The sequence below is a fragment of the Homo sapiens genome, chromosome 20, assembly GCF_000001405.40.
Source record: "Homo sapiens chromosome 20, GRCh38.p14 Primary Assembly".
Classification (NCBI taxonomy): Eukaryota; Metazoa; Chordata; class Mammalia; order Primates; family Hominidae; genus Homo; species Homo sapiens.
This window is the reverse complement of record NC_000020.11, coordinates 57,097,926-57,639,486: the sequence shown is the minus strand read 5'-3', so window position 1 is coordinate 57,639,486 and position 541,561 is coordinate 57,097,926. Positions and strand designations below refer to the sequence as shown.

General features: G+C 49.3%; 7 protein-coding genes, 11 long non-coding RNA genes, 1 other non-coding gene and 5 pseudogenes across 79 annotated transcripts, besides 103 other annotated features; 14 read left to right on the top strand and 10 right to left on the bottom strand.

The window, feature by feature from the left end:
* Positions 18,812-19,101: an enhancer, noted in NCBI's record as "active region_18167". NCBI's record gives its function as "activates an Ori minimal core promoter by ATAC-STARR-seq in GM12878 lymphoblastoid cells {active_cell/tissue: GM12878}" and the evidence as "EXISTENCE:reporter gene assay evidence [ECO:0000049][PMID:35858748]".
* Positions 19,061-35,635, top strand: ZBP1 (Z-DNA binding protein 1). 16 transcript variants are annotated; one of them, XR_007067477.1, is made up of 9 exons: positions 19,061-19,225; positions 23,019-23,243; positions 23,907-23,975; positions 24,427-24,600; positions 26,160-26,324; positions 27,557-27,760; positions 29,120-29,338; positions 32,187-32,674; positions 33,986-34,074. XR_007067477.1 is itself a non-coding variant. In NM_001160417.2 (8 exons), the coding sequence occupies exons 1-8, from the start codon at positions 19,192-19,194 to the stop codon at positions 34,912-34,914; spliced, it is 1,287 nt and encodes a 428-aa protein (NP_001153889.1). In that variant the 5' UTR covers positions 19,061-19,191; the 3' UTR covers positions 34,915-35,635. The 16 variants fall into 16 exon arrangements, 9 of the variants coding, with proteins under 9 accessions (NP_001153889.1, NP_110403.2, XP_011527360.1 ...); XR_007067479.1 differs by having other exon boundaries at positions 26,157-26,324; positions 27,557-27,595; XR_001754408.2 differs by having other exon boundaries at positions 26,157-26,324.
* Positions 19,232-19,281: an enhancer, noted in NCBI's record as "active region_18166". NCBI's record gives its function as "activates an Ori minimal core promoter by ATAC-STARR-seq in GM12878 lymphoblastoid cells {active_cell/tissue: GM12878}" and the evidence as "EXISTENCE:reporter gene assay evidence [ECO:0000049][PMID:35858748]".
* Positions 20,362-20,471: an enhancer, noted in NCBI's record as "active region_18165". NCBI's record gives its function as "activates an Ori minimal core promoter by ATAC-STARR-seq in GM12878 lymphoblastoid cells {active_cell/tissue: GM12878}" and the evidence as "EXISTENCE:reporter gene assay evidence [ECO:0000049][PMID:35858748]".
* Positions 20,649-21,508: an enhancer, noted in NCBI's record as "H3K4me1 hESC enhancer chr20:56193035-56193894 (GRCh37/hg19 assembly coordinates)". NCBI's record gives its function as "activates a minimal SCP1, AML or CMV promoter by ChIP-STARR-seq in primed H9 embryonic stem cells {active_cell/tissue: H9 hESC(primed)}" and the evidence as "EXISTENCE:reporter gene assay evidence [ECO:0000049][PMID:30033119]".
* Positions 42,242-42,415: a silencer, noted in NCBI's record as "fragment chr20:56172128-56172301 (GRCh37/hg19 assembly coordinates)". NCBI's record gives its function as "represses an EF-1alpha promoter that drives an FKBP-Casp9 reporter gene in an ReSE screen in HepG2 liver carcinoma cells {active_cell/tissue: HepG2}" and the evidence as "EXISTENCE:reporter gene assay evidence [ECO:0000049][PMID:32094911]".
* Positions 42,436-42,495: a silencer, noted in NCBI's record as "silent region_13064". NCBI's record gives its function as "represses an Ori minimal core promoter by ATAC-STARR-seq in GM12878 lymphoblastoid cells {active_cell/tissue: GM12878}" and the evidence as "EXISTENCE:reporter gene assay evidence [ECO:0000049][PMID:35858748]".
* Positions 48,739-49,494: an enhancer, noted in NCBI's record as "H3K4me1 hESC enhancer chr20:56165049-56165804 (GRCh37/hg19 assembly coordinates)". NCBI's record gives its function as "activates a minimal SCP1, AML or CMV promoter by ChIP-STARR-seq in naive H9 embryonic stem cells {active_cell/tissue: H9 hESC(naive)}" and the evidence as "EXISTENCE:reporter gene assay evidence [ECO:0000049][PMID:30033119]".
* Positions 52,860-53,154: an enhancer, noted in NCBI's record as "tiled region #2062; HepG2 Activating DNase matched - State 1:Tss, and K562 Activating non-DNase unmatched - State 7:EnhWF". NCBI's record gives its function as "activates a minimal TATA promoter and a strong SV40 promoter by Sharpr-MPRA in HepG2 and K562 cells {active_cell/tissue: HepG2 | K562}" and the evidence as "EXISTENCE:reporter gene assay evidence [ECO:0000049][PMID:27701403]".
* Positions 70,300-70,800: an enhancer, noted in NCBI's record as "H3K4me1 hESC enhancer chr20:56143743-56144243 (GRCh37/hg19 assembly coordinates)". NCBI's record gives its function as "activates a minimal SCP1, AML or CMV promoter by ChIP-STARR-seq in primed H9 embryonic stem cells {active_cell/tissue: H9 hESC(primed)}" and the evidence as "EXISTENCE:reporter gene assay evidence [ECO:0000049][PMID:30033119]".
* Positions 71,366-78,377, bottom strand: PCK1 (phosphoenolpyruvate carboxykinase 1). 2 transcript variants are annotated; one of them, NM_002591.4, is made up of 10 exons: positions 78,284-78,377; positions 77,852-78,115; positions 77,235-77,416; positions 76,588-76,791; positions 76,272-76,459; positions 75,760-75,922; positions 75,094-75,318; positions 74,874-75,005; positions 74,352-74,447; positions 71,366-74,137 (listed from the first exon to the last, which is right to left on the bottom strand). In NM_002591.4, the coding sequence occupies exons 2-10, from the start codon at positions 78,073-78,075 to the stop codon at positions 73,683-73,685; spliced, it is 1,869 nt and encodes a 622-aa protein (NP_002582.3). In that variant the 5' UTR covers positions 78,076-78,115; positions 78,284-78,377; the 3' UTR covers positions 71,366-73,682. The 2 variants fall into 2 exon arrangements, with proteins under 2 accessions (NP_002582.3, XP_024307656.1); XM_024451888.2 differs by lacking the exon at positions 77,235-77,416.
* On the bottom strand, positions 90,590-93,250 carry LOC124904941 (uncharacterized). Its single transcript, XR_007067674.1, has 2 exons — positions 92,649-93,250; positions 90,590-91,332 (listed from the first exon to the last, which is right to left on the bottom strand). It is a non-coding gene; the product is annotated as an uncharacterized LOC124904941 (long non-coding RNA).
* Positions 93,251-109,586: 16,336 nt separating this feature from the next.
* On the bottom strand, positions 109,587-110,844 carry LOC124904940 (uncharacterized). The gene is made up of 2 exons (XR_007067673.1): positions 110,020-110,844; positions 109,587-109,833 (listed from the first exon to the last, which is right to left on the bottom strand). It is a non-coding gene; the product is annotated as an uncharacterized LOC124904940 (long non-coding RNA).
* A 2,990-nt stretch (positions 110,845-113,834) lies between these two features.
* Positions 113,835-143,522, top strand: CTCFL (CCCTC-binding factor like). 23 transcript variants are annotated; one of them, NM_080618.4, is made up of 12 exons: positions 113,835-114,013; positions 114,360-114,459; positions 115,271-115,824; positions 116,209-116,419; positions 120,110-120,280; positions 120,596-120,729; positions 123,653-123,773; positions 124,746-124,895; positions 126,735-126,895; positions 130,699-130,881; positions 135,886-136,051; positions 140,786-142,321. In NM_080618.4, exons 3-12 carry the CDS (start codon positions 115,282-115,284, stop codon positions 140,935-140,937), a joined length of 1,992 nt encoding a protein of 663 aa, NP_542185.2. In that variant the 5' UTR covers positions 113,835-114,013; positions 114,360-114,459; positions 115,271-115,281; the 3' UTR covers positions 140,938-142,321. The 23 variants fall into 23 exon arrangements, 21 of the variants coding, with proteins under 21 accessions (NP_542185.2, NP_001255971.1, NP_001255969.1 ...); NM_001269043.2 differs by lacking the exon at positions 113,835-114,013 and adding an exon at positions 143,123-143,522 and having other exon boundaries at positions 114,347-114,459; positions 140,786-140,933; NM_001269042.2 differs by lacking the exon at positions 114,360-114,459 and having other exon boundaries at positions 140,789-142,321.
* Positions 115,218-116,156: an enhancer, noted in NCBI's record as "H3K4me1 hESC enhancer chr20:56098387-56099325 (GRCh37/hg19 assembly coordinates)". NCBI's record gives its function as "activates a minimal SCP1, AML or CMV promoter by ChIP-STARR-seq in primed H9 embryonic stem cells {active_cell/tissue: H9 hESC(primed)}" and the evidence as "EXISTENCE:reporter gene assay evidence [ECO:0000049][PMID:30033119]".
* Positions 136,181-136,270: an enhancer, noted in NCBI's record as "active region_18164". NCBI's record gives its function as "activates an Ori minimal core promoter by ATAC-STARR-seq in GM12878 lymphoblastoid cells {active_cell/tissue: GM12878}" and the evidence as "EXISTENCE:reporter gene assay evidence [ECO:0000049][PMID:35858748]".
* Positions 139,387-139,587: a silencer, noted in NCBI's record as "peak4285 fragment used in MPRA reporter construct". NCBI's record gives its function as "represses an SCP1 promoter by STARR-seq MPRAs in K562 erythroleukemia cells {active_cell/tissue: K562}" and the evidence as "EXISTENCE:reporter gene assay evidence [ECO:0000049][PMID:32103011]".
* Positions 139,569-140,128: an enhancer, noted in NCBI's record as "H3K4me1 hESC enhancer chr20:56074415-56074974 (GRCh37/hg19 assembly coordinates)". NCBI's record gives its function as "activates a minimal SCP1, AML or CMV promoter by ChIP-STARR-seq in primed H9 embryonic stem cells {active_cell/tissue: H9 hESC(primed)}" and the evidence as "EXISTENCE:reporter gene assay evidence [ECO:0000049][PMID:30033119]".
* Positions 140,577-140,626: an enhancer, noted in NCBI's record as "active region_18163". NCBI's record gives its function as "activates an Ori minimal core promoter by ATAC-STARR-seq in GM12878 lymphoblastoid cells {active_cell/tissue: GM12878}" and the evidence as "EXISTENCE:reporter gene assay evidence [ECO:0000049][PMID:35858748]".
* Positions 146,347-146,547: a silencer, noted in NCBI's record as "peak4284 fragment used in MPRA reporter construct". NCBI's record gives its function as "represses an SCP1 promoter by STARR-seq MPRAs in K562 erythroleukemia cells {active_cell/tissue: K562}" and the evidence as "EXISTENCE:reporter gene assay evidence [ECO:0000049][PMID:32103011]".
* On the top strand, positions 150,357-151,546 carry HMGB1P1 (high mobility group box 1 pseudogene 1; annotated as a pseudogene).
* Positions 155,558-155,657: a silencer, noted in NCBI's record as "silent region_13063". NCBI's record gives its function as "represses an Ori minimal core promoter by ATAC-STARR-seq in GM12878 lymphoblastoid cells {active_cell/tissue: GM12878}" and the evidence as "EXISTENCE:reporter gene assay evidence [ECO:0000049][PMID:35858748]".
* Positions 155,948-156,147: an enhancer, noted in NCBI's record as "active region_18162". NCBI's record gives its function as "activates an Ori minimal core promoter by ATAC-STARR-seq in GM12878 lymphoblastoid cells {active_cell/tissue: GM12878}" and the evidence as "EXISTENCE:reporter gene assay evidence [ECO:0000049][PMID:35858748]".
* Positions 157,910-158,129: an enhancer, noted in NCBI's record as "active region_18161". NCBI's record gives its function as "activates an Ori minimal core promoter by ATAC-STARR-seq in GM12878 lymphoblastoid cells {active_cell/tissue: GM12878}" and the evidence as "EXISTENCE:reporter gene assay evidence [ECO:0000049][PMID:35858748]".
* Positions 158,340-158,389: an enhancer, noted in NCBI's record as "active region_18160". NCBI's record gives its function as "activates an Ori minimal core promoter by ATAC-STARR-seq in GM12878 lymphoblastoid cells {active_cell/tissue: GM12878}" and the evidence as "EXISTENCE:reporter gene assay evidence [ECO:0000049][PMID:35858748]".
* Positions 158,400-158,519: an enhancer, noted in NCBI's record as "active region_18159". NCBI's record gives its function as "activates an Ori minimal core promoter by ATAC-STARR-seq in GM12878 lymphoblastoid cells {active_cell/tissue: GM12878}" and the evidence as "EXISTENCE:reporter gene assay evidence [ECO:0000049][PMID:35858748]".
* Positions 162,685-163,185: an enhancer, noted in NCBI's record as "H3K4me1 hESC enhancer chr20:56051358-56051858 (GRCh37/hg19 assembly coordinates)". NCBI's record gives its function as "activates a minimal SCP1, AML or CMV promoter by ChIP-STARR-seq in naive H9 embryonic stem cells {active_cell/tissue: H9 hESC(naive)}" and the evidence as "EXISTENCE:reporter gene assay evidence [ECO:0000049][PMID:30033119]".
* Positions 164,399-164,468: an enhancer, noted in NCBI's record as "active region_18158". NCBI's record gives its function as "activates an Ori minimal core promoter by ATAC-STARR-seq in GM12878 lymphoblastoid cells {active_cell/tissue: GM12878}" and the evidence as "EXISTENCE:reporter gene assay evidence [ECO:0000049][PMID:35858748]".
* Positions 165,479-165,978: an enhancer, noted in NCBI's record as "H3K4me1 hESC enhancer chr20:56048565-56049064 (GRCh37/hg19 assembly coordinates)". NCBI's record gives its function as "activates a minimal SCP1, AML or CMV promoter by ChIP-STARR-seq in naive H9 embryonic stem cells {active_cell/tissue: H9 hESC(naive)}" and the evidence as "EXISTENCE:reporter gene assay evidence [ECO:0000049][PMID:30033119]".
* Positions 165,979-166,480: an enhancer, noted in NCBI's record as "H3K4me1 hESC enhancer chr20:56048063-56048564 (GRCh37/hg19 assembly coordinates)". NCBI's record gives its function as "activates a minimal SCP1, AML or CMV promoter by ChIP-STARR-seq in naive H9 embryonic stem cells {active_cell/tissue: H9 hESC(naive)}" and the evidence as "EXISTENCE:reporter gene assay evidence [ECO:0000049][PMID:30033119]".
* Positions 168,152-168,890: an enhancer, noted in NCBI's record as "H3K4me1 hESC enhancer chr20:56045653-56046391 (GRCh37/hg19 assembly coordinates)". NCBI's record gives its function as "activates a minimal SCP1, AML or CMV promoter by ChIP-STARR-seq in naive H9 embryonic stem cells {active_cell/tissue: H9 hESC(naive)}" and the evidence as "EXISTENCE:reporter gene assay evidence [ECO:0000049][PMID:30033119]".
* Positions 168,671-168,857: a silencer, noted in NCBI's record as "fragment chr20:56045686-56045872 (GRCh37/hg19 assembly coordinates)". NCBI's record gives its function as "represses an EF-1alpha promoter that drives an FKBP-Casp9 reporter gene in an ReSE screen in K562 erythroleukemia cells {active_cell/tissue: K562}" and the evidence as "EXISTENCE:reporter gene assay evidence [ECO:0000049][PMID:32094911]".
* Positions 171,541-172,042: an enhancer, noted in NCBI's record as "H3K4me1 hESC enhancer chr20:56042501-56043002 (GRCh37/hg19 assembly coordinates)". NCBI's record gives its function as "activates a minimal SCP1, AML or CMV promoter by ChIP-STARR-seq in naive H9 embryonic stem cells {active_cell/tissue: H9 hESC(naive)}" and the evidence as "EXISTENCE:reporter gene assay evidence [ECO:0000049][PMID:30033119]".
* Positions 174,323-175,153: an enhancer, noted in NCBI's record as "H3K27ac-H3K4me1 hESC enhancer chr20:56039390-56040220 (GRCh37/hg19 assembly coordinates)". NCBI's record gives its function as "activates a minimal SCP1, AML or CMV promoter by ChIP-STARR-seq in naive H9 embryonic stem cells {active_cell/tissue: H9 hESC(naive)}" and the evidence as "EXISTENCE:reporter gene assay evidence [ECO:0000049][PMID:30033119]".
* On the bottom strand, positions 176,261-179,227 carry LOC105372688 (uncharacterized). The gene is made up of 3 exons (XR_936911.3): positions 178,787-179,227; positions 176,950-177,047; positions 176,261-176,593 (listed from the first exon to the last, which is right to left on the bottom strand). It is a non-coding gene; the product is annotated as an uncharacterized LOC105372688 (long non-coding RNA).
* Positions 178,080-178,374: an enhancer, noted in NCBI's record as "tiled region #5175; HepG2 Activating non-DNase unmatched - State 20:ReprD, and K562 Activating DNase matched - State 8:EnhW". NCBI's record gives its function as "activates a minimal TATA promoter and a strong SV40 promoter by Sharpr-MPRA in HepG2 and K562 cells {active_cell/tissue: HepG2 | K562}" and the evidence as "EXISTENCE:reporter gene assay evidence [ECO:0000049][PMID:27701403]".
* Positions 186,947-187,447: an enhancer, noted in NCBI's record as "H3K4me1 hESC enhancer chr20:56027096-56027596 (GRCh37/hg19 assembly coordinates)". NCBI's record gives its function as "activates a minimal SCP1, AML or CMV promoter by ChIP-STARR-seq in naive H9 embryonic stem cells {active_cell/tissue: H9 hESC(naive)}" and the evidence as "EXISTENCE:reporter gene assay evidence [ECO:0000049][PMID:30033119]".
* Positions 186,947-188,006: a biological region, named in NCBI's record as "H3K4me1 hESC enhancers GRCh37_chr20:56026537-56027036 and GRCh37_chr20:56027096-56027596".
* Positions 187,141-187,330: an enhancer, noted in NCBI's record as "active region_18157". NCBI's record gives its function as "activates an Ori minimal core promoter by ATAC-STARR-seq in GM12878 lymphoblastoid cells {active_cell/tissue: GM12878}" and the evidence as "EXISTENCE:reporter gene assay evidence [ECO:0000049][PMID:35858748]".
* Positions 187,260-187,554: an enhancer, noted in NCBI's record as "tiled region #12455; HepG2 Activating non-DNase unmatched - State 20:ReprD, and K562 Activating DNase matched - State 5:Enh". NCBI's record gives its function as "activates a minimal TATA promoter and a strong SV40 promoter by Sharpr-MPRA in HepG2 and K562 cells {active_cell/tissue: HepG2 | K562}" and the evidence as "EXISTENCE:reporter gene assay evidence [ECO:0000049][PMID:27701403]".
* Positions 187,321-187,465: an enhancer, noted in NCBI's record as "145 bp enhancer 47 fragment used in the MPRA reporter construct; PK_construct_4129". NCBI's record gives its function as "activates an SV40 promoter by MPRA in HepG2 and K562 cells {active_cell/tissue: HepG2 | K562}" and the evidence as "EXISTENCE:reporter gene assay evidence [ECO:0000049][PMID:23512712]".
* Positions 187,385-187,402: a transcriptional cis regulatory region, noted in NCBI's record as "GATA motif; MPRA enhancer 47 activity is reduced when this motif is scrambled". NCBI's record gives its function as "necessary for full MPRA enhancer 47 activity {active_cell/tissue: HepG2 | K562}" and the evidence as "EXISTENCE:site-directed mutagenesis evidence [ECO:0005528][PMID:23512712]".
* Positions 187,507-188,006: an enhancer, noted in NCBI's record as "H3K4me1 hESC enhancer chr20:56026537-56027036 (GRCh37/hg19 assembly coordinates)". NCBI's record gives its function as "activates a minimal SCP1, AML or CMV promoter by ChIP-STARR-seq in naive H9 embryonic stem cells {active_cell/tissue: H9 hESC(naive)}" and the evidence as "EXISTENCE:reporter gene assay evidence [ECO:0000049][PMID:30033119]".
* Positions 188,511-188,800: an enhancer, noted in NCBI's record as "active region_18156". NCBI's record gives its function as "activates an Ori minimal core promoter by ATAC-STARR-seq in GM12878 lymphoblastoid cells {active_cell/tissue: GM12878}" and the evidence as "EXISTENCE:reporter gene assay evidence [ECO:0000049][PMID:35858748]".
* Positions 195,250-199,833: an enhancer, noted in NCBI's record as "VISTA enhancer hs1971". NCBI's record gives its function as "enhancer in: heart[10/10]" and the evidence as "EXISTENCE:transgenic organism evidence [ECO:0001131][PMID:17130149]".
* Positions 197,439-198,298: an enhancer, noted in NCBI's record as "H3K27ac-H3K4me1 hESC enhancer chr20:56016245-56017104 (GRCh37/hg19 assembly coordinates)". NCBI's record gives its function as "activates a minimal SCP1, AML or CMV promoter by ChIP-STARR-seq in naive H9 embryonic stem cells {active_cell/tissue: H9 hESC(naive)}" and the evidence as "EXISTENCE:reporter gene assay evidence [ECO:0000049][PMID:30033119]".
* Positions 199,333-199,832: an enhancer, noted in NCBI's record as "H3K4me1 hESC enhancer chr20:56014711-56015210 (GRCh37/hg19 assembly coordinates)". NCBI's record gives its function as "activates a minimal SCP1, AML or CMV promoter by ChIP-STARR-seq in naive H9 embryonic stem cells {active_cell/tissue: H9 hESC(naive)}" and the evidence as "EXISTENCE:reporter gene assay evidence [ECO:0000049][PMID:30033119]".
* Positions 199,833-200,334: an enhancer, noted in NCBI's record as "H3K4me1 hESC enhancer chr20:56014209-56014710 (GRCh37/hg19 assembly coordinates)". NCBI's record gives its function as "activates a minimal SCP1, AML or CMV promoter by ChIP-STARR-seq in naive H9 embryonic stem cells {active_cell/tissue: H9 hESC(naive)}" and the evidence as "EXISTENCE:reporter gene assay evidence [ECO:0000049][PMID:30033119]".
* LOC124904939 (uncharacterized) lies at positions 199,841-204,826 on the top strand. The gene is made up of 2 exons (XR_007067672.1): positions 199,841-200,054; positions 204,338-204,826. It is a non-coding gene; the product is annotated as an uncharacterized LOC124904939 (long non-coding RNA).
* Positions 201,701-201,932: a silencer, noted in NCBI's record as "fragment chr20:56012611-56012842 (GRCh37/hg19 assembly coordinates)". NCBI's record gives its function as "represses an EF-1alpha promoter that drives an FKBP-Casp9 reporter gene in an ReSE screen in K562 erythroleukemia cells {active_cell/tissue: K562}" and the evidence as "EXISTENCE:reporter gene assay evidence [ECO:0000049][PMID:32094911]".
* Positions 203,563-203,622: an enhancer, noted in NCBI's record as "active region_18155". NCBI's record gives its function as "activates an Ori minimal core promoter by ATAC-STARR-seq in GM12878 lymphoblastoid cells {active_cell/tissue: GM12878}" and the evidence as "EXISTENCE:reporter gene assay evidence [ECO:0000049][PMID:35858748]".
* Positions 205,756-205,835: an enhancer, noted in NCBI's record as "active region_18154". NCBI's record gives its function as "activates an Ori minimal core promoter by ATAC-STARR-seq in GM12878 lymphoblastoid cells {active_cell/tissue: GM12878}" and the evidence as "EXISTENCE:reporter gene assay evidence [ECO:0000049][PMID:35858748]".
* Positions 206,697-206,746: an enhancer, noted in NCBI's record as "active region_18153". NCBI's record gives its function as "activates an Ori minimal core promoter by ATAC-STARR-seq in GM12878 lymphoblastoid cells {active_cell/tissue: GM12878}" and the evidence as "EXISTENCE:reporter gene assay evidence [ECO:0000049][PMID:35858748]".
* Positions 223,260-224,028: an enhancer, noted in NCBI's record as "H3K27ac-H3K4me1 hESC enhancer chr20:55990515-55991283 (GRCh37/hg19 assembly coordinates)". NCBI's record gives its function as "activates a minimal SCP1, AML or CMV promoter by ChIP-STARR-seq in naive H9 embryonic stem cells {active_cell/tissue: H9 hESC(naive)}" and the evidence as "EXISTENCE:reporter gene assay evidence [ECO:0000049][PMID:30033119]".
* Positions 224,029-224,796: an enhancer, noted in NCBI's record as "H3K4me1 hESC enhancer chr20:55989747-55990514 (GRCh37/hg19 assembly coordinates)". NCBI's record gives its function as "activates a minimal SCP1, AML or CMV promoter by ChIP-STARR-seq in naive H9 embryonic stem cells {active_cell/tissue: H9 hESC(naive)}" and the evidence as "EXISTENCE:reporter gene assay evidence [ECO:0000049][PMID:30033119]".
* Positions 224,090-224,234: an enhancer, noted in NCBI's record as "oligo 20:55990405:T:C used in the MPRA construct". NCBI's record gives its function as "activates a minimal TATA promoter by MPRA in K562 erythroleukemia cells, with higher activity for rs737092 T versus C constructs {active_cell/tissue: K562}" and the evidence as "EXISTENCE:reporter gene assay evidence [ECO:0000049][PMID:27259154]".
* Positions 224,127-224,146: a transcriptional cis regulatory region, noted in NCBI's record as "range of bases deleted by CRISPR/Cas-9 editing among clones D1 and D2". NCBI's record gives its function as "positively regulates RAE1 and RBM38 gene expression in K562 erythroleukemia cells {active_cell/tissue: K562}" and the evidence as "EXISTENCE:mutant phenotype evidence [ECO:0000015][PMID:27259154]".
* Position 224,138: a transcriptional cis regulatory region, noted in NCBI's record as "MPRA functional variant 20:55990405:T:C corresponding to rs737092". NCBI's record gives its function as "higher enhancer activity for the T versus C allele by MPRA in K562 erythroleukemia cells {active_cell/tissue: K562}" and the evidence as "EXISTENCE:reporter gene assay evidence [ECO:0000049][PMID:27259154]".
* Positions 224,140-224,434: an enhancer, noted in NCBI's record as "tiled region #4494; HepG2 Activating non-DNase unmatched - State 20:ReprD". NCBI's record gives its function as "activates a minimal TATA promoter and a strong SV40 promoter by Sharpr-MPRA in HepG2 cells {active_cell/tissue: HepG2}" and the evidence as "EXISTENCE:reporter gene assay evidence [ECO:0000049][PMID:27701403]".
* Positions 224,797-225,566: an enhancer, noted in NCBI's record as "H3K4me1 hESC enhancer chr20:55988977-55989746 (GRCh37/hg19 assembly coordinates)". NCBI's record gives its function as "activates a minimal SCP1, AML or CMV promoter by ChIP-STARR-seq in naive H9 embryonic stem cells {active_cell/tissue: H9 hESC(naive)}" and the evidence as "EXISTENCE:reporter gene assay evidence [ECO:0000049][PMID:30033119]".
* Positions 227,089-227,138: an enhancer, noted in NCBI's record as "active region_18152". NCBI's record gives its function as "activates an Ori minimal core promoter by ATAC-STARR-seq in GM12878 lymphoblastoid cells {active_cell/tissue: GM12878}" and the evidence as "EXISTENCE:reporter gene assay evidence [ECO:0000049][PMID:35858748]".
* Positions 227,239-227,368: an enhancer, noted in NCBI's record as "active region_18151". NCBI's record gives its function as "activates an Ori minimal core promoter by ATAC-STARR-seq in GM12878 lymphoblastoid cells {active_cell/tissue: GM12878}" and the evidence as "EXISTENCE:reporter gene assay evidence [ECO:0000049][PMID:35858748]".
* Positions 228,848-228,977: an enhancer, noted in NCBI's record as "active region_18150". NCBI's record gives its function as "activates an Ori minimal core promoter by ATAC-STARR-seq in GM12878 lymphoblastoid cells {active_cell/tissue: GM12878}" and the evidence as "EXISTENCE:reporter gene assay evidence [ECO:0000049][PMID:35858748]".
* Positions 229,173-229,342: a silencer, noted in NCBI's record as "fragment chr20:55985201-55985370 (GRCh37/hg19 assembly coordinates)". NCBI's record gives its function as "represses an EF-1alpha promoter that drives an FKBP-Casp9 reporter gene in an ReSE screen in HepG2 liver carcinoma cells {active_cell/tissue: HepG2}" and the evidence as "EXISTENCE:reporter gene assay evidence [ECO:0000049][PMID:32094911]".
* Positions 229,688-229,847: an enhancer, noted in NCBI's record as "active region_18149". NCBI's record gives its function as "activates an Ori minimal core promoter by ATAC-STARR-seq in GM12878 lymphoblastoid cells {active_cell/tissue: GM12878}" and the evidence as "EXISTENCE:reporter gene assay evidence [ECO:0000049][PMID:35858748]".
* Positions 230,015-230,520: an enhancer, noted in NCBI's record as "H3K4me1 hESC enhancer chr20:55984023-55984528 (GRCh37/hg19 assembly coordinates)". NCBI's record gives its function as "activates a minimal SCP1, AML or CMV promoter by ChIP-STARR-seq in primed H9 embryonic stem cells {active_cell/tissue: H9 hESC(primed)}" and the evidence as "EXISTENCE:reporter gene assay evidence [ECO:0000049][PMID:30033119]".
* RBM38 (RNA binding motif protein 38) lies at positions 230,154-248,091 on the bottom strand. 6 transcript variants are annotated; one of them, XM_011528885.4, is made up of 6 exons: positions 247,669-248,091; positions 246,995-247,090; positions 246,710-246,833; positions 246,154-246,208; positions 242,445-242,580; positions 230,154-231,944 (listed from the first exon to the last, which is right to left on the bottom strand). In XM_011528885.4, exons 1-6 carry the CDS (start codon positions 247,903-247,905, stop codon positions 231,849-231,851), a joined length of 744 nt encoding a protein of 247 aa, XP_011527187.1. In that variant the 5' UTR covers positions 247,906-248,091; the 3' UTR covers positions 230,154-231,848. The 6 variants fall into 6 exon arrangements, with proteins under 6 accessions (XP_011527187.1, NP_001278709.1, XP_047296214.1 ...); NM_001291780.2 differs by lacking the exon at positions 242,445-242,580; XM_047440258.1 differs by lacking the exon at positions 246,995-247,090.
* Positions 238,576-238,675: an enhancer, noted in NCBI's record as "active region_18148". NCBI's record gives its function as "activates an Ori minimal core promoter by ATAC-STARR-seq in GM12878 lymphoblastoid cells {active_cell/tissue: GM12878}" and the evidence as "EXISTENCE:reporter gene assay evidence [ECO:0000049][PMID:35858748]".
* Positions 238,658-239,521: an enhancer, noted in NCBI's record as "H3K4me1 hESC enhancer chr20:55975022-55975885 (GRCh37/hg19 assembly coordinates)". NCBI's record gives its function as "activates a minimal SCP1, AML or CMV promoter by ChIP-STARR-seq in primed H9 embryonic stem cells {active_cell/tissue: H9 hESC(primed)}" and the evidence as "EXISTENCE:reporter gene assay evidence [ECO:0000049][PMID:30033119]".
* Positions 240,496-240,585: an enhancer, noted in NCBI's record as "active region_18147". NCBI's record gives its function as "activates an Ori minimal core promoter by ATAC-STARR-seq in GM12878 lymphoblastoid cells {active_cell/tissue: GM12878}" and the evidence as "EXISTENCE:reporter gene assay evidence [ECO:0000049][PMID:35858748]".
* Positions 240,496-241,062: a biological region, named in NCBI's record as "H3K4me1 hESC enhancer GRCh37_chr20:55973481-55973980".
* Positions 240,563-241,062: an enhancer, noted in NCBI's record as "H3K4me1 hESC enhancer chr20:55973481-55973980 (GRCh37/hg19 assembly coordinates)". NCBI's record gives its function as "activates a minimal SCP1, AML or CMV promoter by ChIP-STARR-seq in naive H9 embryonic stem cells {active_cell/tissue: H9 hESC(naive)}" and the evidence as "EXISTENCE:reporter gene assay evidence [ECO:0000049][PMID:30033119]".
* Positions 240,836-240,955: a silencer, noted in NCBI's record as "silent region_13062". NCBI's record gives its function as "represses an Ori minimal core promoter by ATAC-STARR-seq in GM12878 lymphoblastoid cells {active_cell/tissue: GM12878}" and the evidence as "EXISTENCE:reporter gene assay evidence [ECO:0000049][PMID:35858748]".
* Positions 242,638-243,599: an enhancer, noted in NCBI's record as "H3K4me1 hESC enhancer chr20:55970944-55971905 (GRCh37/hg19 assembly coordinates)". NCBI's record gives its function as "activates a minimal SCP1, AML or CMV promoter by ChIP-STARR-seq in primed H9 embryonic stem cells {active_cell/tissue: H9 hESC(primed)}" and the evidence as "EXISTENCE:reporter gene assay evidence [ECO:0000049][PMID:30033119]".
* Positions 246,429-246,618: an enhancer, noted in NCBI's record as "active region_18146". NCBI's record gives its function as "activates an Ori minimal core promoter by ATAC-STARR-seq in GM12878 lymphoblastoid cells {active_cell/tissue: GM12878}" and the evidence as "EXISTENCE:reporter gene assay evidence [ECO:0000049][PMID:35858748]".
* RBM38-AS1 (RBM38 antisense RNA 1) lies at positions 246,431-255,327 on the top strand. Its single transcript, NR_149006.1, has 2 exons — positions 246,431-247,208; positions 254,572-255,327. It is a non-coding gene; the product is annotated as an RBM38 antisense RNA 1 (long non-coding RNA).
* Positions 247,373-247,872: an enhancer, noted in NCBI's record as "H3K27ac hESC enhancer chr20:55966671-55967170 (GRCh37/hg19 assembly coordinates)". NCBI's record gives its function as "activates a minimal SCP1, AML or CMV promoter by ChIP-STARR-seq in primed H9 embryonic stem cells {active_cell/tissue: H9 hESC(primed)}" and the evidence as "EXISTENCE:reporter gene assay evidence [ECO:0000049][PMID:30033119]".
* Positions 247,469-247,658: a silencer, noted in NCBI's record as "silent region_13061". NCBI's record gives its function as "represses an Ori minimal core promoter by ATAC-STARR-seq in GM12878 lymphoblastoid cells {active_cell/tissue: GM12878}" and the evidence as "EXISTENCE:reporter gene assay evidence [ECO:0000049][PMID:35858748]".
* Positions 247,873-248,374: an enhancer, noted in NCBI's record as "H3K27ac hESC enhancer chr20:55966169-55966670 (GRCh37/hg19 assembly coordinates)". NCBI's record gives its function as "activates a minimal SCP1, AML or CMV promoter by ChIP-STARR-seq in primed H9 embryonic stem cells {active_cell/tissue: H9 hESC(primed)}" and the evidence as "EXISTENCE:reporter gene assay evidence [ECO:0000049][PMID:30033119]".
* Positions 247,873-248,408: a biological region, named in NCBI's record as "H3K27ac hESC enhancer GRCh37_chr20:55966169-55966670".
* Positions 248,009-248,408: a silencer, noted in NCBI's record as "silent region_13060". NCBI's record gives its function as "represses an Ori minimal core promoter by ATAC-STARR-seq in GM12878 lymphoblastoid cells {active_cell/tissue: GM12878}" and the evidence as "EXISTENCE:reporter gene assay evidence [ECO:0000049][PMID:35858748]".
* Positions 250,019-250,398: a silencer, noted in NCBI's record as "silent region_13059". NCBI's record gives its function as "represses an Ori minimal core promoter by ATAC-STARR-seq in GM12878 lymphoblastoid cells {active_cell/tissue: GM12878}" and the evidence as "EXISTENCE:reporter gene assay evidence [ECO:0000049][PMID:35858748]".
* A 1,555-nt stretch (positions 255,328-256,882) lies between the features above and the next one.
* Positions 256,883-263,247, top strand: LOC124904938 (uncharacterized). The gene is made up of 2 exons (XR_007067671.1): positions 256,883-261,935; positions 262,310-263,247. It is a non-coding gene; the product is annotated as an uncharacterized LOC124904938 (long non-coding RNA).
* Positions 257,420-257,714: an enhancer, noted in NCBI's record as "tiled region #7479; K562 Activating DNase unmatched - State 25:Art". NCBI's record gives its function as "activates a minimal TATA promoter and a strong SV40 promoter by Sharpr-MPRA in K562 cells {active_cell/tissue: K562}" and the evidence as "EXISTENCE:reporter gene assay evidence [ECO:0000049][PMID:27701403]".
* RAE1 (ribonucleic acid export 1) lies at positions 260,285-288,232 on the bottom strand. 7 transcript variants are annotated; one of them, NM_003610.4, is made up of 12 exons: positions 288,065-288,232; positions 285,359-285,455; positions 284,671-284,775; positions 282,949-283,041; positions 274,045-274,131; positions 272,594-272,680; positions 272,408-272,479; positions 270,675-270,782; positions 265,906-266,012; positions 265,749-265,824; positions 264,686-264,880; positions 260,285-261,474 (listed from the first exon to the last, which is right to left on the bottom strand). In NM_003610.4, the coding sequence occupies exons 2-12, from the start codon at positions 285,446-285,448 to the stop codon at positions 261,388-261,390; spliced, it is 1,107 nt and encodes a 368-aa protein (NP_003601.1). In that variant the 5' UTR covers positions 285,449-285,455; positions 288,065-288,232; the 3' UTR covers positions 260,285-261,387. The 7 variants fall into 7 exon arrangements, with proteins under 7 accessions (NP_003601.1, XP_005260639.2, NP_001015885.1 ...); XM_005260582.3 differs by having other exon boundaries at positions 288,129-288,232; NM_001015885.2 differs by lacking the exon at positions 288,065-288,232 and adding an exon at positions 287,568-287,945.
* Positions 264,010-265,007: an enhancer, noted in NCBI's record as "H3K27ac-H3K4me1 hESC enhancer chr20:55949536-55950533 (GRCh37/hg19 assembly coordinates)". NCBI's record gives its function as "activates a minimal SCP1, AML or CMV promoter by ChIP-STARR-seq in naive and primed H9 embryonic stem cells {active_cell/tissue: H9 hESC(naive and primed)}" and the evidence as "EXISTENCE:reporter gene assay evidence [ECO:0000049][PMID:30033119]".
* MTRNR2L3 (MT-RNR2 like 3 (pseudogene)) lies at positions 280,448-281,054 on the top strand (annotated as a pseudogene).
* NMTRL-TAA5-1 (nuclear-encoded mitochondrial tRNA-Leu (TAA) 5-1) lies at positions 281,041-281,115 on the top strand (annotated as a pseudogene).
* Positions 281,118-282,058, top strand: MTND1P9 (MT-ND1 pseudogene 9; annotated as a pseudogene).
* Positions 287,763-287,842: an enhancer, noted in NCBI's record as "active region_18145". NCBI's record gives its function as "activates an Ori minimal core promoter by ATAC-STARR-seq in GM12878 lymphoblastoid cells {active_cell/tissue: GM12878}" and the evidence as "EXISTENCE:reporter gene assay evidence [ECO:0000049][PMID:35858748]".
* Positions 288,033-288,601: an enhancer, noted in NCBI's record as "H3K27ac hESC enhancer chr20:55925942-55926510 (GRCh37/hg19 assembly coordinates)". NCBI's record gives its function as "activates a minimal SCP1, AML or CMV promoter by ChIP-STARR-seq in naive and primed H9 embryonic stem cells {active_cell/tissue: H9 hESC(naive and primed)}" and the evidence as "EXISTENCE:reporter gene assay evidence [ECO:0000049][PMID:30033119]".
* SPO11 (SPO11 initiator of meiotic double strand breaks) lies at positions 295,494-309,684 on the bottom strand. 8 transcript variants are annotated; one of them, XM_005260379.4, is made up of 14 exons: positions 309,489-309,684; positions 307,541-307,654; positions 306,211-306,299; positions 305,734-305,800; positions 305,392-305,500; positions 304,651-304,737; positions 304,032-304,068; positions 303,580-303,689; positions 301,716-301,748; positions 301,112-301,211; positions 300,461-300,498; positions 299,309-299,385; positions 296,647-296,758; positions 295,494-296,146 (listed from the first exon to the last, which is right to left on the bottom strand). In XM_005260379.4, exons 1-14 carry the CDS (start codon positions 309,617-309,619, stop codon positions 296,027-296,029), a joined length of 1,224 nt encoding a protein of 407 aa, XP_005260436.1. In that variant the 5' UTR covers positions 309,620-309,684; the 3' UTR covers positions 295,494-296,026. The 8 variants fall into 8 exon arrangements, with proteins under 8 accessions (XP_005260436.1, XP_005260437.1, XP_011527059.1 ...); XM_005260380.4 differs by having other exon boundaries at positions 303,580-303,683; XM_011528757.3 differs by lacking the exon at positions 309,489-309,684 and adding an exon at positions 309,291-309,367.
* A 138-nt stretch (positions 309,685-309,822) lies between these two features.
* On the top strand, positions 309,823-365,129 carry LOC105372687 (uncharacterized). Its single transcript, XR_007067670.1, has 12 exons — positions 309,823-310,066; positions 311,384-311,529; positions 333,765-333,800; positions 334,577-334,675; positions 335,132-335,315; positions 336,866-337,006; positions 345,104-345,257; positions 349,143-349,482; positions 350,889-350,984; positions 352,940-353,014; positions 363,367-363,581; positions 365,047-365,129. It is a non-coding gene; the product is annotated as an uncharacterized LOC105372687 (long non-coding RNA).
* RPL39P39 (ribosomal protein L39 pseudogene 39) lies at positions 310,594-310,987 on the bottom strand (annotated as a pseudogene).
* Positions 312,146-312,648: an enhancer, noted in NCBI's record as "NANOG-H3K4me1 hESC enhancer chr20:55901895-55902397 (GRCh37/hg19 assembly coordinates)". NCBI's record gives its function as "activates a minimal SCP1, AML or CMV promoter by ChIP-STARR-seq in naive H9 embryonic stem cells {active_cell/tissue: H9 hESC(naive)}" and the evidence as "EXISTENCE:reporter gene assay evidence [ECO:0000049][PMID:30033119]".
* Positions 312,649-313,152: an enhancer, noted in NCBI's record as "NANOG-H3K4me1 hESC enhancer chr20:55901391-55901894 (GRCh37/hg19 assembly coordinates)". NCBI's record gives its function as "activates a minimal SCP1, AML or CMV promoter by ChIP-STARR-seq in naive H9 embryonic stem cells {active_cell/tissue: H9 hESC(naive)}" and the evidence as "EXISTENCE:reporter gene assay evidence [ECO:0000049][PMID:30033119]".
* Positions 317,896-317,985, top strand: MIR4325 (microRNA 4325). The gene has a single exon (NR_036219.1). It is a non-coding gene; the product is annotated as a microRNA 4325 (primary transcript).
* Positions 321,945-322,446: an enhancer, noted in NCBI's record as "H3K4me1 hESC enhancer chr20:55892097-55892598 (GRCh37/hg19 assembly coordinates)". NCBI's record gives its function as "activates a minimal SCP1, AML or CMV promoter by ChIP-STARR-seq in primed H9 embryonic stem cells {active_cell/tissue: H9 hESC(primed)}" and the evidence as "EXISTENCE:reporter gene assay evidence [ECO:0000049][PMID:30033119]".
* Positions 337,665-338,200: an enhancer, noted in NCBI's record as "H3K4me1 hESC enhancer chr20:55876343-55876878 (GRCh37/hg19 assembly coordinates)". NCBI's record gives its function as "activates a minimal SCP1, AML or CMV promoter by ChIP-STARR-seq in naive H9 embryonic stem cells {active_cell/tissue: H9 hESC(naive)}" and the evidence as "EXISTENCE:reporter gene assay evidence [ECO:0000049][PMID:30033119]".
* Positions 346,641-347,140: an enhancer, noted in NCBI's record as "H3K4me1 hESC enhancer chr20:55867403-55867902 (GRCh37/hg19 assembly coordinates)". NCBI's record gives its function as "activates a minimal SCP1, AML or CMV promoter by ChIP-STARR-seq in naive H9 embryonic stem cells {active_cell/tissue: H9 hESC(naive)}" and the evidence as "EXISTENCE:reporter gene assay evidence [ECO:0000049][PMID:30033119]".
* Positions 347,959-348,926: an enhancer, noted in NCBI's record as "H3K4me1 hESC enhancer chr20:55865617-55866584 (GRCh37/hg19 assembly coordinates)". NCBI's record gives its function as "activates a minimal SCP1, AML or CMV promoter by ChIP-STARR-seq in naive H9 embryonic stem cells {active_cell/tissue: H9 hESC(naive)}" and the evidence as "EXISTENCE:reporter gene assay evidence [ECO:0000049][PMID:30033119]".
* Positions 351,553-352,052: an enhancer, noted in NCBI's record as "H3K4me1 hESC enhancer chr20:55862491-55862990 (GRCh37/hg19 assembly coordinates)". NCBI's record gives its function as "activates a minimal SCP1, AML or CMV promoter by ChIP-STARR-seq in primed H9 embryonic stem cells {active_cell/tissue: H9 hESC(primed)}" and the evidence as "EXISTENCE:reporter gene assay evidence [ECO:0000049][PMID:30033119]".
* Positions 352,053-352,554: an enhancer, noted in NCBI's record as "H3K4me1 hESC enhancer chr20:55861989-55862490 (GRCh37/hg19 assembly coordinates)". NCBI's record gives its function as "activates a minimal SCP1, AML or CMV promoter by ChIP-STARR-seq in primed H9 embryonic stem cells {active_cell/tissue: H9 hESC(primed)}" and the evidence as "EXISTENCE:reporter gene assay evidence [ECO:0000049][PMID:30033119]".
* Positions 369,997-373,358: a promoter, noted in NCBI's record as "3.3 kb promoter fragment". NCBI's record gives the evidence for it as "EXISTENCE:reporter gene assay evidence [ECO:0000049][PMID:11401538]".
* On the bottom strand, positions 372,200-373,047 carry LOC112268270 (translation initiation factor IF-2-like). The gene is made up of 2 exons (NR_171651.1): positions 372,845-373,047; positions 372,200-372,704 (listed from the first exon to the last, which is right to left on the bottom strand). It is a non-coding gene; the product is annotated as a translation initiation factor IF-2-like (long non-coding RNA).
* Positions 372,647-372,739: a transcriptional cis regulatory region, noted in NCBI's record as "AatI/PvuII fragment". NCBI's record gives its function as "negative regulation of promoter activity" and the evidence as "EXISTENCE:reporter gene assay evidence [ECO:0000049][PMID:11401538]".
* BMP7 (bone morphogenetic protein 7) lies at positions 372,846-470,734 on the top strand. Its single transcript, NM_001719.3, has 7 exons — positions 372,846-373,782; positions 411,066-411,258; positions 436,864-437,012; positions 455,568-455,765; positions 464,480-464,556; positions 466,177-466,287; positions 468,379-470,734. Exons 1-7 carry the CDS (start codon positions 373,365-373,367, stop codon positions 468,526-468,528), a joined length of 1,296 nt encoding a protein of 431 aa, NP_001710.1. The 5' UTR covers positions 372,846-373,364; the 3' UTR covers positions 468,529-470,734.
* Positions 374,467-375,182: an enhancer, noted in NCBI's record as "H3K4me1 hESC enhancer chr20:55839361-55840076 (GRCh37/hg19 assembly coordinates)". NCBI's record gives its function as "activates a minimal SCP1, AML or CMV promoter by ChIP-STARR-seq in primed H9 embryonic stem cells {active_cell/tissue: H9 hESC(primed)}" and the evidence as "EXISTENCE:reporter gene assay evidence [ECO:0000049][PMID:30033119]".
* Positions 375,901-376,617: an enhancer, noted in NCBI's record as "H3K4me1 hESC enhancer chr20:55837926-55838642 (GRCh37/hg19 assembly coordinates)". NCBI's record gives its function as "activates a minimal SCP1, AML or CMV promoter by ChIP-STARR-seq in naive H9 embryonic stem cells {active_cell/tissue: H9 hESC(naive)}" and the evidence as "EXISTENCE:reporter gene assay evidence [ECO:0000049][PMID:30033119]".
* Positions 379,552-380,114: an enhancer, noted in NCBI's record as "H3K4me1 hESC enhancer chr20:55834429-55834991 (GRCh37/hg19 assembly coordinates)". NCBI's record gives its function as "activates a minimal SCP1, AML or CMV promoter by ChIP-STARR-seq in primed H9 embryonic stem cells {active_cell/tissue: H9 hESC(primed)}" and the evidence as "EXISTENCE:reporter gene assay evidence [ECO:0000049][PMID:30033119]".
* Positions 394,387-395,311: an enhancer, noted in NCBI's record as "H3K4me1 hESC enhancer chr20:55819232-55820156 (GRCh37/hg19 assembly coordinates)". NCBI's record gives its function as "activates a minimal SCP1, AML or CMV promoter by ChIP-STARR-seq in primed H9 embryonic stem cells {active_cell/tissue: H9 hESC(primed)}" and the evidence as "EXISTENCE:reporter gene assay evidence [ECO:0000049][PMID:30033119]".
* Positions 406,653-407,185: an enhancer, noted in NCBI's record as "OCT4-NANOG hESC enhancer chr20:55807358-55807890 (GRCh37/hg19 assembly coordinates)". NCBI's record gives its function as "activates a minimal SCP1, AML or CMV promoter by ChIP-STARR-seq in naive and primed H9 embryonic stem cells {active_cell/tissue: H9 hESC(naive and primed)}" and the evidence as "EXISTENCE:reporter gene assay evidence [ECO:0000049][PMID:30033119]".
* Positions 407,186-407,719: an enhancer, noted in NCBI's record as "OCT4-NANOG hESC enhancer chr20:55806824-55807357 (GRCh37/hg19 assembly coordinates)". NCBI's record gives its function as "activates a minimal SCP1, AML or CMV promoter by ChIP-STARR-seq in naive and primed H9 embryonic stem cells {active_cell/tissue: H9 hESC(naive and primed)}" and the evidence as "EXISTENCE:reporter gene assay evidence [ECO:0000049][PMID:30033119]".
* Positions 412,902-413,402: an enhancer, noted in NCBI's record as "H3K4me1 hESC enhancer chr20:55801141-55801641 (GRCh37/hg19 assembly coordinates)". NCBI's record gives its function as "activates a minimal SCP1, AML or CMV promoter by ChIP-STARR-seq in primed H9 embryonic stem cells {active_cell/tissue: H9 hESC(primed)}" and the evidence as "EXISTENCE:reporter gene assay evidence [ECO:0000049][PMID:30033119]".
* Positions 415,475-415,976: an enhancer, noted in NCBI's record as "H3K4me1 hESC enhancer chr20:55798567-55799068 (GRCh37/hg19 assembly coordinates)". NCBI's record gives its function as "activates a minimal SCP1, AML or CMV promoter by ChIP-STARR-seq in primed H9 embryonic stem cells {active_cell/tissue: H9 hESC(primed)}" and the evidence as "EXISTENCE:reporter gene assay evidence [ECO:0000049][PMID:30033119]".
* Positions 423,621-425,791, bottom strand: BMP7-AS1 (BMP7 antisense RNA 1). Its single transcript, NR_110631.1, has 4 exons — positions 425,411-425,791; positions 424,992-425,119; positions 424,539-424,682; positions 423,621-423,979 (listed from the first exon to the last, which is right to left on the bottom strand). It is a non-coding gene; the product is annotated as a BMP7 antisense RNA 1 (long non-coding RNA).
* Positions 433,044-434,243: an enhancer, noted in NCBI's record as "BRD4-independent group 4 enhancer chr20:55780300-55781499 (GRCh37/hg19 assembly coordinates)". NCBI's record gives its function as "activates an origin of replication core promoter dependent on BRD2, P300/CBP, MED14 and CDK7 cofactors, and independent of BRD4, by STARR-seq in HCT116 cells {active_cell/tissue: HCT116}" and the evidence as "EXISTENCE:reporter gene assay evidence [ECO:0000049][PMID:35650434]".
* Positions 439,845-440,504: an enhancer, noted in NCBI's record as "H3K27ac-H3K4me1 hESC enhancer chr20:55774039-55774698 (GRCh37/hg19 assembly coordinates)". NCBI's record gives its function as "activates a minimal SCP1, AML or CMV promoter by ChIP-STARR-seq in naive and primed H9 embryonic stem cells {active_cell/tissue: H9 hESC(naive and primed)}" and the evidence as "EXISTENCE:reporter gene assay evidence [ECO:0000049][PMID:30033119]".
* Positions 440,505-441,163: an enhancer, noted in NCBI's record as "H3K27ac-H3K4me1 hESC enhancer chr20:55773380-55774038 (GRCh37/hg19 assembly coordinates)". NCBI's record gives its function as "activates a minimal SCP1, AML or CMV promoter by ChIP-STARR-seq in primed H9 embryonic stem cells {active_cell/tissue: H9 hESC(primed)}" and the evidence as "EXISTENCE:reporter gene assay evidence [ECO:0000049][PMID:30033119]".
* Positions 455,214-455,735: an enhancer, noted in NCBI's record as "H3K4me1 hESC enhancer chr20:55758808-55759329 (GRCh37/hg19 assembly coordinates)". NCBI's record gives its function as "activates a minimal SCP1, AML or CMV promoter by ChIP-STARR-seq in primed H9 embryonic stem cells {active_cell/tissue: H9 hESC(primed)}" and the evidence as "EXISTENCE:reporter gene assay evidence [ECO:0000049][PMID:30033119]".
* Positions 455,736-456,258: an enhancer, noted in NCBI's record as "H3K4me1 hESC enhancer chr20:55758285-55758807 (GRCh37/hg19 assembly coordinates)". NCBI's record gives its function as "activates a minimal SCP1, AML or CMV promoter by ChIP-STARR-seq in primed H9 embryonic stem cells {active_cell/tissue: H9 hESC(primed)}" and the evidence as "EXISTENCE:reporter gene assay evidence [ECO:0000049][PMID:30033119]".
* Positions 466,183-466,684: an enhancer, noted in NCBI's record as "H3K4me1 hESC enhancer chr20:55747859-55748360 (GRCh37/hg19 assembly coordinates)". NCBI's record gives its function as "activates a minimal SCP1, AML or CMV promoter by ChIP-STARR-seq in naive H9 embryonic stem cells {active_cell/tissue: H9 hESC(naive)}" and the evidence as "EXISTENCE:reporter gene assay evidence [ECO:0000049][PMID:30033119]".
* On the top strand, positions 477,108-480,701 carry LOC105372686 (uncharacterized). Its single transcript, XR_936906.4, has 2 exons — positions 477,108-477,537; positions 479,680-480,701. It is a non-coding gene; the product is annotated as an uncharacterized LOC105372686 (long non-coding RNA).
* Positions 477,675-478,175: an enhancer, noted in NCBI's record as "H3K4me1 hESC enhancer chr20:55736368-55736868 (GRCh37/hg19 assembly coordinates)". NCBI's record gives its function as "activates a minimal SCP1, AML or CMV promoter by ChIP-STARR-seq in primed H9 embryonic stem cells {active_cell/tissue: H9 hESC(primed)}" and the evidence as "EXISTENCE:reporter gene assay evidence [ECO:0000049][PMID:30033119]".
* Positions 480,054-484,460: an enhancer, noted in NCBI's record as "VISTA enhancer hs2565". NCBI's record gives its function as "enhancer in: heart[7/7]" and the evidence as "EXISTENCE:transgenic organism evidence [ECO:0001131][PMID:17130149]".
* LOC105372685 (uncharacterized) lies at positions 503,499-524,063 on the top strand. 5 transcript variants are annotated; one of them, XR_936901.3, is made up of 5 exons: positions 503,499-503,655; positions 507,368-507,492; positions 519,280-519,646; positions 520,378-520,446; positions 521,960-524,063. It is a non-coding gene; the product is annotated as an uncharacterized LOC105372685 (long non-coding RNA). The 5 variants fall into 5 exon arrangements; XR_007067759.1 differs by having other exon boundaries at positions 503,504-503,655; positions 519,280-520,446; XR_007067760.1 differs by having other exon boundaries at positions 503,511-503,655; positions 519,280-520,446; positions 522,029-524,063.
* Positions 506,779-507,280: an enhancer, noted in NCBI's record as "H3K4me1 hESC enhancer chr20:55707263-55707764 (GRCh37/hg19 assembly coordinates)". NCBI's record gives its function as "activates a minimal SCP1, AML or CMV promoter by ChIP-STARR-seq in primed H9 embryonic stem cells {active_cell/tissue: H9 hESC(primed)}" and the evidence as "EXISTENCE:reporter gene assay evidence [ECO:0000049][PMID:30033119]".
* Positions 524,064-541,561: the final 17,498 nt, after the last annotated feature.

Sequence of the window (541,561 nt, the reverse complement as noted above, 5' to 3'; positions counted from 1 at the left end):
GACATTTTAAAGAAGAAATTTTAAAGAGGAAATTATTTGAGAAACATAAAAACATAACAGAACACTTCAGAGGCCACCTTACACAATAAAATAGGCAATAATAACACATATTTTTGCAAGCAGGTATACTAAAGACAGCCACATGGGTATAACAGTTATGAGCAGACAAACTGCGAAAAGAAATAGGTTAAAAAGGGAACGTATAAACTTGTATCACTATGGTTGGTAATTGTACGCAACCAGCTTTCTACCTGTGGTTGTCTGCAATATTGTGACAAACAATCTAAGTCTGATGAGATTGTTAAAAACCCACAATTGATTACCACTGCGTATAGTTTCACAAAGAGCCAAGATCTCAAGAAATGTTATCTTTCACAAATGCAGATGTACGAAAAGGACATCTCTTCGTTTATTGAGACAGTTTCAACATTTTTCCATACACGCACAATGCTTACACACAAAGTGAACATTGCGATAGTGCACTTTCATGGAGTCAAATTTGTAAAAAATGCATAAAATGAATTACAGCTCCCTAAAAGTCTCTATACAATTTATATTTTCAGTATTGGAAATGATTCAAACATGAAATACATAGCATAATGAATTGTAAAAATGAATGCTGACAATTTAAAATAATGAAAAAAAACAAACTTGAAAAAAGAAAGTGCTGGGCACAGTGACTCATGCCTGTAATCTCAGCACTTTAAGAAGTGGAGGTGGGAGGAGTGCTTGAGCCCAGGAGGTCAAGACCAGCCTGAGCAACATAGGGAGACTCCATCTCTACAAAAAAAAATTTAAAAATTAACCAGGCGTAGTGGTGTGTGGCTGTATTCCCAGCTGCTCTGGAGGCTGACGTAGGAGAATTGCTTGAGCCAGAGAGGTCAAGGCAGCAGTGGAGTCACACCACTGCACTCCAGCCTAGGTGGCAGAGTGAGACCCTATCTCAAAAAAAAAAAAAAAAAGAAAAAGAAAAAAAAAGGAGAAAAACCTAAAAATCTAAAAAAATTGATGTAAGTAAAAGGTATCTCAGGTATAGATTATGGGTAATTCCTCAGGAATAGCCCATAAGAGCTGGCTGGCTTTCATGGTCATTAACTACGTTTTGCAGTCTTGCATCATGACGAATAGCTGCTTTTTTCCCTTTAGCACATGACTGTCCTCAAAAAGATGTTCACATTCACTTTCTGTATGGCCACTTCTTTTGAAATTCTGTGACTTAATAGACACTGACATGAGCATTCCCGATTATATTTTCTTATCTTCTGTGCCATACTTCTGTGTTGTTTTGGGCATGCAAAAACCCGTTTCACACGCACTTACATACAGACCCCAGATGTGGCAGAAAAAAATACTGGCAATCAAACAGCAACCCCCAAAATAATGCTTTACTGGGATTCTAGTAAATCTACTATTTCTCAATCCAGTCAAATCGAAACCTAAAATTAAGTCTAAAATTTCACCCCTGTCAATTTGGCTCCCGTATACACATCTCTTTAAGCCATACTTAATTTTTAAATGACAATAACAAGGTCATAGTTCTGCCTGACATGATGCAACCATCCCGTGATTGTGATTTTTGGGATTTGAGACTTTAGAGATTTAAACTTTAGAGATTTTTATCTTTGAGGATTTCAACATTTGGGATTATGGCATTCAGCATTGTGTCTTTTGGAGTTATGATCCAAATCTATGTTGTTTACATCCAGACATTGATAACTACTGATATAGTTTAAATCCGTTGTGGTCTGAGAACATACTACGTATGATTCCTATATTATTTTAAATCTGTTAAAATGTGTTTTATGGCCCAGAATTTGGTCCATTTTGGTGAAAGTTTTATGTAAGCTTGAGAAGAATGTTGTAATTTGCTGTCAGATGGAGTATTCTATAAATGTCAATTACATCTTGTTGATTGACACTGCTGTTCAGATCAATTCTATTCCTACGGATTTTCTGCCTTCTTGATCTATCAATTACTAAAGAGAGGTGTTGGAGAGTCCAACTGCAGGAGTAGGTTTTTCTACTTCTTATTGCATTTCTATCAGTTTTTGTCCTGAATATTTTTATGTTCTGTGTTGGGTTCATACATGTTTAGGATTGTTGTATCTCCTTGGAAAACTACCCCTTTTATTATTACATAACGTCCCTCTTTATTCCTGATAACTTTCCTTGTTTTGAAGTCTGCCTTTGTGAAATTAACATAGCTACTCCAACTTTCTTTTGATTTGTGTTAGTATAGTATATCTCTGTCTATTCTTTTACTCTTAACCTGTTCAAGTTTTTTATTTAAAGTGGGTTTCTGTAGACAATATATAAAAGGATATTGTTTTTTAAAAATCTATTCTGGCACTCTGTCTTCTAACTGGTATATTTAGCCCATTCATCTTTAAAGTGATTATTGATATATCTGGACTAATATCTGCCATGTTTGTAGCTGTTTCTCTTTGTTGTACTTATTCCTTATTTCATTTTTTATCTTCCTGTTTTTCTGATGTCTGATGTCTTTGGCTTTAGTGGAGCATTATATGATTCCATTTTTCTCCCCTCTCTTAACAAATCAATATTTCATTTTTAAAAATTTAGTGGTTGCTCTAGAGTTTTCAATATACATTTACAATTATTCTTAGTCCAATTTCTAAAAATGGACTGCTTCATGTAGAGTGCATGTATTTTGTAACAGAGTGTCTTTATAACAGTCTGCTCAGACTGCCATAACAAAATGCCATAGACTCGCTGGCTTAAGCAACAGAAATTTATTTTCTCACAATTCTGGAAGTTAGGAAGTTTAAGATCAAAATGCCAGCTGATTAGGCTCCTGGTGAGGGCTTTCTCTTTGGGTTGCAGATACTTACCTTCTTGCTGTCGCCTCACATGGACTTTTCTCAGTGCATGTGTGTGGGGAGGTAGGGAGTGACAGAGGGACGAAGAAAGACAGAGAGAGAGCAGTGAGAGAGAGAGAGAGAAAGAGAGAGAGATCTTCCTCTTTTTATAAGGCCACTAATCCCATTATGAGAGTCCCACCCTCGTAACCTAGTCTAACTCTTAATTACCTCCCTAAGGTCTCATCTTTAAATATTATCACATTATGAATTAGCAGTTCAGCATAAGAATTTTAGGGGAACATAAACATTCAGTCCACAGCGCAGAGTTCCAATTCCTCCCTCCTGTTCTTTACAACATTTCTGTAAAGTTATGATCAATGAATACATTGTTTCTATTGTTATTTTGAACAATTACCTGTTAAATCATCAAAATAAGAAACATAAAATTTAATTTTATCTCCACTTATACTTTATTGAGTGCCCTTCCATTTTTTATGTAAATCTGAGTTTCTGACCTACATCATTTTTCTTCTCCCTGAAGAACTTAATATTTCTTGCAAAGCAGGTCTATTGGCAATAATTTCTCCAGTTTTTGTTTATATGGGAATGTCTTTATTTCTCTTAATTTTGAGGGATATTTTAACTGAACATAGAATTCTAAGTTGGTAGTTGTTTTCTTTTGACACTTTAACTATTTTAGTCTACTAATTTTTTTGTTTTTGTTTTTGTTTTTTGTTTTGTTTTTGTTTTTGTTTTTGCTTGAATTGTTTCTGGAAAGAAGTCTGATGTAATTATTTTTCTTGTTCCTCTATAGGTAAGATAGGGCTTTTTTCCTTTCTGGCCTCTTTCGTTGTTTTCTCTTTATCTTTGTTTTTTGTCACTTTGAATATATCTAGGTAGACGTTTTGGTGATTATCCTGCTTGATGTTCTGTGAACTCCCAAGATCAAATAGTTGGTGTCTGTCATTAATTTTGGAGAATTCCCAGCCATTATTGCTTCAAGTATCTCCTCTGGTCTGTTTTCTCTTTCATCTCCTTCTGGTATTCCAGTTACCCATATATTAAATCTTCTGAAATTGTCCCACAGTTATTGGATTTTCTATTCTGTTTTCTTCCATTCTTTTTGCTCTTTGCTTTTCCAATTGGGAAGTTTCTCTTGATGTACTTTCAAGCTCTTCCTTTCCTTTGCTGGATTTATTCTATTGATGAGCCCATCAAAGATATTCATTATTTCAGTTAATGGTGTTTTTTATTTCCAGTATTTCCTTTTGCATCTTTCTTAGCATTTTTATTCTCTGCTTACATTGCCTAACTACTTTTCTTTTCCCATTAGAACCCTTACCATATTAATCATAGTTATTTCAATTTTCTGCCTGATAATTCCAAAATCTGTGTCATTGCTAAGTCTGGTTCTGATGCTTGTTTTGTCTCTTCAGATTATGTTTTTTCTTGCATTTCAGCATGTGTGGTAATTTTTTATTGAAAACCAGACATCAGGTATTGGGTAATAAGAATTGAGGTATAGAGGCCTTAAGTGTGAGGTTTTATGTTATTCTGTCCAGGAGTTGGGCTGTATTTAATGTTTTCTGTAGCTGTAGTGCCAGAGACTTCAAATTCCTCTAGTGTCCTTGTTTTCATTATCCCTGTTCACTTGGGGCTCTCCTAAGTATTCCTCCTCAAAGACAGCCTGTGTCTTCCTGCTCTTCCGGGTGAAATCTCCTATTTTCCTGAAGCCCTATTGGTGTGGTGGTATAGTATGGGGAAGATAAGGATTTTATAATCTTATGATTGAATCTGAGTTACTTCGTGTGCTGCTGTTCCTGGGCTGTGACCTTCACAAGTGTTGCTTAGCTTTTTCTCTCCCTGCTTAGGTAAGACAGGAAGGCTGAGGGCTCCGGTGGAGTCTTTTTCCCTGGAGAGCAGGACATTTTTGTGGAGGACACTCTGGGTGAATTGCAGTGGCTACTCTTTCCCTTCCATTGCCAGCCCAGCTGGGGATCTTCTCACTTCTTTACTCTAAAAACCTGGAGGGATTCCTAGAGGTAAAACCCATGAAAATGTGGGGGCCCCCTAAGACTGCAGCTGCCAGGATTAATTTTCATGCTAGTACACACTCATCCTCTGACAATTCACCAAAATTACCAGTTAAGTGTTTCTACCAATTTATTCCAAAAACTTCTTCCCCAGTTAAACAGATATCAGTGGGGAGTCACTGGATTCAGTCATCTCTGCATATTTTAGGGTGGCTGCTTGCCCTCTGACTTCAGTACTCTGAGGAGTCAAAGAAAAGTTATTGATTTTCAGTGTGTTCAGATTTTCTTGTTGTAAGGGTTAAGAGTGATGACTTCTAAGTTGTCAGCATGTCAGAGCTGAAAATGGAAGTTCTCCTGCAACACTTTCTTTCTTCTTCCTTTCTTTCTTTTTTGAGACAGGATCTGCAGGTGTAGTGGTAATCCACTGTGGTTTTTGAACAACCTCATCAAAGACTTCAGTTGTTTGTCACAGTATTTCAGATGACCACAGTTATGAAGCTGGGTGCACACAATTACCAGGTTGCCCATGCTGGAGTGCAGTGGTGCGATCATAGCTCACTGCAGCCTCAACTCCTGGGCACAAGCAATCTTCCCACCTCCACCTCCCAAGTAGCTGGGACTACAGGCACGCACCACCACACCTGCCTATATTTTAGTTTTTATTTTTAGTAAAGACAGGGTCTCATTATGTTGCCCAGGATAGTCCTGAACTCCTGACCTCAAGTGATCCTCCTGCCTTGGCCTCCTAATGTGCTGGGATTACAAGCATGAGCCAGCATGCCTGGCCATCTTTCTTTCTTTTTTTTTTTTTAATTTAAAAAATTGAGACACAATTCACATTCCATAACATTTACCTTTGTGAAATGTACAATTCAGAGTTCTTTTAGCATATTTACAAAATTGTGCAACCATTATCATTATCTAATTCCAGAACATTTTCATTGCTCCGAAGTGAAATCCTATTCCCATTAGTAGCTGTTCCCTCATTTCCCTCTTTTGCCATCCCCTAGAAACCCCTAATCGATATTCCATCTCCATAGATTTGCCTGTTTGGACAGTTCATCTAAGTGGCGTCATATGATATGTGGTCTTTTGTGTTTGGCTTCACTCACTCAGCATATTTTCAAGGTTCATCCATGTTGTAGCATGAATCAGTGCTTCATCCCTTTTTGTTGTTATTAAATGATATTCCATTGTATGGATGCACCATATTTTGTTTATCCACCAGTTGATTGACATTTGGGTAGTTTCTACTTTTTGGCTGCTACAAATCATACCACTATGAATATTCTTGTGCAAGTTTTTGTGTGGACGTATGTTTTCATTCCTCTTGGATACAGACCTGGGAGTGGTATTAATTGCTGGGTCATACAGTAGTTTTATGTTTAACTCTTGGAGGAAGAAACAAACTGCTTTCCTCAGTGGATGCACCATTTTATATCCCACTGGCAATTTATAAAGGTTGCAATTTCTCCAGTTCCTCACCAATATTTGTTACTTTCCTTTTTCTTTCTTAATGGCCACCTTAGTGGGTACAGAGTGGTGTCTCACTGAGGTTTTGATTTGTATTTCCCTAACGATGAATGATATTCTGAATCCTTTTGTGTGCTTATTTATCATTTGTACATCTTCTTTGGAGAAATGTCTTTTCAATGCTTTGCCCATGTTTTATTTGGGCAATTTGTCTTCTCAGTGTTAAGTTGTAATACTTATTTATATACTCTAGATAGTGTATCTCTATCCGATATATGGTTTGCAAAGTTTTTCTCCCATTCCTTATGTTGTTTTTCATCTTTTTGATAATGTTCTTTAAAAGTACAAAAGTTTTTCATTTTCACGAAGTCCAATTTAGCTATTTTTTTCCGTTGGTTCCTTTTAAAATTTCAGTGTCATGTTAAAGAAATAATTGCCAATATATGGTCTATCTTGAAGAATTTTTCACTTGCCCTGGAGAAGGATGAGTATTTCTTGTTGCTAGATTGGGTTTCCTAAACATGCCTGTTATTAAAGGAAACCAAAAATATTTCACCCCAAAATATATCTATCTGACATATTTCTAGATGGCTATTCAGAGGTCCTGTGAACCTAAGGCTAGCCCTGCAAAGATGTCTCTTGTAGGGGAGATCTGCATCTGCGGAGGAAATACAGTGAAGTAAACAACAGATGTGAACAGGCTCTGTCTAAGCCCATCTTGTCCAGATCTAAAAAAAAATTAACTGAGAGTTTGACACCTTTAAAGTTCTGACAGAGAAACATTCCTACCGGCTACCATCTATTCTTTCTGAGGTGAAGTTTCATCTGCAAAACAAGATTGTCTTTGCTCCATGCATTTCCTCCCCTTCTCTCCTTCTCATAACCTGCATTGCCACCATAACGTGTTCCATGCGCCAAACTATTCTTTCTGTAAGCTCACGATGCTATAAAAGCATCAGCCATCTGGACATTTCTTTGAGTTTTCATATTTTGTACGACTCCTGTGCACACAGTGCACCTAACACATTTGTATTCCTTTTTTCCAGTTAATCTGTCTACTCTCAGTTTGTTTTATAGTCTCAATTTTCCAAAACTTCAGGGGAAAAATTTCACTTCCCTGCCTCATCTAGACTCTATTTCTTGTTCCATATAAGGGAATGCGGCTCTACACTCCCCATGGTGCCAGTGCAGAATCCGGAATCCCACCCTGGCCTCCAGCTCACTGCCTCCTCTGGCCTCTTCATTGTTATGTCCAACTCTTCAACACCAATGACATCTGGACTCTGCCCTGCGGCATAATGAAATCATCTGTGCTTTATCCGTGAGATGTTTCTAAATCTGAAACTCAGTAAATGGCGTTTACATTGTGACTATGCTGATATTGTTCATTGCATTGCAAAGTCCCATGCAATGTAAATAATTGATTTTTGCTATTATTTTTATTACACAGTGCTATGGACTGAGTTGTGTACTCTCCAAATTGGTAAGTAGATGCCCTAGCGCCAGTGGGATGGTAGCTGGACATAAGGCCTTTGGAAGGTGATTAGGTTTAGATATGATTATAAGGATGTGGCCATCATGTGCCCTGAGATCAGTGCCCTGAGAAAAGACACCAGAGAGCTTAGTTGGTCTCTCTCTCTCTCTCTCTCTCTCTCTCTCTCTCAATGACACAATGAGAAGGCAGCCATTTGCAAGCCAGGAAGAGAGCTCTCACCGGAACCTGACCATGGTGACTCCCTGCTCCTGAATTTCTAGCCTCCAGAACTGTGAGAAAAGAAACTTCTATTGTTGAAACCACTCCGGCCATGGTATTTTGTTATGACAGTCCAAGCTGACTAAGAAACACAGGTAATCCATTTTTATTATAGAAAGAAAGAAAATCTAGAATACACATCACCTATGTATCTCGGAGACATACTCCATACTCTCAGTATTTTTCTGGGTTATGGATAATCACAGACATTTTAAAATGGAATCATACAATTTATAAACATTTTTTCCAATATACTGTGAACACTTTTCCATATCAATAAATACAATTCTAGATCCCATTTTTCATAGCTTCAGAGCATTTCACTGTACAGACTTCCTAATTCATTGACCTGATCCCTTTTGTTTGGATATCTAGGCTGTCTGTGCCTCCTTCACCTTTGTAACCAATCCTGTGATGAACATCTCATGCGTACATCTTTGAACAATGTAATATTATCTCTAGGATAAAAGAAAGGAACTCTGATTATTAGCACTGCTACACACACAGCGAGTGGCCCATCACTGATGATGAACAAGCAGAGACCACATGGCAAGGTTGGGACACAGGCATTCTCTGGACTGACTACACTCTCTCAAAAATGCTTTTCATCCCTAGACCTTCACCCAGTGATCTTGAACCAGTTGATTCAACATTTTGGTTTTCTGTTAAAACAAAATTAAAATAAGTTTATGTATCAGGTAAATCTTTCTATAGTAAGTGACCTACACCTAAATGAGACCTATTAGCAGAAAAGGACATTGTTGGCGCATATAATTGAAAAGCCAGAGTCTAGAGCTGGGCTAAATTATACACTACTGGATCTAGACATGCTCACGGTGGTGTTAGGGGGAGTTTGTCTCCACCATCAAATTGCTGTTCTCTCTACTGATTTCTGTTCAAATTCTCCTTTCCTGGCACTATCTTTTATCTAGGCTCATTTCCTTACACTTCTAAATCCACTCCGAAGAAATTAGTCCCCAGTCCTTCCTGCAGAAGTCTCAGAATTGAAGCTCATTGGCTTGGCTTAGGTCACATGCCCATCTCTGGACCAGTCACTGCAGCCATAAAAATGGAAGGCTCTAATTGGCCAAGCTTGAGTCCCACGCCCTGCCCTGAACCTTGGAGAGGGAGTCAGCGCCACATGGGTTGAGAAGGGGTGAGGAGGTTTTCAAAGGAAAATTGAGGGGATTTTACCAGAATAAGGGGTTGGGTGCTGGGCAGCTAGCAAGAACAGATTTCACTACACTTGACAAGTAAATGGATTAATCATGAAAAACAGGAAGACTTTTCTAGCTATGGCAATGTGTCCGGAATTGGTGGGTTCTTGGTCTCACTGACTTCAAGAATGAAGCCGCGGACCCTCACGGTGAGCGTTACAGCTCTTAAGGTGGTGCGTCTGGAGTTTGTTCCTTCTGATGTTCGGATGTGTTTGGGGTTTCTTCCTTCTGGTGGGATCGTAGTCTCGCTGGCTCAGGAGTGAAGCTTTAGACCTTCGCGGTGAGTGTTACAGCTCTTAAGGTGGCGCATCTGGAGTTGTTTGTTCCTCCCCATGGGCTCGTGGGCTCGCTGGCTTCAGGAGTGAAGCTGCAGACCTTCGCGGTGAGTGTTACAGCTTATAAAAGCAGTGTGGACCCAAAGAGTGTGCAGTAGCAAGATTTATTGCAAAGAGTGAAAGAACAAAGCTTCCACACGGTGGAAAGGAACCCCAGCGGGTTGCCACTGCTGGCTGGGGCAGCCTGCTTTTATTCTCTTATCTGGCCCCACCCACATCCTGCTGATTGGTAGAGCGAGTGGTCTGTTTTGACAGGGTGCTGATTGGTGCGTTTACAATCCCTGAGCAAGACATAAAGGTTCTCCAAGGCCCCACCAGAGTAGCCAGATACAGAGTGTCCATTGGTGCATTCACAAACCCTGAGCTAGACACAGGGTGCTCATTGGTGTATTTACAAGCCCTGAGCTAGACATAAAGGTTCTCCAAGGTCCCACCAGAGTAGCTAGATACAGAGTGTCCATTGGTGCATTCACAAACCCTGAGCTAGACACAGGGTGCTGATTGGTGTATTTACAAACCTTGAGCTAGATACAGAGTGCTGATTGGTGTATTTACAAACCCTAAGCTAGTCATAAAGGTTCTCCACTTCCCCACCAGACTTAGGAGCCCAGCTGGCTTCACCCAGTGGATCCTGCCCCGGGGCTGCAGGTGGAGCTGCTTGCCAGCCCTGTGCCATGTGCTCGCACTCCTCAGCCCTTGGGTGGTCAATGGGACTGGGTGCCATGGAGCAGGGGGCGGCGCTCGGCAGGGAGGCTTGGGCTGCACAGGAACCCATGGAGGCAGGGGAAGGCTCAGGCATGGCGGGCTGCAGTCCCCAGGCCTGCCCCGCGGGAAGGCAGCTAAGGCGAGAAATCGAGCGCAGCGCTGGTGGGCTGGCACTGCTGGGGGACCCAGTACACCCTCCGCAGCCACTGGCCCGGGTGCTAAGTCCCTCATTGCCCAGGGCCAGCAGGGCCGGCCGGCTGCTCCGAGTGCGGGGCCCGCCAAGCCCACGCCCACCCGGAACTCCAGCTGGCTCTTGCTCGCAGCCCCGGTTCCCACTCGCACCTCTCCCTCCACACCTCCCTGCAAGCTGAGGGAGCCGGCTCCGGCCTTGGCCAGCCCAGAAAGGGGCTCCCACAGTGCAGCGGTGGGCTGAAGGGCTCCACAAGTGCCGCCAAAGTGGGAGCGCAGGCAGAGGAGGCGCAGAGAGCAGCGAGGGCTGTGAGGACTGCCAGCACGCTGTCATCTCTCAGCAACACTCTTGCATTGTGTAGACAGTGCAGTTTCCTGTGCATGAAGCTGGGGAAGGCAGCCGTGTCTGAACCAGTCCGTCCATTTCCAACGACTTCAGGTTAGTTTTAAGTTGATATTTGTTGAAATTAGTTCAGCATGTGTGTCTGGCTTCCTGTCTCAGTCGCAGGCCTAGACGGAACGTTCAGTGTGAGGAAGCATGTGTGAGCCAGCGAGGAGACAGAACACACAGCAAACCCGTGCCAAGTCAGCAATGCATTTTCTTTAGCACTTTGTACAGTTGTTCTGAAGTAAAAGAACTGTTTCTAAAAATAAAACAAAATATTATAAAAGCTTCACAATCAAACAATTTGAAACAAACCATGGATTTAAATGTGCAAATAAATTTTAAAAAGAAAGATCCATCTGTGTGTCTGTTTGTGTGTGTTAGCTCACTTCCTCTAACTTCCCCTTCTCACCCTCACCCCCCACTTCCCTTCCTGCCCCCTCCCCCTCACCATCTTGCCTAATAGTTCTGTGAGCAGAGGGCTGAAATCATGACGTTCAACTTATTAAAAGGCTTTTACTGAGTTCAAACTTATTAAATTTGTCTTTAAAAGCTTCTAACTTGATTGAGTGAGTGAGTGAGTTTAAAAATGAATTTTTTAAATTCATAGAGTTAGAGTCCTGCCTGCCCTTCATAAGAGTCGACAAAGGCAGAGGAATCTGCAAAGCCTGAGGTCAGGGCCTCCAGCTCTGTGGTCATACAATCTGAATTCAAATCCTCTCCACTGCCCCTTTCCAGCTATTCAACCCCTGCATGCTACTTAACCACTCCAGGCCTCAGCAGCCGTAAGGAATAACTTACGCAGAAATCTGTCGCAGGTGTGGTTGGTATCCCACCCACACCCACTTGGCCCTTTGCATTTCTGTCCACATGGGTCCAGCTTCCAGCTGAAGGCATCTGTGCCTTGCCTGGAGTTTCTTCTGGCCCCCATGTAGCAGGCCAAGAGTGCCAGGGAATTAACACCCCCTGCCAGGGGCAACCTCACTGAGTGATGATGGGAGTGGGTGGATCAATACCCCAGTTCCCTTGTCCTATGGGTAGATCACCCTGAGGCACGTGCTCTCCCAGCATTGTCCAGCAGGATTGAGCTCCAGCTGCCCGCAGAAGTCATCAGCAGATGGCACATCCTTGACTGCTCTCCATCCTTCCTGGGCTCACCTCCACACCCACCTCCCAGAATTTCCTGAGACCACCTCTCAGATAACCAACTTGCACTCAAAGCTCTCCTTTGGAGTGTGCTTCTGGGAGTGCTCAGCCTCAGACAAACTAGAAAGCAGTGGTCAGTAAAGTGAGAAAGTCAGAGAACCTTGGAGGAGAAGGGCTCAGGGAGGAGAAAGCACAGAGAGGCTATGTGTGTGTCTGGGGCTGCGTATATGAGATCAGTGTGCACATATAGTCACCTTGTTCTATTTTTAAAAATCTTAATGATTTTTTAACCCAATATATCAAATATCGTTTCAACATGTAGTCAATATTTTAAAAATCATAATGAGGAAAAAATCTTAAATATTAGACTCTCTTCTTCTAGCTAGTCAGCTTTCTGTGCCCCTGAGTACTTGGCACAATGTCCTGTTCCCTTGGGCACATTCAGTCAAAGAAACCTTAGGAAGCAATGACATTGCAACTTACTTTTTCTGACAGGCCTCAAAAGCCATGCTAGATAGCAGAGTTGTCTGACGTAGAAAGCATTTCTTCTTATCTTTGCAGAATTATAACAACAGATTTGTTCCTGGCAATATTAGAATTGCTAAGAGCTTGGATTCTAGGGTCTCATAGCAATCCCATCTTTAATGCTCACTAGCTCTATGATCTTGGCCAGTCAACTTGGTAATTTCTCCATGTCTCAGTTTCCTTGTCTGTGAAATGCAGATTTAATCTTAATTACCTACCGTATAGCATTGCTATAAGAAGTCAATGAAATAGTGTAAGGCACTGGAAATTGAGTACACAATAAGCTCCAAATAAATGTAAGTTGCTGTTGGGTTACCAAGTCTTTGGGTCAAATTTCAAAGGAGGATACCCATTTTAAATGAAAAGAAGTTACACATTAACATGTAAACGCATCTCCCCTTGCCCTGTCTTCTGTCCCGCACTCAGCAACACCCAATGCCACCATCAATTCACACCCTGTCCACTATTCTGGGAGGCCAGGGCCCTGTCCCTTGGATGTGTGTCCCTCCATTTCCCGATCTTACCTTTCAGGTGTGAAAGTCTTAGAACATCAGGCTGACAGACGTTTCAAGAGCCTCTGAAAATGTTTGTGCCCAAAAATATGGAAGAAAAAAAAACCCACTGCAAAATTAAAATCAATAAATGTTTAATTAAACATCTAGAAAACTAACATCATGGCGAGTTCATTAATTGTTCCATTTAGTTCTCATAAAAATTTCATGACACTGCATTATTTTTGAAAAGAATTTATAGGTGGTGAAATTTTCCTCATTTTGCAAGAATTCCCAAGAATAATGCTTGATAAATTGTGGCCAATTGTAATTCAGTGAATTTTTTGTAGGCAAATAATTTTGGAAGCAAAATGATTTTTAAAATCTTTTGATTATAATAAAAGTTAAATATGAAGTGGCCTCCTTCCCTCTCCCCTTGCCCACTTCCTGTCACCTGTTCTCCCAGCAACCAGGGCCACCTTTCCAAATCTTCCACTTGCCTTCGATGAAAATCTTCCCCTGGCCCTTCCCTTACCTCCTGGGTAAAAATCTCAGTTTTCTACCAGGACTGTCCATGCCCTGTCCATGCCCACTTCCCTGACCTCTTACGCACTTGAGAGCAGGTGCTGTTGCCCCCCGCTCAGGTCGCCTTTACCAGTCAGTGCTGGGGCCCTAGGACTTGGTCTGAGTCACCCCATTCATCCCAGGACCAGGCAGTGTGGCCTCTTCTGCAGCCAGAGTGGGAAATGGAGGCAGGAATCAGCAAATGGAACTGCTATTGTTAGAATGTCCCTTGCAAAACTCATGTGGAAATTTAATTGCCATTGTGATGGTATTAAAAAGGTAAGACCTTTAAGAAGTGATTAGGTCAGGAGGGCTCTGCCCTCATGAATGGACAAATGCTATTTTTTGCCATTGTAGTTTGGTTATCTTGGGAGTTCAGCTCCTTTCCTCTCTGTCTCATATGCTTGTATGCCCTTCTGCCTTCCACCATGAGATAATACATCATGAAGTCCCTTGCCAGAGGCTGGTGTCATGCTCTTGGACTTCCCAGCCTCCAGAAGCATGAGCCAAATAAAATCCTATTGTTTATAAATTACCTAGGCTGTGATGTTCTGTTATAGCAGCAGAAAACAGACGAAGACAGAGACGTTTCTCCCATGCCCTGCAGGGCCCAGCATGTGGCCCGATAAAAGGAAGGCATGAGAAAGTATTTGGCAAATGATCAGGTGAGTGAATAGGATTGCTTTATTACCAGAGAGAGGGACAGCTGAGCATCACATGGTGATAACATGACTAGCTCCTGTTTATTGAGCACATACTATGTGCCCAGTGCTCTACTAGGACCTACAGGTACACAATCCCATTTAACCTGTGCAACAATCCCACAAGGTAAGTACTTCTATGACCCCCTTTACAAAGACATAAACTGAGCCTCAGACAGAGCAGTAACTTGCTCAAGGCACAGAGTTAAAAAGCTGGGTGCCAAGACCAGAACCCCAGGTCTCTTCAACTCCAATGGATACAGATAAACAATGGAGGCCCCATCAACAGCTCTGCCTGGAAGAGCAGAGAACAGGGCCAGGGCAGACTCCTCTAGGGACTGCAATGAAAACCTGCTTTCCTGGACACACCAGTTTTACTCAGTCTTCATTCCACCCCAGGAGGATGACTTTGTGACCTTGGGCAATCTCCATTCCCCTCTTCAGCCACCCCTGGTTCTCTGACCCTTGTCCCTGACCAAAGACATGTTATTATTCACATTCAGTACCTTTCCACCTCCTCCCCCTGCATGAATTCACAGAGGAAATCTGAAAATAAAATCCAGGCTGCCTGGTAGAAGGGAGACTTGGGTTTTGTCAACACAATGTGCAGTAAAAATATCTCTCTTTTAAAAGAGAGAGAGAAAAATTTAAAGACTCAAGATCAGTAACATGTAATTATCATCTGGTTTGGGCGGAGAGCTCTAATAGTTTCCAGAAAAACACAAGCCATGAACAGGGAGTGCGCCTTCCAAGGCAAAAGGAGATGAGGACTCCAGCAGGCAGTGGTGCCATCTTGGAAGTCTTGTGGCCTTTGAGGCCCTTTCCAGGCAGAGTAAGGAGGCACAGCAACTGCTGAATAAATGAACCCCGTGAATGGACACACCTGAAGGCACAGAGGAGGTATCTTTGCTCCTTTCTTGGGGACACCAGGGAACCTTGAAATGGCAGAGATAGCTAGGTCTCTGCCAATATCTACTGTCCCCCATTTTAAAGTCATAGAACCCCAATTTTAGCTGAGCACATGGTGACCCACAATACAGACCATCTTTCCAGGCCTCCCCTTACAGATAAGAGCCACAAGACTGACCAATGGGGTATTAGTGGAATGTGTGTGCAACTTGTAAGATGCGTGCTTAAAGGGAGATATCTGCCCTTGTTCCCTTTCCTACTCCCTGCTGGAAGGAATGCAGATGTAATGGCTGGAGCTTAGCAGCCATTCTAAAATGTAAGGCAAACTTGAGAATGAAGGCCACAAATGGCAGACCGACAATGTAGAAGGACCCCAGGTCACCACACTAAACCTGGAATGCCTACAACTCTTTCAAGAAAAAGACACAACTCTATTGTTTTAGCCACTGGTATTTAGGCTTAAAGATAATCCTTAGGGTCAAACTCAACTTAAACAGCTCTTAAATAGAGAAGAGAAATAAAGGCAATCTAAGTATTTAAAAGTAAGACTCCCACTCAGTGGGTGACAAGCACATAGCAGATTCCTGGCTTCATCTCCAGATGTGCCATGGAATGCAAAGAAAGGTGGAACCTACCCACGTGAAATGTTTTCTTCTTTTTGTCTATTGCTCTCTTTTGTTTGTTTGCTGTCTAAAGAGATACTGTGGAGATGCATCATGTTTTCTAACTTATGCAAATGTTGTGAGCACATACTAAGTGTCAAAAATGCTTTTTCTTAGTATCTCTGCTTTATAGTTAAAGAAACCGCGGCTCAGAGAGGTAGCGCCACACAGCTGGGAAGGAGAACCTGCCCTGGAGAAGAGACAAGACAGAATCCTTGTCCAGGGAACTTCCCGAGGCGCTTGGTCTCCACTGGCATGGTGGTCCCTGCTACAGACTCCTAAAAATGGCTCAGGCCCAGAGGGGCTCCATGTGCCTTCAGGATGTGGCCACGGGGACAGAAAGGGGTCATCCAAGCACAGTCTGGATGGAGACCAGCCGTGAGGGGCACCAGCCTCCTCCCTGCAGCAGAAGCCATCTTCCTAGAAGTAAGGCTGGCACCCAAGACCAAGCTAACATCCCTCAACCTGACCTGCAAGCCCACCAGGGACCTGGGGTCAAGGCCTGAGCTGCAGAGGCCAGGGAAGGAAGGGGAGAAGCTAGCATGGGCCCTGGAGATGGGGGGAGAGAGAGTTTCCCCACGGGGGAGTGGTGGGCTGTGTCAAGACCAACACTGGGAGGCCAGGCCGGAAGAGCACAAAGAACTGCCTGGAGGCTTCACAGAGAAACAGCTGGAATCTGACTCCTTCCAGGAAAGATGAGTGAAGAAACCACGATGAGTGACTGAAGAGACAGGAAGAATAAAGGATGATGCAGGACAAGGCAGTGGGAGGGGTGGGCACGTCTTGGAGCTGTGATTCATCAAGTCTGGAGTCCAACCATGGGTTGGGGTAGGAGCTCCTCCCTGCAGATCAGAGGGAACTTGAAGCCAAGGTGCGCCCAAGCCCAGGTTGGTGAGCGGCATCACCTGGTGGCCAGTTCGGGCGTGGCACCCCAGACACCCAAGGGACTCAGCCTTGCAGGGCTCAGCCGGAGCCCCTTCCGGAGGGCACCTTCATCATCTCCCTCAGCACCCCACCTACCCCCCCATTTAAAGAGCACTATTGTTATTTCATAGGGTGATACCTGCAGTTTTCGCTTTTACATAAAAGGAGAATAAAAGCATCCTGCAGTTTGCTGTTATTGACTTGCCCCAGACTTACTGGTTCTCCACCTGGAAGCAGGAAAAGTCACCCAGGAGCATAAAAAATCTCACCCTCGGGCCCCAGCCGCAGAGGTTGGAGTTGACTAGTCTGGGCCGGCCTGGGCATTGAGACTTTTTTTTTGCTTCAAACACTTAACATGCAGGCAGGGCGGAAGACCTGGGCTCCAGGTGCTCGCTCTGCAAAGACAGATAGCTTCAGGATAAACCTCCGGACCCCCTTTCCATTTGTATTTGCCGCTAAGCTGCTCCTTATGCATAAATGGGGTCTGCAAGGAGCACAGACGTCTCTAGCCCTCCCAGCCCTCTGCAGATGAGACACAGACCCCAAGTCCAGGGACTTCCAGGGCTGAGCTCTCAACCCCCTTGGCTGCCAAAAGCTGGGGGGCCTTGTACACAGCATTCACCTCTGTGGGCCTCAGTTCCTCCTTCTGTGATCTGGAAGAGAACAGTGGCTCTGAGTTTTTCTGAGGTCACTGGCCCTTTTGAGAATTATGTAAGCAACGGGTCCTCTCCCAGAAGCATTCCTGTGAGGTGACCACGGTGCCCGTGACTACGGATGGCTCTGGGGCTCTAGCCCGACAGCTGGGCTGTATCAGCCCCTTAGGTCCTCACCTCGACCCCATGCGCTAGGTCCTTTGATTAAGTCCTTTTACACATGGGGAAACTGAGGCACAGAGGGGTTAAATAATTTGTCCGAGGTCACACAGCCGGTAAATGGCGGAGCCAGGTTTGGACCCAAGCATGCTGACCCAGGCTTGCATTCCGAACCACTCGGCTGCTGACCCCAGGCATCTGACTCTGGAATTAATAAGCAAGTTTTATGATGAGGCGGGGAACTCCACGCCATCTGTGCACTAAGGGTGATTCACCAGTGACTTCTGGGTGTTATAGATCAGGAAACACAATTGGGGAATGGACAGGACAAGCTCTGTCATGGACTCTGTGTGGCCTTGGACAAGTGATCTTGCCTTTCTAGCCTCAGTTTCCCCCCTGAGAAGAAGACAGAACTGGCCCCTACCCTGTAGATGGGTTGGAGGAGCACTTGAGATTGGAAAACGCATAATAGGTGTTCATTAAAGAGGCTCACATGGATACACACAAGAACAATCTCAGGGCCTTCACGCACCTAAATGTTCTGCCCCTAGTGTGGGCAAGGGAAACAAACTGGAAGAAGACAAGAAAAGCCACTGAGAGCTGGGGACGGTGCCTCTGTAGCACCTGTGAGTCCCCGAGGAGGAAGTACTACAGGAACCAGCGGGGCCGGGCGTGGGGGCTTGCGGCTGGAATCCCAGCACTGTGGGAGGCCAAGGCAGGCAGATCGCTTGAGCCCAGGAGTTTGAGACCAGCCTGGGCAACACGATGAAACCCCATCTCTACAGAAAATACAAAAATTAGCCGGGCATGGTGGTCTAGGCCTGTGGTCCCAGCTACTAGGGAGGCTGAGAGGTGGGAGGATCGCTGGAGTCCGGAAGGTCGAGGCTGCCGTGAGCCGTGATCACGCCACTGCACTCCAGCCTGGATGACAGAAACCCTGTCTCAAAAACAAACAAAAACACAGAAACCAGATAACCAGCCCCAGCCCCTCACATCATCAGAGTGATGCCACGCCCTGGCATCCCCCTCCACGTGGTGCATGCTCTTTTTTTTATTTTTATTTTCTTCAGTTCTCTGATGCTGATTCAGAAAATAAAAATGTAGAGGTCCAGGTGGGCTGTGCCTGGAACGGGGAAGGTGAGGGAAGTCCTCTGTCTCAAAGGCCTCTTCGGAGGACGCTCTGGTCTTGCCAAGTTTACAGCTCCTCCCTGTCAACATCAAGTCAGGTCCCCAACTCTGTCTTGCTCATCCACCTGGCTTCCACTTTTTTTTTCTTTCAAAAGACGAACAGAGAAGTTTCATTTTCTTTTTCTCCTGAAACCGAATCTGGCCGGCCTGGCTAGGCATCTATTTCCGGGCTGTAAGCAGCTGACACCTGCCCAGTGGAAGCTGGCATCCCTCCCCTTGTGGGTTCAGAGCTGCAAGAAGCACCAGGCTCGGCCACTTCAGAAGCCCCAGCCTCGACCTAGCCCACCCTCTCAGGGCCACAGTGCAGAAGCCTGCACACCTGCCAAGTCTCTCCGACTCCTTGCAGCTGCTGTCAGCATGGCCCAGGCTCCTGCTGACCCGGGCAGAGAAGGTACAGTACTTCTTCCTTCCAAGGACCAGCGGTAGCTCCCGGGGTGAGATTTCTACTTCTCTTTCCTCCTGTTTCGCTTGGTCCAGATCATGATGACAATAGCAGTATCCTAAAGAATAGTAGACCAGCTGGGCGTGGTGGCTCACGCCTGTAATCCCAGCACTTTGGGAGGCGAGGTAGGTGGACTGTTTAAGCTCAGGAGTTTGACACTAGCCTGGCCAACATGGCGAAACCCCATCTCTACTAAAATTACAAAAATTAACCGGGCATGGTGGCGCATGCCTGTGATCCCAGCTACTCGGGATGCTGAGGCTGGAGAATCGCTTGAACCCGGGAGGTGGAAGTTGTAGTGAGCTGAGATGTCGCCATTGCACTCCAGACTGGGTGACAGAGTGAGATTCCATCTCAGAAAAAAAAAAAAAAAATAGAAAGGGACAGCATAGCCATCCCCCTTTGACAGCTGACTGTGCCCCAGGCACCTCGAAACATGCTTTCCAAGCATTTCCTGATGGCCTGCAGGGACAAGTGCCATGTCATTCCCATTTTATAGATAACTGAGGCCCTGAGAGGTGAAATGACACTCTCAGGGTAACACAGCTGGCGAACGCTGGTGTTAGCGTCTGAACACCCATGTCACAGTCATATCGAGAACAAAGCGGTTTGCTTTGATGAGATACATGTGTGCCTTTGTTCCCCCTTGTTGCATCCTTTCCTCAACTAACATTTCATTCATTTTATTCCTGGAAGAGTTGCAATGAAAGCCAATAGTGTATCGAGTAATTGCTGTTCTCTAGGGTCTCCACTAAGCGCTGTGGACTGTAGGTGAAGTGTGGTTTTGCGGTTTGGGGGATGTGTTTGTTTTGTTTTTAATCCTCACCACAATCTTTGAAGTAGTTATTACTGTCTCCATTTCACAGAAGAGGAACCTGAAGCCGGAGGGGAGGTCACACAGCTAGTAGTTGGCAGGGCTAGGAGCTCAAACCCAGGAAATCAGCCATCAGAATTTTAAAAAACCAACACAGAGTGTGCCCCGGGAGGGCTAATGTCAGGGTGTGGCCCAGGAGCCGGGCTGACCGCGGAGGTCCTGTGGAGCTTCCTCTTCGGGGACTCACGGGTGCTGACGCAGGTTCCGGACTCAGCCCTCGCTGGCTTTTCTTGTCTTCCTCCCCAGTTGATTTTCCTTTTGTGACCAAATTGTTGCCTACACCTGCTCCATTTTACAATTTCCCATTTTCAGACACAGTAGCCTGGGACTCAGCAGTCGAGGCCAGCCCAGGGCCAGTGCTTGTCCTGCATCCACACCTCTGACCCCCATCTCCTCTGGGGTGTGTGGAGCCGAGGCAGTGGCTCCCTAAGGTCAGCCTTCCAGAATCAAAACTGCGGCCAGGCGCAGTGGCTCACGCCTGCAATCCCAGCACTTTGGGAGGCTGAGTTGCGGGGATCACCCAAGGTCAGGAGTTTGACACCAGCCTGGCCAAAAAGGGAAACCCTGTCTCTACTAAAAATACAAAAATCAGCCGGGTGTAGTGGTGCGTGCCTGTAATCTCAGCTACTTGAGAGACTGAGGCAAGAGAATTGCTTGAACCCAGGAGGTGGAGGTTGCAGTGAGCCGAGATCACACCACTGCAGCCGCAGACCAGGCAACAAGAACGAAATTCCATCTCAAAACCAAAAAACAAAAAACTCTGCGAGACAAGGTGAAGCCAGGTGTGAAGTCAGGTGCATGGAGGTGCTGCTGGCTGCCGGTGGGGGAGTTTGGTGGGCGCAGGAGTGGGAATTCCCAGGTCTTCTAATTGGTCTTCACCTGCACACGGCAAGCCGGTCAGCGTTGTAACCATCAGGGTGAGGCACAAACTGATTCTTCCCTCCCCTACAAGTGCTGTGACCAAGGAACCCTGGGCAAACCTGGAGAATCCTCTGAACAGGAAAGAAAGCCCAGATGACAAAGGACTGAGTCACTGTCCTGGAAGGGGAACTCAGGTCTTTCCAAGAAGGGCTCTCCCATGCACTGCCCTCAGGTTCCTTGAAGCAGAAGCTTCCTGGTGACAGGTGGGGCCCCCGCCCACAGTGGCTCTCCCAGGCTGCTGGCTGCCAGGTGCTGCCCGTAACCTGCGTCTGCCCCAGCCTCATCTCTGGGCAGAGCAGCTGGCTTTGATCTTTTAATCATTGTGTGAGCTAATGGTTTTGATTTTTAAGAGCTGCCTCAGGAGGAGCAGGGGCCATTTGGAGAATTCCTCCTTGAACCTCTTGGGGTCCTGCTTAGTCCTCATTAAACTCAGGCCAGGAAACAGCAGCACATTGCCAACTGGCCAAGGAGAAGCTACCCGGGCCCTGCCCAGGGTCTATTGGGTAAACGTCTGTCCCTAGAGACAGACACTCACTCATTCAGTCCTTTTTTTTTTTTTTTCCAGAGATGGGGTCTTGTCCAGGCTGGAGTGCAGTGGTGCATTCATAGCTCACTGCAACTGCTACCTCCTAGATTCAAGCGATCCTCCCACTTTTAGCCTCTTAAGCAGCTGGGACTACAGGCATATGCCATCGTACCTACCTGATTTTTCTCTTTTTTTGTAGAGATGGGGGTCTCACTATGTTGCCCAGGCTGGTCTAGAACTCCTGGCCTCTAGGGGTCCTCCCATCTCAGCCTTCTGATGTGCTAGGATTACAAGTGTGAGCCACCACTCCTGGCCCCATTCATTCATTCATTCATTCACTCAGTCACTCATACATTCAACTGCCATTTCCTGAGCACCTACTGTGTGCCCAGCACTGTGCTAGATGCTGAAGGTACAACAGTGAGCCATGCAAGCACAGCAGGGGACACTAGGGGAAGTTCTGCAGGGGACCCACACACAAGCAGCGTCCCAGCCACTCTGGGACACAGAGACAGGCTTTCCCTAGGAAGTGGCATCTGAGGAGGCCTGGAGGTTGAGTAGACATCATACAGGTTGGGGCGTGAGGGAAGGGTGCTCCTGGCAGCAGGAACAGTGTGCACAAAGGGGCTGGGGAGAGTGGGGCTGAAGGGAGCACAGACAGGCCAGCACTTGGAGGGAAGTTGGGGGCAGGTGCAGGCCAAGCTGGGTGGTTGGCAGAGCCAGATCTGGAGGGTACCTGACTGGAGCTGGCGGGCCAACGGGGAGCCTATCACTGTACCTAGGAGATGGTGAAGAGGAAGGGGGTGGTGCTGGCAGAAAAGAGAGGAGTGGGGGGATTCCAGAGAATCCAGGAATGGCATTTCCAGGGCTCCACGACTGGGCACTGGGGGAAAGGTCTGTTTCTGATGTCTGGTCGGTCTCTGGCTTGGATGGATAGTGGCGCCATGGATGGATGGTGAGCTGAGAGGAGGGCACTCCCGGGGAGGATGGCGATGGGCATCAGGTAAACCCAGGCAGGCGTCCCAGGCAGGACTTGCCTTTGCGCTCCCAGGTCCCCCTGCCTCCCTCTGGCTCCGTCCTTCTGCCCTCTACTCCCCTCTGCCCTGAGGACACCTGAGAGCTGAGGAACCCCACTGCCCTCTGGAACCCACACCCGGGGAGGGCACAGGCGAGGTGGCACCTCCCCTGGCCACCAGGCTGCGCAGCCAAGGCCGTTTCTGATCAGCCTGCATGCCTCCCTCTGGGCAGATGCAGCTGCCCTACTGCTCTTAGGGGGCATCTGCTGGGGTCCTTGCCCTTTCCTCTGCCCTGGACCCCTCTCAAAAAGGGGCCTACGTGCCTCCTGGAGCCTCCAGCCTGGGCTCAACTGTGGGGACCTGGGAGACTCAGTTCCCCTCTCTGTCCCCCGCTCGCTCCCCCAGGCCACCTTGAACAAAGAATCCTGCAGGTGCTGACAGAGGCTGGCTCCCCGGTGAAACTTGCCCAGCTGGTGAAGGAATGCCAAGCACCCAAGAGGGAGCTCAACCAAGTCCTCTACCGAATGAAAAAGGAGTTGAAAGTCTCCCTCACATCCCCTGCCACCTGGTGCTTGGGCGGGACTGATCCTGAAGGCGAGGGTCCTGCAGAGCTGGCCTTGTCCAGCCCTGGTAACTGCCACCCCGGGGAGGCGGGTCTGACCCTGCAGGGAGCATCCTGGCAATGGACAAGCACAGATTTGAGCCTGGGTTCGAATCTGAACTCTGCCACATGGGAGCTCACAGGTTTCCTCTCTCTGTGCCTTGGTTTCTTTTTCTGGTTGATGGAGCTCACAGCAGGGCTGCTTGGTAGGGGTTGCTGAGAGGAGGCCCTGCGTCAGGCTCAGCCCAGCCCTGCACACAGGAGGTACTCTGCAGAACACTAACAATTATAATAGAAAATCATCATGATGGAGACAGCAATGACGCCATGGTCCCAATCACAGAACATATGCAGTCCCACCAGCCCCCCTTTTCTAGCTTTACAGCCCACAGCCAGAAGGAGCTGCCATTTATCATGCACTTAAGATTAGCCAGGCACTGTTTTGGGGTTCACCCAGCCCTCACACAACCCCAGGAGGCAAAGGAGGCTGAGCCCCGGAGAAGTTAATCGGCAGGAAGCCGCAGCTGCCAGGGCGCAGGCAGGATTTGAAGTCAAGTGTGTTGAACTCTGGAGTCTGAGTTTGCAACTACCGGCATTGCCACTTACCCCTAGGGAGCTGCCCACCTTTGTGGGGTGGAGGCCTGGTGCTGTCTTCTGTCCCCCACCCCTCTGACCCATCTTTCTTTCTGCAGCCGAGAGGCCCCAGCAACATGCAGCTACAATTCCAGAGACCCCTGGCCCTCAGTTCAGCCAACAACGGGGTAAGTTTTTGCATGTCCCTTCAGTTCCCGGGACACAGGATCCCACTCCCCAGGAACCCCAGGCCCTCCTTGAGGGTACAAGATCTCACCAGTGTTCAGGGGCCCTGTCCCACCCACCAGGCAGCTCCCATACAGTGTTCAGAGCCAAGACCCAGCCCTCACAGTGGGAGAATCTGAATGGCTGAGCAGTGATTTCTCCAGTCAGACAATAGCTGACCCTCACCATGCACCCGCCACATGCCAGGCCCAGCGCAGAGCACTCTGTGCACATCCCCCACCCTCAGGGCACCTCTGCGGTGCGTCATGATGACCCCGTTATCATGACACCCATTTTACAGATGAGGAAACCAGGCCTTGAGGGGCTGGGTCCAGGGCCACACAGCTAGGAAGCGGTGGGGCAGATGCAAACCCTAGGACTACTCCCTAACCACCTGGCCATCCTGCCTCCCAGAGGAAGACATCTACAGGTTTCTCAAAGACAATGGTCCCCAGAGGGCCCTGGTCATCGCCCAAGCACTGGGAATGAGGACAGCAAAAGATGTGAACCGAGACTTGTACAGGATGAAGAGCAGGCACCTTCTGGACATGGATGAGCAGTCCAAAGCATGGACGATTTACCGCCCAGGTAGGCCCCCGGCTGCCTGTGTCTGGGCTGCAGAGGGAAACCATGACACTAGTGCTTGGTCTTTGCTGGGTGCTCTGCTGAGCAGCTCACCGGAAACTGCTAGAAGCTTCTGGAGGTCCTACCGACAATTCACTGCAAGGGCTTCCAGGAGGAAGGGGTGTGCTGGCAAGATTAACCAGGGACAGCTTTTTGGAGGCGTGGCCCAAGGTCTGCAGTTGCAGAAGGCCAGTGAATGGGACGGAGGTGGCCCATTCCCAATGTTCTCAGCTCTGGGGTGCAGGGATCAGTCTGAGTTTGGGAATGGTTTTCTTTGAGCACTTTGCTCAAGTTGGGGTTTAAAAGTTGGCAGAAGAGAAGGCAAGACTAGTCTTGGACCCCTACCGGCTGGAGCCCCAGGGTCAGCGCAGGGTCAGCTTCCCCGTGAGACCTAACACACACAGGGCCAAGATCCAATAGGTGCATGGCATTCTCAGGGGTCCTTGAAAATGTTTTAATTTTAATTTCATTTAAAATCAGAGGAAATGAATACTACAATAATAATGAATATCTAAAAATGGGCCAGGCACGGTTGCTCACGCCTGTAATCCTAGCACTTTGGGAGGCTGAGGCGGGCAGATCACCTGAGGTCAGGAGTGACCAGTCTGGCCAACATGGCGAAACCCCGTCTCTACTAAAAATACAAAAATTAGCCAGGTGTGGTGGTGGGCGCCTGTAATCCCAGCTACTCGGGAGGCTGAGGTAAGAGAATAGCTTGAACCTAGGAGGCAGAGGTTGCACTGAGCTGAGATCGCGCCATTGCACTCCAGCCTGGGCAACAAAAGCAAAACTCTGTCCCCCAAAAAATAAAATAAAATAAAATTTAAAAATCCAGCCTGGGTTATCCTTGCTATACAATGTAATTTAAATATTTGTGTATGGGGGAAGGGCCCACAAAGGCACAGGAGCTGAGACCCTGGAGGGTGGTGATGGGCCCCGCACAGTCTGGGCAGGTGCCTGCCTCAACCTCTGCAGGGCTGACTCTGCTACTCATGACGGGTGCCCGAGGGGGTCTCAGCATCCTAGGGCTGCTGTGAGGAAGGAATAACGCGTGACAGCCACCAGATTTTAAACACTAGTGACAAATTCAAATATTGAAAATGTCATGGGAGCCAAACACGACCGATCTGGCCCAATGGGCTGCTGTTTCTCGGCCATTACTCAAGGGAAAAGGGCAATGGTGCAGGTGCTCGGGGGTCCGGGCTGTGGCTGCCCCCTAGGGAGAGCAGTGTGGGGCCCCTGCGGTCCTCCCAGCCAGCAATCATGGCGGCCCAGCCATGGAGGCAGCAAAAGACACAGGTAGGGTGACTCACAGTGGCTATTTTCAAGTGAGGCTCCCTCTGAGGTACCTGTGGTGTCTGTTAAACACCCAGCTCTGGCCTCCCACTTGGCCCTACTGACTCGGAACGCCCAGGGTATTTTAACAAGCTCCCCAGGAGAATTTGGTGCTGCCGACTGGTATTGGGAACCCCTGACCCATAGACAGTGGCAAAGGGATACAGTTGAATATTATTTTGCAGAAGATTCTGGAAGAAGAGCAAAGTCAGCCTCAATTATTTACCAGCACAATCCAATCAACATGATCTGCCAGAATGGACCCAACAGCTGGATTTCCATTGCAAACTCCGAAGCCATCCAGATTGGACACGGGAACATCATTACAAGACAGACAGTCTCCAGGGAGGACGGTAAGTCACCCAAGAGAGCCCAGGGAGGGGACCTCGGTGGGGAGCCACCGGATCCTCTGGGTGGGGGCAAAGGGTAGGGATGGGGAGTGGGGGGATTCTGCCCTCCAAGGGGAAAGGGTTGCTTCCAGACCCCCACAGTCCACCTTTACGGCCGTCCTGAGAATGAGGACACCTGGATCAAAGCTCTCCTGATTTCCCTGTACTCTGATACTTTCTACCTCATTTTAAAGTTTAATTTAATTTTTATTTTTCTAATAAAATTTTAAAATTAAGATGGGGTATCTCTGTGTTGCGCCTGACCTTATGCCTCATTTTCAATGGGGTCCGGTGTTTTTCATGAGAAACAACTCAATTGCCTTTCCCTCCGCGGAATGCTACAGGGGAGGTTATTGTAGTACCGTATTTGTTCTGAGACACGCTACTTTCCCCCACATTTTAACAGGCTGGAAACTGGGGTGCATCTCACCACCTGTGGCATCCTAGTTTGGATGAAATGCGGTGTTGCACTTTGAGCACTTACCCTGTGCCGGGCACTGTGGCAAGAGGGGACAGAGCCACCTGTCAGCCCAGCCTTGTCACCTGTGAGTGACAGCATCAGCCCCAAAGTCGGGACACTCCCTGTAACCTTGGGAGAACCTTTCCCCACTGTCAGCCTCAGTTGTGAAATGAGGAACCTTGTTCTAGAATCTAGATCATGGTTTCCCTAGCTTTAATCTTCTGAGCCCCACCTTCCTGATTCTGGCCATACCCATGTCTGATTATTTAATTAATGTTGTTGAGTAGTGCACCTTTTTAAAAATTTATTTTAAAACAATTTTATAGTATTATTTTAAGTGTAAATCATGAAAAACACCATAAAAATAAATGTTGTCCCTGGCAGTTAAAACACTGCGGGAGGCTCTGAGCCTTTGGTGTTGGCACCAAACGAGACTTGGTCCCCATGAGGTCAGAAGGCTCGGGAGTGACTGGGAATCAGAACAAGGAGCTCATTGTTTGGGTTTGTGAGTGTCCCTGCAACACCCAGGACCAGCCCCGCTCCTGAGAACTCAGGGAGCCCCAAAATGAGCTATTCCGCCAGGTCCTCTTGCTCTCTAAGCCAGAGCCTGAAGTCTTTGGCCGCCAGTTCGATGGTGTCCAGGAAGAATTCAGAGGACAGGCCTGCGTGTGGTGGTGAGGGAAAGGAAGAAGCCTGCAGTAATCTCCGGTGAGGCTGTGCCACTGTCCCCTGCCAGGTTCCGCCGGTCCACGCCACCTCCCTTCAATGGCACCAGGTGATTCCTCAACTTGGGGGACCCTAGTTGATCCCTGGGGGCCCCAGGACATCCACATGGAGCAGTCCATACTGAGACGGGTGCAGCTGGGACACAGCAATGAGATGAGGCTCCACGGCGTCCCGTCCGAGGGCCCTGCCCACATCCCCCCTGGCAGCCCCCCAGGTAACTGGGATCTAGAGGCCAGACCCAACTCTGCCACCCCGTGGGTCCTCACTGGAAGGAACTGGAGCCAGAATCTTTTTGGGAAGAGAAGCATGATGGGAAATTCCTTTCCTTCCACCAGGCAGCTGAACCAGAGTAGAGCAGGTGGGGCTTTTAAAGCTAGCACTCTAGGCTGGGCGCGGGAGCTCACACCTGTAATCGTAGCACTTTGGGAAGCCAAAGCGGGTGGATCACCTGAGGTCAGGAGTTCGAGACCAGCCTGACCAATATGGTAAAACGTCTCTATCAAAAATACAAAAAAAAAAAAAAAAAAAATTAACCGGGCATGGTGGCTTGCGCCTGTAGTCCTAGCCACTCGGAAGGCTGAGGTAGGAGAATTGCTTGAACCTGGGAGGCAGAGGTTGCAGTAAACGGAGATCGCACCACTGCACTCCAGTCTGGGTGACAGAGTGAGACTCCATCTCAATAAATAAATGAATAAAATAAAGCTAGCACTCTGGATCCCCATCCCCTACGACCCACTGCAGGAAACCTCAGTTTCCTCATTTGTAAAATGAGCAGAGAAGCAGAGGCTGGGCCAACTGGAGCAGGGTGATGGTTTGAGACTGGAATGGTGTTTAGGGAGGATGGAAGACAGGTGCCGTACTAGGAGCTGTGGCTGCAGTGACCAGAGGGCCCCAGGCAGAGGCCTCCCCCACACTGGGAATGCAGAGATGGGCTGGGGGAGAAGAACCAGCAGAGAAGCCAGAGAGGGAGGAGGAAAGCAGAGGCCCCGGGAAAGGAGTCTCCAGAGAGGGGCCAGGCTGGTGAGACCAGGGAAGCATCTGTGGGGTTCAGCGAGAGGGATCGTGGTAACCTTGAGGGGGTGGTTTCTGGGGGCCAGGGAGCAGAAGAGGTCTCGGGGGTGGAGGGGGCGGGACTCAGTGTGGATGATTCTTCAGAAGTTTGGGTGGGAAAGGGCAGAGCCAGATGGCAGGAGCTGGGGCCAGGCTGGGAGCCCCCATAAGATTTCAACCAAAAGTGGGGGCCAGTGTTCCAGTGCAGTGGGAAGCAGGCAGCAGAGGAGAGAGGAGCTGAATCCCAGAGGAAGACACTGACGTCCAGATCAGCCGGGCGGGATCAGTGGGGCAGACCCACTGCGGGATCAGTGGAGCAGAAAGACGCTTCCCAGACAGCACAACAGCACGAGCGGAGGTGTGGCGGGTGGAGGTGTGGCGGGCAGGCACAGGCTGTGCTCCTGGGATGGTGTGGGCCACTGGTGGGAGATCTGGGGAGGAGGGTGAACCAGGCTGGGGGTCAGGGTTCCCGGCCACTGTCCAGCTGCTCCTGGCTCCAGGCCTCTCTCCCTTTGACCCACAGTCTCTGCCACTGCTGCCGGCCCAGAAGCTTCGTTTGAAGCAAGAATTCCCAGTCCAGGAACTCACCCTGAGGGGGAAGCCGCCCAGAGAATCCACATGAAATCGTGCTTTCTCGAGGACGCCACCATCGGCAACAGCAACAAAATGTCTATCAGCCCAGGGGTGGCTGGCCCAGGAGGAGTCGCAGGGTCTGGAGAGGGGGAGCCAGGGGAGGACGCAGGTGAGCTAGGGGGCAGAGTGGACCCCTGTGTGTTCTCTCTCTCTCCCCACCTTCCACTCATTCATTCATTCACTCTCATCGATCATTCGCTAATCTCTGGTTTCCCGGAGTCTGGAGGCTGTGCCCACCCACAGCGAGGAGCAGCAGCTCTAGAGTCAGCGTGGAGGCTCCGTCCCCCTAGTGGAGGGACCCACCCAAGTCATTTCACCCAGGAGCCTCTGTCTCCTTAGCTGTAAAGTGGGATGGCAAGAATAGCCTGAAGCAACTCCTACAGTGGTTGCAAGACTGGGGTAAAATCTGAAGGCGAAGCTCAGCCCTACACCAGCCCTGCCAGCATTCAGGAGATAGGAGTGTTATTGTCTCATCATTGTTGTGGTGATTGTTTTGGGCCCGAGAGAGGTGCTGGGTTGCCATGCAAATAAGGTTCTGCATCAGGGCACAGGCTGACCTGCTGCAGTGGAGATGCCACACACGGTGGCCCCGCCTGCTTGAAGCCCAAGTCTCATGTCCGGGTGAGGGTAGCAGACCAGGGTTTCTTTTACCTCAGTGCTGAGTCGTCCCTTGGGCTCCGTCCTCATCTGTGGGGTTGAACTTAGCACCAGCAAGCAGAGGGGCGAGAGAGGGTACAGAGAGCCGCTGTTGTCTTTGACCAAGCCCACCCACTGCATCTGTGCTGTTCTGAGGGCCTGCACTTAGCCACGGGGGGTCTGGGAAGTGCCGCCTGTGTCAAGGCAGTCTAAGCCCAGCAGAGACTCAGGGGAGGGGGCTCCACTGCCAACAGGAAGAGGGGAGAGGGGAAACCAGTGCGGTTCACCGTCCCAGCCACCGTTTGGTCCCTGGAAGCTGCACAGGCTGGTTGCAGAGCCTGAGGATTCCAACTCTGCAGAAGGGAGCTCGGGGCCTCGGGTGGGGGCAGCTGGAGAGTTGGGCAGGTCCACGCAAGGTGGGGAGGGCCAGGGCAGGTGTACCTGGTGGGTGGAACAGTGTGGACAATGGCCTGGAGGTGAGGACATGACAGTGTGGGAACCCACAGGGGTTTGAGGGTGACCTGAGCATGGAGAGCAGAGCCAGGGCCTGGCTCCAGGCTGCAGTCGATGCTAAGGCAATTGGAAGCCATGGGGGGCTTTGAGCAGGAGAGGGGCTGGATGAGATTTTTGCCTCCCATGTGAAAAAAGAATTAGAAGGCGGATTTCCGCTCCTACCCTTTTGGGATCTGGAATAAGGAATCACACCCAGTCCCACCAATGGGTAGAAAACATGGATTCACGGAATCTGGAGGACTGGCCGGCATCCACCCTCCAGTGCCTGAAGGCCCAGGGGATGCATGTCCTGGAAGTCCAGAGGGTCTCCTCACCCCAAGGGCCGTGTCCTTGCTGTCCCAGCAACTGAGGAGACCCTGGCCCCACGTGTCTTCAAACTCTCCCTCCAGGACCCCTGGGAGCCCCATGCACATGTGACACCTGCAGAACGGGGACCAGGAGCGCATTCCTCAGGACTCAGGCCATGAGCATCTGGGAGCATGGACTTCCTTCCAGCAGCAAAGGGAGTCTCTGAGACCTCCAAGGCCACTGGGGACCCTTGGGAGGGCATGTGCCACCAGATGGGGATCCGGCTTAGGACCCCACAGCACAGGCTGTCTGCAGAGCCCTGTGGGTCTCAAGCCAGACCATTGAAGACTTCTCTTTCCGGAAAGAACACAGCACTGTGTTTTTTAAAAATAGCCACACTTCTGGGTGTAGTGGCTCATGCCTGTAATCCCAGCACTTTGGGAGGCCGAGGCAGGTGGATCACGAGGTCAGGAGATCGAGACCATCCTGGCTAACACGGTGAAACCCTCTCTCTACTAAAAAATACAAAAAATTAGCCAGGCATGGTGGCGGGCACATGTAGTCCCAGCTACTCAGGAGGCTGAGGCAGGAGAATGGCGTAAACCTGGGAGGCGGAGCTTGCAGTGAGCCAAGATCATGCCACTGCACTCCAGCCTGGGCGACAGAGCAAGACTCTGTCTCAAAAAAAAAAAATGGTCACACTCCCAGATTTGCCCTGCAACATCCTGACATTCTTCCCTAAGGTTCTAGCAGAAGAGCTGATGACATCTTTGCCCCTTGCCCTGACCCACCCACCTCTCTTTGTCCCCAAGAGACATCAATAGGCATAGCTCAGAGATATTATGGGTGAGTTCCAGAACACCCCAATAAAGCAAGTCATGCAAATTTTTGATTTCCCAGTGCATATACAAGTTATATTCACACGATGCTCTAGTCTATTAGGTGTGCACTGAATCACGTTATATCTAAAAAACAATGTACATACCTTAATTTTAAAATACTTTATTGCTAAAAATGCTAACCATCACCTGTCTTCTGCCAGTCATCATCTCTATGCTGGTGGAGGTCTTGCCTTGATGTTGATGGCTGCTGACTGATCAGGGTGGTGGTTGCTGAAGGTGGAGGCAGCTGTGGCAATTTCTTAAAATAAGGCAACAATGAAGTTCGCTGCAGCAATGAACTCTTCCTTTCATGAAAGCTTTCTCTGTAGCATGCAATGCTGTTTGATGGCATTTTACTCATACTAGAACTTCTTTCAAAATTGGAACCAAGACTCCCCAACCCTGCTGCTGCTTTACCAACTAGGTTTATATAGCAGTCTAAATCCTTTGTTGTCATTTCAAGAATGTTCGCAGTATCTTCACCAGGAATAGATGCCATCTCAAGAAACCACTTTCTTTGCTCATCCATAAGAAGCAACTCATCTGTTCAAGCTTTCTCATGAGATTGCAGCAATTCAGTCCCATCTTCATATTCCACTTCTAATTTGTGTTTTCCTGCTATTTCCACCACATTTGCAGTTGCTGCCTTCACTGAAGTCTTGAACCCCTCAAAGTCATTCATGAAATTTGGAATCAACTTCTTCCAGACTCCTGTGAATGTTGATAGTTTGACCTCCTCCCATGAATCACAAATGTTCTTAACGGCATGTAGATTGGTGATCTTTTCCAGAAGATTTTCAACTTACTTTGCCCAGATCCATCTGAGGAATCACTCTGTGTTGCACTTATGCCCTCATAAAATATATTTATTGAAGAATAAGAAGTGAATGTTGAAGTTACTCCTTAATCCATGGGCTGCAGAATGGATGCTGTGCTAGCAGGCATGAAAACAATGTTAATTCTTTTTTACATCTCCATCAGAGCCCGTGGATGAACAGGTGCATTGTCAACGAGTAGTAAAAAAAAAATTTTTTTTTGGCCCTCAATCCAGGATGCGGAACACTCAGATCCTGTGGTATGGACGATGAGCAGTGAAATGTTCAAAGGAATATTTTGTTTTCTAAGCAGTAAGTCTCAATGCTAGGCTTAAAATATTCAGTAAACCAAGCTATATACAGGTGCTCTCATCTAGCTTTGTTGCTTCATTCATAGAACATAGGCAGAGTCGATTTAGCATCATTCTTAAGGGCCCTAGAATTTCCAAAATGGTAATTGAGGAGAGGCTTCAGCTGAAAGTCACCAGCTACATTAATCTCCAACAAGAGAGCCTGTCCCCTTTGAAGCTTTGAAGCCAGGCATTGACATCTCCTTTCGAGTTATGAAAGTTCTAGATGACATCTTTTTTCAATAGAAGGCTGTTTCATCTACATTAAGAACCTGCTCTGTTGTGTAGTCACGCTCATCAATGATCTTAGCTAGAGCTTCCGGGTAACCTGCTGCAGCTTCTCCATCAGCACTTGCTGCTTCACCTCACACTTGCATGTTATGGGGACGGTTTCTTTCCTTAAACCTCATGAACCAACCTCTGCTCACTTCCAACTATTCTTCTGCAGCTTCCTCACCTCTCTCAGCCTTTAGAATTGAATAGAGCAAGGGCCTTGCCCTAGACGAGGCTTAGGTTTAAGAGATTGTTGTAGCTGGCTCGATCCTCTATCCAGACCACTAAAACTTTCTCCACACTAGCCACAAGGCTGGTTCACTTTCTCATCACTCATGTGTTTGCTGAAGTAAGACTTTTAATATCCTTCAAGACCCTTTCCTTTGCCTTCACAATTTGGCTAACTTTTGACCTAGCTTTCAACTTGTCTTAGCTTTGGACATGCCTCCCTCACCAAGCTTAATCATTTCTCACTTTTGATTTAAAGTGAGAGACGTGCAACTCTTCCTTTCACTTTAGCACATAGAGGCCGTTTGGGGTTATTTATTTATTTATTTATTTATTTTTGAGATGGAGTTTTGCTCTCGTTGTCTAGGCTGGAGTGCAATGGCACAATCTTGGCTCACTGCAACCTCCACCTCCCAGGTTCAAGGGATTCTTTTGCTTCAGCCTCCTGGGTCGCTGTGATTACAGACCTGCACCACCACGCCTGGCTAACTTTGTATTTTTAGTAGAGATGGGGTTTCTCCATGTAGGTCAGGCTGGTCTTGAACTCCCAACCTCAGGTGATCTGCCCACCTCAGCCTCCCAAAGTGTTGGGATTCTAGGTGTGACCCACGGCGCCCGGCCCATTGTAGGGTTATGAATTTTCCTAATTTCAATATTGTTGTGTCTTCAAGGAATAGGGAGGCCTGAGGAGAGGGAGAGAGAGGAGGAGATGGCTGATCAGTGACAGGTTAGAGCACACAGATTTATTAATTAACTTCGTCATCTTCTACAGGTGATATTTGTGGCACCCCAAAGCAAAGCAATTATAATAGCAACATCAAAGATCACTGGTCACAGATCACCATAACACATATAATCAAAATGAAAAAGTGTGAAATATTGTGAGGATTACCAAAATGTGACGCAGAGACAGGAAGTGAGCATATGCTGCTGGAAAAATTGGCACTGATAGACTCGCTTCACACAGGGTGCCACAAACCTTCAACTTGTGAAAAATGAGTGCAATATCTATGAAGTGTAATAAACCAAAGTACAATAAGGTAAAGTGAGATAAAATGAGGTCTGCCTGTCACTTCCTCCTTGAGTGGCGGGCGGGACCTTATCCTGAGATGTGTAAGGCCTGGAATGGTTTTTGTTTTGTTTTGTTTTGTTTTGTTTTGTTTTGTTTGAGGAAATTGCTAATCAGAGACTGTCAGTGCCAGAGCATGTAGAGCCGTCTTTTGGGGTCCCTGGGAGGACTGGGAGAGCCCTGGGATGGGGGCTTTCTGGTGTTATTTCTGCTCCTCCATCTCACTGCTGTGAAACTAGGACAGGACTGGCTACATGATCTGGGGGCCCAGTGCAAAGTGAAAAGGTGGGGCTCCCTGTTCAAGACTTTGTACAAATCTAAAGACAGTAACAACAAAGGCTCAAGCTGAGCTCGAAATCCTTCCAAGAGCGGGTCCCTGTGGAAATGCCCAGGCCACGTGCCCATGAAGCTGATCCCCCATCTTCTCTTCCCTAGGTCGTCGTCCCGCAGACACACAATCCAGAAGTCACTTTCCTCGAGACATTGGTCAGCCCATCACTCCCAGCCACTCGAAGCTCACCCCCAAGCTGGAAACTATGACTCTTGGAAACAGGAGTCACAAAGCTGCAGAAGGCAGCCACTATGTGGATGAAGCCTCACACGAGGGGAGCTGGTGGGGAGGTGGGATTTAGTGCACAGCCTCACGTGGGGCTTGGACACAGGCTGGGGGTGGGCGCATGCTAGGGAGACTAGCCTGCTGCTCTCTGCATTCCTTAGCGTCTTGTTTGACCTGCTTGCTTCCAGACATAACCTGCATGAATCAGTTTTGGGGGAATGGACCTGGCATGGGGATGGGTTCAGGCCAGGTCTTTTGATGGCCAGGAGTAGATGACAGGGAGTTGCCTTGGGGAACCTTTGGTGTGCCAAGAGGAGGTGGGTAGATGGGAGTGGGGCTCGGTCCCCCAGGCCCAGGGGACTCTCTCCACTCTTTCCTGGGCTCGGGGCATCTGCCTGGAGTTACCTTCCATCATGGCTACCTGCTGTGGTTTGAATGTTTGAGTCCCAACAAAATTCATATCAAAACATAATCCCAACTGGGTGCAGTGGCTCACGCCTGTAATCCCAGCACTTTGGGAGGCCGAGGCGGGCGGATCAATAGGTCAGGAAATCCAGACCGTCCTGGCTAACATGGTGAAACCCCGTCTCTACTAAAAAAAAAAATACAAAAAATTAGCCGGGCGTTGTGGCGGGCACCTGGAGTCCCAGCTACTCCGGAGGCTGAGGGAGGAGAATGGTGTGAACCCGGGAGGTGGAGCTTCCAGTGAGCCGAGATCGCGCCACTGCACTCCAGGCTGGGCGACAGAGCGAGACTCCGTCTCAAAAAAATAAATACATAAATAAAAAATAAACCAACCATAATCCCCAGTGCAGTGGTATGAAGAGATGGGGCCTTTTGGAGGGGATGGAGTCAGGAGGGCGAGTGGGATTGTGGGATTAGCGCTGCCATGAAAGGGCTTGAGGGAGCCTGTTAGTCCCGCTTGCCTGTCCGCCATGTGAGGATGCAGTAACAAAGTGCCATCCTTAAAGCCGAGACCAACCCCTCATCAGACACTGACTCTGCTGGCACCTTGATCTTGGCCTTCCCAGACCCCGAAACTGTAAGCAATAAATTCCTGTTGCTTATAAATTACCCAGGGTGAGGCATTTTTTTATAGCAGCCTGAGCCAACTGAAACACTGCCCCACTCTCTCCTCACCTGAGGTCTCACTTCCTCAAGGCCCATTGTGGCCACCTGACCTCCTTATCACCCGACCTTTCTAGAATCTTCTCTCCTCAGCCTTGATCTCTCAGGATCTTTTAGCTGGACTCCCAAAGAGAAAATTCTTTCCCACCCCGACCCTGGGTCCCCAGGCCCTGGTGGAAGTCATTGGCTGACCCATGGGTCAGGTGACCTCTTCTGGCCAATCAGCAGGGAGTGCTTGTGGATTAGCCCATTTTCACGCTGCCGATAAAGATATACCCAAGACGGGGTAATTTATAGGCAAAAAGAAGTTTAACGGACTCACACTTCCACGTGGCTGGGGAGGCCTCACAATCACGGTGGAAGGCGAAAGGCACGTCTTACATGGCAGCAGGCAAGAGAGAGAATGAGAGCCAAGGGAAAGTGGCTTCCCTTATGGAGCCATCAGATCTCATAAGACTTACTTCACTACCAGGAGAACAGTATGGGGGAACCATCCCCATGATTCAATTATCTCCTGCTGAGTCTCTCCCACAACACATGGGAATTATGGGAGCTACAATTCAAGATGAGATTTGGGTGGGGACACAGCAAAACCATGTCAGCTTGTTATTTACCAGACCCCACCACCCCGCTAGGGGCTAAGTTCCCGTAGAAGGGCTATGGGCTCTGCAACATTTCTTGAACCATGGGGTGGGGTGGGTAGTGGAGGGATTTGGTGGGGCATGGTGGGAGGAAGATGGAGAGGGATAGAGGGAGGTGGTGATCAGCTGGGCAGGGTGATTGTGGAACAAGGACTGTGTCCGTCCTTCAGTGTGCACATAGGCACACACACATGCACACACAGGTGTACACACACACATGCACACACACAGGCACTCTGCTGCCCCCAACTCCAATGCCACACCCAGTCCTCAGGTGGGCGTTTGTCACACTCCACTCTGTCTCCTTCACTGGCCTTGGCATCTGACACCCAAAAGCTGATGCCCCTGGGGCTAATGTCTACCTTGGCGGGGAGGGGCTGGCTCATCACAGGGCCTCAGTAAAAACAGTTATTGAACAAATTCATATCTCCTTGCCCAACTCGACTGGGAGGATCTTTAGGGTGGATGCTTTGACATATTGGTCAGAACCTAGACTGATATATAGAACTTACAGTTCATCCCTTAAAGGGGATTCGTAAGACATTGTTTGAGCTCCTTGATCCAGTCATTCCTGAAGCAGAACCTATCCTAGCACTTACCCATTAGAAGAACTGAGATGTCCCCTTAGTGCTGAAGCCAGCTCCACTGGGATTTCCATTTCTGAAGGGCAGCTGCCCCCTCACCTCCCCTACCCACTCCCCTTAGCTCACTGCTACTCAACCTGAGGCATGACCTTACCGAGAGATTTCAGAGCTCCCAGGCTAGCTGGATGCCTCCTGTCTGCTTCTGAAGCCTCCTCTGCTCCCCATATCAAACCCACACTTCATTGCCCCAACATTGCCTTGTCATTAGTCTAGCTCTCGTCCATCGAGACTCATTTGGTCGTAGATGATAGAAAGCTGAGACCTGCTTCAGCACAAAAGGGGATGCACTGGATCTTCTAATAGACAAGCCCAGGCATAGAGCCTGCTTCAGGAATGTCTAGATCCAGGAGCTCAGGTGATCTCTTAGAACTCAGCCTCGCTCCACCCCCCTACTGCTTTCCTCTGTTTTCAATGATAGCCCCCAGCAGCTCCAGGCCCCCACACCACTAGCTTAGCTACCCAGTGGAGAGGGATGACTTTCCCGACAGCAAAAGCCACAACAGATGGCTTTATTTGTATGCCCATTCCCCACCAGTCATTGGCCAGAGCAATAGAATGCGGTGATTGGCCAACTGGTATCACATAGCTTATCTCTGGAACCAGGATGGGGAGCAGCCACCCCCAGTCACATGGCCTAAGGGTGATGGATCAGCTGTTTTCTAAATTTACCAGGAAAGGGATGCTGGACAGGCTAGAACCTCAGAAGTCCGCTACACTCCCCAGCTTTGAATGAGGAATTTACTGGACTCAGGGGCCCTGGCTTTCAACTCTTATACCTCCAGGGTCCAATGTATGCTGGACAAGGCCCTTCACTGACCACATCCTGCAGGCTAACTCCTGTGCTGGGCCCTTGGGCTACTGAGAGTGGGAGACAAAGCCCTGTCATTGATAGTGGCTCACAGTGAGTCAGGAGGGGAACGTACACAGGCAGGGAGTTCAGAGCAGGAACCATCACAGGGAATCATGGGAGTGTGGGACAGGGGCCCAGACACAGCCTAGAGGGGTCCAGAAGGCTTCCTGGAGGAGGAGGGAACTCTCAAGAGCACATTTTTCAAGACCAGGCAGAGGGAGGAGGCTGCGTAGGGTGGAAATGGTGCTCTAGGCAGGCCACAGCTGGAGTAAAGCCATGAAGATCAGAACCAGCTGAGTTATTCAGAGAACCACCGTGGTTTGGGTATTGCCGGAGAGCCCAGCACAAAGAAGAGTGGAGGGAGGCTGGCTGCGGAGGCAGGTGGGGACCAGACCATGGCCGCTTGGGAGTTTGGACCAGACACTGCTGTACAAGCCAGCCCACAGGGAGGACTGGGCAGACCTAGGCAACAAGGTCGGTACAGCCATTGGATTGACTCTGGGGGATAGGGTGTCTTGTCCCATGGACTGGAGCTGCTCAGCCATACTGTAGGCAAAGTTATCTCAACCACCATGCTGATCTGGGATCCCCAGAGTATTTTCTCATAGAGTACCCAGTTTGCAAACATGAGTCACTAGGCAGGAGGGGATGAGAATGGGGTTTGTCTATCTTTCTGGGCGTGTCTTCCTGCTGCATGGAGCTGCAAATCAGTTGCTTGCCTCCAAGTTTGGCCAAACTTTGTGGATAACCAGGCCCCCTGTCAATGAGGAATCAAAATGCAGCTTCCACCCCCAGGCTGAATCAGAATACTCATTTTCCCAGCAAGATTTTCCCTGTGTAATTAATTTGTCATAAATACGCTGACAAAGCATTGCTAGCAGTTAATGGGGGCCAGAGGTGAAGGTCAATGTTAGTCTCCTTGGGAAGGAAATTAACTAGATACCATTAAAAGCAGAGAATGATTAAGTCCATCCACCCCTCAGCCCGCGCTGTGTCTAGCCCGCCCACCCACCCCTCCCTTCTGCCATGGTGTGTGCAAACGGAGCTTGTAGCCCCCAGAACTCGATGCAGGGAGGAGGAATTTGCTCCAGGAGTTGGAAATGATTTTCTGAAACCACCAACCTGCTCACAGATGCAATTTTATGTTCTCATTCCAGCTGCTCTCCTCCTCTCTGGGTGACCCCAGACAGGACTCCTCACTTGTGAGATTTTACCAGGCAACCAAAATTGGATGCTTAGAGCAGGAAGAAGAGTCTACAGAGGGACTCACGGGCATTTTGGCTTTGAATGGCCGAAGCCTAGCTCCCCAGGCTCAGGCACAATGGTGAATGTATTTGCTCATGCAACTGGGGAATCAAGGGACACTCATGTTCAGGAATGGTTGGATCCAGAGGCTCAAGCCTTCCTTTCAGGCTTCTTTCTCTCCAGCTCTCTGCTCTCTGATGAGTCTCTCTCCACAGGGCCCCAGCCACCGAAGGCTCAAAAAAAAAAAAAAAAACAAAACAAAACCCTGCATGGGGAGTTGTGAGAATCTGAAGCCTGATACTGCACAGAAAACCTATGAAGCCACTGGGTCTGGCCTGGAATGGAAGGCTGAGTGAATGTGGGAAAAAATTTTCAAGTGGGAAAAATGAAACCAATAAGATTTTTAAAAATACAGTCGGTTATGTATGTGTGGGTTCTGAGGATCGAAAATATCTGAAAAACAAGATGACTGCATCTGTACTAAACACGTGTGGACTTTTTTGTCATTATTCCCTAAATGATACAGTATAACAACTATTTACATAGCATTCACATTGTTTTAGGTATTATAAGTAATCTAGAGATGATTTAAAGTATACAGGAGGATGTGCATAGGTTATATGCAAATACTATATCATCTCATATCAGGGACTTGAGTATCCATGGATTTTGTACCCACAGGGAGTCCTGGAGCCAATCCCCTGGGGATACTGGGGGACGACTGTATGTTTAGGCATCTGTTCAATATTGTAGGTGGGATGTTGCAGATCTATTTGTACTTTTGAATCAAAACAAAAAGCAGGTTTTTTTGTTGTTTTTTTTTTAGCGTGCTTATTGACTCACAAACTAGCAGTGTTCAGGTAAGGCCTCATCCAGCAGCTCAAACAATGTGGTTCAGGACCCACTGTCCCTCCATCTCTCTTCATGGCTTCCCACAGACTCAGCTTTTTCAGGCTCCACACGGAGACTTTCCAGCCACTAAGAGTTCTGCCCTGCTGGGGACAAAATGGCTGCAGTGGTTCCAGACCTCACATTCCCACAGGGGACAAAAGCAATTTCTAAACCACCCCAGTATTTGCCACCTCCAATTGGGCATGGGGATGAGAGTCATTAGCTGTAGCCAATCCAGGCTCACCCCTGAATTTGGGGGTGCTTAGAATGGTGTGGACCTTCTGTGACAAGGGCATTTTCTAAGCATTCTTTAATCCTCCCCTTAAGTACATGAGGAGACTGGGGCCAAGGGAGGGTAAGTGGCTTGCCCAAAGCCACATGGCTGACAAGTGAGACCCATGTTCAAAATTCCAGATTGAAAACCAGATTTTTCCAGTCCTGGTGGTCAACCCATCACGGAGGATTTAACACTCCCATCTGCCAGGCTGCTAGCTCCCACGGATGACAGCAGACTGGCACCCACCCACGGGCAGCCACATCACCTCAGATGGGGAGGGGCCAGCAGGACCAGGATTTTGCATTCCATGAAAACCCTCTTCTGCAAGAGCTCCTGTGAAACAAGGGTTCCTTGGACAGTTGTGGATACGCAGCATGATGCAGCCCCCGCTGCATGATTCCAAGGCAGCCCATTCAGGGAGGTGAAACTACTGCTCAAGGACAGAGATAGGATTCAAACCCACTCAGGGAGGTGAAACTACTGCCCAAGGACAGAGATAGGATTCAAACCCAGCCATCAGGCAGGCTTGCAAGCCAGTGCTCTTAAACATGTTACTGAAAAAGCTGCCTGGGACATATCACCGCGGCCTGGCTGTCACCTCCCAGCCCCTGGCTGGTCAGCTCCCCCACTGTGTCTCATTGACCTGCCCCCCACGCCCACCCCGGGGCACAGTGGCCTTTGCCACAATCAGCTGAATGCCCCCAGCTGCTGGAGAAGCAATCCAGCAGGGCCAGTGCCGGCAAAGCCCTGAAGGCGGGAGTGTCAGCTGGGGGGCCGGGGGTGGGGAAAGGGGGGAGGGGGTCTGGCGCCCCTGGCTACAGAGCTCGAGACAGGCCTGGCCCTCCCAGCTCCACCTGCAGGTCAGGGGTGTGGGGGGTGAACTGCGTGGCTGGGAGATCCTGGAGGTGAATCTTTGATCCCCCCATTTGTGTGACTCCTCTCTGCCCCCAGCATCTGGCTTACCGGCTCTGAACCTCTGTCTTTCCCTCTCACCTCCTCCTTCCTCTTAGATGGACCCCTGTGATGACATCGAGGCCACCCTGATAATGCAGGATGACCCCCCACCTCACTATCTTTAACTTAATCACCTCTGCAAAGTCTGTTTCTCCATGTAAGGTAACATGTTCCAGGTTCTGGGATTAGAACACGGGCATCGTCCTGGGGAGCCTCACACAGCCCGCACTGCTGAGCATGCTTCAATGTGCAGGCTACCCCATGCCCTTCAACGCTCAGCGCACCCCATGCCCCTAACACAGACATCTAGCCCAGAGTGCCAGCAAGGCCCAGACTGAGAAGGTCCGTTACAGGCGCTGCTGCTGCTGTTAATATCACGAATATAAAAGAATAAATGGGGAAAAAAATAATGGGGCTTGGCGTCACAGCCCCTGGTGTGTGTAATCCCAGGCAAGTGAGTGTAATCTCAGGCAAGTCCTGCCACCTCTGAGCCTCAGTTTCCTACTCTGTTAAATGGGCAGAAATAGGGACAGACCCTGCCTGGTGGGAGCTCACGCTAAGAATGAAGGGAGCCCTTGCCCAGTGGTGCCCAGACCTGGGGGCTGAAGCCTAGGCCCTCCCGGGGATTGATTGACAGCCGTCTGTACAGGTGGGGCTAGGCCGGGAAATTGTCAAAATTTCCCCTGTGACACCCGCCCCGGGCTGAGATGTCTGGGCCGGCTTCCAGCTGTGGCCCCAGCTGTGACCCCAGCGGCCCCACCCGGGCTCCCGGAGAGTTAGGGCCAAGCCAGCCCCCGCCCGCGCCCTCCGCAGGTCTCGACTGCAGGGGCGGCCTGGAGGGGAGGAGCGCGGAGCCGGCCTTTCACAGCCTTGGCCCGAGCGCCCTCTGCTGGCCGCACGCCGCCGGCCGCCGCTCACCAGGCTGGGCTCGGAAACTTCCAGGGCCTGAGGTGGGGTCAGGCGGGGTGGGGGGGATCCCGTGTGACCCCCTCCTGTTCCTTCCCCACAAAGCAGCCAGACACACGTGTTTCCCCCACGGTTCCGGGGTGGTGCACATAAGCCTGCAGCCGGTCCACAGGCCCCAGGTGAAAGTTCCTGTTCTGCCCTCCCGGGCCGGGGGCGGGCTCCTTTCTGGCTGATGCCCGTGCCCCAAATTTGGGGGAAGGAGCACAAACCCAGCACCCTTCAGAGGCTGATTTTCTTCTATCGTGGGGAACACCCCTGCAACCTGGGTACCCCCGCTCAAGTCCCCAGTCCAGCTCCTGCGTGACTCCCAAGGACCCTACCTGCAAGCCCATCTGTGGCATCGAAGTCCCGACCCTGCGGGAGCTGATGCCCCCCGGACTCCCGCAGGCACTAACTCACTTCATCCTCCCACCGACTCCACGAAGAAAGGAATCTTTACCCCGTTTCACATGGAGAAAACTGAGGCACAGAGAGGTTAAGCTACTTGCCCAAGGTCACACAGCCAGTGAATGGCCCTCTAGGATTAAACCCAGGGCACAAAATGAGTACAGTCGACCTCCAAGTGTGGAAGAAAACCCACATCATCAACCCCTGTCTGGGAGGTAGGGAGGTGGGGCGGTGCCTCATTTGCAGGACCTGAAGAGAGGGCCCATTTGAGCTTACAGTCAGCCCACAGGCCCCTCTCTGGCTCACCAAGTGGGTGGATGCCTCCCAGGTCTACACAACAGTGTAGGGCCAAAGATACAAACTTGGACCACCCCAGACTCAAGGTTTTGCCCAACCATTTTCTAGCTGTGTGACCTTGGGCAAGTACCTAGTCCTCCTGCGCCTCCGTTTCCACATGTGCAAAATGGGGTGATCATCTGTGTTCAGGATGAAACTAGCAGGGGCCTGCCTCGTTGGTGCGGCCGCATCAGTGCTGTGGGTAATGGTCCCTCACCACGCCCCATCCTGAGCCACCCCCTTCTCTCCATCTGGCCCCTCCTTCTCTGACTCCTAGTCTAGCTCCTTGTTTGAGTCTGACAATGTGCTCAGGTAGGATGGATTCAGAAGCCATATCTGCCCCAAGCCTGGTGGACAGCGGGTTTACCCTCTGTGCTGTGACATGCCCAAGTGACCCGCTACCTTGAACCTCAGCACCCCCCACCAGCGTGCACCACACACACATACACACAGCTCAGTGCCCAGGTAGGGCCCAGGCCTCCAGACAGGGCAACTGCTTCCCATCTCACACACACAGCACCACGGCCACACTCTGCTGAATGTCACCTCCTCCCACTCTGCCCAGAGGTCCTGGAGTCACTGACAAAGGAAAGAGGCCCCCAACAAGACCTCCCCGAGTGGCAGCCAGGCCTGGGCCCCAGAGGGCTCCGCCACTGACCAGGTGTGAGATGTTACAAGTGTCATTGAATCCCTGAGTCTCAGTTTTCCCATCCGCAAAACGGGGTTAAATGAGATCATCGGTGGAGAGCCCCAGAGCAGGGGACGTCAGTGGGTGTCAGGGGACGTGGCTGTGTTGTCACAGCGCCCGTGGTTCCTGGCACAGCCACAGCCTCATGAATAGCAAAGGGTGATCTAACTCGGCACCCAATAAGTCAGGCCCCACCATGACCCCCAAGGAGGCATTTCAGCCCTTCGGCAGGTGACGAGAACAGGCCCCCATCCTGCAGCCGGTGACGAGAGCACAGGCCTGGGGGGCCGCAGTGCTCTTGTCCCACACCCTGTGGTCCTTTGAATGGTAACAAAGCTGACAGTTACCAAGGGCTGACCACAGGCCGAGCCCTGCGTGGAGTGCTTTACAAAGACCACCTGTTGAACACAAAACAGCCCTGTGAAGCATATGACCTGCCCGTGCGTCCATTTCAGGCAGTGTAAACCAAACCCTCAGGCTCCAAGAGGGGCCCCGGGCAGTTCACAGGGTGAGTAGCAAGTGCCCCTATGCTCCCAGCTTCAGACACAGGGAGGCGGGGGGCTGGCACCATGAAGTTTACCCCTAAATGTGGATTTGTCAAAACCCGTTTTGCACCAGAGAAATGAGGGCTTTGAAGTTCCTGTCTTCCCCAAGGGAGGCAAAAACAAAATGAAAAAACTCTGGAAAACTCACTTTGCTCCAAAGAAATCCAACCTACAGGGGCTCAGTCGACCTCAATCACTTTCTGGCCACACCCAAAGTGCGTGCACAGCTGCAGGAATGATGTTGTAAAAGTATATTCATTGGCACGAAAGAGAGCCACGATCTAGCGGTGAGTGGGAAACAGCTCGGCAGGTTGCAGACTCTCTGTGGGGTATGATTCACTTTTTGTATGAAAATGCCTGGATGGATGAAGAAAAGTCTAGAAAGAAATCCGTGCACATGTGAAGAAAGGTTTGTTCTGGGTGCGAAATTCCAGGTGGTTGCTTTCTTTTGGCTTTATCTGGGTTTTCTACTGTATCTGCAAGGTAAACATATTAATTGTGTAACCACAAACATCTACAAAATCGGAAGTGACCTAAAGGGACCGGCCTACTGAGCCTTGGCCACCGTGGACCCCGGCCTGGGCTGAAGCGGCCACGGCCTCAGCTCTAGCCACCAGGTGGCGCCCTTGATCTGTTTTTGCAAAAAAAAAAAAAGGCCCACAGAATTCGCAGGGCAGGAGGGCGCGGGGGCAAGGATGCCGCCCTCTGCCTCAATTCGGTTCCAGACCCCTGGACCAGGGGCTGGTCCCCGAGGTCCCATCCAGGGTCAGAGTTTCTGATTCTGAGACCCCCTACACCCACCCCATCTCTGCAGACCCTCAAATCCCAAGTCAGGCCGTTCGTCTGCGGAGCACAGGTGATGCTCTGCGCATGCCCGTCTGCCCAGAGGTGATGGCCTCAATGCGTCCTTCAGAGGCTTTGGGTCCAGTCCCTGCAGGGGCTGCCAGGGTCCATCTGTTCTGGAGGCTTCCCACCCACTTCTGAGACCTCTCCTCTGGCTCACCTCGGGGACTCGGTTCAAACGACCCCTCTCCCAGCCCAGGCGCTCTCTACTGTGTCCTGGTCTATCTGCTTGTGAGCACTCAGAGGGATCTGCCATTATTTTATTTCCTATTTCTTTAATTACAGTCTCTGTCCTCTGATGACACTCCTGTCTCCACCAGGGTAGGGGTCTCATCAGTCAGTTCCCCACGGGCTCCCCAGGGCTGAGAACTATGTCTGGCCCACAGTAGCACTCAATATGCACCTCTTGAATGAGTGAAGGAATGAACTCCCACAGGTGACTCTGATGCCCAGTGGGTGTGGAAACCTGGCCGATTAACCTGTCCCTTGGGGCCTTTCAAGATCTGGCCCGACCCACGCATCTTCCTTTTCTTACACCTTCTTCCTCGTTTGCTCCAAGGATCTAATTACTGCAGCTAGGAACACCCCTCTCCAGCCTCCCGGCCTCCGTTCAGTCAGTGCCTTCTGCCTGGATGTCCTGCCTCTTAACTTGGCCCATTGCCCTCCTCCTCCTCCCTGTAGCCCTCCCGGGCCTTTCCCTGAGTCGGAGTTTCTCTCTGTGTCCTGTAAACTCTACCCCACATCTCATGGGCCCCTCGTGTTCTGCTTGAGACACTCGTGTCTTCTCAAACGAGCAGCACCATTCCGGGGGCCAGGCCTGCACTAAGACCCTAGTGTGAGTGGTGGCTGACATCTGCCAAGGAGCTGGATGCAAATCACAGCTCCAAGGCCCCGCCCCCAGGCGCTGTGCGGGGAAGTTGGGTGTGACCAGGGGTTCAGCAGCCCCTCCCCAGGAGGCTCTGACACAGGCTGTGGCTGGCAGCCTTGGGGACTCACCTCTTACTTGGCCCAGGTCCTGGGGTGAGATTAAGAACAGAGAAGGGGCAGTTCCTGACCTTGGCCCTTTGTGGGACCCGGGGCTGAAGGGTAAATCGAGGCCTCCTGGTCCTCCTTGTTCTGCGGCAGAGCTGTCTGGGTAGCTGAGCCCTCTCCCAGGCTGCTTGGCTCTGGGCAGGTGCCCACCCACCCCGTGCCTGGTTTCCCATCAGCACTGACCTCGCAGAGTTATTATGGGGGTTTTAGGGAGTGGACACCTGTCACGCTTGGACAGGCCTGACACACAGCAAGTGAGTGTTTGTTGGACAAGAAAAAGCCTCACACAGAGAGCAAGCCCTCGAGTGAGGCACGCTCCCACCCAAAGAGGTGGCAGCTGCAGCAGGCTCGCCCGGCTTCGCATCCCTGCTCTGCCACCTGCCTGCAAGCCACCCTCCGAGCCTGGGTTTCTGCTTTTGTCATGGGGACCCTCATCCCGCTTGTTCTCCCACTGCACCATGAGCTCCCCAAGGCCCGGTGTCCTCTCACCTTTGTGCCCTCAGCTGGCGGCCCCTGGGTGCCATCTCTTCCCTTCCTTTCTCTGGCCCCTGTGCCCAGCCAGGCCGGTCCCATCCCCCCAGCCCACTGTGATTCCTGGACCAGGGCCATGGCAGCCAGGATGCATCTCGGATTCCCTGGGGGCCACAGTTGGGTCCGGAAAGATCAAGGTGCCCGGTAAGCCCCACAGCCTCTGAACCCACTTCCTGGGCTGCCACGCACCCCCACGCAGAACCAAGTGCACGATCTCTGGACCTCAGCTGGGGTTTGAATCCCACTAACCAGTGGGGGACTTTGAACAAGGACTTCACTCCAAGCCGGGGTATTTACAAAAACCCAGGTCTGGGTCCAGGTTCCGAGGTGGTGGCCGATGTTCCTCTTGAAGTCACCAGATTAAGCATTGATTTTTCTGGCTGATTCCAGTTTTGGACAGAGGATACCTAAGGCCAAGGCTGGAGGTGTCATAGACCGTCCAGAGACTTTCTGCCAGACATGAGGGGCTGCAGGATGGGGCTGGAAGTGACAAGCTCCCTCCCACCTCCTCTGCTGACTGTCAAGGTCCAGACGAAACCACCTTTCTGCCCCCACCCCAAATCCTGAACCTCAATCCCAGCCTGCACATCCAGAGGGGCCTCCAGGCTGGCCCACTCCTTCCCCGCCAGCTTGTCCTCCCCTGGTGGGGGATGGGCAAGGCCCAGTGCAGCTCCCATGTCCTCCTTGCCCTTCTCATTGCTCTGAGGGCTTCCAGCCACTCCTTGGTGAGATGGGAAGAGCCTGTCTCCCCAAAGAGGGGGCAGGAGCGCTCAGAGCAATGAGAAGCGCGACAGGCCCCCTCCCGGCGCCCCAGCAGCAGGGTAGTGTCCCAAGCCCTGCTCCCCACGTCTTCTCTTGGGACCCAGGCAGATCTCTGCTTCTGGTGAAGCCTCCTTGGGGAGGGTCCCATCAAAACCCACTTTTAGAATCCTCCATTAACCCATTCTCCCCACTTCCAAAACCACCTCCAGCCAAGCCACCACGTCTCTCTTGGCTATGGAAGGAATCTCCCCACTGGCCTCCCATGTCCCTCTGGCCCCTCTGTCCATTCTCTCAGCATCCAGGGGACCCTGGGAGCTACAACTCTAGTCCTGTTACTCCCTGGCCCCAACCTTCAGTGGCTCCCTATTGCCCCCAGGATCAGAACACTGAACTCCTGAACTCAGCCCTCAGTTAGCCAGACCCGGCCCTCCGACCGCTCTTCCTCTTCCTCCTCCTCCTGCTCCCCAGCCAAAACTCAGCACACCAGATGCACCCGTGCAGCCAGTTCCAGGCGCACTTGGCCTGGCCCTTGCCTCTGAACCCCTCTATAATGCTGTTCCCTCTCATGGAGCTCCCTTCCCACTTCTTCACACGCTCATGCCCTCAGGCCCCCAGGCCTCTTTCAGGTGCCCTCTTCCCAGCAAACTTTGCTCATGGGCCTGTAGCGTAGGCTGCTCTCCTAGGAGAACCGCCCCGGCCCCACAGAAGAGCTGCTCAGTTGGAGGCAGCTGTGTTGGGCAGACATGGGCCTGGAGCGACAGAGGCTGTGGGTGTCCCTGTGAAAGAGGACAGAACAAAACAGAGGGAAAGGCAGAGGAGTCAGTGGGTGCAGCTGCCTGCCCGGCTTGGTCCCCACCGGGCCTTCATGGGGCCACACTGCACCCACTGCCCAGGGTCCCTCCCAGTGATGTCCCCTCCACTCCAGCTGGTGGCAGTAGGTCTTCGTCCTGGCCTTGGGGTCTGTGATCCCAGGATCTAAGAGTTTCCAGCCACTCCTACACCACATCACGGGGAACTGGCTGTTGGACCAGGGTCTCTGAGGGGACACGTGCACCTCACCCCTCTCCACCCAGGCCTGTCCCACACCTGGCTTGGAGGTAGGTCCAGCCTCCTCTGCCATTTCCTACCATGGGGCCTGGACAAGGATCTAACCTGACAGAGCCTCAGTGTTCCCCCTCAGAAGTGGACACAGTGACAGTCCTTACTGCTCGCGTGTCGGGAGCATTAGACAGGTGGCTCCTGGGCGCAGGGCACCGTGCCTGGCATGCAGTGAGTGCCCAGTAGGCATGAGCCTCTCCTTGTTGATCTCATGCACCTGTTACCATGCTTCTCTTTTCTTTCTCATGTTTGAATCCAGCATGGTCCACTCCGCAAGGTGCGCAGGGTGTTTAGGAACACACAGAAGTCTGCTCTATGGGCTGCAGGAGGGCGTCTCTGCGCTGTCCAGCTTCAATTTCCCAGCCCCATTTCTCGTCTTATCCCATCCCACCCCTCTGGCTCTGGAAGGAACATGGGGAAGGAGGTGTGGGCAAGCCCAGGGGACCACTCCTCTAGCATCACAGCAGGGCCTCCCTTGGCTACGTCCAGCCACAGGGTGGGCATTCGCTCTCCCCACCGCTGCCCCTGCCCCTTCCCTGGGCAGGTCACCAGAACACCCCCATTGGAATGTTTGTGCCATCCTCGTGCTCAACCCAGGCCGTCCTGTGGCCTGAAAACTCCATCCAGGCCAAGTCCCGAATCCACGGAGAATGATTAACGGAGCCAGCTCGGGCTGGATCTCTTGCTGGAAACTTCCAGCTCTCAGAGACTCTGGCTATGGGTTAGCTGGGAGCAGCCCCACCCCATCTAAGCTCTTCCCCTCTGCTCAGGACTTTGGTCCGGAAAAACAAGGCCTTGCAAAGCCACCTGAGAGGGAGGTGGTTGTTGAAGGGGACACACAGGGGACACCCCCACTGCCGGGACAGCAAAATCCCCAGTGCTGGATGGCGCTCACTGGGGGCAGGGGGACTGGTATTTTTCTCAGCACATGGGTGTGTTTAAATCTGGAGGCATTCCTGGGGGAGGGGGCTACTTGCAGGCCAGGAGCCCAGCAGGCCAGGGGCTCACAGAGGGCCACTCCCCCAGACGTGGTACCTCTGCCCTGGATACCTCCTCTCGCCTGGCGAGCCAGGCCCTGGTCAGAACACAGCCCAGAGCAGAGGGTGGGCAGTGGGGGTGGCCATGGCACACAGCAGGAGTGGGGCCTGTGAGGAACCTGCTGTGTGCCCAGCAGTGCTAAGAGCCTTACATGCTTGACCTGGAGGCAGTGGGCAGCAAGAAGCTGGGATGGACCAAGAGCCACACTGGCTGGGTCAATCCCAGCCGTGCCATGGTGCTCTCCTCTGCTTATCCAACTCTGAGCCAGGTTCACAGCAGCAGACACAGGCTGGGATCACACAGGTGGCAAGTGGCTGTGCAGGATGCCAGCCTGGGCAGTGCAACTGTGGGGTCCTTATGCTCCCCATGACACACCCCGGCCACCAACAGCCTCAACCGTGGCCACCTCCAGGTGTGTCATGGGGGTGTCAGCAGAAACGGTGCAGCCTTTGGGCGCCTGCTTCAGGGGGATCTTGGCTTTCTGCCTGTGAGAAGGAAGCAGTAGGGGCGGTAGTGTGTGGTTGTTAAGCACTCATGCTCTGCTGTTTGAGAGACCTGAATTCAAATCCTGCCTCCCTGTGTGGCCTCAGGCAAAGGTCTGGTCTCCCCATTTATACAGGGAAAGCACTGATAGCCCCTCCTTAATGGGGCATGCTGGGAAAACACCACTGTCTCGGCGTGCACAGCCTCATTTTCATCCTCCTTACTGGTGCCCTGATTCCCTGGACACATGTTCAGGGTCTGGGCTGCATCCAGCGTTCGAGTCCACAAGGAGCATGGGATCAGGGGTAAGGAGGACCAATCATAAACCCAGCTTGGTCACTTATCCTCTCTGGCTTCAGTTTCCCCATCTGTAAAGTGGGACTCAGGAGAGGCTTGCACCTGTCACAGCTCACCAGGCACAGGGCTCCACGCTAAGCCCTCCACATGTGTTTTCTCATTTAATTCTCACCATGACCCCACGAGCCAGCTATGGGCATGAGAGGTGGCCCCCACCTCCCATGGCTGTAGGGAAAAGAGCACGGGCAGAGCTTACAAGGGCTGGAGATGCAGTATAGGTGGCTCTATCACCATCCCGAAGACAGCGAGGCTGAACCCCCTGCCAGGCCTCCCCAGGACATAGTGGGGTCTGCAGGGCCAGCTTGAGGGTCCAAGCTCACTTGAGTGGGTGCCCCTTTTCCATCTTGCTTCCTCTTCACTCCTGCTTAATGTTGGGCAACATCAACCTCAAAAGCCTCGTTAAAAGACCAGGGCTGTTTAGGACAAATCGGTGGGCGGGGGGGGGGCCTGCAGGGTGGTGGGGGCTCCTTCCGTGTCTGTGGCCCTGAGGTGGCGTGTTCTGAGAGGCTGGACTGGGCAGCTCCCTAATGCAGCAGTTTCACAGTGGAAGCCAAATGAGCTCATCCTGGTTGAGCATTTAACACAGTCCCTGGCTCGTAGCACCCAAAACACATTGGTTATTTTTTAAAGATCCCTTCCGGTCCTAAATCGTATGACTCTGTGGCTTTGTATATGTGCATAGCATGAAGAAGGGACACCCAGGCGAGAAAGTGCTGAAGGCTTAGGATTAAGTGAGAGACCAATTAAGAAGTGAGTCTAGATGCTCCCTGGCCCCAGCTGCTTCGTTGCTAAGACATCTGTGGGAGTGTGATAAGATGGAGAAATTCACATTTATTCGAGCCCCTCTCAGGGTCAATTGTTTGTGGTTGTAAGGAATTCCAGGATAAATTACTTGAGCTGGAGATGAGGCCTCTTTCCTGAAGATGTGCCAAGACAACAGCACATACCACCTCAGACGTCTTCTAAGGAGGTACAGCCATGCCCCAAAGGGCTTTGGTTTGGCTGAGCAAGTTTGGGCTGAGCAGAATTGCCCAGGCCAAGGAAGGAGGCTGAAAATTCTGACAGCTGCCTTCTCCACCCTTAGTCTAAATTCATCCCATGCCTCCTGTGAATTCAGGATACATACTTAGGATGCCCAAGGGGCAATCTGCCTGGGGGGCACCCTCCCCTCAGTCTGTCTGAGATTCAGCCCCAAATTAAGAGACCCCTTTCTGTATGGAGAAAGATGGGAGAAAAGTAGGTTCCTTATGGTTAAAGTTCCACCAGCAGCAAGGAAACATCTCTTTTCTTTCCAGAAGAATCCACAGGGTAGAGAGTTCACTACCCTCTCCTGAAGTTGCCAAGGAGGGCACTGGGGCCACCTGGTGCATCCACAGTGTGTTCCCAGGAGTCCCTGCTCAAGGACAGGCTGAAAGGCACTGAGCTGGCGGTCAGGGCCTGGGACTCTGATCCAGCCCTGTGTGACCTTGGTAGGTCCCTCACCCCGTCAGGCCGCACCACAATAACATCACGTGATGCTCTCTAAGCTGTCACCCTCAGAGTGTATGCTCTGTGGACAGGGCCATGTCTGTCCAGTTCACCATTGTATCTTCATGTGTACAACTGTGCCTATATGTGGTAGGTGCACAATTAATATATGTTGGATCAGATTGAGTAAAATCAAAGATTTTATCCCCTTCCAGAGACAAGTGTCTGTTTTCCTTCTCTACCTGCCAGCCCTGAGAAATCGCACTCCTGTGCTCAGTGAATCCGCACCTACCTTTCCAGTCAGACCTGCTTCTTTACCTGGCCCATCGCAGGTATCTCCTACTGAGCTCGGAGGGCCACCTTGCCAGCTGATGGCCAGACACGGTCATTCCCACCGCCATCCCTTTCTCCGCGGCAGTCCTCCTGCCTGGTATGGCGTCTCTTCAGATCCTTTCCATTCTACAGCTCTCCACTGAACTCCATATTTCTGCAAGTCCTAAGCATTCCCCTTTCCCCACCACCCAATCCTTGCCCGTGTGTCCTTGTGTTGTAATGGAGATTGCTTTCCTAGACATGTGAACACTGCACACAATCAAATGATGAAAATATTTTAAAATGCTATTTTAAAATAATCACCTACTTTTTAAATCAGTTGCTGGTGTTAGCATAACTCTGTTCTCCATTGTGAACATTCACAGGGAGCCCACTGGTGTCCCAGCCAAAGCCCTTTTTGCGCAGCAGGGTGGCCTGCCTTGGGGGCTTCCATCTTTGGGTGGCAACCATTGTCTGAAAGCTTTGAAATGCAACGGTGAAATGCAGCTATCTTTTTTTGCCCCGCTGAGCTTTAGATGTTTCGGAGTCAGGACATCACAGCCAGGGTGTGGGGTGAGCTAGCCTCTGCCTGATCATTCCTTCCAGGAACAGAGGTTCCCCGAGTACCACAGTTGTTGCTCGCTTCACAGGCCACAGGACTGGACTTTGCAGCGTGTGCACCACCCCTCCCCCACACCACCCAGTGGCCCTGGCTACTGCCCCAACCACTCCTCCCCAGGCTGCTCAGCCAGGCCTGTTCTCAGAGGGAGTCAGGTTCCCAGAAAGAGACTTGCCTCGGGAAAATGCAGGGTTGGGGAGGGGGGCAAAGCAGAATTGTCAAGGGGGCAGCCCCCCTTGAATGCATGCCACCCCCTCATTTTCACATGGACCCCTCGGCCCTGCCCAGCCAGCTTCCCTGGTGTTCCCCACTCAGGATGGTGCTGAGATCCACTTGCTGGCAGAAGCCAAACATCTAGGGGTCATCTTTGGTTTTTCTTCCCCTCACCCCCAACACCCCATCCATCTCCAAGTCTGTCGGCTCAACCCCAAATGTGGCCTGAATCTGACCCCTTTCCACCCCCCGCGCCCCCTTCTCTCCCCTGAAGCCTCTCTTCCCTGGGATGGAGACCCCTCTGCTGCCTCCCATTCCTCTCCCGCACGTCGTGTCTACACCACTCGCCTATGCCAGTGGTTCTCGAACTGGAGCATGCACTAGAACCTCCCGGGCCCACCTCAAGACCCACAGAATCGAGCTCTGGGGGTGGGCCACCCAAATCACTCTTTCAGACAAATTCCCAGGTGCTGCTGCTGTCGCTGGGGAAGAACCACAGCTGAAGAACCGCTGGTCTGCATGAAACCCCTGCCTACTTCAAATCATAGTCAGGACCAAATATAAACGGTGCTGCAGGCAGGGGGGTCAACACACAGACTCGGAGCCACCATGGAGCTCAAGTCCCAGCTCTGTCATTTCCTGTGTGTCCTGGAGCAAATGACTTAACGTCTCTGTACCTCGGTTTGATTTTCTTCTCTGCAATGGGAGCAATGATAGTGCCTCCTCTCTGGGATCACTGTGAGGACTAAATGAGCTAATTCTGTGTCTCAGACTGGGTTGTCCCAGGAGCAGACCAGGAGACAAGAACATGAGCGATCCCAGGAAGCCCTAGCAGAGGAGGAGGGAAAGTGAGCCAGGGAAGGGGAAGGCAGACAGCAACACAGGGCACCTTAGCCGGTAAGTTATCCCTGTGGGCTCAACTTTTCTTGGGAACTTTGGGAGCCAGTGAAGAGTGCACAATTAATAACCCTGAGATCAAGTTTATTCCAGCCGGGAGGTGAGGGAGCCAAAGTATTTATCCACCCATCTTGGCAGAGATTGATTGCAGGATGCTTCTAGCCAGGGACTGTGTGAACAGCCTGCCGGTGCATGGGAAGAGCAGCTACAGTGGTCTGAGAAAGTCTCCAAGCCCAGGAAGTGACAGGTGTTTGCTGCTGGTCACCACTGGGTGAATGGTGAGGGCACACAAGTTGGTACCAAAAATATCAGTTACAACATGCAAAGCACTGGGTAAGAGCCTGTGTAGTACCCGCTCTTCTTACAATTCCCTGACCAGGGTCCCCATGGTCTGATCCCCTCACCAAAAATCCTTCAAGAGCGGCCCCTCCCATTCCAGCCTCCCCATCCCCTGACCTGCCTGGGCCACCCCCAGCCTAGAGCTTTTGCACCGGCTCTTCCCTCTGCCTGGGGCACCGTTCCCAGCTCTCATAGCCCTCAGTACCCCCTTCCTCACTTCTCAACCTCACCTCCCCTGATCAGAGCGTACTTTCCCATCTCTTCTCTCTGAAGCCACCCTACCAGTCACTTTCAATTCCATCTCCCCTTTGACTCCCTGCCTAGCACTTTGTAATCTCCATGTCTGTTTCTCTGTCTGGTGGCTCATGGTCTATCTCCACCTACTAGTCTGTTTCACTCCAGGATTCCACAAGCTGTAGTGTTTACTACCCTGTCCCCAGCATTTAGCAAGCATATTGTGAACACTCATTGAGTGAATGAAGAAATGGATGGATGGATGGATGGATGGATGGATGGATGGATGGATGGGCATGACTGACAGTCAGAGGCAGCAGTGTCATCTAAGGAGCACAGGTCCAGGATCTGGTACCTCAAGACTTGAATCCTAGCTCATTCCTTCCCCTCACATCCCTCTGACCCTCAGACCCACACCTGTCACTCCAGGGGCATGAGTGATCCCCTGACCTTGGGAGTTGGGCAGATTAGCCTCAACAGTGCAAGTGGGAGCTCCTTCTATAATAATTGAAGAAACTCATGGAACCCACTTATTTGAGAACAGCCTGGGCAGAACCAACATCTGTTCCCTTTTCCATCCTGGGCAGTCTCAGAGCCTAGAGGACTGGTTAGGGTTCAGTGTGGTGCGTGGAGCAGAGACTCAGGGGCAGCATGGCTTAAATGAAACAGAAGATGACTTCACCTTCATGTAACAGAAGCCCAGCTCAGCGTGGTCAGGCAACTTCTAGAAGTCACCAAAGACCAGACCCCTTCTACCGTGTTGACCCTCCATCCTCAACACAGAGCTTCTGCCTCATTGTCCAAGGCAGCTGCTTGTGCTCCAGCCATCATGTCCCACCTTCAGTCATCAGGAAAAAGGAAGGGATAAGCAGGGTTTTGCTTCTTCCTGTAAGGACACTTCCTGAAAGACTTCACACAAGACTTCTACTTACATCTTACTGGCCAGCACTTGGTCACACTCCCATATGACCAGGAGCTAAAAGTCAGGGGCCTTGTTAGCAAAGAATATGGGGAGAATGAATGGTGTGGTGCAGCCGGCAGCCTTGCCTTGGGAACCTTTCCAATGAGCCATTTGATTGCTCTATGATTCGTCTGCTCTGCGCCAGGGCCTGGAGCCACAGCAGGGAGCAAGTTCAGGAACCCCCCACCTTGAGGGGCCCACATGCCAGTGGGGGACAGTGAAGAGGACAAGTCAATACGCACGCAGTCACGATGCTTGCTAGGCCAAGTCCTGTGGGGAACACGGCAGAGGGGTAAGAAAGAGCATCGGAAGAGCAGGGGTGAGAGCCTACCCTAGCGCAGGGAGACAGCGAGGGCCCTTCTGAAGAGGTGACATTGGGACAGAGGCTCGAGGGATGAGAAGGGGCCACTGAGCATTTCAAGGACTAGGAAGTGCCTTGCGTACCCCAGGTCAGCTGCGGGTGGGCTGTGTACCCCTGGGCAAGTCACTGGGCCTCTCTGAGCCACAGTTTTCTCAGCTATGCAATGTGAGCAGCAGCCGTGCTCTCACCGGGTTGTGGGGTAGAAGGCTTTTTTGTGAGAATGTGTGTCTCCATGAAGAAATGAGGCTCAGAGAGCCTGAGAACCCTGCACTACATCAGTAGATCTCAGCTGGGGTAGATTTTGCCTGCCAGGGGTCACGTGCCAATGTCTGGAGACATTTCTGATCGTCGCAACTGGGGAGGGGGCTGCTGCTGCTGACATCTAGTGGACAGAGATGGCGGTGAGACTGAACATTCTCTAGTGCACAGAGCAGCCCCCACACTGGAGAAGCACACAGCCCCTCATGACAGCAGTGCCGAGGCGGAGGAACCCTGCCCTCCACAGCCAGGAGGTAGACACAGGGCCATTCACCGGAAGCCCACTCTTCACTGTGTTCCAGAGCCCCCACCCCAGACCCCTCAGCCTGTGCCCTTGGCAATAGGATCTGTCTGCTTTTTAAACAAACATCTCCAATGACTCAGACATCCACTGAAGTTTAAGGAGAACTAAACTTCTTTGTTTATCAAGTACCAGGCACGTAGTAGCCACCACCTCCCACCAAACCAAAATCCATTACAAGTTTAAAGTACAGCTATTATTTTTACAGCATTGCTTAGAAATGGCTTGCGATCTCTAATTTGCTAAATTGATGCGTATATTGACTAAATAAATATTCGGCACGAAGCCCGAGTTCCCCTCCACACTTATTAATCCTCAGGAAATGGAAACACAGGACACAAAATGAGCTTTCGCTCAGAGCTGCAGACAGGAATACATTATGTTGTTTTTCAAGCGTTCGGGGACTTGACTTTGCAGCAGAGACGGCCCAATCACCAGCCTCCAAGTTTTCCATGACGCACGCCTCTGCCCAGGAGACGTGCCTGTGTTGCTGAGGTCCCTTCTTGGACTTTAGAAGTCTAGGAAAAGAAACTTTTACTTCAACGGGGGGAATCTGAGGTGACTGTTTTTTGGGGAGTTGTTTTGAGGGGAGTTGATGGATGACAGCAATATTCGTACATAGAAATCAGGGCTGCTGGCAGGACCTACAAAGTGAAGACCCTGGGACAGGTCCCTTTCTTCAACAACTGGGGCTATTAGTGCTCTCGGCTCTGGGGAGAGAAGGCAGGGCTACCTGGACTGGGTGGGGGGCACTGTGTCTTCTGTCACCAGCCTGCCCCGGATGGAACAGCATACGAAGGGACTAGAGTACATGGGACAAGATTTGCTCTAGCTTGTCCCACCTGCGGAGACTTTGACCTCTGGGATGTTGATGAGTCCTGGGGGCTGGTCTTGTACCAGGATGGACAGGGGCTCCAGATACCAGGGGAACCCTAGTGGTGCTGGCCACCTCTGTCCTGTGTTAACTTCTAAAGCCTCCTGATCCCACGGAACACTTGTCTGTGGTGGGGGCTAATGGCAGTGAAGCAATATGGCCCAGAATTAGGAAAGAAGTTCATGCTGAGTTGGGAAATGGGGAAATGTTCTCCAAAAGAGGAAGAGGCACGAGTGTGCTTTTTGCCCTACTGGGGGAGTGTGAATCCCAAGAGGAGCTGGCATTTCACATCATCTAGCCTCTGCCCAAGGCCAGCCCAGAGCTTCCTTCCCAGACAAGATGCCAGGCCACTCCGGAAGAGAGGATGATTCCACAGGCTTGAGATGAAGGCTGGTCTCCTCTCTGCCCCCGACCTGTGGCATGACCTTGGGCAGTTCCAGTGACCTTGCTGGGCCTCAGTTTCCTGGTCTGAAGGATGAGGTTCGTGATGGGACCCCCCTGGTGACCGTGCCCAGCACCTAGCCCACAGCAAGCTCATCACTCTCAGAGGCAGCAGCCATTCCTTCTACCTGGACACAGCTGCCAACAGAAGGGGCTGGAGAATGGAATCCAGGCAGAAGGAACAGCCAGGACAAAGGTCCTGGGTGGGACCTGATCCCAGGCAGTAGATCAGAGCATGGTTAGCAGGTAGGATGGTGGCCTGGGGTGGCAGCAGAGAGGTGGCCAGGGTCAGATGACACTGGGCCTCGTGACCACCGGAAGGAGAGTGCATTGCATCCTGAGAGCAGTGGGCAGCCATGGGAAGGTTCTTAAAAAGGCAGCTCTGGGTCCCAGCCTCGGCAGCCCCAGGAACACGCGGCAGCCCGGTGGGGAGGGCAGATCGTGGGGACTCGGCTCCTGAACTCAGCCACAAAGATGAGCTGCCTTCCCCAAGGGCTCGTGAGAGGACAGCAAAGGCTGTGTCCCAGGACCAGTGGAGACTTGGTGAATTGAGAAAAGGTGGGGGGGGGCGGTCTCCTGGTGAGATGCCACTGCACTCACCTGAACAGGTGTCATAAACACCGCTGGCAAGGATGAGGACAGAGCGCCAGAACTCTCATCCGCTGCTGGCAGGAATGCAGAGGCACAGTCACTTGGAAATCTGTCTGGCAGTTCCTTAAAACGGTAAAGCCTATGTCTGCCTTGGGACCCAGCCCTTGCACTCACAGGTGTTTACCTGAAACAAAAGCACCCAGAAAAACCCTTGCAGGAATTCACAGCAGCCTCTCAGAATAGGCAAAAGTGGAAATAGCCCAGGTGGCCATGAAGGGTGGAATGGCCCATACCATGGCGGCAGACCCTTGCCATGGGGGACGGCGCAGCAGAGCAGGACAGGGAGCTGCTCCCAGCTCAGCCACGCAGAGAAAGCTGAGCAAAACAGGCAGACAAGTCCACGCCCTCCACAGAAGTCCACATGCTCCAGTGAGAGGAAGAAGAGCAGTGGCTGCGTAGGGCTCAGGATGGGGGGTGAGCAGGGAAGAGTACAAGGGAACTTTCTGGGGTGATGATGGGGCGTTCTAGACCTTGATCTGGGTGGTGATTATACACAGTTGTCCAAACTCCTCCCATGTTCCACTTAAGACCTGTGCATTTTACTGCAAGTAAATGATGCCTCAATAAAACATAATCCTCAACATGGGGTCCGCGTTTGGGTCTGGGGTCCACGATCTGCTCTCCTCCCTCTTCTGAGCTGCCCAGATTTCCCAGGCAGATGCTGAAGTTATGAGCAAGTGCGGTGCCTCATTCCAGGGCCGAGGGCTTCTGAGGCCACCACGCCTGCCTTCCTGCCCACATCCATCTTGTTATTGTCGGAGCCGGGGAATTGCTCCTGAGGCGGAATCTTGAATATTCATTTGATTTACGGCCTGCTGCCGACAGCTTTATGAATCCGCCCACCAATACCTGCAGCCGGTCATCAATCTTCCCTGGAGATTGTGCTTCTGCCAGTAACTCATGAATTAAAGAGGCCCCTGACGGCCCCCACGCCTGCCTCCCCTCCCATGCTGGAGCGTCGTGATGGAAGGAGGACCTGACCAGAAGTCAGAACATTGTTGTTTTGCCGCCGCGGCAGCTCTGATGACCTTGGGTGACTCTCTTTGTCTGCAGGAGGAGGAGAAACTCAGAAGCCCTCAGATCTGCCTCCTCCCAGCCCCGAGCCTCAGTTTCCCCATCCATAGAGATGCAGGGCACAGCACCACCTCCCTCTGCTTAACTGGGCCGGGGGCCAAGGCAGGACGGACTGCCAGCTTATACGAATGTGGGATGCCTGCCACTATTGTTATGATTATCTGACTTGGAGATGTTCGAAGGGACAAGAAAGATGGTGGTGCTCACGGCTCATTCCCCATGGTTGTCTCATTGACAGCATGGGAATGAAGACAGCATTTCCCTCGGGCTTTCAGGGGAGACCATGGGAGGGGGCTCAGCACAGCCCCTGGCACCTGGGGCAAACTCCATAGGGAGTACATATTCAGATTTTGCTCCAGGAAGGAGAAGTGGGGCAGGCTTTCGCTCTGGCCTTGGGAAGCAGCTCCAAAGTGTTTCCAGAGCTGACTCCTGGGCAAGTACCCCTGGCAGAAAACCATAGCATGTGCGGTGGCCTCAGAAGCCCTTGGTCCCAGTTGGACTGTGTCTGGCTTTCCCGTGAGTCCCCCAGCCCCTGCTGTGGAGACGGCACTCAGTAGATGCTCCAGGGTTGGTCCCAGTTGGACTGTGTCTGGCTTTCCCGTGAGTCCCCCAGCCCCTGCGGTGGAGACGGCACTCAGTAGATGCTCCAGGATTGGTCCCAGTTGGACTGTGTCTGGCTTTCCCGTGAGTCCCCCAGCCCCTGCGGTGGAGACGGCACTCAGTAGATGCTCCAGGGTTGAGCCAGCCTTTACCAACCGGTAGACACTGGTAACATCTGCAAAGCAGTTGGGGCCAGCAGATGGAGAGAGTGGTGGAGGCAGTGCCTCTGGGCTCAGACACATTGGGGTTCAAATCCCACTCTGTTCCTTAGGATCCCAGTGACCTTGGCTATCTTGGCCCCCTAAGCCCGGTGAGCAGGACACAGGTGATGGCTGCCTTAGAGGGTAGACTGGGCTCGGAGAGGCAGCCTGTTGGAAATGCCTTCTCTGCTGGTACACAGGAGCCCTTGGGAGGGTCAGCTCCAGTGGGTGTCACCAGGCAGTGTTCTGGGCACCAGAGTCAGAGGAGGTAAGGACAAGACAGCTCCTGCTCCTCGGGGGTTCACTCAACAAATGTTCATTAGATGGATGACAAAGAGCTCTTAACACTTGTCCCCGGGTTTTGCCTGTGAAGAGAGTTGTGAAGGACACATGCAGGGGAACCCCCTCCCAGGGACTAGCTCCCACCCATCCCTCAGCAAGGTGGCAGCCTCTCCCGGGATTGCAGTTTGCCACAGTGGTGGAGGAGCTGTCAGGCCTCAGGGTGCCCTTCCTGGGGCTGAATGACAGCAGATCGATCCTCGCTTCTCCTGGCTCTTCAGCCTCCCGCAAAGTGCAGCCGCAGCCCTTCAGCCAGCATGCAGCAGTGGGACTCCTCTGCCCAACAAACTTTTCCCTGCAGAATTCCACTACACACAGGAGACAAGTACTGCACGGAGCCCACATTTATTGAGTGCCGAGAGTATCCAAAGCACTTGGTGTACACCCCTTCTGTGAGTCTTCTCAACCCTGTAAGTAGGAAGAGGGAGTTGAGACACAGAGAGGTTAAGGGACTCACTCAGGGTCACACAGCTCAGAAGTGCCTGGCTGACAGCGGAGCCCACTTATCACCCCTAGGCCCACTGCAGTCTGGCTCCAGCTGCTGCCTGCTGATATCAGGGTTCGAGATGAGACTTCTCTCCCTGAAACTAACCATGTGACCTGGGGAGAGTTACTTTGCCACTATGAACCTCAGTCTCCTTCTCTGCAAAGTGAGAAGACTGAGACCCGCCCCCAGTTGGGATGTTGACTGAATTGACTATGAGGAAGCACCTGAAGCCCCAGCGCAGTGCAGTGCTGGGCCATGGGGTGCTCAGCTGCACACCCCTCTCTCCCCTTCCCCACCCCTTTGATGTGAACCTGGACTCCCTGTGCATGGGGAGTCACGGCCAGAAAGAAGGAGGCCAAAGTTTACTGGAAGAAAGGCCTCAGCTTCTGGGAACGGCACTTCCCAGGGGGGCCCGGTTTCTGATCCATGGACTTTTCACCTTGGCACCAGCAACCTGACCACGCTGGCAGTGTTTACCCCGTGGGAAGAGGAAAGGCCTAGGTATGTGCAGAAGGGTGTGCTAGGGCAGGTCAGAGCCAGGGCATTTGGACCTGGGTCACTGACAGCCCCTGGCCCCTGGAGCCTGAGACACAGGTCCCTTTCCCAGTGCTTCAGCCAAGCTCTCTGTCCCCACCCTCCTTCACATCTTGTTCTCCAGGCTCAAAGATGCAGAGATAGATGATGATAAAAGCCACTGCCCCTCTCCTAGGAATTTGCACCCAGGGTATAGACAAGAGTTAAAATCCAAGCTCTCACCTTTGCTAGCTGTGAGAACCTCTCTACTGCCTCATTTCTGGAATGGGGCACATTCCAGAAGTCACAGTGTTGAGGGAAGGATCTAAAGAGATTGTGCCTGGAAAGGCCTTGACATACCTTATCTCTCAGTGAGTGGGAGATGTTGTCACTATAATTATGGATGCTTAGGAAATGTTTACTTACTAGATGGATGGGCAGGAGATGAACTGATAGACGGTCGGATGGAGGATGGATGATGAATAGATGATGGATGGATGGACGTGTAGGTGGGTGGCTGCATAGATAAGTAAATGGAGATAGGTGGACAGATGGATAGTAGCTATGCACTCATCCACTATCCATCTGTCTATTCTCCACCCACTCATTCACCCCTCCCATTATTCATCCATCCATCCACCCATCCATCCATCCATCCTTCCATTCATTGATATGCCCATCCATCCAGCTGTGTATGTGGGGAGAGTGGGTAGATGGATGAACAGGTGAACAGATAGATGGATGAGTGGATAAACAAATACATAGGTGGATGGCTGGCTTGGTGGGTGGATAGACGGTGGGTGGATAGATGTTCAGATGGACAGATGAATGAACAGATAGAGAGATGAATGAATGGACAGATGGATTGCTGGATGGCTGGGACCACAAACTAATTGCCTCCTTCCTGAAAGTGACAGAAAACAATTGCTGAAGCTCTCTCCCGATACCACATACATTAACCTGGCTGCAGGGGGCCAGAACACTGCAGCCCTTCCCAATCTGCTCATTAACTGACTCATGGAGCTTTCACCTATTCAAAACCAACAGGGTAGCAGCGTGACATTTCAGATTTCCTTTCCTTGGCCTTTCACTGAGCATGGCTCACAGCTGTTTGCTGGTCTGCCTTCTCCAAAGGTGCCTTCAAGGCCCTCACATGCAGTAATGGATGCAGCTTCCCCCAGAGCTAAGGGGGTTGTGTGCCCTAAAAGGTTGGGGGCTCCTTCCCTCCGGCTGCCTTGCCACATTCTCTCTGCAGCAGTGCCACCAATTACCTTAATTACCTTTCAGTTAGGGGCTTAATTTACAACATGGTGGCAAGGAAGTATTGAAGAGAGAGTTTCCTTGGCAACCCAAGTTTTTAAACATAAGATTCTCCATGTTTTAAAAGCCACTTCTCATCTAATTTCCTCCCTGAAAATTAGCTTGGGACTTTTCAAATACTGGAAATTTTAGCCTAACGGCAGGGTAGCACTTACATCTGAAACCATCAAAGACCTCAATTTCTCCCCTGCCAGAGGCAAGACCCTGGGAAGGTGTTTGGTTTCCTCTGCCCCTTTGTTCTGAAATGGCCATTAAGAAATGACCATGGGGAAACTTTTTCTGAGCTCCAAACCATCAATCAGTCAAACTCTTGACAACAGCCTGTTTTCTAGACTTGTGTTGTTCAAGTTCCTTGTTGGCTGGAGTTTTAGCCATGAGCACTTGATTGATGGCAGACTGCAGAATAGCTAGAGGGTTAGGGCCTGTACTCCATGGCGTCTCTGGCCCCCATATCCCCAAGTTGAGAAGAACAGCACTGATAACCACCCCCAGTGCAGAGGGCATACAATACCAGAGGAGCTTTTGGAAAAGGCCACTCTCCCTGGGGGCTCGCTCATCATCCACAAGCTTCTCTACCTCCCTGTCTAACAAAATCAACCCTTGCTCAGTTACACGGCATGGTTTTTCATAATCTGCCCTAGCATGGGAGGGGGCCACACTACCTTTCTTCTGTTCCCACTTCCACACCCTTTAATCTGACCAAACCTCTCATCCATCCTTTCAACCTCCAGCCGTCTACACAGCATCTACCTCTCTACTCACCCTCTGTTGATTCTCCAACCACTCTACCTCCATCCACCCAATCCTCACGCAGATCCCATAATCCGCTGGAATGCCTACAGTTTTCCAGTTATATCTTGACTTTCCAAATATGATGTTATTTTATGAGAGTACTCAAACACTGCTTCCTCTGAGGAGCTTTCCCTGATGCTCCTTCTCCTTCCTCTGAAACTTTGAAACAACCTGTCTACACCTCTCAGGACACCTAGCTTGTCTGCTATGTCTGGGTGCAGTTATTTGTATCCTGAGGGCATGTGGAAAAACCAGGCAGGGCTAATTCAAACTCGGCTCTCACAGATGGGGAGCTATGTGTCCTTAGTGATAAGATGAAAGGATGGATTGAGGATGGATGCAGGGTTGATCATTGATGGACTGGATGGAGATCAGATGAGTGACTTATTGGAGGTTGATGGACCATTAGATGGATGTACAGATGGATGACAAGCATCCAGAGGCATAGATAGTTGGAGAATATGAGAAAGAATAATTAAATGGAAGAGTAAAGGCTGGAACAATGAATACAAGGGTGGATGAATGGATGGAAGGAAGGAAGGATGGATGGATGGATAGATGGACAGAAGGATGGATGACTGGATGGATGAAAGGAAGGAAGAAAGGAAGGAAGGAAGGAAGGAAGGAAGGAAGGAAGGAAGGAAGGGGGGAGGTGGAATGCAAATGCACCTTCCCTCACTGCCCAGGCAGAATTCCAAAATGTGAGGGGATGGAACAGGAGACTGACCATCAGGCAGTTCTGAATGGGGCAGAATAGTAACGTAGATTCTCCTTAGAGAAAATATTACTCCTTATACCTTGAGGCTTGAAGTTTTTCAGTGACCCTGGGAAAAGGACAGGGCCCCCTGTGGGACCAATTCATTAGGAAAGACAGTCCTGATCAGCTCATCTAAGCACTTGGGCTGACTCTAAGTGCCAGGCAGTCAGAAGCTGTTCGATAACTATTCATTGGAAAGTGACAGATTGATCTTGGAGAATTGCCATTCTAGGGAGGCATCCGCCAGCTGGGAACAGAACAAAAATGTCACTCCTCAAAGCACATTCTCTCATGCTCAGCAACACGAAAAGTTGACCCTGCTGTTACCAGCACAGACTTGAATCAGTAGTTGTTCTCCACACTTATGCAGTGACTGTAACCCCCATGTTAGAGGGGCCCCAGGGACCATCACTTCACTGATAGAACCCATACCCATGGTGCAAGGAGGTCTGACCTCTTCTGACACATCTCAGGGCAGGACATGAAGGACATGAGGTTGCATCAGGTGAACCCACCGAAAGTTGAGTTATATGTAACCCAGTTCCTGGGAGTCAGTTTGTCCATGAGGCCAGGAAGACCCAGTAGAAAGAGAACCCCTGTTCCCACAGCCCGAGTTGTTGGGGAGTTGAGTGACACAGGAAGTCTGTTCTAAACCAAGTTAGAAGGACATCTGGACCCAGTCCCTTTCCAGGAAGGAAACTCTCACTAGCAGCTGATCGCAGACAAACTCCGAGGCCAAAGGAAGGTGGAAACACCTTCACCTTTCCTCCTGAATCCCCATCCCAGCCTGCAAGGCTTGACTCAGAACAGCTGTGTCTCTCAGCTGTGCGCTCTCATCTGGGCTCTGAGAGGAGAGGTGCAACGCACACCTCTAGGGGGTGCTGTCCACAGGGCCCCTTGGACAGAACAGCAGGTTTCACTGTGCATTGTGGTCACAGGAGGCTTTAGGGACTCAGATTCCCAAATGCTGCCTCTAAAAGACCCAGAAGGCTTCCTAACATAACTCAGCACTTTGTGTTGTCCATAAAATTCGGTCTCTCTACTTCTCTCATCAGACCCCCTCCCCACTAGAAATGCGGGTTGGGGAAACAAAGAAGGGGAAAGACAAATTCACTTCTCCCTTATCTATAAAGTGTTTAGCTAAGTGCTGGGCACACAATAAGTGTTCAATAAATAATCACTATTAGGAGAGGGTGAGATGGAGGAAATTGGACAGATCAGAATTTAATTCTGCCATGCTGATTTATTGTGCTTCTGCCCGAGGAAAACAGAAAATGAGTAACTCCACTTTCTCTCTCCCTCTCTCTTTAAGACTGACTTCGCAGCAGCGTCCTCCTGTCCCCTTTGCCTGCAGCCTGTTGAAAAAAATAAAAAAGAAAAAGGCAATCCGGCATGCTTGGCTGAGCCCCCACCCCTCCTGCCCACAGTTCCCTCCAACTTGATGTTCAATTTCCCTGGGTCGAGAAGAAGCAGTCTGATGATCCGAGTTAATTCAAAATGTAAATTTCATCTCCTATCGGCTAATGGCTCTGAGCTCCACTTTACATAACAGGGGAGCAGCTGCTGAGTGAGTCACCGGCCCCCCGGCTCCCCGGTCTCCGTCCTTAATGGTGATGAACCCTCGTTGAGGCTTCAAACAGACAGCCACAGCCTCCGCACCCATGGAGGCCAGACCTGAGTTCTATTAACCAGGGGAACTATGGGGCAGGGGACTAATGCCAACCCCAAGGGCTAGGCTCAGCCCAGGAGGCTCCAACTGGGCTAGACTGGTCTCCCAGGGCCAGTCTTGGGCGGCCCAGGCTCATGTGTCCGCTCACCTAGATTTGAGAGCCTTGGCCTTGGCAGAGAATTTCACGAGCTCTTCCAGCTTCCACTGGGTGCAAGGAGCTATCTTCACCCGTCCCTGAAAAATAGCCTTGAACCCTCCAGAGGTTGGCAACTGGCATGGCAGACAAGGTCTTCCAGATGCTGGCTTCCCTGGGATGAGGGTCCTCATGCTGCCCTCTGGGCCATAGAACAGGTACCCTCTCATCTCCCTGGGAGAAGCCAGGAGCTTCTCTTAAAGATAGATCGATATCTTGAGGTCTGAGCTAAACCCCTCACACATGCCCCTAAAGACAAACAACCAGCAGCAGGTTGGGGATTTCTAGCTGACTTTTGAGGCCTATGGATGAACCAGGCTTTGGGCCAGAATGGAGGGGACCTGGGGTTATACCTATGAGTCTGAGCCTTGTGTTCCCCACTGTCCTTTCCCAGATCAACTCAGAAGCAGGTGGGGATAGATGGTGTCATCAAGTGGGGCAATAGGGGATCCCGGTAGTGGGATTTCAGGCACACTGCTGAGCTACAGTGAACTACTTGGGGAGGAATCATTCTCATCGTGTCTCATGAAGTCAGCCGCGCTCTCTGCCTTGTCACTCTCCCCACGCCTGGACCTGGGCTCACTAAATCCTAATTCTAAGGGTCCCACCGAAGAACCATGTGACTCCAACCTCATGGCAGGGAAGGCTTCCAGGGACCAAGGCAGAGTGCTCATTGTACAGCTGGGGAAACAGGCTCAGAGATGAAGGGACTGTCTTCAGGCCACACCAGAAGCTTAGCGTTGTAGTGAATACTTCCATTCCAGAGATTTCTGCTGCTAGGGAGAGGGGAGAAGGAAATAGGACCCCTCCTGCCATATTGGAGCCTCTGGGTCCAGGGCCCCTGCCCTGTGTCTAGACCCTCCCCTATGCAGTGACACGAGCCAAACCCTCCCTGCAGCTGTCTAAGCAGTTTGTGTGGGTTTCCTGATGGGCTGAGAGGCTGGGGTGGGGTTCTTGGTCTCCTGACTCAATGCCAGTGGGGTCAGCCTAGAAGTTGAGGCTCCTGGTGGCTCCCACTCTCCCACCTGCTAGCCAAGTAACTTTTGCAGGTCTTTGCCCCCTGTGGCCTCAGTTTCACATCCAGTTGCTGGTGACATGACATAATTTTATGGTACTTGTGGTAGTTTTAGGAGGATCATTGGCCTGGCATTAAATGACGTTGAATCCATAAGGAGAAAGTCCATCCTTTTTCCATTTTTTTTTTACTCCTCCAGATTCAAAGGACAGAGTCTCAGTGGGGTGCACACACCTCTTCCTTCCTCAGCTCTCTTTTCAACATGGTGAATGCAGGCCTCTAACTCAGAATCTTTGGTATATTTTGTCTTGGTTATATTATTCTTCTACTTACAACTTTATGGAGCTGTAACTTACATATCATAAAACCCACCCATTTCTGGCCGGGCACGGTGGCTTACGCCTGTAATCCCAGCACTTTGGGAGGCTGAGACGGGCAGATCACGAGGTCAGGAGATTGAGACCATCCTGGCTAACATGGTGAAACCCCGTCTCTACTAAAAATACAAAAAATTAGCCGGGTGTGGTGGCGGGCGCCTGTAGTCCCAGCTACTCGGGAGGCTGAGGCAGGAGAATGGCGTGAACCCGGGAGGCGGAGCTTGCAGTGAGCCGAGATCGCACCACTGCACTCCAGCCTGGGAGACAGAGTGAGAATCCGTCCCAACAACAAAACAAACAAACAAACAAACAAACAAAAAAAACCCTAGCCATTTCAAATGCATAATTTAATGCTTTTTCATATACTCACAGGATTCTGGAAACTCTACTACAATCTAACTTTGGAATATTTTCATTACCCCCCACAAAACACCCTGCAGCTGTCGGGGGTCAGGGGTCAGCAGTCCCTCCCCACTGCTTCCTCCCCTGACCCCCGGCAACTCCTAAACTACTTTCTGTCTCTACAGGCTTCCCTATTCCAGACGCTTCATATCAACGGACTCATGCAATACAGGGGTCTTGTGTGGCCAGTTTCTTTCACTTCGCATTGTGTTTCTGTGGTTACCTTAGCAAGGAACACTGGTTTTGGATTCAGTTGGGATCTGATGTCTTTTTAAGCAAATCTCTTTCAATCTACTAATATTTTTCCACTTCAGTGAATGAATCGTTGGCTCAAGTTACCAGCTGTCCGTGGAGCGTGGAATGTGTGTTGGGCATTTGGAAGATAGCCCTAATCCTCAGGGAGGATCCGCGAGGCCCCACACCAGTGGTCCTCTGATTCTGGGACCTTTCCACACCCTCCTCTCTCCCACAGACAACCTCTCCCCAAGTTCCTTTCTTCGTTCTCCCTGTGAAGAGACAGGGGCCAGAGAAAAGTCTCTGCAAACAGTCTCTCTATTGAAAAAGCTCTGAAGGGCAGCTGCAGGCTGGGCCCTCCTCTGCAGGCATTCTGTCCGGAAGTAGCATCAACAACGAGTTTAATTATGCAATTAGAGTAATTTTCCCAGGCTGAACAAATATTTACAGCATATTTTGCTGCAAATTGCCTCGCCTGGAGAGGAGTTTTGCCATTCAGACTGGTGAACATTCACATTTACATATCCCTTTACCAAGGGGCTCACAGACGAAACAGCTCTGAGGCGGCCCAGGCTGTGTAGGCCCAGCACCCCCAGGAATAAGTGTCCAGTGCAAAGACGCAAGCAGGTGTCAACAAGGCATATGTGTTCCTGGTCCCACTACGGTGCTACTGTGGACCAAATGACGTCCGCCGCTCCTCTGTGGCATCCCTAAATCCCGGCTCTGCAGCATCAGAGAAACCTCTGAGCTCTATCGTGGAGCTAAGAGAGGGCCCAGATTGTAGAGAGAATATGGTGCGTGGAAACAGTTCTGTAACAATCAGTCCCGCATCGATCCGGTGCCGGCCACTCTTCCTGGAATCTGCCCAGTGGTCCCGGGAGCGGGGCCTTCACAAGTGCCTGTGTTTTGAACCCCTCTCAAAGGTCCACGCTATGCTGAGCTTCCTGTGTGAGGAGGAGCAGAAAATCTCCAGACAAAACTTCAGGAAAGCAGAAACAAGTTTATCTGCTTGAGAACCCATCTGAAATTCATCTCTGTCTCAAGCCCCCATTTCATCCCGTGGAAGAAACTTTACCTTAGATCACTGGGGTAAAGTCAGTTCATTCAGGGTTTTCTCAATTTGGGGGCACCCCCTGCCTCTGCCAAGCTCCCCTTTTTGCAGCAAAGTTCTGTAGCCTGAATGATGTGGTGAAAATATGAATGAGGCAACTCAGTTCTCCCAATCAAACAACCCAGGACCCAGCTGCTACTGTTACCATTGTATGGTATTTTTAAAGTTTTTTTTTCTAAGCATAAATGTACAAATACTCGATACCCTTTCATTATCTACCTTCACAGGTGAAGCCGGTGGCAAATATTGCATGTCAATAACTTATCTTTTGCAGAGTCATTTTAAATGGCTGCCTAGTTGTCTGTTCTCAAAAGGACTACAATTTCTTTTAAGTAATCTCCTATTGTTGGGCATTTAGGTTGGTTCCTAATTTTTGGCCATGATAAACAACTCCATAATGAGCATCCTTGCAACTAAATCTGTGCAGACTTTCATGATTTTTCCCTTAGGACACATTTCTTAAATATAGAATTCCTGGACCCAAACTCTGAGTCTTCTGCTAAAATGTTTGAGAAGGGTGAAGGTGGCTCCCTACAGGGATGGGCTCGCCATACGAAGAGAAAAAAATGCTTCTGATATTCCTGATTGACTTCGCTCTTCAGCTCCTTTTCCTGAAATGCACAGTGAAAGTAGGAGTTGTGGAGGCTGCACAGAGGACAGATTTCGACTCCAGAGCCACAGCCGGTCATCAGTGGGACAGCCGGCTTGGTGGGGAGCGACCTCCCATACCCCGGAGAGGTGGAGTGAAATAAAAATGAGAACAACCGCCCCCACCAGGCCCAGCTGTGTGCCAAGTCCCTGGCTGGCATCATCTCATTGGAGCTTTTCAACAACCCCCTGAAGAAAGTAATCATCACTCCCATTTTACAGTTGAGGAACCTGAGGCTCAGCATTTCGTGCAATCACCTAAGGGCATACTTCCAGGGAGATGTAGGGCCTCGGCTCACACGCAGACCCTCCTGACTGCAGATTCGGCACTGCGCTGGGCTAGTTTATTTCATCCTTATCGAACTCCACCAGAGGTAATATGACCCCAGTGGCACAGAGGAGACAGAAGAAGACCCCACTGGCCAGCGGCAGAGCTCTGCTGTGTTCAAGGTTGTCAGTGTTTACTGCCCCCAGGGAAGGAAAAAGGGCAGGAGGGAGGAAGCAGGTGGCCAGCTCTTTCCCATAGATGAATTCATCGCTGCAATTGCTAAAGGTGAGGACAAAGCAAAAGCTGCTCCCCTGGCTCGGTGCCCTCTGGCAGGGCTGCAGGTCAAGGGAGCTCAACAGGGCCCATGACCTGCGGTCTTACAGCCAAAACCGTGCACTCTGGAAGGTGCATGCTGTTGGCATCCAGAGGGCCGAGTGAGCAGCCCGGGGGTGTCCAGGTTAGGGTGGGTCCCCAGGGAGAGGGAGAGAAGAGAAAGAGCCCTGTAACTCCTGACTCCCAAGTGTGCCCCGGCCCCACCTAGCCACCCCGCCTGCCTACCTGTCAGTGCCCCCTAAGTGACTCGACTGGGAATAAGGGCAGGTTTGTTGTCCTGGTTCAACATTTGCTGTGTAACTATTGTTTTCTGGTCTTTAACCCAGACTGCAACACAGCTTCCTGGAGGTCAGGGGACAGCTCTTACACTGGACTCCAGTAGAGGACGTCAGTCACAGTGTTGGTTTTGGAGTCATGTGGTCCAGTGGTAGACCAGGAATCAGGAGACTCTGGGCTTTCCATCTCACTCCAACCGTATTTTCAAGTGATGAGCCTCTTGCCTTCTGTGAGCTTCCTGCAAGTGGGCTTAGCTTACATACTTTGCATCATCTGAAGGCACGACAAGAGAACATTGAAGAAAGAAGTCATAGGATCCTGTTTATTGTAGACAGGGGTCCGCGCACAAAAATCAGGATTTGGAGACAGAGGGAGCACTCAGGAGGCATGGTTTGGGGAAACTGAGTCAGGAGTTAATGACATATATTGAATCTTTTTGGTCTCCTGAAAACTCTTATGCTGTGTATGTAAGTCACCTCCTCTAGGCTGTCCCCCAGGCTTGCAGGGCCTGCTGGCAAATGGTCCTATGTGAGACTGCTTGCCAGGTGGCTGATGCTGTGCAGGAGGGGAGGGAATTTGGAGATGGCCAGTGTCTTTGCCTGCCGAGGGAGTGGAGACTACTGAAAGCCCGTAATAGGACAGTGGGGCACAAGGCATGCATTTTAACAAAGTTTATCCTGGTGGCCTCTTTCAGGGGTCCAAGGAGCTGCCCAAAGGCCCCCAAGGGGCGGGGAAATGGAGACCAGGTGGCTTGCACTTTGGACTCCCTCCCCAGCTTCAGGTGGGCTGCCTTGGGCTCTGTCTCCTTTAGACATGGGACTCTGAGTCAAGTACATGTCAAGAACGTGTTCCGCAGTGAAAAGGAGAAACAAGTTTGAACGCCACTGATTTAAACTAATACAGCAGATAGCATTTAATTCCAGTAAGTGGTTTTTCCCCTTCGGTGGTTTTGATATTCTAACAAGCCAACGTGTCTGGAGCTAAGACTCTCAGCTCCTTAATGGGGAAGGAAATCCTGGCAATTTCTCAGCCCCGCTGGACGCTCCTAGCTTGACCTCAGTTTCCTCACCTGTAAAATTGGGGTGATCTCAGCTTCACCTTCCATATGAAGCCATTGTAAGGAGCAGAGGAAGTGAGGAAAAGAGGCAAGTTTTCCAGTTGAGGAGACTGGAGGGGTGGAGTGTGACATAAGAACAAGCCTGCCCGCTGGGGTGTGGTAGGGGTGAAGCCAATTTCACAGCCTGGGCCCAAGAAAGAAACTACAACTTGAAGATAATAGTATTTACACAGATTGAATCTGTGATATAAAGTTTATGGTTCGTTTGGACTGTTCTGGAATATCCAATAAACACTGGGAGTAGAGGAGAGCAGGTGAGGGTTCAAGGCAGAGCTGGGGACCAAACCACCCACCTCTCTTCTCGGGCAGCCCATGGTGTTGGCATGATGTCCGGGATACAGAAGGCGCTCAATTAATGCTTGCTCAACCCAGATCCTGTCCCCTTTTCCTTCTCACTTGTCTTCCTCTGCTCCCCCGCGGGGATGACAGTTGAGAAAACTGTTGCTTTGAAGAGTTAAAAGGCAAAATCCTATGAAACTGTCCACAATGTAATTTTTGTGGAAGCCTGAGACCCCTCCAGATCCAAACTGTCAAAAAGCATGCATTAAACCCTCCCAGTCCTGCCACATAAGCCTCACCATCTAAAGGTTTGTAGAATTGTTAAAGGATGCCAACTAGTGGCTTCAGCAAATTCAGAAAACCCCAACCATGGTTCCCTGCCTCATTCCTCCCCATCTGCTCCCTCCTTCTCCCTGGGACCAGGCAATGCACCCCCTCTTCAAGTGTGATTCTGAACGTCCCCACCTTCTTGGGGAGGGGGCAGGATTTAAATCACAAGATATTTAATCAGAGTTCTCTCCTCTTGGTAGCTCAAATAAGAAAAACCAAGCAAAGCAAATCCATCTTTTCTATAAAACTTCATTTTGTAATTTTTTTCCAAGAAGTAGTAAGGGGGAAATATTGCAATTATGTAAAGGTAAGGAACAATGGTGTATAAAAATAATTTAAGCACAATATTAATAACAAAGCAACTTTTTTTCAAGGAAAACTAGTAGGTCATCTTGCCCAAGATTTTTCCAAAGGTATTAAATATATTTTCAATAACAGTACATACAAATACACATACACAAATATACCACACAGACACATGTGCACATACATGCACACACACACACACACACACACACACACACACACATATATATATACAGCTCAAGTATTTTTTTGGTGTGCATTCTAGCTAATCCACATAGCTAAAGTGAAAAAACACTGAAAAGATCAATGCCTGAGTAACCTTAAATTTGAACAAACTATGCATTGGATGTGAATTTTTGGAGGCATGCTAAGATTTCCCTTCTCAATTTCATTAGCTACTACCCAGTGTTCTGTGGTTCTTATCCTTAAAAAAATCAAAGTGTGCCTTTCAGATCTGCTCACGGTGTGGTGATGATTATTATGGTGGCGTCAATTTGGGAACACTTGCCCTCTCTTGCTCCTACTGCACCTTATGGATGGGAAAGGGAATGATTTTAAAGGTAAAGCACTCAGGCCCTGATTACATCTGGCTTATTCTTTGCTTCAAGGCAAGGATCTCTCTCTCGATTTCACAGGGGAGGTCGGCATTGACTTGATCCTCCAGATACTTCTCGATGTCTTCCACCTCCTTCTCCCAGAATTCCTTGGAGATGCTGAAAAGCTCCATCATGTTGATGTGCCCCAGGCCTTTCAGGTTCAGGGCATCCTCCTTGGGGATGTAGCCTATGGGCGTGAGCTTGGTGCTGGCTTTTCCATCGATCCGGTTGAACATCCACTCCAGCACCCTGGAGTTCTCTCCAAAGCCTGGCCAGAGGAATTTGCCTTCCTTGTCCTTCCGGAACCAGTTGACATGGAAGATCTTGGGCAGTTTGGCTGCTGGGTGCTGGGCCATGCTAAGCCAGTGGGCCAGGTATTTGCCGAAGTTGTAGCCAAAGAAGGGCCGCATGGCAAAGGGGTCATGCATGATGATTTTGCCTGTTAAACAGAGAGGGAGTTCATTAGTAAATGAGGCTCTCCTAGGCAAGACTGACGCCATTGATTGTTGACATTAGCATGCTTTGTTCTCCTCTCTCTCTTTCTCTCTCTCTCTCTCCCCACACACAGACACAGAAAAGGAGAGAGACATAAGAGTGACGAAGAGTGCTCTAATCCCACTTCTCTGTGGTTTCAGATCAGGACTTTGATTTACCTTTATGTTCTGCAGCCGCTGTGGCCTCTGATCTCATGGCCGCCCCCACAAAGACTCCATGTTGCCAGCTGAGAGCTTCATAGACTAGAGGGACACCTTTAGCAGGAAAAAAAAAGAGAAATGTTCATCAGAGGCTTTGAAATTCAGACTCCACAACCAGTGGTGTTATTCACAACACGGAAAGACACGGCAAGACAATAACTTTGTAATCGAGCTAGTTTTGCGTTCACCAAGCTAAATTGCAGAAAACTGCTAACTCAAAGTTACATGACTGAGGCCACAAAGTAAAAAGTAAAATTTGATCAAGCTACAATAGATCAGGGATTCAGAAAGGTTCCAGGTGACCAGAAGGGTTGGTTCTACATTTGAACTTGCCAATTATTCTGGATCTTTGGGAAGGAAGCTCAAGAAAGGAAGCCCCTGGGCACCCTCTGACAAGGTCATGGAAAAGGAGAGATTTCACAGATGCCCTTCGGTACCCAGCACACCCATGTTCCCAGCCTAAATGAAGGAGAGCCTCACCAGCAGGTCTACGGCCTCCAAAGATAATGCCTTCAATGGGAACACCTTCCGGAGACTCCCAGGCAGCATCAATGATGGGGCACTGGCTGGCAGGGGTGCAGAACCTCGAGTTGGGGTGGGCACAAGGTTCCCCTATAAGACAGAGAAAGGCTCGTGAGTGCCTGGCTCAAACAGGCAGTCCCTGCAGCCCGGCACACCAAGGCCTCTGGCAGGGACACACCATCCTCTGAGCTCCACTCCTTATTCTTCCAGGACGTGATGGTGACACCTGAAGCTAGCGGCTCATCAATGCCTTCCCAGTAAACGCCCCCGTCGCTGGTCTCGGCCACATTGGTAAAGATTGTGTTCTTCTGGATGGTCTTGATGGCATTGGGGTTGGTCTTCACTGAAGTCCCAGGAGCGACACCGAAAAAGCCATTTTCTGGGTTGATGGCCCTTAAATGACCTGGAGAGTTTTAAACCAGAGAAGCAGTAGTGAGTGCCAGGCAAAGCAGAACATATACTCTTATATATTGCCGGACTAATTTCTATGCCAACTTCTCAAATCTTTTTTCCCTCCCTAGAATATGCATTTATCTCTTTTCATCCAAGCATCATATGCAACTTTGATACGTTTACGACTCTTGCTTCCTCCACAATTTTCCACCAATACCATTTAAACAAATGTATGTATGTAAACAAACAGCAACATATGGCCCAGTTTCAATCCAGATTGAATATTAAGTTGAAGAATTCTTACAGGATCCATATTTCTAAGGCTTGGCCAACTCTGGACTAACAGAGTTTAAAAATCCAAACACTGGACTGAGGAGAATGTGACATGTTTCGAAGGCCAACGATTCGCTTGAGTCCAATCGTTACCAAGAGTTGGGTCTAAAAGAGTCACCTTGTGCGTCAAACTTCATCCAGGCAATGTCATCCCCGACGCACTCAACCTTCCACCCGGGGAGGCTGGGGTTCATCATGGCCAGGTTGGTCTTCCCGCAGGCGCTGGGAAATGCGGCCGCCAGGTACTTCTTCTCACCCTCAGGGTTGGTTATACCCAGAATCTGTTGGGGACAAGATTCTTTATTGTGATCTTTGTTTCCTTCTCCCCGAGGTTGGTACTTCAGCCCAGAGGTTGGAATGTAGGCCCTCAAGATCTATTTCTTCAGGTATCAGTGCAAACAAACACTCCCAGAATCATGAAGTCCAAAGGATCTCTATGGTCCCCTGGTGTTTGGGGGCCTTCAAAAGCGATGTATATGTGTAAACTAATCATTACTGGTGGGGTTTCCCGATCTGTCCGGGAACCTGCACGCTCAGAGAGGTGTGCTGACGGGTGGGAACTGTAATGCTGTTTGTTTCTGCCACCCCCCAGGCCTCTCATCTGCACATCAGGGCTTCCTGCAGGCTCACCAGCATGTGCTCTGCCAGCCACCCTTCCTCCTTGGCCAGCCGGCTGGCCATCCTGAGAGCAAAGCACTTCTTCCCGAGCAGCGAGTTCCCGCCGTACCCACTGCCAAAGGAGATGATCTCTCTGCGGTCAGGCAGGTGGGCGATGAGCGTCAGCTCCGGGTTGCAGGGCCAGTTGTTGACCAAAGGCTCTGTGAACAAGGACCCCTCCCAAGTCAGTGCGCCAGGGCCCTGCTTGGGGGTCCCCGAGGCACTCACTGGGGTTTGCGTTCAGCTTTCTTTTTTATTTTGACTTTTGATTCTGAAATAATACACTTACTTTGTAAAGGCAGAGGGCACCCCACAGAATGGAGGCATTTGACAAACTCCCCATCGCCCACTGCTTCCAGGACGGGCGTGCCCATCCGCGTCATGATCCGCATGCTGGCCACCACGTAGGGTGAATCCGTCAGCTCGATGCCGATCTTTGACAGAGGCGAGCCCAGCGGCCCCATGCTGAATGGGATGACGTACATGGTGCGACCTACAGGGTGCGATGGGTGGGCACTGGTGAGAAATGACCTTGGACTTCGAACACGACCAGCATTTTTTTCCCAGGTAGACCCATTTTCACGGTGTTCCACTAACACCACCACACCCTGCTGGTCACCAGCCCCCTGGGTTAGAAGAGGCCACTGGAAAGTGAACAGCCTGCTGAAATTAAAGAGTTTTCATAAATGTGCAATTGGGTCCCACCAAGCTATTTAAAACCCATATGCATGGAACTAGTTTTCACGTTTGTATAAGACAGTCTGTAAAAGCAGAAGAGGGATGTGCATTTTCAATACATTGCCAACTTCATGTATGGAACTGAAAGACATCTGAGGTGGTGGGAGCTTCCATTATTGTTTGAATTACCATTAGGATAGATGTAAATAAGAAAAGGCTCTCTGCTGTTTTACCCAATCAAATCAATGTTCCGCTCACCTTTCATGCACCCTGGGAACCTGGCATTGAACGCTTTCTCAAAATCCTCCTCTGACATCCAGCGACCGAGCTGGCTGAGGCCTGTTTTGGGGATGGGCACTGTGTCTCTTTGCTCTTGGGTGACGATAACCGTCTTGCTTTCGATCCTGGCCACATCCCTGGGGTCAGTGAGAGCCAACCAGCTGCAAAAATCACAGGCTTCCTTTCAGCCAAGCACCACGGGCAGCGAACCATCTCCTTCAGTACCGTGGCTTTCCATGCCTAGCAGAGTGCTGAGCACGCTAACAACAGTCCATCAGTGTGAACACACAGACCATCTAAGACATGGCCAGGTGGACATTTACTCCACTAGGACCTGGTCTGTAGGAGAGGGGCTGCCTTTTTTTTAATCAGGAATCTAGTTGGCAGAGCTTTTGTGCACACACCTCATTTAAAGCTTGGGCTGGCCCACTAATGTCACAAAATTCAAGTCTGTATGGTTCTGACCATTGCATTCATCTTCTCAAGAGTCTGAAACTACCCGAAGGCCTTCATTCACCTTTCTCCACCAACTCCCAGGAGACGCAGGGGAGCCCTGCCTGCAGGGTGCTGGGACAGGCAGCGGGGGCCGAGCTTACCAGTTGTCATACTTCTTCAGCCGCCTGAGGATGCCCTCTTCCTCCATCTGGCCCAGAAGCCGCCCATTCTCCTCCTCAGAGCCGTCACAGATGTGGATGTGATCAGGCTGACACAGCTCAGCGTTATTCTCGAGAAACTCCCTCACTGCCTGGGGTAGGCTGTCCAGGCTTCCCTGGACAACTTTGGCCGAGAGGTTCAGGCCGTTTTGCAGCTGAGGAGGCATTTCTGCAGAGTGCTGCTAAGGGGCACGAATGTGAGGTCACCTGAAATAGAAAACGCAAGCGTCCTGAACAAAAACAACAACAGACACCTTCAAACACATTCGACGGCCTTTTGCCAGGGCTGTGCATTGCCAAATAGTTATTGCTCTCAGGAAAAAAATGAGTTCATCTTTGTAATTTTTCAAAATGTAAATGCAAAGCTCTACTTACCTTTCTTCTCTTTGGATGATCTCGAAGGGAGATCCACAGGTTTCTTTCCGGGCTCTTCCCGCCAGCAAGTTTGTGTTCCCAGTGGGAAGGCCGTGCTTGGTGGCAGAACCTCCCAGCTTTAAATACTGTGGAAAAGAATAGCCCTGCCCCTCAGCTGCACCCAGGGAGGCTCGCCACTGACGTCAGGGGGCAGGTCTCTGGATCACGGCCAGGGTCAGTTATGCTTTGGGCCAACTCACTGCAACACGCCCCAGGGAGATAATCATTGAACAGATAGTTGTTAATGAATGCTGGGAGACTTCGAGCCCTCAACCAACCATAGTGAGTTTTGACACAACTTCCAACTGACTAAACCTTGACCCATTTTACTGCTGTTGCAAAACACAACACCCTTTTCTTAACAGGCAGGTGGGTCAAGGACAAGGTTGGCCGGGGCACCTGCTAGCAGCACATTTTGTGTACCAAGAGCTGCTGGTTGGCAAAACACCACAGCTATAAGATGTCACCCCATAGTCAAAGGTCACAGTCAAAGTTCATGGGAAGGATGCACCCTAACTTGGGCAAATATGTGGCTTATTGGCAAAGATTGGAAATGCCTAACCTAACTGGGGGCTAATCACTGTATTGATTGTCTGCTCTGTGCCGCCCCCGCCCCCTGCCCCGATGTAAACTCCATGAGGGCAGGGATTTCTCCCTATTTTGTTCATTTTTCTCTCTGTAGTGCTTGGCATAGAGTAGGCACAGGATGCACACATGCTGAGCACTGTTCTAAGAGCTTGGCATCATTACTACCCTCTGAGGTGGAGGCTATGAACAACCCATGTACAGATAGGGAAACTGAGGCAGAGATTGTGTAGCCACTCACAGCCGGCTGGTGGGTTGCAGAGTGAGGATCTGAACATGAGCAAGTTGGGCCCTGGAGCACCACGTCTCTCCCTGTGAGGTACCGCCACCTTTCCAGAACCTTCCCTGTGTCCTCCAGGGAGTTCTGGGCTGAGTGCAGTTACTCCTGCAGTCCACTGGCCACTGTTCTCTTCCCTGGCAAGTCTTAGAGTTTAGGGAGTGGAGGGGGCTTGGCAGTTTTGCTAGATTATATGCTTAAGCAATGAAACCTTTATAACAGTTGTAAAGAATTTGCTTTGCAAGCCATCAGACCTTCAGTCAAATTTAATGAGCTATGGAAGCTGCTTGCTGGAGTTTGGAGAACACAGGGTGAAATGTCAAAAGAACGGGGCTAGGTCTCAACCCCCCACAGCCAGCCCACACTTCCATGGAAGCCTCTCTACCTAAGATGAGGTCAGGTGGGGACTTGGCCCATCTCCCCGCTGGGGTGTGGGATGATCCCTGAGATAATCCCAGGACTGGGCTTAGAAAGAGCTGCTGTGGCAAATACAAGTCACTGTGAATGGCAGCCTCCGACCAAACTCACTTAGAGAACCCTCCTGGGGGCTTGGGTCACACTGTGTTGGGCGTGGGTCACACATCATCAAGTTCCACCAAAATTATCAACCCATTGCTATGTTTCCTGTATTCAGATTTTATTCAGCCAGTTGTGTCTTTCAGGATAAATATGATATGAGGTGCTTTTTGTTTCATTTGAAGTTATTCCCCGTTTAGGTCACTGGCATTTGTTATTAGTGGTGCTGTCATCCATACATAAGATCGTGTTGTGTCTAAACCCAACAGTGACGTGATGCTCAGTAGCCGAGGCCACTTCGTTAGCATCTGACATCAGTGAATTAGCCATCCCGATGCATGACCACAATTCCGTGACACACACATCACTCCCGGCGAGACTCATCCCACCAAATTGGTAGAAAGTCCCATTTTGCTGATAAAACGGTAACAGGTTTGAGTACCTGAAAGAGCACATAGATTGAAAACAAAAAGGGAAAGCAGAACTCATTTGGAGTCCTAAATGCGACCCATCCATTCCAGGTGCTTATGTTCTGAGTCTTCTGGGAGAGAAACAGCTAGTTCAAGTAAAACGTCAGAGCAGTGAGTCACCAACGACCTTCATCCGATCCTTTCATTACCTGCATTTACAGCGTGGAAGGACGGTAATGATTCCCCCGCAACTGTCCCTTGTCAAAATGTTAAAAAGCAAACATTGGTTTACAGACTTGCCTCAAAGGACAGAGTTCTCTGGAAGAAGAATCATGATAAAGTAGAGGGGTTTTGAGGACACACAGGCAAAAGTATGGGTACAGTTGCCTTAGGTCTTGGCAGATGATGCCCTCGGGCCCCCATTTTTCCTGTCCTTAGAGACTCCCTGCCCCAGTGGGGACTCATTGACAACAATTTCAAGGGGCTGGCCGGAAGCATGGGTCTTCCTCATCTGACTGTCAGCTTATTTGTAAGTAAGCCTCAAAACTAACTACTGTCTGTTGGTTTCAACAGGGACCCGAAGAAGCAGCCAAACAGCCACCCTGCTGGTGGGATCCCTGAGGACCCCCAGTTAACCCGCCGAGTGGACTTTGCAGTGTGTGCTCAGTGGGTGGGGCATGGAGGTGGCTCACGCTGCCTGTGAGTTGCGTTAGTTGTTTCTGGGACGGATGCCATAGAGACCTCCTAGCTTTTGGGGAGCTCCTTAGGCTCAGATTTTCTTAGGTCCAAGGCTGCTCTTCTTTTGAAAAATGTATAAAAAGTTGAGCCCAGATACAAAATTGGGGAAAGAAGGAGAAAGAAAGATCGGACACTAAAATAGTTTCAAACTAAAAGGGACTTCCTCCCTGCACCTTCCTGGGGCCACTCCATGTTTTGCAGTTACTCAGGGATATCGATTGCTTTTTCCCTGCTTTGTGACCACACCAGCTATATCCTGATACGAGATAATTAGACGGATTTAAAAAGGTAAAGAGAAGTTTTGCATCCAATTTGCTGCAATCTCATATTCTCTAGGAAGCCTCAGCTCAAACGTTTATTAAATGCTTGCTATGTCTCTAGCACCGGGCATAATAATCTTCATAATACTGGGCTTTCTCTGCATGCCAGAAATGGGATGCATTCCATGATTTTCTCCGATGTAGGTACCTTTGTTATCTTTCCCATTTTATAGATGAGGAAACTGAGGGTCTCAACCCAGCTGGGTATAGACGAGGGTCGAGAAAGGAATCATATTCATTCCTTCAACAGTGAATGAGCAGCTACTATTGCCAGTTCTCTAGATGTGTCCTCAAACTGAGAGTCCTTTTCCTGTCTATACTCCCAGCACATAGTCATCAAGCACTTGCTGAGCACCTACTTCATACTGATCCTAGGGTCCACTTCATAGTCTCAAGAGCATGCCTCACTCTTGGAAGGGGGCTCTTCTCTTGGAGTTTCATGCTCTGGGGTCACTGTCTTGAAATTCATAGTGATCTTCTAAGTTTGTGTCACTTCTACATTTGAAGGGATGATGGGGCACGCGGCGTGGCTCTTGTACAGTTCTGCCTCCCTCAGCCTTTCTGCTTCTAAGGATGGAGCCTCAGCTGCCCGCTCCCCTGTCTCTTCCTGCTAGGTGACCACTGCTGCCCTCCACCCCGACTAGGGTCTGAGCACAAGGGCAGGGAAGTCAGGTCAGAGTTGTGCGCCCATGAGGGTCTGCACTCATTCCCATGAGCATCCCCTGCCCAAGGGAGCGCAACATCAAACAGCAAATGCAAAACATGCCACAACAGATAGAGAGACCATGGGAGAAAGGAACACAGGTTTTTTTTTTTTTTGTCCTTTTTGAACAAGGGGCCCTGTGTATTTTGCACGTGGTCCCACAAGTTATGGAGCTATCTTGCCTAAGAAACAATTTCCTCAAAGACTTAAGATGGAGTTGGGGAGACCCCCACCCTGATGTTAGAGTATTTGGTTTATCATCAGACCTACATGATGGTCCAATTAAAGAAGTTGTACATGGCCAAGTGCCACATAGACAGTTCCAGTGGGAGAGCCAGGGCCACTGTCTGCTATCTAAAATGTAATCAAGACATTGGTACAGTGCTTTGCAGTTAGTGAGAACGTTCCTCGAACTGCTCATACAAGGCCCCTGCAGGAGGGGGCCAGACAGTCATGGCAGACCCAAGGAAGCAAGGGGAGTTCCAAACACAAGTCCTCTGGGTCCCCCAGGCCAGGGTGCGCCTGTCCACCACACTTAGTCTACTGAGCATGTGTTGGGGAAGAAGTGGTCAGTGACAGGGCCACCTCTCAGGTGTCATTTTGCACCTGTGATGGACTGTAGCCCAATTTCTCCCAGCAGCCTACCATGAAGGGTTCTGGAAGAGTGGGTGAACTGGACTTTGACGAGCCTGTAGAATGCCATGCAGGATGGAGCAGTGACAAAGACAGCAGAAAACACGCGCAGGGACAGCCAAGATGCAGCAGGTGTGACCGGGGAGGTGGGTGTGGGGAATGGCTGCATTCCAGATGAACAACAGAAAACAAAGCCATGACTTTGGCGGGGTCTCACAGTGGAGGATTCAGAGGACAGTCTGATTGCAACACATGTTGGTGTTTCTTGGTTACCTGGAGGCCAATAAAAGAACAGAAATTCTGGGCCGGGTGCGGAGGCTCACGTCTGTAATCCCAGGACTATGGGAGGCTGAGGCAGGCGGATCACCTGAGGTCAGGAATTTGAGACCAGCCTGACCAACACGGAGAAACCCCATCTCTACTAAAAATACAAACAATTAGCCTGGCATGGTGGCGCATGCCTGTAATCCCAGCTATTCAGGAGGCTGAGGCAGGAGAATCACTGGAACCCGGGAGGCAGAGGTTGTGGTGAGCCGAGATCTCACCACTGCATTCCAGCCTGGGTGACAGAGTGAGACTCCATCTCAAAAAAAAAAAACAAACACACACTCTCAACAGCAGTGCTTGGAGGTCATGTAAAGTCAAGGTCCGTGTTTTCCCAACTGGGCTCTAAGGGATTTAGGGGGATTCCACTCACCCCTCACAGAGGAGAGAGAAAGGCTGTAGGAGACGGGCTCTAAGCCCTCCTCACCCATGGCATCTCTGATTTGACCTGTTGTACATTTCCGGCTTCCATATTGGATGTTTGTGGTATAAGGAATTTCACAGCTGGAACATGTTGAAAATCCACACAGCACAACCAAGTTGTGCTGAAGAGTTGAGAACCAGAGACGGCAAAGACACCATTTTCCCAAGCTAAGGCTCTCACACACACAGCCACAACCTCCTCACTTCACCCCAGCCACCAACGGCAGTGACGGGAACACCGAAGGGATGACCACAAAAATGCCCCTTGGTTCAGGAATCTGAATTTGTAGGAAAGCCTGACTCTTATCTGGCAAAGAAAAAAAGGGACAGTGGTTTTCCTGAAGGTGACGAGAAACACACAGTGTAAATCCCATGTCCTGGGACGAAAGGTATTTACGCAAATCTGCCTGGGTCTCTGTTGCCAGGGATACTACTCACTGGGCACCCGACTGGCCCCATCATGAAGCTTCTGACAGCAGGAAAACACCAGTCAGCCCTGTAACGATCAGCCACAAAGTCATCCACCAGGGCGATTCAGGTCATCCACCCCACCTCAATTGTGTTTGTTAGGGACAAATATTTAGAAGTTTCATGTTTGTGGGATTATCTCAATGTCTTTGCAGTCTGGAGGGTGTCTTTACAGAGCTGAATGAGTCAAGTGCCTATTCTGATGCCATAGAATCATATAATTAAAAAGGTCCTTAAAAGATGACGTCACTCCAGCTCAATGGGTTGGGGGATCTCCTCTGGGAGAAATGTTTTGGATCTAGACAGAGGGGCATTACACAACATTGTCAATGTAGTAAATGCCACTAAATTTGCACCTGAAAATGGTTAATTTTTTGTTGTGTGAATTTCATCTCAATTTTTAAAAAAGATTATATCGTTCAGTCTTTTATTTTGAAGATGTGGGAACAAGTAGTGGGAGGATGGTATCCAAAGCCCACTCAGGGTGCAGGCAGGTCCCTAACACACCGATCACCCTGCCCAGACTTCAACCTAATCATTCCCGCTTCGCTACATGGCCTGTGCTGTCGTAAGGCAGTGAGCTCAGGGCTGAATGTACCCAGCAGAGAAAATTCATATCCTCAAAAACTCTCTCCCCAGAAGTTTTGTGATTTTGTTTGTTCATGTATTTTTTCCCACAATAAGGAAATAAAAATGTATCTAGACTTACACCACTTTGCTTGGTGCCTGTTATTAAAGCATGATTCTTGCTGCAAACATGTGCCCAGAAGACATGTTAAATATCCAGGTGTTAGAACCTTTGGGAGGGCTGGGTGTCTCCTGTTTCAATCACCACTGACCCACAGCAAAGTGACTGTAAAAGCTGGCGTATTTTCTTTGGAGCTTTCTCTGTCAGGTTTATGGGGAGGCCTAATGGCGCCCCAGCCATGAGAAACCATGCACGTGCCACAGCCCAACATTGCACGCCACCTCCATCCCAGGAAGGATCTCGCCCTTCAGAGAGCGATGTCACCCCCCTGTGATGCTGACCATTCACTTACATGAAGGCTGCAGCCCAGGGCAATAATAGGAGAATCACCCTCAGAAACAGGACAAGCAGATTCTAGAGCTACTCTCCTGTGTCTGGCACTAGTCTTCTGGGGACTTCTTAGAATGTGAGATAGAAGCATCCCTTGTCGTTTAAGCTGCGTGGAGTTGGGTGACCTTGTTGTTTGCAGCTAAAAGCATCCTAATGAAGACAAGATCCCATAGTCAGTTTACACGGAACAAGACTCAGGAGACCTGGGTTGGTTCCAGTCCCACCTCCCCCAGAAACCTGCCCAGGCCTCATTCTCCTCACTTGGGCAGTGCAGACTTGGATGAGATACGCTCTAAGGTCATTGCCACTGGGGAAGTCCTGTCCCTTTATCACACTGTACGCATTCCCTGCCACAGATCCTGAAGCCCATGGTGGGTTTGATGTCTGCCTTACTCCCCTCTCACCTACGCTGGATGACTGGTGGCCCTGTGTCTGCTAAGCAGCCCTTCTTGTTGGAAGCTCAGGAGGTCTTTGCTCCTATGCAGCATGCGCATATGAAAATGGGCTACTGAAGAAAGCTGGCGGGTAATTTAAGTCCACAGCTACCTTAGGTGGAAAAGGATGACTAAGGAGGATAAGACGAAATGCAGTGTAAAACTCAGGCTTGCCCCCATTTTTTATAGGCCTGCCTTAGTTCTCTCCTTCAGTTTGCATGTCATAGAGCATATCCAGATTTTTATTAAAATCTTTCCCCATTCCTATTTTTTCCCAACCTTTGTTTGCTTATGACTTTTAGAGTTGAGGGCACTAGGTGGCTACATGTAGTCTTTTAAAATGTGTGCACCATCTGTGTTAGACTCCAGAAGGACCGACGGAAGATCTGGCACACAAACAGATGGCTCCATCATGACATTGCTGGGAACGAGGTGTCCTTTGGGCAGCTCACTAGGCTTTGGTTTCAGTTTCCTCCTCCCTAAAACGGACATGGCCCTGGGGATCCACAGTGCCCTTGATTTCAAGTATTACAGAGTAAGCAAGTCCATTCTCTGAGTGAGAACAAATTTGCCACTGAATACTATTTCAAACACACTCACGGAGAAAAGACAGCAGCACCAGGCAAGGCATGAGCAGGAAGAACTAATTGCATAGTTACCACAAAAACAATCCAATGCGCTTATTTTGCAGTGAGAAAATGGATCCACTTTGCAGTGCAGTTAACTCTATTGGAAATAAAGATAATTGCTTGAGAACTGAACGCTACCCTTCCCCGGAGCTCCCTGGTAACTATGCAAATTGTTCCCCTTGCCTGTAATAGTGCAGCGCGGAACAAAAATGTCTTTTCTGATCCACGCTGGGGACAATTCCAAAAATTCAGTAAATCTGAGTCTCCCTGTCAGCTCCTCTACCAAGGAGGGCAGAATTCACATGTGTCAAGGCTTGGGCGATTGGACACATCACCCAGGGTGGGGGTCCGGCCTCAGCATGTCTTGTCAGGGTCACGGGCCTCTATCTTAGCTATAGAAACCTGAAATGTTTCCAAGTTGAAATATAGTGGAAATTGAGCACCCTCAGGACTGCTGTTCGTATAACCTGGTGCAGAAGTAAAGTCCATCCTCCTGCACACAGAAAACACGATTTGTCTGAAAAATGACCACAGAGTCTGATGAAAAAAGGTGCCAGTTGACAAGTGTCCTTCCCAAAACTAGCCTACATTGCTTTGAAGAAGCAACCTAGAAAGATCAATGGTAACGGGGAAAGAAATGTACATTTTGGTGTTTTCAATATTTAAAAAGCAAAATTGTGACGCAGATGAAAAATCTGCTATGGGATAACAGAATCACAAGCCAACACAGATAGGGAGGACTCATCTTCTCAATAAGTTGGTGGTGTTTCAAACAGGAACCTGGGAAGCAGGGTTCAGGGGCACCTGCACGTTCTCGTATAAGGTAAGGTCCGTAATTCTTTAACTTTCATTTCCATGGCTTTCCACCTTCCAATTTTCTGCCAAAAGCCGGCCTAGGTTATACAAGTTTTCTTTCCCTGGCTTGGCACAAGGAAGCAATGATGCAAGAGGCCTCTTTCCAAATCCCTCGCTGCCTATCGGGAGCTGACATGGCAGGGCCAGCAGGGTGAGGACATGGCTGTCTGTTGCAGGGGCTGGCCTCAGCTCCCAGGCCTTTGGAGCTCTCTCTTTAAGTACCAGAGTCAAGTGCTCATGAATTGGAAGGCAGTGGGGTCCCTGGGCTTTTGGACACTAACTTCTATACAGTCTAATCAACCTCACTGAGCAGTTGATCCCACTTGGCCAGTAACAGCATCAGAAGTAAGGATTGGGCCGAGTGTGGTGGCTCATGCCTGTAATGCCAACATTTTGATAGGCTGAGGTGGGAAGATCGTTTGAGTCCAGGAGTTCAAGACTAGCCTGGACAACACAGCAAGACCCCATCTCTATGTTAAAAAAAAATCGTTTTTTAGAAGAGGTACAGATTGGCTCAATATTTTTTATCTGTAGGGCCCATGGGGTGGTTTGGGGAGGCAATGCCATGTAGCGGCCAACAGTGTGGGTTCTGGAGGCAGGTGTTTCCTTTTACATCTTGACTGTGTAGCCCTAGGCCAAGGCATACCCTCTCTATGCTTCCTCAGTTTCCTCAACTGCAAAATGAGGATAATTATGGTACCTGCTTTATAGGGTAGTTACTTACAAGGATTAGATTTGGGAACCCAAATAAACACACTTAACATAGTGCCAGGCACATCTGAGCAGACACTCCTAAATTCTAGAAGGGGGAAATAAAAATCATAGTTCTTTTTGGGTGCAAATTTTTTTATTTATTTAACAATTGTCTCCTATGGAGTGCTAAGTATGGAGGGGACAAGACAGTCCAAGCTGAGCCGCCAACTTCTAGGAGTCTGCGTTCTCACTCCTCTTAGCATTCTCATTGCCCCAAACCACACCTGGCACATAGTAGGCGCTCAGCAAATGTCTGCTGCCCAGGCCCAGCCAGGAAGACCAGCTCCTCACCCGTGGGCTGCACAATGCTACGAATGACTGAGAACCACAAGAGTTGTATGGACAGTAAACACACCCACTCCCCAATACATCTCTAGACAGACAGTCACGGTGATAGCACCTTGGGTTTTTCTTTAACTTTTTCCGTATGCTTTCCTGTCGACTCCCCTTGTCTCTCATTTTTTTGAATCAGATTGATGTTATTATGTGTGTGGAATAAGTGGCACATTTTTCACTCCCGACGCCGCTGTGCTCCTTGCTTCTTCCCCTCCCCAGTCCCATGCCACCTGGACTTCCTCAAAGCCCCCCACCCCCACGGAGGCATTTTTCTGAACTGCACTGTTAAATTTTCTGGAAGTCCCACTGTGCATTCTCGTAAGTGTCAGCATCAAGAGTCGCAACACTTAGGCGAATTCAATAACATAGGTACGCTAAGTCACCCAAGTCGTTTTCCAAGTCCTCTGAGTTACAGTCGAAGCTCCCGTTAGCAGAACTCGGAAGCTCATGGTGAACACTGGTAAACACTTCTGGTGAGAGACCCGTCCTGACAGCTCTGATGAATGGCCAGATTCGTTTTCCACCTGGCCCGACTCATTCCAATCGCATGCTGCTGAAAACACCTTTTTCATTTGCCCTTTGATGAGTGCTGAGGCATGAACAAAAGTCCATTGCCTAGCTGGGTACCTAATTTTTATTAATAATATCTTCACTCTATCAATCATTGTTAACTAACGGGAACACTTGAAGAAATGAATTTAAGCCTGCCGAAAGGAAACACGGCAGCCGGTACACACCCTCCCAAGTGGATTCTGAGGCTCCGGCCACATCCCAAATGTGCAGAGCAAGTCAGGCTGGCTGGGCCCGATTTTCCCCAACAGAGGACAGCTGTTCCCTCAAAGACAAGGTGCTCTGTACAAGGGGGCTGTGTCAGCAAAGCAATTTCTTTTTTTTTTTTTTTTTTTTTTTTTGAGACAGAGTCTCGCTCTGTCACCCAGGCTGGAGTGCAGTGGCGCAATCTGGGCTCACTGCAAGCTCCACCTCCTGGGTTCACGCCATTCTCCTGCCTCAGCCTCCCAAGTAGCTGGGACTACAGGCGCCCACCACCACGCCCAGCTAATTTTTTGTATTTTTTAGTAGAGACGGGGTTTCACCGTGTTAGCCGGGATGGTCTCGATCTCCTGACCTCATGATTCACCAGCCTCGGCCTCCCAAAGTGCTGGGATTATAGGCGTGAGCCACCGCGCCTGGCCTAGCAATTTCTTAATTGCTTCCCGTACCCCACCTCATTCCCCAGAAGCCTGGGGTGGCTGAAGCCCACTCATGATGTGGAGGGCTGGCCCGAGTGTGAGAGTGTGCTACTCATTCAAGTCATCTCTCCGCATTTTAACCCAAAGATGGAAAGTAGTAAAAGAGGAAGACGTAGTAGAGGCTAAAGAGCTAAATGAATGACAGGCGCGGGAACAGCTGTAAGGGGGTCCCTGACACCCTTGTGTCCCTGAGTATCCATCCCCTAGACCTGCAACATCCATTCAACCTGAGACACTGCAAACCACAAAAAGCTCAGCATTTGTATCCCCAGGCCATGAACTCATCTTTCAGGGGCTCATGTTCGTTTCTATTCGGCCAAATTCAATGTCCAGGACACAAGTTTAAGGAGGTGCACAACCACCCCTGTACATTGAATGCTTCTTTAACCAAACGGAATGTGTGCAGCCACAAAACAGGCCGGTCTGGATTCAATGCACTGCCTTATGGTGGTAAATAAAATGTTCAGGTGCTTTGAGTCAAGTATGTCTTAAAAATACATGTATTTTTCTATACGTGTCAAACACTTCTGTGTTTAGACATTCCTGCAAGCATATTGAATGTGCGAAACCTACTTAAGCAGCCTTAATGCATTGTTTTTTCATTTCAGGTGAAACTCCCGAGTGTCCTTTATATTAAAATGGGTCTTCACAGCCTCCACTTGCAGAGAAAGAGAAGGAGAGGGAGAGAGAGAGAGAAATTAAATAATTGCATTCAGTAGGCGACCACATAAAAAGTAGCTTGTGTGAATTATTAATGATAAATTCTTTGGAAGAAAAACTTCTTGACTTTTTTTGTTGTACTTTTAACAATTGAATGCAATACTCATCAGATGGCTTCTTGTGAGCTGTCAAATTATTTAAATGAGAGCATATCTGACATTTCCAGAGGAATGTGCTGGGTGAGTACTGAAAAGACAGTGTTCCCTGTGCTGCTTTGATGGGCACTGTTCGGGCTTTTCAAAATAAAGGTTTTGAGCACTTTAATTTTGGAGTGACTTGCCATAGTTCAACACAGAGATTTAAAATGCTCTCAACTACTTTGGGAAAGAATAGAGAAAAAGTTTTGTGCTTCACGACAAACAGACGAACACTCCACAAGTGACATTTGAAAGGCACTGATGGTGGGTAATAACTGCTCAAAATACACTCAGGAAAGCGCAGCTCCCTCATTGTTCTTTATGTATCTAATTATTCCAGGTATTGTCATGTCAAAAAAAAGTTTTATGTGACATGTGTTTTTCCTTAACAAAAAAAAGTCTAAGTCAGAGATGAAATCTAACTCTCCCCGGGAAGCCAGGGCCTGCACGGGCCATCTTGGTGATGGGAGAAAGCTGATCATCTGTGGCTACAGACGCTTGCACTCTAACAAAAGCATTTAGCCACTGCAGGACTGTCCACTCCACTCCATTCTTCTTTCTGCAGTGCCGTGACCATTTGTTAACATGTATCTGAGTGCAGTTCGCAGGCCGGGCACCTTGCCAACAGCTTTGAGGGGTGAGACAGCCATGGGAAATCACATAGAACAACCAGAGGAATCCTGAACATTCCAGTGCATTGCTTTATTGACCTGTTCCGTCTGCTGATTCTCGCCTCTGTCTCAGACCGTGGTCCAGCCTTGGAAGCTAGAAGGATCTCCTCTGAACTTCACAATCGGCTTCCCCTTTGTGAGTTGAACTTGATCGCATCCTCGAGCCACCCTCATCCCCAGTTCAGGGCCTTTGCACCTGCTGTGCTTCTGCATGGAGCACCCTTCCTGGCCTGCACATGGACGGGCCTTCGTGTCATCCGAGTCTCAGCCTTTCCCAGCTCCTGCAACACATGCCCCTGTTATGTTTCCTTTCTGACAGTTACTATTTGACGTTGCCTTCTTCACTTGTCTAGGGGTTCAATCCCAGAATCTACGACTAACTAGAACATAATCTCCATGCTCGACAAAGACGTTGTCTGTCTTGGTCACAGCTCTGAAAACAGTCGCTAGACCAGAGTAGGTGCTGACTAATATTTGTCGAATGAGTGAATAATTTCAGTTTCTGTAACCAGCATGTTTGCTTGATTCTCTGGCCCTGAGCCCCTGGGATTGAGCTTTGGTTTCCAAAGGCCGTGCAGATCCTGGAGACCAGACGCTCTTGGAGCCAGCTCAACTCTGGTTTGAGCACAGATCAGCATGTCAGCTTTCTTGTCCTAGACATCGCTGTCTTGAGTTTGGTTAAGATGAGTGTACCTTTGAGAGCAATCTCCTCCCAGGATGTGAAAAGCTGGAGGTCAGTAAGTCTGGCACCTGGAAAGATCATGTAGACGTGAGCGTCTCCCCGATGCACTCGGGAGACCTTGGCCAAGGCTCCGCCTCTGTGCACTACTCTACCTTGTTTCAGCCTCTAAACACATCATTGAGAAGGTTCTGGGTTTTATTTGCATGGAGCACTTTACCTCTCTATTTTCCTGAGACATCCCAAGCCTCTTTCTGCAATTATTCTTTATTTAGAAAACAAAATAAAATAAACAAATGTGTCTTGCTAGATTTAAAAACAGCACTAAATTAGATTGATTACAAGTTAATCCAAGAGAGACAAATGGGCACTTCGAAGCCTGTGCACATGGCATCTTTAGAACTTGGCAGAACCTTACTTTCTCAACATGTTCTCAACCTGAGGCAGAACCCTCATCTCAACATGTTCTCAACCTGAGGCAGAACCCTCATCACCACCTGGCAAGGGGCTGCCTTTGGAAATATGCGGGAGTCTGGGGGGTTGCCACAGAGTTAGGGGAGTGCTACAGGTATGTGGTGGGTAGCAAATTCTTCACGTAGTGCAGAATGCTGGACAGGCCATGTCACAGTCCTGCCCTGCGGGGTGTCTCTGCACCTTTAGTCTCGGAGGAGGGCACTGAAGGTGAACCCTGCCCACAAGAGGTACTTTGCATCCTCCTGGCACATGGGATGACCTCCCTCGGGCAGGCAAACCTGCTCCAAGCTCCATCTCCTTTCAAGTGCAGTACCATGCGGTGAGTCACCTTAGACATCAAAGCATGAAGCAAGAGCACACTTTGTATTCGTGATTCAGTTATGTTTTTGAAATTAAACAATAATTTCCCTCATGCTCTGCTCGTTTACATAACCATGCCAGTAAAAACTCTTGTGAGTCATAGGAGAGAGTTCAGGGGGCTTAAGTTCATCTTTCATCATAAGATAGTCAGCCCCCATCCACCAAATGCCAGCCAAGCATCCCAAACACACACTGCTTTAATGAGACCCTTTTCTGGGCATTGTTAATTAATGTATTCATTTATTCATTAAACCTTTCAGGGCAATTTACCATGTGAAAAGAGAGACGATGGCAGAACTATAGGCTTGTTGCAAAAGGTCTACAGTGCAAGCCTGAATGAGCCAATTTAGAAGATGCTGAAAAGTTTTTCAATACTGAAAGTATAAAAATTAATTAAGAAAAGAAAAACAACATTTGTGGTAGTAAATCATAACATGCTAATATATAAGAAAGGCAATTACATATTCATCATTTTCAGTAAAATGGTTATTATCATAGTATGGTATTATAACAATGACACGGTTATTTTAAAATAATAGGAAATTTATCTTACCTTTTCTTGCATTAAGATATAATAAAATTATGCTCTGAAAACAAATGATGCCTTCTATTGTCCTTATGAAACATTAGCTAGGCCTGGACGGTACTCTACGAACTTTCTTTGTTTTGCTGAGTGTTTCTTTTAGTGAAAACCTGCTCAGGAAGTGCCCAGTCCATGGGCATTCCCTGAGGTCTTGCAGCAGGGAATACAGGAAGAGCAAAGCAGGACTCTGCATGGGGGTGCAAGAGGCCCGCACTCAGTGTGGTGGCTCTGAGGATGGCATCAATTTCAAAGGAAGCATTCCTTTCTTCATCTGGGTATGACATTTGAAACTAGAGAGAAGCTTCTGGAAGGACAGCGAATCCCTCCTCAACCTGCAGAGGCCACTGTGGCTGAGCATGGTTAGTGACCTCAAAATAGGCTCAAGAGCACATTTGCAGGAGGAACTCCCATCTCTCTAGATCCCACTCTTACCACAATCCCAGAGCTAAGCTGCTCCACGAACTTAAAGCTCATCGAAACTTCAAGTCCACCAGGGCTGGCAAGGCACTGTCAGCGTTTGAGTGTGGTGGAGTTCTCTGTGCAATGTGTTCCCACGACACACCGAGGGTCACATTTGTGCTTGGGCAATGCGGCATTTTAACTGAGAACCTGATAGATCCATTGCCAATGGAGGAGGGAAAAAAGGCAACCAAATGCCAAAGAAGACAAAATGTTCAGAGTGGCCACGCCGGTTTCCTTTTTGGTGTCAGGACAAAGGAAAGCAATGTCTTCCAACCCCAGATGGGCCCTGAAAACGCCTCCCTGTGGCTGTAAACCACACACCAGCCCTTGTGGGAGATGCACATTCACGGTGATGCAGTGGCTTCAGCAGGCAGCCTGGGCAGGCAGGTGGCAGAGAGGTCAGAAACAAGAGTCCTTGCTGCTCATGTGATCTTGAACAAGCTCCTGGCCTCAGTTTTCTCATCTGAACTAGAAGGATAAAACCAGCACCTATTGCATAGGGCCCTGGTGAGAATTCAATGGGAACACCCACATTGGCCCTGGGCCCTTAAGAATGTTAGCCATCTTCTTCCACTCTTTTCTTTCTGAACAGAAGAATCAAAGAGATCCAATAAGCCCCCTTGCATTCCCTCAGTCTTGCACTTCATTGCCACCTGCAAACGTTGGCAAGTCCTGGCCCTTCCCATGCCAGGTCAGAGCGAGCCACTCACAGGTCCCTACAAGCCATGATCACCTCATCCAGGAGCACCCATCTCAGACTGTCTGATCATGTTTCCAAATGAAAGTACACTTATAATTTGTCTGGCTTCTTAATTTCTCCTAAGACAAAGTGACAGACTCCTCTGCTCTCCCCCTCTGTGTTGGCTTTTATTATTCTCTCTTTATTTTTCCATCTCGCCCACTCCTTTCTGTTGCTCAGCCTCCCTGCTGCACTGCCATTGTCACTTCGGTATTAGCCCACTGTCTGCCTGGCAACCCACTATTATGCACTTATTTTATTACTTGGTTTCCTACCCCGATCTTGTGATTCATTTCTAACCTTTACTGACTGCAACATAACTCCTTTGCCATTCTTTCCTTCCTCCTTACCCCCCTCCTCAACCCTCTACTTTTCGATGTCAGTATCTGTTCACACCTAGTGTCCTCATAGCACAGAAAAAAAGACTTATCGCAGCTCCAAGTGGACAGCCTTGTTTTTCACTCAGAGCTATCAATGTAATCAAATGGAGTGCTGTACTGCGTGTTTTCCTGTTCCTTTGAATAGGAACCGGAGAGATAAACAGGAGTTAAGAAGGGAAATGAGGTGATAAATGGGTCCCAAGGGCGGATCCTGGACCCAAGACAAAAGTCAAGGCACTCCTCTTTTTAACCTAAACTTCATTGCCTGATTGCATAACCAAGCGATTATATAAATGTGGGTTAATGTTCACAATTCAGGCAGTCCATACACGGAGTTTCAGGGTACTTTTAGGATCGTACAGGACAGTTTAAGAATAATTAGGAACGTCCTGCATTAAGGATGTCCCACTCAAAGAAATCCCAATACAGTAAACATCCCAAGTTATAGAACAAAATAAGTTCTTTTCATGTAAATACTGGAAAGTAGATGTCAGAGTGGGGTTTTCTGGATAGATGCTGGGAAGAAAAATGACCAGAAGAGAATCTTGGAATCACAGGGTACTAAGAGCTGGAAAGGCAGCCGAGAATCTCCCCATTGAACTGCCTACTATTTAGACAAGGAAACTGAGGCCCTAGGAGGTTAGGAGACTTGCCCAAGAACTAGAGCCTGGTCTCTTGACTCCAACACTCAAACTCTTTCCAGCAGTCACATTTATTTATAAGCGTGAGGTTCAGATTGAGAATTTAGATAAAAATTCAAATCTGGCGGGGTCTGTTGCTGTCTGGCCCTATGAGCTCTCCAGTAGAGCCAGCGTATGTGAAAATGAATTAAAATTTCCTTTTAAAATTACTTATTTGCCAATTAAAAAATCAACAGATAAAACAGGACACAATTAAAATGGGGTGCCTGGAATTAAATGATGTGAGGCATCTATAAAAACTGTCATCATATGAACATTGTATATGTCAGAAATGTAGAATGTTCTGACATTTTGAGTAAGTTCAATAGAATGGAAGTGAGCTAACTAAACCTTCTTAATTCTGGATAACTCTAATCCATAGTGATTCTGACAGAGGCTGGGTGAAAGTTTACCTTTTAAGATCTTAAAGAAAGTCTTTGCTAAGCAAATTAACAGTGTCAATAGGATTTCGGGTGACTGTTGAAGCTACTTAAAACAATAAGTTGTTTTTAAACATGGTAAGCATGGCGGGAGTTATAAATGAGCATTTCTCAGTGGGTATTGTATATGGCCATAAAGAGAGTCATCAATACAGAGCTTACAAAACAGAGTTCTGAATCATTCTCATCTGTTTACTTACTGTTTCCCTAAAGATTTTTTTTTGTCATAGTTTCCTAGCCCCATTCTTGCTGGGTTTGAAAGTCATACAATATCTCTTTTTTAACTGGAAAATAATTTGAACTTTTACTCATGCAGGCCTTCTCAGACATTAGTCCAAATTACAAGGGGATGGGCTATTCTGGTCATGATACAGAGATCTGCAAACCACTCAGTTATATTGGTAAAGAAGTTAACATTTTCAATTGGATAGTAATGTAGATAAATACAGGCATAGGGAGAACAGGATCCTCAAAAAACTTAAGTTTAGACACATTACATTAACTTCCGTCCTTAAAAACTCTTACGGTAAATACCAAGAGGCCACGCATGGTGAGGTGCCTCTGCAATTTAGAATAAAGTTATCATCGGAAAGGAGAGAACAGGGGTAGGAGCCTACAGAATCTCAATGAATCCACTTGCAAGCGCTGCTGAAGGGAGCGTGTCATTATCCCCATTTTGCATAGGAACTTGAGGTCCAGGTTGGTTAATGCGTTCCCCCAAGGTTTTCATGCTAATAAATATCGTGAGCATTTGCACAAGGAAAAAGGCACGCTCTTGGAAGAAGTATTAAATAATACACTGCAGAGAAGTTCTGCCTTCAGAGAAGGGCTGAGTGGTGGCTTCCCACAGACAGCAGTGTCGTTCAGACAGTTGTGATCTAGTCAACAGCATTGTGCCTCACATAAGGAAGGGCAGTGCTAAAGAAGGGGGTGAAGGGAAAAGGTCTGTGGGGTGTCCTGGAGGGCAGAGGCCAAACTTTGTTCTCCCACAGATTATGCCCAGGTGCTTGTTCATAGTGGCCACTCAGTCTTTGTCATCTAATGGACTAAATCTAGGAAAGAGAACTGAAGCAAAGCATTGGGCAGGTAGGAGTGTGTGCAGGTGCAGGCACCGGGGCAAGTTTTGGAGGACCACAGGCTTCCCCGTCATCTCGGTGACATATTCCCCTAGACATTCTCAGCTGGGATGATTCTGCCCCCAGCCCAGAGACAATGGCAGTGTCCAGAGACGTCTTTGGTTGTCACAACTGGGTGGTGCTATTGGCACCTAGCGAGTAGAGGCCAGAGATGCTTCTAAACACCCTACAGTGCATGAGAGCAATCTGTCTAGCCCCAAACATCAGTAGTGCCAGGGCTGAGAAGCCTTCTACACAGTTCACCTCTGTTCCGATTTTATAGTCGCCGAATGACCTGCACCTCCTGGCTGCTTGTATTTGTTGCTGGTGGTGCCACAACAGCTGCTACTATTCTACCATCAGAACTATTAATCTTCCCAATAACAATGAGAGCTCCCATTCATTTGAGCCCTTACTGTGTCTGGGTACCATGATCATCATGCTATGTGCTTTCTATAGAGTATCTTATTTGATACAACAACAGCGACGAGCCTATGAAGTAGATAACATTCTGATCCCAATTTAGTTTGTAGATCCCAAATCTTAGAAATATACAGGAGTTTATTTCAGGCCATGCGATTGGATCAGGAATCCACACACTGGCTCCAGTCTGTACTCTGCATCTGCCTGTCCCAATTAAATGATTCAGTGCTTACTCCTGGACCCAGCAGTTTACATATGTGTTCTCCTTTTAGCTTTCCAACAAGTCCTGTCATAGGAGTACTGGATCACCATTTTACACATGAGGAAACTGAGGCTCAGGAAGGTTGAGGCTTCTCCAAGGTCATTAGCGGAACTGGGACAAGTCTTCTATACCAGCTCTACCTTTCCACCCCAGCATGGCTGTCTCTAACCTGTCATGACTGTCTCTAACAGTAGCTGCAAGGAGTGGGGCAACTTGGGTGGCAGATTTGGGGTCTGTCTCCCCAGAAAAGTGGTGCTTTTGATGTGAACTAAGACATTGGCCCCCTGATTGATACACTAGTGCTTCTGAGTCTGTCTGGCTCTGCCATAGGGTCCTGACAGCACCAGGTTCCTGGCCTCCAAGTCTGCAAACCAGACCCCAAGCCCAAGCAACAGCTCCCAGGTGACCCCCAGGCCTTCTGTGACATTGGTTGCCACGTGACATCAAACCATGACAAGATGCAACACTTAACCAAGCAAAATGTCACACAATTGCAGAAGAAAACACAAAAGCCACCTTATAAATATTACTGTGTATAAGTTTGACATTTTTGCAGATAGCAACTGAAAGGAAAACTTTCACTTACAGTTGAAAGTTCCCATGAAAAAATGTCCCAGTGATATCTTTAGGCATTATTATCTAGAATAGGCGTCAATAGCTATTACATCTTTAACGTTTGTACTGACAATTCAGACTCAGAAGTGTTCCATCAAATGAAGATGAACATTTTGATATTGCTAAGAACGCAGACGTCCTTGAAGCGTGTTCCTTTCATCAGTTCTGCTAGCTTAACTTCCACAGCTGGCCCTGTTTGAACTCCATTCTCAAGCAGCCAAACTCTTCCCCTCACTGTCCCCACATTAGCAAAAGAAGCAGAAAGTTAATTGGTTTCTAAGCTGCTTGTCTCCCTGCATTCATCACCAAGGCACAGGACCAGCTCCTGCTGTAGCCAGGGCTCATTTCTGCCCAGGCAAAGACTCAGCAGTCTTCCGTCTCAGTTTATTTGACAACTGCTAGTAATTAGAAAATTACCTCTAAATTCATCTTTCAAAAACGACTGAAGTCCAGTCTAATTGCCGAAGGGTAGCTTAGTCTATAACTCCCGGACAGATTGCTGGAAAGAGGCCAGGGGAAAGTCTTGGGAAGAAAGCAGGCCTAGGGTGGCAAAGCCAGCTATAGATAAAAAGTACGTTGGTACACATTAACCACGGAGCCCAGAGCCCTCCGCCTCGTGCCTGTGCATGAGGTCCTGGAATGCCCAGTGCCATGGAGTCCACGCGAGCCAAACGCTCGCATGGGGATGATGACTGAGGAGACTGAGGTTAGGGAGTTATGTGTGCTGTGTCTGTGGTTGTCAAGGTCAGAAACACCAGCAGTGCCCCGGCTCCAGGTCACAGTAGGAACTCAAGACTCAGACGTGTGTGTGGCATTTGGACTTTCTACATCCTTGCAGTAGATGAGTTCCAGACACTGCTCAAAGCTCTGTAGGAAAATGGAGAGCAAGACAGACAGGGCCCTGCTTTCCTGGGGTCTGCATGCTAAGGGGGAACAAACAACTGACAGGCAAACACATCAACAAGAAAGCAGATAGGAAAGATCTAGAACATGGGATTGTGATAGAAATCGTGTCTGGGGAAGAGGAGTATTTTAGAAAGCAGTTACTTTGTGCAGTTTGGATGAGAAGGAGCAGACCACGTTTACATCTCAGGGAAGATCTCCTCCTCAAGTGGGCCAGAGCTGAGTGTTCATAAGGAAGGCTGAGGCTGGGGAGGCTGCAGCTCAGGGAAGGCTGAGGCTGGGGAGGCTGCAGTTCAGGGAGCAGTGTCGCAGGAAGGGAAGGAGGCACCAGGCCGAAGGAGCCACTGGCGAGCTGGTGCACGTGACCGACATGGTGAGCACGGGTAAAACGATGCTATCTGAGAAGGAGCCAGCACCTCATCCTCCTTCTAGATCAAATTTTCAAGGTCACCAAACCAAAGACTAATTCCCTTATGCTTCAGCCCAGGCTATTTAAAACAATAAAGACTAAACAGGTCCCAAGTGGGCATCTCCGTTAAGAATAACCTGATAAGAAAAATGTTTCAGTCATAACAATGTTTGTGTCAGTCAGGCCTCGAGATGGGGATCAGCTCGGTCATGTTTGTGACCTTTATAGCTGTAAGAAAATAGTTACAGCCTCCTGACGCAGACGGCGGCCGGCCTGCCCTGTGCTGAGTCACTGCTGCTCACTGAGTAAAGCACATGCTAGCAACACCCTCAGCACAAGGACACCTCGATCGATGTCTGTCCTGCCCCGACATGAAGACACCATAGACGTTCCAGCTGCAAAGATCACAACGATAATGATGCAGTCAAAGCACCATCCTAGGTACTCTGGAGACAAGACAAGAAAGAACAAGAAAAGAATGTTCTAAAATATAAATGGTTTCAGTCAGTCACAATGGCTCACTACTGTAATTCCAGCACTTTGGGAGGCCGAGGCAGGTGGATCCCTTGAGGTCAGGAGTGCGAGACCAGCCTGGCCAACATGGTGAAACCCTGTCTCTACTAAAAATACAAAAATTAGCCAGGCGTGGTGGTGTGCACCTGTAATCCCAGCTACTCGGGGGCTGAGCCAGGAGAATCGCTTGAACCAGGGAGGTGGAGGCTGCAGTGAGCTGAGCTTGTGCCACTGCACTCCAGCCTGGGTGACAGTTTAAGACTCTGTCTCAAAAAATAAATAAATAAAAAATATATAAATGGTTTATGGCTTCTTGTCATTCCCTGGCTTAAACCCTCCAATGGCTTCCTGGGGAACATAAATAGAGTCAAACTCCTTACCAGGGTCTGTCTACACAGCTCTATGGGAGCTGGCCTCTGTCTCTTCCCCAATCTCATCAAGGCTCTGAACACAGGGAGGAGAGAGGAGAAGGGGCTCAGAAGTGGCCAGTGGGACCCAGGGAGATACAGGGGAAGGGAGATTTGAAGGGATCATGCAGGATGCTTGGATTAGATTCAGATAAAGAGAGGGGCAAGTGAAAAAACAGCATGGGGAGGAAACGTGTGTCAGTGTGTGTGTGTGTGTGTGTGTGTGTGTGTGTGTCTCAGTGTGTGTGTTTCTCCATCTGTGAATGTGTGTGTGTTAGGGCGGATGTCTATAATAAGGTGTGTTTGAAAGAGGTGAGATAAAATTTCCTATGGGAATTAGGTTCTGAACACAGTCAAAATTACATATGGTCTAAATTCTACATGAAAATTCCTCAAAAAGCTGCAATAACCTCTCAGTTTCAACACAACAGGTCCAGCACAGCCAGCTGCTCCTCTGTATTGGAAACAGACCCTATTTCTCTGGCTGGCACCATGGAAGTAATTGTCATGTCGCTGGGAGCTCTGGCAAGACCCCTAAGGTGCCCTCACACCCTGATTTTGTACGTACCTGTGGTGACAGCTCCGTGTGTGTTCAGGCTCCCCAGGCTCCAATGTGGAGCCCAGGGTATCCTTCTCTGCCTAAGGGCCTTCCTCAGAGTGGGTGTCCCCTTTAATCCATGTGCAAACATAGAAAGTGGGGGGATACCCCAAGAGCATCCCTTGACTGCAAGCACGAGAGGGGGTGGGCGAACACTCCTTGCCCACAGTCCTTCTGGCAGGCAATCTGGGAAGCATTCTGGAAGCTTTTCTGGCATTCAAGCATCCATGGACTACAGCAGAGGCCTCAATAATTTGCCCTTATGCTGGATTTCCTTCTTCCCCGTGTCATTTCCCTGCTCCCTCACTTCCTTCTGGAATCCTCTCCAAATAAACTACCTGCACCCAAGCCCTGGACTCTCGGTGCTGCTTCCAGGGGAGCTCAAACTGATACGGGGCTAAGACTTGAGGACAGTGCTGAACCCCTCAGATTGACTCACCCTAAGAAGAACATGTATCTGAAACTGACCGAGGGTGAGTTGCTGGTTCATGTCTTCAACTCCACACTCACTTGGGAGAGTGGGCATAGTTGGTGGGGTGGTGGCAGCTGAATTCTCCAGCTTGGGGCCAATTGAGAAGGGTCAGAAATGCCTGGCAAAGAAAACTGAGCTCTGCTGTAGGCACACTGGTTTGGGGAGAGGGAGCCAAAAGAAAAGAGGATTGGGTATGGGATTGAAATAGAGCATGGGATGTGAAGTCAGTTTTGGGTGCCAGTCCTGGTTACATCATCCAGCTCCCTGCCTTGAGACCTTAGACAAACTATCCATGCCTTAGACAAACTATCCATTCCTCCCTAGGAGGAAAATCAAGGCGGTGTATTCCAACATGACTTTGGTAAGCCTTAGAGCATTATGCAAATATTCATTATTATCATTTCCAGAGCTCTCCTTTCAGAAAAGCAATGACTTAATGGGTTAGTAAAGTGCTTACAAGTACTTTCAGGATGATTTCTTCCTTCTGTGTCTTCTTGTTCTGTGACTTAAAAAAATGAAAGCGAGAGAGAGAGAGAGATAGGAAGAAGGAAAAAGAAAGAGAGAGAAAGAAAGAAAAAGAGAGAGAAAGAAAGGAAGGAAGGAAGGAAGGAAGGAAGGAAGGAAGGAAGGAAGGAAGGAAGGAAGAGAACCTGTGAAGAAATATCCAGGATAAAGGTCACCAGCTGGCAGTGACCAAAACTAGTTCATGCATATATTTTGTCTGGTTGACGGGAGAATTTGAAATTTCTTTTAATTAATTGTCACTGTTTGAAAATCAGGAGAACTTACCTGGGACAGAGGACACCTGTCCCTCTCCAGCTGCCAAAGTCATTAACTTGCCTGGTTCCTGCAGGCAAATCACTCTGTAACCTTTGTCCTAGGTTTTAAAATATATCATTTATTCATAATGTAGGAACCTGTGATGTCTCATTTACACAATCAGTGCCACTGCACTGAGTAGGATTTGGGGCTGCTGAAAAAGATGAACCCCTCCCATGCTTCACCACCTCCCTGATGCCTTCTTCTCCCTATCCATGGATACCCCTCATGCTCAAGGACCCAGCCTCAGGATGGCTCCTGTGCACCATCCTGCCCCTCACCAGAGACCGTCTACCAATGCAGAAAGGGGTTGGGCACCACTGTTTTTGTGAAATGAGAGGACTTTGGAGTGTGAGCTATTCAGGATTAAAATCAATGAATGTTCTTTTCAGTATCATCAACATAGTTCCAGCATTACAGTACAGCAACCTAGATGGCCCTTCATATCCAGATAAGATAGGCATGAACCTTCCATACGAGCCTTGTGGAATATTCCAATGTCCTTTCCAAGACTTCTGCCAGTTCCCAAAGGGGTTAAATTCTTACAGTCATCTGGGTGGGGTGAGGGAAGAGGGTGGATGTGACTATAAATGGGTAGCTTAAGGGATCCGTGTGGTGATTGGCTGTTTTGCATCCTGATTGTGGTGGTTTCACATGTGATAGACACCACACACACACACACAAATGTGTGCAGGGAAAATTGGTGAAAGTCTAAACAAACTCTGGATTGTGCCAATGTCAGTTTCCTGGCTTTGATATTGTATAATAACACATAAGAAGTGCCCATTAGGAGAAATTGAGGGAAGGATACATGGAACTTCCCTGCATACTCTTTTTTCTTTTTTTTTTTTTGCAATATCCTGTGACTCTATAACTATTTTCAAAACAAAAAGTTTTTTTGGAAAAACACAAGCAAAATCCCAGTGGTAGATATTGTGCCCAAGCTCCCCACTATGGGTTGATTCTGGGTGCTGATCACCCTCCCCTTCCCACGATGCTGTCCTGCCCTGCACGTGCTCCTATGGACAGGGAACTGTAAGAATTAAAGAAAGAGGAAAGAAACATGAAAGGTAGCCTGATGGTCAAGACAGGATTATTTTAGAGAAAACAAACCTGAGAGGGACATCTGGCCACATTAGGTCAGAGGCACACTTTCTTACAGACTAAGAGTTTTTAAGGATTTAGGGTGGGAGAGTTTATCAGAGGCTTGGACTCCTTCTGTGTCTCTTTGTTGTGCTTATCTGGGAGGGAGAGTTGTGTGTCTGTTCCCATACATCTTTCTGCAGCTGCAGGCATACTCCCTGAGTCTGCTTTTACATTCCCTATCTTAGTGCACCTGAAGGGAAAGGAGTGTGCTTATTAAGGCCCACTGTTTTACTGGGGCCCATGGTATGAGGGTGAAGTTTGGCAATTACCCAAGAGAGTTTCCCCCACCTCCCCTCTGGGCGGGGGCTGTCTTCTCTGTGTTTTACTGTCTGCTCTTTCCGGCTGCTTGTAGTTAGAAAAGAAGTGATTTCCTTGAAATGCATGAGGCTAGAAAAGGAGCTGGATTTTAAAATGGCGGTGTTTGTCCGAGATGTCAGTGCTCCTGCTCTGTCAGGAACCAGCCTCTTTGCTACACCGCACCACAAGCAAACACACAAGAAACCATTCCCCAAGGCTTTTGAGAGTGCCCCACAGCAGGCTGACGGCTTGAAGGAGGCACGCACAACCAGTCCTTTAGTAAGATACATCTTTAAACAATATTTCGGCCATTTCGCAGGACGGTTTGGTTATCCACTTTCCCCACTTTCTCTCTGTTCTTTTCATGTCCCACCCCTTTGAAATCATACACACAAAAAAACAAAAAGTAAAAGTGAGGAGTTCTCCCTTTCTAACATGGAGTCTTTTGGCTTTCTCCCTTCGTGTCTTGATCGGGGTCTTTCCTTCCACCCTCAGATAAACTGTCAAGGTGATTTCCTGAATCAGGACAGTTCTGCTGTCAAGAGAAGAATAGGGCAAGCTGCACCAAACAACGTCCTCTCCCCTGGTCCCTGGCTCTGAGAGTGTGTTTCTGGCTGGAGCCGCACCCTTTGGGAGTCCAGCTTTATCAGCCTTCTCCAGCCTCCCTCTGACCCATGGTGGGCTGCTTGTTCACTGACAACCTGCTCTGTCCTTCTTTCCTTCCTTTGCTTTGCAGATACTTGGTCAGCCTCTCCCCAGGGCAGCCCTGAAGACCCAGAATTGAGGAGGAGCCCCTCAGCGTATGGAAGACAAAGCAGTCTCTTCCCATGAGTTCTCTTATCGACCTAAATGTAGCCCTTGTTCCAAATGAAAATTGTCCCTTCCCTGTCCGGGGCAATTATTCTGAATTTTAATTCTGGAGAAAATATGTTTTGGAACCTGTATCAAGAAGAAGCCAGAGGTAATTAGAGCAGGAAAGGTAAACTGTGAATATATTTTCAGCTTCAGTTTGGGGATTCTGTTTTATATTGTTTTATTGTAGTAAACAGCCTTTATAAGTTCTATAAACAGAGATGTTAAAGAAGTGCTAAGGTGCATATTATGTTAAACTTAAATATAGACAACTAATCTTAGAGATAAACCAAACCCACTGCAAATTTATTTTGAACACTCAGCTCTTAGAACCAGGTAAGCTTATTGCACAATTATACGTTCAGGTTCATTCATTCAACAGACATCTGTTGATTGACTGCTATGTGGCGTGCACTGATCTGGTATTGGGGAGAGAACCAAAGCAGAAAGAACCCTCACCTTGTCCTAGGCACATTGTACATTTTAATTACATGTATCCATAGCAGACCACCAGCACCCAATTTTTGGAGGAGATACCAGCAACTCTTTTTTTTTTTTTTTTTTTTTTTTTTGAGACAAGGTCTTACTCTTTCACCGAGGTTGGAATGCAGTGGTGTCATCGTGGTTCGGTGCAGCCTCTGCCTCCTGGGCTCAAGCCATCCTCCCACATCAGCCTCCCGAGTAACTTGAACACTGTCATGCATCACTACACCCAGCTAATTTTTCCTTTTTTTTTTTTTGGTAGAGATGGAGTTTTGCTATGTTACCCAGGATGGTCAACTCATGGGCTCAAGTGATCCGCCCACCTCAGCCTCCCAAAGTGCTGGGATTACAGAAGTGAGCCACTGTGCCTGGCCCCAGCAACTTTTAATCCTGGGAAAAATAAAGGAGACAAGGAAAACTGGGGTTGCAATTTTTTCTTTTTTTTTTTAAGACAGGGTCTCATTCTCTTGCCCAGACCAGAGTTCAGTGGCACAATCACAGCTCACTGCAGCCTCGACCTCCTGGGCTCAAGCAATCCTCCTGTGGTTGTAATTTTTAATAGGGAGGACTGGGAAGGCCTCAGAGACAGAGCAGTTGAACAAAGACTTGCAGAAAGTGGAAGAACAAGTATTGCTACTGGGGGGAAGAGCATCCCCACAGAAGGAACATCAAATGCCAAGTCCCTGGGGTATCAGCCAGCTTGGGGTGTCTGAGCAACAGCAAGAGGCCACAAGGTGGGAGCAGGTGGAAGATAGGGTGGCCCACTGTGATGTCTGAGAGGAGAAGGGCACCGTGGAAGGGTCCTGCTTGGGTGTGGTGGCATTGGGCCTGGTGGCGTTTGGAGTGGTGGCATTTGGAGTGGTGGCATCTGGAGTAGTGGCATGATAGACGGATCAGGGTGGGGGCCAGGAGGTAAGGAGAGGTGGCCAGATTCTGAAGACACTTTTGAGGTAGATGCATTTGCTGATGGAATAGATTCATCTGTGAGAGAAAGAGGAACCTCTAAGGTGTTCAGCCAGAGCATCTAGAAGGATCCCCATTAGCTGTGATGGGAAGACTAGGTAAAACAGCATTCAGGTGGAAGGAGCAAGTGTTCTGCCTTGGACAAGCTACGTTTGCCCATTAGACATTTTGACAGGGATGATGGGGGGCAGATGGGTCCCAGGGTCTGGAGGCAGGGAAGCGGTCCCCATTGGAGACGGGAAGCCATCATGCATACACAGTTCACTGAAAACGTCGAAACTGGATAAGATCCCCAAGGGAGAGTGTGGGGAGAGGAAAGATCCAAGGGCTGTGCCTGGGTTCCCCCATCTCTTCTTGAAAGGCCAGGAGGAGAAACCAGAAGCAGCACCGAGATGAGGGGGTAGCCATGAGGAGGGAGAAGCAGAGGTGTGGGGCATCCTGGATGCAGGAAACTCCTGTATGAGTTTCCCCAGCTGCTGTAATAAATGACCACAGACTGAGTGGCTTAAAGTTCTGGAGGTCAGAAGTCTAAAATGGGTCAGCAGAGCTGTGTCCCTTTTGGAGGCTCTAGGGGAAAATCTCTTTCTTTGCCTTTTCCAGCTTCTAGAGGCCACCACCATTCCTCGGCTTGTGGTCCCTTCCTCCATCTCAAAGCCAGCTGCCTCTGATCTTCTAATCTCTGTCTCTCTGCTTCCTTTTCACATCTCCTTCTGACTCGGATTCTCCTGCCTCCCTTTTATCAACCCTTGGGATGACATTAGGCCCACCTGAAGAATCCAGGATAATCTTCCCACCTCAAGATTCTTACCTTTCTCTTTGCACTATTAATGTGTACTTTTCAAAGCAATTATGCAAAGGAGAAAAAGTCGTCCTTCACATCAGCCCCTTCACCATCTGCCACCCAAATGACCATTTATGGATTAAAATGCACTTTCCAGATTCTTCTCCCCCAAGATGCTTGCTTTCAGACCCCATTTAATGTGGGCAGAAAGGGGACCTCCAGCTGAGTAGGCTAAGCATGAGACATGAGTTACTTCTCAAATGTTCCAGAAAGTCCTATGGGGGGCAGTATCATAATCCCCTTTTCATGGAGAAAGAAAGTTTAAGAAGCTTGCTCAAGGCCAGGCAGGGTGGCTCACACCTGCAATCCAAGGAGGGAAGGTAGGAAGGTAATAAAGCTTTTATTTGCTTATTTACCAAATGCTTCTTCATGGATAAGTAGGAGAAGGAAGAGGTTTTAATGATAAATTTCTGGGGAGTTCCAGAACACCTGGTGCACTTGTACAGTCGAATTCCCATTCTTTACTCCACCTCTTCCTCTTCACAAACATTACAAACAGTCTTAAAAATTCTCTCTGGGGCTTCATGTGTCCCAAAACTCCTCACCTCTGTGGCCAATTCCATGAGCAAAGCTGAACTGCTTGTTCAATAAGGGTACACCCTCTCTGTGTTCATATCAAAGTTCAAAGTATAGTGCTCTGTATATAAACAACATTTGCCCAACAGGTTAACTGACATGCTCTTAAATGGACACTCCTTTGCCATTCATTGGTTGAAATCAGGTGAAAGGGAACTAAACTGTTTATGTACTTTTTTGGTACAAATTATCTTTATAACACTAAGAGGAGCCAGGCACCACGTAAGCGTGGATGAAATAACAGTTTACATTCCAGCTGCTGGTCAGGCTTCAGAGTGATAATAAATAAATACAGAAGAATCAACTGTGCAGAAGAAAAACTTGGTGTCTACCCTCTAGTTCTGCCATTTGACAAGGTAGCAACCCACTCCCAGCTGTTTTTCCTGAGAATTGAGCTGATTATACTAATGCATGCAGTTGAGGCAGTACTAATAAATCTTAACCCTAAGACCTATTTCCTGGCCTGGTATGTGTTAAATTCTCTTTGCCTTAATGCAGGTCCATAGTATATCTAGGGGAACTGACACATAAAGTGCCAAAGCTGGAAATTCTGGTTACCAGATTACATTTCAGAAAAGACTTCTGGGCTGGGTGTGGTGGCTCATGCCTGTAATCCCAGCACTTTGGGAGGCCAAGGTGGGTGGATCACTTGAGGTCAGGAGTTCGAGACCAGCCTGGCCAACATGATGAGACCCCACATCTCTACTAAAAATACAAAAATTAGCCGGGCATGGTGGCGTGCACCTGTAATCCCAGCTACTTAGGAGGCTGAGGCAGGAGAATCACTTGAAACCAGGAGGCGGAGGTTGCAGTGAGCCAAGATCATGCCACTGCACTCCAGCCTAGGTGACAGAGTGAGACTCCATCTCAGAATAAAAAAAAAAAAGAAAAGAAAAGAAAAAGAAAAAGAAAAGCTTTCTGAGCACCCCGTTTCTCCACAATATAGATATCACAGTTCATTATAAATACCTATGGCATGAATAGACAACTGTTGAATGAAGTAAAAAGTTCTTGAAAGGTTTCTTAAAATGAAGAGGTCAGAGACATCATTAAACTGTCCAGGTAAATACCACTGCAGAACAACAAGAGAAAACGCAATCATGACATTTATTTGTGTAAGGCTGTGGGATATAAAACTCAGATTCACCCTTCATGTATGCCAGAGGGGCTGTAAAAAAGAGTGGTCGAAGGCCAATGGACTCCAACACTCAGTTATTCCACAAATTGTTGTCAAGGGTCCTGTCCCAGGCACTTTGGATACAACAGTTAACAAAACTCACAAAGATCCTTACCCATGTTGAGCTTTCTTACCATATATATTACATAGCACATATATGGGAAACATATGTAGAAATACGTATTTAATATATAAGTATATATAATATATATTTAAAAACATAAACATATATATAATTTCCCATGTAGAAATTAACAAGAAGCATAATAAATAACACATTACAAAGTATTTAAGACAAAGATCCCTGAATCACTGTTTCCACCACTTCAGCAAGTTTTTATTTTTTAATTTTTTGGTTTTTTTGTTTTTGTAGAAACTGAGTCTCACTATGTTGCCCAGGCTGGTCTCAAACTCCTGTCCTCGAGTGATCCTCTGGCCTCAGCCTCCCAAAGCACTGGGATTGCAGGTGTGAACCACCGTGCCTGGCCTTGAGCAAGTTTCTTAACCTTTCCATTTCTTTCTCTGTGAAAAGGGTATTATGATACTGCCCCCTCATAGGGCTTTCTAGAAGATTTGAGAGATAATTCATGTTACTTGCTTGGCATACTCAGCTGGAGGCCCCCTTCCTACCCAGACTTTAGGGCAATTCCAGCCTTCACTCACCATTTCACTACCGAGCTCTTTTATCCCTTGGGTACTTCAAATACTTATGTGCTTACCAAGTGCCTCATAAAGATTTTACAGTCAACTTAGGGGAGCCAGAGAACCACTAAGTAATAAACCTCATGACACTTACTTTGAAAGCAGTGAACATAGTATTTTTTAAAGACAATGACAGCACTCAATGGCCTGTCTCGTCCATTGCTGCCTCATAGAATTTTTTTCAAAATATTTTTACATTTCTGATTTGTCCATCTCTATCTGAATCTATGCCAGTTCCAAATAATGCTCTAGAGCTCATCTGTCCCCATGCCCACCCAGTCAAGCACATGTGCTGGGGATAATTCTTAGCCCAAAGGGCTAAGTGGAATATGTTTTCCAACATTTGCTTTCAGCAACCATGCAGTAGCACAGCCTCCCACACTCGGTCCCATTTGCATGGTGTGAGCCTGCATTGGTGTGAGCCTGCACTGGTGTGTGCCTGCACTGGTGTAAGCCTGCATTGGTGTGAGCCTGCATTGGTGTGTGCCTGCATTGGTTTGAGCCTGTCCTGGTGTGTGCCTGCACTGATATGAGCCTGCAATGGTGTGAGCTTGCACTGGTGTGAGCCTCTCCTGGTGTGTACCTGCACTGGTGTGCTAGAGCTGCCGTAACAAAACACCACAGACTGAGTGGCTAAGAAAACAGACATTTATTTCTCATAGTTCTGGAGGCTGGAAGTACAAGAGCAAGGTGTTGGCAAGTTTGGTTCTCCCGAGGCCCCCTTCTTGGCTCACACAAAACCATCTTCTTGCTGCTCTCACGCAGCCTTTCCTCTGTGTGTGTCCTTCTCTGGTGTCTTCTCTTCTTATAAGGACCTCAGCCAGGTAGGCTTGGGACCCCATCCTCTCGCCATCATTTTAATAATCACTTCTTTGGAGGCCCTAACACAGTCAGGTGGCTTAGTTCTCCCCCACCCCTACTGCCCCCCGTGGCCTTTGTTCAAACTGAATTACCTCTTTAAAGGTCCTACCTCTAAATATCGTGACATTTTGTACCCCCAGGTACTGGGGGTTGGGACTTCAACATATGAATTTGGGGGGACACAGTAATATGCGTATAGCCCCTACCTGTGCCACATACTTCGCAAGGCCTTCCTTTCCTTTGAGCACATTGCCTGATAAGCTCATAGTGTGGACCCACCACGAAGCAATACCACCTGCAAAACATGTGCACTACAGCCAGTTGGCAGCTGGGAGAGCAAAGCTCACCTGTCCACCACATGGAAATCCCCAAACATCGGGTACAAAAGGCATAATAAATATCATTGTTACCCGGAGGATGCAAGTGACCAAGCTCCACAGCAGGCACTGGGGGAACCCATGGCTGGCCCGTCACCACACCTGGGCATCTGTAAGAGACCGAATGGCATTTGCTACGAGGAGGGCCTGGGTCTCAGCAGGTTTTGGATGCAAGCAACAAGACACACTCTGCCCCTTACATCCACTTCTAGCACAGCCCCTGGGGATAAGGAGGAGATGGGTCTGGATGGAGCAGAGACAGAACTCTGTAGATGAAAAGGCTGGACAGGTGCACAGCATTAGTTAAAGAGAGAACTGAAGCCCATCTGAGGAATTGAGACTTGACAAGGAGGATGAGGGCCCGGGAGTCCACTGTTCTTTTCATCTGAGACTAAATGCAAGCATCTTGCCTTGCAGTCTATCTTGATCCCCTAAAAAACAGGGATGGAAGGTTTACCTGGTAGAAACTGCTCCACACACTCAGGGTACAAATAGGATCCTACCTCCTACTTTTCTGAACAGTTTCCTGGGCTGCACAGGCCTACGAGCAGGAAATCCAGCAGGTCTGGCTTGGAGTGCCTCCCCACAAATATTATCCAAGAACGCGGGGAAGGAGCAAAGTTTAGCAACTGCAGGCCTGCCTCCCCTGCCTGCTTGGCCCTCTCTCCTCCTCCTCATCCCTCCCTTTCCATCTATTTCTCTTTTTAAGCCCCTTTGTCCCCTTCAAATTTAACTCAGTTTCCCCTTTCTCTATCCCTCCTCCCACTGGCTTTATATCTCCTTTTAAAACATGCCTTTTAAATTGGTATTTGAAATTTTCTAAACATGATTCTATAATACAAACTCTGAAAAACTTCCTAGCAGCATGTCACAGCCATCACGCAAAATTACTCAAGGAGGCACTAAATAGGTGCTGATTACTCAAGCAGAAAAACTCATTTAAATGATTTAAAGTAAGTCATTATAGCATACTACTTTCCCAGTGACCTTCAAATATTTATTTTCTTTGTATAGTACATATACTGTGACGGAAACCCCAGACACCACGCAGAAACTAGGGAGCGAAGAAAGTCACTGGCAAGTGTACCAGTACCCACTGGTACATGGGTGTCTTTCAAAGCTGAATTTAGTTCTATCTTTTATATTATTGAAAATGAAAACAATATTTGATTATATACTATTCGCGAATGACAAAGAGGGAGCTGTGGAGAGCGGGCAAACATAGAAAGCACTTTGATGGATACAGAAAGTTCTCTGGCTATGGATGGGAGGGAAATCCATCCCCAGGACTGGAAGATATGTTTAAACAAAAGAAGGCCAAGAGAAAGCCATTTCTTCATCCAGGTCAATTTTCGTCACTCCAGGAGTTTTGGGGTCCAATCTCCAATCTCCTGTTTGCCACACTTTCTCCTTTGAGCTGTTGGTTTTGGATTTGCTTTTCGCAGCATACAAATATTTATTCACAATCAGCAAACAAAATGCCATTAAGATTTTGAAACAAAAGTGAAAACAAATAGAACAGTTTCTGGAACGTTGTAAGCTATGCCTTAAAAGAATCAGTGAGGTACAAATTATTTCATTCACTCATTGGCTCCAAATTTGCATTTTTAAAATCTGGTTGCAGGTATCAACCCAACTTCTTCTGGAGACCATCAATATGATTAATTTCCATTAAAAGCAATTGATTGAAGTGAAAACACACGTAACGAACTGAACCACTTTAGAGTGAACAGTTAAGTGGGCTTCAGTCCGTTCACAGTGTGGCCGCCCCTCCACGTCCCCCGCCCTCCCACCTGCCTTAAATGAGCTCCTGGGAAGTACCCATGAACTCCGATGCACCCCTGCTCCATCGGCTGCCTCCTCACCCTTTCCAGCCCCCACATTCCTGCCCTTTCTCTGCTCAACTCCTCCGTCTTCTCCCTCGGACGCTCATCCTCCTCCACACCCGCCTACGTTCTCCCTTCTTTGCCCTCGTCGTCCCCTCTCTTCCTCGTTCCTCGAGCTCCCTCTGCTCCCTCGAGGGTACTCAGGACCCGGCAACTCTGCACACCTCAGTGCCCCGGAGCCCTCGGAGTTCCTCCTCTTTCCCACCACGAAGCCTCTTTTTTTCCATTTATTTCCATCCCCATTTCCCTACCCCCATGTCTGGGGTCCCTGTCAATCTCCATCACCCCTGCCGCCCTATCTCCCCCTCCTTCCACGTCTCCTTTCCTGCACATTCCCAGCCCCCACCTAGCTCCTGCTCAGGTCTCTGTGGCTCACAGAGGGCCCTCCTCACCCTCCACTCTGCCCTGTCCAGCCCACCCCAACCCATCTCCTGGAACCCTTGTAAGGTCTCTCCCCGCCCAGTCCCTGCTGCGTCCATTTCCCACCCAAGTCTCTAAGCACCCCATTCCCCATCCTCTCCCATTGCCCCTCCTTATCCTCCCCCCGACCCCAGGTCTCCCAGCGCCCCCTGCAAGGCCCTTCTTCCCTCCTTACCCATTCCCCACCCCTGCCCCGCCTAGGTCTCCCAGCGCCCCCTGCAGGCCCTCCTCCCCTTCTTATCCAAGCCCCCCAGGTTCCCCAGCGCCCCCTGCAGGCCCTCCTCCCTCCTTATCCATTCCCCACCAGGTCTCAGTGCCCCCTGCAGGCCCTTCTCCCCTCCTTATCCATTCCCTCCACCCCCGCCCAAGTCTCCCAGCGCCCTCTCCAGGCCCTCCTCCCTCCTTATCCTTTCCCCTCCAGGTCTCCCAGCGCCCCTTGCAGGCCCCCCTCCACTCCTTATCCATTCCCCGCCAGCGTCTCCCAGTGCCCCTTGCGGCCATCCTCCCCTCCTTATCCATTTCCCCCCCAGGTCTCCCAGCGCCCCCTGAGGGCCCTCTTCCCCTCCTTATCCATTCCCCCCAAGGTCTCCCAGCGCCCCCTACAGGGCTCTCCTCCCCTCCTCATTCCACCCCTCCCCCCAGTATCTCAGTGCCTCCTGCGGGCCCTCCTCCCACCCTTATCCATTCCCCTCCCCTAGGTCTCCCAGCGCCCCCTGCAGGACCCCCTCCCCTCCTTATCCATTCCCCCACAAGGTATCCCAGCGCCCCCTGCAGGGCTCTCCTCCCCTCCTCATTCCACCCCTCCCCCCAGTCTCTCAGTGCCTCCTGCGGGCCCTCCTCCTCTCCTTATCCATTCCCCTCCCCCAGGTCTCCCAGCACCCCTTGCAGGCCCTCCTCCCCTCCTTATCCATTCCCCTCCCCCAAGTCTCCCAGCACCCCTTGCAGGCCCTCCTCCCCTCCTTATCCATTCCCCCACCCCTCGCCCCCCGCAGGGCTCCCAGGGCCCCCTGCAGACCCTCCTCCCCTTGTCCTCTCCTATTCATCCCCCAGGTCTCCCAAGAACCCCTGCAGACCCTCCTCCCCTCCTTATCCATTACCCTCACCTCAGGTCTCCCCGCCCCCCTGCAGGGCTCTCCCCTCCTCATTCCACCCCTCCCCCTGGTATCTCAGTGCCTCCTGTTGGCCCTCCTACCCTCCTTATCCATTCCCCTCCCCTAGGTGTCACAGGCCCCCTGCAGGCCCCCCTCCCCTCCTTATCCATTACCCACCACCCCCCTCAGGTCTCCCAGCCCCCCTGCAGGGCTATCCTCCCCGCCTCATTCCACCCCTCCCCCCCTCATTCCACCCCTCCCCCCAGTATCTCAGTGCCTCCTGTGGGCCCTCCTCCCCTCCTTATCCATTCCCCCTCAGATCTCCCAGGCCCCCTGCAGGCCCTCGTGCCCTCCTTACTTCCCCCCCGGGTCTCCCAGCGCCCCCTGCGGGGCCCTCCTCCCTTCCTCATCCACTTCAACCCCAAGGTATTTCCGTGCCCCTGCAGGACCCTCCTCCCCTCCTTAGGCGCTCCCCCACTACCCAGTCTTCCAGTGCCCTGCAGGCTCTCCTCCTCTCCTTATCCACCCCCACCCCAGGTCTCCCAGTGCCCTGTATGGGACCCTCCTCCCCTCCTCATCCACCCCCCCAGGTCCACCAGTGCCCCCTCTGGGGTCCTCCTCATCCGTGCTCCCCCTCCCCCTCCCTACTCCCCTTCCCCCCTGCCCCCACAGTACATCACCCCCTCCCCCAACCCTGCCTGGCTCCGCCCCCTTCACGCCCCCTCTTTTCCGCTCCGCGCCTGCGCACTGCCACCCTCCACTCTCGCGCCAGCCCGGCGGCGGCCGGCTGTGGGCTGCAGCACGCGGTGCACGAGGCAGAGCCCACAAGCCAAAGACGGAGTGGGCCGAGCATTCCGGCCACGCCTTCCGCGGTGAGGGGCCAGTCCCGGTCAAGCCCACCTGCTCTCCTCCAAGAGCATGGGCTGTTCTGGGCGTGGGCGGAGGGAGGGGCTGGCCGGAAAGGCCCAAGGGCGGGCGGCAGACGCTGAGGGGCTGCCTGGGAGGGTCGGGTCGGGGCGGGGCGTGGGGGGCAGGGTAAAGCAGGGGCCCTGCCAGGCCTCCGAGGGAGTGTGCTTGGTCTGGCCGAGGGCTGCTTGGCCAAGTCTGGGTGGGCTCGAGGCCACTAGGCCCAAAGCCTGCCTGGCTCTGAGGGTGCTAGGTCTAGAACCGTGCACGAGGGGAATGCCTGCTCGGGCCCGAACCTCGCTGGGCGCCGGGTGTGCACTGGCCCGGGGCCTGCTTGGACCTGAAACTTGCTAGGCCCAGGATATGCACTGGCCGAGAGCCTGCTGGGCCCAAACCTTACTAGGCCCAGGATGTTCACTGACTGAACCGGCTCAGGCCTAACCTTGCTAGGCCCAGGATATGCACTGGGCCAGAGTGTGCTCAGGCGGAACCTTGCCAGGCGCAGGATGTGTGCTGGCCCTAAGCCTGCTGAGGCCCAAACCTGTTCGTTCTAGGGTTTTGTACAAAATCCTGCTTTAGCCTAAATCCTGCTTAGCCTTGACCCCCTCCTAGACCCAAGCCAGATCAGCATTGTTCTGACCCTACTAAGTCCAAAACCTTTTGAGGCCAGACCTTGTTTCAACTCCAAAGCCTGCTAGGTTCCAGCACCCCCCGCATCCCTCCTCATACCACCCCCTTCTCCCCCCTATGGAAACCGCTTGCTTATTTTTCAAACAGGCCAAGTCATTATGGCAGCCACTGAGATCTCTGTCCTTTCTGAGCAATTCACCAAGATCAAAGAACTCGAGTTGATGCCGGAAAAAGGCCTGAAGGAGGAGGAAAAAGACGGAGTGTGCAGAGAGAAAGACCATCGGAGCCCTAGTGAGTTGGAGGCCGAGCGTACCTCTGGGGCCTTCCAGGACAGCGTCCTGGAGGAAGAAGTGGAGCTGGTGCTGGCCCCCTCGGAGGAGAGCGAGAAGTACATCCTGACCCTGCAGACGGTGCACTTCACTTCTGAAGCTGTGGAGTTGCAGGATATGAGCTTGCTGAGCATACAGCAGCAAGAAGGGGTGCAGGTGGTGGTGCAACAGCCTGGCCCTGGGTTGCTGTGGCTTGAGGAAGGGCCCCGGCAGAGCCTGCAGCAGTGTGTGGCCATTAGTATCCAGCAAGAGCTGTACTCCCCGCAAGAGATGGAGGTGTTGCAGTTCCACGCTCTAGAGGAGAATGTGATGGTGGCCAGTGAAGACAGTAAGTTAGCGGTGAGCCTGGCTGAAACTACTGGACTGATCAAGGTACAGCTGGTTTTAATAAACAACCCCTTACATGAAAAAGAAAAAATTCAAGTCGGCTTTTATGCAATATTATGTCTGGACAAGGTATTTTGCAGTTGCAAATTAAAGACAGTACAAATACTTCCCAGGAAAATCTTGAGAGTTCTTAGGTTCTTTTTTAAAAAAGAGTTTTAAAAGTGGTGCTAATTGGAATAGTGTAAGGCGCATTATGTTTTAAAAAAAAGTGTTAAGTTTCACTGCCACAACCCTGATGCGAAATAATTAACATTGTGATGCATAATCTTCCACTTTGGCTTTTCTTTTTGTATTCTGTGCTTCATCCAGGCAAAAGTCTAATTATACTGAAATCAATAGTATCATATTTGAATATTTGTTGTTTATTAGCTCGAGGAAGAGCAGGAGAAGAACCAGTTATTGGCTGAAAGAACAAAGGAGCAGCTCTTTTTTGTGGAAACAATGTCAGGAGATGAAAGAAGTGACGAAATTGTTCTCACAGTTTCAAATTCAAATGTGGAAGAACAAGAGGATCAACCTACAGCTGGTCAAGCAGATGCTGAAAAGGCCAAATCTACAAAAAATCAAAGAAAGACAAAGGGTAGGCCAGTTCATCTCATAGAATACACTCCCTAAAACTGGGCTGCTGTTTTTCTTTATGGGCAGGTGATGGTAATTGAAGTTTTAAGTGGTTGACTTTTACTTTCAAAATGTCAGGAAATGGGAGAAATTTTAAACTAATGTTCTGTATTGTGAATCAAATCCAGAAGGGTTTTGCACTTTACACACAAACGTTTTGAAAGCACAGTAAAAATGTTCCCACAAAGCCTTGTGCACGTAAGCATAGAAGACCAAGCCCTGGTCTCTGCTGCCTAGTTTGCAGCCCCAGAGGGATATGGGGGACAAGTCATTACAGGACAGGTGGTGAGGCCTCGTGTGCTTCAGGGCCAAGAGAAGGAGTGATTCCTCCTTCAGGAAGCCGTAGAGGGTGCCTTCTAAGGGAGGTGATATTTAGGTGAGTCCAGGACAAAGAAGCCACTAAGATGGGGATCAGGATTCCAAGTACTAGGAAGTGGTCTGGGCGTGTAGCTCTGGAAGTATTTACTTTGTATCTGAGGGTGGAGAGCTCTACTGTGTCTGTAGAGCTGGGTGGGTGCTCAGAGAGGTGGATGGGTCCAGATTAGGAAGACCCTGAAGCAATATTAAAGCCATATTAAACTGAGATTTCATTCCAGCAGCCCACAGGATGAATTTGTCCTATGAAAATAATTTGTTTGGCTTATTTTTTAAAAATATTAGTTTCTCACTTATTTAAATCAACATATTTCACCCCCAAAATTTCAATTTCTAGCTCTTTTAAATTATATCTGGCAACACTTGGCACAGTTTTCCTTCCTCCTGGCATCAGGTGCCTGGGATTGGAAGGTGACTCAGTTTAGAAAAGGAGAATGCCAACCAAACACTGCCACCACCACCCCATTCTTACATGTGGTCAGGGCCCTTCACTTAGGTTTCTTGCCTCTGCCTTCCATAGGTGGTTGAGTTTGCAGCCTTTTGGTACATAGTAGTTTCTCATATGTTTAAATCAAGAGCTTTGCACCCCAAGTTTTACAATTTCTAGCTCATTTTTAGGTTTTTGATATATTCAAATTTGTAGACCCATCAACACTGTCTAAATTCCAGAATATTTTTATCACCCCAATAAGAGGCCTGTACCGATTAGGCAGTCACTTCCTACTCTGTTCCTCCTAGCCCCTGGCTACCACTAATTTACTTTTTGTTTCCGTAGATTTTCCTGTTCTGGACATTTTCCAGAAGTTGAATCATATATGTATACCATGTGCCTTTCGTGTCTAGATTCTTGAGCTTAGCATCATGTTTGCAGGGTTTGTTGGTATTGTAGTATGTGTCAGCGCTTCATTCGTTTTTAATGGCTAAGTAATAATCCCTGTATGGGTATAGCACATTTTATTTATCCCTTCATTCACTGATGCACACTGCAATTGTGTCCACCTTTCAGCAAGTGTGAATGGTGTTCTTATGACCATCTGTGTACAAGTTTTTTGTTTGAGCACCTGTTTCCAGTCCTTTTGCGTATATACTTAGGAGTGGAATTGCTGGATGGTGTGGTTACTCTATGTTTAATTTTTTGAGGAGCTACCACACTATTTTCCATAGCAGCTGCACCAATTTGAATTTGCACCAGCAGTGTGTGTTGCTTCCAGTTTCTCCACATCCTCACCAACGCTTGTTTTCCATTTGTTGTTATTGTTTAATTATAGCCATCCTAGCAGGTGTGAAGAGGTATCTCGTTGTAGTTTTGGTTTCCATTTCTCTAATGACGAAAGGTGTTGACTATCTCCTCATGTTTTCATTGGTCACTTACGTATCTTCTTTGGAAAAAATGGCTATTCAAATCTTTGGCCCATTTTTAACTGGCACTGTGTTAGCTTCCCAGGGACGCCATGACAAAGTGCCACAAACTGAGTGGCTTCAAACAACAGAAACATACCTCTCACAGTTGTGGAAGCTACGAGTGTGAAATTGAGGTGTTGGCAAAGCCATGCTCTCTTGCAAGGCTGTCGGGGAGAATATATTTCATGCCTTTCTCTTAGCTTCTGATATTGCCAGCAGTCGTGCCATTCATTGGCTTGCAGATGCATTACTCCTCCAATCTCTGCCTCTGTTATCACATGGAATTATTCCTGTATGTCTCTACATCTCTTTTCCTCTTCTTATAAGGACACCAGTCATACTGGCTTATGACCCACCTTCATCCAGCATGACCTCAGCTTAGCTTGATTGCATCTGCAAAGACCCTTTCTGCACATAAGATCACATTCACAGGTATCTGGCATGAGGACTTCATGTATTTTTGCAGGGGTCACAACTCAACCCATAAACCTTCTATTCCAAGTTTGTTGAGTATTTTATCAAGAAAACGGTGTTGGATTTATGAAATGCTTTTTCTGCATCTATTGAGATGATCTTGTGTTGTTGTTTTTTTCATCATTCTGTTAATATAGCTTGGATTGTTATTTTCAAGGCCACCCCTGAGCTAGGGAGCAGAGAATGGAACCGGAATAAGTTAGAATTCCACCAAGCTCTCTTTTTTACTGAGAATCAGCTAGATTTTTTAAATTGTTTCCCCTGGTTGCTGGAAGCTTCCAGTTAGTTTCCAGTGTCCTGAAAAAGTTGCTTGTGACATTTTTTTGCCAGTTGTTTTCATTGCTTTTATGGAGGGATGGATTTTGAGAATAACAACTCAGCTATATTCTGTATTTGATGATTCCAACATCTGAAGTCTTTGTAGGTCTGAGTCTTCTGTTTGTTTCCGCTGCCCTTGCACTGGCATCTTATTTATCACTGTGAGCTGATTGGTTCTTTTTACTGTTATCTGTGGGAATCCCTTGAAGCCTGGGGTGAAAGTGGGTTCTTCAAGGGATGGTATATATTAATTTCTGCCAGGCAGTGATGGTCAAAAACTGTCTTAAACCAGATCCCCCAAGGGTTACTGTTAGAACCACCCAGGACATGCTCACTGGGGCCACCTTCCCTCTTTGGAGCCATCTTCTTAGGGCAAATGTTTTCACCTCTCCATCAGTGCTAGACCAGCATCATCCAAGAGAACTTCTTTTGCTGATGGAAATGGTCTTTATCTGCCCTGTTCAGTACGGTGGCCACTATCTCCATGTGGCCTTTGGGCAGTTGAAATGTGGCTTACAACAGAGGAACTAAATGTTCAATTATATTTAATTTTAATTAGTTTAAGTCCAAATTTAAGAGTCACACATGACTTATGGCTGTGGTTTTGGATGGCACCATTCTAGATGGTTTTTCTTGCAGTCCCCTGGCTAGAGAGAAGGATGCAGAGATGGGGCGGGTTATCTTTAGTTCACCCTACAGAGAATGCAGGGCCACATTTCTTGGGCGCCCCACTTCAGGTAGGCGGTGTGCCTTTTCTCATCTCTCCTTAGGTCTACAAGACATTCTGAAATGTTCAGGCATCTCCTCCCTAGCATTGTTTTTCTCAGCAAGAAGGATGAGCAGAGTACCTAGTCCACTCTGTGCCCAGAAACAGACATCGGCCCATCTTGAAACAGCGAAAATGCATTGTTCATTATCCAGGAACATGGTGTCCTGAATTGCTTCGATCAGCTTGTGGATATAAATAGCATGTGCTATTGTTCAGTTCCCACGTTAGTTGAAAGGACGATGTGCTGATTTACTTTCAAGTATTTAAATGGAATTTGAACCTCTAACAAATACATAAACTATTTCCTGCCTATAGGAGCAAAAGGAACCTTCCACTGTGATGTCTGCATGTTCACCTCTTCTAGAATGTCAAGTTTTAATCGTCATATGAAAACTCACACCAGTGAGAAGCCTCACCTGTGTCACCTCTGCCTGAAAACCTTCCGTACGGTCACTCTGCTGCGGAACCATGTTAACACCCACACAGGTAAAACTGCCGGGAAGGCTGTTTCTCTGGAATGATGTGTGTTAAGGCTTATGTTAAGAATGTGAATCCACCTGTTTCTACAGTAGAATCGTGTAACATTTTATACTTTAGTTTTGTCTTCTTTTTCTTGAATTTCCATTAAAAATACTGTTACAAAGATTTTTCTCACATGCATCTGTGGTATTTATAGTTTAAGGAGCCTCTTCTTAATTTTTAAAGCATTTTTGAGACTGAGTGTAATTAAAAAGCTATGAATTCCTTGGAATGTTTCTGGTTAAGTCTTGTTTTGAAAGTATGAACTATGTGATTTTACAGGAACCAGGCCCTACAAGTGTAACGACTGCAACATGGCATTTGTCACCAGTGGAGAACTCGTCCGACACAGGCGCTATAAACATACTCATGAGAAACCCTTTAAATGTTCCATGTGCAAGTATGCCAGTGTGGAGGTAAAGCCATTCTTGGACTTGAAGCTTCATGGCATCTTAGTAGAGGCTGCTGTACAAGTTACTCCAAGTGTAACTAACAGTAGAATCTGTTACAAACAGGCTTTTTATTATTCATATAAAATTTATGCAGGAAATAATATGCATTCTCTTTTATGAAGTTAAAATAGAAAATTGGATTTCTTTGTTTCTTTGATTACTAATTAGTGAAAATAATATGTAAAGGTTTACAAATTACAAATAAACCATCTGTGGTCAAGAAATAAGTCCCAGATTTGTTTAAAAGTTCTGCATTTTATCTAGTACTCTGGGCCACAAAATCAAAATGTATTTGCTCTAACGTAGAATGCAGATCCAATCTCAATGTTGGCTGAAATTTTTGAGCTTGATTAGATACAAAGCAGCTTGCTCGAAGATTTAAGCGTAGACGTTTCTGTTTTTAATTACAGAGAGACCACCCTTTTCAAACTTCAGGTGTGCCATAGTCATTTTAATTAATTTGCTTTATTTGTACCTTCTAACAGGTTTGGCGGTACTCACGTGAAACAGGCAGAGCACTGCTTTTACTAGTCAGTACCAGTTTCCACCAGTTAATTGTCAGGGTCTCACTGTGTGCTGGGAAACAGGCTGAGGCCCGGTTTTGAGCCTGGTCGGGACTGGGTCAACAGTACACCCAAATGGAACTAAGTTAAAGGGAACAGCTGATGATTAAATATAGTAACAGTGCAGCCGGGTTTCACAAATTGGGAAATTTCATGGTTAGGGTCAGAATTTGATTCCAAGAACTTTTTTCTGCTGTTACTATTTTTAAAAAAATTATTTCTCATCTGAGTTAAAGGTTGTGATTGTAGTATGAGAATGCAAAATGGAGGGATCAGGGAACAGAGTCACCTGGGGATCCTAAGCCTGGAGTGGACTTTTTGTTGGTGTCCTGCCGGTGCTTAGTACAAACTTCCTAGGTCCACGAGACCCTCCCCCAGTGCCAGTGGTCTGCACGCAGCCTGTGGGGGGTAGCCTCAGCACAGGGGTCTCTATTGCTGCCATAGCCCCCCATTTTTGCAGTCTCCTCAAGTCTTGCCATGCTTGTTTGTTCCCTCATCCCATCCCGTGACAAAAATGGCAGCAGGAACGTATCAAAGCTGTGGTGCAGATGTGCCCCTTTTTTTAAAAAAGCTTTTGAATTGGCCGGGCGCGGTGGCTCACGCCTGCAATCCCAGCACTTTGGGAGGCCAAGGTGAGCGTATTGCTTGAGGTCAGGAGTTCAAAACCAGCCTGGCCAACATGGTGAAACCCTGTCTCTACTAAAAATACAAAAAATTAGCCAGGTGTGGTGGCACATGCCTGTAGTCCTAGCTACTCAGGAGGCTGAGGCAGGAAAATCACTTGAACTTGGGAAGCAGAGGTTCCAGTGAGCCGAAATCGCGCACTCCAGTCTGGACGAGAGTGAGACACCGTCTCCAAAAAAAAAAAAAAAAAAGCATTTGAACTCCCATTGTCCTCCCATCCCACCTTTAAGAGTCATCCAGAGTCTTTTTTAATGGCCTTCTTTGCTCATTCACACCACTTATCCTCCTCAAAACTTTCATGCTATACAGTTTTTAAAATTCTTTTTGTTTTGCTTTCTAATATACTTGAAGGCATTCACTTTTCTTCTGAAAACCTAAGTGAAATTTTTTGGCTTGGCTGTTGTTTTCCATTCTAAGCTTTCTTTTGTTCTCGAGTGTTCCTTAGGCTTCTGTGCGCTCATCACTTACTGGGGAGGCAGATGGAGTGTGGCATCCCTGGGTCACCAGCAGGACTGATGCAGCTTCCTGATGTCTGTAGTCCACGTGTAGCTGATGCCCCCATTTCCTGCTAGCAGTAGATAAGGGCCTGTGATACACGAATACAGAATAAGAATAGTTCTAGAAGGCAATCAACGAGTCAGGCAGTGAATGCTCAAATGGGAGGTATTATGTTGTTTGCTATTTAACTGATTGCCTGGGATACATAATTACTCAAATTAGAATTTAATTTCTTCTACTTAAAACTTAATTCTTCTTAGGAACCTGCTGTCACATGGCACCAATGCTGAATAGCCAGGGACACCTTCCTCCACTCACACTGTTACTGTGGGGCCAGCCAGGGTGGAGTCTGCAGGACTTGTGACCATGAGGCAAGACATACAGATGTTCCTCCATTAAAGAGCTAGGGTTTCGTTTTTATTTTTATTTTTATTTTTTTTGAGACATGGTCTGACTCTGTTACCCTGGTTGGAGTGCAGTGGTGTGATCTTGGCTCTTTGCGGCCTCAGCCTCCCAGGCTCAAACAGTCCTGCCACCTCAGCCTCTCGAGTAGCTGGGACCACAGGTGTGTGCCACCATACCTAGCTCATTTTTAATTTTTGGTGGAGACAGGGTTTTGCTATGTTGCCCAGGCTGGTCTCAAACTCCTCAGCTCAGGTGATCCACCCCTCTCAGCCTCCCAAAGTGCTGGGATTACAGGCGTGAGCCACCACACCCAACGAGAGCTAGAGTTTCAAGATTTTCACTTTATGCAAGGAAAAAAAAATGTTTGCCTTTGTGCTTTTACAGTGTAATCTAAATTTTGTAACTATTGAGCATATATTGCCTTAGAAATGAAAACAAAATCTTGTATGGCATTTGGCAGGTAGGCTTAAAGTGAAGGTGAACGCGAAAGTCTCTCAGAACTGCTGCTCATTTTCCCTAAAGGAGCTTATACACACACACATCAAATGAGATAAAATCACCCATAACAGATGATCAAAAGTGATGACTTTTTCATGTTTTTTCAGTGAGTGAAATATGCTCTGGTGCTCTGATGTTAAAATATGATTAATTTAAATCTCTTTTACAATGCTGATTAATGGAAGACTCTGCCATTTTTTAGTTTCTATTGCAACGAACATCATTTATGTATTTATTAGGCAAGTAAATTGAAGCGCCATGTCCGATCCCACACTGGGGAGCGCCCCTTTCAGTGTTGCCAGTGCAGCTATGCCAGCAGAGATACCTACAAGCTGAAACGCCACATGAGAACGCACTCAGGTAAGGGCTCTGGTGCTGAAGGCCTGATACCTACAGTGTTAACTCTTAAAGCAAGCTTTAAAAAATTACTTTTTATTGGCACAATTAAAGTTCAAAGGTAAAAGTGGATTTTTGCGTGCCTTCATGATAAAAGAATCTTGATCTGTACTTTTACCTTTATTTAGCAGTAAGAGAGTCTGCATAGATACTGTGCCACAACCCCACTGTGTGGAGTAAAACACAAAGTATTTGCTTCCGTAGATTTTTCAGGTATTTAAAACTCAACTCCTGGCCAGGCATGGTGGCTCAAACCTGTAATCCCAGCACTTTGGGAGGCTGAGGCAGGAGGATCCCTTGAGTCCAGGAGTTTGAGACCAGCCTGGTCAACATAGGGAGACCCTGTCTCTACGAGTAATTTAAAAATTAGCTGGGCCTGGTGGTGCACACCTGTGGTCCCAGCTACTTGGGAGGCTGAAGCAGGAGAATCACTTGAACCCAGGAGGTTGAGGCTGCAGTGAGCCGGGATTGCGCCACTACACTCCAGCCTGGGTGACAGAGTGAGAACCTGTCTCAAAAAAAAAGAAAAAGTAAATAAAAATAAATAAAAGTCAACTCCTTAATTCATTCTTCAACTTTAAGGCAAAACATAAAGTGTGCTGCTTTTGTAACAGAGGTACTTGATGTCTTGTGTTAAGAATACATTTATGTGTACTTCTTGGTTATTCGTACAGCCCCATGGATGTGAACCACCTTGAACTCTTGCGTAGCCACCAGATGCGGGGAAGTCATGTCTCTGGTCCATCATGGACACAGCTGTACTTGACATAAGCTGTCTGGGCTTGATTTGGGAGTCTCATACTAATTGGGGGTTGTCCGGTGAGAAGGGGGTTGATAAAGGAGGCTTGGGGCAAAAAAAAAAAACACTTTCAGCACAGGTGGCCTTTGGCAAGGATCAGGCCTGGAGGGGGAATCACTTTGTTGTCTGCATCTCAGGTGAGAAGCCTTACGAATGCCACATCTGCCACACCCGCTTCACCCAGAGCGGGACCATGAAAATACATATTCTGCAGAAACACGGCGAAAATGTCCCCAAATACCAGTGTCCCCATTGTGCCACCATCATTGCACGGAAAAGCGACCTACGTGAGTGGTTTAGCGATCTTTCTTTTACTACAGCATTTGCTGGCTCTTTGGAGCGTGGTCCTATAAACCTGCAAAGTACTGGCCCTGATACTGGGAGGCCCGGTCTTCGGGAACTTGGCCCTGGGACGAATTTTCTTCCAGAAGTCCTGTCGCACCATCTGGTGGCTGCATCTCATAAGTGCATTTTATAGCATGTTTTTAGAATCCGGGCCCAGGCCTGTTCCGTATGCACGTGATAAGACCTTTCACAGATGGGTATTACTTCATTCCACATTGGGCCTATTTTTCAGATGAGGACACTGGGGATCAGAGACATAGAGTAACCTGCCTGGGAGTCATACGAACCAAGGGTGCTAGGAGGTGGCTGGATTCTGGGTTCCTATTTATCAGTGCTCTATCTATGGCACCCAGCAAGCTTTTGTTAAACCCTGGCTGTGGGCCTAAGAAGTTTTGGAAGCAGAAGTTTCAAAAGACACAGTTTTCCCCTTAAGACAGTCACTTCGGGAAAGGAGGCGGGCCTGTAACGTGTAATCCGCATCTACCACGGTGAGCCTTTTAACTGTCACACCCCACAGAGTGGGAGAGGGAATCCAGAGGGTCTTGGAACAGCAGGCCTAGGAGCTGGGATTTGATACTGCCTGTGGGGAAGCCAGCCAGTGTTGAGCAATGGGAGGGAGGGTGTGGGAAGCGTGAGTGAACGAGCCTCTTCTTTGTTTCAGGATTCCTGGGCCTCCCTTTTCCATGATCTTATTTCTCTTTCCAAAATATATGACACTGTGATACACAAAAATATGTTAGCAGAACAAAAAATTTGACCCTTTTGCCCAAAGAGATTCTGGAGATGAGATGAATTTTTTTGAAAACCTTTCTGAAAGGCGAAAGGTGTTCCACAAAGTCTTCACTTTTATTTTTCATCTGGACCATTCTGTCATTGTTGCCGTAGATACCAGCACATCACAAAACACAGTCCAGTGGGGCTTGGTGGGGCACAAGTCTAGCCAGTTGCTAGACTTTTTTGACACCATGGCAAAGTAACATGGTTTATATCCATCTCATGCCAGTGGGTGATACACTCCACATAGCCCTATAAGATGCTTTATAAACACATTAATTCTTCCTTCCCATGACTGTATGAGAAATCAAGCTCTCTAAATGTCTGAGTCACTGTGGGTAAGGTGGAGTAGCTCCATCACACAGCTGTCCATTGTCATTTGGCTTCTTACACAAGTATCACAAGACCATCATGCTTTAGACTTAGATGAGCAAACCCAGCCAGACCTTACCATGTGTCTCAGGTTAATTTCAACATAGGAAATAACAGGGCACTGACTTCTAACAACGAGTGGATTATTTAAGGTAAAATAAAGATATTATATCTTTTTATATAAAACCACCTTAACATCATCCTAAAATTCACCTACCCCATAATAGTTCTCAAAGTGCTTTGTTCAATGAACATTTTAGGTCCAGTGTGACATACCTTATATAACATTTAACTCCATACCGAGAGTATTAAAATGATATTTCAGCATTCTGTTCGTTTAAAGCAGTGGTTCTCAGCTGAGAATGATTTTACCACCCAGAAGACAGGCGGTGATATCTAGAGGTATTTTGGCTTTCACAACCGGGGAGAAAGAGGTGCTGCTGGCATCTGGTAGACAGACACCAGGAATGCTGCTTAACATCCTACAATGCACAGGATAGCCCACCCTGCCCTGCCCAGGAAGGAACTAGCATGTTCCAGCGCCAAGGCTGAGAAACCCCGGTTTAGAGGAGAGGGGAAGCAGGCTAACAGAAAACAACACTCTTGAAGTATATAATGTTCTGTGACCATTTTAGGTGTGCATATGCGCAACTTGCATGCTTACAGCGCTGCAGAGCTGAAATGCCGCTACTGTTCTGCTGTCTTCCATGAACGCTATGCCCTCATTCAGCACCAGAAAACTCATAAGAATGAGAAGAGGTTCAAGTGCAAACACTGCAGTTATGCCTGCAAGCAGGTATTGTACTTTACTTAATTTGGAGAGGCAGTGGTGTATGGAAGAATGGAGGGCTGGGTGGGATTCTCTACCACCTTGAAGATACTGAGAAAAGTCATGCTTTTAATAGAGTAGCCTATTCAGAATAACCAGAAAGCAACTGTGAGCCAGTCATTCAAAACAACAGTTCTTAAAGTATGTTCACATATCCCCAGAGCTCCCTGTGACCAACTAGGGCCCCACAAGAGCCAAGCCTTTGTTATGATAATGGAAAGGTGTCATTTGCCCTTTTGAGACATTGACATTTGCACTTTTGGTGCCAAAGTAGTGGTGGTCCTTAGCCCGGATCAAGGCAGTGACACCCAGTGGAATTGGTGGTTGTGGTATTCTTCACCTTCACACACTGGCAGCAAAAATAAAGGGCAGTTTTACATGACAGTGTGCTTGAAGAGGCAGTTAAAGTTGTTAACTTTATTCAGTCTTTACCTGGAATACTTTCTTTTTAATAATCTTTGTGATGAGATGAGAAGCCGGCATACGCACCTCCACTGTCTTCCAAAGCTTGGAGGAAAAGCACCTGGGGGTTTGTTTGAATTTCCAGCTCAAGTAGCCACTTTCTCAGTGAATGTCATTTTCACTAAGAAAGGAACAAGATAAACAAATTCTGTTTACTCAGTCATTGGGCGTTGGTGGACATTTTTTTAAAAAATGAACAATGTAGGCCAAGTGCAGTGGCTCACACCTGCAATCCCAGCACTTTGGGAGGCCGAGGCATGTGGATCACTTGAGGTCAGGAGTTTGAGACCAGCCTGGCCAATATGGTGAAACCCCGTTTCTATTAAAAAATACAAAAATTAGTTGGGCGTGGTGGCACACGCCTGTAGTCCCAGCTACTCAGGAGGCTGAGGCAGGAGAATTGCTTGAACCTGGGAGGCAGAGGTTGCAGTGAGCCGAGATCGCGCCACTGCACTCCAGCCTGGGAAACAGAGCAAAACTCCATCTCAAAAAAAAAAAAAGGGGGGGGATTAGAGTGATTTTTTTAAAGCAACTTTTATATTGTGTGATGAAATATGTCAGCATTTAGAAGATCTGCATAACTCAAGTGAACTAGTATTTTCCAAATGACCAATCCATGATGTTACAGACTCACACACAGGTAAAAGATCCATTCAAAGTAAAAGATAGACCAAGAGGTTATAATGTCGCAGAGGAGCACAAGTTCTTTGGCACGGTTTCAGATTCCACATTGCAACCCATGGTAAGAAATTACCATGGCCAGACACACTGGCTCACACCTATAGTCCCAACACTTTGGGAGGCCGAGATGGACAGAACTGTTGAGCTCAGGAATTCAAGACCAACCTGGGCAACATAATGAGACCCTGTCTCTACAAAAAAATACAAAAATTAGCTGTGGGTGGTGGTGCATATCTGTCCCAGCTACTCAGGAGGCTAAGGTTGGAGGATCACTTAAGCCCAGGAGGTTGAGGCTGCAGTAGGCTGTGTTCATACCACTGCACTCCAGCACGGACAACTGAGTGAGACCCTAAAAAAAGAAATTACTACTAACTGAATTTTAGTGTAATAGCAGAGAAGAATGCCCACAGTTATTTGGAAGAGCTAGTAAAATGTTGCTCTCTTTTCAAACTACATGTCTGTGAGACCAAATTTTCTTTATCACTTAACATACTCCAGTGGACTGAGGGAAGAGCAGAGATAGGAATCCATCTGAATTCTTTTTTTATTTTTTTATTTTTTAGACGGAGTCTCACTCTGTTGCCCAGGCTAGAGTGCAGTGGCGCTATCACTGCAAACTCCACCTCCTGGGTTCACGCCATTCTCCTGCCTCAGCCTCCTGAGTAGCTGGGACTACAGGCGGCCCCCACCACGCCTGGCTTATTTTTTGTATTTTTAGTAGAGATGGGGTTTCACCATGTTAGCCAGGATGGTCTCGATCTCCTGACCTCGTGATCTGCCCGCCTCGGCCTCCCAAAGTGCTGGGATTATAGGCGTGAGCCACCGCGCCTGGCCCCGAATGCTTTTAATAGAGCTGTCAGACTTAGCAAATAAAAATACAGCACACTTAGTGACATTTGAACTTCAGACAACAACAAATAGTTTTATATACAAGTAGTTGCAGCCTGTATTTTAACTGGAAACCTTATCTATTAAGACAGACATTAGGTTATTTTTGTTTTGAAAAATAGATAATTTTACAGAAATAATATGTAGTTGGTTTGTTTTTATTTTTAAATGAGTTAATAAATTGTTTTATTTTAAAAAACACTTAAGAATTCCCCAGGTTTGCTTTCTAAGAAAGTAAATACTAATACATGCCACCTGTATACATAAAAGCTCTTCAGAGGCCACAGTAATTTTTTAAAGTATAAAAGGCCCTCAGAGTAGAAGTTTGAAAACCAAAACACTGCTTCAAAGTATTGCATGCTATTGGTTACCAAAGGTGAAAATCAGTGCTTACTGTGTGTTTTGAAGTGTGGGCTGTAAACTGTAAATGCTTTGAATAAGGGAAAAGGAGTTTTTCTGGTAGATTTTGAACAAAGAATATTCTGAGGCCTCAGGCTCATACTTATTCAAATGAACTAGGAGGGCTTCCTGAAAGATGGATAGGACTTGGAAAGGATGAGGGGCCCTGGAGCAGGCATACAGCAGGTATGTGGGAGTAGAGAGCAGCCAGGCAGGTCATGGCCGTGGGCAGAGGCTTGGAGCACTGCTGGGTGCTCCTGGCTGCCGCGGTCCTGGAGAGTCAGGCTCCCAGCAGGGAGCGCCAGAGATGCTGTCCCAAAGGAGGGTGATGAGGTGAAAGCTGTGCATGGAAGAGGGTGTTTAGTGAATTGGGTGAGAGAAAGATTAGAAGAAAGAGCATCAGTTAGGCCACTGACAGTAATGCAGAAATGGCCGAATATATATTTAATCCAAATAATCATCACATTTTAAATAAAACAAAATGTGTACTTTTGCTTGACTTCATACATATTTTTTTCCTGATTTCCCAAATTATTTTCTCCTGTCTAAGATAAAATCTCTATTTAGGCCAGGTACAGTGGCTCACACCTATAATCCCAGCACTTTGGGAGGCTAAGGCAGGAGAATTGCTTGAGGCTAGGAGTTTGAGACCAGCCTGGGCAACATAGTGAGACCCTGTCTCTACAAAAAATACAAACTGAGCCGAGCATAGTGGCATGCGTCCACAGTCCCAGCTACTCAGGAGGCTGAGGCAGGAGGATCACTTGGGCCCAGGAGTTTGAGATTGCAGTGAGCTATGATTGTGACAGAGCGAGACCCTGTCTCAAAAAAAAAAAAAAAAAAATCGGTATTAAGATCTGTTACGATACTATTGGGAAGTAAATGGAAAAATGTTGATACTTAAGGTACTTGCAACCCCAAAGGTCTGCTGAATTTAAACTCTGACATTTGATTTTTAAGTTTGCAGGTTCTATTTGCCCTTTGTAAATTCAGGTAATTGTAAATAGTTGTATAGAAGGAGGACTCCCAGTAATGAGAGGACAAAGGACCATCCTTTCACGCCCTGCGGTGTGTACTCCCACATCCCAACAGGACAGGAGAGCCAGCAAGGAATCCACTGCAAGACCTTTGTCACTTGCTGCTGCATACGAGTTTTGTTTCCTAGGCGGCCACTTACTGAGAGTGAATGCTGCCTTGTTCAGAATGTGTTTGCAGTAATTCTGCTTAATAGTGGACTCATCTTTGGGGAGGGAAATAAAAGGTATTGTATGATAAACAGTGTCTAATATCGAGAAAACCCTTTGAACTAGACAAGCTGCTTTCTTCCCCTTCCCTCTTAGGAACGTCATATGACCGCTCACATTCGTACCCACACTGGAGAGAAACCATTCACCTGCCTTTCTTGCAATAAATGTTTCCGACAGAAGCAACTTCTAAACGCTCACTTCAGGAAATACCACGATGCAAATTTCATCCCGACTGTTTACAAATGCTCCAAGTGTGGCAAAGGCTTTTCCCGCTGGGTAAGCTTACTTAAGTCACAGTAAATCCCCCATGGAAAGATCCCTCTATCTCAGGAGGACAGTGTCACACCAGGAGAGTTTAAACCCGATTATAGAAACCTGCCAGGACTTCAGGAGCATCTGTCATGCCTTAGGAAAGTGGTTATTAGTTTTTTAAAATCACAAAATTCTTGAAGAATCCTATGAAAGTGTGGTCTCCTCATCCCCTAAAAAAAAAAAAAAGGACAATCCAACACACAAAATCTTACAATAGGGAGTTATCAGACTCCCCAAAGAACCCCACCTTTTAGTGTAATATTTTCAAACAGTGAACTAGATTTAGGCTACTTGACAGAGAGAATGCAGTTTTCACACATTTTTTCAGATGTCCCTAGAATAATGTTATTGGTGTCTATAATCCCAGCTACTTGAGAGGCCAAGGTGGGAGGATTACTTGAGGCCAGGAGTTTGAGATCAGCCTGGGCAACACAGGGAGACCCCCATCCCTCCAAAAAAATTAGCTGGTTGTGGTGGTGCACCCCTGTAGGCCTAGCTGCTCAGGAGGCTGAGACAGGAGGACCACTTGAGCCCAGGAGTTGGAGGCTACAGTGAGTCACGATCGCACCACTGCACTCTGGCCTCAAAGACAGAGTGAGACCCTGTCTCTAAAATAACTTTTTTAATTAAAAAAAAAAGAATAGTGCTGTTGGTACTGGACTAAGCAATACATTTATGGTTTTATTCTTTTAGGTGTTGTATTAGTTATCTATTTCTGTATGACAGATTACCTCAAAATGGAGTGGCTTAAAACCACAAACATTTATCACCTGACAGATTCTCTGGGTTGGGAACTCGGAAGTGGCTGAACTGGGTGGTCCTGGCTCAGGGCCACTCCTGAGGCTGCAGTCAGGATGTCCGCCAGGGCTGCATCATCCGAAGGCTGGACTGGGGCCAGAGGATCCACTTCCAGGACAGCTCCGCCACACAACTGCTGGCACCGGCCTCAGTTCCTTGCTACAGGGACCTCTCTGCAGGGCTGCTTGAGTGTCCTCCTGACTCAGAGCAAGTGAGAGAGTGCAAGTAGGAAGCCATGGTGCCTTTTGCAGTCTAGTCCTAAAAGCGGCACAACAGCCAGCTGTGGGGGCTCACACCTGTAATCCCAGTACTTCGGGAGGCCAAGGCAGGTGGATAACTTGAGGCCAGGAGCTCAAGACCAGCCTGGCCAACATGGTGAAACCCTGTCTCTACTTTAAAAAAAAAAAAAGAAAATAGCTAGGCGTGGTAGTGCACGCTTGTAATCCCAGCTACTTGGGTGGTTGGGACGGGAGGATCACTTGAACCCAGGAGACAGAGGTTGCAGTGAGCTGAGATTGTGCCACTGGCCTCCAGCCTGGGCGACAGAGCAAGACTCTGTCTCAAAAAAAAAAAAAAAGTGGCACATTCTAGTCACAAGAAATGAACCATGAAGTCCCACCCACACTCGAGTGGGGAATGAAGTTTCTTTTGAAAGGAACAGCATCAAAGAATTTCAGGACATTTAAAAACCACTGCACATGGCTAGCTAGATCCTTGGACCATGTAGGCTTCAGCCTAACTTTATAAAAGTTTTATAAAAGTTGAATTTCCTGAAGTTGACTATTTTTTTAAAAATATTTCTTCTTAAAACAGTAGTGTAGTTGTGTTTTTCTGAGTAGCACAGTGGGATAGTTCTGGAATGTCAACCCTATTAGTTTAAAATTTCAAATAAAAGCTGTGGCAGTGCTCCCAAAACACCATTGCTCATGCAAAAATTGTGAAGAGTTAAAATTAACGAGTAGAATTCTAAAGAGAAAAAAACTGCTCTTTGGTGCAAGAAATAAAAATGTAGAGAAAAGAACAAGTCTGCCTCATGCAGTCCCTCAGAACATAAAATTTTTGAAATTCCGATTCAAGAAAGCATATTTGGACTTGTGTCTAAAATATAAAAAGAACTCTTATAACTCAGTAAATAGACAGATACCCAATGAAAAACAGGTAAAGTATCTAGGCCAGGCGCGGTGGTTCACACCTGTAATCCCAGCACTTTGGGAGGCAGAGGCAGGTGGATCACAAGGTCAGCAGTTCAAGACCAGCCTGGCCAAAATGATGAAACCCCATCTCTACTACAAATACAAAAATTAGCTGGGCATGGTGGCACATGCCTGTAATCCTAGCTGCTCAGGAGGCTGAGGCAGGAGAATTGCTTGAACCCAGGAGGTGGAGGTTGCAGTGAGCTGAGACTGTGCCACTACAGTCCAGCCTGGGCAACAGAGCGAGACTGTCTCAGGAAAAAAACAAAACAAAACAGTTAAAGTATCTAAATAGACCTTTCTCCAAAGAAGACATACAGGTGGCCAGTAAGCGTAGCGTCATTAATCACCAGGGCAACGCAAATCAGTTTCTGCCACGACTTCTTGAGTCTGCCCTTGTGTCATGGAAGCAGCTGTGGATGCAGTGTGTAAATGAATAGACATGGCTGTGTTCCAGTAAAACTTGCTTTCACAAACAGTTGGCAGCCAGATTTGACCCACTGGTTGTCGTTTGCCAACCCCAGTGTCTAAGCATAAAATGGAAGAAGTTTAAACAACCTGTTCCATCACCCCCATTATGTGTAAATTCTTCCTTCTTCCATCATAAACGCAGACAGTCCTGTTAAGCACAGTGGGAAAGTCAAAATGGGAATCAGGCGGGATGTTTCGCATAATTTGCAAATTTCAACACCTGTTGCCAGTTTTTTTACTTTTGCCTAGGACCTTTTCAAAAAGTGAAAATTTTCTGACTTAAGATTATCCTGAGTGTTTGTTAGATGAGACTATGTCACGAGTAGGCTTGACTAGGGGAAGTCTTTGGCTTTTATTCCTGAATGTTGTATACAGTTTCATAACTGCCACCCATGACCTCTGCTCAGTAGCTTCAAGAGAGTAGCTAACAGAAAAGTAAAATCTTTATGGTATGTAGTTGATGGTTATGAAATTGACTGATGTATTGAATTTTTGGTTCAACATCAGTCTTCACTTTAGAGAGTAGAAACATTCTAGAAAAATAAATTTTAAGGCCGGGCGCGGTGGCTCACGCCTGTAATCCCAGCATTTTGGGAGGCCGAGGCGGGCGGATCACGAGGTCAGGAGATCGAGACCATCCTGGCTAACATGGTGAAACCCCATCTCTACTGAAAAATACAAAAAATTAGCCGGGCGTGGTGGCACATGCCTGTAGTCCCAGCTACTCGGGAGGCTGAGGCAGGAGAATGGCATGAACCCGGGAGGCGGAGCTTGCAGTGAGCAGAGATCGTGCCACTGCACTCCAGCCTAGACGAAAGAGCAAGACTCCGTCTCAAAAAATAAATAAATAAATAAATAAATTTTGTCTTCTCATTGATTTCTATTATTAAAAAAAAATACTTAAAGCAAGCTAGCTTTTGGCTAGAGCTAAGCACAACAGAAAGGGTCACCTTTAAAAAGTCATCATTTTTGCACAAGATTATCAAAGGTGCATGCTACCCACAGTTTTCCCAAAGGCCATCTCTTTAACTGTGCATTTTTCAGTGCCTTTGGGGAAGCCGACTCTTGTTATAGAACCAAACTGGGGTCTGCTTGCCTGGTGCAGTAAGACCAGATATCCACACCACAGTTTGCAGCAGGAGTTTATTTGCAGGGTGCCAAGGAAGCAGAAGCTACAGACAAAATTATAAATCAGCGCATGGAGGATACCTTGCCCTAAAAGGGCAGGATATCTTGCAGCAAGGGCTTACAGGTTGTAGGTAGATTCAGAGACTGGTTTGCAATTGGTTAAGGAAGAGAAGTTTTGTTTAAAATTTTGAGAAAAGAGTATTAGCTCTGGTTCACGAGGCATGACCTCCTCTAGGCCTCTCAGGAGGAAATTAAGAACAAAATTAGAACAAATTTAGCAGTGGTCAGATTTCAGCCCCCAGGTCCTCCTTATCTTAGGTCTCCCTGCCGGTGGACCTGTTTGGTAAAGAGCCAGGTTTCTAAAAAACAACTCAGGGACGGATGTTAGGATGTTATCTTGGCCAGTGCGGTGGCTCACGCCTGTAATCTCAGCACTTTGGGAGGCCAAGGCAGGTGGATCACTTGAGGTCAGGAGTTTTGAGTCCAGCCTGGCCAGCATGGTGGAACACTGTCTCTACTAAAAATAACAAAAATTAGCTGGGTGTGGTGGCACTCGCCTGTAGTCCCACCTACTTGGGAGGCTAAGGCAGGAGAATCGCTTGAACCTGGGAAGTAGAGGTTGCAGTGAGCTGACACCATGCCACTGCACTCCAGCCTGGGTGACAGAGCGAGACTCCCATCTCAAAAAAAAAAAAGGAGACGGGGGGCGGGTGCAGTGGCTCATGCCTGTAATCCCAGCACTCTGGGAGGCCAAGGTGGGCAGATCACAATATCAGGAGATCGAGACCATCCTGGCTAACACGGTGAAACCCCGTCTCTACTAAAAATATAAAAAATCAGCCGGGCGTGGTGACGGGTGCCTGTAGTCCCAGCTACTTGGGAGGCTGAGGCAGGAGAATGACGTGAACCCAGGAGGCGGAGCTTGCAGTGAGCCGAGATGGCGCCACTGCACTCCAGCCTGGGCGAGTGCCCCAAACATCCTGAGTGTAGCTTCCTTGGCTATTGTTTTAGGTTTCTATCACCTTTTCTTTTCTTTCTTTTTTTTTTTTTTCTGTCACTCAGGCTGGAGTGCAGTGGTACAGTCAGCTCACTGCAGCCTCGACCTCCGGGGCTAAAGCGATCCTCCCACCTCAGCCTCCCTCCTGGGCCTCCTAAAGTACTGGGATTACATACGTGAGTCACAGTGCCTGGCCTCCTATTACCTTCTTGCTTATCAAGTTGCTTATTTACTTCTTAGGGCTAGCGAGGTGTGTGGAATTGCCCTCGAAAGAACTCAGGATTTTTCTTTCTTTCCATGCGTGGGGTCCCCACAGGCCCCTGAGAGGGGTCCCTGCCCCATCTCACTCGCCTTGTGTGTTCTGTGTCAATTCTCCGACAGATTAACCTGCACAGACATTCGGAGAAGTGTGGATCAGGGGAAGCAAAGTCGGCTGCTTCAGGAAAGGGAAGAAGAACAAGAAAGAGGAAGCAGACCATCCTGAAGGAAGCCACAAAGGGTCAGAAGGAAGCTGCGAAGGGATGGAAGGAAGCCGCGAACGGAGACGGTACTGATTTTACGCAGATTTGTTTTTACCGCCTCAGTGATTTTCTGGTTGTGACTATCCTGGGTGCCGAGTGTTACTGTCCAGGGGATGTGTCCAGAGCCCCTATTTGTCCACCAGTCGGTCCTGCAAGGTGGCTTGTGCCAGATCTCTCAGAATGGCAGTGAGCATAGCGTGAGAAAGTCAGTGTGAGAGCCCCACGCAGGTCCATGTGTGGCCCCCACCCCGAGGAGCCCTCTTCCATCGCATTGGACTGTCGCCTGCAGCTACAGGGACTGTCCTGGGCTGTTGCAATAGATGACCACAAGCTGAGTGGCTTGGGACAACAGAAATTGATTTTCAAATAGCTCTAGAGGCCAGAAATCCTCAATCCAGGTGTGGGCAGGGCCGCCCTCCCTCGGGGGACCTAGGGGAGGGTCCCTCCTAGCCTCTTGCAACTCTGGTGGCTCCACCATTCCTCAGTTTGTGGCCACATCCTCCAGTCTCTGCCTCTGTCTTTTCCTAGCTCTCTCCTCTCTTCTGTGTGTGGGCCTTCTCTTCTGCCTCTTACAAAGACATTTATCATTTAGGATTTAGAACTTCTTTTGAAAAAAGGAGGTCAGCTATGGGGCTTAGGATATGGACATATCCCTTTAGGGGTCACCATTCAGCCCCCACAGCCATCACAGTCTTCGTCCTCTGGCCTCTGGGAGCTGAAGTGAGTTCCCAGGTTGGCTGAAGCTGGGCCCTGTCCTGTGTGTCCTGTGAATGGCTCTGCTGTAAGAGGGGCCAACCTGACACCTGCACAGGTGAACACCTGCACTGTTCACCTTCTCCATTCCTTTCCTCTGAGAACCTTAGAACCGTAGATGACTGGAAACTGTCCAGACTTTTACGGCACAAGCAAATACCCCACGTTCTCATTCCAGACTCAGTCCCTGCATTGCGAATGTTCCCACAGATGACGGTCGCCCTCCACCTGCCTTTCCTCAAGAGTTACCAGATCAGATAGAGGATGCCCAGCTCAATCTGAATTTCAGATACACAGTGAATCATTGTTTAAATGTGTCCCATGCACTATTTGGGATATACTTATACTAAAAAAAATGTTCATCATGTATCTGAAACTCGGGTAGAAGCGGGCATCCTGCAGTCCTTCCCACTCCCTCTGTGTGGAGTCGGTTCTGGGTCCCTGGTTCCAGTCGCTCTGTCCACAGGCAGCACTCCCCCACTCTTTCTCTGCGTCTCACCATCTGGCAAAGCCCTAAGCCTGGGTGTGCCCCCGGCCTGCCTTTCCCATGCCTGCGTCACACAGCCAGGCCCTGCCTGGCAGGGAACTGGTGAGACTGAGGGGTCCCAGGCAGTGCCCCATCACTCAGCTCAGTTGGAACTCTCCAGAATTGTGCACACTGCCCATGCGCGGAGCACCCTCCTTTCTCCTCCAGGCATCGGCAATTACCACTGAGCTCATGCAAGTCCCTTCTTATCATGACCACAGGCCTCTGCAGGGGGCACTGTCATCCATCTGACAGGGAGAGAGCTCCATCACAGGGTGGGGACGAGCCTGCCCAGGTGCCCAGAGCCCTCATTCTGAACCTCAGCACCAATAACTTTTCCACTGATTTCCAGTGAGCACCTTCATCCCAAACTCCCAGCCCCTGCCTCCCTCCCTCTGGGTGGAGGCCTCACTGACTCTGCACCAGCAGATGGGCTCTGCTGCCCGCTGCCCCGGCATTCCTGTGTCATCCCACTCCCAGCTGGAGTTCCCGCCATCCTCCGCCAGCTCCTGGGGCTTCTCCATCCGGCCCCGCAGGGCACAGGGCTGTCCACAGTGCTCATAGGGGCAGATCAGAAGAAAAACCAGTGTCTCACTGATGGGTATCAAGCAATGAATGCAGCCTGCATTCCATTTGGATTCCTTTATACCAATGATGTTGTAAAATATCATTTTTCACATTTTTTAATGGAGGAAGGGGCTGGAGGAGCCACCCCTCCCATCTAAGGCCCCTTCTGACTCTGAGTCTGGAACCCACCCCCCAGATGAGCAGCTTTATGTCCCCCACCCACCCTCCTCAGCCAACTCACCCCTGCAGGCCTGCTCTTTCCTATCAGCCTTAAACATGCTCCGTATCTTCAGAAAAATAAAAGCACTTCGCGCGACCACCCACCTGGTCCTGCGCTGCCCCTCCTGCACACTTCACGCTTATTTGGTTCTTTAATAAGTGCCGGATTCCCACATGCAGGGCACCGCAGGCTCCTCCAAGGCGGGCCTGGCCCATCGGGTCCGTCCCCAGCTCCTGGCACTAGGCCTGGCCTCAGCATTGCTCGTTAAGTCACCACTTGTTGAATAAACGAGTGAATAGTAAGCACAGTCCTTTACTGGAGAAGACAGACCGGTGAAATTTGACCCACAGTTCATCAGCGCACATTGTAGAAACCCAAGGCCGGGCTACTGGCCACCTCGGCTCTGAGTTTAAGTCAGATCCTAAAGGGTCCCTGGAGAAACGTGACTTCCCCGCTGATTCCGCACCTAAAGGACACTTGTGCAGTTCTCCACACCTTGACACCTAAATGTAGTGGTTTTGTTTTGTTTTTGTTTGGTTTTGGTTTGGTTTTTGGTTTTTTGTTGTTGTTAATTATCTCTTAAACCTCCAGAAGACCAAATGATTTGGGGTGAATTTTGAACATGTCACCCTCAGTCGGTGACATTTTTGCTATGGAGAAGAGTTGAGAAGGTTCTTATAGGCTTAAAAACTGATGATAGGAATTGTACATATACAAACTTTTTTCATATTTTTGATGGTCAGCGGTCATATCCAAAGCAAGTGTGAATTAAGGCAAATAACCTGGCAAAAAATATGACTTAATCTGCATTTCAGGATCTTTGTAGCCTGTGTTATCCAGACAATTGTCTCACTTCTGTGTCTGCTCTGCCGGTACACCAGCACACAGCACCTCCAGTTCATTGACAGATCTCGATGGGTGACTATCTGATAGCACCAGTTTTTGTTTTTGTTTTTTTAAGACAGAGTTTCACTTTATACTCCAGGTGTGATCTCAGCTCACCGCAACCTCTGCCTCCTGGGTTCAAGTGATTCTCATGCCTCAGTCTCCGGAGCTGGGATTACAGATGCCCGCCACCACGCCTGGCTAATTGTTCTATTATTTTTAGTAGAGATGGGGTTTTACCATGTCTCTCACTCCTGACCTCAAGTGATCTGCCCGCCTCGGCCTCCCAAAGTGGTGGGATTACAGGCATGAGCCCCTGTGCCTGGCCTGATGGCACCAGTTTTGTGGATCTCAGTGTTTCTTTTCATATCCAAGAACTGGGTCTTCTTGTCTCCCTCCATCCACCAAAAAAAAAAAAAAAAAAATACTTCAAGGAAGCATGGACAAAAATATCCTCAGACAAGTTAGAACATGAGACAGTCACGTTCTTCAGTGTGGCGCTCTGTGGATGTTTGGGAAAGTAATTTGGAAAATGAGTAGAGCAGGGCTCCCCAACCCCCCAGCCGTGGACCTGTGGGCTGTTAGGAACTGGGCCTCCCAGCAGGAGGTGAGCAGTGGGTGAGGGAGTGAAGCTTTGTATTGACAGCCGCTCCCCATCGGGCGCATCACCGCCTGAGCTCCGCCTCCTGTCAGATCAGCGGCAGCGTTAGATTCTCATGAGTGTGAACCCTGTTGTGAACTCTGCACGTGCAAGGGATCTAGGCTGCACACTCCTTACGAGAATCTAATGCCCGACGATCTGTCACTGTCTCCCATCACCCCCAGATGGGACTGTCTAGATGCAGGAAAACAAGCCCAGGGCTCCCACTGATTCTACATTATGGTGAGCTGTATAATTATTTCATTATATATCACAATGTAATAATAAAAATAAAGTACATAAGAAATGTAATGTGCTTGAACCATCCCACAACCAACCCCCGCACCCCAACCAGTCCATGGAAAAATTGTCTTCCACAAGAGTGTTCCCTGGTACTGAAAAGGTTGGGGACAGTAGAGGGTTGAATATGGGTCGGCTCACAGTGGTCTGTTTTAAACCCACTAAGTTGTGCAGACTGGCTCCTGAGCTGCTGGAGGGGGAGCAGGTTATGGATACACGCCTGGCGCTGGCCCCAGCATCCCTAGCAGAACGCGCAACCCACAGAATCAGTACTCAGTATATGTCGATTGGCCAAAGGGACAAATGTCCTGCAGGCAACTGGCTTTCTTCATGTAGGCAGCATCATTACATGGGTACTGGGACAAGACTTAGGTGAGCAGCTCAGCCACAATATAAATCTCTGAGATCCGCCTCGATATAAATCTGTAAGATCCACATTCACCTATAGCAGCTGATGCCAGCTGGGAATGACTGTGTCCCCCCCCCACCCCCCCCCCGTCACCTTCAGGGGACACTGGCAATGTCTGGAGACATTTTTATGGTTTTTGCAGCTGGAGAGGAGGGTGCTACTGGCATCTAGTGGTAGAGGCCAGGGTCGCTGCTAACATCCTACAGTGCCCAGAACAGCGCCCTGCCCCCAGCAGACAGCTCTCTGGCCCCAAACGTCTGTAGCGCTGAGGCTAAGAAGCCCTGACTGAAGGCAGTAGTTGAGATCAGAATAGTACCATCTTATCAATTAGATTGTTTTCTAACATGCTTGCTGCCGTGTTCAAATTTAAGTGATGGTTTCCAAAATATATTTGCACAGTTTATAAATTCCAATTCCTTAGCTTTCTGATAAATTTGCTCATCCTGGACTTTTTCTCAAGAAGCTGCTGCTGAGGAGGCTTCCACCACGAAGGGAGAACAGTTCCCAGGAGAGATGTTTCCTGTCGCCTGCAGAGAAACCACAGCCAGAGTCAAAGAGGAAGTGGATGAAGGCGTGACCTGTGAAATGCTCCTCAACACGATGGATAAGTGAGAGGGATTCGGGTTGCGTGTTCACTGCCCCCAATTCCTAAAGCAAGTTAGAAGTTTTTAGCATTTAAGGTGTGAAATGCTCCTCAACACGATGGATAAGTGAGAGAGAGTCAGGTTGCATGTTCACTGCCCCTAATTCCTAAAGCAAGTTAGAAATTTTTAGCATTTTCTTTGAAACAATTAAGTTCATGACAATGGATGACACAAGTTTGAGGTAGTGTCTAGAATTGTTCTCCTGTTTGTAGCTGGATATTTCAAAGAAACATTGCAGGTATTTTATAAAAGTTTTAAACCTTGAATGAGAGGGTAACACCTCAAACCTATGGATTCATTCACTTGATATTGGCAAGGTGGCCCACAATGAGTGAGTAGTGATTTTTGGATATTTCAAAATAGTCTAGACCAGCTAGTGCTTCCACAGTCAAAGCTGGACATTTTTATGTTGCATTATATACACCCATGATATTTCTAATAATATATGGTTTTAAACATTAAAGACAAATGTTTTTATACAAATGAATTTTCTACAAAATTTAAAGCTACCATAATGCTTTTAATTAGTTCTAAATTCAACCAAAAAATGTTTTACTCTTATAAAAAGGAAAACTGAGTAGGAAATGAAATACTAGATTAGACTAGAAAATAAGGAATAAATCGATTTTACTTTGGTATAGGAGCAAGGTTCACCTTTAGATTTTTGTATTCTCTTTTAATTATGCTCCTTGGCAGGTATGAAATTGCCCTGGTTACATTCCATTATTGCTTATTAGTATTTCACTCCATAACCCTTTTTTCTGCTAAAACTACTCTTTTTATATTTGTAAAATAATTGGCAGAGTGAGAAGAAACATAAAATCAGATAAGGCAAATGTGTACCTGTAAGGAATTTGTACTTTTTCATAATGCCCAGTGATTAGTGAGTATTTCCCTTTTGCCAGTTGACAAGATTTTTCCACCCTCGAGCAGCGTGAGAGATGCCTCTTTAACACTTGAAATTCATTTCTATCTGGATACAGAGGCAGATTTTTCTTCATTGCTTAGTTGAGCAGTTTGTTTTGCTGCCAACCTGTCTCCACCCCTGTATTTCAAGATCATTGATAAGCCCTAAATTCAAATTCTTAAGATATGGACCTTTTATTGAAAATATCACAAGTTCAGAATCCCTATACAATGTGAATATGTGGAAATAATTTCCCAGCAGGAAGAGCATTATATTCTCTTTGTACCAGCAAATTAATTTAACTCAACTCACATGAGATTTAAATTCTGTGGGCTGTAGTATGCCATCATTGTGACTGAATTTGTGCAATGGTTTCTTAATTTTTTTACTGTTATTTAAAGATGTTTTACATAATTCAATAAAATGAAATGACTTAAAATTGCTATATTTGTTATATGTCAGCATTGGTCTTTAAAAACATCTTCTTTGTCTGGAGAGAATGTGGAGAAATTGGAACCGTTGTGCACTGTTGGTGGGAATGTTAAATGGTGCAGCCACTGGGGAAAGCAGTATGGCAGTTTCTCAAAAAAAAAAAAAAAAAAATGGAAATAGCATTAGTATCTGACCCACCAATCCCACTTCCAGATATACCGTATACCCAGAAGAACTAAAAGCAGAGTCTGAAAGAGGTATTTGCACACCTATGTTCATAGCAGCATTTTTCAAAATAGTCAAAGATGAAAACAACCCAAATTCCATGGACGGGTGAATGGGTAAACAAAATGTGGTATATACATGCAGTGGAATATTATGTAGCCTTCAAAAGGAGGGAGACCCTCACACATGCTACAACATGGGGGAACCTTGAGGACGTTATGCTGAGTGAAATCAGCTAGTCACAAAAGGACAAGTATTATATGATCTTACTTATAGGAGGTATCTAGAACAGTCAGAGTCATAGAGACAGACGGTAAAGTGATGTTTGCCAAGCACTGAGGGGTGAGGGAGAATGGAGAGTTAGTGTTTAGTGGACACAGTTTATTTGGGATGAAGAAAGAGTTCTGGAGATCAGTCATGGTGATGGCCACACAACAGTGTGAATCTACCTAATCATTCCACTGAACCATACATTTAAAAATAGCTAAAATGGTAAATTTTATGTTGTGTTAGTCCTTTCTCACATTGCTATAAAGAAATACCTGAAACTGGGTAATTTATAAAGAAAAGAGTTTTAATTGACTCATAGTTCCGCAGGCTGTACAGGAAGGATGATGTTGGTATCTGCCTGGCTTCTGGGGAGGCCTCAGGAAACTTACAATCAAGGCAGAAGGCGAAGAGGGAGTAGGCGCGTCACATGGTGAAAGCAGGAGCGAGAGAGGGGGAGGCGCCACACTCCTCTGAACGACCAGATTCCTTGAGAACCGCCACTGTCATGAGGACAGCACCAAGCGGATGGTGCTAAATCATTCCTAAGAAACCGCCCCCGTGATCCAGTCACCTCCTACCAGGCCCCACCTCCAACACTGGGGATTACAATTCAACATGAGCTTTGGCCAGGGACAAATATCCAAACTATATCATGTATTTTACTACAACCAAATGTATGTTAATTTCAAAAACAGATAACATAAATATGTTTGAAAACGCAAGCCAAGTTGGTATCTAAACACTGTTTTAAATAAATAAATAAAACTCCTAGGCCGGGTGCAGTGGCTCACTCCTGTAATCCCAGCACTATGGGAGGCCGAGGCAGGTGGATGACCTGAGGTCAGGAGTTTGAGGCCAGCTTGGCCAACATAGTGAAATCCCATCTCTGTTAAAAATATAAAATTTAGCCGGGCGTGATGGCAGGTGCCTGTAATCCCAGCTACTTGGGGGGCGGAGGCAGGAGAATCACTTGAACCCGGGAGGCGGAGGTTGCAGTGAGCCGAGATTGCGCCACTGCACTCCAGCCTGGGCAATAGAGTGGGACTCCGTCTCAAGACGAAAGCTCCTATAAGCACACTTTTATAAATAGTTGCAGTGTTTCGTGTGTGCAACACCTGTTGAGATGTAGAACAAAATTCAGATGAGATGATCAATACCTACTCAGTTACGTGCGTGACTCTCACCCACACCTGGCAAGAAGGTGAAACACCTGGTCCTCAAGTGCAGTTAGTGCTTTTGATACCAAAATAGATGCAGTGACAATAGTGCCCGCAAGAGGGCAGTCGCTTCTGTCTTTTCCGATATTGAGACAGGTTCACTATTCGAGAGTAGGAAGCACGGAAAGTTATAGCAAAGTCTTGGCGATTTTATTAATTCCGCGATACAGAACGAGAACATTTTTTCCTTGGCAAGGAAGAGAAGGGACCTTTGCAAAACCTGGGAGTGAGGACACCAGTTGGCTCTGAGTTCGTGAATGCTTGGTGAGTGACATGCTTTTGCTTAAAATAGTTTTGAGATCCAGCAGGAAATAATTCCGGAATGTACACCTCTTGCACAGTGTAACATCTCTGTTTTGCAGGGAGGGGGTGTTTAAATTACAACATTGTTTGACAACAGTTTTACTATATAAAGGATGGCTTTTAAACAAACCTAAGACCTGGCTGATGCATGTTAACAGCCTCTATTGTTTGAGATCAGTCACTGAAAAGGCTGGATGGGCGTGATGAAACTGAAGTCATTTTATATGATAAAGTTTGACAGCCTACCTTTTGAAAATGGCAAGATATTTTCCAGATATTATTTCCAGTATAAATGTTTAATTTTTTTTCTGATAACCATTGAATAGTCCCTGTAAATGCATTCTTTATGACTATTAGTCACTAAAGGGCATTGTTAGTTCTGCTTAAATATGTTCCATTCAAGCCTCGGGACATTTGGCTTATCAAATCGACTTTCCGCATCTCCTCATGCTTTCACTGCAGTTTATTTTTAATTGACAGTATCGGATAAACACAGATTTTAAGTTTAAGGAGTGAAATGCTCCTCAACACGATGGATAAGTGAGAGAGAGTCAGGTTGCATGTTCACTGCCCCCAATTCCTAAAGCAGCCTAGTTTATGCTATTTTTAGTAACTTTTGAACCATTTCCAAGGCATGGGTGTGATTATGAACCTGGTTCCTTTAAATCATTATCTTTTAAAGTATGCATAATTTAGCATTTTAAGATGCATATGTTTATTTTTCTGTGCATGGCAGATAGATTACTGTATGGGATGCTCACTGCGCTTTGTCAGGACAAAAAGTGCCATCAACAAACTTAATTAGGCTGGGTCTGGTGGCTCATGCCTGTAATCCCAGCACTTTGGAAGACCAAGGTGGGCAGGGTTGCTTGAGTCCAGGAGTTAAAGACCAGTCTGGGCAACATGGTGAAACCATGTCTTTACAAAAAAAAAAAATATATATATATATATATACACACACACACACACACACACACACACACACACACACACACACACACAAATTAGCCAGATGTGGTGGTATGCACCTATAGTCCTAGCTACTCAGGGGGCTGAGGTGGGAGGATCACCTGAGCCAGGGAGGTTGAGGCTACAGTGAGCCTTAATGACCTCACTGCACTTCAGCCTGGGCAGCGGAATGAGACCCTGTCTCAAAAAAATAAAAAATCTTAATGGAGACCAGGCACCCAGCACTTTGGGAGCAGAGGCAGGAGGATAGCTTGAGCCCAGGAGCTCAAGACCAACATGGGCAACATAGGGACACCCCATTGCTACAGAAAATAAAAATTTAAAAAATCAGCTGGGTGCAGTGACAAGTGACTGTGGTCCTAGCTACTCAGGAGGCTGAGAGGAGCTATTAGCAGCCTTTCTATATGAACTCTGCAGCCAGCTTTCATCCACTGTGGCACAATTAAAGAGTTTTTTTGTTTGAGATAGGGTCTTGCTGTGTCACTCAGGCGGGAGCGCAGTGGTGCAAGCAGCCTCAGGCACTGCAGACTTAACCTCCTGCTTTCACAGATGTTCAAAAAACCGGAGATTCTCTCAGTAGCCAGGCCCTTAGCATTTTATTCTGGGTGGTTCAACCCAAAAGAGCAATTCAGCATCTCTCTGCTGGCCTGTCACCCAGTCTTTGTTCCAGAGCCTCTGGAAGTGACACATGACCCATGCTGTGGAATTTGCCAGGCCTCCTCCACGGAGTGACCAGCACAATTGCATGCCCAGGTGACATGGGAGGGGAGCCAACGAGACCCCAGGTTTGCAGTGGCCAGGCAAGGCCCGGGGGACGGGAGGGAGGCAGCAAGAAGACTTGGGGCCTGACTACACGGTTTCCTCTTCCACCTGGAGGCAGACGCGGTCACGTGGAGTGTGGGCAGGATTCATCAACTCATCTGTCTGACTCTGAGAGTTTGTTTGGAGCTTGTTTGGTCTTATATCTGGGTAATATTCCACCTTTGGTGATACGGACCCATTTCCAAATAAGAGCAACTGGTGCTTTTTAAAAATTAGCCTTACCATGTATTGCCATGAGTAGGATGACTTCAGACGTTTGGATGGATGGATGCAGACAGGTAGATAGTTCCTGATAGATATGTTTTTTTAATTCCATAAAGAATGAGAAATCAGTCGTGAGAAGGCGAGGCCTCCACTTGGGCAAACAGAAGTGAGTTTCCTCACGCAGCTTTTGAGCTCAGTGAAGTGCAAAGCAGAACTCTTCTTAGTGCAACTTTCCAACAATGCATTGTTTTACATATTTTTAAGTCTTTAAAAAACTTTTCTGAGATATAACTTACATACAGTAAAATTCCCCCTTTTAAGTATCTATGAGTTTTGACAAATGAATGGTCACGTAATCACCGCTTCAACCAAGACATGGGGCACCTCCATCACCCCAGGCATCCCACTGTGCTCCCAAAATTAGAACAGGGATCCCCTTTTTAGGGGCCTGTGGACCCCACACATAAAAAGCCCTGAGTTCCTTCAGAAAGAAATCCAGACACCTAGCTAGCCCCAAAAGTAAAGAACTTACTAAAACAAAATAATAAGCTAAGACAATAACTAAAAAAGTTAAAGTCCCCAAAATGTTTACTTTCCCTGTAAAACCCAAAGACACACCTTAACGTATGTTACTGAGTCGTTCAAAACCTCAGAACCCCTCTAAGATCTCCCGTCAGACAGATCCAGACACATAAACCTCAAATTTAAGAAAAGTAAAAACTAATCTTTATTCATCATCCTTTGTTCTAAGCGGTCACTCCCCCTAGCCAGTGAACATTTTTCTACTGACCCCAGATCGTTAAACAAAGCTTCTCTTCCTTAACCAATTGCAAATCAGAAAACCTTTGAATCTGTCTACAACCTGTAAGCCTACACTTGAAGACATGCTGGCCCTTTTAAGTCTAAACCAACCAACAATAGAACCTTCTATATTAATTTATAATTTTGCCTGTAACTGTTACTTTCCACCCACCTTTAAAAATCCTTACCTGCAAGTCATCGGGGAGGTCAGAATTTAAACATTCAGCTGCCTAGTTCTCCATACTTGACACCCTACAATAAAAACCTTTCTTCCTATCACTGGAAACCTTGGTGTAAATGTCCAGTTTAACTATGGCAAACAGACCCCAGTTTGGTTCTGTAATACTCCTTTGTAGTCAAGCACTACCCCTACTCCCAGCCCCCAGCACCGGATTTTGCTTCAATTGTCCTATATAGTTTTATCTTTTCCAGAATGTCACATACCTGGAATCCTACACTATATATTTGCATGTGGCTTTTTTCATTGAACAAATGACTTCAAGATTCTTCCTGCTCTTTGGTGGCTCACTGTTCCTTTCTTTTGATTGTTGAGTGATATTCCATTGTCTGATCGCTCCACAATTGCTTTATCATTCACCAGTTCAAGGACGTTGGCTTTCTTTCCAATTTGAGAGGTTTATGAATTAAGCCATTATAAACATTTGCATACAGGTTTTGTGTAAACAGACATTTTTCTTTCCCTTGGGCAAATACCTAGGGGTGAGATTTCTAAGTCACTAGGTAGATGTATGTTTATACGAAATTGCCAAACCGTCTTCTGACGTGAATGCACCACTCTGCACTCCCACCAGCAAGGTCCAAGCATGCCCACAGCCCCATCAGAAATATTCGCCACCACTTGGCATTGTCAGGCTTTTTTTTTTTTTTCTTTTTTTAGACAGCGTCTCATTCTGTCACCCAGGCTGGAGTGCAGTGGCATGATCTCTGCTGGCTGCAACCTCTGCCTCCTGGGTTCAAGCAATTCTCCTGCCTCAGCCTCCCGAGTAGCTGGGACTACAGGTGTGTGCCACCACGCCCAGCCAATTTTTGTATTTTTAGTAGAGACGGGGTTTCACCATGTTGGCCAGGCTGGTCCTGAACTCCTGATCTCAAGTAATCTACCCGCCTCGGCCTCCCAAAGTGCTGGGATTACAGGCGTGAGCCACCACGCCCAGTCACACTTTTGTTTTCGTTTTTATTTTTATTTTATTTATTTATTTTTCTGTTTATTTATTTATTTATTTTGAGACGGAGTCAGGCTCTGTCTCCCAGGCTGGAGTGCAGTGGCTGTGATTTCGGCTCACTGCAAACTCTGCCTCCCAGGTTCACGCCATTGTCCTGCCTCAGCCTCCCGAGCAGCTGGGACCACAGGAGCCCGCCACCACGCCCGGCTAATTTTTTTTTTTTTTGTATTTTTAGTAGAGACAGGGTTTCACCATGTTAGCCAGGATGGTCTCGATCTCCTGACCTCGTGATCCGCCCACCTCAGCCTCCCAAAGTACTGGGATTACAGGCGTGAGCCACTGCACCCGGCCTTGTTTTTGTTTTTAATTTTAGCCTTTCTACTACTCATGTAGTGAAATCTCACTGCAGTTTTAATTTGCATTTCACTAATAGCCAATGATTTGGAAAATCTTTTCACATGCTTATTTGCCATCTGCAGATGGTTTCTGTGAGGTGCCTGTTCATAGCTTTTGACATTTTGTACTCTGGGTTGTTTGAGAGTTATTTATGTATTCTGGACACAAGTTCTTTATCAGACATATGTTTTGTAAATATTTTCTTCCAGTCTGTGTCTTGTCTTTTCATTCATGTAATGGTGTCTTTCAAACAGCAAATTTTTTTTTCAATTTTGATGAAGTCTAATTTATCTGCCGGTTTTCTTTGATGAATCATTCCTTTTTTTTTTTTTTTTTTTTTTTTTTTGAGACAGAGTCTCGCTCTGTCGCCCAGGCTGGAGTGCAGTGGCATGATCTCAGCTCACTGCAAGCTCCGCTTCCCAGGTTCACGCCATTCTCCTACCTCAGCCTCCCGAGTAGCTGGGACTACAGGCGCCCGCCACCGCACCCGGCTAATTTTTTGTATTTTTAGTAGAGACAGGGTTTCACCATGTTAGCCAGGATGGTCTCAATCTCCTGACCTTGTGATCCACCCACCTTGGCCTCCCAAAGTGCTGGGATTACAGGCGTGAGCCACCACGCCCAACCAATGAATCATTCTTTTGATGTCATTATCTAAGAAATCTTTTGCATAACTCAAGGTCGCGAAGGTCTTTTCCCAGGTTTACTTCTGGAAGTTTTATAATGTTATGTTTTACATTTAAGTCTGTGATTCCTTTTGAGCCAAATAGCGCTTATGACCCAAGGTGTGGATCAAGGTTCGCTTTTCCACACATGGTTGATGTATTGTTTTAGCACCATCTATTTTAAAAACTATCCCTTGTCCCTTGACTTCTCTTCGCAGCTGTATTAAAATGTATTGACAGGCACGGTGGCTCACGCCTGTAATCCCAGCACTTTGGGAAGCCGAGGAGGACAGATCGCCTGAGCTCAGGAGTTTGAGACCACGCTGGGCAACATGGTGAAACCTCATCTCTACTAAAATACAAAATATTATCTGGATGTGGTGGCGCACACCTGTAGTCCCTGCTCCTCAGAGGCTGAGGCACAAGAATGGCTTGAGCCATGGAGGCGGAGGTTGTCGTGAGCCAAGATCACACCACTGCACTCCAGCCTGGGCTACAGTGAGACTTCGTCTCAAAAAAAAAAAAAAAAGTATTGGCCACATGTGTGGGTGTTGTAGCTCCATTCTTTCCCAAGCTAGTCCTTCATCAGAACCAGGCTGTCTTGACAGCGTATAGTCAGCCTCAAACTCAGATAATGCAAGTCCTCCAGCTTTGTTCTTCTTTTCTAAAGTTGTTTTTGGTGATTCTGAATCCTTTGCCTTTCCATCTAAATTTTCAAATCCACTTGTGAATTTATGCAAAAAGAAAATGTTGCTGAGATCTTTGGGGGAATGAATGTATAGATCAATTTGGAAAGAATTTTACACTTTAACAATACTGAGTCTCCCAATCCGTGAACAGAAGAGTGTATCCCTCCAATCATTTAGGCCTTCTTTGATTTCTTTCATCATTGTTTTGTATCTATCGTAGACATCTTGCACAGATGTTGGATCTGTATCAAAGTTTGTCATGGATTTTCCTTTGGGGAGAGTGCTATTATAAATCGTACTGTTAGCCACTGCAGTACATTGAGCTCCATAGAGACAGCGCCGGGGCAAGTGAGAGCCGTACGGGCACTGGGCGACTCTGTGCCTCGCTGAAGAAAAATAACTAAACATGGGCAAAGGAGATCCTAAGAAGCCGAGAGGCAAAATGTCATCATATGCATTTTTTGTGCAAACTTGTCGGGAGGAGCATAAGAAGAAGCACTCAGATGCTTCAGTCAACTTCTCAGAGTTTTCTAACAAGTGCTCAGAGAGGTGGAAGACCATGTCTGCTAAAGAGAAAGGAAAATTTGAGGATATGGCAAAGGCGGACAAGACCCATTATGAAAGACAAATGAAAACCTATATCCCTCCCAAAGGGGAGACAAAAAAGAAGTTCAAGGATCCCAATGCACCCAAGAGGCCTCCTTCGGCCTTCTTCCTGTTCTGCTCTGAGTATCACCCAAAAATCAAAGGAGAACATCCTGGCCTGTCCATTGGTGATGTTGCGAAGAAACTGGGAGAGATGTGGAATAACACTGCTGCAGATGACAAGCAGCCTGGTGAAAAGAAGGCTGCGAAGCTGAAGGAAAAATACGAAAAGGATATTGCTGCATATCAAGCTAAAGGAAAGCCTGAGGCAGCAAAAAAGGGAGTTGTCAAAGCTGAAAAAAGCAAGAAAAAGAAGGAAGAGGAGGAAGATGAGGAAGATGAAGAGGATGAGGAGGAGGAAGATGAAGAAGATGAAGAAGATGATGATGATGAATAAGTTGGCTCTAGCGCAGTTTTTTTTCTTGTCTTAAAGCATTTAACGCCCCTGTACACAACTCACTCCTTTTAAAGAAAAAAATTGAAATGTAAGGCTGTGTAAGATTTGTTTTTAAACTGTACAGTGTCGTTTTTTGTATGGTTAATACACTACCAAATGTGTCTTTAGATGGCCCTGTCCTGGTGGTATTTTCAATAGTCACTAACCTTGCCTGGTAGAGTATGGGGGTTGTAAATTGGCATGGAAATTTAAAGCAGGTTCTTGTTGGTGCGCAGCACAAATTAGTTATATATGGGGATGGTAGTTTTTTCATCTTCAGTTGTCTCTGATGCAGCTTATACGAAATAATTGTTCTGTTAACTGAATACCACTCTGTAATTGCAAAAAAAAAAAGTTGCAGCTGTTTTGTTGACATTCTGAATGCTTCTAAGTAAATACAATTTTTTTATTAAAAAAATAAAAAAATAAATCGTACTGTTTTTGCAATTTCAATTTCCAATTCTTTGGTGCTAGTATAGTTAATTTTTGTTCATTGACCTTGTAACCTGCAGCCTGGCTAAACTCACGTGTGAGTTGAAATTGTTTATTTGTAGATTCCTTGGGGTTTTCTGTATAGATAATCATGCCATCTGCAAATAGAGACTGTTTTATTTTCCCGTTTCCAAACTGTATGTGTCTGTTTTAATTTTCTTGCCATATGGCACTTGCTAGGACCTCGGACATGATGTTGAACGGGAGTGCGGTGAGCGGACATCTTTGCCTTGTTTCCAGTTTAGTGGAAGATCATTGAGTTTTTTGCCATTAAGTATGATGCTAGCTGTAAGTTTTTGTAGGTACTCTTTTTTACATTTTATTTCAAGAGTTTTTGGGGAACAGGTGATTTTTGGTTTCATGGATGAGTTCTTTGGTGGTGATTTCTGAGATTTTGGTGCACCCATCACCTGAGCAGCATACACTGTACCCAATATGGAGTCCTTTATCCCTCACCCCTCTTTCACCCTTCCTCCCGACCGAGTCCCCAAAGACCATTGTATCATTCTTATGCCTTTGTGTCCTCATAGCTTAGTTCCCACTTATAAGTGAGAACATAACGATATTTGGTTTTCCATTCCTGAGTTACTTCACTTAGAATAATGGTCTCCAACTCCATCCATGTTGCTATGAATGCCATTATTTCATTCCTTTTAATGGCTGAGTAGTATTCCATGGTATATATGTACCCCATTTTGTTTATTCACTCATTGGTTGATGGGCATTTAGGCCAGTTCTATATTTTTGCAGTTGCAAATTGTGCTGCTGTAAACATGCATGTGCAACTGTCTTTTTCATATAATGACTTCTTTTCCTCTGGGTAGATACCTAGTACTGGGATTGCTAGATCAAATGGTAGTTCTACTTTTAGTTCTTTAAGGATTCTCTGTACTAGTTATACTAGTTATACTAGTTTACATTCCCACCAGCAGTAAAGTGTTCCCTTTTTACCACATCTACACCAACATCTATTTTTTTTATTTTTTAATGATGGCCATTCTTGCAGGAGTAAGGTGGCATCTCATTGTGGTTTCAATTTGTATTTCTCTGATAATTAGCAACGTTGAGCATTTGTCATGTTTGTTGGCCATTTATATATTTTTTTGAGAATTGTCTATTCATGTTCTTTACCCACTTTTTGATGGGATCATTTGTTTTTTTCTTGCTGATTTGTTTGAGTTCCTTGTAGATTCTGAATATTAGTCGTTTGTCACATGTATAATTTACAAATATTTTCTCCCACTATGTGGGTTGCCTGTTTACTCTGCTGATTATTTATTTTTCTGTGCAGAAACTTCTTGGTTTAATTAAATCCCATCTATTTATTTTTGTTTTTGTTGCATTTGCTTTTGGGTTCTTGGTTATGAACTCTTTGCCCAACCCAATGTCTAGAAGAGTTTTTCCAATATTATCTTCTAGAATTGTTACGGTTTCAGGCCTTAGATTTAAGTCTTTGATCCATCTTGAGTTGATTTTTGTATAAGGTGGGAGATGAGGGTCCAGTTTCATTCTTCTACATGTGGCTTGCCAATTATCCTGGCACCATTTGTTGAATAGGGTGTCCTTTCCCCACTTTATGTTTTTGTTTGATTTGTCAAAGGTCAGTTGGCTTTAAGTACTGGACTTTATTTCTTTATTCTCTGTTATATTACATTGGTCTACATACCTGTTTTTATACCAGAATCATGCTGTTTTGATAAGGATGGCCTTGTAGTATAGTTTGAAGACTATGTAATATGTGCCTCCAGAGTTGTTCTTTTTGCTTAGTATTGCTTTGGCTATGCAGGCTCTTCTTGAATGTAAATGGCCTAAATACTCCACTTAAAAGATACAGAATGGCAGACTGGCTAAAAATCTACCAACCAAGTATCTGCTGTCTTCAAGAGACTCACCTAACACATAGAACTTAAGGTAGAGGGGTGGAAAAAGATATTCCATGCAAATGGAAGCCAAAAGTAAGCAGGAATAGCTATTCTTACGTCAGACAAAACAGACTTAAAAACAACAACAGTGGGGAAACAAAAGACAAAGAGGGACATTAGATAATGGTAAAAGGATGAGTCCAACAGGAAAATATCACAATTCTAAATATATATGCATCTAACACTGGAGCTCCCAAATTCATAAAACAATTACTACTAGACCTAAGAAATGAGTTCGATGGCAACACAAAATAGTAGTGGGGGACTTCAGTACTCCACTGACAGCACTAGACATGTCGTCAAGAAAGAAAGTCAGCAAAGAAACAATGGACTTAAACTATACCCCAGAACAAATGGACTTAACAGCTATTTACAGGACACTCTACCCAACAACTGCAGAATACATACTCTCTTCACCAGCACATGGAACATTCTCCAGGACAGACCATATGATAGGCCACAAAACAAGTCTCAATAAATTGAAGAAAATCAAAATCATATCAAGTACCCTTGTAGGTACTCTTTATCAGATTAAGGACATGTTTTAAAATTTCTATTTCTTTACTCTAGTTATTTTCTCTTTACTCTCTACATACTTATATTTACTTATTTCTATTTTATTTAAATGACATATCTTCATATTTAAAATAGGTGTTTATTATTTATACAGTTTCTTTTTCATCCAGTCCAACCATCTTTGTGTTTCAATTGGTATATTTGGACCACTTACATGTAATGTTATCATTTCTGTAGTTGTATTGTTTTCTCTTTTTCCTTGCCACTTTTTGGATTATTTTTTATGGCCCATCAGAGCCTCGGCTGTCTGCTTTTCCCCAGGAGTGACCACGGGCTGTCCTCTGTGGCTGTGGTGAGTATGGGAGTACAGTGCTTCACACAGCCTGGCACAGCAGTCAGCAGAGGTGAGCCGCTGGTAAGTGCTCTCCTCCGATAACCCGCTAACAGTGGACTTTCAGCTACGCTGTACTCTGTCTGGGGAAGCAACTCCAAGCCGTGATGAACATCAGAGCCCAGAGCAGGCTGCAGTGAGCAAGCTGGGCAGGACTGAAGTCAGTGGGGTCTTTTGTTAGGACCCAGCACGCTGGCAAACAGACTTCCACTGCTCTTGATGGTATCCTTTTTGTAAGTGGTAGGAAGATACACATAAAATTGGCCGTCTTACCGGGCGCGGTGGCTCAAGCCTGTAATCCCAGCACTTTGGGAGGCCGAGGCAGGCAGATCACGAGGTCAGGAGATGGAGACCATCCTGGCTAATACAGTGAAACCCCGTCTCTACTAAAAAAAAAAAAAAAAAAAAAAAAAAAAAAAATTAGCCAGGCGTGGTGGTAGGTGCCTGTAGTCCTAGCTACTCAGGAGGCCGAGGCAGGAGAATGGTGTGAACCCAGGAGGCGAAGCTTGCAGTGAGCCGAGATCACGTCACTGCACTCCAGCCTGGGCGACAGAGCAAGACTCCATCTTAAAAAAAAAAAAAAAGAAAATTGGCCATCTTAGCCATGATACGTACAGTTCAGGGGTGTTAGGCACATTCCCCTTGTTGTACTCCCATCTCCAGAACTCTTTTCATCTTGCCGAACTGAAACTCTGCCCCCATTAAACATTAACTCCGTATCCCCCTCCACCCAGCCCCTGGAGACCTCCATTCTCCTTCCCATCCCTTATGAATTTCACTACTCTATGTGCCTGGGTTATTTCACTGAGCATAATTCACTGAGGTTCATCCATGCTGTAGCCTGTGTCAGAATTTTTTTACCTTTTTAAGGGTGAATAATTTTCCTTTGCATGAGGGGGATCACATTTTGTTTATCTGTTTATCTATTGATGACACTTGGGTTGGACAGTTCTCATTTTTAAAACTTGAAGTTTAATTAAGTGAGAATGAATCGACACTGGAGGGAGAAAGGATCTCCTCAGAGGTGAGCGAAAAGCCCCCCACTCCCAGTGCACATGCCCCAAGGACCACAGCACTGTTGAGAGGTCACCAGAACATGACAGAAGACAAACTGAAATCACGGCAGTGCCTCTCCCCTCTTGCCAGGGTGGGGCTCTGTATTTGCATTGACCAGGACAGGGTCATCCAGGGGCCCAACTCTGAGAATGTTCCCGACCTGTCTGGAGCCATGCCCCCTCCTGCTCTGCTCCATCCTCCCGCAAAGCAGCAGCCGGATGAAACAAAGCTCATGTTTCACCAGGCCCCATGGTAAATGCTATTGGAACCCCCAAAAGTTTTCTGAAGACTGGGTTTGTTCTTATTACTTAAGGTTGATCTAATCCATCCCAAGACTTGCATTGCTGAAACAGACTGTAGCAGAAACACATGATTCTCACCCATTTAGGGATTTTTCGCACGTCCAGACACATGACAGTTAGCGTATTAGTCGGTTTTCACACTGCTGATAAACACATACCCGAGACTGGAAAGTAAAAGTGGTTTAATTGGACTTACAGTTCCACATGGCTGGGGAGGCCTCACAATCATGGCGCGAGGTGAAAGACACTTCTTACTTGGCGGCGGCAAGAGAACATAAGGAAGATGCAAAAGCGGAAACCCCCGATCAAACCGTCAGATCTCATGAGACTTATTCGCTACCATGAGAACAGTATGGGGGAAACTGCCCCCATGATTCAAATGATCTCCCACCATGTCCCTCCCACAACACGTGGGAATTATGGGAGTATAATTCAAGATGAGATTCAGGTGGGGACACAGAGCTAAAGCATACCAGTTAGTAAATGACAGTAGAGAAGCCCACTTTCCCATAAGTCAGCGAGCCTGTCTTTATAAATGGCTCAAAGGTTTCCTTCTAACTAAAAAAAGGGGAGAAAAAAGGGTCCCTTTTGTCCCTGACATATGAAAGCCAGCATTTTCTGAGGCAGCTGCATTCCCTGATTGGGGCCGAGGGCCGGACCCTGGGCTCCTCCCTTCCTTGACCCTCCCTGCCCGCGCCAGGCCTCGGGTTCTCTGGGAAATTGAATTGGATCCTGGTTTCCCATCAAATCCAGCAACTGCCCATCAGCTCAGGATGCCTTCCATAACTATCTGTAGCATTTGCTCCCCAAATTTACTTAAATAATTTTAAAAGAAAACTCTACTGTTACCAAAAATGGAAAATCATTTTCTTAATAAGCAGGAGGGATCCCCCAAAGTGAATGCATTGAACCCTCCTCGTGTCTTTAACTTCTGTTGGAGGCTGGGACACAGGAGGCTGGCTGCCAGTGGAGCCTGCCCGAGTGTGAAAGTCAGGCTCACCCCTAAATAAGAAACCTCTTTGTAATCACAAGGATTGGAAAATAACTGGAAAGGGCAGACCTGCCTCAGCTCGGGACTCTATGTTTTTAAGTACTGTGCCCATGCACTTCCACAATTCATCTTGCAAGGCTGCAAGCCACTTAGAAATGAGTGCTGAAAAAACAGAAGCCTTGAACGTGAGGGATGCGGGCTACAGGGCGTTTCTGTCCAGCCACCTGCACGGCCTTCATTCAGCTGAGGTGTCCGTGAGCACTGCACAAGAAGTACCAATTACAAGGCCAGTCCAGGGCTCCGGAGTCAAATTAAAACTGTGTCCCAGTTCCTGCCCCACCGCTAGGTGACCTTAAGCAAGGCCCTAGACTTCTGGGAGCCCGATTTCCTCAAGCCAATCAATACACGTTAATTGAATGCGCTTCCCAGCTACCAGGGAAATGGGGAGGAGAAAATGTGGTTTTCACCATAAGGATGCCGAAGACCTCTCCTTGCCCTCTCCTCCCCCTCTCCTCCCCCTCTCCTCCCCCTCTCCTCCCCCTCTCCTCCCCCTCTCCTCCCCCTCTCCTCCCCTTCTCCTTCCTGTTTCCTTCCTGTTGCTTGGGGTCCTGCAGAGCAGGTGCCCCCTGGCCTGTGTTACAGGGCTTCTCTCAGAGGCATGCTGGGAAGCAATGGCTTTGGGGGGACCCCTGTTTGTAGCATTTGCCATTTCCATGCTGGCAGATTTCCTGCTATCCAGAGGACGCACAGGAATGCACGTCCAGACCTAAAGCATTTCCTTCCCCCAAATGCAGCCGAGGTGGCACCCCAAGAGCCTGGGGAATGGTGAAGTGCAGTATGCTAATTAGGGAGTGAGGTGTCCTGAGGAGCTATTATCTCTGTTTTTAATGTAATTCCTTTAATTACATGTTTGTATCATTTAATTTTAATATTGGCCATATTTAACAACACATATGCAAATAATCTAGCCATCAGCGTTTGTAGGTTCACTGGCAGGAGCCGGGTGGTGCACACTGTGGCCTGCTGAGCCTGCATAGACAGAAAGTTCCACAGTAGCTCCCCCGACACAGCCCAGGGCAGGGGCTCAGGCAGCGCCTGCACTCCGTGTTCTCCCTGCCTGCTCTTGGTTGCACCTTCCGGTGTCACTCCAGTCTTAGTGGGGCTCTCCTCTCCTGGTGGCACAGAGGTGGACAACAGTCCCAGGGGTCCCAAGGGATCCTTGGGGATCCCAGCTGAAGGTCTCTGGCCTCTGGGTCCCAGCGATGTCCTGAACCAGGGGCCATACGGTGCTTGGCTTGGCCGGCCCTGACCACTCCCCTCCCCTGGGTCTGGAGGTGGAGGGCAGCATTATGTGGACTAGAGCTGGGGGCAGGTGTCCCAGGGAACATCTGGTGGCATTAGGGAAGAGGGGGCTGTGACTGTCCGGCAGTCAGAAACATGGAGGGTCCGCCACAACCTCAGAAGCTCCTGGTCAACTGTGCAATCCTGTTTCAGCATTCTGTCGGAGGCTTTACAATCTCGAGATATTTTTAAACCTTTTGGTGCTTGGGGTTGTCAGATTTCGGAAGTAATACACCCTTGTTTAACAGGGGAAACAGTAATATTCAGCCCTGCATGAGAGTGAGGTAATCACCTCCACAGCCCCTTCCTCCCCCACTTGCGGGGGGCTCCTTCCACGCCCCGCTGCTGGCTGTGCTGACTCAGACACACGTGCACGGTGCAGGGGTTGCTTTGCATTTGCTACCGTAGACCCAAAACACACACAGGATTCTGCACCTGGCTTTTTTTCACTGCACAGTAAAGCTTGGGGTTCCCTACCAGAGAGAGCCCTGCAAACAGGAGGGTTTGCTCTCACTAAACCGGAGGCTGGGAGCCTTTTCATTCATTGCTCCTTCTGAAGGCGTAGAAAAGCAAAGATCTCTTGAGATTTCTAAATTTGGTCAGAGTGTACAGGGCCGTGCAGGGTGCCTGTGTGCTAAAAATATCAGCCCGGGTCTGGGGTGATGGCTGCGCGCTCAGAGAAGGGGCTGTGGGGAAGATGGCTGGAGGCGTACCTGGGGTCCCAGACAAGGCTGCCTCAGCCTCCTCCAAGGGCCTGGGCCTCCCCACACTGACATCCATGCTGCCAGCCATGCGTGCGGCACAATCATGGCTTAGGGAAGCTGCCCCAAATTGAGTAACCCTTCACCTGAGGTCCTACACCCAGGGGTTGAACACCACCTCGGGATTGGGATCCTGTCTAGGATTCACCCGCACCGATATTTACTTATTTCCAACTCACTTTTTAAAATCAAATGCATTTATTTTAAAATAAAATCTCACAGTGCTACAGTACACGGGAAACCCATATCACTTGTCTTAAATGGTAATGATAGGTAGACATCATATATCTCATATATAAAATTATAATAGGCCAGGCGCAGTGGCTCACACCTATAATCCCAGCACTTTGAGAGGCCGAGGTGGGCAGATCACCTGAGGTCAGGAGTTCGAGACCAGCCTGTCCAACATGGTGAAACCCCGTCTCTACTAAAAATACAAAAATTAGCTGGGCATGGTGGCAGGTGCCTATAATCTCAGGTAATCGGGAGGCTGAGGCAGGAGAATTGCTGGAACTCAGGAAGCAGAGGTTGCAGTGAGCCGAGATCATGACATTGCACTCCAGCCCAGGCAACAACAGCAAGACTCCATCTCAAAAAAAAAAAACAAACACCAAAACAAAAATACAAAAATTAGTTGGGCGTGGTGGTGCACACCTGTAATCCCAGCTACTTGGGAGGCTGAGGCAGGAGAATCCCTTGAACCCGGGAGGTGGAGGTTGCAATGAGCCGAGATCACGCCACTGCACTCTAGCCTGGGTGCTATAGTGAGACTCCATCTCAAAAAAATAAAATAAAATAATAATATTGTTATTACTGTTATTAACATTTGTGGGTGTTTGCTCTGGGTCAGGCACTGTTCTGATACACTAGCATGTTAACTGGTTTAATCCTTGCAACAGTCCCTGGGGGAGGTCCAGGGTTGGTGCTCCCTAATAGCCTCATTTTAGGAAAGTAGTTTAGGGCCTCAAAAAGACACATCGCTGCTAAACCAAAGACAGGGACCACTGAAATCGTAGTGAAACACCTCTGGTGGATTTTGGATCTGAATTTGCTTCTGCATTTGCTTTATTCATTCATTCACTGATTCCCTCATTCATTTGTTTGGCAATGTCTGCTGAGAACCCACTCTGTGCCCCACACTGGGAAGGCGGAGAGTGGGTCCTGTCCCAGCCCTCCTTAGCAGGACTGCAATGGGGAAGGCTGCATTAACCAACAGGCATGGTGTGGTGGGCACTTCGGAGCTACAAGATGGGTGAGGAACAGGGTGTTCACCAGCCTAGGCTAGGAGGGTGCTGCTGGGTCAAGTTTCTAAACTTTTAAGGATGAAAATAGGTGAAATTAGGGAAGAAAGGAGGAGGATATGGGTGAAAAAATGAAAAAATGGGTGAAGCAAGTTTCATGTCTTCATTGGATACCCCTATTGTTAACATACTGGAAGAAGAATTTAACCTCATTTTCCTTATCTGTAAAATGGAAACAATGGTACCAGCTTCAAAGCATAACGCCAGATTTTTGTTTTGTTTTGTTTTTTGAAACAGAGTCTTGCTCTGTTGCCCAGGTTGGAGTGCAGTGGCGCGATCTCGGCTCACCGCAACCTCTGCCTCCTGGGTTCCAAGCGATTCTCCTGCCTCAGCCTCCCGAGTAGCTGGGATTACAGGCGTGGGCCACCGTGCCCGGCTAATTTGGATAACATCAGTTTTAAAACATTACAGCTGTGCCTGCCACAGAGTAAATGCTCAAAATATGTGACTGATCATAATCATTATTTTTATTACTGTTGTTGGCAAATGATTGTGTTCTCCATTTATCATAGCTACGTTATAAAGTTTATTGTTTTCATATATTTGATTTTTTAAAGTGAGTTGGCATGGCAGGCTCTCGGCGAGTTTAAGCTCTTATCCGTGTGACCATCTTCGCCCTCATTTGCATGCGCCCTGGAATTTCACGAGCACACCAAAAAATTAACCTGCAATTTCCCCATGTCCCTTTTGTCTTCCTGAGGCTTTATTTAGAAAGAAGTGGAAATCCAAGACCACTCTTGTAAACTAATAACAATTCATTTATTTGATGGGGGATTTAAATTCCTTACCAAATTGTTAAAAGCAACTCAATAAACAGTAATATTTCTAAGCAGCCACAATTCGCAGCATGGGGCGTCCTACCTCTGATTCAGACGGCAGAACATTTATCTTTCACGACCAAAGTCTCTCCCAGCAAAGCAAGGTGGTTTTGCAAGATCCTCTACCCAGAGTAACCAGACTCAACTCGAAAAAGTTTAATTTTGCCTCATCTCTGTCCACCTCCAAATGTGTCCAGCACGTGTGGAAATCGTGACGTTAAGGAGGAAGCGTCTGCTTGGGGAAAATTAAAACTCCAGAATCCCATTTAAATCTGGTGACAGAAGTTAGAGCTGGACTCTGAGTCAGGCCAGCCTGGCCTATTCCAGCCACCACCTCCCATTTGTAAGGAACACCAAGCTAGTCACCGTCTCCCAGCTTCATTTCCTCATCCTCTCTCCGTGCCTCAGTTACTGTCTCTGGAAACAGGCTGCCTCTGTGACCCCGGAGATCTTGAAGTGAGATAATACAGGGACACCGGCTTAGTACAGACCCTCGTATTTAATTAGTGGTAAGCAAATGTTTCCTATCATCATTGTTACTAATACTATTATGATTATTGCCGTCTACAGAATGGGGACAAGCTCACTGCGGCTGCAAGGGGACCTGGGAATACAGGGAGCAACACTGGGTGGCAGCTGCCCTTTAAAAGCAGCTCTAGAAATCTGGACCGAGCTGTGAACAGGCATCCAGGGTGCCGCGGGGAGTGAATGAAACGCCGAAGAAGAGACATCTCAGAAGGGCTGTAAAAGGAAAAGAGAAGGGAGGCTGAGGAGGGCGGAGCACTTGAGGTCAGGAGTTCAAGACCATCCTGGCCAACATGGTGAAACCCCGTCTCTACTAAAAATACAAAAATTAGCCGGGTGTGGTGGCACGTGCCTGTAATCTCAGCTACTCAGGAGGCTGAGGCAGGGAGAATAGCTTGAACTCAGGAGGTGGAGGTTGCAGTGAGCCAAGATCGTGCCACTGCACTCCAGCCTGAGTGACAGAGCGAGACTGACTCAAGAAAAAAAAAAAAGAAGGAAAAGAGAATCCTTAGGAAAGAGAATGGGACTGCAAAGGCAGGAGAAAACAGGGTCTCCTTCCCCACAACACACATGGCCAAGCAGAGCCCACAGTCTATACAACTGAGGTGGGAGCTGGGTGGGGCCTTCTGCTGTCACCTGTCATGGTCATAACAGGAATCGCAGTTACCAGAGCCCCTGTGGATGTCCCAGGCACCCCTTAAGCCAAGTGGTTTATACCAATTATGTTGGATTGATTTCATCTGTAATCTTCATACCTGTCCTGGGAGGAAAATGCCATCATGATCCACCTTTTACAAATGTCAAAAGCAAGGCACAGAGAAGTTAAGAAACATATCCCAGGTCACACAGCTCAAAGATGGAGCTGGGATTTGAGCCTGGGCAGGGTGATGCCAGAGTCCACCTGCTCGACTGCCCTGGATCTGCCCCAGCCGCCTTCAGAGAACGGGTGCTGATGGCCCCCTCGGCTCTAGGTCTCAGTGGAAAACCACCCTTGGCCATTTGGTGTTTAACTCCCAGATTCCACTCTGTCCTCTGTTGCGGCTGGGATCAGGGCTGTGAGGCACTTGCTTGGGCCTTGGGTGGGAGGGGGCGTGTCTGGGGATGTGAGTGCCAGAAAGAGTGAATGGCCTTGGGAGCGGGACAGAGACAATCTAGGGAGGCAGGGACCCCCCGCGGGCCTGAAACCACAACGGCTGAAGCTGGGCGGGGGGAAGCCCGGACGGGCCCAGAGGTCTCCTCGGGATCCACGGAAGGAAGATGCTATGGACACGGCTTTCTGAAGTTTCCTTGGGACCCCAGCTCACAGCTGCCCTTCTGTGTCTGCACTGGCTACTTCAAAAAATTCAGATCTAGCAGAATTTGGAGCATAATTTCCAAATGGCAATTCTGTTCCTAAAACTGAATCCAACCTGTTGCCTAATATAATCCCAGGAGCTCTTTACTGAGCCTCCAAAGAGGTCATTCCTCCAGCCCTGGGACCTGAATTCTGCCAGCGCCCAAGTGGGTAGGAAACAGAGGAACACAGCCCGGCAGACACCTTGCCCTCAGCCCTGTGAGTCTATTTCATGCTTCTGGCCTCCAGAACTGGAGGGGAATAAATGTGTGGTGTTTGAGTCACTACCTTTGTGGGCATTTGTTACAGCAGCAATAGGAAACAGGTGCATTTCCTCTGTCGTTTTTATTAATAGAATGTTAGTAATTTGCTGGTGTTGCTAGAGTTGCTGAGTGGCAAGCTGGGAACTTTACAGTCACTTCATCCGAGTCTGGCCAGCAGGAGGGACCCGGCTCAGAGGAGGAAGGACGTTTCCCAGGCCCCACAGGACCTGAAGCCTGGTCAGTCTGACACAGAAGATACCACACTCAGGCAGTACCCACCAGTGTCTCTACATCTTGATATGGTCTATGGCTAAAAATGAGACAATTCTTAGACCCATAGAAGGATTCTACTGAAGGAGACTCTAAAAACCTTTTAATCTGATTTTAGTTAGTCAGATGAGCAAAAAGAGGCCCAGAAGGATCAGGTGACTTGTCCAAGAACGCATAGCCAATTGCCTTAAATGGAATGATGCTGTTCCATTCAGCTCCTCCCCGTGGCCGGAACAGATCTGATTGAGTAGACTACAGCAGTATCCACTCTTGCCCTCTCTTGCCCTAGTTGTAAGACCCCCAGTTTTCAGGGGGTTGCATGGCCACCCAGAATAAAGACTACATTTTCCTTGCAGTGAGGTATGGCCACGTGAAACAGGGAGGTGAGCAGAAGTTTTCTCAAGTGTTCTTTAAAGGAACAGGGGACATCCTTCTCTGTTCCTTCCTTTTTCCTGGCTGGAAAGAAGATGTGATGGCTGGAGCTCACGCAATAATTTTGGACCCTGAGGATGGCAGAGTCATGAGTCACCCTAAAGACTTTGTGGAACCTCCTCCTGGCCCTGGAATGCTGCCCCGGACTTCATTTTTATAGGAAAGAAAAATATGCCAGGAGAATCCCGTTTCTTTTTTAAAGAGCGATTGTGATTTCTGCTTGTTTTGTTTTCTGCCCCTTGTAGCCAAACCTCATTTAACTAATAAAGGAAAATATTCAAGTGACAGACCTTCTGGGGAGAGAAAGATGTGATGTTTCAAAGACAGCTTCTAGTAAAGGCTCAATGCCAGCCTCCCCCTCCACCATGACTGCTGACCCTTCTAAGATCCCACTCTGGCCAGCTGCTGCCAAAATATGGCAGAAATTGTGCCAGAAAGTGCCAGAAATGGTGCCCTGTCTGCATAATCCAGGATGGTTCACCCCCAACTCGGCCCTCCCCGTGCCTCTGAGTACCCCCAGTGGCCGGATGCCAGCCACAGGACCATATCCAAATCTCTAACCACAAGGGGGGCGGGAAATGGAGGGTGCGTTCTGGGCCTCCACCTGACACTCAGGGGCTTGTTACTACAGAGAGAAAGGATCCTGGAGCCATCTAAGAGTCCTTGCCACATGGGGGCTCGACAGCTGTTGGGCAGACATCAACTTGATGAGCAAATCCCCTTCTTGTCCCCTAGGCCGAGGGCTATACTTCCCCAAACTCATCCTCCTACAAAGAAGCAGATATTGAGATCAGGGTTGTACCAGAAAATCCAGGCCCTCTGGTGTGTCCATCCTTTCAGAGGTGCAGGGACTAGCTCAGATCTCGGGCTCTGCAGTCAGACGGCCTGGGTTCAGATCCTGACACTGTCTCTTATTTAGCTGGGTAGGTGCGTTCATTTCCTGGGGCTGCTGTAAACTGCCACAACTTCAGTGGCTTAAAACAGCACAAAGTGATTCTCTTACAGTTCTGGAAGTCAGAAGTCTAAGATGAGCTAAAATCCAAGTGTTGGCAGGGCTGCACTCCTTCTGGAGGTTATGGGGAAGAATCCATTTTCTTGCCTATTCTGGCTTCTAGAAGCCTGCGTTCCTTGGTTCATAGCCTCTTCCTCCATCCTCAAGGCCAGGAAAGACTGGTCTTGTCTTCCTCATTCTGACACAGACCCTCCTACCTCCCTTTTCCACATTTAAAGGGCCCCTGTGATTATACTGGACCCACCCAGCAACCCATGATAACTTCCCTCTCTTAAAGGCAGCTGATCGGCAACCCTAAATCTATCTGCCACTTAATTCCCCTGGCAAGGAAGGTAGCACATCACAGGTTGCAGGGATTAGGACATGGACATCTTTGGGAGCTATTACTCTGCCTACCTCAGCAAATTGGAAACAATTTTACCTCTCTGAGTCTGTTTCCTCACCTCTAAAAAGAGAATAGGAAATATCTAGCTCCCATGGACATTGCAGCAAAGAAAAAATAAATGGACCTGAAGCAAGGGCCTCAAACTGGGCACCCACAGGCTCCACTCAACCAAGGAGCATGATTCGCCTCCCATCCAATCTCCATGAGTTGCTAATATTTTTTAACTGGCAAATTTCACATTAAAATTCAGATTTCCTGTTTCTCTTAACTCGTAGGAGGCTCTCACCCACTGGATCTGCTTTCTGGGGTGTTGACAATCAGCTGTACTGAGCCGTGGCTGCCCCTTTGGGATGGGCCGTGGTTCCCCAGTTCACCACAGTCCCCACTTTTCCCTATTGTCTCTCCCTCAGTCCACTTCTTCCAATTACACACCCTGCCTGGCCCCCAGAGGGAGCTCGATTTGGGACATTTGCGAAGAAGCATTGGCAGGCAGAAGCAGCTTCATAAAGGATAGTTAATATTATTTCTATTCACTAAGATCCATTAACAGGGCAATTCTCAAGTTTGGCTGTGCATTAGAATTCCCTAGGGAACTTTAAAAACTGCTAGTGCCCAAGCCACACCTGCATGAAATACACGGGAACTCTGGGATGAGGCCCGGTTCAGGATTGCTGCAGCTCCCCAGGGATTCTGGCCAGGGCATTTTCAGACGCTCCCTGGGAGCTAGAGCTCAGGCAACGTGGAGCAGACGGAGCTCAGGTGCAAGGCTGTGGGGCAGAACTCGCCTCCCCAGCGTCCCCCCGCAGGCAGAGAGGAAGAGAGGGCCAGAGTGTGGATTGTGAAACCACTAATGAAACATGCCAGGCTGCAACAATGAGCTATGGCTGTCTGCACATCCGCTTCCTGCTGTGAAGAGCTGAGGGGCTGCCCGGACACTTGTGGAAGCTTTCAGAACTCAGTGAGTCCTTCACAGAGTGGTGGGGGCGAGTCCACAGCTTCCTTTTCTTCTCTCTGTACACTCCCAGGATGTAGGGACCTGTGAGGCCCCCCGGCTGCTTGTGCAGTGATCATCCTCCTCCTGCTCTTTATTCCAGAGATGGGAAATCTCTGCTGCACGGGTACCTGAAAGTTCTGGCAACTCGGATGCAGGATCAAAATGTGGTTCCATTGTTGGCGATGAACCATAAGCCATACCATTTATCATTATTTATTATTATTAGAGAGAGGGTCTTGCTCTGTTGCCCAAGCTGGAGTACTGTATTAGTCCATTCTCATGCTGCTAATAAAGACATAGCCAAGACTGGGTAATCTATAAAGGAAAGAGGTTTAATGGACTCATAGTTCCACATGGCTGGGGAGGCCTCGCAATCATGGCAGAAGGCGAATGAGGAGCAGTCACGTCTTACATGGCGGCAGGCAAGAGAGCTTGTGCAGGGGAACTCCTATTTATAAAACCTTCAGATCTTGTGAGACTTATTCACTACCACAAGAACAATACGGGGGAACCCATACTGTTCAGTTATCCCCCTGTGATTCAGTTATCTCCAGCTAGCCCTGCCCTTGACACATGGGGATTATTACAATTCAAGGTGAGATTTGGGTAGGGACACCACCAAACCATATCAAGTACAGTGGTGTGATCACTGCTCACTGCAGCCTTGAGCTTACAGGCACAAGCAATCCTCCCACCTCAGCCTCCCAAGTAGCTGGGACCACAGGTGCCCACCACCACACCTGGCTAATTTTTAATTTTTTCGCTATGTTGCCTAGGCTGCTATTGAGCTCCTGGGCTTAAGCAATGCCCCTTCCTTGGCCTCCCAAGGTATTGGGATTACAGGTGTGGTCACCGCTCCAGCCCCCATTTATTAAGTGTATTGAACAAATATTTATGGAACACCTGCTGTGTACCAGGTGCTATTCTAAGTGCAAGGAATAAAAGGGATGGAGTCCTTGCCTAAAGGAGTCAGTGAAATACCAGGTGGCACAGAGGGTGTCCATGCTGTGGAGGAAGGGCAGCAATGGGAGCAGGGAGCTCTAGGAAGAGGAGGGTGAGTTAATCATTTCTTAAGGGGGTGGTGAGAGAATTTGACAACTGAGCAAAAGGAGAGAGTCTTGTGAGAGAGGGAGGCCAGGCAGGGGACAGCAAGGGCCTGGGGTAGGGGTGGAAAGGGTGCCTAAGGACCATAAGCCACGCTGGCTCATGGGACCCTGATCCAGGATTCCAACAGGTGCTCACCTAATCCCTAAGCCCAGGCTCTGACCCCCACGCTCAGGTGGTTTTGCTCCATCTCTGCTGAAGTCTAGGTTGGCCCCTCTGCAAGTTCAGAAGTACTGCAGTGGCTGCCCTGGTTAGCGCCCGCCCCGAGGTCCCACCCAGTCCATCCTGCAGCCCTGTAGGGGAGAGGCAGAGGCTCAGAGGGTACAAGCCACTGGCTGGGAGGCCGAGGGGCCTGGATAGGCCTTGCTCTTGTGCCATCCAGCATCGTCCTGGCTCTTGCATTCACGAAGTGTCCCTTGGAAAGAACAGCCTGGGCAGCCAGAACTTCCTTCATTACTCCCTCGCAAGGGAGGGGGACAGGCGAGGCCCAGATGCCTGCCCTCTTCCAGACAGTCCTCACAGAGAGAATGGTCCCCCCAAGCAAGGATGTCTCCGTGATCCTGGGGGCAGGTCCCACCTCTGGGGGTGCATAGCCCAGGCCCCCCGGGCCCACTCAGAAGGCAGACACCTGGGCCAGGGCAGGGGACTGTTCCCTGTTGGCCTCCGAATTCTGGACAGCTGGCTTTTGTGGGGAGGCTGCAGGCCCCAAGCCCATCCCCCAACCTCACCCACCCAAGCATCACCCTAGAGACAGAGGGGAGATCCGGGAAGTGTGGCAGCTGCCACTCCATCTCCACCGGCCAGTGCGGCCACCTTGGACTCATGTGTTAAAGGAAATGGTGAGGGCAACCCCGAAACGTAAATCCTTGTTACCGGCTCCCAACCCACTGCAGTTTAGTTTCCAGGGCAGGAGAAGCTAAACGACCCCCACTCCAAACCCCCACTGGGCACTTGGCCAGCACAATTGTGCCTGCCCTGGAGATTAGGGGAAATGGAAACAAGACGGGAGGGAAGAGAAAAGGAAAGGGGAGAGAGAGAGAGAGAGGATGCAGGGAAAATGAGAGAGAAGGGAAGGGAGGGAGAGAGGGGAAAGCAGGCTATGGCTCTCCCTGCACTGCCCCAGGGAATTAAGGCTTCTCTTCTGCCCTAGATGGGGGTTCCTAACTCAGCCCCTTTGCAGGACCCCAGCAGCTGCCGGACAGGAGCAGTGCTGCCACCCGCACGGGCCTGTGGGCGCTGAGCAGCTCCGGTGCACAGGCAGAGAGGCTCCCGTCCAAAAGGCAGGTGAGACTAGGCTAGGGTCAGGCGGATGCTGGGCAGATGTTGAGGGGTCAGGGACCTTCAGCCCCCACCCCTCCCGCAGAGATCACAGCCCCCTGAAGGAGCCTGGCTGGTTGTCCTTGGAGCCAGGTCTGCAAAATGTATTCGTGCCACTTCCAGGAACCTCACCTAAGGTGAGAGAAAAGTGGGGAGTGGAGGGAAGGGGAAGAAGGGAAGAGAAAAGGGAAGGGAAGGAGGTTGTGGGTGCAGAATTCCAGAGCCCTTTCAGATAACAAAGGACTATTTAAAATGACCTAAATCTTCAGCTGAGAGGCTAAGCTAAGCTAAGGGTACAGCCTGCAGGGTCCGCTGATTTAACCCAGCCCTGCACTCAACCCTCATCTAATGGGAATCCACACAACCACCTGTGAGGTAGGTCCTGTTCCATGTCACAGATGGGGAAAGAGGCTCACTGGTAGGAGGAAGGCCGAGGGCCGAGGGCGCTGATAGCTTCGCCTCTCACACTCTGGTCAGCAAAGCTGTGAAGCCATTGCGTTCACCTCAGGGCGGTGCCGGCAGCCAGCTGTCTGCACTCTTGACAACATTCATTATTCTTCCTGTCACTTTAAGGCCCCTGGACAGACCAGATGCACAACGCCCAGGTGGATCAGGAAGGGAATATGTAAACTGGAACCCGGGTGAGCTGGTGGTGGGATTCTAGCACCCCCTTTTCATTTAAAATGTTCTTAAATTAGCTTTAAACAAAGAGACTTTGAGAGGCTGAGTTCATTTCATGGGAGAGTTCTTTGCATAGAAGGTAGAGCTTTCCACCTAGATGAGCTAGGAGTTCAAAGTGAACCTCATGCCTCATTTGACAGTGAGAAATCTGGCTGCCCTTTGCCATGCAAGACTCTCCTCAAGGAATTCCCCCCCACCCACCCCACCCCCAGCCAAGTCATCCCAGGGCCGAGCTCAAATGTCCCAGGGCCAGGCAAGCCAGCTTCTGCGGGCCAGTGGCCCAGGCGGAGACAGGAGGGAGTGCTCTGTGTGTGCGTGTGTGTAGGGGTACATTTGCATGTGCACCGTGCCATTATTCTTACATAGAGCTGCTAATTTGCGATCTTCAGCAACATTCTTCTTTGCTGGAAGAGCAGCTGGGCTTGCTTGCGATTAGCTGTTCTGGGTTCCCTTCTCGGTCCTCCTCAGAACAGTGTGTCTCCCCGTGGTTTTCCATGACCCAAAATAGCCAGAGGCAGGCTATTTTTACAGGACTCTGATAGAAGCCAGGCCAGGTGGGCGCTGGAGTCGGAATCCCTAATTGTCCTTTATCATCCAGACCTCAGCCATCAGGGCGGGAGCCTGGAGGCACTCGAGAAGCCCCAGGAATGTTCCCACTGGCGACTGTCTGGGGAGAGCCGGGGGAGCCCATGGCCGGCTATAAAAAGGACACTCAGGCAGGTGGGAGCCAGGGACAGGCAGCCAGCGGAAAGGAAGCAGGTCCCTCCAACACCCCAGTCTGGGCTGCTCCTCTCCCAGAGCCTAAGGGGCTCATTTCCCTAAGATTTGCCTGGCAGTTGTCTGGGGTCCGTAGTCAAAGTGCATGCAAATTCAAGTTCTGCGCCCCAAGGTTAACCCTTGATAAGCACCGTCCCTGAGAGCCCTTAACACACGCCCTGGGGAGTGGGGAGCTGGTGTTCTTTCATCCTCCAGACACACATTAAGCACCTACTGTGTGCAAGCAGTGTGTGAGGGGCTTGGTTACCAGGGTGATCCAGACAGCCTGGGTCCCATGGGGCTTAGGCGCGAATGGGGAAGATGGCAATACAGAACAATTCAGTGTCTACCATAACTGGTGAGTCTACGTGCTAGGATGAAATTTAAATCAGGATCACGCAAGAATGTTCTTAGCAGTTTATTTATAGTAGCCCGAACTAGAAACAATCCAAATGCTCATCAATAGGGTTTGGAGAAACAAAAGGTGACGCAACAGACCATGGAATATTCTAGATGGATGAGAACAGATGAGGCACCCGGCCATGGGGATGCACCCCACACACAGTGTGAGCAAAAGAAGCCAGACCAGGAGAACATACTGCACCTCCACACCCGGACCACCCCAGAGCAGGAAAAGTCACCATGTGGAGTTCAGAAAAGGACTGTGGTTGCCCTCAGGTGGGGGAGCGGTGAACCGTGGGCACGACAGGGCTCCTGGGATCATGTTCTAGTTCTTGATCTGGGTGCTGCTTACCCAGGCGTGTTCACTTTGTGAAAATTCACTCATCTGGTTTCTTAAATGTTTTACACTTTTCTGTATGTATATTTCACAATAAAAAGTGTTTATACATTTTGGGAGGCCGAGGCGGGCGGATCACGAGGTCAAGAGATCGAGACCATCCTGGCCAACATGGTGAAACCCCGTCTCTACTAAAAATATAAAAAATTAGCCGGGTGTGGTAGCGGGCGCCTATAGTCCCAGCTACTTGGGAGGCTGAGGCAGGAGAATGGCGTGAACCCGGGAGGCGGAGCTTGCAGTGAGCTGAGATCGCGCCACTGCACTCCAGCCTGGGTGACAGAGCGAGACTCCGTCTAAAAAAAAAAGTGTTTATAAAATACTAAAGCAGGGAAAGGGAGATAGAAGAGGGTGGTCCAGGAATTAGGGCTAAGATAAAATACACAATGCCCAGTTCAACTTGAATTTCAGATAAGCAGTGAATAATTTTTTAGTATAAGTATGTCGGAATATTGCCAGGCTGCCAGTGTTTCTAGGAGCCGCTGCCCCGGGAATGTGGGCCCTATCCCAGGAATCCGGCTTCCTGAGGTTTACAAACAGCACTGTAGATACCCTGTGGAGATGCACATCCCTGGTGGGACAGCAGATGGGCTGGGCTGGGATACAGCCCGGGAAGTGAATCCAAGGGCTCCAGAAGCATGCTGGGCAGCCTGGCTCTGCACAGAGAGCTGGAATGTGGTGCCAAAGAGCAGGGAAGCACCAGCGAGCTGCCCACAGGGACATCCTGTGTTTGCTGGAAGCCAAATGGGAACACCACACAACAGAGCTGGAACAGTGTCACTGGAGCCTCATGGACAATGGCCACGATGTCCTTCCTGAGTGCTCAATGAATGTTATGCAGCTCTGTTGTGATAAGCAGCAGCATTTATTGAATGCCTACTGTGTGCCAGCACTGAACTACATGATCCCAGGACTTAACACAGAGTAGCTGCTTCATAAAAAATTGATCAAAGGACCTATTTGATTCTTACAGCCACCCTCCGAGGGGTCTGTCACGGCCCCTCCACCTACCGTTTGGGTGGTGGCTGTGGAACCCTCCCCTCTTTAAGCCTCCGTTTCCATCTCTGCAAAGCAGAGATCATAACAGTGACCAGCTCACTAGGCAGTTGCACAGTGTTCCAGCCTCGGCCCTACTCACATTTGTGCTGGATCATTCTTTGCTATGGGGTGGAGCTGTCCCATGCTTTGTGGGGGATTTGGCAGCATTCCTGGCCTCTACCCACTAGATGCCAACAACACCCCCACCCTGGGCTTATTCCCTTTTTCTTCAGACAGGGTCTTTCTCTGTCACCCAAGCTGGAGTGCAGTGGCACAATCATAGCTCACTGCAGCCTCCATCTCCTGGGCTCAAGGGATCCTCCTGCCTTAGCCTCCTGAGTAGCTAGGACCACAGGGGCACACCACCACACCCGGCTAATTTTTATTTTACTTTTCTGTAGTGACAGGTTCTCATTGTATTGCCCAGGCTGGTCTCAAACTCCTGGGCTCAACTAATCCTCCCACCTTAGCCTCCCAAAATGTTGTGATTACGGGCGTCAGCCACTGCATCCAGCCCCGCCCCCAGACTGACAACCAAAAATGTCTCCAGACATTGCCAAGTGTCCCCTGGAGAGCAGAACCACAGGTTGAGAGCCACTGAGTTGTTATTTAGGATTAAATGAGTTTTGTATGGGAAACACTTAGCAGGTGGTCCAGCACCTAACAATCACTGCCAAACTGAACACTCAAAACGTGCCGGGACTAGGATGTGGACCCAGGTCCCGTCTCCTGGCAAAGCATGCACCATGCCAACACTTCTCAAACCTGACTGTGCCGGAGAATGCCAGGGAATCTTAGAAATGCAGATTCTGACCCAGAGGGTCAGGGTGGACCAGAAATGCCACCTTGGTACAAAGTATTCATACCGCTACACTCCAAGCCCCTGCTTGGAGCAGTATGAGTCTAAGGTACTATGTCGTGCCTTCAGGTGCTTAGGATCCAGGGTGGGGGATAAAAAGGACAGAGGAGACAGGTGTTTATCCAACTCTTCTCTCCTCTTTTTTTGCATGCTTGAAAGTTTTCATAATAAAAACGTGGGGTGCAGGTGGTGGGGAAAGAGCACACACCTCAAACCTTTATATGAAAATTCAAATCGTTCAACGACGGCCCGCAGGCTGGTCATCTGTTTTTGTAAATATTTTTTTACTGGAGCCAGGGCTGGATGTAGGGAGGGCAAGTAAGGCAGGCGGGTGGGGCAAGGGCAGGGTTGCATCCTGACTTTAACATTTCGATATTTTGTACATCATGGATTTTTTGCATTCATTTGGCATGAAAATGGTATTTATCTTGATGATCAGCTTTCTGTGCCTGAGGGAAGGGCCTCACTCACCTTAAATAGCCCCTGCTCTGCTTGAAGGGCTCTAGAAAGGCTCCAGAAAGGACTCCAGAAAGAAACCCAGGCCCTGAATAGCCACTGCACGGGGTCAAAACCCCACTTCTGCCCCCTACTGGCTGCATGGCTTTGGGCGGTAGCCTAAGTTCTGGGGACCTCAGTTTCCCCCTGTGAAATGGGGCCAGTAACACTCACACCACCACCTGGCAGGGATATTGTGAGGATTAAATAATGTACACAGAAGCTTCTTGGGGGTCTTAAAAATACTCGTTATGTCACCTGGGAAGCAAAGCCAAGTTCAAATCAATGCCATGGAAGCCACAAAGATGCAGGGAAAATCTGCCAGGCGCTGGGCTGGTCATTGAAGGTGAATCCTGAAATGGGTTTGAGGAATGAGAGGATCAGGGTGGGCTGGGAAATCCAGGAAGATGTTCAGGCAAAGTGTTTCAGAGCGAAAGGCTTAGGCAAAGGGATTACTGAGGCAGGCGGGACCCAGGCAATGGTGTTCAGCGAGGCAGCTGGAGAGCTCCCCAGCCCTGTCCAGTATGGAGATCCCACGCATTTGCCAATGAGCGGCTGACACCCATTCTCACCGTGACCTGGTGGGGCAGGGAAGTCCTTGCCTGGCCTGGGTAGCAGTAGTGGACCACTCACTCATGCCAGTAGGACCCTTCCTACATCCACACCCCAAGCAAGCAAAGAAGGACTTCCGGAACACAATCCTCATGGCAACCCTGCACCATTTTGGAGATGAGAATGTGAGCTTTGGAGAGTCTGGGCCAGGAAGGAAGGAGATCCAGACCAGGAGGCCTGGGCACAAGAAACCAACTGAAAATATAGAGCAGAGGATTTGGCCATGGGCATAGGAGAGATAAGGAGCCAGGGTTGGTCAACCCGGGAAACTTCAGCCTCCGATGCCTAGTATTTAGAACCCAAAGGACCTGCGCATGGTCTGGAGGGCAGCAGGAAGGAGTCGGGCTATGCCAAGTCGCTCTCTGGATTGGAAAGCGGTGGATTCCTCCAGGAGAGCTAGTGCCTGGTCTGGGTGATTTCACCCTAAACTACCCCAGTGGTAGTCCCAGGAGGTGCCTCTGTAGTACAGCAAGTCAGCCAGAGGTGGTGCATGCTAGGCTGCCTTCCCTTCATGTCCAGCGTGATGTATTGCACAATTCCAGTGGGTGCTGGGACGGCACCAACACACAGTGCTCCATAGAATGTCAGCATCATCCCTCTTGCACTTCCCAACAACCCTGTGCTACCAGTACCATTATTATCCCCTTCTGCAGATGAACACAGGGAGGCTTGGAGAGGCAGGTGGCTTGCTCGCTCAAGGTCAGTGACGTGCTCAAGGTCAATGGCTCACTCAAGGTCAATAGCTCACTCAAGGTCAGTGGCTCGCTCGAGGTCAATGGCTCGCCCAAGGTCAGTGACACGCTCAAGGTCAATGGCTCGCTCAAGGTCAGTGGCTCGCTCAAGGTCAGTGGCTCACTCAAGGTCAGTGACTCGCTCAAGGTCAGTAGCTTGCTCAAGGTCAGTGGCTAGTACTCAGTGGAGCGAGCTTTGCGGCAGCTCTGTTGCCCTCAGATAAGTTCTTAACCCTGGTCTCTTCCCCACTAGCATCTCCCCTGAGGACTCACTTTTAGCCAAATTCACCCCAAAAGACACGAAACATTCTTTTGTACCCTCTGGTTTCTCCTGCCTGTGTGAACTGGAGGCTGTGCCTAGGAAGTCCCCGGGACTTAGTTCCCAGGACACACACCAGAGCATTCCGCCAGCCTCCCCCGCTTCAGCCTGACAGCTTTCTTTTTTTTTATTTTTTTGGGACGGAGTCTCGCTCCTTCGCCCAGGCTGCAGTGGGTGGCATGATATCCACTCACTGCAACCTCCGCCTCCCGGATTCAAGCTATTCTCCTGCCTCAGCCTCCCGAGTAGCTGGGATTACCTGCACCCACCACCACGCCCAGCTAATTTTTTGTATTTTTAGCAGAGATGGGGTTTCACTATGTTGGCCAGGCTGGTCTTGAATTCCTGACCTCGTAATCCACCCACCTCGGCCTCCCAAAGTGCTGGGATTACAAACATGAGCCACCGTGCCCGGCCGAGCCTGACGGTTTTCTAAACACCCAGTGGGGGAGGCACAGCCTCCAGGAACTCAGGCAGCTGCATGGTTCAATGTTTGTGACGAGGTCTAATTTCATCCAGGAAATTGGTCAAGGCAGATTGCAGGATGTCAGAAAAGTTTCCTCAAAGATCATGTAGCAAGGGAGGTAGCGATGGGGGCGCTACACCCGCCAGGGACAGGGCCTGCAGGAAGGCAGCCGGCAGAGCCAGAGGCCCCTGAGTGTAGGAAGATGTTAACATTGCACTGTCATTGGTCACGGGGAATTTGCACACAGCCCAGCTGTGCTACACTCAGCTGAGATGGGGATGTGCACTTCGGTTGAAGGACAAGTGGAATAAGAATAATAATAGCAATTTATGGTGCCTGTATTAGCTTCCCATGTCTACTGTAACAAGTCACTAAAAAGTGCGTTGCTTGAAACTTATTCTCTCACAGTTCTGGAGGCCAGAAGTCCACAATGAAGGTGTAGACAGAGTCACACTCCCTCCAGAGGCTATAGGGGAGGATCCTTCCTGGGCTCTTCCAGCTTCTGGGGACTCTAGCTGTCCCAGGCTTGCGACCCCATTGCTCCAATCTCTGCCTGCGACTTCACATAGACTGCTCCTGTGTGTGTCTCCTCTTCTCTTCTCTCCTAAGGACACTTGTCATTGGACTTGGGGCCTGCACGAATCCAGGGGGATTTCATCTTGAGATCCTAAACTATATTTGCAAAGACACTTTTCCCAAATACGGTCACATTCACAGGTTCCAGGGGACCATAACTAGTCCCCACCACCCTCCCTCAGAGTTAACCACAGGGGTCCCTTTGGTGTGGGGACCTCCACGACTCTGAGATTGAGTGAGACAGATTGCAGGAGAGTGCAATGTTAACATCTTACCACATACGATGGCTGAGATACAGATACACATCCCATAAGAAATATGCAGTATTGTTGACATTTCCAGAATTTCTTAAAAGTAAAAACAAGGCCATGTGGGTATCATGTACCCTCTACTGATACGACGTGACAGAAACCCATCATCCTGGTCTAACCATGATGAAAACATCAGACATACTCAGATCGGAGGGCATTTCGCAAAACATTGGAGTTGTACTCCCCAAAGCGGTCAAGTTCATCAAAAGCAAGGAACAGTAAGAAACTGTCACAGACCAGAGCAGCCTAGGAGACATGACGACTGAATGGGATGCGGCACCCTGGATGGGATCCTGGAACAGGAAGAGGACATTAGGGAGAAACTGGTCAACTCCAGATAAAGTCTGGAATTTAGTGAATCGTAATGTAGCAATGTTGATTTCTTAGCCTGGACAAATGTACCCTGGTCATCGAGTAGGATGATAACATTATGGGAAATTTAAGCCAAGTGAGGCATAGACGAGGATTCTCTTTACTGACTTTTGCCTCCTCTTCAAAGTTCAAGGCCGCCCCTTGAACTGCTCAAGGAGCCGCAGGGCACTCAGAGGTACAGAAGCACAGAGGAAAAAAATGGAAACTTCCTTTCCAGCCTTTCTTCCCCAAATCCCACATCTCTGTAACTAAAATATGGTGTGTGTTTTTTCCTCACCTTTGGGGAGCTCTTTTGAAAGCTTCTTCCAGTGTCGGAAGATGTGTCCTTTGGAGGAAGTCCCGAATTGAGGGGTCTCTGGAAAGATCCCAACTTGGCTATATTTCAAGTAACAGAGAAACCACAGGGTCTGAGCTTCCACGGGCGCAGGCCCCGTGCCTCCTCACACTACCCCCTCGGGCAGGAACTGTCAGTAGCCCCACTTTCAAGAGACGAAAGCCAAGGCCCTGAGCCACAGCCGCAGCAGAGCTAGGATTCGGGCTAGGACTCATCCCCTTCCACGCGGTACAAACCCTTTCTCTCTCTCTCCCTCTCTTCCTCGCCCTCTCTTCTATCACAAAAGTCATGTTCAGTCAGTCCTCACTTACCATCTTTGACAGGTTCTTGGAAACTTGGACTTTAAGTGAAAGACTGGACTCAAGGCCATTTGGGTCTCAGGCCTCAGCCAGGCACTTAATTGGTGTCCTCCTCTTTCCGGACCAGGAAGTGGTTTTAAAAAGCTCCCTTAGAACCCAGCCCTGGGAACCCTGGCACAGTCAGTCCCTCCCGTCCCCAGGGAGGCCAGGAGGGGATGTATGCCAAGGTCCAGGCCAGATCCTGGCACTAACCACGTGTGGTCCCCACCGAGGGGTCCCTGTGGATGGCCACCCTCGCATCCCAAGCACTTTGGGGACTTGTGCTGTCTAGGGAGGGGAGGAGGATGTGGACACAGCACACCCTGTCCTCTCCCTGCCTCTTCAGGAGGAACCTCTGCCCTTTGTGGACTAGGAGGTTCCGGGCTCTGCAGCCTGGGTTCAGGACCGACTCTGAACCAGAATGAATGAACTGCCCACAGCAGGCCATGACAAGGGACATCACTCAGGAGAAAACAGACATTCCCAAATTGTTGGTAAGAAACCCATGGCGGGGGCACCTCAGGGCCAGGACCGGCTGTGTAATTTGTAGGGCCCAGTGCAAGATGAAAACGAAAGGGCCCTGTTCAAAGGAGTCCTTAAACCAACAGTGACCAGTAAGGCATTAAACCAATCATGAGGTCCTTTGGAGTGTGGGGTCCTTTGGCACGTGGGGTCCTTCCAGAGTGCAGGTGTCTATATGACCACCCAAGTCACATGCCCACAAAGCCACCTTCGTTCAGGCATCTCTTGGCTTTCAGACAATGCAACCCAGAGACGGCTTTCAACAGATGCCTTCATCCCAGGCCTGGCTCCTCCAGCCTCCCCCGGAGTTCCCCTTTGGTCAAAGTGCAAGTCAATCAAGAGGTCAGAGTGACCCACCCCATTGTCAAGAAGGGCAGTGGGAGGAACTGTGGGAAAAGTCAAATTGTCACCAGGCAGCTACAGGAGATAAGCTAGTCAGTGGCCTGCGGCCAGCATGCTGTCCGCCGTTCCCCATGGTACTTCTCTGCATCCCGCATTCCCAGAAGAGAATCAGCTCCCAGGCAGGCCATGTCCACTCTGTCCTGGGCAGCAGCTGGGCACATTGTGCCTTCTACATGCCCATTAACCACGCTGCAGGATGGAACCCAGCACTGGAAGGACCTGCTGTTCCAGAGACATTCCCAGGACAGCCCTGGGACGCCTCTGGCCAATGGCGGCCAGGAGGACAGGCCCTGGCCCGCAGACTCAGGGATGTGCGCTGGGGAAGGCTCCTGCACGATTACACCTGGGGACCCACGGGACGCCTTCAGATGGGGCACATAGGGGAGGGGGAGGTGGCAGGTCCCCCCAGCACAAAGCAAAGGGACCCTGGTGACAGCAGGGAGGCAGTCAGGGGCTAGTGGTGGGGAGGCGGGTGGCAAGAGGAGCAAGGGAGCCTAGGGCAGGGGTTAACTCCTCACCTCACATCGGAGCCAGCCGAGGCAGCCGCAGATGAGGACCAGGCCCCCATCACAGGGTGCCCAGACTGCAGAGCGATTACAGGGGGCCGCACCCCCCATAAAGTACACCCCGGCCATGCAGAAGTTCTCCTAACAGTCACGGTGCCAGGCAACCACCCACCCGATGCTGCTCCACAGGCAGAACAGCCGCTCACCCACAGCAACGGCAGTGTCTGAACCCAGGTTCACGTCCGGCTCAGGTTCCTCTGTCTGAAATGACGGCTGTGGGCTCCTCCTGGCCAGGCCAGCAAGGTTGCGTGTGTCTCCTCTTACCTCAGCGCCAGGAGCGCAGGAGCCCAGGAGAAGTGCCCGGGGTAAAAAGGACACCCCAGTGAGGGCAGGAGGCATCACTTAACTGTTTTTCTAAGTCAAATGAAACTTGATTTCCCACAGGGAAGTGCCGGGCAGCCCCACAGGCCCTGAGCTCAGAGTGCCGCCTTGCTGTGAGGCTCTGCTGCCCCGGCCTGGAAGTCCTCCATTGTTCTGAACCAGAGGCTCCCCGTTTTCATTCTGCCCTGGGCCTTACAAATCACACAGCCAGTCCTGCCCCACTGCCTCCAGGTAATGTAAAGACTCAGGGTCTTGCCCCAGGTGGAACGAACATTCCAGGAGCTGGCTGGTCTTCAGTTCACACTGTCTACCTTTAAGTGCTCATTGTCAGAGGCTGCTGACCCCTAGACAGGGTGGATCTGCAGCCTCTGGCTGAGCTGAGGCTGGAGAACTTGGCAGCACCTGGAGTCCCTGAGACTGGGGGAGGCCAGTGCTGCTGGGCGACAGTGCCCTAGGGAAACGGTCTCCCCAGGCATAGACCCCCCTCACCTCCTCTCCCCTTCCCTTCCCAGTCTTGGGAAGTCTCCTTCTTCCCCTGAGACCGTTGCATTTCTGCTGCCCCTCCCTCTATTCACCCATCTCAGGGAGCGGCTACTAGTTCCCCCTCCCCTCTCCCCGACCCCCAACCCTCCACCCGCAGCCCCACTGGCTTCATAGTCCCCTCAGTCGCTTCTGGCCCCTGGATGGTGTGGGATGGGGCGGTGCTTACACCACTCCACTTTCTCGCCAGATGGGGAAGACAACTGTTGTTTCTGCCACCCCCACCCCCAGTATGCATTGCCACATTTTCTGGAAACAGCACTCAGGATTTTCTGAGAGGGCCCCCCCCCCACCACCACAGCTTGAATTCCTGTAGTCTGGGGAGGTAAAACCCCACTCTCAAAGCCCAAGGTAGACATGTGACTCAGTCCTGGCCAATCAGATTATTTCATCCCGCAGGACTCAGTGATTGGCTTAGGGATGGGAACAGGACTCACATCAGTCCAACAGGAGTTAATTCTGCGCCACTATTGGGAAGAAAGAATTTGACTTTCTATTGGAAGGGGAGGTGGGAGGAAGTAAGCCCTGGGCTGCCAGGGGCTGACTGAAAAAGGTGGGAGAGTAAGAGATGGAGAAAAATCAAGTCCTGATGACAGCATTTGAGCCCCTGGATCCATCTGTGCCTGAAGGCAGGAAGCGCCCAGACCATGTCAGTTACACACAAATCGTTTTTCTTAAACCCGTTGAGTCTGGTTTTGTGTCACTCAAGACAGAAAGAGCCCTTAGCAGTGTGCTATCTCCCTCTCTTGCAAAGGTTACAGCCACACAGGAGCTGAATCCACACTGGATTACCAAACACAGTGCCCAAGACTTGGAGAAATTCCCAAAGCTGGCTGAGGGAAGGCTTTGGAAAGGGGCCCATGCCTCTTGCTAACTTTTCTTTCTGAGGCACTGTGGCTGGGAATCCTTCCAGAGAGAAGCCTTGTCTTCCTTCACAGCACAGAAAGGCCCCCATCCCCTTGTGGGAGGCAGAATTCTAAGATGGCCCAGAATCCCAGCCCCTGCTGTAGACTCCCTGTATAACCCCCTTCCCTGAAATGTGGGCAGGACTGTAGATATGGTGGCGTATCATGCCATGAGAAAATTACTACTTAGTTGACTTGCAGTTCCTCAAAAGGGAGATGGTTCTGGGTGGGCCTGGCTTAAGCAGATGAGCTCTTAAAAGGAACTGAGCCTTTCTTGAAGTCAGAGATTGGACGTGTGAAAGGGCCCCAGGAGGGATCACGTGATAAGGACCTGTGAGTAGCCTCTAGAAACCGACAGCAGTCCCAGCCAACAGCTGGACAGACAACAGGGACCTCAGTCCTATGGCTGCAGGGAAATGAATCCTGCCATCAACCAGAGGGAGCTTGAAAGTGGATTTTCCCCAGTTGAGCCTCCAAATGAGAATGCAGCCCAGCCACCACCTTGACTGCAGCCTTGTCAGGCCCTGGGCAGTGGACCCAGCTAGAACGTGCCAGACTCATGACCCATTAAAACAGATAATGAATGAGTGTTGTTGAAGCCACTAAGTTTGTGATAATTTGTTACACATCATAGAAACCAATGTAACTCTCACCACCAGAACCTAGGAGAGCTTGTCGGCTGGGGTCAGAGGACAGAACGGTCCACTAAACATCTAAACGTAGGATAAACACTAAACACTAAGCATAGGATAATGAATGAAATGCATGGTGCAGTGGTGAGCTCTCGGCTCCTGCAGGCAGGCCTCCTGGGCTCCCATTCCAGTCTGACTGCTTGCTAGCCTCGGTTTCCTCATTTGCAAAATGGGATCTGAAAGAGCACTTCCTTCATGGGGTGGTCAGCGTAGTTCCCACGGAGCACTTAGAACAATGCCTGGCACACGGCAAACACCCAGTCACTGTTATTTGTCGTTGTTGACGTTGTTGTCATGGTTCTAGCAAGCATGTTTTGGTGCTCAGGGTCGAGTATGCCACACGCCTGGGTTAGAGATCTCGCTCCTCCACTCACTCGCTGTGACCACGGGCATCCCCTTCGCCATGGTGAGCCTTGGTTTCCTCCCTGGAAAATGGGACAATAAAGGGATGCAGTCCCAGGGAACTTGCTGAGTGGAGTCCTGAGCCACTGCGTCATGTGCTGAGCTCACTGCCAACTAGGTCAGTCACTGAACCGAACTGGGTCTATTGCCCACATGCAGCAGAAAGCCAAACACCAAGGCACTGCGTTTTTGCAGCGAGAAAGGTTTACTGTGAGTGGCAAGGAGACAGGAGGAAACACTCAAATCTGTCTCCCGGCTGGGGGCTAGGTCAGGTTTTATAAGCATAGGATAATGAGGTGTGATCTGATTGGCTGTTCCCATCAGGTGATGCCAGGAGGTGTGATCTGATTAGATCCTGCCATGGGGTGACGCCAGGGCTCAATCTGATTGGATCCTGGATCCTGCCATGCAGTGTCCACTTCTTAATTCAGTCCCCGCATCCTGGCTCGAGCACTTAGGTTCCGTCCCTGGCTGCATGCTTGGTGTGTCTGGGCATGCCCAGGTTATGTGACCTTCAACCTGGGGGTTCATGGCAACTGAAAACAACTCACAACTTTGTTACATAAAAGTTGAACCAGATTTGTCTAGTGCAGTTACCAGGTTACAGTCCCAGGATTCAATCTCAGAACTTCTGGTTCGAGGAGCTGCCGCTCCCTGGAACGTGGCTGGCTGCAGTGCAAGGCACCCAGGAAGCCTCAGTTCTGAAAGAATCACAGCGAGAGATGAGAAGTGACTTTCCACAAGAAATATTGAACTTCATCCCCATGGAGCCTCTGCATGGAACATGCAGGGACAGAAAGTTCCCATCTGGAAGCTTCACACGTTTTTTCCTTTCTAGAACAAAGGGCGAACTTTGCAAACCCATCCATTCTTCCCAGTTGACAAAGCACCTTCACCTGCCTTGACCTTAGCCTCAATGACAGCCTCCCACTGTGACCCTGGTTGAGATGGAAACGGGGGCCCCGAGAGAGAGTCCCACACCCAGGTCACACAGGTAAAAAGTGGTGAGACTGGGATTTGAACCTAGGTCTCCCAGACTCCACAGACCATGCTCACGGCCCCTCTTAGAGCCATGTTTCCTATATTCTAGTGAGGAAAGAAAGTCAACCAAGAGCAAGAAAGGGCTGGGCGCAGTGGCTCCCACCAGTAATCTCAGCACTTTGGGAGACCAAGGCAGGAGGATCACCCGAGACCAGGAGTTCAGGACCAGCCTGGGCAACATAGCGAGACCCTCCCATCTCTACAAAAAAACAAAACAAAACAAAACAAAAAGGAGTCAAGTATGTCAGATGGGGATGTAAATGATGGGGAGAAGTCAAGTGTTTATGGGGGAGAATTAGGTTTATAAGTGGTGAGAGAGGTGGTCAGCGTACACCTCATTGAAAAGAGAACATGAGAACAAAGACCTAGGAGGTGAGGGTGCGAGACATGCAGCCGCCTGGGGAAGAGCCTTCCAGGCCGTGCAAAGGCCCCGGGGCTGAAATGTGCCCGGCATACCTGGGGAGCGCCAAGGAGGTGGCCGACGTGGCCTGCCTGGCTTGCCTCTGCCCCAGAAACCATCAGCGTCACACCCTGCTGTCATCTCGTCATCTGCATTATATTCTCAGGGTTTCTTAAATCCCTAAGAGAGTTTGGACTGGCTCAGGTCATCTGTTGGCGCCAATGATCGGCTCCCCCTAGGTCAGATGCGCACCCACGGTTCAATATCTGCACCATAGGGGCGGGATTAAGTCTCCCCACACATGGCCACCCTGAGTGAGCTGCCCCTTCTGCAATGGCTGTGGACGTGGTGGCAGTGACTGAGGCGTCCAGTGGCCCAACTGGCTGGTTTATTTTCTTTATCAGATGCTGCGGCCTCTCTCAAATAGCTGTGCCACCATCAGGAATATCCCCTGACCCCCGGGCACTGAACCAAACCTTCCCCTCCAACCAGACCTATCCCTCCACCAGCGGATGTTAGTGACCAGCTATTGGGAGCCACACCCTGTCATAGGTGCTGGGGGCGACATGGCAGGCAAGACAGGCAAGGTCCCTGTATCCTAGCAACAGAGACATACAATTGACAAATAACTGCAGAAATAATTATTTAAATAGATTCTGATGTGTGCAATGATGGGAAAGCATTGGAACTATGAGAACTTATAACAGTGGACAAGCCCAAGCTTCAGGGTCAGGGGGAAGAGCAATCACGGAAGCCTTCTTGGAGAAAGTGACAACGAAGCTGAGAACTGAATGGTGAATCCAAGTCAGCCAGAGAGGAATGGGGGGAAGAAAACAGGATTCCCAGAAGAAGGAAAGAATGCATTCAAAGGCCACCAAGGTTGAGAGGAGCTCAACATGTTTGAGACAACCCAAGAAAGCCTGTGTGTGGCCAAGGTGTCGTGGGGGATTGGTGGGAGGTAGCAGCATAGGGCCAGGCTGGAGGGTAATGGAAGTTCAAAGAACACTTCTCCTTGTCATCTGATTTCTAAAGCCCATTCAAGCCGGGGCCCAGCAGCCCTGGTGAGCTGAGAAAACAAATTTGAATGTCAAATTGCTGCCCTGCCCATTGCATGCACACACAATCTCTCTGGCCCCCAGGGACTCCAAGGGCCCTCCAACAGTGAGGAGATCCAGGAGGCAAGCACAGCCCTGCAAGACCGTGCTCTGAGGAGGAGGAGGCTCATCAGAATCAATGGCAAGTGCCACTCACACCTGTCCTTTCAGGAGGCACTGAACTACTTCTATGTAACAGCCATCAGAGCGTCACTGGGTCCCACGCACGAACCAGCTTTAATCAGGGGTGCTTATGCAAGTTGCACCCCCGTATGCCCTGAGGAGCTCTTACCACCTCATCTCTTTAATCTGGACCTCTCAGGGTGGGTCCCAGCCTCCTGCAGAATCCCCAGGTTCTTCTAACAGGTGCCTGGGGAGGCCCCGGACTCTGACCTCTCGCCTATTCTCTGTTCACCCTCCCTCCTCGGTGTCACATCCAGGACAGTGGCAGACACGCCATGGCTAAGACAATGACTCCCAATTTTGATTTCCAGCCTGGACCACCTGCTGACCTCCAGCTCAGGGCCCACCACCTTCTCAGCAGCGCCAGGCGGGCCTATCATCACATATTAATCTTAACGCATCTGCACCGCCTGCAACGGTGTCCCCCAGAATTCATGTTCATCCAGAACCTCAGAATGTGACCTTATCTGGAAATAGGGGCTTTGCAGATGGAATTAGTTCAGATGAGGTCATATAGGATTAGGTTATGCACTAAATCCAATGACTGGTATCCTTATAGGAGAAAGAAGAGACTCCGAGACACAAGGAGAAGGCTGTGTGAAGACGGTGGCAGGGATTAGAGCGATGCCACCGCAGGCCAAGGAGCTCCAAGGATCTCTGGTGCCCACAGAAGCTGGAAGAGAGGCTGGAACGGATTCTCCCTCAGAGCCTCCGGACGGAAACAGCCCTGCCCACACCTTGATTTGGGATTTAAATTTCTGCTGCTTTAAGCCACCCAATTTTCAGGAATTAGCTAAGCAGTCTTGCAGACAAATGCAACGTCGAAAGCAGGACTCAGAATTTTCTCCCTCATACCTGCTCTTCCCCCATCTCCCATCTCCACAGGTGCACCCTCCGTGCCCCTCACTGCTCAGGCTGAAATCTTTGCAGCCTGCCTGCCTGCCTTCCTCCCTCCCTCCATTCCTTCCCTTCTATCTTTTTTTCTTTCTGTCTTCTTTCTTGAAGGGATCTCACTCTGTCGCCCAGCCTGGAGGGCGGTGGCATGATCATGGCTCACTGCAGCCTCCACCTCCTGGGCTCAAGTGAAAGCAACAAAGGGCTGGAGGTGGTGGGGACGGGAGAGACTTGGGCATCTGCTGGCCTGGAAGAGGGCAGGACAGGAGCTTAGAGGCTGGAGACTCGGCTGCCCAGGTGCATGTCTAGTCACACTCATTCACCTCCTAGCCCTCTGGAGTTTCTGGTTCTCCAACCTCTCTGCCAGTCTGATGACCCCACGTCATCACATATCACCAACTCTTACCTGATAATCAGCCACCCACCCAAAAGCACACTTTTTTTTTAAGACAGAGTCTCGCTCTGTTGCCCAGGCTGGAATGCAGTGGTGAGATCTCGGCTCACTGCAACCTCTGTTTCCTGGGTTCAAGCGATTTTCCTGCCTCAGCCTCCCGAGTAGCTGGGACTATAGGCATGCGCCACCATGCCTGGCTAATTTTTGCATTTTTAGTAGAGATGGGGTTTCACCGTGTTGGCCAGGCTGGTCTCGAACTCCTGACCTCAAGTGATCCGCCCGCCTAGGCCTCCCAAAGTGTTGGGATTACAGGCGTGAGCCACTGCAACCAACTTTTTTTTTTTTTTTTTTTTTTTTTTTTAAGATACAGTCTTGCTCTGTGGCCCAGGCTGGAGTGCAATGGCGCCATCACGGCTCACTACGGCCTTGACCTTCTGGACTCAAGTGATCCTCCCACCTCAGCCTCCCGAGTAGCTGGGACTATAGGTGCAGACTACCACGCCTGCCTAATTTTTTCTTTTTTTGTAGAAACGGGGTCTCACTATGTTGCCCAGGCTTCGCTCAAACTCCTGGGCTCAAGCAATTCTCCCACTTCAGCCTCCCAAAGTGCTGGGATTATAGGCATGACCCACTGCACCCAGCTACTTTAAGTTTTTTTGTAGAGATTGGGTCTCACTATGTTGCCCAGGCTGGACAGTCATTTTAACTCCACCAGGTGTCCTGCCTTCCACAGGCATTCCTTTGTCAAAGTCAGAATCAAGCCCTGAGGTTGTACCATCACATCACCCTGCACCTGGTCACTTCTCACAGCCTCCCGCCCTCGTCATGTGAAGCCACTGACACCTCTCTCCTCCTCACCTCCTCCCTCTTTCTGCCCTTACACCCTAGTCTTTATTTATTTATTAAGACAGAGTTTCACTCCTTTTGCCCAGGCTAGAGTGCAATGGCATGATCTCTGCTCACTGCAACCTCCGCCTCCTGAGTTCAAGCGATTCTCCTGCCTCAGCCTCTCAAGTAACTGGGATTACAGGCACACACCACCATGCCCGGCCCCACTCTACCACTCTAGTCTTTAAAACACAAGGCAGAACAATCTCATGGGCCCCGTTGTCCCCCGTCTCACTCAGTCAAGTCCAAAGCCCTCAACAGTGCGGCACAGGCCCATCCCGGCCCGACCATCCCTCCCCACGACAGCCCCTCCAACCTCATCCCGCCACACTCCTTCTTGTTCACTGCCCTGCAGCCACACTGGCCACCCTGCTGCCGCCCCTGCCTCAAGGCCTTTGCACTGGTTGTTCCCTCTGTTTGGCACATCCTGCGCCCAGGGCCTGGCTCATTCTCTCCATTCAGATGTCTGCTCAAATGTCACCTCCCCAGAGGCCTTCTCTGACCACCCTGCCTAAGGCAGGCTCCTGTCCCATCCTCCTCCTGCCCTTTACCCGGTTTAACTGTCTCTGGCGTCCTTCCACCTGACATAGCATAGACAGCACGTGCTTGTGGGTTTATTCCCGGCATGGCTGTGCAGATGGCCCAGCAACTGGCCTGAGAAGGCTTCAATAAACACTGGCTGAACAAATGAAAGAGTAGGTGAATGAATGATTGAGTGAACGAGTAAGCAGATGAAGACCCATCCTGAAGACTCATCCAACCCTAATTGCTCATGAGTGTTGCCAAGTTGCCGCTCTTGTGAGGGGCAGATAAGAATGTGGTTTCCAAAGTTCCGGTTCCTCTTGAGCAGCGGAAGCGCTCCCCTGTGACCTCTGCAGTGGGAACAGCAGCATCCCCTCTCATAGCCCCGCAAAGACAAGGCTCCTGGGCCTCCTTCTAAGGGGCAGCAGGACTCGGGGTGCCTGGGGAGGTCAGGCCTGCATCCCAACACCAGCACTGTCCCCATGGGCTGTGCGGGCCCGGGCTGGTTACCTGACCTCTCTGTGCCTTGGTGTTCTTATCTACAAGATGGGTACAAAGAGGATTTACGTGGCTGCAGGGCTGTTGTGAGAACTGAATACACTCATACGCAGCCAGGCTGAGAATGGTCCCCCGTGAGTGCTCAGTAAGCAAGAGCAAGCATCACCACGTGGCACCATGGAGAAGGGTGGTCTTCCATTATCTCCTTCTCTTTCTTGGGGCAAGGCGAGGCATGTGATTGTCCCCATCTGGAGCTTGGCCAAGCCAGAGCAGGGGATGTGACAGAGCCCTCAGCATGGTGACATCCCGGAGTTTTGACTATGGGGCTGCAATAGCCACAAGTGCACTGGTGTGCCATGCGGATGTTTCACCTTCGGGGTCTGCCTGGGATGAGCTGCCATCCCCCCTTCTTTGCTGCTGAGGCAGTCAGACCTGAATTGTCTCCACCCCACTGCCAGCTTCACTGAGGAGGAAAGAGAAAGAAAAGGAATGCCGAGGCCCCCAGACAGGAGGCCAAAGATACACAGCCCTCTGGGAAAGGGGGAGGTGGATGCCCAGAGGTGAGGAGTGCTGGCCTGGGGGACTCCTTCGGGGGGCTCCGGGGCTGGCTAGCTGCGGGTGCTGGGCCCAGCCCTGGGCTTGTGTGCCCATAGGGACTGTACCTTCCACATGAGGGGACGTGACCAAGCGGCTGCAACCACACACCTCCCGGCCGGGGCTCGACAGAGCAAGAGGGTCATGAGTATTTCTCACAGAAGGTGAAGTGTGCAGACACAGTGCCATCTGTGGCCTGCACGCTCTCCGGGCCCCTCCAAGCCACCCCCTCCGTCCTTTCTCAGGCCGGGTCCACCCTAGAAACCCAGTGTGTTGGCAGCAGTTTGCCCCAGATGGTCCCTGCTGCTCCCAGCACCTCAGCTCACCCGGCCATGCCCCAGCCTCCAGTGCACTTCATCACCTGCCCTAGAAGCAAGATGCTGAGACCTCGAAGACTGCACTCAGACCCTCAGAGCAAAATATTCGCAACTAATGTGCCAGCAAATTTCCCAAAGCCAAGTAAAACTTAGGATCCAGCAACCCTCCAGTGAGTCCCGAGCAAGGGGCTCGATGATGTGGTTTTGCTCTCCCTCTCCTCAGGCCACTCTGGGCAGGCAGTTTGTCACCGGGAGAGATGACTGCCCCCCCTCACTGGAGCAGGACTGGTGACCACACTGGCAGCCAGATGTTGGCCCAGCGTCGTAAATGATGCAGGACGGCTTATCGGCCACAGGAAGCCAGAGAGCCAGGCTGCAGCCACACAGAGTGAAGAAACAGGCTTGTGGGAGAGGAAGCTGCCCAGCCTCGGTTATGCAAAGTATACGGGGGTGCGGGGTGGGGAGCGGGGGGGCTCTTCCTCTATTACATAATTATCTCTGCATCCCTGCTGGAGGGAGGCTTGCACCTCAGCTGCACTTCCGAGTCACTTGGGGTGTCGAGTGCCACCCTAGGGATTCTGGCACAGTTGGTCTGCAGCATGACCTGGGCAGGAGGGTTTTTTAAAGCCCTCTGGATGATTCTAGGAGCAGCCAATGTTATAAACACAGGCTCCAGATTTAGAACACAGGCTCAGGTTCAGGAGCAGAGCTTCAGCCTACAGGTCCTGAGGGATCCCACCCAACTGCGAGGATCACAGAGACTAAGCTGTGAATAGTGCCCTGGAGTTGTGCAGTTTACAGCCTGTGCAACTGGACACAGCCGACCTGATGGGGGGCAGGGGAGAAAGTGAGCATCCAAACTACTTTGTTGGTGAAGAATGACATGGAGGTGCAGGTTCAGACCCCAGTGCTGCCACCTGTTCAGGGAATTTGTACTCGGTGCCTCCTGTGTACGGGCACTATGTACCCAACCTGAGTCATGCAGATGATATTTATGGGAGGGAGACAGAGAGAAAACAAATAATCCCGCACACAAATATATAATGACACATTTAGTAAAAACAGGCGGCAGGAAAGAGCAAGGGAAGTGTGGTGGGCAGAATAATGCCCTCACCCCAGTCTTAGAACCTGTAACTACTCTAGGCTGCTCGGCGAAGGGGAATTTGGGCAGCAGATGGAACAGAGGTTGTGAATCAGCTGGCCTGGAGATGGGGAGATCATCCTGGACCATTGGAGAGGGCCCAGTGTCCTCACAGGAACCCTTCAAAGTGCAAGAGGGAATGGGAAGAGGGGCGGCAGAGGGAAGACTCACCCCGAGGCTGCTGCCTTGGAAAGGGAGGAACCGAGGACCTGAATCCTGCCAACCACCCCAATGAGCGGGAAACAGGTGCTCCTTTGAGCTTCCAGAAAGGGGCACAGTCTGCTGACACCTTGACTTGGGCTCACTGAGACCCTGGACAGAGGGTCAGTGGAGCCCACCCAGACGCCTGACTTAAGGAGCAGGTGAACTAATCAAGAGGTACTTCAGGCCATGGCACTGGGGGTCACGTGTGATACTAGCAAACAGAAAACACACAGTCAAAGCCTCAAGCGAGAGTATGGTCTAGTTTGGGGGTAAGAGAAGCCTTCCTGAAGAAATGGCATTTGGGGTAAGACCAAGAGGAAGAAGAGAAATGAACTTGGCAAAGTAGGGAGGCAGAGAGAAAAAAGCGGGCCAGGGCCCTGGGCAGGAAGAAACCCACTGTGAGCAAGGGAGGGAGAGAAGTCCAGTGCGAGGCACTATTGCACGCTACCAGCCTCAGCTTCCTTGCCTGTGAAATGGGATTATAACAGCATGCCCTCATTGGGAGAATGAAGTGGGCTGGGAAATCGTACAGCAAAGTAGCTAGAGTTCCACAGTCAGGGTTCAAACCCTAGGTCTTCTGGTTACTGCTTGAGTGACCTTGGACAGGCTGTTTTCCCTACCCGAGCCTCCATTTCCCGCGAGCCTGCTGTGAGTCTTAGATAAGACTGTATCCGCAGCATCCTCAATAAATGTGGACTGTTGTTTTTGTTAGGGGAATAAGGCCCAGAGACAGCAAGAGACCTGGTGGCTGAGCCAGGTGAAAAATAAGTCTCTTGTCTCCGGCCTCAACTCTGTGCAGCCTCTCAATCTGCAGGGCCAGGGTCAACTGAGGAAAGCAAAATTCAAGCCAGGTGAGTTGCGGCCCAGGGTGGCTCAGGAGAGGGGTGTGTGTGTGTGTGCATGTGTGGGTGTGCTGGAGTGGCATGTGCATGTGTGTGTGAGTGTGTGAGATTGCAAGAAGCAGCATGCATGTAGAAGTGTGGCTGGGCATAGTGGCTTACGCCTGAAATCCTAGGACTTTGGGAGGCCAAGGTGGGAGGATCACTAGAGGCCAGATGTTCGAGACCAGCCTGGCAACATAGTGAGATGAGATCCCATCTCTAAAAAAAAACAAAAGTAGTGTGTGAGTGTGTCTGTGAATGTACACAGGTAAGTGTGCATGGGTGTGAAAAGTGGGTGAGTGACTGAGGTATGTGGACCCTCCCCAGAGTTACACCTGGAAGGCTCCCGAAAAGGCCTGGCCGCTCACTCGCAGGAGTCGGTTTAGCTCCCTGAAGGGCAGCTGCCAGCCAGGCCGAGGATAAGGAGCAGGTTTAGCTGGCTGATGCTGGACCAAATTAAATGTTAAAACAACATCCAGGCCTGTGGACGTGTGCACTTAAAGCTGTGCCTGCTGCTCTGGATGATCTAGCTGATTCTTGGTGGCCACGTCTGATGTTTCTGCTGAGATTTAGACACCCTGTCCCTACCCCTGCCACCTCCCAGGGTGAAACACCCACCCGGGAGTTCAGGGCCCTGCCACCCAAGAACAGAAACCATGGGGTAAACCCCACCTCAAGGAGACGCCTCACCCTTGGAGGAGACGATGGCGCCCCGCACCTGTCATGACTGCCCCATGGCAGAGGTCCCCTCCCTAATCCAACCAGACCTCGGTTAAAAACTTCATAGCTGTATATCCTAGGACAAGCAGCTCATCCTTCCAGATCGCCATTGCCTCCCTTCCTGGGCTCCCTAAATGCTTTCATCAGATTGCTGCAAGAGGATGAAATGCTTGTAAAGACCTGACCTACAGCCGGGCGCAGTTGCTCACACCAGTAATCCCAACACTTCGGGAGGCAGAGGTGGGCAGAAGGCTTGAGCCTAGGAATTCAAAACCAGCCTGGATAATAAGGTGAAACCCCATCTCAAAAAAAAAATTAGCTGGGTGTGGTGGTGCATGCCTGTAGTCCCAGCTACTTGGGAGGCTGAGGTGGGAGGATGGCTTGAGCCTAGGAGGTCCAGGCTGCAGTGAGAGGTGATCTTGCCACTGCACTCCAGCCTGGTCAATGAGCAAGACCCTGTCTCAAAAAAAAAGAAAGAAAGACCTGCCCTGGGGCCAGCATTTAGTAACCCCTCAATATAAGTGAGCTATTAAGGAGGCTTGGATGTTATTATTAGCAACTAGAATATGAGACAGCCTGAGATTAAGCTCCCCACCCAGCCTAGTGGGATAAGGATCCAATCACAATTCTGTTGATAGTAAGAACAATAAACCAATGCCATATTTATTATCTGGATTGTGACCTGAAGTTCTTACCTTATTACAGGGACATAGACCTGAACTGGTGTGTGTTGCTGTCATTATAACTGTTGGCTCCTTGGCAGCAAGGACTGTGTTGTCTTTTAGTACCACTCTGTCCTCTACACTTAATACGGCACCTGGCACACAGTAGGTGCTTGATGTTGTTGAATGAAAGAGCGAAGACACCTGAATGGCCTGAAGGACAGAAAGACAGCAGTCAGTGTGTCCTGATGCCTGATAAACTTTGATCCTGCTTAACTGGGACTTACTGTTTCTATCACTGAAGCAGAGGGTGAAAGAAATATTTACCAAAAGGCTCCCAGTCCTGGTGGGTTTCTTGCAACTACAGATTGCCTTTTTAGACAGCATTTCTCCAGAGAGCAGCTGACCTCCTAGGTCGTGTTTCACAGGGATAGTGGGGTAGGGGGTGACAAGAAGTAAGCCTCCTCTCAAGGAATCAACACTTACTCTGCATGAGGCACTATGCTGGCGACTTTACATACCTCACCTTATTTAGTTCTCACAACAATTTATAGCTTTTATTTAGGTGCAGTCACCCCTGCCTGCCAGACCCATGTGCATATCTGATTGTTCCCCTACCCCATTTTGTCTGTGTTATCTTATGTAAAATGCAGATTCCCCCATCTTTCCTTTATCCCTTTTGTTTATGTGAAAACTGTGTGTTTCTCAATATCCCACCCTTTCTCCTTTAAATTTGGAGCCCCCAAAATCATCTTCAGAGAAAGACATAGACCTGTCTCCCAGGTGCGTCCTTAACTTTGGCAAATAAATCTCCAAAAATGATTGAGACTTGTCTCATCGTTTTCTCCGATTGACAAGCCAAACCATTCACATGTTACAAATGAGGAAACTGAGGCTCAGAGAGGTATATAGGTACCCAGTGTGGTACACAGATTTGTATAAAATGACCTAAATTCATCCTTCCTTGTATCCACGCCCTTTGCAAAATGGTTTTGCAGCTCTTCCCATCAAAAGGCAGAGGTGGTTTCCAAACTCTTGAGTCAGGTTGGTCTTGTGACTTGCTTTGGCCAACAGAATTGCTGGAAGTGATACCGTGCCAAATCTAAGACCCCAAACTGCCTTGCAGGTTTCTTCTCTCTCTCTCTCAGACCCCTGTCTCCATCAGGAGAACGGTCTGCTGGAGAATGAGAGACCAGTTGTTCCCATCACCCTAGATGATAGTCAGAGCTTCCTGCAGACCTGGCAGCTGACTGCAAAAATGCATGAGGGATGCCAGCCCACACCAGAACCATCCAACTGATGGTTCAGGCTAAATTGTCAACTCATAGAATCATGTTTTAAGCAACTAGGTTTTGGGACGATTTGTTACATAGCAGTAGCTAACTGATACACTCACAGTCACACAACTGTTAAAGGCTGAGTCAGGACTCAAGGCAGGAGTCGGGTTTGTGGGACTCCAGAATCCATGCTCTCAACCTCTGTATTTTGCTGCCTCCCAGAAGGAAAATGAGGATAACAGGGCTCTAGCTGCTAAAGAGCCCTTCTCTTGTGTCCCAACATTCAGCTACATCTTCTAGGGAACGTGCCTAATCCCTGGCTCTCTCCTGCCCTGGCACCTCCTTTCATCCCCTGAGCCGTGCTCTTTCATCTCCTACCCTTACAAGGGTCTGGGTGGGGACAAAGCACTGGCTGCCACTTCAGGTTTCCCTGAGCCCCTACTTTGATCCGCTCCAACCCTGCTCGTTTTCAAGGTTTGTTCAGAATGCTGGCAAGAGCCAATGTTTCTACACGTACCTATCAGCAGCCATGATGAAAACCAGCTGTGAGGTTTAAAAATAGCCCCCAAGGGCTGCCAAAAATGCCAGGTCCCTGACTCGGAGAGGAGAAGCCAATCCCAAGGTGCGGCCACCATCATCAGGGAAGAGTCATAGCCACCACATGCCCAGGAGTCTTCCATGCCAGTCCCACAGGACTTGCCACAGGAGCTCAGCTGAGCCCGAGTCCCTAGGAGCAAAAGCCCCCGGAGAAGCGGGGATGGAGTTCGAGACCAGCCTGGTCGACATGGTGAAACCCCATCTCTACTGAAACTACGAAAATGAGCTGAGTAGTCCCAGCTACTCAGGAGGCTGAGGCAGGAGAATTGCTTGAACCCGGGAGGCAGAGGTTGCAGTGAGCCGAGATCGTGCCACTGCACTCCAGCCTGGGCAACAGAGCGAGACTCTGTCTCAAAGAAGGAGGAGGAGGAGAAGGAGGAGGAGGAGGAGGAGGAAGAGGAGGAGGAGGAGGAGGGAGGGGAAAATAAGGCAGGGCCCAGAAAGCCTCCCAGGGGCCTCTTCCCCCTCCTGCTTCCCACACCTCCTGCTGCCCCTCCCTCCTCCCCCCTTCCATCATTCTCTCCCCTTCCCTCTTTTTTTATTGCGTCCGAAGGGAAGAGACTGGGCTGTGGAGGGAGACTGCCTAGATCCCCCTCGGGAATTCTGTGATCCTAGGCAAGTGACGTCACCCTTGAGCCTCAGTTTCCTCATCTGTCACACGGAGGTCTGGCTTGCTGGGTGTCCTAAGGACCTACTAGGACGATGAGTCGGTGAGAGCACGATGCCGTCATTTCTTCTTTGGAGAAGGATGGGGATGAGGAGAGTGCCCTCCTCTCTTCTCCCTCTTTCTCCCTCCTTCCTGCCCTCCATCCTCTTTCCGCTCCCACACGCCCCTGGCCTGGCCCCCATGTGACGGCCCCCAGGGCCAGGGATCTGCCAAGCTGAGTCTACCTGCAGTGCAGCCCTGTTGCCCTGGGGCGCCCTGGGCCTGGCTCGCTGAGGGAGCCCAGACCAGGCCCGCTGCACCACCCCATCAGCTCCCACATCAGCCCTGTGCTGGGTGTTTGGCTCACAGCTATATCCCAGTGCCTACAATGCTGCATGGCACCTAGTAGGTGCTTAACAAATATTTGCTGAGTGACCGCAGGAACCAGCAGTAATTGTTCCCATTGACAAATGAGAAACTGAGGCTCCAAGAAGTTGGCTAGCTTATAGCAGAGCACAGCCCTTAAAGCTTGAGGGGACCCACATAAACAAAAGGGATAAAGGAAGGATGGGGGAATCTGCATTTTACATAAGATAACACAGACAAAATGGGGTAGGGGAACAATCAGATATGCATTTGTGTTTGGCAGGCCGGTCCTACCCAAGGTCCCAGAGGCGGATTTGAACCCAGTTTTGCTGGTGAATGACACCCCATTTTCTCATCTCTTCTAGCCGGCTTTCCCCTTACAGGCCAAAGCCTGTCACACAGGCGCTGTGTGGCCTTAGGTGATTCACACACCCTCTCTGAGCCTTGGTTCCTGCATTTGTAAAACAGAAAACTGACCTAGCTGCACTCAGGCACAATTTCCCTGGGCTCATTTTTCCTCTGTTCTCAGCATCCAGCACAGGCTGTGGCGTGAGGTCCACACCAAATAAATCTCTGTTAGTTAATTAATGAAAAGGACAAGTTTACTTTAGAGTATAAAAGTCTGCTCCGAAGCTCTCCAGTTACCGTCTCTGGGAGCATATTCTTTCTCTCTTCCATTTCAAAGAAAGAGAAACTGCAAAGGCACAAGATACACTGGAGATGTGGGTTATGCAAGGAAGATGAGGGGACCACCCCAAGCAGCAGAGCACCCCACCCCACTCAGAAAGACCTTTTTCCTCCATCAAAAAATAGGTGAATGAATGGGAAATGCCAGTCTTTCCATTGAAATGCAATCTTGAGGGACGAGTATTTCACAGGCCATGGACCGGCCTTGGTGCTGACTTTGACGCACACCAGCTCCTGGTCCTGAGCGTGTCAGCGGGGAAATGCCCTGCTTCTCCAGCTTTGCAGGATGGTTGTTCACGGCTTCTAGGACAGCGCTGTTCCAGGCTCTGGGAGACCCCGATGAGCAGCCGAACCCTGTCTATCCCTGAGGGAGCGGATGTCATGTGGGGCATCCGGAAGGTTCTGAGCAATTCTGCTTGGAATCTCAGAGGTTCCAACAGAACAGCTGCAAGTTACCAGTTGACACGTTCAAGCACCTGGATGGGTGGTCAGTTTCTGTAGATCCCAGAGAACTTTCTGGAAAGGTGGCAGTGTGTGCCCCTAGGGCAAGAGTCAAAGGTGGTAGCCACCCAGGGAGCCCCAAGGAGAGGTTCTGGCGCTCTCAGGACATCCAGGCCACACCAGTCTTCCAGGCACCCCCCCCGCCCCACCTCCAGGCACACCAGCTCTGCCCAGGTTGCCCAACCTGTATGTGTCCGGGTCATGGCCATCGTCACCCACAGCGTCACAGGCGTCCTGGCCAGCACCTGCCTCCTGCTAAAACGCTAAAAACAGCTGCATTACCTTGCCGGCCTCCAGTCCCTGAGAACAAACTCACCTGGCTTAAATAGAGTGGCTGGAAGAGCACTTTCATTAGGGGCCGCACATTCTGACATAGGGCTCCTGGCTGCTCCCCAGGTTGGGGGCTGGGGGGTGTCACTTTTATAAACTTCCACAGACCCTTCTTGCCAAGCCTACTGGACAACAGAGGCTATGATGAATCCAGGCTGACCGGCAGGTCCTGGCACCACTCACCTCAGAGTCTAAGGCCAGGCTGGAGTGACCAGGCTGGAGTGGTCAGGCCCCGCCCACCTGAGCTGCAGAGGGGCAGAGGGGACAGGGCCGGCTGCATGGGGTGTGACCTGTGCAGTCGCAGAGGGACCCTCACACTCAGAAGGGCCGCCTGTTGGTTTAATGCTCTGCTGTTGTCGTCTTAAAAGTCTTCGTCGTTTTTGAACGTTTGGAGGGGGGGCCACATTTTTACTTTGCACTGAATGCCTCTGAGGGACTCATAAGTGGGCCCCATCCCCCCAGGAGTCCCAGAACTCATGAAGGGGCTTCAGAAATGAGCAGCAGCAGAACCACAGACATCCCCAGGCCGGGGCCACCCTCTCGAGTATCCCGCGCCCTGGCTGTTGGGCTGCACGGTCACGTTCCCATGGTTGTGCTAATAGGGGTTGGGAGGGACATGCGTACACACACAGCCATGCAGTCACATGTGCAATAGCTGGTCACCCCACGCCTGCACTTCCAGCACTGGGAGTGGCTGGGAGGCCTCACCATGCCCCCATCACACCTAAGATAATGAGACAGCAGGGAGGGCAGGAGGAGCTGAGGAGGGGGTGTCAGGGACAGAAAGAGAGCCCTTGCCTCCCCCATCTCCGAGGAAAGGAGAGATCCCTCCCTCGCCCTGCTGTCAATCTTCCAGGAACTCCCTGCAGGGCCCTGAGAGGTGTGCATCTTGTCCCCTTGAACTCCCGCTGCCACCCTGAGATAGCGTTTGTATCACACCCATTTTAAGGATAGCAAAACTGAGGCTCCAAGAGCCAAAGCTGCTGGCTGGAACCAAGGCGAGCAGACACAGGAGCCTCATGCCCCGTAGTGGCTCCTAAGGGAGGACCTGCCCCCTGCCCCTCCCCCTGCCCATTCCTCTGCCCACACTGGCTCATGGTCATGGGGGTCTTCCCTCCTCAACCAGCACGCATGCGCCTTCCTCATCATAGCCACAGTTGGAGGGCAGGTCACTGCCCAAGGGCCCTCAGTGTGCTCCTGAGCCCGGGCCCGCTTCCCAAACCGCTTGGCCAGCCTTGCCCTTTGGCCCCAAAGACCAGGCACCAGGAAGGGGCTGACTGGTGGGACAAGCAACATCCAAATCGGAACACCCTGGGGGATGCAGGAGTGGGAGCGGGGTCCTGGGGGAGGGACAGGTCATTTCTTGGCCTGGCTCGGGGCTCCCGTTGCAGCAGCGGGAGTCCTAGGAATGTTTCTCCACCTTGCCTTCCCTCAAGGTTCCCAATGGAAATTTGCCAGAGGTTCCTCATGGCAGCGCGTCTGGCAGGGGATCCGGGACCGTCTACCCAGGCTTCTTAGGGTGGAGCTCTCCCTTGAGTCGAGGGGACCACAGTCTGCAGAGTCTTTGCTGGGCAGGCAGGGCAGTGCGGGAGGAGGAGACAGGCAGGCCTGCTACTGCTGGCCCAGCTGCCGCCGTCTGAGCCTGGCCAAGCCCAGCTGCCCAGGCCTTATTTGGTAAGAGCCTGTGCTGGCCTGGCCGCTCCAGCTGCCAGCTGATGGGACACCCAGAGCCCCGCGCAGGCCTGTGCGCATGCCAGGCCTCTCACCCGGCCCCTTGGCCAGAGATGGCCGATTTGGAGGCGGGAGATCCCGGGGTCAGGCCAAGGCTGTGGCAGCTTCCATCAGATCCCAGCCCAGGGTGGGACAGGGATTCCCCGGCTTTTGACTATATAAGGCCGAGGAGAGGCAGCGCCGCTGAGCAGGCCTGCAGGCCCCGGAGATATCGTCTTAAGAGGGTGTTTGGCATTGGGAGCGAGGCCTTGGATTCCTGCAAAAACCTGGCAGGGAAATTGTTTGACAGCTTTGACAATGTGCTGAAGTCTCCCGAGGGGAACCCGCCCCCCCGGAGACGGCTGGCCAAGGGCATGTGACGCTTCAGCTGCCTCCAGGCTGAGAGTTCGGGCAGCCAGGCCAGACCTGTGGCCTGAGGAGAGGCCAGCCGTGGGCAGTGGTGCCCGGGAGAAGGCAGTGGGGGTGGCCCCAAGCTTGGCTTCCTGGTCTGTGTGGAGCGTGGAGCAGCACCCACCGCCCATGGGGTCCTCAGGCCTCAGGGAGGAAACAGTGGGGAGGAGTGCCCCCAGGGTGCCATCAGGGGAGCTGCCAGGCCCCGAGTCCTGCTGCTGGCCAAGTGCACTGAACAGACTTCATCTCTGTCCCCTCATTCATGCCTCACAGAGACCAAGGACTCAGATGCTCCTCTCATGCCTGCTGACAGATGAGGAAATCGAGGCTCAGAGGAGGAAAGAGATTTAAGACACTGGGCTCTTTCTCCAGCCCATTGGGACCTCCACAGGTCAATATTCATTTATTCTTCCACTCCACGACCACATCCTGAGCTTTGATCTGGGTGGGGCACCATACCAGGCCCAGGGCAGCCACTCAACCGGCCAAGAGATGACTGTTCCCCAAGGAGACAGATATTCCTTCAAATAAGAGGGACAAAGAAGGCCTCTCTGTGTAGTGACCTTGAAGCTGAGGCCCAAAGATGAGAGGGGGAAGAGCATGGTGCTCCAGGCAGAGGAAACAGCGTGTGCAAAGGCCCTGGGGTAGGGCGAGGCCTGGCCCAATCTCAGGCAGCCAGGAGGCCCACAGGGCTGGAGCAGAGTGAGCAGTGGAGTTGGGGAGATTCGGTCTGAGATCGCAGGTGCTTCCAGGGTCTGTGGGGTGTCACATTTTATTCTGAGCAGCGGGAAGCTGGGTTTGAAGCCGGAGACCTAATAATGTGATCCCCCATGAATCACATGTCTGCATCTGCTAAGTGCTCTATGCTCATTTCCTCACCCAGTTCCCCATCCCTCATCCCTGTGAGGCGGGGAATCTCTAGCATCAGTTTACCAAAATGGAAACTAAGGCTCCCAGAATCAGTGATGTGGGAGGGGGACAGGGATCCTCCCTCGGTTCTGTCTGGTGCTGGAGGGGCAGCACATTGTCCCGGGTGGCTGATCCTGGCCCTGACTCCCTGCTGTCCCTTCTACTGCCCCACCCCCATCCCGCTCAGGTTTTCTGCTGCCATGGTGACCAACTCACCCAGCTTTGCCCGGGACCTTCCCAGTTTTAGAACTGAAAGTCAGGCTTCCCAGGAAAGCCCTCAATTCTGGGCAAACTAGTTGCTGGCCAGCACCACCAGGAGCTCAGGGAGAGAAGAGAGGACAGCCAGGTGCCCTCCCCACCACCCGCCTGGCCCCATGCCACCTCTGCCCACACCAGGCGGGGCCATGGAGAGGAAGGCAAATAGCAACTAGTGCCCAGTGTGCGGCCTGGCCCCACCTCCTGCCAGTGCCTGGGCAACACCTTCTGCTAGGGGGTAAGCAGGACAAAGGCAGGGCCGAGCTGGGGGTGCAGGGCAGAGGGGTCGGGGGTGGGAGGGTGGGGGAGTGGGGTGGCACGGCAGAGGGGTCAGGGGGATGGGGGGTGGGAGGGGCAGTGCAGGAGGAGGGGGGGTGGGAGGGCAGGGCAGGGGGGCTGAAGGGGCATGGCAGAGGGGTCAGGGGGTAGGAGGGTGGGGGTGTGGGGGCGCAGGGCACAGGGGTCGGGGGTGGGGGGCAGGACAGAGGGGTCAGGGGGTTAGGGAGGTGGGGGGGTGTGGGGCAGGGCAGGAGGCTGGGGGGTTAGGAGAGCAGGGCAGGGGGGCGGGAGGTGGGCAGAGGGCAGCTAGGGAAGCCGGAGGAGCGCAGGAGCAGGCCCAGGTACTGGCCACACCAGGAGAGCTCTTCCTCCAGCAGGAGACTCACATAGGCCTGCCTTTGAACCCACAGGCTCTGTGACATTGAACATCTTCTGGTTGCTTCTTGGTTGCCCCCCCTATAATATGGGAGAGCAACAATAGCCAGCAATAGCCAGGAAGCTGCTGGGTGCCAGACTCTGTTAAGAGCTGTGCTTATGACCGCCTCCTGGAATGCACAGGCACCCTTAAGAGGAAAGGCTTGTTTCTCTGTGCAGACAAGGAGCAAATCCCAGAGAGATGGAGACTGCCCTGGGTCACACAGCTGGTCACCGTAGAGCAAGAATTTGAGCCTAGAACCACCAGCTTCGGCTCCCAGCCCAGCAGGAGAGGCAGGGCTCTGCAGGGCGGAGTGCACCAGCTCTGGGGCCAGCTCCCCAAGGGCTCAACTCTAGGCTGCATCAGCTAGAGGTCCCTGTGTCCCCAGCAAGTTGCCGAACCTTTCTGGGCCTGTTTCACAACTAGAAAGCAGGGCTAACAGGGGTACCCACGTCGTAGGGTTGGCCATTTACTCCACAAATACTTATTAGGCATCTACACGGTGCCAGACACGGTTGTAGATCTTGAAGATACAGCAGAGAACAAAACAGACAAAAATTCCCACCTAGAATGTATATTCTGAGTGTAGGGGATGCCAACAAAAAAATGAATATCTGTCAGTGGGAGGCACATAGATTTTGTTTTTTTTTTTTTGAGATGGAATCTCGCTCTGTTGCCCAGACTGGAGTGCTGTGGCATGATCTCGACTCACTGAAACCTCCACCTCCCGGGTTCCTGCCTCAGCCTCCCGAGAAGCTAGGATTACAGGCACCTGCCATCACGCATGGCTAATTATTGTATTTTAGTAGAGATGGGGTTTCACTGTGTTGGCCATGCTGGTCTAAATTTCCTGACCTCAAGTGATCCACGCGCTCCTCGACCCAAAGTGCTGGGATTACAGGCGCGAGCCACCGCGCCCAGCCGGCACATGATATTTATGTTTCCTTGTCACACTTACTCTTGGCTGCACTCTCAAAAGCTGTTTCTTATTTCTTCCTTTGCTACCAAAATAGCAGTTCTGTTGGGCCAGCCACATGCCTAGCCCTAGGGATGAATCAGGACTGGCCTAATCATAGGCATCCCACTGCCCTCTGCCCGAGACTTGCCTTTCAGCCTCCTTGCAGCTGGCGGCAGCCATGTGACCCAGTTTTAGCCACTGAGATGCAAGCCCTCTCCCTGCTGTCCTGCTGGTGCAGCTGCTGTGATGTCAGGAGCCTCTGAGCAGCCGCAGCCACTTCGTGACCATGAAGCAACTGAAAGACACCACACTGAGGGTGACCGAGCAGAAATGTGGAAGGAACCTGGGTCCTTCAGGGAAGTGGAGCTGGGCTTCTATGCTCTGCAGCCATTGTTCATCCGCCCGAAAATGAACCCCTGGGCGACAGGGACAGGGAAACACTCCTCCCGTCAGGCCAGGCTCCTTGAAGGAGAGAGTTGTTAGGATGTCCCTCCACCAGGGATTCTGACTCAACTGGCAGGCGGTTAGGCCGGGGCATCTCCTAAGAGCCCCTCAGGTGACTCTGATGGGCAGCCTCGGTGCACTGGGCAGATGAAGGAAGATGCAAGCGGGGTTGAGTGGGGAAGTGGAGACTCCACAATCAGGACAGGCCAACCCTGTCCCATGAGGAAAGCCTCAAAGCAAGATGGGATGGGAGGGGTCTGCGGTGGACCTGCTGGGTGCTTCTTGAGCTTGATCAGTGAAGAAGGAGAAGGAGGAACAAGGAGAGAAAGAGGGAGAAGCAGAGGGGAGGGCAAAGATCCCAGAGACTCAAGAATCTGCCACCCAGGCCCTGGCGACTAAAACAAGGCCAGGATGAGGAGAGGCTGGTAAGACCCACACCATCCGGAGTGACCTTGCCAGGGGCTAAGGAGGGCCCTTGCCCAGGGTTCCCAAACTTCATGCATTCTGAGGCTCCCTCTGTGACCTTGACCATCTCATCTGGTCTACCATTTGTTTCATACTTTTCTTTAAAATGACTCAGATTTTTTTCTTTTTTTTTTTACTTAAATGTTTATTTTAGCCCTTTGGGAGGCCGAGGCCTATGGATCACTTGAGGTTAGGAGTTCGAGACCAGCCTGGTCAACATGGTGAAACCCCATCTCTACCAAAAATACAAAAATTAGCTTGGCATGGTGGCACATGCCTGTAGTCCCAACTACTTGGGAGGCTGAGGCTGGAGGATCACTTGAACCCAGGAGGTGGAGGTTGCAGTGAACCAAGACTGCACCACTGTACCCCAACCTGGGGGACAGAGTGAGACCCTGTCTCAAAAAAGTAAATACAATAAATAAATAAATGTCTATTTTAAAAGGAAATTCTGTTGCACCAATGTAAATGGAAAACCAGTATCACTTGCTTTGCAGATGACTCTGAAAATAAGCACAGTGGCCATCAGTCGTGTTTAGTATTGACCAGGATTTCAGATGCTGTCACAGTGTGTTCGTAAACTGCCACCTGCACACGCCAGGAGCCTGGGGCCTGCTCTCTCAGATGGAGCGGGGGGTAAGCAGGAGTTGGCCAGTATTAAAGACACATGAGCCCCCAGCTCAGCCGAGAAGAAGAGAACAATCATTGGAGACAAACAGCTATTCCCCTGGACACTGTGCCTACCACACAGGGCACCCAGTGGACTGCGATGGCCAGAGTCCCATTTCTGGCACACTCATCCAGGCCAGCCAGAGTTGGGGAGACTGGACCCCAAGAGCAGAGGTCACATCAACACCCACACCAGCCTCAGGCACGTCCCCTTGTCCCCTTGTCCTCTCCGCACAGGCAAGAGATCCCCAACCTCTGCCCTGTGCCAAGAGCATGTCCGAAATTTCACAACTACCTTTATGTGGCAGGTGCCTGGAGCTGGAGCTATCCTTCCAGCACCTACAACCACGAGGCCCCCGGGCGTCTTCCCAGAGGGAAACACTGGGTTTAAGGGCATCAGTTCAACTGTTCAACTCCCATGAAGGCAGCGTGAATGGTCTGACTCCGCTCCTGGGCAAGCACAAGAGTATGTGCCAATCGGGTGTGTGGGCTGGCCTGGCCACCAACACAGGTCTCTGGGGACGGTGGCTTGCCCGCATTCCAGAACCACAGGCTGGGGCATGCCTGCCGGGCGGCCGGCTCTCTTACCGCCAGGCAGAAGGGGACAGAAGCCCTTTGTCTTCCCGTCACATCCCAGAGTTGGCACATCCCCAGGAGCTGCGGTCACCTCCTCTTTCGCAGACAAGGTTGCCTCATGTTGCTAAGAAACAGCTTGGAGGGAGGGGAACCCAAGCTCCAGGTGGCGCTGAGGTGCCTCAGCTCTGAGCCCCTGAGCGGCTGTGGAGGGAGGGCTGGCCTCTGTTGTGTCCCCTGCTTATTGTAAAATGGGAGGTTCATAAACCACAACTCACAGAGCAGTGGAAAGGATCAAAGAGCTAATGCGTGTCCGGCACCTCGCGTAGTGTGAGCGCTCCACAAGTGTGAGCAAGGGACGTCTGGGTTGTTTTCTTTTTTCCACCTCTCAGTTTAAATAAGGTTGCTGTGAACGCTTTTCCTGCTGAGGGTTATTTCCTCAGATGCAGAACCCCGCCTCAAGATAATATTCGAGGTCGGGGGGTCAGGCAGCTGCGTGGGGCTTTTTCCATGCAGACAGAAGCATCTTCAAAATCGGAATCTGTTTACAGCAAAGGGATGTGTTATTTTCCCCGCATCCTTTGCAGCACTGGGCTTGTTTTATCGATTTTTTTTTCTCATTCGATCAGCAAGGCTGTGCATTCCTCCGTGTACTGTTTAACTGTCTGTATTTCCTGAGGGATTCATGGTTTGTTCACTGCCTTTGATTGTTTTTCAGGTGGTGTCTGGGACAGTGCCTGGTGCTGTCAGCTGGAGCTGGCAGGCCCACATTGGAAGCATCTTCTAAGTAGGAAGGGGAGACAAGGGCTTGAAGCTGGGGGAGATGGGGAAAGCCTCCCGCCCCATCCACGCCATTCCTGCCTTCCCCTCGTCCTGGGTATTTTGGAGCCTGCCAGCTGAGGAGTGCTCTCCCAGGGTTGGGACTGCAGGCGCCTGACAAACTGAAGAGCACTGAAGCTGGAGATGCAAAGAAGAGGGAGCATTGACTATGTTCTTGGAGCAACGAGCAAGTCAGTGAGGCACGCGTGTGACAGGTGCCTTTCCTGAACCCAGCAATCCTCCTCCCCTTTCCCTGGCTCTCCTGGGAACTCCTAATGAAGTCAGAATAAGCCACTCCATCAATTTATGATCCCCAGATGACTGTGTCCCTTTGCTCCTTAATCACTCAGGTACCCAGATTCTCTATTAGCAAGAAGCCCAGAACCCCCTTCTCGAGTCCTCTCTCGTTTTCAATCTTCCAAGGACACCGAAGTCTTCCTTAACCCACTGCTGGGGGTTGACTGCCGAAGGTCACTGATGCCGGGGCATCTTGCCACCACATGGGGGCACTGCCAAAGATGTGTGCAGAATAGTCCTGCAGACACTGCGCTCGGCAGCGGAGCTCATGCTAGGCGAACCCTTGCCTGGGTGTTGGAGGTCACCCACACTTGAGACTTGAGTTTACAGCTCTCATGGGTCACTCTTAAATACTCAGAGCAGAATGCCAAGTGACTCCTCATCCATGCTCCATGCACCCTGGATCCCAGAACGGGGCACATCACTTTCCTCCACCACTGTCGCCCTGCTCGCCACCACCTCCTCCCGCTAGGCCGGGCTTTCTCAACCGCCACCCCTTTGACATTTGGGGCCAGATCTTTCTCCGCTGTGGGGACATGGCAGGATGCTTGGCAGCACCCCTGGCCTCTGCCTATCAGGTGCCTGTAGCACACCACCACTATGACAAGAAAAAATGTCTCTAGACATTGCCCAACATCCCCTGAGGAGCAGAATGGCCCCAGTGGAGAGCCAGTGCCCTAGACTATTGGGGTACCACCCCTCCACGCTGGCCTGGACCCCCTCTACACTGGCCTAGACCCTCTCAACACTGGCCTGAACCCCCTTCATGCTGGCCTGGACCCCCTCCAACTGGCCTGGACTCCCTCCCCTGGCCCCTTGCCTCCCTTTCTTGACATCACAGTAGGGGTGAGCTTTAAAAAAACCACACAGCTCGTGATGCATGTCACGCTAGGTTCAAAAGCGCTGGGTGGTTTCTCTTGGTATTTGAGATCCACACCTCTGCCTTAGTGCCCGGGCCCTGCAGGGCCTGACCTCACCCCTGTCTCCAGCTTGACTGGCTCCCACACCAGGCACAAGAGCCCTGGCTGTGACATCAGCACGCTCTGTCCTCTCTGCCTTAAGCCCTGTTCAGTCTGTCGCTGCATTCCAGGCCCTTCCACACCCCAGGGGCCTGCAGAGGCCCTGGGACCCCGCCCCTGGTGTTGCCCACTCTACTACGCCTCTTGGTCCATCTGCCTGATTTATGCCTTCATTACCTTTCCTTAGTTATATCCGGTTTCTGTTTTATTAGTTTATTTTTATTGTATTTACTTCTGTCATTCCCATTAGACTGTCAGCTCCGTGAAGGCAGGGGCCTGTCTTGTTCCCTGCCGTATCCCCAGAGTCTAGAACGGCACCTGGGTTGTGGGAGGCACCCAGAAAACACCAGGTCCCTGAAGGAATGAATGAAATGGGAGTGGGCTTCTCTTGTCCTGGAAATGGGCCTTGTCCCCCACATGGCTGTGGAGCTGCAGAGGGGGAGGCTGGAACTACTGTCCTATGGGCCCCTGTGGGCTCAAGAATCCTGCACTCAGCCTAGGACCTGCAGGCTTCGTGTCTCTGGCTCTTGGGAAACAGGTGGAAACTTCCTTCCCGAGAGCCGGAAGCAGCCGCAGGCCCCGCCACACCCAGCCCTGGCCCAGCTCAAGGCGAGGCCCTGGGTCTAAATATAGAAAGTGGGTTGTGAGAGGGCGGGTTTCTTCTCTGGTGAGAGGAAGTGGCTGCTCTGATTAAAACCGGGGTTTGTTCACCCCTCATTGAGACAGTCCTCCCCACCAGCCAGGAAGAAAGGAAATGTGGCAAAATGAACCCAGCCAATGGGGCCTTCCAAAAAGGCCCGGAGAAAGCACCCGGGGGGCAGATGGTCTCTTGTTCCTCCCTGGGGAATGGCTGGGAACCCTGCAGTGAGACACAGGGGCTGCGTGTCCCTGAGCCAACTCTAGCCGCTCTGGGTCTCAGTTTGAAAAAAAAGGGATTGGCCAGATTTGATTTTCAAAGCTGATGTTACCTGGTATTGCCTGAATCAGGAGCTCTCTGAGTCTCAGTTTCCCTATCTGCAGAATGGGTTGATGATGACCATGCCTGTAACAGAACGGCTAGTAGGATTCAAGGAGGCAGTGTGTGTGGCTGGCCTAGGGCAGAGCTGGCACATGACCAGGGCTCCGAAGGTGCTCGCTGTTGTCAGATGTCCACATGAAGTTTGACAAAATGAACGCAGAGCCCCTTGTTGAAACATTACCAGGAATTTCAAGATGGGCTGGGCGCAGTGGCTCATGCCTATAATCCCAGCACTTTAGGAGGCCGAGGCAGGCGGATCGCTTGAGGTCAGGAGTTCAAGACCAGCCTGACCAACATGGTGAGACCCTGTCTCTACTAAAAATACAAAAATTAGCCAGGAATGTGGTGCACGCCTGTAATCCCAGCTACTCAGGAGGCTGAGACAGGAGAATCACTTGAACCTGGGAGGCGGAGTTTGCAGTGAGTGGAGATCATGCCCATGGGTGACAGAGTGAGAACTCTGTCTCAGAAAAAAAAAAAGAAAGAAGAATTTCAAGATGGTAACAGCAGAGCAGGAAACCCTGAGCAGGGCCCTTCCGAGCCCTGCGTGACTGTCCTGGCTTCTGAGCCCTGAGTGACTGTCCTGGCTTCTGAGCCCTGCGTGACTGTCCTGGATCATGCATCCTGATAGGATGATTTCTATCAGAGGAGCCTCGGGGAGCCTACAGAGCAGTGCACAGCCCCCAAGCCCACCCCCAGCCCAGGCCCACGCTTCCCCCACCCCCGACCCGCTGCCCTGCTGCAGTTCCACGGATGGCCCGTTTGAAGAAGGTGATGAAAGTAGTAAAAAGGTGATGATGCCCAAATGCCAGTCCTCGGGGGACGGGTGTGACAGGGCTGAGCCCTGGGGTGGGTGGGGGCTGCTCTTCCAAGAATGGGCCTCACCTATACCCCTCCTCCCTGGACCTCAACATGTCATCAGTGGAAAACACAAAATCGAAGCACTGTGCACAGCGCAGATCATTCTCATGTGAGCTGTTTCACTGGTGCACACAAAACTATGGTCCTGCAAATTGCTGTAATCATAAATAGGCAGGTGAGGCCAGGCGCCGTGGCTTATGCCTGTAATCCCACTCAAGCCCTGAGCTTGACCCTGGCAAGCCAGGACCACCATCTCCAGAAAGAAAGAAAAGGTGCAAAGAGAGTAAGTGCAGAGAGTTCCCATACGCCCTTCACCCAGCTTCTTTCCTATTAGCATTTTACAAAACCACAGGACAATCAGCAACACTAAGGCATTCACATTGATGCAATAATTTTTTTTTTTTTTTTGAGACCAAGTCTTGCTTTGTCACCCAGGCTGGAGTGCAGTGGTGCAATCTCATCTCACTGCAGCCTTCACCTCCCAGGTTCAAGTGATTCTCCTGCCTCAGCTTCCCGAGTAGCTGGGATTACAGGCACGTGCCACCACGCCTGCCTAATTTTTTGTATTTTCAGTAGAGACGGGGTGTTACTATGTTGGCCAGGCTGATCTTGAACTCCTGGCTTCAGATGATCCACCTGCCTCGGCCTCCCAAAGTGCTGGGATTACAGGCGTGAGCCACTGTGCCCGGCCGATGCAATAATATGAATCAGACCATAGGTCACGTTCAGGACTCACAGCTTCTTCCTGATGTCCACTTTCTGCTCCAGGATCTCACGTCACACTGCAACCACCCAGGGGCCTTTCCCTGGGCTTTCTTTGTCTTTTGTGACCTTGACATAGTGAAGAGTATTACGTATTTTGCAAAGTGTGCCTCAGTTCGGGTTTGCCTGATGTCCTCTTGTGTTTTAAAATAGTATGTAATTCATATTCCACAAAATTTGCTCTTTTAAGTTTGTAAATTAGGCCAGGCACAGTGGCTTATGCCAGCTCTTTGGGAGGCTGAGGCAGGAGGATCACTTGAGCCCAGGAGTTTGAGACCAGCCTGGGTGACATAGGGAGACCCCGTCTCGAGAAAAAAAAAACGTTTTTAAAAAATTAGCCAGGCGGCCGGGCGCGGTGGCTCATGCCTGTAATCCCAGCACTTTGGGAGGCTGAGGCAGGTGGATCACGAGGTCAGGAGTTCGAGACTAGCCTGGCCAACATAGTGAAACCCCATCTCTACTAAAAATACAAAAAATTAGCCGGGCATGGTGGCATGTGCCTGCAGTCCCAGCTACTTGGGAGGCTGAGGCAGGAGAAACGCTTGAACCCAGGAGGCAGAGGTTGTGGTGAGCTGAGATTGCACCATTGCATTCCAGCCTGGGCAACAAAGCCAGACTCCAACTCAAAAAAAAATTAGCCAGGCATGGTGGTGAGTGTCTGTGGTCACCAGCTACTTGGGAGGCTGAGGGATAGCTTGAACGCAGGAGTTTGAGGCTGCAGCAAGCCATGATCACACCACTGCACTCCAGCCTGGGCAACGGAGCAAGACCCCATCTCTAAAACAAATCAATCAACAAAAGTACACAATTTAGTGGGTTTTAGTGTGTATGCAAAGTTGTGCAACTGTCACCATGATCTAACTCCATAACATTTCCGTCACCCCAGAAGGAGACCCTGTCCCCAGGCCCCTCTCTGTTCACCTCAGTGTCACTCTCTCTCCTGCCTGTCTCCCTCATTCTCTCTTGCCTGCATTTCTGCTTTTCTTTCATGTTCTGTTGGAGTGACTGCCTCTGAGTCACGCTGACTACTCCACCTTTGCCTCTCTCCGTCCGACTCCCTCCACTTCTCACTTCTCGTTCTGTGTCACTGTTGCTCATCCAGCACACAGCTATTGGTCACTTTTATTCATCCAGGGCACAGCTATTGGTCACTTATATTCATCCATAGCACAGCTACTGGTCACTTATATTCATCCATAGCACAGCTACTGGTCACTTATATTCATCCAGAGCACAGCTATTGGTCACTTTTATTCATCCAGTGCGTAGCTATTGGTCAATTTTATTCAACCAGAGCACAGCTATTGGTCACTCGCTCACCCAGCACACAGCTATTGGTCACTTGTTCATCCAGTACACAGCTATTGGTCACTTATATTCATCCAGTGCACAGCTATTGGTCACTTATATTCATCCAGCACACAGCTATTGGTCACTTATATTCATCCAATGCACAGCTCTTGGTCACTTATATTCACCTAGTGCGCAGCTATTGGTCACTTTTATTCATCCAGAGCACAGCTATTGCATGCCCAGGGTAAGCACGGATGGCCTTGGAAGGGACAGCCGGTGCTCACAGCACAGTTTCTAGAGTAGAATGACATGAGTTCAAGCCCCAGTTCTACTGAGTATAGCTGAGTAGCTGAGCGGCCATGGGTACGTCACTCACCCTCTCTGAGCCTCAGTTTCCTCCTCTGTAAAGCAGGCTGCCGTGAAAGCTAACAGAGAGAATGTCTGCCAAGTGCTGAGTTCCCACCTGACATGCAGAGCGCTCCTTGCCCAGCGTTGGGTTTATCACCCCGACGATGGTTGCTCTCCTGGCTGGTGGGGAGAGCTGCCCAGGCCAGGAGGATCCCAGGCAGGCTGGGGACCGGGGCATCCTTCCCCAGCGACACAGTTTAGGCGGCTGGGGGTGGGGCAAGGCAGCACGTTCAGCAGCTGGATCCTGGCCTGTGTCCTTGAGTCACCGAGGGTAGCACCAGGCTGGTGCCCAACGGCACGACTGTGCCTCATTTGTGATGCAAATGGCTGGCAGTGGCCACGGATGGGCGAGGGCACAGCATCCTCAGCCAGGACCCCGGGAGCTTTTATTCTGAGCAGAGCTCAGGGAGAGGAGGAGGGGGAGGCTGCCTCCCCAACCAGCCCCAAGGGATCTTTCTGAGTGGGGCAGGGGGCAGCAGGGACCCCGAAGCAGGAGTGACACATTCCTGGCAGCCGACAGGGAGGGCTGGGGCCACTGGAATGAATAGGAAAACGTTGGCTGGCAGAGGGCTCAGTCCTGCTGGAACCCAAGGGTCATCTCGCCAGGCTTGCCCTCTGGACTCCTGAGAGACCAAGGCCACATTATGTCATACCTGGCACTTCCTGGTCCGGCCTGTTGGGCCTCCAGCCTCTCCTGGATCCCCTGCCAAGCTGCAGTCACACAGAACTCTCCCGGCTCTTTGCCACCTCGAAGCTTTTCCGCGGCTGTTCCCCCTGCCTGGAAGAAGGTTCCTGTCATCAGCGCCAGTCTTTCTTTCAGTGTTAGCTCACATGGGGTTCACCCTGAGGCTGTCCAAGTTTTAGCTTAGGGGAAAGGCCCTGGCCCTAATTCTGTACATGTAACTGTATCTCTTTTTCTTAAAGATTGTGTCCAAAATTGACATAATTTCAGGCTTTGAAAAACCTGAGCCTGGGCCAGGCGCAGTGGCTCACGCCTATAATCCCAGCACTTTGGGGAGGCCGAGGCGGGTGGATCACTTGAGGTCAGGAGTTTGAGACTAGCCTCGCCAACATGGAGAAATCTTGCCTCTACTAAAAATACAAAAAAAAAAAAAAGAAAAAAAAAGAAATTAGCTGCTGTGCTGGTGGGTGCCTGTAATCCCAGCTACTTGGGAGACTGAGGCACAAGAATCACTTGAACCCGGGAGGTGGAGGTTGCAGTGAGCTGAGATTGTGCCACTGCACTCCAGCCTGGGTAACAGAGCAAGACTCCGTCTCAAAAAAAAAAAAAAAAAACAAAACAAAAAAAAACAAACTAAACTAAAAAAACAAAAACCTGAGTCTGTCCCCAGTGGTGGGAAAATGTCCCCTGACATCTTCCTCCTGAGCTGCTGAATCACTGAACAGGTCACATGCCTTAAGGCGGTTCATTCATTCAGCAGCTATTTACTGAGCAGCTATTATGTATTGGGGACTTGCCTAGGTACTGGGGAAAGAGCTGCAAATAAGACAGACAGAATGCCTGCCACCTGGATTCACATTCCTTGGGGGGACCGGCAATCCACACACACATAAATGACACACAAGCAACAAGTGAGCAGCACCTAGAGCAAGCAAAGGCCAGGAGGAGTGACAAGGGCTATGGTGAAAAGTCAAGCAGGCCGGGGAGAGGGGCTGCAACTTGAACCAAGCAGCCAGTGAGATGAAGAGACCTGCAGGAGGTAAGAGGTGAGCCGTGTGGACACCTAAGGGAAGAACATTCAGGCTGAGGGAACTGCACGTGCAAAGGGCCTGAGGCAGGGACGCTGCCTGGGCAGGCTCAGCACTTCACTGTGGCATTTATCAGACTGAAGTTAAACATTATTCCAGAGATTACTTACATGGCTTTTTTATTTTTAAGAGACAAGGTCTCGCTCTGTCACCCAGGTTAGAGTGCGGTGGTGCAATCATAGCTCACTGCAGCCTGGAACTCCTGGGCTCAAGTGATCCTCCTGCCTCGGCCTCCCGAGTAGCTAGGACTGCAGGCATGCACCATGATGCCCAGCTAAATGACTTATATCTTTGTCTTCTCACCAGGACCTTGTATTTGGTTGGTGTTCAATAAGTAAATGGGGAAAGATTGGTTGAATGAATGTGTTTAGAGGGAGAGGTTGGGGCTGGTGAAGTTGTCAGAGGCGCCCACCCTGCAGCATGACCAGCTCCTGCTGGAACAGATGACGCTGTTTCTAACCCCCTCCCCCACAGGCCCACTGTCTCCATTCATGCCGTGGAGGCCTTGCTGTGGGGTGGGTAGCAGTGAGGTGGGTGCTGTGATGGTCAGTAGGGACCCGGGGAGGTGGCTCAGGACTGCACACTGGAAGGAGGCTCCCTTCCCCGACCTTCCCAGGGGCCAGAGCTCTGCAGCTGCCTGCAGGTAGAGACCTTGGTGTGGACACTGGTGTCCTGGGATGGGGGCCCCAGGCAGCCTTCTCCAGAGCCTTGGGGTAGCAGGCACAGGCGAGTGAGAGCATAGTGGGAAGAGGGCAGGGAAGACACACAGTGGCTTCCAAGGACCCACGGTGACTTCCGAGGACCCACAGTGGCTTCTGAGGCTGGTTTGGAGGCCTAGGGGATCCCCCTTGGGAGACTCTAGAAATAACAGTGAAACCACGTCAGGAGGCACAGGTCCTGCTGGGTCACTGAATTTGGGGAAAAATTCAGGAAAGTGTGGCCTGAGATCCAGTGTCTCTGCATCCCACCATGCCCTCCTGGGGGTGCTGTGGGAGGACTAAGGAGGAAGGTGCAGATGAAATGACGGCCCACAGATGGGCTCACTGCTGAGGTGATGCCGACAGACCAGCACATGTGACTGTGTTCCAGGTGAGCCTGAAAGAGCTCCTGCCTCCATCGCTGGGGATGGGAACGCCCACCCCACCTGCCCCATGCACGCCACAGATAGCACGCAGCTGACGGCAAAGAAAGAGCAAGCCCCGTGTGTGCTAAGGGGCCTGGTCAAGATGCATTTAGTGGGAAAGAGACAGGTGCCGTGCAGAGCAAATGGCCTGTGCTCGAAGCGGGGAAGAGTAAACATCCATCTGTGCAGACCTCAGTGTCCCCAGCTGGAGGTGCTGCACGCCTCGGGAGAAGAGAATTGGAAGGGACAGGATGGGAGGGAGACTTTCCACGACAGTCTCCTGGATCCTATCAATACCTAGGGAATTGAAGCTGGGCTCATTCTCTGTGTTGAAATGCCACCACCGGGCCAGGCAAGGGGGCTCATGCCTGTAATCCCAGCTCTTAGGGAGGCAGAGGCGGGAAAACAGCTTGGGCCCAGGAGTTCAAAACCTGCCTGGGCAATATAGCGAGACCCCGTTCTAAAAAATAAAAATTGAAATGCCACCACCATTAGCAGCAGGAAGCTGATGTCTGAAGGCTGGATAGCTCAGAGGCTAGGGTGCAAAGCAGGGGATATGGAGTCCATCTCAGTGGGACCTATCTGTCCTCCCCCTTCTCACGAAGCCAACCATCCCAGCACCCACTTCTCCACCAAGAACAATGGTGCTCCCCCTCCTCTGGGAGCGGAAGGGCGCAGGGTGTGGTGGAGGCAGTCTGCAGCGCCCGGGTGCTAGGGGGGAGATCCGGGGAGGTCTCAAGTACTCTGTGGAAGACTGGGTGCAAGTGAGACTGGAAGTCACGCTAGGATGGTCTCCGTGTCAAGTGCAGCTGTGCTGGGGGAGGGGAGGAAGTTGCCAGGAGTCAGGACCCCTGTTTCCAACCCCCAGAGAGTTGCCACTCCAAAGCCGCCAGCAGTGTCTGTGTTGTAAGAGGGTGGGAGGATATGAAGTCATGCGGCCCCATCTGGGCCCCTCCCCAGCTGGCAGCCTCAGCCTCCACTCCCTGACCACGCTCCTGCCCTCCCGGCCTCCCTGCAGTTCCTCAGCGTAGCCGAGCATGTCCAACCTCCAGGCATTTGCACAGGCCACCACCTCCTCCGCAATGCTCTTCCCCTGTGCCTTACTGTGGGACCTCTCCCCAGGCTCTGCTGGCCCTGCCTCCCACCTGGCCCCTCCTGACCCTCCAGTATCCTACCTGCCCGTTTCCTTCACAGCCCTCCTCACACTCTGTAACTCAGTGCTGAGCAGTGAGTTCCCAGAGGACAGTAGCCACGCCCAGCTTCTCACTGCTTCCCTGCTGCTTCCCCCCACCCCCAGAGGAGCAGCTCAGGTGTCATTTGTGGAAAGAACAAAAGGAGACTCTTTGGGGCTTAATGCACTGTCATTTAGGGGGGAAATATTGAGTGGTTATGAGGCTTATCAAAGGGAGAGCCAGAGTCCAACCCAGGATGGAGAGTTTTAGAACAAAAAAAATAGGCCAGGCGCGGTGGCTCACGCCTGTAATCTCAGCACTTTGGGAGGCTGAGATGGGTGGATCACGAGGTCAGGAGATTGTAGACCAGCCTGGCTAACACGGTGAAACCCTGTCTCTACTAAAAATACAAAAAATTAGCCGGGCGTGGTGGCGGCGCCTGTAGTCCCAGCTACTCGGGAGGCTGAGGCAGGAGAATGATGTGAACCTGGGTGGCAGAGCCTGCAGTGAGCTGAGATGGCGCCACTGCACTCCAGCCTGCGCGACACAGCAAGACTCCGTCTCAAAAAAACAAAACAAAACAAAACAAAACAAAACAAAAAAACAAAAAGACTGCCCTGCATGATAAAAAGGGTTAAATTTGTTTTAGGGGCCAATGGAAGCAAGTTATATTTTCTTTCCTGTGGACTAACCCAGAGTGGGAAAGCCAGGGGCACCTGTAGAGCCTTGGCACAGAACCAACACTGGCTGAGAATGGTGAGAATATAAGTCCTTATAACAGTGTCTAAGCTGCTGGATTCAGTCATTCCTGCCAGAACTTTATAGCCGCATGAGCCAATCCAGTCCAACCATTCTCCAGGAAGGGTCAGCCAGTCCAGGTGGAGCTGTTCCCGGGTTCCCTACCAAATGACAGAAACCCCAAGTCAAACTGCTGGGGTGGACAGAATAATGACCCCAAGACATCCATGTCCTAATCTCTGGAACTCGTAAATAAGTCATATGGCAAAAGAACTTTGCAGATGTGATTAAGGTTATAAACCTCCAGATAGGGAGATGATGTCTGGATTATACAGGTGGGACCAATCTAATCCCATAAACCCGTGAAGGCAGCGAACTTTCTCCAGCTGGAGGCAGAGACCGGTGGGTAGCAAAAGGGAAGCTGCAGAGATTGAGTGTGAGAGGCGCTCACCTGCTGTTGCTGGTGGGGCCACGTGGAAAGTGCAGGAACGGTCCAGGCGCGGTGGCTCACGCCTGTAATCCCAGCACTTTGGGAGGCCGAGGTGGGTGGATCTCCTGAGGTCAGGAGTTCAAGACCAGCCTGGCCAACATGGCGAACTCCTGTCTCTACTAAAAATACAAAAATTAACCAGGCATGGTGGCGCACACCTGTAGTCCCAGTTACTTAGGAGGTTGAGGCAGGAGAATTGTTTGAACCCAGGAGGTGGAGGCAGTGAGCTGCAATGCCACCACTGCCCTCCAGCTTGAGTGACAGAGTGAGACTCCATCTTAACAAAAAAAAAAAAAAAAGAAAAGAAAAAGAAAAAGGAAAACGAAAGTGCAGGAAGGAACCTGGCAGTCCCCCAGGGCAAAGACCTGCCCCAGCTCCCAGCCAGCAAGGAAGGGAGACCTGAGTCCTACAAATGCAAGGAACTGAATTCAGCCAGCAACTGAATGAGGCTGGAAGTAGATTCTTCCCCAGAGCCACCAGTAAGTAATCCAGCACCACCAACACCTTGATTTCAGCCTCAAGAGACCTCAAGCCAAGGTCCCTTTTGGGGCATGACCTACAAAATTGTGACATAATGGATAAGTGGGGTTTTTTTTTGTTTTGTTTTTGTTTTTGTTTTTGTGTTTTTGAGACAGAGTTTTGCTCTTGTTGCCCAGGCTGGAGTACAATGGCACGATCTTGGTTCACCGCAACCTCCGCCTCCCAGGTTCAAGCAATTCTCCTGCCTCAGCCTCCTGAGTAGCTGGGACTACAGGCATGCACCATCACACCCTGCTAATTTTGTATTTCTAGTAGTGATGGGGTTTCTCCATGTTGGTCAGGCTGGTCTCAAACTCCCGACCTCAGGTGATCTGCCTGCCTTGGCCTCCCAAAGTGCTGGGATTACAGGCGTGAGCCACCATGCCTGGCCAGATAAGTGTTTTTTTAAGCCACTAAGTTGGTGATAAGTTGATAATAGAAAATCAAGACACTAGTTTAATGAAAAAAGAGAACTGACTTGCTCTCTCACTGGTCTGGCTTCAGGAATGGCTGGATCCAGCAGCTTAAACACTGTCACCGGGACTTGGTTTCTCTGTTTCCCACACCTGCTATCCCCCAAACTAGCCTCATGCTCAGGGTCCATAGGGTCATCCTGGCAGCTTCAGACTCTAACCCCCCAGGTTAATGTCCATGGAAAAGGGGTCCTGCCTCTCTCCCAGCCACCCCAGCATAAACTTTATGGTATCTCATTGGCTCTAACTGGATGATGTGCCCATTCCTGAGTTCATTACTGAGGCCAGTGGCATCCAATGTTCTTATTGGCCAGGCCTGGGCCTCACGCCCACCCCCATAGGGCCAGGGGTAGAACTGGACTCACCTGAGACCCAGGGACCTGGAGTAGAGAAGGGAGAGTTCCCCCAAGGAAAACCTGGGCACAGTTCCAGGCTGTCTGGTAATTGGCCTCGGAAGCCCCAGTGCAGAGGGCCAGGGAGTCTATTCTCGAATTTTCCTTGTCTTACTTTCCGGAGGGAAGGCACTCTGTGAGGTGACCTGGGTGGAGCAGCACCCCCATAATCGGACACTGCACCCCATCCCCCACTGTGCCTTTAGCCGAGCCTGCCACAGTCTCCTGTCCCAGGGCCACATTTCCAAAATTGTACACTAGCAAGCAGGAAACCTTTGCTCCTTGGAAGCATGCTTTGCTGAGAATCAGAGTAAATAAACTGGTATTTATACCACGACCCCACGGGGTGGCTGTTTTTCTCTGAGGCAAATATGGTCAAAATTGAACCTTGTGGCCCTTGAAGGAGAGCAAGGCTGTCCCAAGAGGATCTCAGAGGGAGGCCTCCACATCCTACCCTCGCACGGGCATCTCTGAACTCTACTGGAAGACTCCCCAGGAGCAGGGAACAGGGGAGGGGGCCTGGCTGCACCCCCACAGGCCTTTCCCAGGGCAGCTCCAGGCAGGGCCCAAGTCTGTGTCTGCAGCATTCCTATCCCCCAGTGCACTGTCTCATGAGGACTCACCCGACGCAGGTGACTGTGGGTGGCAGATGCTGCTTCGGCTGACTTTGAAGCTTGGAAGGTCGTTTAATTTAAATTCTCTAGAATTCACATGAGCAGCAACTATTGTAAGTTCCCTACTTTGTGCCAGACACTGGACGGGCGGCTGGGCACTGTCATGGATGGGTCGGAAACACCCTTGCCTCCTGAGTTCACGTTCAGGAAGGAGGCAGATGTTAAAATGAGCAAATGAATAAATGCACTGAGTGGCACAAACCCTGAGAAGCGCTTGGAGGAGGCAGGCAGTGTCAGAGGGTGGGTGGAGGAGGGCACTACATCAACACCTGCAGGGAGGTGCTCCAGGCAGTGGACACGGTATGTGCGAAGGCCCCGCGGTGGGAAGGAGTTTCAGCAGGGCCACCTGTGCACTCAGGACTCCTCATGCATCATTCCTTCCGCAGACATTTATTGAGTGCCAAGTGCATGCCAGGCAGGGTGCCGGGCACTGGAGTGACAATGGTGGTGAGCAGAGCCTGGCCTGGCCCTGAGCCCCTGGAGCTCACAGTCTAGCAGGGCAGACAGACCCCAATCACATCACCCTGGAACCTCTTTCGTTTCTGGTGAGTATTGGCTGGAGAAGCGCTGGACACGGCCCCGTGGCGGTTTCCCTGGCCTCTCCATGGCATCTCCTCTCTCCGAGGAGGCGGCCCCTCCTGGAAGGACCAGCTTCAGGGTGAGGTTAGGGGCAGCACGGCTCCCGGGCCACCTCCCGCAGAGTGCAACCTGGCTGGGTCAGCGGCTCTGGAAGGAGCTGGGACCAGGGCTGTTTCCTTCCCTCCAGAGCCCCACACAGGGTGGGTCCCAGCTAGGGATCATCTTCCCCTCTCCTCCACCTGCACTCATTCCACAGGCAGTCTCTGCCGGCTGAGGGTGGTGACAACCTCTGTTTGCTGGAGATGCCTGGAGTGGTCTCTGGGGGCTCTCTCTCCCCTCAGCACACCGGAGGGCTGCACCTCCCGCCCTTAGGAGGTGAGGTTTGGCCGTATGACTGGCTCTGATAACACGTGGGCTGAGTGACATGAGTGCTTTACTTCTAGGCAGAGGCACAAAGGCCACTGTGTGCCTTCCCTCCACCATCATGACCACGTTGTTCCCTTCAGCCCCAGCTCAGCCTGTCCGGGGTCCTGCTCTGAGGGCCACAGTGACACGGAATGGCCTCCAGCTTCCACAGGCGTGTCCTGGATGAGAACCAGCTTGTGTGCTTTCAGCCACTGGGCCCTGGGGGTTTGCTTGTGGCAGCATCACCCATCCGTCCCGCTCAATGCAGCGCCCTCGGCCCCTGTAGCCTGCACCCTCCCAGAGCCCAGCTCATGCTCCAGGCACCGCCTGCTGCCCACCAGCCCACACTCAACACGGCACAACCGGACTCCCAGTTTCCCGCCCCCAGCACCCTGCTGCTCACGTGAACTTGGCTGAGTTCTTCCCCAGTTTGGTAAAACTGGAAGTCAAGGCTTCTAGTGTAGCCTGGGGGCACCGCCGGGTGGCTCACTCCCTGCTTCGGGATGCGCCTGCCCCTGGTCACCTCCAACCCAGTATTCCTGCCAAGTGGAGACTTTGGGGACAAACAGGGAGAAGAATGAAGCACCCCGCCATGCACACCATCCAAAATAAAAGAGATATTAAGCTATACATACGCATAGGGAAGGCCCACAGAATTCTGATTTTCCCATGGTGACTTCAGTTGCTTTTTTTTTGAAATATTCTATGGATTTGTCTATTCTGGACATTTCATAAGAATGTCCATGCAAGATGTGCTGTTGGGTGTTTGGCTTCGTTTATTTTGCAACAGGTTTTCAAAGTTCATCCATGTTGTGGTGTGTGCCGGTCCTTCATTTCTTTTTACGGCTAATAATTTTCCATTGCGTGGATATGCCAGTTTGTGGATCCATTCTTCAACTGGGGAACATTTAGGTTGTTTTCACTTTTTGGATATTACAAACAGTGCTGTTAAGAACCTTTCTGTCATCAAAACCACAATGAGACACCATCTCACACCAGTTAGAATGGCGATCATTAAAAAGTCAGGAAACAACAGATGCTGGAGAGGATGTGGAGAAACAGGAATGCTTTTACACTGTTGGTGGAAGTGTAAATTAGTTCAGCCATTGTGGAAGACAGTGTGGCGATTCCTCAAGGATCTAGAGCTAGAAGTACCATTTGACCCAGCCATCCCATTACTGGGTATACACCCAAAGGATTATAAATCATGCTACTATAAAGACACATGCACACGTATGTTTATTGTGGCACTATTCACAATAGCAAAGACTTGGAACCAACCCAAATGTCCATCAATGATAGACTGGATTAAGAAAATGTGGCACATATACACCATGGAATACTATGCAGGCATAAAAAAGGATGAGTTCATGTCCTTTGCAGGGGCATGGATGAAGCTGGAGACCATCATTCTGAGCAAACTATCACAAGGACAGAAAACCAAACATCGCATGTTCTCACTCATAGGTGGGAACCAAACAGTAAGAACGCTTGGACACAGGGCAGGGAACATCACACACACCGGGACCTGTTGGGGGCTGGGGTGCTGAGGGAGGGATAGCATTAGGAGAGATACCTAATGTAAATGACAAGTTAATGGGTGCAGCAAACCAACACGGCACATGTATACATATGTAACAAACCTGCACATTGTGCACACGTACCCTAGAACTTAAAGTATAAAACAAACAAACAAACAAACAAACAAAAGAACCTTTGTGTCCAAGTTTTGGTGTGGAAGCTTTTATTTCTCTTGGGTTTTTTGAGGAGTGGACTCTCTGGGTCACATGGTAGCTCTCTCTGTTTAATCATTTGAAGAACCTGCCAGCTTGTTTTTTCTATTTTCCATTCCCAGCAGCAGTGTGTGTGGGGGTCCAGTTCCCCCACATCCTCGCCAGCACCTGAGTTTCTCTGACTTTTTCATCCCATCCTAGTGAATGCGAAGTGGTAGCTCATCTCTTTCCTTTGATTTGTGTTTAGTGTTATTCTTTTAAACCAGTTTACCTTATAATAAAATTCAGCCCCACATTGTACTCTGCGGAGGATTTTGGAGCCCTGTAAAGTAAGAGGAAGGGGCTCCCAACCCCCTACTCTAACCAGCTGTAACCCAAGGGGATTAACAAAAAACATATTTTACACTGACCCATCAAAACCCTGAAAGGAAAACAAACGTGAATTCTTCATCCAACTACAGACAGCAGAGTCTGTTTTCACTGCCGAAGAAACTAAACAGAAAAGTAAAGAAAAAATAGAAACATTTTAAAAAGAAAAGAAACTAAACACAGAGCTTCTTTTATTCTCAGGCCAGGCTTTGCCTTAGTATCAGTCAGAAGCGCTTAAAAAAATACTCATGCCAGGCGCTTCTCCCAAAGACTGGGTTCCGGGTGGGGCACAGGCAGCATTGCTTTTAGCAGCTCCTGCAGCTCAGTTCTCAGGTGCAGCCAGGGCTGGAAGCCCTGATAACAGGATTGCTCTGCGGCAGGGCTGCAAGGAGCCTTCTCAGGTCATGGTCACGAAGATGCGGCTGTGGCTTTGGGCGGGGTCTGAGAGTCCGGTCGAGGTTGGAGGCAGTGAGCAAGGGGATGCTATTGGTATTAACACCAGTCCAGCGAGATCCCAAGATCCTCAGAGCTGGGGGTGGGGAGGTGGGGAACCCATCGAGTCTCCCGAGCGATTAACCAGCTCAACACAAAGGGCCCGGAAGCAGAGAGGGCACTTTCTCAGGGCAGGGTTGATAGGACCGTAGCAGCAGCACGGATCCTAATAAAGGTGGGCCCACCTTCAACTTCTCCCTCAAACCTGGCCCTAAGTGCTTGTTCTACTTCGTGTTCTAGGAGGCACTACAAAGTATTATTATTTCCTTTCTATTAATGAGGAAACTGAGGATCAGAGAAGGTGAGTGACTTACCTAAGGTCACACAGCTTGTCAGGAAAGAAACTCAGATTCACATTCAGGTCTGATTCCAAACACTTGAATTATTAACCCTTGTGCTAGATCATCCCCTGAGGCAAAGCTAACTCTGCTGGAGTAGAAGGGCTGGCACATGCCACAACATGGATGAACTTTGAAAACCTGATGCAAAATAAAAGAAGCCAAACCCCCAAGATCACATATTGCATGGACATTCTTAAGAAATGTCCAGAATAGGCAAATCCATAGAATGTGGATTATTATTCTATTATTATTATTATCTAGTATTATTATTTCCTTTCTAATAATGAGGAAACTGAAGATCAGAGAAGGTGAGTGACTTACCTAAGGTCACACAGCTTGTCAGGAAAGAAACTCAGATTCACATTCAGGTCTGATTCCAAACACTTGAATGATTAACCCTTGTACCAGACCATCCCCTGAGGCAAAGCTAACTCTGCTGGAGTAGGGACCAAGGTTGAAGATATCTCTATCTTTCCATTCATCCCCCCATCCATCCCTTCCTTTATCCATCACTCCCTCCCTCCCTCCATTTCATCTTCCATCAATCCTCCCAATCACCCTCCCTCCCTCCATCCATTCCCCATCCATTTCTCCATTCATGTATCCATCAATCCTCCCATTCACACTCCTTCCCTCTATCCGTTTCTCCATTCATCTGTCCATCAATCCTCCCATTCACCCTCCCTCCCTCCATCCATTCCCCAACCATTTCTCCATGCATATATCCATCTATCCTCCCATTCACCCTCCATCCATACATCTCTATCCATTCCTCCACCCATTCTTTTTCCCTTTCTTCAGTCCCTCCCTCCCTCCATCTGTCACATAATTGCATAACTGTCCTCTAGAAAGACGTCAAGGGGGATAAAGCACGTGTGTACACGGTTCCTGCTTCCTCCTCTACTTGGCTCTCCTGTGACTCCTAACCGACAAGTTAAAATGCCTGCCAGGGTTCAATGAGAGGCACAGTAAAGATTGGTGGGGACTGGAGCAAACTGGAGAGCACGGGTGTCACTGCTGCTGTGAGGAACTCTGGGCCCAGCATTGTGAGAAGCTTCTGTTCATGGTGGCTTTTTTCCTTCCACCGTACTCTGTGGCCATCTCTCCGTGTCGGGAAATAGACTTCCACAGTATCATTCTTAGTGGCTCTGTGGCCTTTCTCCCTGTGGCCACACCAGAATACAGGTCATTGTCTCCTCCCATGGAGACCCCAGCTGCAGGTTAGGAGGGCAGCTTTGGCATCAGATCCCCCGGGGTTTGGAGCCCAGCTCTGCCAGCTACTCACTGTGTGACCCTGGGAAAACTCCCTGACTAGCCTGAGCCTCAGTGTCTGCATCTATAAAGTGGGTTGTTGTGTGGATTTGATGAGCCCATGCTGCTGAGTGGTGGGCACAGGGCCTGGCACAAGCCCAGTGCTGGATAAGTTCAGGCTTCTCTGCCCTGCCCACCCTGAGGATGAGGACTACAGCTCCCCACGCCCCCGGTTACCTTGCAGGCTTTTGCTAAACCTCAGCTTGAGATTCAGGACTGTGGCCTTCATGGGCCACACCTCCACCTAGGCCTGTGGGAGCCAAGCAGCCTTTGGTGACGTTCCGCTCTCCCGTGGTTCAGGAGGGCTTGTGCTTGCAAGCTGGGCAGAGGCTGTCCACACCTGCGCAGGGCGAGCCATCCCAGGGCACGCTGGCTGCTGGGGAGCACGGTCCTGCCACTGCGTGGGAGGGTAGGAACCCCAGGCTCAGCCCATTTCCCAGGAGCGAGGTTGTCAGGCCCAGGGAGGAGGAAGAAGAGGCAGCCCAGACTCATGCCTAGGACGCTCTGAGGCCAGGCCCTTATCCCAGAGACAGCTGCTTGGAAAGAAAAACAAATGAGAGAACAAGGATGGGGTTGGAGGTGATAGCTTAGATAGGGAGGTCCCAGAAGGCATCTCCAAGGCTGACATTTGAGTTAGGGTTCAGGGACAACAAGGAGAGAGTGACTCCCTCCATCTCTCTCTCTCTCTCTCAGGATCAGACAGGTGGCAGGGCCAGTTCGCCCTGGCCGTGGAGGCTGTGCAAGGAAGTGGGATTTAGTGGAGAGTCACAGAGGGCTTGTATTGTGTGATTGTGTGTGTGCCGGGAAACTGGGTTCTGAGTCACACGGTTGAAGACAGAGCGGGTTCCCATAGACAAGCGCCTGGACCCCAACCCCACCCCGCTGCAGGCTCAGGCCTATCAGAGAAACCCAGAAAGTCAGCAGAAGAGAGGGGCACAGACACCACCCACTGGAACCTCTGGAGCGTCTGGAGTGCGCACACACAGATGCAAGAGCAAATGACCAAACGCCAAGCCTCATTCGCTGGCTTTCATTTCTCAGCTGTGAAAAATAGAGAGCCGTGTTAAGAAAAAATAAAAGCCTCCTGTCCTCCTACGACCATTAACACCTGGTCTCTTTCCTTCCACTCCTTTTTATACACATATGCAGATTATTTTAATAAATTAAAGGAAATAGTCACATTTTCCCCCCAACAGTCTTAATTTTATAATTTAGAAAAAAAGATCTTTATTTTAATTTCTCTAAAAACGCCCCCATCACTGGAGCAGGGAGCCAGCAGGAGGCACCCGGGAACCCTCTGAGTTGTTTCTGCTGCACCAGGCTCAGCTGTCTGGTGGGCCGGGCTGTGGGCGGAGGGTGGTTCACCCCATCATGATCTCCAGGCCACCGTGCACCCCAATGTGTACACCAGGACTTGAGGCGGGAGCAGGCAGGGCAACGGGGCTGATAAGCAGAGCCAGACACTTATCGGCCCCTGCGGGAGGCCCAGGAGGTATCTGGAAGCCCAGGTGCCCACCCCAGGCTGTGCCCTATGCAACACCCAGCCTCGGGGCACGCTGGAGAGCTGCCCCTGTTATTCGCTCAGCATCTGGAGGGCTCCCAACCTCCTGCCCAGGGGGCTCCTGGTTGGATGTTTACGTCTCTGGGGAACAAACACAAGTGTGACTCAGCAGCCAGGGCAGGGGTGGGGAGGACGCCCGGCTGACTTTGGCTGAGGAAGGTGGAGGATGGGTGCGGTGGCCAGAACCCAGTCCTCAGGGTGCAGCGGCGTGTGGCTCCAGGTTCAGGATGCATGGGTCCAACCCCCAGCTCTGCCCTGGCCCTGCCACTGTCCAGCTCTCTGGCCTGGAGCAGGCGGCCAAATCTGCTCAGCTTTGGTTTTCCCATCTGTGAAATGGGCACAGTCAACTTCTCACAGGCTGCTGGGAGAGTTTAGGGAAATGACAGGTGTAAAGCCATGGCAGGTCTCCAATAAATGCCAGTTTTCATGCATTCTGGGGCTTTGAGGACAACCTCGGTTCCAGAGGTGGGGAGACTGAAGCAGGAGGGTTTGTCTTGTTGGATTGGCAGCATGGGTCCGTCATCCTCAGGCAGCACCCTGAAAAACAGCGGGTGGCCTTCCAGGAATCAGGGGTCTTCTCAAACCCACCCTCCATCGCTTCGCTTACCCTGCTAGCAGTGGGGGCTGAGGGCTCCCTGAGGGGCGCCTACTCCACACCAGGGCTGCACGGGGCACCTTACCTAACTCATCCCCTGTAATCCCGGCCACAGCCCTGGGAGGCAGGACCTTGGTTATTAACCCATTTCTAGGTGATGTAACCGTGGCTCAGTCAGTCACCTGAGGTGGCCGGAACATCCGGGCTCAGTCAATCGCCTGAGGTGGCCCAAGCATCCAGCCCCTCCTGCTGCCCCTTGTTGGCCCTGCCTGCAGCTGGCCCAGGCTGGGGGTCTGCACCCCTGAAGGAGGCATGGGTGGGGCTTAGGAGACAGGACTGAGCCCTGGTCAAGGTGTTCCACGCAAGCTCCCCAGAGGCCACATAGCCAAAGACCAACAACACAGGCTTTGGAGGCAGACCGACCCGGGCCCGAAGCCTGGATGGGTCAGCTATTCCTCACCAGGCCACCTCCCCGCTCTGAGCCTGTCTTCCCCTCTGTAAAATGGGACCATGACTCCACTCCTCGTGGGAGGATGCTAAGGAGAAGGAACCAAGCCAGCACACTGGAGCACATCAGAGGGCACCTCCTGGTGGCCCCAGGCCCAGCTCCCACTCAAGGACCATGAATGCGAAGGCACCTTGGGCCGCCGGTCCTGTAGGAACGTGGGCAGCCATGTCCGATGAGAACTGTTTGCCAAACTTCCAACACCTCACTGAGGCAGAAGCTCGAGCTGTCCTCCTGGAACTGCCCCTAAGGAACCAGGTGACCTCAGGCCATGTGCAGTGAGCGCTCTGAGCCGCGATCTCCCCCTGGGTGAAATGGGCATAAGGATAGACCCAGCGCACCCCACTGGTGTGAAGGTAAAGAGGTAACAGGCTTGGTCAGTAACAGTCTCCATAAAGCACGTATGAATGGGACATGACTCTCATGGACTCAAAGCTTACTGCTGGAAGGACCTGAGGCAGAAACTGCAAGTTGTCTGCATAAGGACATTCCCGTGTCTTCCTTGGTAGCAGAAGGCTTTCTGTGTTCCAGGTAGCTATATCCCCAGCTAAACACCGACATTCCCCACCATCCCTTGCAGTTAAGTATGGCCATGTGACTAAGTTCTGGCCAACGAAATGGAAGAGGAATGTTGTGTGCAACTTCTGGGAAGTCTCCTCGAGAAGTCTCGGCTTGAGATACTCTAGCCTTCCCCTTTCTTTCTTCTGCTGCCTGGCACTTGAACATGATGGCTGGAGCTCCAGCAGCCATCTTGGTCCCCAAGATGGTCTTAAGGAAGGAAGCCATGCATTGAAATGGTTCACTGGGATGATGGAAGGGGCCTAAGCTCCTGATGACTGTGGAGCTGTCATCCAAGTCCTGGACTGCCTGCTTCAGACTTATTTTACATGAGAAAAATAAATGCATTACAGGTAGCTAAGAACCACCCTAATTTTGGACTTTCTATTGCAGTTGCTGAACCTAATTCTAAGTAATGCCAGCCCTTTGAGGTTGTATATGTCCAGAGTCTTGGTTGCCAGGGACAAAAAAATCAAATCAAATAGGCTTAAGTAAAAGGGGGAAAGTATTAGCTCTCAAATTAAAAAGGTCCAGGATCTAACTTCAGGCATAGCTGGATCAAAAGCCCCCAGAGATGTCCCCAAGACCCTATCTCTGCTCCTCTCTCCTCCTCAGCTCTCCTTTCTCCTGGGCTGGCTTCCTTCTCAGGCAGCCTCTCCATAAGCACAAACTCCTCTCTGCCCCCAGCTGCTTCAGGCTTATCTGCTCCCAGCTTGGCTTCCTCAGCAGAGGGACAGCTTTCCTCCCCCAGGAGGACTGACTCGCATGGACCCACACTGGGTCACACGTCTATCCCTGAACCATTCTGAGGGTCCAGGGGAGTAGAATATGCTGACTATTTGAGCTGCAGAGCCAGGGGTAGAGGTGGCTCCATTGAACCACCTGGCCTGAGGGTGGTGCGGGGGCAGCTCCCTAAGGAAAAGCAGGTGCTGTCACCAGGAAGGGAGTGGATGCTGGGCCGGCAGGACCTGCGGGGCTACCCAGGGGTCAGCTCAATGCATGCAGGGAAGAAGGTGAGGTTCAAGGAGGATGGCAACCAGGCAAGCTCCCCACCAGGGCAGAGCAGAGCAAGCCAGGGCTGTGACACGGAGGTGACCTCACCATTGTGTGGCTTCTTCTCGTGGGCTGCGGTGGCTGTGGTTCCCACACCTTGTCCCAGCCCAGTCCCTCTGTGATTACACCCCCAGAAGGGGAGTGACAGCCCAATGGCCTTGGAGAGCCCCTTTTTCCTCTCTGGGCCTCAGTTTGCTCAACTGGAAAGTGGCATGAAAATGGGGCTCTAAGGGAAGCACCTCTCACTCACCACTGCCCCTCCCCAGCAAGAAGTCTCCAAATCAATGCCATGGGGCGGGGTGGGGTCTCAGGCCCCTCTGGATCCTGCGTGCCTCTCCCAGCCCCCAGCTGGCTCACACAGCAGCCACGTGCCCCGGAAGTTGCGCTCAGCCTCTGCTCCCAGGCCTGGTCCTCTTGCCTGCTTGGAGGGTGACAGCTCAGAGGTGGATCAACCTGTGGGCAAAGCCCGCCTAGTGGGATGGCCCTGGCTGCACTGCTGAGGCTCTCTGGGCTTTGTCAGCTCCTTGAAGAAGGGGAAGCAGGCGCTTCTCCAGGCCCCACAGGACTTGGGCACCCCACTCCCGGGGACGTTGAGTGCCTGGCCCACGCTGCCGTCGTTGAGGTCTCTCACGGCCGTCTCAGCTGGGTGTGCAAACCCCACAGGCAGCTGCTTCAGGAGGGGATCCCTGGAAGCACAGCAGGGGATCGAGGACGTGAGGCAGTGAAGAGAAGGGGGAGTCATGGACTCAGGGCACCAGCGCAGGGCACACACCCCAGAGTGACTGCCGAGGGTGGCAAGGGAGGGGCGTCTATCCCCTAACTGCCCTCTGGCCTGCTGAGGGCTGCCCTGGGGTGTTAGCTCCCCGGCCCTTCCTGCCTGCCTGTGCACTGGCCGAGCCTGGGCCAATGTCCAGACAGAAACCTTTTCGAGGACTAGGGGGCTGGCAATGAGCGGTCTTCCCCCGCGCCAAAGGACACTGGCAGCCAACATCTGCCGCCCAGCCAAGTGAGCGGCCAGGTACGGCAACTCCCTCACTGTGCCCGTCTCTTCTCCCCCCGAGTCCTCCGGCCTGGACCTGCTCCACTTCCCTCTCTCCCAAGCCAATGAACCCTCAAAACCATGGCTGCTGCCCCCCGCAACACCCTCACTTGTTGTGGAGCCAAACGATGGGGGTGGGTCTTGTACTGTCACTCAACACGTGTGTGCACATGTGTGTCTGGGTGCACATATGTGTGTATCTTTGTGTAGGTACATGGGGTGTGTGCACGTCTATCTCCACATGTATATATGTGTGTGCACATCTGTGTGTGCCTTGAAGGTAATTTTGTGTGCAAGCGTATCTCCGTGTGCATGTGCATGTACTGTGTGGGAGCCAGGGTGTGTACGTGTGTATGTGTGATGGTGTGTCTGAGTGTGTGTCTGTTTCTCTGTGTGCATGTATCTCTGAATATCGAGTGGGAGTGTGTGTGTAGCACATACATGTTTGTGCTAATGTGTCTGTGGATGCATGTCCATGTGGATATGTGTATCTATGCACAGGTATGCCTGTATCAGTGTGTGTGTGTGTGTCTATGTGTCTGTGCATATGGGGGTCTGGGATAATGTGTGTTAACGTGTATACATACACAAACATACATCTGCATGCATGTGTGTATGACATCTGGCCCTCTGGGCACAGGCCTGTGCCGGCTGCTAGGAACACAGTGGGTAGGACAGAAAGTCCCTGCCTTGGGAGGACACTTGCGACCGTCTTGCACAGTGAGGCTCAAGGCCGGGGAGGACCTGGCTGGGCTCAGCCTGCATGTCTGGGCACACCCCGGCCACCTCAATCAGGCCCACGCCCTTCAGCTCCAGGCAAGCCCCTCTCACCGCATCTCTTGGGGGCCCAGGCAATGTGGGCTCCACTCCTAAGCATCTTAGTTCACCGGTCTGATAATGGAGATACCTGGAGGGTAACTGAGACCATCCATGAAAGTGCGTGGCACAGCGTGGGGACCTGAGTCAGTGGCGGCAGATGTTGGTGCTGCAGTGCTGGGGTTTATGACCCTTGTTGCTGGGGCTGGTGGCCGCGCTCTGCATCCCTGCTGCCCTCAGCCGGCCCCTCTCCCCACCCAACTCGGTGACTTAGAAATTCCCTCTCCTGGGTTTGTCACTATCCAGAGCCTTCAATCCTGGGACCCAGGAGATGTTTTCAAGGCCTCAGGGCCTTCCCGAAGGCCTGTCCCAGAGGCTGTCACCAGCTGATAGTGACAGGAAACTTGCAGGCTGCGAGTGGCCTTCACGATAACCCTGGCAGTACCCGTAGCCCCCCTCCGTGGATCCCCAAGTTCTTATCAGCTGCAGCAAGTCTCCTCCTCCGGGCTGAAAGCCCCATGCTGCCCTCCCTGACCCCTCACAAGCGTTTGCAAACTGAGACAGTGGGAGGGAGGGGCCAGCCGGCAGGGCCTGGGAAGAAGTGCAGACCCCCACAGAATCCCTATCCCCTCCCTGCCGTAAACCTGTCAGTCTCCATCACCCTGGGGCATTGTTGTGTCTCCCCCAGCAGATGATAAACCCAAAGGGCAGCCCTGTCTGCTCTATCCCCAGCGCTTTGCGTGTGACCCAGCACACGTCTCGGGATGACACAGTGAGTGAGCAATTCAAGGAAGGAGTTGATGGATTCTCCAGCCCTGACACCTCCTCTATGAAGGCCTTGTGATTTCCCCAGCTCTGAGTTCCAGATGCTGGGACTATCCAGCCCCAGACCAAGGCTTCCCTCCCAACTCTACCCTAAGGGCAGCTGTCCTGGACACCTGCCAACGTCCTCTCAGGAACCCACATTCAGGGTCTTCTGGTGGCAACCCCCCTTCTCTGGGGGAACTGTCCTCCTATTCCACAGGGATCTGGTGGGGCTGCCAATCACAATCCACGTCCAGGCCCCTCCCCAGCCACAGCGCCAAGAAGTAACCCAAGCGCAGTCCTCTCCGGGTCTGAAGCTGATGCTGGATGATGCACGGCGGCTGGGACGCCAGGCCTCCCCTGCATTAGCGGGTGTGAAGAGGGGCTGCGTCTGTTCTGCTACTGAGGCTCAGCGGCCGGTGCAGGCCAGGCGCTCTATGCACGGCTGCCAGTGAAATCCTGGGTTCCTGAGCCAGGAGGGCGGGGCATGGGTGATGCCCACAGGCACGAGGGGAGCTCTGCGTTTTGAGAAAAATTAGATCAACTTTTTCTTTAAAGAAAACAAGTTTTATTTTTATCATCAGAACATTCTAATAAAAATATTATGATGAGATTAGCTACCTTTATTCTCTGAGCCTTGACTCTGTCCCAGGCCTGCCCTGGAGCGCCTGCACGCTCAGCTCCCTGAGGTAGGTCCGGAGGGAGACCCCCCGCTGCCCCCCGCCCTCGGCCAGGATACCTCTCACCTCATGTCCCCTCCTCCAGACCCCCACAGCCCTGGATGCCCCATAGCAGCCCTGCCACGGCTGGCAGAACTGCCTCCACCCTCCACCAACCCCCAAGACAGGCAGGAACCGTCTCAGGCTGGCACACAGCAGGTGGTGCGGGGGTAGAGGGAAGAGGCGCACCCTTCTGCACTCAACCGCTCCAGCGGGCAGAGCTGAGGGCCACTGCCCCCCCCAGGCTGGCACCACCATGGTCTAGACCCCAAGTGGCCTGAATGCTGTGGATCACTTCCTTCTCCCCTTCCACAGTGTTTGGGGAGTTGGGGAGGAAGGGAAGGGAGAGGAGTGTCAACGTCGCAGTGACGGGGTCCTGAGACAACTCACTCTGCCACCCCGGCAGGCGGCAGCAGACAGTGGCCCGCACGGGCCTGAGGGGCCTCCTGTCTGTGGTGCCCATCCCACCGAGAGGATCCTGGCCCGCGAGCCGGCAGACACTTTATTATACAGAAACACTATCGTCGTCTCCACGGGCGGAACCAACAAAAGCAAGTCTCTCCAAGTCAAAAATAGGTTTTGGATTCTTGGTGGCGGCAGTATCCGCTGAAAAAATAGACTGAACTTCTGAAATTATCTTAGTAGCAAAACAATTACAAGAAAAAAGTTGCAACTTCAGTGCTATGACTGGAAAGGGGCCTTTGGCCGGCGGCCCCTGTTACCGGCGGCCCCTGTGCGCCTGGGAGCTCCTCCGGGCTTGAGGAAGCCGCCCACGTGCCCTGATGGAGAAAATGGGACTCCAACAGGAGGCCGTGTCCTCACACCTCAGACTGCGCTCACAGCTCGGGAGGATCAAGTTACAATAAACAGTCCATTAACTTCTTGCTTTCAGGTTTCCCTGGAGTCAGGCATCTCTGCACAGTCCAGGGCAGCCAGGGGCTGCAGAGGGTCTGTGACACCCCGCCACGATGCAGCAGTGGGGACACAAGCCTGAGGGAACCTGGAGTGTGGAGAGGCAGGAGAAGGTGCAAGGAGAGGCTGCCATGGTGTGCAAGGAACCTGGGATTGCGTCTTTAAATAGTTCTCAGTCATTCTTAAAGTCCTCCCTCAAGACACAATGGGACCTAGATTAAAGAGAAGCCGTCTCTCCGCTGTCCCAGGGCGCAGGCGGAATGCCCGAGCGGTCTTCGGAGGCACGGGTGCTGGTGGCACCTCACTGAAGCTCAGCCGGGCTGTCGCCAGCCCATCATGGCCTGGCAGCTCTGTCTGCTGTGAAGGTGACAATGCCACAGTCCTCGGGGCAGGAACGCCCCTCACTGCATCCTGTCAGGCTGCAGCTGCGGCGCCTGGTACTGCACGAAAGTGGTGCCCGCGGGTGCTGCGGCTGAGAGGGCCTGGGGCACGGCGGCAGGGTAGCTGTAGCCCACGAAGCTGGCAGCCGTGGCAGGCGAGGCGGCGTATGGGTACTGGTCATAGGTGGCCGGTGGGTACTGGGCGTAGGCCGGGCTGGCCGGCGTGTACTCAATGTAGGGCGAGGACAGCGACGGGACAGGGGCGGCTGGGATCACCACGCTGGGCTGCACGATGGCTGGTGGGTAGATGTAGTGCGGGGTCAGCCTGTGGGGCCAAGCAGAGCAGGTTAGGGCCAGAACGGAGTTGGGGAATACAGCTGGGAGAACAGTGGGGTACACGATGCGTGCCGCCCCCCACCCCGAGCCCCGACTTTCCTCATCGGTCAGATGGGCACAGAAACAGCACCTGGCCAGATGCTGCCGCCTCAAGGCCTTCGCACTGACTGTCTGCACTAACCACCAGGCTCCCTCCTCCACTCCATGTCTCCTTCTCAGCAAGGCCTTCCCAGACTGCACCCCCGCATCCCAGCCCTACACCCCACATCCCCGGAGCTGGTGCAAAAATAAAAATCTTGAATGGTTGTTTTCAAATGATTGAGAGTTTGAAGCCACGACGGCGGAGCATGCGATCAAGAGCAGGGCCCGGTACGAATGTCCTGGTTGCATGTCTGGGAGGCCAGCCCTGTCCCCCTTCCCTGCTCATCTCCCTGACACTCAACACCCACCAAGTGACACTGCACACTTGGCTCATGTACACGCCTGCTCTCCCAGCCAACACCTGCTCCTCACAGGGTTTGTTTTTTTTTTTTTTTTTGAGACAGAGTCTCGCTCTGTTCCCCAGGCTGGAGTGCAGTGGCGGGATCTCCGCTCACTGCAAGCTCCGCCACCCGGGTTCACGCCATTCTCCTGCCTCAGCCTCCTGAGTAGCTGGGACTACAGGTGCCCGCCACCACGCTCGGCTAATTTTTTTGTATTTTTAGTAGAGATGAGGTTTCACCGTGTTAGCCAGGATGGTCCCGATCTCCTGACCTCATGATCCGCCCACCTCGGCCTCCCAAAGTGCTGGGATTACAGGCGTGAGCCACCGTGCCCAGCCCTCACAGGGTTTCTTTCTGTCCCTGCCAGCATGGACTCTGGCCTGCAGCAGCTCCGTGAGGATGTGAGAGTGACTGCGTGAATGCTGGAGCAAAGGAGTGCAATGGCGGTGACCACAGAGATGATGGCGCCAACAGCTGCCATACTCGCCAGCGCCCACGCTGGGGGGAGACCCGTACTGTGACTGGGTGCGTCACCCCGTCGGCTTGGTCTTCCCATCATGAGGCCCATTTCACACACGGGGCCAGGTGAGTTGCCCAAGGTCCTACAGCTGATGAGGTGGAGGGGCCAGGAGTCAGCCGGCCTCAGAGCTGTGCTCTTAACCCTACCTGGGCAGGCCACTGTGGAAACGCATTGAGGCCAACACTTCCTGCCTGCTGTGGGCTGGCCATACAACAGCATGCCCAGCCCTCAGCACAGGGGGAAATGAGGCTCAGGGAGGCAGCTCTCCTGGCGTGTGCCTGCTCTGCCAACCAGCTGCTCGGTGGCCTGGGGCAAGCCGCTAAGCCTCAGTTTCCCGTCTGCAACAGAACAGCCACCTCCGCGGCATCAGAAGCTGCTGCAGAGTCCGAGGCACGGAGTGGTCTTCCAGGGCACGGCACTGTGCCCTGGGCATCAGTATCTCCTCTGCCTTGCACGCCTGCGTGTTACACAGGCCAGGCCCGCCTGGGGGGTGACTTGGAACCTCAGCTTCCTTCTGACCTGTAGGCAGGGGCCCCCCTCAAGGGAAGCAGCTCTGGAGAAAAAGTACAACATCCTTCCCTGCATTCTCCTGCGTTCGGCAGGGACAGAAACTGGGCAGCTTTCTGGAGCGCGGTTTGGCAACATGTGGGCACTGAAAACACAGTGCTCCCTCCCCAGAGCCAGGGACCCTCAGTGTCAGAGAGGAGCCCTGCGAGCTCCCTCCCCAGAGCCAGGGACCCTCAGGGTCAGAGAGGAGCCCTGCGAGCTCCCTCCCCAGAGCCAGGGACCCTCAGGGTCAGAGAGGAGCCCTGGCTTCCAGCACAAAGGCAGGTGCACTCAGTGGATCCTGCAGCCCTACAGCAACGGTGGAAACCAGGAAAACCTGGACGACAGGGCCTCTTGCTCCCCCCACCCCATCTGGGAAGTGTGTGGGAAGTTTCTACACTGCGTCACCCTCTCTACTACTGTTTACCTTCCAAGGTTGAGCCATCCTAGTGGCTGCTGTGGCCACACCTGCAGCCCACACGGCCAACCCTCCACAGCATCTGTCCAGAGGCCCAGGCAGCTCCTGCCAGGAACCCCGCAGTGGCGCCTCCTGTCCCTCTCCCCAGGTTAGAAGCCTCTGCTGTCCACCCTGCATCCTCCATGGGAACAAGGGCCTCGCGCGGAGCCAGGCCTGGGTTTGAATTCTGACTCTCGAGCTGTGACGCCTTTCTCACATATCTGCCAGGATGCAGAGAGGAGCAGACCACAGAGCCCCTGCCCTCGAGGGGCTTAGCTTCTAGGATGGGAGAGGCACCAAAATGCACCAACCCATAAACCAGAGTGGGGGGCTCAGGGGAAGTCAAGACAGCAGAGGGCTGTGATGTGTGGACAGCGATGGGGGAAAGGCCAGGGTGGCTTCTTGAAGGAGGGGATGCCTGCAGAGACCTAATGATGAGGCAGAGCTGGCCACAGGGGAGCAGCATGGCGGCACAAGGGCGGAGGCAGGCGCCAGTCTGAGTGTCTGAAGAGTGGATGAGGGCAGCCGGCAGCCTCTGTGCACAACCCTCTCGTGGCACCTCCACCATGGGGGCGGCCGGGTCTGCTGACCCCTGGCTTCCACTGCACACCCAGGTCCACCCTGGTGCCGGCCCATGCCCCACAGCGCCTCAATCCCTCGCATCCTCCCCACCTGGGCCTGGCACCTGCCAATGCCTCTGCCTGGAGCCCTTAACCTGGCGAGGCCCAACCCCACATGGAGGCCAGCCCCTCACCTCGCTACGCTGCCCGATGCCCCACTGGATGGCGTTCTGTCAGGGAGATGGCTCTGTCTGGACTCCCAGCTCTCTGCCAGGACCAGGCCTGTAGGAGGCACTGGGCACATGGTGCTGACGGAACAAAGGCCCGGTGGGTGGCACAGACCCCACTGAGAAGGATGAGGAGCTCTGGCCAGCGGAGGCAGGGGGCCCCAGAAGGGTCTCGGAGGCCTCCCTTGGGAAGGGGGCGAGTGGAGACACAGCAAGGACTGTCTTGGGGCTGTGCCCAGCAGGCTGTCCCTGGCATCATCAGTGCCCCCCCGACCCAGCTCTCAGAACCTCGAAAACATTCCTTAGTAGGAGGCTATGGAAGCTTTGAACCCACACACCTTCTCCAAACATGGGCAGTGATGCCCCTGCCTCAGACATCTCCCCGCAAGGTTTTGCTAAAAATGTGGATCCCATGCAGACTGCAAAGGCAGATGGGGCCCAGGAATGTGCAAGAACAGGCCCCGGGGTCCTGATCCACAGCTGCATTCAAGAACCGCTGCCCAGACCAGGGACACAGAACACAAGTGCCTGGGGCTGTGGGGCAGCTGGGTTCCGGCCACACTCACCTCGAGGGCTGCGTCATTTCTATCGGGTTCTGATGCCCCACATCATCGGGGCCAGAGCGCTGCCTTGGCCACCAAGGAGCTGCCCTACTCAGGGACACTCAAACACAAGCGTGGGTGAGCAATGTTTAGGCTGGGGAGGAAGGCGGGGCTCTCCTGTTTCCTGACCCTTGCAGACACTGCATGTCGGTATCTACTCATCTTTCTGTACGTAAAGGGCCTGGGATAACTTACGAAGCATTTTCAAAGCCACGGAAGGCTGGGCGCAGTGGCTCACGCCTGTAATCCCAGCACTTTGGAAGGCTGGGGCGGGCAGATCATGAGGTCAAGAGTTCAGGACCAGCCTAGCCAACATGGCGAAGCCCTATTTCTACTAAAAATACAAAAATTAGCCAGGTGTGGTGGCGGGAGCCTGTAATCCCAGTTACTCGGGAGGCTGAGGCAGGAGAATCGCTTGAAACCAGAAGGTGGAGGTTGTGGTGAGCTGAGATCATGCCACTGCACTCCAGCCTGGGCGAAAGAGCAAAACTCTGTCTCAAAAAAAAAAGCCATAGAAAAGATGCTAGTGTTAGCCCATCTCCCAGAGAGGAAATCCGAGGTTCAGAGAGGCCCCAAGCGACTTGCCCCATCGCAGAGCAAGGGACTGGTACAGTGGGGCCTGCTGCTGGTAGCTGTGCCTGCAAGGACTGGCTGGGGCCCCAGGTTCAGCTCAAAATAAAAGGAAGGCACAGCACGGGCCACACCTCAAGCCCCAAGGGGGAGTGAGAACACCGGCTGAAGTTAAGGTAGAAGCAGCCACGAAGCCCCGCCAGGCAGGAGCTGGGTTCCAGCAGCTTCTCTCCCTCCTAGGGTTGCGCCTCGCCCCTGCACTTGTCTGAGTTACCAAACAGGTTTCAAAACTTCCAAGGCGCAGTTTCCTCATCTGTAAGTTGGGTCCTACAGAGGCTGACCTCAAAAGCTTGCTGTGAGGCCTAGAGGTGCCACTAGAACAGCGATTCCCAACCAGGACAACTGTGCCCCCAGGGGACACTGGAAAATGCCTAGGGACGGTCCTAGTTGTCACAACTGACAACTAGGAATATGAGGTGCGGGTGGGGGTGCTGCTGACATTAGGGGTCGAGGCCAGGGGTGCTGACCGCTTCCTACAATGCTCAGGGTGCCCCCACAACAAAGAACGATGCCGTCCTAAAGGTCCGCAGTGCCAAGGCTGAGACGCCCGACTGTGGACCATCAGAAACCACATGGGGAAGGGGAAGGGCAAAGACAAGGGATCCTCACTGCTGCTCTGACCACAGGTGCCCACGCCGGGCGGCCACAAAGAAGGCAGGTGGGAGCAAAGAGAGACAGAGGGGCTCATGCAGCCACGCACGCATGGGCGAACCCACTGAGTGGTCAGGTGAGAAAGAAAAATGCAGCCAAACCACCGGCCCTGCACTGTCCAAGGGCGGCCCCGCCCCGGCCGCAGGCCCAAGGCTTCACTGCCTGGCAATGGGGAGCGGGTGCACGCACCAGGCAGGTTCCTCAGCATCCCCACTCACACGCCATGCTCAGAAAGCTCAGGTGCCACAGCCTCTGCACACAAGGGCACAGCCTGGTAGCTGCACGCCGCCCCACCCACCAAGTGTGTCCCCTGCACAGGCTCGCCTGCCAGGGCACGTGTCTGCCTGGCCCTGGTGGGACTCTCCTGCACTCTCCACCTCAGTGAAGAGCCCACCAGGCCACCCAGGCACTGCCCTGCCCACTCACCCCCACTGCAGCCTATGCCCACACCATCCAACAGGGAGCTCCCTGCTTCCATCCCTCAATTCTCCGATCCTCCCTCTCCTTCATCACCGACTCTCCAGGCGGGCGCAGTGGCGTGGCCCTGCCTTGGTGGTGGTGGAGACCTGCCTCCATCCCTGAATCCTTCACCCAGCAGCAGTTGGAGCTGTCTTAAAAACATCAAGACCCACGCCTGGAATCCCAGCACTTAGGGAGGCCGAGGCGGGCGGATCATGAGGTCAGGAGATTGAGACCATCCTGGCCAACACGGTGAAACCCCATCTCTACTAAAAATACAAAAATAGCTGGGCGTGGTGGTGCGTGCCTGTAATCCCAGCTACTCAGGAGGCCGAGGCAGGAGAATGGCTTGAACCCGGGAGGCGGAGGCTGCAGTGAGCTGAGATCAAGATACTGCACTCCAGCCTGGAGACAGAGCGAGACTCCGTTTCAAAAAACAAACAAACGAAAACATCAACACCCCATCACCTCCAGAAGCAGAACCCTCCAGCTGCCTCCCACTGTACCCAGAAGAAAACCCAAACTGCTCCCTTGTGGCTTCCTGCGTTATTAGGCCTCAACCTACCTCTTCTAACTCATCTCCACTTGCACTGCGCCCTCCCTGGCCACACTCCCACTGCCCTGGGCTCCTTCTGTTCCCAGATTCGACTCCTTCCCACCACAGGACCTTCGCACCTATGCACTTGCTTCTTCCCACAGCTCAAAGCTCACCCCTCAGGGGTCCACCCAGGCGGCTCTGTTTCCTTATGATCGGAAGCCCCTTCATCATCTACCTTGCACAATGTCTTCCCCACAAGAGCAGGGTCTCAGCTGCTGCGTCCCAAGTGCCCCAGCACAGCAGGTGCCCAGTGCTGAGCATCTGAGGCAGGCCCCGGCTTTGCAGGTAGCTGGGAGGCAAAAGAGCCCCCCCGTGGAATGGCCTCTGCTTCCCAGGCCAAGAGTCCCTGCCCCAAGAAGGCAGAGAAAGCAGTTCAGCCTTGAGCAGCCAGGGCTGGGCAGGCTGGAGGGACAGGCAGGCACGGCTCCACCCAGCAAGTCACAGCTAGACAGGCACAGCCCGCCAGCCTCTGCTCCCCGACCAGGTGCCTGGCGGCCCCGGGTGACCTCATCACTGCCTCTGGGGAACCACACGCCCCAGGGGGCTGCTGTGAGGATCTATTGCTTCTGTGCACCCCAGAGACTTCAGCAGCATCGACGCCTCCTTGGGCCTGAGGAATGCTGGGAGGGACAGAGGCCCTCCCTCTCCTAGGACTTTCAGCCCCAGGTCAGGGGGCAGCAGCCAAGAACCCTTGGTGAGCAAAACAGACCAGCGGCCAGGCGCAGTCAGGTAGGAGCCCAAAGGTCGGGGGACCCAATGCTCATCAGGGCTGCTCCTGTTTGGCCAGGGCCCACCGGCCTCTTTGGGCACACGGCACTTGCTCCCTCCTCTAGAAGCCACTTTGGAATCGGCCCTCTGTACGGCCGCTGCTGGAGTCCCACGCGCTCCCCAGGGTTGCAGAGCCACAGCCCAGCTGTAACCTCAAAGGAGAGGGCAGGAGCCTCCTTCCCTTCCAGTTTCCTTCCAAGTTCCGGCCTCAGAACAACCGGGCGTCTGTGCCTCCTCATCCTCTGCAGAAAACTTCTATCCTCCCACCAAGACCCCAGAGAAGGGTCTTGCACCAATCAGAGGCGGATCTGTTTACCAGAGAATTAATCCCACCACGTGTGCAAAGTCCAGGCAGAGCCAAGGAAGAAACCACAGGAATGGGTGGGACAGACCCCCCACATGCCACCCAAGCCCCACTGCAACGCTGGACACTGGGCACAGGCACCTAGCTGGGGTCCGGGGTGTCTGCGGAAGGATGACTCAGGGGTTCTCTGCTTCCCTCTAGTGCCGGAGCCTGGGCAACACCAAACCCCCAAATCACGGAGCCACTGAAACGGGCCACCATTAGGGCTGGAAAGGCCAGGCCATGCCGGGAGGGTTGGGCATGCAGGAGGAGCTGGCTCTGCCACAGCCCAGGAGAGGACAGGGGGACCCCGAGCCTGGTCCAGACTGGAAATCTGAGGTGCCTGCCTCCCTTCCCGTTCACACGTGGCCCAGGCAGCATTTGCACCCCAACACACCCAGGGTCAGCACACAGTCAAGAGCACCCCAGCTGACTCTGTCCACAGAGACTCAGGGGTCCAAGGGCAGGAAGAGCCCCAAGCCCGGATCCTGGCCATGCCTGTCCAAGTCGCATGGACCATCACTCAGCCCCTCCGGCCTCTGTTTCCCCATCTGTAAACTAAGGATGCTGCAGAGTCCAACAGATTGCCCCCAAGACAGAGGGCTTGGGCCTCCGGCAGAGTCTGAGAACCCCGTGGTGGGCGGGAGAGAGAAGTACAGATGGTGCTGGGGACACATGCTGCCCACACTCAAAGCAGAACTCGCAGCGAAAAGAACTGACCACGGCCCAGGAGGACTCATTTTCTGAACATAAAGTCGCCTCTGAAAATAAAAACGAAAAAGGCAAATGAGCCCATTTCACTTTCCCTGCTCTCCAGGGGCCTTGCCCCACCTCGGCAGAGACGGACCGCAGCTCTTAGGGTTCTGACTCCCGCCTGGCTGGGTGTGGGAAGGTCCCCGAGGCGCCTGGCAGGCAGGAAGCCAGGCCATGGCCCTGCCTCCCGGGAATCCCCAGTGACTTGTGAGGGGGAGGGCCGGGAGGTCTAGGGACATTCAAGTTCTGTGGGGCAGCCAGCCACAGGACACAGGTCGAACGCCCTCTCTGTGGGGCAATGCCAGGCCCGGAACAGCATCTCCACCTGAACCGGCCCAAACTCCAACTCCTGACCTTCTCCCCAAAACTGTACTGCACAGCTGCCTCCACCCCAGTCAGGGCCAAGCCCATCTCCCATTTCAAAGGCCCAAAGCTCCAGAATCTTCTTGGACTCCTCTTTCTTTCCCAGGTTCTTTAAAATAGACACCCAGAATCTCACTGTATCTCACCAGGGCCGCTGGTGCAGGCAGCACCCTCGTCTCATGCCTGGATTACTGGGCATCCTCTAAGGGCCTCCAACCACCACAATACCCTCGGCAGTCCAGGCTCAACCCAGCAGCCAGAAGCAAAAACACTCTGAAAACAAAAATGCAGACTGACCCATCCCTCCTCCGCTCGGAGCCTGCGTGGTCCGGTGTCACTTGGAGGAATGTAGCAGTGCCTCCCTGGGTCATCAAAGTCCTCTAGGAGCTGAGGCTACCCTGTCGGGCCCTGAGCCTCCCCGGCTGCTCCCTTCCCCTCCCCAGCTCCTGTCGCCTTCTGAGGCATGCTGACCTCCTTTGTCTCTGTCCTCCTCTCAGCACCTCGCTGCAGAAAGCACTGTGATTAGGAGCTGGGACCGGGTCTCCCCTCACCCCCATGGCAGGCATCCCCAGCCTGGCACAAAGCAAGCAAAGATCTGTCAGACAAGCTGACCCAGTGTCCAGCTCCCTACTCTATCCAAATGAGATCAGCAGGAAGGTCCTGATGCCCGCAAGCACACTGCAGAGTTATCAGCCTGTCCACCCTGGACACAAGGTGAAACTGAGGCTAAACGAGGAAAGCTCGAGCTTGGGCCTCCACTCAGTCTGTGATCAGGCTTCTACCCTGAGACAAAGCTGTGCCCCTTGGCCCAAGGCTTCCAGAAGAGGCTCCCCAAGCCCAGCAGCGAGCCAGGGTGAGAACTCATGCTCGGAGAAGAGCCCCCGCCACCCAAAGGCTGCTTTCTGTTTCAGCAGACAGGACAAACAACAGGTGCGGCACGGGCGCCCGCCCAGGAGGGCCACGGTGCAGCCCACGCCTGGCTCCAGATGAGCTGCCAAACAGGAAGCCTTGTGGGGGGGCAGGGGGGCGGCGGGGCCACCACGAGACACCCTGAGGGTGAAAACGTGACGCCACAGTGTTGGGGGGAGTCACTTCCTCCCAGCCCCCATGCCGCCTGGCTCTGACCTCAGCTTCTGCCCCTGCCCTGCGGTGCTCACCCTGTGCCCGCCACGGCGACCTGCAGCTGGCCTGTCACCCTGGGCCTGGGCTGCTCGCTCTTCCCCAGAAGCCAACAGGGCCCATTTCCGCCATCCTCAGTGGAGCCTTCCCCAGCACGCCCGCACACGTGTGCGTGCGTACACACACACACACACACACACACACGCCATCACCTGCAAACAGCTCCTCTGGCTTTGTTTCACTTTGTATTATAAAATAATAAAAGACTCCCAAGAAGTTGCAAAAACAGTACAGAGAGATCCTGTGTACCCTACCTCCTCCATCCCCCAAGGGCACATCAGAGTAACTAAGGACATGAGCAAAACCAGGACACTAACCCAGGCACACTGCTATGACCTGGACTGCAGGCCTTCAGCACGCTGCATCATCTTCTACACACACCAACATTCTTACATGTCATGTGTAGTTACACACAAACTGTGAAGCTTTATCACACACACAGACACATCTCCCCACCACTGTACTCGAGACGCGGAACTGTTCCGTCCCCACGCAGGCACTCATTCCGCCAGCTTCCTGTTTAACTGCACGCATCACCATGTGGGCCCACGAGTGCACAAACAGAATGTGAGCACGAGATCGGGGACCGTGTCTTTCTTATTCAAAGGATCCCTGGCACCAGGTCTGGCATACAGCAAGCACTCAATAAACACCTGATGAATGAATGATGCTGGGAGTAGCTGTCGACATTCTCCCCAGCTTGTGCATCCCATGCTCTCAAGGAGACAGACATCTTCCCATCACTGCCTCCCCAGTACGTCCTCTTGCTCTGGGGACCCAGGTGCTCTGTCCAGGCCCCGTGGTGTGCACACACCAAGGCCCCGTGATGGTAAGGGCAGCCATCTACTACCCAGTGGGCACCAGAGACCTTCACACAAAGGACGTAGGGGTCCCTGAAACTATACATGCAGTGGGGCAGGCACATGCCTGGGAGAGGGTCTCACGGTCATCATCAGTCTCGAGGCCTTGTGCTCTGAATCATCCAAGAGCTGCCATCTAGCCAGAGGGAGGCGTTGAGTCCTTGTGGGAGGGACAAGAGTCTCGCAGCCCACAGCTCAGGCCCCACCATCCTGGGATGTGTGAACTCAGCAAGTCTCTCAGTTGCTCTAAGCCTCGGTTTTGCACAGGTAATCAATCAACAGACCCTGAAGCAGGGCCGGCAAGAGATGCGTCACTGACAAACCGTGACTTCCCAGGGCCAGGCCCTCCACACACAGTCAAGTTGGCCCTGTAGGGAAGGCAGTGTGACCGTTCTCACTCACAGATGGGGAGGAGCCTGCAGAGACAGGCTGGGCCTGGCCTTAAGCCCAGGCAGACCCCCAGGGCTCTTGCTCCTGGATACAGCCTGTACCTGACACTCCGGAGTCCGAGGAGCCTGTCTTCTCATCTCAGAGCCCCTGTGGTGGCCGTGTCCTGTCACCCAGTTGTGGCCAGTGAGACTTAAGTGGAAGCCTGTTGTGGCCTCTGTGAAAACTTCCATTTTTCTGCTAAAAAAGACAGAGGCAGTTCGTACTGGCCCTTATTGTCCTTTCTGCCCTGAACGTGGGTGGGATGTCTGGAGCCGTGGCAGTCATCTTGTGACCATGAGGCAAGGTCCAAGAGACTCACAGATACTGGTCCTCATGCCACTAAATCCAGGGGACATTTGGCAATGTCTGGAGACATTTTTGGTAGTCATGACTTGGGCGAGGCAATGCTACTGGCTTCTAGGGGTGGAGGCCAGGGATATTCCACCCCCTTCAAACGTTCTATAATGTACATATGAGGCACTCTGTGAACGGGAGTCAAGGCCACAGCCAGGCCCCCTTAACAGGCAGGGAGACCCGCACCCAGGGAAGCAGCTGGCCCTTCAAAAATAACCCAAGGAGAGGCTCTGGGTGCAGCTAGTCCCAGGACAAACCTCTGCTCCCGGTGCCCTCAGCCCAAGAATGGACAGACACCCCTTGACACAGGGCACCGTTCCAGGCCAGACTAAGCTCTGCCTGGACACAGACCCTCTCCAGACTGCTGCACCTCCCCTCCCACCGGCAGGTGACAGACACACTCAGCTGGCAGACACCCTTGGTGGGCCACGGCCACCGGCTCCTGCTGTGACTACCACGTGCTTGCCACTGCCGAGGAAGGCTCCTCCAAACCGCGGACAGTGGCCACATACAGTTAGGTCAGAAATGCACAGGTGAGTTAGGTCTCACAGAGCTTGTTCAACTTAAAAAAAGGAAAAGAGGCAAGGAAACTCCGGCAAATAGCATAAAGTGTAAAGTTCTTTGGTAAATCATTCTAAACTAACATTTAAGACCCAGCCAGGCGAAGAAGATTCCACAGGGTCTTGCCTAAAAGCAGAGCTGTGGGATCTTCAGAGTTGTCCAGGGCAAGGTATAAAAGGTCGGGGTCAGAAAGTCAAGGAAGAGTTCAGCCAGGCACGGAAGGGGTTAACTGGTGGACAACCCTCAGCTGCCTGGGCTCCTGGCTCCCACCTCCCTCCATGCCCTCAGCCAACAGCAAGTCGCTGCCAGCCCAAGGCCGACAAAACTGGCCGCTGAGTCAGGCCCGGCTGTGCTCCCGGGGCCTGATTGTTCACAAAGACAAAAGGGACGCTGACGGCCCAGCTCTCCAGCTCCGGCCCAGCTCTCCAGCTCCGTCAGCGGGCGGGGGCTGGGGGCAGACAGCTGACCCAGGCAGCCTGCCCCGCTGCCTCCCTGGAGCTGCACCCGGGAGCCTCCCCCTACCCACCTCAGTAAGGCCCAGGCAGGGGCAGGAGGCGGCGCGATTCTCAGAGGCTTGAGTTCAGATCTCCCAGGAAGCCAAGAGCGGATGGCCCCTCTGACACCGTCCCTGTTTGGGTCTCCACCCTTTGGCAACCAACAAATAGAGTCTGCGGCCTCTTCATCGTCACAAGTATTAAATGGCCAGCCAGCAGATTTAGTTACAAAACACCGTCGCCTGAAGTCGGGGGCACACAGTGGCAAACTCTGTGACCGATCCCAACTGCTTCTGGATGGGTGGTGTTCACAGGACTCCAGGACAGCAAGGGAAAGGTCGGGCCAGGGCCCTTCCCACCGTCCCCCACCAAGAAAGCATGCGTTCAGGCACCCACCACCTGTGTTCCAATCTCCTCCCGGACGTCTATTACCTCACGCCTCCCCACCCTGGCCCTGCCACCCGCCCCCAGGCCCAGACAGGTGGTTAGCCTTTCTCTGCCTCAGTTTCCCCATCTATAAAGTAAGAATGGTTTCAGTCCCATCCTCAGAGGCCTGCTATGAGGACAGGAGAGGACTTCTGAGGAGGCCAGAGCACCCAGCCCACATGCCTGTGCACTGTTTTAAGCAGTTAATGTTCCTGTTTTCCGGATGAGGATGCCACTGCCAAGACAGACCCAGCTGGTAAGGGGCAAAGTCAGGATTCGAACCCACCTCTGCAGGCCCCAGAGGCCAAGCACTGATGGGTATGGAGTCCCAGAGGTAGCTGTGTGGATCAGAGCGAGCCCAGACGCACGTGGGAAGGCCTTATCCCACTGTAAGCAGAAAAGAGCTGCAGGCACTGGAGGCACACACCCTCACCTCTGGGCAGCTGCTCCCGCCCAGTCCATGCCCCCAGGCGCCTGCTGTGGGCCTGGGGAATGGAGCCAAGGTTCTGGAAAACAAGGAACACCCTCTTCATGTGGCCTGAACCCCATAGGAAGAATCTCGGTGAAGGCATGAAGGCTACAGTGTCCCCAAACACCCTCTAAGACGACTCTAGACATCTACAAAACAGATTCCAGGACGAGACGGACAGGGCCGCCTGCTCCCACCACCCTACACGCTCCCTTCCCAGGAGGACAGAGGCACCCCGGCAGGAACCTGAGCTGCCCGGCCACTCGCACAGGCTAGAAGGGCCCCGGCCACCCTCCAGCACCCCTCAGCCAGCGGCTCCTCCCACTGCTACACTTGCACACATCCACCAATACACACGGAAGCCGGCAGGGAGCCCCCGAGTCACCCCAAGCGTTCCCAAAAAGTGGGCACAGCAACTTCTGCTGGGGCCTCTGACCCATTCACCTGGGAGCCAGGCCCCAGGGGACCCATTCACCTGGGAGCCAGGCTCAGCCGGGTTCCACAGGATCCTTGTCCACACTGCCCCAGTCAGGCAGGTTACTCCTCAAGCTGTGTCTCTCTCAATGGAATCTACGTGGTGCGCACATGCGTGAGCACACACACGTGATCAACTGGCATTAGGGATTTGGATTCAGAAAGTTCATGAAGTGCCAATGCCCTGAAAGGGGTGGTGGTCTCTGAGCTGCCTTCCCCTCCAACTCCAACCCCATCAATATGCCACGGCGCTAGGGCAGACAGCTTCCATCCATCATGGGGGTGGGGAGGCAGGCCGCAAGGCAGGACTCTTTGTATCCCTTAAGTGTGTGTGTCCCTCCCCAAGCAGCTGCCAGGACTTACTAGATGTTTTAAAAAAGGGCAGGGAGGTGGGAGGCGTTTTAGGATGGAGAAGAGTGGGCTGCGCTGCTTGTAAATGAGTCAGACTAGAAGCCCATAGGCCAGGCCACTCAGGCAGGTGGCCTCCACCCCAAACACATCGTATCTACAGCAACGTTCACAAACATCAGACCTTGGTAGCAATGACCTACTGCCACCACCTGCCCCAGCACTAGAACAGGTGAGAGGAGTGCCTGGGGAAGAACTCAGCCTGCCAGTCCCTAAGAGTCATCAGCAAACACTTCAAGAGGGCGTTACCTGCACCAGGCCCACCCTAGGCCCTCCATTCAGAGAACTCAGATGTGCTGTGACCACTCCCATTTTACGGGTGAGGAAACTGAGGCCACACACCTAGCGAAGGGAGCTGGGGTGTGTACCAAGGCAGGCAGGCTCCAAGGCTCACCATCCCCTAGGTGGTATGGCCTCTGCCAGGGATGGAGAAGTGCAATCTGCCTTCTCTTCACTCCCTTGGCTTAAACGCAATCAAATGTCTGAAAACTGTCATTTCCCCAGCCTTCCAGACCCAGGAAGCCCAAGGCCCTCTCCACTTCATCTCCACGGACTACCCACCCCAAGCCAGCCATGTCCACTCACCCGTAAGTCCGCTGGATCAAGGTGGGGTGCAGCTGCTGCACCCCAATGGCAAAGCCTAAAACGAGAGAACAATCAGGGACTTGGCCTTGCTGCACGAGCCACGTCTCAAGGGCTGCACACAGGGTGGCAGAATCCCACAAGCCACACACCTCTAGTCAAAAGGGATCATCCGCTTCCTCTCCCCTCCCAGGCCTCCCCCTTGTGAACCCCAAGGCACACCGCTGAAGTGTGGCAGTGAGTGACGCAGGTGTCAGCAGCCACTGGTGTCGGCACTCCCAACCTCCAGGCCCCATGGCCACTTCCTCCCTCCTGCGAGGACAGCTGGCAACTGGGGTGCAGTACCCTCCCTGCCCCCCGCCCCCTTCTTTGGGCCACACGCTGTGAGAAGGGGTCTAGATCCTCGAGGGGGGGATGGCTGCCCTGTGCCGGCTCTGCAGGCACATGATAGCCGACTGCCACTGCTGGGGCGAGGAGGGGGGGCCTCTTTCCACCCGACAGATACCGACACCCAATATAGAAACCGAGAAGAGCCAGGCAGGAAAACACAAGCTCTCACCCGTCTGGAGGCTCCGCGGCTTGGCGCCCAGATATGCCAGGTTCACGTTGGCCTTGCGGCCGTCGATGATGGGGTTCGGGTCTTTGCAAGCCCTCTCAGCTGCCGCCCGGTCGGCCATGGTCACCTGGTGGAGCAGAGACACATCAGGGGCTGCCGTGGGGGGAACCAGGGGCGAAAGGGGCAGACGGCTCCGCCCTGGCACCGGATGCTGCCACCCCTCTCTTCCCTTCCTCTGAGGGTGCCTGTGACCCAGGGTCCTTGAGCCAAAGCTCCTCTGAACCCTACCTGGGGCTCTCCCACAAAGATGCCTCCTGGATTCCAGCTCCTCCCGTCAAAGTTCAAGGCCTGGGAAATGTGGCCTTCAAGGACAAAAATAATCCCCTGCGGGGATAGGGCAAAAATGAACCCCGAAGGGAGCTTGGGGGGCCGCCTGGACTTGCCCACCAGTGAGGGCCGAGACTTTCCTCTGAGAAGGAGTTTGCGACGCTATGCTTGGAAGGTAAGCAGGAAAGTGTCTTCAAGACGTTTTTACTTAAGCTGATGTTTATTTGGGGCGGCTGAGAGGGCTGTTAAAAATATGGGGGAGGCCGAAGAGCTCCTAACACCCCGGGGTGGAGCCATTGCTCCTCACCCCCCGCTGCTCCAGGAAATCCCGAGTGCCCTCTGGCTCCAAAACCTCCCCACCAACTTAGGAGTCCTAATTGAACACAGCGGCTCTTCCTTTTAAACCGGGGGTGGGGGTGGGGGTGGGGGTGGGGGTGGGGGCCGGGGCCTGGGGTGGTGGGGGCGGGACCGGCAGGAGCGCGCCCGGGAGAGGCGGCAGGTGCGGGCGCCGGCTGGAGGCGCCTGGGGCGGGGGCGGCAGCGGGCCGTCTGGGCGTGTGCCCCGGAGTGGACTCGGCGCCCGGGCCGCGATAAGGTGTGCGGCGGGGTGCGGGCCCGGGCGCGGGGGCCACTTACGAAGCCGTAGCCGCGGGACTTGCCCGTCTGGCGGTCGGTGATGACCACGGCCTCCTCGATGTCGCCGAAGCCCTCGAAGTACTTCCTGAGCGAGGCGTCGGTAGTGTGGTACGGCAGGCCGCCCACGAAGATCTTGGTGAACGTGGTGTCCTTCTGCGAGCCGTGCATGGCGCCGGGGGCGGCCAGGGGCCGCGGGAAGCCCGCGCTCGGGGCGCACGGCGCGGGCTGCAGCAGCATGGGGGGCGCCCCGCCGCCTACGGACCCGGGCCGCGCGGGGCTGCGCTCATGGGGGGCGGCGGGGAGCGCGCGGGGCAGCGAGGGGCGCCCGTCCAGCCGCCAGGCCCGACCACTCCGGCGCCCGTCCCGCCGTGCGCGCCGACGTGCGCCGCGCTGCGCTCCCGACCGGCGCTGCGGGGACTCTGCGCCCCGGCACCGCCCCCGGGCTTTGTAGCCTGCCGCCCCCGCCAGCTCAGCCCCGCCCCCAGCCGGCCCCGCCCCGCCCCGGGCGCGCGGGGACCGCCGGGAAGCGTAGTTCTAACCCCGCCCAGCCGCACCCGGGCGCGCGGCGATTGGGGGGAGGGGGGAGGGGAGCGCACGCGGGCTGAGGGCGGATCCGGGCCTGGGGGCGCTGGGCGCGCCTTTCTCTCCTGGCTGCCCCCGCGGGCCCGGCCGGTTGCAGGCACTAAGCACAACCCTGAACTAGGGAGGCCAGGCCCCTTCCCTCGTGGAGCGCACCGTCTGGTGAATTAAACGTAAAAAACGTAAAAAAACGTAAACGGTTTTTAGCATCTTGTTAATTGAGTCGGTATTTAACCCAGGGCGACTTAGGGAAGAGCCACGTGCCATATTAAAAAAGGGAAATGATTTCTGTTTTATATGTAAGATTAGTTCATCCGACCGATATTTACTCTGGGCGCGAGGCTGCAGCGGAGCACAGATCATATTCCCTGGCCCCACGGAGCGTCCAGGACTGAGAATTCGGCTAGTAAACATACAGCATACGACCCCGGAGGGAGCTACACCACGGTGCCGCGATAGAAGCGGGTCCCGGGCGGTCTCAGAGGCCCCGCGGGAGATGAGGTGGGCAGAGGAAGCAGGTGTGGGCTCTTTCCAGCTCCACCCCGTTCTGGGCTGGTGTCAGGGACCCTTGGGGCGAGTAAGAGCAGACCCGGGTCCCTCATCCGGCCCCCAGCCATAGAAAGGCGGCGCATAGTGGGGCTCTGTGAGCTTCACACCAGGCAGGGCCAGCCACAGAATTTTCGGGGCCCAGTGCAAAATGCAAACGCGGGGCCCCTTATTCAAAAGCTAGGAATTTCAAGTTGGCAGCGGTTGAGCATGAAACTCAGCCCCGGGCTTTCCTGAGCGAAGGGAAGGGCCGTGTGACTGCACAGACCCCGGGATCCCGGACCTGCGGGTCACACCCTCCACCTCTGAAGCCGGGACTAGGGGCCTCAAGCCCGCCTCATCTCCAGCCCCCGCGGTTGGGACCTATGCAGCTGGGAAACAGCAGCTCTAATTGGGGTCACTCCCGGCCCCAGCCCTGCGGCCTCCTCTCAGCACAGGGCGACGCAGGTGGGGTCTGTGGGGACTGGGAGTGGCACTCCGTGGGCTGTGGGGGACCGCAAGGCCGGCGAGGAGTTCCCCTCGTTTCCTCCAGCACCGAGGAGTTCTCCGCGTTTCCTCCAGCCCTCTGCCCTGGCTGCCGGCGGGGAGGAGTCTGCCCGCCCCCTCCCCCACTCCACGGCCCACGCTCCACGCGGCAGCCTTGACCTCTGACCTCTCCCTCCCCCAGCTCCCGCTCTAGCCCTCTGCACAGTGGGGATGGGACCCCCGAGTCTTCCGGAAGCCTGGGCGTCCTTTCCTCCCTTCCCCCTTCGTTCCTCGTTCCTGGCGCTCCTGCCCCCGCTTGCGGCCCCCGTTGCCCTTCATCCCGCGTGGTTTCCTCTCCTTCCTTCGCGGAGTTTCCCACCTCCCCGGCCCTGTGTGTTCGCCTGCCTGGAGCCCCTCCCCTGCTATTTGGGCGCTGCGAGAACAGGGACCTGGGATGTTTTGCCCAAGCTGGAGGGCCTGGCAAGGAGAGGGCTCTGGGATATGTTTGTTGAGTGTATCCACGATGGAACAAGGTGGGGTGGGGGAAAGCTCTGGCCCAGCCGGAGGCCCTTCGAAGCGACTTTGAAAACTTTCATTTAAGTGTGACCTTCACTTGCCCCCTAGAGGCCGGGGGAGGCGGCCACTGCGCGGCCGCGTGCTTTTGCGCCAGCTGGATCCCTTCACCAGGCCTCGGTTTCCCCTTCAGTTTTTCCAAGGCTGTCCCCAGCCGTCGCGTTGCCTGGGCAGGCTGGAGCCGCGTCGGTGGCGTGGCCACGGGCTTCAGCCCGGAGGCGCCCGGGCTCCCGGCCTACAAGTCCCAGCGCCGCCCGGGCCCGCCTCGCCCGCGCCCCTCCCGGCACGACAGCCCCACAAAGGGGTGCGGCCGCTCGGCTGCTGCCGCGGGGGCCGGGCCCAGGCGGCAGGGCAGCCCCGGGGCCTCTGCCTGCCCGGAAGGGGGCGGGACAGGGCCGTGGAGGCTGGAGACGCGGTTGCCCAGGTGCGGGTCCAGTCGCACTCCTTCGCCCCCCGCCCCCGGGCCCCCTTGGGTATCTGGATCACCAATCCCTCCCCCCCTCCGGCGGCCCCATGTCTCCACGGGTCACCAGCTTCTGCCTGACAATCAGTCATTCACCCAAACACACACTTTTTTTTTTTTTTTTTTTGAGACAAGGTCTCTCCCTGTCGCTGGAGTGTAGCGATCATAGCTCATTGCAGCCTCGACCTCTCGGGCTCCAAGCCATCCTCCTACCTCAGCCTCCCAAGTAACTGGGATTACCGGTGCGTACTACGATGCCGGGATAATTTTATATTTTGTGTAGAGGCTGGTCTCGAACTCTTGGGATTAGGCAATCTTCCTGACTTGGCCTCCCAAATTGCTGGGATTACAGGCTGAGCCACTGCACCCAGCCTCAAACACACATTTATGTGCACCACTGCACTCCAGCCTGGGCGACAGAGCAAGACTCCGTCTCAAAAAAAAAAAAAAACTACAGTCTCATCAGCGCCACTACTTGACCTTGTTGTTGAACGCATTGATGAAGAAGACATTGCTTGTCTACATTGCTACATCACATATTTGTTTTTTAAATATTTTCATAGCCGTTTTTATTTGTTTTAATTAGAGATGGGGTCTCTCTATGTCGCCCAGGCTGATACAGAACTCCTGGGCTCAGTTGATCCTCTTGCCTCAGCCTCCTGAGTAGCTGGGACTTCAGGTGCATGCCAACACACCCAGCCTATATTTTAATGTGATTGTTTTCCTTTGCTAATCTAAGCATTTTATTTGTTATTATTATTTTTTATAAAGACAGGGTCTTGCTGTGTTGTCCGGGCTGGAGTGCAGTGGTGTGATCATAGCTCCCTGCAGTCTCAGCCTCCCGAGTAGCTGGAACCACAGGCATGCGCCCAGCTGATTTTTTAAATTTTTTTTTGTAGAGTCAAGGTCTCCCTTTATTGTCTAGGCTGGTCTCAAACTCCTAGCCTCAAGCAACCCTCCCACCTCCGCCTCCCAAAGCACCGGGATTACAAGTGTGAGCCACCGTGCCTGGCTGGTAAGCATTTTAAGTGTTTAATACTATTACCTTAGGTATCAGCTGACTGCCAAGGGTTCCATGGCCCACAAAGGGCCCCTGGAAAGGGAACACAGTTTTGTGAGACTAGGCTGGGAGCCAGGCTGGGCAGAGGTGACTTGGGTCCCTCAGGCCTCACTGGGGAGCGGGAGGGAGGACTGGCAACTGTGTGTGCTGGGTGAGAAAATGGAAATTGCAGGAGCTTGGAACGCAGAATTCCTGCTCAGTGTGAGGATGAGCCCAGCACTTTCTGTGTGTTATCTTAGTTCATCTCACAAAAGCCCTAGGAAGAGATGACTACGATGATGCCCATTATATAGCTGAGGAAACTGATGCTCAGAGAGGTCCTCTCCTGCCTCCCTCGCAAATGTGTGATGTGTGCAGGGCACAAATGCAGAACTGCCTGGCCTAGGCCTGCTCTCTGCTCCCAGCTGTGGCTCCAGCTGCCCTGCAGAGGAGGGAGAGTGAGTTTACCCTGATGAGGATGTGCAGAGAGGAGCAGGTGAGGCCGGCCACTGCGATCTGAAACAGCACAGCCCCATCCAGGCAGGGCTCTGGTTTGAGTCTTCAGGCCCCGCGCTCTTGGGCCTCCTCTTTTTGTTTGTCGTGTTGGTGTTTATATCAAGGCTCTTCGGGGACTCAGCTTTGGGCTGAGCTTGGTGCAGGTGGCCTGTACACCCCCAGCCTGCAGCCCAGCTCCTTTGAATCCATGGGAGCCCCAGGTTGCCATTTTCATCTGCCAGGTGCAGAGCAGTGAGCCTGGGAATCCCAGCACTTTGGGAGGCCGAAGCAGGTGGATCACCTAAGGTCAGGAGTTCGAGACCAGCCTGGCCGACATGGTGAAACCCCGTCTCCACTAAAAATACAAAATTAGCTGGGTGTGGTGGTGCGTGCCTGTAATCCCAGTTACTCGGGAGGCTGAGGCAGGAGAATCACTTGAACCTGGGAGGCAGAGGTTGTTGCAGTGAGCCGAGATTGCACCACTGCACTCCAGCCTGGGTGACAGAGTGAGACTCCATCTCAAAAAAAAAAAAAGTTTCCCCATACTACTGGGCACAGAGGCCAAAATGCACCAGCAGGCACTGGTACTGGGGAGAGGAAAGGTTCAGCCCCTCTCCAGGTGGCAATGACAGGCTCAGTCGATGCTGTCACAGGCCGCCCCAGCAGCATTGGTGGACAGCTCCTGGAGCAGCAGAGTGCACATGCCTCAGTTTCAGCTGCAAAGACAGAAAGACACTGGCCTGTGTGCATGGCCGAATCCTGGCCTCTGCATCCTAATCCCTGGAACCTGTAACATGGCACCCTACTTGGTGACAGGGACTCTGCAGATGTGACTAAGGATCTGGAGGTGAGGAGAGTATCGAGGGTCATCCAGAGGGACCCATTGAAATCACAAGAGTCTCCATCTGAGGACGGCTCCAGATTTGACTAAGGAACGGGAATAGATGTGAGCCCAGAACAGGAGGCTGGAGTGATGCGGTCACAAGCCAAGGGTTGCTGGCAGCCACCAGAGGCCAGGAGAAGCAAGAAATGGATCCTCCCTTCAGGCCTCCAGAAGGAACCAGCCTTGCTGCCACCTTGATTTTAGTCCCCTAATAGTCATTTTGGATGTCAGGCTTCCAGAACTATAAGAGGATTCACTTTTGTGGTTCTGAGCCACTAAGCATGTGGCCATTTGTTACTGCAACCTCGGGAAACAACACAGCTCACATTGAAAGCTGAGCCCTCATCCCCTAGGGAAAGGAGTGTAGTCCAAGTGGCAAACTGGGGGTGCAGAAGAATGAGAAAGTGGGGAAGAGCCTGCTACTCCCTGTCAATAACCAAATGACCTGATTGGTCTCCTGTGCCAAAAGTTGTTCGTTGCCCCAGGATCTTTCTCATGAAGAGGGAGGTGGCCTTGCTATACAGTGTGGACAGGTGTGTCTGCGAGGGCAGGGGCTGCATAGGGGGCCTAGGCAGGTGCTGGCGCCAGCCTGCATGATGGCACTTGCCCCTGGGCTCGGTGTCCCCTCATCCTTTGGCTTCAAGATGGTGATGAGAGGCTGGGTGCTGGTGGGTAATCCCAACACTTTGGGAAGCCAAGGCGGGTGGATCCCTTGAGGTCAGGAGTTCAAGACCAGCCTGGCCTCCATCTCTACAAAAATTGTTGGGCGTGGTGCCTGTAATCCCAGCTACTCAGGAGGCTGAGGCAGAAGCATCACTTGAACCCAAGAGGTGGAGGTTGCAGTGAGCTGAGATCACGCCACTGAGATCACGAGATCACACCACCGCACTCCAGCCTGGGTGACAGAGGGAGACTCCATCTCAAAAACAAACAAACAAACAAAATGGTGGTGATGAAAGCTCTAGGAAAAGGAAGTGCCACGAAGAACAAGAATTCTTGCGAGCTGAGCTGGGCGGCCGAGACGTCAGGTAAGAAGCTGGACAGCTGCAGGCAGCGCCTTGATCAAGCCAAGGAAAGCAGCCACTGCTGGCAGGAAACGTGGGGCACAAACGCCCCAACTCTCTCAGGGACGCTACTGCTTCTGGTTTTCTGGCACCTTGCAGGTTAGCAGGTGAAGGGAAGCCTGCAGCGAATCCCCGAGCTGTGAGCTGCACGTGGCGCTGGGGCAGCGAATCCCCGAGCTGTGAGCTGCACGTGGCGCTGGGGAAGGCTGAGTTTGTTTCTGCAGTGGCTGTGAGGGTGGCACAGGCCGGAGATCCTGCCCCCACCAGCGCCGCTACAAGACGCTCAACACTGCCTGCCCTGGGAGCCCGGTGCGCGGTGGCTGGTGCTGTGGATCCTGCAGACACCAGGTCATGCAGCCCAAATGCAAGTGGCCACTGCGGAAGACTGTAGTGGTCACCTTGAGCTGCTGTCACAAACTACCACAGGCCGGGAGACCGAGCGACAGAAGTTTATTCTCTTAGAGTTCTGAGGGCACAAGTCTGAGATCTGGATGTCTGCAGGGCTGGCTCCTTGCAAGGCCTTCTCTGTGGTGTGCGGACCTCGCCCTCTTCCTGTGTCTTCATGCGGCCCTTCCTCTGTCCTTGTCTGTGTCCAGATTTCCTGGTCTAGGATACCAGACCTATTGGACCAGGGCCCAGCCTAGTGACCTCATTTTATCTGAATTGACTGTTTAAAGACCATGTCTCCAAAATACAGTCCTAATCTGAGGTACTAGGAGTGAGGACTTCAACATATGAATCTGGAGGACGACAGCTCAGCCCATAACAAATATTAATACTGATTTTCCTTTTGTAGGCAACCGTCAGGTGCTAAGCAGAACCATGCTTGGGCCTTCCACACCAGTCAAGGTACTCTCACAGCAAAGCCCCACCGAAGGGGCCCACAGGTTGGATTCGAGGTACGTGAAGTCCCAAGAGATGACATGAAGCCCCAAATGGATGCCCTGGCTCCCCAGCACCAGAGGGAAACGCCCCCTCACCGAAGACAGTGGCAAGTGCCATGCTTCAAGTAACACAGGGAGCGGCCTCCAGTGCACCTGTTTTAGCAGCCAGTCCTGGAGGCAGAAAGATTTACAAGGGAGTGGAAAGGCTGGCAAACACAGGACACATGGAGATGCCCAAAGTCAGTGGGGGTCAGGGTTCAACCTGGAAATGCAGTCTTCTCAGCTGAGGAAGGCAGTGAGTCCTGGCCAGGAAGCCGGTCCAAGCCCCTGCCTCGTCCCCAGTTCACCTCGTGAAAGCTGATGAATGACCAATGCTTGCAGAGGGGTCTGGAGTAATGGCGGCACCGTATTAAGGGGCGATCAGGCTGTATCTTGACACTGGGATTCATAAGAGGAGGAAGAAACCTATCATGCTGACGGGTAGTGAAGAAGAGAAATGAAAGACAAAAGACACAAGAGAAGGCCAGGTGCAGTGGTTCACTCCTGTAATCCCAGCTACCTGGGAGGCTGAGACAGGAGAATCGCCTGAACCCGGGAGGCAGAGGGCGCACTGAGCTGAGATCACGCCACTGCAGTGCAGCCTGGACGACAGGGCGAGACTCAGTCTCAAAAAAAAAAAAAAAAAAAAAGACACCAGAGAGTGCTGCCGCCAGTGAGCTGACGGAATCCGCAGTGTGGATTCGGGCCCGTAGGATGCTGGGGATTGTCAGTGCCTTCTTTGAGCTTTGTCTCCTCCCATACTGCCTCCTCTGCACCACAGTCAGGAGGGAAAAAGAATAAAAGATTAAGAATGCAGGTCAGTTCTTTTTCGGGAGCCGATTTACATTTTAAGCAAGTATGCAACAGGTGTTTCTCATTGGCTTTCGAAACAGCCCTCACCTGAAAAAATATTTTTCAATAGATTGATGCAAAATTCACAATAGGCTCTTAGACTGTGGTGATGGTTTCATGGGTGTATGTTTATCTCCAAACTCATCAAGTTGTATAAGTTAAATATGTACAGCCTTTTATATGTCACACTTCAATAAAGTGTAAAAACTCACACAGTCGGCTACGAAACTGTTTACACTGCCCATATTTGCCTTACAGTGACCTAACACCTGTCATAATAAAACCCTCAAAGGTGCAGCCACAACCTCTCCTGGCTTCTCCCATCTCCGTGGGATAAATGTAGGCCGTGAGATAGGGGAACCGCAGTGAGCAGGAAGACCTCGCAGAGCTGTGAAACATTGCCAGGCTCTGATTAACAAGCCAGTACCTTGCAAGGAAATACAATGCTTGTGTTGAGACTGCCTTTCCTAAACACTATAGCCAGGCCCTGGGGTCTGGGGCTTATACAGCTTTTTAAGAGCCTACAAAAATGTTGAAGGGCAGAGAGGTAGAAAGAAAGAAAAAGAGAACTGGCTTGAAGATATTTAAAAACAACAACCCCAGCCTGGGTGTGGTGGCTTACACCTGTAATACCAGCACTTTGGGAGGCCAAGGCGGGAGGACTGCTTGAGCGCAGGAGTTTGAGATCAGCCTGGGCACACACGGTAAAACCCTGTATCCACCAAAAATACAAAAAAATAAAAAATAAATAAAAAACAGAGCCTGGTGTGGTGGTGCACACTTGTAGTCTCAGCTACTCAGGAGGCTGAGGTGGGAGGATACTTGAGCCCGAAAGGCAGAGGCTGCAGTGAGCCGAGATTGCACCACTGCACTCCAACCTGGGAGATACAGCAAGATGCTATCCTCCCCCCAAAAAAACCAAAAACAAACAAGAAAAATCCCCAAATTAATCCGTTTAAGTAAAGGCCTACAAATGTAATACTGGAGACCTCACAAACTATTTAGTGTTCTAATATCCAATCAATTTGAAAACAATTTGTAGCTTTGTAGGAAACGCTGCACTTTGTGAGAAATTCCCTATTATTCGAGGTCATGATTAAGAAATCAACATGGAGTGTACGCTTACGGCCAAATCATTTCAGAAGTAAAATAGGAAAGTTTTTCAAAGAATTTGCCTTCAAAACAATGTGTATTTAAAGCAGGATGTGGGTGCATTTTAATATTTGGTGTGGAGTGGTGGGTGACACCTCCAAAAGTCAGATGACCTAGTGCAGTGATGTCCCAGAGAAAGATGAATACAACATGAGCCACGAATGGAATCTACAATTTCCAGTAGCCACATTTTAACAAATATAAGCAGGGGAAAGTTAAATTATCCAAAATAGTATCATTTGAATGTGTAATTGGTATGAAAATTAATGGCATTTACATTAATTTCAAGAGCATGTGTTTAGTTCATTTTTTTTGGCGCTAAGCCTTTGAAATCTGCTGTTTTAGGTTTACATCTCAATTCCAACGGGCCACAGAGCCTCAAAGTTACTAACACGAGTCTTAAAGTGACCTGTTTGCCACCACCAGGGATTTGTGTTTCCCATATCACGGCAGGGATGATGCTATGGGGCACGGGAGTGCTCAGAGGCCCCCACACCGCGGGCGCCAAGGCTTCAGTGTTCCACGAGGAAACCATCGCGGACATTAAGTTTGAAACAGAAAAATCAGGGTCCCACCTCTGACAAATTATCTCCTTTAGCATTTTCCAAGGAGGCCTTCAATCTAAGTGTGTTATTTTTAAGACGATTCTTCTGACAGCATAAGCAATGTTTTGATTCTACTTCCCAAATATCCTAAAAGCTTAGCAACACAACAAAAAATGGAAGGGGGTGGCCAACACTTCATTTCTTTTAATGAACTCAAGTCTGTGAAACTGAACACAGAAACACATGCTCCAATGTTGGCATTGGGGCCATTCGCGCCATCTGCTGGCCAGACCTAAGCACAACACCCGGCTCCTGGGGAAAGAATCTTAGAGACAAGCAAGATCTCCAGTCACTTGGTCTCTGGACCTTTTTGTCCCGCCTGTATACCGACAGCACAGCCCCATTGAGCAGGAGACTTCTCATGGATGTCATCCTCACTGGCACTCGTAGTAGCAGCTACATTCAAACTCCACATCACGGGCCAGCCACAGGGGCACTTTTACGCTTTAACTCTTTGACTACTCACACAACCATTATGATAGCTACTTTTAATGTCTCCCATTTTACAGATGAGGTCACTGAGGCTCAGAGGGTTAAATCACAGGCTTAAACAAAGGGTAAATCACATGTTAGCAAAGTTGGTGACAGAGTTGGAATTGAAGGTGGGCAGTCCAATTTCAAGTACATGTTTTTTTGTTTTTTGAGACGGGGTCTCACTCTGTCGTGATCTAGGCTCACTGCAATCTCCACCTCCTGGGCTCAAGCACTTGAGCAATTCTCACGCCTCAGCCTCCCCAGTAGCCGGGATTACAGGCAGGTGCCACCGTGCCCAGCAAATTTTTGTATTTTTAGTAGAGACGGGTTTTGCCTTGTTGGCCAGGCTGGTGTGGAACTCTCGGCCTCAAGTGGCCCGCCTGCCTCGGCCTCCCAAAGTGCTGGGATTACAGGCATGAGCCACCGCACCCAGCCCCCTGTTCTTAATTGCAATGTTATAAGGTTATTTCAAATATAATTAATATAATCATCCCTCCCATTTTGGGGAGACCTCAAGTGCAGTTATGGCTTAGTACTTGAGGTCACCGAAGCTAAGAACTCATCCTAAACCATACAAAAAGTGACAGGCACAGAGAAGAATCCCACCCCAGGATATGAAAATATCTCATACATACATAGATTCTGTGATTTTGTGTGGCTCCACTAAAAGAAACGCTCACTGCAACAACTACGTTCATTTCACAACCTACGAATGGGTCATGAGTGAATTCGGAAAAGGCTGGCTTAGGCACTCCCGAGTGTTCAAGAACATGTGTTTAGTTCATGTTTTAGAGTCTCTCCTCCAAAAGAGACGAAAATTTTGGTTGAATGAGAAAAACAAACATTTCCTACATGACTCAATAAAATTTCTTTGAGACAGGGTCTTGCTTTGTTGCCCAGGCTGGTCTGGAACTCCTGGCCTCAAGTGATCCTCCCGCCTTGGCCTCCCAAAGTGCTGAGACTCCAGGCGTGAGCCACCACGCCTGGCCCTTGCTGTTTACCTTCTCTTGGTGGTGATTTTCTGGTGAAAGTCAGCAAGCTCACTGCCAGCAGGCCAGGCACTTGCCGCATCCTTTGTTCTTCCTCTGCCAGAGGATCTCTGGTGTGAAGCTAACCCGAAAACGGGGTGAGGCAGGCGGGTTCAGCTGGCCCCTTTGACTGAGAGGGTTTTCACAGGCAGGCTCACATGCACACGTGCACACACGTGAGCACAGGCTCACAGACAGGTGTCTCACACAAACCCACCACAGCTCCATCCTGCTTCCAACCAAACATGACAGGAACCGAGTGCACCTTCCTGTGCCCACCCTAAATCCCTGCCACCTTGTTGCAGCAGCATCTTTACACAAAGTTCTTCCCATGAGGCCCTGTTCCCACAGTGAGGAACCAAGGAAGCGATGTTACAACAAAGACTGGGAGGAAAGCCAGGCAAAACCAAGCAGAAAATCAAGGGAAAGGTGAGTGTTCATGGTGGCATCCTGGTGGCAGGCAGATGGCAGGTGTATGTTCACTGCCAAAACCCTTTCCACTTTTGTGGATGTTTTAAAATTTTCATATGTTGGAAAAAATTAAGTGAAAGAACACAATTTGTCTTCTCCATGAGGTTTATATACTTTACTTTCAACGAAAGCAGCTCTTAACAGGGTGTGCAGTCAATATTTAATGGCAGGACGGCTTGACATTTAGTGAAACAAAGAGCCAAGATTACACTAGTATCTCTTTGAAGTAGAAGATGCCATCAAACTTATGAATACTTAATGAGCACCTACTGCATGCAACTTACAGGTGCCTGCAAAGATGCTGAAGTTTAAGATGAAGAGTTCCTCTAAGACTTCATATGCATTTTAGGAAACATGAACATAAATATTTGAAGAAGCTTAACGATCTCAGTGAATACTTCCTAGATCCTCATTAGCAAACATGTAGTGTGCTTTTATGCTTTAGGTCCTGGGCAGCAGAGAAATGAGCCTGGGCCTCATCTAGGGTTCACATCCTGGTGGCAGCAGAGCTCCCTCCCAGGTTCTGACAGCCCAGTCCAATCTTGGATTTATGCAAATGTTTTAAATTTGCCAATTACAAAAACTATCCCCTTGGGGAGGTGGCAAGGTCCCATCCTGGGAAAGCGCACTCTAAAAGGCCTGCAATTTAGACTCATTTTCCACCCTAGCCCGTCACTAGGGGTGGTAAAAACAATGAAACTCTGGCTAAGCTAAAGCTGAATATGAAAGTTGGCTGCTGAGATAATCAAGCTTCAATCTCCCCTCACAGCAGTCTTATGCTAGCTAGATCTTCCCCACGTTGATAAGACCACAGGCTTGATTCATAAAGTGAAGAGGAAAATGAGCTGGAAACCGTTAACCTGAAAATTCAGATATTTTTCTAGTGCACCTGCTTTTTTATCTCTAAAAAATAAGTTTTCGGGCTAAAAAAACAGGGCTGGAGAGTGGGTGGGTCTGAATTCATTGTGACCTACCAAAGAATTTAAACCACTGAGTGCAGGTGGTCTCTTCCAGTAGAAAATTTTATTTTCATTGTTTTTTATGAGTAGGCAAACACATCTTACAACACTATCGATACTAGAATTTTACACTCAGCAAGTCAGACTTCACACATTAGTCCAAACAGAAAGGCCTAAGAAGCATTTGAGATCACAGGTGAGAAATACAGTGACAGACCCAAAAGTCACACTTTTTCTCAGCCCAGCTGAATTTCATTTTGAATACTTACCAACCAGGAATTTTAAATTACACAAAATACAAAAGAACAGCCAAACAACCACTACTGAGGGTTCAGGGCAATTCCCATGCAGGGGACCGGGGTGGGTAAGAGTTCAGGGCAATTCCCATGCAGGGGGCTTGGGTTCTAACTTGAAAGTCACGCAAGTGTCACCCACTTGGGCCTTAGGAGGTTACCCACAAATGGCCTGTCACCCAGCACAAGTAACAGTCCCCATTTGAGTCACTCGGAAATCTGAGCAGCAAGGCCAGAAAGCACTGGGGATTTTGAAGATGGGAATGAGGGAAGCAAGGAAAAACACATTCAAACTCTGCCCACCAGGGCTCACAGAGGCTGCCGTTCCGCGCAGCAGAAGTGAGCGCAGCTGGGGACTCCCTTTCCCCTAAGGTTGCCGCATTTCCCAGAGGGTGTCTGAAATCTCAACTCAAAACCCCACGCTGATGCTGGGCAGGACGCATGTTCCTGAGGTTACGGGGTGGGCAAGGGGAGAAAAGGACAAAGGAAGCTCGGGAAGCAATCTGCAAAAGACTTTATTACAAAATACAGCACGGGGCTCACAGACGCTTTTCCAATATTCTCTAACACGTACACTGAAGCGCTGCAAAATCCCTGGCGGTGCCCGCAATCTAACGTCTACAATAACCTCAACCCCCTTAGTTACAGAAAAACTCTGCAACAGGCAGTGGAATGGAGAGACGGCAAGTCGCCGCGGACGCCTGGGCTCTCAGCTGCTGAACAATGACATCGTTTTCTCCAGGGGTTGAAATCCATGTCCATGGCTGACAACCCAACAAGGCTGGGACCCAAATTCGTACAGAGATGAGGCAGAGTGGAGAGAAACAACTCTGGCTGAGCCAGAGTCTCCAGCCACTACTTCTTATTCCTGGGCTTTAGCTCTTCGGCTGCATTACGCAGGAAAATGTAATTTTTTTTCTGGGGATTATAAAATTCATGTCCCTAAAGAGAGCAAAAAACACCAATGATCTTATTATTCAAAAGAAAGTTAGCATTTGTAGGTGCTTTTTCTAGGTGAAGTCCTGTGCTACAATACTGGAAACATATAATCTCTCAGAGAAATAAAACAACAAAGATAAAGTCAAATGCGAAGCAGAACTTCAGTCCTCAGAGAAAGGCCTAAGGATGTGGTTGGTACCAGTGTGTCATCAATGTCCTACTGAGAGAGTCTGTGAGTAGGAACCTGTGAGTTCCTTTTCAACACTGAGCCCCCTTTTAACACCCCAGGACTTTAACGCCAGGATAACTGCCTTGGGTCCCTTGGTCAGAATTAGTTCTGACCTGAGAATGCTTCACAGAAAGGAGGACATCTGACCTGCGGGGTATCATGGGGATGAAGGAGGACACCCCGCCCCACATGGAAGGAGCAACAGACACGGAGCACAGCAGAGGCATGAACGGTGGTGAGTGAGCCAGAGGCGTGTGCGGAGGTGTGCACGTCTGCCCGGGCCCACACCGGAGGGGATGCAGGGCTATACAGCATCGAAAGACCCCCGAAATCAGGATGAGGCCAGACTACAGGGCTGTGAATGGCAGAGGGAGGCCTTTGAACGTTATTCCCCAGGGAAAAGGAGGCTGTAGGCAGGTCAGTGATGTGATCACATTTAAGTTTTAAGAAGAGAGGTGAGTGGGGTGGGCCAGGCAGATGATCCGGAAGAAAGACAGCAGGCAGGAGCCGCAGGTGGGCCAAAGGACTGGAAGAGGGAGGTGGGGCATGGCGCTGGGTGCACTCTGTCACCTGTACTCTGATGACACATTTTTATTCTCTTCCCAACAGGCATGCCAAGAAAGCTCTAGAAGTTTTGCTCAACAGTGACCACTAATTCTCATAATATACAAAGTGTAGTTTTTCTGAACAGTAACTCAAGCAGCAAGCTAATAACATCAATCATATGTGATCATGACTTTGCACTGGAGATAACTGTCCTTGAACTAAGAACAATGAAAAACCCCTGAAGCAAATTTCTCTTTTAAACTAAAAAGATGCTAATTTATGTAACCCCCACAATAAGCTGACATTAACTGCTTAAATGAATGAGATTTTACTTCAATTTTTAAACAGCACTCAAAGCAATTACCTTTCTCACTGCTTTCAATTTACTACATTTTTTAACGCGTATAACGTATAGAGTCCCGCGTCATTTAAGTTAAAATGCAGAATTTTGATGCAGCTGCTGGGATGAGTATGCAAAGAGGAGATTCAATGAAGAGCCCGATGTGGGAGCTGAGGCCTCGGGCTCCACGCACGCCACAGCCTGTCCACCCCCAGCCAGGCAGAACCAAAAAAGTACACTCTTGTCACAAAACTGAGTGCATGGCTTACACAGGTGAATGGATAAACAAATGGCACACCCCACCCGGGAATACTACCCAGCACTGAAAAGTAACGGACAAGTGATTCACTCAACAGCATGGGTGAATTTCAAAATCCTTATGCTGAGGGAAAGAAGCTGGGGCGAGGGGAAAATGTAGCGTAGGGCTCCACTTATATAAAATTCTAGAAAATTCAGACTAGTCCATAATGCCAGAAAACAGATCCATGGTTTTGTGTGTGCGTAAGGGAAGATTACAGTAATATACACAAAAACCTTTCGGGGAGATGACTATGGTGATAGTTTCATGGGTATTTACAGATGTTGAAACTGATCAAATTGTACACTTTAAACAATGACTGTATTTCAATTGTACCTCAATAAAGTTGCTTTAAAAAAAGAACACAGCTTCATGGCTCACACAGCAAACCCTCAAACAGGGAAACACAGAAGCAGCAGCAGGCCTGGAGGGGTCAGAGGGATGGAAGGCAATCAGCTGGACTTCTGTGTCTAAGTTCGGGGCCTCAGGGAGACTCAGGTGCAGCCACGCTCCTGAGACTGGGAAATACTAAAGGTGGAGCGGGCAGGGCCCGAACCAAGGGACGTCTCCAGTCACTGGCTTGTGTGGCAGCAGGTGTCTTGGGAATGCAAAGCGCTGTTTAGAGCCCTGTGGTGGCCCCCCAGGCTGAGATAGCGGGGGGCCAGCAAGGCAAGAGGGGCAGGAGACAGGAGCTGGCAGGAGGACAGGAACCACAGCCCAAAGCAGAATAAACCAGGACATGGCCAAGAAGCAGGGAGGAGAGCTGTATGGAACAGGAAGGGACGGGTGAGTGACCGGCACAGACAGAAAGGAAGCTTCTGGACTGGATGAGGAGGACGTGGCCACAGGGACTCTGAGTACAGCTGCAAGAGGCCAGAAAGTACCTGGCAGTGGACTGAGGAGGGGCCAGAGCACAGGGAACCAAGAGGGTAGGTGCTGACACCACTCTCTCGATAGCCTTAATATACATGGAAATGGTTCCTCGAGCCTTCCATGCTTAGACAGAGGGGAGGAGCTGGTGGACGGGGACAGAAGACAGTGGGAGAAGGCCCAGAAAAGAGCCATGAGGGTGGAAGGAGACGGGGTCAGCGCAGGCAGACATGAGGTGAGCGGGAAAGACACTGCAGGCCACTGGAAGCCCCTCCTATGTGAAGCAGGTGACCTCCCCATCGGAAGCCAGGGCAGGGTAGGGAAAAGTCTAGAAGGCTGTTGTGGGCAAAGGGCAGAGTGGGGTGGGAGGAGAATGATGAAAACCACAAATACAATGATGACAACCTCTCCAGAAGAGCTGAGCAGTGGAGAAACACGCAGGCTGGTTGAAAGCCAACACACTTCCCATGGGGTTGGGCAGAGTACCCGAGTCTACACATTTCACCATCATGCCCAAAGGCCTCAAAAATGCAGCCCCACTCCTGCCAGCTCCTAACTCCCCCTGCCCAAACCACCAGCCAACCAAGCAACCAACAGCACCCAGGCGAAAGCTCCATGACCCGCCCTGCCACCCCCTTCATAAAGTGCAGCCCCCGGCTTGCCTGTGCTTCTGTGCCCAGGAACAGAGCAGCCCGTAATGGCTCACACTGGCCGAGCACTTCCTGTGTGCTGGGTTCTGGCCAAAGGCTGTACTGAATCCCCACAACCATTTGAGGAAGTCCTGCAATTTCCCCTTACAGGGAGGGGACGGTGACCTGCCCAAGGACACACGTGAGTCCTGAGAAGAGTCACAACTCAGGCCTAGGCCTTCTGAACCCAGAGCCTGGCTCTGCTGCCTTGGAGCACCCAGAGCAGGCCCGGGAGTTCTCACCTTTGACCAGTCGTAGCTGGAAGCGTATGCAAATATGTTTCCATTGTGATTGAAACAGCAAGCTGAGATGGGCTGATCTAACTGTTCCGAAGTTTTTAGTTTTGTTCTGGCATCTTTGTCCCAGAAGCTGAATCTACCATCAGATCCCACAGTTGCAAGGGTGCCATGAACAGGATGGAACGCGATTCCATTTACCTGCAAGGATTGACATGCACAATGAGAAGCCAGGCAGAGGGGCGCAGAGAAGGTTCCACCCACGCACACTTCCTGCTTGAGTTAGGAAACAAAGCGCACAGGTACATTTCCTTCCAGCTGCTGCCCGCTGATAGCAAGAGAAACTATCCAGGCTTCCTCCATCAAATGCCAGCCCAGAACCCAATCTTGCCTCCTGTGAGGGCTGCACACCAGAGAAAGTGAGCATGTGGACAGCAAGAAACAAGGAGCAGACCTCAGGAAAATGTTTCTTTTGAGCAAACAGATTTCTCAGTCTGAGCTGTGGGTGTGAACTGTCTACCAGCGCTCCTGAGGGAGGGAGAAGACTCTCGGCAAAACATCCTAAGCTTATGTTCAGAAACAAATACACAACACTGCTAGTTAGGCGGCACGTTAACACAGAAAACAAGGCCAAGTGCGGTGGCTCACGCCTGTAATCCCAGCACTTTGGGAGGCCGAGGCGGGCAAATCACAAGGTCAGGAGTTCGAGACCAGCCTGGCCAATATGGTGAAACGCCGTCTCTACTAAAAATACAAAAATTAGCTGGGCGCCTGTAGTCCCAACTACTTGGGAGGCTGAGGCAGGAGAATCGCTTGAACCCAGGAGGCGGAGGTTGCAGTGAGGTGATATCACGCCACTGCACTCCAGCCTGGGCGACAGAGCGACTCCGTCTCAAAAACAACAACAAAAATCCACAGAAACCTGAAGCCTACAGCATAAGCCACTTATCTCCGGACATGAACACACAAGCTCTTCAGTGATGAGTCTTTTCTGATCCCACAATTCCTCAGCCACCTCCAAGTCTGGTTTCCAGATGTATTACCACGGTTAAAGTGTCTAAAAACGTACCGCATAAATGTCCTGAGGAGCTGAAGTGTTGGTTCCATTAGATCGATGACATTTAAAGGTGAAGTTATCTTTGGCGCTGAAAGACAAAGGTTCATGTAAGTCTTCCTTTGTTAAAAAAAGTCCAGTGAAATCTGCAAGCTGACAGAGTCACACTTACGGGTTCGGGGGGTTGATATAGTGAATAGCAACTCTCCCCTCGATACTTCCCAGGGCAAAACCAGTAGGCTTGTTCTGTTTGTCTTTAAAAATAGCCACACACCGATGCTACAGTTAAAATAAAAAAGAGACATAATCACAGCATAATATAAGATTTCATGACTAACGTGAAGGTAAGTCATTTTTACCCCATGTTTAGGTTTTAGAAGAACCAGAAAAAATCACTCAAATATGATACAGCAGTAAGCATTGCTTTCTAACTCCTTAGTAACTCCATCTAAGCAGTGAGTTTATGACCCAACTGCACACCCTGTGCTCCTCCCCCGCCCCCGCTGCTCGCTCTCCCTCTGCCACCCTGCAAGGCCGCGTTCACGCCAGCAGAGCCCCATGGGCTGCGAGGCAGACAGCGGCCCTGCCTGTGGGGAATGGAGACGTCCCTGGCTAGGCAGACACCCCTCAGGAGGTCACCCGAAGCTTCTGCGCTTCTGCCTCCCCAGCTGGAGGAGGGATGCAGGCTCTGCCGCACCCGTCTCACAGGGTAACAGGGTGAAGGGGACGGTGGGTGCAGTGGCCATGCTACAGACAAGCAACACGCTGCACTTCGCCCAGTGTTGAGTGTGAGGGCCCAAGGGCAGGTCTCTATTCTACAGAAGAACCCAGAAATTCCACTACCCAGCCTCCTGGGCAGAAAAGCCGACCACCCCGAGGAGAAGCCAACTTTGGAGTTACCACTTCCTCCTTCCAGTCGTGGCAACCTGGCCAAAGCTTGGAGGGCCATCCACCCTGCCTAAGCTGGTCATCTGAGCTTCCGTGTGAGTTCAGGGGAAGCCTGGCAGGACCCAGGCAGGGGCCAGGCAAGACGAAGGGAGAAGCAGCCTCTGGCATCGTGACAGCTGCTGGTGATGCACGTTTCCTAAGTACGAAGGAAAACGGCCTCCTCTTTCATTCCTGTACTGTTTGCTCCCCTGCCTTTTTAAAAACTGCCAGACCATTACTTTTGTGAGTACGAAGAAAAAAAGTAAAGCAAACTGACAAACATCTGTAAGTTCTTAGATGACAGAAAAGGCCATGGCTGGTCATCAGCACAGGGTCTACTGTGCGGCACACCAGGAACTGCACAATGCCAGGGGTGTCACTTGCACCAAGAGCCACATGCACTGGCCCTGTGCAAAGGCCGATGGCAATCAGTTCTCAACAACGGAGAGGCCAGGGCGCTAGCACCGGGTGGCAGGAAGTGAAGCCAGATGGGACCAGGTTTTTTTTGGATTCAACCAAAAGGAAATGGGGAGGCAGGGAAGGGCTTAGGCTGGGGTCCGGCAAGGCCAGTGGTGCCGCTTACAAGAGCCCCTGCCTCAGCTCCGGAGGACGCCTTGAACCAGGGCCAAGGTCTAAGTGCTGATTTTACTGTGGTAAGAAGAGTGAACATGAGAGCCACCGCTTAACACATTTCTAAGTCTACATTATTGTTGACTACAGGTACCATGTAGTACGGCATATCTCTAGAACATTCTCATCTTGTTTAATGAAATTTCATCCCATTGATTAAGTAGCTCCCCATTTCCCTCTCCCCCAATCCCCTGATGACCGCCATTCCACCCTTTACTTCTGTGAGTCTATGCTGGATATCACATTTAAGTGGAACCATGCAGTTTCTTTCTGTGTCTGGCTTATTTCATTTTGCATAATCTCCTTCATGGTCACCCACGTTGTCACGAATGGCAGGATTTCCTTCTTTCAGGCTGCACGCACAGCATCCTACTGCAGGTATACACTTCATTTTCTTTATCTGTTCACTTGGCTATTGTGAACAGTGCTGCAAGGAACACTAGCAGTACAGGTCTCTCTTCAAAATACCCATTTTGATTCTTTTGAATCAAGACCTGTAAGTGGAACTGCTAGATCGTATGGTGATTCTGTTTTTCATGTTTTGAGGCCTCCAGTTTTCTGTAACGGTTGTGGCATTTTGCATCCCCCCAACAGTGCACAAGGGTTCCATGTTCCCCACACCCTCCCCAGCGCTTGTTATCTTTGGGCTTTCTGGTAACAGTGGTCCCATCAGCTAGGAGATGGTATCTCACTGTGGTTTTTGTTTGCCTTTCCTTGATAGTTAGGATGTTAAGCACATTTCCATACACCTGCTGGGTATTTGTATGTCTTCTTTGGAGACATGTCTATTCAAGTCTTTGGTCCATTTTTCACGTCACCAGTTTTCTCACTATTGAGTTGCAGGGGTTCCTTACGTATTTTGGAAATCAATCCCTTGTCAGAAATAGCCTCCAGATGTTTTCTCCCATTCCACAGGCTGCCTTTTCACTCTTTTCCATGGTTCCCTCTGCTGTGCAAGAGCTGTTAGTTTAACACAGTTCCACTTGGCCATTTTTGCTTTTGTTGCCTGTGCTTTTTGGTGTCATATCCAAGAAATTACTGCCAAGACCAATGTCATAGAGTTCTGATCTAAGTGCTTTCCAAGATTTGAATTAGATGTGGTGGCAGGAGGGAGGGAGAAAAATGAACAGATTCCCAAATAATTTCAGGGTAGAGGGGAGGAGACTGAGGATTAGTGAGACAGGAGAGGGAAAGTTCCAATCAGGGGTGACCTCAAGATTTCTGGCTATAACAAAGGAGATGGAGGTCCCATTGAATGGGCTGTGAAGCACATCAGGAGCAACAGGCTGGTGGTGGCCGAGAGGGGCAGGTTCAGATCAAATGTTCACTCTGCAAATATTCACAGAGCACCTTTTACACTTAAGGCCCTCCTCCAAGTGCTGGGAGGCAGCAACAAATACAAACAAAAATCTCTGCTCTCATGGAGTTTACATTCTAGTAGGCAAAAGAAGGGAAATATTTAGTATGTATATGACATCCATACATACGTATAAAGTAGATGGTACTGGTGGCAGTAGCAAGGGAGAATCCTGAGGCAAGGGTAACATGTGAATAAAGAGCTACAGAATGTAGTCTTGGGTTTGGTGTGGGATACCGTAGCTTCAGACGCCTGGGAGACACACCAAGGAGCTGTCCGACTGGGTGTCCATGTCAGGAGCACAGGAATGAGGTACGAGTCTCCAGTCCACAGGGCGTGGCTGAGCGACAGTGGATGGGAGATCAGTTGTGCTTGGGTGGAGGAGGCAGCGGCTTAGGGAGATGTCTGTGGAACCTCCACATTCAGCCAAGAGCCAGCAAGGATAGAAGAGCCACAGAGGTAGCGGGTAAGAGGCTGGCAAGACAGCAGCCAGGGGAAATGTTTCTTGTAAGAACAGTGAATGAAGCTCTGTTCCAGTAAGAGGATGGGTGTCCAGGGTCCCCTGGAATTACCAATGAGGATGCCACTGGTAGTCACGCCAAAAACAGTTCTGGTGGAACAATGGGGGGCAAAGGTCTCACTGAGTTAGAAATGAGTGGGAGGTGAGGGAATAAAGGACATTTCATCCAAGATGCCCCACTGCGGAAGGAATAGGGACGCGGGCAGTACTGGAGGAGGATGTGGGGATCAAGGGAGGTGTGTTTTCTAGGATCAACTAGACTTGAGCTAGTGTCAGTGCTAAGGGAGAAGTACTACGCGGCAGGAGAGACGGGTGTATGGGAAAGAGGTGATACTCTGCATACGGTTCCTGAGAAGGCTGGAGGGCATGGGTCCCACCACAAAACTGGCCTTAGCAGGACGGCTTCCACCTCATGGGGGAAAAGGCAGGGGAGGAGGCAAGCACGGGCAGATTTCTAGATCTGGCAGGAGAAAGAGGAGGAAGTTCCCATTAGCTTCTTTTTTCTCTGAGCAAGAGCTGATCTGATTGGCTGAGACAAAGACTAAAGGAAGGAGAAGCTGACAAGAGTGCAGGCCCAGCAGCCCTGTGGCAAGTGGAGGATTGAGCTAAGGTGAAAAAGCTAGCAAGCATCTAGGCATGATGCAGACAGAGTTGAAGTTGGAAGCTAGGAATTTACAATGGAACCAACCCATCCAGATGTGTAATTTTATTCTCAAGGAAACCAAAATATTTTGCCCCAAAATAGACTTCTCTGACATATTTCAAGATGGCTATACAGAAGGGCTGGAAATAATAGCTGAAAAGCTATCTTTGGTGGGGAGATCTGCATCTGCAGAGAAAATCGGCATTGATGCAGCCAGGCTTTCTCCAAGGCCCTTCCCTTGTCCTGATTAGGGAAGATTAACTGCAGTCTGATGCCGTTAAAGGTCTCAGTTCTCTCCGAGGGTGCTACCTGTGGGGTTTCCTCCACATTAACAAGACCACCTTTGCTACACAGACCTCTTCTTCTCTTCTTCCCATAACCTGTCTTGCCACGAGAACCCAATTTACCATGAAAGCCTGTTTTGGGCCATGCCCTGAGCCCCCTTCTTTCTGTGACCTCAAGATGGTATGAAAGCATCAACCATATTGCCTTTAAGATCGTTGTAAGACGCTGTGCACATCAATACATTTGTATGCCATTTCTCCTATTAATCTGTCTTTTACCAGCTACTTTTCAGTGAACCCCTTCAGAGGGCAAAGGAGAAGTTTTCCCTTGGCCCCTACAATTCAGTAGCACTCAGCCATCCAGGGGCATGTTTGGAGAAGACATAAATTCAGTTCATCCAGGGATACCTTAGTATTACTTAATATTCACTCACTAAGTATTTGTGTTTATATCCTTCAATTCACCCCTCTTTGAACATACTTACAGGTTTTACAAAGTACAACTGTATTCCAGATGTGAGCACAATCTTGCATACAACAGGTGCTAAATACATACTTCTTGATTTGACTAATGACGCACCTGATGTTTCAGTGGAGATTCTATCCTCCTGAATTCAGAAGGTTGATTCTCTAGCTGATAGACAATCAGGCCCCTCTCTGCAGTTGCCACCACAGCCATGGGGTATATCTAGGGAATGGAAGAAAACAGAGATGCGCTTCAGGTGAAGGAGTGTGCTGTTTTTATACTAATGTATTTGATCAATTTTTGGTTACAACATTAAGTCTGGATTTTAATAATCCTGGGATTATATTTCACTAAAACCTAGAGAAATAGTATTTGAAAGTAGAACATTCATATATTTTAAAAAGTCTCGTGTTTTAAAACTAACTATAAAATATGTGGATATTTAGAAAATATACTCAGGAACTAAGAATAAATAAAAATCCCCTACACCACTCCTTCAGTTGCTGTCACTATTCCAGCCTTTGTTCTCAGCGTTATACTTGGTATGTAGCATATTTCTGTACAGTTCATATCCTTTACTCAAAACATGTTTCATAAGGTCCACGTCACACACTTTTTCAAGTACTAGCAGTGGCTTCTAACGTCCCCTCAAATGAACCTACCACAGGGTTTATTTATCTGTGTCTTGGTGGCCCCTTAGGCCACTTCCAATGTTTCACTATATTACATAAAACAAAGACCAGCCGGGCATGGTGGCTCACGCCTGTAATCCCAGCACTTTGGGAGGCCGAGGCAGGTGGATCATGAGGTCAAAAGATCGAGACCATCCTGGCCTACATGTGAAACCCCGTCTCTACTAAAAGTATAAAAATTAGCTGGGCCTGGTGGCACACACCTGTAGTCCCAGTTAACGGGAGGCTGAAGCAGGAGAATCGCTTGAACCCGGAAGGCAGAGGTTGCAGTGAGCTGAGATCATGCCACTGCACTCCAGCCTGGCGACAGAGCAAGACTCCATCTCAAAAACCAAACAAACAAAAAAAACAAAGACCATCTGTATCTATGATTATTTTCTTGTGATAAATTCCTAAAAGTGGAATTACGGGATTGTTGGTACAAAACTTTAAGATGTGACTAAACAAATGGAGAAAGTTCCATTTCTTTTTCTTTCCTTTTTTTTTTTTTTTTTTGAGATAGTATCTCACTCTATCACCAAGGCTGAAGTGCAACAGCGTGATCTCAGCTCACTTCAACCTCTACTTGCTGGGTTCAAGCAATTCTCATGCGTCAGCCTCCCGAATAGCTAGGATTACAGACGTGCGCCACCATGCCCAGCTAATTTTTGTATTTTTAGAGATGGGGTTTCACCATGTTGGCCAGGGTGGTCTCGAACTCCTGACCTCAAGCAATCCACCCACCTTTGCCTCCCAAAGTGCTAGGATTATAGGCGTGAGCTACCATGCCTGGCCGAGAAAGTTCAATTTCTATCCCACTCAGAAACAGTCCCCAAAGACCTGGTACCACCTCACAAACTTACTGCAAGTTTTCCTACTGCCATGGAAAGGACATGATAGATGTCACACTAGAGATGGCATGTAGCTAGCTGCATATGTTCAAACGAGTGGCAGGAAAACTTGACATCCAGCATTTAGTACTTCTAAAAGAAACGCAGCACAAAAATCTCCCAATTGGAGACGACTGAGGCAATCTCAACTCGATCCTTTATATCTATTACTAAAGCTAGCAGGATTTTTATATTATCCACTCACTAACTGCAGGACGCCACAAGGTGAGAATACTTATTTTGTTTTTTTTTTAAAGTAAATACATATTAAGTTGAAATCCCTTACCACGTCAGCACAGTAACACCTTTCAGGGAGTTGCAAAACCATCATAGGATTTGACGATCGAGTATCCCAAAACTAAAAGCAAAAAAGAGAAGCCAGTATGTGACCATTCAGAGCAGAAGTCGAAATGGTGCAAAAATAAATGACAATCCTGATGGGGCCAAACAATGCCTCAACTGCACATTATACCTTTAAAGTCTTATCCCAGCTCCCAGTCATCACACAGCTGTAGTTTGGAGCTTTGATCCAATGGATGGTTTTAACAGGAGCATCATGCTTTCAACAAGACAAAAACAAAACAGATCAAGGTAAATGTAAGAATGTGCTGAACAGCTTTAGTTGTGGCAATTCAAAGGGAAGAAACTAATTTAAATACTGGGGCCATACCAAACAAAAACCAAAACATACTTAGCATTTTACCAATCCTTCCTCACTGACAGAGTTTGCATGTCCCCACCAAATCCCATGTTGAGATGTAATCCCCAGTGTTGAAGGTGGGGCCTGGTGGGAGATGTCTGGGTCATGGGGGCGGATCCCTCCTGTGTTAGCACAGTCCTCACAATAGTGAGTTCTCTGAGATCTGGCTGTTGTAAAGTATGGCACCTCCTCTCTCCCATAGCTCTCTTTCCTGCTTTTGCCATGTGATGTGCCTGCTCCATCTCCTGCTCCCTTGGGATTCCCCAGAAGCCGAGCAGATGCCGGCACCATACTCATACAACCTGCAGAACATGAGCAAACTAAATTTCTTTTCTCTATAAATTACCCAGTCTCAGGTATTTCTTTATAGCAATGCAGGAAGGGACTAATACACCCATAATCAAAACAGTCAATTTAACACAAAAACATATATCTACCTTCCATTCTAGCAAACTTTAATTTTTTTACTCATAATTAAGACATATGTGCGAGTGAAAGTAAGCTCCTCCTTAGGGAGATATTCAGAAATAACAAGCAGGGGATTCCACCACAGTTTTACTCACTGAGGTGATGGGAATTAAGAGATCAATGAGATGTTTCTAGCACACAGCACTGTGACCTGAGTATGCAGTGCCTTCCTGAAAATGTTTCAGCACTGTGCTCTTCCTGAAGCCCCCTTAGCAGGCTGGACCCTCTGGTTCTAAGTTCTCTTATCTTCATTACTTCTGCCCTTGGCATTCTTCACACAGTACCTGCCAGTGGTCCCTGAGTAACGGTAAAAGTTCCACACGTGTGGGGAAATGCCCCTCTTACTCGCTGCTCTATTACTGGCCCATAGACAGAACACTTGCTGAATGAGTAAGTGACCAAATGCAGTTGGTAGAAGACCAGCCATGCACGAGGTCACAACGTCCAACCTGTGAATGGCAAGGACCACCTATGACCTGTCTTTCATAGATTTTAATGTCACTAACTCCTTATGACTCCATCCATACATATATGAAGATCCATGACAAGACAATCTGTGAACACTAGTTAAGAATGAGAATGGTTATAAAATTGTTATTTTTGTGCTAAAGAGGTTTCTGTTATATTGTCTAATTGATTTGACAGAGTCTAACTGCACGTTTTCTTATTATAATTATAATAATTATTTCACTTAAAGAGCCATCACAGTCCTGGGTACCAGTTGTGCCTAGCCTTTCTGCAGAGGCTTCTGTTACCTGTGCGATCTGTATCGCTTGGTTACTGCTGAGGTCCCACATTTTGGCAGTTTTATCACACGATGCCGTAAACACTTTGCTCCCATCCTAAAATAAAATGGAGAAAATTTTGCATTTTAAGAAAAATTAAATCTTTAACTATATATATATTTAGATACTACGTTGAACATATTGAGGCAAACTTTGGCAATCTTTATTTTTCCAATTGTTTGGGGACCAGTGTACTGCAAACTACAGCATCATACAAAAAATTCATTTTCATCTATTTCATGATTGACTTACTTTTCTAAGCGAGAACATATAAACAGGATTTTAAAAATCAGAAATCACAAACTAGTGAAAACAAACTCTTTCTCTTGTCCCTGATCCCAGGTCTCCTCTCAGCAGCAACCATGGACCACTTTAAAATTTTTTTCTTATTTTGATAAAATTTAAGCCTTCAGAAAAGTTGCAAAAATACAAAAAATACCCATAAGCACTTCACATAGATTCATCAATTGTAAACATTCTGTCACATTTATCTTTCTCTCTATATACAAAACACATAACTATAATCTTAATTACTTTTATTCGGTCCCTATCTAATAACACTTCCAAGTACATGCAATAAAGCTATGCCAATTTACAACAGTCATTGGTCCTATCTAACTTGTCAAATAGATTTAAAAATTAGTGGTCACTGTGTGATGGTTTCACAATATTCACACAGAGAACTCAAAGTAGGTCTTCTCTGTCACTGCAGCTTGAAAGCACCCAGACATATTATGTCAATGAGTGTGGCTGCATTTCAATAAAACTTTATTTACAAAAATAGACAATGGGTCAGGTTTGACTCATGGGCCATAGTTTGCTGAACCTTGGCCTAGTCTATATTTCATTTTTGGTTCCAGAGCTCAAAAATTGACCACCATTCTCCTCTAGCAAAAACTTGTTCCATTGAAGTGACTTCATTTGAAAGAAGAGATAAAACTTGCTCCTCATGCTTTTAATGAGGTTGTAATTCTACAAATCCTTGAAAACACAGCAAAGGAAAGGTATGAGTGTATGGAGAGGGCTGCCCTGAGTCCAAGTGAACACTGGCCTCTCAATCTCATAATGCCAGCCCCACCACGTCATCAGCATTGTGGAGCAGAGCATGCCAACCTCAGTGGACACGTGCAGACATAAAGGAGAATCCAGCAAAACACTGGGGAGAGAAAGAGTATGTGTGAATGCTCCACCAGCTGCTCTAAGTCTACCTGCTTCAACTGCAGAGTTTGAACCATGTCCTTAAAGTACTGAAGATTCAACTTTACCAAGTTTGGCTTTTATGCCTCCAAGGTAACTTTGGGTCTTTAGCGCCCCTGTGCCTTTACCTACATGTCTTTCTCTCCCGGGTAGCTCCGACTCTTCCTGTAAAGCTCCATGAGGGAGGCTGCTAAGCACATGGGCTCCATCACCAGGAAGGTCTGGGCCTAGGCTCAGCCAGTCACTTTTGTTCTCACAGGCAAGCTCCTTAACCACTTTGTGACAGCACTGTGCTAATCCTTCCGTGTAGGTTTAATCTAGTCATCACAATTTTCCACTATCGAGAAGTTGTATTTGTTCTTCTTGTTTGTCCTAAGAGATCATGAGTTTCAGAAGTGTAGGTTTTGCCTACTTTGATTTCCACTTTATCTCCAGGATTTAGCATACAATAGGTGCCTGACAATTATTTGCTGAATTAATAATGTTATTATGTGTTATTACCTTCATTTTATTATTTACTTTATTATTGTTATTTATTATTTTTTTAGAGACACGGTCTTGCTCTATTGCTCAGCTTGGAGTGCAATGGTGCAATCATAGCTCACTGTACTCTCCAGTTCCTGGACTCAAGGATTCTTCCCACCTCAGTCTCCTGAGTAGCTAGGACTATAGGGATGTGCCATCACACTCAGATAATTTTTTTTATTTTTTGAGACAGGGTTGTTGCCAGGCTGGAATGCAGTGGTGTCATCATGGATCACTGCAGCCTCAGTCTCCTGGGATCAAGTGATCCTCCTGCCTCAGTCTCCCAAGTAGCTGGGACTACAGGTGTGCGCCACCAAACCCGGCTAATTTTTCTATTTTTTGTAGAGACCGGGTCTCCTTACGTTGCCCAGGCTGGTCTCAAACTCCTGACCTCAAGCTATCCTTCATCCCAAGCCTCCCAAAGTGCCACTGCACCCAGCCTACCTTCATTTTCTAAACAAGAAAACAAATTTAGAAAGATTAAACAACTTGGCAAAGTCAAAAGCCTGGAAGAGACAGAGCTGAAATTTGAACCCAGGCCTCAATTGGATGAGACAATGCTTAAAAAGCTATAGGCAAATGGTTTACTTTTCAAGAATCAGCTCTGCTGGCCAGGCGTGGTGGCTCATGCCTATAATCCCAGAACTTGGGGAGGCCAAGGCGGGTGGATCACTTTGAGCTCAGCAGTTTGTGATCAGTCTCGGCAACATGGCGAAACCCCATCTCTACTAAAAATACAAAAATTAGCTGGGTGTGGTGGTGGGCGCCTGTAACCCCAGCTACTTGGGAGGCTGAGGCAGGAGAATCACTTAGAACCCAGGAGGTGGAGGTTGCAGTGAGCTGAGATCGCACCACTGCACTCCTGGGCTACAGAGCAACACTCAAAAACAAACAAACAAACAAAAATTTACCTCTATTCTTGTCTTCTGTAAAGCATTCACAGAAGCCTTTCCAAACTTTACAGCTGCTTTCTGTATTGTTTTTCCCACCCAGCACCAGTTCATCCTGCCTCCCCGTCAGAACGTACAACTCTCATTCCTGTGTCTGATCCTCCCACTAGATGCTATGAAACTTAGATTCCGTTTTATAAATTCCAATAGCCATTAGATAACATTTGAGCAAAAGGATTCCTGCATTAGTTAATTCTATTTCTTGCCGTACTTTATAAGAAACTTTCTAATTCTGACCCGTTGCCCGATCAGTAAAGACAGACAAAATACATTAGAAATGTTTCAAATCTACTCATGCTGCTACTTTTCTGTGTGTAAACTAAAAATAAGTTGCATATGAAATGAATGCTTCACTTTTCAAACTTTTCATATATCTATTAATGTAGTGTCACAATAACTTAATCAGGTATGTCAGGAAGACATTTTACAGGTGATAAAAATGCCTCAGAGAAGCTGATCCTTGCTACTGAATAAAATGGGAGCAACTGTGGCCCCTAAACTATGTCAAAATGTTTATACACAGAATTATTTCTTATATATAAGCTAAATAAGATCACATTAAAGCAGCGGTCCCCAACCTTTGTGGCACCAGGGACCAGTTTCATGGAAGACAATTTTTCCAGACTGGGGTGAAGTGAGGGTATGGTTTCAGGATAAAGCTGTTCCATCTCAGATCATCAGGCATTAGATTCTCATAAGGAAGACACAACCTAGATCCCTCACGTGTGCACTTCACAACAGGGTTCGAGCTCCTGTGACAATCTAATGCCGCCGCTGATCTGACAGGAGGCGGAGCTCAGGCAGTAAGGCTCACTGGCCCACCATTCACCTCCTGCTGTGCAGCTTAGTTCCTAACAGGCCATGGACCTGTTCTGGTCCACAGCCTGGGGGTTGGGGACCCCTGCATTAACGTATGGCCATAAAATTAAGATTGCCCATAGGTTCCCTTTAAATAAGACATCTTGATGGATTAATCACTACCACCCTATTAGCCAGTCACGGGAGCACTGTCATGCATTTGGTATTTTTTAACTTTGGGATGCTGTGACTCAGCATGGCAACAGCCTGACTCCTGCCAAATCCATTGTAGCTGAACTTATACTGAATATTCCGGACTGACATAACAACCATAAGGTGTTAATTCATGGTTGAAGGACTTAACAATTAATCAATAGATGCTCACGCATGCACGTATGCTCAATTTCAAGAACTATTTCCGAATAAATCCGCAAACTCCCCCCTCCTAATCTGACTTTACCATCAACCTAGGTAAACATACCTTTGCCAAACCCCAAACACAAGAAACTAAAATGCAACCCAGTCAGAGCCCAGACATATTTTAACCACGAACACCCCAACAGCTACCCCTCGATTGATGTAATTTTCTAAAAAATCTTAAGGCTCCTCCTACCCAATAAATCCTCCACTATGTATAATAGATTAACTAAACTTCTGCCCTAATACTGATATGATACCTTGAGCATAACCCTCTGAAAGTGCTGCCCCAGTACACCATAACCCTAAATCAACCATACTCTAATTATGAATAACCCTCTCAGCCAAACCTCTGCCAATCCAACTTTAAAGACCCTGAATTTCCAGAACTGTAAGCAACTATTTCTATTTCTTTCTTTCTTTCTTTCTTTCTTTCTCATACTTTAATTTTCCACTTAAGTATTCTACACAGTTAATGTAGCTTAACCACTCAAAGCAAGACACTGAAAATGTCTAGATGGGTCCACAAAACCTTATAGATAGGTTTGGTCCTGACCTTTTTATTAGTTCTTTGTAAGATTACACATGCAAACACCCCTACCCCAGTGAAAATGTCCTCTAGATCACCCGGATCAAAAGGAGCAGGTATCAAGCATGCACAAATGCAGCTCAAAACACTTTGCTCAACCACACCCCCACAGGAAACAGCAGTGTTAAATCTAGTAATAAACAGAAGTTTAACTAAGCTATACTAATATTTAGGGTTGGTTAATTTCGTGCCCGCCACCATGGCCATACAGTTAACCCAAGCTAATAGAACTTGGCGTAAAGAGTGCTAAGCTCCATCTAAGTTGTAAAAAACTCCAGTTGAAATAAAACATACTACGAAAGTAGCTTTAATACCCTGAAGACACAGTAGCTAAGACAAGAACTGGGATTAGATACCCCTCTATGCTTAGCCCTAAACCCTAACAGTTACATTAACAAAACCATTCGCCAGAGTACTACAAGCAACAATTTAAAACTCAAAGGACTTGGTGGTGCTTTATATCCCTCTAGAGGAGCCTGTTCTATAATCAATAAACCCCGATACGTCTCACCACCTCTTGCCCCTGGCCTATATGCCCATCTGCAGCAAACCCTAAAAAGGTTATAGAGTAAGCACAAGTATACACATAAAAACGTTAGGTCAAGGTGTAGCCCATGAGGTGGCAAGAAATGGGCAACATTTTCTATGTCCAGAAAATCTCATGACAGCCTTATGAAATCTAAGGGCTTAAGGAGGATTTAGCAGTAAACCAAGAGCAGAGTGCTTGGTTGAATAAGGCCATGAAGCACGCACACACAGCCCATCACCTTCCTCGAATACTACTCTAGAAATCACTATTACTGATAATTTTCTACACAGGTATAGAGGAGATAAATTGTAACATGGTAAGCATACTGGAAAGTGCGCTTGGATAAACCAAAGTGTAGCTTAACCCAAAGCATCCGGCTTACATCCAGAAGATTTCATCATGACCTGACCACTCAGACAACTCTAGCCCCAAACCTCGCTAAAAATATTATCAAACTATCTTAATCAAACCATTTACCTTAAACAAAAGTATAGGCGATAGAAATTTCTACCCTGGTAGATATTTCTGGCAATAGACACAGTACTGTAAGGGAAGGATGAAAGAACTGTATTGAGGACTAAAAAGCAAAGACAAGCCCTTATACCTTCTGCATAATGCATTAACTAGAAATAACTTTACATAGAACTATGGCCAAGTCCCCCGAAACCAGACGAGCTACCCAAGAATAGCTGAAAGAGCACACTCACCTATGTGGCAAAACAGTGGGAAGATTCATGAGTAGCGGTGACACGCCTACCGAGCCTGGTGATAGCTGGCTGGCTTAGTTCAACTTTCAACTTACCCACAGAATTACTTAAACTCCCTGTAAGTTTAACTGTTAGTCTAGAGAGACAGACAGCTCTTTAGACCCTTCCTACAGAGAGTAAAAAACATTACCACCACAGTTGGCCCAAAAGCAGCCACTAATTAAGAAAGCATTTAAGCTCAATATCTAACTATCTTAAATTCTAACCAGTCTACTGAACTCCTAACATCACATTGGACTAATCTATTACTTAATAGAAGCAGTAATGTTAATGTAAGTAAGATGAAGACATTCTCCATTGCATAAGCTTACATCAGACGGGAGTAACCCACTGACAGTTAACATCCCAATATTAATAAATGATATAATAAACACCGTATTATTTGCACTGTTAACCCAACACAGGCATGCTCTAAGGAAACATTACAAAAAAATAAAAGGAACTCAGCAAATCTTACCCCGCCTGTTTACCAAAAACATCACCTCTAGCATTACCAGTATTAGAGGCACTATCTGCCCAGTGACATATATTCAACAGCTGTGGTATCCTGACCGTGCGAAGGTAGCATAATCACTTGTTCTCTAAATAGGGACTTGAATGAATGGCCACACGAAGGTTCAGCTGTCTCTTACTTTCAACCAGTGAAATTGATCTATCCGTGAAGAGGCGGATATAAACAAATAAGACGAGAAAACCTTATGGAGCTTTAATTCATCAATGCAAATAAAAACTCCAACAAGCCTACAGGCCCTAGCCTCCTATCCCTGCATTAAAAATTTTGGTTGGGGTGACCTCGGAGCATAATTCAACCTCCTAACAACCTAAGACCACACAAGTCTAAGTGAGTTATTACACATCGACCCAATAATTTGATAAACGGAGTAAGTTACCCTAGGGATAACAGCGCAATCCTATACTAGAGTCCATATCGACAATAGAGTTTACGACCTCGATGTTGGATCAGGACATCCTAATGGTGTAGCCGCTATTAAGAGTTTGTTTGTTCAATGATTAAAGTCCTATGTGATCTCAGTTCAGACCAGAGTAATCCAGGTCGGTTTCTACCTACTTAACATTCCTCCTACTACGAAAGGACAAGAGAAATAGGGCCCACTTCATAAAGTGCCCTCACTCCATAGATGATGCCATCCCAGTCTCTTAAATCATCACACATCCTACCCAAGAACAGGGTTTGTTAAGATGGCAGAGCCCAGCGATTGCATAAAACTTAACACTTTATAATCAGAGGTTCAACTCCTCTTCTTAACAACATGCCTGTAATTAACCTCCTCCTGCTCATTATCCCCACTCTTATCGCGATAGCGTTCCTTACACTCATCGAATGAAAAATCTTAGGCTATATACAACTATGCAAAGGACTCAACATTGTAGGTCCTTACAGACTGCTTGAACCATTTTTTGATGCAATAAAACTTTTCACCAAAGAACCCTCGCGGCCCTTAACATCTACTATCACCCTTTATATTATTGCTCCAATCCTAGCCCTCTCTATCGCTCTCCTCTTATGAACCCCCCTCCCTATACCAGATCCTCTAATTTTAATGTAGGCCTCCTATTTAAACTAGCCACATCAAGCCTAGCCGTCTATCTATTCTATGATCAGGATGAGCATCTAATTCAAAATATGCACTAATCAGCGCACTATGAGCTGTGGCCCACACGATTTCATATGAAGTCACCCTAGCTATTATCCAGCTATCAGTTCTACTGATAAGCAGCTCATTTAACTTACACATACTCATCACAAGAATTCCTCTGACTGCTCCTATCATCATGGCCCCTAGCCATAATATGATTTATCCCCACACTAGCAGAAACTAACTGAGCCTCTTTTGATCTAACAAAAGGAGAGTCAGAGTTAGTCTCAGGCTTCAACATCGAATATGCCGCAGGCTCATTTGCCCCCTTCTTTATAGCAGAATACATGAATATTATCATAATAAATGCCCTAACTACTACTATTTTCCTAGGAGCACTACACACTGTATATTTACCAGAACTCTATACCACAAATTTAATTACCAAGACCCTTCTAAACCACTCTCTTCTTACAAATTCGAATGGCATAACCCCAATACCGCTAAGACCAACTCGTACATCTTTTATGAGAAAACTCCTACCACTTACATTAGCATTTTGCAGATGCTATATCTCAATGCTTGTCCTAATTTCCAGCATCCCACCCCAAACATAGGAAATATATCTGACAAAACAATCACCATACGTTAATGCAACATGCTGAGCGCAAAGGTTGCACCCTATAGGATTTATTTAGATGATACTCTTGTAAAAGCAAAACTATAGGGACAAAAAAAACAGATGAGTAGTTTCCAGGGGCTGCGAGCTGGGAAGGATTTGACGACAAAAGGAAGGAAGAGAATTTGGAGGCCGATGGATCTGTTCTATATCTAGAACACAACTCTATGCATTTCTTAACACTCACAGAGCTGTATACCAAAAAGGTTCAGTTTTACAGCAGGCAAATCAGACTCAATAAACCTGACTAAAGGAACAGGTACAAGGCCTCGGAAGGGGCCTCAAGGCTTAGCTTCTTCAGCACTGCAGTGTGTCTGCCTGTCACCAGGCCCCTTAACATTCTCACTACTGTTGGGTTCAGCCACCAGCAGCAATGGCAGGAGAAGGGAGGAGAGAGGCTGGGGTGTTCAACCCCTGGCTCCCCTCGCCAGGCCGAGGCCCGTCTACAGCTGTTCATCCCCTGGCTCTCCCGCGCCAGGTGGAAGCCCCTCTACAGCTGCAGCTCATGCTGTGCTCCAGGAGGCCCGCCCACTGCAGCTTGGCACCGGTGTTTCACCTTCCCTGCTGGCTTCTTCATAAATTATCCCTTAATCATTAAACTCTCCTCAATCACACACACAAAATTTAATACAAGAAAAGCTTTCAAAGAAAGTGGCTAACTAAAGCCAACATTAAGAACATCAATAAATGACTATATTTATGTTCAGAAACTTAGAATTCCTACAATATGAACACATATATGCTATTTGTGTTTGGATTATTAAATATTCTAAATCATTCTGTACTTTAAGTAAAATGGAACACGAGAAATGGAAGGGAACGTACGTCACTCCAGCAGACATCAAGCACAGGCCCAGTGTGCATCTGCTGGGCTTTTGGAATGGTCTGTCCACTGTCTTGAACTTCCCAGCAGCGAACCTGTAGTAACAAAAAAATTCAATGCAAACAAAGCAATTACGATGTATTGCTTGCATTTAACACCTAAAAACTAATGGGGTACACCTTAACCATACATAGACTTCTCATAGCAACCTAATTATCTAACTTCAAGAACAAAGGAATTAAAATATCTATGAAAGCAACTGTTTTCTTCGCCTAAGCTATTAAAATAAACAAATTCTATTGCTTACACATAAAATTGCAGATAATTTTCTCAATGCATCTATGAGATATGTCTTTTAAAGTAGAATATCACTTACCCATTACCATTCAGAGAATCAAGACCAAAGTAGAAACTTACCTCTTTTCTGAATACTTTATATAATCTCCCCTCCGTTAAAAAAGTAATACATTTTAGAGATTTTGTAAATATGGCAAAAAAATAAAAATCACCCTAATCACACCACAGACAACCACAGCTAATGGTTCTGTGTGCTCTTAGTCTTCTTTCCATGTACGCATATTTTCTGGAAGACACTAGATTATACAGTGTCTTCACTTTTGCAGCTACAGCTTTCCTCACCTGCATCACTAGCCTGTTCAACTTGAAACATCCTTTTTTTAAGCAGCAAATAATCTGAAATCTTTCTAAAAATTACATGTAGAAAGCAAGCTTGCTCAACCTTGACTACCATCCTCCCTCCTGTTCTCCTAACCCCTGCTGCCCCTGTGCTGTAGGCTACAGTTCAAAAGCTTTTCCAAAAACTTACAATGGTATTCCATCATACAAACATACTATACATTGCCATTACTACTGGATATTAAAATTTTCAAAATTTTCACAAGTTCACAGTGCTTTGGCTGTTATAAAGGTTAATTTAGATAATGCAGATGAAGTACATTATCAGATTTCCTACTCAAGTCCCAGAAGGGTATCAGTGAGATAAAGGGTATAAGCTGAAGGATTTTTGATAACTATTGCCAATTATCCTGTGGAAAAGCCAACTTACATACCTACCAGCCATACATGCAGGGTTTCAGCTTATCCTTGCTGGCACTATTATTCTTTTAAACTTTTAATTTTGTTAATTTAATAAAAAAAAGTCTTAAATTTGCATTTATCTGATTACAAGCATGGATGAATGGTTCAGGTTTATTCTTTCTTTTGTGAAGTCCCTCTTTACACCCTTTGCTTATTTTTCTACCAGAGTTTTCTTTCTTTTAGTAAACTGTAATTTTTTTGTCTTTCTTTTTGTACATGATGAGTAAGTATCTAGGCAAATCTGTGCTATTATTTAACGTTGAAAAAGTTTCATACATGCCTGAGGAACACTGTCAGGATGCCAAGAAAGGGAATTTGTTGGTGTGTGCCACTGGGTATAATGTTCACTCTGGATGAATATGATATTTGATTTGGGAATAAACTTCAAGAGACTGAACTAAAGTAGAAAATTTCGAGCAACACATATGATTGTGCTTTCCTAACAAAAACGGGTGTAAGAATAATGTCTGCCATTCAGAAGGGTTCACACCCCCTAAATTGATTTCTCAAAAAAGGCCATAAATAAGTCCAACTGATTCATTTACTTGGGAAACAACGGAGCTAAAGCTAACCTTGGCCATACAAAGAGAGATGATTTCTAGAACACGTATTTAAGGAGCACTTACATCATTAGCCCATGATCCTGCAATAAGAAAGTTCCCCGGCAAGGTTGGTGGGCTAAAAGACAGACAACCAATGCTATCATCAGGAGATGATGTTACTTCAATATCCTGCGGGAAAAAAGTCAATGTTAAAATGTATGCACGCTCACAACTTCATTCCAAATTGTTTTCTTTCTCACTAATTACCTCACGGTGGCCTTTCCTTGTGTACAAGAACTAACTGAATTAGACCTTTCCTTACTTTGATCAAAGACAGGAGTAAAAAATAAGCTAGAGAAAGTACCAGCACCACCAGGACTAGCAGTAGCAGCTGCTAATGAAATGCCCATGGTCTTGTTTTCTAAATGACCAGTTCACTCTGGCCCCACAGTGCTAGATCACAGTTTTCACCTGCCATCCCCTCTCTCCAACCATGGGAATTCTGAGTCAACAGTCCTGGCTGGGCCAGGCCCTGGGAATCTGCACCGGAATCTGCACCTTGGGTGATTCTGGAGACCTGGCAGGCCAGGAAGAACAGGACACAAGTACGGGGACACATTTTCTGTGCTCCAGTGTTTCAGAAACATGAGTTAGACAAAGTTTCAAAGCTTTCAGCCTAAAGGAGGCTCCCAAGTCATCTCGGGTTCTGTCCTTGATGGGAGAAACTCTGCCCAAACTCTTCCTACAAGCCCCAGGAAGCTTTTCGTGGTACCTTCATGGGATTGTGATTGTCTGTAGTTGCACTGCCAAACATGCTGGTCCCACTGGTTCCAAAACCTGAGGTTGTTCCAAACAGGCTCATTTTGAACCTAAAAAGTAATGAAAAATGTTAAGGATGGGTTTTCTCTTAATATCACTGAGAGGCAATGGTAAGATAATTAACTGGCAGAAGAGAAATACTCAAAGTGGCTTGAGGCCAGGCTTCACTTTTCAGACAAGAGCGCAATGAGCAGAGTGCTTTCAAAACATAAACCTTCTATTTTAGAGTAGTTTTAGGTTTCCAGAAATAGTAAAGATAGAATTCCCATACACTCCATATCTAGTTTCCCCTATTATCTCATATTAGTACGGTTCATTTGTTACCATTAATAAACCAGTATGGATACATTGCAGATTATTTTGTAGGCACCAGCTAGAAAATAAATTCACTCATTTTTTACATAGAGACCCTGAGCTGCGCAGCAGGAATATAACAGTAAACAAGATCGCAGGTCCCCGTGCTTTCAGGTTTCCACCTAGTGGGCATTCACTTTCCTACTAATTTCTACATTCTAGTTTAGGTCAGCATCCGCATGAAACTACCTAGAACAACCAGTCCGGGAAGCGAATCAGCAATTTCTTCGTAAAAGTTTTAAAAAGGTCGGGCATCGTGTTTTGGACATTTACCCAGCAAGAACCTCTCCCACCCTGGGTTTTTTCTTGAATATCATAATCTAACAGGCCCACCAGGGTTTGGTCAGGGCCTCTTGCCACTCAGGAGTTGGGACTCTAATCTCACCAGTCTTCATTTTCCTGCTCTGCAAACATAGAGAACATTAACACATTCTCCAGGGCTGCTCTGGGGATCAAATCAGATTATGTAGAAAATGCAGTATCTAGTTCATAGTGGGTACAATAAACGACTTTTCCCTTCTTTTTTCCTTCCAACTCCCCGAGGAGTTACGTACACTGAAACCACATTTCAATCCTACTACCTGTTACGCTGAAAAGTCCTCCATACCAGTCACCTCTCCAAAGGGAGCCAAATGGCTGAGTGACATCCTTGCTAACAAGACAACACAGAACGGAGAAACTGCAAGGAATTTGGGGAAGGCATTTGAGTTTCCTCAGCTTCATGAAAAATAAGTGCAGAACAAAAGGTCAGAGCAACAGCTACAAGCACATGTACATTTTAGTGAACGTGAGGGGATGTGGTCCTTGCCGGCCACACTTCTGCCCTCAAATGCAGAGGTACTTGAAACACCAGTTGGCTGTATGAACGAACAAAGGCATGACAAGGCTTCTGCAATCAGTCCAGGTGCTGGTTACACGGCTTTGGACGGGTCACTTAACCTTGATTTTCTCATCTGTAAAACAGAGACACTAATATCTACTTCACAGAGTTATGAGAACTAAATGAAGCCACACACACACACTGCCTAAAGCACTACAGGTTCTTAATAAATATTACTTTCACTCTATTCCTCTACCTCAACCTTCAAGTTGGGAGAGAACATTTCTGCCATTAGGGATGAACTTAGGAAAAAGAACATGGTAGGTGAGAATCGTTCGTGTTAGTCAGTGTGGACCACACCTTATGCTGAGCACTGGGAAGCTTCCAAAGTTCAGAAGGCACAGTCATCTGTGGGACCCACCTAATCTCTTCCCGCTCTCTCCCGCCTTGCTGCACCCCAGCCCTCCTAGCTCTGCTGGCTTCCTTTCTCCGCTGAACACAACAAGCTCATCCCTGCCTTGGAGCAAACCTAGTGCTGTTCCTTCAGCTTGGGATGATTTGCTTCTCCCTCCCCACAGCTACCTCCGTTTGAATCTTCATATCCCAGTTCAAAAGTTGCCTCCTCCGAACTTCTTGGGGTGATGAAAATGTCCCAAATTTGAACTTGCCATGTTTACGCAACTGCATAAAATTTCCAAACTCACAATATACACTTTCAATGGTTGAAATTAATGTTATTTTATACTTCAATAAAGCTGTCACACGTATTCTTTTTTAAAGTCACCTCCTCAGACGCTTCTTTGCCAACTTTAACATATCTAATCTTCCATCACATCCCCTGGAATTTCTTGTTTACACTCAAAATCTCTTCCCCCCCAGAATGCTGGCTCCAAGAGGGCAGCCACTTGCCTGGATTCTTCCCTTAATGCATACTGGGTCCCACAGTACAATGCCTGGCCCAGGGCGGCTGGTGTTTAATACTACTTGCCTGGAGAAGTACTGCCTGTACGGTGGCACCTATATACGTATACAATAAATACTTGGCGGGCTAAGACAGAAACAGACTTAGTTTCAGAGACTGGTAACTGCTACGAAAGAAATGGAGCAGGTTGACGTGGAAGAGGCTAAAAGGGGACGCCCTTCTGCAAAGCGGCCAGGGAAAGCTTCTCCCAGGAGCTGACATGTATCTGACGAGACGCCAGACGTGTAAGGGGGAGGGACAGAGGCGACACACACTGCATTAACGCAATGTGACCCTTCCCAGAGGCTCAGTTCCCCCACAAGAGAAACGATGGATTAGGCCCTAGGTGACCCCTAAGGCCATTTCCAGCTCTGACCTCGCTTCCAGGGCCCAGTAACGAAGCTTAGTCAACAGTCCCGCTCGCGCCCCAGCATCCCGCAGAAGCGCGCTCCCGGGAGGCAACTCGGCCTCTGCGGGAGCCATGGCGGCGGTTAACGACGGGACGCGCGCGGCACGGGGCCTACCTGGGGGTCTCGCCCCGGCGGAAAGCGGCGGCCGGGAGCAGAAGGGTCTGAGGAGTTTGCGAACCTGCTCTGGCGCGAAGGACGAGGGCCAGGAGCGCGGACAGAAATCCCAGGAGCCCGAAGCCTCCTTAAGCCTGCGGTAGAAACTGCCCTGACTACCGCGGAAACAACGCGCGTGCGCCCTGGAGCCACTTCCTGCGTCGCCCGGAAATCGTCGAAGAAAAAGGCTCCTTTTCCCGCAAGGCGACAGCACATGCGCAAAAACGCTTTACACCAGCAGTTTGCGAATTGGTCCAAAGTTGATGTAGCCGCTGCAAGTTACTAAGCGACTGCTTTTATAAATCCGCAACTGGCCAGGCGCGGTGGCTCACGCCTGTAATCCCAGCACTTTGGGAGGCCGAGGCGGGCTGATCACCTGGGGTCAGGAGTTCAAGACAAGTCTGGCCAACATCGTGAACCGCCCCGCCCCCCGCCCCCCCCGCCCCCCCGCGCCGCCCCCCCCCGCCCCCCGCCCCCGTCCCCCCGCCCCCCCCGCCCCCCCCGCCCCCCGTCCCCCCGCCCCCCCGCCCCCCCGTCCCCCCGTCAGTACTAAAAATACAAAAATTAGCCGGGCATGGTGGCGGGTGCCTGTAATCCCAGCTGCTTGGGAGGCTAAGGCAGGAGAATCGCTTGAACCCAGGAGGTGGAGGTTGCAGTGAGCCGAGACCATGCCATTGCACTCCAGTCTGGACAACAAGAGCGAAACTCCATCTCAAATCAGTCAATCAATCCGCAACTAGGGCTAGTGCAAGGTAGCTAGCTGTTTTCTCTTGTGAATTAATTATTGCATTTATCATGTATAAACATCTAAAAGATTCTGATTGCTTCCAATTCACGTCCAAGGCCAACCTCCGAGAAGCTGCTCTAACGCTGCCTCCGAACAAGGCGAGGTCGGCCGCGGGTTTCCCGCCCTGGCCTCTCCCTGTTTGCCCACTGGGGTACCCTGAGCCCACCTCGGGGCTCTTTGGGCCTCAGTTTCCTGCTGCATGGTGGGGAAAATGATGCCAGGGCTGTTCCTAATTAGGGTCAAGTGAAATCATACGTGAACTACTCTTACTAATAGAACTGTCTGTAGAAATGTTAAGGGATTCTTATTACTCACACACGCCCACTCCAAATATTTCAGTTGGTTGTTTCCTCCCAACCCCTACTTTTAGGAGCATCTGAAGAAGGAAGTGAAGGAAAAGACAGATCACAAGGAAGGGATTTCGTGAGGTTATGTAGCTACCCTGGATTCTCTCCTTCACTACTCAGTGTGGTCTGCGTGCCTTGACCTTCTTAAGGAGGTTTAGGATCTGGGGTATCTTTTTATAAAATGCAGATTCAGTAGGTCTACGATGGGCCTAAAAATCCACATTTCTACCAAATTCCCAGCAGAGGTTGCTGGGCCGTGAACCAGAGTTAAGTACCAAGGCTGTAGATCATTTGGAATCCTGGGCAGCTTTTTAAAAACTGTGATGTTTACACTGCACCCTTAGAGATTCTGATTTAGTACGCCTGGGCTAGAAAAGAGGAAATTAATATTTTTTAAAAGCTCCCCAGGTGATTCTAAGATGCAGCCAAGACTGAGAACCTCTAGTCTAGACGATGATGGTAATAATAGCTCTTTTGAGCATCACCCTATGCTAAGCGCTTTAGATGCTCCATCTCCTGTAGTTTCCAGACCAGCCCTAAAAGATAGGTATTGTGATTATCTCCATTTTATAGATATGGAAAATGAAGCTGACAGAGGTGATGTTGTGTCCGGAATTGGTGGGTTCTTGGTCTCACTGACTTCAAGAATGAAGCTGCGGAGCCTCGCGGTGAGTGTTACAGTTCTTAAAAGCAGCGCATCCGGAGTCTGTTCCTTCTGATGTTAAGATGTGTTTGGAGTTTCTTCCTTCTGGTGGTTTATGGCCTCGCTGGCTCAGAAGCGAAGCTGCAGACCTTCGGGCAGTGAGTGTTACAGCTCTTAAGGCGACGCATCTGGAGTTGTTCCTTCCTCCCGGCGGGCTCGTGGTCTCGCTGGCTTCAGGAGTAAAGCTGCAGACCTTTGCGGTGAGTGTTACAGCTCATAAAGACGACGTGGTCCCAAAAAGCGAAAGAACAAACCTCCCACACCGTGGAAGGTGCCCCGAGCAGATTGCCACTACTAGCTCCGGCAGCCTGCTTTTATTCTCTTATCTGGCCCCACCCACATCCTGCTGATTGGTAGAGCCCAGTGGTCTGTTTTGACAGGTCGCTGATTGGTGCCTTTACAATCCCTCAGCTAGACACAAAGGTTCTCCAAGGCCCCACCAGAGTAGCCAGATACAGAGTGTCCATTGGTGCATTTACAAACCCTGAGCTAGACACAGGGTGCTGATTGGTGTGTTTACAAACCTTGAGCTAGATACAGAGTGCTGATTGGTGTATTTACAATCCCTGAGCTAGACATAAAGATTCTCCAAGGCCGCATCAGAGTAGCTAGATACAGAGTGTCGATTGGTGTATTTACAATCCCTGAGCTAGACATAAAGGTTCTCCACCTCCCCACCAGACTCAGGAGCCCAGCTGGCTTCACCCAGTGGATCCCGCACCGGGGCTGCAGGTGGAGCTGCCCACCAGTCCCAGGCCGTGCGCTCGCGCTCCTCAGCCCTTGGGTGGTCCGTGGGACTGGGCGCCGTGGAGCGGGGGTGGCACTCGCGTCGGGGAGGCTCGGGCAGCACAGGAGCCCATGGAGGGGGTGGGAGGCTCAGGCATGGCAGGCTGCAGGTCCCGAGCCCTGCCCTGCGGGAAGGCAGCTAAGGCCCGGTGAGAAATAGAGCGCAGCGCTGGTGGGCTGGCACTGCTGGGGGACCCAGTACACCCTTCGCAGCCGCTGGCCCGGGTGCCAAGCCCCTCATTGCCAGGGGCCAGCAGGGCCGGCCGGCTGCTCCGAGTGCGGGGCCCGCCAAGCCCACGCCCACCCGGAACTCCAGCTGGCCCGCAAGCGCCGCGCGCAGCCCCGGTTCCCGCTCGCGCCTCTCCCTCCACCCCTCCCTGCAAGCTGAGGGAGCGGGCTTCGGCCTTGGCCAGCCCAGAAACGGGGTCCCACAGTGCAGCGGTGGGCTGAAGGGCTCCTCAAGTGCCGCCAAAGTGGGAGCCCAGGCAGAGGATGCCCCGAGAGCGAGCGAGGGCTGTGAGGACTGCCAGCACGCTGTCATCTCTCAATGTGACTTACCAGAGCTCACACAACTGATACAGAGTAGGTCCATGATGTCTGTCCTGTGCCTGACCCTCCTACCAGCAAAGCTTTGGACTCATCTCTGAGAAGTGCTTCAACTACATTTTCTTATCCTTTTTCAATGGAACTCCTCTTACTATCTTTCCTTTAAACTCTCAAAAGCCCTCCCAAAGCTCTCTCAGGGTTTCGAGGCATATTCTGCCTCATTAAATAGTGTATTTGTCTTGTCTAGATTCCTAGATTTAAAACTTGTATCTACTTCCATGTATATGCTTTGCAGCACCAAGCAGAGTATCTTACATGTGTTCGTTATTAATACTTGTTGCATTTTATGTTTCAACGCCCAATGTATCTTCCAGAAGCCTCTATTATGATACAGATTCCTCTATAATCCTGGTTATTCAGCATGCTCTATAAACTCTTCCCGCTGTTTAGGATTATGTAGTTGACAAACTGCTTTTGCATATACCATCAGTGGAACCACTGAGGAGCAGTATGCTCGCCCAAATATTATAGCTGATATTCCAAGACTCTTGTTAAATGGATAATCTCATTTAATCCTCACCATGACCCTACCAAGTCATTATTATTGTTGTTATGCCCATTTTATGGTTGATGAAACTGAGATCAGGTTGTAACTTGTCCCAGCCATAGAGGCAAGGAGTAGACGTAGAATTGGAATGCAAGCAGCCTGCCCCAAAACCTAACTCTACACTTCCACAGGTGGCAGATTATGCTGATTTATGTTTTGCCTCCTAGAAACAAAAAGGGAGAACGGTATTTTATTTTATTTTTTTTTGAGATGGACTCTCGCCCTGTCGCCCAGGCTGGAGTGAGTGCAGTGGCGCGACCTCGGCTCGGTGTAACCTCTGCCTCTAGGGCTCAAGCGATTATCCTGCCTCAGCCTCTCCAGTAACTGGGATTACGGGTGCACACCACCATGCCTGGCTAATTTTTGTATCTTTCGTAGAGACGGGGTTTCACTATGTTGGTCAGGCTGGTCTTGAACTCCTGACCTTGTGATCCGCCCACCTTGGCCTCCCAAAGTGCTGGGATTACAGGCGTGAGCTACCGTGCTCTGCGAGATCAGTAAGATTTTATCCCTGGGTATGATTGTATGATTATTGAGCCATACAATATAGGTGAAAAATAATTAAACAATAGAAAAATAATTAAATTTTGGTAGTGACTGTCATTCAAACTGGTAAACTTTTCTGCCATTTTTACACAGGGAATATTTATGAATAAGTACAGTTTCTATTAATTGCTAGATGAATAGAAACTGAACATGCCTATATTCTTAGCATGAGTTACTTTTCATTTTGAATTTTTAATAAAAGAGATGTAATATGTTGGCTTAAAGTTTTGTGAATAGCTAGGTTGCAAAGAAGCACACATTAAGTGTAGCTTTACAGGGAATTGGGGCATCCAAAGCTGATTAACAAAGCGGATTCCTGTTGAGTGTATCACATAGAAACCCTCTTGGTTTTCCCCAAACTCTTTTGTTGTGACTCAAGACTCTACCCCATTCCTTTAGACAATGACTTGAAAACATTTCAAAGAAATTTCCACCCAAAATAGTGGAAGGAGTTGAGAGAATAATGAGCGTTTGCCAGCAGAGGGCGACCTTGGCTTGTTTCTACAGGATTGTTTCCTTGGGATACCTATCTGTGTAACAGTGAACAGAGAAGTTCATTTAGCAAACAGAAGTGCACGTTTCTCAATATTTCACTACAAAAACATTTCATTGAAAATCTTTTAATGTACATGTATATATAGCTTAGAGAATATGTTCTTTTCAGCACCACTGAACAGATTATCTACATCAAACTAGCAGCTCAACTGAGACACTCAGTAAGGAAGTCATAGATGGAAACCCTGGAGGGTTTTCCTTATTTTTATAAAGTGCACTATGGTTTTTCTTCCCTATGAACTCATAACTTCTGAAATCACTTAGTATCACCAATTATTATAATCAAATTTCTCAGAAAACGGGGGATACTACAAGCAACTTTTAGTTTGTTAGGGTAATTATGAACCCTTAAGGGAAAACTAAGAGTCTCTGAGCACCTTTTTGTTGTACTAGTTTTTGTTGTTATTGTTGTTTGAAACAAGGTCTCACTCTGTCACCCAGGCCTGAGTGCAGTGGTGCAATCATAGCTCACTGCAGCATTGAACTCCTGGTTTCAAGTGATCCTTCCACCTCAACCTCCCTAGTAGATGAGCCTATGGACATGTGCCACCATAACCAACTAATTTTTAAAAATTGAGATGGGAGTCCCATTATTTTGCTCAGGCTGGTCTTGAACTCCTGGGTTCAAGCAATCCTCCTCCTCAGTCTCCCAAAGCTCTGGGATTACAGGTGTGAGCCACCGTGCCCAGCCTTGTTGTATTAGTTTTTATACATTTTAATTTTAAAGATTCCAATCTAATGTTTTCTTGATTAAAATTATGGAAATATCCAAATTAGATACAGTTAGATGATGGTAGATGAGATTATTGTTATCAGTTACCATTTTAAATGCTAAGTATTATGGTAATCCTTTTTAGAAAGAAATCTTTAGAATTAGAATTCTAGATGGTTCCCAAATAGCTACTAGCATTAATTTTTCATTTTCATCTAATAAAGATAGGTAGTAACGTCAAACTATAGTGTATTTTGCTCTCTTTCCATTTTCATTTCCCAAATAATTGAAAATTATTTTAAGTAAATTTGCAATAATAAACTTGAGATGACTTAATTATCCAAACTGGAGGTATCTGTCTTTTTCAAATTTATTTTTAAATTTGAATGACTATCGTAGATTTGTCACTCCTTCCCATTTTGATAGTATATCCTAAGCCAGATGTGTCGTGGGTTAAACATATTTTTAAGTTAGTAATTTCTTCCTTTACAAAGCATACCAAAGTTAAGTGACACTGTTACATGTTAAAGGAGTAAGTATGGTATAAATTCAGAGGAAATTTTTTCTTATTTATAAAAATGTTTTTAGAATTTTTGATAGTCTCACGAGTAAGTAAAATTAACAGCATACCAGAATGTTCCCAAAATGAAATGTGTGGTTCCTATGTGACCAGGGAATATAACATATTTGTTAATTGTAGGTATGGTATCGGGGGATCTTGATTTGACACTAGCCAACAATAAGACTTGCAGACCTTTCCATGCAGTGAGGACACAGACCACACGTGAAGTACTTTACCTGTACTAGCGCCATGGTACCCACACTTTCTGGTTTGAAGTCCCAGCTCCACTGCTTATTAGTTATGTGACCTTGGGAAAATTATTTAACCTTTCTGTACCTTTGTTTTCTCACCTGTAAAATGGGGGTGATTTTTTAAAAGTACCTAGCTCATAAGGTTTCTGTGAAGATGCAATGAGTTATTGTTTACAAAGCACCTACAAAAATACCTAGCACATAGTAAGTGCTATGTATGTATTTTCCTTTATTATTATATTACCTTCTTCAATCCTTACTACATACAACCTCTTGGGCAGGCCCAGCCTCACAGGTGTACCACCCGTGCAGTCACCCAGGACCCCAGGCTAAGAAGGGCCTGTGCTTGGTTTAATTCTCTGCTGCTATCATCTTGAAATTCTTAATAAAAAGGGATCCCACATTTACATTTTGCATTGAGACCCACATTTTCTTGAGGTAGGTAGTATTATTGTCCCCTGGTATTATTGTGGCTTTGGACAAATAGCATCCTCAGTGTTCTCACCTGAAAACTATGGTGTAGTTACCCAGTAATTACAAGGTCCTTGGGGGAATTAAATGAGATACTGAATCAGCAGTGATTGGCACATGTAAGTTCTCAGAAATGGTATATATTATTATTATTGTTACCATTTCTCTTTATAAAATAGCTAACCTAATATTACCGTGCTTCTATAAATTCTTATTCTTGCTTGCAAGCACAAGAAACTTTCAGTGCAGTTAAAGGTTTACTGAAAGTACAGAATAAAATCATAAAACTGACCTCTGGCAAAATTAAGATAGGTTTATGGAGGGAAAAGGTCACATATTTACTGTTGGAGAAGTACCTTATTAAAATCTGAGGCTTCTGTAGATCTTAAAACTGAAGAAGTTTTTTGTTCTATAGACAGACTAGAGAAGCATTCAAGACCTTCGAGAAACTTTTCAAATAAATAATATTATCAATAAAAAATAGGCTCAATACAAAATAAAGCAAAACACTGAAGACTACATCAATCCAAATATTTATTCATACTGAATTTTACTAATGTAACAAATGAATTAATGGAGTAAGACCCCTAAAGTATAAAGGCAAAGGAAAATGTAAGAAGAAACTACCGGACACCACAATTCATTTGCAACATCTCAAATTCAGATCATTATGATTTTTGTTACCAGTAAGATACTTTATGCGTTAACATTAGTTGTATCGTAGAAGGTAAATATTTTGTAGACTTTGATGACATGTATAAAATATTATTTTTTCAAAAATAATTTAAAGGTCAAAATAACATATTCTTTTATAATTTGCTTTAGAAGATAGGACAGAAATCTGTCTCTATAGAGGCAAGAATAAGGCCTTGCAAAGAAAATTGGAGTACAGCATTTGTTTTGACAAAAATATATAATTAACGGAAAGTTATTTTATTTCACTTTTACAGAATTAAGAATATAATATATGTTCTTTCCACAATAGTATTTGCCAATCAAAACAAAACTAATGAAAAGCCTCTGGCAATCAGAAGTTCTTCTGATTTATTTTTATATCCATCCTCCAAATTTTAATTTGTTAGGTAAGTACACTCTGGAAAGATAATCTGATGATAGGAAAGTCAAAGCTTGAATTTCTGCCTTCATTTTAGAGTCTGCCATTATTTCCATCTGTCAATAAAAGTAAAATGTACTCATACCAGAGTTCTTAGTTGCATTTCTGTCAATTCAACAAACTAGTAATCTAGAATTGCTTTATTCTCCAAAACCAGGGACAATAGTCTTAAGGGTCAGCCAGAATATTCCAGAGCTGCTACAGCTAAAAATATCTGGAGTGAGAGTACTCTGTATGCTGTCTTCAATAATTAGGGATAGTCTGAAATCTTTATGATTTCTTCTTCCTTTTTTTAATCCCACAAACTATGATACAGCCATCAAGAATGTGTATATAACCATGATAAGGATACAAACAGGCCAGCTCCATTCACTGATCTCATCTATTAGCATTCATATGACTCAATTTCAACAACTATTTACTGCCAAACAACACTTATGTTAGTCGTGTCATATAAAATTTCAAGAGGGATATTTTCAAAATACGATGTGAATAGCCACTACTAAAGTAAAAGACAATTAAACATGCAACACTTGAGTTGTAAAAGGAAACATACTTCTTTTCTCCAAAATGGTTGGCAGGTAACATAAGGTCTCCTCAGGATACTGTCAAGTTTCATTTGGTCCCTTTTTGTCAGTGGAATCAAACTATCTTTAGGTACATTTAATCTGGAAAAAAGTAGGTGAAAAAAATCAGTAAAAAAGTGTTTCTGTAACTTGAATGTCCTGTATTTTGCCTGTATTTATGGTACTACTTCAAGAAACTCAGAAATAAGAAAATTAGTACAGATCTACCTCTTACATCCAGGATTGAAGGGATCTGTCATGTCTTAGACCAGCAAGTTTTCAAGTTCATAGTGGAAGTTTGTGTTTCCACAGTAAGATTCTAAAGTTTTTGTTTTCCTTCATGTCACACTCGTGGGATGATGACAGGATGACAGGAAGACTGATATTGGTTATTAAACAAATGCCAATAGCACTACCATCAGGTATACAGATACCAGGGCAGCTTAATAATGTACATTAAGCCTCTCAGAGCTTCACACTCTTCTGGCAGTGAGCTCCAATATGCATGGCCAACGGCTGAGATTCACTGAGGGACTTTAGGTTCCATTGAGTATTTAATTCTTCATAATTCATTTGAAGATTCTGGGCCATGGAAGTTAGTGTCTCACTTTTATCATTTTACACACACACACACACACTTTTATCACTTTACACACACACAAACACATTCTTACCTATCTAGTTTTAAATTTGAAAAACGTGGAATATAACTTTATCATGGTATGTGTTTTAAAAATAGAACATGAGAGGTCCTGGATTTATGGTGTGGACTACCTTTTGAAGTCACAAATCCTAGATTTCCCAGGAGAGTCTTTTTCAATGTGTCCATAATTATGACCATTTGCCAGGGGCAGTTCTTGGATAGGGGTGACAATTTGATTGAAAGGGAGGCCTGGAGGATTTCCCTTGCAGCCTGGCTTCTGTAGCTACCATAGTGTTTTTCCTTTGATCGTATATTCATTTGGAGTGGCTTTTTAGTGCACTGATAGAATTTATGAGATGCAGCTAGAGTTTCTTGAAGCTATTCACCTTACTAATTATCAGATCATATGTCTTGAATTTGTGTTAAAATTGTTTTTATACAAACAGATCACCCCCAAGGGATTCTGACCATGACACACATACACTAAATTGAACACGTTAATCCAGTGGAGTGTGAATATTCAAAAATAAAGAATGAAATGTTTCCTCTTGGACCCTCATTTTATAGGAAGTGGCTGATCACCCAAAACCTGTTCACATTCCATATTTAGGAAACAAGCAACTGTTATCAAGGATTGCTCACCACTTAAAGAAATCCAATAAACATGTTTAAATTCATTCTTACTGACCAATTACAACAATAAAACATTTTAAAATATCACATTAGCAGAGGTGAAAAAAAATGTTAATGCCATAAGCTGAGGGACAGGTGGACTCTTACTCTTCAGAGAAAGCAAGAAACTTAATCTATCCAGACAACAGTCAAACCCTGATTATGGGGATCCTCTTTGACCCACCAGTTCTTCTGGGAATTCAGCCTAAGGGACTAACTAAGGATGTGCATAGAGATTTAGTTACAAGAGACTGCATCAAAGCACGACCTATCAGAATAGAGATTTGGAAACCACTTAAATGGCTATGAGGGAATGGCTGAATAAACACTAGCACATCTAGAGTTAAAACTCAGCAACAAAAGATGCTAAAATAAGAAATGTACTTTATTGACATGGAAAAGTGATCACATTATTTTGTTGTGTTTTAAAAAAAGCAGATTATAAAATAACAGAGTATGATCTCAGTTTTGTGAAAAAGTTATGGCTATGCACAGAAAAAAAATCTACAAAGGTAAGGCTGCTGATCTGTAGGTGATATTTAACTTGTTGCTTAATATTTTTTTCTATAATGAACATATATAATAAACTTGCCAAACTTGAAGTTCCCAAATTTTAATACTCTTAAAATGATATTTTTCTTTTGAAGTTAAAAATTTAAATCTATGACAAAAATTGATTCATATGGCAAATGATGTTGTCAATGGTTACAATTTAATTGGATTTACTATATTGTACTTTTTTTTTTTTGGAGACAGAGTCAAGCTCTGTCACCCAGGCTGGAGTGCAGTGGTGCGATCGTGGCTCACTGCAACTGCCGTCTCCCAGGTTCAAGCAATTCTTGGGCCTCAGCCTTCCCGGTAGCTGGGATTACAGGCATACACCACCACCACACCCAGCTAATGTTTGCATTTTTAGTAGAGACAGGGTTTTGTCACGTTGCCCTGGCTGGTCTCAAACTCCTGGCCTCAAGTGATCCGCCCACCTTGGCCTCCCAAAGTGCTGGGATTACAGGCGTCAGCCACCATGTGCCCGGCCTACAATGTATTGTACTTTTAAGTATAAAAAGTGTATAAAATGTCTTAACCATAAAAGTAAAACAGAAAGTTTTAGCTAGCTGAAAGTGTAACACATTAACCAAATTCATGTGTTAAATATTTTAGTAGTTGAAACAGAAACATTAATGAATTTAATTCATAATTACATAATCATAAGTCATCGTGGACAATATAAATAAAAAACATTAAGAGCTTTCCCTTGTAGTGACTTTTTAGGCTTATTGTTACATATGATAATGAACTGTCATTTTAAATATCCTAGTTCTGCTATACTATCTAACCTTTTAAGATCAGAAGGGAGAAGACCAAGCCATCTAATAGCTGGAACTGTGAGATGATGAGCTTCAAAAGACATAGACTAAAATAAAGAACAAAAGTATATTAGGTGAGGCTAAATTGTAGAAAACTAGCATTCTTGTTTTTCAGTCAAATTTTTCACTTATTAAGAAGGACAAGTACTAAAGCTGGCTTCACATGCCCAGAGCCCACAGAAGTAAGAAAACCATCAGGGGCTATGCTAAGCTGGGCTTTTAGTGAAGGTGTTAAAACTTCTCTGGGTTAAGTGCGGTGGCTCATGCTTGTAATCCCAGTACTTTGGGAGACCAAGGCGGGAGGATGGCTTGAGCTCAAAAGTCCAAGGTTGCAGTGAGCTGTCACTGCACCACCGCACTCCAGCCTGGATGACAGAGTGAGACCCTGTCTCAAAACAGCAACAAAACAACAACCACAACTTCTATATAGTGTTTCTGTATTAATTTTCTAAAGCAAACTATAAATGAAGCCCTCTGACCTACATTTCTTATTGTTCATGATTCCCCATCTTACACCCTGCTCCACCATCCTTTTCATCTGCTATAAATTTCACCATGCATCAGAATGCTTGGAGGATCCCACCCCTAGAGATTTTGGCTCAGTAGTTCTGGATGGGGACTGAGATTTGCATTTCTAAGAATCTTCCAGATGATGCTGATGCTCCTGGCTTAGGACCACACTGTGAGACCACTGGTATATGGTAATTGTAGACACTGGTGGTGACATTTATTGTTTCCATTTCTCCTTATGGTGGGAGAAAAGGGATTAGAAAAGTCAGAATTCAAGGCTCTATATAATATTTCGAGTATATTTGGTGATCAGACAGCGTTGTTGTCACCCCAGAGCCCCACAGTTCCTTCAGTATGCCAAGAGAGTGCAGGATAATAATGCTGCTTGCCCACAGCTAATCCCACTCTGTCATCTGTGTTTGCACTGGTCATACTGGGAGCTGGAGTCACAGCCACCGACACACAGATTGCTCCTAGAATAGGATACTAGGCCCTCAGGTACACTTTGGGCACTCTCAGCCTGCTTGGGGGTGATTAATAAATGCAGAAATCACCTCAATGAATATAAAATGTCTAAATAATAAAAAAGGAAAACTGCTTTTCTATACTTACCATAGATCCATACTTATAGATGCACATTATTTCTATGCCTGTTAAAAGAAAGTTAACTATAAAATTAGTCTCCTTACATATTACAGGTTAATTTGCACTCTCAAATTTTATCTATCTATAATTTTAATTTTGTGGACATCACCAGTGAAAAATTTATCATTCTCAGTTTAATATGACAAAGTAACGATAAATTGTGTCAAATAATTATAGACCAAATTTTAATGTAATCATTTTCTTTTAAAATGTTTCATAAGTGTCCCGAGAGTAGAAAACACAACTACAGGCTGGGCACGGTGGTTCCTGCCTGTAATCCCAGCACTTTGGGATGCCGAGGTGGGCAGATTACCTGAGGTCAGGAGTTCGAGACCAGCCTGGCCAACATGGTAAAACCCCGTCTCTACTAAAAATATAAAAAATTAGCCAGGCATGGTGGCATGTGCCTATAGTTCCAGCTACTCAGGAGGCTGAGGCAGGAGAATCACTTGAACCCAGGAGGTGGAGGTTGCAGTGAGCCAAGATCGCGCCATTGCACTCCTGGGTGACAGAGCAGGACTCAATCTCAAAAAGAAAAAAAAAAAAAGAGGAAGAAAACACAACAACAAATATGATTTAGTTATGACTATTGTTGTAAATAGTCCAGTGATAAATTACCATGTGGATCAGCATCTACAAGAGTGAAAACAGGAACATGAAATGTATCCCACAGTTTCTTGACTAAAAGTCTTGTGTTTAGATCAGGAACTCCCTTTCCCTAAAAGGAAGATGAAAATTAAGAATTTTAACTTCAGTAGAATAAAATGGTTACAATTATACTCTTATTAATAATTTAAAAGTTAGGCTGGACGCAGTGGTTCACGCCTGTAATCCCAGCACGTTGGGAGGCCAAGGTAGGGGGATCGATCACCTGAGGTCAGGAATTTGAGACCAGTCTGGCCAACGTGGTGAAACCCCGTCTCTACTAAAAATACAAAATTAGCCAGGTGTGGTGGTACACGCCTGTAATCCCAGGTACTCGGGAGGCTGAGGCAGGAGAATCACTTGAACCTAGGAGGCAGAAGTTGCAATGAGCCGAAATCACGCCATTGCACTCCAGCCTGGGCAAAAAGAGTGAAACTCCACCTCAAAATCATAATAATAATAGTAATAATAAATTATAGGTTATGCTCATACAACGGTTAGTACTCTGCATGTGGCCACAGCAACCCTGGTTCATATCTGAGTCACAGCACCAAAAAAAAGGGTTACATCTTCCTACCTTGGATTTCAGGTGCTGAAAGACTGGTGTTGACTGTGAAAAAAAAATGTACATTATATACAAACAGACTGAAGGACTGGGAATTATGCCAGTCCTAGGAAATGGTCCTAAGGAAATATTTCAGCAAAAACAGAAATAATAAACATCCTACATATTTAAAGATGCTCACTGAAGTGTTATTTAAAATGGCGCAAACTAATATAAATAGCCAAAATATCTAACAACAGGGATGTGGAGAGGCAGCATAGTACAGCGGTGATCTGCAGCAGTTGCGGGGCTAGGCAGCCTGAGCTCGCATCTCAGCTCTGCTACTTCTTAGCAGCATGAACTTGAATGAGTAACAAAACCACTCTGTGGTTTGATGCTCTGTAACAACATATGAGATTATTATAGGAATTAAATTATTTAATAATCATAAAGCACTTAGAAGAGTACCTGGCTTAAATTTAGGGTTTAATAAAACTTAAATGGTGGGATAATATTATGAAGTCATTAAAATAATAATTATGTAGAAAAGTAAATTGAAGAGTGTTACAACAATGTTAGAGAAAAGCAGAAAACCAAATGAAACAGAGAGCAGAGGAAGAGCGCAGAGTAGCCCTAGAGATTCAGAATGGGCTTCGGGTCACAGCTCCGAGTTTGAATTCCCTCTCTGCCCATCATCAGTGGTGTGATGTTGGGCAAGTTTCTTAGTCTCTTTAGGCCATGGCTTTATCTATAAAATCAGCATAAATATGCCTATCACACCAAGTGATGGCATTATAGCAACATGGATTTCAACTATTCAAATCCAGTCCTGGTTTTGAATAGCCATAGAGACGTGGTAAAATACCTTCCTGCATTCCAGTACCCCATTATTAAAGTGACGATGATGTTAGTACCTACCTCCTAAGGCCATTGAGAGCCTATACAAGTTGACATGTGATAAACACCAGTAAATGTGAACTCTTACTATGTCAAGTGCTTAGCAGGGGTCCTAGCTCATCGTGAGTATTTAGTGTATTTTCATAATGTTCTTTGGGAAAAATAATAGCACATGAACACAGTAGAGGAGTCAAACAGGGTTAAAGGACCTGGTGAAAAATGGCTCTTCCTAATATGGCCCTCGAGTCCCAGCCTCTTCTTGAGAGGCATTTGCGAGAGATGTTTATGGAGGCAGTGAGGAGCGCTGCCCTGGAGAGGAGGCGGAATGGAGTCTTAGAAGGGCTGACCAGTTCCACAGAGGCATCCAGATTTGGAGTAGAAGTATCAGACAAAACCAAAAGTTTTTGAACTGGCAAGGAGGGAAATGACAAGTCTGGTGTGGCAGGGATGAGAGATAATTGAAGTCAGGGGCCTGTCTGGAGGCTACCAGGTGGTTGTCTTGTGTAAGAATGAAAGGGGAAGGATTAAGGAGAAAGGGCTGAAATGAAAGAGATTCCCAAGGCCAATTCAAAAGGACTTGGTGACCATGGGATGTGAGGAGTAAGTCAAACTGACTCTGACGTGTGGACCTCATTGCAGTGTCTGCACTGATAGCCACAGGACAAGTGGCAGGAACACTCAGCTTTTCAAGGAAGAAAGCTTTTGAGTGTGGTTTTAGAAACATGAACTTATCAAGGTTACAGTGCTCTATGATCATGCCATGGTACTTCGGCCTGGGCAACAGAGCGAGACCCTGTCTCTATTAAAAAAAAAAGAACTTGAGGTGATAGCCAGCTTTGAGGATGTTTAAATAAACACATTGGAAATTCCCGTTCTATGATCCCAAAGGATGCATTATATTGAAAACAGGACATTGTGTAGATAATATTGTAAATCCTCTTACCAATCACCATAACAGTATACATTAGTCTTGGAATTGTAGTAAAGTTAGATAATATACCGTAATCATGATGCAAGGAGACAATTTGTTGCAAAAGTTGTCATCTAGGAGCCGCTGAAATGTTGCATCTTTTTCTACAATTAATACAAACTTTGCATCTGTAACTAAATCTGTGAAGTTAAGGCTGATAAATTGAAAGCAAGAGTATTTCAATTTAATCACCAACTAAATTAAGGTGCCATATAGATAATTCAAAAGCAGCTATAGATACAACATTTTAGTTTGTACCTTCAAACATATAAACACATCTATTCATATATTCAGATATCTGTCTCTTCCACTAGATGGTGAGCTCCTAAAAGAGTACTAAAGAAGGGACCATGGTGTGTTCATCTTGACTGCTACAGGGCCTAACTTGTTCCTTACACATTATGAAGGCTTGGCTTACCAAAGGAATTAATGAATGAATGAACATTCCAAAAGTTTAAATAGTTTTCCCACTTAAAGGATACTCCGAATTCCTTGAATATTCGATGGCACAGCAACAGCCTTTTAAAAAAAAAGTTTTTATCTTACATAAAAAGCAAAATAACCACATTTTTAGTTTATCACAAAGCCCTCTGTTTTTATTTTTCTTTGACCATACCAGTCATCAGAGACTTCTTCCTCTGTTAAAAAATAGTAGAAAACAGCTTTACCCCTCAGTAAGAAAACCGGCACATGACTCACAGCAATTCTCCCAACAGGGGTACTAAGTTTAGTACTGTGGGCTCTCTTTGTATCAAAGCCCAGCAAATAGTTTAGTATTAAAAATATTACTTTCAGAACCAGAAAATTTTATGAACATTACTAAATAACATGCTAAAATGACCAAGCCACACTTTATCTGAAAATAATAGTGCATTTTTAAGAGTTATATTTGTATGTTTATTTCAATCTGACATTTGACAATTAGCATAATTTGAAACTATGTAATGTACAGTTCTGTAAAGCATATTCCTATCCATCTTTCAGTTTTATTTTGAAATCTTAAGCTCTAGGTTACATAATAAAGCAAGAAATAAAATTATGCTTCAAAACTGAAGGAGCTAGAAGAGTTAAAGCTGTGAAAACTTCAATGATGCTTCTTACCGTTGCACCACAGGTACAATTCACTTTGGTGCCATCTTCCTCGATGTATCTTAAGTTGCCAGCAATTAAACCTTTTGATGTAGATAACTGCAAAAAATAATAGACATATTTGAAACCTGCTTCACGAATATGTTTTATGCTATTAAGTCACTCCTTGTGTTCATCTGCTGAATTACTGGCATTTTCACTTGGATTGAAATTTCAGAGATGAAAGAGAAAATATGTAAGGGATTTAGGAATTAAAAATATTTGGTAATTCATCAGTTTGGTCCATTCACCCAAAGGAATATATTGAGAATCTATTACTTAAATTTATAGTGAGAAAAATGCAAGCATCAAATAATAGCAAAAGAAGACTATATTATGTTTTAAAATTATGTTTTGTCTGGGCGCGGTGGCTTACGCCTGTAATCCTAGAACTTTGGGAGGCCGAGGCAGGTGGATCACGAGGTCAGGAGATCGAGACCATCCTGGCTAACACAGTGAAACCTAGTCCCTACTAACAATACAAAAAATTAGCCGGGCGTGGTGGCAGGCGCCTGTAGTCCCAGCTACTCGGGAGGCTGAGGCAGGAGAATGGCATGAACCCAGGAGGCAGAGCTTGCAGTGAGTTGAGATCGCGCCACTGCACTCCAGCCTAGGCGACAGAGCAAGACTCCGTCTCAAAAAAAAAAAAAAAAATTATGTTTTATACAAACATTTTGTTTTAAAATAAAATGTTTTGTATTAGGTACTACTTACTATATGTAGACTCCTCCTTGACACTTTTAACATGCAAGAAATGTCATTGATAATATTGTCGACGACAGTCTGGTTACCAAAGAGTTGACTGTCAGTGTAATATATGTCCCTATGAAAATTTAAAATACATATTTTTAATTAACTATATTCTTTTTGAATATGACAAGTATTACAGTGTTAATTGAAGAAAGCTTTAACTGGATGAAAACACAACATATAAAGAAAGTAAATTATGAGCTATAGTTTAGTCTTATGTAACTTTTCAAAGCATATAATAAAAGTTAATCCAACTATTTCTCACATTACATTTTGAAGAGTAATTTACTAGAACAATATATTTACCTTTTGGTTGCATAAGTGTTGCTCTGTACTAATTTATAAATCATGGACAATATTTTAAGGATTAGAGCTGGAAAATAAAATTCAACAAACAAGTTACTCATCATTTCTCTTACTGATTCAAAAGATACTGCTATCAAGGATTTTAACTTAATTTTAGTTAACATTTAAAAAATTATCTTTCCAAAATGGGAGGGTTAAGTACAGAACAATTACCTGCAGAATCAGTTAAAATTAATTGCTCTATGGATAGCAAAACTGAGAGGATAATTATGCACTGAACCATATACCTTGAAAAATGTTTATGTTGATAACCTACTTCCATAGTTATTGACAATGAAAAATTATAGAAATTTATTTTATGTATGAAAGTGATCTATTAAAAACAGGTAAAATTATTTAACTAGCAACAAATAAAATTGAGAAGATAACAAAATTTATTTATCCTTTATTACCAAAAGCTAAGAACAATTAACTTACAAAATTTTTGAGCTGATTTTGGTGAATCACTTTTGATCTTTCTGGTGGTGCAATGGGATACCATCTGAAGACCCACAGAATCTTCAAACCTGTCATTTTGTTTAAAGCAAAGGAAAAAAGTGAAAAAGACAACTTCTAAACACCAAACAATATATACTTATGGTCTTCTGCACATCATTTAAAACCCACATTTCTTCTCAATTTAAGCACTGAAGCTTTAGGATCAACTGGTTTGAGAGCATAGATCATTCCAGGTGATAACTAGGAAATTAGGTTTGTGACATACAGAGGCACTAAGATAAACCATTTAACATAAATGAGCTAACACCTTTGATTAGGGGGTGTGGGAGTGTGTTTGTGTGTGTGCATACTTTTTTACTGGGAAGACATTTTTAGTGTATGTAAAATGTTTTCAAATATTTCACAATTAGTACTTTACTCATTTTAATAACCTACTCATTTAATAATTTTACTCAATTTAATAAGCTTTGAAATGTTTCATTTCTGATTTACCTGCAAAATTACATTACATAAAATAACAATTTTATTAGGTTAAGTTGAACTGCCAAGCTTCCCCTAAAGGTGGCAGAAGGCACCAGGTGGATATGTCAGGTGTAAGCTGCTTCAAAGCTAGATAAAATCCATCTTTCAAAACATGACTGAAAAGTATACAGCTTATATTACTTATATAGATCATAAAACAACAGTGATGAAGGAGACTCAAAATTCCTTTCATTTTGTTTCTGTATCTCTTAAAAAATATGAGAGGCTGGAAAAAACCGGTATAACTAGGTTCAAGAATTCTGATAAAGCTGTTTGCTGATTTTACCCTTTTTGGACACATGATTTAGCAGGGGCAGAAGATCTGTCAGGAGAAAGCCTTAAATGTGCTCTATGTTCAGGATACTTTTATTTTGGTCTGGTATCAGGATTGGTTATATTTCCCCTGAGCAAGTGGTTTGCTTTTGTGGCATATGTGAGAATTGCACCCATGACATCTCCCCCTCTGACTGCTAGAAAGCTTAGCTCCAAGTATGGTGCCTATTCTTAGCAAAATTATGAGACTTTATCACATGCATTTGGAATTCTAACCTCTTCTGGTGCTCCATTCTGTTGGTGCTAGCATTGTTTTCCTTTGCCTCATCTTTCACACCTACTTCTAGTTTACATAACCTCTCTGTATGGTATGTATTTCGTAAACTTCCTAAATCCTTTTTTTTGGCAAGGTAAAGGCAATAAAATGAAAAAAATATGACCAGAACTCTAATTCAAATAATTTTAATAATGACATAGATATTGCATTTAAAAAATAAAAATGCAAAATGCCCACTTTATGTTTTCCCAGCTTGATCTGTTGTCTATCGTGAATGCAGGTGCTTCATTTCTTGCCAAGCTTGTGATTATGTCTTGGATAATATTTTCTATAGATGCAAGAACCTCAGAACTGAAACAATAAACAGAGCATGATTCCATCTTAATCATAAATTTTGACTTTTTAATATGTAAGATTTTCCCAGATCAATACTAAAGTAACTTTTTATTTTATTCTTTTTTAAGACTAGGTAATTGGGGTGGGGTTTTAAAAAAAGACAAAAAAAAAGACTAGGTAATCCATGTCAATAATTATCTCTCCCATTAAACCTTTACTACTGCATTAAAACAACTGTATTTACAAATAAATTTCATTTGCTTGTAATTTTACTTCTCAAGCAATTACCAATGGAAGGTCTCCCTTTTACATTAATGACTAAATTTACAACTGTAATTTTATCATATTAACCTACTGTAATCTAGCTGAACTTGAATACAAACTAGACTTGACATACTACTGATATATGTTTTAATTAAAAAGTGATACAATATTGGCTTTGAATTTCTTTCCCAAAAATGCAATGCAAAAATTTCAAAAGAAACACCTTTTGTGGTCGCACATTACCCTAGTTGATCTCATGCCTTAAAATCGGCTCTTTTGAAATTTAGCGATACAAAAAGGAAAACGTTTAATCACTACCCTGGAAAGAATAAATTGTGAGTTCTGCAACAAACGGTTGACTTGGCAGCTATTACGCCACTCTACAGCAAAATGCGAAGACTAAGCCCAGTTTTCTGTCAGCTGACTGTTAATTTCACAAGCCATCAGCTGCAAAAAATGTTGTTCTGTTATAAACACCATGAGCTTATTGTCTAGGAAGAGAAATCAAATGCACTCTAGAAAACGGGCAAAATGTTGAGAGTTTTAATTTCCACAGGAACTTCAGAATTTTTACTGAAAACTTGTGTTTCAGAAAATGAATTTTAAAACATTTAATCTATTCTAATATTGGGAGGTAAAAACTGACCCAAATACTCATTTTTCCTAGTTTGGAGAAAAAAAGTGTTGCAGGATAATACTGTAACCAACTTTAAGATACAATCAGATTCGTCTACATCTGCGATATTAACAAGGGACTTGCCACTCTCCTTTTCCCTCACTCTCCCAAGTTCTCCCTCAAAATAAATTCTTTTGTAAAAATTGGTTTGTTTGTAGGTTTTTCAGATTTTTTGGTGGTTGGTTTGGGCTTAAAAATAAAAGGCTGAAAAACTTTGCTCAACCAAGAAAGCAAGTCGAGGAAACAAAATAAAGTATTTTTAAGTGAAAATGGTCAATAACGTAGTCATGTTTTCTGTGGTTAATTCTAACATGGATAGCTGGAGGGTTCCTGTAATTGATTTTAAATAAATCATTTAAAATATGTACATTCTCTCCACTTGCAAAACAATTAAACATGTTGTCTTATTATAAACCACTTAAAATGTGTTGATGTCCTTGTTAATTCTGAGAAAACCATTCGCTTACTGAGAGAAGACATACAACACTCATTTTCTTTCTAAAAAAAAACCAAAAAATAAAAACCAAAAAAAACCCTTAAAGTTTAACCAAAAATTTTATCCCAAAAAACGTTTAAAAAATACAAAGCTAACTGTACCCCAAACTCCCCAACCTATAAGGATCTTAGGAAACCTTCCAACCCAGCTGCAGGGAGCCTCTGGAACGTTCTAGAAGGGGAACATCCTAGAAGCCACAGAAGGGGGGCTGCCACCTGGCTTTCTTTTTTGAGTTCAAAATAAGGGTTCAAAGCAGGTCACGGGTACTCAGGAAGGATCTTTTTGGGGGTTCCTGGCTGGCCCGCCAAGGGGTGCCTCCTCAGCCTCAACACTAGGAGGCAGCCCGGGGCCAGGAAGAGCGCCCGACTTTTCTACAGAGTGGCTGCGTCGCGCCTCGGCACCAGCTCCTGTACCTGGAGGCCAGGCGGCTTCCCCCAGTTGGGGGCTCCCTGCCACCTCTCCTCAGGGCAGCCAGCAGGGACTCCCTGTGTCGGTCCAAAACGTCGAAGAACGAGGCCTCGGGCCCCATAGGTGCAAAGGCCATGAGGGCAGACGGCTGCCAGAAGCTCCAGAAGCCCCTGTCCTAGGCTGCGCCCTTGGGGCGTGGCTGCGTGCCTTTCCCGCGCTTTCTGAGCGGCCGGCGTGCCCACGCCACACACCCAGAGGCGGGGCTGGACAGGCGTATGCGTAGAGCACGGCGTGGAGTGCGCAAGCGCAGGGCTCTCAGGCGCGGTCCCACCTGTGAGGCCCTGAGGCGGGCGCCTCCCTGAGTGTGGGTCGCGCAGGCATCGGCCCTGCGTGGCTGAGCTGAGAGATGTTTGTGTGGCGTGCTGCGGATATTGGACCTAGAGTCCCTTGAGGTGATTTAATTATTTTGGGGGTTGGCTATTTAGGGACAGCAATATCAGCGATTTTTCATTAAAACACATAATGATGAAGATCCAGCTGTGTGGGATAACAGTTCTCGGCAATGGGTTCAGCTGTGATTGAGGTGAACGCAATCCCTGTCCTTACTAACGTTTCATAGCAGTTGAATGCCTCCAAAGCCCTTTGCACTCAGGTCCCTCTTCTAATTCCCTTAAGAACCCCAGGAAGTTCCTAACGTGTCATCCTAATTTTGCAGGTGCCAGGAAAGGTCAGCTCAGAGCAGGCAGGCCTGGGTTAAAATCCCAGCCCTCGCACTCCGTAGGGCAGACCAATTTGGCAAAGAAAATCCAGGACAACCAGTTAAATTAGAATTTCAGATAAACAGCAAATCCTTTTTTTTTTTTAGAGTAACTACGTCTCGTATAAAGTTTGGGATATACTTTTACTAAAAAGTTATTTTGTAGCCTTGCACAGTGGTACTCACCCGTAGTCCCAGCTACTAGGGAGGCTGAGGCAGGAGGATGGATTTAGAGGCTCCAGGAGTTGAAGGCTGCTGTGCGCTAGGATTGTGCCTGTGAATAGCCACTGTACTCCAGGCTGGGCAACACAGGGCGATCCCTTCTCAAAAAAAAAAAAATAGTTCTTTTTTTTTTTAAGTGAAAGGTCTCACATATTTATTACTGAACCCAGCCAACCAACGCATTCATCACAGATTCAGAGAGAAAAAATATATTCTCAATAAAACATGTACAACTCTCCAGAGAGCGGTGACATTTTCAGCTTGATGTGGTAACATGACTGTGACCTTCAGACAGCATAAATATGTGTGCCCTCTCATGTGCAATTCCTTATAGGCCCAGCTCGGTTCTTCTTCAATGTCTCCTTTTGGAGTTGTACCTGATTTTATTATCAGTTTTCATCCGAATCCACTGGGGACGATTTTGCTTTTGTTTCTTGGCCAGGAATTGCTTAATCCCAAAAGTCTTGTGGGAAAGACATGGCGAGAAGTGGAGTCAAGCACACACCACGATGGCAGAGAAAGGAATGTTATTTCATTGTTTATGTGAAATTCAAACTTAACTGGCATCTTGTATTTTATGTAGCTCCTCTCCCTCTATACCATGTCATCCCCTGACAGACTTGGTGAGTGGTGCCTTTCCCCCACTTGCTCCAAGCCTTCTAGAGCAGAAGATAGGAATTCTGAAGCCCAAGGAAAGGAGTCCTGACTTTGGGAAGGAGGAGAGGACAGTGGAGCGAGACCCTGGAACAAGGTGGTTCCAAGGCCTTTGGGGGCCTGGTCCTGCATGGGTGGGGTGCTGGGGCTTGGCCCCAGAAGAGCTACTTGGGAGAACTGTTTTGTTCTTTCCGTTCCTGGTAATTTGATAATTTTCCAACTAAAACTAGTTTCCCATCATAAATAATGCACTCCCTCTGTTCACAGGGATGGTTGCCTGTGTTGATGGCTGTTCTGCATGTACCAAGCACTGTGTTGATGGCTTTACATTGCTGTTATCACAAATACTTCCTCACTGCCTACCTTGCACCGGGCAAGGTTTATTACCGAGGACACAGCTGTGAACAAGGCAGGTAAACCCCTTCCTCTTAGGGAGCTCGGAGCCTAAAAGGAGGGGAGAACTAAAGGCAATCAGGTGAACTTTTTTTTTTTTTTTTGAGATGGAGTTTCGCTCTTGTTTCCCAGGCTGGAGTGCAGTGGCACAATCTCGGCTCACTGCAATCTCCGCCTCCTGGGTTCAAGTAATTCTCCTGCCTCAGCCTCCTGAGTAGCTGGGATTACAGGCAAGTGCCATCGCACCCGGCTAGGTTTTTGTATTTTTTAGTAGAGATGGGGTTTCACCATGTTGGCCAGGCTGGTCTCGAACTCCTGACCTCAGGTGATCCATCCTCCTCACCCTCCCAAAGTGCTGGGATTATGGGCGTGAGCCACTGCACCTGGCCAGATGAACTCTTACATAATTAAGTTGGCAGGGTAAGAAATGCACTGAAAATAAATCAGTGACTTTAAGAGGTGAAAAATAGTACACCCAATTCACATATGAAGAAACTGAGGTTTGGAGAAATTAACCCTTTTGTGTAAGATTGGACCTCCAGTAAGTGACAGAGCTGAGAGTTAAACCTTGACTCCAAATTCATGCTCTTAACCACTTGGATATGAGGCATCTGTGGGGGTCTGGCTTGGAGTGTGTCATCGTTCTCTGGGGGCTTTGGTGGTGGTCTTAGTTTTCTCATCTTTCAAATGAGGGTGTGCGGCAGGTGGGTTCTCATGCGTCATCCCCAAAGAGGAACAAACAAATGAAAGGATCTTGCAGGCCAGGAGGTCAATGACACTGTCAAGGCTTGTCTGCTGGAAGGTGCCTCTCCCCTGGGACTAGAAACATTTCTGTCCACTTTTCCCTGTCCCCTGAGGACAGAGCCTTTGGTATCACTTAGCATTAGACTCAACCAGAAGCCAGCAGCCTTGCTAGACCTGACACAGAATGAAAGGTCCTGAGCTGGGTGGGGGCACAAGGAGAGGATCAGAACAGTGAAGTGAAGTGAGCAAACCCGTAATAAACCTGGCATTCCTAAGAGGAGAAACCGCAAAGTGCAAGGTGCGACTTGAAAGGACTTGGCTGGGGTTCCCACTGCGCTGACAAAAGCAGGAGGGGCAGCTCACCCTCCAGCAGCTAGGCTCTGCCTGTGCCCTGCAGGTATCCTGCTCCACGGCAGGACTCATAGGCCCTCCCCCAGCAGCTGTGTGCACCACCTTCACATCAAAGTCAACAGTCCCAGCCCCAGGCTGTGAGCAAGAACCAGAAAAACATATTCTGCTCCTAGCAACACATTGCAAATGAAACTGACAAATGCCAACTTGCAGGACAGTCTCAATACTGAGTTCTCCCTATGGGCCAGGAAGCTTCCCCGCAAACCCTACTAGCCGGTGTTTCCTCCAAACTCATACTCAGTCCCAGAAACACAGTAGAGGGCCAAAATCTTTGTGCAGGCTGGAAAGGAGTATTGTTTAAATTAGGTGCAAAGATCTGTTCCACCTCTAACACATCCAAAAAAGGGAAAGAAGGGAGGCAAGGATGGGGAGGCCCTTTCAACAAACCAGACAGGAGAGGATAGCATACTTCTTACATTTAAACAAGGTGGCTTATCTAGCAAATGTAAGTGAATTTTAACATTTTGTAGATTCATGGCAGGGCGCGGTGGCTCAGGCCTGTAATCCCGGCACTTTGGGAGGCCGAGGTGAGCAGATCACTTGAACTTAGGAGTTTGAGACCAGCCTGGGCAACATGGTGAAACCATGTCTCTACAAAAAATACAAAAATTAGCCAGGTGTGGTGGCCTGAGGTGGAAGGATCACTTGAGTCCTGGAGGCGGAGGTTAGAGTGAGCTGAGATTCACGCCACTGCTCTCCAGCCTGGGCCACAGAGCAGAACCTGTCTCAAAAAAAAAAAAAGAAAAAAGAAAAATATATGGTAGCTTCTTGTTAGACAAGAAGTAGAGAAAAGGCCATAATATTTTCTTTACTTCTTGAGGGTTTATAGCCATTTTTCCTTTGCATTTTTTAGCTTTCGAAAATTGTGAGACTGCTACATGCTTCTCATAAGATATTGACATAATTCAGAAGTGTGTGAGATGTGAGCGAAAGAGAAAGAGACCTCCCCGCTCCCCATCACTGCAGCTGCACTGGCTCCACCTTCTTGGGTCCTCCTTTTTTTTTTTCTTTCTTTTTTTTTTTTTTGAGATAGGATCTCCCTCTGTCACCCAAGCTAGAGTGCAGTGGCGCCATCAAAGCTCACTGCAGCCTTGACCTCCTGGGCTCAAGCAATCCTCCTGCCTCAGTCTCCCAATGTGTTCGAATTACAGGTGTGAGCCACTGCTTCTGGTCTGGTCTGCTCTTCTCGCTGCAACCTTTGCATCTTGGAATTGTTCCTTCCTGCTCTAAGGCCTTTGCACTTGCCTTTCCCTTAACAGCTTGGGACCCCTTGTCCTTTTTCTTTCCCTACTCCCCTCCCTTCCCCTCCCAAATCCAACCTGGCTAACTCTCCTGCAGCCTTCAGATCGCCCTCTGAACATCTTCCTGGGCTACACCCCTGTGTCTTGACTCCTGGTTACCATGTGCCCACAGCTCCACGTGGCACATGGAATGATTGAATGAGTGACTCCTCATGGGGTTACCTCTGTTACCTATTCCTTGTATTTTATCCCAGGCATTTTTCTATTCATGCCCAAATTAGCAACGTGTCCAGAGTAAGACTTCACTCTGCAGACTGGTATTGCTGCTTCTGGTAATAATAGGAACTAAGGTTCGCTGACGGTCAGACACTGGGCCCAGTGCTTCATGCATAAAATCTCATTTACCCCCTCCCATTTTACAGCAGAGAAAGTTGAGTACCAAGAAGTATAAAAATTGCTGGGTTTCATAGAGATGCAAGTGATAAGGTGCTGACAGGAAGGGTTTCTTTGATCTAAGCCGCTATACGATATTGCCTCAAAGTCAAGGCAACTTAGTATTGATGAATTAATTTGCTTGTTGTTGTAGCTAGTGATCATGTACCAGGATGTGTGATGTAAAGCAGATCATATCCTGGTGTGAATAAAATGAAATCTAATGTTAAGAAGATCACCAAAATATTTGCAAGCCTATGGGTCATCTTATTAACAAAAGCAGGATGTTCACTTATTTTTAGAGAGTGCTGTCATGCACTACCGTGGACCCAACACCAGCTTCCATGACTGTCAACTCATGGCCAACATTTTGTCACCCACATCCACCCCCTTACCTACCCTCACACCAGATTATTTTGAAACCAATCCCAAGAATCATATTATTTTATTAATAAGTGTTTCAGCATGTTTCTAAAAAAAAAAAGGACTCTTAAACACATTATAATTCCATTATCATACTAAAAGGTATGTTAACAATCATTCTTTATATCACCAAGTATTCTATCTGTTGAAATTGCCCCAATTGTTTCAGCAATTGTTTTCTTCTCATTTAAAAAAGTTATCTATTTTAATTGACAAATAAAAATTGTGTATATCTATCCTATACAACATGTTGTTTTGAAATCTGTATCCATATTTAGCTTGATTAGCTAAATCATGCTAATGAACATACACCTTAGCTCACATACTTATCATTTTTTTGTGGTGAGAACACACACAGGTAGTCCTAAAATGTACTCTCAGCGATTTTCAAGAATACAATAGCTTGTCATGAACTACCTAGGCACCATGTTGTACAGTAGATCTCTTGACCTTATTCAGCCTGTCTAACTGGAATTTTATATCTTTTGACCCCTATCTCCCCAGTCCCCTAGCCCCCACTCTGTTGCTTACCATGCTACTCCCACTTCTATGAGTTTGGCTTTTTTAGATTTCACATATAAGCGAGACCATGCGGCATTTGTTATGTTTGTTTAGTTTGTTTTCATCAAGATGCGAATAAGGTCCATCCACACATGGCTGTTGGTTGATATGACTCTTAAGTCTCCTAAATTCTATAGGTTCTTCTCCAGTTTTCTTTCCTTGCAATTTACTTGTTGAAGAAACTGAGTCATTAGTCCCAGAGAGTTTTGTGCAATTAGGAGTTTGGGGATTGCATCCCTGTGATATAATTTACTATGTTTTTCTGTTTCAGGTATTTCTTATAAATTGAGAGTTGAATTTGGAGGCTTAACTGTTTCTGGTTTGATTTTTTTTTCATAAAAATATTTCGTAGGTGGTTTGAAATATTTATTTTTTATTTTTAGGCAGAGTCCTGCTCTGTCGCCCAGGCTGGAGTGCAGTGGTGTGATCTCCAGCTCACTGCAACCTCCGCCTCCCGGGCTCAAGTGATTCTCCTGCCTCAGCTTCCTGAGTAGCTGAGATTACAGGTACCCACCACCATGCCCAGCTAATTTTTGTATTTTTAGTAGAGATGGGGTTTCGCCATGTTGGCCAGGCTGGTCTTGAACTCCTGACCTCAGGTGATCCGCCCACCTTGGCCTCCCAAAGTGCTAGGATTACAGGCATGAGCCACCGTGCCCGGCCTAGGTTTAAAATATTTAGAACCTCCATTGTAACCTTCCAGAACTCCTCTGGCTGGGGCTTCCAGGTTGAGAACTTCAGAGCTAGCCTCAATCTCAGCCTCTCATTCACTGAAGTAGCAGCCAAGCCCGGGAGGATAAGTCATGCTGAGCAAAATCTCTGCAGCCTGCAAAATCCCTTCACAGACTACAGACCCAGATGGAGAAAGCTGAGGAGGGCTTTAGAAAAAGCAGCTTCCCTCTGCTGCACTGAGTCGCCCTGGGGATTTGCAGGGGAGGTTCCCCGACCTGGTTCGCTTTCTGCTTGTTAGCACGCAGGGTGGCTTTGTGCCACAGCCCAGCCTGACTCATCCTCTCTGCTCTTTATTTCTTTCCTCCTCACACCCTCGCTGAGCTGCTAATTGCTCTCCTCCACCCTCCCCCTTGGTTGGAATCCTGAGGCCCTGACCTAGAGACACCCCATCACAAGTGTTTTCCAGCTAGCTCCAAAACCTCATCTCTGCTTTATTTGAAAATCAGTCAACATTAAACAGAGACTTGCTCTGATTTAAGGAGACTTTTAAAACTGAAGTAATTTTCCTTCTCTCCCTTCGCTTCTTCGTTTTCTTTTTTATTGTTTGTTTTCCATTTTTTAAGACTTCTTGGCAACTGGTTTTGGGAGAAAGAGGCACTTTTGCAAAGGACCAGAAGGCATGTCCAGTGTTCAAACCCAAGGCGATGAAACCCCAAAAGGTGTTTTCCTTTCCACATCTCTGTCTCTTCCACTCCTAGGCACACACCAGAAGGGCTGCCCAATTTACACATTGGCAGGCTTATGATTCATCCAACAAATGGTTTAAGCACCTTCATGGTTCCCAGGGCCCTTCTTAGTACTGGAGATTCAACCAAGCTTGGCATCACCAAGTTCCTGCACACACATTGCTGGGGAAGGCAGATTAAAAAAAAAAAAAGTCCAGGAACAGTGGCTCATGCCTGTAATCCCATCGTTTTGGGAGGCTGAGGCAGGAAGATCACTTGAGCCCAGGAGTTTGAGACCAGGCTGGGCAACACATTGAGACCCCATCTCTGCAAAACATTTTTTTAAAAAATTAGCTGGACATTGTGGCTCATGCCAGTAGTCCTAGCTACTTGGGAGGCTGAGGCAGGAGGATCACTGGAGCCCGGGAGGTTGAGGCTGCAGTGAGCTATGATCAAGTCACTGCATTCCAGCTTGGGTGACAGAAGGAGACCCCATGTCTAAAGAAAAACAAAGAAGGAAAAAAAATACACAATTTAAGTTCAATCACAGTGTGTTAGAGGGAAAAACAATCTGTGTGGTAGGAAAGTGGGTGACTGGGCAGGAAAGTGCAATGAAGGTGGGAGAGAGGAGGGCAGAAGAAACCTGTCTCAGGTGAGGGCCTTGGAGCTAAAGCCTTAGCTATGAAGAAGATCTGAGGGGACGAGCTCCAGGCAGAGGGAGCGAGGAGCTATGCAAAGGCCCTGCGGAGAGATTCACTGGGAGAACTTAAAGGGCAGAGAGCAGGCCAACGTTGATGGAGAGATGAGCGGGGACGTCTATCGGCCACAGTGAGGAAACAGGACTCTGTTCTAAGGCAGTGATTCCAGTGGGGGCGATTTTGCCCCTCAAAGGACATTTGGCAATGTTGGGAGACATTTTTGGTTGCCACCCATTTGGGGGCAGTTGCTCCTGGCATCTAGTGGGAAGGGGCCAGGGATGCTGCCTATGTCCTGCAAAGCACAGGACAGCCCCTACCACAGAGAACTCATCAGTCCCAGATATTGATAGTGCTGAGGTTGAGAAACGCTGGTCTAAGAGTGGTGGGAGGCCATCAGAGGGTCTGAAGCAAGGGAAGGATGTCGTGTGTGTTAAAAAAGGAGAGTGCAGTGTGGGGAGGGAGAGTGGAGGTAAGGAGATGGGGAAGATGTTGCACTTGTCTCAGTGAGAGATGCTTCTAGATCCAGGAGGCAGACCTCAAGGATGGAGAGAAGGCAGATCCTTTGAGATTGTTCCTATTCAAGTAAGCTATGGTCAAACCTGTTTTGGAAATGTTGTACACTGTACCAAGATAAGCAGTCTAGCGTGAATCCCAGAGCAAGGCTATTTAAGTTCAGATCTTGGCTTTGCCTCTTGTTAGCTGTGTGATCTTGGGCAGGATTCTCAACCTCTCTGTGCCCCAGTTTTTCCATTTCTAAAGTGGAATAATAGGGTCCATCTCAGAGGGCTAATGTGAGGAGTAAATTAGTTAATATACATATAAATAAGCTAATAGATGACTAGAACACTGCGAATACTCAATAAGCATTATCTGGTATTAGTACATACTCCTTTTGGGAGTATCACTAGTTATATCCACAAATTAAAGTCTCTGAGAAGACCTGTATCAAAACTGTTGCTGGACTTGCTTAGCCTGCATTCACTAAACTTATATTTTCATGACACGTCCCCCACCCCCACCAACTCCCTGAACACTCTGAAAACCAGGGATCCTCAGAAAACATTTATTTATTTATTTATTGAGATGGAGTGTTGCTCTGTCCCCCAGGCTGGAGTGCAGTGGCGTGATCTCGTCTCACTGTAACCTCCATCTCCGGGGTTCAAGCAATACTCGTACCTGAGCCTCCCGAGTAGCTGGGAATCCAGACGTGCACCACCACACCTGGCTAATTTTTGTATTTTTAGTAGAGACAGGGTTTCACCATGTTGGCCAGGCTGGTCTTGAACTTCTGGCCTCAGGTGATCCACCCAGCTCACCCTCCCAAAGTGCTGGGATTACAGGCATGAGCCACTGCACCCAGCCCCTCAGAAAACATTTTAAAATCATCTTTATTGAGATCTAATTCACGCATCATAAAATTCATTCTTTTAAAGTATACAATTCAATGGGTTTTGGTGTATTGAAAAAGTTGTGCAATCATCCTCACAATCTAATTTTGGAACATTTTGTCTCCCCCAAAAGAAACTCTGTACTTATTAGTAGTCTCACCTCATTCTCCCTTCCCCCAGCCCTTGGAAGCCACTCATCTACTTTCTGTCTATGAATATGTCTGTTCCGGACATTTCACATAAATGGAGTCATACAGTATGTGGCCTTTTGTGATTGACTTCTCTCACTGAGTGTAGTGTTTTCAAGATACTGCCACGCAGCATAGATCTGTGTTTCATTCCTTGTTATGGTCAAATGCTATTCCACTGCATGGAGAGACCACATGTAGTTCATCTGTTCATCAGTTGCTGGACACGGGTTGTTTCCAGTTTTGGGTTATTATAAATAATGCTGCTGTGGACATTCAGGTACAAGTTGCAGTGTGGATACATGTTTTTATTTCTCCTGGGTAGACACCTAGGCGTGGAATTGCTGGGTCACATGGTGAGCTCGGTGTTGAGCTTTTTACAGAAGAGAGCACTCTGAGGCTTGTGGATGCTGGCATTTTGTTTGCTCTGCCATTTCCCCTTCTCCTTTCTCTCTCCCCCGTTCCCCCTGTAGTCCTAGATGCCAATGAGAACTTTGCCTCTTCCCAAGTGTTTGATCTTGAGGAAGTGATTTATCCTTCTCTGAGCCTCCATTTTCTCACCTGTAAAATGGGAATAAAGATGAAATGGGATTATTTATGTAAAGTGCTTGCTCTAGTGCCTAGTAGTCAGCTGGTTGAAGCCGTATTGTTGCTAGTGGCATCTGTGAGTGAGCATTGTGAGATCTCCTTGATGTAAGCAGTATGTGGATCGGTAGATGCAGTTGCCAGCAATGCTGTGATGAAGATTCCTGTGTTTGTCTTCTGGGCAGGACGTAGGATACACACATCTTCACCTCCATTGGAGTTTGCCAACTGAATCTCTAAGGCAGTTGAACCAACGCACACTCCAATGGAAGAGTTTTCACCACACCATTCTTGCCAAGCCCTGATAATTTCTTACTTTTTGCCCATTTGGTGGGTATGACACAATGTCACCTTATGGTTTTGATTTGGATGCCAGATACTTTATCTGGATTATGTTATTTAGCACTTGCAGACACCTTGTGAGGTTCATACTGATACGATCCTTTTTTTTTTTTTTTTTTTTTTGAGACAGAGTCTCACTCTATTGCCCAGGCTGGAGTGCAATGGCACGATCTTAGCTCACTGCAACCTCCGCCTCCTGGCTTCAAGCGATTCTCCTGCCTCAGCCTCCTGAGTAGCTGGGACTACAGGCGCCCGCCACCACGCCCGGCTAATTTTTGTATTTTAGTAGAGACGGGGTTTCACCATGTTGACCAGGCTGGTCTCAAACTCCTGACCTCGTGATCCATCCACCTTGGCCTCCCAAAGTGCTGGGATTACAGGCGTAAGCCGCCGTGCCCGGCCATATGATCCCCATTTTGCAGAGGAAGAAACAGACTTTGAGAAGTAAAGGGCTGGCCCATAAGACATGAAGCCAGGCAGTCTGTTTCCAATGCCTAGGTTCTCCATCTGAGCTTCACTCTCTCTCCCTGGGGCCAGGGGCTGACAAATAAACATGGGAAAGACCCCAGGGTGACTACTGAGACTGCCAAGAAATTGAAGAACTACATTCATTCTTTCAGTCAGCAAATACTTATTTGTGCCAGACTCTGTGAACAAAATAAAGTCCCTGTTCCCAGGGCTTCTGGTCCAGTGTGGGGAGACAGCAAATAGATTTGTAACATCACATAAGCTCTGGGAGAAAAATCAAGCAGGTAAAGGGGCTGTAGGGTGATGTTTATGTAAGGAGGTCAAGGGAGGCTTCTCGAGGAAGGGACATTTGGACAGAGACCTGGACATTTGTACAGGAAGGGACGTAGTGAGGGTGCGAACCACGTGGCCAGCTGCAGGCAGAACCTTTTTGGCAGAGAGAACAGCACGCACAAGGCCTGCATGGTGGCATGATTGGGGCGTTTGAGGAATACCAAGGCAGCCATGGTAGGCAAAACTCTAGAGCTGGCTCCAGATTCTCATTCTCCGATTATTCAACCAAACAGGAATCCAGGTGCTGCTGCGAAGGGTTTGCAGTTGAAATGAAAGTCCCAAGTCAGTTGATCTTAGGATATGAAAATGATCCTCATGGCCCTAATCTAATCAGAGGGGCCCTTTAAGAGCAGAGGATCCTCTCTGGCTGGTGCAGGAGAGGTCAGAGTGTTTGGAAGCACGAAAAGGATTCCAGGGGCCCTTGCTGGCTGAAGATAGAGGAAGCCATGAGACAAGGAATGCAGGTGGCCTCTCCAGGTGCTGAGAGCTGCCCCTGGCTGAAAGCCACCAAGGAAATGGGGACTATCGTCCTGTAACCACAAGGACCTGGATCCTGCAGTTAGAGAAATGAGCGCAGAAGAGAACTCAAGCTCCTGGTAAGAGCACAGCTGGCAATATGTAATTTCAGCCTGAGCAGAGAACCCAGACGCACTGCACTAGACTTGTGACCTACAGAACCGTGAACTTATAAACAGGTGTTGTTTTAAGCTGCTAAATCTGGGGCAGTTTGTTACACAGCATAGAAAACAAATATAGAAGTTGTGTGGCTAGGACAGGGGGCACAAGGGGCAGAAGGCGGAGATGAGGCTTGGGAGGGACTGATTGCTGTGGTGAGGACTTTGGCTTTTATGCTGAGGGAGGCGGGAAGCCGCCAGAAATGTGTGACTCTCAGACCGCCTGGCCCTCCGCCACACACTCGCCTTCTCGCAGGTTCCATCCTGCCGAGTTTTTGTTCCACCACCGCAGCCCACTTCCTTACATTTATCCGTCTATCAACTGATGTGTGTATGTGAGTCAGTCAGGCCCTGTTGATTGCAGGGGACGGGAAACCAGAACAAAGTACTTATCCTCCAAATCCAGGGACTTCAGGGTGAGCTGGATCCAGGAACTCAACTATTACTTTCGGAAACCTGTGTCCTTCCATCCCTGCCCTTCGCCCTCTTCTGTATGTCTGCGTTTTCAGGAGGGCTCCCCACACGGTGGCCAGGATGGTCGCCAGCAGCTCTTGCCTTCACCCTGCCATCCCAGTGATCCAGGCAGAAAGACCCCCACCTTTCTCTCAATGGGTCTCGTAAAACTCTTGGAGATGACATGCCTTGGCCCAGCTGGGTCACAAGGTCACTGTGAAGCCAATCACAAAAGGTGGGCAGCTGTGGGGAGAATACATTTAATGGCTGGGCCTAGGCCATGCACTTCCTCCAGGAGGCAAGTGGGGCAGAGGGCTCCAGGCCCACCCTGAAACCCCCTGGACTGTGAAAGTGGAGAGTGGTCCTTTATGGGGTCACTGGGGTGCCACCTGCAGCAAGAGAGGAAGCAGATGCTGGCGGCCAAAGCAGCAGATGCCCCTGAGAATGGCCAGCTTGGTCCACACCTCTGGGTGCCGTGGGTGCCTGCACTCAGACACAGTTTGGAGATTCCAGAGTGTCGCGCTCTGCTGTGTTCAGGTCACCCCCCTATCTCTGCATCCTATTAGGTCTTGGCACAGGCAGCGGGACTTGTGGAACTATGACAGAGCCCTGCCTTTGACCTGGTTGTTTACTGGAGAAATAAATAGAGAAAATCAGCTGAACAGATGCTTGGACAAACGGAGCAGCCCTGGGAGGCACATGCAAGAGTCACCTTCGTAAACAGACGTGGCTCGGAAAGTCTGTCTGAGCCCCAAACAAACGAGGCCTGCAGCCAAGCATGAAGCCACCTGGGTTCCCTAGCCAGCAAGGACAAGGCCCCCTGGAGCCATGGGTCCACTGGGGCTGGGGGATTGCCCAGGATGCCCCAGCCTGTAGGGGTGGTGGGGGTGCACACTGACACTTACATTTTCCTCTTGCTGTTTTTAAAATGCAGTATTGGCTTTGGGAGGCCGAGGCGGGCGGATCGTGAGGTCAGGAGATCGAGACCATCCTGGCTAACACGGTGAAACCCTGTCTTTACTAAAAATACAAAAAATTAGCCGGGCGTGGTTGTGGGCGCCTATAGTCCCAGCTACTCGGAAGGCTGAGGCAGGAGAATGGCATGAACCCGGAAGGCAGAGGTTGCAATGAGCCAAGATTGCGCCATTGCACTCCAGCCTGGGTGACAGAGCGAGACTCTATTTTACATATATATTATATATATATATTTATATACATATATATAATAAAATAAAATGCAGTACTGGAAACAGGTCTGGGAGGAGAGGGACTGGTTGGCTTGGAGATTCCCCTCCCCAATACCAATAATCATTACAATCAACCTTGCAACAGCCTGAGGAGTTTATCGGGTCCCTTTCTCCCCGGTACACATGTGATTCTCTCATGACATCTCCTCTGCTTGAGCTCCAGCCATACAGGCCTCCTCGGTGGTCCTCAAGGACACCAGGTATGCTTGTGTCTCAGGGCCTGCGCACCTGCTGTTCCCGCAGCCTGTGATGCCCTCCCCACCCCAGCCCTGTGACACCCTCCCCACCCCAGCCCCGTGACACCTTCCCCACCCCAGCCCCGTGGCTTTTTGGCCCTCACTTCCATTAGGTTTCTGCTCAAGTGCTACCTTAAAACACAGGACTTGTATCAGACTCTGTTTTGCTGCAGCAGCAAACAACCCCAAGTCCTCCATGCCCCGACACACCAAATGTTTATCTCTCACACACACAACACCTCCAACCTCATTCTAGGGGGTTCTGAGACCCAAGTTGCCACAGACTCATCTGCACTTTCATGGTCACAGCATCAGGGGAAAGGGAGTGTGGCAAGTCACACAGTGACACCTGTCACTTCCATGCACGCTTTGTTGGCCAAAGCAAGTCACAGGTGTCTGAGAGGAGAGCCAAAAACATGAGTGACTAGCTCAGTGTCACCTCCTTTCTTAGTCACCCTAAATAAGCAGTCCCACCCTGTTTTAATGCCTTTCCTATGCTGCTCCCCACCTGACGGTATGGATATTTAGCTGTTGTCCCCTCGCTTCCCCCTAGAATAAGGTCTTCCTGAGGGCAGGACTTTGTCTGGTTTTGTTCACTGGTTTGCCTGCAATATTTAGAACACTGCCTGGCATTCAATATGCATTCAAATAAGTGTTAGTCAAATGAATCAAGAGCAGTATGAGCAGTTAATATCAAAGGGTACTGACCACGTGCCAGCTGCCATGCTAAGAGCTATTCGTGCATTTACTCATTTGATCCTTGTCTCAACCTTATGGGGGATGTAGGTCTATATGACCCCCATTTTCCATATAAGGAAACTGAGGCTCAGAGGGGTCGAGACAGTTGCCCAAGGTCACACAGCAAGTGAGTGGGCAGAGCCAACCTCTTGACCTACCTCTGAGGGGCCCTCCAACCCAGCCGCTTAGTACCAAGAGGGCAGGGTCACTATGTCTAAGCACAGAAGTGGAGACAGGGCCTGGTGAGCATTTCAGAGGGAAGAGCAACAGTGGCAGAAAATAATAAAAGTATCTCTAGTTCTTGGGCACCAGGCATGGTGCCAAGGGAGGCACATACGCCTTCTTATGGTCACAAGCATTGTTGGAATCCCTATTGAACAGAGGAGGAATCTGGAGGTGATCATACTTTCCAAGGTGCTGCTAGGCTTCAGGAAAAGCTGAGGCCCTGGTTATCCAGATCTGCAGGCTGAAACACTAACCACAAGGCTGTTCTACCTCTTTGCTGACCTGTACATCCAGAGCATTGCAAAAGAGGCATGAATTTCCATTGTCACTGTGCCCAGGACCCCTCAGCAAGTCAGCAGGCTCTGCCTTCCTCTGCTGTGACTTTATGAAGCTCCTTAATGGGGACATAATGCAAGCCATTGCCTTATTGCCTAATAGTTTATTGCATTCTGTTTTTCCAGCCCAGAAAAGAAGGCAAACTTTAATGTTTTCCTCCTGTGAATGCTTTTACTTCTGTCCAGGCTTGTCCCTAACCTCTCCCTGGTTTCTGTCTGTCACTCTCCACCCACTCCTTGCCTTTTCTCCAAATGGCTGCAACAATCACATAGAAGAGTGCAGGGGCTTCCTCTACAGATGCCTGGGTTCGGGTCTCAGCCCCACCACTTACTGGCTCTGTGCCCCCTGAGCATGTTTCTCAGCCTCTCTGAGCTTCAGTTTTCTCATCTGTGAAGTGGGAATAATGACCATTCCTACCTCATAGGGTTGAGGGCTAAATGCATCAACTATGTAAAGACATGTGGTGAGTGCTCCATCAGTGGTAGAAACCATCATTTCTGAGGACTCTGGAGGCACCAAACATCTCTTCTAAAGTGTTTGGGGTCCATCGAAGTTGGCACAATATTATTCATGCTTCACTATTTGGAAAAGCAAAAAAATTGCCAACACTCAAATATTCGCTGATACAATACAAAATTGACTCAATCAATTCTCCCTGTGACTGCAGTGGAAAACTCTACAGCTGGTAACAGAACCACCATATTGCCCGGAGGTACGTCGGCTGAAAAAGCTGGTTATGTCACATACCACATTAGTAGGTTAGATTGTGGGGACTTCACCTTCTGCATTCCATATTTCTGAGATACTTAAATTATTTTATAAGTTAGAGGTTGTTTTGTAATCAGGAGAAGCAAAAGAGGTGTGAGCTTCATGTAATGGGGTCCACAAGAAATTTTGTATGTCTATGACTTTGTTTCCCACTTCCCTTGACTCAGCTTCAAAGAGTTTGGGGGTTCTTAAAGTAGAAACCCTTGTTACTGGCGTCTTTGGAACTCCTGATTTGCTGCTGAATAAAAACAGAGTTCAATGGGTCTGGTAGGTTTGGTTATGGTCTTGTTGTAAGGGCTCTGCGAATTTCCCTCCATGTGCCCTATGCAAGTGCTCAGCCCACCAGTCTTTAAATAAAGTTCCATGCTGCCTGATTTAGTGGCACAGGTGGGAATCATGCCCGGAGCTTCTGTTTGGGGGTAGCAGTGTCCTTTCCATCACCCATACTGCTTTCTTCTGACTACCTTGAAAACCATATCCATGTGTTTTGTAATTATTTTATTAGCCCTACATATGGAGGTGGTGCTGGCAGCTGGGCAACCCCTTGAACTCGATTATCCCAGTGACACTCTGCATCCCTGCACGTTTCCTGTCACTCGAGTTTGTCTGCTAATGCCAGCTCTTCTATTGAGCAAGTGGGTTAAGAAGCACTATCGGCTCTGAGACCCAGGGTGAGGCAGCCTCCACTTCTACTTGTACTTTTGCAGTCACAACATCAGGGGAAAGGGAGAGTGGTATGTCACACAGTGACACCTGTCACTTCCATGCACATTTTTGCTTGGCCAAAGCAAGTCACAGGTGTCTGGAAGGAGAGCCAAAGATCAGCAATTCAGACCTTCTCAGTTAACTCGTTAGCATCTTGTTGAGACAGGATAACTTCAGGAAAGAAAATAGAGGGAAGAGGGGAGTAGTCACCAAACCTCTGATTGGAGACCTCTGGGATGATTGTCCTACAATCACTGGGCTTCCAGTGATCAGCCGCTTTTATTTCTACCACGTTTGATGGGGAGTCAGTTCAGTATGTCTTTCAAAAGATCGGTTTAGGCCTCAATCCCATATGCCCCAATCCCAGCAGACGAGACCAGCAGTCTCGAGAGTCCCTGAGATTAACTCCCATTCCCAGTTACAGAAAACTCACTTTGGTTCCTGGTGGTTAATGGCATAGAATCTGCAGCCAGTGTGCCTGATTCACACCTGAGTTCTGCCTCTTACCAGCTGGTAGCCTTGGGCAAGTTCTCCATCTTCTTGGGTCTCAGTTTCTCTATCTGTAAGATGCTGATGGTAAGGTACCCACCTCAAGATTATTATGAGGACTAAGTGAGTTCATACATGCAAGAAGCTTAGAACAGGTCCTAGCACATATTAAGTGCTCGTAAACATTAGCCATCATGATTGCTATTATTATTATTATTGCTTTTTGTCTTTCAGTTGTGATGACAATGCTCATCACTGTGAGCACATGCTCAAACTCTGTTCACATCTTTTGTCTGTCCATTTCCATCAGTTTGATAAAAAGATCTGTCTGTATTGGCCAAAGGTTACATTCACCCCCTTTCACAATCCTGGATTTTAACTGTCAACTCAGTTTTGCCTCCCTAGAGTTTGAGAATGCCACACACTTATCATCCATTGCCTGTGATCTCCCACGCCAGACCCTTGCACCCTCACCTCGAATGCCGCCTCCCATCCTCTGCCTTGATGAGTGTTGCTCGTTCCTGGGGATGACGTTGTCCATGAGGTCCTCTGCACCCTCACTACCCCTGCCTCTCATGCCCACAGCTCCCAGTGACTCACCACCATTCCTGTGGGCACTTGGATGGAATCTTCTACTGAGAGCCAACTGCCGTCTAGGTCTCCCACCTGTAAGTAGGGCCACTGGATCACACAATTGTTAAGGTTCTATTCAAGCCAATGTGGGTCTTTGGAACATAGCTAAGAAAATATTGATGATACCTGTATGGAGGGAATCACGAAACATTATTTAAGGACATGAAAGAAGATCAGAATAAGTGGAGCTACATGGCCATATTCATGGATGTAGGACTCAATATTATAAAGATAAGAATGTATCCACATTTACTGAAGTTCACTGAAATTGCAGCAATTACTTTTAGATGTTGCATTTCTCTTTTTAAGTCCGGTCAAGTGAAGCGGTGGGAGTGGGGAAGGAACAAATAAATCTGTAACCGGCTGTGATCAATTAGTTGTAAACACCACGGCACATCCTGGGCCAGCCAGGATGTTGCATTCCCAGTGGAACTTAACAAACTGATTCCAAAACTCATATGGAAAAACAAAGGCGAAGAATAATTTAGGCAATTTGGAGAAGAACATGAAGGGAGGGTGCACCAGACATCGAGTTGTTTACAAAGCTCTAGTTATTGAGAGAGGCTGATATTGAAATAGTGATCGAGAAAGAGATGAATGAAACAGAACGGAAACTTGCTCAGTGACTCAGGTGGCCTTGAGGACAAGGGAAAAGAATGGGTCCTTCAAAAAATAATGCTGGGACAACTATTTTTCCATACCTTACAAAAATTGATTCCAGCCATATATCATACTCAACACTCAATTCAGGATGGATTAAACACCTGTGTATGAAAACCAAAACTTCAAAAAGAACATGTTGGAAAATATGACTCTTGGGGAAGGAAGGACTTCTTCTGTCTATGAAAACCAAAACTTCAAAAAGAAAATGTTGGAATATGACTTTCAGGGAGGGAAGGATTTCTTGAATACTCCAGGTAGGAAAGGTGAGGAAGATAGTGGTCAGGCTGTGTGTTGCGGCTGTGAGTCACTCCAGCTGCCACCTCCCGGCAATGTCACACTGGACACGCTCTTCATCTCTCTGTGCTCAACTGGTAGAATGTGAGTGTGCATTTTGGAAAACTAAATCTACTGCTGCCTTTCCCCATTCTTTTTTCTCCAGCAAAGTCAATCCAACTCCCACCATGGAAGATGAGTACTCTGGCTAATTTCTTTCTAGTGAACTGTGGGCCGGGCCGAGTCGAGGCATATGCCCCAATCCCAGCAGACGAGACCTGAGGGCCTGTGTACCACGGGCTTCGGAGAAAGGCTCACTCCCTAAGAAAGAGACATCCAGGAGCAGACACCTTCCACCAGCATGTCGTCCAGACCGTATGTGGTACCTGGAACTGCAGCAGCACCCTGTTACCATGAGGGCTCCAGCTGGTGGCATAGATGGGGGAGCACAGAGATGGAAAGAGCCTGGGTCCCTGAAGAGTTTATGGGGACACTGGTCTCAGCTGGGACTGCATGGACATGGGACATCACATTCCGGGAGAAGATACATTGTCCTTATTGTCCAATCCACTTAATGCATGATCTGTGATCTACTGTTAGATTCATTCTGACTGATGTATAACAGTCCTACATCATGATTCCTTGTAAGAATTAAGGGAGGCAGCCAGGCCGGGTGGCTCATGCCTGTAATCTTAGCACTTTGGGAAGTCGAGGTGGGTAGATTGCTTGAGCCCAGGAGTTTGAGACCAGCCTGGGCAACATGGTTGCCCATCTGTACCAAAAATACTCCCCCCCAAATTAACCAGGCATGGTGGTGTGAGCTGGTAGTCCCAGCTACTCTGGAGGCTGAGGCAGGAGGACTGCTTGAGCCTGGAAGGTCAAGGCTGCAGTGAGCTGGGGCACCACTGCACTCCAGCCTTGGCAACAGAAGGAGACCCTATCTCAAAAAATAAAAAGAATTAAATGAGGTGACAATGTGTATGAAGCACTTTGCACAGTTCCTAGTGCCACTGAGAGCTTGATAAATGACAGCTGCGCAGTCGCTAGAACATGGAAGCCCCTCACTGTGGTGACTGAGTAAGGCTAATGGTCGGTTAGAGGCACTTACAACAGGAAAGGCTCTGGCTGGAGTTCAATGGGCATTATCCCACGAGTCCTCATAAAGGTCATATGAGGTCAGTACTATTATTATCTCCATTTTAAACACCAGGAAACTGAGGCTCAGAGAGGTTAAGGAACTTGCCCAAGGGTCTGCAGCAAGAATGTGGTGGAGCCAGGACTTAAATCCAGGCCAGGCTTAGACACTGCAGAGCTTATTCGTCTTATTCAGAGGGTTTCTCCTAGGACACGAGCCCTGATGCTTCCTTTGTGGGGTGGTGGGGAGCATTTTCATGTCATCAACAAATCCTGCTGCGTGGAGCCCCACCAGCTCCTAGAGAGCCCAGCGCTGGCCTCAGCCCTCTGCCTCACTGTGTCATGGCTGGTCCTGGTGCACTCCCCCAGTGAGACAAGGAAGAGCCAAGAACCCCTGGCTCAAACCCCTCACTAATAGAATTAGAATGTTCTTGTCAAGAAGGATTTCTTTTGGGGACAGCCAAGTGAGCCACATGCTCAGCTTTTAGAGGCAAAAGGACAAACATGACGCGTTCTTAGGGACTCAGCTATGGCAGCTGACACTTCCGTCTTCAGGGCAGGGCGTACGAAGAGGGGGCCTGTTAGTTGCACATGAAATCCAACTTCCTTGGGGGTGTTTTGATGATTTCTGAACACTCTGGACTTTCTTGCTATGTTTCTGTCAGTTTCCTCTTATGACTTCTGCAGGCAGTCTTGGTGCCAGCTCAAAAGGACCTTGATCACTGGAACAGCAAATGGTGGGGATAGCCCCTACCCTCTTGGAGAGTCTTTTCAACCCATCAGTTTGTGAAGGGGAGGGTGAGGTACCTGAACTGGGGGAGGGAACCCCTGGTGAGATCCTCGACCATCTTAACATTATCCACAGCCCAAGGGGAAGCCCTGAGTCAGAAACTGCTGTTTCTGTTGCTTTTAAATCCCAGCTCTGGCTCTCCATGCAGATTTCCTTAGCCAACTTCAAGCTGGACACTGCACAGCTGAATCCCCCTGGAGCACTGGAGCTGGACGCTAATGAAGTCGCCACTGAAATCTTGGGAATCTTCGAAGAAGACAGAGAAGCCGAGAGGCAGCATCTGAGGTCACCAACCAGGGCCATCAGCCCACAGGTCACAGCCTCCAGCAAGCAAGGGACTTGTGTGGCTTGTGACTCAGTGTTGGAGATAATTGCACAGAGACCTGTTTCCCTTTTCTTCTTATCCATTTATCTGCAACACTGAAACTCCCACCCTCTTTTGCATAATACATGCAACGAGGGAAGCTGTCCCTATCATCACATGCTTGTGAACTGCCGTATGGGTCAGCTTCTCACTGTGTCCGGCTGTCTGGCTGCCGTTCCCAGGGGTACAGCATCCCCACTGTGACCCTGCTGAGATTCCATCTTGGGGTTATGGGTTCTTATGTGCTGGTCACAGATGAACGACTTCACATACTAGGCTGTGCTGATCTTTTTACCACTCACCCAAAAATAGGCAAAAGACACATCCAAGAGGCCCCTTGCTGAGTCAGCTAAGCTGCTGGTGAGGGGGATGTGGGGAGTCCCTGCAGGGTCCTGGCCTTGGTCCTCACGTTGAGCCCTAGGCTCCAACAGCTGGGGCGAGTAGATGTGGTATAAGCACTCCAACCCCCAGTGCAACCTCATCAGCCATCTCTTTCGGTTGCCATTTCAAAACCCTAGTATAATTTTCACTGCTGTGTGGTGGTATTTAATTTTACCAAAGTATGACAAACTCGCAAATACATTCCCTTTGGGGCTTTTCTCACTCCTCCTCCCACTTTAAAACATAACACATTTCAAACAAACCGTAAATTCTTCCCCTTTCAACTCCTGTCCATGTCTTTCCCTTTGGGCTGCTTTATGTTTCTTCCTATCACCTTCTGACATGATGTGATGATGTCTGATGTTACATCTGACTCTCCGGGTGCTGCCGGCAGTGGCAGCTTCAGGGGGACAGAGGCTTTGCAAGTCTTTTGCTGCTTCCTTCCCTGTGTCTAGAATAGTGAGTTGTCTGGTGCCTTGTAGGAACTCAATCAAGATTTGGTGAATAGTGGCACTAAGCCATTCACTAAATATTAAATTATTGGACAACCTATGATATGTGTTGAGTACTGTAGAGGACATAAATAATGGCCAGATGGCTACCATTGATGGACGGCTGGGTGCAGAGGCCATGGGACATCTCCACATCTGTTCTACATTGAACCAGGGAGCAGTGGGATGTGGGTCAGAAAGCTGGGCTCCAGTGACCAACTGCCTGGGTTCATTTCTGGCCGCAGCACTTGGTAGATCTGTGACCTTGGGCAAGTTGTTTAGGTTCCCTCTGTGTCAGTTTCCACATTTCTAAATGGGGATAATAGGAGTACCCATCTCATTGGGGTATTGCCCAGATTAAATGAGGTCACGCATGTCAAGCACTCAGACACCCTGCAGGACACAGCCTGGATGAAGGCAGCAGTCACTAAACGCTTCGGCAGCTGATGAAGCAGGAACCATTAGGATGCCAATTAGCAGATGAGGAAATGAAAGAAGCTCGCCAAAGTACTCAGCTGGTAAGCATACGGGGCCTCAGAGGAGACCCATCCTGCCCTCCAGAAGCTTACAGTTCAGCCTGGAAGAGGAGACAATTGCACAGATAATGATGCTATGCAGTGCACTTCACAAAAACGTCAAATGCAGACAAGGTGCTTCAATTCCACCACTCAGATCCCTTTTCTTACAGAAGGACCAGCTCCAGGCCCTATATACCCCAGTGACTTCCAAACATCTTGAACCAACTCGCCTGCCATTTCAAGGGAATCTTCAGTTATGCAAGGACGTGGGCTGGGATGAGACCTCAGTGTCATGTGGTGTTCAACATTTTACACAAATAGCAGGATTTTTGAAGAGTGTTGTGTGAATAGAAAAATCTTCAATAATATATATCACAAACCGGTAGCATTCCCAGTGATGGTTGAGGGTGGGCATGTGATTCCAATTAATTAACAGGCTAAATTCATGATGGGACTTATTAGTGCCCTGTAGCAAATGTCCATACATTGACTGCATATTTCTGCTGTAAGAGTGCTGAGCCTGGGGACCCAGGACACAGACAGTGTGGCTCCCATGAGCTTCCTATTCCTTAAGCCAAACTGCTCCTTGCAAGGCGAGGCTGTTTGCTGCAACCTCACCTAAGGGAAGCTCCATTCCTTGCATAGCAAGATGAAACTTGCCTTAGATTGAAGGCCCATTAGGGATAGTCATTAACTGGTCCTTGCTTTGAACCTTGCCAATGGTGGTAAATATTCTTTAAAACAGGCTGAGCAGGCAGGCATTTCATTGGGGTGGGCCCTGTTTGAAGAATTAAGTCATCGACTAACAGAGTCTGCAAATAACCTCACGGCGACTTCCAAGGAGCAGGCCAAGGTCTGGTAGCCTCTTTAGTGCTCAAGGTCACCCGTAGCTATGAGCATCAGTGGTAGACTTAGGCTGTGTACTGGGGAGAGAAGGTAAAGATTTGCAATAGTAGTCAATGTTAATGAGTCCTCCCTATGGGCCAGGCACACGTGCATGACTTAAACTCTTCATGAATAGGAATTATTATTATTAGTTTTGAGATGAAGTCTCACTCTGTCATTCAGGCTGGAGTGCAGAGGTGCCATCTCAGCTCACTGCAACCTCTGCCTCCCATGTTCAAGTGATTCTTGTGCCTCAGCCTCCTGAGTAGCTGGGATTACAGGCACCTGCCACCACACCTGGCTGATTTTTGTATTTTTAGTAGAAATGGGGTTTCAGCATATTGGCCAGGCTGGTTTTGAACTCCTGACCTCAAGTAATCTGCCCGCCTCTGCCTCCCAAAGTGCTGGGATTACAGGCATGAGCCACATGCCCGACCATGAGTAGGAATTGTTATCCCCATTTATGGAAAAAAGTCTGAGTCTCAGAGAGGTTAAGAAATCTGCTTAGGTCACGCAGCTGGAATACTTGATGTCTGATGTTTATGGTATCCTGGATGTCTGGCTCTAGATTGTACACTCAGATTCAACTTGTCTGCAAGTCTCCCTCAAGAGAGAAGACAGGCTCTACAGAGAAGAAGAGGGGGAAGAATGTAAGGGGAGAGGAGGAGGAGAGGAAGAAGAAAGAGTAGCAGGTGTTGGGGAGTGAATTTGGGCAGCTGTGATGATTTGCCCCAGGCCCCCCAAAGGAGCCTGACTTGTTGGGCAGGAGGGCCAGCTCACAGCCATCTGCAGAACACCAAGGGCAAATCTGGGAGGTGTGGCTACTGGAGCAACTTCAAAAGCAACTATGTGTGTTTTGCCTTTGGGTATGAGTGAGACTCTAGGTTGCAAGTGACAGAAAACCTAATCAAACCAGCCCAACAGAAAAATAAACATTAGCTCATGTAACTGAAATGTGCAGAGTAGATGGCTTCATTCAGGCAAGGCTGTGTCCAGGTGTTCAAATAGTGCCTTTCTCTGTGTTGTCTCCTTTTCAGGCAGGCACTTTCCCAGAAAGATGGTGGTCTGGAGCTCCAGGTATGTCCAAAGCTCCTAATAACCCCAGCAGAGAGAGTTGCCTCTCAAAAGACTTCCAAAAGGAATTCTGGGACTGAGTGGTATTGACTCTGATGAACTTGGCCTGGGTCAGGTGTCCATCCTTGAGCCATCTTTGACCCAGGCTTGTCCATCCCTGCTCGTGGGGGTGGGAGGATGCAATACTCTCTGCCCAGTTCACCCGTGGACAGAGCCAGGCTCAGCCCCACCGGACTATGTGGAGAGAGTTGCAGGGTTGGGTGGGGGTCTCTGTATTAGCCTACTTCGGCTGCTGTAGCAAAATACCGTAAACTGGGTGGCTTAAACAACAGAAATATATATTTTCACCATTCTGGAGGCTGGAAGTCCAAGGTCCAGGTGTCAAGATGGTCAGGTTCTGGCGCAGGCCCTCTTCCTGGCTTACAGATGGCCGCCTTCTCACTGTGGCTCACACAGCCTTTCCTCGGTGTGCACGGAGGTAGGGCATCAACGAGCAAACGCTCTGGTCGGTGTCCCTGCTAAGAAGGGCACCACTCCCATCACATCAGACCAGGGCCTCCTGACATCTAACCCTGGTCATCCCCCAAAAGCTTCATCTCCAAATCCCATCACACTGGGGGTACAAGCATTCAGTTTATAGTCTCTGAGGAAAAGTCCTAGAAGAAAGAAAAGATTAACATTCTGAGAAGAGAAGACAAAACCATCAAATGTCCTGTACAAAGATCTTTCTTAGAAATCTCTCATAGTGTTCACCTTCTCCCTTTCTGTTGTCACGGCAGTGGCCCGAGGAGCTCTGGCTGTCACCCCTTCAACAGCTGCCTCGCTTGCAGCCCCGTGGCAACCTGTGGGCAGAACGCTCTTCTTAAGAGGCTATTCAGGTGTGGTTCCCCCCTTTTAGCAATGTTTTCTTCCGGGGTTATAGGGTAACGCATGACATATTGGAAAATATAGAGGAAAAAATTGCCCACAATCTCACACTCAGAGGAAGCCATATTTCCTTCTAGCGCTTTTAAATGCACTATAGATATTTTTATACAATTGAGGTCATTGTACTCATAGAATTGTATGTGTTGCTGCTTCACTTAAGTAGTGTAAACTTTTCCCTGCATCATTAAAATACCTTTGTAAAGACCCAAAACCATGGTGGCCAAGGGCATGAGGCTGTGAGTCTTGTGCCCCACACCATAGCCAGGAGATCTGGTCACAGGGATCAGCAGCTGTACCAGGACCATGGTGGGAAAGCATACTGGGAAAAAGCAGTTCCCCTGATGAAGAGAGTGGGTCTGTTTTACAGACAAAAGAATACATGTTGGTACTTAACCTTCTTCCCGCAGGCCTACCTCCATATCCAGCTTCCTGCCTGGCCAGAAGACACAGTGCTCTCTCAGCCTCTCCCACTGTGTCCCCGGCTGCCCCATCCCTGTATTTCTCCAAAGCTGGGGTCATTGTGACGCCCTGTGTTTCCTGGCTGGGAGCAATCTCACACCTTCTCCTCTGTCCCTATAGGCATCATGTATGGTGAGGACTGCCTGTCTCAGGGTTATCTAGGCCCAGTCTTCCCCCAGGGCTGTTCCTTACGCAGTGGTTACTTAATAAGAATCTTTGGGGGTGGGCACTGCTCTGGGCTGGGGATGCCATGGACAGCCAACAGGCATGGTCCTGCTCTCCTGAAGTTACAGTCTCGAGAATCAGCCTGTATTAGTCTGTTCTTATGCTGCTAATAAAAACATACACAAGACTGGGTAATTTTTTTTTTTGAGATGGGGTTTTACTCTTGTTGCCTAGGCTGGAGTGCAATGCGTGATCTCGGCTCACTGCAACCTCCACCTCCTGGGTTCGAGTGATTCTCCTGACTCAGCCTCCAGAGTAGCTGGGATTATAGGCATGCGCCACCACACCCGGGTAATTTTGTATTTTTAGTAGAGATGGGGTTTCACCATGTTGGTCAGGCTTGAACTCCTGACCACAGGTGATCCACCCACCTCAGCCTCCTAAAGTGCTGGGATTACAGGCGTGAGACATCACGCCTGGCCGAGACTGGGTAATTTATAAAGAAAAGAGGTTTAATTGACCCTCAGTTCAGCATGTCTGGGAAGGCCTCAGGAAACTGACAATCATGGCGGAAGGGGAAGCAAACACATACTTCTTCACATGGCAGCAGCAAGGAGAAGTGCTGAGCAAAAGTGGGGAAAGCCCCTTACAAAGCCATCAGCTCTTGTGAGAACTCGCTCACTATCATGAGAAGAGCATGAGGGTAACCACCCCACAATTCAATTACCTCCCACCAGGTCCCTCCCGTGACACATGGGGATTATGGGAACTATTAATTATCTTAATACAATTCAACATGAGATTTGGGTGGGGACACAGCCAAACCATATCACAACCACACAAATAACAATGTGACCAGTGCCCTAAACCTCGAGGGCATCCCTTGAGGAATTCCCCCTTGGGGAATCAGGGATGGCTCCATGGAGGAGGTGATGTCTGAGCTGAAGTCTGACAGATGAGAAGTTACCTGGTCTGAGTGGCAGAGAAGAGAGTTCCAGGCAAAAGGTACTGCAGGTGCAGATGTTCCAAGGAAGGATGGTGACCTCAGAAGTGGGTGAGGCTGGACAGCAGAGAGGTATCGGGAACAGGACAGGAAATGGGGAGAGGAGACTGGAGAGGACCGTGGAGCGGTGCAAGTAGCACCTGCAGGACTGGTGCGGGTGTTGGTCCTTGTCTAAGAGCAATCGTGAGGTGGGGGTTGAAATGATCAGTATGCCTCAGGCATCAATAGTGGATGGCAGTGGATCAGAGCTTAGGAAATAGAAGCTACTCTAGGTACTCCAAGTTTGTGGGGTTTAATCGAGGAATTGGGGGCTTTTGCAGGAGCAAAGGTAGTGAAGGATGGAGATGTTGCCAGGAAAGATCATGGCCTGCTTCACAGAGGGCTCAAGAAGAAGCTCTGGGTGTGTGGTTGTCAGGAGATCACTGGGAAGCCCCTGGGAATCCTCAGGTCTCCTGTGGGCCTGGCTGCAGCTGCCTCGGAGATCAGCAGCTCCTTCTTTTCTTCCACTGTCCAGGTTTCTCACAAGAACCTCTCCTTGCAAAAACTAACCTGAAGCCCCTGAAAGAAGGATCCTTGGAAACACAGATCTTGCCCCTGCAAAGCCACTTTAGCTGGACATGGATGCAAAGAGAGCCCCAGACATTCTGCGCGCATGGTGTGTGGTTCACAGTAGGTGGTTTGGAATCTGACGATTTGGGTTCACGTCTTGCTACTACCACTTTTGAGATATGGGACTTAAAGCACGTTATTTATTGTATGGGTCTCAGTTTCCTCTTCTGTACCATCCGCCATGGGTTGGTTAAGAAGCTGAAATGGGCCGGGTGCGGTGGCTCATGCCTGTAATCCCAGCACTTTGGGTGGCTGAGGGAGGCGGATCACCTGATCAGGACTTTGAGACCCGCTTTGCCAACATGGTGAAACCTCATCTCTACTAAATATACAAAATTTAGCCTGGCATGGTGGCAGGCGCCTGTAATCCCAGCTACTCGGGGAGGCTGAGGCAGGAGAATCGCTTGAACCTGGGAGGTGGAGGTTGCACTGAGCTGAGATTGTGCCATTGCACTCCAGCCTGGGAGGCAGAGCAAGATTCCATCTAAAAAAAAAAAAGGCCAGGCACGGTGGCTCACACCTGTAATCCCAGCACTTTGGGAGGCCGAGGAGGGCGGATCATGAGGTCAGGAGATCGAGACCATCCTGGCTAACATGGTGAAACCCCATCTCTACTAAAAATACAAAAAAGTAGCCGGGCTTGCTGGTGGGTGCCTGTAGTCCCAGCTACTCAGGAGGCTGAGGGAGGAGAATGGCATGGGCCCGGGAGGTGGAGCTTGCAGTGAGCCGAGATCACGCCGTTGCACTCCAGCCTGGGTGACAGTGCGAGACTCCATCTCAAAAAAAAAAAAAAAAAAAAGAAGCTGAAATGGGTTAATGTGCACGATGCCCTTAGACCAGCACCTGGAAGTTAGTGAGGCTCACTGTGATTGGCTGCTATTCATGATTCCATAGATGGTTCTGGACTCAACGTGGAGAATGGATAGCTACGAAGTGATCGCAGATCGAGGGACAGCTGTCCAGGGAGAGGCAGCACTGACCGGGTTGAGATGGTGGTGACAGGGCCACAGCAATGCCGATGCATTTGGGGGCTCCTTGGGGGATGAGATTGGCAGAGCGCGGTTGCAGACTGGAAGTGGGGACAGGAGCGGGAGAAGGAGGCTTCGACACCAACTCCCTGGGGGTCTGCCTCATGCAGTCCCCTGGATGTCACCGGAGCTCACTTCTCTTTGAGCACCTGGCTCTTGCTGACAGACTGCTTGGTGCATGGTGGGTGCCACGGGCCCCAAGGAGGGCAAGTTGCAGACGTGGCAGCAGTGCACATGAAAGCAGCCGCAGGGCCTGAACGCGAGGCTGTAACACGATGCGTGCGTGAAAGAGAGTCACACGGGCCTGCGGCAGGTGCGAGGAAGGTACTTCTGAGAGCCCCGTGAGCAGCTGCCTCACAGCTGGGCAGGGGAGCATGCCTGGGGGCACTCTCTGCAGCTGGGGGAGATTTGCAACCTCAGGATCAGAGCACTGGGCAAACCATTCTTGGAGCCTTCCAGGGAAAATGTAGCCTGACCCAGAACCTATTTTTGGACGATTTTTCCAGAGAGGTCCAGCGTGAGATGGACTCAAAGTGGGACTGTCGTTCAGCTCAACCACTCTGCAGATTTTAGGGTGAACCCTCCTCCTAACAGAGCCTTAGCCTCCAAAATGGGGTTGATTGTAGAGGACTGAAGTCATGATAGGCGTGAATTTAATTCATCATATTCAGTGGTATGCACTTTGAAAAAAACCGAGATATTTGGTGATTCCTCCTGTCGTTTTACTCAGTGAGTGTCCTGTGGGACAGAGAGCAGGAAAAACTGAATCCTTTGAGGGCTTAGAATGGGCCAGTCATGTTCTCAGAGCCTCACTTGTCCTAGCCCACCTTATTCTATGTGACTCAGTGAGGTAAGCATTGTTATTTTTCCTGTTTTATGGAAGGGGGAAAGAGGCTTAGAGAGAATAAGCACGTTGACCCTGATCCCCCAGCCAGAAAGCTGCAGAGGTACAGTCGGGCTGTAAGCACTGGAGAAGACCACATCCACAGCGGCCACAGAGCACTGCCCCTGCCGCACCTCCTGCGTGTCCCCCGATGCCTACACTTTAACATGGCCCTGGATGCAGGGCCATGGCAGAGCCAGCGCTTGATGGACAACACAGTGTCCTTTCTCTTGCTAGAGGAAAATCTGGCTCTACCTGACCCCTGAGATGCAGCAAATTGGGTTTTCAACATTGAAACTTCCTGGGGGATTTTTTTAATTGTTTTTTTTCTTTTTAAAAACCTAGGTGATACAACCATCTGATCTTTGGCAAACCTGACAAAAACAAGCAATGGGGAAAGGATTCCCTATTTAATAAATGGTGCTGGTAGAACTGGCTAGCCATATGCAGAAAATTGAAACTGGACCCCTCCCTTACACCTTTTACAAAAATTAACTCAAGATGGATGAAAGACTTAAATGTAAAACCCAAAACTATAAAAACCCTAGAAGAAAATCTAGGCAATACCATTCAGGACATAGGCACAGGCAAAGATTTCATGATGAAATGCCAAAAGCAATTGCAACAAAAGTAAGACAAATGGGATCTAATTAAACTGAAGAGCTTCTGCACAGCAAAAGAAACTATCATCACAGTAAACAGACAACTTACAGAATGGAAGGCAATTTTTGCAGTCTATCCATCTGACAAAGGTCTAATATCCAGAGTTTACAAGGAACTTAAATTTACAAGAAAAAAACAAACAACCCCATTAAAAAGTGTCTTATGGAAGACAGCGTAGCGATTCCTCAAAGATCTAGAGGCAGAAATACCATATGACCTAGCAATCCCATTACTGGGCATATACCCAAAGGGATATAAATCATTCTATTATAAAGATACATGCATGCGTATGTTCATTGCAACACTATTCACAATAGCAAAGACATGGAATCAACACAAATGCCCATCAATGATAGACTGGATAAAGAAAATGTGCTACATATAGACCATGGAATACCATGCAGCCATAAAAATGAATGAGATCATGTCCTTTGAAGGGACATGGATGGAGTTGGAAGCCATTATCCTCAGCAAACTCATACAGAAACAGAAAACCAAACACCACATGCTCTCACTTATAAGTGGGAGTTGAATGATGAGAATGCATAGACACATGGCGGGGGCGGGGGGGCAGGGCAGAAAATACACACTGGGGCCTGTTGGGGGGTGAGGAGGGAGAGCATCAGGAAGAACAGCTAATGGATGCTGGGCTTCATACCTAGGTGATGGGATGATCTTGGCAGCATACCACCATGGCATACATCTACCTATGCAACAAACCTGCACATCCTGAACTTAAAATAAAAGTTGAAGACAGGCCGGGCATGGTGGCTCACGCCTGTAATCCCAGCACTTTGGGAGGCCAAGGCGAGCAGATCACCTGAGGTCAGGAGTTCGAGACCAGCCTGGCCAACATGGTGAAACCCCATCTCTACTAAAAATACAAAAATTAGCTGGGCGTGGTGGCAGGCACCTATAATCCCAGCTACTTGGGAGGCTGAGGCAGGAGAATCACTTGAACCCAGGGAGGTGGAGGTTGTAGTGAGTTGAGATCATGCCCCTGCACTCCAGCCTGGGAGATAGAGTGAGAATCCATCTCAAACAAAACAAAACAAAACAAAATAAAAGTTGAAGGCCAAAAAAAGGAAATAATAATAAAAAAAGCAAGGTGAAATTCATATAATTAACCACTTTAAAATGTACAATTCAGTGGCTTTTAATACATTCTCGCTGTGCATGCATCACCACTCTGCAGTCCCAGAACACCTTCATCACCCCAAACGGAAGCTCTGCACCTGTTACCTAGTCAGTCCTCATCTCTCTCCCATCAGCCCCTGGCAATGACTCATCTTTCTGTCTCTTTGGATTTGCCTATTCTGGACATTGCATATCAAGGAAATCATAACAGTGTGTGATTTTTGTGTCCACCTTGTCTCAATTAGCATGTTTACAAAGTTTATCCATATTGCATCATGTATTGGAACTTCATTCCTTTCACGGCTGAATAATATTCCGTTGCCTGGCTATGCCACAATTGTTTATCTATTTATTTCTGGATGGACATTTGGGTTGTTTCTACCTTTTGGCTATTACAAATAATGCTACCATGAACATTTGTGTACAGATATATGTCTGGGCCCCTGTTTTCCATTCTGTTTGTTATATACCTAGGAGTGGAATTACTGGGTCATGTCATAACTGTTTAACTTTTTGAGGAACTGTCAAATTGTTCTGATGAATTCTTTTTATTTTTATTGTATTATACTTTATTGTTTTGAGACAACGTCTTACTCTGTCACCCAGGCTGGAGTGCAGTGGCATGCTTATGGCTCACCGCAGCCTCAACCTCCCAGGCACAAGTGATCCTCCCACTTCAGCCTCCCTAGTAGCTGGAACTATAGGCATGTACCACCACGCCCAGCTAATTTTTGTATTTTTTTTTATAGAGACAAGGTTTCACCATGTTGCCCAGGCTGGATATTTTTTTAATGGAGTTACAAACTTTACATCAAGCACACACATTGTTAGATAAATGGCTTGATGAATTTTTCCATACATATGGAATAAGAGATAGGACATTTCCATGACCCCGGAGGACTTTCTTGAGCCCCTTTCCAGGCAGCACTTCTCCCCATCCTAGCGGAAAGGTAACCACTGTACCGAATTCTCTCACTGTCGATTAGCTTTGGAACTTTATGTAAATAGAATCATATAGTAAGTTCTGTTTTGTGTCTGGCTTCTTTGTCTCAACACAACGTCCATGAGATTCATTGATGGTTGTTGCTATTTTTCATTGCTGTGTAGTATTCTACTGATGAATATACCATAATTTTTTTTTTTTGAGACAGAGTCTCGCTCTGTTGCCCAGGCTGTGCAATGGTGCAATCTTGGCTCACTGCAACCTCTGCCTCCTGGGTTCAAGCGATTCTCCTGCCTCAGCCTCCTGAGTAGCTGGGATTACAGGCACACGCCAGCATGCCTGGCTAATTTTATTGTATTTTTAGTACAGATGGGGTTTCACCATGTTGGTCAGGCTGGTCTTGAACTCCTGACCTTGTGATCTGCCTGCCTCGGCCTCCCAAAATGCTGGGATTACAGGTGTGAGCCACCGCACCCAGACTACCATAACTTATTTATCCATTCTATTTTTGATGTATATATTTGAGTTGTTTCCAGTTCTTGGCTCTAAGGAACCAAGCTGCTTTGAGTAGTCCTGTGCTTCTCTTTGTGCCGATGTGCGTGCACTTGTCTTGCTCATGCCCTCAAGGAGAGTGTGCACTTAGCTTGAGTGGGTGCTGCCCGGCAGCTCCCAAGGGGTGGAGCCCATGGAGCATCCACCCTGAAACGCAGGAGGGTTCCAGCTGCACCACCTTCTCATCAATAGTTGGTATTTTAAGCTTTTTTTTTTTTTTTTGGCTATCCTAAAAGAATTTTAGTAAAATTCAACTAACAGAATTTCAATAAAAATTATTTAGCACTTTGAGTGGGTAAAACATTCAGACAGCTTCTAGTTCGAAAAGTATGTAAAAGTTAACACTAAGAACCCCCCTCCCACCCTGCCCCCGTCCATCGACCCCAGTTCCCATCCCAATAGGAAAGCCCTATTAATAGTTCATTATTTATCCTCCCAGATATTTTTTATAGATAAAAGGCAATACAAATATATGTATATGTATATATATAGTCCCCGTTTTAACACAAACGGCAGAATATTATGCACTCTTTTCTGCGTCTTGCTTTTTCCATTGAGCCGTCTTTCAAAGCTCCTTTCACTTCAGGACATGAAATTCATGAGTGGATGTGCCGTGATGAGGCCGCCTTGCTGGAAATATTTAGGTGCTGGTTGATCATTTGCTTCTACAGAGAGAATTGCAATAAATAACCTTGTACAAAAATGATCTTGGTCCTGCTCAAGAGCAGAACTGGCCAGGCACGGTGGCTCACGCCTGTAATCCCAGCACTTTGGGAGGCCAAATCTGGTGGATCGTTTGAGCCTAGCAGTTCGAGACCAGCCTGGGCAACATAATGAGACCTGTCTCTACAAAAACTAAAAAACTTAGCTGGGTGTGGTGGCACAGGCTTTGTGGTCCCAGCTACTTGGGAAGATGAGGTGGGAAAATTGCTTGAGCCTGGGAGGTCAAGGCTGCAGTGAGCCATGATCAAGCCACTGCACTCCAGTCTGGGTGACAGAGTGAGACCCTGTCTTAAAAAAATTATCATTCATATTTACTTATTCATTCTTTCATTCATTCAGAAATACCAGAAATATCACTTGGGGTCCTTGTTAGGTGTCAGGCACTGTTTCAAGTACTAGGAGGAAGTGGTCACAGTGGCTCATGCCTGTGATCCCAGCACTCCGGAAGGCCTAGGCGGGCAGATCAGGAGTTTGAGACCAGCCTGGCCAGCATGGTGAAACCTCGTCTCTACCAAAAATACAAAATTAGTCAGGCGTGGTGGTGTGCGCCTATAATCCCAGCTACTTGGGAGGCTGAGGCAGGATAATCACTTGAGCCCAAGAGGCAGAGGTTGCAATGAGCTGAGATCGGACCATTGCACTCCAAACTGGGCAAAAAGAATGAAACTCCATCTAAAAAATAAATAAATAAATAAAAATAAAAGTACTAGGAGGCATCTCAGGACCTAGAACAATTGGACAGTATGCTGTGCATAAAAGATGCTCAATCTAATATTTGTTAGGCAATGAAATGAGTCTCTATAGAGCTTTCCCGCAACACCATTCTTGTTTGCTGGTTGGTTGATTTATTGTTTATGACGGTTTCAACACAAAATCAATTGAAATTCCAGGTTTTACAGTTTGTGAAAATTGTAATCTGTACAAAAAAGTGCACAAATTTGTAAGATTTGCAAAATGTACAATTTATTATTTGTGTGACTTGTAAAAAATATTTAAATTTCTGAGCTTCAGGCTCTGGACTGTACTATGGGGGATAATAACATAACCCACAGGCTTATTCAGGAGGTGGAAGAAAGTGAGCCTTAGAAAGTGCTTAATGTGGTCAGGAGCAGTGGCTCATGCCTGTAATCCCAGCACTTTGGGGGGCCGAGGCAGGTTGATTACCTGAGGACAGGAGTTTGAGACCAGCCTGGCCAACATGGTGAACCCCATCTCTACCAAAAATAAAAAAAAATTAGCCAAGTGTGGTGGGGCATGCCTGTAATCCCAGGTACTCGGGAGGCTGAGGCAGGAAAATTGCTTGAACTCGGGAGGTGGAGGTTGCAGTGAGCTACGATTGCACCACTGCTCTCCAGCCTGGGCGACAGAGCCAGTCTGTCTCAAATAAAATAAAATAAAAAAATAAAATAAAACAGTGCTTAGTGCGCAGTGCCTGCCTGCAGAAAGCCCTCAACAATGGTAGCACTGGTTATGCCTAGGACCTGGACAGCTCTGTGACATTTCATGAACCCAGAATGGCTGAAGAAGAAGCTGTGTGCAAGGAAGACGGGGGGAAAGGAGGATTGTGCCACCTCAGCCTTCCGTCCCCCAATCTGCTCTTTGCTCTTCCACTTTGAAGTGGCCACATCCCAAGGAGGGAGAATCTCATCTGTTGCCCCTTAGATCAAAGTCTCCCTGGTCTGAGCAGCTGGCAGGTCTCTCTAGGTGTCCTGAGGGGGCTGATGGAGCACGGCAGGCCCCACTCCTTGTCTGCCTGCACCTCTGATTAGCAACATATCTCCTAGCACAGCCCTTGGGTCACCTACCTAAAGTCACACTCAATGCCCTGAGATTCCTTTTGCAAAGTATGTGACAGCCCTTTCCAGGTCACTGCAGTGGAATTTGACCTCTGGAGCTGGGCTCTCCCCCTTTCCAGAGTCACAGTATTTCACGGTTTGTTCCCACCCTCCTCCAAAGACAGCAATCATGGCCATTTTCATTTTAATGTGCACTTCTTGTTATGATATTATTTGTCGATTACAAAAGTCATATATTCTCACTATAAAAATATAGAAACATAAGTGGAGAAAGTGAATCCTTTTCTCTAGAAATGAGCAGTTTGTGAAAATTCCTTTAGAATGTATTTGCCTACCCTGACCATATTTTTTAAACTAAAATGGAATAACTGCATATTGTTTAGTCACCTTCTTCTTCTTGTTTCCTTTTTAACTTTAGGCACATCTTGGACATTATTCCAAATAGAGTCATCCTTTTTTAACCGCTGCAAAGAATCCCATCATATGGATGATCTGTAACAGGGGTCCCCAACCCCTGGGCGAGGACTAGCACCGGTCTGTGGCCTGTTAGGAATGGGGCCACACAGCAGGAGGTGAGTGTTGGCAGAGAGTGAGCATTACCATCTGAGCTTCGCCTCCTGTCAGATCAGCAGTAGCATCAGAGTCTCACAGGAGCATGAACCCCGTTGTGAGTTGCACATGCGAGGGATCCAGGCTGTACACTCCTTATGAGACTAACTAATGCCTGATGATCTGAGCTGGAGCAGCCTCATCCCAAAACCATTCCCCCCACCTCCTCCCAGTCCGTGGAAAAATGGTCTTCCATGAAACTGGTCCCTGGTGCGAAAAAGGTTGGGGACAGCTGATCTACAGTATATTGTTCCCACCCCATGGTTTGATATTTAAGTGGCTGCCAATTCTTTGCCATTACAAATAGCTCTGCAGCAACAAACAGCATTATACGCATATGATATGACACTTGAGGAATTGTAAAATTGAAAGTTGGAGTTACAATTGTAAAAATAGAATCTGGGCCAAATAATAGCCGTAATATCAATCAAGTGCCCACTGGATCCAGGCATGGTTTAATGCACTTCCCGTTTACTAATTAATTTGATCCTCACAATGATCTATGAATCAGGCATTGTCAGTCCCATTTCCAGGTGTAAAAATGGAGGCACGGAGAGGTTAAATAATTGAGATCACATGGCTGGTAAGAAGTATGTTTCACCTTCTGACCCATATTCCAACACCGACTTCCAGAAAGAGTGTATCCAGGTGTGCTGTTGTGAACTCGGCCTTCCTCCACTATAGCAGAAGCAGAACACAGAGGCCCACAGCTCACAACGACCGAGCACTTCATGTAGATTCTGCCATTGCAATACTTACAGCCACCCCATTAAGTAGGAACCCTCCTTACCCCACTTTACTGTTGGGGAAACCAAGGCACAGAGCTTAAATGTTCACTTGTGATCAGCCTGCTGGTATAACCAGATTTGGAATTATGATCTGTTGAATTAAAGAGAATTCACATGAAAGTGGTTTAAGAAGTTTATGGGCACCCAAGACTCCTGGTCCACTAGATGACCCCTCTCCCCCAGGCATTCCCTTTGTACATCATTGGTGGATTTGGTGTCATTTGTGGATGGCAGTGACAGTGCCCTTGGAGATCTATGGGGGTGGTTGGGATGATTTCGGCACAGATGTCAAAGTTGAGCAGGCTTCTATCTGTGAGAGGGCAAAACTGTCCTCCAGGCGAGGGTTTGATACCACTTAGTGGGAAGGGAGGGAGGGCAGAGATTCCCCCAAAGTTGAGGAAGGGAGATGGGAGGGATCCTTGCTCTGAGATAGCCTCCAGGTGAGTACCTCCTGGGGCAGCCATCTGTGTGCCCCTCCCCATCCGCTGTCCCCTCCCCTGCACACTGGTCTGGGCTCCTCAGCTTCACTCTGTGGCCTCCCGGCATCCAGCCCCAGGTGCAGCCTGGGCCACCCACAGCTTAGTGCCAATTGCTTTACTCAGCTAATTAGATCAGCACCTCAGCCTTCTCAGGTGCCTCTGGATGTCCAGATGTGGGCCTGAGGCTGGGGAGAAAGAAGGACAGTCTCCTTCCCTCAGGGCTTATCAGGAAGGAGACAGACTTATTTCTAAGGAGAGACAGCACAGGCCTGGGTAGAGTTGGGGGTGACCAACTGATAATGTGGACAAAGCTGTGTCTGGGAGGGACCTCCGAGGAAGAGTGAGACAGGAAAGAAGGGGAGGGGGATGGCTTCCTGGCCACTGAGGAAGGACGATGGGGTGGAGTCAGCCCCCAAGGGGTAGCCTAGACTGCTCAGATCCCCCACCCACCCCCTGCTGCCGCAAACACACATACCAGGGGCCCACTGAGCCCTGGGGTGCTGCCTTTCCTGCTTGGAGAGGGCTGCCCCAGCTGGGATGTGACCCCAGCCCCTGTTCATGAGTCTGGTCCTGGGACCCTGGCTTCTCTGTGGAGTCTTTGTATGTTTGTGGATCCTTTGCTTACCCCCTCTCCATTCTCTTAGAGTGAAGACAGCCATCTCTGGGGTGGGGAGAGGGCCCTGAGAACCTGCCCTGGTCCCCCTGGCTGCAGCATCGTGTGGTTGCCAGGGCCTGGTAGCCCCTTTTGTCTCCTGCTTCCCCTAGGGCCCCCTCACATCACCTCCCACAGCTGCACAATGGACACAGGATTTCTGCTCTGAACCTTTGCACAGGATGCTCTGTCTGTCCCAGAACACATTTCCCCGCTTCTGGGGTGGGGTAGGGTTATCATCCTGGGGAACCTTACCCATCCTTCAGATCTGAGGTGACATTTTCCCCGCCTCCCCTACTCATTCTGGGTGGAGTCCAGCTGCTAGCCATGGGTACCTTAGCTGAGCTTTAAAAAGACGCCCTTGTACCATGATTATGCAAGATGCTAACATTAGGGGAAGCCGGGTGAAGGGCAGATAGGAACTCTGCTGGTTTTGCAACCTTGCTGCAAGCCTAAAATTATTTTCAAAACACAAATTAGTAAGCAAAGATGTCCATTCCTCCCGACAGTCTTAGTGGGCTTGATCTCAGCTCCCACTTTTCACATGCGCAGGGCAGCCTGTGTGATCAGACCTACTGGTCCTATGGGTTAAGGTCTCCCCTTTGTGTGTCCCCCATTAACACAAAGTGTGGCCGGATGGGGTGGCACCCAGGATATACACAGGTGCACTCACCTGTTCACTAAGCCCCTGGTCTTACCTTCCACAAGCGTCAGCACAGGCTGTTTGACTCCTAACCTGCTGTTTGAAATCACTTTGCTAAATATCTTTGCATTAGAGCAAGTTTCCCTGCAGACCCAGAATCACTGATTCACACGCTGGTGGTTTATTGGGGATACATGTCCAGGAGAAACCACTATTGGAGTCAGGAAAGCAGAACCGAGAAGGGAAAACATCAAGGAAATCTGTGTGATTTTAGGCACAATCCCAGCCTCACTTGATCCCAGGGAGTTCTGGGCTGTGAATAACACCCAGAGCTTGGCCTGCCTGAAGGCAGGGCTAGGCTTTCAGTCTCTGGCTACAGGCTTCGGGAAGGTGGGGACCAGGTGTGTCCCGCTCCCTGCACCTGCAGGGGGAGCATCTGTGGCACAGAGCACCGGGCACCGGCTGTGGAAGTTGGGAGCAGAGCACAAAAGCAGAAAGGGGGACCCGAAGAGACCTGGGCAGGTCCAGGTGCGTGGAGTCAGAAGAACAGACAGTTGGGAAAGGAAGGTGGATGCAAAATGGGGAGAGGAGGGAGAAGCTGGGACCGACGGCACGAGCTGGTGCCCTGAGGACAGACTGAGCCCCGCATCCATTCTTGTTGCCTCTCACCATGATGATGAGGATGTCACCAGCACTGGGCCCTTTATCACGAAGCTGAGCACACACCTGGACCTGGAGAAGCTGTAGGAGGAGCCAGGGCCAGGTGGAGCAGCAGCAGGCTGGTAGCTGCCCCGGGCCATGCAGTGTGCAGTGGAGAGCAACCATGTGTGTGTACGTGCTGCAAGGGGCTGAGGTGGTTTCACCCTCCAGGTCTCACTCGAGGGTCTCTCTCCTGGCCTCCTTCTCGTGGGTTGCATGGTATCCCCCAAAAGATATGTTGAGATGCTAAGCCCCAGGATCTCAGAATGTGACGTTATTTGGAATTAGAGTCATTGCACGTGTAATTAATTGAGGTAATGAGATCATTTAGAATAGGGTGGGCTCCTGATCCAGTAGAACTGTCCTAATAAGGAGAGGGAAACGTGGACACAGACCTGGAGAGGGAAGACGACGGGAAGACACACAGGGAGAAGATGGCCAGGTGGAAATAGAGGCAGAGATTGGGGTGATGCAGCCACAGCCAAGGACGCCTGGGGCTACCAGAAGCTGGAAGGGGCCAGGAAGGCTCCTCCCCCAGAGGTCTGGAGGGAGTGCTACCCTGCTGACATCTTGATTTTGGCCTCCAGGCTTCTGGAACTGTGAGAGAACACATTTCCGTGGTTTTCAGCCATCCAAGCGTTCAGAACTTTGTGACAGCAGCCTCTGGAAACAGCCTCGCAGCAGAAACCCACATGGAAGGCAGTTCTGGAAGTGTGGCTCAGCCAGGCCCCGCAGGAGATCAGAGCCACCCCAGCCTCTGAGATGAATGTCTCCTCCTCACGGAGTTTTGCCAAGCCCCCTCCCTAAACCAGGGAGCCAGTCCTCTGCCCGGCTCCTTCCTGGTGCCAACCACAGTGGCGATTGCATTGGGGCCCTGGACAGCCTTGCCAGGCTCCCTCAGGAGCCTGTCACTCCCTGAGGACAAAGGTACCGTCTGTTTCCTTCTTTTGGTTGCCCCAGGATTCAGCAAAGGGCCAGATTCCTTGTAGGGCCTTTTGTAACTGATGGAGAGAGTGGGGAGTTGCAGGGAGAGAGAAGCGCCCATCCCCAGGGTGGCATTGCAGCCAGCAGGGGCCCAGTGGATGGGAGTGGGGCCTCCCTGGTCTACTGCACTCTGTTGCCCAGGCTGGAGGGCAGTCAGCTGGTCAGCTGATGAACTCGGCTCAAAGAAAACCCAGCTTTTCTTTCCTGTGGGACAGACAGCTCCAAACCCTGGCCCACCAGCTTTCTCTGAGTGTTAATTTATCAGGACAATAATAATCCTCCTATGATTTAGGGTTTGGAGGGATTACCAGGCTGTGGTGGTGCAGCTGATAGGCGTTTATTACCTACTTAACCATTTAAGTAGAACAAAAAAGAAAATCCTTGTTGCACAAAAGGTGATGAATGTTTTTGTTAAAACACTCTATTAAAATGATTCATTAACATGACAAAGAATTGCCCAGTCTCCAGGCACCCTTGAGGAGGTTGGAACATCTGACCAGACAAGCGTTTTTGGGGAACTGCAAGAATTCAGGATTTGCTTCTACTCTGCATGGGGTGGGGGGTGGAGCACCCCCCACCCCATGCAGAGGATGCCCCGCTGCTTTGTGGGATGTGGGTTTTTTTAAGAACCCAGACCCGTGTTCTCCTATGACAGCGCTGCTGCAAACCATATTGCTAAGGGAGCAGCTATGAAGGAGTCCCAGCGGGTTTCCCAAAGTCTGCTACCTATTAGGTCATTTGCTCTCCTTTCCCTTTTAAACAGCAAAGGTGTCAGCTTGGCACGTCACCCCTGTGCCGTCCGATGATAGTGTTAGATCACTCAGGGGCTGACGCATAGTAGGTGGATTCTAAACTTTTAATGAATATAACATGGCAGGAAGTGGCTACCCTGGAGTGATGGACAGCTGGGTCGGGAGGTGGGGAGGCGTGCTTTGGACTGGCCTCGGTTTACATCCTCACTGCCCCGCCCTCGTGTGTGACCTTGAAGAAGTGACTTCTCTCCAAGCTTCAGTTTCCAGTCTGAAAAACGGAGCTCACACCCAGACTTTGTTCCTAGGGCTGTCGCAGGGGTTAAGTGAGAGCACAGTGGCAATGTTCTTGGGCCAGTTCCTGGAAGGAACGTAGCACATTGCCCGGCACAGAGCAAATGCTGAGGAAAGTCACTTGGGGCTGTCTTCAGGCTGGATCAGAAAATTCCTCTTTCAGCAAAGACACCATCTGGCAAGCGCTCTGCAGTCTCCGCCATCCTCTGTAGTTCTGCCAGCTTATTACTGTTTTGTTTTGTTTTAAAAATATAGATGACATTTATCGAGTACTCACTGTTATTTCTCCCTTAATTCTCTCCACAGCCCCATGAGGTAGGTGCTGCCATGAGCCCTATTTTCCAGATGAGGAAAACTGAGGCTTAGAAACAGTTAAGTGGCCCGTCCCAGATCACATGGCCAGTAAGTGACTTGTGCCCAATTTGAACCCTAATCTGTTTGAATCTTTGACTTCGGTATTTACAAATATGTCTTGCCAGCTGGGAGAGGCAGGAAATGGGCAAGTGTTTCTTCAGGAATCAAGAACCAGAATCTTCCGTGCCCTTTATCTCATCGAAGCGCCACGGCAGCACTTCAAAGTAGATGTTTTATTTGTTTTGATTTATGGCTGCTTGCTCATGAGTGTTATTCCTTGGTGAGGAAGGAGAGGTCTTGGGGGAGGCAAGCAGGCTTTGGAGGAAAAAATGCATTTGGGTTCAGCTTCATGATGGAGCTGTGTGACCCAGGGGACGCTGCTTAACCTCTCTGTGCCGCAGCTTTTTCAGTGGTAATCTTGGCACCTACCCTCTAGGGTGGTCCGAGGCACGGTGTCTATGAGGGGCTATGCCCAGTGCCTGCCCACTGTCAGGGCTTGGTAACTGTTGGCTGAGATGATCTGGCAGGACCATGCTGGCCTCCTTGTCATTACTCAGTGGGTGGCGATGATCTATGGGGTTTCCACCACTGCACACTGTTCACACCAGTCTGACCGCTGATAACTCCTCTACTCCCAACAACAGATCTCCCTATTTTCCTTTTAGTTGAAGATGAAATTCATATTTCTATTATCTACTATAGGTGTGTCTGAGAGCAAAAAGGGAAAAACATGTGATTTAAAGCCTGGAATTCAAACCCCTCAAATCTTTGAAGCTACAGCCAGCTGAAAAAAATTGCAGTCAACTGTAGTCATTCATGTTTATCAGGGGGAGAAAAAAAAAAAAAGGTTCACTCCAAACAAAAGCCCTTACCAGGGAGAGGGAAAATATGAGAAGTATTTGGTCGGACGCTTCATTTGCTCCAGAGCCCGCCTCTGAGCGGCTTACCCAGCAAGGCATTCCGGCCGCTGGGGGCTCGACCTGTCCCCCACCCCAGGACGTTATTAAGTTGGAAATAATTAAGGTTGCTAAGTGACTTCACCCCTTGTGAAACTGCTGGAAAGGAATCCAGTCATTGTTTAATTAAAAAATGAAGAAAGAAAGGCTAAGAAGGGCAAAAGAAAAGGGAGGAAGAAAGAAAAAGAAGGAAAAAGGGAAGGAGGGAAGGAAGGAATGGGGAAAGAAAGAGAGGAAAGGGAGCTGTGTGATGTGCTCAGGGAATGGGCTCAGAGGCTAGGTAGGGGCATCTCTTCCTATCACGCAAGACTCCATCTCCTGCTCAGCTGCACTGCGGTCCCTGCCTTTGCACGCCCCTGTGGCCATCATCCCTCCTGGCACCACTGTTTAGGCAGCTGCCTCCTTCCTGCCACCAGGGAGGAACAAAGTGAACCTGGAGTTCTCCTGGCGTCAGATGCCAGCTTCTAAAGGCTCAAAGGGGCCCAGTTAACACACTGAGCAGGAGTTCCAATTCAAGAGTGGCTCCTGCGCTTCCCAGCCGTGTGGCCTGGGGAAACATCTTTTAACCCCAATGAAGCTGCCATTTTTGTAGGTTAAAACGGTCAGATATCAGCAATTCCATAAGGTCCCACCTGAATTGCTTAAAAGGAAAGAGCGTAGGAGTGCTTTTCAAATGGGCAAATGTCGTCCTACTATGAGGCAGTAACGCGTTCCCCATGCAGTCACTGAGTATCTCTGAGATGTCAGTGTGGGGCTAAGTTGGTACGTAGTGTGGACCTGCTTAATCCTTGTAGCAACCCCAAAAATGGATGTGGCTGTTTCGCCATGTTGTAGATGAGGCAGCTGAGGCTCAAACAGCCCAAATCTCATGCCTCAGGACGTTCTACTAGAATGTGAAGCAGCTAGGATTTGAACCCAGGTAGTCTGGCTTCAGAGCCTGGGCCCTTCACTATTAATTAGTCAACCATCAATTAATTAAATCAATACATTCATTTGTTCAGGAAATACTTATGGAGTTTTCTTTTAATGGACCATGTACTGTTCTAGGCATTAGAAATGCAGTGATAAGGAAGAAAGAGACTCTTCCATGGAGAAAGACAACATGTGGCAGATAAATAAAAGGTATTACAGACAATGGTTGACCCCAGGGGGAGAGATTTTGCTAGGGTGGTCTGGGTGGTGATACAGAAGGAAGAGGCAGCGTAGCTGGAACATCTGGAATGGGGCAAAGTGATACTGGCAGGCAGCAAGTTGCGGGGGGCAATTGTGGGCTGTGGCATGGACTTCCGGGGCCACAGTCCAGGCAGATGTAGCCTGGACCCAGGGCAGAAGTGGGTAGGGTCAGACTCTACCTTGAAGGTAGAAGCAGCAGGACCTGCTGATGACTTAGATGCGTGGGAAAGAAAAGGCTATTATTTTTGTTATCCCAAGTCCACAGCTAGTAAGTTGCAGAGCAAGGACTGGAAGCCAGGCTCTTCATATGGGGCAAATATTCCCTTCGCCATTCATTACACAAGCATTTATTGAGTTTTGTGCCAGGTGCTGAGACAGCCCTGTTCTGCCCTTCCAGAGCTTCTATTCTCCAGGGGAAGGCAGACTCCAAGCCACAAAAGTCATTGGGACCCATACAATTATGTAGGTGCAAAGAAGCGGGGTGCCCCAACACGCAGCAAGGGGATGGACCCCATCACTCCAGGCTTCCTGGGGCCTGCAGAGGGGCAAAGTTGGACTATAAAGATAGCTGGCTGGGTGCAGTGGCTACGCCTATAATCCCAGCACCTTGGGAAGCCAAGGTGGGTGGATCACAAGGTCAGGAGTTCGAGACCAGCCTGGCCAACATAGTGAAACACTGTCTCTACTAAAAATATAAAAATTAGCCAGGTGTGGTGGCATGCGCCTGTAGTCCCAGCTGCTAGGGAGGGTGAGGCAGGAGAATCACTGGAACCCAGGAAGCGGAGGTTGCAATGAGCCAAGACTGCGCCATTGCACTCCAGCCTGGGCCACAGGGTGAAACTCTGTCTCAAAAAAAAAAAAAAAAGCCAACACCTTCTGATGCGTCCCAGAGGCCAGGGAGTATGCTGAAAAGTTTAAATCTATTATCTTATGTCAATCTTTATAAGAACCCTGGGAGGCTGGGTGCGGTGGCTCACACTTGTAATGCCAGCACTTTGGGAGGCTGAGGCAGGTGGATCACTTGAGTCCAGGAGCTTGAGACCAGCCTGGGCAACATGGTGAAACCCCATCTCTACAAAAAAAAAAAAAAAAAAAAAATTAGCTACACATGGTGGCACGCACCTGTAGTCCCAGCTACTTGTGGGGCTGAGGCACGAGTATTGCTTGAGCCCAGGAGGTCAAAGCTGCAGTGAACCATGATTGCACCACTGCACTCCAGCCTGGGTAACAGAACAAGACCCTGTCTCAAAACCACAACATCAAGAAAAACAACCCCCAAAACAACAAAAGCCTAGGAGGAGGAAACTATTTTTACTCCCTCTTTACAGATGAGAAAATCCAAGTTTTGGGGTGGTGGGGGCAGGTTGCCCAAGGTCACACCGCTGGCAGAGCTGGGACTCAAACCTTGGGGCTCAGATCCTAAACTTCACCCCTTCCCTCTCTGCTCAAAGTTCTGTGATATCAGCCCCTTCTCATCACTTCTTAGAGACAAAGAGATGTGATTAACAAACCAATATGTCAAATACTAAGCATGTTCTACCTCCAGACAGTCTCTGGTGATGGAAGCAGGTGTGTTTGGGGGCAGGGTAGAAGGTTTGAGCTGAGCAAAATTTGATGAAAGTCCAGAATTTTGCATGGCTTTTAATTACTTTCAGATTTAATAGAATATCATTTGGTGTGATTTATTCTACTCAAAGATTGATTAGTAATACAACTTGAATTGTATTCCATTTCCCCCACACAATTTAAGATGAGTTAGTGCCAAATAAAGACTAACCCTAAAACCTGTTTCTTTAAAGAGCCCCAGTCGCCCTTGTTCTCATGCACTTGGAAAGGAGAAATTGTGCCTCCACCAGTCAGACAGCAATTTGATCCTTCCTGAACCTCAAACAAATGAGGGTCCTTCCCATCTCAGCGGCGGTGGGTGCTTTAATGGGGTCTGAGTCACCTCCTCCTAGCCCAGGGTTTCTCGACCTCAGCACTATTCTCTTCTGGGCCAGATCCTCCACTGTTGGGGGGCCCATCCTGTGCATCAGAGGGTGTTAAGCCACATCCTTGACCTTCACCCACTAAATGCCAGTAGCACCCCCTTTCCCCAGTTGTGACAGCAAAAATGTCCCTAGACACTGCTCCATGTTCTCTGTGGGGGCACAATTGCCCCCTGCTGAGAACCACCGATTGCTTTTGTGGGGAACCAGAGCATGTTCTTCAGAGGCAAACTTAAAATCTCACTCAAAAGTGGGGAAACTCCCTCTGAGGGATAAATCACAACTTTTCATTTTTTAGAGACAGGGTCTCGCTCTGTTGCCCAGGCTGGAATGCAGTGGCGTGATCATAGGTCACTGCAGCCTCAAACTCCTGGGCTCAAGGGATCCTCCCACCTCCGCCCGAGTAGCTGGGACTACAAACATGTGCCTCCATGCCCAGCTATTTTTTCTTTCTTATTTGTTTTGTAGAGAGATGAGGTTTCACTACATTGCCCAGGCTGAACTCGAACTCCTGGGATCAAGCTATCCTCCCACCTCGGCCTCCCAAAGTGTTGGGATTACAGGCATGAGCCACCATGCCCGGCTTGTTTCCTTATTTCTTTTGTCACTGTTGCTACATGGAGAGCATCCTTCAGGTGCCACTGGGGGACCCTCAGAGGACGGACACCTGCAGACATTGGGGCTTAAGAAGGGTGCGGGGCAGGCAGCTACTTGTGCCCTGGTAGCGGTTCGTATCTTTCCATCTGTTTCTTCCCCTCTATATCCTGGATTCTGCATGAACCAAAGGGCCCCCTGAGGCCTCAAGATGAAAAGTAAAGTGGTCAGAAATGTGCCTCCCTTAATGCAGTTGGAGTTCTTGGGCCGGGGAACACATGTTGTTCCATTTAGTGGATTTGCTCTACCAGCTTCTGGGTGTTCAGCTTTTGGGAACCCCTAACCCTCCAGGATGACGTTTGATGTTACTGTGTGTGTGTCCCTAACACTCTGCAGGCAGTAATTATAGAAATTTGCGGGACGGTCCTCGTCTCGACGACCCCCTCCCCCTTTTCCATCTCAGACAACAAATAAAACAGCCCAGCTCTCCTTTGCGGCAGGACCACCAGGGCTGAGCAAAGGGCCGCCGGCCCCTCCCCAGGGTCCCTCGCGCTCCCCACTTGGCTCTTTCAAGGGCGTTTCAATGAGCAGCCTTGTTGAGACTTCCACTAGGGCCCGGCCTAGAAGGGACCATTAAAAACAGTTTCATCAGAACAAAAGAGGTTCTGTTCTTATTGTCCCCCTGGCTGCAGTTTGGATGCAGCAGCTGAAAATCTATCTGGACCGAGCAACAAATCTGGACTCAACCACACTGTGGAGTTCACCCTCAGTAGGGATTTCTGGGTGGATCCTTGGAGCAGATAATTTACAGCTAAAGCAAAACACAAGGAGAAGCTTTTTATTTGGCACAAATGTTTTCTATTAAAAGCCTTCGGAAGCCCTGGTAACTGGAGCTCTCTTCTTCTTACACGAGCTTGAGGTGATTGTATTCCTGCACACAGAGCCCCTCAGAAGAATTCCTGGTTTGAATGCCAGTCTCGTCTGCGAGGAGGAGCGTGGAGCTGCGCTATGAAAGATCGCACGGAGCCCAGAGCATGTGGAAGGGGAGTGTCTTTGGGTTGATTTTAAATGCCGGTCCTGAAAGCTTTGTGGTTGGTGATTTTCTGCTGCTGAGATGCACCAAACAGGCAGGGGCGTTTGTGGTCTGGACACAGGGAGAATTGCCCCAGAGTAGAACTGTTTGTCTGTCATGGGGGATGGAAACTTTTGTGGCCAGCTTTCTGGGACATCAGATGAGGTCAGTGCCACCAATTCCATGGAATGGACTGCCTAAAAGAAGTTATTTTAAAATTTATGTTTGTTTTAAAAAAGTTATTTTTAGGCTGGCTGTGGTGGCTCACACCTGTAATCCCAGCACTTGGGGAAACCGAGGCCAGTGGATCACCTGAGGTCAGGAATTCGAAACCAGCTTGGCCAATATGGCAAAACCCCGTCTCCACTAAAAATACAAAAAAATTAGCCGGGTGTGGTGGTGGGCGCTTGTAATCCCAGCTTCTTGGAAGGCTGAGGCAGGAGAATCGCTTGAACTCAGGAGACAGAGGTTGCAGTGAGCCGAGATCATGCCACTGTACTCCAGCCTCAGTGACTTAGGGAGACTCTGTTTCAAAACAAAACAAAACAAAAAGTTTTTGAATTTTTTTTTTTGCTGTATTACCAAAGATGAAATTTCGAGAGATGACTAGTTTCAGTAGCTTATTTAGTTTGACCTCTGGAAACCTCATGCAGATTTCCAGAATGGTCATTTTCAAAGCTGCCAGTTAGTGTCTGTGTGCAGGGCCTAGTGCAGCTCAGAGCCACTTTCATTCGGGTCATGAATTTGTCGAAACAGAGGAGTCGCAGGAGCCCGTTTTGCTGTTCTGGATTCTCAACTCTAGGAAACACGTCCCTGCAAGGCCCTGAAGATGACCCCCAAGTGCAAACAAGAACCAGCCAGAAAGCTACAGGCCAACAGGTGTATCACAGCATTTCTGAGAATTCTATATCAGATGGACGTCAGCAGTGTTGCTTTCCCTGTGCCCAACAACCAGGATATTCCTGGAGTCTGTTTTTCTTTCTCCCTTGAGGAATTCAGAAGTGCCCTCCTGAGGAAATATCAACTGCGAGGCCAACATGAAGAGTGGTACTGGCTGCCAGTCATTTCTTTCTTTCTTTTTCTTTCTTTTTTTTTTTTTTTTTTTGAGACAGAGTCTCGCTCTGTTGCCCAGGCTGGACTGCAGTGGGGGTGATCTCAGCTCATTGCAACCTCTGCCTCCTGGGTTCAAGCAATTCTCCTGCCTCAGCCTCCCGAGTAGCTGGGATTACAGGCGCCCGCCACCACACCTGACTAATTTTTGTATTTTTAGTAGAGACAGGGTTTCACCATGTTGACCAGGCTGGTCTTAAACTCCTGACTTTAAGTGATCTGCCCGCCTCAGCCTCCCAAGTGCTGGGATTACAGGCGTGAGACACTGTGCCCGGCCAGTTGTCATTTCTTAAGTTGATTTTGTGTTAGGCACTTTCCATGGATTATCTCATTGGTTCTTCCCAGCAATCTGAGGGAGATAGATGAGAGAAATAATTCAGCCCATTTTACAAATGAGAAAACAGAGACCTAGAAAGGTTTGGCAAATTGTCCAGGATCGCATGGTGAGCAAATGGCAGATTCTGATTCAGGAGTCCTGGGTGGGCTGAGGTCCTGCTCCTGGTGGTGCTGAAACCCCATTTCTACTAAAAAGACAAAAATTAGCCAGGCACGGTGGCAGGTGCCTGTAGTTCCAGCTACTCGGGAGGCTGAGGCAGGAGAATCGCTTGAACCCGGGAGGTGGAGGTGGCAGTGAGCCGAGATCGCACCACTGCACTCCAGCCTGGGCGACAGAGCGAGACTCCGTCTCTTAAAAAAAAAAAAAAAAGGAATGCTCTTCCCCAGTGATGTGAGCGGCTCCCTCCCCTCTGTCCTCAGGGGTCTCTGCTCAGATCCGGGGCTTTTCCTGATTATTATAGCTAAAGTGGCATCCTTGTCCCTCTCTGCACCCCTGCCCTGTGTTACTGGGCCCAGTCTAACAGCCCTGTTAGGGTAAAAGTCCCATGTGCGGAGAAGTTTGGTCCATGTTGTTCACTCCTGTACGCACCACACTCAGAATAAGGTCTGGCACATGGTAATACTCACTAAATAATTAATGCAAGAGGATAGAATGAACCCCTAGAAGAATCTATTCAAAAAGCAGACAAAAGGAGTTTAAATTCAAAGTAGGAACAAAGACGGGCACAAAAACCAACACACAAACAAAACCCAGCGGCAAGCGAGGGCTGCTCCCTGATTGAGCAGCTGTGTCGAGTCCCCGCTACCTGCCAGGTGTTGAACCAGGAGGCAGGAGCCTGTGGCAGATGGTCTCATGACGGAGGTGGATGAGAAGTCAGGAACCACACTGGACTGAGTTAGGGCCGCAGCTGAAAAAGAGCAGGGGATCTGTGAACTCCTCTATTGATCAAGTGTTCATTGAACACTGACTGTATGCAGAGTCCCGTGTTAGACACAGAAAGTACAAAACAGCATATGCGGCATGTCCTCTAGGAGCTCACAAACCAACGGGCATGTGGCACCCAGTGCTAATGACCTGCAAACCCATGCCAGCACAGAAATTCAGAGCTGGAGAGGTCGTTGTCCGGGGTAAGCATCTGCTCCCCAGGGCCTCTGTCTACAGAACCCCAGTTCAGCTGGGTGCTTGGCCATCAAGGGGGGTTTTTGATCAAATTTTCTTTTCTTTTCTGTTCTTTTCTCTCTCCTCTTCTCTTTCCCTTTCTTTCTTTCTTTCGTTCTTTCATTCTTTCCTTTTTTTGAGATTGCATTTTGCTCTTGTCGCCCAGGCTGGAGTGCAATGGCGCCATCTCGGCTCACTGCAACCACTGCCTCCAGGGTTCAAGTGATTCTCCTGCTTCAGCCTTCTGAGTAGCTGGGATTACAGGGGCCCACCACCACACCCAGCTAATTTGTGTATTTTTAGTAGAGATGGGGTTTCGCCATGTTGGCCAGGCTGGTCTTGAATTCCTGACCTCAGGTGATCTGCCCCCCTCTGCCTCCCAAAGTGCTGGGGTTACAGGTGTGAGCCACCATGCCCAGGAAAATTTGGTTTCCTTTTTACTGACCCAGTGCCCCTTCCTGGATTCAGGTGATGGCGTCCCCCTGCTTTGGGGAAATGGTGCCTGCCCTACCATATGGGTCTCTGGTGGGGCTGACCCAGTGCCCTGACCTCCACCCTGACTCAGAGGTGAGCAGACAAGGCTGGGAAATCCAGGTGCTCCCTTCCCCGTTTGCCATTACTGGTGCGCAAGGTAAGCCAAGACCTGGACATTCTCTCCTGGGAGCAAGAGGCTCTCTCTCTCTCTTCCCAGGGTCGCTTGCTGGCCTTGACATATGGCAATGCAGAGGAAACCTCTCTGTGGTAGGAAATAATGAAGCCAGCATTCAGATAGATGCCGAGTTGAAAGATGGAGACAGAAAGAAATGGAGCCCCAGAGACAGAGGTCACTCCATGAGCCCCTGGGCACAGCGTTGATAGGACTTCCCCCTTAGGGAAACCACTCTGAGTTGGGCATTGAGCCGTTTTGAGTTGGGTTTCTGACACTTGCACATGATAGATCTCTGACTTAATATAACAGCTTGTGAAACACTCTACCCTCTCCTCCCTAATTAAAGACAGAGAATGTAATTCCAGCACTTTGGGAGGCTGAGGCGGGTGGATCACAAGGTCAAGAGATCAAGACCATCCTGGCCAACATGGTGAAAACCCATCTCTACTAAAAATACAAAAATTAGCTAGGCGTAGTGGTGCGTGCCTGTAGTCCCAGCTACTTGGGAGGCTGAGGCAGGAGAATTGCTTGAACTCAGGAGGCGGAGGGTGCAGTGAGCTGAGATTGCGCCACTACACTCCAGCCTGGTGACAGAGCAAGACTCCGTCTCAAAAAAAAAAAAAAAAAAAAAAAAAATTGAGAAGTCCTGCAGTGAAGAAACATGTTTCCCTTTCTGGAGCCCATCGTTTCTTAAACTTACTTGACAGAAAGTCATTTTCCCTCACAACATGTGCAAACATTTTGGTGAACCGGAGAAAGAGAGAGGGTCCTCCATGCAGTGAAACATTGAAGGCATGGAGGTGATATTTGCAACACGAAACTCGTCTGGAAAACGGGGCTTTGGAGTGGCTCCTTGAAGCCAGACGTAGAGAATTATCTAGATGAAACCTTCCTGTGCTGCTGTAGAACTTAGCTCCTGAGTAAAGAATTTTGTGTCTACATGGGGCCATTTTCACAACACGACTTTTTTGAGTCACGTTCTGTTGTTTTATCTATAAAAATTCTGCCTCGGAGACAGGCCTGCTTTTTAAACACAGGGTGGTTTTATCTGCTCAGCCTGTTTATTGCTTCATGCCAAGAAGGCTTTCTGAAGTCACAGATGCCTTGAACCTCTAAGCAAGGGACTCAAAATGCCCACACTAGATTGATTTCTTTTCTCTCCTTAAAAAAATGGAAATAAAAGAACCAAATGTCTGTAAATTGAATTTTCTGGTTATAATGAGGCTTTTGAACCCCTGTAAATCATCCTTTTGTTTCTCTGGTTCCCACCCCACCCCGCCAGCAAATTCCTACATGGCATTTGGGGATGAAAGAATATTACCCCATAAAAACAAAATCAGGGCTCCAGTGCCAGAGATGTGGAGGTTGTAAGGAGCCATGGATTACGGTGGGGTCCAGAGAAGGGAGGTGGTGGTGGCTTGAGGTGTAGGACAGCTTCTACCCTTCACTGGAGTCCTAAAGAAAAAACCCTGGACTTGGTATCTAAACAGCAGCCTCAGGAAATGGTCTGGGTCTAAGGTGACCACAATCTTTTGCAAACTCTTTGATGTCTGGGAACATCATGTTTCCCGGCTTTGCAGATGCAGGCAGCTCACTGGGAGCTTGTTGGAAGCAGAGATGGGTGGGGCAGAAGTCTGGCTGAGGAGGGTCACTGAGACTTGGAAGAGGAGAACAGACCAGGGCCAGCAATGCCCATGTCTGGAGACTCTGTTCGGGGACAGGGGCCCCAGCTGGAAGTTGGGTCAGAGTTCTTTGGGCTGTGAGAGGCACTGACTCGAGCCACCCCAAGGAATGTGGTGGGATCATAAAGACACTTGTGTCTGGGGACCTGGGCACAGGGAAACATCGACTCCAGGAAAAGCCGGAGTTAGGAGGGGCTTCTGGAGCCAAGCATCCCAGATGCTCTTGTGGGTCACCACAGGGCCTTTGCACCCACCGTTGCCTCTACCCACAGTCCCCTCCCCCTGCTCCTCCTAGGCCTGGCTTTGGAGACCTCCCCTCCTCAGAGAGGCCTTCCCACCCTCTGCTCTCAGCCTCTCGCTGGGCTTTCTTTTTCTCCATGCACTTGTCAGTCACTCCTGCTTCTCGTCCATCTCCCCTAACTAAAATACCTGTGTGAAAAGTCTTGAATATCTTTTCACTGCTGCCGTCTCATGGTCTGAAAGAGACTGTCACATGGTGGGAATAAATTAATATATATGTGAATGAATCAATGAATGAATAAAATTTCAGAGCTGCTGGGTACAGTTGCTGAGAGTGTGTACTGCACAACTCCAGAGGTCACCGTTCTCAAAGGCAAGAATAGGAATGTTGATCCCAGAGTGCACAGTGTACAACATACACTACTGGACCCCAGTGGCCTGAGCTCCTTTATAAGGCCAGCTTGCTCACCACCCATCATGGCCACACTTTCTACCTCTTGACCTGGCCTCATTCCTGTAACCTCGTTTTCTCTGGATTTCCTATTTCAAATACCCAAGGAAGTGAATCTGATAACTCTGGATAGTTGTCTTGCCTCAAGCTAGGTCATCAGTCACTCTGGGCAGCTTGGAAAATGGCCTTCACATGACATCCTCTATCCTGATTATTTCTGGCTGGGGGGAGGGCAAGGTTGCCTGTGGTGGCCACCTGTGTGTGCAGCCTGCCTGGACCCATGCAAATACTTCACACACAATGTCTCATTTTAACCCCACGACATCCCAACAAGGCAGCACATTTAGTTATTTATTTATCTATTTATATCTGAGATGGAGTTTTGCTCTTGTTGCCCAGGCTAGACTGCAATGGCACAATCTCAGCTCACTGCAACCTCCTCCTCCAGGGTTCAAGTGATTCTCCTGCCTCAGCCTCCCGAGTAGCTGGGATTACAGGCATGCACCACCACACCCAGCTAATTTTGTATTTTTTAGTAGAGACCGGGTTTCACCATAGTGGTCAGGGTGGTCTTGAACTTCTGACCTCAGGTGATCCACCCACCTTGGCCTCCCAAAGTGCTGAGATTATAGGCGTGAGCCACTGTGACTGGCCAGGTAGCACTATAATTATACCTACTTTACAGGTGAGGAAATGGGCTCAGAGACTGCTATCAGGCTGGCTGAATTAAAACATGGTTCCATTGCTTTCTGGCAGTAGAACTGATTAATCTGAGCCTCAATTTCCTCATCTGTAAAATGGGCACAAAAATATCTATTTCAAAAGAGTTGTGAGGATGAAAGGAGGTGATGCAGATAACTGGACCAGACGTCTAGACTATTAGCCGTCGTTGGTACTGATGTCTGTTGGTGTGCTGTCCTTCCCTCCGACTTGGAAGTGCTTGATGCCACTGTCTGCAGTGATGCCAGGGGTAGGAGGAGCTTGCATATGCTCTGAACACTGGAAAAAATTGTTTTTTAGGGTTTGTATTCCGAGGCTCAGTTGTCTGGGGCACGAGTGCTTGAAGGAGAAGAGAAGAGAAAAGCACACTGGAATGCTTGCATACGTGCTCCGGCAAGTTTGCATCTGACTCTCAAGGCTGTTTCGTCACCTGATCTCCCAGTGACTCTGAGATGTGTGATGAGTCCAGCTCAAGGAGTGGGGAGCTCAGGGGCATGCCCACTGCCACTCAGCAGGTGAGTGACAATCTCAAGTCAGGCAGTATTCCAGACAGAAACCAAGATGTGCTCACAGAGAGTTCATTCACTCATTCAGCAAAGATTCATTGAGTATCAACTACATACGGCACACCGCTCTGGGCTCTATTCACGGTAGTGAACAAATCAGACCAAAACACATGCCCACATTTCCATGGCAGGAGAGAGACAATGAACAAATAAACATGTAACTATTGTATTTCAGGTGGTGGTGTTAAGAGGAAAAGAAACATGGGTTGCTTCTGATAGACGGGCAAGGGAAAGCTTTAATGGTGAAATATTTGAGCAGAGACCCAGAGGAGGTGAAGGAGGTGAATATCAGTATGAGCCTTCCAGGCAAATGGCACAGCAAGTGCAAAGGCCCTGAGGCTTTTTGCAGAACCAAGGACACAGCTGATGCTTCTTGCTTTATGCGTAAAAGCCCCTTAGTGTAGAATTGCCAAACAGAATACACCGTGAAAGGTTAAGTTTGCATTTTAGATAAACAAAGGCTCATTGTTAGTGTAAGTATGTCCCTTGCAATTTGGGACATATTTATTCTAAAAAAATTAGTCATTGTTTATCTAAAATTCAGATTTAACTGGATAGCCTATATTTTTTATTTGCCACATCTGGCAACTCAACTCAGTGGTTTGTTATCATGTGAGCTCTGGAAATAAAAATCTCAGGCTGGCTTTACAGGGGCAACTGGCTGGGTGAAATAGGGGATCAGAATTGGGTCATCCAGGCTTGAATGCTGGCTTTGTCGTTTGTTAGTCATGCTTCTTGGCCAAGTCCTTTGACCCCTGGGCCTCCAGATCTTCATCTGTGAAATGGGAGATACTGCATCCAATTTCAGGGCGATTAGAAGACGAGAGCTAATCAGCAAAGCTTGGACATCAGATAGCTGTGTCATTCATGCTAACTCTTATTAGTTGTTGCATCATATGTAAGATGAGCTCAAATCTGTTAATCTTCCCATACGATCTTTTCACATGAGTTGGGACTAACCTGTTATATTTAGAGTAATGGTTTACCAATGGGGAGGGAATAAAGATAAAACTCGAAGTAAAAGAAAGAATACAATTTTTTAAATGAGGAGAAACACAGTGAAGGAGAGGAGAGAAGGAAGAAAACAACAGAGATGGAGAGAAGCACGACGTGGGGTGGTGAGGAGTTCCCAGGACTCTGGGAGCGAGGAGCCCAGTCTAATCCCTGATTCACTGTAAGACTTTGGGCCCAGCAGTTTCTCTTTGGGTGTCAATTTCTCTATCTTCAAGATGAAGGAATTGAACCACGCTTCTGCAGGACTTTTGTTGTAACTGACTGGAAACTCCGTACACAATGGCTTAAACTGAACAGTCCTGGGTGGGGCTGGCTTCAGGGATAGTGGGCTCCAGGGGCTCACTGATGCTGTCAGTCTCCTGCCTTTTCTTGTTTTACTGTCTTGTGGCTTCTCTCACAGGGCAGGCTCTCCCTGAAGGGAGGGAAGATGACAGCCAGCAGCAGCCCCTGACCTAGCAACCCCAGTGGGAGGAGAGACCCCTTTACCGGTAGTTCTAGCAAAAGTTCTAAAAGTTGAATCTCACTGGCCTGGATTAGGTCACATGACTGTCACTGAACCCATCGCATGGGCATCTCTGGTTGACCAGGCTGGGTCATGTGCCCAGTCTGAATTTTAGAGAAGAGGATAGTTCAACCTGAAATACAGGGACTGATGGTGAAGAAGGGGCATTTCTACTGAGGAAAACAGAGGAAATCTTGGCCAGGCACAGTGGCTTATGCCTGTAATCCCAGCACTTTGAGAGGCCAAGATGGATGGATTGTTTGAGGCCCGGAGTTCAAGACCAGTCTGGCCAGCGTGGTGTAACCCTGTCTTCTACTAAAAATACAAAAATTAGCCAGGCATGGTGGTGCACACCTGTAATTCCAGCTACTCGGGGGGCTGAGGAGGGAGAATTGCTTGAAACCGGGAGGCAGAGGTTACAGTGAGCTGAGATTGTGCCATTGCACTCCAGCCTGGGTGACAGAGGGAGACTCTGTCTAAAAAAAAAAAGAAAAGAAAAGAAAACAGAGGAAATATTTGCAGAAGAAGGAGAAAAGGCAGGGGTCTCAAATTAGGTGAGCTTCCAAAGTGTTTTCTGTGGAACCCTGGGAGCAGAGAAAATGGTAGTGAAAAGAAACAGGCCTGGGGACTCTGGGCCCCTGCTGGGATCACCTGATAACAGGCAGGGTGTCCAGTCCGATTTGAACTTCAGATAAACAACGAGTAAATTTCAGTATGAGTATATATAATACATATACTCCAATATAATGGGATATAGTCATACTAAAATTCATTCATTGTTTATCTGAAATTCAAATTGAACTGGACACCTATTTTTTTTTTTGCTAAATGTGGTAACCCTAGTCCCTCCCCTGCTCTATGTAACCAAAGAAGCTCTGTTTCTGTTTTCTGTGTCGAGCATGTGTGAAAAACTCCTTGACCAAAAGTTTTAGCGCTGCACAAAAGAGAAGGCCTGTATCCTTTTAACTGACATGATTGCCATGCCCTCTCCAGCTCCCCAGTGCTGTATCCAGCAGGGCTTCTGGCTGCAGGCAACAGAAACCAGCTTGGGCAGGCTGGTGCGGAAAAGGAGACCACTAGAGGATCTTGGGGGCTCACAGAACCCCTGGGAAGGCCAGAGAACCAGGCTTGGGGGCTCTCTAGTTGGGACACGGCCCCAGATCACTCTGCAGAATAGTCTGGGCCTGCACTGATAGCTTCTGGGGTGGGTGCCTCTGACTGGCTGAAACTTGGTCACCTGTCAGGGCTCTGGCTGCAAAGCAGGCTAGACAGTGCCTCTCTGGATATTCACCAGATGGGGCATCCTCAACCATAAGAGAGGGCTCAGATCTAGCTGGGAGGAGGGAGATGCTGAAAAGCAGGAGCAATGAACACTCACTCCTGCTCTTGCAGATGGAATTCTGGTTTTTGATGTTTCTGGGGAGAGGGGGAGTTTATCAGATCAGTCACCAGGGCCAAACAGCAGAGTTTTGCTGGGAAGGGACTCTGGGGAAGGTTAGGGTCAGATTTTGCCTAAAGGGGCAGACAGTTCCAGCCTTTTCAACCACTGGCTCAGTAGCCCTCGAATCATGAATTCAATGGAGCTGTCTTGAAATGCACCATCCTTGGTGGTCCTTTGGTTTGGGTGATGGGTTGGGGGAGGCTGGGCACATCCTCCAGACACAGCAGAGCCCTTTATGAGGCCAGGGGCAAACCAGATTCATCGAATCTGACTGGTAGATGTGTCTTCTTTGGTCTAATAACCAAAACGAGTTGAATTAGTTGCCAACAGATAAACATTGAGAGATGTCACATTCAAACTCAAGTTTCTAGCTTCTTTGGAAAATCAGAACTTTCTGGTGATGTTGGAATCAAATTTCTGGATGGCATCACCCATGGGCATGTGGTTTCCAGTTCACCCCAGTCTGCACCCTCCTTATTTATCCAGGCCAGTGTCTCCTGCCACCTGTCACCATGTCTGTGCTCATGATTGCCTTCCATTAAATTAAGAGGAAGAGAAATATTCCTTGAGCTTCATGTTGCATCTCTGTATTTATGTTACCTGGTTGGTGCCCGTTGGCTTTTGAGTGTATGACTTCTGCAATAAAGGAGGAATTGAAGAAGGGCTCAGAGGTATGTTCCTCAAACACTGATAGGGCATCTACTGTGTGCAAGGCCTCCATGGGTACTGGGAGGTCCCTACAGGACTAAGACAAACCCTGTGTTTTGGTGTACCTCAATGTTTAAGGACTTAAGTCCTGGAACAAGATAGCCGGCGTCAGAATTCTGATTTTACCATTCACTCACCATTGGTGTGGCTTTGGGCAGGTTCCCTCAAGTATTTGAGCCTCAATTTCCTCATCTGTAAAATGGGGATAATAATAATAAAAATCATACAAGGTAGTTGGGAGAATTAATGAGTTAATTTTAAAAGACACCTGGAATCATAGATATTGAAGTTTTAATTTGAAGCCCCAATTTGTCAGCTATAACTTCAGAAATCTAGAGCCTCGATCGTCAACATACAGCCTGAAGACGACAGCCTCCGAGCCCCCAGGAGCTAGTTAGAAGTGCAGAATCTCAGCTCACTCAGACTGACTGTGGGAATCTATGTTCTAACAGACCCCCAGGGGATTCACACGCACAGTTGGGTTGGAGAAGTGTTGCTTTAGGTTAAAGCAAGGAAGGAAGGGGCTGCTCCCAGGTCACTGAACGTGCACTGATGCTTAAAGGCCTGGGCTGTGTAGACAGATGTGGCTTTGGATCCTGGCTCCATTACAGATTAGATTGGCTGTCTGACTCTGGACAAGGTGCTCTCGGGATGTTGGTCCTCCTCTGCAATCTGAGGAGCAGAACTAGCCTCTCCATGCAGTGGGGAGTTGCGGGTGATGTGGGCTTGGGCCGTGCAGGCCTAGCAGGTGCCCAGCAGAAGCAAGTGCTCCCAACAGGTGACAGGTCGGCCGCTCCCCTGTCACGTTTTGGAAGGAGGAAAGGGCTACCTCTAGTGCTGAACCGAGGATAGTTAGTGCTCAAAACCATACCAGATTTCCTCCAATCAAGGAAGAAATAACAGCCCTGATAATAATAAACAAAACCACTGCTTCCCCCTAGCTGGCTTCCAGATCCTAGAAATCCTGCATGGTATCAGCTTTCTCTAGAGTGTGTGTGTCGTCTGTATTTTCCATTTGGAACTGTGGCCACTGCCATGTGTACTTAAGACTGATGGAAGACGTTTAATCTCTTATTCTGCTGCTTTTAAAGTTGTGCAAAGAAAATCTCAGAGTGGGCAAGCGTGAGGAGTCCAAGCCTCCCGTGCAATGAGAGATCTGCGTGGGAAACAAAATTTCACCACAGGTGTGCTCTAATAATTTCCTCTGCAGGGTCCACCTCTGCACACAACGATTTTCAAGCCTGTGCAGGAGGCAGCTCTTGGCCCTCTATTCCTTGTTGGGGTTGGAGGTCCAGGTCATCTGGCCTTTGCCAGGTGGTGTGGACAGAGAGAGAGCAGCCCACTGGCTTCCTTGGCTGTGCTCCCCAGGGAGCTTCCAGGCCAGCTGAGCCTCCTCTAGGGCAGATGGATGAAGATGAGGTCCCCACCTCGCTGAACAATGTGTGTGTCAGCAGAATTCTTTTCTTCTTTTTACTGCCTTAGAGAGACATGCTGACTTGGTCAAAATCACTTCAGCAAGATGTGACTGATGATGTAGGAAATGAAAACTCCTGGCCCAGCACTGGGAGGCCAGCAGGCGAGGGGCGCGGACACTGGGACCGGGCCACCCGACACAATAACACCCCTTACAATTCCAGGCCGTCTTTCATCCAGGCAAAGGCGGCCCCAGGTGTGGAGCAGACTGGGGCAGATCAGATTACGGTCCTGGAGCCCAGTGCTGGGTGCCCTGGCCAGGGGAACCACAACTGGGGGTGTGTGGGTTGGGGGCTAGCTGCTGGGGAAATGAGATAGGACCCAGGGAAGTCCCTGGGCCCCAGCTGGCCTGCAGGGGGCCTAGGCACAATGTGAGGATTGGAATGCAGTGATGACCTTTTCATCTCTCATGTTCCCTTCCACTTCACTCTCTCTTTTGCTCTGGTACTTTTGCTCTTGCTCTCAGAGTCAGGATACATCTGCTTTTCTCTGCTTGGCCAAAAAGCAGACCATCATGAAAAGTTTTGTTGTTATTTTGTAACTCAGGAGGCTTTCCTGTTACCATATTTTCCTTTTCATCCAGATGGTAACACAATAACATTTATCAAGGGTTTTCTCTGTGTTCCAGGCACTGTGCAAAGCCCTTTCCATGAATTAAGTTCTGCAACCTCACAGCGATCCCAGAAGACAGGCGCTATCAGTCACCCCATTTTACAGATGGGGGAACTGAGGTGTAGAGAGGTTAAGTCCCTTGCCCATGGTGCACAGCTGGAAGAGACAGAGCTGGAGTGTGAATGCGGCTGGGCAGGCTCCAGTGCCCAGGCTACCTCCTCCACACAAGACTTGCCCTCGGCAATCTCAAAGCCTTTTCTGGTGGTGGGCTCAGCTCCCAAACTGGCATCGGATGCACTCCCAGCCAGATATTTCTTGCTTGCCGGTTTTCATTCATTCATTCATTCATTCATTCATTCATTCATTCGGCATTCACTGAGGGCCTGGTGCAGTCTTGGGGATGCCTCTCGGGGAGGAAACAGGGAAAAGAAAGACCCCCCCACCAAGCATGGATCACAGAAAAGATAAGGCTAAATGGGGGTTTGTGGGACTTCAGAGGAAACCTTATCTCTTGAGGTCTTGGATATGAAGAGCATGTTGTCTCTTCCTCTTGCATGAGAAAAGATGGCGTCTCAGAGGAAGGGTTGCTGGGGTGAGGGATCTGGGAGATGCCTTAGCTTGGCGCCTGCACAGTCAGCCCTCAGTCAACCGGTCTCTTTAGGTTTTGGCTGTGCTTATTACTATTCATTCAACAGGTACTAATTGAGCACCTGCTGTGTGCCAGGCTCAGAATAGGCTCAGGTGAGATGCACAAAGAAGGGTAAACTAGAATCCTTGCTTAGACACTGACGGATCAGTTGTTTCATATGTAAATTGTAGCACCAAGACCTGCTGCCCCTGCCCCCAGCCTCACCTGCTTGTGAAGATCCCTCCAAAAGATTTGAGAGTAGATAAAAAGCAGAGACTACTACTGAAGAACAGGGCTGCTTTGGCTCCTTATTATTTCAGACTTTGGAAGAAAATGACCTCCTTTTTCTCTACTGGCACTGGAGGTGGCATAGCCTGTCCCTAGCAAGCCAGCGCTGGAGGGCGTGTGCAGGGCTGGGGACCGAGCCTGGTTTCTGTTCCCTGCTCTGCAGGGCTCAAGCACTTGCTGTTCCTCCACCTGGGATGCCTTTCCCTGGAAAAGCCTGTCTCTTTCTTGTCTTTCAGGACTCAGGTCAGTGGCATCTCCTCCAAAAACTCCCCTTCCCACCCTCCATCACCTCACCCTGTTTATCTGCGCCCCCGCCCCCACTGCCTGTCACTTATTGCAGGCTGAAGTGACCCAGGCTCTCCAGTTGTACACTCTCAGATGGACCCTGGACGACTGTGGCACTCCTGCAATTTCCCCAGTCTCCCTGGGGTAGGATTCCTGCTTGCCAGGATGCCCACCTTTCCTTCTCCCTCCTGCATGTCCTCCTCTGCCTGGCTTCTGAATTGTTTCCAGAGAGAGTGATAGACAAGATCTGCCTCTCCTTCAGTCCCTGAATCTTATTTAAGGCTCTTGCTTTGCTTCCCTGGCCTGGAGGCCGGCTCCTTGATGGAGTCTGCCATGTGGGTTCGCTCATGGCCATGTCTTCCTGCCCAGCATGGTGCTTGGCCCTGGGACTGGCCACATAATATCTGGGCCAGGTGCAAAATTAGTACGGGGCAGGGGGTACTTTGTTCATAGGTGATTCAGAACCACATATGGTGACCTCAGAGTAGGAAACCAAGTGTGGGGCCCTTAAGAGCTGGGGGGCCCTGTACGACTGTCCAGGTTGCAGGCCCCACAGCTCGCCTCCTGATATCCTGTGCTCCATGCTTGTCTGTTGAAGGAAGGAGTGAATGGATGAAGAGCAGGTGGTGGGGGTGGTTTGAGGGCCTTGCCTGGTGGGTGGGTAGAGGCCCCTCCCTGGCATGGGGCTCAAGACCTGTTCCATCCCACAGCCTGGGGCCTGTGTGTAAATGGCCAGGACCTGCAGGCTGGCATTTTTCTGCTCCTTGCCTGGCCTCTGGCCTCCCCTTTCTCCACCCATGTGGCCCCTCAGGCTGCCATCTAGTCCAAAAGTCCCCAAGGGAGACCCAGAGGGCCACTTGGCCAAACTACTTCTGCTCCAGAAAACTGTAGAAGACCATAATTCTCTTCCCCAGCTCTCCTGCTCCAGGAAGGACAGCCCCAAAGTGAGGCTTAGCCAGAGCCCCTCCCAGACAAGCGCCCCCGCTTCCCCAACCTCAGCCCTTCCCAGTTCATCCCAAAGGCCCTCTGGGGACCCACTCTCTCACCCAGCCCCAGGAGGGGAAGGAGACAGGATGAACTTTTACCCCGCTGCCCTCACTGCCACTCTGGGTGCAGTAATTCCCTTGAGATCCCACACCGGCAGAGGGACCGGTGGGTTCTGAGTGGTCTGGGGACTCCCTGTGACAGCGTGCATGGCTCGGTATTGATTGAGGGATGAATGGATGAGGAGAGACAGGAGAGGAGGCCGATGGGGAGGTCTCAGGCACAGACCCTTGGAGGGGAAGAGGATGTGAAGACCAGCGGCTGGCTCCCCAGGCACTGCCACGAGGAGGGCTGATGGGAAGCCCTAGTGGTGGGGCTGGGGTGTCTGGTCTCAGGCTGAGGGGTGGCTGGAAAGATACAGGGCCCCGAAGAGGAGGAGGTGGGAAGAACCCCCCCAGCTCACACGCAGTTCACTTATTCACTCAACAAATCGTGACTGCGCAGCTACAGTGGCTACCAGGCGCTGGGTTCAAGGCACTGCGGGTACCAGAGGTGCGGAGAAGATCGCTGATCCGGGCCCCAGTGCTCTGGGTGTCTAGCGGGGGTAAGAAGGCAATAAAGAAGGCACGGAGTAACTCAAACAGCAATTCCAGACAGCAAGAGAAACTACAGGAAAGAAAACAAACGTGCGAGGGGCGAGGCGAGGAAACAACCTCAGCTTGGCAGGTCTTGGAGGTCTCTGGGAGGAGAAAGCAGCGTCTGATGGGGGCGGGAGGTGGTGAGTGGGGAGAGGTCCAGGCGGAGGGAATGGCGAGCGCAGAGACAGGCTGGCAACGGCTTCAGGGAGGCGCGGAGGGGTCAGCGTGGCTGGCTTAAAAGGATACAGGGACTGAGGGGCAAGACCGGCTCAAGGGTCACCGCTTCCAGGAAGCCTTCTATTTCCGCGCCACCTCCGCGCTCCCCCAACTTTTCCCACCGCGGTCCGCAGCCCACCCGTCCTGCTCGGGCCGCCTTCCTGGTCCGGACCGCGAGTGCCGAGAGGGCAGGGCCGGCTCCGATTCCTCCAGCCGCATCCCCGCGACGTCCCGCCAGGCTCTAGGCACCCCGTGGGCACTCAGTAAACATTTGTCGAGCGCTCTAGAGGGAATGAATGAACCCACTGGGCACAGCTGGGGGGAGGGCGGGGCCGAGGGCAGGTGGGAGGCCGCCGGCGCGGGAGGGGCCCCTCGAAGCCCGTCCTCCTCCTCCTCCTCCTCCGCCCAGGCCCCAGCGCGTACCACTCTGGCGCTCCCGAGGCGGCCTCTTGTGCGATCCAGGGCGCACAAGGCTGGGAGAGCGCCCCGGGGCCCCTGCTATCCGCGCCGGAGGTTGGAAGAGGGTGGGTTGCCGCCGCCCGAGGGCGAGAGCGCCAGAGGAGCGGGAAGAAGGAGCGCTCGCCCGCCCGCCTGCCTCCTCGCTGCCTCCCCGGCGTTGGCTCTCTGGACTCCTAGGCTTGCTGGCTGCTCCTCCCACCCGCGCCCGCCTCCTCACTCGCCTTTTCGTTCGCCGGGGCTGCTTTCCAAGCCCTGCGGTGCGCCCGGGCGAGTGCGGGGCGAGGGGCCCGGGGCCAGCACCGAGCAGGGGGCGGGGGTCCGGGCAGAGCGCGGCCGGCCGGGGAGGGGCCATGTCTGGCGCGGGCGCAGCGGGGCCCGTCTGCAGCAAGTGACCGAGCGGCGCGGACGGCCGCCTGCCCCCTCTGCCACCTGGGGCGGTGCGGGCCCGGAGCCCGGAGCCCGGGTAGCGCGTAGAGCCGGCGCGATGCACGTGCGCTCACTGCGAGCTGCGGCGCCGCACAGCTTCGTGGCGCTCTGGGCACCCCTGTTCCTGCTGCGCTCCGCCCTGGCCGACTTCAGCCTGGACAACGAGGTGCACTCGAGCTTCATCCACCGGCGCCTCCGCAGCCAGGAGCGGCGGGAGATGCAGCGCGAGATCCTCTCCATTTTGGGCTTGCCCCACCGCCCGCGCCCGCACCTCCAGGGCAAGCACAACTCGGCACCCATGTTCATGCTGGACCTGTACAACGCCATGGCGGTGGAGGAGGGCGGCGGGCCCGGCGGCCAGGGCTTCTCCTACCCCTACAAGGCCGTCTTCAGTACCCAGGGCCCCCCTCTGGCCAGCCTGCAAGATAGCCATTTCCTCACCGACGCCGACATGGTCATGAGCTTCGTCAACCTCGGTGAGTAAGGGCAGGCGAGGGTACGCGTCTCCTTTCGGGGGCACTTTGAGACTGGGAGGGAGGGAGCCGCTTCTTCTATGCAGCCCGCCCAGCTTTCCGCTCCTGGCTGAAATCGCAGTGCCTGCCCGAGGGTCTCCCACCCACAGCCCTATGACTCCCAAGCTGTGTGCGCCCCCAGGTCGGGCGCGCTGGGTTCGGTGAGCCTGTAGGGGTTACTGGGAAGGAGGGATCCTCCGAAGTCCCCTCCATGTTACGCCGCCGGCCGCATCTCTGGGGCTGGAGGCAAGGGCCGTTCAAAGCGCGGGGCTCGGTCATGTGAGCTGTCCCGGGCCGGCGCGGCTCGCGCTACCTGGATGTAAAGGGCCCTTCCCGGCGAGGCTGCCTTGCCGCCCTTCCTGGGCCCCTCTCAGCCCTGCCTGGCTCTGGCATCGCGGCCGTCGCACCCCCTTACCCTCCCTGTCAAGCCCTACCTGTCCCCTCGTGGTGCGCCCGCCTTAGCGTACCGCGCGCTCCGAGCGCCTTGGGGCCCCTCTCCGGGCCGCCGGATGCCCCATTCTCTCTTGGCTGGAGCTGGGGAAGAAACGGTGCCATTGCTAATTTTCTTTGTTTTCTTTCTTTGTTTATTTTTTTCTTTTTTCTTTTTTTTTCTTTTCTTTTCTTTTTTTTTTTTTTTGAGACGGAGTTTCACTCTTGTCGCCCAGTCTGGAGTGCAATGGCGCGATCTCTGCTCACCGCAACCTCTGCCTCCCGGGTTCAAGCGATTCTCGTGCCTCAGCCTCCCGAGTAGCTGGGATTACAGGCATGCGCCACCATGCCTGGCTAATTTTGTATTTTTAGTAGAGACAGGGTTTCTCCATGTTAGGCAGGCTGGTCTCGAACTCCCGATCTCAGGTGATCCTCCCGCCTCAGCCTCCCAAAGTGGTGCTGGGATTACAGGCGTGAGCCACTGTGCCCTGCCGCTAGTCTTCTATTTTAAGTATTTAGTGGTAGGTCCCGGGCCGGCAGAATCTATTTTCAGCATTTACCACGTGTGGCGCGCAAACCACAGGTTTTGGCGATTGGGTTGCGCGGGATCTCAGAGCTGACGCCGCGGGGGCGGCTGGGGGTCCCGGTTTCCGACTGGAGCCGCGACGACCCCGGCGACGCGAGCCTGGGGCTGCAGCGAGGGCCGGGGAGCTCCCCCTCCATATGTGCGCGCACATTCTCCAGACTTGCTCAAACTAACCCCCCGGCAGCGCCAGCGCGCTGCGGGACTGATGATCAAATATTTGGTTTCCGAGATAACACACCCCGATAGCGCTGTTTCCTGAGCCGCTTTCATTCTACTTGTGTAACTTGCTGCGAAAACCCGAACCAAGTCAAGACAGCAAACTCACGCCCACGGGCGCTGTGTCAACATGGAAATAATGATACTGAAGCCCCACGCTGGGCACCTGGGGCGTGGACTGGGGGCGCGGGGGAAGCGCAGATCCGCCTTCATGCTTCCCCCTCCTGATAAGGTCCCTGGAGTTCCCGGGAGGCCATTGTCTGTACTTAATAATAACTAAATCCAACTAGTGAACCAAGCTTCAGCGAGCAAGGGGTGGGAGGTTTAGATGCCAAAATACCTTCAAAAAAGTTTAAATTATACTAAGCAGCCAGTTAAGAAGGAAGCAGCAACATATGACCTGATTTAGAACCATCTCCAAGATGTATGAGGTGGAAAGAAGCAAGGTGCAGATGAGTGGGCTGCATGTGTGCTTGTATATCATCGTGTCCTCCTGGAGGAAGACACCAGGAACTGGAGAGAGATTTTACTGGAGGGGTAGAGAGGCGGGGGCATAGCTGGGGCTTACGGAGTGGGAGGTGGGGTCTGATTTTTCGTCGTCTGCACTTCTGTATTTGTGATTTTTTTAAAACAATGTGTATTTATTAACTATACCAAAAACTAAAGGAAAATTCCAAATACATACATATAAATAATGAACGCAGAGCTCTGTCGCCCTCCTGAAGCCTGGGGTTAGCCAGGGCCCTTTCTCTGGTGGGGGATTTATAGCATCTTCCCTTCTGTTGGGTACCCCGGACTCCCACTGAATGTGCAGGTCCCAGTGGCTGCCTTCAGAGCCTGGCTGGAATCATTAAAAAGGTATTTGTAATCTCTGGCTTCTGCAGAAGGCCCTGCAAACCAAGAGCAAAAAAGCCCCCAGTGCTTATGGGCCGGCAGTGTGGGCTAGGCCCCGGGGCTCCCTGTCCCCAAGAGAAAGACCAGGTTGCTCGGAGGGTGCCTCTGGGAACTTTGGTGCGGGCTATTTGCTCCCCCCATGGCGGCAGGAGCAAGCTGGGACTTGTTTGGGAAGGCCACAGCTGGGTGGTTTTCCTCCTCTGGCTGTACATACACCTTTCAATCCATTTCTTTCATCTTGAAAGGACAAAGACCGGCTTGTCTGAGCCTCTTAATCAGTCAGGCTGGCTTTGGGCTTTGTGGGACCCTGACTTTCTCAGGTCTAGCTTTCTGGGACATCACTCCAAATTAGATGGCAGAGTGGCTTTTAACAGAGCGCACTGACCTTGTTTTCTTTCTCTCTCTGTCCCTAAACTCGAGGTCATTAGTTAGGTGAAGACCTGGGCTGCAGTTTGGCGAGACACTTCCTGTAGATGCTTCTAATGTTGGCCTTTAATTTCTGCTAAGCAGCAGCACACAAATAAATGGCCTGTCCCTTCTATCCTGTTGTAGCTTGGAATTTCTCCATAGGAGGGACTTGGGGGTGGCAGTAGGGTTGGAGAGGGTTGGGGGGAGGTGTAGGAGACTTGTCTGGCCACTGAGTTTGCTGAGAAAGTACTGCTATAGTGTTTTTCCTTGGATTGCAAATCATGTTGATCTGTAGTATTCGAAGTTTTCTAAAGGCAAGTTTATTCTCACAATTTACATAAGAGTGAGAAAATATCACTTGCACATATCAAACTATTACTTCTTATTATGGTGGGAGTTTGGCGGGGGGGGCATGGGTGAGGATCTTGGCAGCCTCTGCTGCCCCTTCGCCCTGCACTGCAGAGCTCTGCTGTCTTGCAGGCAGGCGGCCTGCGTGCGCGGGAGGGGGGACCCTTGCCTGAATTCTGAAGGCTTTTGCAGACCTGGTGCATTTATTCTTCCTTCTGTCTGCCGCCAAACTGGTTTTTGTTCCTATAAGTCGTTCTTGGAATTCAAGTTTTTTGCCAGGCTGAGCGGGATCTAAACTAGAGGGGAAACTAGAGGGGAATTTACGACAAAACCAGGTGGTGGGAATGAGGACTAAAGGCCGCACCTTATGACAAAGCCCAGCCTGTACCATAAAGCCCCAGGCAATGTGAACTGAGCTGCCTGAGTGAGACTCCCATCTTCCCAGCCTGGGCCCCTTAAGTTCAATGGCAAGATTTGTAAACTGGTTTGGATTAACAACCCCGACTCCTCTTTGTAGACTTAATTTTGGAATTCAAAACAGCTACCCTCTCTTAAATAATCCCCAGGCAATGGCGACTCCGCACACTGCATCTAGCCATAGCCCGTTACCATTCTTTCTCTGGGAAGATCCAGCAGCTCTGTTAGGAATCTTGTAAAGTAGCCGGCTGGCACTAGGGGAGTGGAAGTCATCATGTTTATCTCTGGTCCAGGTAATGAAGGCATGAAATTTGTGTAATCTTTGAAGGAAAAGAAGAGAAAGTTGGAAACCTATCATTATTGGAGTCAGCCTATAAAAGTGGCTTTTGTTAATGTAGCTGAAGAGTAGGGAGAAGGCCGTGCAGTTTGATTTTTGCTTTATGCCATCTGGCTGTCCTTTTTGTTGACAAGTGTTTGGCATTAAGACCTCTCCCACTGCCCGTCAAGAGCAGGCCCTACCACTGTAGAGTATTAGAAAAAGATTCTGTTACAGTTTAAAAATTTCCTTCAGGGAGTGCTTCGCAAAGGGGAGCGTGGACTGCAGGCATTTGCAGCTGTAACCTGGCTTGTGTTAAAATTTGGAAGGGGCTGCTCCACATTCCAGCACTCGGAGCGCCGGCCCTCACTGGTGAGCAGCCAAAGGTTAATATAGATGTCACACAGCTCCCCCCTTCTTTCTTTCTGCAGAGCGCCTTTGCTATAGGAGTGCACCAACAGCTGTGTTTTTCGTAACCCTTTCAAAATCACTTCTTTTAAACCTCATTTTCCTGCTTATATAAATCAAAGATTTTCCTCCACTTTTCCCAAGCATGTATGTGACCCAGCTTTGAACTTTTTTCATTTTCTATGTATTTTCCTTCTGGAATCAAGGCAGGGTAAGGCTGAGCCCTGGATGCCAACTTGGGTGGCTGTTTTTGGTTTTGGTTCCAGGGTTGTCATTCGGTTGTGGAGCGGTCCCCATGGAAGGGGTAACAGAGATGGCCCACTTGCAAATCAGTTTCAGGGCAGCAAGGGGGATGATTGTCTGAATGCACAGACAGACGAAACCGCTTTTGAGATGCAGCCCTCTCAAGCTACGGTTTGGGGCTTTACCATGGCGTAGTAGGCTCTCAAGCCTTTGCCGAGATAAACACAGCTGGTGCGCGATCCCCTCACCACCGGAATGCCTGCGATGTGAGTGAATATCACGTGTCCGCTGAACTCAGAGACAACTGGTGACTTCATTCCAGGGAGAGTCCCATCTAAGTTGATTGATCACTCCTATCACTTTAATATCTCTCCCTCATTTGGTAAGGTCATATTTGGCCCATTGCAAGAATCAGCGTGCCCTAAGTCTCCCCCGTCTCCACCCTTCCCCATCTGCCCATCCGTGTAACAGCCTGAATATTTTGAATGGGGAGCCCTTTGCACCATGCTTCTGGCCACATTAATTCTTTCACGCTCACTCTTCAGTCTTAGCGGGGGGGCTGTTGGCACACTGGTTTCTTGGCAAGCCACTGCAAGGCTTCGCCTTAATGCACTCTGGCACTGTCACCGGGGTTAGGGCACAGGCAGGGATGTGTGGGACCTGTCATGTTATTGTCAGAAGGAATGTGCGGATTAGCCTTTACAGCGTAGTGGTGGGAGAGCACTGCAGCTGTGTACACTTATTATAAAAGATTTAAGTCCCACTGGTAAAATCAATATATTGAATTGCACAACCCTCTGCTTTTAATTAGTTTAAATCAAATGCGCCGGTGCCATTTTGCCTTCTCTCGCCTTCATGGGGTGAGGAACTACCAATATTTACATAGAAACTGTTAATTTGTGGTGAAAATGATAACACATTTAGCTTTACACACTCAAATTGCTCCAACTTGATGGATCCCAGATCAACGTGGAGTTGAGCTGAGGAGATGACGTCACCAGGAGCGGGGAGGAGACACCCGTGATGTCTGTTGCTTGGACCCTGGATTCCAGATGCAGGTGGACATGTGTGTAGAGGCAGTGACTGGGGATGCTGGTCCTTCAAGAAGCGAGCTGGTTCTTTCTATTGCAGGTCAAAAACAATGAGATTTACCTACATCATCTAAAATCCTTTCTCGGAAGCATTCTTACAAAATTGCGAAGTGGGCACTTGCTCTTGGGTCATTTTGAGCCTGTTCTCACAGCATGCAAGGGTCATGTACTGGGCAGCTCAAGGCACGGTGCTTTATTTATTCCAGAGCTTCACATGCTTTTCTTTCCAATCCCTGAAACAGTTTATAGAGGAAGGGCGTTTGTTCACTGCAAATGATCCCATGTACGACCGCGGCTATTAGTGAGCCGTTTGGTATTAGCTGTGTGTTCAAGCTGGGATTGAATTCCGGGTTTTGCAGCAAATGGCATCTGACAAATAATAATTGACAAAAAATGTGACTTGGTATTTCTTAATATGGAACAGATAGTTCATTTAAGCTTCCCCGGCAAAAAAAAAATTGCTCAAACTCAAACTGAAATAGCAATGCCAGGGAATACTAGGACTGCTGCTGTGTATTTTTTTCCGCTCCAAAGTAGAGTGTTTATGATTTGGGGGGATATTAGAGTGCATGAAGTTTGACACTTACTTATGCGAAACTCAGGCAAGCATGTGCAATACCGCCTTTTCAACATTTGTGTCGGAAGGCATTGTGGGGAGCCGCGCAAAGCCTGTGCTGATCCGCGTGGAGTGGATTGAATTAATGACAACTCCGAGAGCACCAGCTTTAGGGTAATTGCTTTATTGTTTTGGAGCCAGGGTGCATATAATCCGGTTCCTGTGCAAACATGTTGAACGTGTGTTAATGCATTTCCAAACCAGAGCCTCTCACACAACCCTGCTTTTCATTAATTGATGTCGGTAGCATGGTACAGTATTTCAAAGGGCTGGCCAAGTATAAACTGTGTTTCCAATTTCCTTCCTTTCCTGTGTTTGGAATGCCAATGTTAATTTGTTCCCATGCAGGAGCGGGGGCTGCCAACCGCGGCTTTCTATAAAGGGCTTCACAGTGAAGGCTTCCAGCCCTCGCTGATGCTTGGGGCTGCCTGGCCAAGTCTCCTGACACTTTGCAGCTAATTCTGGGTGATATATGGGGTGGGGGATTGGGGGCTTCACTGCCGTGTAACGGAAGTTCTCGGTGACAGCAGTGGGTGTGACTTGGCAAGGGAGATTGGAACGGCATCCACAGTGATTCTCTTTAGACACAGCCTAAACCTATGTGTCTGTTTCCACTATGACAGCACATTAGCTGTGTGACCTTGGGCAAGTTACTTAACATCTCTGCATTTGTGTCCTCATTTTATAAAGGCTACAAGAGAATCTCTTCCTCAACAGATTCTAAAGAAATAGAAATCATATCACCCATGCGCAGAGGCTGTCACCTAGTAGGTGTAAAACAAATGGTAGCTCTTGTTTTTATTGTGTTGGCCAGATGAAGATTTACGTTGGTATATTAGTCCAAATTTCAGTTTTTAAGTACTTAATCTTAAAATACTGAGATTAAACTGCCCATGTTATTTTAAATGTCAAGAAAATGGTCCCCAGAGTGTGAATATGTGTGCGCCTCCCTCTTTCAGAGATCAATGGAATTTGAATGAATGCACCAAACTTATTTGAGGATGAATAGAGTCTAAGGCTGAATCTTTTCCCCAATTTTAGCATCTATGGTTATTTAATGATTTTACTACTTGGGAAACTGGAACTCAGTGAGAGGGTATACCGGAACTCTCTGTAGTGCCTTTGCAACTTTGAATTAAAAATTAATTTCAAAATAAAATGTTTCATTTAAAAAATTGCATTATTGAAGTATTTCTTCCCAATCCTTTCTGGAAGATGGTCAAAGTACAAATTGTCTTTTCCTTCAAGGGAGTGACAAGCCCAAAGCATTCATTAACAGAACTGCACAACTTCCCCACTTTTTATTGGAGCAGGTGCAAGGCTGCCCAAGGCTCCCGCAGCTGGGGTTAGGCTGCAACAACAAAGCCCTGTGTGGATTCAGCATGTTTAGAAGCCTCTAGAGACCAGAGGACGAAAGAGAATGGCTTCAGGGCCAGATACCGAGGGGTGGCGTTTCTCATTCAAGACTTTCCATAAATTCCCTTCAGCTCTTTATACTGTTTGAAAAATCCGACTCACCAAGTATTAGGTTTCCCTGCATCTCTGAGGTCACGTGTTCTATCACATCTTTATCTCCCTGGAGTAGCTTTCAAGTTTCAATCTTTTGTTGCCTGGCTTAATTAAAATTGGCCACGAATAAAAACTTGCACCGTTTCCAAAATCGAGGACTTGTGTGTTTCTAAGCATTGGGTTTAGGCCTGCCCTGTCTTGTGCTTCCAGCCTGTCTTCTGCTTTCATGTAGCTTGGACTACATGAAGAAAAAGAAAAAGCTAAGCTCTTAGCATGACAGTTGGCATATAATGGTCCAAGTGCTCATCCCCCTGGCAACTTACACACACAAAGGCAGGCAAGTTTTTTTTTTTTTTTTTTTTTGGTGGCTTGTGTTTTGGCCTTCAATAAAGGACACTTTTCCTGTTTTTTTTCAGACAGCCTTATTCTCCTGCCCATGCACAGCCTTGCAGAATTCTCATGGCATAGAAGGTGCTCAGATATTGGTTGTTTCGGTGCACATATGGCATGAAGACATTCTAAGCAGTCTCTTCTAAATGCTTTTGATCTCCAATTCCCACTACTACCTTTTCAGGTACATACCTTAAATAGTAATAAGTTGTATAACTACTGCAGGATAGCTAGGATAGCTTGTGCTTCATAAAACATAGACAAAAATAGAAATTTAAGTAGGAGACACTAAAGCTAAAAGCAATACAAAATTTTGGTGTTTGTTAATTAATACAAATTTTAACTAATGAATCATTTTAATTTTAATTGTTAACACAATTTTAATTAACAATATACATTTAATTAAAATTAAATTTTAATATAATTTAATTAAGTTTGCAGTCATGAAAATTTGCGGTGCAATGGACTGTTCTTTGGTGTTTTCAAAATCATGATTTAACAGTTTAGAATCACTGATCTAAAGGCCTGGTCCCAAATTTCGATGACCCTTCATCTGGTCAGTATAAATGAAGTTATTGTGTGTGAAGAAACTCACAATCTTGGTGCGTTAAAAATCCCAGAAGTTTGTTTTTCATTTGTATCACATTATAGCTCTATCGTGGGTTCAGGGTGGAGGCGTGGAGTTCTGCACATTGGTGGCAGCAGAGTCCCTGGGAGAGGCTGAGGTCCTCAGAATGTTACGAATAAGGTGCCAGAAGGAAAGATAATGTGAACTGTGCGTTGGCTTTTAATATTTCTACCTGGGAGTGACTTTCTAACTTCAAAAATTTCTATTTTTGTCTGTTTTATGAAGTACAAATGATCCTAACTAGTAGTTATACAACTTATTTCTTTTTTTCTTTTTTTTTTGAGATGGAGTTTCGCTTTTGTTGCCCAGGCTGGAGTGCAGTGGCGCGATCTTGGCTCACTGCAACCTCCGCCTTCTGGGTTCAAGTGATTCTCCTGCCTCAGCCTCCGAAGTTGCTAGGATTATAGGTGCCCACCACCACGCCCAGCTAATTTTTGTTATTTTTTTTTATTTTTTATTTTTAGTAGAAATGGGGTTTCGCCATGTTGGCCAGGCTGGCCTCAAACTCCTGACCTCAGGTTTTATCCACCCGCCTTGGCCTCCCAAAGTGCTGGGATAACAGGCGTAAGCCACCTTGCCCAGCCACAACTTATTTCTATTTAGGGTATGTACCCCAAAATTTACTCTTCCACCTGAAAGAGCTTCTGCTCACATTTCATGGGCCAAAGTGAGCCATGTGGCCAAACCTGACCCAAGGTTGGCAAGGAGATGACGATACCACTGCTTGCTCAGAAAGGCAAAGCACCAGAGAGCGTCCAGGAAATGGCACAGATGACACCACGCTATCATGATTGAAGTGTCTCTCACAAGATTCAAAGACAGAAATGTGGGAAGTAAGTTGTGGGGTGTGTTACTGAAACCAGAGCTTCATTTTTCAACCCCACCTGTCAATTATGCAGATATTTTTGTTGAAGCTAGTGAACTCCCATGATTGTCAGTTGGAATTTGCATAACAATTATAATTGTAATATATCTTTTCCTGACTCCCAGTGGGTTCCTCTTGCCTCCTCCCATCTTGCGCTTCATTTTGGAGACTGATGTTCTGGAGGCTTCCATCTCACTGAAGTACTCAATTGGTTCAACAACAATAACATCTCTTTCCATTCCCACTTGTAAAGTGACTTCCCTGTTTATGACTTGTCTTTCAGCAAAGGCAAGCTTCAGCTTTTGTCCGGTTCACTATCTAGAGAATTAAGAAGCATTACTCTGCTCCTGGCTAATGAGGTGACTGCTGGTGTTTCCCCGGAAGATACAGGTTATCACTTCGCCATGAAATCTTGTCCACAATGGAAGAGCTGCTTGCTTTCTCTCCTGGGCCTTGGAGACATTCCTTTTTCTTTCTTTCTTTTTTTTTTTTTTTTTTTTTTTTTGAGATGGAGTCTCTCGCTATCCCCCAGGCTGGAGTGTAGTGGCATGATCTCCACTCACTGCAACCTCCACCTCTGGGCTTCAAGCAATTCTCCTGCCTCAGCCTCCTGAGTAGCAGGGATTACAGGCTCCCACAACCACGCCCGGCTAATTTTTGTATTTTTAGTAGAGACGGTGTTTCACCATGTTGGCCAGGCTGGTCTTAAACTTCTGACCTCAAGTGATCCACCTGCCTCAGCCTCCCAAGGTGTTAAGATTACAGGCGTGAGCCACTGCAACTGGCCCCTTAGAGACATTTCTTAGTCCAGGCAGGATCTTGCATAGGCTGAATCTAGACATTAAATTCAGAGACCCCTTCATCATCTAAATGCATCACTGAAATGGATTGTAGACCTCAGAGGGCTAAGACCTTTCTGTGTAGCAGCAATGGATTCAGAGTAGCCATCTTTATGGGGCCCTCATGCAGTTCTCTCAGTATTCTGCAGGGTAAGCAGTGTCATTTCCATTTTAGAGAGGAGGATGCTGAAGGGGCCCAAACATGCACAGCTAGGAAGTGTGGGGCAGATGTGTCTGTCCAGCTCTTGCTGGGTGCAGAGCTGCCCATTCTTTCCTCCTGAACCTGTGGGGTATCGAATAGGTAGCGGGGAGCGTGGAGGAGATGATGTTGAGACCATTAAAACAGAAGCCGAGCCCATGGCCTTGACTCTGTGGTCCCGTGTTCTGATAAGTGACATAGAGATAAGCAGGCACACACCTTTCCCTTCTGTTATCCACCCTGCTTGTGATACCTCCCCTCTCCTCGGTCTTTATGGTTTAAAAATAATTGTCAGGGCATAGGGCCCTGAGTGCCTGTGGGGGGCACCTACATGTACCCCATAACCCTTCCATGGGGAAATTCCATAGCCAGCCAGAGATTGGTATTTTAATAGCAATTCCTCAAGATGCTGTATAAAAAAGACCACAGAAACAGTTTTTTTCCGTATGTCCCAGCATGCCTTTGTGTACGGTCTGTAGTATTGTAAACTCCCCAAAATCAAAATGTGCATGAACAGGGGATTCGAGAGAGAAGCAGGTGTAGCTCTGGGAGGGGATATGGAATAGTCGCCCCAGCGCAGGGACTTCTTTTTGTTTTTGTTTTTTGTTTTTTTTTTTTTACTGTATCAATGTAGACTGGAAACAATGTCAGAAGGAGAAAGCAAGTAGCAGAAGGATGTTTAGGATGTAACCATTTGTTAATTACACACATAGGCACCCCCGCCCCCAACCTCCCACACAAGGGGACCAACTCATAAATGTATTGTTTGTGGGTTCATACACATTGCAGTAATACCATGGACACATGGGCAGGAAGGACTCCCTACCTTCAGGGTGAGAGCTGCCCGTGGGGAGGAGGGAAAGGATAGTTTTGATGAGAGTTTCAAATAAATCTCACCTATTTCTGTCAAGTTTTCTGTCTTTTAATAAGAAGAAACCAAAAGAGGCTGGGCGCGGTGGCTCACGCCTGTAATCCCAGCACTTTGGGAGGCTGAGGTGGGTGGGTCATCTGAGGTCAGGAGTTCGAGACCAGCCTGGCCAACATGGTGAAACCCCGTTTCTACTAAAAATACAAAAATTAGTGGGGTGTGGTGGTACACACCTTTAGTCCCAGCTACTTGGGAGGCTGAGGCAAGAGAATCGCTTGAACCCGGGAGGCAGAGGTTGCAGTAAGCCGAGATCACATCACTGCACTCCAGCCTGGGTGACAGAGCAACTCTGTCTCAAAAAAAAAAAAAAAAAAAAAAAAAGGAAAGAAACCAAAAGAAAATACAATGTGGTATCCTGGACTGGATCTTAGGCCAGAACAAGGACATCTGTGGAAACACTGGTACAGTCTGAAACAAATCTGGAGTCGAGTTGACAGTTACACAGCAATGTGAACGTCTCGGTTTTGTCAAATGCCCTGTGGTTGTGGAAGATGTTCACCCTGGGAGGACTGGGTGAAGGGTACTCAAGTATTCTCTGTACTAGCTTTGCAATGTTCTTATAAAGTTATTCTAAAATAAAAAGTTTATTTATTTTTTTTAAAGGAAGCAACTATGATGCTACCTCTCATCATTTCTCTGTTATGGGTGCATGGATGTCCATGAGCTCATCCACCAGCTGCTCTTTGTGGTGGTCCTGCCATTTCCAAGGCTGGGGGCAGGAGAGCCAGTCCTAGAGCCTGTTCAGTATGATGCCCTGAAGGCCAATAACGAATCAATCTACGGACCCATTAACACGACAGGGACTCAGCAAGTAAAAGAAAAACCCACAGGACAGTGCCCTGAGAACTTTAAAACTCTCTTTTCCTCATTCATAAGGTGCCCGATATAAAGCAGCTGTTAGTTTATGGTCAAGAAAGAGGGGGTAGGGTGGGAGGAGATCTAAAAGATCTTTCGATTTTCTTCTTGGTCCTGAATTTTGTAAAATGCCCCCTACTCCATTCCCCAATCTTCCCACTTCTCAAGTTTCAGTTTTTGACTGACTTGACCTAACATTTCTTGAGAGAGAAGCCCTTAAAAATGGCAGCAGGGCCTCAGAACCTTCCAGGCTAGTAAATGTTTATGGGATGGAGGCACTGGTTGGTCATTTCCTTTAGGAGGAAACAATAAATGAAGCTACTTGCCTTATGCCTACTCAGGCCCTGAGCTCCTAATTATCTTAATATACTGGTGGGAAGTGGGGATGGAAGGGGGTGGGGGACCCAGAAATCTCTGCGCCTCTGGAGCTTGGAAGTGCCCTTTTTAGTACGTTTAGTGTGCAGTTTCTCAGCCTGGGCACTATTGGTATGTTTAACCAGATCGTTCTCTGCTGGGAGCTGTCCTGTGTATTATAGGATGTTTGGCAGCATTCCTAGCCCTTCCCCCAGGATCTGACAACCAAGTGTATCTCCAGACATTGCTAACTGTACCCTGGGGGGCAAAGTTGCCCCCAGTTGAGAACCACTGGTTTAGAGTAACTTGCCTCAACCTTGGGAATTCATCTGGGAGCCTTAGCCTCAAACGCACTGACCCACAGTGGTGAGTGGGAAAAACAGCATTTCTAGATGGACGGGTTATTTTCTGGCTGAAAGAAGCACAGATTGCAATCAAAACTCGAGGCTTCTCCTGGGAACACAGCTCTACCTGGCTTTGAAACACCCTGGAGACTGAAATGGAGCTCAAGTCTCTAACGAGCAAGCATTGTCTCCTGGGAACCAAAATACTTGACTGCACCTTTTGCTCGATGATGCTAAAAGTTTATTAAACACACATCGAGGACTGGCCCCTCTTTTATTTTTATCTTCGGACGTTCCTCAGGAAGAATAGGGCAGATCTCTCTCTTACCTTGTTCCCCTCTCTTGGCAGGTAACTTACTCTGGGGTGGGAGAGGGAAGGTGAGCACAGAAGCTATATTTTCCCGTGTCTCCCTGTAGCTTAAATGCTGCTTGGAGCAGGGAGACCTGCTTGCTTCAGACCCCAGCCCGCGGGCCAACTCCAGCCCACAACCTGTTTTAGTACAGCCTGCAGGCTAAGAATGGCTGGTACATTTTTTAAAAGTGTGATAAATACTCGAGAAGAATCATATTTCATGACACTAAAATGACATGAAATTCAAATTTCAAGGTCTGTAAATAAAGTTTTATTGGAACACATCTATCCACTTACGCATTCACTCTGACTGCTTTACTGCCGCTGCGACAGGGTTGAGCAGTTGCCACAGACACGATGGTGACCGAGGCCTACAATAGTTTCTGTCTGGCTCTTCATGGGGTTTATTGATCCCTGCTTTCCACACGCTATGTCCCCTACCTGGGAAAGTGCAAAAAGTAAAAAAGCCTGAGTTTTGTTTTGTTTTGCTTTGTTTTTTTGAGACAGAGCCTTGCTCTGTCACCCAGGCTGGAGTGCGGTGGCGCGATCCCGGCTCACTGCAACCTCTGCCTCCCGGGTTCAAGCAATTCTCCTGCCTCAGCCTCCCGAGTAGCTGGGATTACAGGCGTGCATCACCACGCCCAGATAATTTTTGTATTTTTAGTGGAGACAGGGTTTCAACATGTTGGCCAGGCTGGACTCAAAGTCCTGACCTCAAGGGATCTGCCTGCCTCGGCCTCCCAAAGTACTGGGATTACAGGCGTGAGCCACTGTGCCCGGCCAAAAGCCTGAGTTTTTTATCTGTCCCTTTTGTCCTTCTGCAGACAGTGACTCAGCCACACTTCCTGCCCCCCCTCCATGTTCACTGGAGCTCCTCTGAGTCTGCGAAAGCTGTAGGTTAAAGGATGTCCCCTCGGAAGACTCCTCTGCATCTTTAACATGAGGCATGTGCTCTGAGTCCCCACAAGGGTGATGTCGAACACAGGGAGGCTTTTCCTGCGTTTGCTTGGTCCCAGCACCCTGTTCTCCTGTGTTTTTGAAAAAATTCTAAAATGTCTCAGATGGTAGTTAAGAGTTTGGGTCTGAGTCAGACCGTCAGACTGCAGAGCCCCCACCGCTCTGCCCCCACCTCCCCGACTCAGGCAGGTTGTTAAACCCTGGGTCTCCTGTTTCCTACTCTGGGGTTAATGTGGGTGCCTGTCTCCTGGGCTGCTGTGAAGATCCCATGTGGGGAGACAGGAAGAGGGCTGACCTCGGGCCGCCTGCAGCTGGTGCCTGGGGATGTCAGTGGTAGGCAGTGATGCTGTCATTTGCTACACCATAGCCAATCAGGAACCCACCGTGCACGGGACCTGCCTGTGCCCTGAGCTCAGCTGCTCTGTTACCCACCGTGGTGGGATGTGCTGCTGGTTTGTGCTGGGGTCCAGAGCAGGCAGTGGGCACGGTGGCCCCCAAGCCGTGTCTCCACAGGACTTGGATCAGGGCAGCTGGCCTTCTCTTTGCGATGATACCTCAGCTGAAATGGGAGGCTTGTCGGTGTCGACTGGACACAGGCAAAACAGGAAACTGGGTGTATTTTGACGAATCCTGTTATACTAGAAAATTGCCTCCTGCTGATTAAGATCTGTGTTTATTGGTGCAGAGTTTTAAGGAGACACCCAGATCTGCCCACCCTTGCCGGCTGGGGGCACAGGCAACCTGCTGGGTTTAGACAGTTGACTGTGGGCTGGCCTACTCCAAAAAAAGCACATCAATAAAACTTTCACAGTAAAGTTATATATTTTTCTTTTATTTCTTTGAACACCATTCATGTCAGACTTAGTGGGGTGGCATTTCTGTGTTTCCCTCACTTTTTGATATGGGCAAATGAATTTCTCCTTTTTTTTTTTTTTTTTGAGTCAGAGTCAGGGTGACAGGTTCTGTCATCCAGGCTGGAGTGTAGTGGTACCATCTTGGCTCACTGCAGCCTCTACCACCTGGGCTCAAGTGACCCTCCCACCTCAGCCTCCTGAGCAGCTGGAACTACAGGCATGTATCACCATGCCTGGCTAATTTTTTGTGTGTGTATATATATCTATATTTAATATAGATATATATTATATATTATATAAATATATTTATATTAAAATAATATATTTAATAAAAATATACTCTATATATATTTTTGTAGAAATTGGGTTTCACCATGTTGCCTAGACTGGTCTTGAACTCCTGGGCTCAAGCAGTCCTCCTGCCTCAGCCTCCCAAAGTGCTGGGATTATAGGTGTGAGTTACTGCACCTGGCCCATTTCTTCATTTTAAGTGAGGACCAGCCCATGCCAGATGTTCATTAAATAGCATGATTTCAACATTTATTTTTATGTATGTGAAAATAGGGTCAGGAATGACAAATTACTCGCCGAGCTTTGGGGATGGCAAGTCTGTCTGTCTTTGGGTCCAGGTCACTGGTGTGTGTCCTCAGGCAAGTTACTGAAGGGGTTGGAGTGCTCTGGGCCTCAGTTTCCCTCTCTGGTGGGTGGCTCAAGGCTCAGGACACTAGGATTGAGTGAGATCATGGCAGGAAGGGGCTCAGTCCTCACCTGCAGGGAACTCTCAGTAAACAGGGCTGCTCCTGGCTGCCTTGGGGGTCCAGTCTCGCTGCAGAGCCTCTTCTAGGCTCATCCGTGAACATGACAGTAGACCAATATCAATGGAGAACATGACAATGGCCTGATGATGTTTTAGTTCAGCAGCTGTAATTCATTGGAGATGCCTGGAAGTTTGTGACTAAATACAGCCCTCATATCCAAGACTATACACTTCCCTGAGTACCTTCACATTTCAAACATTATATGTATCTTATTTACTCAACTCCCATCATAGATTTTGAAAAGAATCCGGGACATTTGAAAAAGTGCGATGCAGTCACCCCTGCATCAGGGGTAGGCTAAAGACAGCAGGTAGGACAGACATTGGGTAGAGTGGGAATTACCTTTGAATTTCCATGGGAAGCTGTTTCGTTATGCAGTATCTCCATATGGCTGAGTTCCTTCTCCCAGTTTCTCTCCCAGTGTTGCAGCAGATCACTGCTTCTTCCGTTGCACATGGGATGAAATAATCTGCTTGAGTGTAGGACCTGTATCATACCAAAACACTTGCCTTCAAACACTAGAAGGTAAGAAGTTTGGTATGATACAGGTCCTACACTTAAGGACCCTCTGGGTGTTATACTTACACTTAAGGACCTATAACACCCTCTGGGACAGCAGATACTATAAGAGATACACATCCTAATGGCCACTACCTGCTTCTGTGGAGAGGAATGGTGTTTCATTTAGAACTCGTTCAGCAGTCAGCCGGGCGTGGTGGCTCATGCCTGTAATCCTAGCACTTTGGGAGGCCGAGGCGGGCAGATCATGACATCAGGAGATCAAGACCATGCTAGCTAACACGGTGAAACATCGTCTCTACTAAAAATACAAAAAAAAATTAGCTGGGCGTGGTGGTGGGCACCTGTAGTCCCAGCTACTCAGGAGGCTGAGGCAGGAGAATGGCGTGAACCCAGGAGGCGGAGCTTGCAGTGAGCCGAGATCACACCACTGCACTCCAGCCTGGGGGACAGAGTGAGACTCTGTCTCAAAAAAAACAAAACAAAACAAAACAAAACAAAAACAAAAAACTCATTCAGCTGCAGTTCACAGAACACCTGCCTAGCATGGCTTCAGCACAAAAACATGTCATTATCTCCCCTAATAGCAAGTCTTCAGGGAGATGAGTTCACGTTTGCAGGGGCAGCTCAGTGATACTGTCCAAGCATCCATGAGCTTCCCACCTCCCCCTACCACCATCCTCAAATTCCTCATGTCTCTTACCTCATGCTTACAAAATGGCTGCTGCCGCCCCAGCCAGTTCATCCTCATGCAATCTCACATTCAAGGCAGGAGGATGGGGAATGGCACAAAGAGCTCTCCTTGCCTGCCTGCCTACCTCTTGGTTTCCTAGAAGTTCCTTGGAAGACTTCTCCTTGTCTCTTGGGCTAAACTGTGTGTAAGCCCCTGTCTTGTTACTTCGAGGGAGGGTGTGAATGTATGCAGCTGGCATCTGGCCAGCACAGTGGGAGGCAGGGGAGGGAAAAGTGGGTTGGCAGTGGTTGTTGGGTGGCCACATTCAAATGATTGAAATGGTTTCTCTCTCCCTCTTTGTCGTTGTTTCCTGTGTTGTATACAGTTAGATTTACAAAAGTTATTTGTACATGTGATGTGGTTCCACTGTATGCACATATAAATAGAGGCCCTAAGCAAGCTTCCAAAGCCTCCAGATGATAGTGTTCCACTGTGAATATATACAGAAGGTTGGTTGCACATTGACATTAATTTAACCAGACCCTCTGTAGCTCATAGAAAGATTTTAGTTATTCTTTAAACTCAAACCTACCTACAGGTAGGTACATTAGCTCTAACTTTGAGGACTATATAGAACTCTAGCCAACAGCCAGTTGTTTGCTGAAAACAAGCTTTGTTTTATTAACATAACCCTCCTGATCTCCTGAGATAGGGGCAAAATTTCTTGAAAATGACCCGAGGAGGTCAGGAATTATTGTCCCCTGGGAGGAAGCAGAGGCTGGGGTGGAGCTTGGTTTGAGTTCTGCTTGTGGGACAGGCGGCTCCTGTTTCCCCTGAGTGGAGGATGAACAGAGCAAGAGACTCAAAGCATTTTAAGAATCTGTGTCAGTGTTTGTTAGCCAAGGGTGGAGAGCTGCTTGAAAGAAACGCCTGCCTGCCCTGGTGGAATGGTGGAACCTCATGCTTACACTGGGAGCCTGATCAAATGTTTTCTAGTAAAGGGTTCTGGGCACCTATATGCCTTCTGCTTATTCCCGTGGGAGACTAACGTGATAGGGTCTGGGTGCCTCCTTAAGCCCGTTGGTTGGAGGAGATGATTAGGGGAGAAGCTGAGAGGTGGTTCTGAAAAATATTTTGCTTTCTATTAAATGGCTGCTGAGCAAACGGAACTCTCTGTTCTCGTCCCCATTGTCTTGCCTTGAATGTGGTTTTGTGAAGACATGTTGCTTGGAACCACAGCAGCCATCTTGTGACTGTGGGACAAGAGGCCTAAGAATTAAGTCAACATGCAGACAATGATGGAGCAAAGAAGACAGAAGAAATTGGGGTTCTTAGTCATATGTTTGAACTACTACATTCAACTACAATTGTTGGGGGGAGGCTCTTAAGCAGTTTGAATCACATGTTCACTCATGAATCAGTTGGGTCTAGAGGGTAGACCAGGCTGCATCAACACAGTTGCTGGAGTCAGCCTCTGGCCCTTTGTGCCTGGGCTGGGGTGTGGAGGTGTGTCTACTATCTGATTACAGCTATGTTAGCCATTGTAATAATCATCCCAGTAGTGAACATTTGTCAAAGGCTTACTATGTGCCAAGCACCCTTTGTCCTCTTTTGGTTTTTTTTTGAGATGGAGTCTCGCTCTGTCACCCAGGCTGGAATGCAGTGGTACAATCTTGGCTCACTGCAACTTCTGCCTTCTGGGTTCAAGTGATTCTCCTGCCTCAGCCTCCTGAGTAGCTGGGAGTACAGGCACGTGCCACCATGCCCGGCTAATTTTTGTACTTTTAGTAGGGATGGAGTTTCACCGTGTTGACCAGGCTGGTCTTGAACTCCCAACCTCAGGTGATCCGCCCACCTCGGCCTCCCAAAGTGCTGGGATTACAGGCATGAGCCACCGCACCCAGCCTGTCCTCTTTAGTTAATATTAACATATTTAATTTTCATGACAGCCATTTCAGGTGGGGCAGTTATTATCACCCCTATTTTACAGAGCAGATAAATGAGCAGAGAGCGGTAGTTGGCCCAAGACCACATACCCAGTTAAGCATCATTGGATTTGGAGATCCAGTTCCTGGAGACTTCCCTCTTACACTTGATCCTGAACTGCTTCTCAAGCCTGAAGGATAGGTTTGGAGCAGGCCAGTCAACAGCATTGCTAATTGGAGAGTCTCACATGAGGGCAGGAGGAAGACACATAGGGGTTTTACAGTTATGTGTGTCAGGCCTAATGCCCTGTATCTTTGCTTATCAAAGTTTCTGAAAACCAGGATGTATTTAAATTGATTAAGATATTGGTATATTTTCCCAAAGAGCTTCTGTTGAATTGATTGTGCCTCTTAGTATGGTGACAAGCGTGTGTTGAGTAGACCTGGCAATGGGTAAAGCTAACAACACTTATTATGAATAAAACTGCTAATTGAGTTTTAATGAAACTGCTTATTGAGGTGTAACGTGTGCAGAACAGCACAGAAATCAAGAGCACTTGTGAGTGTTTACAAGGCAATCACACAGGGTAACCAGTGTGTAGATCAAGAAGCAGAAGCGACCAGAACCCCCTCGTACTTGTACCCAGCGGTAACTATTGTCCTGTTTTCTAATAGCATAAATTAACCTTGCCTGTTTCTAAACTTTATATAAATTTAATTGTACAATAATACTGTTAAATCACTAACCATGGCCGGGCATGCTGGCTGACGCCTGTAATCCCAGCACTTTGGGAGGCTGAGGCGGGCAGATCATGAGGTCAGGAGATCGAGACCATCCTGGCTAACACGGTGAAACCCCATCTCCACTAAAAATACAAAAAATCAGCTGGGCGTGGTGGCGGGCGCCTGTAATCGCAGATACTCGGGAGGCTGAGGCAGGAGAATGGCGTGAACCCAGGAGGCGGAGGTTGCAGTGAACCGAGATCACGCCACTGCACTCCAGCCTGGGTGACAGAGCAAGACTCTGTCTCAAAAAAAAAAAAAAAAAAAAATCACTAATCACAGGAGCAATGATTTGGAAAGAAGACCCCAAGTAGAACTTTTTGGAGTCTGTTTGCAACTCTTCCAGTTACATTTCATATAGGATACAAAATGTAATTTAAAAACCATTCTCTGGGCCCCGTAGGGTGCCTCATGCCTGTAATTCCAGCACTTTGGGAGGCTGAGGCAGGAGGATCACTTGAGCTCAGGAGTCCAAGGCTTCAGTGAGCTGTAATTACATCACTGCACTCCAGTTGGGAGTGACAGAGTGAGACCCTATCTCTATAAAAAATAAAAATTAAAAAAAAACACCACTTTTTTGTTTTGATCTCATATTCTCCTGCTTCCCACACCGGAAAGAGGTTTAAAGGACAACCATGCAATTTGAAGGGTGTTTTGATCGTTTAGCTTAGGGATTTAAGTTTGAGTTCTTACAATGTGAACTTGAAATGAGTGAGGCTCTTCAAGATTTCCAGTTCCCACCAAATCTGCCCCATCAGCCCCTGGGGCGGCTTTTGTACGTCTCTGCACCTTCCTGTTTTCAGAAATGAAGCTGATTACTGTGGTCCAGGGACAGAGTGTGGCTTTAAAGAAGACTCTTATTTTGAAAGGGAGACAGGGGCTGGGCATGGAGGAAAGGCAGAACCATCTTTTCCTTCACTGCACCTGCATCTCCTGGGCCTAATGAGTTTAGGCTGATGGAACCCAGGCCTCAGGAAGGATTATAAATTCTCATTTGATTTGATTTGCCTCTAAAATACCTTAAACCAGCTGTGTCTGCCCAGCTGACCCAAGCCTCTCTGGCTGCTCTGGGGGGAAGGTCTGAGCAGGCTCCTCCTGTCCTGGGGAAGGGAGGGAGGACGGCAGCTTCACTTCCCCCACCTGGCTGCTCTTGGGGCCTGCTCTGGCCTGGCTGGGAGCAGGCAAGGCACAGGTCTCTGCTGCCCTCCCTGGTGGCCAGCCTCCATGTCCTTGAATTCTCCCAACAGCCCCAGAACTGGGGGCCTCTGCCTGTCCCCATTTTATAGAGAGAAAAAGTTGAGCCTTCCAGAGGTGGGTTAACTTGTCCTGGGTCACTGCTGGTGATTGGCAGAGCCTGCGTGTGAACCAGACCTCCAGGCCCCATGGCCCACGCTCAACCCCAGTTCTCTCCTGCATCCTGGGCTGAGTAAGGCTAAGGAGCCGGTGTCTTCCTCCTGATTTGCTCACGGGGAGAGTTTCAAAACCCACTTCACTAAGTCTCCGGAGAAGCTGCTGAGTGCCCAGCAAGTGAGCGTGGGAGGTGGTGTGTGAACAGTGCTAAGCAACAGAGCAATCAGAGCGAATAGCTTCCAAGACTATTACATGTGCCAGGCACTCCATGGACACTCTCCTTTCCTCTGGTTCTCAAAGTGGGGTTTCTAGACCTGCATTATCACCATCACCTGGGCATGTGTTAGACATTCATGCTCTTGGGCCCACCCTAGATCACCCACCTTAGACATGCTGGAAGTGGGGCCCAGTGGCCTGTGCTGTAATAAGCTCGCGTGTGACTCTGGGCATCCTGAAGGTGGAGCATGCCTGGTCTACTTTACTCCTGGGCTTTAACTGGCAGCCCAGTGGAGTCAGTGCTATTACTACACCTGCATTTCACAGAAGAGGAGTGACGCGCCCCAGCAAGTGGCAGAGCCGAGACTCGCCCTCTCGCCCGGCTCTGCTCTGGAAACCTCCTGAGTCCTGCTCCTTTGCTCAGTTCTTACTTTCCTGGAGTTAAAATCTAGAAGAGAGGACAGTGGAGAAACAGGTCAGCAGGTCTCTCACCAAAATAATCCCAGTAGTTAGGCTATGGGAGGGAAATGAAAGGGGCTGAGAGGGAAGGAGGCCCAGGGAGAGTGTCAGTGGGGGTGAGACCAACTCAGCCGTGGGGAGGGGCTGCGGTGCCCGGGCAGGCCTGGAGCAAAGCCTCTGCGGTCGTGAACTTGGCACGTCTAACAATTACCAGCAGGATACCACTCGCCAGGTGCTTGGTGGGGAGTGTTTGCTCCCTAGGTGACCCCATGAGCAGAGTGAGGATCCTTGTACCTGTTCAACAGCCCCCATCCCAGGCCTCAAACCCGTAAGTCAGGAGTTAAATTCCTGAATTTCTCACACTGGGAACGCCATTTCATTAATTTTTTTAATTATTTTTTTTTTAGGGCAGAGTCTTGCTGTGTCACCCAGGAGTGCAGTGGTACGATCTCAGCTCACTGCAACCTCTGCCTCCTGGGTTCAAGCGATTCTTGTGCCTCAGCCTCCTGAGTAGCTGGGAGAACAGGAATGCACCACCACGCCTAGCTAATTTTTGTATTTTTAGTAGAGACAGGGTTTTGGCATATTAGCCAGGCTGGTCTCCCGGACTCAAGTGATACACCTGCCTCGACCTCCCAAAGTGCTGGGATTATGGGCGTGAGCCACCAATCCCACAGTTTTAAAGAAAAACTTTCTCCTACATCTCTGAGAACATAGTCGGGGACCCTCATTTGCAGTGGCCCCCTGCAAACCCTTGGTGCTACAAAGCAGTGTGGGCGACAGCACCTCTTCAATGATGGGGACACCTGTGATCTGGGCTGTCCACTAGGAAGGCCATGAGCCACATACAGCTGTTTAGATTTTATTTTATTTTTTGAGATGGAATTTTTGCTCTGTTGCCCAGGCTGGAGAGCAGTGGCACCATCTTGGCTCACTGCAACCTCCGCCTCCTGGGTTCAAGTGATTCTTGTGCCTCAGCCTCCCGAGTATCTGGGATTACAGGCACGTGCCACCATGCCTGGCTAATTTTTGTATTTTTAGTAGAGACGATGTTTCAGCATATTGGCCAGGCTGGTCTCAAACTCCTGACCTCAAGTGATCCACCCACCTTGCCCTCCCAAAGTGCTGGGATTACAGGCATGAGCCACTGTGCCTGGCAGCTGTTTACATTTAAATTAATTACAATGAAATACAATTAAACATTCAGATCTCAGTCACGGAAGCCACATTTCAAGTGCTCAGTAGCCCCACGTGTCTCAGTGTGCTTTACCAGACAGCACAGATAGAGCCTCCAAGCTGCCCCGAGGTGTTAGGGTGAACCCCATACAGGTCAAAACTGGTAGAGTATCAGCAGCTTTTTACATGGTACAGTCTAATAGGCGAGAAAAGGGACTTCAGAGAAATTCAGTCCTTTCCTTTGTTATGGGAGGAAACTGAGGCCCAGTGAGCCTGGGGTTATACCAGCCAGCTCACAGCTCAGATGAGGCCAAACCCCAGGTTTCTTGACCCTCTTGAGCTCTGCCTGTCTGTCGGTCCAGATCAAGGACTCTCAACTCAGCACTAGTCACATTTGGGGTTGGATGGGGGACCATCCTGAGCATTGTGAAATGTTTAGCGGTGTCCCTGGTCTGTACCCAGTACATGCCAGGAGCACCCCCTCCTAAGTTATGACAACCAAAAATGACTCCAGACAATGCCCAGGGTGCCTTCATGGGAGTGAGGGGAGGACAAAGTCAGCTCTGGCTGAGAATCACTGGTTCTTTTCCCTCAATTTCAATGAGCTGAGGATGGGGTTGGAACCCAGACATCCCTGGAGACTGCGTTCCTCCCTCTGGGAGGTGGGAAGCCGTAGGCCAGGGGGCTGTCTGGGTCTATAGTAGAAAGAGCAACATGTGCTTGCGGCCCATTTTTCTTTTCAGCTCTACGGGCATCTGGGTCTTTTTAGGCAAAGAACTGGCCTCAGCTCTAGAGATAATTAAACCCATCTTTTTTCCCTCTCCCTGCCCCATCCCCTAAACCCTTTGGTTCATTCAATTCACAATGATAACATTGTTCAAGCAACACTGCACACATGTTGACATTGAAGTGTTTAATCTTGTGGTACAATCATTCCCTCTGGCCCCTACCCCAACATCTGTGCAGGCTGCAGGCTCAGGGCTCATGACAAGAGGATGGCCAAGGAGATGCCTGCCTGTGGTCTCGCCTCCAGGTCTCATGTCTCTGGACGCAGCCCCCCAGCACCTAACAAGGAGGCAGTGTCTCCAAAGACCCTCTTGGAGAGCCAGGCGGGTAGGACTCCAGGTGGTATTGCTGGCAGCTGAAGCATTTGGTGGAAAGTTCGAGAGTTGAAGCAGTTCAGGAACAGGGGAGACAATGCTGCCTGTGTGCCCTTTGCCAGGCAGGGCCCTGCCCCCCAATCTGGGGGCCTGGGGAGGGGTAATGAGGAGATGGGTGAATGCTACAAAACCTTCAGGCTGTCAGCCTCCCTCCCTCAAGGACTGGCATTAGGCAGGAGCAAAATTTACAAGTCTGAGAGGGAGCTGAGTCGGATGCAGAACCTTCACTTTGAGTTTAGCTTTGGAGATTTATGTGGCGAGTGCATCGAGTGTGCCAAGAGCAGAGCATGGTTCAGCTCAGAGCTGTCCTTATTGAATCGTTGCCACAGCTAAGAGGTCACTGGCAGCTCCCATGTGAGGAAGAGAGTTGGTATGGCTGAGTGGGGAAGAGTACGGGCCTTTAAAGATTCAGATCAGCTGTGTGACCCTGGGCAAGAGTCAGTCTGAGCCTCAGTGTCCTCATCTGGAAAGTGAGCACGATGTGTCCCCCTGCCTCTGAGAGGGGTTTTCATAAGGATTCAGTGAGATGATATATACATGTGAAGTGGCAGCCAGGCCAGTGGGAGGGCTTCTAAAATGCTGGCTGCCCACCTCACAGCCATCAGGATGGTCACTGATATGGTTTGGCTGTGTCCCTACCAAATCTCAACTTGAATTGTATCTCCCAGAATTCCCACGTGTTGTGGGAGGCACCCAGGGGGAGGTAATTGAATCATGGAGTCCAGTCTTTCCCATGCTGTTTTGGTGATAATGACTAATTCTCACAAGATCTGATGGTTTGATCAGGGGTTTCCACTTTTGCATCTTCCTCATTTTCTCTTGCTGCTGTCATGTAAGAAGTGCCTTTCACCTCTTGCCATGATTCTGAGGCCTCTCCAGCCATGTGGAACTGTAAGTCCAATTAAACCTTTTTCTTCCCAGTCTCGGGTATGTCTTTTTCAGCAGCATGAAAATGGACTAATACATTAATTGGTACCAGTAAAGTGGGGCATTGCTGAGAAAATACCCAAAAATGTGGAAGTGACTTTGGAACTGGCTAACAGGTAGAGATTGGAACAGTTTGGAAGACTCAGAAGAAGATAGGAAAATGTGGAAAAGTTTGGAATTGCCCAGAGACTTGTTGAATGGCTTTGCCCAAAACGCTGATAGTGATATGGACAATAAAATCCAGGCTGAAGTGGTCTCAGATAGAGATAAGGAACTTGTTGGGAACTGGAGCAAAGGTGACTCTTGTTATGTTTTAGCAAAGAGCCTGACGGCATTTTTTCCCCACCCTAGAGATTTGTGGAACTTTGAATTTGAGAGAGCTGATTTAGGGTATCTGGTGGAAGAAATTTCTAAGCAGCAAAGCATTCAAGAGGTGCCTTGGGTGTGTTAAAGGCATTCACTTTTAAAAGGGAAACAAAGCATAAAAGTTCAGAAAATTTGCAGCCTGGCTATGCGATAGAAAAGAAGAATCCATTTTCTGGGGAGAAATTCAAGCTGGCTACAGAAATTTGCATAAGTAGCAAGAAGCCTAATGTTAATCCTCAAGACCATGGGGAGAATGTCTCCAGGCCATGTCAGAGACCTTCATGGCAGCCCCTCCCATCACAGGCCTGGAGGCCCAGGAGGAAAAAGTGGTTTCATGGGCCAGTCTCTGGGTCCCCCTGCTGTGTGCACCCTAGGGACTTGGTGGCCTGTGTCCCAGCCACTCAAGCCATGGCTGAAAGGGGTCAATGTACAGCTTGGGCTGTGATTTCAGAGGGTAGAAGCCCCAAGCCTTGGCAGCTTCCATGTGGTGTTGAGCCTGTGGGTGCACAGAAGTCAAGAATTGAGGTTTGGGAATCTGCACCTAGATTTCAGAAAATGTATGGAAATGCCTGGATGCCCAGGCAAAAGTTTGCTGCAGGAGTGGGTCCCTCATGGAGAACCTCCGCTAGGGCAGTGGGGAAGGGAAATGTGGAATTGGGACTCCCACACAGAGTCCCTAGTGGGGTGCAGCATAGTGGAGCTGTGAGAAGAGGGCCACTGTCCTCCAGACCCCAGAATGGTAGATCCAACAGCTTGAACCGTGTGCCTGGAAAAGCCATGGTCACTCAACGTTCAATGCCAGCCCATGAAAGCAGCTGGGAGGGAGGCCGTACCCTGCAAAGCCACAGGGGTGGAGCTGCCTAAGACCATGGGAAGCCACCTCTTGCATCAGTGTGGCCTGGATGTGAGACCTGGAGTCAAAGGAGATCATTTTGGAGCTTTAAAGTTTGAGAGCCCTGCTGAATTTCGAACTTGCATGGGCCCTGTAACCCCTTTATTTTGGCCAATTTCTCCCATTTGGAATGGCCGTATTTACCTGATACCTGTACCTCCATTGTATCTAGGAAGTAACTAGCTTGCTTTTGGTTTTAGAGGCTCATAGGCAGAAGGGACTTGCTTTGTCTCAGATGAGACTTTGGACTGTGGACTTTTGAGTTAATGCTGAAATGAGTTAAGAATTTGGGGGACTATTGGGAAGGCATAGGTGGCTTTGAAATGTGAGGATATGAGATTTGGAGGGGCCAGGGGTGAAATGGGTTTGGCTGTGTCCCCACCAAATCTCAACTTGAATTGTATCTCCCAGAATGCCCATGTGTTGTGGGAGGGACTCGGGGGAGGTAATTGAATCATGGGGGTAGGTCTTTCCTGTGCTATTCTCATGATAGTGAATCTCACAAGATCTGATGGGTTTATCAGGGGTTTCAGCTTTGCTTCTTCCCCATTTTCTCTTGCTGCTGCCATGTAAGAAGTGCCTTTTGCCTCCCGCCATGATTCTGAGGCCTCCCCAGCCATGTGGAGCTGCAAGTCCAATTTAACCTCTTTTTTTTTTTCCTGGTCTCGGGTATGTCTTTGTCAGCAGCATGAAAACAGACTAATACAGTCACCATCAAACAAAACAAAACAGAACAGAAAATCACAATGGTGGTGGACATGTGGAGAAATTGGAACCCTTCCCGACTGCCGGCGGGAAGGTAAAATGCTGTAGCCACTATGGAAAACAGAATGGTGCTTCCTCAAAAATATTGAAAATAGAGCTACAATGTGACACAGCGATTTCATTTCTGGGTATGTCCCTGAAAGATTTGAAAGCAGGATCTCCAAGAGATATTTGCACACCCATAGTCACAGCAGCATTACTCGCAATCACAAAAATGTGGAAGCTGCATACCATTCAGGGATGAATAAACAAAATGTGGCCCATCCATACAGTGGAATATTATTCAGCCTTAAAAAGGAAGGACATTCTGACAGGCTACAGCACGGATGAAACTTGAAGACATTTTGTTAAGTGAAATAAGCCGGTCACAAAAGGACAAATACTGTGTGATTCCATTTATAGGTGTTGCCCAAAGCAGTCAGATTCATAGAGACAGAAAGTAGAAGGGTGGGTGCCTGGAGCTGGAGGAGGGAGGAAGAAAGGGGAGTTAGTGTTTAATGGGGACAGAGTTTTGGCGTTGCAAGATGAAAAAAGTCCTGGAGACTGGATGTGCAAGAATGGTATCCCGTGTGTTTAAAATGACTGAACTGTACACGTAAAAGTGGTTAGGATGTTAAATTGTATATTCTGTGTATTTTACCACAATTAAAAATAAAAGTTTTAAAAAATGGTGGCTGTTTACCTGGCTTAGGTGTTCCATAGGTTGTCAGGGCTGCAATCTAAGTGAGCTTCTATGAACTACTCTTCTACAGTACAACTGACGGCTCTCACGTCCATGCTGGGGCAGCCAGAAAGTCCTTGTTGAATGAGTACAGTGGAGGTGTTATCTGAACAATGTGTATCATTGTCAACTTCTAGGCGATGTTCTGTTTCTCTGGGCATAGAGCATTCTCCTCCCTTCTCCCAAGAGCTGTGTGTGTCAGTGTGGCCTCTCCAGGCTGCTCATGTTATTAAGAGAACATTTTCCTGTTAGAGTAGTCAGGTATGTCTGTTCCACTTTCCAGAATTCCCAATTTATTGCATGCCTCTGGCGGCTTTTTCAAGCTCCTTAATCTTGCCATGTAAATCTTTGAATGAATGAATGAAGAGCCATCATCAAATTTCACATCCCTGAAACTGTGGGTCGTAAACTGCCTCCTAACAGCAGCCGGGATAAGTCAGCTCCAGTGAGTTCTGGTGTGTGCCAGAACCTTCCAGATGAGCTGTAGCCCTCCAGGGAAAGAGCGAGCCAGGGTTGGTAGTTTCAGAGTTAAATGGGTACCGGGGACGTTCCGGGATATGGGGCCCTGAGCAGTCCTCGGGTCTGTGAAAACCCAGTTCTGACTTCTGGTTATAATGTGGACTTCGATTAGTTCTTTTAGCCCCTTGAGCTTCATCCTCATTAAAGTGGGGTGTGGGGGTCTGTCCCCGGCCCCTAACTGGAGCTGAAGAATGCTTTGGACTAGTCTGTGCTCACAGAAACCAGACTCTGAGTGAGGAACATGGAATTCTAATGCTGGACTTGTGGTTTTTGCCTGGAAAGCATCCCTTTGCTCATAAAATATTTGTTCCTGCCTCATAGTTTAGCGGCATCTTTGGGGGCAGTGAGAGGGCCGCATAGTCTGGAAGGTTAACCAAATTTTTTCTGAAGACCATAAAGTTTTGGAAGGAGCTGCTGGGTGATTATTTACTATCCATTTATCAACTCTTTCCAGCCCTGGCTGGGAGAACGTCTTCAGGAGGAAATGAAGGCGGCTTTGCCTGGGCTGACGGTTCCCCTTTTCATGGATACAAATATCTTTCATGTGCAACTGGCCACAGTCTTGCTCGTCAGGTGTTTTTTTTTTTTTTATGCATGGCTGTCCCCATGAGAGCTGCTTCCTGAGGTCTCTGAGCAACCAGTGACCAAATCCAGTGAATGGTCCCTGGAAGAGGGGTCTCCCTGCCCCCTTTCTCTGAATCTGGCCACTGTTGCGCCATCTTGCCCTGCCAGTCCTCTGGTCCTTCCCTTCCTTTGGACCAAGTCCTTCTGGTGGCATCGTTCTCCCCCTCCCAGGTAGCCCCAAATATTGATCCAAGGCCATGCTAGTCTTTCTCATCATAAATGCATTTTTCGTGCATAACTTTATCCATAAACCCAATTCAACAGCTCCCAGCTTGAGCATTCTTGCCAGGGTTATCTAAACCTCTTTTTCCAACTGTCCAGTTGAACATTCTGCAGGTCATCTCAAGTTTCACCTGTCTGCAGCCACACGTGTTTCTTCCCTACCACTTCACCTCCTGAGCGCTCTCTCCTGTGTTGATATCTACTGATGGTGTTATCGCCCTCCTGGCATTCCAGGCCGGCAGTGGGCAGCATCCTCTAGTTCCCCCTCTTCATATGCTTGCTTTTAATCAATTGTCTTGTTCCTTCCCCTAGAGAAGCACTTCTGGTCCATTACACTTCTGGGGTCCTGACAAGAGATGGAAAATGCTGACATCTTTTCTCTTGAGCCAGTCAAGATTGATAGTGGCTGCCTGGGTGCCAGAATTAAGAAAGGAGTGTTGCCATTGTTTAGTGATGCCTACCTCGGGTGCCAGGAGGGAGGAGGAGGGTGCATGTACTGGGTATGCATCATCTCTGATCAGAGCCTCCTCTGAGCTCCCTGCCTCTGTCCTCACTCCCTGCCTCTGTCCTCACTCCCTGCCTCTGTCCTCACTCCCTATAATCCACTTTCCACAGGGTCACCAGTCCTCTATCTAAAATAGATCTGGTCAGGGCACTGCTTTGTGTCTAACAAGGGACCAAGCCATCATGGTTGATGACATCAATGATCAACCCCTTAGCTTGACATTCAAGCATTTTCCCAATGAGGAATTTGTTGCTTTTTTCTTGTCGTTCTCAGCAAACTTCTTACCTAAACTCCCCAGCATGCCCTGTTTCTTGTCTGTCGAGCCCTCGATCATGCTGTTGCCTCTGCCTACAGTGCCCTTCCTTGTCCTCTGGGACTAGTGGGCCTCCGTTCTTCCTTAAGAGTCCATTCAGCACCTCTCCTGGAAGAACCCTCACCTGCAGAGCTGCCTCGTACCTGAACGCAGGCACTGGGATTTGCCAAAGTCAACAAAAATGAATGATCTCTTTAGGGACTGTGTCTCCTTTGGCCTCATACCCTGTTTCCCCAAAATTGTTGACATGGAAACAGTCAGATGTGGAACTAAAGTTGAACGTGCCTACCCTCTGACCCAGAAATCCTGCTTCAAGACATTTACCCAGTGGACACGTGTTCACCAAAAGCCATGCACAAGAGTATGCATTGCAGCACAGCTTGTCTCAAACTGTAAACTCTCCAATGGCTCAAACTGGAAACTCCCCAAATGACTATAAAAAAATGAGTTGTGTCCTATTCATACGATAGGGTTCTAGACAGCAGTGGGAATGCATGGACCACTGGTACACAGAACCACATGAGTGAGGCTGTGGAAGGCTGCAGACACAGAAGAGAACACATCTGTGATTCCATAGTCAGGTCTCATGGAGGCAGAGCCAGTCCGTGGTATTGGGTGTTAGGAAGGCAGTCAGCCTTAGGGGAGGAGGGACTGGTGTTTGGGAGGGACCCCTGTCGGGACGACTTCGGAGCTGGTAATAAATGTTTTGTGTCCTGCCCTAGGTGCATTCACGTTGTGGAAATTCATCACACTTCGTGAATGCTTGTCTGTGTGCCTTACTGTGTGTACGTTATCAACAAAGTAGTTTACTTAAACTAGAAAGGAATTGCGTGAAGAGTAATGTGTTCAATGCAGAAGATTTATGAGGCCCTGCTAAGCATCAGGCTGTGGAGGGCATGCGATCCAGAGCTGAGACAGTCATGGGCCCTGTTCTTACAGAGCTCAGTCAAGGGGGATGCCTTACATTTGGGAATGATCCAAGTCTGAAGAAAGCGGTTTTCATGGTGAATGGTCATCTGGAGAGAACACAGCTACTGGGAGTGTTTCCTGCCCATCCATTTCCACTTCTGGGTGTGTATACAATTGGGCTTGTGTGTGTTTTGCTCAGAACTGCCTTGGTTGCAGTCAGGCAGCAGTCTGACTAGAGTTAGCTTAAAGGGGACTTCTTTGAAGCATCTCAACGTAACTCATAGATTGGAAGAGCTGAAACCCCAAACTTCAGGAAGGGCAGGGACTACCAGACCAGGGGATCAACCCAGCAGGTCTCTCTCCTCAATTCCAACCTCAGTCCTCCGTGCTTGGAAGCTTCTTTCTCACAGACCAGCCTTCCCTGCAAGGTGCTGGCAAGGGGCTTCCCAGAGCACTGGATTACATCCTTAGAGATCAAGGCGGGGAGAGCGAACAGGGGCTCTTTCATACCAGGTTCCAATAAAAATAAAAGAAGGCCTATGTGTGGCCAAGGTTAAGGCTGGCTTCCTCCCATCCCTCAACTGGGGAGAAGAGGGTCATGGAACAAGATGGTGGCTCCCTTGGAGTCCCATGGCTCAACTGGGACAGTGATGATGGACTCTCCAAGAGAGACAGATACACGAGGGATGGGAGTGGGGGTGGGGGGACATGGGCAAGGCTCCTTAACAGTTGTGCATTGTAATGAGCCATGCCCCAACTTTGCTCATCCTGATGAGCTATGCCCAGCACAAAATCATCCCTCAGGAAGCAGGAGAAATATATCTTCTGTATCTGTTTTCTCGTGTTTGTAACAATGTATTGTGTTCGTTTAGTTTTGTGCATTATGATGTACGACTGTACATATGCATATATTTGGGTTCATACCCCTAATTTTTAGGGTGTTAAATACTGTCCCACGGCTCTGAATACTGCAGGTTCTGTTTAAGCACCAGCTGCCCTTTGCAAGTCTACAGAGTGGGTTGCCAATTTCTTTGGTTGTGGCCCTCCCTTTGTATCAGACAACTATAACTTAGTGAGGGGTTTGCCTGAGTATGTCTCATAACTGTAGGTGGGAGGAAGAACCCCAGATGTTAGGGAGAGGCAAGGTACTCCTGAGTGATGCCGGGGGCAGGTGTGACTCCCATCTGGGACAGAAGTCTTCCCTGGCATGGCAGAGGATCATGAAGGGGGGGCGCCCAGGTGGGCAGCTTCTTGTTCCTACCTGGCCTCTAACCCATTATTGACACCTTCCAGCCCAGAATTTCCCCTCTTAGGGCTGGTTTTGGGGCTATTTCGGGTTTTTGTAAAAGGAAGACACTGGACTTGTCTTTGGGACAGTGATGGGTCTGCTTGCTGTCAGGATGGTGTTTTCTGGAATCCATTTTCTTTGGACTTATCTTTTGGTCTTGGGGATTTAGGCCCTTTTAATTTTTTGAAGATGAAAGTCCTTTGTTAATGCCTGTAAGCTCTCTCAGCCCTTGGGGTGCTGGGATGTAACTGGAGGTAGAGGGAGGAAAAGCTGGAATCCTAGGCTCTGGGCTTCCTTAGGAAGCTTTTCTCTGTGGGCATGGGGAGATGTCAACTCTAGACATTTAGTTTAAAACTCAAGTCTTGGGTAATCAACTATATACAGTAACTTTAGAAGAAAGTATAAAGACATATTTTCACCTGAAAAATACATGCAAGCTTCTACCTCTTGTAGTGGTAACAATTCAATTATCTTGATACTTGAGTTGAAATGGTGTAGATTTCACACTGTGGAGTGGCTTCCATAGAAAAGGGAAACCTTGGAAAGATGAGATTTGGAAGTTGGTTTGGACTTTGAATTATCCACTGCTTATTTGTGTGTGTGTGTGTGTGTGTGTGTGTGTGTGTGTGTGTGTGTGTGTACTTCATGACTGTTCTTTCTTTGATAATGGATACAAAATTATTTTCAGAACATGTGACAATGTGGGTTTCAGGGAGAATAGAGTAACATTGTCGTTCCTGCTTCTCATAGTCTCCAACTAATTAATGAAGGAAATCCTCTCAGAAAGCCATACCAAAGAGCCCACAAATGTTTGCAAGAAATTTAGTTCCTCACTTTATCCCTGAGTTTCTTTTTAGAAAAGAACCTTGTAACTCTGATACCTTAACAGTTAAGATACAGTTCATCTTCTATATTAAAAACAGTTGTACCTGCAGCTGTTGTAACAAACCTTGTGTTTGTGATTATGTGTCAGTGTTTTCTTTCTTCATTGGGCATGACTCTAATGATTGTACCTGTGTTTATGTCATGCTTATTCAAACGTATCTTTATTGTTCGGTCTATTGCACTTTTTTTTTCAAATGTAATCATAAGTGCACTGTGTAAATGCCCACAGCACATGTTGCTTCTTCTGCATTGATTGTCATTCTTCTGGCTCATTGTTTTAGAGGCCCTGTAACAATGGCAGACTCAAATGGCTCACCTGTGGCTTTCTCCTGTCAGCAAATGGCTTCTGTAATCTTCCCAACAACTCCATGAGAAAGGGCCATTGTTACTATCTCCAGGGGGAGGGGAACACACAGGGATTAAGTAGATTGGGGAAGGTCACACAGCTGGTAAGTGGCACAGCCAAGATCAAACTCAGGCCACCTGGCTCTAGAGAGTGTGAAGGTCAAGAGGGTGAGCTTTGGAGTTCAGCCGCTCACCTGATTTGTGACCTTTGAAAGTTACCCGGCCTCCCTGAGCCTCAGTGTCCTCATCTGTAAAATGGGGATCAGTCCTGTCTCATGGGGTTCCATCAGATGATGGCAAAGAGTGCTTGCTCAGTGCAGGACTCACAGAGTTAGCACTCAGCAAACATGTGCTTTGTACTTCCGGGCTCTTCAGCCATCCTTAGTTGTACATCCTCAGATGTTCCCCAGCCCCTTTCTCTGCTCAGGCTGATTGCGTATCTGCCAGTGGGGCTGCTCTGAAGCTGGGTTCATCCAGCACTGGGAGCAGGGAACTGAGGTTTGCGGGGAGCCACTGTGTTCAAGGCATTGGACTTTGCACCTGTGCATGATTGTGGGAGCAACCCTCTCTGCTGAAAGTTGAATCATGGCACGACTCAAGGGCTCTTCCTGGTCTTTGGAGGTCTGGCTGTGCTGCAGTGGAGAACAGAGATGGTTGGAACAGGACTTCATCTGTGCTTCACCGCTCCTGGTCCCCTGGAGAAAAGCACTCGAGAAGCCATGAGTTGTCCCAAGACTGTGCCACCTCCTTCAGGGGGCAGACCTGGTCTCTTCCACCTCTCTCCTAGCATACTCATGAAAACCTCTCAGATGCAATGCTTTGGGAGAACAGCTTCCAGGGTGATTAAAGCTGCAATGCACAATGCCACTTCTAGGCATGAAACACGTGTCCTGTGATGTTCATAGCAGCACTGCTTTCAGAGCCCCAATCTGGAAACTCCCTGAACGCCTATGAACTGTAGAATGGATACATGGATTGCGGTCTAATACAACGATGGACTATCATATGACAATGAGGATGAATGAACATGCACGGTGACGTGGATGAATTACACAAGCACTGTGAAATGGAAGAAGCCAGATACGAAAGATGATATAGTGTATGAGGCCCTGCAGCGACTGTTCAAAAACAGGCGAAGCTAACCTATAGTTTGAGAAGTCCAGGGTGGGAAAGGGGGTTGGTAATGTTCTGTCTCTTGACCTGGAGGAATCTCCGTGACTGGGTTTACTTTGGTTTACACACACGCTACACGTATACAACAGTGCAGTTAAAAAGTTCTGGCAAACGGCCAGGCGTGGTGGCTCACGCCTGTAATCCCAGCACTTTGTGAGGCCGAGGCAGGTGGATCACGAGGTCAGGAGATTGAGACCATCCTGGCTAACATGGTGAAAATCCCATCTCTACTAAAAATACAAAAAATTAGCCGAGCATGGTGACGGGAGCCTGTAGTCCCAGCCACTTGGGAGGCTGAGGCAGGAGAATGGTGTGGGCCTGGGAGGCGGAGCTTGTAGTAAGCCGAGATCGCGCCACTGCACTCCAGCCTGGGTGACAGAGCGAGACTCTGTCTCAAAAAAAAAAAAAAGTTCTACAAACAAGCAGAGGAACGGCCCTTGTTGAGCTCTTCAGCTGTTCACGCAGCCACAGAGATGCATGGTGGTTCAGGCCTCTGGTTTGGGCAGGACCTGGGCTTGAATCCCAGGTCTTTGGCCCTGGGGAGGTCACTGGACACCTCCTGGGTCTCAGGTGCATGCCTCACCTACCTATGCGGGATTGTACTCACTTCCTCGGGCTGCTCACCTTTTGGGGCTGGCATGAGGGTTGACTGAGCTGGAAAGGTGACAGAGGACTGGCCGGGGGCAGTCCCACGGTGACACAGTCAGGCCCTTTGCCCCGCCTTCCCACCTGGGGTCACCTCCCGAGGCTCACTTGGTTCCCAAGTGGCTGCCCTTTACGGAGACTCCTACCTTCTCTGTAAATCAAAGCAGATTGGTGACATCCCCATGGCCTTCTCTCCCATTCATCTGGCCTGTCCCATAGATTGGGTCAGGAGAGAAGGGTTCCTTGTGGGCGTGAGGGGCGTGTTGTGACAAGCAGAGCTGTCATCTGGAAGGACCCCGGAACGGTTTCTGGAGAGTCCTTCCCTCCCGCCAGCTCTCCATATATGGCCCAGGATTCTAGCAGCTGTGGTTCAAAGGTCATCTTCCCGAGGTCTCTCCAAAGACAGGGATGCTCCTGTGCCCAGCCAGAGACCCCAGCCTCAGGGACTTCATCTGCCCCTTCTTCCTGAGAGGGAACAGCCTGAGCGGGTAATTCCCCCATGCTTCCTGCCCTCACCCTGCTCTCTTTTTGGACTGTTGTTAAGGTTTAAACCAGATTGTTTTTAATGGAGCTGCGCAGCCAGGGTCTTGGGGCTGCCAGTGCTGTGAACTTCTTCCTCAATGGTGTTCCCGTCCTGCTGTCCCACTTGGAACCGGGCAGCCATAACCCAGCCTGAGAGCTGAAGATTGCTGATCGTATTTCTCCTTTCTTCTGACCAATCTGCTGGCCAAACTGGTTCTGCTCTTTCTCCCTCTCTCTCCAGTTCCCCACCCCCAGACAGGAAGTGGAGATGGGCTTGTATTTTCCTGCAGATGAAAGGTGTCTGGAGGTTCTTCTCACTGGCCTGAGTGTGGTCATTCTGCCCCTTCCAGCACTCTGTGGCTCCCATTGTCATTCCTGCTCCATGTTGGTCCAGAGGGGGCATGATCCACAGGAGCCACAGGTCCCCACCCAGAAACACCATTCCTGGGCTTTCATCTTGGTGCTTATCATCTATGAAATGGACATGACATCTTAGTCTAATACCGCTGCCAGGAGAAGGGAGAAAGGTGGAGGCCTTTTGCCTTATTTTGTCCTGAGTCACGTTCAACCTCCACCCCAACTCTGCCATTCACTCCTTTTAGTGCTGTTAGTCTACTGCTGTGACTGTAAACCTTGGCACCTCATTAGAAATATCTGGGGGTGCTTTAAAGAGATATGGATTCCCTTGGTTCAGGAGGGGGTCGGAGTAGCTGTGTGCTGGAGCCTACTGTGTGCTTCTCTTCCCATGTCCAGCAGCCTCACGTTGGTAGCTTGAAATCTGCCAAGATGGCAGTATTTACACGGTGTAGTCAGCAGGCGCTTCAGATCAGGTCCCTGAGAGCCAATTGTTAAATGTTTACCATCCCAGACTTGGGCCAGGACATCAGTATTTTCTAAAAGTTTCCACAGTGATTTTCATGTGCATTCAGGGCTGAGAACCCCTGGTCCTAGAGATGTCTCATACTAGGCACAGTAAGGTTTATGCTTACCAACAATAGCTAACAGTTATCCAACCCTAGCAGATGTTAAACTATTTGTGTGAATGAGATCATTCAACCCTGACCATAACCCATGAAGGAGGATTACAATCCCCATTTTTTAGATGATGAAATTGGGTTCCATAGAGGTTTTCTGTTACCTTATCTAGGGCCACTCTGTTGGTTAGTGGCTGAGGCCAGATTCCAACCCAGGCCTGAGCCCCTGGGACCTGAGTCTGGCCAGGACCTCTTGGATGGCTGTGGTTAGTGCCCTACTTTTCCCAGCAGGTTGGATGCAGAATCATGCTCTTGTCGTTCAGGATGACCATGGGGACCATGGGGTCTGAGCCTGTGACCCTCCAGTCTACAGTGTGTTGGTGAGGAAGGAGCAGTTGTCACTGGGGTCACTGGCAATGGGCATGCCTCCATCTAGCTTAGGCAAGATGCTTGGACTCAGAGCCAGAGAGTGAAACCCAGACACTAATGAGCTGTCGGTGTTGGTGTGTGTTCTCTTCCTCTTCCAGTGGAACATGACAAGGAATTCTTCCACCCACGCTACCACCATCGAGAGTTCCGGTTTGATCTTTCCAAGATCCCAGAAGGGGAAGCTGTCACGGCAGCCGAATTCCGGATCTACAAGGACTACATCCGGGAACGCTTCGACAATGAGACGTTCCGGATCAGCGTTTATCAGGTGCTCCAGGAGCACTTGGGCAGGTGGGTGCTATACGGGTATCTGGGAGAGGTGCTGAGTTTCCTCTGGGGGCAGAGGAAGAAGGTGGTGAGGGCCAGAGGATGGGTCAGATTGGCACAACCACGTGCCAGGCCCTGTACCAGATTATCCCTTCTAAAGAAGGTGTATGGTGTATGTCACTTCCTTAAAACCATGACCGACAACAAATTCAGGAATAGTAGAAGGCCAGGGAGCCCAGGGATGCGTGGTGCCTTGTGGGTTTTTATAGGCAGTCTAGATCTGGCTGGGTGCTAAGGGACATAGAAGAAAAGGGGAAGGGGAAGAAACATTTTTGAAGGGCTACCTCTCTCCCGTTTCTCACTCTGAAACCCAGTGCACGATGTCAGGCAACCAATTAAGGTGGCCATCTAAAATAAAATGTTAGGGGAAGAAAAAAACCCAAACCAAAAAAAACAGAGAACTCTTAGCCTTCCAAGAATCACTAGGTCAGAAACCAAACGTTTGTGTTGAAAGTCTTTAATTTATCGAGATCCATTAATTTCAAGGTCTTGTGAGAGGTAAGGAGGCTAAGAAAAAGGGCTGGGACATTTAGCAGGTGCATTCTATTCAGACAGTCCCGAGGCAGAAATGACCAAGGTCCTATTACTCAGTGGCTGGGTTGCTGGACCCCGCAGGCTGTCAGACATCTACCGTCCCCACTGGGCAGGGAAATTGATGGAAGAAAGGTGGTGTGGGCACCTCCTTGTGATGTGCAGGCTTAGCATCTTCAGCTAGAAAGGGGACTTGTTACCATAGACAGGGACAGAAGAACCATCACAGCTACGTTTGCCAAGCACTGCTATTTGGTGCTGGTGGGGGGTGGGGGTGGGGATGGTCATCTAAGTACCAAGAAAACAAAACTGTTCTTGAGCGTTTCCAGAGTGTTTTGCACTTGATATCTTGTTTCATATTCACAGTAGCCTTCAGAAGTGGTGGCTTATCTGTAAAATGAGGAGAACTAAAGTGACCTGAAGCCAAAGAATGAGGCTACCCAGAGAGAATGTGGCCACATTAGGACGTGAGCCCAGGTTTGCAAAGCTGGAGCCCATGCTTATGAAAGATATTTCTTTCCAAAATTTGTTTTTAGGCCGGGTGTGGTAGCTCACGCCTGTAATCCCAGCACTTTGGAAGGCCAAGGCAGGTGGATCATTTGAGGTCAGGAGTTTGAGACCAGCCTGGCCAACACGGTGAAACCCCGTCTCTACTAAAAATAGAAAAATTAGCCAGGCATGGTGGCGGGCGCCTGTAATCCCAGCTACTTGGGAGGCTGAGGCAGGAGAATTGCTTGAACCCAGGAGGAGAAGGTTGCAGTGAGCCGAGATGGTGCCACCGCACTCCAGCCTGGGTGACAGAGTGAGACTCTTTCTCAAAAAAAAAAAAAAAAAAAAGTTTTTGAGTAGGCAAGACATGTTCATGGTATAAAATCAAAAGGAAAGAAGAGGAACCACAGTGAAAATGAAGGCTTCCAGCCCCTGCTGAGGTGGTCCCTGATGCCAGTTTCTTGAGTCTCCTGAAATCAGCGAAGGAATCTGTGTTGCTGTTTTCACCTGTGGAACCCCACAGTGCACTCACTCCTGCCTCTGGCTTTCATCGTTGGATGATGAACCTTGGCAGCCCTTTCCAGGGGTTCACACGGGGTGCCCTCATCCTCTGAGTCACCTCACTGTTCCACGGCTTGGGTTGTGCTGTGTTTCACGTGTGCACGCTGGCTCCTCTGTTCTATGATGGATGGTGCCGCAGGGCAAGTACCCTCGCTGACATACGTGTTCATGTCTATCAGTCAGATAAAGTTCTAGAGATAGAATTGTGGGGTCAGAGGGCCCACACATGGGTGGCTTTGGTAGACACTGCTGAGCAGCTCTCCTGGGAGGTGACATCGACATCTACTCCCAGCAGCCAGGGAGCTTCTTGCTTAGGATGAAACCACAGCCTCTGTGTCCAGGCTGTTATCTGGATTCTCCACTCAGCTCCGGCAGCTCTTGGTCCTTCCTGCTGGCTTTGTGGGCACCTGGTCCCATCATGGTCTGTGGTGCCTCTGCTGTCTTGCCTGAGATCCATGGGGTGGATCCTGAGGGCTGCAGGGTTGGGCAGCAGGCCTGAGCACTGTGTTTGGAGGAGGGATGGGCGTTCCAGGCGTCCTCCCTGCCAGGCTGCCGGCAACAGGCAACTTGGGCTGGGGGTGCCCATTCTAGTGCTGGGGTCCTGCTCCTGGGGGCTTCTGGGCTGCTGAGTGACTGAGTCCCTCCTCAGCACAGGTACCTGCTGCATGCCATGCCTGAGGGCATCGACCAGAACGAACCAGACACGAGTCCCTGCCCTCTGGAAGCTCACGTTCCAGCAGAGGAGAGGACATGGCAGGTGGGAGCATTGAGCAAGGAAGGGAATAGGGTGAGAAGCAGTGGAGGGCAAGACGGAGCTGCTTTCTTTAGGTTTCTACATGTTCTTCCTGTGCCTCCTGCAGCAAAGCCTCCATTCTTCAGAAGTTAAATGGTTAAATTTAAAAAATATATTATTTATTCATTTTTCTGGACAGGTTGTTTTGTTTTTCAACCTAGAACCAAGATGCCCCTATGATGTAATTCCCCAGCTATTAAGAGCATGGATTCAAATCCTGCCACCAGCTACCCATGTGGCCTTGGGAAAGAGTCATCTCTCAGAGCCTCAGTTTTTCCCTCTGTAAAATGGGGATAATAATTGAATCTCCCTCCCAGAGTTGTGCTGTGGATGAAAGGGGGTGACATACTTACAACAGTGTCTTACACACAGGAAGTGCTCAATAAATGGTCACCTGCGTTAGTATCATCATCATCACAGCAGGAAGTGGAGCAAGACCTCTTTAGGAAGACAAGAGCCCTGGGTGGTGGCTGTGGCACTGCCTTCCCATGTAGGTCCACCGAGCCAATTCCCCTAATTCTGCAATCTTCCAGTAGGAACAAAGCCCTGAGCTTGCAAATGCTCTTCAAATCCCCCACGCTTCCTCCAGCTCGCCTGTTCAGAGATAGGCTTTTTCTTTGCATGTCCCCAACCTGGTTGCATGTCCCCAACCTGGGCCCGCACAGCTTCTTCCAGCTGAAGGCCTCCTGCAGACCTCAGCCCGGGGGAGCCCAGAGCCTGCCCTGCTGTCCCCGCCATGTGGCTGCCTCTGTCTCTGTGCCGCCAGCTGCCCAGCTGTGCAGGGCTGGGACATCTGACGAGCTGTGCCTGAGCTCCAGGAAAGCCCCGGGGGTGCCGAGGATTAGCCGGCTTTGGGTCAGCCTCAGCGTCTCTCCCCTTGTGGGAGTCACTTTCCACTGACTCCTCTTGATCTCTCGGAATCCAGATTAAATTCCGATAATGAGCCGAGCTGGAGGCCTTCCATAGCCCTGCGGCTCTGCTTAAAGCGCGGCCCCAGACAGCTGGAAAGACATGTTGGAGCCGCCCTTGGCGGGCTGTGGAGCGAGTGGGGGCTCAGAGGCAGGTCTGGGGACAGTGGCCTTGGCTCCAGAGGCCTTGCTGGGGTGAGAGGGGGCTGCGAAAGGATCGGAGTCTTATCCTCATTTTCTGAACCCCAGGCCTGAGGCCAGGCCAGCTGGGGCCTGGCTTCCAGGAGCTGGACTTGCTCCTGTCTCCATTGGTGCAGACTTTGGTTCCAGGTGAAGGTGAGGATATTTGGGGTAGGGGTTGTGCTGTTTGCCCTGTTTCTGCTGTGGAGCTGGGACCTGGCATCTTCCATCCCAGTCTTCCCCGTCTCTCCTTGAGCATGTGTCAGGCTTGCCCCACTCCACAGCGCTGCCCCACATGTAGGCGACACACTTCTGCTTTGGGAGCTGGCCTCTGAGAACCTCCCTGGGAGGCCAAGGCCAGCCAGGGCAGCAGAATCTGCTCCAAGGGAGTCGGCCGCCACCAAGGTCGAGATGATGTTGGCAGCTGGATGAAAATGTCCCTGGGTTCATCTCAGTGATTTTGGCTGCCAGGAGGGTGACCTCAGCGTGGTCTCGAGGGCCAAGATTTGGATCAGCTGCAGCCTGAGTCACTCTGAGGAAGAGGGAGCTGCCCCCTGCCTGTCCCCACCACACAGGATGGATTGGCAGAGGAGGCCTGGGCTCAGTTTCCTGGGTCCCTTCAGCCCAGGCAGAGGCTCTTGCCCTCGACTAGCCCTGGGATGGGGGCCCTGAGTTTCTGCCTTTCTGAGAAGCTCCCTGGGGACGCCGTGATGATTTTGGTCCATAAACCTGAGAAGGTAGGTGGGGCTGGATGTGGTAGGAGGAACGATGCAGCCCCCTCACAGGGCGGCCCTCGGGCAGTGGGCCAAGGGCTCCTTGCCCAGTCCTCTCCTGGGGATGCTGGGGTGGTGGCAACTTATGATGTGCGGATTCATGACTTGGTAGCAAGACTCTGGGCGGGTTTTGCCCTGCCGTTAGCCCCCATGAGCGTGTTTGGGCAGAGAGCCATGGTCACGTTCCAGAGCATGTCTCCACCCTGTGGTTGAGGCTTCTTGTTGCGTGGTGCTTACTGTTTATGACTGTGCTGGACACTTCAGCTTTGTTTCATGCCTTGGAAAGGTTCCTATGAAGATGTATCATCCCCATTTTACAGGTGCGGAGCCTGGCTCAGAGGTGGGAAGTAACTTGCCCAAAAGCACACAGCTACAAAGTGGCAGAGGTGGGGCTCAAACCCAGGCTCTTAGATTTCAGCAGTCACCATCTTAGCCATGGCCGTGCCTCAGTGATTCCCATAGTGCTGATTCCCTCACCTGGGGCTCAGATGGGTCCATTGATGAGTCCTGAGCTGGTTTTCAGCCTTGGCTGTGCAATAGAATCACAGAGGCTTTTAAAACTCCTGATCCGTAGGGGTTGAACTGTCATTGGTGTGCTTTAAAAGCTCCCAGGTGATTCCCTGTGTGCTGGGGTGTGAACAGGTGGCTAAGATCTCTCTAATTTCTCACCCATGAGCTGTCTTACATGCCCAAGAGGAAGGAAAGAGATTCCTTTTTTTTTTTTTTTTGAGATGGAGTCTCACTGTGTTGCCCAGGCTGGAGTGCAGTGGCACGATCCCAGCTCACTGCAACCTCCACCTCTCAAGTTCAAGTGATTCTCCTGCCTCAGCCTCCCAAGTAGCTGGGATTACAAGTATGTACCACCATGCCTGGCTGATTTTTTTATTTTTAGTAGAGATGGGGTTTCACCATGTATTGGCCTTCTGTGACACATTCCATGTTCCCTTCAGCTTGGTGTCTCAGAGAAGACTGTTCTTCTTCCCATGAGACTGAGCCCAAAGTGTAGTCCAGACCACAATTGTCAGTCTCAATGGCACAGGAAAGGGACTGGCTAAGGGTGAAGATCCCTTTGGACTCTGGCTCCAGAGGCTTCTGGAAGCTTCTGGAAGCTTCCAGAAGCCTCTGGAGTTTCTTGCTGCTCCTGAAGGCTACATGCCTGTTTCCTCGTCTCCTGGCTTCTACCCCTTGCCACTACACCTCAGCCCCAGGGCATGAGTTCTGGTTTTGAGCTGCCTTCTCAGGATGTGCCAGGTCAGCTTCCTGAGTAGCCTTTTCAGAGGGCAAGGAGGATTCCTTTTGGCTGCTGGGAACTTCCAGGATGTCCTGGAAGGTCAGAGGAGAGCAGCCCTCATCAAGGAGCCTTGGCATTTTTCCTCGCAGTCCCTTTCTCTGGGCCTCACTCCAGAACCGAGACTGAAGCTGCCTGAGAGGGAGTGGCAGGCCCTTAATGCCTTTGGTTCCGCTTGGGGTCCTCTCATGGATCTGCAAGGATCCCTCTGGAAAAAGCCACCCAGCTGGGCAGAGATGGCAAACCACTGTGTTCAATCCAGTTAATGCCAGAGACACAGCCAGTATCCCCTACTCAGCATCTGGGGGCCAAATGCCCGTTGGCTTCCTGTCCTGTGGCCTGAGGCCATCTGGTGGGCCTTGGTGGCTTTTTTTTATCTCTGTCCCTGTTATTTCTTCCCATAATTCATCCCGAGCCTGGCTTCACAGGGAGCATACGGGTGGTGGCTGGGAATCGATGGCAACAGATTCCGTTTGCTGAGTGTTTGCGGCGGGCGGGGGCTCAGCAGGTTGCCCACATTTTCCCTGATTCCCCGTAGGTGTTATATCACGTTCAGTGAAGCCGAGCGGGTGTCCCCACGAGGTGGTCAGTCCTGCCCCTCTTGTAGACCACCTGTGGGAAAGGTCTGCTCTCTTTACGTTTCCATCGATTTAGCTGGGTCCACAATGCGATCTTGGAGCCTCCTCTCTCCCATGACACTTGTCTATGCTGGGAGAAGGGATGGCTGCCTTTGGGAACAGTCATGATGACAAAAGCTAATTGCATGCAATGGGGGCTCTTTACTGCTTCCCACAACAACCCCCCATGGAGACACCCTTATCCCTGCCCACCCCTCTTTTTTTTTTTTTTTTTTTTTTTGAGAGATAGGGTCTTGCTCTGTTGCTCTGCTGGAGTGCAGTGGAGTGATCACAGCTCACTGCAGCCTCGACCTCCTGGGTTGGAGCAATCGTCCCACCTGAGCCTCTCAAGTAGCTAGGACCATAGGAACACACCACTATGTCTGGCTAGTTTTTTACTTTTGTAGAGATGAGGTCTCACTGTGTTGTCCAGGCTGATCTCAAACTCTTGGCCTCAAGTTGTTCTCCTGCCTTGGCCTCCCAGAGTGTTGTGATTACAGGCATGAACCACCGTGCCTGCTCCCACACCCTCTTTCACAGACAAGGAAATGAAGGCACAATACTGGGTTGGGGATTAAGGATGAGAAGCTTCCATCTTTCCCCAGTCGCATATGTTTTTCTTCCTTGGCTGGTGGATACACTTTTTTCTTTCTCCTCGTGGCAGTCCAGTCCTGTAAATTGGGAAATGGTGGGGCAATTCATATTTTCCACACAAGGAAATTGAGGCAGAGACCAGTGACCTGCCCAGCCTGTCCCAGTAGTGTGTAGTGAGGCTTTGCAGACGCACCTGGAGCCGCCTCTTTTTCCACCCCTCGGAAGTTGCACGGACTTGGACAGCATGTGGACACTTGCTGAACCGTGTGGGGCTGCATAGTGAAGATCTGAGTGGGGCCCAGCAGAGACAGTGACAGGGGGTCCACAAGGGGAGGAGTTTTGTTCGTTTTGCTCACTGTGGTATCCATTTTGCCTAGAGCCTGGCACATAGTAGGTGCTCAGTAAGACACCAAATGCACGAAAGGATGAAAGCACGACCCAGCCTTCCCTTTGAAGATGTGGGCTCTCTGAATTCACAGACCACATGGTCTGGTCCTGTGTGCCTGAGCGCATGTACAACAGATGCCTGCTGGATGAGTGAGTGCCGGCCACAGTATCTTTGCCCTGGAGCTAGTTCGTCCTACCAAATGCTCCAATGTGCTTTCTCTTCCAGAATTGAAACTCGAGAATGCCTTGCTTGCAATCTTTCTTCAGCATCTGAGCCCAATTTCCAAAAAGTGAAAATTGCCTGTAATTATGATACTTTCTGATCCTATGGATGTTTCCCTGTGATGATTATAATTACGTTATTTACAGCTGTGTGCCAGTGGGTGCCCAAGGGTAGGTCGGTTCTTGTTTGCAAATAGGGGAGACATCAGCGTGTGTGCGGCAGCCTGGGGTTCTTTACACTGGGATGCATTTGGGAAGAATGGGCTTTCGTGGAGGCAGCTCTCTGGATAACTTGATTTGGCACTTTGATTCCAAAAGCACTTCATGCTTGGCCCTGGGCCTCTGCTCGCCTATAGAAGCTCATTTTTCCAAATGTATTAACATCTATGTTTCGAATCAGGATCTGTAATTGCTTTAGCTTTTTTGGCAGGAGACAAAGAGAATTAATATTTTTCAATTTGGTCACAAGCAGTCATCTGTAGCTGGGAAGAAAAGTGTCTGCTCAAATACTAACTCTAAGGGTGGGGAATACAGGCTTACCAGGAACATGATGATGTTTTAAAGGAGACAACCACAGTTAATGAAGCTAGTTCAAGTTCAGATTGGAAGTAGGCATGTAGGTAAATACTCAAGGTTCTTCCAAACCCTGCTTCTTCCTTTGTCTTCCTATTGCAACCTCTGTCGGTGCCATGTTCTTCTTTTTCCTCAACAATGCCCATGGCTTTCCATTTTGCCACCCCAAGAAAGGAGGAAGGAAAGCTGACACCTGGTCTTGCATTCCAGCACGCATGCCACCCTTCTCCTCCTGGGACCAAGGCAGGCATTGCTAATGGATCCCTTTCCCTCCCTTTCCCTGGATCCTTGGTACAGGTCTCTAAATAAGGCAGCCACTGCCAGTTGAGTGAAGCTGCCATCAAGTGAAACCTGTTGGCCACTGGTTTCAGGTCAGGTTTCTCCAAAGCTCACCCTCAGCTGAGGATTGTGTGGCTGTGAGAGTGAAGGATTAGAAAGTGTTTCCAGGAAAGGCCTTTAGGAGCATCGGGCAGTGGGGAGATGGGGAGGCCAGGTGAGGGAGCGGTGCTGCGCAGAGCACCCCGAAGGGTGACTTTGGCTCACTCTTCCTGCTAGAGGTTCTGGAGACAAAGTTGCACCCTCATCCTAGTCCCGTCAAGAGAGCTGAAGTGTTTATACCCTGTCATTTGAGGCAGGGTTTCGGTTTCCGAGCCTCCGCAGTAGTGACCTTTGGGGGTGGCTCATTCTCTGGGGTTAAGGGCCATCCTGGGCATAGTAGGGCATTCGGTAGCAGCCCTGGCTTCTGCCCACCAGATGCCAATGACACATCCCCACACTCAGTTGTGAAACCAAAAATGTCACCAGATATTGTCAGGGTCCCATCTTTAAAAGGGCCTCTAACTAGGCCCTGACTGAGAAGCACAGGGTGGAGGGAGGGAGGGATGTCAAGTACCTCTGGGTGACACAGCCGAAGTTGAACATACTTAAGTGGGAAGTCCCTCGCCCACCCTGTCTTCTTCCCACCTTCCCACTTACCTTGCTCACTGCTACCTACCACCAAACACCACCTACCAGCAAACACCAGCTACCAGCAAACACCAGCTACCACCAAACACCACCTACCACCGAACAAACACCAGCTACCACTGAACAAACACCAGCTACCACCGAACAGCTACCACTGAACACCAGCTACCACCGAACAGCTACCACCGAACAAACACCAGCTACCACCAAACACCAGCTACCACTGAACAAACGCCAGCTACCACCAAACAAATGCCAGCTACCACCGAACGCCAGCTACCACCAAACAAACACCAGCTACCACCAAACAAACCCAGCTACCACCAAACACCAGCTATCACTGAACAAACACCAGCTACCACCTAACCAACACCAGCTACCACTGAACAAACACTAGCTACCACCAAACACCAGCTACCACCAAACACCAGCTACCACCAAACACCAGCTACCAGCAAACACATACCAGCTACCACCGAACACACACCAGCTACCACCAAACAAACACCAGCACCACCAAACACCAGCTACCACCAAACAAACACCAGCTACCACCGAACAAATGCCAGCTACCACCGAACAAACACCAGCTACCACCAAACAAACCCAGCTACCACCAAACACCAGCTATCACTGAACAAACACCAGCTACCACCGAACAAACACCAGCTACCACTGAACAAACACCAGCTACCACTGAACAAACACCAGCTACCACCAAACACCAGCTACTACCAAACACCAGCTACTACTACAAAACACCAGCTACCACCAAACACCAGCTACCTCCGAACACCAGCTACCAGCAAACACACACCAGCTACCACCGAACACACACCAGCTACCACCAAAGAAACACCAGCTACCACCAAACACCAGCTACCACCAAACAAACACCAGCTACCACCAAACACCAGCTGTGCAGCTCCTCACACACATCTGTCCGAGGTGGTGCTCAAACCCAGCTGTTGTCAGAACCTCCTGGAAATATATTGGAAGAGAAAAATACAGGTTCCCATGTTTAACCCCAACTAGTCAGGTGTAGGGGCTAGGAGTTTTCATCATGAATGTTTAAAAACAAGCTCCCAGGACTGGTTGTGTCACCTTCTGGGCCCAGTGCAAAATGAAAATGTGTCAAAAATGTATAAAGGATTTCAAGACAGCAACAGCAGAGCATGAAACCAAGCTCGGCGTACTTCTGTGTGTCGGGCCCTGTGTGACTGCACGGGTCAGATGCCCATGAAGCCGGCCCTGGCCTTGCCATCTCCCTGGATACAGATGTCTGTTGATATCTGTGTTGATAGGTATCTTTATACAGATACCTTTCAGCCCCAGCCTCATTTCCAGCTGTCTCCTGTACACGTAAACACGTGGAAACACAGACAGATCCACAGAAACACAGACACAGACACAGCACACAGATGCGCAGACACGCCTGGTTTCCCCTGTTTTAACACCTAACATCAATAGGGTACAGTTTTCATAATTAAGGACCCAGCATCTGCATTTTTATTAATGAAAGTCAATCATTTATTCCGGACCCCTTTGCTTTTACTTCTTGTCCTTCTGTCCTGTCCAGGACGCCACCTACCCTTCAGTGGCCACATTCCCTGGGGCTCCTCCTGCCTATGTGTTTCTCCTGCTTTGCTTGTTTCTGAAAGTGACAGTCACCCAGCGTTTGGAGGGAGTTGATGCAGAGTCCTCTCCCACTATCGCTCCGTCTATCTCAGCCCCACCTATTTTAAAATTCAACCTGAATCCCTACACTCTGGCTGTGGCTCGATGTCTTCTGAACTTGAGTGACGTGGGTCACAGCCACACGGGGTCCCCAGACTGGAGTCCTTGTAACCCCTGGGCTTTCAGCTATGGCGACCTCAGTGCCTGGCACAGAGCACTCCATGTGGCTTTGCTTCTTGAGTGGAAATGAGATTATAAGAGCCTTTTTGGGGTAAGGGTTCTTTGTCTCCTAACTCTTCCCCAGGGCCTAGTTAGGGGCGCTTTAAAGATGGCACTTGAGGTGTCCTCAATAGCAGGCTCTTTCCCCTCCATGCTGTGGGCTTAGGGAGCGGGCTCAGCCTCTTGCTCTGGGGTTGAACCCACAGGTCCCGGAAGTGGGAGAGGGTGGGTGGGGTGGTTTGGGAGTCAGGTTTGCAAGTGGGATTGAGAGCTGGAACCAGGAGCCTCCCAACAAACCTGTCATGGTCATTCTCCTTGGAAAGCTTTCTCCAGCTGAGTCCTGCCTCCATCCCTTTCCCCTTGGGTGTTCCACATGCGGGGGCTCACGGTGCAGTAGGAAAAGCATCTCTGAGGCCCTAGTCTGGCTCCTGGACATAAGAGGGATCCTCCAGCTTCCCCAGCATCACTGGTGTTTGAGTCTTTTCTCTGCAGATGCCACCACAGGTTGTCCTGGCGGGGGTCCCTGCCATGAATGTAGACAGCATTTCTCCTCCAGCCCATGTCTGGCTGCTCAGGTGGTGACTCCCACCATGTCAGCCTCACCAACTGCCACCTTGGACAGGGCCTCCACTCCTCCTCGGAGAGATGGACCCGCTGAGCCGCAGACCTCGAGGCTTCCCCTCCCCACACACCTTCCCCTATGTGGGAGCTCTGCGGGGAACTTTCTCTGACCCACTGAGGAGTCGGAGTCAAGGTCTATGGAGAATTCCCCAGCCCCCTCACCCTCAGGAGACAGTCCCTCACCCTCAGGAGACAGCCCCTCGCCCTCAAGAGACAGCCCCTCACCCTCAGGAGACAGCCCCTCGCCCTCAGGAGACAGCCCCCTCGCCCTCAGGAGACAGCCCCCTCGCCCTCAGGAGACAGCGCCCTCGTCCTCAGGTGCACCCCTCTGGAGCTGCTCCAGGAGGTTCTGACGGGCTGAAGTCCCAGGCCCACAGTGTTCTGTTTTGACAATCTCCAAGCTTGCCTTACTTCCCCGCCCTCTCCAGGTGGTTCCTGGGGTCACCTCTCAGACAAACTACTTGCATTCAAGTCCTTGACTCAGGACCTGCCTCTGGGGTCACTGAAGCATGACAGAGGCCAAGTGTCAACCACACAGGGCAGCCGGGAGGGCTTCCTGGCAAGGGGCAGCTTTGGCACCGGCACAGCTTCTGGGACCTGGTGAGGGCCTACCAAGTGCAAGCTGATGTCCTCAGCCTGCCCCCTTCCTGGACCCCCCCGGCTTCAGGATGCTACCGTGAGAATAAGTCTTAGAACAGCCCGCTCTGGCCTTCTCTAGATGTTCCAACCCAGCCTCTGTTTTTGAGAATCTTGAATTTGGAAATTGCGTCACTTGTTTCTGTCTGCAAAGCACTGTCAAGTTTCTTTCCCCTTGTCGCCCTGCTTTGCTGCACTTTTTCTGTCTCTGGGTTTGGAATCTTAAAACAGCCTGTGGTTCTCTTAAAAAAAAAAAAAAATGAGGTTGGAAAGATGACCCAGCCCGAAGACTGTATTTGTGGTGCTTGTTTATTCCTTGAGTGTGCTTCAGGAAAGGGGCTGAATTTACCTCATTCTATTTTGGTCTGGACCTGGAGGCTGGAGGAAATGCGGTCCCCAGGAGAAGTCTAGAAAGATGAGTCTCCCCATCCTCCATGGCTGCCCGCCCACCTCCACAGTGCCAGATGCAGGCAGCTGCCCATCCGTGTGGGATTTCCCCCAGAGCCGTGTCAGAAGCTCTGCAGTGCCCCCCAGATTTTTCTGGGGGGACCCCCCAGAGTTCTTGATGTTTCACCAGAGTTCTTGGTGTGTTCTGTGAGCTGGAATCCAGCTCGCGGCTCAGTTCCACTGGGTTTCTGGATGGATCATGCCTGGGTTGAATGGAACAGTAGAGCCTCCAGTTTTCCAGAAATTCTGGGGCTCAAACCCTGATATCTTAAGCAAAGAGGGACAAGAGTCAGGTCCAAAAGGAAATGTGAGATGTGCTTTCTTCCCAGCTGTTGCTTTCTGCCCACCTGAGTCCTCTTGATTTTTGCCTGATGTGGGGAAAGGAGGTGGCTCCGAAGAGGTGATGGGGACAGTAAATGGGGGCACTCAACCGGAAGCCCATGCAGCCTGGCAGTTTCCAGTGAGGGGTCAATTTGAGGTAATTTGACAGCCCCCTGGTTCCATAGCCAGGCCTGTGAAGGTGGGGGGTATGGAGGTGCCCAGGGGCTGATGAGGGTTTCCCTTCAACTAGGATGTGCAGCTGGGTGCCCATGGCCTGGGAGTGTGGGTGCCCAGTGGGACATAGAGTGGGCTGGGTGGGCTAAGGCCCCAGTGAACTGTGAGTCAGAGCCATTTCTGGAGCTACCTGAATAATCTGAAAAAGTATTTACCATTTCTCTTTTAATAATGTAAACTATTGGAAGTGAAACCAGAAAACCTTACTGGCCATAAGGATGCAGAGGATACCAGCACATTTGTCCAGCGTGCATCTGAGGCCTGCTTTGTGCTAAGCTGTGTGCCTGGTGGAGAGGCCGCTCCAGGGCTGAATAAAATAGGGCTGGTTCTTGCTGACAAAAAGCTTAAAACCTGGCAGGAAAAGAGGAGAACCCAAAAAACTATACAAACAAACTGAAACTCCAGCCCAGATGGCGCAGGGGAGAGGACTTGGGCTTGGAGCGTGTCCGACGTGGATGCACCATTAGGGCATCAGTGGACGCTTCCCTGGGATGCTCAAGAACAGGCAGGTGTGAGGGAGGTGAAAAGGCAGGGAACAGTGTTGCAGGCAGCGGAAACAGCATGTGTGAGGGGCTGTGGTGGGCTGGAGACTGGCACAGATGAGGAGGGCTGGGTGGGAGGAGGCTGTGGAGACAGGGGCCGGACCATCCAGGGCCTTACAGGTTGGATGACCTGGAGTTGACAATAATGCCTCCTCTCTCTCCCCAGTTTCTCGGTTTGGACTGTCAGTTCCATAGTCTTCTTTATCACAGAACACATTAGAGAGCTTTGGCTTTTTATCCTAAGAGCTGATAAAGGGTTTGAGGCAGGGAAGTTAATTGCTCAGCCCCTGCAAGCTGCTGGGGCAGGGGGAGTGCGGGGTGAGAAGAGTGGAAGGGGAACCCCCGGGTTCTCTGGGTGGTAGCTCTCCCTCCACCATCAAACCATCACCGTGCAGGGGTGACACTTTGCTGGAACAAGGCTCTGGGGTGGTTCCATTCACTACCTGCATATCTCTGAGCCTCAGTCTCCCACCTGTGAGAGGGGACAACAGTGCTCGCCTCTCAGGTACCATACGGTTCAGAGGGCTCGCTCCGCACCTTGTTCTAAGATGGTTCCATCTTGAGTTGGGGTCAGCTCACTGCAGCTGTGATCTTACTTTAGAGCCAAGGCAGCTTGAATCCCATGGTGGAAGATTCACACTGACATTGAGGTTTGCTCCAACCAGCTGCGAACCTTGAGTCTCTGGCTTTGCGCTGGCATCTTGAGCATATCTTTCCATTTAACTCATTCTCAGAACAATCCTCATGGCTACCTCCATTTTACAAACAAAAGAACCTGATGGACAGAGACTGACTTGCTCAGGGTTACTTCACTGAAATTTAACTCCAATTTTCCTCAACTCAGAGCCTGGAGCCCTACAGCCTACATCCCTGAGCACCCACTGTGGGACCCGAGGACCACTCTGGGGATTTCATCACAAAGAGGATTCCGGGCCTCTCACCCCCTGATTGTCTCTGCTGGTGGCTGTGTCTCTAATGAGGGAGAGCCTTCCATTTGTCGCTGTATTTCTCTTCCCTCTTGACCCCCAGCCTCTGTGATCCACACCTTGACACAAGTTTGAACGGCTCGTTACTGCGCTCCATTGCCGGAGCAGACATTTCTTTGCAGCAGGACTTTTCAGAGCCTTTAAAGAGCTAAGGTGCATTATGACATCTCTAAGGAGCAATGTGTCATGTGGTGCTTCCCAACCTCATTTCACCACAGAGCATTTTGGATTTTTGATCCTCTCATTTTCCTCTCTTAGCTATCCTATTAATAAGTTGCAGTTTTTGAGACCTTGATAAACTCCAAACCCTTTGTCTTGTGGATGGAGAAACTGAGGGCTAGAACATAAGGGCCACTGACTCGCCTTCTGACTGTGACAACGCTGGCCTCCGGGTGCTGGACGGGCATCTTCCTGACTTTCCCATGAGTGGCTGGGTTGGTGCTGTCTGCAGTCAGCTGGCCCTGCCCAGAGGGAGACAGACAGCCGTGGGGTGGGTGAGAGGGCCGTGGGTGGCCACCCGAGCTCTGTCTGGGGCAGGAGGATATTGTGCCTCTTTGTGTATTTTTCCACCTTACTCCCCAAAGCTTTAATTTTAGCCTTCCTGGATATGCACCGTCTTCAAGAAAGTGTATTTTTAAAAAGCCTTGGACCTCCCTGACTTCCTCTTCCCGTCTGGGGGATGCCAGGGACTGTTCTATGATTTGGCAGGAAAGCAGGGCATTCCCTGAAGCTGAGGTGGGGGAGCCTGGGGCCCGGGCTGAGTCCTCCCCAGCCTGCAGCTCAGAAGGGGCACCCCTTGGACCCGGGAGCTGGCTGCCAGGGTGGGGCCGGCTTCCTTCTGGGCTCCTTTGATCTCCTTCCCGGGCTTCCCTGCAGGCTGGGGTTGCTGCTGGGCTGACTCCAGGTGCACGGCGGGTTGCAGTTTCCCGGCCTGACTCACCGCAGCCGCAAGCCTGTGCTCCCTCCATGACATCATGCTAGCCTGGGAATGCTCTGGCCATGCTCGCTGGCTCGCTCTCTTGCTCCTTTTCTTCTGAGGAATATCCTTGCGGCCCAGCAACCGTTCACAACATGCAGGCCTTCAGAATGTCCGGCCTGCAGTTTTCCAAAGAGCAGCAGAGTGAGGCGAGGGCGAGGGTCAGACTAGGGGTCGGGGAGCGAGTCAGCTGGGTCTGCGAGTGGCAGAGCCCGTCATCTCCACTCCTGCTTAGAACTCCTCCCGGCTTCCCAGCGCTCAGCAAGACCTGACCTCCCGCGGCCAGAGGCCCTGCAGGGGACATCGTGCACCTGTGCCCTCTCCTCACTACTTTCTCATCATGACTTCCGCATTCGGTTCTCTCTGCCGGGAACGCTTTTCCCTGCCCTTTTAGCTGTGTTAGTTCTGCTCATCCTCTGACCCCCTTCGGGAGATGTTTCTATAAAACGTCCTCCCCGCACACCCTCACACCTCACATCTAGTCCTTTTCTTTTGTCTTGCTCACCCAGAGGCCTCTTCCCTCCTTCACGCCACTTAATTAGGGTTTGAATGACCCTCTTGTGTGCTACGCACGCCCAGCCTCTGGACCCGGAGCTCCATCTCTGGCTGCCGCTGTGTCTCTGGCTCCTAGCAGAGCACCTGTGGAGAGGAGGCGTTTCAGTGTGGATCTCAGGAGAGAAACTGTATTCATTCCTCCAGCTGCTGAGCCCAGTGACCGCCAACTTAGTGGCTTAAGACAACACACATTTATTCTCTTAGAGTTTGGGAGGTCTGAAGTCTGAAATGGGTTTTACTAGGCCCAAATCAGGGGGTCCATAGGGCTGCATCTTTTCTGGAGAGCCTGGGGGAGGATCTGTTTCCTTGTTGTTTCTGGCTTCTAGGAGACAGAGCCCCCTTTCTTGGCTCAAGGTTCCCAGCCGCAGTCACACCACCCTGACCCCTGCTTTCGCTGTCACAGCTTATTCTCTGGCCTCCTGCCTCCCCTGTTATCAGGACCCTTATGATTCCTTTGGGCCCATGAGGATAATCCAGGATAATCTCCCAACTCAAAAATCTTTCATCACATCTGCAAAGTCCCTGCTGCTGTGGAAGGTGGCATACCCACAGCTTCTGGGATCAGGGCCTGGGAGGTGGCATACCCACAGCTTCCTGGGTCAGGACCTGGATGTGTCTGAGGGGGTGTTATTCTGCCTACCACATCATCTGAAGTGTGTTTTCCTTTTTTTTGATGGTGGGCCTGGGCCAGCCCCGTCCTCTCCTGCCCTGCCTCCTCTAACTTGGGTGGGGCTCCTGGAGATGGCTTTCTGTGCTTCGAGTAACCTCTGGCCTGGGGCCTGTTGCTCCCAGCAGAGGCGTGTCCTGAGCCTCCCTGCCCCTCAGTTTTTGTACAATCCCCATCCCCATGTAATAGGTGGTATTAAGGTGATATTAAGTGGGGATGCGGATTGTACTGACCTCATTGGAGGAGGGAGGAGGAGGTGGGAGAGTGTCCCTTAAGAGCCTAGTGTGCAGTAGGTGCCCAGTACGAGGTGTCAGGGTGCTGAGGGCCCCCGGCCACCAGCCGGGTGATTCCACATGCGGCCCTTCCAACCCTGGCTTGCGCCTGCTCCCTGAAGGTGGTGGGGGGCTGTGTCTGAAGGTAGCAGAGGGGGATATCAGGCTGGCTCTCAGGCTGTGATGGCGAGAACATTTTTCATTACACTGCCCTAAATTATGGCCCAGAACTGGTGTCTAATCCTCGTTCAGCCACCAGCTGCCCATGCGCAAGACAAAAACTCTCTCATCTTTCCAAGCTGAAAATTAAAATGACCAGAATGGATTTCCAAGGGCCTGTTCTGCTCCTAAGACCCTGGATGGCTGGGCCCAGGGGCAGGAGGCTGAAGGAGCCCCGATGGTGGGCGCAGACAGGATGGGGACTGTCCCAGGTAACGAGACAGTGTGCACTGTGTGGCCATGTTGGAATTCGTGTTTCCTGTGGCTCCAACGCGTGCCTGGGTGCCTCAGGGCCAGAGAGATCCTCAGACTCCCAACTCCGCTCTGTTTTGCCCTGGGGCAGTTTCAGGGCCATCTTCCCTGGATCTGTGTTTGCGCTGAGGCCGGGTCCTGCATCCCACATGGGAGTCTTACTCCCCTGGGAGGCGGGTGGTGGGTGAAGGCCCATGAGGATCAGTCTCTAAATAGCCTCTAGGTAGGTAGCCAGAGGCCAAAAAAAGGACTTCCTGCCTTCCCACGTTTGAGATTTTAAAATATCCCCTTTTCCATTGTGGTAGAACTTTCCAGGGGAAGGTGGGCTGGGAGACACTGGAAACGAGCCTGGGGATGTGCGGTTCCTCGTCCTGCTCCCCTAGAATTAGATTTCAGCCGATTCACCTGGGCGTCCTTGGGAGGAGGCACCTGAAAGCCCAGCAGCACGCTGTCCCCAGGCTGGTGGTTAAATATTAACGCCTCTTAGTGCGGCGGCATTGGGGTCACCAGCGGTTCATGCCTTGCAGAGCAGGGCTATGGGAGAACCCAGTTTCAGAAGAGAAGAGAAGACGACTTTTGGGGTCTTGCTGTTTCTTTAATCAGAAACAGCCTGAGAAAGTGGAAGGATCATCAAGTTTATAGACAACAGACGTGTGGCCTGTCCCCTGGCTCTGCTGCCTTTCTCTGAGATTAGAGGAGTGGAAAAAACTGTCCAAACCCAGGAAAGAAGATGAGAGCCAGGCTTGCCCCCTCACCTAGGTTTGTTCTGCTGTTCAAGTATAACATGGAAATATGTTGCCCCATACAGATCTAGCTTTTTCCAGAAATAGGGCATGCTTACTAAATTGAGACAATATTGACGTACATGTGTTAGCTTGTAAAGGGAAGCAAAATACTTCACAGTGAATTGTTGCTACCACTCTGGTGTGTATGCGTGTAAATGTTTCATGCAGCTGTGTGTACACTTTAAAACAATTGTTAACATAATGGCACCATACTCTATATTTGGGGCTTAGATTGGCCTTATCCATTTTCAAAAAATAGCTTTATTAAGATTTGAAGTGTATAATTCAGTGGTTTTTGGTACATTCAGAGTTGTGCAGCCAACACCACTGTCTAATGTTAGAATGTTTTCATCACCCCGAAAGGAAACTCCATACCCACTAACAGTTACCCCCATTTTCCCTACCTGTCTAGCTGTTGGCAAACACTAATCTACTTTCTTTTATTTTCTTTTTGTTTGAGACAGGGTCTCGCTCTGTCACTCAGGCTGGAGTGCAATAGCGTGATCACAGCTCACTGCAACCTCCGCCTCCTGGGCTCAAGCGATTCTCCTGCCTCAGCCTCTCGAGTAGCTGGGACTACAGGCATGTACCACCACGCCTGGTTAATTTATATACATATATATATATATATATATATATATATATATATATAAAAATATATAAATCTAGGTATTTGTTTATTCATTTATTTTTGAGACAGAGTTTCGCCCTTGCTACCCAGGCTGGAGTACAATGGTGTGATTTAGTAGAGATGGGGTTTCTCCATGTTGGTCAGGCTGGTCTCGAACTCCCGACCTCAGGGTGATCCACACGCCTCAGCCTCCCAAAGTGCTGGGATTATAGGCGTGAGCCACCGTGCCTGGCCAATTTTTATATTTTTTGTAGAGACGGGGTTTTGCCGTCTTGCCCAGTCTGGTCTTGAACTCCTGGGCTCAAGCAATCTGCCTACCTCTACCTCCCAAAGTGCTGGGATTACAGGTGTGAGCCACCACACCTGGCCCTACTTTCTGTCTTTATGGATTTGCCTATTTGGGACATTTCATAGAAATGGACTCATATACTATGCAATCTTTTAAGTCTGACTGCTTTTTCTTAGCATAATGATTTCAAGATTCATCTGTGTTGTAGCCTTTATCAGAACTTCATTTTTTAATGCCAAATAATATTCCATTGTATCAATTGACTGTATTTTGTTTATCTGTTCATGAGTTGATGGACACTTTGGCTGTTTCTACCTTTTTGGCTGTGAATAATCCTGCTATGAACATTGGTGTATAAGATTTTGGGTGGACATGTATTTTAATTGCTTCTGTGGGTAGCTGAATTACTGGGTCACATGGTAATTCTACATTTGACCTTTTGAGACACCACTATACTGTTTTCCAGAGTGGCTGCCCCATTTTCCAATCCTACCATTAGTATATGAGAGTTCCACTTTCTCTACATCCTTGCCAGTAACACTAGTTATCATCTGTGGTTTTGGCTCTAGTCATCCTAGTGGGTGTGAAGTGCTGTCTCACTGTGGTTTCAATTTGCGTTTCCCTAATGGTTGCTGATGATGTTTAGCATCTTTTCATGGCTCACTGGCCATTTGTGCATCTTCTTTAGGAAAATGTCTGTTCAAATTAGCCTTCTCTATTTTGGGAGTCAGTGGCGTGCTAGCTTTACAATATGGGTTTCAAACACTCCTTCTTCCATGTTCTTGATCAAATTATATAAGAAAGAATTATCTGTTGATAATTTGCAAAATCTGTGGTTATAAAACCAACTGGGGGCCGGGTGCGGTGGCTCACGCCTGTAATCCCAGCACTTTGGGAGGCCGAGGCGGGTGGATCATGAGGTCAGGAGATCGAGACCATCCTGGCTAACAAGGTGAAACCCCGTCTCTACTAAAAATACAAAAAATTAGCCGGGCGCGGTGGCGGGCGCCTGTAGTCCCAGCTACTGGGGAGGCTGAGGCAGGAGAATGGCGTGAACCCGGGAAGCGGAGCTTGCAGTGAGCCGAGATTGCGCCACTGCAGTCCGCAGTCCAGCCTGGGCGACAGAGCGAGACTCCGTCTCAAAAAAAAAAAAAAAAAAAAAAAAAAAAACCAACTGGGGTATGGGGATGGGAAAGACCTTCCTATTTCAGTTTCTTTTGGGCAAATCAAAATTTTCATTTCTTTTTGCACCAATTTTTGCATTTTGCATTTTCCCAGAAGTTTCAGTCCTACAAATTCTGTTTCTTAGCACCTTCCTATCATATTTCCACCTTGTCAACAAGTGTAGATTTATACGGTCCTTTGAAGCGGCTGTGCAGGGCTCTGTTGCCTTGGATGTGCCATAATGTTTTTACCAGTCCCTCTCACTGGATGGTTAGTGCTCAGTTTTTCTGTTATAAACAATGTGACTGTTGTTTGGGTTATCTGTCTCTGAAACTAACCACTCATATGTAGTGGCTTAAAACAACATCGTTTTATTGCTCAGGAATTTAGGCAGGGCTTAGCTGGGTGGTTCTTCTACTCTTTCTGGTATCTGCTGTAGTCACTGATGGAGCTAGGAGCTTGACTAGGTCTGGAAGGCCTGAGATGGCACCTCACTGGGGACTGGCTTGGTTTTTCTCTCTCTCTCTGGTTTATAGACCCTTATCCTCCATGACCTGTGCCTCCTTCCCCTCCATGTGGTCTCTTCCTTCAGCAGTGTAGTCAGATTTCTCGATTCAGTGGCTTCCTTCCCAGAGGGCAAAAATAGAAATGATAGGCTTCTTGAGTCCTAGTCCTGAGCCTGGCAGGACCTCAGTTCCACTGGGTCCTACTGGTCACAGCAGATCACATGGTCAGTCCAGACTTCAGAGGTGGGGAACAGACTCCACAAGTTTATGGGACAGCAGCATGTGCATACAGAGACAAGGAATTGTTGGTGGCTGTTATTTGCAGAAAATCTAACACTACTGTGAACATAGGACACTTTTCTGACAAATTTTGGAGTCCAAGGTAAACATTCTTGGAATGGACAAGTGGTCTGTTGACTGGAGAATCATGGGCAAGTCACATAACCTCTGGGACCAAGACATGTAAAGTCCCCATCCTAGGATTTCCTGAAGTTTAGCAGAGAATAGACACCAACACTGACATACCTTGTAATAAGTATAGATGCTCTTCCAGGAGTGTCTTGGAGTTTGCTGCCAGGCTGGTCTTAACCTGGCTCTTCCTAATCATTGAAGAAGATGGCATTATTCTCATTTTACATAAGAGGAAACCAAGACACGGGAATTATCTGGCGTAACCTTGCCTTATCCCTTCTCCATCACCTGGGTTTCATCCCCCTCTAGTATTTTCTCTGCCCCACACAACGCTGTGATGACAACACGTATCATACAGGATTTGACATCTTCCTATGTGTCTCTTATCCCCAGGTGAGTGAAGGAGGTGGCAGGGTTTAAGCGCTCAGGCTCTTGAGTCAGGTTTCCTGCGCTGTCGCCTGGTTCTGCCACTTATCAGGTGTGTCCCTGGAGACAACTGGCTTCATTTCACTGACCCCAACTTTTCTCATCTGTAAAACAGTAACAGGACTTTGATCATTTCATAGGGCTGGCGGGGAGATTCAGAGAACCGAGGCGTGGAAAGCACCGAGATTCTCAGCAGTGGCGAAGGTGAAAGAACGCATTTAGGTTCCTCAGGGCCTTTCACCCTGAGCCTTCCTTACCTCTTCTCTCACCTGGGCTGGGCCGGGGAGGCCAGTGTGTTCAAGGTAAATAAAAATGTCACAAAGGGCTCCTTCAGTGCTCTCCTGGTTGTAAGAACCAGTGTTCTTTTACGATGCTCAAGGTGGCAGCTAGAAATTCCCCCTCTCCGAGCTGTCAGACTGGACCTGGCTGCTGAGTAATTCCTTCCTTGTCCTTTCCATGAGGTCCAACCTCATGCCTGGGCTCTCAGTCTGAAAGCAAAGCCCGTGTTAGCATCTCACACTCGACCCATCTCAGCAAGGCTCCCGTCTCCCAGTGCCTTCTGATGAAGATTTGGCTCTCCTAAGTGTGCCTGGGACAAATTGCAAACTATGACTTGAAGGAGGGGAGTTGACGCATTCACGTTGATTCATGGATGAGTCAGTGCTGGCCTGTAGCATCTGGCCTCAGTGTCATAGCCTGCAATAAGAGAATGCTCAGTATCGTTTGGCGAGGCGTTCTCTGTTTAAAGGTCTCACTCTGTTCCTTTGGTTACCATTCATTGTTTTACTGTCCTCGAGGGCCTGTCCAGATATCTGGTCACATTTTCCTGCTAATAACAATTTTCCAGCAAAATCACCATCTGGGTTTGTGACTTCTGTGCTGAGGTGTGGATATTTCCTACAGGGGCCTTGGGAGCCTGATTCAGTAGGAGAAGTTGTTTCGACTTGGAGTGGTGCTTCTTGTCTCATCTGTTAATTGTTGAGAATCGCTAATGGTTCATTGACAACCTTGGTAGCTTTTCAAAGCCAGGAAAGTCATCCAGGCAAACTGGAGATAAGACAGCAGGAAATTCTTGTTTATAAGTTTAAAATCTGTGTAGACATCCCCGAAGCCAGCCTGAAACTACCTCTAAAAGAGCATGGGGAAGAAGAAGTAAATGAGTCATGAAAAATAATCTCATGACTTTAATTCAGTTTGGATGTGAAAGGTAAACTTAGGGTCTTCAAAGTCCTGTGTGGCTCTAAAAAGACTTCCTTGCTTCTGTCATCTCTCTGTGCTTGAGAGAGGAATGAGTCCTTTACAATCTTTAAAAACAAACAAACAAACAAACAAAAAACAAATACCTCATTCCTTATAGTCCTGGAGACTGGGAAGTCCAAGATCTAGGCGCTGGCAGGGTCAGTGTCTGGTGAAGGCTGCCCTCTGCTTCAAGATGACACCTCGTTGCCGTGTCCTCACATGGCCGAAGATGGAAAAACAGAAAGGGTCCAGACTTTCTCCCTCAAACCCATTCATAAAGACACCAATCCATCCCCAATGGCCTAATCACCTCCTAAAGGGCCCACCTCTTAATAATGATGCATTGGGGATTTTCAACATGAGTCTTGGGAAGGACAAAACATTGAAACCACAGCAATAACAGAATTAAGCATTTTCTGAATCAGGTTCTGGGGGTCATTGAATATTACTTAAAAAGGAGACTTTGAGGTGGCATGGGAGGAGGTGACTCCTGCGCCCATCTGTGGTCCTGGTGATGCGTCCATTGCTGTGGGGTGCCCACCCTCCCATGGCTAGGAGTGGGCACATAGATTGACTGGGCCAACTGGATTCTGTCCCCCAGAGTTTTGGATGGAGAGAGGCCCAGAGGGAAAAGCAGCTCCGATTCGTTCCTTCTGTGCTTGTGCCTGAGAAAATTGCGCTGTGCCCTCGCACCTGCCTCGGTTCCTGTCTGTTTCTGACCCTGGTTCTTCTTCCCTGTGTAGGCTTCTCCGGGTCTGTTAATCTCCCAATACTTGCTAACATTACAGGTCTGTTTCCCGTGTGTCTTCTCTGAGCCTTGTTCACATTGATGTGCCTGACGAATGTCTAACATATTATGGCATGCAGCAGAAGGGTGATCTAGCAGACCTCACAAACCTAGAGTTGTCCAGGTCAGACAGGAAGATAAATAGCGGTGGCTGTCTGCAGTGTTAGTACGGAGAGCTGGGGGCTGGAGCCAACCGGAGATGTGTGCCTCATCAAAGGGGACATGAGTGGCTCGGCTCCTGCCCGTGGCTTAGTGGGTTACATTCCAACGAGGTTGACTGGTGAAAGGCTCTGAAAAGGCAGTGTCCAGAAGAACTGTCTTTGTGTACAGTTGCAAGCTTGGGCTTGCAGGTAGCCTGGTTGGTTTCCAGTCCTGCCTGGACTGTCCTAGTGGCATAACCCTGGGCACACAACTTGACCTTTCGGATCCTGAGTTTTGAGTTCTGCACAATGGCATGGGGAATATTATCTACCCTACAGAGTGTTGTAAGAACTAAGTGACATGAGACTGGTCAGGCATTTCAACCTGGAGCCTGGCATATGGTAAGTGCTCCATAAAGGATATGCCTGACATCTTTACGTGTGAGCAGACAAGATTCACTATAATCACCAGGAAGATTAGATAACTCCAGGTATGATAGAGACTGTTGTTGCCCTGGGGCAGGGACCAGTGTCATGTTGTTCATCATTATGCCTTGGTTTCTGGTACAACACAGAGGTATAAATATTCTAGTTGACTATTAAAGGACTCAAAGTATTGAAACTTTGAATTCTTATTAAAAGTGTGCAAGAAATGTTATGAAGATCTTTCATACTAGAATTCTACTATCCAGAAATGTAACAATCCACTTATTTACCCTCTTATTCATCTACTCATCTACCCATTCATCCATCCATCCACCCATTTACCCATCCACTCATTCACCTACCCGCCCACCCATCTACTCATCCATCCATCCATCCATCCATCCACCCACCCACTCATCTACCCATCCATTCACTTATCCATCCAACCATCCATCCATCCATCCACTCATTCACCCACGTACCCATCCATTCACTCACCTACCCATCTACCCATCCATCCAACCACCCATTCACCCTCCATCCCCTGTCAAGTTAATTATGATTTTACCCATTTTGCTACTGTAAAAAGTAAGGAAGAGAGAATGAAAGGATTTTCACTATTAATACCATCAGTCCAGAGATTCACCTCCTAACTCTTGGTGGGCTCATAAAGATGGTGCACGTCCTGGAAATGAAGAGTATCTGCTCTGGTACACAGGTAAATGGGCTGAAACCCCAGCTTGGCAACTTCCTGGTTAAATGACCTTGGACCTTGGGCAAATCATGGCTTTACCATAAATTGAGTGGAAATGATATTCCCACAGCTTCGGGTTGTGGGAATTGAATGAGATAGTGTAGTGTTGAGCCCGTGGGACAGTATCTGGCACATGGTGAATAGTTCAGTCACTATCAACTTCTGCTCTCTGAGACTCTTCCAGCAACACGGAGGCTGCATAATCCCTGTCTTCCTATACTCTGTCCCGCTGGGATGCCCTTAACAATTTATGGGGTGAGATTGCCTTGTAACAGCTGCCTTTTCCCTGCGTGTATCTCTTTGTAGCTCTTCTGCACTCTCTTTCCTCACCACAGCTACTGAGGGGTCTTTGTGCCTGGATCTTGGTCTGATGTTCCCACTTGTCGGGGACCAGTGGACTCTTTCCCTCCCCTCCCACCCCATGAGGCTCTGCTTCCCATCTGTTGGGGTAGTGGAGCTGTGACCTGGCTAACGCGAAGCCCGTGTCTCTCCTCCTCTCTCGCAGGGAATCGGATCTCTTCCTGCTCGACAGCCGTACCCTCTGGGCCTCGGAGGAGGGCTGGCTGGTGTTTGACATCACAGCCACCAGCAACCACTGGGTGGTCAATCCGCGGCACAACCTGGGCCTGCAGCTCTCGGTGGAGACGCTGGATGGTGAGTCCCCCGGCCACTGCCAGTCCTAATGCAGCCTGTGCTCCTGGACTTCAGGAGGGTCTCAGCAGTGCTCATGCTTGCTTCACTACAAACAGGCTTCCCCGCCCCTCCCAACCAGTACTCCATGTTCAGCCTTTTGATCCAAACCAGAAGCAGCCCCTTCCCCTCTTTTCACAAGAAGATTACATGTTTGGTCATAGCAGAATTGGGTAAGGCTTCATTACACAAAGGGTGGTCCCATATCAGCAGGGGTGAGGGCAGCCCTCTTATGAGAAATGCAGAATCCTGGGCCCACCCCAGACCTGCTGCATCAGAACCTGCACTTTAACTAGAGCCCCAAGGTGACACCACAGGACACAGGACATTCTGGACTGTTCCGTGCACGGCAGGGTGTTTAGCAGCGTCCCCGGTCTCTTACTCACTAGATGCTAGTAGCATCTCCCAGTTGTGACACCGAAAAATGTCTCCAGACATCGCCAGATTGTGCCCTGTGGGACAAAATTGCCCTTGTGCAAGGCATTGGTCCCTTCCACATTAGAACCTGAATGTGCGTCTGACTCTCCAGTTCCTGGAGAATCCATTGTGAGTCTGCCCTCCCCAACACTTCTCATTCCCACTACAGTTCTGCCTCCTTTGAGAAGGGAAGAAGGAAGGATGGTGAGTGGAGAAGTGGGAATGGACTTCTCTATGCTAATTTTTCCCCACCCCAAACAGATAAGAAATGATATCTTGTAGCTTGACTTTGCTTAAAATTCAGTGGTGATGGTTTCCAGCTGTGTAGCTTCTTCCTTCCACCAGTTTTATGAACAAAACAATTTTTTCATTTATTTTTGAATAAACACCTTCACAATGTTTGCCTTTGGAGCTATGAACAATACATGTGTAACACTAAATAGTTTCCCTCCCACTTTCTTCTCCAGCTGCTGAGTTCCACTTCCCAGGGACAACTGCTGTTTCTGTCTTTTCAGAGATGCTCTCTGGGTATTTCAGCAATTACATGGAGATTCGGCTTTCTGTTTTTCCCCTCTCCCATAAATGGTGGCCTGGCATATACAGTGTTCTCCAGCTGACTTATCTCGGAGACTGGTCCTGTCAGCCGTTAAAGAGCTTCCTTGTTCCATGTGTTTTGTGTCCATGTAGCTCTGCCACCCACACACTGTGTGACGTTGGACAATTTCCCTAACCTGTCAGAGCCTGGGCTTTCTCATCCAGCATGCAGGTGATGAGAGGATTTGGGCCATTGGGTTGTTACAAGATGTAATGGGTTATTATGGGAAGAGTTTTTAAAAATAGTGCCTTAATGTACGTAGGATTTTCCCAGGCATCTTGGTAAAATGCAGATTCTGACTCAGCTGGCCTGGGGCAGAGGAGTCTGTGTTCTCAGACAGCCACCAGGTGACAGAAGCTGCTGGTCCCTGGACCGTGCTTTGAGTAATGAGGCTTAGAACAGGACCTAACTGTAATACACATGTAAAGGAGAGCAGTCATCATCCTCGTCATCATGATCACCAAAACTGACATACCCAGCTCTCCTGGGATGGATGCCTAGGTGTTTTCTAGTCTTTTGGTCTCACAAACAGGGCTTCAGTGGGAAACCTTGGTGTGTAGGTCGTTTTTCGTTTGAGTGTAGCTCTAGGACCAATTCCTGAAGTGGCATTGTCTATTTGTAGTTTTATTTTTTTTTGAGATGGAGTCTCTGTCACCCAGGCTGGAGTGCAATGGCACGATCTCGATTCACTATAACCTCCGCCTCCCAGGTTCAAGCGATTCTCCTGCTTCAGCGCTTGAGTAGCTGGGACTACAGGCGCCCGCCACCACACCGGCTAATTTTTCTATTTTTAGTAACACATTTCTGTGGACTTGTAGATGTTGGGGAAACCTTCCAACTGGGCCCCAGTGGGTTCTGTGCTTCTCTGTCTTGCCTGTTCTGCTGGCTCAGGTGATTTTGTCTTAATTGACGCCAGCCCTGTGGCCAGCTCCTCTTACTACCAGTCCTGCCCTCATCATTCCCCCCAGACACAGTCAGAGTCCTTTTGCCCCTTTCACCTCCAGCACCTACTCCCCCATTGTCCAGGTTATGGAGAAAGGCTCAGCATTGGTGGAGGCAGTGCTGCCTGATGGTTAGAGCTCGGGCTCCCGAGCCAGGCTCCCCAGGTTCAAATCCTAGCCCTGCTATTTCCGGCCTTGTGACCTAGGGTGAGTCACTTAATGTGTCTCATCTGGAAAATGGGGTTAATAATAGTTTCCATCTCCAAGGGCGGTTGTGAGGGATTAGATGAGCTCATGCAAGTGAAGAGTTTAATTGCTCAGTGTGTGGTTGCTACGAAGCACCACTGTCTCTTGTGATCCTCACAATTACCCAGCAAGGTAGATGCTGTGGCTCACATCCCCGTGGTGCAGGCAGGAAATGGAGGCTCCTGAGAACCCGCCGGGGCTCCATATTTCAGAGCCCACCTGAGACCCTCTCCATTCCTTGCAGCCTAGTGGCTGCAGGTTGCTATCTAGAGTCAGATCAAGGATTAGATGCTGTGTCCCTGTCCCCCTCTGACTCCGGGACACCATCTTTGCTCCTCCTGGGCAGGGCCCTGGGGGCCGGGTGTGGTGCCACCGCCCAGTGACTTGGCTTGTCCAGGTGCTGTGCGCGCCCAGGCAGTGAGTTTTGTGTGGTTGCCCAAGTCGGGGGAGGATCACCCACTTGGATTGTCAGGGAGGGGCAAAGTGTATAATGGCCAGTTGGCTGTGTGGAGTTTTGGACCTCTTGGGGGTGAGCTAAAGAGCAAGTGAGTCCGGGATTTTCGAGACATCATGGCTGTGAAAATGCTTTGTTTTCCCTACCGTGGAGGATCTCAAGCCTGGCGTCCTTCAGGGTCACCCTAGGGGGCAAACTGCACATGCAGGTGCCTGAGCTCCATTTCAGACCCACCGTGGGGGATCTCAGAGGATGCGCCCAGGAATATGCCCCTTTTCCCCAGTAGCTTTAGGGGTACATGTGGTTTTGTTTCCGTGGGCAAATCATAAAGTCTGAGATTCTAGTGCTCCTGTCAGCCAAGTAGTGCACGCTGCACCCAGTATGTAGCTTTTTATTCCTTAGCCACCTTCTAAAAGAAGACTTGGGTAACTTGAGGCCTGGCCCAGTGACAACACTCTGGCAAAGTCGTGCACGGTGCCTAGGGCAGCCTGTTTACAAGATGGTGCCTGGGCTGACAGGTACCCCTCGGGTTCTGGGTCTCAACCCTCCCCTGCCAGATCCTGCACGGGGAAGGGCAGCAGGGCCTGTGGGAGGCGGTGTGCATCCGACAAATCAGTGCACACCTGCTTTGTGCCTGGCCCCGAGCTGGCTGCAGAGACCCTGGTCCCTACCCTGGGGACCTCTTACTGATATTAACTCAGAGGATATCCTGCCTGCACCAGCACCCAGAGAAGACAGGTGCCCAGGCAGCAGCGCCCATGTCATCATCCAGAAGGGGTAGAGACAGGGTCACCTGAACCTTGCAACCACTAGGCAGTTACACTGTGCGTGGGTGGAGAGGAGCCCCCAGCAGCTGCTGGAATTTGGAGCCCGGACACCTCCTGGGGCCTTGCTTTTCTCATGCACACAATGGGCATGTGGAGGATAGTAATTTGGGCCAGCGTGTTTCCATTCTAGCGGGGCGCAGCCATCGCAGACCTTCTTTCAGAAGGCTGGTGTTTAACCCCACATGAGCCCCTGCCTGCCAGTGGTCTCCAAAACTCCAAAGCCCAGATGGCGTCCTCCTTCCCTCCCATCTGGCCACGGGTGGTGGGGGGTCTCGAGGTCAAAGTGCGGAGGTGCCCTTCTGAGACCACCCAGGAAGCGTGCGTCTTTTCCCTCTTCCTCCCAGCTGGGCCCTCCTGTGAGTCACCATGCGGAGCAGCCGCAGCTGGGGCTCTGCTCCAGGCCAGCGTGCCCTCGCGGGGAGAAGCCTATAAACTCCCAGGCACCTGCAGCTCATCAGGAGGAGGCCGAGCGGGGAGCCTGGTCTCATCTCCCTGGGGATGGGCTGGTGCTACAGGAATGAGGGCTGGAGTCTGTTTGTCTTTCCCTTAATACAGAAGAGAGGAGAGGCAGCCTCTCCACTTGTTCCAGCCCCCAGGCTGTGCTTCCCACCCATGGACTGGCTGTGTCCTACAGCCCATGCTGGATGCTGGTGTCAGAGACCCGGGGTGAATCTAGCACTGCCCAGAGCCCTGTGAGAAAGGAGAGGATAGAGAGGAGAGCGAGAGGAGAGGAGGGGAGAGGAGAGTGAGAGGAGAGGATAGAGAGGAGGGGGAGAGGAGAGCGAGAGGAGAGGATAGAGAGGAGGGGGAGAGGAGAGCGAGAGGAGAGGAGGGGAGAGGAGAGGAGAGCAAGAGGAGAGAAGGGGGAGAGGAGAGCGAGAGGAGAGGAGGGGAGAGGAGAGGAGAGGCAAGGCACCTTTGAGTGGAGGGAATCCTGCAGCTCGGGGCTCCTCCCACCTTGTGGCCTTAAGGCAGGGGAACCCTCCCTACAAGCCAGGCCCTGAGCTTCCAGTGTGGGTGCAGCTTTTAGAAGCAGGATGGACTAGCAACCCCTGCACACTCATACTCTGGCACCCCTGCCCCTGTCATAGCACAGCTCCTCAGTCACCTTTGTGTGGTCTCAGCAGCTACTCCAACTTCTTGGGGTCTTGTTCCTTTGTCTGTTCCATGAACATAATACCATCACGGATTCTGTAGGCGGCTGGAAGAAGAAAGTGAGTTCTCAGAACATGCTGAATCCTGGGCCCAGCACCCTGTCTGTGCTCATGAATGTTAGAAGTTCTAATTGTTGATTTATTTAGTTCTCTCAATAATCCTGCCCAGGTAGCACAATTGATATCACCAACATTTTATAGATGAGGAAATAGAAGCTGAGAAGGCTGGGGAACTTTCTCATGACTCCCAGGTGTAGATCTGGGCTTTGGCCAGAGGATTGTGACTCCAACTCCCTTCCTCTTTGCTGGAAAATCTTCCAAGGAATGTGTTCACCAGGCTGCAGCCTCAGGATGGGGTTTGGAGGGGCAGATGAGCCCCTGCAGGGGACCCAGCCTGGCCATCCGGAGGTAGAGACCCCAGGACCCTCTAACATGTTAGGTCTTACCTGGCTTTTCACCTGGGAAGGAAAGTGTTTCTAAAAAGCACTCAGAAGACAGTAGGCTTCTTGCAGGACTCACTGTGGGAGCCCCCTTTGCAGAAGTGACCAGGGCTGCCCTTGACTTCTATGGGCTCCTCCCTCCATTACAAAAAAAAAAAAAATTAGGGCCGGGTGCGGTGGCTCATGCCTATAATCCCAACACTTTGGGAGACTGAGGCGGGCAGATCACGAGGTCAGGAGTTTGAGACCAGCCTGGGCAACATGGTGAAACCCCGTCTTTACTAAAAATACAACAGTTAGCCAGGTGTGGTGGTGTGCGCCTGTAGTCCCAGCTACTCGGGAGGCTGACTCAGGAGAATCACTTGAACCCGGGAGGTGGAGGTTGCAGTGAACCGAGATCATACTACCGCACTCCAGCCTGGGCAACAGAGTGGGACTCTGTCTCAAAAAAAAAAATTAAATTAAAAAGTATGTTTTATGGCCATGTTGATATCAAGATGAATATTATAATTCTGGGTGAATTAAAAATTAAGATTATTTTTGAGATGGGGTCTTGCTACGTTGCCCAGGCTGTCCAGGCTCAAGCGATCCTCTAGCCTCAGCCTCCTGAGTAGCTGGAATTGCAGGTGCCCAGCTTTGAATTAAAAACCAAAACTTTCTTAGACACTAAAAGTTCATGTTTTATCTTCCGATTTTAAGAGACATTATAGTGTTTTCGTGGGCCCTGCATCCCAGCATGGGGAGTGAATGATGAATGATGGTCTTCCCCCACCCCCGCATCTGGTTGTTAGAACAAGTTTCCTACAGCAAATAGCCTCTCCACCTATGTTGGAAGCACAGTTATTCACTCAACAAACAATGAGCCAAGGACTGTTGTGCCCCTACAATGAGGCAAGGACTGTTCGAAGCAGCAGGGGCACAGCCTTGAACAAAATGAAGATTTGGCTGTTGTGTTGCTCACATTCTTCTAGGAGGAGTCCGACCAGGAACGAGAGACCATGTACTGAAGGGTAGGGGTGAAGCCATGCAGATGAGGTCTGAGGCTCTGAGTATGGTTCAGAAGGGCTTCCTGCTGCTCTACAAATCAATACGCCCATTTTCCTTGTGCCGTCTTCTACCCGCAAAGCCTGCTGCAGAGAGATGAAGACTGGTTTGGGCTGGGGAGACTGTCGTCCTTGCAGACATGGAAGCACCAGGTCATTTGTCCCAAGAAAGGGACTGCAGCCTTTTGTCCTGGTTCATGGTGTCTCCCTCCTCTTCCTTGTTTGCAGAAGAAATCACTCGCGACTCAGGAGGGCCATGTCAATCAGCCCTGCCTCTCAGATCCAAGAAGATGATCGGGGAGCCCTTGTCTGCCTCATGTTATACTCCCTCGTTGGGGACCCTTTTCTCCAGCTCCAGTAAGCGCTGGCTGTCCATACCCTGAGCTCCAAGGTCATAGGGCACCTCTCTCCCTCCTGCACCCCATCTTTGTTTCCTGAAGTAAGTCTGCTGGGGGTCAGGAGCATGTGCATTTTGGCTATCTGCATGCAGAGAGCCCTGAGCGTCTCTCCTGTGACACACGAGAGCACGTGTCTTACTTCATGCTCACTCCAGATTGAATTGGATGGGATTGCAGAGCATTTAAAGGATTGAAGGGCATGTGCTGTCCAAGTGTGACACTCAGCTGTGGCAGCTGAGGAAGGAGCCAGGAGGTGAGCCACTCGCCTGCGGCGGCTGTGGAAACTAAGCCCCACAAAGCCAAGGCTGGTGAGCGATGCCGCCCACGGCGCAGCTGGCTCCAAGGTGCCTTCGCTCCATGCGATTGCTTCACATCCTGTTTGTCCAGAAGCCGGAGAGGGAGAGAAAAGAGAAAGCCTGATGACCCAGTGGCGGGGATCGGTCCTTCCAGGGCTGGGACGGCAAGAATGGGGAGGGCGGAATTGGGTAATTGGGGCCAGGCAGATGTCACAAGTGTTAACTAAGTTCTCACTTGTCACTTGGGCCTTGGTCCACCCAGAGAAATGGCTGGAGTGAATGTGTTTTTCACAATTAATGAGAAACATTCTTGTGCTGTGGGTCTTGGAAGGGTAGCCTGTAGCCCTGGGCCTGGAAAACAAAAAAGCCACAAGGAAACCGAGATGCCACCCCTGTGCGGCGTGGGTGGGCTGCATCCCCTCCTTTACCAAGGGGCCTCACTGTGCTCCCTGCCTGCTCTCCAGGGTCTTTCCGCAGAGTTCGCTGGGTTCCTCGGGCTGGCCATGCCGATTTTGCTCAAGTCGTCTGGGGTTTGCCAGCGGTGCCAGGATGCACGGCTGGGCCCTGTCCTCAGCTCACTCTGAGTCCTATCTCCACCAGGCTCCTTTTAGAAGGCCTTTCCCTCTATGCCTCAGTGAATCCCTCCTACCTTTGGGGTCCCCGTAAGTCACCTACATCTATGCCTGGGCAGTCTCTCTGAATTTTGGGGGATCCTTTTCCCTGCCATCGCCTGGACTCATTGGCAGATGGTGCAGGGGTCGAGCTCACAGGCTCCAGTCGGCTGGGCCAGGGTGTGGACTCCATCTCTGTACTCCCTAGCATTGGGTCCCCGGTAGGTGACTTTGCGCCTGTGACCTTGCTTTCCTCCTTTGTAAATGTGGGGTCACAGTTCTACCTTGGGAGATTCCAGCGAGGAGCGATGCATGGAACGGGCTTAGCACGGTGCTTGGTATACATTGGTGGGTTTTCATTTTTGTTGAGAAGCAACGATGGAATCAACTGTACCCAGAATACTTATACTGGCAAATAATAGAAAATAATGATGTCTTATCTCATGAGGACACTGATGGTTTTCCCTACAAGTCTGGAAGTGAGTGGATCTAGGGTTGGTTAGAGTCAGGGTCAGCAAAGGTTTTCATCTTCAGTAAAGTACCAGAGAGTACATATTTTAGGCTTTGAGCGTCAGGCGTTCGTTTTTGCCTGCTGTTTAGTGTGAGAGTAGCCACAGATCATGCGTTCCTGACTGTGCATCGACTGTGTTCCAATAAAGTTTTATTTGCAAGAACAGGCAGTGGGCTGGATATGGCCTGCAGGCTGTAGTTTGTTGGCCCCTGGGCTAGAGTATCAACAGACTCGAGGCTTTTTCCCTTCCGGCCCCATCATCTTGACAGTGTTGACATTTTGTCCTGAGGCTCTCTCATCATGGTTGGCAATGTGGCTGCCTCCATGTCCACAAGCATGGAAGGAAAATGCAGTAGGCAAGGAGGAAGGATGTTTATCTCATCATGTGCCTGCCTTTTTTGGGGAGAAGACACTTCTGAGAAGCCTGCAGCATCCATCCCCAGCAGGAGCTGCAGGGGATGCTGGAAAGGGTCTAATGTGCAGCGTTCATGGACGGAGGAAGGTCAGGCACGAGGGGGCTGGGCATGGCTGTGGGGTCCGCACCAGCCACTTCTGCCTCACCTCCCTGCAACGATTGGGCCTTCTCCAATCTGCTCTGGACCATCGGAGCAAAGGTCTGGTCAGACAGCTTTCCTGGCCTCTTCAGACAATAGTAGCTGTGATGCTTTGTGAACAGAGGGCGCCTACAGCGTGCAAAGGGCTGGTTTTGGCAATGTAAAGGACTCAATTTCTGCTTTACATCAGAAAATGCCAAGGTAAGTTCACCCCAAAACCTGCACATGATGTCTCTCATTATATGAGTAATCACCAAAGCTGGAAGCCACCAGATGGATGGATAAACAAATTATGCTACTTACATACAGCAAAAAGGAATGAACTATTGAAATGCAGCTACGTGGATGATCTCAAAGGTATTGTGCAGGTTGGAATAAGCCAATGCAAAAGAGTGCAGGAGTCCATTGGTATGAAATATCTAGAAAATGCAGTTATAGTGATGTGAGTGGGTCAGTGTCTTGCCAGAGGCCGGCGGTCGGAGCCATGTGACTACAAAGCGGAGTTTCCCAGCCTTGGCACTACTGGGTAGTTCTCAGTTGGGGGCCGTCCTATGCATCGTAGGATGTTGACAGCTTCCCTGGCCTCCACCCACTCAATGCCAGTAGCAACTGCTCAGTTACGACAACCAAAAATGTCTCAAACATTGCCACATGTCTCTTGGGGAGCAGCATCACCCCAGTTGGGAGCCACTGAGCTAAAAGGCAGCTCAGAGAGTTCTTTGTGGCGTGGAGCTGCTCTGTATCCCGATTGAAGCTGGGTACCGGCGTCTGTACACGCGCTAGTGCTTACAGATGGGCATACCAAAAGGGGTGGATTTTACTGTATGGTAACTTAAAAACTAAGACTTCCAAAAGCAACAAAACACACCACAGAGAGACAAGCACTGAGTCCCAATGAAGAAACCAGCAAAGCCATGACCTCTGGGCCCCTCTACCTGCCTGTCAGGTAGGCCGGGCCCCTTTCCCACCTGGCAGCTGCAGCCTGCAGAGAGCTCAGTTATTATACCGCAGGAAAGCCTTTCTATCCCACCCTTAAGGAGAATCTCTTGGAGATAGAATACAAGATGCCGAGTTAAATTTGAATTTAGACAAACAACAAAGAATCGCTTAGTTCAGCATGTCCCTCGTATTGCAAACATTATATGTTTATCTGAAATTCAAATTCAATCAGGCACCCTGTTTTTGTTTTTTTTTTTCAAAATCTGCTATTCTTGGGCAAATCTGCAGGCTTTAAAAAAAAACTATTAAACCTCTGCTAAAATATATTTTCAAACTTTCTCAAAGATACAGATTTTATGGTTAAAATATGATGCAGGTCCTGCCTTCCTGCCTACATCAATTTGTTCACTCACCTCGCCCCTATGCCTTACAGATGCAGGCTGGCTCCCTAGCCAGTGTGACTTGTCCGGGACATTTAAATACAAATAATCAAAGTAAATAGTTACGCGCACTGACTAAATCTGATATTTTATAACATAAAATGAAAAGGAATTGTTCTCCTGCAAAATAACCTTTCTCAGCCCTTCCTGGGGTATTAGAACAAAATACATGTTACATCTGTACACGAGCACCTACGTTAGTATGTGCTTTATATATATATACACATAAAAAATACATAATATATATTAATATGTCTTCTATATTTTATATATAATATATACTATATATATTATAGTATATATACTATATATACTATAGTATATATGCTATATACTATTATATAATATAATAGTATATAATATGTAATAGTATATATACTATATATAATATATAGTATATATTATATATCTATGTATAACTATATATTATATATAATATAATATATAGTATAATATGTATATATTATATAAATTTATAAATATAAATAAATATATAAATTTAGATATAAATATATATTATATAATATACTATAATATGCTATATTATATATTATATATAATATATATTACATATACAATAATATACAATTATATAATATACTATATTATGTGGTATATACTATATTATATAATATACTATAATAGAAAATATATAATATATAGTATGTATACTATCTATACTATATATACTATATAATATATAGTATATGTATATTTTATATCTATAATATATAAAATATGTATAATATATAAAAACATATATATACTATAATATAAAAATATATAATATATAGTATATTATATATATTATATATTATAGTATATATTATATATATATGTTTTAGGTGGAGTCTCACTCTGTCACCCAGGCTGGAGCGCCGTGACATGATCTCCGGCTCACTGCAACCTCTGTCTCCCGGGTTCAAGCGATTCTTGTGCCTCAGCCTCCCAAGTAGCTGGGATTACAGGCGTGCACCATGACGTCCAGCTAATTTTCTTTGTGTTTTTAGTCTCTACTAACACGGGGTTTTTAGTCTCTACAACACGGGGTTTCTCCATGTTGGCCAGGCTGGTCTCAAACTCCTGACCTCAAGTGATCTGCCTGCCTCGGCCTCCCAAAGTGCTGGGATTATAGGCGTTAGCCACCACACCTGGCCTACATTTCTTTCTTCCTAGGTGTAATCAGGCTAATTTGCATGCTCCTCCTCATTTAGTGGCTCATGGGAGGGAACTTTCCTTCTGTTGGCCCCACCAGAGCCTGCGCCTGTCTTGCCTCTGGAGCACCCCAGAGCACACGGTAGTGCTGGGCTCAGTACCCGAGGCATGAACACGTGTTCAGTAAATGAATCTTCAGGCACTGGTTGATGCTTCATGATGCACCTTCTAAGTTCATTAATCTCTTCTTGATAAAGCACTACATTCTCTCTTGGGTTTTGTAGGTCAGACTCGGCTGCGATGACTCACCTTTACACATCTTCCTTTCTTGGCTTGTTTAGGGAGTGTGTTTGTACAGCCATGGCTCTTGACCAGGGATGGTTTTCCTCCCAGGGGACATGTAGCAATGTCTGGAGACATATTTGGTTGTCATGACATGGAGAGGTGCTACTGGCATTAGTGAGAAGAGGCCAAGGGTACTGCTAAACATCCCACCATGCCCGAGGCAGCCCCGATGCCCACTGCGCTGGAGTGGGCAGGCCCACCATGCTGGCTGTGGCCTGTCTGGTGAACAAGCTTTGGAGCCAGCGTTAAAGCTGGCTTCTGTGCAGGAGCAGTGGGTGCAGGAGACCATCCTTCCCCTAAGTTGTTGAGCTTGTTGGAGGAGGAGGGTAGTATGTGTGAGGATCCCAGGGAGGCCGGCCCTGAGCGTGGTGGGGCCTGGAGGAGGGGCGGGCAGGAGCGGACGCGCTTCTGGACCACCACTCTCTCTCCCAGCCTTGTTGGTTCCCCACACGGCATTCAGAATGGGTCTCCCACCACAGAACCCTGGCCACGTCGCCCCCTGCCCAAATCCCCCACTGGGCTGGGAGACCCCAGGTGACCCAGCCCCATACCCACCTCGGCTTCACCCCCTTGGGCTCCTCACTCACTCTCTCCAGCCTCACCCCCTCGGGCTCCTCACTCACGCTCTCCAGCCTCACCCCCTCGGGCTCCTCACTCACGCTCTCCAGCCTCACCCCCTCGGGCTCCTCACTCACGCTCTCCAGCCTCACCCCCTCTGGTTCCTCGCTCACTGTCTCCAGCCTCACCCCTTCAAGCTCCTCACTCACTCTGGCCTCACCTCCTCTGGTTCCTGGCTCACTCTCTCCAGCCTCACCTCCTCTGGTTCCTCGGTCACTCTCTCCAGCCTCACCCCCTCTGGTTCCTCGCTCACTCTCTCTGGCCTCACCTCCTCTGATTCCTGGCTCACTCTCTCCAGCTTCACCCCCTCCGGTTCCTCGCTCACTATCTCCAGTCTCAACCTCTCTGGTTCCTGGCTCACTTCTCCAGCCTCACTGGCCTCTTCACTGTGCTGACACACACCGTGTATTTCTCATGAACCTGGCATGTGCCATTCCCTCTGCCAGGAACATTTCCTCCCCAAAACCTCCCATGGCTCACTCTGCCCTGTACACTGTGCCCCACTGTCATGTCCCTGCCACCCTGTCCTAGGTTCTTCCTAGTCCTTGCCACCATCAGACACAGCACTGTGCACCCCTGAGCTGATCTCCCTCGCCAGTCAGCTCCCAGGGTGGTCGTGTTCTCATTCACCGATGTGCCCCAGCCCCTGGCACACAGTAGGTGCTCAATAAACAGTTGCTGAATGAATTAATGAAAAAACAAGTTAGTTGTTCAAGCCTGGGACACAGAACCTACGTTAGGAGAGGAGGACGAGGCAAAGGATGCTTCTATCTCAGTGTTTCCAGATGGGAAGCTCCTCTGTGGCCACCAGGGAGAAGGTCAGTGTGTGTTTCATCGACGTGGAAATATGTCTGCAATATATTACGTAAAGGGCAGAGTGATATGAAACAGGATTGACGGTGCAGTCCCAATCATGTGGAATGGCACCCTGTCTCTGCGTCACGCGTGTGCGATGGGGCCAGCCTCACAGGTGTGGGTGAACTTAGAAGGGCCCTGTGCTGGGTTTGCTTCTGCTGCCCCCACCTTGAAATGATGAATCACTTTTGAACAAGAGGCCCCACATTTTCATTTTGCACCGGGCCTTGCAGATTGTATAGCCGGTGCTGGCGCCTGGGGATGGATGGGAGGTCGCTGCCCGCAAATGGGCTCTGAGCAAGATGTTCCAGGGCCTACGTTCTTCTCTGTGATTTCCTCTGTTTGCAGTCATCAGGTATTGTTTTCAGAGCCCCCTGTACCCCAAGAAAAAGTCAGATAACTGAGTTCAGAGTATTTCAGTCCAATTTCTTCCAAATGACTATAGTCAGGCATTTGACATTTCAAGGAATAACAGGGACAAAAAGACCTAGCTGTTGGAAGAAGTTGTCCCCTCCCCACCCCTGGGGTGCTGACCTCCAAGCTCATGTGTAGGTCCCACCCCCTTCTGGGGAGCTTTGACCCTAGTTGAGAACTGACTGTAAACCCAGACGGAAGGGAGGCCTTGGGTGTGTTTGCAGCACGAGAGCTTGTGGTTGTCGTGGCAGAGAATGCAGGCTTTGGTTTTGACAGACCAGGGTTCGAATCTTGGCCTTGCCGTGGACCAGCTCAAAGGCCTTCCTCACTCAGAGTCTTGTTCCTCCTTTGCAAAGTGAGGTTGCAGCATCTGCCCTGGGGCTGTGTTGAGGATGGGGTGGGCCATGAGCTCCCAGTCTGCTGCTGGTGAGGCAGGCATTTATTGGGTAAACAGCCAGACACTGCGGTAGGCATCCTTACTGTTTATTTATACAAACTGTCCCTCTAAGGCACAGTGAGTGGGTCATTCCCACCCCTGTTTTGCTTTTTAGTTTTTTAAAAAATGTGAGATCTAATTTTCCTAACATAAAACTCACCATTTCAAAGAGTGCAATTTGGTGATTTTTTTTTTTTTTTTTTAGTATATTCTCATTGTTGTGCAGCCATCCCATTGTCTGATTCTAGAACGTTTCCGTATCACTCCGAAATATCCCTTAAGAGCCACTCTCTGCTCCCCCAACCCCTAGCTCTAGGCAACCAGTAAGCTACTTTCTGTTTCTATGGATTTACCTGTTCCGGACATTTCATAGAAATAGGATCATTCAATGTGTGGCTTTTGTATCTGGCTTCTTCCATTTCGTGTAACGAGTTGAAGGTTTGTCCGTGTTGTATCATGGATCAGAAAATGACTCCTTTTTATGGCAAACAATATTCCACTATATGGATTCACCATATTTTGTTTATCCATTCATTTGTTAATGGACATCGGGTTGTTTCCACTTTTTGGCCATCATAAATAATGCTGCTGCCAACTCTTGTGTACAAGTTTTTCATGTGAACCCGTGTTTTCAGTTCTCGTGGGTACACGCCTAGGAGTGGAATTGTTGGGTCACGTGAAGACTACATATTAAACTTTTTTTAGGAATTGCCAGTGTATTTTCTGTATCCCTTTGTTGTTGTTGTTGTTGAAGGTGAATAAGTGTCTGCTGTGGTGTTGTTCAGCCTTTAGGTTAAAAATCTGAACCTTTTTCCAAACTTGGTGACAAAGGGGAAGATTCCATACCTGTCCTCAGAGCACCTGTTCCACGTCAGGTTCCAGATGGCTGGCACCATGCTCCCTGTCCCCAAGTCTCTAGGAAAGGGGCAAGAACAACCCAAAATACCAGTTCAGACTAAGAAATCGAAGGGTTTTTCATCTTAGTGGCTGGGGTGAGAATGCGGGCTTCAGGGCTGGCTTGATCCAGTGACTTAGCAATGTCAGGAGAGACCCGGTCTCTGTTCTGCCTTCTACCAGGGTGGCCTCTTTGGAAACATGGTCACCTGTGGTTGCCAGATGGTGGCTGTTTCTGTGGCTCCATCTATCCCTCCTCCCTCAATCGTGTAGAGAGAGAGAGAGAGAGAGAGAGAGAGAGGGCAGGCTTCCTTCTGGACACTAGAGTGGGAGGCTTCTTTTCCAGAAACCTCCAGGATACTTCTCCTTCATTTATTGGCCAAAATGGGTCATGTGCTCATCCCTGAACTAATCACTGTAGCCAGAGGATTAGTTGCCTTTTATTAAACCACAGGCCCCACCTCTAAGGCCAGGGTGGAGGCTATGTAAGGCACAACTGCCTTAATGAAAATCCGGTTGGCTATCACGGAAAGGGGGGACAGATGAGTCTCATGGCATCATCCCCATTTTACAGATGAGGAAATTCAGGCCCCAGCATACAACTTGCCTCTCTCAGCCCACACAGGCTGGTTAGTGGCAGATGCGGGTTTAAACACCCTTGAGACTCACTTCTTGCCCCTCTGTCCTGACATTTCTCAGCTGAGGCTGTGGCTCCCTGGATGTGGCTGTCCTGACAGCTGCCCAAGGCAAGCCAGACACCTTCACTCAGAGGTACAGAGAGACTTTTTGCAGCGCGTGGATTTAAGGTATCTGGAACAGCATCAGCTTTTCAGGCCAGGCATTTTTATTTTGCCCTAAAAGCCTTCTAGTGGGGGAAACACAATTCCTAGGGGCTCAGCTTTAATGGTTTCTTTTATAGAACCATTCAAATTATAGATGGGTGAACTCCGGGAAACCCCGCTCAAGAATGCAGGAAAGCCAAACGTTAAAGGGAGTTAAGGTAAAATAGCGGCGGGTGGGGGAAAATTTGTTCTTTTAAACACTAGTTGTTAAAAAACCAAAGTGAACCCCCTGGTGCTGATCTGGTCCTGGGAGGCTGGGTTTCTTGACTTCTGGCCCGTCTGGGGGACTCCAGGTGAAGTTAATTCCAGATGTGAACAGGCCCATCGCTTTTGCTGGCCTCTGACCCCTCCCATCTAACTTGGGGGCACCGTATCTGCAGAGGCTCAGCCTCCCAACTCCCCGTCATCCTCACCTGGGTTCAGATTCTACTTTGTTGCTTCCAAGCCGGGTATCCCTGGGCGGGTTATTCAGCCTCTCTGAGCTTGTGCTGTCATGAGTAAAACAGGCTTTGTTTCCACTGGATGCTTTATTTTTGGCTTTGAAATACTCATCACCCCCAGACATGGTATTACATATATATTTGCCAATGACCTCATCATTGTCAAAGCCAGTGGATAGATAGTGTGTTCTTAGGTCCATCTGCAGAGCAACGGACACGGAGTTTGCTCCCTCTATTTTCCTCCCCTGTTTTCCGGGACCCCATACCCTGTTGGTGTCCCCATTCTTCCTGCCCAAGCGTCTTCCAGATCCTTCCTTACCGGGTACTCCTGCACAGTCTCCGTTGCATTCCCCTGACCTCTCAGTGGAACACAGAGGCCACCTTCACATTGCTTGTCAGGCTGTACACACTTTCCCCAGGCGAGCTCATCCAGTCTTCTGGCTTTAAATGCCATCTCTACACTGGGGACACCCAAGCTTACATTACTGTCTGGACCACTGCCCTGAGCTAGCATTTATTGAGCACTTAGGGTATGCAAAGCTCTGTCCTGAGCTAGCATTTATTGAGTACTTAGGGTATGCAAAGCTCTGCCCTGAGCTAGCATTTATTGAGCACTTAGGGTATGCAAAGCTCTGCCCTGAGCTAGCATTTATTGAGCACTTAGGGTATGCAAAGCTCTGCCCTGAGCTAGCATTTATTGAGTACTTAGGGTATGCAAAGCTCTGCCCTGAGCTAGCATTTATTGAGTACTTAGGGTATGCAAAGCTCTGCCCTGAGCTAGCATTTATTGAGCACTTAGGGTGTGCAAAGCTGTGTCCTGAGCCCCAGCTGTGCATTAAGTGACAGAGGCAGGGCTTTGAACCTGCCTGGGCCCTACTCCCTCCCTCACTAGCCCAGAGCTCATCTCTTCCAACTGATCAATTGATCAAGCCTAGGCCAGACCTCTGCTGCCCACCTGACACCTTCCTTTTGGTGTCAAGTAGGGATTTCATACAATATCTGCTAAACGAAACTGCATTTTGTCTTCCACCCTCTATTTCCCAGCTTATGCTCCATTGCCTCAGTTTCCCTACCTTGGTAAACAGTCCCTCCCTTCTTCCAGGGGCTTGGGCCAAGAGCATGCCAGTCTCATGAGACTCCCCTTTTTCTCACACCTTTTATAATCCCTTCCCAAATTCAGTCCTAAATCTGCCACCTTCCTGGTTTGGAGGCTGTGTTCTTGTTATTCGAGACATCACCTTTGGGGGAAACTGGATGAAGGGCACTTGGGACCTCCCTGTACATCGTCTTTCAACTTCCTGTGAATCTATAATCATTTCACAACAAAAAGTTAAAACCAAAATAAATTCTAAAGATTTTAAAAATGAACTCTTGAGGATCTGGCCTTTTCTCACCAGCCTCCCTCCCCACTGCCCTGGGTCCAGTCTCACGTCACCTCCCACGTGGACCATTCTGTTGCCTCCACCTGGTCTCCCTGCTTCCAGGTTGACCCCTGCCATCGGCTCTCCAGGGGCAGCCTGAGTGGCCTTATAAACACCACTGAAAGTCCCACCCCAGTGGTTCTTGCTTCTTGTAGAGCGCCTTGGTGTCCTGACCAGGGCCCTGGATGCGAAGTCCCACTCACTGGGTGGCTTGAAACAATAGGGCTTTATTGTCTCACAGTCTGGAGGCGAGAAGTCTAAAGTCAAGGTGCCACAGGGTTGTCCTCTTACAAAGGCTCTAGGGAGGAATCCCTCCTTGCCTCTTCTGGCTTCAGAGGCTCCTGGCAATCTTTGGCATTTCATGGCCTCTGTCTTCCCCAGGCTGTCTGCATCTGTGTCTTTATGTGGCCTTCTTATGGGGACACTAGTCACTGGATTAAGGCTCATCCTAATCCAGGATGAGCTTATTTTAACTGACGACAGCACATCTGCAAAGACCCTGCTTCCAAATGAGGTCACATCCTGAGGCTCTGTGTGGGTGTGAATTTTAGAGGACATCAGCAACAGAGGACACTGGGCTGAGGCAGGTGCTCGTGTTGCCCATAGGACCCGACCTGACTCGTGCCCCTACTGCCCCTCCCAGTTGTCCCTGCTACTTGCCCCTGCCCCTTGAACACACCCTCCTTGCTCCTGCCTCCGGGCATTCACCTCTGCAGTTCCCTCTGCCTGGAATGCACTCTTCCCAAACATCCATTGGGCCCCCTCACTCACTGTTACCCAGATCTCTGCTCAGATGGCCCCTATAGTCATTAGGGTTGTTTGCAATTGTTCCCACCTTCCCTGGCACGGAGCAAGATTGCCCCCCAACTCCCTGAAATTAGGCAGATACCACGACCTGCTTTGGCCAATGGAATGTGAGTGGCACTTATGGGGTTCGCTAGCTTGCCACCTTCCGCACCCCTCAGCCTGGTTCCCCACCCCTTATATTTCCTGCCTGCCTTCCCCACTTGCATGGAAACCCAGAGAACAGGATGTTTTCTTGGCTGCTTTCACAGTTGTGTTCCAAGTTCCTTAAACAGTACCTGGCCTAGAGTGAGTACTCAATAAATACTTACTGGATGGAGGAATAAGGAGTTCATGAATGAACCGGGAGGCATAGCATCTCTGCAGCCCTGTCCCGCTCGTGGCCCTCCTGTAACTACTCTTCTGTGCACTTGGCTGCTTCCTGTCCAGGGCAGAGCATCAACCCCAAGTTGGCGGGCCTGATTGGGCGGCACGGGCCCCAGAACAAGCAGCCCTTCATGGTGGCTTTCTTCAAGGCCACGGAGGTCCACTTCCGCAGCATCCGGTCCACGGGGAGCAAACAGCGCAGCCAGAACCGCTCCAAGACGCCCAAGAACCAGGAAGCCCTGCGGATGGCCAACGTGGCAGGTATGCTTAGGTGGGAGGGATCACAGACCCACCACAGGAACCCAGCAGGGCCCCGGCGGGACCCGGCAGGAGACTGACTCAAAATCCATTCAGGTGCTCACCAGATGGCTCTGGAACAAATATAGCAGGAAGAAAACCCCCAAATCCACCCCTACACAGGACATCTTAATTCTGTAAAAATAAACTAGCTTAGAAATGCAAGTAGCAAAACATTCGTATAACACAACACCAAGCATGTAGATATTTAAATAAACAGAACAATGGCGGCACTTGCAGCTACACAGAGATGAAGGAAAGACCCTGAAACGTGGATGGGAAGACCCCTGGGGGGGCTTACCCCATGGAAGGAGGGGGAGGAAGAAATGGGGAGGTAGAAGAGTTTGCTGTATCTTTATTTCATAAATGAAAAATATTTTAAATTCATGGCAAACTTTAATACTTGATAAATATTATATATATATACACACACACACATTTTTTTTTTTTTGAGATGAAGTCTCACTCTGTCACCCAGGCTGCAGTGCAGTGGTGCGATCTCGGCTTACTGCAACTTCTGCCTCTCAGATTCAAGTGATTCTTCAGCCTCAGCCTCCCGAGTAGCTGGGACTACAGGTGTGCACCACTGTGTCCAGCTAATTTTTGTATTTTTAGTAGAGACGGGGTTTCACCATGTCGGTCAGGCCGGTCTCAAACTCCTGACCTCAAGTGATCCACCTGCCTTGGCCTCCCAAAGTGCTGGGATTACAGGCGTGAGCCACTGCACCCGGCCAGGTGGTAGGTGTTTTAAGAATATATGATGTGCGGTACTTTTCAGTTTGTTTGAAATGTTTATTTACGATAGGTTTTAAAAAAATTAAAGATAATATTTTTATTGCAAGCAAATCAAACATTAACAGTAAATATAAGTAAAGTTAACGCATTGTGCGAAGGAGACTTCCAGGAGGTCGTGCTCTGCAGGTCCTCTAAAGCAGACAGCTTTTAGCCCATCATGTTGTGTGGTTCTTGAGGCTCTGAGGTAGATGGCCTCCCACTTCACAGAGGGGAAAACTGAGGCTCAAAGAGGGTAAGTCGTTTGTCTAAGGGCACAGTGTAGGTAACTGGCAGCCCTGGGATTGGGTCCCTGGGGTCTGGGTTGTCCCTTGCCCCAGGCCCTCTTCCCTGTTGGGCATTGCCGGGGCCATCTACCTGGCCTGGATGAGCTTCGGTGTCCCCAGCAATCCCATTGGGTGCTTTCTGACAATTCACCAGGCATTCGTGGAGCCCCCACAGGAGCCTGGCTTTGTCCCGGGCACTGGGGCTGTGGCTGGGGTGCAATCCCTTTCCCCATAGGCTGATTGGGAAACCGACATTGACAGCCTCTGGTGGCCTGGGGGTGCTGGGATCCCCAGAAGGTGCATTCTGGTTTTGAGCTTTGGAGGTGGGCTGGCCTGGAGCAGACCTGCTGGCACTGTGGGCATCTGTGGACAGCCCTCCCACACCCCTTGCCTGGCTCATGCCCCCTGCACATGCAGTGTCAAGTCCGCCAGAAGATGCATCGGGACTCCTCCCAGACTAAAACCAAAGCTTCGAATAATGAACCTCACAACAAACCATTTTCCAGTGGACTGGAGGGGTGACACCTCCCAGATCCAAGGAGCCCAGTTTGCTCCCCATCCCCAATCCCATCCCGCCGGCCAGGGGAGCTGCTGCCCGGGGGTGCCGTTTCTCTGGCTCTTCAGGAAGCCATTTGCAATGAGCAGGGCAATAGCCTCTCCAAGATGCCAGTGTCTTAATCTCTGGAACCCGTGAATGTGTCACCCTCCAGGGCAAAGGGGAGTTACGACTGCCCTTGGAATCACAGGTGCTAATCAGCTGGCCTTCCAATACGCGGGCTCTGTGTAGCAGGGTGGTCCCATCGGTCCTTATAGGAGAGAGCCTTTTTGAGCTGTGGTTGGAGCCATGTAAGCACAGAGCACAGAGGGGTGGAGATGAGTGGGGCCACCAGCCCTGGGATGTGGGTGGCCTGGAGAAGCTGCACAAGGCAAGGAAGGGATCCTCCCCTAGAGCCCCCAGTTGCATTTACCTGCTAAGACTGGTGTTGGACTTCAGAGCCACAGAGCTATAATCCGCTTGTATTGTTTTGATAATTTGCTTGGTTAATTTGTTAAAGCAGCGATAGGAAAGAATACATCTTTGTTGGCAAAGTGATTTTCTTTTTCTTTTTTCTTTTCTTTTTTTTTTTTTTTAGAGACAGGGTCTCACGCCATTGCCCAGGCTGGCGTGCAGTGGTGTGAGCATGGCTTACTGTAGCCTTGACCTCCTGGGCTCAAGCAATCCTCCTGCCTGAGCCTCCCAGGTAGCTGGGACTATAGATGGATGCCACCACACCTGGCTATTTTTTGTAGAGACAGGGCCTCCCTATATTGCCTAGGCTGGTGTCGAGCTCTTGGGCTCAAGCTATCCTTCCACTTTGGCCTCCCAAAGTACTGAGATTACAGGCATGAGCTACTGCCCCCAGCCTCCTCAGAGTGCTTCCCTCATCCTGCTAAGGAGCTGGGACACAACCATCTGGGGGCCGGCTCAGGAGTTGCAGCCTTCTTGGCTCCAGGTTGATCACAAGGCAGAAAAAGGTCTGAGGTGCAAACCTGCCCTGCCACCATGTGGGAAGCTATTAGCTGCTTATCACCTCCGGGGCCTGCGGTTGGTCCCAGGAAGCACCCAAGGGGAGCAAGGGGCTATTGAGAAAGGTCCTGGCGAGGGGATAGCAGCAGCCCCACCCCCAAATTAACCCTCTAGTGCCAATAGCTTCTTCCTCCTTACCTAGCCTAGCTTGAAATTTATGTTCATTTTACTTTTCAAGGGAGAAGGCAGGTCAGTGGGGTTGGTGGCCTTTTTAAGACAAGGCTTCCTGACCCCTGGCGGGTGTCCTGGGGCCCCCGGATGGACCTCAGTGGGTCTGTGTGGCCCAGAGTGTGTAGGGATTCCGTATATTTTCTTTTCTGACAGTGGATCCATTTTTCCAGGTTTCTCAAAGGGGTCTTTGATCTCCCAAGTCAAAAACCAACCAAATTCCTTCATTTGTATTCGAAGCCTCTTTTATGCTGGACTCTTGAAGGCTAGGATTCAATGTCGAACACCCACACAAAGGCTGCCCTTGGGGGTGTTAATTTAGGACAGGAAGGAGGGGGTTGCCATTCACATCCATACATAGTAACAGACCCAGAGTCAGGGTGGTGCCTAGGGAACGCAGCCCATCCCGAGGGCTGCAGACAACATTTCGTGGCGAGCGAGCTGAGAGCTCTGGGTCCAGTGGGTGCCCACGAGGCCAGGCTGGTCCGGAGAGGATGCTCTGGGCTGTGGGACCTGCAGGGGCAGAGGCCTGTGCTGTGGGGTTTCCTGGCGCCTTTGGGGAGTGGGGAGGAGGCTGTGGGGGCTGAAGCAGGGGAGGGGAGTGAGGGTGGGCGGGTCAGGCATTCTCTTGGGAGTCACGTCTTGAGTTTGAACTTCATGCCAAGCATGTTCAGAAGTCTTTGCAGAGATTCAAGCTGTGGTGTGGGGTGCAGGTGATAAGATCATTCTGGCTGCTCTAAGAAAGGTGAGGAACAGGGTGGGTGCCGAGGGGGTGCTCAGAGGCCGGAGACTCCTTAGAGGATGTGGCAGATCATCCAGGCAGGAAGTGTAGGCAAACTGCATCCCGGCAGAGACTTCCGTGTCTTGGAGCTCCATCGGGTGCACCTGGGTAATGAGGGGGAGAGGAACTAGGCATCGCGGGCTTAGAATTCACTCTGATTTTCCCCACCGCCTCCTCATCAAAGCCCCACCAAGTCTCCATTTACACAGCCCCCAGGACGGGGCTCTCACTGTTTCCCGTGGCAGAAATTCATTGCTGGGAACCTGCCTCCTTCCCGCGGATGGCTCGTGGCCCTGTTTGCAGCTCTTCTAAAACCTGCCTGGAAGTTAAGAAAAAAATAAAATAAAAATACCGAGGCCTGGGCCCCACCCTAGGCTTAGGCCAGAGTCCTTGAGTGTGAGTGTGTACGCCTGTGTGCCTGCCCCTTTGAATCGCTCGTCCCCCCGGTTTTGGGCTGGAGCCCTGCCGTGGAGCCACACAAGTTGAATCTCTCGGCAGCCCTGTGTGTGCTGGGGCGGGGGCACATGCTCCGGCACGCTACCCCACGCGGAGCTCGCTTTCCTGCCCGCCAGCCCCCTCCCCCGGGGCTTCACGTGCTCTTCAGATGGTGCGGTTTGGGGTTGAGAAACTGGGTCCCTGCACTTCCTTCTCCCCACCCACGTTTGGACCCAGCTCCCTGGTAAGCAGCCGCCTTTGCCAGATGACCCGTGGAGGCGGGAGCTGAGCCTAAGCACCAGTCCTGACTTGTCTGCGGCCCAAGCAGGGGGTTGAGGAGGTGGATGAATCCCGGTGCTGGCGTCAGGGCTGTCTCCTGCTCACTTTCTGTTGCTTGGGGGCGGGTGGGGCAGGCTTGGACGGACAGGGGAGCTGGGAGTCCCTCCTTCGTTTCCTTTCCTTGTTTTCCTGCTAATAAGTCCTAAGGATACACAGGAGCTCCGGCCACTTTCTGCTGGGACAGCCGTGATCAAAGAGCCCTGGAAGCACAGAGCAGGGTCTGGAGTCCCTGGTGGCAGGGCCAGTGCCCACGCCTCACTCGTACACCATAACTAGCTTCATGAGCTGTGCTCGGCCTTGGTCTGTTTGGCCTTGGGTTTGAACTAAGTTATGCCAAATGTCGTGGCTTTACTTTAAGACAGGGTTGGGGAAAGTAGCACTCAGGCCACTCCTTGTCCCTTCTGTGCTCATGACAGACATTGCTAATAGATCATGGCCTCTCCTGTGCTCATGACAGACATTGCTAATAGATCATGGGACTTCCTTCTGACGGAGCCTGAACACAGCTTCAGAATCCTCCTTGACTCAGGACACCAAGGAGTCAGCAATGTCCCTGGCTCGAGCTAGCAGCTTCACCTGACACATCCCTGAGCTGAGGGGATGTTCCTTCTCCTCCACCCTGCCTTCTACCCCCCCACAGGGAAGAGGGAGGAGGCTCGTGGAGGGGCATGGCTACCTGTGGCCCTGGGCATTGCCACAGCCATGAAGGCCATCTTAGGTTTCTGCTTGGCATCGTGTGCTCTAGAGGGCAGGCTGTAGAGTCCAGCTGTTTGGGCTCCTCCCAGATGGTTCCTTGACCTTGACCTTCCTGTGTTGAGGACACCCTGGCCCTGGGGAGGTTCCTGCTGCCCCAGAGCTGGTTCTCTCTCTCCCAGCCCTGCTACTCCCCCACGGAGGGTGGGGACCAGGGGCCTCTGGGCTCCCCCTGGCTGCCTCCATCCACTCTGAGCACCCCCTTGCAGCATTGAGCCTTGGGGCTGGTTCCAGCCACGCAGATCTTCCCTCCGCCCACACTGTCTGCTGACCCAGGCCCCAGCTTCCTCATTCCTTGCCAGGCTCAGTGCCTGCCTCTGATCCTCTATCCGATGCTACTCCAGCGGCCTCAGACATGGAGGGCGCCTCGTCCCCACTGCTCAGCATCGTCATGCAGGAATGCCTCGCCCTTGGATGCCTCCCCACCCTCCTATCTCACTTCCTTTTGGTTCTTACCCACATGTCACCTCCTCAGAAGAGCGCCTGCTGGCACCCGCGGCAGCATGCCCGCTCACTCCAGCTTCTCCTGCCTTGTTTTCCTCTGTAGCCCTCATCTCCATGTAAGTCATGTGCACTCACTTATCTATGACCCGCCTCTCGTTCTGGAAAAGCCCCTGAGTGGCAGGGCTTTGCTGTCTTACACCTGGGACTCATCTCATGCCTGCACACCAGGAAGCAGCCCCTAGCAATGGCTGAATGAATGAGTGACTCCACAAGGCATGCAGGCCGCGAGGGCAGGGCACCCAGGGGCAAGCGCTCCTGCCCCAAAGCCTGGAGCCCACCAGCCCCGCCCCAGCCTTCAGCAAGTTCACTTCACCGAAAGTCTCAAGTGTCTCCTCAGGAATCACACATGTGATTCGGTTATAATCAATTAAATGTAATTTCGTTATTGGTGTGCATATCTTTCCACATTGCTTTTCTGAACTGTAGATAAATTTTATATCTGTATAAATAGATATATTCAAAAATGGCATTTTGGGAGGCCAAGGCGGGTGGATTACCTGAGGTCAGGAGTTTGTGACCAGCCTGGCCAACATGGTGAAACCCCGTCTCTACTAAAAATACAAAAATTAGCTGGGCATGGTGATGAGTGCCTATAGTCTCAGCTACTCAGGAGGCTGAGGCAGGAGAATTGCTTGAACCCAGGAGGCAGAGGTTGCAGTGAGCCAAGATTGCACCACTGTACTCCAGCCTGGGCAACAGAGCAAGACTCTGTCTCAAAAAAAAAATTGCTGATGAAAATAAAAGCAGCCTGCTTTTCAGTCCCCAGCAGGGAGCATGGTGCTCCTGTCTCAGCCTGAGCCTTGGAGGCCAGTTCCTGACTCCTGTGCTCTCCATGCTGTTCTCCTCTCTCCTGCCTCCTTCCTCCTCAACCCTCTTCTTTCTCCTTTCTGCTTTCCACTCTTGGCTTGCTGCTTCTAGCCCATTTCATTCCACAATTGTTCTCAGCCATGGGGTAGCTAAGGCACACTGAAGGTTTCCAGGACCAACAGAATGTCCAGTCTGTGTCTGAGGAGGTGTCCTAATTTGCAGTGTGTGGTCCATGGGAGGCTAGCTTACTGCACCACTCCTGTCCCACCCATTTTACAGATGAAGAAAGTAAGGCTTAGGGAAGGGAGTTCGGCGATGTCCTTCTTATCTTACCATTTCTCATTATCCTAGAAGCTATGCAGATAGAATTCTCATGAATCAGAGAAAAGCCAAAAATTGAGTGGTGTTCCACTCTTTGACATATACCCTAATGGCATGTAGTGGGTGTGGAGGAAAGAGCCATGCATTCAAACAGTTAACAGGTGTGTGTGTGTGTGTGTGTGTGTGTGTGTGTGTGTGTGTGAATGGAGAATGTGCGTAGTTTCAAATTTCCCTAACAAGTGGGCTAGAAGAAGAAGAAGAAAATATGAAACTGCCATGAACACTCAAGCCTACCCCAGGAGTTATAGGAGCTCTCTTCATTTTGCAAACCAGGAGTCCAAGATCTAGGAGAGCTGGGGTTTGACTCCAGAGCTAGAGCAGTCCCCAAGACCTGGTCTTGACTCACGAGTTAGACTCCACTCAGAGGCTGACTGTGCTCCAGGGTCTACACCTCTAAGGGCGACACCTGGGCTCAAGCAGACTGCCGTTTTCTATATGGGATGAGCCTTCACAGGGCAGCCAGTTGGGATGGGTTGAGGTTTGGCTGTAGACATCAGAAACCCAAGTCAAATGCGCTTCAACCAGTAGAAAATTCACCAGCCCGCAGAGCTAAGGTTGGGTGGACATTAGGGTTGGTTGATCCAGGAGCTCAACAGTGTCCTCTGAGCCCCAGCTCCTTCTGCCCCACCCCACCATCTTCAGTGCTGCTTCCTCTCAAGGCCACAGCTGTAGTTGGCCAGGGGGGCTTCATTATTTTTTGCTCCTGGGCAGTAGGAGGAAGAGAATGAATGTCTCTCCATGGGTCTTTCTTAGGAATGTGGGAACTTTTTCCAGAAGTCTCTATGTCTTTTAGTTTGTGTTGGGTCACTTGCCCTTCCTGAACCACTTCCTGACTCCTGGACAGGATGTGCACTGATGAGCTTAGCTTTGGGGATCTAATAGTGACTTTACAAAGCCTCTTTGAGAAGGTGACATTGGAACCAAGGCTTGAGCCAGACACAACAAAGATTGCAGGGAGGGGCATTGCAGGTGGAGGAAACGGCACATGCAAGAGCCCTGCGGTGGGAGTGAGCTTGGTGTTTGGTCAATCAGTTGTCAGAGCACACCGGGCCTGTGGGCCACAGGCACAGCCTGGGCCCTGCTCTGAGTATGACAGAGAGCCCCTGGGAAGTTGTAGGTGGAGGAAAGACAGGTCATGACTAGGAAAAAAGCAATCCCTCTGTTGTGGGGTGGAAGGAAGGTTGCAGTGTGTGTGAGAGAGAGACAAGACAGACAGACAGACACTTCTGCAATGTTTACAAGTGCTCAGGCCCTGACCCGAATGCTTCCAAATTTACGTAGTTCTGGAAAACCCCCTGTATCATTTTCACTACTCAAAGAAACCTCGGGAGTGTTTTCTTCTGAAAGGTCATCAGGTTTTGACTCTCTGCTGTCTCATTTCTTCTTGCTGGTGGTGGTGATGGTTGCTTGTCCCAGGCCCTGTCCCGCATCCTCTTGCCCCTGCAGAGGGATGAGTGTGTTGGGGCCTCACGAGTTGAGGTTGTTCATAAGCAGATCTCTTTGAGCAGGGTGCCTGCAGTGGCCTTGTGTGAGGTGGATGGGGTTTGATTCCCTTATGGAATCCAGGCAGATGTCAGCATTTAAACAACACACGTGTATAAAAGAAACCAGTGTCCGCAGAAGGTTCCAGAAAGTATTATGGGATAAGACTACATGAGAGAGGAATGGGGCATTGGCACCTCCCTTAGTAGGGCCTTTGCTGGGGGTAGAAATGAGTTTTAAGGCAGTTAGACCCTCGAACTGGCTTTTGAATCGGGAAATTTACCCCCCAGCCGTCTGTGCTTCATTGCTGTTCACATCACTGCCTAAGATGGAGGGAACTTTGATGTGTGTGTGTTTCTTTCTCCTCACTGGGCTCTGCTTCTTCACTTCCTTGTCAATGCAGAGAACAGCAGCAGCGACCAGAGGCAGGCCTGTAAGAAGCACGAGCTGTATGTCAGCTTCCGAGACCTGGGCTGGCAGGTAAGGGGCTGGCTGGGTCTGTCTTGGGTGTGGGCCCTCTGGCGTGGGCTCCCACGAGGCAGCGGGTCTGTGCTCAGTCTTGTTTCTCATCTCTGCCAGTTAAGACTCCAGTATCAAGTGGCCTCGCTAGGGAAGGGGACTTGGGCTAAGGATACAGGGAGGCCTCATGAAATCCGAGAGCAGAAATGTGGTTGAGACTTGAACTTGAACCAGGAACCCAAACACTTTGGACTCTGAACCCCATTCTCTGCATGCACCTCATTCCCATCCCTTGGCTGGCTGCTTCTCAAGATGATGCCGGGCCGTGTGTTTGAATGTAGATACCTGGGGAGCCATCTCCCCCTCTGCCCTCTGACTTCATTTACCCCATTCCCATTCCCACGGGAGGGACGGATCTGCCCAGCTTGGTTCAGGCACTTGTTCCTGAACCAGTCAACTGTTTCAGGGGTGGGGTCATGTTACTGGCACATGGCTGCCCCCTCTGGAGCCATTTGCATGGAGTGAGGCAAAAGGCAGGGGATGAATCCTAGGAGAGGAGTGAGGGTCATGTGATCCACCTGCCGTGAGCTCTGGTGTGATTCTCATTCAGCAGTCATGCAGCATCTGCAGCGTTCTGGGCCCTGTTCTAGGTACTGGATTGGAGATGCAGCGATGAACACTGCAATGTGTCTGCCCTGTGGGGCTCAAATATCCCTGGAGAGGGTATTGTCATGAGGTCATCAGGGCAACTGGTGGTATTCTACCCTCAGGGAGCTTGTAGTTCAGTGGGAGAGTCCAGAATCTTCCCTGGGGATTATGCCCAGACACACTCAGGGCGTACGTGCACACAGCCAGCTCTGAGCCCTCCTGTGAGCCTGCCCTCAGGACTGATGACCACATCCACCTGCAGCTGGGACAGAACCCAAACTCCAGGGGCCTCTGCTGGAAGATTCCATGTGCTTAAGCATCACTGAGGAGTATATTGATTATTGGGCAACATTTCTGTGCCACCCAGACCCTAGAGGCAAGGATGGCACATGGATCCCTTACTGACCAGTGCACCCGGAGCCAGCATGGGTGATGCCATTATGAGTTATTAGCCTCTCTGGCAGGTGGGCAAACCGAGGCATGGAGGTTTGTTTAAGGTGAACTGCCAGTGTGTGACCACCTAGTGGGGGTAGAGCTGATGATTGCCTCACACCGGAGGCTCCTTCCTGTGCCGCGTTCTGTCCAGAAGACACAGCCATGGATGTCCATTTTAGGATCAGCCAAGCCCCGTGGGGCTTTCCTTCATTTTTATTTTATGTTTTTTTAGAAATGGGGTCTTGCTCTGTCACCCAGGCTGGGGTGCAGTGGTGTGATCATAGCTCACCGCAGCTTTGAGCCGTCTTCCCACTCAGTCTACTAAGCTTGGACTATAGGCCAAGACTATAGAGTGGTCCTTCTTTCCATTCTTTTGGGACCATGAGAGGCCACCCATGTTTCCTGCCCCTGCTGGGCCCCCTGCTGCTCAGAAGGCATGGTCTGAGGCTTCCACCTTGGGTCGTGAGCCTGGCGTGGTGGTTTCTGGCCAGCATGGGGGTTGGGATGCTGTGGCTCAGGCCTTCTGCATGGTTTCCCACACTCTCTTCTCCTCCTCAGGACTGGATCATCGCGCCTGAAGGCTACGCCGCCTACTACTGTGAGGGGGAGTGTGCCTTCCCTCTGAACTCCTACATGAACGCCACCAACCACGCCATCGTGCAGACGCTGGTGGGTGTCACGCCATCTTGGGGTGTGGTCACCTGGGCCGGGCAGGCTGCGGGGCCACCAGATCCTGCTGCCTCCAAGCTGGGGCCTGAGTAGATGTCAGCCCATTGCCATGTCATGACTTTTGGGGGCCCCTTGCGCCGTTAAAAAAAAATCAAAAATTGTACTTTATGACTGGTTTGGTATAAAGAGGAGTATAATCTTCGACCCTGGAGTTCATTTATTTCTCCTAATTTTTAAAGTAACTAAAAGTTGTATGGGCTCCTTTGAGGATGCTTGTAGTATTGTGGGTGCTGGTTACGGTGCCTAAGAGCACTGGGCCCTGCTTCATTTTCCAGTAGAGGAAACAGGTAAACAGATGAGAAATTTCAGTGAGGGGCACAGTGATCAGAAGCTGGCCAGCAGGATAATGGGATGGAGAGATGAGTGGGGACCCATGGGGCCATTTCAAGTTAAATTTCAGTGGGGTCACCAGGAAGATTCCATGTGATAATGAGATTAACGTGCCCAGCACGTGGCGACACTCAGTAGGTGTTATTCCTGCTCTGCCAACAGCAACCATAGTGATAAGAGCTGTAGGGATTTTGTTCTTTTGCTTAGAATCCAAGGTTCAAGGACCTTGGTTATGTAGCTCCCTGTCATGAACATCATCTGAGCCTTTCCTGCCTACTGATCATCCACCCTGCCTTGAATGCTTCTAGTGACAGAGAGCTCACTACCAGGACTACTCCCTCCTTTCATTTAGTAATCTGCCTCCTTCTTTTCTTGTCCCTGTCCTGTGTGTTAAGTCCTGGAGAAAAATCTCATCTATCCCTTTCATTTGATTCTGCTCTTTGAGGGCAGGGGTTTTTGTTTCTTTGTTTGTTTTTTTAAGTGTTGGTTTTCCAAAGCCCTTGCTCCCCTCCTCAATTGTAAACTTCAAAGCCCTACTTGGGATTGAAGGTCCTTAGGCTGGAAACAGAAGAGTCCTCCCCAACCTGTTCCCTGGCCTGGATGTGCTGTGCTGTGCCAGTATCCCCTGGAAGGTGCCAGGCATGTCTCCCCGGCTGCCAGGGGACACATCTCTATCCTTCTCCAACCCCTGCCTTCATGGCCCATGGAACAGGAGTGCCATCGCCCTGTGTGCACCTACTTCCATCAGTATTTCACCAGAGATCTGCAGGATCAAAGTGAATTCTCCAGGGATTGTGAAATGATGCGATTGTGGTCATGTTTAAAAGGGGGCAACTGTCTTCTAGAGAGTCCTGATGAAATGCTTCCAGAGGAAATGAGCTGATGGCTGGAATTTGCTTTAAAATCATTCAAGGTGGAGCAGGTGGGGAAGGGTATGGATGTGTAAGAGTTTGAAATTGTCCATCATAAAATGTGTAAAAAGCATGCTGGCCTATGTCAGCAGTCACAGCCTGGAGGCTGTGAACAGAGTGCCAGTCACTGATGCTCTTGCCTGGCACCTACAGTTGCTGGAAACCCAGAAGTTTCACGTTGAAAACAACAGGACAGTGGAATCTCTGGCCTGTCTTGAACACGTGGCAGATCTGCTAACACTGATCTTGGTTGGCTGCCGTCAGCTTAGGTTGAGTGGCGGCCTCTTCCCTTAGTTTGCCTTAGTCCCCACTATTCCCTATTGTCTTACCTCGGTCTATTTTGCTTATCAGTGGCACTCACGTGGCACTCATAGGCATTTGAGTCTATGTGTCCCTGTCCCACATCCTCTGTAAGGTGCAGAGAAGTCCATGAGCAAGATGGAGCACTTCTAGTGGGTCCAAGTCAGGGACACTATTCAGCAATCTACAGTGCACAGGGCAGTTCCCCAACAGAGAATTACCTGGTCCTGAATGTCGGATCTGGCCCCTTCCTTCCCCACTGTATAATGTGAAAACCTCTATGCTTTGGTTCCCTTGTCTGCAAAACAGGGATAATCCCAGAACTGAGTTGTCCATGTAAAGTGCTTAGAACAGGGAGTGCTTGGCTTGGGGAGTGTCACCTGCAGTCATTCATTATGCCCAGACAGGATGTTTCTTTATAGAAACGTGGAGGCCAGTTAGAACGACTCACCGCTTCTCACCACTGCCCATGTTTTGGTGTGTGTTTCAGGTCCACTTCATCAACCCGGAAACGGTGCCCAAGCCCTGCTGTGCGCCCACGCAGCTCAATGCCATCTCCGTCCTCTACTTCGATGACAGCTCCAACGTCATCCTGAAGAAATACAGAAACATGGTGGTCCGGGCCTGTGGCTGCCACTAGCTCCTCCGAGAATTCAGACCCTTTGGGGCCAAGTTTTTCTGGATCCTCCATTGCTCGCCTTGGCCAGGAACCAGCAGACCAACTGCCTTTTGTGAGACCTTCCCCTCCCTATCCCCAACTTTAAAGGTGTGAGAGTATTAGGAAACATGAGCAGCATATGGCTTTTGATCAGTTTTTCAGTGGCAGCATCCAATGAACAAGATCCTACAAGCTGTGCAGGCAAAACCTAGCAGGAAAAAAAAACAACGCATAAAGAAAAATGGCCGGGCCAGGTCATTGGCTGGGAAGTCTCAGCCATGCACGGACTCGTTTCCAGAGGTAATTATGAGCGCCTACCAGCCAGGCCACCCAGCCGTGGGAGGAAGGGGGCGTGGCAAGGGGTGGGCACATTGGTGTCTGTGCGAAAGGAAAATTGACCCGGAAGTTCCTGTAATAAATGTCACAATAAAACGAATGAATGAAAATGGTTAGGACGTTACAGATATATTTTCCTAAACAATTTATCCCCATTTCTCGGTTTATCCTGATGCGTAAACAGAAGCTGTGTCAAGTGGAGGGCGGGGAGGTCCCTCTCCATTCCCTACAGTTTTCATCCTGAGGCTTGCAGAGGCCCAGTGTTTACCGAGGTTTGCCCAAATCCAAGATCTAGTGGGAGGGGAAAGAGCAAATGTCTGCTCCGAGGAGGGCGGTGTGTTGATCTTTGGAGGAAAAATATGTTCTGTTGTTCAGCTGGATTTGCCGTGGCAGAAATGAAACTAGGTGTGTGAAATACCCGCAGACATTTGGGATTGGCTTTTCACCTCGCCCCAGTGGTAGTAAATCCATGTGAAATTGCAGAGGGGACAAGGACAGCAAGTAGGATGGAACTTGCAACTCAACCCTGTTGTTAAGAAGCACCAATGGGCCGGGCACAGTAGCTCCCACCTGTAATCCCAGCACTTTGGGAGGCTGAGGTGGGCGGATCATTTGAGGTCAGGAGTTCGAGACCAGCCTGGCCAACATGGTGAAACCCCATCTCTACTAAAAATACAAAAATTAGCCGGGCATGGTGGCACGCACCTGTAATCCCAGCTACTCTGGAGGCTGAGGCAGGAGAATTGCTTGAACCCCAGAGGTGGAGGTTGCAGTGAGCCAAGATCGTCCCACTGCACTCCAGCTTGGGTGACAAAACAAGACTCCATCTCAAAAGAAAAAAAAAACAGCACCAATGAAGCCTAGTTCTCCACGGGAGTGGGGTGAGCAGGAGCACTGCACATCGCCCCAGTGGACCCTCTGGTCTTTGTCTGCAGTGGCATTCCAAGGCTGGGCCCTGGCAAGGGCACCCGTGGCTGTCTCTTCATTTGCAGACCCTGATCAGAAGTCTCTGCAAACAAATTTGCTCCTTGAATTAAGGGGGAGATGGCATAATAGGAGGTCTGATGGGTGCAGGATGTGCTGGACTTACATTGCAAATAGAAGCCTTGTTGAGGGTGACATCCTAACCAAGTGTCCCGATTTGGAGGTGGCATTTCTGACGTGGCTCTTGGTGTAAGCCTGCCTTGCCTTGGCTGGTGAGTCCCATAAATAGTATGCACTCAGCCTCCGGCCACAAACACAAGGCCTAGGGGAGGGCTAGACTGTCTGCAAACGTTTTCTGCATCTGTAAAGAAAACAAGGTGATCGAAAACTGTGGCCATGTGGAACCCGGTCTTGTGGGGGACTGTTTCTCCATCTTGACTCAGACAGTTCCTGGAAACACCGGGGCTCTGTTTTTATTTTCTTTGATGTTTTTCTTCTTTAGTAGCTTGGGCTGCAGCCTCCACTCTCTAGTCACTGGGGAGGAGTATTTTTTGTTATGTTTGGTTTCATTTGCTGGCAGAGCTGGGGCTTTTTGTGTGATCCCTCTTGGTGTGAGTTTTCTGACCCAACCAGCCTCTGGTTAGCATCATTTGTACATTTAAACCTGTAAATAGTTGTTACAAAGCAAAGAGATTATTTATTTCCATCCAAAGCTCTTTTGAACACCCCCCCCCCTTTAATCCCTCGTTCAGGACGATGAGCTTGCTTTCCTTCAACCTGTTTGTTTTCTTATTTAAGACTATTTATTAATGGTTGGACCAATGTACTCACAGCTGTTGCGTCGAGCAGTCCTTAGTGAAAATTCTGTATAAATAGACAAAATGAAAAGGGTTTGACCTTGCAATAAAAGGAGACGTTTGGTTCTGGCTCTTTGGCCTGTGTCTGTCTGTGTGTGTTGTGTTTTTCTCTCAGTTCTTGGACACTGAAGTTCTCTCACACTGCTAAGAGCTCCCTGCCTTCGTCTCCACCGTGAACGCTCTGTTTAGCATCCAGGCCTTGCGGGGAAGTGGCCGCTCGTCAATATTTGGTGCAGCTGTGTGGGGCTCCGGGCAGGAGAGATGGAACCAAGCAACACATGTGAATTTGGTAGGCTCGACTACAAAGGTCCTTGATTGAATTACAGTGCAGCTGTCAGCAGCTGTTTCAAAGAGGCAGGGGGTAAATTAGCTGTGTTTACTGCTAACATAGTTGAAAGATTTAGTCATCCCAATAAAATAGAGGCACCACAGAGAGAAAAAGGGCAGGAGGTGCACGCCCAAAACTTTAAAGCGGTGCCGGCCCCAGAGCTGACACTGTCCAGTGCAAATGATTGGGGCAGTTGCTGGAGCGCGACTGTGGACGTGGATGGCCCCCAGCAGGCCTGGCGAAGGCGGCCAGGGCCCAGTGTCTCGCCGAGCATGGAGCAGCACTTGGCTGCGTAGCGTGGAGCAGCAGTTTGGACGCCTTTCCTCTTTGAAGTGCACACTCAGGTCACCTGATGGCTGTTGTTGGAATCCCAGCCTGATACTTGGACAGGCCGCCCATTCTTCCCCTATTGCCTGGAATAAAGCGGCTGCTCCTAACAAGTCCCAGTCCTTGTGATTTCCAGACCCTCCCGCCATTGTCCGGACAAGCAGTTTAGCGTTTGTTCCATTTTCCAGGCTGAAGGCCAGAGCCACACACTGGAGGTCTAGATGTGGCCTGCACACGGGTCTTATTCCCCTGGCATGGTGGTGTTTATCCATGTCTTAAAATGTGGATTCGTTGCCAACATGTTTTTGAATATCAGAAGATGAGGGTGAAGAAAAACTCCCCAAATCTGGCTTCTCTTGAGAATCGGCAGGCCTGGCCACTCTGGGCCCCACACACACATGGCTGCTCTGGGTGGCTGCAGAGGGACAGCTGGTGCCCAGTCTCCACTGCTCCCTATTGCCTCTCTTACAAAAGGGTGAATGTCAGTTGCTGTTTTTAAAATTGTAGATGCGTATTTATGTGCATCCATGTCCCTAATGTCCCTATTAAGAGCAGGATAGTAGAGGCTAGCCTGGGAGAGCCGGGCACTTTGGAAAGGACAAACATTCTTTCGTTACCGCTGTCCCACTTTCCCTTTTGGCCCTCTGGGCAGGCCCTACAGGCACGTGCGTCTGTGGCTATAGCACCACAAATGGCCTCACCTTTCCTCTTCATCTTCCCCCCTCCTGGTTTACCACCTCTCTTGCTCATTTTCCCCCTGGAGCGTTTTCTCGTTGCCTCTCTTCTCAGTCCCGCTCACTGTCAGGCACAGAGAGGTGAAGGAATTTACTCAAAGTCCCCAGCTAATAGTTACTGGAACTGAAATTTAAACCTCAAAACCTGGGCTCAACCCCAGGCTTTCCTGAGCTGGAATCTCCCAGGGCTGCTGGAGAAACATGGGGATTCCTGGCCTGCAGCTCCGAGCCTGCCAGTGTCCGTCCGCCATCCTGTGTGTTGGGCCCTGACGACTGAGTTCCTGGACCATTGCTCAGGGCTCGGTCTCCCTCCTGCTTCCAGACTGCCTGAGGGCCTTCCTCTGTGCGCACCAACGCTGAGTGTTAGCTTCTCTGGTGGGTGGGGCCGATGGCCAGCCTGCTGTACCGTGGACGCTGCACACGGGTAGTCCTTTCCCTCTGTCTTCTCCTCCATCGCCTGGTGACAATAGTGTGTGGACCGTGCTGGGGGGCTGGGAGGGTTAGCAGTGGTCACCGGGGCCATCTACAGAGTGGATTCTCACAGGCATGTTTTGAGTCCTGCCCTCTGTTCAGATCTTTTGGAGACAGTGAGCATGTGAGTTTCCTGGGGCTGCCATAAGAAATCACTACAAACTGCTGGCTTAAAACAGCACAGATTCATTCCTGTGGCTCTGGAGGGCAGACGTCCAAAATCCAGGTGTCAGCAGGGCTGTGCTTCCTCTGGAGGCTCTCGGGGAGGACCCTTCCCAGCCTCTTCCAGCCTCTAGTGGCTCCAGGTGTTCCTGGGCCCGTGGCTGCATCATCCCAATCTCTGCCTCTGTCTACCCATGGCCTTCTCCATCGCTCCACTGTGTGCCTTTTTTTTTTTGAGACGGAGTCTCGCTCTGTTGCCCAGGCTGGAGTGCAGTGGTGCGATCTCGGCTCACTGCCAGCTCCGCCTCCTGGGTTCACGCCATTCTCCTGCCTCAGCCTCCCGAGTAGCTGGGGACTACAGGCTCCCGCCATGACGCCCGGCTAATTTTTTGTATTTTTAGTAGAAACGGGGTTTCACTGTGTTAGCCAGGATGGTCTCAATCTCCTGACCTTGTGACCCACTCGCCTCGGCCTCCCAAAGTGCTGGGATTACAGGCATGGGCCACCGCACCCGGCCCTCTGTGTGGCTTTGATAAGGACACCTGTCATTGGATTTAGGGTCCACCCAGATAACACAGGATGACCTCCTCCTCTAGATACTTCATAATATCTGTGAAGATCTAGATACTTAATATCTGTGAAGACCCTCTCTCCAAGTAAGGGCACATTCACAGGTTGCAGGGATTCAGATGTGGGCATATCTTTTTTGAGGCCACCATTCAATCCACCACAAGACCCTCTCCCTTTCCCACCACAGGGTTCTCAGGCCCCACAGAGCTTCTCCGTCCAGCCTCAGTTGGTCCTCACTGTTCCTGGTTGGTGCCACTGCTGCCGCCCATGCTGGGCAGAGTGAACTCTGGAGCTCCTACGGCTGGAACTCAACCTCAGCTTCCCACCAGCTCCAACCCTTCTCATGTGCACTGCTGGGGGCACTCTCTGCAAGGGGGCTGGCAGCTGGACGGGGGCTCCAGGCCAGAGTCCCCCATCCAGGAGCAGGTGGCCATAAATAAGGATGACCACGGTGGCTTGGGGCAGCCAAAGTGCGATGCGATGCCCTTTCTAGGAGCAGGGTGGGCTCTGGGGACAGCACGAGCTTCCTCTTTGGCCGGAAGTGTTCATTCTTCATCTGCTCACTCACTAATTCATCGTGTGTCCACCGTACACCAGGCACCATGGCGGGCAGTGGGTACAGGTAACAGAACAGAAGTCTGCGCTCACGGGAGTGGGTCCTGATCAGGGGATACAGCAAACAAACAGGACCCAGCCCCATGCCAGCATGGCTGTGGTCCCTCCTCCATCCAGAAATAAGACAAATTGTTGTTTTTGACTGTGTTGGCATCAAGGTGAATATCATCCAGGAATAGTTACATTCATTTGTTCTGACTTTGAAAGACATTAAAATATGTTTGTGGCCCCGAAAGTCCCATGGGCCTAGTCACTGTGCCTACCGTGTTTAGTGGAGAAGCCAGACCTGATCGAGCCATTTAATGCCAAGGAATGACGTGTGTCGGGAAGCCACAGCATGTAGGGGGACAGGGAGGACAGGGTGGTCAGGGACAGACCCTGAGGAAGGCCCTTTCAGCTGAGACCTGAATGCAGGCAACGTGGGCTGACAGGGATGGAGGTACTGCAGGGAAGAGGTCTTCCACCTGAGGGAGGAGTGTGTGCAAAGGCCCTGGGGTGGCAGGCGGGAGGAACAGCGAGAAGGCCACGTGGCTGCGGCACAGGGAGGCAGGCAGGACGTTAGCAGAGAAGGAGCAGGCTGGTTGTGCATGGCATTGAGGACCACAGAGGGACCCTGGGCTTCATCCAAAGTGCACTGGGGGCCATTGGAAATGCAGATACCAGGGGAAGCCACGGTGGGGAGGGTTAAGGGTACCTGGAGGAAGCAGGGTTCCAGTCCCACCTTGCACCAATCAAGCTGCTGCCCCTTCCTCCTCCTCGTCCTGGGAGGTTGCTCTGCAGAGACTGGCCGTGGGATGGGCGCACAAGCCCACTCTGTCTGGTGTTTAGAGCGGGAAGTGGCACCCAGTCAAGGTTGCATGTGGAGGTGGCTGAGAGGACAAACACTCACTTCCCCTGGGGAAGACATCTGCTGCCTTCTTATTTATCTGGGACAAAGGAGAATTCTCATGCCACCAGGCAAGAGGCAGCACGTGCTGGGCAGAGGGGCCGGGATTGGCTCCAGCTCAGAGCCCAACCCAGTTACTTAGTCAGCTGTGAGACCTCCATCTGGGCAACTTATCACCTTCTCTGTGCCTCAGTTCCTTCATCTGTGACATGGGTATGGTGCCTACCTATACTTAGGATACTTAAGAGCAGCTGCATATAACAGAAAAACCCCAAATAATAGTGGCTTAAAGAAGATAAAAGTTTTTCTCTCATCTGAAAGTCTGAAGGTCAGCCATCCAAAGACAGGGTGGTAGTTGTCTTACTCTGCCCCTAAGGATCTAGGCTTCTAATTTTCTGCTCTGCCATCTTAATTCATGGCTTCATCCTCACAACCTACCTCATGGTCCAAGATGGCTGCTGGAGCACCAGTCAGATCTGTTGTATTAGTCTGCTCTCATGCTGCTGATAAAGACATACCCGAGCCTGGGAAATTTACAAAAGAAAGAGATTTAAGGGACTTTCAGCTCCACATGGCTGGGAAGGCCTCAAAATCATGGCAGGAGGCAAGGAGGAGCAAGTCACATCTTACATGAATGGCAGCAGAGAGAGCTTGTGCAGGGAAACTCCCGTTTTTAAAACCATTGGATCTCATGAGACTCATTCACTATCACAAGAACAGTGCAGGAAAGACCCACTCCCGTAATTCAATCACCTCCCACCGAGTTCCTCCCACGACACGTGGGAATTGTGGGAGTTACAATTGAAGATGAGATTTGGGTGGGGACACAGCCAGACCATATCATCTGTGTTCTAGGTTCGTGTGCTTTCTTTAAGCAGCCAACCCAGAGATCAGACGCAAAAGGTCCACTTACCTCTCATTTAGCACAAATGCAGTCACACTTAGCTACAAGGGAGACTGGGAACTATAGGTTTTTATTCTGGGTGACACTAGGCACAGCCAAAAATCAGAAGTCCAAGTCCTATTACCAGCAGAATTTTAAAGACTCTGGTAATTGGCAATTACCTATCTGTATTAGTTTCCTATGATTGTAACAGTTATGATGGACTTAAGTGGTTTAAAACATCACCCATTTATTCTCAAAATTTCCATGGGTCAGGAGTGCAAGTATGGCCTCGCTGGGTTCTCTGCTTAGGATCCCACAAAAGCTAAATGCAAGATGTCAGCTCTGTGTTCTTATCTGCAGCTCAGGGTCTTTGTCCAAGCTCATTCAGGTTTTGGCCAAACTCAGTCTCTCGGAATTGTAGGACTGAGGCCCCCATCTTCATGCTGGCTGTCAGCCAAGTCACTTCCAGCTCCTGAGGCTTCTCTCAGTTCCTTTCCATGTGGCCCTCTTGCAACTTGGCAGCGAATCCTTCAAAGCCAGTGGGAGAATATCTCTTACTTCTTGCAAGGGCTCACCTGATGAGTCCTTCAAAAGCTAGTGGGACAATATCTCTTACTTCTTGTAAGGGCTCACCTGATGAGGTCAGACCCACCCAGGATCATCTCCTATTGCTTAACTCCAAGTCAATTGATTAGGGACCTTAATTACATGGGCAGAATCCCTTCATTTTGGGGAGCAATAGCCACCATATTCATTCAAGGGGTGGAGATTATATGGAGGGCAGAAATCTTTGAGGCCCTCTTAGAATTCTGCTTCCCACAGTACCTAAGCTACACCACACACGGCAGGTTGCGCTAAGAATAAAGTATCTGGTACAGAGGAGGTGCAAAATAAAACAACAGGGACTGCAGTGGAATCCAGGGGCCTCCCACTAAGAATCCCCCCACCCCATCCGATGATTTCAACAATTTGAGACCTGAGTTTTATGTGCTTGGCGTTATTATCTGTAGGCCCTCAATTCTTTATAGAGTCACTTGTCACCCCAGTTATCCTACATGTGCCTGGGAAGGAGGATGGGATGACTGGTCTGAATCTTTGCAAAAGACAGTAAAAGCTTCTGAGCCCTCCCTCTGAGCCAAGGACCCTTCTCAAGGCATAACAAGTGCTTCACACTTGATCTCACTCACTGAACGCTCACAAACCTGAGAGCTGCGCCACAGACTGCCTTTGCGCCCCTATAGACCAAATGGGACCTTTAAACGTTTGCTGGGCTGGGTCCTCACAACCCCAGGGGGAGTTGTTCACACAAGCGTCAGTGGAAACAACTCCTCCAGGGTGGGGCAGTGCAGAGGGGGCCCTGGCCAGCCCTAGTCTGGGGCATCTGATGGCAGGACCAACCCTCCCTCACAGGACCCAGCCCTTGTCAGGGCCCAGCCCACACTGGGGTTGGTGCCCGTCTATCCCTGACAAGGACACTCACAGTGACCTCCTTCGGACATGTTTTTCTTCTTGCCTGTGGATCAATTCCTCCTGGCTCAGACCCCTCCAGGACTCTGGCACTGATCTCTCTTGGTCTCGGATTTGAGGAAATAAAAATAGAAGAGGAAAAACACAGAACTCTCCAAAGCTTTGGAGTGGCTGCAGCCATCTGGATGGAGGCAGCATGCGCCTGGGCTGGAAGAGCCACGGTCCCTTGACTGAGTCTCGGTGCTTCTCCCCGTCCCTCTCAGACACGGTTCTCATGGTGGACGAGATGGGGCCGGATCTTAGGCCCGGGATTCTGCAGAATGCAAGGCTCAGAGCTTGCCTAGCTCTGAGTGGCTTGGAGACTGGTGTGAGGACTGAGGGTGTCCACAGATCACCAACCCACACCGGCAGCCTGAGTTGGAAGACAGGTACGAACTACTGGCCGGCCAAGAGTCCCTCAGGTTCTGTGCGCAGGAGGGCCTGGAGTTTGGTTTCATGCTTTTGTTCTTGCTGTCGTGAATTTATTCATACCTTTTGAACAAGGGCCCCGCATTTTCATTTTGCCCTGGGCCGCGCAGATTCTCTAGCTGGTCCTGTGCCCAAAGGACAGAGCAAGGACTCAGAGTCCAATTCGGCGTCTGCCACGTTCATCATTCAACAAGTCCGTCTTGAGCACCTGCGAGCTGCAGGCAGTGTTCTGGGCAGAGGGATATGCTGGGGTCAGGAGGGAGGGGTGCCCGGGCTCTGGAGTCAGTGGGGAGGAAGCCCAGGCTCTGGGGTCAGGAGGAAGGAGGCTCCGGGCTCTGGGGTGACATGTCCCCCTGCCTGGACAGGCTCCTGAGTGCATCATCAAGGAAACCCTCAGGCAATGGCAGGTGTCAGGTAGAAGATTAACAAAGTAGGCTGGGCAAGGTGGCTTACGCCAGTAATCCCAGCACTTTGGGAGGCTGAGGCGGGCAGATCACCTGAGGTCAGGAGTTTGAGACCAGCCTGGCCAACATGGTGAAACCCCGTCTCTGCTAAAAATATAAAAATTAGCTGGGTATTGTGGTGCATGCCTGTAATCCCAGCTACTCGGGAGGATGAGGCACGAGAATCTCTTGAATCCGGGAGGCGGAGGTTGCAATCAATGAGCCAAGATTGCGCCATTGCACTCCAGCCTGGACAACAAGAGCGAAACTCTCTCAAAAACCAAAACCAAAACCAAAACAAAAACAAAGTAGCCTGGGCAACATAGTGAAACCCCATTCTACAAAAAATACAAAGGTTAGCCGAGTGTGGTGGCATGTATCTGTAATCCCCTCCACTTGGGAGGCTGAGAGGTAAGGATCATTGGTCCTCAAGGCTGCAGTGAAATGTGATTATGCCACTGCACTCCAGCCTGGGCAACAAGGTAAGACCCTGTCTCAAAAAAACAAAAACAAAACAAAACAAAAGGATTAACAAAGAATCCCTGTAGGAAACAAAATTGGCTCAAATTAGGACCAACTGAAGGCGGAAGGTGGAAGGGAAGGGGCTGGGACGTGTACAAAGTTGTGTAAGGCGGAGTGCATGGAATCCATGTAAAATGCCCCCAAGCCTAAAGGGATGAGGGAGACACTGAGGCTAAGAGCCAGAGGAGACCCTTCCTGGGGAAAGGCAGTGAAGCTGGAGAGGAGAAGTCAGCCTTGCCACTAGTGACGTTAGGGTTTGGAGCACTGTTTGTGTGGGGCCATCCTGTGCATTGTAAAGTGTTCAGCAGCAGCCCTGGCTTCTACCTGCCAGATACCAGTAACATCCCCCAGACATTGCCACGTGTCCCCTGGGGGACACAGTTACCCGCAGTTGAGAACCACTGCATCAGAAAAGCTGGAGTCAGACAATGAGGCTGGAGCCTGAGGCCTGGGGCGAAGCCGGGGGTTTCGAGGGTTGGGGTCCACTTACTCAAGGATCTTCAGGTGGACAAGTGAAGGAGCTGGGGTTGAGCCCTGTCCTGCCTCCTGGAGACCCCAGTGACATCCAGCCTGCTGGGCTGGCCATCATGAGCCTATGGTCTGCCAGCGTCTGCCTCCTTATGAGAGCCGCAGGGACCTGCGGGAGGCTAGGAAGGGGCATGGAGAGCTGCGAATTTATTGAAGGGAAACTCCTGTAACAAATACGGCCACCGGACAAAGGACCTTGTGTGTCTTTTTAAAGGAACAATTTGGAGCTTTTCTGAGCTGCGTGACCACGGGCACATCACGTAGCTCCTTGAAGCCTTAGTTTCCTCTTCTGTAAAATGGGCACAGTCATGATAACCTTCTAGGTTGCTGGGGTCATTCATTAAGTTGATGTCAGCAGAGCATTTATCACAGAGCTGGCTTATTGAAGCTGCCATCGTGATCTGATGACATTTAGGGTCCTCTGCTTAAAGCCCTCCAAGGGCTCCCCCCTCACTCGGGTAAAATCACCAGAAAGGCCATGCAGGACACACCCCCGCTCCTGCTGGCATTAGGTCTGCCCCCTCCACCCCGGTCTTCATTTCCTATGACTGCTGTAATACATGACTGCAGACTTAGTGCCTTAGAATGACACATATTTATTCTTTTAAGGTCAGACGTCTCGGAAGAGCTGGCTTATTCGGGAAGCTCCGAGGAACCTTGCCTTGTCCAGCCTTTTGGGCACCCCCACTCTTTAGCTCACAGTCGCTCCCTCCATCTTCACAGCCAGCACTGAAGCATTCCCCACTCGCTCTCATTCAGACCTCTGCTCCCAACAGTCTTGTCATCTCTCTCTCTGACCGTCTCACGGAAACCCTGTGATGACATGGGGCTCACCCACATATTTCAGGATAGTCTGCTCATCTCAAGATCCTGAACTCCATCGCACCTGCAAAGTCTTTTGTGCAAGGTGTGATAGAATCAAAAATAAATATTTGGTCCTGCCACAGAGTTTCCAAAACCCTTGGAATCCCCTCAGCGGGCTGATGGGAGCATCGATTGTCATTCAGACCAATCCTCTCCTGACCATACCTGAGTTTATGCTAATTAGGTAACCCTTGAATGGCCAATGGAATCAACCCTCCAGAGCGAAACTCTGTCTCGAAAAAAAAAAAAAAGAAAGAAAGAAAGAAAAAAGAAATGCTGATTAGAGGGTTAGAACTTTCAGCCCCACCTCCTGACCCTGGGGAGGGGAGAGAGGCTGAAGGTTGATCTAATCACCAATGGCGAAAGATTTAATCAGTCATGCATACCCCTCCCTGAAAGAAGGGGTTCAGAGAGCTTCCAGGTTGGTGAATGCGGGTTGATTCTGGGACCAGGAATGCTGTTTCTGCAGACAGCTGCAGGGCTATTCCCTAGGCTTCTTGAGGTCTTTGTCCAAAGTCACCTTTCTCAGAGTCTTCTGACCCCTGTTGACCCCTGAGTCTCCTCCTGACCATCTCTTTTCCCCTGTCACTTGCTTTCTCTCCTTAATACTGATTGTCACCCAACGATGGAATGCCTTACAGAAGACTAGAGAGCAGCAACTTTGTCTATTTTGGTCACTGTGTGTCCCCAGTTCCCAGCACAGTGTTTGGCACACAGCAGAGCTTATTTGACATGTTTTGATGAATAAATGTCATTGTTGTTACCAACAGGCTGGAAATCAGGACACGTGGGCTCTGCCCCTCACAGTTGAGTGACCCTGGGGAGGGCCTTAACCCTGGTCTTCTGGGCCTCCCACTTTCAGGTCAAGGTTACAGTCGGGGGCCTGTGGGTGGGCTTCATCTGATTGGCCCCTTTGGTAGTGCTGGGCCGCATCTTCGGGTCATCAGTGAAAAGCGTTCTCAGGTGTGCCCAGGAGCACGTGCCCCCACAGAGCAGTGACCTTACCTGCTGACCCTCATCCCAAACCCTGTAGCTGTTTCCTCTGCTCTTTTTTTCGTTCTGGAAAAGGAAGTGGCTTTAGGAAGGACATTACGTGTGATGAATCTGACCTTGGATGCATGTTTGCTCAAACTCACATCATTGTTTAATGCCACAGGCAAGTCACTGAGTAACAGACTAAATAATTCCCAAGAAAAGTTTATATATGTGTGTGTGTGTGTGCGTGCATGTGTGTGTGTTGGCAGGGGGTATCTGTGGGGGCGAAGGTGGAGACTGATGGTGGGTGGTGACTTTGGCCACAATTTGCTCCAAGGTCCACATCCTTGTACTTGACCCTCGGTGGTGCATATCTAACACAATTAAATTATAGAAATGCTGGGCCAGGTGTGGTGGCTCATGCCTATAATCCCAGCACTTTGGGAGGCCGAGGTGGGCTGATCACCTGAGGTTGGGAGCTGGAGACCAGCCTGACCAACATGGAGAACCCCCATCTCTACTAAAACTACAAAATTAGCCGGGCATGGTGGCACATGCCTGTAATGCCAGCTACTCAGGAGGCAGGGGCAGCAGAATCACTTGAACCCGGGAGGCAGAAGGGTTGCGGTGAGCCAAGATTGCACCGTTGCACTCCAGCCTGGGCAACAAGAGCGAAACTCTGTCTCGAAAGAAAAAAAAAGAAAGAAAGAAAAAAGAAATGCTGAGTAAAAACGGTTTCGAATGCTAAAGCCAGCAGAGAAATTACATATTTGAGCTCTGACCCTTTGTAACAGAATCCAGATCTGTGGTATCTCTATTTTGGGAGGTTTTAGCATAAGCCATCTTACACATTCCCTCTCACCAAGAGTTAGGCAGCAATGTCTTTGTCCTTCCACCTTGCAAGGTCACTCTGACCTGTGGGTGGGTCACCCAGAGGTGCTGTGAGTGGGACAGAAATAGCTGCTCTGAGCAAATGCCTTTCCCAGCAGTCTCTGGGGAGGATGATACTCCAGCTTGGCAGAGCCCCTCCAGCCCTGCAAACAAGTGCTGGTCTCTGTTTGACCCTTATTTAGCGTGTCGATGAAGGAAGGAATGACAGATGACCCAGGCCCCAATCCTGGCCTGTCCTTTGAGTGGTCCCTAAAATAATACCATTAGTGGGGCCAGGCACAGCTTCTTATCTGTGGAGTGGGTGCACTGATAACACTGAGCAGGTCCTCACGGAAGCCCTGGGTGAGGAGGGGTAGCAGCTGCGGGCCTTGGACATGTTGCGAAGGTCTTCGCCTCCTGGCTGGCCTGCTGATGTTCCAAGGGGTATAAATAGTCCGACGGGCTCCACGTCTGATTGTGCAGGCATGGCGGCAGCGGCAGAGCCTGGCACACCTGGTATGTGACACCCAACCAAAGCCACGGTGCACAGGCACCTGCTGCTGCCTCTGCCGCCATGTCCTCAGCCAGAGTGGGCCCTGTGAACTCCTCCTCCCAGCCTTGCCCAGCCGTGACCTCCTTGTCCCTGCTTCAGGGACAGGGATATTGAAGGGTGCTCACCTTCAATATCGTGCCTTAAGCATTTCTGTGGCTGCCCACAGTTCATCATCAGAATGCTTCTTTTGTTCACATTTATTATTCTTGGTCCTAGATTTGGAAATAAAGAACGGCACACAGGAAAAGGTAAAAAAAAAAAAATTGTCCTTAAATCTGACCTTCTCCTTCCACTGGATATTAGCTATACTTATTTTTAGACTTTTTTTCTATCCATACTTACATTGTTTTGCTGTTGTTTTAATACAAAAGGGATTATACTCAATTTTTGTAGCCTTCTCTCTTCACTTACTGAATAACAAATGTCATCCTGGGCCCCAGACCCCCCTGCAGCCCCGTCTTTGATGGCTGCCTGGACCACCTGCAGGAGAAGCCCCTCAGAAGATGGGTCCCTGGAACCTTTGCGCAGGTTTGCTGAACCTCAGGAGTTCACTCAGCACATCGTTCGCTCTCAGCTGCCCCAGCAGGAGCTGCGCAGAACCGCCTTGGAGGCGTGCTCAGAGGACACTTCCTCACTTTTATAATGAATCGTGAGCACTCTCTCCTCGCTTTGGCCGGCAGAGCCTGCCTTTCTGGCCACGTGGACGTCTTCATGCAGGGTCCTGCTGGCCCCTTGACATCAACAGGCATGAAGCTGCAGCCATCCTCTCCCCTCCCCAAGTTTTGGGCACCACCATCTCCTAGTCTCTTGAGACTGGCCCCTGGCTTCTCCCGTTACCCCAGCCTCAGTCCCATCCAATCTGCTCCCCATTGAGAAGTCCAAGTGGACCCTCTTCTCCGGCCTCACTGCCCCCAGCCCACTCCTTGGGCTCCATCCCAGCCTCTTCCTTGGCGGTCCCCCAGCTACTCTCCAGTCCTACGTGCAGCTGCATCTTCCAGATCCACCTGGCACGGCATCTCCTTCTGCCTCAATGCCTGGGATTCAGGACCTTGATCACAGCTGGGTTTTGTATAGAAATAAATAAATAAAACTGAAAGAAAAAAACACGAAATGTTAATATTGTTTATATGAGGTTGGTGGGATTATCAGTGATGTTTATTTCCTTCTTTATGATTTTCTGTGGTTTTAAGACTCCAATGAGTACATATTTATAGAATCAGAAAAATACGTATACATGAAGTATAAATATGTAAAAAATATGTAAAAATTAAAAATATATTTTCAGCAGGAAGACACTTTGGTGGCCTCCTATTGCCTTCATGGTGGGTTCTCAAATGGCCCTGAGGCCCTGGGGCCTCTCACACCATGGTCTAGCCTCAACCACCCACCCCGCGGCCTCATCTCCCAGGCCTCTGAGGCTCCTGTCTGCTCAGGGCTTGCTTGGCCCCAGAACCTGACTTGGGTGTGTGCCTTTCCACGCCTCTGTTCTGTTGATCAATGTGTGACTAGCCCTTTCAACATCCACACTCACAAGGACTCACTTAGCTCCTTACTCTGTGCCAGGGACTGTTCTAGAAACGAGCATGCAGCAGGAAGCAAGACAGACAAGGCCCCACTCTCAGGGCTCACCGTCTGGGAGGTGAGACAGAGGAGACATCATCCGCCAACACAACCAAACAAGCCCAAGACAGCCCACCCCAAAGGAAGTACCGCTCAGGAGAAACAAGCCCTCGTGGATGTTTACAGAGGACTGGCGATTGCGACAATGCTTGGGGACAGTTTTCAGAGGTGGCTTCTCTGAGAAGGTGACATTTCAGCTGAGACCAGAGCAACAAGGGACGTCACCGTGAACCCAGTCCCCACAACCCCTGTTCACAGGGGAACCATGATCCTGTTTATGTGATTGTATTTTATTTTTAATTTTCTATTGAAATGTGATACCCATACAAAAGGGCACAACATTATAAGAATGAATACTCCCAAAGTGAGCCCTCCGCACCTGAGAGAGATGAGCAAACAGCATCGTGGTTCCCAGAGGTGCTCTTGTGCCCCTGATAGCTTTCGTCCCCTCCTCTGCAAGGGAAACCACTACTCTGAATTCTCACCCTGCAGATTGGTTTTGCCTGTTTTAGGAAGTTATGTTAACAAAATAACATAATATATGCTCTTGTGTGGCTGAAATTTTTCTCAGTGATGTGTTTGTGTGAGGTTTACCAATGCAGTTGTGTTTCCTGCAGTTCATTCATTTTCATTCCTGTATAATATTCCATGATGTGAATGGAGCAAATTGGTTTCTCCATTCTACTGTTGATGGGCATTTAGTAGTTTCTAGTTTCTTGCTAATGAGAAAATGCTACCACGAACATTCTTGAACATGTCTTTTGGTGAACTTATGTCTGTGATTCTGTTGGGTCTAATCCTAGAAATGGAATAGCATAGCTGGACCATAGGATATGTAAATGATCCACTTTAGTTGAATCTGCCCATTAACTGTTTTCCAAGGTGGCTGAACCTTTTACACCCTTACTAGCAGCATGTGGAAGACCCATTTGCTCAACATCCTTGCCACTGTGTGATACTGTCTTTTTCATTTTACATTTTCTGGTGAGCTATTTTATTGAATTTTGAATTTACTGATTTGAATTTGTTTGGGGGGCTTCACAATCACACATAAGTATATGAGGACACAGTCAACTTTAGAAACAGAAAAGGGGCAAGCTCTCTGCTAGTTGTTTGCTGCCGTGCATTGCAAACCTTCCATGAGCCAGGTGTGGCCTGAGCACTTCCATCCTTTATCACAGTCCAGCCTGCAAGGGAAGATGCTGTTATTGGCTCCAACTGACAGTGGGTGCTGAAACCCAGCCCAGCTCCACTCCCAAGGTGTGTGTGGGGTCACATTTACCCAGAAAGGTAGGACCCTTCCTCCTCCCACACGAAGGCACCGGATGGACTTATCGATGGCCCAGGAGAAAAGCGGATTGGCCCAGAGACAGTAACTTGCCAGGGGCTCACAGCTCAGTGCAGGGTCTAAGGCCGGATTTGTCCCACCCCAACTCCTGCTGCTAACTCCCGCACTATTCTGCCTGTTGGAATGGTTCCCCTGCCCAGGTAAGAGGGAACCTAGATTCTATTCCCACAGACCAGCAATTTGTTTTTCTCCTCTTGGCTTCTGCTCCAGGCCTTGAACATCACAAACGTGGGGCCTCTTGATCAGAGAACTTGAACTGGAACCCAGGAAAGAGCCTCGTGCCCAAGCCCGGATGTGGGTGAATTAAAATAAAAACAAGTGACTTTACTGGTAGTCCACTGAGCGCAGCACGAGGAGGAGATGTGGCCGTTTTCCTGCTCTCTGGCCACTGTAGATGAGCAAACCTGATCATTCAGGCTAAAAAATTCACTGTGCCCTGGTGGTCCCCACCGATCAGGGAGCCTGCCAGCTCGTTCTGCGCTCTTCCCACACCACGACAGCTGTGGGAAGGAGAGGGAGGCATTTATTTATTTAGGATTTATAGATGGCCTGTTTCCAAAAAATGGTTTTGAGGAAGACTTACTACAAAACTTAAACGTGAAAAGCAGGAGGTTGAAAATAAAATTGGAGTAAGACGCTTTTTAAAGAGAGCAGAGAAGTCGGTGGTGGTCAGTATCTGGGATAGGAGAGTCACACCATGTTGCTGAAGGGCCACCTTGCGGGGGATCTGAGCACGATGCTGCTGACGCTGAGAAAGCAGATCAGAGAAAGAGGAAAACGGGGCCCTGACGAGGAGACTGACACTGTGGTTTGCCTGGGACTGGTTCATAGACAGTGCCTTTTTGGTGTGTCTTCACATGGTAGATGGGGTGAGGGGACTCGCTTGAGCCTTCTAAAAATAAGAGCACTAACCTCATTCATGGGGGCTCTGTCCTCACGCCCTAATCACTCCCCAGAGTCCCCCACCTACTAATACCATCACCTTGGCAGTTAACATTTCCACCTATGAATTTGCAGGGGGTGAGGGGACATGAATATTCAGACAAGATATGCTATGGGTTTTCACAAGCTGCAGAAATTTAAGTGTTAAAACTGAGAAAGTCCCAGGCAAATGAGGTTGAGTTGGCCACCTTAGGTCTTGGTGACATTATTTGAGCTGCTGAATCCAGCTGTACCTGAAAGCAGGCCACTCCATGGTTTTGGGGTGTATATACCAGTGAATGCCTTTTGATACTTTTTTTCCCTGTAGAAAACTGTCCTTTTGTTACTTTTTAAATTGAATTTATATGTGTACAACAGTAAATAAAAAGTTAAACTTTAATACAAGATTGATAATAAAAAGCAGCTGTGTCCTACCCTGCTCTCCACCACCGGCTCCTCCTCCCAGTGGGGATACAAACTGGTATCTATCATTTTGCAATTTCTTGTACTAGACACTTGATGAAATCTTTGAATCTGGACTCATATCCTCCAGAGGAAACTCCTTTTTATTTCTACTCTTTTATCCGTTTCTTTTTTCTTTTCTTTTTCTTCCTTTTCTTTGTTTTTTTTTTTTTTTTTTTTAGACAGGGTCTCACTCTGTCACTCAGACTGGAGTGCAATGGTGCAACCTTGGCTCACCACAACCTCCGCCTCCCAGGCTCAAGCGATTCTACTGCCTCAGCCTCCTGAGTAGCTGGGATTACAGGCGAGTGCCACCACGCCTGGCTAATTTTTGTATTTTTAGTAGAGACAGGGTTTCACCGTGTTGACCAGGCAGATCTTGAACTCTTGACCTCAAATGATCCATCTACCTGGGCACCCCAAAGTGCTGGGATTACAGGCATGAGCCACCGCGCCCAGCCGGTCCCCCTACCTTTTAATACCATCACCTTGGGGTACTGGTCGCTTACTAAAAATACAAAAATTAACCAGGTGTGGTGGCACCGGCCTGTAGTCCCAACTACTTGGGAGGCTGAGGCAGGAGAATCGCTTGAACCTGGGAGGCGGAGGTTGCAGTGAGCCAAGATTACACCACTGGACTCTAGCCTGGGCAACAGAGTGAGACTCCATCTCAAAAAAAAAAGATTAAAAGGTGGGGGGACTTTGGAGACTGATTAAGGAATGAGGGCATGAATAAGATTAGTGCTCTTCTTGAGTGAGACCCCTCATCCCATCTACCATGTGAGGACACATCAAAAAGGCCCTATCTATGAACCAGAAAGTAGACTTTCACCACATATCAAATCTGCTGGAGCTTCGATCTTGGAATTCCCAGCCTCCAGAACCATGAGCAGTAAATTTCTTGGTGAGTTTTATAAATCACTAAGAATGTGGTATTCTGTTACAGCAGCCTGAAGAGACTGAAATATTTATTGACCACTCATATGAAAAATGATGACTGAAAACCTTACACCACCTCCATATATAGACTTCTCCCACATGCTCTTGATATACTGATCATAATTTTTGGTAAAGTGATTTTTTAGTATTTACATAATTATGGTCACATAAATATTGTTTATCTCTGTACCATATAGTATTTTATGGCATCATTTCCTTTCTTGCACAAGCTTTTGTTTTTCCTGGAGTTTATAATTGCCTTTAGAAAACAGTCTGCTTAATTTTCTTTGGATCCATCATTATGTCTTCCCCCAACTATCGAAAAGTACCCTAAAATTTTCTCTGCACAAACACATCAGGTAACTTATTGAGTAATTTTCTTTTTGTTTTAGTTTTTTCAGTTATTTCTTGTGGTTCTCTCTCCGTGGCTCCCGGGCTGGCTGTACCACTGGGACTGTCAGAGGCATGTGAACCAGAGCAATTCCATCTTAAACGGGAGCTGGGTACAATGAGGCTGAAGCCTACTGGGCTGCATTCCCAGACAGCTAAGGCATTCTAGGTTACAGGATGAGATAGGAGGTCAGCACAAAACACAGGTCATAAAGACCTTGCTGATAAAACAGGTTGCAGTAAAGGAGCCAGCCAAAACCCACCAAAACCAAGATGGCCACGAGAGTGACCTCTGGTTGTCTTCACTACTACACTCTCACCAGCGCCATGACAGTTTACAAACAGCCTGGCAATGTCAGGAAGTTACCCCATATGGTCTAAAAAGGAGAGGCATGAATAATCCACCCCTTGTTTAGCATATCATCAAGAAATAACCATAAAAATGGGCAACCAGCAGCCCTTGGGACTGCTCTGTCTATAGAGTAGCCATTCTTTTATTCCTTTACTTCCTTAATAAACTTGCTTTCACTTTGCCCTGTGGAATTGCCCTGAATTCTTTCTTGTGTGAGATCCAAGAACCCTCTCTCGGGGTCTGGATCAGGACCCCATCCTGTAACAGGACTTCTCTTCAAATTCTCATGGAACTTGCTGTTGCTTCCCTCCTAAGACAGGTCTCCTTTCCTGGATCCTGTGCCTTCCTCCTTCATGGCTCACACTGCTGTGTGCCTGCAGCAAGTTCTCCAGGAGATGTCTGCAAAGAGATACAAGGGAAGCAAACTTGTGAAGCATTTAAAATCTGGAAACTTCATTATTTTATCTCATACTAGTCAACCCAATTCTAGTTTGAGAGTAATTTTCCTTTAGAAGGCAAACAAGGTTTGGCTCTACACTGTTCACAGTTGCAATATTTCTAGCATTGCTGTTAAGCCAATTCAGGGCTATTCTGATTTCTGTTCTTTTGCATGTAAAACTTTCTCCCTTATTTCCCTTTAAAAACCTGTAGTATCTTCTTTCTTTTCAGTTTTCTGAAGAATTTTAATATTAGGATAATTTCTCCCTCCATTCAATCTGTTTTCTTTTTCTGAAACTCCTACAAGTTGGAAGTTGGGTTCCAGGATGGAGCCTCTAATTTTCTTACCTCTTACTTCTTGTTTTCTATTCCCATGTTCTTTTGCAAAATTTTGGAATATTCCTTCACCTTTACCTTCTGACTGTCCTATTGACTAATAATTTTATGAGAGTGAACACTTGCTTCTCTGAAGGATCTTCTTTTTTAAAAATAGCGTTTCCTTCTTGTTTCATGAATTCAATCTTTTGTCTCTGTGAGGGTATTAACAATGTGTAGCCTAAAGTCTGACCTTTTTCTTCTCTTGCCCAGATTCCTATCTAAGAGGCGTGGGGAGTCCCCCTCAGCAAACCGTCAGAGCTGTCTTGTTTAACCCTGTGTAATGTGGCTCACTTTCCAACCTGACGCTGGCATAACCTCACATGACAGATAAAGAAGGAAATCTAAATATTATAACCTCGAATACATTTATTTGACATATCTTGAAATAGCCCTGCAAGGCTGTCTTTTGTAGGGAAAATCTGCCTTCTGTAGAGAATCCCCTTCCCTTTCCAGGCCTTATTCCTGATCCAGGAGAGAATTAGCTAAGAGTCTGGCACTTTTTCTTTTTAAGTCTGATAACAAACATTTACAATCGATTCTGAATCTTACTACCTGGAGGCTCCATCTGCATAATGGGAATCTTGGTCTCCACAACCCCTTATTTTAACCCAGAGCCTTCCTTCTATTGATTCTAGGTCTTTAGGCAATAACAACTCTTTCAACCAGTTGCCAACTAAAAAATTCTTGAATCCACTTATGACCTGGAAGGCCCTCTCCCCCACTTGGAGTTGTCCTGCCTTTCCGGATGGAACCAATGTACAGCTTACATGTACTGATTGATGTCTAATGTCTCCCTAAATTGGATAAATCCAAGCTGTAGCCCCACCACCTGAGACACATGTTCTCGGCACCTCTTGAGACTGTGCCTTGGGCTATTGATCACTCATGTTTGGCTCAGAATAAATCTCTTCAAATATTGTACGGAGTTTGACTCTTTTCGTTGACAAATGTTTCTCGCTTTTCCTTTCCCTGCATCATCATTGCTTCCTGCGCCTTCCATCATTTTCTGCTTATGGGTTTCAGCTTCTGGTTCCATGTGATGGGAGGCTGGTGTCCTCCGCACACCCCAGGTCCTGTTTTCACCACAGGGTCACCTCCACCCTTCACTGTGCTGGCATCTCAGGCTTTGGAGACTCAGGTTCAATGCCTCTGCGGGGCAGTCCTCCCAGCAACTTCTGGGAAGGCAGTAGTACTGGGGGCCTGATTATCCGGGCCTCCTGCTGTTGTCCCCCAGCCCATGCTTCTTAACGGCCAGCTTTTCCGTGGGGCTATGGGGGGTCCCTTCCCACCTGCTCTCCACCTTCCTGCGTTTGGCGGGGCCCTTCGGCTGCTGCTGTCACCTCCTCTTTTCCTGTTTATTGCTCATGAGGTTTATACCTTTGCTTAACAGTTTGTTCCCTTTATAAAAAGGTCTCTGGATGGAGCAAAGAAAAATGCCTGTGTTCCAGTCCCTGTGTTTAATGCGAACAGGGTGATCCATTGTCCAGGTTTGTCCAGGACTCACTGGTTTTAAAAATTGTCCAGGTTTCTCCAGGACTCGCTGGTTACCTCCCAGGAAACTCCTCAGTCCAGGGGAGACCCTTTCATCAGCCATGATGTCTGAGGCTCCTTTGCTCCATGGATTTCTGAACCTGTTCGCGTTCAGTGTTCCCCAAACAGCCCCTGACAGCATCCCAGCTCATTCAGGAAGCGTGCCCTCATGGCCTCAGAGAACGATGCAGACGGAATCACTCATGTCAGACACCCGTGAGTGTCTGGAAAAGTCCCTGTATTTCTGGAAACCCCAAAGATAAACGGTGTGCATGACTATCATTACTGAAATTGCTGGCTGCAGCAGAGACGTGCAAGTCCAACGGCCGCCTGGCAGCACAGCCCCCGCCCGCGCAACCTCTGTAATTATAAGACAGCATTTCAAATGGTTCCAGTCCAAACAAGACCTGGAAGTGCAGAGAGCAGGCTGGTCGTTAGGGCTGAAGATTAACAACCACCATGGAAAAGTCTGGGAGGACTTACTCACGGCCAAGGGCAGGGCTGGAGGTGGTGTTCTCACCATCTCTGCTGCAGTGGGGCTTGTAGCTGGAAGTGGGAGGCAGCTGACCTTTCTCAGGACCCCTGTCCACCCCATGCCATAAGGATGGCATCAGGAGATGCCCTGTTATTCGGTTGGTGCTTCTCCACATTCTACTAATAAAGTACACATTTGGATTAGGACTTAAAAAGGCAAATATCTTTAGGATGACTTGAGCTTAGCAGTCACTCACATGTTAGAATAAGTTAATTTACACAGAGATGAAGGAAAGCCCAGTGCAAGGCAGTTGCTGGAGGGCAGGCAGGAGGGTGACATGGCAGAGGAGGGGCTGGTGGGGAAAGAGGACCATCTGGTGTGTGCCTTGATGGTTAGCTCCCACATCCACCCACTCATTGCCTGTGTTATTTGACCTCCCTGAGCCTCAGTTTCCTCATCTACCAAATGGATGTAATTATAGCACCTACTTCATAGGGCTGTTGTGAAGATGTAAAAGAAAAATAAATGTCATGTGCTTAGCATATTGTGATAATATGCACATAATTAAAGTACACGGTGACTATGATTATGGCTTTTATTATTATTACCATGTTTATTTTGTTATTCTTCAAGAAACACAATCGACTCTGTGTCAGTGGAACGTATCCCTGCTCTGCTGTAGGTGGCCACTGTCTGATTTGGGAGGTGCAGGAAAGAGCAGACCGCGAGCCAACCTTCAGCTAAGCAAGACTGTCTTAGTCCACATGTGTTGCTGTAAAAGAATACAAGAGGCTGGGTCATTTCTAAAGAAAAGAGGTCTATTTGGCTCAAGATTCTAGTGGCTGGAGGGTTCAAGACTGTGCAGCTGCATCTGGTGAGGGCCTCATGCTGCTTCCGTTCATGGCAGGAAGAGGAAGAGAGCAGGTGTGTGCAAAGAGACCACATGATGAGAGAGGAAGCAAGAGAGTGAGACCGAGAAAGCCAGGCTCTTTTTAACCACCTGCTCTCATGGGAGTGAATCCATTCCTGGAGATTGAGAACTCACTCACCTCTGAAGGAGGGCATTATTCTATTCAAAAGGGATCCACCCCCATGCCCTAAACACCTCGCTCTAGACCCCGCCTCCCAACATGGCCAAATTTCAACCCGAGTTTTGGCAGGGACAAACCATGTTCAAACCATAGCAGAGACCACAATTAATTGGCATTCAATTCATCAGCCTACCCATTGAACAGATTCTGCTCTACCCCTGCCCTGCACTGACACATCTACTCTTCACAACACGTGGAGAACAAGCTGAGGGCCAGCAGGTCCTGGGAGAGGGCAGAGTCCAGCCAATCTCCTAGAAGCCTCTCCATCCGCCTCCACTCTCAAGGAGATGTGCTAAGCTTTGTAAGAGCCACAGGTGCTAACGAGAGATCCAGTCAAGTCAATCAAGTTCATGGATCTTGACCATGGCAGAGAGACAGGTCAAGGTATCTCAGCAAGATATCCACCATCAAGGGATCATGGAGAAAGGTGACTGGAATGTTCACTATCCCCATTTCCTCCGATCCAGAGATTTCTGGTTAGTTGAGCTTTGCCCAGCCAGGGTCCTTCCCGGAGAAGCATCATGACGTGGTCCCTGCATCCGTTCCATTGTCTAATAAACATGCAGCACACCAGCCGCCTGGTCCTTGAGAGATTCAAGGAGCTCAAGTCTCATGGAGGACACTGACAAGTATGAGGCAATCACACTGCAGCTGAAGAGGTAAAGCCCCTTGGTTTTTGTTAACATCGGAAAGGGAATAAATAGATGAGCATGTACGTGAGCTAATGAATGTATGAATGAATGTGTGAATGTATGTATGTATGAATGCATGAATGAATGTATAAATGTATGAATGAATGAATGTATGAATGTATAAATGAATGTAGAATGAATGTATAAATGAATAAATGATGAATGAATGAATGAATGTATGAATTCATGTATGAATCAAGGGGAATGAAGGAAGGAATGTTTGAATGAATGAATGAATAGAAGAAATCAAATACTTGATATGGTAGAAGTAAATACAGGTTTGGTGGAAGCCCAGAGGACCAGAACTAACACAACCTCAAAGATTCTGCAAGCTGAGTTAGTTCCTCATTTCCTGTGACTCTCACCTCACCAGTCTCTCTGTCCCTATCCATCAATTCTCATTCATATTTTCTCAAAGGCCCAGAAACAGGCTGGGCTGTTTATGGAGAAGAAGAGAGCAGAAAATTGGGCAGGTGAAATAGAAAATCCTCTTTGGATGTGGTAGTTGTGGAGTGCATAAGTAAAAGAAGGAGCGTTCAAACATTTGTCAGATTTTTGTCCCTGTCACAAATATCTGGAAAGATATTTTGAGGCATGGATTAATGTTCCTTCAATCTTTCTTTCCTGTTTGGAACGTGGATGTAATGCCTGGAGGCACAGCTGCCATCTTGCAGCTATGAGGTGAGAATCAGAAGATCAGAGAGGGACACACCTTAACACTGGGGTAGGAGTGAAGAGGGAGGTGAAGACCACCCCACAGGAGTCACCACAAATTTATTTGAATGTTGACTGTCCTGGGAAGCTCTCCATCTGGCCACCGCTGTCCTGAGCCTTCTATCATCCACATTCTGAACCAAGGCATGACGACTCTGCCTCTGGCACAGTCAGAAAGCTGATCCTGCCCTGGGGAAGGGCCATGTCACATGTTGTCCCACTTGGTGCTCTTTCTGACCTCTGTTTCATGCAGGGTGGAGTAAGCAGCAGGGAAGATGCCCCAGCAGGGCCCCTGATTCCTCCTCGCTGATGTATTTATTTGGGGTCTCTCCCCGCAGGAGTTGGCAGTGAATGTGTTTTCCCAAGAATGAGGACTAGATACAGTGAACCCAGCGGGGGAGCAGTCATGTTGGGCACTCAAGCGGCCAGGGCACATGAATGTGTGTCTGTGTGTATGTGTCTGTATGTATGTATGTATGTGTGTCTGTGTGTGTGTGTTGTGTGTGTGCATGTGCGTGCGTGTGTGTGCACATGTGTGTCTGCATGGTGTGGGCACGGGACTGTGCTGTGATCATGTGTTATTATAGGTGTCTGCACCTTAGAGTCTGCAAAGCACTTTTAAACTTACACATGTCTCTATTTACATATATGTGCGTGTCATATGTAGAGATATATAAAGCTGCTCTCTCTCACTTTGTTGAGATATAATTCACATACCACACAACTCACCCACTGAAAGTGAACAATTGAATATTTTTAGTATATCCAGAGTTGGCAACCACGACCACATTCACTTTTAGAATATTTTTATCAACTCCAAAAGAAACCTTATATCTATTAGCAGTCACTCTGTGTTATGACTGAATGTCTGTGTCCCTCTAAAATGTATCTGTTGAAATCCTAACTCCCAGTGTGATGGTGTTAGGAGGTGGGGCCTTTGGGAGGTGATTCATTGAGATTAGTGTGCCCTTATCAAAGAGGCTGGGGAGAGACCCCTGGCCTTTTGCGTGAGGATATAGCGAGAAGATGGCTCCCACCACAAGTCGACCCAGCTGGACCTCGATCTTGGGCTTCCCAGCCTGCAGAACTGCAAGAAATAAATTTCTGATGTTTTCAAGCCACCCAGTCCATGGTATTTTGTTAGAGCAGCCCGAACTGATGAAGACATTCCCCATTTCTACCCACTTTACCCTCAACTCCTGGCAACCACTAATCTACTTTCTGTGTCTATAGATTTTCTAATTCTAGACATTTCATATAAGTGGAAACTTAGTCTTGTGTCTGGCTGCTTTCACTTAGCATCGTGTTTTCAGGGTTCATCCATGCTGTAGCAGGCATCAGTACTGCCTTTGTTTTTACGGATGAATAATATTCCATCGTATGGAAAGACTACATTTTGTTTACCCTCTCATCAGTTGATGGACATTTGGCTGTTGCCACTTTTTGGCTATTATGAATAACGCTGTTGTACATATTTGTGTATGAGTTTTTGTGTGTGGATATATGTTTTCATTTCTCTTGGGTGTGTACCTAGAAATGGACTTGCTGGATCAGATGGTAACTATTCTTGGGGACTTGCTAGACTTTTCCAAAGGGGCTGGCATCATTTTCCATTCCCACCAGCATTGTATAAGGGTTCTGGTTTCTCCACATCCTGGCCAACACTGGCTATGTTGACCATAGCCACTGTAGTTGGTGTGGTTTTGATTTGCATTTCCATAATGACTAAACATGTCGAGTGTCTTTTCATGTGCCTATTGGCCATTCGTACATCTTCTTTGGAGCAGTCTATTCAGACCCTTTGCCAATGTTTTAATTGGGTTGTTTGTCTTTTTATTAGCGAAGCACTTTTATAGGCACACACTCTTCTGCCCCATTATGCTCCTGCAGGGTAGGTTGACTGTGTTATCACTCTCATCTTACAGTTAAAGAAACTGAAGCCCAGAGAGCACTCACCAGGACCAGCTGCATCATTGGCAGGGCCCAGTGCAAAGTAGAAATGCAGAGCCTTTAATTAAAAAATGGTTAAGCATTTCAAGATAGCGAAAGGAGAGCATTAAACCAAGCATGGAGCCCTGAGTGGCTGCAGAGCGCTCTTGCCCATAGAGCGGCCCCTGGGTCTAATCTCCTGTCATAGAAATATTAATAGATAATCTTTGTGGAGTGGTTACTGTGTGCCAGGATCTGTGCTAGACACTTGACCTGTAGCACGTAATGAGTCTCTACACCTGGCCTGTGGGGTGGCTGCCACTCCAGTCTGCATCGTGCAGATGAGAAACGAGGCTCAGAGGCATTGCCTTGCTTGCCCAAGGTTGCAGGTACAAGTGGCAGAGTGGGGATCCCACTGAGAACTGACCGACAGCATCGAGGGCTGATGCTGTTAGCGTGGTCTGAGCCATCTATGAGGCTCAGCTGATCTTGAGTCTGCAATGAGGAGTGCGTGTGGGAGGCAGGGGAGGAGGGAAGTGAGGCAAGAAAGGGAGGAATCCATCAAGGGTGCGCTCAGGGGCAGGCCATTGCTTGTGGAGAGCGGAGCTTCCCTCTTGCTGGGGAACTCTGAGGAAGAGTGTGGCCCTTCCGAGCAGCATGGTGGCTGAGGTATTTATCCAGAACTCTGTCCATCATAGTCAAGGGTGACTCCCAGTGCTTAAATAACATTTAAAGAGTGCTGCTATGCGCCACATGTTGTGCTGAACTCACCCTCGCTTCCCAGCGACACCGTATGGTAGGCACCATTGTTCCTACTTTGTAGACAGGGAAACTGAGACCCAGAGAGCCGGAGAGGCTACACCTCCCAGTGATTTGTGAGGCTGGGCTTCCAGCCCAGGCCTTCTGGTCCAGAGCCTGTGCTGCCGCCCTCTGCATAGCCTGGCCACACACACTCCCTGCTGCAAAGCTGGCACTGCCACCCTGCTGTGGTCCCACTGACCCGTGAGCCTGGCCCATCCCCTCCGGCCGGGAGATGCAGGAAGCGTGAGTTCCCCCAAGTTCTTAGACCGTCCTGGACCTGGACCTGCTCAGACCACCGTCCCTGCTGTCCCCAGTTCTTCAGGGCTTCGGTTTTTGTCACCGTGCCATACACTTCCTCGGTCCCCTCCCGCTCCAGCCACTTTGATGTAGTTCCTGTTCCCTGTCCTGCATCTGGCATGCACATGGCAGGGCAGGCGTCTGAGCCTGTCCCCACAATGTCCCTTCTGCCACTTCTCCACAGCTGCTCATGATCCCAGTATCCTCCAGACTCAGTCTTCCCATTGGGAGCTCATATTTGGGGGTGGGAGTGAGAGTCAGAGCTTGGAGGCAGCTTCCCAGGGGAGACAGGAAACCCTGGCACCCAGCCTCTTCTCCAGGCAAAAGAACAGGGCTGGTGTTCACTGTGGCCGCAATGAAAAGCTGCAAGTTGGCAACGTTGGCCCTGAGCCCGCTGGTGCCTCCCCCCATTGCCCTAGATGCTCCCCACATCCAGCATCCAAAAAAGCAGCACCCACACAGTGAGGACTTCCAAACACCTGCTCCATCCGTGCCTTGCTAAATATTTTGCAAAACATCCTTGCAAAGCAGCGGGCAAGGGCGGGTGGGGTGAGTCTCTAGGCTAGAATAGGCCACACACCACCCATCCGCCGGTTGCAGTCTCCAGCTAGGGCCTCTAGCTGCTTCATGGAGCCCGTGGTGAAGCTCCCGCAAGCAGTTGTGTGATATCAGCCAGTGAGTGCCTCCACACATGGGCATTCTGCAGGCCAAGTGTCTCCAGGCTGAGTGACCGAGCCCCTCTGAGCCTTCATTCTGCATTTGAATATGTCCGTGGCAATGCCCTACTTGCAGGGCTGTTTGAAGATTCAGCTAAGCAATATACTCAAAAGTGTTTGCCTTGGCACCCAACACAGTCAACATTACAAAAAAAGTAATATTATGTATAAATTTAAAACAAAGAGGGACAGCCATGCTGATTTGTGACCTACTTTTAAACATGAACTCATAGAATTTGCCATCCTGGTGGATGTAGTTCTACAGAGCAGTTTTGAGCCTAGGTAGCTGAGAGCACAGACTCTGGGGCCAAGCTGCTTGGATTGCAAATGCCAGCTTTGGCAATTGAAAGCTGTGTGATCTCAGGCAAGTCACTTAACCTCTCTGTGTGTCAGTGTCTACATCTATGAAATGAGAACAAAAACCATACCTAGGTCAAAGTATTATTGTGAGAATTGAATTAGTTAATACGTAGAAAATGCTTTGCCCTGTTTCTGGCAGGATGAGGGATGTTTACACAGATTGATTATTCCTTTATTATTTATCCATGGAATAGATATGCCTTCTCTTTGATTATTCCTTCTAATTGATTCTTTCTAATTCCTTCTAATTGATTATTCCTTTATTATTTATCTGTGGAATAGATATGATTTAGTTTGACTTATCAAGCAAATTTTAAAATTTTTAATCATATTCTCTTTATTTTTTGTTCAGTTTTTATTCACAGCAAAGTACATGATACACGGTCATTTTGTGACCACTGACAATAAAGGTAGGGCGGTAAAAAGAAAAGGAGGAGGAGCAAGCATCTTGAAGGACCGAACAAAAAACAACCTAAGTTAGAGCTGGGGTTTGGACCAAGGCCTGTCTGTATGGTACCAAAGCCCATTGAGCTAATCAAGGTGAAAAGCTAGAAGCTTTTAACATTGGGATGAAAAGCCAAAACAAAAACAAAAACAAAACAAAACAACAACAACAAAACAAACCAAATGCATTTAGTAAACACCTCAATTGCCAGAGAATGCTTTCTTGCAATAAAGATAGGCTCAGACCTGATATCTCAGTTCAAGCCTTGCTCCACCTTTAGCTAAATGACCTCAGTTAAATCACTCCCTGTCTCTGAGCCTCAGTTGCCCCATCTACAAAATGGGGATAATAAAAGAACCTACCCAGGATGTTGTGAATCAAATGTGACCATGAGTGTGAAAGCAAAGAGTGTGTAGCCAATAAGCTTCCCTGGATTGAAGGTGAGAAGGAGCTGGATTGGAACCCAGATCAGCCACTTCCTTGTTATTTCCGCAAGTCAGCTCCCCTCCCGGAACCTCAGTTTCCTCATCTAAAGCAAAAGAGGAAAAAAATGGCGGTTTCCCTAATAATCATATGTCGGCCAGTGTTGCCCTCACCTGGGAGCTGATGCTATTGGCTCAGGGTCACCCCTACTATTGGCCAAGCCTCTGTGGCTGCAGAGGGAACAACAGCTTCCCAGGATGGTTCAGGTCCAGCCCTTGACGCCCCCATCACTCCTGTCTGTGGGAACAGCATAGCCCTAGGCCACTGTGGGGCAATTGCCCCTTCCCCGGGTTAGTCTGATGAAACCTCAGGTGTCACTCTGTCCGTGTGCTGCTCTATCACTGACTTTTCTGAGGATACAGAACAGCTTCAAAAGTAAGAGCTGCTTAGTGCATGTGGACCTCGAACCAGGTGTGTGTGTGTGGTTTGTTTTTTTTTTTAATATAGTCACTTTAAAAAATCACTTGGCGTGTTGCAAGGAGCACACATTACTTTTATAAATTTCTGTTTGTTGGTTTTTAAATAGAGATGGGTTGTCACCATGTTGTGCAGGCTACTCTCAAACTCCTGGCCTCAAGCAATCCTCCTACCTTGGCCCCACAGTGTGTTGGGATTACAGGCATGAGCCACTGCACCTGGTCACACATTACTTTCATAGTGAAATAAAATTAAATCAAGAAATTACAAAAGTTAAATTAGACAAATGAGGAGTTTTTTTCTTGCCATAACTCCATCTACAATTTCTCCCAAGGCTCACTGATGACAGATGGGGAGACCAGTGGTTATGGCCTTGTGGCTGGGTTCAAATTCCAGCCCTAATGTTTACTACTCAATGATCTTGGGCAAGTTTGCGCTGAAACTCAGATTTCTCATCTGTAAAGTGGGCCCACAACTGTGTCTCACATAGAGTTACCGTATGACTCAGCAGTTCCCCTCCTAAATATATGTCCAAGACAATTACAAGTGTTAATTATGCTTCAAAGGTGTTCAAACAAAAATTTGTATGTGAATGTTCATAGCAAAACTATTCCCAATAGCCAAAAGGTAAAAGCAACCCAAACATCCATAACTAATGAGTGCATAAACAAACTGTGGTCTGTCCATACTATGGAATATTTTTCAGCCGTAAAAAAGAGAGAAGTCCTGCTACCTGCTACAGCATGAACGAACCCTGGAAATAATTCTGCTAAATGAAAAAAGCCAGATGCAAAAGGCCACATATTGTGCAATGCCATTTATAGGAAATGTCTAGAACAGGCAAATCCATAGAGACAGAAAGAGGATTAGTGGCTGTTAGGGGCTACAGGAAGCGGGGAATGGGCAGTGACTTCTCGATGGATATGAGATTTCTCTCTGGGGTGATGAAATGTTCTGGAATTAAATAATGGTGACGGTCGCACAATTTTGTAAATGCATGGAAAGCCACTGAATTGTACATTTTAATATGGTTAAAACAGTGAATTTTGTCATATGAATTTTACCTCACTAGAAAACAAAAGATAAATAAAAAGTAAAGAGTTGGGCCTGAGGCCGGGCGCAGTGGCTCACACCTGTAATCCCAGCACTTTGGGAGGCCGAGGCGGGTGGATCACCTGAGGTCAGAAGTTCAAGACCAGCCTGGTCCACATGGTGAAACCCCCATCTCTACTAAATATACAAAAATTAGCCAGGCGTGGTGGCAGTCGCCTGTAATCCCCGCTACTCGGGAGGCTGAGGCAGGAGAATTGCTTGAACCTGGAAGGGGGAGGTTGCAGTGAGTCGAGATCGCGCCATTGCACTTCAGCCTGGGCGACAAGAGCAAAAATTTCGTCTCAAAAAAAAAAAAAAGAGTTGGGCCTGAAACGAAGTCACACCTGTGAAGCATTTGCACAGCCCCTGGCATGGAAGAAGTGCCAGCTGAACTTAGCTCCCGGGAAATAAAAGTGAAGACGTGCACAGTTCTAAAGCGTGCCGTGTACCCCAAGCCTGAAAGCTCCGCTCCAAGAAGCCGGCAGTCCGTCCTGGGCCTGGGAAGCTGAACAGAAGCCCTCTCCATGAACTCTTCCAATCCTAGTTTACGTGGCACTCGAGGACTCAAAGGAAATTAAGGCCAAACAGGGAAATTGCAGGGGAAGTAACTGCAGTAAAGGAGAATGATATGAAACAGTGGTGAGTCCTCTTTCTTCATGAAGACCGACTCAGGAAAAATAAAAATCTTATGTGTGGCATTCTTTTTCCCATTTAATAATGAAAGTCGTTAAAGTGTGTCCCATAGAAAATATATAATCTTACAACATAGACTACATACTGTTTTGAATAACAGTGCAGGCTCCGAAGCCAGACTGCCTGGGGTCAAATCCTGCCTCTGAAGCAGAGGCTGTGGCGCTTCAGGCAAATGGCTTAACCTCTCTGTGCCTCAGTTTCCTCATCTGTACCTACCTCATGGGGTGGTTGTGAGAATTTCATGCAAAGTTGTTGGGCTGGTGTCTGGCACAGCAAGAGGGCTCCATAAATGCTAGTGTGTATTAGAGATATTATTATACAACAACTATTCCTGAGAAAACATTTCCTATTTTTTTCAGCCACGAAAATGTTAATTTCTGAGCAAATGTCACGAGCACAACAGGGAGACAGCTTTCCTTTGTTGTTGATGTCGCTGTTGTTGTTGTTTTAGAGACAGAGTCTCACTATGTTGCCCAGACTGGTCTCAAACTCCTGGCCTCAAGGATCCTCCTGCCTTGGCTTCCCAAAGTGGTGGGATTATAGGTGTAATCCACTGTGTCCAGCCAGGAGACAGATTTCTGATCCTTCAGTCTGAGATTTGACTTTGTGAATGAAATGGGTCATGGTGATTATAGACCAGGTTTTCTCAATTTGGGCACTATTGACATTTGGGGCTGAATGCTTCTTTGTCTGGCGGGGGGGAGGGCAGTGTCCTGGGTATTATAGGAAGCTTTTAGCAGGATCCCTGGTCTCTATCCACCACCTGCCTCCCCACCCCTCAACTGTGACATCAAAAATGTCTCCAGATATTGCCAAATGTCCCCTGGAAACAAAATATGCATTGGTTGAGAACCACTGCTATAGAAAGACCAATGGAAAAAAGGAGACAGTTATTACATTTTATTATATTTTCTCTGTTTCTAGAGCAGTTTTGAGAAATACTACATTGGCGTGAGTTTTCAAAGATCACATTTTAGAGTGACAGATGATGTCTCAGTTTGAGGGAGTGAAAAGACTTTTGAACTAAGCTTAAAATCCAGGCTGGGCATTGTGGCTCACGCCTGTAATCCCAGCACTTTGGGAGGCCAAGGCTGGTGGATCACTGAGGTCAGGAGTTCGAGACCAGCCTGGCCAATATGGTGAAACCCCTTCTCTACTAAAAATACAAAAATTAGCCAAGTGTGGGGGCATGCACCTGTAATCCCAGCTACTTGGGAGGCTGACGCAGGAGAATGGCTTGAACCTGGGAGGCAGAGGTTGCAGTGAGCTGAGAGTGCACCCCTGCACTCCAGCCTGGGCAGCAGAGTGAGACTCTGTCTCAAAAAATAAAATAAATAAAATAACATAAAATAAAATCCAGTGTTTTTGCCCTGGCCCCGCATGGGTGTATGTGTAACTTGAGGCACATACTTGGTGCCACTCTCCGTCTCCACTCTGTCATCTGTCACCTGGAGACAATCGCAGCAGATCAAATGGCTTCTCCAGAACTTGTGGCCGTCAGCTGAGCCAGTGTTCCCCAAACTTCACTCACCTTCACAATTTTTACCTTCACCAACCAAATGACTGTATTATTCTTTAACATTTTATTTAAATCAACCGTACCCCTTTTTTCTCATTTAAATACTTACTTTAGCCCCGACTTAAGCAATTGTCTTTGTCATGTGTGATATGCTTGCTATGTTTTTAAAATACGTTTAAACATAAATAAATAAAATAAAAATGTTTGTTGGTGTCTCGCCTAAAATCATCTCACGTGCTACCAGGAATGTTCAGAACACCCTTTGTGAAACACCAAAATAAACTCTTACAGGGGAAAATCCTTTGCAATGTAAAAAAAAATTATAGATGCTAGACATGACTTTGATTCACTTGAACCAATACTTGGTAACAGAATTGATGTTCAACTCTCACTGAACATCGCAAGGAGACCAGTTGCTTCTTGTTCTGCTTTCCTGTGGTTCATTCCTCCTCCACTTCCGTCACTTGAATGTGGAGAGGTGACGGGCCTTCTGTGCTTGGTAGGAAGCTGTCTGGTGGCCTAGAAACTCATTTCCCACACTGGAGAGCTGAGCTGGTTTTGATACCCCCCTCTGATGGACCCTGGTTCTCTCCAGAAAACCTCCCATTTGTTTGGGTGGGCATGGCAAATTTGAATAATCCGAGAAATTAAAGGGTGCTCGAGGGAGCCTCCCTCACTGTCAGAGCGGGCAAGGCGCACAGGAGAAGCGGGCTTGCTTTTCCAAGAAGGCGACGACGGGAAGATGTTGTTCAGGGCTTCTTCAACTCCCCTTTTCGCTACTCAGCTACGGCTTCCTCTAAACTTCCCCAGCCTTTTCTAAACCCTAACTCCAGCTCCCTGGCAGCAGGAAATACTGTTGCACGAACAGACAACATTATGAGTACAACCCCTTCCCCACCTCAGCCCACATCTCTCTTTGGGGAGAACTGTCCCACCCAAGAGGGTGGGCCTCTTGGCAGCCATGTTTGTGCACCACCACGCTGCCTGGGTGGCCACAGCCGATTTGGCTCAGAGACAGCATGTGACCCACACTGGGCCAATCAGAGGCACTTCCTGGGGAATTTGCCCTGACAGACACAGAGCCTGGGGCTGGAGATTTTCTGAGATGCCTCAGGCTCCTTCCCACAAATTTCGCATCAGCTTGAGCTCAGTGGGAGTAGAATCTGCCACCGACAAACTCCTAAGATGGCTTTGTTCATTCCCACCTTCATCATAAATCAGGTCAGCTGGGAACACGGGAAGGTTGCAGAACCCACCTTGCACCTGCCTCCCCTGGTGTCCACCTACGCATTTACTTAGGGGTTTGGAGGCCAAAAAACAACAGCAATGGCCTCAATCGCTGTAGGGTGCTGAGTACTTAGTGCAGAGTCAGGATTAGGGTATGACGAGGGAGGTACTTGCCTCAGCCACAGAATTTAAGGCGGTGCCAAAAAGTCATCCAGATAAATGATATTTTAATGCAATGCATTTAAAAATCAAAATTAATGCCCAAAATTCCATGATGAACAAAATATCAGCATTTTAAAGAAAGACAGGGTCATTCGCAGCGCCGTGTCAAGCCATATTGGAGCCTGAGGCAAAAGGAAAAATCGGTAATACGAATTGTGTCTTTATTTATTTTGATTACCGAGTTTTTTGGCAGTTCCTTCTCCCCATCTTACATTTTGCACTCTAGGTGAACGCTTCACTTGCTCTGTCCTCTTGCCAGCCCTGACTGACTGTGTGCTGGCCCTGGGCTGCCGGCCTCATCTACTTTAATCCTCCTTTCCGCCTGGACACCTCCCATAGCCCATACCTGGTCTCTTGACTCCTCTCCCCATGCTGGCCCACAATCTATTTTCCATCCAGAGCCAGAGAGATTTTTAAAACGCAAATTAAATCTCATTACTCTCCTACTCAGAATCTTCAAATGGATGCCTTCACACTCAGAGTAATAGCTAGACTCTTTGGCCCCAGAGCCGTACACATTGTGGTCCCTATTTTGCCACCACTCTCCTCCCTCCCTTGGTTCCAGCACAGGGACTGCCTTGCTGTAGCAGGAGCACTCCACGCCTGTCCCTGCTCCAGGGCCTTTGCACCGGCCACAGCCTTTGCTGGAACACTCTGCCCCTGAGTGTTTGCCTGGCTCACACCATCCAGGGTTCAAGGCCAGTGTTGCTTCCTTAGAGAGGCCTTCCCTGGCCATCAATCTAAAGTGGCCCCATCCCTGGTCCCTTTTGGGTACATCCCATCCTGTTCTCTTTATAGTATTATCATGACCTGAAGTTTTGTCTGTTAATCTGTTTGTTTCCTTATTGGTTAAAGTTTTTTGTCTAGACTGTAAGATCCATGAGGGCAAGGACCTGGTCCTTAATGCTCCCCAATGGACCCCCTGTGCTCAGCCCACACTCTGTAAGCGTTTTCAGAATTAATGAATGAAGTCTAGTTTTCAGATGAAGAAACTGGTCTGCAGCTCTTTCCAAAGCTCTGAAGGAGTGCACTCTGAGCTCTAACCCGGATCCTCTTTCTCTAGGTGGTCACTGGGATTTTCTGTGTAAAGATTCCTGACCCCCGCCCCCCATCTCTTCAGCTCCCCACACCCTCAGTCTGGCTCTGATTACTGGGCTGCCACCCACCCGCAGACTAACAAACGTAGAACAGCTGTGCCGCAGGAAATCGCCTCCAACTCAACCCTGATGGTGCAGGGATGTCTTTAGTTAACGTAAATAGGCTTTTAACATTCATTTTTTTCTCTTTGTGCAAAATACCTATCATTAATTCTGACTTGCGAGATCAAACAGTTAACAACGTGTTGATCCTAGCTTACTTTCAAGTGATGTATTGTATCATTTTGGAGAGTTATGGGGGGCTGATACTTTCCTTGACAAATGCATCCGAGTCCCTGAGAAAGGGGCCGGCCAGCATCCTGGGAAGGAAGCAATTAACAGCTCCGCTCTGAGGGTTCTGCACACCATTGCGTCATTCCTCCACGTTTTATTGAACACTGGCTTTTTCTTTTGTTTTCTGGGTTTTTTTTTTTCCAACCAAAGGAAATGAGCTTCTCTAATTCATCACTTTGAGCAGCATCAGAGGTAGAGTGGAAAATAAAAGGGCTTCACTGAGCATCACTGGGGTTCTTTTTTCCCCCTCTCTGTGCTGACATGGCTCTGCAGGGTCATTTTGTGAATGGAATCTTCTTGATGTCTTTTGATTGGAGCCCTCTCTGTCTTACCGAGACCCCATGGCTTTTCTGCATTTTGTACCTGAAACACCAAGAGTTCCAAGACAAGAGCATATACTCAAACACCTCCAGGGTCTAGAGAAATATAGAGTGACATAGGCTAGATATAAGACTCTAGGGAGTGGTGGCAGTTTTGCCACAGTCCCCAGCACTCCCTAGTGTCTTGTACCCAGCCTATGTCGCTACTCAGAGCCACACAATTGTGGCCACAGTGGAAACAATTTTAGAAGAATCTGGAAATCTGGATTTGTGTGTGTGTGTGTGTGTGTGTGTGTGTGTGTGTGTGAAAACTGAAAGACACCATGCATGCCAAACAAAAACAGGGGGCCAGAGGCCAGCTGTGTCCAAGCCCTGCTCCCCACCTGAGCTGCTTAAACTGGAGCATGTTTAGCCTCAGGATCCAAGTCAGTGGGTGAAGGAGTCGGAAAAACCTCAGAAGAAATAAGGTTCATCCTCTGGGAAGGGTAATTTGATTAGAAGCATTTTAGGGGAGAAAGTTTGTGAAATTTCACTCAAAGACAATTAAGCACATCATTCTGATATTAGATATAGAGGAGAGGGTAAAAAAAACAAGGGAATATAGAAAACAGAACTTCAAAGAAATTTTGCATTTGCGGCGGTAGACTTGGGGAACTCCTCTGAGTCTTCAGCTCACAGGCTCCTTTTCTTCGGCTTCCTGGAGCATTTTGATGGAAAAGTTGAGAAACTTAAGAGACTTGGTTTTTTCATCTGTGAATTAGGTGTGATAATCGTAACTACCTCTTAGGATGGTTTTGAGTGATCAGAGAGATAATAGTGCATATGGACTTCCTGGCATGGACTGACTCTTAAAGTACACTTCAGCTGTGATTATTACTATTGTTACTCCTTAGAAACAATGACATGTTGCTCCCAAGAGTTGTTTTGGTCATGAAAGCACAATGGATTTCTCACTTTCTCCCATCTATTCATTCTCTTCGGCTGAACTCCACCCCGCTTCTCTCTGAAGCTCTCCTGATTTCTCAGTCCCTGCTGCTCTCTCTCCCTGGTGTATGTGCTGGTTTACGTCACACGCAAATGCAGACACTTGGCCTCGTGTGGCTGTCCAGGTTGACCATTCAATTTGGAGATCAGGCCCTCAGCCCTCCCTGGTGAGCCTTCAACAGGTGCGGGCTGTTGTCAGCTTGCCCGCACCAGCTGGGGAGGGGAGGCCACCTCCCCAACCTGCCACCCGTCTGTCCAGTCATCTCTCTGTAGCAGGCATAGCTAGGTCCCATCACTGTCCCCAGACTACCCACAGAGCATAAGCATAGCAGGAGAGAGCATTCAAAATTAGCCTTGGATTTCTTATTCTGTCTTCGTAAGAAGGGTGTGAATTTTAAACCATCTCAGACAAACAGGGGCAGGCCTTCCAGCCCACGGTTTTCCAGGCTGATTCCCTGTATTCTTGAACATCTCCTTCCAGCTCCTGCAGCGTTCCCTCTTCTGGGATGCAGGGCCATGGACTGGAGCACTCCCCTCAGCCTCTTCCAGGGCCAGGTGTGCGCTGACACACAGTAGGAGCTCATGGAAATTCGGTGGAAATAAAAGCATGCCAGATTAGTTTCCCATACAGGCCATCTGCTTCAGTGGAAATCATTTCTGGCAGAATTTTGATGACATTGGGGCATGTTGAGTGATTTATGGAGCCGTTAAACATACACTAAATCAATCTTGCTCTTTTTTTTTGTAAAGGTTGGGGTGGAGAAGCAATATCCCTAAGGGAAAAATAAAAGTCTCCAAGCTAGGACTTTCAGCCTGGGGCCTGACATTGCACAGAAAATGGCCACTGCAGTCTCACAGGAACGCAGCCAGTCAATGTGAGTATGATAGCTTTCATGTTCCCTGAATCTTACAAAATGTGTATCCAATTAACCACTACTGAAGGGCCTTATTTATAAAATAATACTTTTGTGGTCAGGTTGCACTTTTTCCACTCATTTCGGGTGGACGGGGCTCAAGTTGCAGGTTCCGCCTGTGATTAATGGGGACAAACATGGGGTTTCTGCTGGCATCCACGGTGCTGGGCGGAGTCTGGCCAGAGCAGAGTTTTGTGTGGAACTCAAACTCGGAGACCTCTCTTCTCATTTTGGCCTCTCCTGAGGAGCACCAGGGTGAGGGAAGCTGGGAAGAAGTCTCAGGGAAGGAGGGATGAGGCCATGCGAGCAGTTAAGAGGAAAAGTCATTGATCTCGGGCAGCAGAGGGTATAGTGCTGTGCAGTCACATCTCTTTGGCTCATTGGAGGGGGACGTCTGGAGAATTTTGTAGTGTGTGGGGAAGAGCTCCCTGGGCCACACGAGGGCTGGGTTTCTTGAATGCTGTGTACCTCGTTCTCCAACGCTGGTTGAGTTGCTATAATGAAAGCAGAGCTTAGCGCAGGGAGATTGAGATTTGGAGCAGGTGGGAAAGTGCAGAGGTTGACAAGCTTTTTTTGCAAAGGGCCAGATAATAGATATTTTCAGCTTTGTGGGCCAGACCGTCTCTGTCGCATCCACTCAGTCCCGTCGTTGTAGCGGTGAACGAAGGGGGCGTGGCTATTCCAGTGAAACTTTATTTACAAAAACAGGCAGTGGGCCAGATTTGAGCCAGATTTGAGCAAAACAGCCCTGGTTTGCTGACTCTGGTTTAGTCCAATGAGAATGGAGACTCCCAGAACTGAAGCAAGCTGACCACTATACCCAGGGACTAAATACATTCGCTGTGTCCACAGTGGGCATGAATTTCAGTCTGCAGTCTACGGTGTGCAAGAAATATAAGTCTAATGGAAGTTAATTTATCTTTCAAGCCCCTGTTCCAAGTGGCAGAAACCTAATTTTACGGATTTGGGTTCTCCCTTTCCCTAAGTATTGCTCCAGTTCGGGTGGTGGGGGGTGGGGGAGACCCAAATAGCCCAGGCATGCGAGTGATGTCAGCCTGGATTCTCTCCAGGTGACCCAGACATCCGTGGAAACTGCCTCCTTCCCTCTGGAGTGGTCCTCAGTTCTCACCAGTCGCACCTGTGCCCTCTGCATCTTGAGAGCAGAGCATCTCCGGGAGTGCTTGGCCGCAACTCCCAGAGCAGCCTAAAAGCCCGGCCCATGGGAAGATTTCATTGGATACTGGGGCGTTCTGAGCCGATGAAACCCTGTGAGGCTTCCAGGCACCCAGGCAGACATTTCTTCTGTACCTGCTCCTCTGTGTCTCAGGGAGATGTGGGGAGTTTGCCAGCTCCTGTATTCTATGAATGCTTGACCTAGATTTTCTGTGCTCTTGGATCCCCAGAGTAGAGTTCTATCACTTTCCCCCACGTGACTTTAGGGTCTTGGGGAACAGGAGTGTGTGGACCTCTTGCATGTTCACTATTGTGCAAGTCAGCTATTGACAATGTTGCATAACACACCGTTACTAAGCTCGGTTTCTTGGAACAGTGACAGCGGTTGATCATGATGCAGGTGATCTAAGCGGGGCCCTGCTGGAGGTCTCTGCTTCAGGCTCAGGGTCCGCTGGCCTTGGTTATAGGACACAGGTTGGGCTCATGCAGCCGCACATGTGTTTGTTCTGGGGCCCAGGCTGAAGGGGCAGCAGCTTATCCTGGGCGTATTCTCCTCATGGCAGATCACTGGGGCACAAGAGTAGAGCCCAAACCTGCAAGGACTTCGAAGGCCTCTGCATGTGTCACATCCATTGCTGTTCATTGGCCAAAGCAAGTCACTTTGCCAAGCCCACCATAAACAGGATAAGAGGCATATTCTGCTCATTATGCAAAGGAGAGGGGAGTGACTGTGTGTTGAACAATATTCCAAACTATTGCAAACATCACACGAATCTGTTAGGAATGCTTCCATCAGTGAGGAACAGAACATTCATCTAAACTTCGCTTAAATAGTAGAGATTTGATAATCTCATCAACAGGAAGTCTGGAGATAGTGGAGATAGATGGTTCCAGGACTTTTTTTTTTTTCTGAAGACGCAGTCTCGCTCTGTCACCCAGGCTGGAGTGCAGGGGCGAGATCTTGGCTCACTGCAATCTCCACGTCCCAGGTTCCAGAGATTCTCCTGCCTCAGCCTCTTGTGTAGCTGGGATTACAGGCATGTGCCACCACGCCTGGCTAATTTTGTGTGTGTGTGTGTGCGCGTGTGTGTGTGTGTGTTTAGTAGAGACGGGGTTCCACCATGTTGGCCAGGCTGGTCTCGAACTCCTGATCTCTGGTGATCCGCCTGCCTCAGCCTCCCAAAGTGCTGGGATTACATGCGTGAGCCACCACGCCTGGCTCCCTTAACTAAGTCAGCAATGACCTCCCCCTGGACTCCTGGCCTGCCATCCTTTGTGCTTGGCCCTGTATCATGGTGGCCAGATGACTGCCAAGGCTCTGAGTAGAGCAGCCTTAAATGACAGCATTCTGAGAAGAAAAACAAGGAAGGCCCTTCTCCTCCCACACCTTGATCTTATGGAGGAAGATCTTTGCTCTCAATTCCACGCAGGCCCAACTCTTCTGCCTCCTGCCTTCTCCGTCTCGGGCCTACAGATACATAATCCCTGAAGCAAAGAATCATTTGCAAGAAGACCAGAAATCTGGTGGCTTTGTTTGTGATACAGCATTGTTGTATGCAGAATGTCCCCTCAAAAATGTCCGCACCCTAATCCTTGGAGCCCGAGAGTATGTAATTTTACATAACAAAAGGGACTCTGCAGATGTGACTAAGGTTGGGGATGTTACAGTAGGGGATTATCTTGGATTTTCCAGGTAAACCCAATGTAATCCCATGAGCCCTTAAAAGCAGAGAACTTTCTCTGGCCAAAGTTAGATGTGGCAGGAGACGTCACATTCATGGCATGAGAGGGACTCAACTAACCATTGCTGGAGGAGGCACATGTAAAGCGCAGACAGGACCGCAGCAGCTTCTCAGAGCCTGTCCGGGCTCACAGCCAGCGAGGAGCGGGGACCTCAGTCCTTCACACACAAGGAACTGAATCCAGCCAGCCACTGAATCAGCCTGGAATTCCAGCTCTGGATTCCTCCCCAGAGCCTCCAGGAAGGAGCTCAGCCCTGCCGACACCTAGATCTCAGCCTTGTGAGATCCAAGGCCGAGACCTCACTGAGTCCACTGGGACTTCTCACCTACAGAAGGGGCATCAGCTTATCGGCAATAAACGGCTGTGGGTTTAAGCCCATCACGTTGGTAATAATTTCTTACAGCAGCATTAGGAAACAAACACAGGCAGCATTTCTCCTTCCCCTGCTCTGGGCAGCCGAGGGGAGATCACATGGGTAATCCTTGGCCACCGTCAGGAATACAAGCATGTGCTCTCTTTAGAGAGCAGCCTCTGTCTAGTGGACACTAGACACTGCCACTCTGCCAGTCCAGTGTTTCTCACCCTGTAACTCAGAACTGCTTGGGGTCCTTGTGTAATATGCCTATTCCTGGGCCCACTACATGCCTGCTGGGTCCCACTTTCTGGGTAAGGTCCAGATCCAAGCCTCTTAACATGCTCCCCAGATGACTTCGCAGCAGGCTGATGTCTGAGCTCCATGGTCTCGGTGGCGTGGGCTTGGCGGAGGCTCCATTGCTGGTTGAGCACGGGAATCTCTCCGGGCAGGAATGCGTACTTAACATTCAGATTCCTAAGCACAGGCACTGCCTCCACTGTGTGGCTGGCAGCCCACGTGTAACGCCCCATGTCCTCTCTGTGCTTATCATTCCTGTATCAGGAATGGCAAACTCCTGCCCCTTTCTATAGCCTCTAACCCCCAGGGTGGCAAGTGAGTGAATTGGGAACTGATTCCAAGAAGGATTAGCTGGGCAGACAGAAGGGAGCAGGTTTCTTCTGTGGGCACCTGGGGGTCAGTTTCACTGGGGGCTTCCCATAGGTGGTTCAGGAGGTGCCTGGGAGTTAGCCCTTGAGGAGATGAACAGTGCATTCACTCCTACCATTAATCATTGCCTGAGGGCTGCTCCCAGGAGAGTGTTAACCCCTCTGCCCTGAGTACTTCTGGGGAGCACTAGCATGTCCTGGCACTGGGAGCTATTGCGTTCTAATACCCGGGAAAAGTGAAGGCCAAGGGGGTAAGGACAGGGCCCCCACAGCATCTGCTAGAGTCCTGTTCACTAATTTATCTGCCACCTCCCTTTGGATGGAAAACCAACCTCTTTCCAGATCAATGAGTACACTTTCCTAATATCCATTGTTACAGCTGCAGAGCGTGGCCTCATAATGGATGATCCCGGAGGATGGTACCATCCCCTGCCGTTCCACATTCAGTTATATCAGGTTTTCATCTCTGTTAAGAAGAGGTTTTTCACCAGTACCTTTTTTGAGAGCCACATCTTACAGATTTCTGAAAGTTCGTTGCTAACTTGAAAAGAACTATTTGCTTCTGTCCCCTGCCAGCAGGTGAGGGTGACTGCACGTAGATCTCATCTTGCTTCCTTTTGTTTCAGTTTGGGTAAAATCTGGATAAGAAGCAGGCAGCAAAGAGCAGGACAGCCTTGTGCAGGTGGTGAGAGGAGCCTCCACCAGTGCAGAAGGTAGCGGACAAAGCAGGAGAGAGGCAGGGAAATGCAAATGGCTTCCCTCAAACACCGTGCGGTGCATTTGTCTTATTTTCTGGTAGGAGTAAAAGCGACCCCATAAAACTAACAGTTTATCTTCAAGACTTGGGATACTTTTGACTCTAGGGGGATGATCAAAAGAGAATGTTGGAGGGAAATATAAACACCTTTGGGGTCACAGGTTAGCACTGAGCCTTGCTTTTGGCAGCGTAATTAAGAGTCCTTTGACATGGGGGGCGTGGGGCTGACATCTCCCTGTGACAACAAATTCTGCCCGTGCTCTGCCTCGAACTTCCCAGCACAAAATTCTGGGCCTCCTCTCTCCTGCCCAGCCTGAAGGCATCTGCCTCCCGCACAGCTACAGAGAAAGAGATGACTCAGCCCCCAGGAGTTCGTCCACACTTGCCCTTGTTAGCAGACGCCAGTGCGCATGTGGCGGCCCCTCTCCCCAGCAGGCCCACCCTTCCTTCTTTCTTTCAACGGGTCCTGAACCTCCATGAGGCCCAGTTCACTGGGCCCCCGTTATCACAAGTCCAGGGTACCAGTTGTTCTGCCAATTCCTGTATTCATCCAGTCAACAGATAATTCCACAGTACAGAGCAAAGTGGAGAAAAACTGCATCGTGGCATCTTCCCAGGAGACAAGACGGAGAACAAACAATGCGCAACCAAGCAAAGGTCGTTTTGCGTGATAGCAAGGGCCGTGCAGGAAACAAACAGGATGTGGTAAGAGCAACCAGAAGGGCCACAGGATTTATTTTAGAAAGACCATCAGGTAAGGAGCCTGCCCTGCAAGAAACTGAGATGCAGGGACCCCATGATTGATGCCCTTAAGTTGCTGAGTGAGCTTGTGTATTTGAGGACCCAAGAAGGCCAAGAAAACTGTACGACTGTGAGCAAGGAGGAGGATGCTAAGAAATGAGGCCAAATGGCAGGCAGGAGCCAGACCACAGAAAGCCTTAAGTCCTCGGGGGAAGAGGAGGCAGAGTATGGAAGCCTCAGTGAAGTCTGTTCTGAGGAGACGTCACCTGAGGAGAGGTGGAGGTGCCCTGGTGGGTTTTCACATTCAGTCCCTCACTCATTTATTCTGCAAGTATGGATTGAACAGCTACTATGTGCTGGACGTGTGACAGAAAGAAAAAAAAAAAACCCTGTCTTCAAGGAGCTTCTGTTCTAGAACAGGGTTTCTCAACCTCCCCACTGCTATTTTGGGCTGGATCATTCTTTGTGGCAGTGAGGCTTTCCTGGGCATTATAGGATATTTAGCTGTGTCCCAGCCTCTACCTGCTAGACGCTGGTAGCACCTGCACCCCCCAAGTCCTGATAAACAAAAACGTCTCATGGAGCTCCATCCCTTGTGGGAGACATTGCTGCCTGGTTGAAACCACTGCTGTAGAACTTGACAGCAGAACTCATCTTGGGCAGGCATCTTAGGTTGGGTGTCCCGGCAAATCTCAGAGGGAGATTTGCTGCAGAGGTTGCTGGGGGAAGAGCTTTGGGATCAGTGGGGTGGGGACGTCAGCAAGGTGGACAGAGGATGCGGATGGGGATGGATGGGGATGTGGTGACCGCAAGGGCCTCAACCGGGTCCTGTGCTCCTGCAGAGGTGTCCTGCCTTGAGCAAGAGACCAGGCCTCCCTACCCCATAACCTGTCAATGGGCACAAGGTCACCACCTCCTGGGACAGGGTGTGATGTTGGGGATACGGCTTTTGTCAGCCAAAGGCCTTGGTCACTGACACCCCCAGCAGCCGGGGAAGACTGTCCTTGTGTCTCAGTTACTGTGTAGGGGCCTTAGGTTGACACAGGAACAATTTGATATATAGGCAAAGGATTGAGATTTGATTTCAGGCCAACTGGGGCTATGCTGGCCTTTAAATATGTCCCTGAAGCAGAGATGTTGCTTTTTAAAAACAAAATTGAGGTGAAATTCACATAATGTAAAATCAACCATTTGGAGGCGTGAACTTCAGTGGCACTTCGTGTGTTCACTGTTGTGCAGCCATCACCTGTAGCTGCAAACATTTTCATCCCTCGAAGGGAAACCCCATACCTGTTAAAAAGTCTTTCCCACTTCCCTCTGCCCCAGCCCCTGGTAACCACGAATCTGCTTTCTGTCTGCACGAGGTGACCCACTCTGAGTATCTCCTATAAATGGAATTATACACTCTGTGGCCTTTTGTGTCTGGCTTCTTTCACTTAGCAGGATGTTTTTGCGGTTGGAGCTCAAATTTACAATGTAAATATTCCTGGGGAGGGCGATGCAGCTTCTTAAGTGACTGATGCTGCGTCCTGTCTTGAGAGCCAGTATTAGGTTCCCGGTATGTTGCCTTTGAACTGAGCAGTCATGATCCAGCTGCGGAATCATCCCATGTGGCAGCCGCCACCTGTGGAGGCCCCTTATGTGTGGTTGTTAAAAGTCCACGTGCAATTCTGAGGATGTCCCCAGGCTAAGAACCTCTGGAAAAGTGTTTTCATTTTATGCTCTATCACCTAACTCTTAGACCTATATAAAAATATGCCTATAATAATGGTATAATCTATTCACAGTTATGATAACAATTGTTTACCCCCTTCCTCATTTTATAGATAACGATGCAGTGGGTCAGAGAGGTCCAGTTAGTTGCTTGCGGCTATTGAGTAGCAAGCTGGGATCAGAGCCAGGTTTGCTTGACTCTTGAGGACTAAAGAATTGGGGGAGGAAGTGATGGCAAGAAGAGGAAAGGGGATGAGTGGAGAGACAGATGCCGTGTGTTTCTCAAACCATCTGATACTCCTCTTGGGCTCCCAGGAGACACTTGCAGCTCAGTGGTGCGGTGGGATGGGTTTGCCAGACGAAGGGTGGGTGGAAGTCACTTCGAAGCCTGGCACTTGGAGCCTCCTGCAGGATCTCTGCCCTCACCTCTTCTGTCTGAGCTTTGGTTGGCTGGAGGCCCTGGGACCCCTAGAGCCTGATGATGGTAGGGGCCTAGCCCCAGTCGTGACTTGGGAGATGGTCTCACTTTGTTAGATTGTGAGAGGGGCAGGAAGTAAACTTTTACTGTGTATGTTAATTTCCAGTTTCTGCTGTACACATTACCACAAACTCGGTGGTCTTAAACATCAAAAATGTATTATCTTATAGTTCTGGAGGTCAGAAGGCCTAAAGTCAAGGTCTCACCAGGACTGTATTCCCTTCTAGAGGCTGGAGGAAGAATCCGTTTCCTTGCCTTTTCCATCTTCTAGAGGCCACCTGCCTTTCCTGGCTCCTTCCTCTGTCTTCAAAGCCGGGAGTGCAGCATCTTCAGATCTCTCTCTGCCCCTGTCTGTGCTCTGTCATCTTATCTCCTTCTTCTTCTGCCTCCTTCTTAGAAAAACCGTTATAAGAGGTCCAGTTAATCTGTCTATCCCAATATCTTTAATCACATCTGCAAAGTCCCTTTTACCATGTAAAGTATTATATAGGTTCTGGAAATTAGGACCTGGTCACCTGCGAGGGGCCATTCTTTACCCAGCATTCAGTGTTAAGCCACTGTGGTTTAGGGATTATTTGTTATAGCAGCACACAGGGTTACCCTTACTGTTGTCCAACCGAGGATGTCGACTACCAAAATTAAACTACTACCTCCAATTGTGCCACACTCAGACCTGAATGGGAATCAAGGAAAGTGGAAATGAATTCCCTTAAAAGGGCAGGTCTTTCTGTTTGAGTGGAGCATGAATGGCTGTTAGGAATTACTCTTGCGAAAATTCTAGTTGCCAGCCACAGAAGCTAATGGTAAAAGGAAGACAGGATGAGAACTGAAGAGAACTGACTTGTCATTCTCACTCAGCTACCAAAAAGGCTTAGAGCAATTTGCTTTCGCTCAGAGAGCCTCACTTACTTCCTCTGTAAAATGAAGGGTTTCACCAAGTTTACAGTGAAAAAACATTCGATGCATATGCTTCGCCTATCATTCTGTGCCTGAAGCAGACATGACTAATCAATCACAATGAAGCATTCCGTCCCACTCAATCCAGCCTCAGCTCCACACACTTGCATTGTGCTGTGACCCAGGCAGCTATTCCCAGTTAAGGGAGTTCCTTCAAGATGAGACCCAGCTAAATCTGAGCCTTAGATGATCGCTAAGCTCTCTTTTAATTTTTGCATTCTATGAAACCATGATTTTGTGAGCAACCTCATCCTAGCAGGGGGAAGGTAAACCAAATTGTGGAATTTCAGAAAGATTTTCCCAACAGTTAGAGCCACTCAGCTTCTAGACCTGTGTAAATAAAGCCCCAGGCAGCTTTAGCTTGGGGGTCAGGCTCTCCTCCTTGTAGCCCAGCTTCTAAATTACATGTTTCAAATTTCCCTTCCTCTGGTTTGGGATGCCATGGTTTGGAATGGGGGAGGGCTATTAACTTTTACAACCATGGAATACAAATAATATTTCTCTTGGAGAATTTTCTCATTCCCCAGGCCATTTCCCCAAGATCCAAGAGTTCAAAGTTATTGCAGGGTGTTGTTGAGTTGTATTACTTAAACCCACAGAGCCCATTTAATATTCACTCAGGCCCCAGTGCTCAAACTTTTATTCTTAGTGATTTCAAGCATGACTTCCCCACCCTGTGGCTGCGTTGCCACTTGGTACACTCCCTTGTTTCTTCTTTGTGATCATCCTAGTTAAATTGGCTTCCGGAACATGTGATGGGCTTTTTCTTCTCTGGAAGGACTGTTGATCTGTGCAAAAGCTGGTCTTGCTTCTCTTTCATACCTCTGTGTGTATAGTTTAAACATTTTTTCTCCTGTGTTTTTCTACATTTGCTGTGATCGTTAGGGTTTTTGACAAAGTTGTGATGTCTGAATGCTCAATTTGTTTGAATGTTAGATTTTTTTAAAAAATAGAATTTGCCTGTCATTGGACCCTCCTTAGGTAATTGGCATCTCTGAAATCTAATTAAATGGAATTATATGATAGTGGTTATTGCAGGCACAGGCTGTAGGGGCAGGCTGGGAGTTGCATGACCCTAGGTAAGGTATTTAATCTTTCTGAGCCTCAATTTTATCTAAAAGCAAGGATAACAAGAATAGCATCTATTTGTGGCAAAATCTGATCATTGTCCCTCACTATGCATCTCCCCTTCTTCCTTAGCAAGAAAAACTCTGATTCTTACTTGGACCTGTGACAAACTGGAATAAAAAATCACATTTTGCAGGCTGGGCATGGTGGCTCACACTTGTAATCCCAGCACTTTGGGAGGCTGAGGTGGGTGGATCACCTGAGATCAGGAGTTCGAGGCCAGCCTGGCCAACATGGCGAAACCCCGTCTCTACTAAAAATACAAAAATTAGCCTGGCATGGTGGCAAGCGCCTATAATCCCAACTACTTGGGAGGCTGAGAAAGGTGAATCGCTTGAACCCAGGAGGTGGATGTTGCAGTGAGCCGAGATCGTGCCACTGCATTCCAGCCTGGGCAACAGAGCAAGACTCTGTCTCCAAAAAAAAAAAAAAAATCACATTTTGCATTTTTTCTTGCACCCAGATCATGTATGTGACTGAGTTCTGTCAAAAGGGGCATAAACATGTGCTCTTATAATTTCTAGAAAGTGTCCTTAAAGGGGAGGGGGGTGATGTCCTTCTTTGTTGCTTCTTCCTTCTTGCTGACTGGAGTTTTGTGTAATGGCTGGATCTCCAGCAGCCATCTTGGACCATGTGGGTGACCCTGAGAACATAGACCACACAGGGTTAAACATGAGGAAAGGGTTGGAGTTTCCCAATCCCAGCCTTGCATTGCTTACCTCTGAACTTCTAAATTTTCTTTAAACCACAGATAGTTTGGGTTTTCTGTGACTCTTATTGGACTTGATGCTAACTGATATACGCTTACCTCAAAAAGTTGTGACGATTGAATGGGTCAACAATGGATTAACAGCTTTGAAATACTTAGCACATGGTCTGGAATTGAGTTGGTCCTCAATACATGGTAGTTTTTATTTTTATTATTCTTTTAAACAAAAAAATAGCATCACATTTGAGTTGTTTTATTTCTTACAGGAGAAATCCGAGCTGAGCTCGTGTGTAACAGGAGCCTGTGATGCTCCGAATGTCTGCCGTGGCCATAGGCCCATTTGGACCTAGATCCTATATTCTCTACTCCATGATCCTTCTGGGGTTCGCAGATAAAATACAGAATGCCCAGTTAGATTTGAACTTCACGTCAACAACAAATAATATTTGAGTATTAATATTCCCAAATATGGCATGGGGCATATTTACACTAAGATATTATTTGTTGTTGGTCTGCAATTAACATTTGTTGGCCATCCTATATTTTTATTAATGAAATCTGGCAACTCTAGGCCTATGCCTCTCTCACAGCTACCTGGCCTAGGGATTGTTATAGATGGGTTTCTAAGGAAGCAGATTAGGAGGTGAAATTGGTGTGAAGGAAGGTCACTGGGGAGTGTTTCCAGGATGAACGTGTGCAGGGAGGGAGAAGCTGGGCTTTAGAGATGTCACAGCCAAGACCTCAGCTAACTCACGGAAGTCTGGAGTCAAGATGGCCCTTCAGGAAGGTCATGAATAGGGGAAAATGGGGCCTGGACTTTTCTGCTTTTTCCTTGACCATTCATTGCACATGGGCCACCCCAGGAAGGGGCCTGACTTTGAGGCAGGTGGCTGTCAGAACCTGAAGACAATTCCTGGAGAAGGATTCTGCTAGAATGATCAGCCATCAACACCCCCAGCAGCCTGGGGAATGTGCCTCAGATCTGAGGGAGGATCTGGGTGGCACATTATGGCACCCACGGCAGGGTTAGATGCTTACCTCCAGAGAAGCCATCTATGGCTTGGCCAGGACAGCAATGCCACCAGGGACATGCAGTGCTGGTGGTGATGGCCAAGCAGTTAGGCCGACTCCCTTAGGGAGCCCACAAAGGAGCACTTAAGAGGGGGTCTGGGGCTGACTCACAATGGTGAGTGTCCAGTGAGTGGGGAGAGGACATGCCCGGCTCCAGCAGGAAAGTGCCGCCAGTTCTGTGGAGTCCCAGGATCTCCAGGGAGCCCCCTTTTAGGATGCTGGCCTTTTAAGCTGTTTTCTGTCTTCCTTGCTTCCCAGGGTTTTCCTGAAACAAACTCTCATCATCTGAGAGAACCTGCATGCACCTCTGCTCCCTGCACCCCAGAGGGAACCAGCAGTGTGCCCTGGGAAAAGCTGGGGCCCCACAGGTCCCAGTCTCTGAACAGGGTCTCGTATAAAGAAGCACCGTCCAGCAACTATTGCAGCATTCACTGGCATCTCGAAGACAGTATCAACGAGTATCTACATCACAACCCGTAACCTCGCTCCTCAAGTTCCCTGTCCTCCCCTCCCAACCCCTGTACCCACAGCTGATCGTGAGCCTCACACCCACCCACCTCCAGCAGTGCCAGATTCACTCCTTACTTCCCCACTCTCTTCATATGGAGAGTGACAGCTTCCCTAGGTGGGTTAGAGCCGCTTTGGGCCCATCTTTCTGATCTTGTCTCTCTTGTTCCATTCTCCAGTTTTTTGTTCTAAAATATCTGGCAAACACGTCATTTTGAATTAGTTTGGGGAGGTCAGGGTGCAGTTGGGGCAGGAACATTTCCACATTAACAATTCTTGCTCTCACCATGATACTGATTTTTTTTCTGGAGACAGAGTCTCGCTCTGTTGCCCAGGCTGGAGTGCAGTGGGGCGATCTTGGCTCACTACAACGTCTGCCTCCTGGTTTCACACAGTTCTCATGCCTCAGCCTCCCGAGTAGCTGGGACTACAGGTGCATGCCACCATACCCAACTCATTTTTCATATTTTAGTGAAAACAAGGTTTCACCATGTTGGCCAGGCTGGTCTTGAACTCCCAAGCTCTGGCAGTCTGACTGCCTCGGCCTCCCAAGGTGCTAGGATTACAGCTGTAAGCCACTGCACCCGGCCAGATACTGATTTTTTTTAACCCTACTATTTACTGGGCACATACTACACATCAGGCGGTGACCTCAGTATTTTCCATTGAAAAGATCGTTTAATCCTCAAAATGATTTCATAAAACTGATTAAAATCCCTAATTTATAAGTAATAACTGAGAGAGATCAAGTACTCCAAGAAAGAAGGAAAAAGGGAGAGAGAGAAGATCCTTGTGATGATGAAATCCCTTAGACTTTGCCATCTCATCTTTCTCCTGCCTCCACACAAGGTCGTAGAAGAAAACAACATGGACCACTTGCCAGCGTCTCTTTGAACAGAGAAGCTACTGCTGTCTAAGGTAGGTTTTATTAGAGCCCCAGGAAATGAGAAATTATTATTTCAGAAGCATCATTTTTCCTGCTGGGTGGATGTACAGAATAGTTGGGGGAGATGTATTTTAGCCGTTGGTCCTGGTCACTGTTTTTTTCCCTGTTAATCCCAAGACTTTTTTCTTTTTCTTGTTCTTTTTTTTTTTGAGACGGAGTCTCACTCTGTCACCTAGGTTGGAGTGCAGTGGCATGATCTCTGCTCACTGTAACCTCTGCCTCCCGGGTTCAAGAGATTCTCCTGCCTCAGCCTCTGGAGTAGCTGGGACTACAGGCACATGCCGCCACGCCTGGCTAATTTTTTGTATTTTTAGTAGAGACAGGGTTTCACTGTGATAGCCAGGATGGTCTCGATCTCCTGACCTTGTGATCCGCCCACCTCGGCCTCCCAAAGTGCCGGGATTACAGGTGTGAGCCACCGCGCCCGGCCCTGAGACATTCTTTAAAAGTTAGAATTACAGGCACCTTTGCTGGAAAGCAGGATTCCTGGGCAGGTGACAGGCACCAGAGCAACCTCTGAATCTCGGAAAAGGCAGCTGTGTTCTTATGAATGTTTCCAGTGCTGCGCCAAGGCAGCCTCCAGGGGTGGTGGAGCTGCTGGTTTCTTACTCTGAGGCAGGTGGGGCCCTGCTCTGTGAGGCGGGCAGTGCTGCGGGTGTAGTGGGGTGAGCGGTGCTTAGGTGGGGTGGGGTGGGGTGGGTGGTGCTTAGGTGGGGGTGGGCGGTGCTTAGGTGGGGTGGGGTGGGCGGTGCTTTGATGGGGCGGGGGTGGGCGGTGCTTAGGTGGGGTGGGCGGTGCTGCAGGTGTAGTGGGGTGGGCGGTGCTTAGGTGGGGTGGGCGGTGATTTGATGGGGTTGGGTGGGCAGTGCTTAGGTGGGGGTGGGCAGTGCTTTGGTGGGGTGGGGTGGGAGGTGCTGCAGGTGTAGGGTGGGTGGTGCTCAGGTGGGGTGGGCAGTGCTTAGGTGGGCTGGGGTGGGCGATGCTGCAGGTGTGGGAGAGTGGGCGGTGCTTAGGTGGGGGTGGGCGGTGCTTTGATGGGGTGGGGTGGGCGGTGCTTTAATGGGGTGGGGTGGGCAGTGCTTAGGTGGGGTGGGTGGGCGTTGCTTTGATGGGGCGGGGGTGGGCAGCGCTTTGGTGGGGTGGGGTGGGCGGTGCTGCAGGTGCGGGAGAGTGGGCGGTGCTTAGGTGGGGGTGGGCGGTGCTTTGATGGGGTGGGGGTGGGCGGTGCTTTGATGGGGTGGGGTGGGCAGTGCTTAGGTGGGGTGGGTGGGCGGTGCTTTGATGGGGTGGGTGGGCGGTGTTTTGATGGGGTGGGTTGGGCAGTGCTGCAGGTGTGGGAGAGTGGGTGGGGCTTAGATGCGGGTGGGGCGGGCAGGGCTTAGGTAGCGGGTGGGCAGTGCAACAGGTGAGGTGGCCGCCTGCTGTTCAGTCTCCTGGCCTCCATGTGCCCTCCTCTGGTCAGTGCATCTTGCCTTCCTTCTGCAGAGCCACCATCCCCAATCCCAGGCACAGGGCTTGAGGGAAACTTATTTTCTGCCCCCACCTTCCTTAAAGGTGGAACTCATGACTGAGACCTGAGCCTATCAGCCGGTCACGTGATCCTGGCCCAGGGCTATTGGCTGTGGGAAGTGGATGCTGCCCGCCCTGTTGTCCTGTGGGAGCTTGAGGGGATGTACATCTGGCATTGCTGGCAGGCATTTTGTTCCCATGAGGGAAGAGTCTGGGAGAGAAGCAACCTGGTGGAGAGTGGGCCTAAGACACGGAGAGAGGATGTTGATGCCGTGAGTTCCCAATCCCGCCGCGCCCGTCAGACTTACCCTCAGCTTTCCAGTCTCAGGAGCCAACACTCTTTCCTTCAGCCAGATCAAGGTCCTTGTCACTTACAGCCAACACCACAACTGATACAAAAGGGAAGGACACAAAACAATTGTGGAGAAAGCCGTCTGGATGGAGCCAGCAGCTTCGCTACCATCGAGTGGCATTTCCAGAGAGCAGATGCACGCGGAGGGGTGTAGTTTGAAGGAAGACCTGGCGGGATTTGCTAATGAATTGGATAGCAGCGTAGTGAAAGAGACCCTCAGGAATGACTTCCGGTTTTTAGGCTAAGGAATTGCAAGAATGGAACCATGAACGGAGATGTTGGTTTAGACCAGTCGCCCTCTGGACCAAGCTGCTGTGAGCATGGATTTAACAAAATGTCAGCCCCACTGGGTATGATTTTCAAGTATGAATTCAAAACCTATGGTGAGTTTCTACCAGTTTAATCAAAAGTCCTTTTATTTTGTTCTGGGTAAACACAGCTACGTCTGGGGTTTGCATGCAAAGCAGTGGCTTTGACTTTCTTTTCGTTTTTTTGTAAAGCAGTATTCATCCAGTTATGAGAAAACCACTTTTGCTTATTGACCTTCTAAAATGTCGGCATTGTAAATCAAATCACTTGCAAAAAATCCTCCAAAACATAATTTTTCAAAGCTTTCATCCCTAAAGAAGTCAATGTATAAGGAATAAGTGGTGAACGAGCCAGGGTCCTCTTCTCCTCTCTAGAGGAGGTAAAACGTCCTGGGCTGGGAGAGAGAGGAAGAGAAGCCAGAGGTTGGATGGTGGGCAGCTTTTGAGAAGGGGTTTCATGTTCTGCCCTTCCTGGGTCAGTTTCATGGAAGGTCCCCAATGCACGAACAAATCAGAGAGGCCTGGAGCGGTAGGAGCTCAAGGGCAGAGCCATGAGCTGCGTTCCGGCGACAGAGGAGACATGGCTGGTTCGCGTCGTGTCTGCATCTGAGCAGAGAGCTTGCCTCTGCTTTGTGAGTTTCTCCAGCCCTGAGTGGGGAGTGGAGCAGCCTCTTCCCCTACCCCACCCCTGTGTCCAGGGATGCTCAGAAGTCCCCGAAGTAAAGGCAGACTTGGAGACACCTGGAGCCTGGGAATGCGGGAGGGGATGGACTGGATGATGTCTTTGTGAATCTCTCAAGGATGGGCAGGATGTGGTCCATCTCAGTGGATAGTGGCCTGCAGCGCAGGTGACTGGCAGACAGGTGTGTCCCCAGTCTCCACTGCTGCAGCCGGCAAGGCCCTCTGGAAACCTTGCTGCAACCTCTGATGGGAACAGCCCCGGTGGATGGGAAGCTGCTGTCTGGATGAAGAGTGATTCAAGGAAGCTATGGATGGAGTTAGGGAAATACAGCATTGCATTTCATTCTGGGTCTGATGCGTGTGCCTGACTCAGGGTGGGGCTTCTCTGGGACTGTTAAGAAGTGTGTATGAGTTCTCTATGAGAATTTAAATGTGCATATATTTGGGTCCCTCCAAAATTCCTAGGTTGAAGTCCTCACCCCTACTGTGATGGAATCAGGAAGAGAAGCCTTTGGGAGGTGATTAGGTCATGGAGGGTGGGGCTCTCATAGATGGGATGAGTGCCGTTATATAAAGCCAGAGCAAAGAGAGCTCCCTTGTTCCTGCGTCTGTGGGAGGACGGCGCCACCCAAGAACCAGGAGGGACACACTCAGCAGACACCCAATCTGCTGGTGCCTTAATCCTGGACTTCCCAACCTCCGGAATGATGAGCAATAAAGTTCTGTTGTTTGTAAGCCATCCAGTCTGTGGTGTTCGGTTATAGCATCCTGAACAGACTAAGACAATGTTTTGTAAGAGCCCATTTGGGTTTCCTGGGTGGCCCACAGGAGCTATGCAGGGGTTCTGGGGTCTGTGCCTTTGGGACTAGATGACGCAGCTGTCAGAGCCTGTGGCTTGGCTTGGTCAGCGCCTGCCCTTCCCTCCAGTCTCCTCCATCTTGGCTCCCACCCCTCCTGCCCCCACTGCTCCCCCAGCTCCAGATTCTTCACCTTATGATGTTCCATAAAGGAATGCAGCTCTCCCCAGCTCAAGTCCCACAGCCTCTCACCTGAACTCCTGAAGGTGCTCAGCAGAACCCAGAGCCCTCCATCTGGCAGGATGAGTCCTCACTCTAGGAACCATGGGAACCACAGACTCCACCTGAGGCAGCAGCTGCTGCGCACAGAGCAGGTGCTCCACAGACCTGGCCTCTCCCAGCTGGCTGGTCCTCGTGCTTTCTTTCTAGTTCCCCTGTCTTCCCTTCCCTCAACTCTGGGGCAGGGCTGGGGGAGGGGGCAGTGCCTGTGTGATGGAGCCCAGCTGGCCCGGAGGCACCTCCTGGCCGGTACCACTGTCCTAACCCCTGACCCCTGACCTCCTGCACCTGGCTCCTCAGGCCCCTCCTCCCCCTGGCTGGATCACTTTTACCTTCAGGGCAGAAGGTGGCAGTCCTGATCACAGGTCCAGGGTGTTTAGGGAAGCAAAGCTAAGACCTTCTGAGAGAGAGTGCTGTTTACACAGCAGGGATGGGCAGAGAGCCGAGCAGGACCAGGACAAATGGCCCCAGAAACCCAGGAGACTGCGAATCGCACCTTGAGGCCTGCCAGTGACTGCTTTTTCCCTTGGAGGGTGGTGTGGTTCTTTCTCATGTAGGATGAAAACCCCTCTTTCCCAGAGCCCCTGGGTCAGGCTGTCATACCTGCTGGGAGAGATTCATGGATTGCAGTGAAGGGATCAGAAACCCCAGAAGCTCCAGGCCAGGAGCAAGCAACTGAGTCAGATGCTAACTCAGTTTGCAGCCAGGCTGATCCTTGCCTTTCAGTGGGTCCTGTGGAGCCACACGTCACCACCATCACCACCACCACCAGTGCCACCACTACCACCATCAACAGCAACCACATAAACATCACCAGGACCACCACCCACAATACAAACAACACTACCACAAACACTAACATCACAAATACCACCACCACCATCAACACCACCAATACTGCCAGGGCCACCCCCATCAACACCACCAATACTGCCAGGGCCACCCCTAGCAATACAAACAACAATACCACAGACGCTAACATCACAAATACCACTACCGACACCAACACTGCTGGTACTGCAAGGGCCACCAGCATCAACACCACCAGTACTGCCAGGGCCACCACCAACACCAACACCAGTACTGCCAGGGCCACCAGCAGCAATACAAACAACAATACCACAAACAGTAACATCACAAGTACCACCACCACCACCAACACCGCCGGTACTGCCAGGGCCACCACCACCAAAAACACCACCATCATGTGTAACTAAAATAAGATTCTATGCCTCCCACTGACTGAATGGATCCTCCTCTTGGCCGAGGACTTTCCAAAGTCAACCCAAAAAATTAGTTTAGGCCATGATGGGCAGGGGGGTCAGACATGCCTCATGAAACCCTTTGGAGTGCAGGCACAGCTGACCAGCATTGACATTAAACCAGAGAGACCTTGAGACTGACAAAACAGGCTCTTTGTAGCGATAAGATACCAAATTCCAACCTGACTCTAGCATAGCATCACATGACAGATAGCAGGCCCTGAAAGAAATCAAAGTATTTTCCCCCAAAATAGATTTCTTTGACATATTTTGAAGTGGCCCTGAAAAGCTGTCTCTTGTGGAGAAGACATAAGAGATGGAGATGGAGATGGAGATGGAGATGGAGACAGTCTACATTCTGCAGAGAATCTTCTTCCCTTTCTAGGTCTTTTCACTGATTCCAGAGAGAATTGACTAGAGGTCTGGCACCTTTTTAGATCTGATAGGGGACATTTACCAACTACTCTCTCTGAAGCCTGCTACCTGGAGCTTCATCTGCAGAGTAAGAGCCTTGGTCCCCACAACCCCTTATCTTAACCCAGACACTCCTTTCTGTTGATTCCAGGTCTCTAGATAGTAACTGAAATCTTTCAACCAATTGCCAATCAGAAAATCTTTGAATGCACCTATGTCCTGGAAGCCTCCCTACCACTTCGAGTTGTCCCACCTTTCCAGACCAATCCAATGTACGCCTTACATGTATTGATAGATGTCTGCCTGTACCTTCTGTCCCCCTCAAATGTACAAAATCAAGCTGTAACCCAACCACCTTGGGCACATGTTCTCAGGACCTCCTGGGGCTGTGTCACAGGCCTTGGTCACTCATACTTGGCTCAGAATAAATCTCCTTAAATATTTTTCAGACTTTGACTTTTTTCATCGACAGTCATCACACTAACCATCACCACCACCACCACCAGTACCAACGGCCATCAGAGCAACAATGCAGCTACAGTGGATAGAGCCTCTACTGCATCCTGGATACAAAGGACTTTTCATGTCTAAATTCCTTTGATTGTCTTTATTTTAAAGACGAGGAAACAGCAGAGGAGATCAGGAACTTGCCCAAGATCATTTAGCAGTGCTAGTGCAGCCGGCGTTCAAGCCCCGGGTTGTCTCTTTAGGAAGGAAAGAGACCTTCACTGCAGAAACCTTGGCCGGCCGTCTTCCTCTTTCGAGGACCATTTACAGGCCACTGAGAGGAGACAAGCTGGCTGAGGAAATGGGCCCAGCTCCCTCTTAACCCCTCACGTGGGCTGCATTCATGGAGGTATGGTGTGGGGAACAAGGGAGGACATGGTGCTGCTGGAGTCCTCATGGCTCATACCACACCTGGAACATGGTGGCCATGCCTTGGCACCAAGGCTTATGGCACCAGTGGGCCAAAGTGGACCCAGAAATGGGCATGACAGTTTTCCTTGGCCTAGTCCCCTGGCTCAGTGAATGATTCCTCAGGCATCCTCGAGGACCACAGAGTTATCCTTGCCTCCTTTCCCTCACCCCTCACAGTGAAGCAATGGCTCCTGGACCCTTGCATCTCAGATATGCCCAAGCTGTAGCCATCCACCTCCAAGCCAGCGCAGCCAGCCTGGTTCTGGTCCCAATCGTCTCTCTCCTGATTACTCCACAGTCTCCTCTCTGGCCTCTTTCTTTCTGGATTTTCCAGATGGGCTTTCTAAAATGGAAATGTGCCCCCATCATGCCCCTGCACAAACCCTCTGGTGGCCCTGAGATAACATTCATCGCATGGCCTGAGGTTGCTGGAGGTCTGGCCATCCGTCTGCCCCTGCAGCCTGGGCCTGCCCCTCCCCGCATCCCCTGCTCCCTGCTGCTTGAACATCCCTGAAGATGTCATGCTGTTTTGCTTCCAGGAATTTCCACACACTATCTCTCTGTAAGGAGCATGGACCAGACTAAATAATAATTGATTGGGCATTTACTATGTACCAAGTGTGATTTTTAAAATTTTACATTTATTATCATCATGAAAATCCCAAATGTCTCCCATTCCTGTGGTATATTTGAGGAAATTGAGGATCAGAGTGGCTCCTGTCGGGGGGAGCTGGATGGGTGCCCAGGCAGCTTCTGATGTGTGCTCCTGACACTGCACCACCCCTGCCTTACAGCACAACTGTGACTCTAAACCTGCAGCTCCAGCTCCGAATGAGGGGCCGAGTGAATTGCGTCCTTGCAAGGGCACGGGAGCAGTGTGAGGGCTCAGAGCTTGGTTGGGTCTGGGTTTCAGTCCTGACTGTGTTGCTTCCTAACTGGAGGACCTGGAGCAAGTGACCTAGCCTCTCTTGGCCTCAGTTTCCCCTTCAGTAAGATGGGGCATAAAAACAATACCTTGCTGGATGTGGAGAAACTGGAACCCTTTTGCACTGATGGTGGGCATGGCACAGCTGCTGTGCAAAACGGTATAGCAGCTCCTCAAAGAACTGAAAATAGAGTCATCACTTGATCCAGCAATTCCAGCAATTCTTGATACAAACCCAAAGGAATTGAAAGCAGGGTCTAGAAGAGACACCTATGTTCATAGCAGCGCTATTCACAACAGCAGAAATGTGGGAGCAACCCAGGTGCCCATCAATAGATGAATGGATATGCAAAACGTGGTGCATCCACACAATGGAATATTATACAGCCTTAAAAAGGAAGGGAATTCTGACACAGGCTCCCGCATGGATGAACCTTGAGGACATTACTCTAAGTGACATAAGCCAGTCACAAAGTACAAATACTGTATGATTCCACATATAGGAGCTCTCTAGAGCAGTCCATTTCATAGAGACAGAAAGCAGAAGGGTGGTCACTAGGTGTGGGGGAGCAGGGAAGTGGGGAGTTAGTGTTTAACAGGGACAGAGTTTCAGTTTGGGAAAATGAAAGGGTTCTGGAGATGGTGATGGTTGTATAATATTATGAAGGTACTTAATGCCACTGAACTGTACACTTAAAAACGGTTAAGATGGTGAATATTAGGTGTATTTTACCACAGGAAAATTGAGAAGCAAAGCAAAACAAAACAGTGCCTCACTGCCATGGTTGAGTCGGAGGGAAAGAGTGCGAATGCAGCCGGAAGACTTAGCACAGCGCCCCGCACACGCCGAACCGGAAGACAGCACAGCGCCCCGCACACGCCCAGCCGGAAGACTTAGCATAACGCCCCGCACACGCCGAACCGGAAGACAGCACAGCGCCCCGCACACGCCCAGCCGGAAGACTTAGCACAGCACCCCGCACACGCCCAGCCGGAAGACTTAGCACAGCGCCCCGCACACGCCGAACCGGAAGACAGCACAGCGCCCCGCACACGCCCAGCCGGAAGACTTAGCACAGCGCCCCGCACACGCCCAGCCGGAAGACTTAGCACAGCGCCCCGCACACGCCCAGCCGGAAGACTTAGCACAGCGCCCCGCACACGCCGAACCAGAAGACAGCACAGCGCCCTGCACAAGCGGATCTGGAAGACAGCGCAGCACCCCGCACACGCCGTTTGGGAAGACTTAGCTCAGCACCCCGCACACGCTGAGCCAAGCCCCGCCGAGCCAGCTGAGGCTGCTGCTGCTGCTGCTGTTTGCGCTGTCGCTATTATGCGTGCATAGCGAAGCCTGCTCAGACAGCCTCACGGAACAGTGGTCAGCTGGAGACTGCCTTCCTGTGGGGGGCTTGTCAGTCCCATCAACTGGAACTGTCATCTTCTGGAGGATTTTTCTAGACTGGGAGCATGGGCTGTTTGCAGGAGCAGCAGCGACCCCAGCCCTCAGAGTCTGTGCTCCGTTTGTAGCCTAAGTGCTCAGAGCCTGGCGACACAACTACGAACATGGAGAGCTTGGGGCTGGGGTCAAGGCCGGGGGTGACTCCTGGCTGGGCCCCATCTCCTAATCTCCTGTGAAATGGGGGAGGGTTGCGGTGATGATGCAGACGATGGGTCCAGCCCAGGGCCTGGCCCTTGGTGGGCGATTGGGGGTGCTGTTTGCATGAGACTAAGCGCCACCCCCCAGGCCTCTCTCCTTCTTGATACGGGGGGATGAGTCCTTTTTTCCAGGGTGTGTCTACAGAGTGTCTCAGTACCAGAACTGGAACTAGAACACAAGCTTTCTCATTGCTGGGCTGGGCGTGGTTCCTCTGCGCTGGGCCTTCCAAATTAGTGAGGTGTGCTCCAAGCCTGCAATAACAATTAGAGCTAATATTTATTGAGCTTTCCTCGTGGCTCTTCTTTCGTCCATACAGTGAGCCTGGGCGGTGGATGCTCTTAACCCCACCTTGAGGATGGCTAATATGCATTCAGAGAGGGTGAGCCTCGTGTTCAGATCACAAGCTGGTGAGCGGCAGGGCAGGACTTTGAACTCAGGCAGTCTGATGCTAGGTCCACCCTGGTAACGGCCTCATTACATTGTGCAAGCAAAGAGGCTGGGACCCTCCAGGCCTTCTGGAGGTCTGGCTGGCCCTGCGGGGACTTCCCAGCAGCTGGGTTTGCTCCAGCTCTCAGTGTTTCCTCCTCTTGCCTCAGTTCGTTTCCCAAACTGCAGCCCCGCAGCTGCCACTGCTGGCTCTGTGGGGACTGGGAGGGGGCACTGAGATCACAGGGAAGGGCTGGCCCCGTGGCTGGAGGCCTCACCCCAAAGCAGCTCTGGGGACTGTGCCGGGCCTTTGTGAGCCGTACGTACTCATTAAGCCGGGTTGAATCGAAGGTCAGATTTTACTGCAGATCTGGAAAGATCCTTGCTGGTCAGGCCAACCCAGAAACCAGCACTACAAAAGGGCTACAGGGGCTTTCCTGGCCATTTCCGTGGAAGCTTTTATGACTTGGTGGTTGAAAAATCAAGAGCTGAGCTGAGAAGTCCTGTGGCCCCCTTGAGGTCCAGCGTGCTGGCATCAGGCGCCAGGAACCTTCAGTGCTGGGGATGGCCTGCCGGGGGCCTCGTGGGTCTTTTCTCAGCTCCACGGTGGCAGATTTACCCAGCAAAGGTGTCCTAGGCTGAAATCAGAGCAGGATGAAGAAGGAGGCAGAGGCAGGGAGGTGTCAGAGGAAGAATTTCCCAATGGTCAGATGTGGAATGTGAGTGGTGCAGGTGCAGAGAGAGAGAGAAAAAAAAAAATACCTGGGCAGCTTTCTGCTGTCATCTTCCTAGTGGTAGAGTTTTTAAACAGCCACGTGCCCCACCACTCCCTCTGACCTTACTGTTGGTAGTGTGACTATGCTGTTGCACTCATCGACAGGTGGGGTCCATCCTGCCCTCCTGGGACCTGGGCTGGCCTTGTGACTTGCTTTGGACAATGTCATGTGGTGGAAGAGAGGCTGTCCCAGTTGCAACCCTGGGCCAGGAGATGCCGTACACATTTCTGCTGTTATCTCTTGGGCTCCACCTCTGCTGGGTAAGCAAAACCCAGCTAGCCTGCTGGAAGATGAGAGGCACAGGGCCCAGCCAATGGGCTGACAGCCAGCCACCACTATGCATATAAGCCATGCCGTTTTAGACTTGCCAACCCCAACTGATCCTCCAGCTGACTGCAGACACAAGTTCAAGCCCAGCCTTGATCAGTGCCAACCAGCCTTGATCAGCAGAACCTTCCAGTTGACCTATACACTCGTGAGAAATGCCATGGTGGCTGGGGGGTGGCTTGTTACTCAGCTAGGGATAACAGATACGCAACTCACTGCTTCCCTTTGTCAACACCCCCATTCTGGGTGCTCCCTCTTCCTAGCCGATCTCCACTGCTGTCACATGTTTAATTGTTGTTTTGCACATTAGCGTGTACACTCCATGAGGACGAGGACGCGGGCTGGCTCTGCCCCATTCACTAGTACCGCCACATGGCTGGGACATAGTAGGCCTTTAATAAGTATTGGCTGAGTAGATTGATGAATAAATTAGTACTCATTTGTGAAGTTTTTTGTTTGTTTCTTCTCATTTCTTTCACAGATCTGGACGTATTTATTTGGTTTGATGTTTCTGTCCTGCACTGGGCTGTAAGCTCCCTGAGTGTGACCCTGTCTTCATCTCCATGGCAGCCCCAGTGCAGTGTCAAGCACATAGTAGGTGCTTCATAAATAGTTGCTGAATGAAAGAATGAATTTGTGTGTGTGCCATGCACTGCTGGCAATCTAGAGGAGGTGAGAAGCCTCCGTGTTTGTGTTTGTGTTTGTGTGTGCTTGTGTGAATGTGGAGAATTTCTACTCCATCCTAATCCACCGTAAGGCCGTTCTACAAGACAAAGTAAATTTTCACTGGTCCAGTCTGGGTGGAGGACCAGGCAGCAGGGGAATGAGTGGAATGACTTTTGTGGTCAACAGAATAACGGCTCCAGAGACGTCCACGTCGCAGGACCTGCGCATGTGTCCTCTTACACAGCAGAAGGGGCTTTGCCGATGGGATCGAGTTAGATCGCTCTTGACGTGACGAGGTTATCCCAGATGACCTGGCAGGGCCCAGTGTAATCACAAGAGTCCTTATAAGCAGGGAACAGAGGTGTGAGAAAGACTGCAAGATGCTGTGCTACTAACTTTGAAGGTGGAGGAAGGGGCCGTGGGCTGAGGAGTGCAGGGGCCTCTAGAAGCTGGAAAAGACAGGGAAACGGATTCCCCTCAGAGCCTCCAGAAGGCACACAGCCACGCTGGCACCATGCTAGTCACCCAGTGAGACCCATTTTGGGGTTTGGATTGTCAAAGAATAGACGTGTGTTGCTTTAAGCCACTTAGTTTGTAGTAATTTATTACAGCAGGCAGAGGAAACACACACAACCCTTGAACCATCTTCTTTAGCGAAAATTACTAGGAGTTTCTCAGTTTCTTCTGAGGGCTGGTGTGACCTCAGGGGCCAGCAAGAAGAGCCTCATCCCTCAGCCACCTTTGAGGAAGTAAACATGGACTTCCTCCCTGAGCTGTGGGGGAAATACGGGAAGATCGTCTTTCAGATCAGAACATGGAGGAAGAGAGAGGAAGTGAACTGATCCCGGGTGTGCAGTGACAGTGCAGGCAATGCCTGGCTGGTTTTGGAGCTGGGGGACCCCTAAGACCCAAGAGGGATTCTCTGGACCCACCAGAGAAACAATGAATGGAGGTAAATCTCCTTGGTCTCAGTTGGACCAGGTGTAATTCAGACTCTGTAATGGATTTTTTAAAATGTTTCCCTGCCCAGCATCTATTCCCTTATTCTGGAAATGATTCCAGGTTTTTTTTTCTGGAAAACTGCTCTTCCTCCAGTTTCATGATGTGGCTCTTATCACCCACACCCTCATAGCCAGATGTGGTTCTGTGACACCGGCTTAGCTAACCAGGGGACGCTGCTTCTTTGGCCACAGTGATTGGTCCAGGATGAGCATGTGACCCATGTTTGTCCAATCAGAGCCAATGTGGACCTTTTGCCTGAACTCTGGGGCGAAGGGAGTTGCTGTTGTTGCCGGGGGCTCAGGGAAGACACGATGAAAGCCTGGCTTGCTGGAAACGATCCGCCATCCCATAGGGATAGCTTGCGTGAGAATGGAGCCAATACACAGGAAAGCAGAGCCCAGAGTGGAGGAAAAACAACAGAGAGAGAGGGAGAGGGACAGACTGACCGATAGACAGATAGAGGCAGAGACAGAGACTGACTCTTTGTCAGAGCACCTGGATCGAGCCATACCTGAATCAGAACACTCCCCAAAAACTCCTTGGTTAGCCAGAAAAATCCTCCCTTGTCCTTCCCTAAGCCAGCATGGGTGGGATTTTCCATCACTTGCAACCAAGAAAGTCCTGACCGATACAGAACCGTAAGAGCAGAGCCATTAGGATGCTTTCACCCCTTTAGGTGGGAGCCCCTCTTTCATTTTGTAGTTGGAGAAACTAGAACCCAGAAAGGCCATGGTACTTGTCTGAGGTCACACAGCAAGTCACTCCATAGTCGGGACTGGACCTGAGGGTGGAGTTCCAGTTTAGGACTCCTTCTCCCACCCCGTGGTCAGGAAGGTCAATCTGCCCCATTTCCCACCCCCACTCCCCAAGCATCCTCTACATAAATGTCCCTGAACCTGAGAAGCAACAGGAGACGGAGGTTAAGGTTTCCAGGTTTTAGGCTGGCTTCCCACGAGGCTGCACAGAGATCTCGACCCAGGCCTTTGGCATCCTACGTAAGGAATTCTGGATCTGAGAGCCCCTGATTGTGGCAGGGGGCTGCAGATACAAACAACAGACTTGCCATTGCATCCTTGACACATATCTTATTAGTTACAGTATTTATGCTCTCTAACCTCAGTTTCCTCATCTGTAAACTGCTCATAACAATAATATCAGTATCATTCATTCAGTCATTTGACAAACATGTAGTGAGTAACTACTATACGCCAGACACTGTGCCGGGCAGTGGGAAGTCGGGGTGTCCATGAGGACAAAATCCTGCCCTCTCTGTCCTTAACAGTTCAGTAGCTCCTTAGGGTTCCTGTGAGGATTAAATAAGACAGCATGAAATTGAGGGAATTTGATGCGGTGGAACTCTTTGCATCTTGATTGTGGAAGATGATTTTGTGACTGTGGAGGTTTGTCAAAACTCACAGAACTGCACCTTGACTATACATACATTCTACCTCAGTCAATGATGCTCAGTTTCATAAAAAAAATTAAAGAGTGTCTTCTCTTTCCATTAGTGGTTAGGCTTATGTTGCAAGTCAAAGGAGAAAAGCTTCACATACAGTGAAAACTCATTAAGATAAAAAATCCCTTTAGAGAAGAAGAGAGAGCAGGTGTCAAGCGCTTGGCCTGGCTGCAGACCGAGTCAAGTCCTTAGCACCAGCCATTGTCACCAGAGTCCTCTTCCCACTGTTGGTTTTCAGCTGTTTTGAATTAAGTGTGTCGTGACTCCCTTCCCTGAGCTGAGATCACCGAGGAGTGACCGCGGCTCAGAGCCCATGCCTAGGAGCTTCGAAAGGCAGAGCTGACAAGTTGAGTGGCCCTAAAATCATTACCAGGAAGGAGCTCAGCCACGGGGCTGCTTGGAACCCGGCCTGGGGCCTCTTGGCAAGTGCAGGCTGGAGGAGGGGGATCAGGCCAGCCCCACGTCCCCCCTGCTGATCCTCCCACCCTCTCTCCCAGCCTAGTGTCCAGGACTTGTCCCCAAGTGGGAGTCCCAGGAGGGCAGGGACCGTGGCCAGGTGCACCCCGTGTTGTCATAATCTCTCCACTGGCCTGAATGCTCCGAGGAGACCAGGATGAATGTGAATCAAAGTGTGGAGCCTCCACTCCCAAGAGGAGAAGAGAATCGAGAATTAAGCCTGTGAGATGTAGCTGTACACAGAGAAGAGATGAGGGCGGCAGGGAGCCCTCTGAGGAGACGACATTCTTGATTCTTGAGCATGAGTTGGAAGAAATGGAGTCAGCCAGGTGGATATTTGGAGGAGCAGAATCCCGGGTGAAAGGAATGACTGTGCCAAGGTACTGGGGCAAGAACATGCCCAGTGTGTTCCAGGCACGGCTGGGGTGGAGGGAGCGGGTAGGCGAGATGGAGACACAGCAGGAAAGCCAGGTGGTGAGGACCGTGGCCCAAGAATGGGACCTGGAGTTTACTCAGAGAGAGAGACAGAGTAGCAGACCTGTTGGAATGGGAGCAACAAGGCAGGGTCTTCCCCCCAGCAAGCTCTGCTCGGGGACGGAAGGTGCGGGGGGCATGTTGTCAGCGATCATGGACACCAGGCCAGGACTTAGACTTCTGGAAGGACGCGTTCAGCCCTGCCTTGTAGTCACCCACACTTCCGCCTACTGCCAGGGTTTTCTACCTCGGGAATAACACACGGGCTGTATCTTGAGGATTTGTTTTCCTTTTTTCTAACAACACAAAAAGCTAACAAGTGAGAATAGGCCTTTCTGTGTGCCAGGATCTACATACTGGATGCATATATATATATATATATATTTTTTTTTTTATATGGTGCCTCGCTCTGTCACCCAGGCTGGAGGGCAGTGGCGCAATCTCGGTTCACTGCAACCTCCGCCTCGTGGGTTCAAGCGATTCTCCCGTCTCAGCCTCATGAGTAGCTAGGATTACAGGGGCACACCACCACACCCGGCTAATTTGTGCGTGTGTGTGTGTGTGTGTGTGTGTGTGTATTTTAGTAGAGATGGGGTTTCACCATATTGGTCAGGCTGGTCTTGAGCTCCTGACCTCAGGTGATCCAACTGTCTTGGCCTCCCAAATTGCTGGGATTACAGGTGTGAGCCACTGTGCATGGCTATCCATGTATATCTTTGAAGGCATCACCTGCCTTGGAAACATGAGACCGAGGACTTGGTCACAAATCAAGTGGACGTTTTGGAGTGTCAGCACAATCTGTGTCCATATTTGCCAACAAGTTTTTAAAAAATGATGTTTTCTATAATCCTGGATTTGCACGGTGCGATCTTGATGGTGTCACCTTTCTCCCCGTTTCTATCCCAGCAATAATCTTAAATTCTACTCAAAACAAAGAGCTCCCTGTTGGCAGTTAATCCTCAAAGGGAGAGCTTTGTTCGAGACTAAAAAACCTCATTCAACAACGTTGGCAAGAGCTGGCATTCTTTGTGCCCACTCGGCCCAGTGTTTTCAGCTCTGACTAGGAGCCTGCATTTGAGAGCTTAAGTTCATTTTTTTTTCACCCCTTGCAAGTAGACCTCTCTGTCACAAGGCGCATTAGTGGAGCAGGTATTTAAGGGAATAATAGAGGAATTAGAGCAGCCGCCAGGAATAGAGGCAGGGGGCTGGGGGAGGATCTCCAGGTGTGCTGAGCGAGGGGGTTTCTGGAAAATGGGACCCAAGGACAAAGGAGGAGCTGGGTCTTCCAAGAGGTTCTCCCCACGCTCAACAGACACACTTTTGTATTCATTTTCAGTGCTGTGTAACAAATCGCCATAAACTTTGTGACTTAAAACCTCCTTTTGCTACCCATCAGCTCTGGAGGTCAGGGGTTTCACACAGTGCGACTAGGTTCCCTGCCCCAGGTCTCGCCAGGCTGAAGTCAAGGTGTTGGCAGCCTGCGTGCTCCTCTGGGGCTCTGGGTGGTCTTCCAAGCTCATGCGATCGGGCAGAATGCCATCCCTGGGGGGTAGAGCTTGGGTCTTACTGGCCGTCAAGGTCACTCTCAGCTCCTGGTGGCCACCTCATTCCTGGCTCCGTGGCCCCTTCCATTTTTGAAGCCAGCAACCGAGAATCTCCCTCACATCAAATCTCTTTTAGGCTTTGAATCTCCTTTTCCAGAAGGGGCCTCGTCCCATTCCCGGGCTCACCTGGTTGTTAGGTCAGGGTCCCTTCAACTCACACAGTCATGGTGCCACAGCAGAGCTTGCTCCTGGAGCGCTAGCCCATGGCATCCACAGGCCCTTCCACACTGGAGATAGGGGGGATTATGAGGCAAGGGGTGGGCTCTGACAAGGGTCACCCTGGCATTCCACCTGCCACGCCTACCTTCATGGCCATGAGCAGACACTCAGAGCTGCTCACCAATGCCAGGCCTCAGGAGCCCCAGCGATGGCCCCGAAAGCCCCACACTCTCCATCGAAGCCGGGTGGTTAGGGCCTGAGGCCTGGGCCCCAGACTCGGGTATAAATCTTAGCTCTGGGCTCTTAGTCATGTGACTGTATCAGCCAGGATGGGTTAGATTATGCCGAGGTGACAATCGAGCCTAACATCTCTATGGTTTAAAAACTGAGGTGTATCTCACACAAATCACATGACTGAGGTGTACCTCTCACACACATCACATGACTGAGGTGTATCTCACACACATCACATGCCTCTTGCAGGTTGGCAGAGAGACAGTGCTACCATGATCACTCAGAGACCCAGACAGATAGAGCAGCCATCATCTTAAATGTGGCCAGTAGGCAGGCCAGTGGGAAAAGAGAATGTGGCCTCGGCAAATCTCATGGTCACCCCTGACGCTAAGAAGGCCGGGAGGCGCCCTCAAGCAGAGAGAGCTGGAGTGTTTTTGAATCTTCCGTGAACACTCCGTGAAGTAGGTAGGTGATCTTCAGTGAGTTTTTTTTCTAGTCTGAGCCTCAGTTTCCTCATCTGTAAAACAGACACGAGAGTGTGATCTGGCCAGAGCTGGGATGCCGTGTGTTGGATAAGTGTGAGCTGGGTTCTTGCAACGTACAAGGTCATGTGAGCTCATCTACTCCTACAGCAGCAACCCCCACACGACCTTGTGAACATGGTAAGAAGTGCTGAATTATACCTTTTAAAATGGTGAATGGTGTGATATGTGAATTATCTCTCTCTTTCTTTCTTTTTTTTTTTTGAGATGGAGTTTCACTCTTGTTGCCCAGGTTGGAGTGCAATGGTGTGATCTCGGCTCACTGCAACCTCTGCCTCCCAGGTTCAAGTGATTCTCCTGCCTCAACCTCCCGAGTAGCTGGGATTACAGGTGCCCGCCACCACGCCCGACTAATTTTTGTATTTTTAGTAGAGACAGGGTTTCACCATATTGACCAGGCTGGTCTCGAACTCCTAACCTCAGGTAATCCACCTGCCTCTGCCCCCACAAAGTGCTGGGATTACAGGCTTGAGCCACAGTGCCTGGCTGTATCTCAATTTTAGCAAGTCAGCTTGCTTTGTGAAGTTCTCTTATGTCTATTTTGGAGTTGATGAAACCAGAAATCTATTGTTCCTTACATGCCCAGGGTCTGTTTTGCTGCTTTTCTTGTGACAGCACCTAGTTTTTCTCTGAGAAACTGCTTTTCCACCACTTTCTTTGGCCCTGGTGAGCTTCCCACACTTGCCCCGCCCCAGCACATCTGCCTGCTCAGGTCAGGCATGGGCGGTGGCCCCACGCTGGCCCTGATTCTTCTTTCTCTTCATACAATCAGATGGAGAGGCGACGAGATCTTAGGGGTACCCATCGATCAGAATCCTGCCCTGGGACTGCTAGGATGGGAGTGGTGTAAGCCTGGATCCTTCCTGGACTCTACAAGGAGCACATCTGTGGGGAAGATGGTGAGGCTGACACAGAGTGGAAATAGAGAGATGGACAGAGCCTGAAGATGCACTCCACATCATCAGAGGCTGGTCCCATCCTGAATGTCAGGAGTTCTAACTAAGGTTAACAAACTCTGATGCGAGCCTTTATTTTCAGCCATGTCTGGAGCCAAATGCTCCTCCCCAACTTCCCAACCACAGGAGCCAGTGAAGTTCTTCTCCTGCTGAAGCTGCTGTGAGTCAGGTTTCTAGCCCTTGTGATATGGTGTAGGATGTGTCCCCCACAAATCTCATGTGAAAGGGGAACCCCAGTGTTGGAGGTGGGTCTGGTGGCAGGAGTTTCGGTCGTAGGGGCAGATTCCTCACGAATGGCTCAGTGCCCTCTCATGGTGATGAGTGAGTGCTCACTCTGGGAGTTTCTCCGAGAGCTGGTTGTTTACAAGAGCCTGACACCTCTGTTTCTCTCTCTTGCTTTCTGTCTTGCCATGTGACAGACTGGTTCCCGCTCTCCTTCCACCATGATTGGAAGCTTCCTGAGGCCTCACCAGAAGCAGATGCCGGCACCATGCTTCCTGTACAGCCTGTAAACTTCTTCTTTATAAATGACCCATTCTCGGGTATTCCTTTATAGCAATGCAGATGGACTAACACATCTTGTAATCAGAATGATTCCAGCCGACACAGTGGCCACTGCATCTGTAGAAGTGTTAAGGAACAAGATATAACAGGTGGGCTAGTATGCTGCTTCAAGGAGTGGAAGCCTCCATTTAGAGGAGCTTTACTGCTCACATAACAAGAAGGCTGGAGGGAGGCACGTGCTGTCATTGGTTTAGCAGTTTGCTGATGCCCCTGTGATTCTCTTGGGCCTTTTCTCAAGGCCACCAAATGGCTACTGGAGCACCAGGCATCATGTCAGTGGGCATGAAGAAAGGAAGAAGATGTGATGTCAATGACATCTGTCCCTTTTAGCATGAGATCAAAAGCTTTCCCAGGTCTCCAGCAGACACCCCTTACATCTCACCGGAAATGTATGTGACGTGTGGCTGCAGAGGAGTCTGAGAAAGTGAAGTTTGCTCTTCCAGCCCTTAGAGTGTAGGAAAAGAAGAATGGGGTTTGGGTTGGCTGTAGGCGAGGAAGTGAAGATTCTCAACTCTATGTGTTTATTCTGGTTATCTCATTTGGAACTGTCTGACATGCTGAAAGTTTTTGATTACCCAAAGGGGGAAATGGATTGTAAAATATAGATTGATAAGCCTATCTTCAAGACATGAGATCCAGGAAGAAAGAAAAACAGCACTGAAAGGGGTTTGGTAGTTAAATGCTTGTTTTATTGATGAGAAAACTGAGGCTCAGAGAGGCCAAGTGACCTGCTCCACATCACACCAGCAGTCACAGGTGAGGTGGTGGTGTGGGAAGAATCTTGCTTGGCTGGCCTGTCTGGGGCTCACATCTAAATCCTGGCTGAAGCCTCTGGCAACCATCAGTTGTGTTTGTCTCTGTGGGTTTACCTATTTTGGATATGTCGTATAAATGGAATCACAATATATGTGGCCTTTTGTGACTGGCTTGTTCAACTTAGCATAATGTTTTCTTTTTCTCTTTTTTTTTTTTTTGAGATGGAGTCTCACTCTGTCACCCAGGCTGGAATGCAATGGCACAATCTTGGCTCACTACAACCTCCGCCTCCCAGGTTCAAGCAATTCTCCCATCTCAGCCTCCCGAGTAGCTGGGATTACAGGCACCTGCCATCATGCCCAGCTAATTTTTGTATTTTTGTAGAGACTGGGTTTCACCATGTTGACCAGGCTGGTCTTGAACTCCTGACCTCAGGTGATCTGCCTGCCTTGGCCTCCCAAAGTGCTAGGATTGCAGGCGTGAGCTGCCGCGCCCAGCCAGCATAATGTTTTCAAGGTTCATGCGTGTTGTAGTTGTATTAGCATTTTCTTCCTTTCTGTGGCTGAATAATATTCTGTGGCCTATTCTGGTGTGCTTGGACCACATTTTGTGTACCCATTCATCAGCTGATGGACATTGTGCTGTTTCCACATTTTAGGTACAGTAACCGATGCTGCTCTGAGCAGGAGCATACATGGACTTGTCTGAGAATCAATTTGCAGTTCTTTTGAGTATATATCTTAGAGTGGAATTGCTGGGTCATAGGTTCATTTAACTTTTTGAGGAACTGCCAGGCTGTCTGCCACAGTGGTTGCACCATTTTAATTCCCACCAACAGTATCCGAGGGTTCAAATCTCTCCACGGCTTCACCAGCAGTTGGTATTTTCCATTCCTTTGATTATGGCCATCTTTGGTGGGTGTGAAGAGACATCCCGTTGTGATTCCGATTGGTATTTCCCTAATGACTAACAGTATCTGGCATCTTTTCATGTGTTTGTTGGCCATTTGTTTATCTTCTTTGGAGAAATGCCCATTGAAGTCCTTTGTCCATTTTCTAATTGTCCTGTTTGTCTTTTTGCTGTTGAACTGTGATATATATATATTCTGGATACTAGATCCTTATGCAACAGTTAGCTTCTAATGTTGGCAAACCAATGTTAACATTTAGAACTGATTGGCCGGGCGTGGTGGCTCACTCCTGTAATCCCAGCACTTTGGGAGGTTGAGGCGGGCGGATCATGAAGTCAGGAGATCGAGACCATCCTGGCTAACACGGTGAAACTCCATCTCTACTAAAAATACAAAAAATTAGCTGGGCATGGTGGCGAGCACCTGTAGTCCCAGCTACTCGGGAGGCTGAGGCAGGAGAATGGCGTGAACCCGGGAGCTGGAGCTTGTAGTGAGCCAAGATCATGCCACCGCACTCCAGCCTGGATGACAGAGCGAGACTCCATCTCAAAAAAAAAAAAAAAAAACCATTTAGAACTGATCAGCAAACTTGCATCCTTGCTTTTACAGTTGGGTGTCATCCGGGCGAGATATGAAAACAAAGTTTCCAGTTTTAGAGGTATAACCTGGGCTGGTCG

Excerpts from the sequence above, each read along its gene's own strand:
- ZBP1 (NM_030776.3), top strand. The coding sequence starts at position 19,192 with ATGGCCCAGGCTCCTGCTGACCCGGGCAGAGAAG. Across the intron at positions 23,244-23,906 it reads GCTGGCCTTGTCCAGCCCTG|CCGAGAGGCCCCAGCAACAT; the intron begins GTAACTGCCACC and ends TTCTTTCTGCAG. Across the intron at positions 23,976-24,426 it reads TCAGTTCAGCCAACAACGGG|AGGAAGACATCTACAGGTTT; the intron begins GTAAGTTTTTGC and ends CCTGCCTCCCAG.
- PCK1 (NM_002591.4), bottom strand. The coding sequence starts at position 78,075 with ATGCCTCCTCAGCTGCAAAACGGCCTGAACCTCTCGGCCAAAGTTGTC. Across the intron at positions 77,417-77,851 it reads CTGAAGAAGTATGACAACTG|CTGGTTGGCTCTCACTGACC; the intron begins GTAAGCTCGGCC and ends TGATTTTTGCAG. Across the intron at positions 75,923-76,271 it reads GGCTGGCAGAGCACATGCTG|ATTCTGGGTATAACCAACCC; the intron begins GTGAGCCTGCAG and ends TGTCCCCAACAG.
- CTCFL (NM_001269043.2), top strand. The coding sequence starts at position 115,282 with ATGGCAGCCACTGAGATCTCTGTCCTTTCTGAGCAATTCACCAAGATC. Across the intron at positions 115,825-116,208 it reads AAACTACTGGACTGATCAAG|CTCGAGGAAGAGCAGGAGAA; the intron begins GTACAGCTGGTT and ends GTTGTTTATTAG. Across the intron at positions 116,420-120,109 it reads AAATCAAAGAAAGACAAAGG|GAGCAAAAGGAACCTTCCAC; the intron begins GTAGGCCAGTTC and ends TCCTGCCTATAG.
- RBM38 (NM_001291780.2), bottom strand. The coding sequence starts at position 247,905 with ATGCTGCTGCAGCCCGCGCCGTGCGCCCCGAGCGCGGGCTTCCCGCGG. Across the intron at positions 246,209-246,709 it reads GCCGCGGAGCCTCCAGACGG|GCTTTGCCATTGGGGTGCAG; the intron begins GTGAGAGCTTGT and ends CTCTCGTTTTAG. Across the intron at positions 231,945-246,153 it reads TTGATCCAGCGGACTTACGG|GCTGACCCCGCACTACATCT; the intron begins GTGAGTGGACAT and ends TTGGCCCCACAG.
- RAE1 (NM_003610.4), bottom strand. The coding sequence starts at position 285,448 with ATGAGCCTGTTTGGAACAACCTCAGGTTTTGGAACCAGTGGGACCAGC. Across the intron at positions 284,776-285,358 it reads ACAATCACAATCCCATGAAG|GATATTGAAGTAACATCATC; the intron begins GTACCACGAAAA and ends TTTTTCCCGCAG. Across the intron at positions 261,475-264,685 it reads CCAGCTACGACTGGTCAAAG|GGACATGAATTTTATAATCC; the intron begins GTGAGAACTCCC and ends TGCTCTCTTTAG.
- SPO11 (XM_005260379.4), bottom strand. The coding sequence starts at position 309,619 with ATGGCCTTTGCACCTATGGGGCCCGAGGCCTCGTTCTTCGACGTTTTG. Across the intron at positions 307,655-309,488 it reads GGAAGCCGCCTGGCCTCCAG|TTCTGAGGTTCTTGCATCTA; the intron begins GTACAGGAGCTG and ends TTATTGTTTCAG. Across the intron at positions 305,501-305,733 it reads AACACTTATGCAACCAAAAG|GGACATATATTACACTGACA; the intron begins GTAAATATATTG and ends AAATTTTCATAG.
- BMP7 (NM_001719.3), top strand. The coding sequence starts at position 373,365 with ATGCACGTGCGCTCACTGCGAGCTGCGGCGCCGCACAGCTTCGTGGCG. Across the intron at positions 455,766-464,479 it reads GCGGATGGCCAACGTGGCAG|AGAACAGCAGCAGCGACCAG; the intron begins GTATGCTTAGGT and ends TTGTCAATGCAG. Across the intron at positions 464,557-466,176 it reads TCCGAGACCTGGGCTGGCAG|GACTGGATCATCGCGCCTGA; the intron begins GTAAGGGGCTGG and ends TCTCCTCCTCAG.